This window comes from Bubalus bubalis, chromosome 17 (genome assembly GCF_019923935.1).
Source record: "Bubalus bubalis isolate 160015118507 breed Murrah chromosome 17, NDDB_SH_1, whole genome shotgun sequence".
Taxonomy (NCBI): Eukaryota; Metazoa; Chordata; class Mammalia; order Artiodactyla; family Bovidae; genus Bubalus; species Bubalus bubalis.
In genome coordinates this window covers 17,393,333-17,967,630 of record NC_059173.1, presented here as the reverse complement: position 1 = coordinate 17,967,630, position 574,298 = coordinate 17,393,333, and the positions used below count along the sequence as shown (strand labels likewise).

The 574,298-nt window shown below is 45.7% G+C and overlaps 4 protein-coding genes, 2 long non-coding RNA genes and 1 pseudogene across 32 annotated transcripts; 4 read left to right on the top strand and 3 right to left on the bottom strand.

Annotated features, from left to right (window-relative positions):
• The first annotated feature begins 89,121 nt into the window (after nucleotides 1-89,121).
• Nucleotides 89,122-90,463, top strand: LOC112579845. The gene is made up of 2 exons (XR_003104135.2): nucleotides 89,122-89,756; nucleotides 90,306-90,463. It is a non-coding gene; the product is annotated as an uncharacterized LOC112579845 (long non-coding RNA).
• A 15,212-nt stretch (nucleotides 90,464-105,675) lies between these two features.
• On the top strand, nucleotides 105,676-394,098 carry CUX2 (cut like homeobox 2). 9 transcript variants are annotated; one of them, XM_044930182.2, is made up of 24 exons: nucleotides 146,707-146,915; nucleotides 149,173-149,269; nucleotides 197,166-197,200; nucleotides 279,986-280,096; nucleotides 283,700-283,747; nucleotides 323,608-323,686; nucleotides 343,853-343,987; nucleotides 347,052-347,175; nucleotides 349,617-349,693; nucleotides 350,571-350,637; nucleotides 352,389-352,437; nucleotides 356,177-356,281; nucleotides 361,643-361,834; nucleotides 361,935-361,993; nucleotides 362,697-362,745; nucleotides 362,818-362,938; nucleotides 364,004-364,678; nucleotides 365,623-365,724; nucleotides 370,290-371,074; nucleotides 371,850-372,009; nucleotides 374,157-374,429; nucleotides 375,666-375,854; nucleotides 377,004-377,277; nucleotides 380,844-381,998. In XM_044930182.2, the coding sequence occupies exons 5-24, from the start codon at nucleotides 283,712-283,714 to the stop codon at nucleotides 381,634-381,636; spliced, it is 4,344 nt and encodes a 1,447-aa protein (XP_044786117.1). In that variant the 5' UTR covers nucleotides 146,707-146,915; nucleotides 149,173-149,269; nucleotides 197,166-197,200; nucleotides 279,986-280,096; nucleotides 283,700-283,711; the 3' UTR covers nucleotides 381,637-381,998. The 9 variants fall into 9 exon arrangements, with proteins under 9 accessions (XP_044786120.1, XP_044786119.1, XP_044786113.1 ...); XM_044930179.2 differs by lacking the exon at nucleotides 197,166-197,200 and having other exon boundaries at nucleotides 146,706-146,915; XM_044930180.2 differs by lacking the exon at nucleotides 149,173-149,269.
• LOC123329936 lies at nucleotides 310,259-340,045 on the bottom strand. Its single transcript, XR_006545560.2, has 3 exons — nucleotides 338,776-340,045; nucleotides 321,234-321,365; nucleotides 310,259-313,285 (listed from the first exon to the last, which is right to left on the bottom strand). It is a non-coding gene; the product is annotated as an uncharacterized LOC123329936 (long non-coding RNA).
• On the bottom strand, nucleotides 389,865-399,188 carry PHETA1 (PH domain containing endocytic trafficking adaptor 1). 8 transcript variants are annotated; one of them, XR_006545557.2, is made up of 6 exons: nucleotides 398,841-399,180; nucleotides 397,453-397,535; nucleotides 396,230-396,374; nucleotides 391,477-391,592; nucleotides 390,362-390,533; nucleotides 389,865-390,146 (listed from the first exon to the last, which is right to left on the bottom strand). XR_006545557.2 is itself a non-coding variant. In XM_044930198.2 (4 exons), exons 3-4 carry the CDS (start codon nucleotides 396,216-396,218, stop codon nucleotides 393,577-393,579), a joined length of 756 nt encoding a protein of 251 aa, XP_044786133.1. In that variant the 5' UTR covers nucleotides 396,219-396,374; nucleotides 397,453-397,535; nucleotides 398,841-399,154; the 3' UTR covers nucleotides 391,658-393,576. The 8 variants fall into 8 exon arrangements, 2 of the variants coding, with proteins under 2 accessions (XP_044786133.1, XP_006061038.1); XR_006545555.2 differs by lacking the exon at nucleotides 391,477-391,592 and adding an exon at nucleotides 391,295-391,476 and having other exon boundaries at nucleotides 389,865-390,533; nucleotides 398,841-399,188; XR_006545554.2 differs by having other exon boundaries at nucleotides 389,865-390,533; nucleotides 396,214-396,374; nucleotides 398,841-399,160.
• A 29,703-nt stretch (nucleotides 399,189-428,891) lies between these two features.
• Nucleotides 428,892-466,571, top strand: SH2B3 (SH2B adaptor protein 3). 4 transcript variants are annotated; one of them, XM_025267076.2, is made up of 8 exons: nucleotides 428,893-429,283; nucleotides 439,203-440,015; nucleotides 462,065-462,166; nucleotides 462,225-462,337; nucleotides 462,422-462,516; nucleotides 462,616-462,830; nucleotides 462,922-463,093; nucleotides 463,220-466,571. In XM_025267076.2, exons 2-8 carry the CDS (start codon nucleotides 439,230-439,232, stop codon nucleotides 463,513-463,515), a joined length of 1,779 nt encoding a protein of 592 aa, XP_025122861.1. In that variant the 5' UTR covers nucleotides 428,893-429,283; nucleotides 439,203-439,229; the 3' UTR covers nucleotides 463,516-466,571. The 4 variants fall into 4 exon arrangements, with proteins under 4 accessions (XP_025122860.2, XP_025122859.2, XP_025122861.1 ...); XM_025267077.2 differs by having other exon boundaries at nucleotides 428,894-429,283; nucleotides 462,246-462,337; XM_025267075.2 differs by having other exon boundaries at nucleotides 428,892-429,283; nucleotides 462,246-462,337; nucleotides 462,922-466,571.
• Nucleotides 466,572-467,107: 536 nt separating this feature from the next.
• Nucleotides 467,108-569,022, bottom strand: ATXN2 (ataxin 2). 9 transcript variants are annotated; one of them, XM_044930186.2, is made up of 25 exons: nucleotides 568,960-569,022; nucleotides 538,979-539,015; nucleotides 536,772-536,831; nucleotides 536,230-536,301; nucleotides 535,518-535,668; nucleotides 514,585-514,709; nucleotides 512,313-512,404; nucleotides 511,354-511,551; nucleotides 509,727-509,905; nucleotides 507,659-507,868; nucleotides 505,029-505,211; nucleotides 502,948-503,145; nucleotides 502,214-502,321; nucleotides 501,855-501,925; nucleotides 495,679-495,980; nucleotides 494,676-494,739; nucleotides 493,906-494,058; nucleotides 493,085-493,151; nucleotides 480,703-480,887; nucleotides 480,236-480,368; nucleotides 476,275-476,328; nucleotides 471,676-471,821; nucleotides 470,942-471,169; nucleotides 468,587-468,755; nucleotides 467,108-467,731 (listed from the first exon to the last, which is right to left on the bottom strand). In XM_044930186.2, exons 3-25 carry the CDS (start codon nucleotides 536,802-536,804, stop codon nucleotides 467,703-467,705), a joined length of 3,150 nt encoding a protein of 1,049 aa, XP_044786121.1. In that variant the 5' UTR covers nucleotides 536,805-536,831; nucleotides 538,979-539,015; nucleotides 568,960-569,022; the 3' UTR covers nucleotides 467,108-467,702. The 9 variants fall into 9 exon arrangements, with proteins under 9 accessions (XP_044786121.1, XP_025122850.2, XP_025122851.2 ...); XM_025267065.3 differs by lacking the exon at nucleotides 568,960-569,022 and adding an exon at nucleotides 568,202-568,728; XM_025267066.3 differs by lacking the exon at nucleotides 568,960-569,022 and adding an exon at nucleotides 568,202-568,727 and having other exon boundaries at nucleotides 493,091-493,151.
• On the top strand, nucleotides 528,247-529,104 carry LOC102395009 (annotated as a pseudogene).
• Nucleotides 569,023-574,298: the final 5,276 nt, after the last annotated feature.

Here is a 574,298-nt window from a genome sequence, read left to right as displayed (position 1 = left end):
AGATTCTGCATGCTGTGGAGCAATTAAGCCTGCTCGCAGCGACTACTGAGCCCGTGGGCCACAACTAGAGAGACAGAGCGCTCCCGTAACTCGAGAGTCTGTGTACTGCGATGAAAGATCCTGCATGACGCAGCGAAGATCTTGAGTGCCACAACTAACCTGATGCAGCCAAATAAATATTTTTTAAAAACAGCCATTTAGTCCCTGCCCTGCAGAGCCCTTTCTCTGCTTTGTGTTTTTCCCCAGCATTTACCACATCCTAAAAGCCTGGCATGCTGCAGCCCATGGTGTCGCAAAGAGTCAGACACGACTGAGCTACTGGACAACAACAACATACCGTGCAGTTCACTTATTTTGTTCACGCTCAGTGGGCCGCTCAGGAGGGTGAGTCCTCACCACACTCTCCTTGGCTCCAAGCTCTTGACTGGCCAGCACACAGCAGCTGCTCAGCAAGTCTGTTAATTGACTGAAGAAGTAACAGCTCTCATCAAGTGCCTGCTGTGTGCCAGGAACCGTGTATACGTTTTGTGCTCCTGTTTAAAACCTAATCACCCTGTGTGGGAGAGACCCCCTTGTTTTCTGTGTCCCCGTTTCACAGATGAGGAAACTGAGCCTGAGAGGCAAAATGAGATGCCTGGGATCAGACAGAAGCTGGGAGTGGATCTGAGGCCCATTCGCTTCCAGAGTGCAGGCTCTTAAAGGGCCTTGGGAAAGGTAGTTTGCTCTCAGAACTCAAGGCACTGTGGTGGTTAATCTCTCTCAGGATGTTTTTCCTCCTGTGGCCTTGCAGGCAGCCTTGGGATCCAAGGAGTGAGAAGGGAGGGCTTGGAATAAAGTCGTGGCCTTGTTCAGTGGCTGTGGGTGACGGGCTTCAGAGTCCAAGAAGCAGAACATCTGCCTCTAAGAAGCAGAGCATCTCCTCAGCCACCCCAGTGGTATGGCCACAGAGTCAATGGTTGGGTGGGTGGTCACCGCCTCGTGGAGCCCTGCTACATGCCAGGCGTGGGGCTAGTGTAGGGGAGACAGCCGCCTAGCGACAAACTGCATGCCTCATGACACGGTGCAAGGGGTAGATGGATGAAAAGATGCAAATGCACAAGGCAGAGAATTTCCAGTGGTGACAGATACGACAGAGGGACGAAATAGAGGGTAGTGCCAGGCAGCAGTGCTGAGCAGAGATGGGGAGAGTGCTCCTGGCCCCAGGGATAGCAGAGCCTCAGAGGAGGACAGATTGGGAATCTTGAAGAGCAGAAGGAGCATGTGACCTGAGCTGAGTGAGTGAGGGAGCCAGGGGCACAAGGTGAGGCAACAGCAAGGTGTGCAAGGCAGATCACATGGTTTGGCCTTGGAATTTCATACCAGAAACGAGGGGAGTAATAAGGAGTTCCTGGCAGGAGACACTGTGTCGAACCAGCCCCTAGGGTGCCCATGACAGGGGCAATCTGACTGGGAGCAAGGCCAGCAAACGAGATCCTATCAACCAAATCAGTCTACCAATATGTTCTCAGTTGCTCTGATGTGCTGAAACCTCTGTGGATATTGCTGGAGAAAATTGGAAGATCCTTGACCCCTAGGAAAGAACAAGGTAGTTAAAGAAACAAGTAACACAGACTTTGCTTTCCTTGTCAAGGGCCTGAGTAGAGATTGTTATAAAGTGTTCATTCGACCTTAGGCAGTTTGAGGCGGTGGAGTGGAGTGATTGAGCCCTCAGGCCGGGAGGTCAGACAAAATTGCACTTGAACTGGGGGTGGGGGCACTGTGTGACCATGGGCAAGTGACTTTACCTCTCTGAGCACATAAAGTGAGAACCATAAAAGACCATCCTTATGAGATTTTTCCAGAGTGAGTAACTATGAGGCCCAGGCAGATCCTCAGTAAATGGCAGTGATCACTCAACTTCCTTTCTCAGAAAAAAAATTTCACTTTTGGGGGTGCAAACCCAAGAATCATTTATTGCCATGGCAAAAAAAAAAAAAAGGGTACGTTATTTCCTCTCTGCAGTCACATCTGGGTTAGAATTACCTAGGAGCCGATTCTAAAGAATCTTGAATAACAAAAAATGTATTTTCCTGTCTGTGTGTAGGCACAGGTACACACACCTGAGTGGGCACATGCGCCCACACCCATGCCCACCCACACGGACAAAACCCACCCATGCACTTGTACAGAGGCACATAATAACACACATCTATGCACACTCACACGCGCATGTACCTGGACGCAGACAGATCAAAAAGAGCTTTTCTGCCCAAGATTCTCTGACAACACCAGAACAAATGTTTCCCAAGCTAATAGGCACACCATGGATTTCCATTAAAATGCTTGTGTGAGCAGTCAGTAGCTATAAATGGCTAAACAAAGAGTTTGTTGCAGCCACAGGAGATGTACAGAATGCATGGTAGGGGTAGAGGTCCCTGGTTGAGGCCCCTCCAGAGGGGCATCTGCACAGCTGGACCCTCTAAGAACATATTTTATTCAACTGGGCCTTTGGGAGAAGGTGCTGGGGAGAGAGTTCCGGCTCTATTAACTCAAGGTGGGTGAGGGGGTCTTGGTCAGGGTGATAAGTTTCTCAGGGCCTCAGTTTCCTCACCTGGGAAATGGAGACCATAATAGTACACACACCTTCATAAGGCTGTTGAGAGGATTAAATGAGATTATGTGTGTCAGGGAAATCCTGGGAACATGGCACCTTGAGTAGGTTATGGTGCCATGTGGCCACCAGGATTTGGGCCCACAGGCTATGTTAGACCTTAGGTTCTGTTGTTGGAGAACCGAATATCCCCTCTTCTCAATGAGCTGGACTGGCACTGGGGAGTCCCCTAGAGCCCTGGGAGTGGCAGTCTGAGAAGACTTGGGGTTTGGATCTGTGTAGGTGTTCAGGGGTAGGATTCAGCCCCAACCTCAAGGGTATATCGGGAGGGAGCTTCATGGGTGGGCTGAAGCTTCTCTGTCCTTGATGCTGGTGTGGCTAAGGCACCTTGCCTGAGAATGCAGCTGTACCAGGCCTGAGAGCTTTTCACTGCTGGTGGGATTCATATGGTCAAGAAGTATCCAACAACCAGGCCTAAGTTCCATGGAGCCAAAGAGAAAAATAACTGCCCACCTGAACAGAAGCCAGAGAGAAGAACATCGGGCAGAATAATCAGAAAACAAATCTTGTGGATTAGTTTCTTATTGCAGCTATAAAAATATTACCATAAATTTGGTGGTTTAAGAGAGCACCAATTTATTCATCTCATGGTTCTAGAGGTCAGAAATCAATTGAAAATGCAGGGCTAACATTCCTTCTGGAGGGTCTTGCGGAGAATCCATTCCTTGCCTTCTCTAGCTCCTAAGGCCTGTCCACACTCCTTGGCTCGTGGACGCATCACTCCAGGCTCTTGGCTTCAACCTCTCTGATCCTCTTGCTTCCTTTCCATCTTCTGAGGACCCCCATGATTATGTTGGGCCAGCATGGATAATCCAGTAATCTCGGTGGGGGAATCATCTCCCCACTTCCAGACTTTTCATCACCTCTGCAAAGTCCCCTTTGTCAGGGGACCTTACATGTAAGGTAACATACTCACAAGTTACAGGGACATGGACACTTCCGAGGAGTTTTATACTGTCCTCCACATCTAGTGAGCACAGGAGGAAACAGAGCAACAGCGAAGTAATATTAATTACAACAATAAAACTTAAGTGTATTAAAATTCATGGAACTGTACATGAAAAAAGGTCAATATTATCGAATGGTAATTTTAAAAATTACCCATTGATGATTTTAAAAGAAGGCGTGAGGAGAGGAGAAAATATAAGTAGTGCTTAGAGATGTACATTGTTTTAAAGCAAGAATGGTATCAACCCCAATTTCAAAGGACATGAATTACTTAAATATTTATTGGTGCCCCACTCAGTGTGGGGTCCTGTTCTTAGGGCTTGATGTATGTCAGTAAAACTTTGTTTGGTTAAGGAGAGAGATGTACATACTAAGCTTCAATTTGAGAAAAGTAGGAATTTATGTCCAACTGTCTATGGCATAATAGTCTTCTGTTTTGAAAATGAAGCAGTGTGTTAATTCGATTATTTTTTAAAACCCATGTATTGGCTTACTACATAAAACAAAAACTGAAACAAACAAACACACAGAAATGCCAGTGAAATCCAAAAATGACTTCCTGGAGCTTTAAGACCTGATTTCTGAAATAAAAACTTAACTAGATGACTTGTCAACGAGGAGGGTCATTGCAATCCACACAGTGGTCTGGAGGGTGACCCGCAGAGAGTATCTTGGAGGAAAATAAAGAGAAGCAAATGATACACATTTCAGAAGGAGCGGCTGAAAATAAATAATTCAAGAAAATTTGGAGTAGGAAATGGCAACCTACTCCAGTATTCTTGCTTGGAAAATTGCATGGACAGAGGAGCCTGGAGAGTGGACCCTGGTGGGCTACAGCCCATGGGGTTGCAAAGAGTCGGACGTGACTGAGCACACATGAGAAAATTGTCTTCAGCCGAGGAGAGAATGAAATCTGCCGATTGAAAGGACTCCCAAGCTCCTCCATGCTGGATGGATGAGGAGAAAAAACACACAGCAAGGTATATCTTGGCAAAATTCACAAACTTCCAGGGTTAGGAGAAAATCTGACATATTTCTAGGCAGAAAGAATATAGCTCCTGTGGAAAAAGTATAATTGGCGTCAGACTTTTCTTTGGCAATGCTGGCAGCAAGGAGCCAGAGAACAGGGGACTGCAGATCCCAGACCCTAGGTCCCAGGAATTGGTCATCTGCCAGACTGAGGCAGGAGGAGTATTTGCTTTTGATTCCTCACGAGATGGCCTTGTGTGATTGCTCCGGGTTTTGGAATCCAATAAGCCAAGGTTTGAATTCAGGCCAGCTGTATTATTTCAGGAAGTTTTTTTTTTTTTTTTTTCTCCTCTCTAAATCTCAGTTTCTACATCTGTAAAATGGAGGTAATAATAGCATTGCCTCATAAGGTTGTCATGAGGATCAAATAGGATAGAGCGTTTTGAGCCCTCGATAAACGTTAGCCACTGTGATTGTCTTTGGGGCACTTAGATGTTAGACCTTGGAACCCCCACTTGGGGCCAGGAAGTTTTTTACCTTTTCCCAGGCTTGGGAAAGGTGGTCTAACCTGGTGGAGGGAATCCTTGAAGGAAGGACAGTTCTTTTCCATTGACCGTTTGGAGCATGGGGTATCTCAGAGTCAAAGTTCCCGTTTGAACTTGGATCCAACACCTTTGTTTGGGTTGACTGTTTTCAGGGGCTTGGAATGAGGGGAGATGGATAAAGGAGACATAAACTTGTGATTCCCACTTTGCTGATCACTGCTTCTGATATTTTTCTAAGGTAAACATTAAGACTTTAAATTTCAAAACAGTGTGTGGGTAAACAGGTAAAATGAATCCCTGCTGTTAGGGGTCAGAACAGTGGGAGTTCGTAAGTGTAGGGGCCTCTGGGGTTACCAGGTTTAGCAAAAAATAAATAAAATGTGCGTGCACACGCGTGCGCCCCCCCCCTCCCCCCCGCCACATACACACACACACAGGGCTTCCCTTACGGCTCAGTGGTAATGAATCCGCCTGCAGTTCTGGAGACACAGGTTTGATCCCTGGGTCAGGAAGATCCCTTGGAGAAGGAAGTGGCAACCCACTCCAGTAGTCTTGACTGGGGAAATCCCATGGATAGAAGAGCCTGGTGGGCTTCAGTCCATGGGGTCTTAAAAGAGTTGGACACAACTTAGCAACTAAACAACAACAATACACACACACACACACACACACACACACACACACATATACATATATATAGTGAAGAAGGAAATGGCAACCCACTCCAGTATTCTTGCTTGGAAAATCCAATGGACCAAGGAGCCTGGCAGGCTACTGTCCATAGGGTCACAAAGAGTTAGGCACAACTGAAGTCACTTAGCATGTATGTATAGAATCCCTAATTAAACTGAAATTTGAAGTACACAGTGAATAATTGGGGATCTTTGGGGCACTGGGAATGTGCTGTATCTTGATCTGGGTGCCGGTTACACAACTGTGTTATGTTTGGGAAGATTTGTCAAGCTGCAGTGTTATGATCTGTGCCCTTTTCTGTGTGCATGTCTATAAAAAGTTAAATTAGTACAATGTGAATGAATGCATTCTTGCTATCAAACAGTTTGAAATGCTACAGAAATATTTGACTAAAAATCTTCCTTTCTGTTACTCCAGCCAAATCCTCCCCAGAGGAAACCAGTGTGTGTGGCTTGATGTTAAGTCTTTTAGACTATATTTTTAATCCTTTGCTTTTTAAAAATCAAGATACACCTGTAAAAAGGTGCACACCTCTTCAGTACCCAGTGAGGTGAGTTTTTCATATGTACACACCACATCACCACCACCCAGGTATCAAGACCCAAAACACCCCATCTCCAAGAGCCCTGTCCCAGTCAACATTCCTCAAAAATAACTTTTTTTTTTTTTAACCTCTAGCACCAGAGATTGGGCTTCCCTGTAAAGAATCTGCCTGCCAATGCAGGTGACACGAGTTCGCTCCCCAGGTCGAGAAGATCCCCTGGAGTAGGAAACGGCAATCCACTCCAGTATTTTTGCCTGGAAAATCCCATGAACAGAGGAGCCTGGTGGGCTACAGTCCATGGGGTACAGTCCATCGGAAAAGAGACAGATACGACTTAGCGACTAAAGAACACAACAATCGGAGATTAGTTCTGCTATTCTAGAACTTCAGGAAGTTCCTTCCAGGCTTTTTTAAAAGAAAATTTTAACTTTGGGATTTATAGAAGAGTTGAAGAGGTCCCACTCACTCAGTTTCCCCTAATGGTAACATCTTATGCTGTCATTGGGACTTTGGTCGAAACCGGGAAACTGACGTTGGTGCGTTACTATTGACTCAGCTCCAGACTCCATCTGGGTTTCTCTGGTTTTTCCACCATTGCCCTTGTTTCTGTTCCAGGATCTATTTCAGGATTGCATCTCAATTCCCCCTCTCCCTTTCTCAGTCTCTCTTATTGGCACACACACTTGTACTTTTTTGTATTAATATCATATCATGCACATACTAATATACTTTTTCACATGAATGATATCATCACACCCACACATACACACACACACCAGCCACCTGGACCTTTCTACTCCATGATGTGCCTTGAAACCTTTTGAAACGTCATCCACCCTCTCCTCACCCACGGGGATGAGATGCTTGTCCACTTGTCTGTGACTGAGCGAGAGGCTGGAGGCAGAGCCAGGTCACGCAGCAGACACACTTAATACACACTCAGAGCACCAGCTGAGCAGGAGTGCCAGGAATAAAACAAAGGAAAACCCGACAAACTTTCTTTGGGGAAAAGATTAGATATATTTTTAAAAAGGACTGAAATAGTCACCGCAGGGAAAAATCAGAACATCGTGAGATGTTTTTACACTGGTCTGACCGTTTCGTACTGTTTTTATCTTGCATTTCATATGAGGTAGTGGGAGTTAGTGTCTTTGCTCTTCTTGAGTCTTTTAAAGGTTTTAATCCAGCTCTGGCTAGGGGTATTTTTTAACTCATCCCCTTAGTAAGTACTTTTTCCTCTTTAGCTCCTGGAATTCAAGTCTAAGCCTTTATATTCCTCGTAAGGTGAAAAGGAAGCTCTTCTCTGTGTGGTTGTTTTATAAAACTTCACTGGATCAAACGAATATGTACATTAATATCAGTAAATGAAAGCGTTAAATTTAAAGCGTTAAGCACATGAATATTTAGGACAAAACCTGGCACAGGAAAATGACGTATATTGCTCACCATATTATCATTGAAAGCAAACCGGTCTAGCGGGTCGCCTTGCCTTGGGCGTAATACCTCTTTAAGGAGGGTGGTGAAGTCAGCCATCACCAATAGAACAAAGGCATACCAGGCCCTGCCAGCCCAAAGTCGGGTGGGTGATGGGCTCCGTCACCAAGTGATAGCCTATCTCCCCGTGTCAGGGCCCCCAGGCGTCAGTGAGAGCCACCAGGTGGGGAAGTTGGCTTCTCCAGCAAGTCAGACCTGGGTAGACAGGCTCTGTGCCCAGTGGAGATGGGGCAGCTACGGTGAAGGGGCACCCTCTGTGTAGTGAGCGCAAGTTGATCAAGCAGCCTCAGTTTCCTCATCTGTGACATGGGGATAATAGAGACCCTAATTTCCAAGTGTTGCAAGCATTCTTGTGAGGTTTGAATGAGTTAACTCAGCTTGCAAAGTGCTGGAATGCTCTGGGCTCACAGTAAGTGTTCAGTGATTGTCAGCTCTTTTTCCAGAGCACTGTAGGTCAGCCGTGTCCAGGGAGAGGGGAAAAAGAGGGGTAAAAGAGATAACATGTTCAAACATGAATTATTTTCTTTTCTCTCACTCAACCAAACTCTTTGCTTATTAACGACCAGACCAAAATTTTCAGCCCTCTTGATTCTGTCCCACTGGCAAATAAGTCTGTTCTGCTCCTATCATGTCTTGCAAATCATTTCTCCTAAATCTTGTCCTAGGTCTGGCATATGGTAGTAGATCCTGATTTGTTTGAGGCCCCTCTTCTCTTGCCTTTCCACCTATGCCTTCCGTATACCCCCACTCCAGTACTTCCTGACATACCCAACTCCGATAATGACCAATGGCAAGCCACTCCAGTACTCTTGCCTGGAAAATCCCATGGACGGAGGAGCCTGGTAGGCTGCAGTCCATGGGGTCGCTACGAGTTGGACACGACTGAGCGACTTCACTTTCACTTTTCACTTTCACACATTGGAGAAGGAAATGGCAACCCACTCCAGTGTTCTTGCCTAGAGAATCTCGGGGACGGGGGAGCCTGGTTGGCTGCCGTCTATGGGGTCGCACAGAGTCGGACACGACTGAAGCGACTTAGCAGCAGCAGCAGCATATGTGTTTCAGAACTTTCAATGGCTCCCTACTACCTGAGGAAGAATGCTCCCCTCTTTGGCCCAAAAGTTAAGATCTTTTACCACTTGACCCTGATATACCAGAATGGTACAATTATTGAAAGCTGGATTCCAGGTCAGCTCCTTCACTTCCTTTATTGTAGGGCTCTGGAAAAGTGACAACTACCCTGAACCGCAGATTCCTTACTTATAAATGGAGGAAAACAATAGAGCTGACCTTAGAAGATTGTTTTAAAAGTAAAACTAGATCATTGAGATGCTAAGGATAGCAGCTAACATATATTGTGTGCTTGCTCTGTGCCAGGTACTGTCCCAAGTACCATCCACATAGTAACTCGTAGAATTCCTGTGAATGGCTTTGCCCCGAGTATGTGCACCATGAGTACCTGTGTGTGTGTGTGCGCGCATGTGTGCAAAGGAGTTACTACTGGTTATCTTTCCAGCTCATTTCCTACCCCAGCCCCCACCTCACCCTCAGGCGGAGGTGCTGGGGGAAGGTGAGCTATGACACTTGGTCATGTTTGCGTTGCTGAAATGAAGCCTCCTGGTGGAGGAAGGACACGCATGAGGGGGAAGTGCTGGGTCTGCAGGGGACATTAAAGCCTGTGCTGCATTCCTGGGGGTAGATAATAAGGCCTGGAGAAAGCAGGCCTGCCCACCGTCCACCTCCCAGCCACTGTCCCATGACCTCCCCAAACTGAGGTCCCCAGAGAAATCAAATCATTATTGTCCTGTTTATCTAGAGCTCATGTGACAGACACTGACCCGAGAGCTTTAACCATCATCTTATTTCATTCTCACAGCCCTGGGAGGAGAGTACTAGTATTAGACACATTTTCCAGATGGGGAAACTGAGGCTCAGAGAAGAGCAGTCACTCTCCAGGGCTAGTGCCTGGCACATTTGAAGCCTGCATGCCAGACTCCACCACTGCAGTTTTCCTCACCCTGCTATCCGATCTGGGGGCTTAGGGATCCCAGCTCTCACCACCCCCAGGGAGCCTAGAGGTCAGACCCAGTCCCAGGCAGCCAGACAAGCCTCTGGTGGCTTCTCCTCTCCTGGTATTTTTAGCCCTCAGTCATCTGCCTCGCCTGCGTGGGGGGACCAAGGCACCCAGACAATTCCATTTTTACTGGTGCCCTTCAGATGCCCGTTGCCCACGCCCGCCCGCCCCGCAGGCTCAGCTGTCTCTGTGGCACGTCTGGCATTCTGGGGGCATTGTTCCTTTCGGTGAGGCCCAGATTCCAGTAACAGCTGCTGCCCTGACCTCCCCCACAGCCTTTCCACACTCCTCTGCCCGCCTGTCCAAGTCCCCTTTGTTGAAACCGTGGCATCATGACAGCCGAACCTGTCACTTAGGCCTTGCTCTGGAGCTGTATAAAGGCTGAGCTCCTGGCTCATTAGTCATCCGACCCAGGGTTCTCGGGTGAAGGACCTTTCAGCATGTCTTCAGCTTACAGGGCTCTGCGGGGCTGGGGCCCCTGCACCTTTCCGGCACAGCCATGGGTATTCACAGGGCTTTGATCCTGGAGCAGGATTCTTGAGCCTCAGCTCTTTTGATATTTGGGGCCAGGTAGTTTTTTTTTCTTTCTTTTTTTTTTTTTTATGGGATAGGGGCTGTCCTGTGCATGGTGGGACATTGAGCAGTGTTCCTGGTGTTCACTCAATAGATGCCAGGAGTAACCCCTTCCCAGATTGTGACAACCAGGAATGTCTCCAGATGCAGCCAATTCTCCCCTTGTCAGGGGAAATTATACAAGGGTTAGAACCACTGATCTTAAGAATTATGAAGATAGGAGAGATGGAGCTTTCCCAGGTGGCTCAGTGGTAAGAAAGCTGCCTGTCAATGCAGGAGACACAGGTTTGATCCCTGGGTCGGAAAGATCCCCTGGAGAAGGAAATGGCAACCCACTCCAGTATTCTTGCCTGGGAAATTGCATGGACAGAGGAGTCTTTGGGGCTATAGTCCATGTGGTCACAAAGAGTTGGGCATGACTTAGCAGCTAAACAACATCAACAACAACATTGGGAGAGATGGGTTCTCTGCCAGTGAAGAGCATGCAGATGCCTCGGAGTGCTGAAGTCTGCCGATCCTGTCTTTCCTCCTGCCGTCTCCTGGCCTGGCTGTGGGGAAGGAGGGACACTTGGAATCAAGAGGGAAGAATGCCACTTCTGCTGCTTGCTGCCTGGCTCCTGGAGGGCCAGTGGCTTTTCTTTGTGGAACCTCCCTTTTTGCATCTGTGAAATGGGTGGGTAAGAACACCAATCTCATGGGGCGCTGTTCAGCTTGATTAAGATAACACTGAACAAAACACAGCTTGGATTTTGCCTTCCAGTGTCTTCCTATTTTCTGGGGTAACCTATGCCTGTCCTTGGATGAAAAGTTGAGTTTTCTGTGCATGACTTTTCTGCTCATTTTAGGTAAAAGACAGTCCTATGGTCATTTAATCCTAAAGACAATCTTACTTCAATATTTAGAATGTTTAACCCCAAATGGAAACCAGAATTCAAAATTTCTTCCATGAATTCGTGTCCAGTCTTCTGTCTTCCCTCAGCTCAGGCCTGCAAGGTGTGCACAGCTGTCCTGATCAAATCCCTGTGACCACTCACCTGGATGATTCCAATAGCCTCCCTGCTTCCTGTCCTTGACCCTCCACAGACTTGCCACATGGCAGCAAGGGGAACCTTTTTACAGCCAGTTATGTCCACTCATTCTTTTAAATTGTTCTTACTCTCTTAGGACAAAGAGTCTTCCATCTATCTGGACCCTTCTTCCCTTCTCTCTTTATCTAGATCAGAGTTTCTCAGTGTCACCATGCATGGCCTTGGAACTTTCTGTCTCAGTTCTCCGAGGACACCTGCAAAGCAGGACTAGCAAATACATGCCACATGGCATGCATACACCACTCCCTAATCCAGTGCCCATGGCAGACACTGCCAATCAATCACAGCACTCTCTCTCAGTGAGCCAGGATGGCCATGCTCAGTTGGAGATGGCAAGGGAGATGAACTGACACCCTCGACCTCTCTGCCATGGCTGGAGGTGGGGAATAGTGAGGTCATCAGTACTATTGACATTTGGGGCCAGATAATTCTTCATTGTTGGGGGCTGACCTGTGGGTTGGAAGATGTTGAATAGCATCCCTGGCCTCTTCCCACTAGATACCACCCAGTCATAATAATCAAAGACATTGCCAGATGGGACTTCCATGAGGGTCCAGTGGCTAAGACTCCATGGTCACAATGCAAAGGGCCCCAGGTTCAATCCCTGGTCAGGGAACTAGATCCTACATGCCCCAAGTAAGAATTGGCATGCTGCAACTAAAGATTATGCATACTGCAACAAAGATAAAAAATCTCACATGCTGTGACTAAGACCGAGCACAGCCAAATAAATAAATAGACATACTTAAAAAGACATTGCCAGACATTGCCACGTGTCCCCTAGGGGTGGCTCCAAAATTGTCTCCATTAGAGAGCCACTGGTCTACCTAGCAGTTACTTGTTCTTTAACTAACTTGTTCCTTCTTCGCCAGTGGCCCAGGTGAAGATTGCTAGCACTGGAATCCTCTCTCCCTCACTCATCACAGTCACTTTTCACACTCCTCTGTCTGATTATTTGATGAGCACTGACTCCCTGCTTGGGCTGTAGCTCCACGACGTAGAGACCGTGTCTATCTTGCTGACCATCTTCCCGTGGCACTCAGCACAGTGCCTAGCACATAGTAGGCACTCAGTCAGTATTTGCTGAATGCTCTATTGAAGCATTCACTGCATCGGCTTATCATTCTGTTAGTCTCTCTCTTTCTCCAGAACCTTCCAGATCGGAAACCAGGATTCATTCATCTTTCCAGGGCCCTCAGTCCTGGCACATAGTAGGTGATCACTGTAGACTTGTTCTATGGAAATGAATTCAAAAGGGACTGAGGATGGTCTTAGAGTGAGTCCAGGACACATGTGTAAAAGGCCTGGACAGACTTCCTATGCGGTGTCTCTGGAGGCTGAAGTCTGTGGTCCTCATACCTGTCCTGTCCAAGACTTCAGGCCAGGAACTTACCTGATGGTCCAGTGACTGAGACTCCAAGCTCTGAATGCAGGGGCCGCAGATTCAATCCCTGGTCAGGGAACTAGATTCCCACATTCTACAACTAAAGATCCTGCATGTTGCGGTGAAAAAAATAAATATTTTTAAAAGAAAGACTTCAAAAATAAAAGGAAGACTTCAGGCAAGGTGGGTCCCTTCTGGCTCACCAAGAGTATCACAGTGACAGGCATCAGAGGAATCTTATTTGAGTTGAGTGTGGATGTTGCTCTTTATCCCTTACCACCATCCATGTCAGAGGGGTTAAGGATCTCACCTATCAACTTCAGTTGAGCATGGCTATCCTGGCTTAATAAAAAAAGAGTACTGTGATTGATTAGCAATGTCTGCCTAGGGTGCTGGATTAGGGAGTTGTGTATGCATGCTGCGTGCCATGTATCTGCTATTCATCCTTTGTATGTATCCTCTGAGACAGAAAGAAGGTCCTTGAGTTACATGTTGTGAGGAGAACAGGAGACTTTGAGGGTGGGACCCACAATGGAGCACGTCTGTTTCCCCAGGAAAAGTCAGACAGAGAAAACTAAGTTTGCCCTCTTGTCTTGGGTGACTTTGGACAAGGTAAGAGGAGCCTGCGGGATTAAGGGGGAGTATGTGCTAATATTTCTGTATCCCGGCCAGGGGCCAGGGCTTTTTACAAAGGACAAAAATAGACAGGAGAGATGAGGAAGACAAAGGGGGATAGATCATGGAATCCACTCTGGAATGAAGGTGTGAGGCCAACGAGAGTCTCTGAAGTGAGTCATGGTTTTACAGAGGGAACAGGCCTCAGGGAAGGAATTGGTTCTGCCTGTAACAATGCCCAGAGACTGTCCTAAGCGTGAACATGCAGGTATTAACACAAATGGAGAAAACCAGGTTGATCTTAGTTCTGAACAGAGACCTGGGGCCCCTAGATGCACGAGGTATGCTTTGGGTTGCAGAAGACCATTAGCAGGAGCTTAAACCATTGAAGGACTATTTTGTCTTTGGTCAAATCCTGAACTTAGAGTTTTGTTAGCAAGAAGAAAGATGGCAAATGATTTGGGGTAAGGCAGTGAAGAATGTCTGCTTACCACTCCTTCCAAAAAAGCTGAAATAATTTTTCCCCAAAATATATAGTGGAATATAAAATATAACAAAAATTTTCTATAGCTGAAGAATGAATCTAGTTAAAGAGGTTTCTAGGGACTTCCTTGGTGGTTTGGTGGCTTAGATTCCACATTCTAAATGCAGGTTTGATCCCTGGTGCTGGGAGAAGGGATAGTTAGGGAGTTTGGGATGGACATACATACACAGCTATATTTAAAATAGATAACTAACAAGGATCTACTGTATAGCATAGGGAACTCTGCTCAACGTTATGTGGCAGCCTGAATAGGAGGAGAGTTAGGGGAAGAATGGAAATATGTGTATGTATATGTATGGCGGAGTCCCTTGGCTGTTCACCTCAGGCTATCACAACACTTATTCAGCTATACCCCAATACAAAATAAAGAGTTTTTAAAAAGAGTAAATATAAACAACAACAACAAAAAATGGTCCCATGTGCCACAACGAAGACCTGCTTCAGCCAAATAATACATAAATAAATATTTTTTTAAATTAGTGAAGGTGGTAAATTAAAAAAAAAGAAAAGGTTTCTCAGTTGCAGAACTTCTCAGAGCCTTTAACAATTACAATTGGTGTTTTTTAAAATACTGACTACTTGCCAGGTACTATATCAGTTGCTTTATTTCTATCTTATTAAGTCCTTATAATAACTCTGCTGCTGCTGCTGCTGCTGCTGCAGCTGCAGCTAAGTCGCTTCAGTTGTGTCCGACTCTGTGACCCCATAGATGGCAGCCCACCAGGCTCCCCCGTCCCTGGGATTCTCCAGGCAAGAACACTGGAGTGGGTTGCCATTTCCTGCTCCAATGCATGCAAGTGAAAAGTGAAAGTGAAGTTGTTCAGTCGTGCCCCACTTTTTGCGACCCCATGGACTGCAGCCCACCAGGCTCCTCTATCCATGGGATTTTCCAGGCAAGAGTACTGGAGTGGGGTGCCATTGCCTTCTCCGTATAATAACTCTATGGGACCAAAAAAGTAGAAACTAAAAAAGATGGCAGGGACTTTCCTGGTCATCCAGTGGTTAAGATCTGCACTTCCACTCCAGGGACATAGGTTCATTCCCTGGTCAGGGAACTAATACCCTTGTTCTATGGTGGTGGGTGAGGGGTGGGTAAGAAGAAGAGGGCAGAGCCAGGGTTTGAAGCCAGGATTCTGATCCTAGACCACTGTGCGATACTCTGTGCTATAGAGCAAACAGTTACTAAAATGAGCAAATTATTGTTCTCTGGGGAGGTATTTTGCCAGGGTTGAAAGACTGAGGCCCCCAGATGGCCCCTGACTATTGGCAGCAGAATTCAAATTTAAATATCTTGTTCTTGTGTGGATTTCCCAAAATCAAAGTCTATCCCATTACTCTTCTTTACCATATTCTCTTTCAGAGCACTTAGCACAGTTTTAAATTAGGTATTTGAATTTATTTCTGGGTGAAGCATCTGTCCCCTCCCCAGAATATCAACCCTGTGACGGCTGAGAGTTCTGTTTTTTTCTCTGCTGTATACCCAGCACTAGAACCCTGCCTGGCTAGAGGTAACCGCTCCTTAAAAATGTTAAGCCAGTAAGCAAACGTGACCATTCCATTTCCTCTTTCTGTAACTGAACTTGCGCATTCATTTAAAGGTCTGGGTAAAAACTGGATTCGAAATTCTCCTTTTGTGGGATGGGGTGGAGAAAAAGAACACATGGTAAACACAAAACCTGAGAAAAACCCTGTACTTGAACTAACTCCAGGAAAGCCAGAAATTAAAAAAAAAAAAATCCCTGGAGAGTTGACTTTGAATTATGGTTGATATCCACTAAGGTTATCATTGTTTAGTTGCTCAATTGTGTCTGAATCTTTGCGACCCCCTGGACTGTAGCTTGCCAGGCTCCTCTGTCCATGGGATTTCCCAGGAAAGAATACTGGAGTGGGTTGCCATTTCCTTCTCCAGGGGATCTTCCTGACCCAGGGTTCGAACCTGCATCTCCTGCACTGATTCTTTACCAATAAGCCACCAGGGAAGCCCATCCACTAAGGTCTGCTGCTGCTAAGTTGCGCAAAATTTCTCATCAGGAGCATTCCTTCCACCCTGAGAGAGAAACTGCCTGAGTCAGGACTCCTCAGGACCCCACTGCTGAGAAAGTGAACCCCGTTTCCTTCTCAACCCCTCTTCCAGCCTAAAAAAGGCCTCCACGGGTTTATCTGGTTGCCAGAGGAAAACATGGGGGCTTCACCCCATAACTTTTCTGCCTGGTTTCTTTCAAACTCCCAGGTTTCATCGTTTTTCAAACGTGTCTGGGGTCACAGCAGAGCTCTGCAGTTCTCCAAACTTCCCGGCAGGGGGCGGTGGTAGTTAGGGCTCAGCGCAGCTACCTCTGCTCGCAGGCAAGTGAGGGGAGCAGGAATGTGGAAACCGAGAGGACATCTTTTCTCCCTCCAGTCCTTCACTGGGCTTGCCAGATGCCTCATCCATACCACTTCTGAAAACCAGAAGGGCAAGGACAAAAGTATCCGCGCAGGAAAACCATTTGCTTGCTTGTATTTCATTCATTCCTCAAGTATTTATTGAGCTCCTACTCTGCTCCAAGCCTGGGAATCCGTTCTAGGCTCTGGGAATCAACAGGGGAAAATATAGGCAAAAAATTTTTTACCTCCTGGAGCTGATCTGTTGGCTGAGGGTAGGGGATGACAGATCATAGATGATAAGTGTAATAAATAAGCAAATTACAAATTCGGTTAGAAGTTGATAAGTTCTATGAAATAAAAGGGAAATATAGCAAGTTAAGAGGCAAGAGAGAGTGGTGTTTGGGGGCAAGTTAAAATGGTCTGGAAGGCTCCTCGAGAAAATGACATCTCAGCAGAGACTTGAGGAAATGGAGGATGCCTGGAGAAGAATATTCCAGGCAGAGGGACCTGTCAGGGCAAGGCCCTGAGGTGGGATTGAGCTAGGATGTTATTTAGTTTTGAAAGTAAAAGTAATATTCACTTACTGTGGAAAAATTAGATAATGAAAAATATCATTTGTAATTTCTTTACTCAGAAATAACAGTTTAACATGTTGGTGTATGTTTTTGTGGTCTACTTTTAAGCATACACTGAAAGCATTAGTCGCTCAGTCGTGTCTGACTCTCTGTGACCCCATGGACTGTAGCTCACCAGACTCCTCTTTCCATGGAATTCTCCAGGCAAGAATACTGGAGTGGGTTGCCAGTCCCTTCTCCAGGGGTTCTTCCCAACCCAGGGATCAAACCTGGGTCTCCTGCATTGCAGGCAGATTCTTTACCATCTGAGCCACCAGGAAATGTATAAATACCTATATAGGTATATACCCCTATATAGAAATAAAACAAATGGGGGTCATTCCATACATAAAGTTTCATAACCATTTATTTGCTTTATAATACAACCAGAAGACCATTCCTTGTCAATAAATATTGATTCATTATTGTAACAGCTGTTGAATGTCCCACTGTATGGATGTCCCATATTTTATTCAACCATTTCCCCCTTTAATGGGCATTTAGACTGTTTTCCGTTTTTCTCAGTTATAAATAGCGACGTAGTCACCATTCTTGTAACATTTTTACATTGTCCAGTCATCCAATTATGTCATTAAAATGTGCTTCTACAAGTGAAATGCTGGACTGAAGGTTGTACATACTTTGAAAGCTTTTATATGTGAGATCTGGTTGTTTCTTAAGAGGGCCTTTCCAAGGGCTCCAGGGCAACTTACAGAGGCTGGAAGACATGCTCTTTGATATGAAATTGCCTTTTCTGAGGAGAAATAAAATCCCTACCAGAGGGCTTATCTCTAGGGGCTGACCATCTGGGTAGTTTTTATTTTAATTTTCTTTATGTGATTCTATATTAAAATTTTCTATATTGGGCATGCATTGCTCTTTATAATAATTTTTCTCACAAAAGCAATATTTGATTTTAATAAAAACAACAGAAGAGAAATCTTTACAGTAGAAAGGGAAAGTCCACATCACCGCAGAAGTTGCCACAATCTATTTTATGTGTCCAGCTTTTGTCCAGATTTAAGAAGTGCTCCAGCCTCCATCCGCAACTCTGATTTTCTCAACACATATTTCTTCCCCGTGCTCACTCTGCTCCAGCCACACTGGCCTTCCTGCTGTTCTTCACATATAGCAAACTCATTTGGCCTCAGGGCCTTTGCACCAACTCTTCTCATTGCCTGAGCCCTTATCCCAGATCTTGGCTCTGTTCTCTCTCTGTCTCAACTCAAATGTCCCCTCCTGAGAGAGAGGCCTCCCTGGCCACACTGAGTACAGAAATTCTTCTCCCAGTCTATTCCATCACATCACTTTACTTTATCCTTAGCACTTACCACAATCTGAATAGATCTTGTTTTATTTATTTGCTTCCTTTTTTCTGTATTCCCTACTAGACCAGAAGCTCCTTATAAGCAAGCATCTTTTTAAAAAAATACTATTTATTTATTTATAGCCACAGCGGGTCTTAGTTGCAGCACAAAGATTCTCTCTAGCTGCTGTACCTAGGCTTAGTTGCCCTGCAGCATGTGGGATCTTAGTTCCCTGACTAGGGATTGAACCTGCATCTCATGCATTAGAAGGTGGATTCTTAACCTCTGGACCACCAAGGAAGTCCCTAAGCAAGCATCTTTTTGTCTACCACTTTACAGTGATAGATAAACATTTATGAATGTTTATCTTTAGTAGGTGCTTGATAAACATTTATGAATGCTTTGAATGAAGGGACATACATAGACAGGCATGTCCTTAAAACCCAAATGGAGAATTCTTACAGCTCAACAACAAAATGACAAATAACCCAATTAAAAAATGGTCAAAAGACTTGAATAGACATGTCTCCAAAGAAGGTATACAAATGGCCAAAAAGCACATGGAAAGATATTCAGTGTCATTAGTCACTAGGAAATCTTACTGCCTTATACTCATAGGAATAGCTATAAAGAAAAAGTAGAAAATAAAAGTACTGGCAAGAATATGGAGAAATGGAAACCCTTGCACATTGCTGGTGGGAATGTAGAATGGTATAGTCACTGTGGAAAATAGTTTGGCAGTTGCTCAAAAAATTAAACATAGAATTTCTCTGTGACCCAGCAACTCCACTCCTAGATGTATACCCAAAGAAATTGAAAACAGGGACTCAAAGAAAATCTTATGCACAAACATTCATAGCAGCATTATTCACAGTTGCCAAAAGGTGGGGAAAAAACACATGTCTCTCATCTGATAAATGAGCAAACAGCCCTACCCAGACAGTGGAATATTATTCAGCTGTAAAAAATAAAGTTCTGATACCTGCTATGACATGAACAAACCTTGAAAACATTACATGAAGTGAAAGAAGCCAGACACAACAGGCCACAAATTGTATGACTCCTTTTCTATGAAATATCCAGAATACATTAACCCAAAGAGACAGAAAGCAGGTTAGTGGTTGCCAGGGGTTGGAGGAGGAGGCAAAAGAGAGTGACTATTTAATGGGAACAGGGTTTCCTTTTGGGGTGATGACAATGTTTGGGAAGTAGGTAGAGGTGGTGGTTGCACAATGTTATGGATGTGCTAAATGCTACCAAATTTTTCACTTTAAAATGGTTAATATTATGTTGTGTGAATTCTACCTCACTAAAAAGAATACTGTCATAACAATAATCAATCAAATTCATATGTTACACATTTTTAAAAAATCAAATGGGCTCATGTAAAACCTTCCTTTCTATTCTTGCTTACTCCACTTAACACCATATCTTAGATATTGTTCTCTGAGCGGCTACTTTGTCCTTGGTAATGGCTGCAGAGATTTCCACTGTGCAAAAGTCACATGAGTTGTTTATGTGGTCCCACGTGGATGGGCAGCCCATTGTTATGCTCTTATAAACAATGAAGGATGGAAGGCTTCATTGTCTGCAGGCTCTAGCCTTCAGCCTCCTTGAGGGCAGGAGGGTACACAGGTATCAAGAGACCCTCCCCCCCGCCCTCCTTGCACCTTCTGCATGCCTAGGACAGTGCTTCACTTTAGGGTTGCTCAGTCAGGAAGGAGGAACAAAAGGAAGAAACGTACCAGAGGTGGGGAGAGAAAGGGTAGAGCAGAATGCAGTCCCAGCATGGAATCAGGAGACAGGCAGCTAAAGCTTCAGCCTACGCTGTACTGCCTCCAAGCTGCGAGATAAGGGCCACTCACTTAACCTCTTAGAGCTAGATTCCTTATCTGTCAAGTGGGTACAGTTACAGACCCCATCTTATGACATTGTGAAGATGAGCTGATCAAAATCTATATGTGTATTGCACGGGGCTGGGTACATAGTAGGTTCTTGGAAAGTAGTAGCTAAAATAATCCTTAATGGTATTATTTCTGTTGTTGTTGCTATTTCATCTCTATGCAAAGCTAGAGAGGAGTCCAGTGTACCCATTTTAGAGGCAAAGAAATTGAAGGAAAAGGCCACCAGCCAGGTTGCATAACTCATAACCCACATGTGGCAAATAAGAACCTGATCTGGGATGCACCACATTTTCTGGGTCCCTAAGCCAAGCTTTTGCTGCGGCACGCTTGATGAGATACCCCAGATGTCCAGGATGGGGGCTCCCAGCTTTACCAGGGCCCAGCAGTCCAGTATCCAAGAGAAGATTGGCATCGGGGCACCACGATGTGACCGTCTCTCCTCAGGGCTGTGCCGTCATCAGCTTGAGGCATGAGTGGCAGGGGAAAGCGGTGAAGCAGGTGCTCCAGTGGGAGCCCAACGCCCTGAAAAGCAATGGAAGGGGCTGCGAATGAGATCCTGGAACTTTGCTCACTTGCTCCAGGTGATGGAGGACCTCAGGAATGTCCATGAGCCGGCTCTGTGGAAGGACAGGGATCTGGGACTACCCTCCAGGAGACTCCCAGGCAGGGTGACTTTGACCAAGACATCTTCAGGGTCTGCCAGGACCTCAGTAGATGTTTTGTGATGTGTTTTGAGATCCCCAGATGAGAACAGCAGTGGGATTCATAACAGCATCTTTGGTTTCCAGCCAGGACCACATCTGTGCTTTTCTGTAGTTGTGAAAAAAAGGTCTTTCTAAAATTTTCTGATAGAAGTAATATATGCACATAGCCAAAAAAAAAAAAAATTAGAAAATGCAGACAAGTATAAAGAAGAAGAAAGTATCTGGAGTTCCCCCAGCCAGAAATGAGCAAGGCTAACATTTCTTCTCGGCTTCTAATGTATTCAGACACATGCACCCCCAGCCCCCACACTAAACATATTGCTTCTTATTCTGCATTTTTTTACACTTAAAATATGTCATGAACACCTCTGCATGTCAATAAATATAGCAGAATGTCATCGTTTTTAAAGGTTGCACTGTAGTCCATGGATGTAGCAGCATTCATTTACAACCCCCTCTCTTCCTGGATCTCTATGTTGATTCAAATTTTTGTCTGTATATAAGCCATTCTGTATTGCTATCCTTGTATCTTATCTGACTACTTCTTTAGAATTAATTCCCAGTAGTGCAATTGTAGGGTACTTTTTAAAAAGATATGATGCATAGAACCAAATTGCCTTCCAGAAAGATGCTCATCTACACACTCACCAGCTGTATATGATATTATCCCATCACTAAAACCGCTTACTTGAGAGATTGAATATATTTCCAAAGTGCTGTTTGGCCATTTTGTATTTCTCCCCTTCTTCATCCTTCTTGTTTGGCATTGCATGTTCCTATCATTTTCCCATCATTATCAGCTAAAAAGAACTGATAATGCACTGCAGTTATGTTTGCAAATATATTACAAATATTTTTCCAGTTCTCTAATGGTCTTTGTTATTTTATTTCATTTTTTATTGTGGTAAAATACGCATTACTTAAAATTTACCATTTTAACCATTTTAAGTGTATAGTTCAGTGGCATTAAGTACATTCACATTGTTATGCAACGATCATCCCCATCCATCTCCAGAACCTTTTCATCATTCCAAATTGAAACTCTATGCCCATCAAACACTAACTCCCACTTTCCCTACCTCCCCAGCCTCTGGTAACTTCTGTTCTTTGCCTCTCTATGAATTTGCCTACTCTAGGACCCTCACATAAGTGGAATCATACCTTTTTTGTCCTTTTGTTGACAGGATTATTTCACTTAGCATAATGTCGTCAAGGTTCATTCTTCTTGTAGCATGTGTCAGGGCTTCCTTTTTAAGACTGGATAATATTCGATCATGTGCATATACCACGTTTTGTTTATCCACTCATCCGTCAGTGAATACTTGAGTTGTTTTCACCTTTTGGCTATTGTGAGTAATGCTGCTGGGAACATGGTATACAAATGTGTCTGAGTCCCTACTTACAGTTATTTTGTATATACACCCAGAAGGGAATGTCCTTAACTATTAACTTTGCCTTTTAACTTTATGACTTTTTTTCACTTGCAGAAGTTATGCATTTTAAAGTATTCCTCTCTCAGTCTTTCTCTTTTTTATGTTTAAAATTCTTTATTTTGACATATTTTCAGACTTTTGTTTCAATAACTAAATAAAGAATTGCTACATATCCTTTACCCAGATTCCCCAAACATTAACATTTTATTATCATTTTCTCTTTGAGACTTTCAGCTGTGATGTTCCATTATCCTTAAATACTTCAGCACATATATCCTAAAAATAAGAACATTCTTTTATATAACCATAGGACAATGATTAAAATAAGGAAATTAGCATTGATGCAAAAGTACTGTCTACTATACAGATCATATTCAGATTTTGTCAGTTGTTCCAATAGTGTCTGCTATAAAAAAACAAAATTCTGGGTCATATATTGCATTCGATTTTTATTTAATTTGTAATAATTCCTCACTCTTTGACACTGGCTTTTTTTTTTTAGTAGTACAAGACATAAATTTTGTGGAGCCACCAAGTTATGGGTTAGTTTGTTACACAGTAATGGATAAACAGAGACCTTACCTAGAAGTATTTAAAAATAGTATATAAAGGACCCTAAAGCCAAAGCAATAAAAGAAAGGTTGTGGAGACAGAGAATTCCTACTGAAGAAGCAAGAGATTCTCCACGCACTTGACGTAAGACCATGGCAGAGCGTAGTTGGCTGAAGCAATGTCTGTATTCATGCTTCATATTTTCTTGGCTAACCTCTTTGCTCCAGACAAAGGTTGTTACTATGTAACAAAGTACTCATAACTTGGTAGCTTGAGAAAACAATAATCATTTATTTTGCTCATGAATCAGCAATTTGGACAGGACAAAGTTGGCTTAAAGCTCAACATTCAGAAAATGAAGATCATGGCATCCGGTCCCACCACTTCATGGGAAATAGATGGGGAAACAGTGGAAACAGTGTCAGACTTTATTTTTCTGGGCTCCAAAATCACTACAGATGGTGACTGCAGCCATGAAATTAAAAGACGCTTACTCCTTGGAAGGAAAGTTATGACCAACCTAGATAGCATATTCAAAAGCAGAGACATTACTTTGCCAACAAAGGTTCGTCTAGTCAAGGCTATGGTTTTTCCTGTGGTCATGTATGGATGTGAGAATTGGACTGTGAAGAAGGCTGAGCGCCAAAGAATTGATGCTTTTGAACTGTGGTGTTGGAGAAGACTCTTGAGAGTCCCTTGGACCGCAAGGAGATCCAACCAGTCCATTCTGAAGGAGATCAGCCCTGGGATTTCTTTGGAAGGAATGATGCTGAAGCTGAAACTCCAGTACTTTGGCCACTTCATGCGAAGAGTTGACTCATTGGAAAAGACTCTGATGCTGGGAGGGATTGGGGGCAGGAGAAGAAGGGGACGACAGAGGATGAGATGGCTGGATGGCATCACTGACTCGATGGACGTGAATCTCAATGAACTCTGGGAGTTGGTGATGGACAGGGAGGCCTGGCGTGCTGCAATTCATGGGGTCGCAAAGAGTCGGACACGACTGAGGGACTGATCTGATCTGATCAGCTTGTCTCTGCTCCGTGGGGCTTCAGCTGAGGCAGCTCAGTGGAGATGGGAATATCCACTTCTAAGATGATACACTCATATGGGTGTTTTGGTGCTGTTGGCTCTAGGATCTCCGCCAGGACAAGTGGAGTGAGAATTTTGGTTACTTTTCATGTGAACCCCTTCAAAGGCTGCTTGGGCTTCCTCACAGCATGGTAGCTGGATATCAGGAGTGAGCATCCGAAGAAATCAAGGTAGAAATGTATGGTATTTTTGTGGCTTATCCTCAGAAGTAACACAGTGTCATTTTTGCTGTACTCCCATTGGTTTGGGCAGTCATGAAGCCCAACCTGAGTTCTGGGGGATTCAATATAGATTCCACCTTTTTTAAAAAATGTATTTTGAGACCACTGACAAATGGTGGCCTCTTTCTTTCTTTTTTTAAAAAAAATTGTTTATTTGTCTCTGTTGGGTGTTAGTTGCAGCACTTGGGATCTTCAGTCTTCATTGTGGCATGCAGATTCTTTCATTGTGGCATGTGGGATCTAGTTCCCCGACCAGGGATCAAACCCAAGCTCCCTGCATTGGAGCACAGAGTCTTAGCTACTGGACCACCAAGAAAGTCTCTAGATTCCACCTCTTGATGAACGCATTGGAAAGTTCCAGAAGAGCATATGGACTGGGGAATGTATTGTTGCTGCCATTAAAAAAAAAAATACGATAGTCCAAGTCTGCTCTCTGGCCACAGCAATTTGTTTCCCTCCTGCATGCAAGATTTATCCTTCCAAGACCTCCCAAAGTTTTATGCCATTACAGGATCAGGCTCAACACCATGACCCAGGTCCAGGTACAGATGAAGCTCCTTGGATACAATGATGTGGATAGAGCTCCTTGAAGACCTTTCCTCTTGACTTGAAGACCTGTGAACTAAAGAGCACGTTGTCTGCCTCCCATATCCAACATCCAGTGGGAGTGCGGGCATAGGATAATTGATAGAAATTCTCCCATTCAAAGAGGGAAACAGTTGAGGATATAAAGCAATCATTGGTCCACAGATATTCTGAATCCAGCTGGGCAAATGATGGTAAATTTTGTCAGTTTCATGATTAGGACCCAGTATTGCTCCCTGGATATGATTCTGTGTGTCCTTTCCCCCCATAAAATACAGCTGAGTGATTTTCTTAGCTTGCTTCCTACCTACAGAAGTCTAGGGACTCAAAAGCTCCATTTCATTTTTTTTTATTTTATTTTATTTTTAAACTTTACATAATTGTATTAGTTTTGCCAAATATCAAAATGAATCCACCACAGGTATACATGTGTTCCCCATCCTGAACCCTCCTCCCTCCTCCCTCCCCATACCCTCCCTCTGGGTCGTCCCAGTGCACCAGCCCCAAGCATCCAGTATCGTGCATCGAACCTGGACTGGCAGCTCGTTTCATACATGATATTTTACATGTTTCAATGCCATTCTCCCAAATCTTCCCACCCTCTCCCTCTCCCACAGAATCCATAAGACTGTTCTATACATCAGTGTCTCTTTTGCTGTCTTGTACACAGGGTTATTGTTACCATCTTTCTAAATTCCATATATATGCGTTAGTATACTGTATTGGTGTTTTTCTTTCTGGCTTACTTCACTCTGTATAATAGGCTCCAGTTTCATCCACCTCATTAGAACTGATTCAAATGTATTCTTTTTAATGGCTGAGTAATACTTCAGCTCCATTTCATTTTGCACTGTCTCTGTTCCTTTTAGACTTAGTGCACACTGCTTCCACCAGCACAATTTATTAAAAAAAAAAAAAAACTTTTTAGGTTTTCTGTGACTCTTATTGAGTTTTGTGCCATTAAGGAGAAACCAAACAACAAATCTCTTCTAAATAAACCCTTTTCTACCTTGAACTCCCATTGACGCTACTATAGAAGCCTTAAAATTCTCAGAAACCTAATGGAAAAAATGAGAGCATCTGTGAGGCATGGCCTGTAGCTCCTTAGAGGGGCTTTTGTCTGCATGAAAGCCCCTATAAGGCACTGCCTTATACCTTTCTGGTGTCTTACCAGATCACAGCAAACTGTGGAAAATTCTTTAAGATATGGGAATACCAGGCCACCTTACTTGCCTCCTGCGAAATCTGTATGCAAGTCAAGAAGCAACAGTTAGAAGCAGACATGGAACAATGGATGGATTCCAAATTGGGAAAGGAGTACATCAAGGCTGTGTATTGTCACCCTGTTTATTTAACTTATATGCAGAGTACATCATGCAGAATGCCAGGCTGGATGAAGCACAAGCTGGAATCAAGATTGCTGGGAGAAATATCAATAACCTCAGATATGCAGATGATGCCACCATTATGGCAGAAAGTGAAGAGGAACTAAAGAGCCTCTTGATGAAAGCTGCTTAAAGCTCAACATTCATAAAACTAAGATCATGGCATCCATCCCATCACTTCATGGCAAATAGATGAGGAAACAATGGAAACAGTGAAAGACTTTATTTTCTTGGGCTTCAAAATCACTGCAGATGGTGACTGCAGCCACAAAATTAAAAAACACTTGCTCCTTGGAAGAAAAGCAATGACAATATCCTACTCAAACTCTTCCAGAAAATTGTAGAGGAAGGGAAACTGCCAAACTCATTCTATGAGGCCACCATCACCCTAATGCCAAAACCAGACAAAGATGCCACAAAAAAAGAAAATTACAGGCCAATATCACTGATGAACATAGATGCAAAAATCCTTAACCAAATTCTAGCAAACAGAATCCAAGAACATATTAAAAAGATCATACATCATGACCAAGTGGGCTTTATCCCAGGGATGCAAGGATTCTTTAATAGTCACAAATCAATCAGTGTGATACACCACATTAACAAATTGAAAGATAAAGACCATATGATTATCTCAATAGATGTAGAGAAAGCCTGTGACAAAATTCAACATCCATTTATGATTAAAACCTTCCAGAAAGCAGGCATAGAAGGAACATACCTCAATGTAATAAAAGACATACGTGATAAACCCACAGCAAACATTATCCTCAATGGTGAAAAATTGAAAGCATTTCCCCTAAAGTCAAGAACAAGACAAGGGTGCCCACTCTCACCACTACGATTCAACATAGTTTTGGAAGTTTTAGCCACAGCAATCAGAGAAGAAAGAGAAATAAAAGGAATCCATATTGGAAAAGAAGAAGTAAAACTCTCACTGTTTGCAGATGACATGATTCTCTACATAGAAAACCCTAAAGACACTACCAGAAAATTACTAGAGCTAATCAATGAATATAGTAAAGTTGTAGGATATAAAATTAACACACAGAAATCCCTTGCATTCCTATACACTAACAATGAGAAAACAGAAAGAGAAATTAAGGAAACAATTCCATTCACCATTGCATCGAAAAGAATAAAATACTTAGGAATAAACCTACCTAAAGAAAAAAAAAGATGTATACATAGAAAACTATAAAACACTGATGAAAGAAATCAAAGCTGAGACAAATAGATGGAGAAATATACCATGTTCATGGATCAGAAGAATCAATATAGTGAAAATGAGTATACTACCCAAAACAATCTATAGATTCAATGCAATCCCTATCAAGCTACCAATGGTATTTTTCAGAGACCTAGAACAAATAATTTCACAATTTTTATGGAAATACAAAAATCCTCAAATAGCCAAAGCAATCCTGAGAAAGAAGAATGGAACTGGAGGAATCAACCTGCTTAACTTCAGACTATACTACAAAGACACAGTCATCAAGACAGTATGGTACTGGCACAAAGACAGAAATATAGATCAATGGAACAAAATAGAAAGCCCAGAGATAAATCCATGCGCCTATGGACATCTTATCTTTGACAAAGGAGGCAAGAATATACAATGGAGAAAAGACAATCTCTTTAACAAGTGGTGCTGGGAAATCTGGTCAACCACTTGTAAAAGAATGAAACTAGAACACGTTCTAACACCATACACAAAAATAAATTCGAAATGGATCAAAGATCTAAATGTAAGACCAGAAACTATAAAACTCCTAGAGGAAAACATAGGCAAAACACTCTTTGACATAAATCACAACAGGATCTCTATGACCCACCTCCCAGAGTAATGGAAATAAAAGCAAAAATAAATAAATGGGACCTAATTAAACTTTAACGCTTTTGCACAACGAAGGAAACTATAAGCAAAGTGAAAATACAGCCTTCAGAATGGGAGAAAATAATAACAAACGAAGCAACTGACAAAGAATTAATCTCAAAAATATACAAGCAGCTCATGTAGCTCAATTCCAGAAAAATAAACAACCTGATCAAAAAATGGACCAAAGAACTAAACAGACATTTCTCCAAAGAAGACATACAGATGGCTAACAAACACATGAAAAGATGCTCAACATCACTCATTATCAGAGAAATGCAAATCAAAACCACAATGAGGTACCATCTCACGTCGGTCAGAATGGCTGCTATCAAAAAGTCTACAAACAATAAATGCTGGAGAGGGTGTGGAGAAAAGGGAACCCTCTTACACTGTTGGTGGGAATGCAAACTAGTACAGCCACTTTGGAGAAGAGTATGGAGATGCCTTAAAAAACTGAAAATAGAACTGCCATACGACCCACCAATCCCACTGCTGGGCATACACACCGAGGAAACCAGAATTAAAAGAGGTATGTGTACCCCAATATTCATCGCAGCACTGTTTATAATAGCTAGGACATGGAAGCAACCTAGATGTCCATCGGTAGATGAATGGACACAATGGAATATACACAGTGGAATATTACTCAGCTATTAAAAAGAATGCATTTGAATCAGTTCTAATGAGGTGGATGAAACTGGAGCCTATTATATAGAATGAAGTAAGTCAGAAAGAAAAACACCAATACAGTATATTAATGCATATATATGGAATTTAGAAAGATGGTAACAATGACCCTATATGCGAGACAGCAAAAGAAACACAGATGTAAGGAACAGACTTTTGGACTCTGTGGGAGAAGGCAAGGGTGGGATGATTTGAGAGAATAGCATTGAAACATGTATATTACCATATGTGAAATAGATCACCAGTTCAGGTTCCATGCATGAGACAGGGTGCTCAGGGTTGGTGCACTGGGATGACCCTGAGGGATGGGATGGGGAGGGAAGTGGGAGGGGGGTTCAGGATGGGGAATACATGTATACCCATGGCTGATTCATGTCAATGTATGGCAAAAACCACTACAATATTATAAAGTAATTAGCCTCCAATTAAAATAAATTTTTTTTTTAAAAAAAAGCAATGACAAACCTAGACAGGGTATTAAAAAGTGGAGACATTACTTTGCCAACAAAGGTCTGTATAGTCAAAGCTACGGTTTTTCCAGTAGTCATGTATGGATGTGAGAGTTGCACCATAAAGAAAGCTGAGTGCTGAAAGATTGATGCTTTTGAACTGTGGTGTTGAAGAAGACTCCAGAGAGTCCCTTGGACTGCAAGGAGATCAAACCAGTCAATCCTAAAGGAAATCAGTCCTGAATATTCATTGGAAGGACTGATGCTGAAGCTGAAGCTCCAATACTTTGGTCACCTGATGCGAAGAACTGACTCATTGAAAAGACCTTGATGCTGGGAAAGATTGAAGGCATGAGAAGGTGACAACAGAGGATGAGATGGTTGGATGGCATCACCGACTCAATGGACATGATTTTGAGCAAGCTCCAGGAGTTGGTGATGGACAGTGAGGCCTGGCCTGTTCATGTGCTGCAGTCCTTGGAGTCGCAAAGAATTGGACACGACTGAACTGAACTGAACTGAACCAAAGGAACTTATAGTCCCACTTGGGTTTGATCTGAGGTCTGCTCTCTGTTTTCTTTCTTTTCCTTTCCTTTCCCTCTTCCTCTCTTTCTTTCTTCCCAAATAAGGTCATGTTCTGAGGTTTCAGTGGACATGAATTTTTGAGGAGCACTGTTCAATCCAGTACAGTCAGTCTTTTTCATTTAGTCATTCTAATAGGTATATAGTGGGGCCTCACTGTGATTTTAATTTGCATTTTCATAACAACTAGTGATGCTGAGTATCTGCTCACATGCTTATTTTCCATCTGTTTATCTCTTTTGGTGAAATGTATGTTCATATCTTTTGCCTATTTAAAAATTGATTTGTTAATTTTCTTATTATTTAATTTTGAGAGTTCTTTATATATGCAAATACAAGCTGTTTATCAGATATGTGACTTGCAAATATTTTCTCCCAGTCTGTAGCTTGTGTTTTCATTCTCCTAACAGTATTATTCAATAAGTAGAAGTTTTGAATTTTGATGAAGTGCCATTTACCACTTTTTAAAATGGCTTATGCTTTTGGTATTATCTCTAAGTAATATTTGCTTAATCCAAAGCTTACAAAATTTTCTTATTTTTCAGGAAGTTTTTTTAGTTTTATATTTAGGTCTGTGAACCATTTTGAGTTAATGTTTATGTGGGGCAAGGTATAGAAAGTCTGTTCTCACGCTTTCTGTTCAACATTGTACTGGAGGTTATAGCCACTTTGATAAGACAAGGAAAAGAAATAGAGAACATTATATTGGGAAAGAAGAATTAAAATTTACAGATAACATGATCATCTGTGTAGAAAAATCTGATGGAATCTCAAAAAAAGCTACTAGAACTAGTAAATGAGTTTAGAAAGTTTGAAAAATACAAGGTGATTATACAAAGATCAATTGCATTTCTATATGCAGGAAATGAACAATTAGAAATTGGACTTTTAAAAATTCCATTTATAATAGCATTAAAAATAATAAATATTTAGGGATAAATCTGGCAAAAGATGTATAAGAGTTGTAGACTGGAAACCTCAAAACACTACTGAGAGAAATTAAAGAAAATCTAGATAAATGGAGAGAGAGACCTTATTCATGGGTCAGATGGCTCAATATTGTTGAGATATCAGTTTTTTTCAAATTGAAATTATAGATTTAATGCAATCCAGATCAAAATTCCAGCAGACTTTTTGCAAAAATTGACAAGCTGATTCTAAAATTCATATGGAAATGCGAAGGACCCGGATAAGCCAAAACAACATTGAAAAATAATAACAAAGTGGGAGAACTAACACTACCTGATTTTGAGAGTTATTATAAAATTATAGTTTTCAAGGGCCTTCTCCAGTGACTCAGTGGTAAAGAATCTGCCTACAATGCAGGAGATGCAGCAAGAGCCAAGCGTTTGATTCCTTGGTCGAAAGATCCCCTGGAGAAGGAAATGGCAATTCACTCCAGTGTTCTTGCATGGAAAATCTCATGGACAGAGGAGGCTGGTGGGCTACAGTCCATGGAGTTGAAAAAGAGCCAAACACAACTTAGTGACTGCTGCTGCTGCTGCTAAGTCTCTTCAGTCGTGTCCGACTCTGTGCGACCCCATAGACAGAAGCCCACCAGGCTCCCCCGTCCCTGGGATTCTCCAGGCAAGAACACTGGAGCGGGTTGCCATTTCCTTCTCCAATGCAGGAAAGTGAAAACGGAAAGTGAAGTCGCTCAGTCATGTCCGACTCTTAGCGACCCCATGGACTGCAGCCTACCAGGCTCCTCTGTCCATGGGATTTTCCAGGCAAGAGTACTGGAGTGGGTTGCCACTGCCTTCTCCGAACTTAGTGACTAAACAACAACAAAACAGTTTTCAGAACAGTGTGGTATTGCTACAAAGATAAGCAAAATAGATCAATGAAAACCAAATAGAGTCTAGAAATAGACCCACATATATAATGGACTACTGGTGTTTTACAAAGGGGCAAAGACAATTCAGTGAGGAACAGATAGTCTTGCCCGTTCTAAATCGGTGTTTTTTTTATAATAAAATTCAATTTATTTTTAAGATAGACTTTTGAGTATTTTTTGTAAATATCTACTTCTCCTAGATACCAGTCCTTCTTAAGACTTGTGTTCTGCAAATATTTTCTCCCTGTATGTAGTAGCCTCTTGGCTTTTTATTTTCCTAATGCGCTGCTGCTGTGTGTGCTCAGTCATGTCCGACTCTTTGCGACTCTATGGACTGTAGCCTGCCAGGGGACAGTTAATGGAATTTTCCAGGCAAGAACTGGCGAGGGTTGCCATTTCCTTCTCCAGGGGATCTTCCCGACCCAGGGATCAAACCTGCATTTCTTGTGTTTTCTGTATTGGTAGTTGGATTCTTTACCACTGTGCCACCTGGGAAGCCCCATTTTCCAAATGGTGTCTTTGAAAGAGTTGGGAGTTTTAAGTTTTGACTAAGTCCCACTTACCAGGGTTTTCTTCACAATTTGTGTTTTTGTGTCCTGTATAAGAAATCTTTGCTTCACTCAAGTCACAAAAATTTTCTTGTGTCATCTCCTAGAAGTTTTATTGTTTTAGGTTTTATATTTCAGTCTATGATCCATTTCAAGTTAATTTTTGTACAGGTAGTTAGATATGGGCTGAGGCTATCTCTGTTTCTCTTCTCTCTCTTTTTTTGCATACAGATGTCCACTTGTTCTAGCACTATTTGTTGAAAAAGCTATCCTTTCTCTATTGAATTGCCTTTGCACCTTGGTTGAAAATCAATTGACCATATATGAGTGGGTCTATTTCTGGGCTCGCTATTCTGTTCCATTGATCTATGTGTCTGTCCTTTCACCAGTACCACACTGTCTTGATTCCTGTAGCTTTATAGTAAGTCTTGAAATCAGGTAATAAAAGCTTCAGGTCTTTTCTCCGTTGGATAATTTTTTGCCATCCGGAGAGGCTGGGAATGAGAAACAGTTTTGTTTGTGAGCCCAGCAGTCATCTCTCTCATTTTCCATTTTATCATAGGTGGCAAGAAAAAGCCAGATGATGCTCTCAATATCCTTCTCTATCACTGAGTTCCTTACACGTTTCTTAGTTTCCACATCCCTGCAGATGACAGACTTCCTGCCAGCACGTAAGGTTTCCCTTTCTTCCAGTTTCTAATAACATTTTTCTTAACTCCCTCTGACATCCTCCTCAAAGCTGCATAGACTTTTAGTAGCTCGAAGGCCCTGGGAAGGTCTCAGGTGTGTTGTTTGGGCTCAGAGCCTCTGGTGCAGTTGAGTCAAGTAGAACTAAAGGCAGCTGAATGCTGGCCAAGCATCTCTCATCATGGAGTCCCAGGAATTCTCCTTATGGTTTCTCTGCCCAGGTTGGTTGGATCTTCCTCACAGCATGGCGGCTTGAAGGCTCAAGGGTGAGTTTTTCAGCTCATAAGGAAGAGGCTGCACCATCTTTTGTGACCTAGTCTTGAAAATAACATATTAGTGGAAGCCATTCCCACTATTCTGCATTAATCCAGGCAATCACAAGCTCATCAAAGTTCAAGGGGTCAGGGTAGGAGATGGGACATTGACTCCACCCTTTAAAAAAAATTTATTTTAATTTATTTTTATTTTTTGACTGCACCAACTCGGCAGGTGGGATCTTAGTTCCCTGACCAGGGATGGAGCCTAAGCCCCCTGCAGTAGAAGTGCAGAGTCTTAATCCCTGGACCACCAAGGAAGTCTCTGATTCCACCTCTTTTTTTTTTTTTTAATAAGGTTGGCTTTATTTATTTTTAATTTATTTTATTATTTTTGGCTGTGTTGGGTCTTCGTTGCTGCATGCTGGCTTTCTCTGGTTTGGCGAGCGGGAGCTATTCTCTAGTTGTGGTACACAGGCTTCTCATTGTAGTGGTTCTCTTGTTGAAAAGCACCAGCTCTAGGTACTCAGGCTTCAGCAGTTGCGATGCACAGGCTCTAGAGCGTGGGCTCAGTAGTTGTGAGCATGGGCTTAGTTGCCCCATGGCATGTGGAATCTTCCAGGACCAGGGATTTAACCTGTGTCCCCTGCATTGGCAGGCAGATTCTTAACCACCAGGGAAGTCCCCTGACTCCACCTCTTGATAGAGGAGTGACAAGATTCTAGATGAACATTTGGCACTAGGAGACATTTTTGTGGCCACCTTTGAAAAACACTAACTAACATAGTAGAGGAATACCTCATTTATGAAATTCTTTCCTTTATGCTAAACAAGCAAAAAAACCCACTCATGCCCAATAATTATTTAATGCATTTCCTCGTTTCATCTTTCTTGAGACTTCCTCTGGAAACTTAGGTATCAAAATCAGTGGGATACTGCAGATCGAGCGTACTGGCTCATGAAAGCTGATCATAAAATTTTCAGGAATTCTGCATGCTGGTAGTTAAACACAGCAATTATTTTAAATTACATTATATAATCTCACACTCAAATAGATTAAATTAAAAACAGGTAATAAATATGCAATACTCATCATTTCCTAATTATTTTATACATTTTGCTATTATCTATGCTCATTTGGTCTATTGTACCTGTGTGGTAGAACTGCTGTGTAATGGTGTTTTGCTGTGCCTCTCTTCCCAAGTCCACGTTCAGTGGCTTTGCAGTGGTAGCATGAGTTAGGCCATGCTGGGAATATTTACACCATGGAAACTGGCAGTTGCTACAACTTAGGGCTTTGTGTGGTTGATTATCTCTCTCTAATAAAGAGATGAACAAAGTGTTAATTCAGATTAAACTTTAAAGTGTGTTGGGTTGTACCCATTTCTTTGTGAATAACCCTAAATATTGGGAGAAATATTCTCCCAGCGTTCAAGAACTATTATTCAGTTGAGCAAAGAAGTTGCTCACATTGTTCACGGGCGAGTGAAGTTCTAACTTACATCTTCATTGTTTCACATTCACCTTACTCATGAATGTAAATGAGAAATCAAGCAGCATTGACCTCAGAACTACACTCATGGTTGAGATGTGACTTCATTTGTCAAATTGTGATTGACCAGCAATCTCAGATGGCTGATGGATATAGTTTGGCAAAAATCAATGTAATTTTCCTATTTATTACAGAATTTAGTATTTATTATAAATATTAGTAGATTTTTTTCTGTACTTTTTTATATTAGTAAAAATTCATGATAAAAGAGCTTATGTATAGGATTTCCCTGGTTGTCTAGTGGTTAAGACTCTACACTTCCAGGGCAGGGGGCATGGGTTCGATCCCTGGTTTGGGAAGTTCAGCATGGTGCTCAGTGTGACCAAAAAAACTCGAAACAAGCAAATATAAAAACCTTATATACACAGATATGTTCTATGTAAAGGAGAGCTGGTTCTTACTAGCTCACCACTGATTGAAAGAATGATTTTCATATACTGAAAAGTCACTGAGTGTCAGAAAATAATAATAGTTTACATTCATTGAGTACTAGCTCTGCGCAGGTGCTGTTCTTTTACTTGTCTTATTTAATCCTTACAACAACCTTGTGAAGTGGGTACTATTATCATTACCATTTTCAAGATGGACCAGCTAAGACACAGAGGTAGAGTGACTTGCCCAAGGTCACACAGCTGATAAATGATAGAGACAGGATTTAAAACCACAGAGACTGGATTCAGAGCCTGTGTTCTTAGCTCCTGTTGTTTGCTGTTTCTCCAAGGGCAGTCTGCTAAGTGTCCTGGAGAGTCAGAAAACAGTCATAATGATTCCAGTGACAGTAACCCCAGTACTTTGTACCATGCTCTGTGCTGATTTCCATATCTTGTCACCTAACTCCCAAACATCCAGTTTCTGCGATTATTTCTGTTTTGTAGAAGAGGAAATTGAAGCACAGAGATTCAGATGCCTTGGCCAGGAGTTCGTGGGCTGGGACTGGTCTGTCTGAATGTAGGGCCTCAGCTCTCTCCCACACATTGTAAGCCTGGAATTAGTCTGTTCATGGATGGTATTTCCCCAGATAGAAAGCTGGAGAGAATGTGCCCTTAACTAGAGCTCAGAACCCCATCTTTGAACTTGACCCTGTTCTTCTGTTCTTCTCTCTGGAACCTCTGCCCTTTGGGCAGAGACCAAAGCTGAAACCGGCTTTGGCATAAAGACTTCACAAAACTGAGATTCAGTGAGACAGAGCCTTCATTTCAAGGGCTGAACAAATCTAGCCGACACCTCCTGTCCAGTCTCCGTCTTCAGCTGTCTCCAAGGGAGACAGCAGAGGCCAGAGAACAGTGTGGGGCTGGGCTTCAGGGAGGAAAGACAGCATCTTGGTGGAGATGGGGAGGGTGGGAAGCAGTGAGGTGGAGAGAAGCTTGGGTCTTTATTAATTAATTAAGGGAAAGATGTAAAGTGGGGCAGAATCCACAGAGGACGCCTGTGCTCTGTCTCGAGTTTATGGGTCATTTTTCTGTTGGCTGTTTGGTTGCCCCAAAGCGGATAATACCTCAGTCTATTGCCTCCTGACAAGCAAAAGTGGTCCCTAAGGCAAAGCGGGATGTGCCCTCTCCTGGCTTACTATCAAAAGAACTCCCTCCCTGGATTCCAGGGACTGGCTCTGGCCATGTGGAGTGGTCACGGTGGGCTGTTCTGGAGTCACACTGCTGGTTTGAATCTTGACTCTGCCAAATCTTGACTCTGCTATGTACCATGAGCTGGGTGATCTCAAACCAATGAATTGACCTTTCTGTGCCTCAGTAGCCTCCCCTGTGAAATGGTAATAATTATACCTTCCTCATGGGGTTGGAATAAGGGACGATCAAGTGCTTGAAGTGAGGTCAGACACAGAATAAGCATTCAACAACTGACAGATATAATGTACTAATACAGGATGGGATTTTTGGTGCTTCTAAGGAAAAGAAAGGTGCCTCAGTTTACCATGTTGCCACACTTGATCTGAATGCCAGTTGGTCACATGTAAGAGAAATAATTGTGGGAGGGAAAATTATAGTAGACATTGTGGTTACCCACTGACAGTTTACCCCTCTTTTCTTCCTTGCTCAGGACAACTTCTTGGGGATTCTGAGACAGTTTCTTCCCTAAAAAGACGAAAGCATGTTATAGGGGAATTTCTCCGTCCTAAACTCTCAGTTATTTCCTCCTCTAATGTGATGCTTGGAGTTGTGGCAGCCATACTGTGACCATGAGGGTAAGACTGAGAGAATAACAGAGACACTAACGCAGTGCCCTGAGTATTTTTGTCACCAAACCAACCCTGAAAACCTCCTCTTCCAGATTTCTTGTTACATGAGAAAATCACCCCTTGCTCTTTTAGCCAAGGTTTGGCAAATGTTGTCTGTAAAGGACCACATAGTATTTTAATTTGCAGGCCATATCGTCTCTGTTGATGATCATTCAACTCTACTGAATTATGAAGTCAGCCATAGACAGTATGTTAACAAATGGATGTGACTCTATTCCAGTAAAACTTCATTTTCAAAAACTCACTGGGGCCACAAATTTGCCCTGTGGAGTATAGTTTTTCAACTCTTTAATTTTTGGCTTCCTTTGCTAAATTTAGTTACTTGAACCCAAGACATTCCTAACAGAGTATGTTTGGGCTGCCTTGGAAAGTAGTCTCTCACTCCAAACACAGCTGTGCTTAAAGCCCTCATTGCCCCTTGTACTTATAAGTTTGTAATAAAATTACCAATATTAATTTATTCATTCAACAAACATCTATTGAGCACCTGCTATGTGTCAAGAACTATTGAAATGCTGGGACTACAATAGAGAATGTTGGATCCTGCCCTTAGGGAGCTCTCATTATATAACAATGGGAATCCAGGGGGACTTCCTGGAGGGAAGGATTGAGTTAGTGACAAAGGATGAGTAGGAGTTGGGAGGACTGGGAAAAAGAAAACGTGTGAGGATGGGTATGTAGGAGAGTATTCCAAGGAAAAGTCCTAGGGTCGGAGGGGGCCTTGCACATATGTGGCTGAAATGGGGAGAGTGAGGGAAAGAGTGGAGGAGAGAGGCTGCAGAGGTCACATGGGATCAGATCACATGAGGCCTGGTAGGCTGCTAGCCTTTATGTTGAGTGAGAAGGAGCTCCTGGAGGGTTTTGAATAGAGGGTAGCATCAACTTATTCATGACATCTTAGATGAGGGTGGTAGCAGGGGAGATGAAAGGAGATGGCCTTGAGAGATTTCAAGGAAAATATTAATAAGTAGAGTAGAAGTGAAGTTGCTCAGTTGTGTCCATCTCTTTGCCACCCCATGGACTATATAGTCCATGGAATTCTCTAGGCCAGAATACTGGAGTGGGTAGGCTTTCCCCCCTCCAGGGGATCTTTCCAACCCGGGAATCGAGCCCAGGTCTTCCTCATTGCAAGCGGATTCATTACTAATGGAGCTACAGGGAAGCCCAAAATATTAATAGGTAGGGCTTGAGGATAGGGTAGACAAGGGAGTTCTCAAAGATGATTCTTGACTATGTGATTTCACCTCTATTTAATGAATTAGAGATAGAGCAGAGGAAAATTCAAAAAAGTATTCTTGAGACCTTCATGCAGTAGCTTTATCAGAAAGAAGGGAGTAAGCAATAGAAAGGAGCTCAGGCTTCCACCCTGTTATCAAGCTTTGGCTTGTATTTGTTCTGGAAAGTAACTGAATTAATTGGACCTTAGCACAATTGCCTGGAAAATCCCATGGACGGAGGAGCCTGGTAGGCTGCAGCCCATGAGGTCGCTAAGAGTCGGACACGACTGAGCGACTTCACTTTCACTTTTCACTTTCATGCATTGAAGAAGGAAATGGCAACCCACTCCAGTGTTCTTGCCTGGAGAATCCCAGGGACAGAGGAGCCTGGTAGAAGGCCGTCTATGGGGTTGCACAGAGTCAGACATGACTGAAGCAACTTAGCAGCAGCAGCAGCAGCAGCACAATTATCTTAATTTACAGCATTAGGTAAAAATCTATAAATGTCAAGATGCAAAGTGCAAAAGTGCAATGGGAATTATCAAAGAGACTACTGCATCTTCAATCAGATCCGATCAGATCAGTCGCTCAGTCGTGTCCGACTCTTTGCCATCCCATGAATCGCAGCACACCAGGCCTCCCTGTCCATCACCAACTCCCAGAGTTCACTCAGACTCACGTCCATCGAGTCAGCGATGCCATCCAGCCATCTCATCCTCTGTCATCCCCTTCTCCTCCTGCCCCCAATCCCTCCCAGCATCAGAGTTTTTTCCAATGAGTCAACTCTTCGCATTAGGTGGCCAAAGTACTGGAGCTTCAGCTTTAGCATCATTCCTTCCAAAGAAATCCCAGGGCTGATCTCCTTCAGAATGGACCGGTTGGATCTCCTTGCAGTCCAAGGGACTCTCAAGAGTCTTCTCCAACACCACAATTTAAAAGCATCAATTCTTCGGCGCTCAGTCTTCTTCACAGTCCAATTCTCACATCCATACATGACCACAGGAAAAACCATAGCCTTGACTAGACGAACCTTTGTTGGCAAAGTAATGTCTCTGCTTTTGAATATGCTATCTAGGTTAGTCATAACTTTCCTTCCAGGGAGTAAGCGTCTTTTAATTTCATGGCTGCAGTCACCATCCGTAGTTATTTTGGAGCCCAGAAAAATAAAGTCTGACACTGTTTCCACTGTTTCCCCATCTATTTCCCATGAAGTGGTGGGACCGGATGCCATGATCTTTGTTTTCTGAATGTTGAGCTTTAAGCCAACTTTTTCACTCTCCACTTTCACTTTCATCAAGAGGCTTTTGAGTTCTTCTTCACTTTCTGCCATAAGGGTGGTGTCATCTGCATATCTGAGGTTATTGATATTTCTCCCGGCAATCTTGATTCCAGTTTGTGTTTCTTCCAGTCCAGCGTTTCTCATGATGTACTCTGCATATAAGTTAAATATTCTCCCCTAACTGCCAAAAAGGTGTTTGAAGACTGGGGGGACTTGGCCCAGGAGTTATGGGACTAGAAAGGGAACTGGGCCTTGACCAAAAATGATGGAGACCATTTGTGTGCCAAGAAATCCCTGCACACTGGTTACAAATAGGTAACAAGTTCTAAACATTCTAGTTACCTATTTTTCATTTTAATGTTTATCAAAATATTGCTGATACATTGATGAAAAAATCAAACAGTCCTTTTATCTGTTCAGATTACACATGATAGCAACAGATGACCCAAACACTGGTAACATGAAATGCAATTTTTAAATTATTGTTTATAGACAGAGGTCTAGAGGTAAGAAGTTAGTCAAGAGCACTAGGTCAGATTTTTTACCCCCATTCTCTCATGACTGCAAAGTGGCTGCTGTAGCTCTTCAAGTCATCAATCACACCTGTGTTTCAGGAAAAGGGTAGGTGGCAAAGCCTTTCACAGAAATCCCCAGCAGATTTCTGATTATGTCATCAGCCAGAATTGTATCTTGTGACCACTGTCAACTGCAGAGGCATCTGGGAAGGTGGAAGATTTTCCTTTTTAGTTTTTCAGCCTCTACATAGTAGAAAGGCAACAAAAAGGAGTTTAGGGTATGTGTTGAGTGGACCAATCCTTAGAGTTTACTATGGTCTCTGTCCTACCCTTCCTCACCCTGATCTCATAACTCTTGAAGAACTGACTTTCAGCACTTTTAATAGCCTCTCCTTCCACTTTTCCCCAGCTTCCTTTGTTGGCTAGAGTCAGGAAATCAACAGGGCATTAGATTTTCTTAGGACAGGGCTGTCTTTGGTTCTGTATCTCCCCTTTAGACTGATGAGTAAGCAACAGGAATCATGGCTACCATTTATTTCTCTTTTAGTTGAAGTACAGATGATTAGGCAATGCCAAAGAATGTTCAAACTACCACACAATTGCACTCATTTCACACGCTACCAAAGTAATGCGCAAAATTCTCCAAGCCAGGCTTCAATAGTATGTGAACTGTGAACTTCTAGATGTTCAAGCTGGATTTAGAAAAGGCAGAGTAACCAGAGATCTAATTGCCAACATCTGTTGGATCACTGAAAAAGCAAGAGAGTTCCAGAAAAACATCTACTTCTATTTTATTGACTACGCCAAAGCCTTTGACTGTGTGGATCACAACAAACTGTGGAAAATTCTTCAAGAGATGGGAATACCAGAACACCTTACCTGTCTCCTGAGAAATCTGTATGCAGATCAGGAAGCAACAGTTAGAACTAGACATGGAACAACAGACTGGTTCCAAATTGGGAAAGGAGTACATCAAGGCTGTATGTTGTCCCCTGCTTGTTTAACTTATATACAGAGTACATCACGTGAAATGCCAGGCTAGATGAAGCACAAGCTGGAATCAAGATTGCCAGGAGAAATATCAATAACCTCAGATATGCAGATGACACCACCTTTATGGCAGAAAGTGAAGAAGAACTAAAGAGCCTCTTGATGAAAGTGAAAGAGGAGAGTGAAAAGCTGGCTTGAAACTCAACATTCAGAAAACTAAGATCACGGCATCTGATTCCATTACTTCATGGAAAATATATGGGAGAGCAATGGAAACAGTGACAGACTTTCTTTTCTTGGGCTCCAAAATCACTGCAGATGGTGACTGCAGCCATGAAATTAAAAGACACTTGCTCCTTGGAAGAAAAGCTATGACCAACCTAGACAGCACATTAAAAAGCACAGACATTACTTTGCCCAAAAAGGTCCATCTAGTCAAAGCTATGGTTTTTCCAGTAGTCATGTGTGGATGTGAGTTGGATCATAAAGGTGAGCACTCAAGAATTGACGCTTTTGAACTTGGAGAAGTTGGAGAAGACTCTTGAGAGTCCCTTGGACTTTGAGGAGAGCAAACCAGTCCATCCTAAAGGAAATATTCATTGGAATATTCATTGGAAGGACTGATGCTGAAGCTGAAACTCCAATTCTTTGGCCCCTTGATGTCAAGAACCAATTCATTTGAAAAGACCCTGATGCTGGGAAAGATTGAAGACGGGAGAAGGGGATGACAGAGGATGAGATGGTTGGATGGCATCACCGACTCGATGGACATGAGTTTGAGCAAGCTCCGGGAGTTGGTGATGGACAGGGAAGCCTGGCGTGCTGCAGTCCATGGGGTTGCAGAGTTGGACATGACTGAGCGACTGAACTGAACTGAACTGAACAGATGATTTACAGTGTTATGTTAGTTTATGGTGTACAGCAAAGTAACTTAGCTATATATATGGCAACACAAGTCTGTTCTCTATGTTTCTGGTTCATAGAGAAGTTTGTTTGTGTCATTTTAAATTCCACGTAGAAGTGATAACATATGATATTTGTCTTTCTCTGTCTGACTTGCTTTGCTTAATATAATCATCTCTAGGTCCACCCATGTATTAGGTTGGTGCATAAGTAATTGCGGTTTTGCATTATTGAACTTTGCCATTTGATGTTGGAATACATTCTTAAATAAATGTGGTTATGTTATACACCATTTTAATGCACATTTCTCACTTTATGTTTTTTTTTTTTTTGCTAATGACATTACTTGCTATTTATTTTATATTTATTTTGTACTAGGAAAATGATGTTAGATGAAAAGCAAATTCAAGCTATTTTCTTACTTGAGTTCAAAATGGGTCATAAAGCAGCAGAGACAATTCACAACATCAACAATACATTTGGCCCAGAAACTGCTAACAAATGTACAGTACAGTGGTGGTTCAAGACGTTTTGCAAAGGATATAAGAGCCTTGAAGATGAAGAGTGCTGTGGCCGGCCATTGGAAGTTGACAACAAATAATTGAGAGGATCATTGAAGCTGATCAGCTTACAACTACACAAGAAGTTGCCGAAGAACTCAACTTTGACCATTCTATGACTGTTCAGCATTTAAAGCAAATTGGAAAGGTGAAAAAGCTTGAAAAGTGGGTGCCTCATAGGCTGACTGCGAATCAAAAATATCATCATTTTGAAGTGTCGTCTTCTCTTGTTGTACAAAAACAACAGGGAACCATTTCTCCATCAGATTGTGATGTGCGACAAAAAGCAGATTTTATACAAGAGCTGGCAATGACCAGCTCATTGGTTGGACTGAGAAGAAGCTCCAAAGCACTTCCCAGAGCCAAACTTGCACCAAGAAAAGGTCATGGTCACTGCTTGATGGTCTGCTGCTCCTCTGATCCACTACAGCTTTCTGAATCCTGGAGAAACCATGAAATCTGAGAAATATGCTCAACAAATCGATGAGATGCACCGAAAACTGCAACGCCTGCAACTGACATTGGTCAACAGAACGGGCTGGATTCTTCTCCACGACAACACGCTATTGCACGTCGCACAGGCAGTGCTTCAGAAGGTGAACGACTTGGGTTATGAAGTTTTGCCTCATCTGCCATATTCACCTGACCTCTTGCCAATCAACTACCACTTCTTCAAGCATCTCGACAACTTTTTGCAGGGGAAGCACTTCCACAACCAGCAAGAGGCAGAAAATGCTTTCCAAGAGTTTGTCAAATCCCAGAGCATGGATTTTTATGCTATAGGGACAAACAAACTTATTTCTCATTGGCAAAAGTGTGTTGTGGATTGTAATGGTTCCTATTTTGATTAATAAAGATGTATTTGAGCCAAGTTATAATAATTTAAAATTCACAGTCTGAAACCACAATTACATTTGCACCAACCCAATAGCTACAAATGACATCTCATTCTTTTTTATGGCTGAGTAATATTCCATCGTGTGTTGTTGTTGTTATTGTTTTAGTCTCTATGTTGTGTCTGACTCTGCTTCCCCATGGACTGCCAGGCTCCTCTGTCCATGGGATTTCCCAGGAAAAATAGTGGCTGCTGCTGCTGCTGCTAAGTTGCTTCAGTCGTGTCCTACTCTGTGCGACCCCATGGACTGTAGCCCATCAGGCTCCTCCATCCATGGGATTTTCCAGGCAAGAGTACTGGAGTGGGTTGCTATTTCCTTCTCCAGGGGGTCTTCCTGACCCAGGGATTGAACCCAAGTCTCCTGCATTGACAAGCAGATTCTTTACCACTGAGCCACCAGGGAACCCCAGTGTGTGTGTATACATATATAAAACATCTTTTTATCCATTGATCTGTCCATGGACATTTCTTATCCATTACCCATATCTTGAGTATTGTAAATATCACTGCTATGAACATAGGGGTGCATATATCTTTTTCAATTATATTTTTGTCTGAGTATATGCCCAGGATTGAGATTGCTGGATCATATGGCAACTCTGCTTTCAATTTTTTGAGGAACTCTTTACTGTTTTCCACAGTGGCTGCACAAATTTACATTCCCACCAACAGTGTAGGAGGGTTCTCTTTCTTCCACACCCTCTCCAGCATTTGTTATTTGTATATTTTTTTAATGATGACCATTCTGACCATTGCGAGGTAGCATCTCATGGATAGCTACCATTTCTTGAGCATCGGATCCCAGCACATCAGGGTACCAGGCACAGTGCCAAACATTTACATACAGGATTTCATGTGATCTGAAGCAACTCTGAATTTATCACCTTGGATGGGGAACATGCCCCGTCTGATGAGAAACCACTCCCAGGGATCATTGTTTCACATCTGACAGCTTTATTCATTTACTTTCCCTGTCTGCCCTCCTAAAAACCATCTTAAGTTTGGGACCCCTTCAACTTCCCCCTCTAGGGGAGACTCTGTCCCCAGGTTCCAGCAGGAAGATGAACTGACTTGAGTCAGTCCCTGTGACCTCCTGCAGCAGCTAAAAGCACTCATCTTGCAGGACTCTGCCTGGGGTTTCCTCTTCCTCCTACACACTGGGTGTGATGACAGCTGTCAAGAGGGGTCAGGCATTGAGGTGGGAAACTTTCCAGACCCAGAGAGGGCATTAGAATTCACTGCTGCAAGTGCCAGGGCTTTCCCTAGGGCTGACTCCTCGCAGAATCATTTCCTTTGAGATTCATACTTTCTTTTAAGAACCACTTTGAATTACCTACTGTATAGCTGGCACCTTATCAGGCATCGGAGCATCCACCCCACAGGGTCATATTCTTCTGGTATCTTCTGTCTCTTTGCACCTTCCATCTAGTCAAGGCCTGGCTGCCTGCAGTCAGGGTCAGATGCCATCTCATCTCAAGCTATGCACTTTTAGTGAATACCTACTATATGACAGACATCAGACATTATCTCAGTGTTCCTCAAACTGGTCATTTGAGTTTCCCTACAAGGTCTTCCCTGGTGGCTCAGATGGTAAAGAATCTGCCTGCAATGTGGGAGATCTTGGTTTGATCCCTAGGTTGGGGAGAGCCCCTGGAGGAGATCATGGCAACCCACTCCAGTATTCTTGCCTGGAGAATCCCATGGACAGAGGAGTCTGGAGGGCTGCAGTCCATGGGGTCACAAACAGTCAGACGCGACTGAGCAGCTAAGCACAGCACACACAGCACACGTATTTTGCAAGTGTCATTTGTACTACTTTTTGACCTAATGTTTTCCTGCAAATTAGTCCTCTATTTATTTCAATAAACTTATTTAAAAAGTAACTTTAGATCACTGCCATTAATGGAAAACCAGTATCACTTGCCAAAAGCAAATAGTAATCTCAACAATAAAAAGAAAAACTGTTCATCTCTTTCCAACTTATAATCACCTCCAGTGCCCCCTCAAAGATGTGTGTAGCCAAGGTGATGGTACTGTGTTTCTCTTATACCTCACCATGCCCCCACAAGGTGGGTTCCCTCATCACCCCATTCTACAGATGTGGGGGCTGAGGCTTAGAGGGGTGAAGGGCTTGCCCAGGAAAGAGGGCTGCAAGTGGTGGGACTGAAATTCAAATCTAGGTGTATGTCAACCAAAAGACTCAGGGCCTTTGACTCTGGTCCTGATTCCTGAGATGCCTACAAAAGTCTTTCTCTGTTTTCTCAGCTGTTGCTGTCATAGGAACAGAGATTCCGCAGGGCCATGAGAACCTGTTTTTACACCCTCAGGGCATTTATCCACACAGGTAAGAGGCAAAGGTTACTGAAACAGCTTCCTGATGATGTGGGAGAACCCTCAAGATTCAGTCTCACATCATATTGACTCAGCCTGGTTCTCTGTCCATCGCTCCAACCACTGTCTTCACTAGTCTCTCCAGGGAACCCTCTATCCTCTGGTTATTCCCAAAGCCTCCCCTTTCTTTAGCTTCAGGGAAATAAGGCTGGTTCAGGATGTATAGGATGCTGCATTACTCATGACTCCATTGTTTGCAAGTGACAGAACTGTAATACTCAATGGCTTACATAAATAAAATGATTTATTGACTTTTGTAAATGAGAAGTGCCACTGGAAAGGACTTCAGGCAGAGCTGGATCCAGACTTTACACTGTGTCATCTGAACTTTATCCATCTCTCCCTCTCCTGCTGTCATTCACTCCTGTTTCCACCTGCTTCCCATCTCTTGTCCCTCATTTCTCCTGTACTGACTTTCTCCTCTCCAAAGTGGCAAAAGTGGCCATCTCCAAGCTTACAGCTTACCAGCTCTGTGACTCCTGTAGAAAGACAGTATTTCTTTCCTAATAGTCTCAGCAGAAGTCTCAGGCCAACTCTCATTGGTCCAGACTAGACTAAAGGTTCTTTCCTAAAACTGTTACTGTAATTCTAATGGGCTGAGCCTGGGTCAAGACGAGATCTTCAGTCCAGTGAAGTCGCATGCACTGACTGGAAGAGGGGCAGTCTCCCAAAGGAAAAAATCAGACTGCTGTTACCAGAAGAGGGCAAAAAAAAAAAAAAAAAAAAATGTCAGGGAGGCCAGACAAAGGCATCCCCTGTGCATACAAAGTTGGTATTTGCAAAACCGCACAAGACTCAAATGTTCTTGTTACTAGAACAGCAAAGAGGTGGATCACCTTCTCAATTCCTTGGACTCCCATGGTGTTTCTAAAGAAAGGTTACTCAGGCCCAGTAAAGGTGTCTTCTCTTCAGAACTCCCTTCAGGGTGCCTTCAAAGTGTTAACCACTATACTTTCCATCCTTTGCTTCTCCCAGGTTGGAGGCAAAGAGATCCTATCCAGATACACCACTTTTTTTTGGCTGATTGACCCAGAGTTCCCTCTCTCACCACAAATATTCAACCAAGAAACAGCCCTTGTGCAAGGAAAAGCTAGACACAGGGACAAGAGGGTAGCTCAGGACAGAAAGAAAATAACAACAAGGGACTGGCAAAGAGATCAGCATATTCATTCATTCATTCTCCCTCCTTCCCCATCCCTAGCCCAGATTTTCTCTCTCCTCACGCACATGGCTCAACAAGGCTTATCCACTGCACCAAATTTCCTCTTTTTAAGTTCCCACTACAGCCTGAGTAGTGGCCTTGAATCCCAGTTTCTAAATAAGAGCATCTGATTGGCCCAGCCATTAGGAGCCCGAGCCTGAGCCAATCAGCTCAGCTAGCGTGGGGTCACGTGAATTCATGCTGGCCACGGGGAAGGAGCCCAGGTCTCATAAAGAAGGCCGTGGCGACCATGATTCCATCCCCAACGAATGCGTTAGAATCAGCCAGCGCGAAACTTAAATCTAGTGACTTCTTAGATTTTATTTTAAAATCGGGCCTCTGTTAGGGCATTTTTGAGGTGGAGAGACGGAAGTTTGCCTTCGTAGTGATAAAAAAGAGATTTAGTATATATTTAATATTTTGTTAAAATTTCGAAAAACTGTATAAGCAACCGCCCTTCTGAGAAGACAAGGCGGTGAGAGCCACCACGCTTCTCAGCTCAGCACTCCTGGGCCTGGTAACATTTATTTGGGCGCTTGCATCACACATGTGCCACATGACGGATTGCTGGACGTTGACAGCATGGCTCCAGTACTAAAAACATATGACTCCATATGGAACGCCGTGGTGTGGGGTGGAAATCCTGGACGGCTCGAGGCTGCAGATGGCCATGTATAATTCACGGGATTTGTAAGACTCTGCATCTGCTCCGTTGCTCATTCTTCAGTTGTCAGACAGACATAATCCCGAGCCTCTTATTTTATAACACAGATCTGCCAAAGGGAGAGGGGAGGGGAGGCGGGGGAGGCAGAGCCGCTGCCAGGAGAACTCAGAAATAATTTGGGGGAGAACATTCCGTGTGTCAGCGAGGACAGAAGCACGCACCGCAGGAAGCCCAGGCGAAGTTGGAAACCGGCTGCTGGTTCCCTGGTCCCTCACAGGGAGGCTGGGATCCTGAGGAGGTTGCTGGAAAGGAGTATGTTTTGATCTTGCCTTGAATCGAAGCCTCACCATTGGATTTTGGTCCAACCTGGGTTAGCCTTGTGATGAGCCAGCAAGTCAAATGTCAAGCTATTTAGGCATTTTATAGCATTAAGTCAGCCTGTCTTAACTGTCTCATATTGTCAGATGGCACCATTAAGTGGCAAAAAAAGAGATTAGGTGCCTGTGACAGTCATTGCCAGTGTGCGTACCTCTGCCCACACTGGGGTCATCTGCGCACAGATTTGGTACAAGTGTTTCTTCCAAATGCCTGCCTAAGGGGCTTTTTCCCATGCATGGGACAGGCCAGAGGCTGGGGAGCTGATGCTGCTCTCAACTAACAAGGGAAAAGGGGTGGTAAATAAATACTCCAGCTTCTCATCCCAGTGAGACAACTCTGAGCTGTGATCTGCCTTGGGGGTGGGGGCACCAAATTAAGACAGAGACTCTCTTTCAGGTTGTTTGCTTCAATGTTTGTTCTCCCTGTTACTCTAGGGGCAGAGACTGCATTTATCTAGCTTATTCTCCATTGTATCCACAGTGCCTGTCGCCTCATACTTAATTAACATTTGTGATGTTAACATTGTAAGATTCTCCTGGCTTCCCTTCCCGCCAGCTATGAGATCGTTAGCAAAACACTAACACGTCTCAACTTCATCCATCCAGTCATTTATAGCAGGTGGACAATAATATGTCTTGTCTACTTCATGGAGTTGCGTGTGCGTGCTCAGTTGTGTCTGACTCTTTGAGACCCCATGGACTGTAGCCAGCCAGGCTCCTCTGTCCATGGGATTTTCCTGGCAGGAATACTGGAGTGGGTTGCCATTTCCTCCTCTAGGGGATCTTCCTGACCCAGGGATCGAACCCGTGTCTCCTGTGTCTCCCTCGTTGGCAGGCAGATTCTTTACAACTGGCAAGCCCTCATGGAGTTGCTTGCAGTGGAGATTAGATAAAAGAATCATGGGGAGAGACTTCTTTGGTGGTCCAGTGGTTTAGAATCTGCCTTCCAATGCAGGGGACACAGGTTTTGATCCCTGGTTGAGGAAGTAAAATCCCACATGTCGCAGGGCAACTAACCCCCACCCCGCAATGAAGACCCCAAACAGCCAAAATGTGAAAAAATAAAAGAGTCATGGAGGAAAATCTTAATAAATTCTGAAATGCTAAGTAAAATAATGACCCTACTAGGTCAGAATTTCTAAAAGTATCACCTTCCTCTTTTTTATATGTTAATTTCACATGGTACCCCAAAGCAATTTTATTTGAAAAACTGTGTATTTACTTGAATTAAAGTAGGGGGGAAAAAGCAGCCCATCAAACTCAAATGTATTAATTGGGGTGTATTTGGCTCCAAATAACTGAAAACTCAACCAACAGTCACTTAATAATTTTTTTTAAATCACCAAGATTTTTGGGTAGCTGCAGCCCAAGGCTAGTGCAGCTATCCAAGGCTATTGTGAAAGATCCAGGCTCCTAACTTCCTGCTTTCTTCGTTGGCATGGAGGCTTTTATGCTCATGGCCTCAAAATGGTTGCTGTACTCTAGGCATTGCACCCTGATTCCAGGCAGGAAGAAGGGAAAGATGAGAGAGAAAAGGCTGTACCAGTTGAGTCTGTTTAACACCACCACCATAACACCACCACTACCACCATCCGTTTTTCAATTAGGAAAGCAAAAAGCTTTCTGGGAACTCTACTGAACAGACCTACATTTCATGGGCCTGAGTTAAGTTCCCTGACCACTCTTAGCTGCATGAGAATCAAAGGAAGAATTTTTAGCTGGCGCATTACTTGCCTGACAAAATTAACAAGGGCACTGTGACTTCAGAAATTGCTTAGTAAAATAAAATGAATCAGCCTAAAGAAAAATATCAAACAATAATACTACTGGAACCAAATCTGAGAAACTTCTACTCCCTTTGCTCCATCCCTCTCTTTATTGCTCAGAATTATACTTTTGACTCTTTTCCTTCTGGCTATGATGCCTGGGAACTCCTTGAGAACAGGACTGCTTTATTCAACCTTATGCTTGTATCCCCAGCACCCAGCACATTGCCCAGCACCAAGCAGTGTGAAACACATACTAATATTCATTGTTTCATTTATTTGTTCTTACTTATTTTTCTTAACAGGCTGCTAAAACACTTGGACCAATTCTTACAGCTTTCTTAAAATAAAAATCAATCAAAATATTATATTGAGTGAAAGAAGCCTTACACGAGAGTCCATGTCATATGATTCTGTATATCTGAGGTTCCAGAATAGGCTAAACTAACCTATGTTAAGAAAAATCGGGACAGCAGTATCTTCTTAGGAAAGCAAATGTGGGAATTGACTAGGAGGTGACATGAGAGAGCTTTGTGGGTTTGGTGATGATCTTTACCTTGATAAAGGTTTAGGTTACATGGTTTAGACATTTGCCACAACTCATGAAATACACACAAAAGATCTGTGCATTTCACTATATTTCAATTTCATCTAAAAAAGAGAAAACATATATTGAACTCTAATTCATGGTACATAAGTTTGAAGTGTTTACAGATGGAATGTATGGTGACTGCAACTTTGAAAAAAAAAAAAAAAGGATGGACTCATAGACAGAAAGATGGAGAGATTGACAGCAATATAATTAAACAAACATAACGTAATTGTAGAATGTGGGAGGTGAGTACATGAGTGTTTTTTGTATAGGTGGTATCTTTCATAATAAAATTTTGGAAAAGAAAGACCAAAAAACCACTGACAATAGCAAAATGAGATTGAAGAAGTATTCGTTTGTTAGGGCCGCCATAACAAAGTACCGCCAACTGGATGACTTCTTACACGGTAGTTCAAGGCTCCAAGCATGAGGGTCCCAGTGAATAAGGTGAAAGCCAATGGCCTTTTATGACCCAGCCTCAGAAAATCAGAGAGCATCACTTCCTGCAGACTCCATGGGGCCAAGCAGTCACCAACCCATGCAGATTTAAGTGGAGAAGACAGAAAGCCTCCATCTCAAAGTGAAAACCTTCTAAGAATTTGCAGTCATGTTTTAAAACCACCATACCCATGTAGAGAGACAACATCTTCTCTCATCAAGGAGAAGGAGAAAGAAGTTTCTGATCTCTCTGTTGACAAAAAGAAAAATGAAACTGGGTCCTTATTCAGAGAACACACTGCTCTGTTTTTGTCCCAGGCAGTGAGGTCTTCCTCTGGCACATGCCAGAGCTGGGAGAGCCGGTGGATCCTGGGTGGTCACCACACTGGACACCGGACACCACTGCAGCTGATTCTCCACCTCGGCTCCATCCATGTCCCTGACCTCTTGACTTTGGGTGTCCTACCCACCCATCTGCACGGTCCTTCCCATTGCTGCTCAGCCCAGCCTCCGCCCTCGGTCGCAGGACTGAACAAACTCTCTCACTTGGGGACAATGGAGGCCTTTGTTATCTTTCCCTTCTTCGAGTGGGCCACTGTCTGTATGAGAATCCAGATTACCCTTGTTGGTGGCGCTGGTGATTACCTCTGAGAATCTGTTCGTACCGGCCTCTCCAGGCAGGCTGGGAGTGAATCGGGGGCTGCACAAAGCCAAGAATGTTATCACGGTGAACCAGGACAGGCCCTGCTTGGCTCTGTTGCAGAAAACACACTTCACTCATGCAGAACACGCCAAATTGAAAAGATTGTGGGTTAATCAAATCCTTTTCTCCTCTGTTTTTATCAAACTCAAGAGGGGCTGGCCTATTAATTAGAAACGCTTTTTCATGTAAAACACGGGTGCTTTGGAGATAAGGAAGGAAGACCCTTGATTCTGCAGTCACAATGATGTTTCAGTTATTTCATTACAAGGCACCACATTCACCACCAGCCCCATGGACACAGCGCAGACCTCCCATCGCTCTCATGGAAAAACTCCCTGAGACTCAGAAAGTTTCCTTGCCAGCAGACAAGGGCGGGAGACTTTCTTTTTCTGAAGTCACGAGGCATGGAAGACCTCACATTTCTATACGCTGCTACCAGAAAAATTTATCAGGCTTTGCTTCTGTGTTATCTAACTACAGTAGCCACTAATCTCATGAGGTAATTTAAATTAATTGAAATTAAAAATTCAGTTTTCCAGTCCCACTAGCCACATTTCAAGTGCTCGACACAGAGGCCAATGTCTTCTGTATTGGACGGCGTCACTACAGAAGGTTCAATTGTACTGCACCGCTTCTTTCAACAAGCTCCCAAAGCGTCCTGTTTGTCATTTGGGAAAAATAAGAAAAGAATGGTCATGTCCTCTACTAGAAAAAAAAAACAGACCCTTACTGTATTTCTGTAGTGACACTTGTCAGTGCTTCCTGGCCAGCACTATCCCCCTTCTTTCAGAAGAAGCACCTTGCTTTTCCTTTGGGAGTCACCGCTCTCCTACTACCCCATCTCGTGTGGCTCAGGCCGGGTTGACTTCACTGCCCAGCCTGAGGGGCGGGACTGACACCTGACCAATATTTCTTTTTCTTGTCCTTGGTGATCAATTCAGTCGTGTTGGCCATTAGGAATAAACTCTGAGACTTTGGTCGGAATCTGTCTGAAATTGTTCCTTCTTCCTGTTGGGGATATGTGCCAGGAACTGCAGGCAGCCATCATATCTTATCTGGGGAGAGCTGGCCTGAAAATAACTTCATTGCGGAAGAAGGCAGAGAGGGTAAGGGAGAGTCTTGGTGACAGAGTAGGCCTCTTAGATACAGCTGTGTTTGATGGCAGATCTAGCCCTGAGCTTCCCAGTAACATGAAGCTGTTGCTATTAAAACCTTGGTGCTGATGAGTCCTCCAAAGCCTCTTCCACATCTTCATGTTTAGTCCTGTGAACTGGGATTCTGTTGCTTACAACCAAAAGAATTCTGATTAACATATGCTCCGAGAATGGCAATCCGTTCACAAAGGAAAATGAAACTGTGTTTTCTCTGCTGATACTTTTCTGTTCTTACTGTTATTAAAAGCCACTTCATGGGATAGGAGGGGTCCATTTCCCAATGAGCCTCTTCCTGTTACTACCTGACTCCAGGGAGGCTCTTCCTGGATCATGAAGCTCCCTGACTTAGGAGAGCCAGTTCCACAGGCCAAGACTGCCACAACCAGATTCCCTCTTTGTTGAGAATTTGGATGAAGTTGAAACAAGGACTGATTGAGTTGATGGTGTGGTCCTCTTAGCGGGAGCACTAGACTGAAAGGCCATGCACTTTGCCTGCTGAGAACTCTCCAGTTGTTCTGCTCTCACTCTGCCTGAGGCCCGTGTTTTTTTAATAAACCACCCTTAACCTGAGATAGTTCAAGTTGGTCTCTATTTCTGACAACCAAATATGCCTGATTAAGAGTATCAAAAGCCTGCAAGGGGTTTTATTTGGACCAAGCCACTCTACTTCTAAGAATTTACTTCCAGAAAATTATCTATCTATCTATCTATCGATATAGATATACACACAAAGGTTTAGCTATGAGGATATTAAGAGCAGTGTTCTATTAGAAATTGGGATGAACCTAGATACAGTAATAGAGGGTCAGTCAAATAGATTCAGAAACACAATTTTTAGGCAAATATTTACTGAGGGAATGAATGACATACTAGATGACCATAAATTTACATTGGATAAATATACCTTGGGCTTCCCTGGTGGCTCAGACGCTAAAGAATCTGCCTGCAATGCATAAGATGTGGGTTCAATCCCTGGGTCTGATCCCTGGGTCAGGAACATCCCCTGGAGAAGGAAATGGCAACCCATTGCAGTATTATTGCCTGGAGAATTCTATTAACAAGGAATGTATTGGGACTTCCCTGATGGTCCAGTAGCTAAGACTCCATGCTCCTAATGCAGGGGGCCTGGGTTCAATCCCTGGTCAGGGAACATAGCACATACCACAGCTAAAAGTTTGCATGCTGCAACTAAGACCCAGCACAGCCAAATAAATAAATAAATATTTTTTAAAAAACAAAGAATAGAGTTGTAATATATTAAATGAGAAAACATGTTAAGAAATTACATACCCTGTATGATCTCATTAAAAAGAAAATCATCATATATGCATATACACATAAAGAAGGGTTTGGAAGAGTCAGTAGCTTCAAGGTGTTAATAGTAATAGTTTTTGGGTAGGTGCAACTGTAGTTTGGGGGGGTTGTTTTTAATGTTTTCTTCTTTTTGCTTATTTGCTTCATTTTCATTTTGATTTTTAGTAATGAACATTGCTGTCCTTGCAAGATAGCCCCACACCAGGTCTGGTTAAGATCTTTTCTTTAGATGTAAGCATGCTGTGGAAAGTCATTGAAAGAGCTAACACTGGGAAATGACATGTTACAATATTTTTAAAAAGACTTTCTTTCAGAGTTAACAAAATGAGATATTATTAGCCAGAGTGGCTAGGGAAATTGCTTTAAAAAACCCACAGGCACAATTTTTGACTTGACAGTGCTTTGCAGACATTCTGGAGCCTTTTTTTGAAAAAATTCATTATGCTGACACTAACTATCAAACCCCATTCCCTTTAAGCTCAGCTGTGTTGTAGCTGAAAACTTGCTCAGTATGTTTACTCCACACAGAACCCAATTTTCCAAATCTCTGCAAATTTGCCCTTAACAGTAAAATACTGGGTACAGAGCATCTACCCACTCCACCCAAATTATCCCCCTTGGCATGTGCTAACAGTCTGATGCTGTGATTATTGTTACGATGAAAAAGACTGGCGCCATGTCTTATTTGTAAGCTTTTCTGGAGGAACCCTGAGAGTTTTCTGTTTTCAACTTGTTGATGTCACAGATTGGGGTCACTGGGCAATTCATTCACCCTCTGCAACAGTCAGGATGAGACTGGATTATGTTGCAGTAACAAACATCTCCTAAATCTCCATGGCTTACCACAATGTAAGTTTATTTCTCACTTATATTACATGCAATCATGGGCAGGCTGTGCCTCTGTTCCATATTATCCTCTTGTTGAGATTCAGGTCGGCAGAGTGACCTCTGTCTGGAACGTCACTGGTCGCATGGCAGGAGGAATGGAGAACATGGTGAATCATGTGTTTCCTCTTACCTTCTGCTGAAAAGAAAACTGAACTCATCATCTTCCCATCCCTTTCAGTTCAGTTCAGTTCATGCACTCAGTCATGTCTGACTCTGAGACCCCATGAACCACAGCACGCCAGGCCTCCCTGTCCATTACCAACTCCCGGAGTCCACGCAAACCCATGTCCGTTGAGTCCGTGATGCCATCCAACCATCTCATCCTCTGTCATCGCCTTCTTCCTCATGCCTTCAATCTTTCCCAGCATCAGGATCTTTTCTAGTGAGTCAGTTCTTCGTATCAGGTGGCCAAAGTATTGGAGTTTCAGCTTTAGCATCAATCCTTCCAATGACTATTCAGGGCTGATTTCCTTTAGGACTGATTTCCTTTACTCTCCCTCTCTTGACTGTCTTTTAAGCATTCTTAATTTAATGGCTCCGCAGGTAAAGAATCCGCCTGCAATGCAGGAATCCCAAGAGACACAGGTTCCATCCCTGGGTTAGGAAGATCCCCTGGAGAAGGAAGTTGCAACCCACTCCAGTATTCTTGCTTGGAAAACCCCATGGACAGAGGAGCCTGGCAGGCTACAGTCCAAAGAGTCGCAAAAGCCAGACCCGACTGAGCGACTAAGCACACACACACAGTATGAACGTGAATAATGATAATGAAAATAATTATACTAAATCTTACTGATTGGGACCTCCCTGGCAGTCCAGTGGCTAAGAAGGCTAAGACTTTGCACTCCCAACGCAGGGGGCCTGGGTTCAATCCCTGGTCAGATGTGGATCTAGATCCCCCATGCCGCAGCTAAGAGTTTGCATGCTGCAACTGCAAAGGAAGATCAAAGATCTCGCATGCTGCAACTGAGACCTGACACAGCTAAATAAATAAAAATAAATCTCATTAATTGAGGACCTGCTGAATTACACATGTTATGATGACACCTTATGGGCCTAACCTCATTTAATTCTACACAGTTCAGTTCAGTTGCTCAGTCATGTCCAACTCTTTGCAACCCCATGGACTGCGATGCGCCAGGCTTCCCTGTCCATCACCAACTCCCAGAGCATGTTCAAACTCATGTCCATAGAGTTGGTGATGCCATCCAACCATCTCATCCTCTGTCGTCCCCTTTTCCTCCTGCCTTCAATCGTTCTCAGCATCAGGGTCTTCTCCAATGAGTCAGTTCTTTGCATCAGGTGGCCAAACTATTGGAGTTTCAGCTTTAGCATCAGTCCTTCCAGTAAAGATTCAGGAATGATTTCCTTTAGGATGGACTGGTTGGATGTCCTTGCAGTCCAAGGGACTCTCAAGAGTCAACACCGCAGTTCAAAAGCATCAATTCTTCGGTGCTCAGCTTCCTTTACAGTCCAACTCTCATATCCATATATGACTACTGGAAAAACCATAGCTCTAACTAGATGGACCTTTGTCAGCAAAGTAATGTCCTGCTTTTTAATATTCTGTCTAGGTTGGTCATAGCTTTTCTTCCAAGGAGCAGCAATTTCATGGCTGCAGTCACCATCTACTGTAGTGATTTTGGAGCCCAAAAAATAAGTCTGTCACTGTTTACATTGTTTCCCCATCTATTTGCCATGAAGTGATGGGACCGGATGCCATGATCTTAGTTTCTTGAATGTTGAGTTTTAAACCAGCTTTTCATTCTCCTCTTTCACCCTCATCAAGAGGCTCTTCAGTTCCTCTTCACTTCCTGCCATAAGGGTGGTGTCATCTGCATATGTGACGTTATTGATATTTCTTCCAACAATCTTGAATCCAGCTTGTGCTTCACCCAGCCCAGCATTTTGCATGATGTACTCTGTATATAAGCTAAATAAGCAGGGTGACAATATACAGCCTTGATGTACTCCTTTCTCGATTTGAAACCAGTCTGTTGTTCCATGTCTGGTTCTAACTGTTGCTTCCTGATTTGCATACAGATTTCTCAGGAGGCAGGTAAGGTGGTCTGGTATTCCTATCTCTTGAAGAATTTTCCACAGTGTTGTGATCCACACAGTCAAAGGCTTTGGTGTAATCAATAAAGCAGAAGTAGATGTTTTTCTGGAATTCTCTTGCTTTTTCTATGATCCAATGGATGTTGGCAATTTGATCTCTAAACCAGAGATCAAACCCTACACAACAGGTGTTTTATTATCACCAATTCAAATGCAGGAGTTGGTGGTGGACAGGGGAGCCTGGAGTGCTATGGTCCATGGGGTCGCAGAGTTGGACACAACTGAGTGACTGAACTGAACTGAACTGAATTCAAATACAAGAAGCTGGAAACTTTGTGAGATTAAGAGACTTGCTTAAAATGAACAGCTTGTATGTAGGGGAAGCTGGGATTCAAGTTCAGGTGATCTCACTCCAGACCCCATGTTCCCAATTACCAAGCTTTTGTGCTCTTCTTTTTATCAACTCCTCTCTCTTCCTTGACCTCTGTCCCCAGTGATCATATTATTTATGACACCTATCATCTAGTTCTCTTACTGTCTCAAGCCCCATTATTCTCTGCTAGGACTATTGCAGTATCCTTTTAACTGGTTTCACAGCCTTTAGGCTCTGCTTTGTCTTGGTCACACTACCATATTTCTCTTTGGAAAGCATGAGTTTGATCATGTTCCCCTTCAGCTCAGAAAACCCTAACAGTTCTCCCACTGCCTACTACTACAAACTGTAGCTTGGCATCTAAGCCTTCCATGTCTGACTCCAGCTTAATGGAATCCCAGTTTGTTCTTCCTATGTTCCAACTAGATGGGACTAATTGTGCTGAGAACATTCTTTACATTATGTTCATTCTTAAGGGTTCTCACCCCCTTCCCCACAATTCCCACTGAAACTCTCCTTTACTGTTACTTGAGTATGAGTCTTAGCTTTCCTTCTGGATGATGAGCACTAATGGGGGAGTAATATCACGATGGGGGAGGGCAGTCTATAAAAGTAACCTAATAGTGTTCCTTAAAAACAAGTTGGCAGGAGCAAAGAACAATACTTCTCTTCCAATAAAGCAAAGCCAGTAGTACAAAAGACAGCAGAAAATAGATTTTAGCACTAACTTGCATAGGAAAGAGACTAACTGTTGTGTGTTTTTTAAAATTCAGGTGTAATGCATGTAAAGAGCACATATCTTAAGTGTCCAGTTCAGTGCATGTTGGCCGAGGTATATGCCTGCGTAATGACCCACTGATCTCAAGATTCTGAACATGCCCATCATCCCAGAAGGTTCCCTCATGTTACCCCTTAATACTCACCCCCACCTCATCAGAGAAAATCATTATTTTAACCTTGATTCATTTTGCCTGTTCTTACCCTTCGCATAAGTGAATTCATAGAGTAGCTGGCTTCTTTCTTTCAACATAATGTCTGTCTCGCATGGTTTTGATTACTGCATAAAGCATAAAATAATTTGCACATACTTAAAAGAAAGACAGTTATTAAAATTATGTTTTTCCCCAAGAAAGGACACAGAGGACTCAAACCAACCTAAAGACACTTAATCCTGCCCTCCATGGCATGATGATGCAGGGGTGGAAGGAACCAGAAATTTGGGCTTAATTTAACCCCAGGGCAAATAGCACGTTACAGCTTTGCCAGAGAAGGTTAAGGGTGGGAACTGGGTGGAGGAAAGAGAGGGAACAGAGGAAAGAAGATGTATCAGTCAGGGTTCTTTAGAGAAACAGAACTGGTCAATGTATACAAGATTTATCGTGATGAATCGGTTCACACCATAATGGAGGCTGAGAAGTCCCACAGTCTGCTGTCTGCAAGCTGGAAACCCAGGCATGTCAGGGGTCTAATTCAGTCTGAATCTGAGGGCCTGAGAACCTGGGAAGCCAATGGTTTAAATCTAGTTGGAAGACAGGAAAAGATGGAAAGAGTTGTCCTAACTCAGCAGTCAGGCAGGAAGCAAAAAAGGGAATAAATTCTTCCTTCCTCCACCTTTTGTTCTGTTTAGACCCTCAAAGGATTGCACGATGCCCACCCACATTTGGGGGGCTATCAATTTATTGGGGCTTCCCAGGTGGCTTAGTGGGTAAAGAATCTGCCTGCAGTGTAGGAGACGCAGGCAGACATGGGTTCAATTACTGGGTTGGGAAGATCCTCTAGAGGAGGGCATGGCAACCCTCTCCAGTATTCATCCCTGGAAAATACCATGGACAGAGGAACCCAGTGGGCTACAGTCTATAGGGTCACAAATAACTGGACACGACTGAAGCGACGGAGCACACGCATGCACGCACATCAGTTTATTGAGTCCACTGATTCAGATCCTAATCTCATCCTGAAACACCCTCACAGACGCACTCAGAGATAATGCTTAATCAGACAAGTTGACACATAAAATTAATCATCACAGAGGGGTTTGTAATTTGGTGTGTAAGGTTTAAATGCAAGTGTGGTCCAAAGACTTAGAAGGAAACATTTTCTTTATCTGAGTCACCAACTCATGCAGATTCAATAAAGGAGGGAAATCCCAGCTATAACTAGAACCACTAGGATCCAGGATGAACTCCGGAGGAAAAGAGGAACAGGACTTGCAAAGCAGATGCCCCCGACCCTGCCTTGTCTGAGCCTGCTTAGTTATTGCAAGCCTGGCAAAAGGCCATGTCTCCCATCCTGCTCACTAGCTCTTTCTTAAGTATAAATGATGGTATTTCAGAGTCGAAATTACCGAGGAGGGACAAAGTGCAAAGCCCGGGTTAGTTTTCCAGCTAATTTCGAGTGATTGTGTCTGGAGGGTAATTATCATTAGCTTTGCAGAAACTCATTGTATTTCTTTACTGTAAAGCCAGCTTTCTGCAGATCTGGAAGCTTCAATGGGAAACGCAACCCGGCATTCAGATGGGCGAAGGATGCCATACTCAGGGCCCAGTCTGGTGATGCACACAGAGTAGGTCCTCACTAAGAGCTTCTGGAGTGGGAGAGAGAGAAAGGGACAAAGAGAAATGAGAAATAGATGGTGGAGGGAAGGAAGGTGTTGGAGGGGCGGAGAAGGAAGGGGGAGAAAATGCAGGGACAGACGTGAGGAAGAAATGGGGTAGAGAAGGCAGAGGGTCACGAGCCCAGAGGCAGAGCCAGGAGCGCTGGGCCAGTGGCTGCTCCCACCTCCACCCCTCAGAAGCGCAGACCTCTTCTGCCTTTTGGTAGGGCTGGCAATGCTCTCACTTTCCCCTGAAGAAGTTCCCAGAATGAAGAAGACGTCCTGGTCCAAATCACTTTGAGACCTGGAGCAGGTCATTCCCTTCCCTGAGCCTTTGTTTTCTCATTTGTAAGCTGGACATCAGGGGGCCCAGCTCCTCATTCTCCTCAATTTCCTTTTATCGTTGGACCACCTTTGTTGTCTAGTTGCTCAGTCATGTCTGATTCTTTGCGACCCCATGAATGGCAGCACACCAGGCTTCCCTGTCCTTCACTATCTCCCAGAGTTTGCTCAAGCTCATGTCCATTGAGTCGGTGATGCCAGCCAACCATCTCATCCTCTGTCGTCCCCTTCTCCTGCTGCCCTCAGTCTTTCCCAGCATCAGTCTTTTCCAGTGAGTTGGCTCTTCACATCAGGTGGCCAAAGTATTGGAGCTTCAGCTTCAGCATCAGTCCTTCCAATGAACATTCAGGGTTGATTTCCTTTAGGACTGACTGGTTTGATCTTCTTGCAGTCCAAGGGACTCTCAAGAGTTCTCCAGCACCACAGTTTGAAAGCATCAATTCTTCGGCGTTCAGCCTTCTTTATGGTCCAACTCTCACATCTGTACATGACCAGTGGAAAAACCATAACTTTGATTATACAGATCTTTGTCAGCAAAACGTGCACAGTTCCTGCTGGCCCCCACAGGTACCTGGGGCCTGGACCTGTCATCTAGAGTTTTCATGGTGCTTTTTGTTCTCTACTGGATGTGGACATGGGTGTCAAGGTGTTATTTCTGAGCTCCACAGAGATTGCGCACCTGATTCCTGATGATACACACGGTATCTTGGGACATGTGGAAGTAGTCAAGGCTATAGGTGGTGTGTGTAAATTGTCCTCGGCACCTTTCATCGTCCACTAAGGCACTGGCCGACCCCCACCCCTTCATCATCGACAGACTGGTGCTCTGCATAGCACTGGAGCAAGTGTTGATCAGGCTTTCATCCCATTGAGAAGGGATCCTCTTCTGTCCCGTGGCATGGTTAGACCTCAGGCATAAAGAACTAAGGAAGGAGGGAATTTCCTGGTGATCCAGTGGTTAGGACTCCGTGTTTTCACTGCCAGCCTGAGGGCTCAGTTTCAGTCCCTGGTCTGGGAACTAAGATCCCACAGGCCTCTTGGTGCAGCCAAACAAAAACAAAACAAATATAAAAAACAAACAAAACAATGAAGGGACCACATTAAAAAAACTACAATCCCCAGCATGCACCCTGTGTCTGTTCCTCCCTTACCTGTAGTACTCCTGGAAGCTGTTCCTCTCAGGATACAAAATGCTGTTGACATTCTTCCCTCCCTCCCTTCCATCCCCCACCCCCACCCCCCCAACATATTGCCTTCTGGAAACTTCAGTCTCTAAATGGTAGAAGTACAGGCCAGCAAAAAGGAAAGTACTTTGCCTACAGAAGTGTCCCATTCCGTGGAGAAAACCCCCTCCCCTCTCACCACCCCATTTTCTGACTGGCACAGACTGTGGGTCTCAGAGTCCTGGGTTGTAAGTGGGGAGGGGGGGTTGAGTATTTTCCTATCTCCTTTTACCCTGGAGGAGTGCCCTATTTCAGAAGATAAAACTTGAATAGGTTCCCGATTGTTTATCTCAACCCAGCTCCATCTGCCTTGTATTTATGGAAATTCCTCCCAGATTCTGGCAACAGGCGCCTGTCAGTCTTGGGTGTCAGCACTGTGAGCTTTGGATTTTGCTGCCTTCTTAGGTATTTTAGTGGAAAGCTGGGAAAATATGTCTCAGGGGCTGCTACTCTGGTGCCAGAGTAAATCAACCACACCCAGCCTCTTCCTTTTACAGCTTCACCTACTTTTTCACTCATTCACTCATTTAATCAACAAACATTTATGGAGCACCTTAATTGTGCTGGGTACCATGCCAGGCACTGGGAACAAGAGGGTAAATGAAAGCTTCTCCTTGCTCTTGAAAAGGACTATCTTTGGGAGGAAGCAGATTCATAATCATAGCATACGAGTGGTGGGTGATGCTGAGACCTGTTTAAACAAGAGAGGTTAGGGGACCTACTCAAGGATGCACAGTGAATTGGAGCTAGATCCAGAGAAGAGGCCAGTTCTCCTGGTTCTCCAGTTCCTTTCTGCCTCCTCCTCTCTGTCACCTTGAGTTTCCTTCTTCAGCTCCCTCCCCTGCCAGGATAACCCTAGCTTCTCCCTTCCTTATAGATATTTATACTTTATCCCTAGTTTTCACCCCAGCCCTGACCTTTTCACCCTAGAGCTCCTTCCAGGTTATGAACATGTCTCACAACTAGAGAAGGTGTCCAGTGATCTCTATTCCCCTCCTCCCCATTTGGTGGCCTGAGGCTTGACCCATTTGCTTTTCTCCATTGACCAGGAAGCCCTTAGAGCACACAGAGTGAAGCCTGTGGCTTCAGTATCCACAGAATTTGACTCCAACTCCTACTCTGCCACTCTTTGCTGTGTGCCCTTGATCAAGTTGCTTACTGTCTCTGAACTTCCTGTCTTCACCTGTAAAATGGGAATAATAACACTGATCTGTCTATTGAGATGTTTAAATAAGCTCTTTTAAATACCCATTAAGAACTGTGCCTGGCTTATAGTGAGTGCCCAATAAATGATACCTGCTATTCTTGCTATTGTTATTATTGATAGTATTCCCCCTGTTAGATTGTATTCTCCTTGAGGGCAGGGACTGTGTCTTTTTCGGTCTGCCTCCCTAGCACCAATAAAGTAAATCATTGATGAGTGTTCATTCAGTGATTTGATTGACACATCCAAGTCTAGCTGATGATCGGGTGGCACCATTAATTGTAAGAAAGAAAACTTGAATATGAAGTTGTAATCCAATGATTCCCAAAGTGAGATCCCTAAAGCCCTATTTCTGTATCTTGATATGGAGAAAAAAGGATCACATCAGTTTAGGAAACCCTGAATCCTGTATCCCTTTCTGGGAAAGTCAAATGAAACTTAGGATGTTAAAGGCTCTGACAATTCCTGCATAAAAGAAACCTTTGATTCTCCTGTTGCCCAAACTTAACTGACCCATGAACTCTTTTTTCATGATATGTCTATTGTCAACCCACTGACTTTGTGTACTGGAGGACACTTTCTAAGAGCCCCAGTGCACACCATTCATGAATCTGCCACCCTGCCACCCTCCCACAGCTGCTACCCTGAAGGAATACACCAATCTAGTTGGTTTCCAGAATTTCTGAAGGGGCTAAGTGCACATTCTATATACCCTCCATGGGACACTGCTATGAAATGCTCTGCCAGCTTCCCTAAACAACAGGATAGTCATCAATGTGTATGTTTTTAAAACTCTCCATTTATTGTACAAACAACAATGCATAATTGGCTTTCTATAATGACAGAAGGGAGAGAGTTCATATACGCTCACCAAAGATTACTTGAAACAATGGGACATTAGCAACTGACCCAAACCTTACAGTCATCACAGTCTCTTTAAAAACATGAGACACATTCGAGTTCCTGGAAGAATGGTATTTTCCTTGTTTGTTAAGAAATGTGACATGGAATCTACATATTTATTCTTTGTGATAAATGTTATGGTCAGATGAGATCTGAAGACGCCCAGAATTCCCTTTTAGCATGTAAAGTGGAATCTAGAGAGAGGCTCGTCTCACCTTCCTCTCCTTCAACCTACGGGCATCTCCAGCCCAACCAAGCACTGTGCTGTTTACAGCCTGTTCCATATTCTCTTCTAAATCTCTGCGTTTGCCATCGCTGTTCCCCTTGCCTTGAACTCCTTTTCCCTCACCAATAATAATAACAACATCAACTACCATCTGTTGATCACTTACCACAGGCCAGGTTCTGCTAAGAGCTTTATGACTATTACCTGATTTAATCATTCTGGCAACCCTATGAGGTGGAAGTTTATTACCTCCAATTGACTGAGGAGGAAACTGAGGTGCCATGAGGTTATGTAATCAGCTTCTCTTCACACAGCAAGGCAGGGATGGGCTAGGATTTGATCCCAGGAAGTTGAGGTCCAGATTCCCTACATTTGCCCTTAAGTGCCCGGAGTTGATTTTTTGCTTTTATTGACATGAAATTCAAGTAATGCAAGATACCATTAGAAAGTGTATGATTCAGGGACTCCTGTGGTGGTCCAGTGGCTAAGACTTCAAGCTCCCAATGCAGGAGGCCTGGGTTTGATCCCTGGTTGGGGAACTGGATCCCACACGCTGCAACAAGGAGTTCATATGTTGCAATGAAGAACAAACGCAGCCAAATAAATAAAATTAAAAAGACAACAAACAAGCAAAGTGTATGGCTCTGTGGCATGAACATCATGTGGCATGATGTTGTGCAACTGTTGCCTCTAATTCTAAAATATTTTCATCACCCCAAAAGGAACACCTGTATCCATTAAGCACTCACTCCCCATTTTCCCCCCTCCCCGAGCTCCTGGCAACCTCCAGCCTGAATTCTCCTCGCTATTATGCCTGCCTTTTCCAGCACCCAGGTATGTTTTTGGAACAACACACTGCTCTTTCCTCACACACAAAACAGCCTGGACTCAAGCTCCTGGAGGGGAGCAACTGTGTCTCCCTCACTAATCCACTCCCAGCCATCAGCTCTGAGTCTGGTACATACTTGTGGAAGCTCCGCCTCATTTTCTATTGTTGGTTGTTTTTTTTACCATCTATTGGATTTCTTGAGGCCCTACTACGTACCACTATGCAAATGCTCAGAATAATTCTGTGAGGGGGCAGGAAAGATAATGCCGATCACAGGGAACAGAGGCTGAGAAAGTTTAAACTATCTTCTCTCCTTGCTCTGTGCCTTTGTAATTGCTCTTCCCCTGTCTTGAAAACCCTTCCACCAGAGTCTTCCATGCTCAATGTCCTTGCCATCCCTCTCCTGTCTGTTTGGCTTTGCTCCTGTGTTAGAAAAGCAAAAATCCAACACACGAAGGGAATTCACACATTTGTCTTCCATAAGGCCACCTGGGCTTGCTCAGACACCCACCTTTCTCTGGTCTTGGCTGGGAGTCTTTCAGTTCCAGGAGCCTTCTGCTAATCGAAAGCCCTGGTCTACAGTTTGTGCATCTTTGATGAATAAAAAATGGGGAAATGAATTAATTATTACTTAATAAATTCAGTTTGGTTGACAAAAATCTTTCAAAACATAAGGCCCCCACGTTGGAACCTGCCCAGATGTCCATCAACGGGTAGCTGGTGAAATAGATGATGCCTTCTAACAGGGGCATGCCAGGTGGGGAGACCCACAGGCACTAACACGGAAGAATGGACAAGATGTAGTATTAGAAGGGAAAAGAAAACAGCAGAAGCATTTTGGATGGCACAAACTCATTCTTGAGTATAGAGAAGAAATGCACAGGTGGGTGAATATAAATATAGATGTATTCATGGAGAAAATTCTGAAAGAAAACCAGGATTTTTTTTTGTTATGGTAAAATATACATAAGATAAAATTTACCATCTCAGCCATTTTTAAGTGTACAGTTCTTTAAAAAATTTTTTAATTTATTTATTTTTGGTTGTGCTGGGTCTTTGTTGCTGTGCAGGCTTTCTCTAGTTGCAGAGAGTAGGGGCTCCTCCCTTGTTGCAGAGCCTGGGCTCTAGGGCACACGGGCTTCAGTAGTTGTGGCGCATGGGCTTAGTTGTTTCATGGCATGTAGAATCTTCCCAGATCAGGGACTGAATCCGTGTCTCCTGCACTGGCAGGCAGATTCTTTATTCCTGAGCCACCAGGGAAGCCCAAGTGTACAGTTGGTATCAAATACATTCCCAGTGTTGCTACTATAACCACTATCCATCTCTGGTACTCTTTTCATCTGCAAACTGAAACTCTGGATGCCTTAAACATTAACTTCCTACTACTTGCTTCCTCCCAGCCCCTGGCAACCCACCAATTTATTTTGTGTCTCTATGAGTTTGACTATTTGAAGTACCTCTTTTTTTTTTTTCCAAGTAAGAAGAGCATGTCATTTTATTAAGTGTTGGTAGATTTCCCTCCCACATTTTTTTTAAACACCATGCATAACTCTCACCAAGACAGGGACTTTGCAGACTAAATTATTCTCTTATAAGTGAAATTATACAGTATTTGTCTTTTTGTAACTGGCTCATTTCATTCAGTATTGTGTCCTCAAAGTTCATTCATGTCTGTGTCAGGATTTCCTCCCTTTTAAGGCATCAGGATTTCCTCCTTTTTAAGGCAATAATATTCCATTGTGTGGATAGACCACATATTGCTTGTCCATTCAGCCATTGGTGGACACCTGGGTTGCTTTTAGCTACTGTGAATGATGCTGCAAGGGACAGGATTTAAAAAAAGAAAAAAAAAACAGCATATTTTTAGCGAAACTAATCTCTGGGCAAGAGGGTGGAATTATGGGGAAATTTTACTTCCTTTCCCTCACTACACACAATTTAATTTTAAAACGTATTAAAATGTATAAAATCTAGGGAAAGCCCTGATCCTCATATACATCTTAGAGAAGTGTAACCACAGTTTGGGGTATGTTCTCCCCCAGGTTTTTCTTTGCACAGGTGAACATATAATATGCACATAAATACTCTTAGAAAGTGAAAACTGAATTGCAGAATTACATAGTTTGCTCTGTCTATGGAGTGCTATATCATGGGCATCCTTTCAAGTCAGTTCACATGGGTCTATTTCATTCTTTTTAACTGCTTCCTACTCTTCTGTTGCCTATATGCTCCAAGTGTATTTAACCAATCCTCTATTGTGGACACTGAACACTAAATTTAGGTTGTTTTTAGCTTTTTCCGGTTATATCTATGGTGGTAAATATCCTTGAATGAATAACGTTGCACAGGTGAGCGTAACTGCTTGCAAGATAAATTCCCAAAAGCAGAATTGCTTCTCCAAAGAGTATATACTTCAAAAAAATTTTTGGCAATACTGCACATGCCATGTGAGTTCTTACTTCCCCAACCAGGGATTGAACCGGTGCCCCCTGCAGTGGAAGTATGGAGTCTTAACACTGGAGCTTCAGGGAAGTCCCTCCAAAGGGTGTATACTTTTGAAATGCGGGTGGGTATTGCCAAGTTGTCTTCCAAACTAGTTGAAAGAATCACCCCATCAACAGTGGAGACAGGAATATTTTCCACACATCCTCAACCAAACCCAGATAACCACCCTTGTGTTAATTTTTTAAAGATGAAGCTTATTACAGCCACCTTCAGTTATGAGGGCAGTTGGATTATTTCCAAGTTTACTGGTCAGTTGTTTTTCTTCTCTGAGTATTTATATGTTTTGCCCACTTCTTAAGTGGGAGCCTTTTCTGTTTCCTTAAGGATTTTCGCTTTCACTACACTGTGTCATCTTTTTTTTTTTTTATTACAACCAGCAAGTTCAAGTGTACAATCCTTTATCTGAGACCCTTGGGGAAGATGTGTTTCCGAATTCAGAATCCGTTTGGCTCTGGGAAAGGAATCAGGGTCCATGCTCCTTATCAAGCACTGTCAGCAAGGTCTGGGGCAGCCCCCCTATAATCAAACACATTAATACTTCTGCTGTGAAAGTATAAATGTTCCCACAAAGTGGGATGAGTAAGGAATATAAATAGATTTGAAATCTCTGGTCAAATCTGGTTTTGCTACTAAATGTGTTAGCAATAAAAACTCACAGTTTTCAGAGCTTTGTTTAACGGATTGTGGACCTGTATCACTTTTGTGTACAGGGAGAAAAAAAATAAAGATAACTTTAAAATTAAATAAATAAGGCTCACACAGGGAAGTTAACGTCAAGTGACAAGGTCTGAATTCTTTCTTCCATCTCTAGGCTTTGAGAGGATTTGGGCAGGTGGGACAAGATAGGGATGTTTACACTTAGCCCGAGCTCTTAGAGACAGGGTTACATCCACCTCTGTTGCTGTCAGCTTTAGCTAGCTAGCTTCAGCCCTCTCCCTTGCACACACTTATTCCTTTTCTGGCAGGAAAGGGCCCTAACCCTTCCATGCATCCCCGGATGCTGATATGGACCCAGCCAGGACCGCCTTCCCAGTAGCCCCTTCTCGTCTGACTGCTTCACACAGCTTCCTTTGCTCCACGCCCAAATGCAGGTGAAATTAACTCAGTCCCACGGAGCATCCCAGCATGGAGTCTTCTCATCTCCCACCCCTAAGTCAGTGATTTCCACGAGGAGGGCCTGATGCTAATTCTTCTCCCAATATATAAAAACCAGGTGCTTCCAGGAACTGTAAATATGAATCTACTTTAGGCTTTTAGAGCTACTGTGGAATTGAATAATCATAAAGGATACTTCTTCCGTGGAAATTTATGCCCTCCTTGCACCCCCACTCCCGGTGCCCAACCGATAAAAAAACCATATTTTACCAAAATATATCTCCCATCAGCAGTCCTGGAACACCTCACTAACCGACTATATTTATTGGGAAATGATTCACATTAATTTCAGGCGTCATCCTAATATTATATTTATGACAGACTGTGTGAGCGCCAGCAAGGGCCCTCGCCTCGTTCCTGGCATACATTCTGTTTCTGCAAATACATATTGTAAACACTGCCTGGAGAGATAGAATCATAAAACCAAAATAGGTTATCTTTGGAAAATCTGTTAATCCTAATCAAATAAGACAACTGCTTGCCTGATTTGAGAAGCTGAGAGGCTTAATCCAAGGTTTGTGAGGTTTTTTTTTCTCTTAGAACTTTCTTATTCCAATTCTCCCCCCACCTCTAAGATGTGATGCAACTTTTTAATGCTGGAGAGGGCGGGGAACCCTCATAGTGATGAAGGAGGCTGGGCTTAGAAATCCTGCCAAGTGAATAATTGCTTATTGTGCAAAAGGAGAAACTAAAGGCAGAGAAGAGACCAGGGGCAGGAGAAGGTGAAAGAAAGTTTGTTAAGAATCTATTTTATGTGACCTGACACAGCAAGACATGAGTATGGACTCAGAGAGAGAAAATGCAACGTGCCTGCCTATAGAGATACTCTTACTTTGGACAAGCCAGAGGAAGAGGAGCAAGGCCATTCTTTGAGGCCTCTGGGAGGGAAAGCCTGGAGGGCTTTTAAGAATTGAGAGGTCTAATATTTAACCTTCAGTTGTGTACACAGTGTGATGTGGCCACACATACACCATTGAAGCTGTCATGTCCAGTAAAAGCCACCATATAGGACAATCTTGAGTGGGAGGTGTTCTGGGGGAAAGCAACAAAGGGCTTTGTTCCACTTTGGGATTGCTGTTGTTTGAAGTAGCTGTTTGCACCTGCCCTCATCCATTCCTACATCTGGAAACAGAAACCCCTCCCCTCTTTCACCAAAGCCTAAGCACTTGGGTGAAGTCTACTTCACCCTTGGCTCCAGGGATGGGCACATGACTTAGTGCTGACCAATCAGAGCATTTTTATCTCCCTAGATCAGAGGATTCATTCCTGATAATCATGTGACTCAGGCCCACCAATCAGAGCATTTTATTCTCTCGAACACAATGATTGGTGTCAGACCTGACCAATCAGAGCATGCTGTCCTTCTGACTACAGTGATTGCTTCCCAGATTGACACATGACCTACCATTAGCTAATATGAACAGCCCATCTCCCTGGTTCCAGACACTGTTACAGTAAATGGCAAAGCTCAAAGCTAGGTTGAAGAAAGCCACTCCAGTATTTCTGCTGGAATTCTGGGGAAGGAAAAGACCAGTTCTCTTTAGACCAGGACTTTTGAGGGATGGGATGTAAGCTTGAGTGCCTGGCAGCCATTTTGTCACTGTGAGGGAGAACCCGTCTGAGAACAAAGACCATAGAGGAAAGCTGAGTGGAGTGATAAGGAAAGCTAGATTCCTGATGATAAAGATGATGACAATAAGTTTGATGCTAATGATGAACAACTCATGCTGTGCTTACCACGTCAAGCTCTAGAAACTATACCTAGAGTGGTCATTTATTCCTCTTAACAAGTCTATGTTCTGGATGCTTTTAGTACTTCCATTTAACAGATGAGAAAATGAAGGCAGAGTGGCCACCCAGTCAGAAGTAGAGCCAGAATTTGGACCCAAGTAATTTGACTCCAGAGACATCATTTTACTGACAAAGGTTTGTGTCATCAAAGCTATGGTTTTTCCAGTAGTCATATACAGATGAGAGGGTTGGCCCATCAAGAAGTCTGTGCTGAAGGATTGGTGCTTTCTAATTGTGGTGCTGTAGAAGATTCTTGAGAGTCCCTTGGACTGCGAGGAGATCAAACCAGTCAATCCTAAAGGAAATCATCCCTGAATATTCACTGAAAGGACTGATGCCGAAGCTGAAGCTCCAGTACTTTGGCCCCATGATGATAAGAGCTGCCTCATTGGAAAAGACCCTGATGCTGGAAAAGATTAAAGGCAAAAGGAGAAGAGGACTGCAGAGGATAAGATGGTTGGATAACATCACTGACTCAGTGAACACAAATCTGAGCAAACTCCAGGAGATAGGGGAGGACAGAGGAGCCTGGAGTGCTATAGTCCATGGGGTCACAAAGACACAGTTTAGCGAATGAACAACAGCAATTTGGCTCCAGAGTCCCTGTTCATAACTGCTGTGTATCATTCAGCAAACATTTATTGAGCCCCTACTGTATGCCAGGCTGTGTGAAGACGTGGTGATGCATGATCCCTGATCCCTAATCTCCAGGAGCTCAGAGTCAGGGAGGGATGTCAGGAAAGCAGGCAAGCCCATCCACTGGGTGTAACCAAGCTGTGACTGAGGTAATAGCTGCCCTCAGCCTGGACTGCCACACCACCTGCATCGATTTGCAGAGAAACTCACAACCTTAAGGAGAGCAGCTCCAGCCCTAACAGGCCTTCAAAAATGTCAAGGGTATTTTTAGCCTGGAGAGTTGGTTCATCCGGTGACAGATTGGAGAAACAAGCCTGTGCTCTGGGGAGATGTAATGTGAAGCCACAAGAAACTCCATTTCAGGAGAGAGGTTGGGCTCAGGGAGGCCTGGGGGCTTCAGGGAGACACAGAGAGGAGAGCCAGGTTGCTGGATACCTGGAACTGGGGTGGAGGAGTCATACATGGAGAGCTTGGGCCTGGAACCTCCCCTGGTCCACTCCCAGGAAGCTATGAAGATCTTTCAGAAAGTGCTAGCTTAGCAGGTATACACGGGGGAGTAGCACTCACAGTGAGATGGCCAGGGGGGCACAGAACTCGGGGAGGGCCCTTTAGTCATTCAACAAAGCCACATGCTAATTCGCCAGAGCCTGACATACTGTCAGTGCTCAAAATATTTTGTTGAACAAATGAGCACCCAGTCTATGAGCAAACATCCATGCTGGTTCGGGGCTGTACCAGGAGCCAGGGGTACAAATGAGAAGGCACAACCTCTACCCTGTGTTAGATGGGAGGAGAAAGTTATAGAATTGTGTGGTCAGATCTACAGCAGTTTGGTAACCCCAATGGACTGTGGAAACTCCACAGAAGGCACTTAGCAAGGTCCTGGAAGCCTTCCTAGAGGAGGTCACCCTTGAATTGGAGGCTTGAAACATAATCTGAAGTAAACCAGGTAGAGAAAGCAATGAAGTACAAAGCCATAGAGCTGTATCAAGCCAAAAAAATAAAATAATAAAAGAACAGCTCCCTTTTACTGACCCCTCCATGAGGGCCAGTCACTGTGCTATGCTTGTAAAGGTTGGGTTTTATTTAATCTTCCCAACAACCATAGGAGGAAAGGAAATCTTCCAATTTGCAGAGAGGAAACCTGGCCCCCAAACGTTGAGAGCATGGACTCTGGGGCCAGGTGGCCCAGACTTGAATCCTCACTTTTTCACTAACCAGCTGTGTCACTGGGGCGGTGACTTTCTCTCGCCGGTCCTCAACTCCCTACCTGTAAAATGGAGATAATAACCATACCTACCTTGTTTAAGGTTGTTGTAGAAATCCCATGAATTGCTACAAGTCAAGTACTTGAAAGATTGCTTGGCATAAGGTCATTGTTCAGTAAGTGTTGCATGAATAAATGGGGAAATGAATGAATGGAAATTAGGGCTAGAAGAAGTATAATAACCTTCTACGGCCACATAGAAAGTAACATCAGAATTTGGACCCAGGTCTGACTCTGGATTCTAAGCCTCTGTTCTTTGTTGCCAACTTGGGGTTTAGTAAAATTAGGGAGGAAATTTGCAATCCCTGAGACTCTCATGGATGGACGGAGTGAATATCATGTGCCAAGAACTGGCCTGAGCGCTTTACATGCAGCAGCCCCTCACTTGGCCCTCATGACAACCCCACTGGGCACATCCTAATACTTTTCTGATTTTATAGATGAAGATATTGAGGGTTGGAGTGGCTATGAGACTTGGCTGAGCTGCACAGCTAGCAAGTGGCCACCCTGGGATTTGAACCCAGCTTTTATGGCCAATTCATGATCCAGTTACACACAAGACATAAAGAAATTGATAAATGATTGTACTCGAGGTGACTCACTTGCATTTCTAGTTTAGTTCTCACTCCAGCCTTATGAAGAAAGTGGTGGATTGTCAGTCCCGTGTTAAAGAGGAGGAAGCTAAGGATCAGAGAGGCTGATTAACTTGCCTAAGTCCACACAGCTGGTTGGCAACCATGCCTTCACTGAGGAGCAGAAGGGTTGTTGCAGCTTATCAGACCAGCAGCCTCCCTACCTGAACAATCCACAGGGCCCAGCCCTCCATTGTATTAATACAAACTGCTTCACTGGATCCAGCTACACCCAGAGGCTCCCTGCCCCATTCCTCCTCTCACTGCCGTGGCTGACCCCACCAGCCATGCGTGCTCTGCGTTCTCAGTCCTCAAATGCAGGTGCTTGCAGCCACCACAAGTCATCTGTTTGCTGGTGCCCACCTCCTCAGTCTGTTGTAAAACCAATGTCAGTTAATTTGAGGCTGATTCCCAGGTACATGGCCCACACTGAATACGGTTCCATGCCGGCCAGAGAGCCTCTGTGGCTGTTGACAGAGCTCTGGGGCTTATGTCACTTTCAGGGTCCCACATCTGGTGGCCACAGCTGGCAGGCCCGAGAGAAGAAATCCCCTTCGCCTTGTCTGTCTCCTCTTCCAAAACATTCCCCTGCTGTCCATCTTGCTGACACTGTCACAATCCAGGCCTGCGTGGTCCCTTACCTGGATGGCGGCTGCAGCCAGCTCCCTGGGCTCCTGCTGGGATGCCCCCTACACACACACACACACACACACACACACACACACACACTCAAAGACAACTCACCACCCACACATGAGCCCTGCTTAAAACCCACCAGTGCCATAGAGACCCAGAGAGTTGAAAAACAGATACTCAAACAAATACATGAGTACACATGTTCATAGGAACACTATGCACTGTAGCCAAAGGTGGGAACAACCCACACGTCCATCAATAGATGAATAGATAAACCAATTGCAGCCTATCCATACAGTGAAATATTATTCAGCTGTAAGAAGGAGTGATAGATGCGGCACCGTAGATAAACCTCGCAAACATTATGTGGAGTGATTGACAGAAACCAGACACAAGAGGCCACATATCTGATTCTATGTATGTGAACTGTCCAGAACAGGTAAATTCATAGAGACAGAAAGCTGACTGGTGGTTGCCAGGGGCTGGTGGGGAGAAGGGAATGGGGAGTGATTGTTAATGGGTGTGGAGTTTCCACTTGAAGTAATGAAAATGTTCTGGAACTAGATAGAGGTGGTTATATAACATTGTGAATGTATTAAATAACACTACCATTCACTTTTACGTGGCCAAGTGTGTGTGTATGTAAAACTCTCACCTTTAAAAAAGTTTTTGACTATTGATTAAAATATTTACTGTTCTAAACCATTTTCGTGCTCACACATGCTCAGTCCTGTCCGACTCTTTGTGACCCCATGGACTGTAGCCCACCAGGCTCCTCTGTTCATGGGATTTTTTTCAGGCAAGACTACTAGAGTGGGTTGCCATTTCCTCCTCCAGGGGATCTTCCCAACCGAGGGATCGATCCTGCGTCTCCTGCGCTGGCAGGTGGATTTTAACCACTGAGCCAGCTGGGAAGCCCTGAACCATTTTCATCACCCGCAAAAGAAACATATTTGTTTGAATATCTGCTTTCCAGTTCTTTAGGATGGGTACTTAGGTGTGGAGTTGCCAGGTTGTATGGTAACTTTATGTTTAAAGTTTTAAGAAACTGCCAGACCATTTTCCACAGTGGCTGCACAATTTTGCATTCCCACCAGCAGTGTATAAGGGCAGAGAGAGGTTTTGAGGCTTGAATGCAATAATACATGTACAGGGTTTCACTGAATATGTACAGGTACATATTGAAACACAATAAATGCTCCAAAAATATGAGCAATTATGATTATTCTTATTAACCGTCATTACTATGTACCTTCTCTAGGCCAGGGCCTGGTGTAGGTACCGGTGGTACAGCTGCTGCTGCTGCTAAGTCGCTTCAGTCGTGGTCCGACTCTGTGCGACCCAATAGACAGCAGCCCACCAGGCTCCCCCGTCCCTGGGATTCTCCAGGCAAGAACACTGGAGTGGGTTGCCATTTCCTCTCCAATGCATGAAAGTGAAAAGTGAAAGGGAAATCGTTCAGTCGTGTTTCACTCTTTGCGACCCCATGGACTGCAGCCTACCAGGCTCCTCCGTCCATGGGATTTTCCAGGCAAGAGTACTGGAGTAGGGTGCCATTGCCTTCTCCTATTGGTGGTACAGAGATGAATGCAAAATGATTGCTACTTTCAAGAAGCCCCTGTTCACCTGAATGACTTTTCATCAGGCTGTTCCGAGTAACTAGTTTGATTAACAACAATAATAATAGCTACAAATGTAATGACTGCTTATAACCTGCCTGGCATTATGCCAAGTTCTTTATTCACTTCCTTCCTGTGGTTCTCACAACAACAAGGGAGTAAGCAATATTAAGACAATATTACTATCCCCTTCTACAGATGAGAAGACTCAGAGTGGGGTGGGTGTTCCCAAGCACCACGACCAGCATCCAGCAGCGATTAAATGCAAAGCCTGTGTCCTTACCCACTGCCCTTCCTGGACTCAAATGTGAATCTGTTTCCTTTCCATTCTGCCAAAATCCTGAAATTAACCCAGGTTTTCCTTGCACTGACCTACCTGGATTCTAGCTGTAGATGCCAGCATGGCAGGGGCATCCAGTGGGCAACTTCTGGGCACAAGTTTCAAGTGTTGGTCAGGGCCTGAAAGGACAATCTTTCTTGCAGTTCAAGGAGCCACTTTTGAGGGCTAAGCCAGGCAGCATCTGGGCCTCTGATACCCCAAGAACAAGTACCAAGTTGGATTTGCTTTTTCCTCCCAGGCTGCAGGTCTTTCCCTCAAAATCTGGCCGCTGCTTGGTGGCCCTGCTGCCTCAAGTATTCATGGTCCCTTGTGAGACCCGCACCAGTGGTTTGTGCCCAGAAGAGCAACACCTGGTCTGGCTTCCATGTTGTCCACAGCTCTGATTCTACAAGGGACTGGGAGGGCCTCTTTCTGCAGGATGCTAGTCTGTATGGATTGTTGAGTGGGTTTCCATGAACCAGTGGGTTTTCTGTGAATCCCCAGGGCCTCCCAGAGCAGCTGGTGGCTCCCCTGGCAGTGCCAGGTAGGGGAGACTGAAGTGATCATCCTCAAGTCCACCTGCCCAGGCCTGCAAGGCCAGACAGAAGCTAGAGGCAGGGACTACAGGCCCAGGGGGAGGAGGAGGCACTGGACAGCATAGAAGTCACTCTGAGTCTCTGAAGACCCCAGGAATTCCCTCTCCTCTCTCCTGTATTTCCTTGAAATGACCGTCCCCATACTTGGCAGGTTAAACATTTACTATCCTGTGTCCCTAAAACAGGCTTCCTTGGTGGTTCAGATGGTAAAGAATCTGCCAGCAATGCAGGAGACCTGTGTTTGATCCCTGGGTCGGGAGGATCCCCTGAAGAAGAGAATGGATACCACCCTGGCGTGTTCCAGGGACTAAAGAGACTGGCGGCTACAGTCCATGGGGTCGCAAAGAGCTGGACATGACTGAGTCACTAAAACAGCCATGAGTACCCCACGTCACAGTATTTTGCCATATCCACAAACCACCATTATTGTCACTTATTTTATACTTTTCTTGAAATTGACTCACTTTTTTTTTTTACTTTAAATACGTGTTTTGAAGAAAGAAATTTTATTTTGCAACTGTAAATGAAACATTAAAGTTTTCCTTTGCAGAAACAAAATGGAACATAAAAGTAAATATGTACCTCCTACACAGATTTCTTACTAATTACAAAGGGAAAAAATTAGAGTGGAGAAACCTGACAGATACCACCCCATCCAAGAAGTCAGAGTTTACAACACCAGAAACAGGACAAACAGCCATCAGGGGCCTCCTGATACGATGCACTGAGAAGGGTACAGCATTACTTCAGTGCTGTTCTGGCCAAAAGTATGTAACTTGAATCTTCGTTGTTTATTTATTTTTGGCTGCGCTGGGTCTTCATCGCTGCGTGTGGACTCTTAGTTGCGGCGAGGGGAAGCTGCTCTCTAGTTGCACACGCTTCTCGTTGTGGTGGCTTCTCTTGTTGGGGAGCACGGGCTCCAGGTGCATGGGCTCAGTAGTTGTGGTGCACGGATTTTGTTGCCCTGTGGTATCTTCCCAGATCAGGGATCAAACCCATGTCCCCTGTATCCACAGGCAGATTCTTAACCATTGGAACACCAGGGCAATCCCCATAACTTGAATCTAATCCCAAGGAAACACCAGACAAACCCAAACTGAGAGATGGTCTCCAAAATGGACTCTTCAAAAATATCAGCCTTGAGAAAGACAAAAGAAGGCTGAAGTACAAGTCCAGGTTAAAGGAGGCTAAAAGAAGGGACAGTTAATTTCAATGTGTGATCCTGGATAAGATGGAAAAATGGATAAGATGGATAGAATGGAAAATGGAAAATGGAAAGATGGATAAGAATGGAAAAATCATGATTATAAACTACGGTTCAATTTTATGTCACTATTTCATTTGGTGAAATTTCAACACGGAATCTTAAAACTCGGATTCTAGATCCGTATTACTGCTAAGTTTCCTGCGTGTGACGGTTGTATGATAGTTACGAATGAGAATGACCTTGTTCTTAGGAGACAAACACTGATCTCTTGTGTGTAAAGGACTGTGCTGGTGATTGCATTAACTCTCAAATGGTTCAGGGGGAAACATATATATAGAAAGATATATATACACATACAGACGGAGAGAAAAATAAAGCAAATGTGGCAAAATGTCAACATTTGGCAAATCTGGAGAAGTTCAGAGAGTTCACGGTACTCTTCTTATAACTCTTCTGTTGTAATTTTTTTCCAAATAAAAGTTTTGAAAAATGTCCATCTGCAGAGAGCAACAGCAACTCACATATCACTGAGGGAGAGGTCCCACACTTTGGGAAATGGAACTCAGGGCAGTTTCTCCTTCTCTAAGTCTCTCCGTATTGTAGTTCTTTCCTTCAGCCTCCTCCTGGGTAGGTTCAGTTCAGTTCAGTTCAGTCACTCAGTTGTGTCCAACTCTTCACAACCGACCCTGTGAGAAGGTTTATCTGCCTACTTATCCCCTCTTTAGGGATTCGGGACTCACATTAGCGTGTTAAAGGCTCTGAAAAGTGGTGAGTGCTTTTTGTTGGTGAGGGTCTGTGTCTGTTGTGCTCCTGCCATGTCTATGGGCTGTAGGAGATAGATGCTGTCGTTATACCTATTTAACAGATGAAGGAACTGAGGCCTAAAGAGACAAAGTCACTTATCCAAAGTTTCCTCAGAAGCCAGAGAACAGGGATTAGATACCTCCCTGAATTACCCCAATGTACTCGAAGCCACCCCTGGTGGCTCAGAGGGTAACGAACCTGCCTTCAACACAGAAGACCTGGGTTCAATCCCTGGGTCGAGAAGATCCCCTGGAGAAGGAAATGGCAACCTGCTCCAGTATTCTTGCCTGGAGAATTCCATGGACAGAGAAGTCTGGCAGGCTACAGTCCATGGGGTCACAAAGAGTCGGACCACTGAGTGACCACACACTTCACACTTTACATAGAATTACTGGAGACAGTCTGGTGGCTGAGATCTAGAGGGATTTGGGGTTCAAATCCCAGCTCTACCACTCTGCTAGCTGTGTGATCTGGAACAAGACACTTGATGATTAAATAAATCAGTATATGGAAAGTACGTAGTCTTTGACGTAATACCTGGGATTAACAGAGACTCAGAGAGGCTAAGTGACTTGGCGAAGGACACACAGAAAGTGGTAGGTTCAAGGTTTGAACTCTGGGAGACCCCAGAGCCCCAGCTGTGATCCTGTGTCCTGCTGACCCTGAGCTCTGGGTTTAGCTCACCTGCTTCTGGTCCCTTTTTGCCCCCCATAACGTAGCTCCCTTCCAGCTTCTCCTGCCGCAGTCAAAGCCTACATTTTCCTGGTCTGGGTGCGGCTCCAGTCAGTCCTCATGAGGCCTTCTGGGCCCTTTGCTTGGATCTCCAGCTCATATCCCACACCCAGCCTTGGTAGGGAAGGTGAACACACCTTACCTGCCACCAAAGGAGTCTTAACTGCTGCAGAAGTCAACAATCCACAAACCAGAGGGTTACCAGAATGTTCCTCAGGCTCACCCACCTGCCTTCCTTCACAGGAACTAGGCTACACTAAAGCGAGCATGGGAAATATTTATTCAGCCAAAGAGAATAAAACAACAACAACAACAACAAACAGGGTTGGAATCCATTTCAGCCTAACCGATATTTTACACAATTGGTTACGTTTGACTAAACTAATACATATGTATGGAGACTGGCGCATTTCCATTCAAAGCAATGTAAATTACCTTTGACCAATATATTTTCCTGGAAATCAATGCATTTTAACACGAGATAATATTTATGAAATTGAATTTTTTATTGAAGCTAATGCAATTCTATTCTATTTTATGCATTTTTATTAAACTAATGCATTTTAAATTAATCCATTGTATATTAAGTACAACAGACATTGGTACTTACAGTAAAATAATATATGCCCACTGAAATCAATACAGTTTCAAAACCTGGTGTTTTCCATTTAACTGAAGGATGTCAAGAATACGCAGCAACGAGTTCGGGGCCTATGAATGTAAAAATTGTCTTTTCTTTTTTTCCCCCAAAACCATTATCATGTAAAAAATATTGTGCCTCAGGATATGGCCAGAAGCCCAAAGATTTAGATTTAATTCATGATTATAACAGCCAACTCAATCAAACATCCCACTTGACTGACTTTTTGACCAAGAGGACTGGTGATTCTTAATCATGAAGTGTGACACAAATCACTTGTCACTACTAATAAAATACTGAAGTTTGCAAATAATTTACTTTGGAAAAAAAAAAAAAAGCTTGTGTTTTGAATCAGTCCAGCTCCTGGCAGGAAAAGATAATGCACTCAAACTGATATTTAAAGAAGTGTTGAATAAAGAGACTATTTACTAAGGTGAGGGCAGGTTTAGAAAAACAATGGAGCCACACCCTGAGACTAGTAACCTTAAGGAGCTATTACCCAGTGGGCATTACCAGGCAGTTGGCAGAGAGAAAGAAGCTGTGGCCATCACTAGAGAAACAGCCTCCCTCAGCAGTACCACAGAGAAGGAGCGAGGGGGATAAATACTCAACTTCTCTATCTTCCCTCTTGAGCTCCTGTTGATAATATACTTCCCATTGGCCAAATCAACCAAAAGCCAGAGGAAAAGAAAGATGGTTGTTGCAGTCCTGAGGCATCACAGAATAAGCTGGAGACAGATTAAGAAGGGTGAATATGGTAAGGAGATGGAAGATACCAGCACAGCTCCTGAGTGCTTACTGGACACGAAGTATATTCTCATTTAATTCTTGCAACACCCTCTGAGGAAGGTACTACTATTATCCCCATTTCCAGGATGGGAAAATTGAGGCTCAGAGAGATAAAGCAGGAGAGCTAAGGTTTGGAGAGAGGTCCATCTAACTTTGTGGAGTAAGGGGACAGTTTCTGGAAAAGATCTTTCTCTTTAATTAAAGAATACAAGATTCTCTTTTGCATAATCTTATCCCTTTCCTTACTGCTTGAGACTGTGACATGAGGACCTGATATCTGGAGCTGTGGCAGCTATCTTGTGACCATGACAGGAGACATTACCTACACACTGAGTAGGGCAAGGCAGAAAGAGCAGAGGGGTCTGAGTTCTTATTGATATCAAGTCCTTAAACCAAGTCCTGGGGCTTCCCAGGTGGCGCTAGTGGTAAAGAACCTGCCTGCCAATGAAGCAAACATAAGAGACACGGTTTCATTCACTGAGTCAGGAATATCCCCTGGAGGAGGGTGTGGTAACCCATTCCACTATTTTTGCCTGGAGAATCCCCATGGACAGAGGACCCTGGCAGGCTACAGTCCATAGGGTCCCAAAGAGTCGGACATGACTGAGTGACTGAGAATAGTCCAGAACCTCCTACCTTAGGCTTCCTGGTAATTAACAATAAATACTCATCTTTTAGGCTTCACATGTGGCTCAGTGGGAAAGAATCTGCCTGGCAGTGCAGGAGATGCAGGAGACACAGTTTTGATCCCTGGATTAGAAAGATACCCTGGAGTAGGAAATGGCAACCCATTCCAATATTCTTGTCTGGAAAACTCCATGGACAGACGAGCCTGGTGGGTTACAGTCCATAGGGTCACAAAGAGTCAGACATGACTGAGCATGCATGCATGTTTACTCAGCTTTTAAACCATTGTTTTTTAAGTTTACTGTTACTTGTAGCTAGAAGCATTCCTTATATATCATTACACGTACATTGCTTGAAGTTTTAACAATGAGTATTATCTTTCTGAAAAACACAAAATCAAATAATAAATAACCTTTTAACCACAACCGTCCTCCAACTCCACCAAACCGGTCATGGGATTTTCTTTTTTCCTTCAGGACAAGACCCAGATGCACATGATTTTTTAAGGCTGAATTCACAGACCTATTTTATTACATTTTTTTACTTTTTTTTTTCATTATGCACGTTTAGGTGGCAGAACAGCTCAAGCGTATTCATACCCATATTCCCTGTTGCTGAGGATGCTGTTTGCAGCTCTCACGAGGCACAACACTGCTATTGTTGCATTTCCTGTGAGAGTCCCTTATAAGCCTGCTCTCTCCCCACTTCATCAGCTCTAAGTCTGTTCAAGGAGACTTTCAGAGTTCCCAGATCCAACCACAGAACCCCAGGGACCTGGGCGTGGGCGTAGGGGTGGGTCTCAGGGCATTTCCCTAGACCTTGCAGTTGACAACCAGCGTCTTCCTTCTATGAGAGGAGAATGTTGTTCTAAATTTCCATCTTGCTCCTTTCTCTTTGAATATAGACTCAGGAGATTCTAAGAACCTCAAGGGTTTGGGACATTTATTCATCTTGCAAGGATTTAGAGTGATGAGATGTCTTAATTTCACTCATTCACCCATTGCTTTGGCTCAACTGAGCCTCCACTTTCTCATCTTGAAAATGGGAATGATGCTAGGATTTACCTCAAAGGATTGTGAGGGGAAAAGTTTAAACATGTGGACTGACTGGCACAGAGTAGAGACTATCTTGTGAGTAACAAAAGTAACATTGTTTTCTCTTTGAGAGTCCATAAAAGTTCTTAGTGCATTCATCCACATTACAGCCACCTTCCTTAGTGGTGGCTATCCTTATCATAGAGAAATCTAGGTCATTATAATGTCTCAACTTTGGATGAGTGTCTATTTTATGAATTCCTCCATAGCACTGATTAGCCAAGGAAGCTGATGGGAATTAAGACCGTAGGCCTTAAGATCAGAAAGACCTGATTCAAAGGGTTCAAACCTCACCCTCACTTCACAGCTGTGTGATCTTGGGTAAGTCACTTTGCCTCTCTGGGCCTCTCAGCTTCCTCATTTGGATAATGAAACTAATAATGTCTGTCTTACAGACTGGTCTGAAGATTAAATTAGGTTAGACATGAAAAGCTCTGAACCCAGGGCACAAGAGCATCTGCCGTATCTCTTTATAGCTGTCATTTTTTTTTCTCTTGGCATGCATGGAAATAGCTATGGAGAGATAGATGTAAAGTTCTGTGGTCTACGTGCTAGTCTGTTTCCAGAGACAGATGGATAGAGGAAGAAAGTGCAAAGAGGTTATTGATTGAGTTAGAATTTTCTTTTCTTAAATGAAAGTGATCTCAAATTTACAGAAAAGATAGAAGGGATTCATCATTAATATTTTAATACTGTTTCTAGATTCCAAACTCTCTGTGGGCTGAGACCCAGCTAATGAACTTCAATATTCTGCACAGGGCCTGGCATTCAGTAGGTAACCAGTCAACAATGATTGCTCTAAATTCACGGCTGTATTAGTCAGTTCAGGCTACCATAACAAAATACCATAACCTGGGGGGATTAAACAACTATTTTCTCATAGTTGAACACTGGAAGTCTAAGATCGGAGTGCTATCATGTTTAGGATCTGGTGAGGGCTCTTGACCTGGTTTACAGATGGCCATCTTTTTGCTGTGTCCTAGTATGGCAGAGAGAGGGAAAGGAGAGAGAGAGAGAGAAGGCGGAGGGGCGTGTGCTCTGATGTCTCTTCTTATAAAGGTATCGATACCATCATGGAGGCCCTAGCCTCATCACCTAATCTAAACCTAGTTACCTCCCAAAGGTACCATTCCAAATACCCTCACACTAGGAGTGATGTCTCAAGGGTCCAGATCTGACCTGGAGCAAGGAGAGTTCTCTCCCTGGATTTCTGATGGAACCTTTGGAAAGAGGCTGTCTCTTTGCCCTGGGGATGTTACGCTGGGAGGACAGACACCTGGGCTGCCAGAAGCCATCTTAGCCACCTTGCGGAGAAGCCTGTCTGAGAACAAAGCCGAAAGAGAAGGAGAATGATAATGTCTAAAATTCAACCTCAGAGGCTCTTGTTCCAGCTGTACTCAAAGCTCATCATACCATTAAATAAACTAATAAGCCATTTTTGGCTTAAGCCAAAATGAGAGACGGAGAAGGCAATGGCATCCCACTCCAGTACTCTTGCCTGGAAAATCCCATGGATGGAGGAGCCTGGAAGGCTGCAGTCCATGGGGTCGCTGAGGGTCGGACATGACTGAGCAACTTCACTTTCACTTTCCACTTTCATGCATTGGAGAAGGAAATGGCAACCCACTCCAGTGTTCTTGCCTGGAGAATCCCAGGGATGGGGAAGCCTGGTGGGCTGCTGTCTATGGGGTCACACAGAGTCGGACACGACTGAAGTGACTTAGCAATAGTAATAGCAAAATGAGAGACGTCCTGTGACGTCTGTCATGTGGCGTCTCTGCCGCCATCTTGCTTTGCCCTGTGGGGAAAACCCAGAGGCCAGCAGAGTGGAGCCGTGGAAACTGCCTGCCTCCGGACTTGAACTGCGAATTACAAGAATTACCTGTTTTGAGATCTTCTCCATCTCAGAACTCCCTGGTATGTGAGAAAATAATTGTCTCTCTCAAACAATTTTGAGTCAAGACTTCTGTAACCCTCAAAACCATTTGAATAGTACACTCTGATTTTATAGATGAAAGAAAAAATTTCAGAGAGAGGAAGTTGCTTTCTCTGATATATTGTCAACATTATTGTGGTTGCAGATGACCAAAATTTAACTGGAATAGCTTAAGAAAAGAAAATGGGATTTATAGACTCAAGTAAATTCAGAGTACAGAAGTGGATAAGTGTCCCTCAACTGGTGAATGGAGATAGACTGGTGAATGGATACATACAATGTATTTATTCCTCAGCAATAGAAAGGAACAATTACTGATGTGCCAACAACATGGACAGCATATTAAAAAGCAGAGACATTACTTTGTCAACAAAGTCAAGGCTATGGTTTTTCCAATAGTCATGTATGGATGTGAGAGTTGGATTATAAAGAAAGCTGAGCACTGAAGAATTGATGCTTTTGAACTGTGGTGTTGGAGAAGGCTCCTGAGAGTCCCTTGGACTTCAATAAGAGCCAACCAGTCCATCCTAAAGGAGATCAGTCCTGGGTGTTCATTGGAAGGACTGATGTTGAAGCTGAAACTCCAATACTTTGGCCACCTGATGCGAAGAGCTGACTCATTTGAAAAGACTCTGATGCTGGGAAAGATTGGGGGCAGGAGGAGAAGGGGACGACAGAGGATGAGATGGTTGGATGGCATCACCGACTAAATGGACATGGGTTTGGGTGGACTCCGGGAGTTGGTGATGGACAGGGAGGCCTGGTGTGCTGCAGTCCATGGGGCCGCAAAGAGTCGGACATGACTGAGCGACTGAACTGAACTGAACTTAACATGGATGAACCTTAAATGCATTATGCTAAGCGAGAGAAGCCACACTAACCCTGGTGGGCTACAGTTTGTAAGGTTGCAAAGAATGGGACACGATCGAAGTGACTTAGCATGCGCACACACACACACACTTTAAAAAAGAAAGTGTTAGTCTCTCAGTCTTGTCCCATTCTTTGCGACCCCATGGACTGTAGCTCCCCAGGTTCCTCTGTCCATGGAATTCTCCAGGCAAAAATACTGAAGTGCATAGCCTCTCCCTTCTCCAGGGGATCTTCCTGACCCAGAGATTGAACCCAAGTCTTCTGCACTGTGGGCAGATTCTTTACCATCTGAGCCATCAGGGAAGCCCATATTTTAAATTAGGAATCTTATTATGGGATGGGAAGTTACTGCTTAATGGGTACAGAGTTTTTGTTTGGGGGCTGAAGATTTTGGAAAAAGACAGTGATGATGGTTGCACAGCATTGTGATTATAATTAATGTCACTGAACTGTATATTTAGAAATGGCTAAAATGACATTTTATGTTAAATATATATATTTTGTAATATTTATTTTGGGCTGTGTTGGGTCTTCCTTGGGGCTTGTGGGCTCTTCCCTGTAGCGTGAGTTTCTCAGTCATCGTAGGCTTAGTCCTCACGCCGTGTTTGCAGCTACTAATTGTGGCTTAGTCATTATGGCGCAAAGCTTAGTTGCTCCATAGCACGTGGGATCTTAGTTCCCTGACTAGGGATCGAACCCACATCCCCTGCATTGGAAGGCAGATTCTTAATCCCTGGACCACCAGGGAAGTCCCTTAGAGTTTACCACAACTTTTTTCTAAGTGCAACCAAAGAAGTCTGATCTTAGATTTCAGGCATGTCTGGGTCCAGGATTCTGTTAATCTCTCAGGCTTTTTCCCCCCATCTTGGCTTTACTTCCATCAGGCTTTCCCCAGGTGGTGACAAAAATGGCCTTAGGCAGTCCCAAGTATACCTCCTCTCAGCTCAGCAACAAGAGCAGGTGGGAAGTGATTCTTTCCCAGTAGTTCCTGAATCTCACAGTTGAGTTTCACTGACTTGCCTTAGGACATGAGCTAAGGACATAACCAATCACTGGGGCAAAGAGGTTGGAGTGACCTAATTGGCCAGTCTGGGTCACATGCCCATTCCCAGAGCTGGGGGAGTAGCCCCACCTAAACCCTTTGGAGGGAGAGTTGGAAGGGATGAAAAGAAAGAAAACCAAGGGGCTTTGCCAGCAGCCCCCACACCCAAGTTAAATGTTGAATGGCCCAGCCCCAATTCTCTGCCCGACATTTAGGCAGGCTGTGCCATTCTGTCCTTACTTCTCTCCAGCAAAGCCCACGTAGGTACAACATACACTCATCATTCCATCCCTGGGTTTGCATAAAAACCCACGTCCATGAAGTAGCAACTGCAATGTTTTTCAATCACACAGCAAAGATATTTAAAAATATCACCCATATGTGTTTTAAATACAGGCAAATAGCTGGCAAGGCAGCCGGCTTCACACCCGCGTGCCATTCTGAGTTATAATCTTCGCGCTTCCAACTCTCAAAATCACACGTTGAAGGCCAGACAAGCCCGGAACACTGCTGAGGCTTTTCATCTACCTAGAATCTTCCTGACTGCTCAACCTAGATTTCTTTCCTGGTAGAGGGAACGTCTATGATCCTGGGAAGGAATTTAAGGGACTCTGGACTTGAGTTTAATTATTTGCCCTCCACTTAGAATACAAAAATGGAACCATGAAGTTTTTAGTGAAGTTTAGGAAGTTTCCCAAACTCTTTCATGAACCCATCCTCACAGTCCAGCCCACACCAGCTCTCTCACTGCCCTCCTCCACCTTCCCATAGTGTCATCTATCGGATATTGAAACCGTTTACCTCAGACTGGGACTTGAACCCATGTGCTGGGACTCGAACACAGCCAAAACCCAGTTTGGGACTCAAACCCATGTGGTTGGGATTTGAACCCAGCCAAAACCCTGCTTGGGACTTGAACCCATGTGGCTGGGACTCAAAACCAGCCAAAACCCATTTTGGGACTTGAACCCACATAGCTGGGACTCAAACCCAGCCAAAACCCATGGTACCTGGTTTCAGGACCTAATGAAGCTCAGGTTCTTGATGTCTCTTTGCAGAAGGAAGTCAGTGAGAGACAAAGTGATAGGTAATAAGTGGATTTATTCAGATTTAGAGAGAGGCATACTCTATGGCACCCCACTCCAGTACTCTTGCCTAGAAAATCCCACGAGCCTGGTAGGCTGCAGTCCTTGGGGTCGCTAGGAGTCAGACACGACTGAGCGACTTCACTTTCCCTTTTCACTTTCATGCATTGGAGAAGGAAATGGCAGCCCACTCCAGTGTTCTTGCCTGGAGAATCCCAGGGACAGGGGAGCCTGGTGGGCTGCCGTCTCTAGGGTCGCACAGAGTTGGACACGACTGAAGTGACCTAGCGTACTCTACAGACAGAGTGGGGGTCATTGTAGAGGACAAGTGCAGCCTTGAAATGTGGTGTGGTTAGTTTTTATAGGCTGGATAATTTCATATGCTAATGAGTGGGAGGATTATTCCAACTATTTTTGAGAAGGGGTGGAGATTTCCAGGATTTGGGCCACCGCCCACTCCTTGGTCTTTTAACAGTGCTTCAGAACTGTCATGGCACCTCTGGGTGTGTCATTTCACTTGCTGATTGAGGATCAAGGTCTAGTCTTGACTGCCATTTTGGTCCCATGTGATTCTAATTGGTTTATGTTGTGTCCTCGGGCTATGTCATTCTTTCAAAAGTTGTGCCCTTCTCCTTTCCCTCCTGTTACACTATTAGCCTTTAAAATCCAGCCTTGCTTATAGGCCTTCTTATAACTTGCGACTCCTCACATTTTCTCACCTTCCAGATTTATACTTTCCTTTAATATCCAAACTAATGCCCTTCTGCAATACATATAATTCCAACTCAAAGTGGCTAACATTATAATAAATTTTATCTTTTATAGGAAGTGCAGAGGTAGACAAGTCCAAGTTTGGTGTGATCAGTGGCTATGTGACATCAATTCTCTACCCTGGCTTTTTTTGTGTGGCTTTTACCTGCAGCTTCCCTGGTGGCTCAGAGGGTAAAGCGTCTGCCTGCAATGCAGGAGACCCGGGTTTGATTCCTGGGTCGGGAAGATCCCCTGGAGAAGGCAATGGCAATCCACTCCAGCACTATTGCCTGGAAAATCCCATGGACGGAAGAGCCTGATAGGCTACAGTCCATGGGGTCGCAAAGAGTCGGACACGACTGAGCGACTTCACTTTCACTACCTCCCATTACAACCCTAAAATGGCTGACCCTGCACCAGGTATCACATCTAGGCACAGAGACATCTACAGAAGCATTTCAGCAGATCTCCCCTCACATCTCATTGGCTATAACTTAGTCACATGTCCACTCCTAGTCTGAGCACCAGCAAGGGCAATAGGAGGAAGAGGACCAAGAAGAATAGGAAGAAGAGGGAGGAGGAAGAGGAAGAGGAGGAGGAGGAAGTGGAGGAGAAGGAGGAAGGGAAAGGACAGGTCATGGGAGGAGGAGATTTCTGAGAAATCTTGGGAAGCTTTTATAATCTCTTTATAATTTCTCTTGGGATTGGTGCACATTTCATTCTTGCTCTCTCTAAACCCTCCCTCCCCTGCTCTGGTGGCTCCTTGCTTTGTCATAGCACTGCATAGGCTCGACTAAGGTGCTTTTAGTCTCACTAGTCTTGTTCCAAACCTCTGGAGTATGAAAGTGTTTATTTTCAAGTTTGTAGCAAACTCATTAGGCTGAAAAATCTGCCCAGGATTGGTGCAATGTGTAGACTTAAAGTAACAACAACAACAAAAAAACAAAATTCAGTGCTTGATGTGAATGGTCGTCCATTTTCTGTAGAAGTGTCAGTGTGCCGGGTCACGTGGCGCTGCCCAAGCTCTGCAGGTGATATAAGGTATGTGGTACTCTAAACCTTTGAGAATTTCTGAATTCCTAAATACACCTGGCCCTAAGGGGGTTGGATAAAGTGAGTTATGAAGTTTGATGATTATCATGACCATCTTCATTTTATAGATAAGGAAAATGAAACTCAGTTCCAGTGGCTTGCCCAGATTTACATAGTGAATGTGACCTGGGTTTAAATTCTGAGTGTCTAATATCAAAGCCAAGGCCATCACCCAACATAATGCTTAAGTCCATCCCATCCTTAGACACGATTTTTCCTGTCTCCATGCACCATCTATTATTATTTACTTAATATTTTTCTCTAGCCTGGCTCACTTTTTACTTAAATACATGTTTGGGAGAATGGCATTGAAACATGTAAAATATCATGTATGAAACGAGTTGCCAGTCCAGGTTCGATGCACGATATTGGATGCTTGGGGCTGGTGCACTGGGACGACCCAGAGGGGTGGTATGGGGAGGGAGGAGGGAGGAGGGTTCAGGATGGGGAACACATGTATACCTGTGGCGGATTCATTTTGATATTTGGCAAAACTAATATGATTATGTAAAGTTTAAAAATAAAATTAAATTAAAAAAATGCATGTTTTTGTAAAAGGAATCTTTCTATCACTACTCTAAAGGAAAACTAGCATCTATTGCCATAAATAGAAAATAACTACGTATAAGTAAATACATTTAGGGTAAAGTAATGAATTAAATTCTTGCCTGCCAGAGGAACTGAGCCTGAGAGATTTTTTTCAGGGACAGAAGCATTATAGACATGATAACAACTAAGTGGAGCTTGTCTTTGGAGCAGTCAGAAAGCTTGAGGGACAAGCTTCTTTGTGGGCTTCCTGCCCACGGAATTTGAAGTTTGTAGAATGTTCCACGTATGCTCTAGAGACATCTGGAAGCTCATGTACCACATTGTGGAAGATACAGAGCTGTGCATACCTGGCAGCTGCCCTGCTTACAGCCCCCTGCTGGGTCCCTGCATGTGCTGTCTGCCTGCTCCCTATGGTTGACAGGCCCCACCCTCTGTGACCTAGGCTTGGCCAGTCAGCCTTTTCCCTTGACCTCATAAAGATATGCTTCCAGAACACTGGGGCCATGGTTTCAGACTTGTGGACAGAGTAAAAGGAGCAAAATCAAGCCAACATCCAGATAGAAGCAGATGGAAGGCCGCAAAAGAGAGTCTAGGCTGTGCTGAGGGCCTAGCCTGGGGTGTTTCCAACCAAACTCCTGCCCTTTTGGGATATGGGAGCCAACAAATCCATTCTTTTCATTAAGTTCATCCAATTGAAAAAGCCATGACTGGTTCACATTGACCGTATTGTCTGATCAACAAGCACCCGACTTGAGGATGCCACAGGGATTTACCAAGGAGGTGTGATGGTTGGTTTGATGTGTCAAATTATTGACTAGATGATAGTGCCAATTATTCAGACATTAATCTGGGTGATGTGAAGACAGTTTATAAGTGTGATTGAAGTCTATAATCAATTGACTTTAAGTCATCTATATAATCTGAGTGGGCCTGATTCAGTCAGTTTTAAAGGTCTTAAGGGCAAAACTGAGACTTCCTCAAAGACATGGAAAAATAGAACTAGTTTTTGGTGGATTTGACCATCCCAACCCCTTGTGGAAGAAGGGAGGAGGGGAGATTGTAGAGGAGATCAAGGTGGGGATAACTGGGTGGAGGAAAAGACAATATCTTGGAAAAGTGGGGTTCCTTCCTCTCCATTCTACCCTACCTTGGAGAAAGAAGGTTGTCACATGGAGTTCTAGAAAGGGATCCCTTTAGGCAGGGCCACTCTTGGATATTTAAGTTTTTGTTTTGCAGAAACACCAGCTTGCCAAACAGGTTGATATTCAAGACTATCAGAGCCTGTGGGCCTGGGAATTCTTCATTTTCCTGAACCTCCTTTCCTTGCAGGGCCACCATCAGGGTCTGAGGTCATAGCAAATGCACGTGGTGCTGAGTGGGTTCTCAAGGATTGTTGAAGACGACTGCTGATCATTTGATAAGTGCCAATCTCCATGCATCATGTTTGGTTTTTCCTTTATTTCTTGAAGACAAATTTTATTTGGCAAGAGCATATGTCAGTTTTCTTAAAGCAAGATGCCCCCTGAGGTCCCCTAAAATATGTGTTGAGGGCAAGGGAGAAGAAGCTACTTTGCTAGTGATTGCTCATTTTTGCAGCCAGTACCCATGCATATGGAGGTACTGGTGCTTTTGCAGTCCCTGCCCACCATCACACCATAGACAAAGACTCTGGCGATACAAGGAATGGGCTCTGAATGCAGGAGCCCTTGCCTGGGATCCCCATGGCTTAGACACAGCATGAACTGCTCCATCTCTGGGGTCTAGCAGTGGTTTGAGGAAACAAGGTTCAGATGCACTCTGTCCTCAGTACCCACAGACCCTTCTTCCACCTTCCCCCCATTGCTCTAGAGCATCTTTTCCCACTCCAAGGTCTGATTTCAGGGAGCTCACAGTCTAAGGTCCAGAAAGTCACAGCCAGGTGAGAGCACAAAGCCCCATGGTGTACAGGTTGGGTGACTGTGGGGGAAAATCAAGGTTGGTGAAACAAAGGGCTGGCTCAGGAAGGGGTGCAGGGACTAGCCTTCCAGTGAGGTAGCATGGGATGCACTTGCTGCTGCAGCAAATAGACCCCCGTGTACAGTGGCTCAGCATGAGAGACGTGTTTCACAGCCATGGCACAATCTTTGGCAGGTGTTCCTAGATGGTGGAGGCTGTCCTCCACGTGTGATCCAGGAAGCCAGGCTCCTCCCTACCTTGAGTCTTACATCCTCCTCTTAGGACCAGTTGGCCATGCATGTTTCTTCCCTGGCAAAGGCAACAGGGCAAGGTACATATCTTGAGAAGTGGGCTCAGAACTGGATGCCAACACTTCCAGCTCATCCTTTTGGCCAAAGCAGGTTATGTGGCCAGACCCAAGCTCTAGCATGAGGGGCATATGCCATGTCCACATTGAGGTGGACTCTGCTAAGTCACATGGCACTGTTCATGGATAGAGGGAAAGGTGGAGAGTTGGGATCAGTGACACCATCAGCCATAGGTAGATTATTATCCCTCCTGTTTTCAAGAGGAGGATGATAATGTCTGGAGAGGTTAAGCACCTGAATTTAAGCCACACAGCCAGGCAGCCACGAATTCAGGATTAAAACCCCAAGGCGGTTAACCCCCTGAGTCCTGTCTCCTGCCAACACCATGCCACATTAGAACTTAACTCTGCTACCGGTAGCATCATTGGGCAGCCATTTCCCAGTGACTGACTTTTAAATAAAATATAGAGTACACAATTTCCTGTGTCTAATCTGTCTTTTACATTCGTCTCTTGTCTGGGCCACCATCTGTCCCTCCACTCTGCGGTGACGCGTCAGCAGTAGGGTGAGGCCTTGCCAGCCAGGTTCTCTCCACCTTCATGCCACTTAGCAACCCCAGCAGATGCAAGTTTTCTGACACAGGATCCCATGATTAGCGGATGCTCTTTAATTAGCTTTATTTCCATTGTGTTTATTGCCTCCCTGAGATTATCTTAAACTTATAGCCCTCCAGAATACACAGGATGCATATGTGGCCATTTGCCTCCCTGGGGATCGGGAGGAATGGGACTGTCAGTGACTCTCATGGGGGTGGACTTGGCCTCTAAAGCCAGACTTCATCTTGTACAGAAGTTTCCAGACTAAAGAGAGGCTACAAGGTCAGAGCAGATAGGACAGCTCAGTAGGAGTAGGGAGTAGAGAAATTCAGAGCACGCTGCCCGGATTTTTAATCAACTCTCTGGTTCTTTAATCCTAGGCAAGTTACATCATCTCTGGCCTCAGTGTCCTTATCTGTGTTGTTGTTCATTGTTCGGTTGCCGTCATGTCCAACTCTTTGCAACCGCATGGACTGCAGCACTCCAGGGCTTCCCTGTCTTTAACTATCTCCTGGAGTTTGCTCAAACTCATGTCCATTGAGTCAATGATGCCATCCAACCATCTCTTCCTCTGTCTCACCCTTCTCTTCGTGACCTCAATCTTTCCCAGAATCAGGGTCTTTTCTAATGAGTCAGTTCTTCACATCAGGTGGCCGAAGTATTAGAACTTCTGCTTCAGCATCAGTCCTTCCAATGAACATTCGGGGTTGATTTCCTTTAGGATTGACTGGTTTGATCTCTTTGCAGTCCATGGGGCTCAAGAGTCTTCTCCAGCACCACAGCTTGGAAGCATCAATTCTTTGGTGCTCAGCCTTCTTTACAGTTCAACTCTCGCATCCATATATGACTACTGGAAAAACCATAGTTTTGACTACATGGACCTTTGTCGGCAAAGTGATGTCTCTGCTTTTTAACACATTGTCTAGGTTTGTCATAGCTTTTCTTACAAAAAGCAAGTGCCTTTTAATTTCATGGCTGCAGTCACCATTCGCAATGATTTTGGAGCCCAAGAAAATAAAGTCTGCCACTCTTTCCTTTCTTCCCCCATCTATTTGCCATGAAGTGATGGGACTGGATGCCATGATCTTAGTTTTTTGAATGTTGAGTTTTAAGCAAGCTTTTCACTCTCCTCTTTCACCTTCAGTTCAGTTCAGTACAGTTGCTCACTTGTGTATGACTCTTTGTGACCCCATGGACTGCAGCACACCAGGCCTCCCTGTCCATCACCAACTCCTGGAGTTTACTCAGACTCAGGTCCATTGAGTTGGTGATGCCATCCAACCATCTCATCCTCTGACATCCCCTTCTCCTCCTGCCCCCAATCTCTCCCAGCCTCAGGGTCTTTTCAAATGAGTCAGCTCTTCGCATCAGGTGGCCAAAGTATTGGAGTTTCAGTTTCAACATCAGTCCTTCCAATGAATATTCAGGACTGCTTTCTTTTAGGATGGACTGGTTGGATCTCCTTGCAGTCCAAGGGACTCTCAAGAGTCTTCTCCAACACCACAGTTCAAAAGCATCAATTCTTTGGTGCTCAGTTTTCTTTACAGTCCAACTCTCACATCCATACATGACTCCTGGAAAAACCACAGCCTTGACTAGAGAGACCTTTGTTGGCAAAGTAATGTCTCTGCTTTTTAATATGCTGTTTAGATTGGTCACAACTTTTCTTCCAAGGAGTAAGCATCTTTTAATTTCATGGCTGCAGTCACCATCTGCAGTGATTTTGGAGCCCCAAAAATAAAGTCAACCACTGTGTCCACCGTTTCCCCATCTATTTGCCATGAAGTGATGGGACCAGATGCCATGATCTTAGTTTTCTGAATGTTGAGCTTTAAGCCAACTTTTTTACTCTCCTCTTGCACTTTCATCAAGAGGCTCTTTAGTTCTTCTTCACTTTCTGCCATAAAGGTGGTGTCATCTGCATATCTGAGGTTATTGATATTTCTCCTGGCAATCTCGATTCCAGCTTGTGCTTCTTCCAGTCCAGCGTTTCTCATGATGTACTCTGCATATAAGTTAAATAAGCAGGGTGACAATATGCAGCCTTGATGTACTCCTTTCCCGATTTGGAACCAGTCTGTTGTTCCATGTTCACTTCTAACTTGCTTCCTGACCTGCATACAGATTTCTCAAGACGCAGATCAGGTGGTCTGGTATTCCCATCTCTTGAAGAATTTTCCACAGTTTGTTGTGATATGCACAGTCAAAGGCTTTGGCATAGTCAATAAAGCAGAAGTAGATGCTTTTCTGGAACTCTCTTGCTTTTTCAATGATCCAACGGATGTTGGCCATTTGATCTCTGGCTCCTCTGCCTTTTCTAAAGCCAGCTTGAACATCTGGAAGTTCATGGTTCACGTACTGTTGAAGCCTGGCTTGGAGAATTTTGAGCATTACTTTACCAGCGTGTGAGATGAGTGCAATTGTGCGGTAGTTTGAGCATTCTTTGGCATTGCCTTTCTTTGGGATTGGAATGAAAACTGACCTTTTCCAGTCCTATGGCCACTGCTGGGTTTTCAAAATTTGCGGCATGTTGAATATAGCACTTTCACAGCATCATCTTTTAGGATTTGAAATAGCTCAACTGGAATTCCATCATCTCTACTAGCTTTGTTGGTAGTGATGCTTCCTAAGGCCCCCTTGACTTCGCACTCCAGGATGTCTGGCTCTAGGTGAGTGATCACACCATCGTGATAATCTAGGTCGTGAAGATCTTTTTTGTACAGTTCTCTGTGTGTTCTTGCCACCTCTTATTATCTTCTGCTTCTGTTAGGTCCATACCATTTCAGTCCTTTCATCTTCATCAGTCCTCCTCTGTAAAATGGAAATAATATTAGTGCCTACTTCATGGAGTTGTTATGATGTTAAATGAGTTAATTCTTAGTCCTTAGAACAGTGCCTGGCACACAAGGATTAAGTTCCAATTAATTATAATTGTATAGCTATTATACTGGGCTTCTGAGGAACATCTGTTGCCCACCCCTCCAAGTATCACTTGTTTTTCCCAAACATAAACACGGATGATAGCAGTCTGCATTTATAAAGTGCTTACTAATGACAGATGGTGCTAGTGGTAAAGAACCCACCTGTCAATGCAGGAGACATAAGAGACACGGGTTTGATCCTTGGGTTGGGAAAATCCCTTAAAGGAGGGCATGACAACCTACTCCAGTATTCTTGTCTGGGAAATCTCATGGACAGGAGCCTGGCAGACTACAGTCCAGATGGCGAAGAGTCAGACACGACTGAAGTGACTTAGCGTAGCACACAGCATCCTGATGCCAGGTTTGTTGCATGCACTGTCTCATTTAATTCTCACTGCAACACCAAAAGGCCCCCATTGTAACAGATGGGGAAACTGACGTTCAGAGAGGTGGAGTGCCTTGCCCCACATCTAAAAAGTGGTGGGGCCAGGATTTGAATCAGAATTTGAACTGGAGTCCCTCTGACTCCTGCCCTGCTTCTTGTTGTGCCTAAACTGTACCTGTATTTGGTCTGAGAAAAATGGAGAGAATAACTGACTTTGCTTCCTTGATATCATTGCTGCTTCCAGCCACTCTGCTAGGGCCTTTGCCCCACTTCCGAGTTGGTGAAGCAGGTTTGGGAGGTGGAAGTGACTTGCCCAAGGACACGTGTGTAAGAAGAGGACAGCCAGGAGTTGCTGCTCCATTTGAACTCATGTCTGACTTCAAACTCGATTTAGGTGTCTGACCCTGAGATAGCAGTTGATTCTGTGTCCACAAGTGGCAGAGCAGTGATTCAGACCCCTGACTCTGGACCCAGTGTTCTTTCCTCTGCCTTTGGCCAAAGAAATTGCTGTCCAGAGAGGAAGAGAGGAGGAAAGAAGAGAAATTTGAGGAACCAGAGGTGTCCCCAAAGTCTAGCTTTGGGCTCACTCACTTATTGCCAGTCAGCTTGGGTGTTGCCCAGAGCCATATTCTGGTCCCAGGGGCGCTCAGGCTTGGAACTGGGGTTGATGTATACACAAAGTCTCCACCAGGTGGGGCTTTAGCTAAAGGCCGTACTCCAGGAGGCCCCAGGAGAAACCTTGCTGTCCTACCCTGGGAAGTACCACTGGGCACACGCACCGTGTATCTGTATGGTACACTCGTCCACGTGCACATGCAGGCTGTGCAAACCTGTGTGTGAGTATACAAGTGTGTTCCAGAAAATCTGTTTCTGGCTTGTGTGAATAGATGTGTGCACTGGCATGTAGACATGTGTGTGTGCGTGCCCATGTGCAGTGTGAGTGCAGGTGTGTACACACATGTGCAACTATGTACATGTGTGTGTATGCAAAAGAGGGTATGGCACATACAGTAGTCGGTTAGACCCTGGCCTGAAGTCCTCAGGATCATTTTAAAGTCTCTTTCTCAGACTGGAGGCAGGGGGCTGGAACAGATGACCTCTCAGGGTCCTTGATGCCTGGCACATTTGCCAAAGATCCTGATGGACACCAAGGATTTGCAGCAAGAAAGGTCACGGTAGGAGGGCCAGATTTATTTCCTGGGTCAGGGAGTGTTTGAATCAGAGGGGTTTTGCTCCCCCTAGATGCTGAGTTCTTTAGTCCACAAAGGTTTCTGAGACTGGAGGAATGGGGACCCGGCCTTCAAAAGAGAGCTTCTAGAACCTTCATTCTGGACTCCCAGAGCTCTGGACAGTGTGGCTGGAGACTGTGGGTACAAGGAGAGTTGACTCTTGGATCCAACCCTGACTCAGCTCTTCACCACTGAAGTGAATTCAAAGCCCGTCAGAGGAATTAGAGGCAGCTGAGAAAGGGAAGAGGGTGGCGTTCAGGGTTGAGAACCTAAGCCCCAGCATCAAGCAGAACAGGATTTGACCCCCAGCTGTGTTGCTTACAGGCTGGATGACCTTGGGCTAGTCACTTGCCCTCTCTGAGCCCCCATTTCCTCAGCTATTAGAGGAAGGAAATGGCCATACTTACCTCCAAGTGCTGTTACGAGGAGGAAATTAGATAATGGGCAGAGTGAGCCTGGCTTGTGGAAAACAGGCCATAAACGGAAACATTATCATTATTTTTTCGATCCTATGGGGCCAAGTGGATAATTTTTTTGGTTCATGGGAGCCAAGGGCTAGGAAATCAGAAGCTCCAAGGAGGCTGAGGGAGTGGTATCTGAGGGACTGGCTGCCAAGGTGGCAAACACAGACCCTGTTGGTTCTGATTTGTCTCAATGGCATCTTCTAGAAGCACCTTCATTCACTTCCCTCCTGCCCTAAACTTAAACAGCAGAAAAAACTAGAGCTAGGGTTAAGGCTTTTGCAGCAAAGCTACCAAAAAGTACAGGTTTTCCCACCCAGCCTCCAAACCATGCTCAGCCATTTTCCTGTTGAGTGAACTTGGGTGAGCTAGTCTGTCTCATTGAGGCTCAGTTTGCTCATCTGTAAAATGGACGTAGACACGATAGATTGTGAAATTTGCCTAGAATGTTGGTGAAGCCCCCAGTGTATAATAGGCACTGTTATGACAATGATGATGACAACGTGATGATTGGACAGGGTGAAAAGAGAAGTGTAAGCATTCACATCTCCCCATCTTACCAAAGGAGAAAAAGAACTCTCTTGTCTTTTTGTTTGGCTACTGGACGGTATTTTGCTGATTAGATGAAATGTGAGAACCTCAGATTTGAAAAAGAGGGAGAAACTAGAGCAGGAGAGGGGATGGAAATGGAGGAGAGAGAGAAAGAACTGGGGAAGATAGGACCTGAGAGTGCACGATGAGTGAGAGAAGATGGATGAGCCATTTAAGATGAGAGACATTAAAAATAGAAATTGGAGTGGTTGCTTTAATGAAGGGAACTTTGGGAAAGAAAGAAGCAAAAAGGATTTTAAGGCATTAAGCTCTTCATGCCCCACCCCTTAAGAAAGCCTGCTTTTTATTGAAGCTGTAAGGGTCCAGTCTGTGGAGTTTTATTTGGGTGGATGGATGGTGCTGGAGGTCTTTGATGCTCTTTTTCGGGCACAGGGAAGATCCATGGCTGTCCTTGACAGTTCAGAGACCTGGAAGCCAGTGGAGGAATCGGTGCCCTCATGGGCATGAAGCCAAGTAGGGCCACTTGAACTAGATATGTGGGATCTAGGAGAGATGGAGAACCAAATGGGTGCCCTCAATTCTGTGGTGATTATTTCAGGTGACTTAGATCACATCCACTTTGCACACCTTGCTGCTGAAATAGGGGTGCAGAATTAGAAGGCAGATTTCTGCCCTGGGGCCAGCTTCTCAGGGGCTTAGGAAAGCTGTGTACCTGAAGAAGAACCTGTGCCATTGGGGAGCAGAGTTCTCGAAACTCTAATTAGCTAATGTTTCTAAGTCTCTTGGAAGCTGCCAGGTGCCAAGTGGTTTTTCATTCTGGGGATAACAATGTGCAGTCCTGGTTCTGGCCAGGACTAAAAGGTTCCCTGGGTTATTACGTGACCAGAGCTATTGGGATACTTAAAAAAAAGCAACAACAGACAGACATAGCAAAGTAAAGTCAGCTTAATAAGGATATAATTTTCATTTCAGATGTTCTGTGCTTTTGGAAAAAGGGGAATGGGTTGAGTTTCTTTAAATTCATAAGAGTGCAGATCCCCCCACCTGGAGTTGTCCTTTGTATATAGTGTGAGGTAGGGATCTGATTCTGTTTTTCCATCTGCTTAGCCAGTTGGCCCAGCACCATATTGAAAATGAAGTCTGTCCTTCCCCTACTGGTTTATAATGCCAGTTTTGTCATCTGTTTTGTAAGCTCATTCTATATCGGTGTGAATTTGTGTCAAAACTTTTAATTTTGTCAACTGAGTCTATTTGTCTGTCCTTCTGCTCCCTGTCTTTATTATAACAGCTTTATGATAAGTCTTAATATATGATAAGAAAAGTTCCCTCATCTTGTTGGTGCTAAGTCGCTTCAGTTGTGTCCGACTCTGTGCGACCCCATAGACAGCAGCCCACCAGGCTCCCCCGTCCCTGGGGTTCTCCAGGCAAGAACACTGGAGTGGGTTGCCATTTCCTTCTCCAATGCATGAAAGTGAAAAGTGAAAGTGAAGTCGCTCAGTCATGTCTGACTCTTAGCAACCCCATGGACTGCAGCCCACCAGGCTCCTCGGTCCATGGGATTTTCCAGGCAAGAGTACTGGAGTGGGGTGCCATTGCCTTCTCCCTCATCTTACTATTCTTCAAATTTACCCCAGCTATTCTTGGCCTTTGCATCTTTGTAAGAATTTTAAGATGGGCTTGTCAAGTTCTATGAAAAACCTTATTGGAATTTTGATTTGAATGGTCTTAAATTTATGGATTAATTTGGAGAGAAATGACATCTTTACCATATTACATCTTCCAGCCCATGAACTTGGGCTGTCTTTCTATTTAATCAGATCTTCTTTCATAGATATCTCAAGTGAATGTGGTATTGTGGTATGTGTATCAGAGGCCCAGGAAAAAACAGATCCCCTCCACTCCAACTGAAGTAAGATTCCTGATGAAACAAATAATTTGTACTCATAAAGGAAATGATGATGTGGAAATTATGAGACCTCTAAAATCATTTTTCAGAGCTAATGTCTGTTTACCAATTGATATCTAATTTTCCTTAACTTTTTTCTTTGTCACATTTTTAGCAAATATTTGTTAATACTGTTGGCATAATCTGCTTATGTTCACTTTACCATATATCCTAAACATCTCTTCATTCAACACACATACACACAACTCTTATCTTTCTGTCTCCCCTCTTTTTCTACTTTATTTTTAAATTACTTTAGACTATTTATTATTTATTTCTTTTTGGCTGTGCTAGCTCTTCGTTGCTATGCACAGGCTTTCTCTAGTTGCGGCAAGTGGGGGCTACTCTCTAGTTGCGCTGTGCCGGCTTCTCGTCGCAGTGACTGCTCTCGTCGCGGAGCACAGGCTCTAGGGTGCGAGGGCTCAGTAGTTGTGGTGCATGGGCTTAATGGCCTTGCAGCATGTGGAAGCTTCCTGGACCAGGAATCAAATTTGTGTCCCCTGAATTGGCAGGCAGATTTTTAGCCACTAGACCTCCAGGGAAGTCCCCTCATCTTTCTTAATAATTGAATAATATTCTCTGGTAGATGTACTGGTCAGTGTGTGCGTGTGTGCGTGTGTGCTGTAAGCTGCTTCAGTCATGTCACACTCTTTGCAATCCTATGGCCTGTAGCCTGCAAGGCTCCTCTGTGCATGAAATTTTACAGGCAAGAATACTGGGGTGGGTTGCCGTTTCCTTCAGGGGATCTTCCAGTGATTTGATTTCTGATCTGGGGATCAAGCCAGTGTCTCCTGAATTGGCAGGTGGATTGATCAGGGTCCCAGACAAAAAAAAAAAAAAATCACCTGAAATTTTTCATTTACAGAGGTGTGTGTTAGGGAATGTTAAGGCACCCAGATGCTGGCAAGAGAGAGCCACTTATACCTCAGATCTGAAGAGATGTGAGGAGAGAGAAGTTACCGGGGCCTGTGACAGCAGGGGAGGGACAGCCTGACGGGGTGGTGACTGTGGAAGGCCCAGCCACTGCCGGGACTGCAGTGAGATAGGGAGGGAGTAAACATCCCAGCCTTTCTCTGGGCCTTCTTTTCTCTTACCAGGGCCTCCCACTGTCCAAACCCAACTAGAAGCCAGGGAGCAAGGAAGCCTGGGAGGTGTAGTCCGTAGGGGTCAGAGTCCTGGGACACTGGGCAGGGCAAGAGGAGAGTGAGGGGGAAAGGGAACAGAAGGAGAATAATTAGCACAGCAAGAATGCACTATCGTTTGTCTCTAACATGTGAGGGGAATCGGGCCCAGGGAGCCTGTCCCTCTTGTTCCTCTCCAGTTTAACTAGTAATTGAGAGTTGGCACATAGTTAAGGCTACAGCCCTTGTTTTCTGGGCATCTGCCTTTCCTCTCCATAAGAGGCAGGGCGGGCTCAGAGGCAATGAGCCCCCAGGCTAGTGTGAGTGAGCTCAGGGATCAGTGCTGGTTCCGCCACCTTCACAACCATGTGACCACGAGCCAGCCACTGCCTCTCTCAGGGCCTCATTCTTTCCATCTGCAATGTGGGAATGCAGATCTCTGTCCTGTTCATTGTGAGGCCAATAATAATGAAAGCTGCTAAATGCAGCATGTTTATGTAGTTTTACATAGATTGACTCACTTAATCTTTATCACTTTGTACGATTATTAGCACTATTGTACACATGAGGAAAATGAGGCACAGAGAGGTAAACTAACTGGCTTAAGGTCACAGAGCTTGTAAGTGGCCTGCTGGAATTCACATCTAGACAGTCTGGCTCCAGAGTCACTCTCCTAACCCCAGTGTTATTTTAAATGATTTATTTATAAAGCATCCAACAGCCTGTGCTGTGTGTGCTTAGTCGCTCAGTCGTGTCTGATTCTTTGCAACCCCATGGACTGCAGCCTGTCAGGCTCCTCTGTCCATGGGGATTCTCCAGGCGAAAATACTGGAGTGGGTTGCCATGCCCTCCAGGGCATCATTCCAATCCAGGGATTGAACCCAGTTGCCCCGCATTGCAGGCAGATTCTTTACCCTCTGAGCCACCAGGGAAACCCAAGAATGCTGAAATGGATAGCCTATCCCTTCTCCAGGGGATCTTCCCATCCCAGGGATTGAACTGCGGTCTCTTCTTTGCAGGTGGATTCTTTACTAGCTGGGCTACCACGGAAGTCCATCCAACAGCCGTTAGTAGGTGCTTAATAGTGGTGATGGTTGACAGCACTGTGTCGAGTGTTATGCACCTAAGGGACTGCTGGCTTGGTTCTACAGCCAGTCACTTCAGCCTCTGGATCTGAGACCTACCCATGCGCCAGTTTCCAGGGACACACCCTTGCAGGTGTCAGCGGGACACCCCCATATCCCTTACTCCTCTCCCAGGGCTGTTGAAAACTTCCAGATGAATTTGGAGTCTCTACTTTAGTCTTTCTTCCTACCCGACAACTGTGGTGGGCAACGTGGAGCTACTGAAGGACATTTTCTTTTGTTTCAGCTTTGATGCTGGGGATTTCGCATATCATTATGTTCATGGCTAAGGACCTGCCATTATCTTCTTCCCTGGGATTCTTGCACAGTTTATGAATTTCCTAAAGGATCTGGCTCTCTTCTCTGCTTGTGCTTTCGGGATAGGCTGCTCAAAGCCACCCTCTGCTTCTTCTGGGATGGGGAAAGGATGTCTTCTTTGCCATTGTAATACTCATCCTGATGTGTGGGTCTTTTTTGAATCAGGAATAAACCAGCAACCTGCTTAAGTTGTTGTATATCTGTGTATTTGTGGGTTTGTGGCAGGGAGAGTGTGCTAAGAACACAAAAAAAGAGCTTTTCACAAAAATATTTAATATTTTATTACTTTAGTTCCCAAATCCAAGGCTGATTGTTTGCTGAAAAAGTCTGAGTTTGCTGGTCTTTCATTAAGGACCATCCATAATAATATCATTTCCTTGGCTAACTCCATTCAGGGGTAAACACTTAACTGCTTAATTCATTATTGCTGAGCCTGAGACGGTAACAGATGCCTTTGGAACATAAGCCCCCACATCTAATAAGGCACAGGCTCACGATGCGCTTGGAATATGGTGGGGAGAGACGGCTGAAATTTATTTTGTGAATAAAGCAATAAGCCACTAAGCAAAGCTAATATGTTTCAGCCCAGACAGAAAGACACGATCATTCAGTATTTATGTAGCAACCCTTTCCTCAGTGGGACTGCAAGTTTCTACCATTAAAATTGTCGGAATTCTTCAGAGACCCACTGCATTAAGTCATTTAAAAATATCACAGACTTAAAACAATCTGAATTATTGGATTTTCTCGCTGCTCCTCAGTAAGCATGTTTGCTGTGGCAATTTCCTGCTCGGTCAAAGGTGCAGCCTACGTCAGTCAGGAAAGTAGAAAAGTTCCATGCAGAATTTTTATTTGGAAGTCCAATAGTCCCTAACAGTTGAGACAAAGTCAGACATAAATTTAATTTATTGTTTTTTCTTTTAACTTTGTCTTTTGACATAATTTCAGATTCCCAGAAAGGTTGCAAAGAAAGTGCCAAGAATTTCTCTGTACACTTCCTCTGGAGTCCTCAAATGTTAACATTTTGCAACATTTGCTATATCATTCTTTCTATACAGATAGATTTTGATAAATAGATGCGTATTGTTTTTGTCTGTACTATTTGAGAGCTAGTTGCAGGCATGATGGCTTTCCCTTTACTCCTGAATAATATTCTCTCTGAAGGATATGTTATTATATAGCCATAGTGCAATGATTAAAATCAGGAAATTAACATTGATACAATACCATTATCTAATCTGTTGATTTATTCTAACTTCGCCATTGGCTCCAGTTAATGCACTTTCTAGTAAAAGAAAACCCAGGATCATATATTTTAATCGCTTGTCAAATCTTGTTTGCTTTCTTTAATCTAGAATAGTTCCCCAGTCTGTGTGTGTTTCATGTGACATTGACATTTTTAAAGAGACTAGCTGTTTATTTTCTAGAATTACCCCTCCATTTGGGTTTATCTGATATTTCTTCACAATTAGATTCAGATTATGCACAAATACCACAGAAGTGGTGGTGTATCCTTCTCCGTACATCATATCAGGAGGTATATGATGTCAGTTCCATGACTGCAAAGTCAGATATAAATTTACACTTGATCTTAGCCAAAAGGCCGAAAAGCGATCAGATGTAAATTTAAAAAATCTTTCATCAAAACCTTGATTTGTTAAAAATTGCTTTGAAAGGTTTCACACTCACTCCAGATTTTCAACTACAGGTCTTTAAAAAACAGACTCAAAGACAAGGAAGCTGCAAGCTTTACAGATGCTCAGGAGAAAATGTAGCCATTAAAAAAAATTGCCATGCGATAGTTATGAAATTTCCCTAAATTCATTTTGCAGAATGAGAGCTGTAATTTAAACGTGAAGTTATCGAGAGCTGAGATAAACCACACATCACGTGCAATTTAATCTGGCAAGGAAACAGGCCACTCGGAATTGCTAACTAGGCCTAATTCATTACATCTTGGTGAACGCTGCACTTCTGGTCTTATGAGTCTTTCAACTTGTGCATTAATATATTTACCCAGGCCTTATGGAAAATGTATGGGGATGGTAACAGAAATACTGTATCCTAGTTTAAATCACATTACATTTTTTAAACAGCTCGAGTGATTGCTTAGAAAGATCACACCTTCTTCTGAAGCATTTATGAAACAATTATTTACATTACATTAAAAACTTTAATTGCCTTGAAGCACGTGTTCCAAGACACAAATATTGGAAAATCATCAAAAATATCCATCACGATTCTTTCTTCTTTACAACTCTTCTAAACTTTATCTTTTTTATAACCCTCTGTATTGATCTATTGTCCCAGACCAAGAGTGATGTCAGAAGTCCAAGCTGGGTCATAAAAAGAGAATATAATTTCCATTTGCTGTCTATAAAAGCAAATCTTTTGCCCAGAGAAAAAGCGGGGGAATGTCTCCTTTTTGGGGTGGGGGTGGGGCAGAGGCTAGGGTAGGATTGGTAGGGGGAAATGTCAGAAAGGGTGACTGCTGGGTCAGGAGAAGTGTTAGTTATCAAGGGGGTTGGGAGGTCTGAAGTTCCTCCTGGGTGGTGGGCGTAGGACCTTGGGAGGAGACTGGGGACTTCTCCCTTGCAGAGGCAAGATGATGGAAAAAATGTAAAAGAAATCTAGCCACCCGTGCTGTCCAGCGTCTGAAAAATTGCAGAAGACCAGAATTTCCCTCCAGCTGGGCTAAAGACTCTCTCCCAAAAGACAATCATAATAAAGGAGGCCCATACTGGGAAGGAGCCTGGGGTCCCCAGCTAGGCTAAGGACCCCAGAATGATGATTGTAACAGTGGCAGAGACATCTGTAGCTGTTAATGATCCAGAGCTAGGCTAGGCCCCCTCAACATATAACGATACAAGCGAACCCACTGTGGGAGGAGAAACCATTCCAGAGGTTTGGCTAAGAACCCTCTCCAGTAATGGGAACAGTAAAACGACCTCCCATTCTAAAGTTGTGAGGAGCCCATGTAACTGTACTAAAGGCTCCTGAAAATAGTAACAAGAATCTCTATTGCAGAGGATCCCCGGAAAGAACCCAGTGCTATGACCAAGACAAGACATCGCCTCTTAATAATATAACTCTACAATGGCGTGGACCCTGCGCACGGCAGTGGTGACATTTCCGACAACTCAGTGGCGCCCCCGGGCGGCTGCCACCCGCCCACTGGCCGGCTCCCAACAACCCGCCGGCAGGGTAGTCTACGCAGCTCTAGCTGGCGGCTGATACCCTCGGATGCGAAGCTTAGCTGGCTGGCGAAGGAGCGGCGGCAGCCCGAGGCACGTGTTGTGTGCTCCGATTGCAAAAGAAAAAAAAAATGCATTGCAAACTATTAACTTTTTTTTTTTTAAGTATGCATTGCTGGGGATGGGGGATAGACAGGTGCGAGGCGAGGGTAGGCGCCCCACGTACCCGCCGCCTCCTGCCCCCGCAAACTTCCCTTTGCATTGATCAGCACGTTACGTCAGTATTGATAAGTTTGCAAAAAGCCAAAGTCAAGTGCAATCGCGCGGCACACCGACCCCGGACTTGGGGGGGGATATGCAGCGAGCGCTCCGCGGGCCCGGGAGCCGGCTGCAGGCAGGGCAGCGGCGGCGCCAGCGCCTCTCGGAGACGCTGCCTCCCCCCCACTCCTCTCCTCCCACCCCATCCCCGGCCGCCTCCCCCGGGCGGGCGCCGAGCTCCCCGCCCCGCGCCCTCCTTCCGCGCCCTCCGGGGGTCGGGGGGGGGGCGCACGGCTCCCGGGCCCGGCGGCGGCGGCGCGGCGGCGCCGAGGGGCAGCGGGTGGCAGGAGGCCGGGGGGCGCCCGAGGGGCCCCGGGAGGTGGCGCACAGGGCCCGGACTGCCGGCGGCGGCCCCGGGGCTGGGGGGAGTCCAGCCCGGATATTGAGTGCAGCCATTGAGAAAAGCCAAACTCTTGTGTGTGTGCGTCTCGAATAGCCCCCAAGATGGCCGCCAATGTGGGATCGATGTTTCAATATTGGAAGCGATTTGATCTACGGCGACTCCAGGTTAGTGCGGGCAGCACCGGCCGCGCGGCCGTGGGGAGCCCTCGGGCGCGCCCTGGGCGCACTGGGGAGGTCCCCGGGAGGGCGGTCGGGAGCCCTGGGGAGGCGGGCGGCGGCTGCTGGGGCTCGCAGGGGCTCGACTGCCCGCTGCCTATCGATAGGTATTAGGAATTGATCTCGCCGCTGCTCTTTGTTCGGTTCAATCATCGATTAGCCGCTGCGACCATGGAGAAGCGCTAGTGAGCCCATGGCCCGGGGAGCGAGCCGGCGGGTGAGCGGCGGAGTGAGGCGCGAGGAAGGCAGGGTCTGCGGTCCCAGGCAGGGGGCTGCAGGCGGGACCTCGGGCAACCCCCCTTGCGCCGCACTTTGCGCGCCTCCCAACTTCGCGGCGCCCGGGGAGGCCGTGAAGCGCGCCGCGTGCCTGTCCGCGCCCGGCTGGGGCTCGGGCGAGGGAGGGAGGGAGCTGGCGGGCTGGGAGGAGGAGGAGGCGTGGGGGGGAGGCATCCGGGGTTGGCTAGGAGGCGGCTCCGCGCCCCGCCGCCCGCCAGCACCTCCGCCGCCGCCGCCCGCCTAGCTGCGCAGCCCGGACGCGCCGCCACCCGGGGGCCGCTGCTGCCGCCCCAGCCGCTGCAGCCACCGCCGCCGGACTGGCCGCCTGCACCGGCAGACCTCTCCTCGTGCCGGGTTCTCGGGGTTCGTTTTTGCCTCTTGCTTTATCCCCCTCGCCAACCTCTTTCCAAGTCTAGGTGGGGACGGGCGGTGGAGATGGGCCCGGGGCGCGCGCAAGTTTGCGCTCCTGCCTCAGGGGCCTTGGAGAGCCAGGAGCTGTGCAGAGCAGGTGACTTCGGGCTCTCGGGCCCACTGGAACTTTTAAATAGGAGATTCCCTCGCTGTTTTCTGCCTCCTGCTTTTCCTCTCCGCCACTCCTCTTTCCTCCTCTCTCTAGTCTCTTCTTTCTCTTTTCCCTCTCCCTCCCTGGGGCGACTCCCTTCCAAACTCCAGCACTTTATCCCCGTTCCACCTTTTTCTGGGAGTCTGTGTGTCTCCTCCAGATTTGGGGGTTATTCTTGCTGACCCAATAGGAGACTGGGCCGCGGGATGGAATCTCACAGAGAACTGCGCACAGAAGGCACAACGCTAGCCTCTGTCCTTTCCCAGGTGCCCCAGGATGCTCCTGACAAGCCCCCAAACCCAGGAGTCTCACCGAGGTGCGGTGGGAACAAGGGGCGGGGAAGTGGTGCTGGTTACCGGGCGATTAAAGCATCCTGCCTTGGCCTTGACATTCTTGGAAGAAGGGAGAGCATCAGTCTGGAGATAAAAAGGGACCCGCTTTTTTTTTTTTAAATCCGCCTGCAAATCTCGTTAAGTTTCTTCTGATAAGTGGTTCCAGTGCCCTCCTCCTCCTGGTGGCTTCCCAACCCCCCTCCTTTCTAACCCCTCGCTCCCCGCAGGCCCCCTCCTTCAAAGCCAGTGAGCTGGAGAGAAAATCGGGGCACTCAGGCATGCAGTTAATAACTGCAAGTGCCTTGCAATTCCAGGTCCTCACTCGAGTTGGGGCTACAGTTTGGTGGCCATCTGAGGCGGGCAGGGCTGTGAGCTGTGGTTGCTGTTTTAAATGATGCTAAAGTGGCCTTTCTGGAAGAGTGGGGGATGGGGGAGGGGGAGAGAGAGAGAGAATGGGAGAGAGAGAGTTGGGCAGCCACATTGGGCTTGGCACGAAGGCCAATGGTAATCGTATTCCCTGCTAATGTTTGTAAATGAGACCCGGGCACGGCTGGGGGACAGCGTCTTTATTTATGATTGATGTTCTGTAACATAAGGAATGACAAGAACGTGGCAGACAAGAGGAGAGGAACCAGAAGGGCTGGCGAAAGCCCTTTGCAGGGTCCTATTGTTATTCTGGGCTGGAGAAAATTTCCGCGGCGATATTTACAGCGCTGGTATTTGCTCCCGGTTGGCCGGAATGTCAGTTAACACAATTTTCATTAGATAACTCGTTTTCAATTCGGGGAGCTTGGGCTGCAACCGGGAGGTGGAGTGAGACCTGGGCTGGGTGCTGAGGGGTGGGTGCGGCTCCCAGGGGGCTGATTTCTGAGCTGGAGTGGAGGGGGTGTTGAACCTCAAGTCTCTCCTGTCTCAGGCTCAGGGGTCTTTTGTGGAGCTGTTGAGGTCACCCAGATCTTGATTTCAGTTGGACTCCCATTGATCTGGGAACCCTTTGTTAGGGTTTTAGAAGATGCTGAGGTGAAAAGGCAAATTTGAACTGGAAAGGATGAAGATGGGGGTGGTGGAAAGCCTTGTTCAGGTGATGGGAAAATAGAGCTAGGACCTCTCCCCGCACAGGCTGTATACTTAGGGTGCAGGAGGGAGGGATATGTTCATTAAAACAATGGCTGGTGTGTTTGGCACAAAAGGAGAGGGCTCTGGGGAAAGGGTTAACCTCATTTACATGGATATTAAGTGGGGGGGGGTGTCCCTTTGGGAGTTTGAAAAGCTGTACACTTTAAGAGAACAGACGTACATGTGGCAGCAGTGTACAAACATTGAGGCCCTCACATCTGCCGTGGTCTCTACCCTTGTCCTGAAGTGTTCAGATTTTCCCCTGCCCAACAGGCCTGTGCCCCCCACCCAGCCCCATATTCTCACTGATGGCATTTTTGTTGGAAACGGATTATGAGCCTAAGCACTTTCGCCTCGGATCATCTCTTGTGCATAACGCTAATGACTCCTGTGCCACACTTTTATTTTCATTTTTTCCCCTTCCCAATTTCCGTTTACAGGGGAGATAGCTAGAAAGGAAAACTTCAGCTGGCTCGTTCCAAGATCTGGGTAGGAAAGGTGGGCCCCCACTGCAGGCCCCGTGCAGGCCAAGAGCTTTGGGCTCACTTGTCCCGTGGCCCCGGATGTTTGTTGAGTGTGAGGAGGTGGGTATAGCTTCAATTCAGTGGTTTCATGCAGCCTGGTCGCTGAGTGTTGGAGTGGCCAAGGCAGCAAAGGCAGCCCATGTCCCCAGGCCAGACCATGCTACCAACGCCACTCCGATACTGGCAAGAAAGGTGACCTTGTACTGGCCCATGCACAGCCCTCTGGAAGTATATATTTTTCAAATATAGAAGCAGTCTGGTTATTATTCCTTCCAGTGCCATCTCTGGACACAGTGGGGCTGTTTTCCTAGGATGGAAGTCTGTCAGCAGTCTTAATGATGGTGAAGATGCTGTGACAGTGGGTACCCGGCTCCAGGATCCCTGAAACTGCTTCCCTCTTTCTTTGCTGCTGCTTTTTGTCTCGGCTGCTGGCAGTCCAGGAAACGAGAAGAAATAAAATTCTATCCCAAAGTTAATGCTAGGCATATTTCATTTGGTTATAAGATTGCTTTATGGTGAACATTACTAATGCAGTATTTTTTTATGGCTTTTCTGTGTATAGTCGTCGTAACCGTATTCATACCTTTATGATTTTCTTTTTCTGCTTTACTTTGCCACTTTTTTTAATGATGCTCTGGGTCCAGTCTCTCGTGATATCTTTTTTTTTTTTCCTTCAAAGAGTGTTAATCAAGCTAACAAGAGTTGGTGCTCAGTCTGAATGCACATCTGTTTTTTGGGAGGAAAGAGGTTGGCTGGAAGGATCACACTGTACGAACTTGGGAGGAAAAGGCAAATTCTGCTTGGGGTGTGAGCCTTTAGGGAGGAAAACTGATGGGTCCTCAAATGAGATAAGCTGGACTTTTTGTAAGGAGTTTTGGAGAAACTTCTAGGAAGGCTCAATTTCTTGGCGTACGGGAGATGGGACTTGATGGAATGTTTTTCTCAGCTCAAAGTTTAGAAAAGAGCGTGGATGTGATTAAAATATTATAACCTTATGATATTCTGAAGTGCATAAATTTTACATATCAGCCACAGAGAGTTTAGACATCCATTAGAGCCTCTGACAGCTTGACTTATCTAAATGTGCTATCATTTAACAATGTGTCAAAATTCCTCTTTCTTTAGATGACAGCAGTAAATAAGCTATCAGCCCTGTTGGCGGAATCCTAACTTTGGAAACTTCGCTGTAATAGAATTGCTGCCGGGGTGGGGAGCATATGAGCAGACCAGGCTTGGTGTGGCCCAGGCCCAGGCCCGTGAGATGGACTGGCATTAGGCGAAGGCTGTGGGAGCTTGGAGCGGGAGGAGAGGGAGCAGCGGGAGACAGAGGGATGAGGGGAGATTTCTAGCGGCAGCTCTGTGAATACGACCAAACCATTGGCCAGCCCCCTGGACCCTTCCAGGTCCAACCAGTGGGTGACCCCATTCCATCTGCCTCTCCAATTCATTGTAAGCCACACCCTGTGAGCCTGTTTTGCAGAAGGAGCTAGAAACAGGTGTTGAGAATTTATATAAAGAACCCAGCAGTCTTTTCTGGGCATCCCAAAATTCTGAATTTCTCAACTCGACAGAAATTGCTTCCCAAAGATGGGCCTCTCTTTGAATGCTGGAAGAAAAATGAGCAACGTCTCATCCTTGACCGCTTTTGCTGTTGGAGGTCTCGAAGTTTCTTTTATTAATACCTGAATTCACTGTAGAAAATTGAGAAACCACGGACAAGCCTAAAGAAGCAAATAAGTGTCTCGGTGGGTTATTTCAGATGAGCACGGTGCTATTTTGACCAGAGGGAACAGCTTTTCTGATGATGGTGGTGCTTTTTTTTTTCTTTCCTTTTTCTTTCTTTCTTTCTTCTTTTTTTAAACTCTTCTGTTAAAGGGAGGATTCTGTCTTCGAACTTGACATTCTGTTGTGGTAACCTTTCTTCCGTCAGATAGAATTTCAAATGTGAGCACCTCAGCAGGTGCTAAATTTGATCCTGGATGATGGTCGAGGTGGCTGTCCCAGAACTATGGTTTTCTCTGTTGCTTTCTGAAAGGGCTGAATTTCTGGGGGCTTCCAGTTATCTAACTCAGACTGAGCCTGGCAGAGGTTGAGTGTGGGAAGGGGACTGAGGTAGTTGGCTGCCTTTGTTTCTGGCTTAGGAAATCAGGGTTCAGTCTTCTATTTGATTTTTCTGTCTGGGGGATGCTCTTTCTTAATGACAGTGGCTTATATCAAAGGTGTCAGGGAAGGTGGAAGTAGTAGGCAGAGGGGAAGGGCCCCAAGAGCAGCTAAGAAGTACAGTCTCTAGCACTCCTGGGTGAATCCCCTAACATTCCAAGTCTCCCATTTCTTAATCCTTCTCATAGACTGGTTATGCTCATCTGGTTCGCTGTACTCGGTTGCTGTAAAGGGAAGGATGCTGACATACTTTGTGTGCCAGTTAAATGTATTGCCTTTTCATGGCCTCAGGGCCCATCTTGGCAGTGATGAGGAGCCATTGGTCTCTTGAGCAGAATTTTGAGACAAAATCATGCCTGGAATGGAGTTCTCGGTTTCTAAGCCTAGAGGATCTCTTCAGAAAATGGTTTGTAGTGTTTTGTAGGATATGAACAATCAGTTCCTATCATACTTAATTTAAAAATCCAGAGTCCTTTCCCCTGATTGTAAGACTCCAGGTAGTCGAGCCTCCCCTCCCCCCCCCCCGCCATTATCCTTCTGACTTCGTCTCCAGCGTCTCTCCCCTCCTTGCTCTGTTCTAGTCACAGTGGTCTTTTGGTCCCTCAGACTCGTCAAGCACATTCTTACCTCAGGGACTTTGCACTTGCAGTTCCCTCTGCCTGGGACTCTTTCTCCTGATCTTCCCATGGCTGGCTCCTTTGTGGTCTCACCCCAAACAGCTGAAGAAGCTTCCACTACCCTTTAATGTGCACATGTGCTTCCCCTTCTTTAAGGATGGTGTTTCCCTGAAGGTTTCAACCTCATGACCTTCCCTAGGCTCTTTAGAAACCATCTAGGTCAGCCATCAGGGTTGGCAAACTTTTTCTGTGAAGAGGCAGATAATAATATGCTTTAGGCTTTGTGAACCACGTGGTCTATGTTGCAAGCACTCAGTTCTGCCACCGTGGCATGCAAATAGCCACAGACAAGAAAAATGAATGTGAATGGTTGTGTTCCAGTAAAACTTTACAAAAACAGGTGAAGAGCTGGATTTGGCCTGAAGGCCATAGTTTGCTGAGTCTGGTCTACAGGTCTATAATGATGGCGGTAGCATGGCTGAAGTGTTTCACTTTCCAGTTAAGAGTGTTAAGGTAGATCACATGTAGTTCCAGAAACTTGTTTTCTACCCTTTCCCTCAAGAGGGAAGTAGGAGGAGCCAAGATGGTGAGGTGCCCCTGTCTAGCTTCCAGGCCTGGCTCCATCACCTATTGGCTATGTGATTTTTGGATGGGTCGCTTAACCTCTCTAAGCCTTATTTCCTTGTCTCTAAATGGAACTAATAGGAATCTCCACCTTTTAGATTGTTCTTAAAGATTAAAGCACTTTAAGTGTGAAAGTGCTTAGCACAGTTTGGGACACACAGTTAGTGTCCCATAAGTGTTTTACTTCTTATTGTTGTTGGTATTTTTAGAGAGTAAGAGAGGAGTGAGAAAACCAGAGGAGCAGTGGGTCCTGGAATTTGCTGGCCTTGCAAGCTTGTTTTAGAGATTACTGGGCACTTTTTCTCTTCTCTTTTCCTCCATTGGGGGCTTACTATATTAATATATTACTAATATTATATGTGATGTCTTATATCTTGGGAGCTCAGACTACAGAGGTTGCAGGCTGGGAGCTATGTCTGGACCACGGATGTATCTGTCCAGATTAGTGCAATATTTAAAACCACTTTTTTAAATATAAGCTTCTCAGCATTTAAAACACAGAAGATGTTACCTAAGAAATTCAGATATCCAGTATCCTGTACAAATCCGACACTCTGGCCGCGCTCGGCAGGGAATGGAGACCTAGCAAGGGCATGACAGAGGGAACAGTGGTGCAGAGACCCTGGGCTGAGGGTCTGCAGTGGCTCAGACAGCTCCAGGGGCCATGAGGCGGGTACCTGTCAAGGCCACTGGCTGCCATTCTCCAAGTGCCAAATGTCAGACGAGGCTGCATTTTCAGAAGAACCGAAAGGCCCTGACCAGCTTCATGAAGATACATGATTGGCCTGCCGTCTCTGCTTTTCCTCAGTAGCTCAGTCACCCTCAGAGTGGGCCGGTGGCTGCCCCCTCCTTCCTCGTCCTTTCCCTATGCATCCCCTCTGCCATCCTTCAGCCGAATGAAACAGCAGTTCCAAGATATGCATTTGCCATTAAAAAGAAAGAAAGAGAAAAAAATCAATCCTCCAACCTCTTTGGCCTGAGCTGGTTGTCTGCCCCAGAAGCCTGGAGCCGAGCAGTGCTTAAGACTCTCTGAGCCGCCGTCGCTCAAACTCGACGGGGTAAGTGGCTCCCCGGGAACCATTATGGTCGATTGACTTGTCCAGCCAGCTGTTTGGAGTGTGGGTGCTGCAGACAGAGAGACCACAGGGGTCACCAGCACAGCCAGGTCGAGTGCAGATTTGCTCAAGTGAGGCAGTCACTCAGAGGCACTCAGGGGCTGGGGGCACCTATTTGAGGTGTTGGTCCATTATGGATGTCCATGGGCTCCAGGGATCTGAGGTGTCTAGTGTGGGTGGCAAAATCAAGCCCTGCAGTCTCCCACTCCCAAAGATATTTAGTGAGGACTTGGGGGCCGCCTGGCTGTATCCCAGCTCTGCCTCTTACCAGCTATGTGACCTTGGGCAAATCACTTAACCTTTTTGAGCCTCGGTTTTCTCTCTCGTGTAAAATAGGGATGATAGTAGTATCTGCCTCCTTAAGGATTGTGGATTAAGTGAGTTAGTGCATGTAAACTGTGAAATCTGTGCCTAGCACATAGATGTGCTATATAATGTTAATAATAATAACTGCTGTTGTCCTATACTTTGAAAATGTATTGGTTTAGCCAAAAAAATTCATTCAGGGTTTTCCATAAGATGGTACAGAAAAACATGAACAAACTTTTTGGCCAACCCAATATATTCACCACTCACAGTATAACTAAAAATTGTGTAAATTATAATAAGTAAATATCATAAATACTATCAGTTCAATTCAGTCGCTCAGTTGTGTCCGATTCTTTGTGACTCCATGAATCGCAGCACGCCTGGCCTCCCTGTCCATCACCAACTCCTGGAGTTCACTGAGACTCACATCCATCGAGTCAGTGATGCCATCCAGCCATCTCATCCTCTGTCGTCCCCTTCTCCTCCTGCCCCCAATCCCTCCCAGCATCAGAGTCTTTTCCAATGAGTCAGCTCTTCGCATGAGGTGGCCAAAGGACTGGAGTTTCAGCTTTAGCATCATTCCTTCCAAAGAAATCCCAGGGCTGATCTCCTTCAGAATGGACTGGTTGGATCTCCTTGTAGTCCAAGGGACTCTCAAGAGTCTTCTCCGACACCACATTAAATAATAATAACATGCTGGCAATATCATGGTGAACAGGAAGACAAAGTGCCAGTCCTCACTTAGCCCACAGACAGTGGGGGGGGTGGATGCATATATTACTGGACAACCAGGTGTGTAGTCACACACGGACATTTGATTCTGAGATAGCATGTGGCAAAAAAACTGCCTGAGTCTGAGCATCAAGGGAGCCTTCCTGGAAGAAGTGACCCTTTAGCCAAGGTGTCAAGGACAAGGTCAGGGAAAAGCATGCCTGGGAATAGCGTGTGCTAATACCTTGAGGTGGGTGGAAAAACAGTGCGTGCAAGAAACTGGAGGAAGGCAGTGAAGCTGGTCACAGATTCTGAGCGGCTATTGTGGTGGTGATCTAGTCACTAAGTTGTGTCCGACTCTTGCAACCCCATGGACTGCAGCCTACCAGGCTCCTCTGTCCATGGGATTTCCCAGGCAAGAATACTGGAGTGGGTTGCCATTTCCTTTTCCAGAGGATCTTCCTGACCCAGGGATCGAACCCAGGTCTCCTGCACTGCAGGAAATTTCTTTACCAACTGAGCCAGGAAGCCTTGTTGGACCCACCTTTGTCCTCACTCTTGGCATCTGTCAGTTGGGAGGAAGGATGAAGTATAAAATAAGATTATTTAGCACATGTGTGGCCTGGAGTGAATCTATCTCAATGAGTACTTTGTAAAATACTCAAACACCACATCAGCCTTTGTTGTTCAGTCGCTAAGTCCTATCTGTCTCATTGTGACCCCATGGACTACAGCACGCCAGTCTCCTCTGTCCTCCACTATCTCCCAGAGTTTGCTCAATCCCTGTCTGTTGAGTTGGCGATGCTATCTAACCATCTCATCCTCTGCCAGCCCCTTCTCCCTTTGCCTTTAGCATTTCCTAGCATCATAGTCTTTTCCAATGTATTGGCTCTTTTTATCAAGTGGCCTAAGTATTGGAGCTTCAGCTTCAGCAACAGTCCTTCCAGTGAATATTCGGGGTTGATTTCCTTTCGGATTGACTGGTTTGATCTCCTTGCAGTCCAGGGGACTCTCAAGAGTCTTCTCCAGCACCACAACTTGAAAGCATCAATTCTTCCATGCTCAGCCTTCTTTATGATTCAACTCTCACATTGTACATGACTACTGGAAAAACCATGGCTTTGACTATACAGACCTTTGTTGGCAAAGTGATATCTCTGCTTAATATACTGTCTAGGTTTCTCATAGCTTTCCTTCCAAGCCTTAAGTATTGCTTTAATTTTTTTAACAAGGTATTCAGCCCAATTCTTGCTCTGTTGCAAAATATGCCCAGTTCCCCAACTTCTGTTTATCTTGGAATCATGGCACCGGGCCATCAGGATGCAAATCCCAGTTCTGCTTCTTCCTAGCTGTGTCCCTTGGGTAAGTTAGTTCCTCTTTCTAAGACTTGGTTTTCTCAGCTGTCAGGTGGATATAATAATGGTACCTCCCAGTGGTGGCCCTGAGAAAGCACCTTGCAGATCTTTGTCTATAGGGAGTGTGATGGGCAGGTGGCACCAGATCCTGCCCTTGAAGATCACCCGCAACTGCCACAGCCAGGGACTGAGTGTAACAGGGACTAAGAGCAGACTGGTTCCTGGGACACATGGGATTCATTTGTAGGCTCTGGACTCCTCTGCAGTCTAGGGTGCTTCCACTAACCAGCCAACCTTACCAACTTTCCTTCCTTCTTCTCTCACTCACGCCCTCCCTCCCTCCCTCCCTCCCTCTCTCTATTCTGGCTCCCTCCTGCAGGGTGTGGGTATTGATCCTGATAAACCTCTTTGTCTTGTAATCCTGCCTTTGTATCTTCTTCTCAGAGGACCATGCTTTCCTACAGGAAAGATGAAATGAGATTTGGACCTCTACCCAAGGCACCTAGTGCATAGAGAGTGCCCAGTTGAGGTATCTTTTATGTCTTGTTGGGAGCCTGGGTGGTATCACTCTCAGCGTTGCCTCTTTCTGGTTGCCTGTTCTTACCTGGGCCCACTGTGTGATTAGGTCCTCCATTCCCTTTTGTATCCCTTCATTATGTTTTGCTGTCATTTCCTGACACGCCTCCCCTTTTTATTCAAGCAGTCTGGCCTCCTCACTGTTCCTTGAACACACCAAACATATTCCAGCCTCGGGGCCTTTGTACTTGCTGTTCTCATTGCATTTCCCAGACATCTCCATAGTGTGTCTCAGTCCATTCAGTCCTCTATTTAAATATTACGTCTTCAGAGAGGTCCTCCCTAAGCTTCCAAAATGCCTCCCCGCCCCCTGCCCCGTTTACTGCTATCTGCTTTACCTGATGTGATAATATGTATGTATTTGTTCATTTGTTTACCATCTGTATTCCTTCCTGGGCTTCCCTGATAGCTCAGATGGTAAAGAATCTGCCTGCAATTTAGGAGACCAGGGTTCAGTCCCTGGGTCGGGAAGATCCCTTGGAGAAGAGAATGACAACCGATTCTAGTATTCTTGCCTGGAGAATTCCATGGACAGAGGAGCCTGGTGGGCTACAGTTTATGAGGTCGCAAAGAATTGGACATGACTGAGCGACTAACACACACATATTCCTTCCTGAGGAGGGCAAGGACGTAGTAAGTTCTTAATAAATATTTGGATAATGGAGTGGATGAATAGCACAGGAAGGGTGAGGTGGGAGCAACTGCCTTGACTCTACCTTGGGAGGCAGTCCTGGGAGACCCAGCTCCTCCCAGACCCCCAGCTTCTTCACCCATCACTGACTCTTGAAATTCTCTCACTCTATGATTGGGAATTGGGCACAGGCCTCAGACTCGCAGTGAACAAGGGTTTATCTTTAGCTCTGTGAGTCTTGCTTTAGAAACTGGTGACCCCAATTCCGGCCTGGGAAGTAGCTCCCATCCTAATTAATAAATCCATTAATTAATTACTGGGGCAGGCTGTGGACCGTTAGCAGTGATTTGGTGGCCTCAGTCACAGACAACTCAAAGCAGGTTCCTGCAGTCTGTGAGATGGCTGTTGTGGGGGGCACAAGATAGCCAGTTAACATGTTTTAGGATCCAGGTGACATCCTTCTCCCAAAGCCTGGTTCATGGGTCCATATGATCAGCCCAGCAGGCATCAAAGAGGGATCAAGGTCTCTGGACAGCGTCACTAGAGTTGGGGGGATTTCCTGCTCAGCTTCCCCTGGGACTTCTAGTTTATAATCAGGCGGGAAGTCAGGATTGGAGTCTCCCCTTCCCTTTTATGGCTAAGATAGCCTCAGTTTTTCTGTCTAAAATAGAGCTTCCTGCAGTTGTTGAGACAGATTATTCATTCATTCACTTAATGAACATTGTTCAGCACCTGCTATGTGTCACGTGCAGTGTAAAGTGCTGGGAGTGCAGCAGTAAACAAAATAGACCAAGTTCTTGCCCTCATAAAGCTTCTCTTTTATAATCACTTGGAGATAGAAGTACTTTTCTCCAAGTCTGTGAGAGGTAAAAAATGACAAACCAATACAGACATAGCCTAGGACTGGGCATGCTGTAAGCCTTCCCAAAATGGTGACTGTTGTTAATCATGATCTTTATTAACAGCAGTAATAATAACTATGATGATGATGATTCTGTGAGGTAATTCCCATTGAATTTCAGTTACCCTGGGAGCAGTACCTGAAATGATTTGAGCATGGGTTTTGGACCCCGGCCTTGCTGTTTCCTAACTGGGATGCCTTGGGGTGATTCACTGGATTTCTCAAAGTGTTAGTTTCCTTATCTGTAAAATGTGAATTAAATACAGCCTTTACCTCATAGAGACCTTATGGGGGTGTTGATGCAGTGACTGGTAACTGACTGTGGCTCAGATCATGAACTCCTTTTTGCCAAATTCAGACTTAAATTGAAAGAAGGGAAAACCACTAGACCATTCAGGTATGACCTAAATCAAATCCCTTATGATTATATAGTGGAAGTGAGAAATAGATTCAAGGGATTAGATCTGATAGACAGAGTGCCTGAAGAACTGTGGGCAGAGGCTCGTGACATTGAACAGGAGGCAGAGATCAAGACCATCCCTAAGAAGAAGAAATGCAAAGTCAAAATGGTTGTCTGAGGTGGCCTTACAAATAGCTTTGAAAACAAGAGAAGTGAAAGGCAAAGGAGAAAAGGAAAGATATACCCATTTGAATGCAGAGTTCCAAAGAATAGCAAGGAGGGATAAGAAAGCCTTCTTCCATAATCAGTGCAAAGAACTAGAGGAAAACAATAGAATGGGAAAGACTAGAGATCTCTTCAAGAAAATAGAGATACCTAGGGAACATTTCATGCAAAAATGGGCTCAATAAAGGACAGAAATGGTAGGGACCTAACAGAAGCAGAAGATATTAAGAAGAGGTGGCAAGAATACACAGAAAAACTATACAAAAAAGATCTTCATGACCCAGATAATCACGATGGTGTGATCACTGATCTAGAGCCAGACATCCTGGAGTGCGAAGTCAAGTGAGCCTTAGGAAGCATCAGTATGAACAAAGCTAGTGGAGATGATGGAATTCCAGTTGAGCTATTTCAAATCCTGGAAGATGATGCTGTGAAAGTGCTGCACTCAATATGCCAGCAAATTTGGAAAACTCAGCAGTGGCCACAGGACTGGAAAAGGTCAGTTTTCATTCCAATCCCAAAGAAAGGCAATACCAAAGAATGCTCAAACTATGGCACTCATCTCACATGCTAGCAAAGTAATGCTCAAAATTCTCCAAGCCAGGCTTCAACAGTACGTGAACTGTGAACTTCCAGATGTTCAAGCTGGATTTAGAAAAGGCAGAGGAACCAGAGATCAAATAGCCAACATCCGTTGGATCATTGAAAAAGCAAGCGAGTTCCAGAAAAATATCTATTTCTGCCTTATGGACTATGCCAAAGCCTTTGACTGTGTGGATCACAACAAACTGCGGGAAATTCTTCCAGAGATGGGAATACCAGACCACCTGACCTGCCTCTTGAGAAACCTGTATGCAGGTCAGGAAGCAACAGTTAGAACTGGACATGGAACAACAGACTGGTTCCAAATGAGGAAAGGAGTACGTCAAGGCTGTACATTGTCACCCTGCTTATTTAACTTCTATGCAGAGTACATCATGAGAAACGCTGGACTGGAAGAAGCACAAGCTGGAATCGAGATTGCCAGGAGAAATATCAATAACCTCAGATATGCAGATGACACCACCCTTATGGCAGAAAGTGAAGAAGAACTAAAGAGCCTCTTGATGAAAGTGAAAGTGGAGAGTGAAAAAGTTGGCTTAAAGCTTAACATTCAGAAAACTAAGATCATGGCATCTGGTCCCATCACTTCATGGCAAATAGATGGGGAAACAATGGAAACAGTGAGAGACTTTATATTTTGGGGCTCCAAAATCACTGCAAATGATGATTGCAGCCATAAAATTAAAAAATGCTTGTTCCTTGGAAGAAAAGTTATGACTAACCTAGACAGCATATTCAAAAGCAGAGACATTACTTTGCCAACAAAGGTCCATCTAGTCAAGGCTATAGTTTTTCCAGTGGTCATGTATGGATGTGAGAGTTGGACTGTAAAGAAAGCTGAGTGCTGAAGAATTGATGCTTTTGAACTGTGGTGTTGGAGAAGACTCTTGAGAGTCCCTTGGACTGCAAGGAGATCCAACCAGTCCATCCTAAAGGAAATCAGTCTTGAATATTCATTGGAAGGACTGATGCTGAAGCTGAAACTCCAATACTTTGGCCACCTGATGTGAAGAACTGACTCATTGGAAAAGACCCTGATGCTGGGAAAGATTGAAGGCAGGAGGAGAAGGGGACAACAGAGGATGAGATGGTTGGATGGCATCACTGACTCAATGGACATGAGTTTGAGTGAACTCTGGGAGTTGGTGATGGACAGGGAGGCATGCTGCAGTCCGTGGGGTCACAGAGTGTTGGACACAACTGAGTGACTGAAGTGAACTGATGCAGTGAAGCATGGAAAGCTCTTAGCATGGAGCATGGTCATTCCTAGGAAACGAGAGCATCTATTATTGCTTTTATTATCATTGTCATCGTCATTGTTTTTTTATTCACCTCCTGGTCATCACTAGCCAGCAGTAAGGTCGACCAGATCCTTGCAGAGAGACAGTGGATGGGAGGTCAGGCCTCTCCAAATACCGCTTGGCTGGCTGAAGCAAGACCAGGCCTAGTGTTTGCTTTGGAACATCAGAAGGAAGCTCTCTGCGCAGAAATCCTGACAGTTTTTTAACAAATAGTTCTTTCAACCTTTAATGCATGCTGAACAGTGTTTAGAGCCCTTGACGAATATTATCTCATTTAATTCTCACAACCATAGCACAAGAAAACTACTACTATCCTGCTTTTACAGTTGAGCAGACTGAGGCACAGAAGGTTAAGTTCAAGGCCATATTGTCAGCAAGCAGCAGAGCTTGAATTCTAATCCAGGACTCAGGTCCATTGGGCACTCAATGTTCCTGCTCTTGACTCACTAGGGGCCAGAGGTACCTCTTCGGGAGCCCATCTCCCAACTCCCTGCCCCGCTCTCAGGGTTCCCCACCTATAGTCATTATGCTTGTGCTTTCCTCTTTATTTTTAAACATCTTAAAACACCTCATCATTGTCAACTCATGGAAATGAATCCAGACTCACAAGCATGAGAGACATGGGGTAGGGTGGCAGGTGGAAGGTTATTAATAACACAGGAAAGATTCCTGTCTCCTGTCCTGGAAAATGAGCACCACCCAGCCATCCATCCCTGGCCCACCCGCCGGAGTCCAGAACTGCGTGGTGCGCCCTGTCGTTGGGCCGCAAAATGAAATTCTCCGTCCGGGCTGATAATAAGCAGGTATTGATTGCTGCCTTGGTCATTATCAAGATTTATTTAGTCGATATGGCTTCCTCGGTCAATAAATCGTGTCGTTGATAAAGAAAGAAGGGGATAGACTTGTAGGCTTTATTAAAAAAGTTTTTTAGATTTTTTTTTTTGGAACTGTTAAATCTAGCCCTCTTTCGTTGGCTGTATCACCCATACTCTACATTTCATATTTGGCTCCATAAGCTCTTTCCTTTCATGGTGAAACTTAACTCATCACTCTGGTTTCTGGAAGGCAAGACTTGGGGCCACAGCTGCTTCTGAAATAGCCTCTGACACTCAGATATCTGTCTCCTCACTCTTCTGGCTTCCCCTCAGTGCTGGGCTGGGAGTCTACGCCCCGGTTTGTCAATACCCCATTCTCTCCTTTTATCCTCACAACAACCTTTTGCAGTAGGTACTAGTGTTGCCCCACTTTACAGATGAGGAAATGGAGACTGGATTGTTGGGGAGTATCCAGTGCCACAAAGCACTCGAATCTAGTCTGGCCAGTCTTTTCTCTGAACCTGACATATGTTCAGCAAGTAGCAAATACTTGTCTAGTATGTGCTATGGGCCCAGCACAGTGTTAGGTGCTGGATCAGAGAGGGTAAGCTAGACAGATTAATGTGTACTTACTGAGATAGAAAGAATGGAGGAATGAAATGACCAAATGTTACTAAAATCAAGATGAAGAGGCATCTGTTTATTTAGGGTCGTTACTGAGTAGGTAACATTTAGGCTGAAGCCTGAAAAATGAGGAGCCAGTCAGCAAAGTTCAGGTGGAAGAGACTTTGTAGCTACAGGAACAGTGGCGTGCAAAGGCCCTGAGGTGGGAATCCCCTTGGCACATCTAGGAACTGAAGGAAGGCCAGTATGGCTGGGACAGGATGGTCAGGGAAGGGAAGGTAGGAGACGAGATGAGGTCTGAGTGGGAGGTAGACCCTGTAGACCGTGGTAGGGGATGGATTCAGCTGGATTATATTCTCAGGAAAGGGAGACGACATTGAGGGTTTCAAGCAGTGGAGAAACAGGATCCAGAGTGTGCTTGGTTCCCTCTGGGTTCAGCCTGATAGAGAACAGTGAAGGAAGGGAGGGAACGTTTGGAAAAGAGATAAAAGAGAGCTTCTTTGACAGTCTGATGTGTTATCTCTGTCCAGAGAGGGTCTTAGTGGTGAGAAGCCTTTGGGTGTGTACAAGTGTATTGAAGACTACATCATTCAAGGAGGGGAGGGTGGGAGAAGGTTTCCATGGGGACATTCCTGATGCCCCAGCCAAGTGGTAGTTGTGCTTCCTTAGGAAGGGAGTGGTTATTTCCCTTGTGCAGATGGCCAGCTGGTGTTTTAGAGGCCTCTCGTGGCAGGTACACATGGCCAAGGGGTATTGTATTACCCTCCTCAAAAATGGAACAGGTTCAAGGTGGTGCAGCAGGGCTTGAGTTATATTCTCAGAAGGGCTCTTTGCACACTAGCCTTGTGGGTCTGGTTTCTAGCATGTCTTCAAATGTTGCTTAATAGTAAGGACCATGAAAAGATGAGGTGACTAAAATGGTGTAGATATCAGAGTACAGGCCACATGAGGGTGCTCTGTCCGACCAGGTCCTGGCTGTCATATGTGGGGATTCTGTTGGGTAGGAGAGGGGTTGGATGTCTACCTGGGGTATTATTGGGAATGTGGGCTGGAGTACACAATAAATAGAAATTTTCTTCCCTTTTTGTCTGTGGCCACCCACACATTGGAAGTCTGGCAAGGTTGGTTGTCCAGTTATCTGCCATCATCCGTTCATTCATAGATTTGCTCACTTACCCATTTTTATCCACCCACTGAGTGGTTTATCCAGCTATCTACTTTCTGTTCCTGCTGACTTCATCCATCCATCCATCCAGTCATCCATCCATATATCTAATTATCCATCCTTCCATCTATCCATTCATTTACTTAGCCAGCCAGCAACCCATCATGCCCCATCACTCCTCCCTGGACTTTGGTCTCCCAATTTGCTTACCTGTACTGACTCTGGGAATCATGCTGGTAGTAGCTCAGTGGTAAAGAATCTGCCTGCCGGTGCAGGAGACATAAGAGACATGAGTTCAATCCCTGGGTCGGGAAGATCCCCTGGAGCAGGAAATGGCAACCCACTCCAGTATTCTTCTTAGGAGAATCCCATGGACAGAGAGGAGCCTGGCAGGCCGCAGTCCATGGGATCACAAAGAGTTGGACACGACTGAAGTGACTTAGCATGCATGCACAGACTCTGACCTACCCTACTCCTTTTGACATGTGGAAGTTAGTGGGATTATTAGGAACTGGTTCCCTATTGCCTTTGGAGAAGAAGCCCTAGCATGACCTGGGCTCAGCACAACTGGCCTCCACCCTCCATACCTGGTCTATAGTAGTGCACGTCTTCTTCTTGATCTTCTGTCTAGATGTTCTATCCACGGTTGAAAGTAGGTTACTGAAGTCTCTACTATTGTTGAATTATCTGCTTCTTCCCTCCTTCCTGTCAGTTTTGCTCTCTGTGTTTTGGTGCTCTTTCTATTAGTACATAACTTACTGGAATCACCTTCCGAATTATACTAGCTTCATTCTAGTGCGTCCTCTGCTCTCGACCTTGATCTTGAGCCATGTTCTCAGGGCCCTCCATGTTCCAGACTCACATGTCTGTCTGCATTTTCCTCTGCACCGCCCCTCCCTGCGCATTGCTGCTCCCCTAGCTTGGGACACTGTTCCCTCTCATCCCCTGTCGCCTCCTCCCTGGCCCTGGGAACTTGCTCAGGGTCACTTCCTCAGGGCAGCTTCCCCACTCTCCCTCGAAATGGTGGGGTCCATCTTTACTGCACTTAACATGACAGGTATCACACACAACTCTAATTAACTACTGCCTCCTTCTGTGAACTCTTAGCTCCATGAGGGCACAGAGCAGCTTGTCCTCGGAATCTGGCAGCTGAGGGCTGAGCACATACACAATAGCCTCAAAAAGTACCAGTCAGGTGAATAAACGGGTGGATGTGAATGTCACGTGATTGTATTTCTGTGTGTGCAACTTTGTCTTTTTTGTGTATTTTTGAGTGTATGTTTGCGGGTCTTTGCACATTTGCATGTGTGCCTGTCCTTGTGTCTATTAGCATGTTTCTGTCTGTCTGTGTCTTCATGTCTTTCTGAGTGTCTTTGAACATGTGTCTATGTATCTGCATCTACATATGGGTGACTTGTGTGTACACTCATGTGTGTGTCATTGTCCATGCAGGCACCTTAGTGTGTATCCCAAGCAGCAGCTCCTTTTGGTCTCCTTGCCATGCAGTTATTTTTTGACTAGTTTGGTATAGCATTTAATGATTTCCCCAAAGCTCAGCACAGCCCCAAAGCTCACAAGTATTGATCTTGCTGCATTGGCGGTAACTCAGGGTAATGCAGGGTCAGCCGGCAGGTCCTTCTCAGAGCTGGCGGCTGCACCCGCCTTTCTCCCTAGCCCCAACTTGATCCCTCAGGAGGAAGAACGTCAGGTTGCTAGCTCAGTTCAGGGGCAGAGTGGGGCTTCTGACAGACAGGTTGTCTCCTCTCTTGCCTGTGTGCTGAAGCCATGCCTCATGCCTCAGTTTCCTCCCCTGTGAAATGGGGAAAGCAATAATAGTCACCTCATGGGGGTAGAGGAAATGAGGTAATCTATGTGAAGGGCTCAGTTTGGAGCCTAGCATGTACCAAGCGTTCGGTAAATGTTATTCTATCCCTTGCGTCACGCCTGCTCCCTATTACCTCTCTCCTCAGTAGTGGGAGTGATCATTTCAGGCTATGGAGGCAGAGAACTAAGGACTCTCTTCCTTCAAGGGGGTGCTTTCCATATGTCTTCTCTGGGGCTGTCCGAGGGCTGCACACCTGCTCCAGTGAGAGTGACCTGCTAACCCACAAGTGCCCAGAGAAGTCTAGAGGCTCCGCATAAACATACAGCCTTTCCCCAGTAGAGATGGGATTATGCCCCAGGAGTTTCTACAGCTTCTGAAAATCTACCAGCTGCTTACATAGTCTCCAGCCTCAGCTTTCTGTCTTGCTCTCCAAACTCCTGTATCCTTTCTATCCCCAAACTACCACGCTCCTTATACTTTGCAGCCTTTGCGTTTGCTGTTCTCTGCCTGAGATACTGTTCCCCTTGTTTTTTGCTGGCCCCAGCCCTCCTTCCCTGACTCAGTGCTGAGTTGGGCACCCTCTGTCTCCTGCTTGGACATCCCTGGCCTGGGCTGCTTTTCTAGGCCACCGGTTGATTCCCTGGTGCCTTGCTGGTCTCCCTCATCAGATGGTGAACTCATTACTCTATATTAGCTTCAGTAACTAGTGTGGCAGTTGGTGAATGCTGAATATTTGGTGCCCAGATCAGAGGTCACGATGTAAAAACTGAGGTTCCTGGTTTCTCTTCAGCAGAAGAGCCAGCATGCCTGGGCCTGCATTTCAGACAGGGCAGCAGTCAGCTGAGATGTGTAATGGGGATGGGAATGGAGAGGGTTTCCCATTTTGCACAGCCCCCACTGGGCCCAGTTGTCCCATTGATGCTGTTTGTGCAGCCTCCATAGGCATAGGCTTCACTCTAGGGACCAGCTGTGCTGAAATAGTGACTGTTGTGGAGGTGATTCTGCCCTGTCTGGCCTCAGTGCAACCATTCTGGAAAATGGGCAGAATTTACGTGACTATTAGGGATGAAAGGAGTGCTGAAGGTTTTTGTCGGGGTTTTTTTTGTATTTTTTTGTTTTTGGTTTTAAATTTAACAATTTATCAGAGGTGGCTCTGTGTCAGGCCCAGCTCTTAGGTACTTCCTAATAAATATCATTTAAGGACTTTCCTGGTAATTCAGTGGCTAAGACACCATGCTCTTAACGCAGGGTGCCCAGGTTCAATCCCTGGGTAGAGAAATAGATCCCACATGCTGCAACTAAAGAGTTCACATGCTACAACCAAGATCAAAGATCCCATGTGCCACAAGTAGATCAAGCACAGCAAAATAAATAAATAAAAGTAAATATTAAAAAGAAAACCATCATTTAAATGAGGTAATTTCCATAACAGCTCTGTGAGGTAGACACTATTAATGCTCCCGTTTCGCAGAGGGGAAAGGTGAGGCACAAAAGAGGTCAAGTTACTGGCCCAGGGTCGCTGAGCAGGGTCAGTCTGACTCCAGAGTTCCTCCTACGTTTGTAGGTTCTCCTGCCGCTTGGTATTCCTGTGAATACCCAAAGCAGGGACTGTACAATTGGGAAGGGACTACATGCAGATTTGCCTTGCAAAGGTCTTATGTGCTGATGTTTTGTTCACAATGAACAGTGCCGGCTGGCAGGAGTGGAGGCAAGGGCCAGGATTCCGGGGAGTGGGCACTGATAAGCAGCCGGGATGTCAGGGTGCCAGGAGTCAAGGTCAGAGCTGGTGACCGTGCAGGGACTCCTGAGAGGAGCCAGGCCTGTTTTCTGCCCTTCACATCCTGGGGTAGCTGGACGCGGGGCCCCTTTGGCCAGCAGCCTGTGAGCCTCGCTGAACCAGTGCTGCCCTGGGAGGGTGTTCTCAGCCTCTGCAAGCAAGGGGGTTGGTCCCACAGCCCGTGGCCTACTTTGCAAAATTCATCTCTGGAAAAAAATTACTCTCTGAGCAGAGCAGAGCATCTTGGCATCTCGTGGTGGGTGAGGCCTTCTGAGGCCTTCTGCCTCCCCAGAGCAGGGAGGAGAGAAACCCAGGCCCAGCTCCTGCTTCCCTCTTGGCTTCCAAGGCGGGTACTCCGGGGGAGGCAGCTCCCCCTGCCCCCCTCCCCTGAGTCCCTAGAGCCAGCCCAGCTGCCATCAGTGCATGTTCCCTTGCATCCTGCCCAAGATAGCCTGTTTAGTGGGTTGGGGCTGGCCCAGCTGCCAGCAGGTAAGTGGGCTCGGGCCAGGGCATAATTTGTTTCTCTGGGATATATTGATGAGCTGCCCTAATTAAGCACCTTGCTAATGAGAATCAAACCACTTCACCGGAGTCTGGTGGATCAGAGCCTGAACCAGCCATGGGTCCTAGGCAGAGCACTCAGTTGTGTGGGTCTCAGTTTGTTTTCCACACCATGGTGCTTCCTGTCTTATCTCCCCTCCACGCTAGACCCTGTGGTCTGCCGAGTCCTTCCTGTCCCTGCACACAGCAGGTGCTTAGGGATCCCAGGGGCTGTTGAAAGGGGTGGAAGTATTAAGTCACTCAGCCGTGTTCAATTCTTTGCAATCCCATGGACTGTAGCCCCCAGGCTCCTCTGTCCATGGAATTCTCCAGGCACAAATACTGGAGTGGGTAGCCATTCCCTTCTCTAGGGGATCTTCTCAGACCAGGGATCAAGACCAGGGATATGAACTCATGTCTCCCGCATTGCAGGCAGATAGATTCTTTACCTTCTCAGCCACCAGGGAAGCAAGCACCCAGGGGCTGTTGAGAGTTGACTAAAGAGACATTGCTGCTGCTGCTGCTAAGTTGCTTCAGTCGTGTCCGGCTCTGTGCGATCCCATAGACAGCAGCCCACTAGGCTCTTCTGTCCCTGGGATTCTCCAGGCAGAACACTGGAGTGGGTTGCCTTTTCCTTCTCCAATGCATGAAAGTGAAAAGTGAAAGGGAAGTCACTCAGTCCTGCTCGACTCTTAGCGACCCCATGGACTGCAGCCTACCAGGCTCCTCTGTCCATGGGATTTTCCAGGCAAGAGTACTGGAGTGGGGTGCCATAGGTAGAGGTTAATTATGGCTTTCTTTGCGAGAAGTTCTTGTCACTAGCGGTCAGATCCACTGATCTGTTTCTCGTCCTGGGCCTCTTCACTAGGTCTGTGAGGAAAGAGAGATTTTGGGGATGAGGATAGTACTTAAAATGTGTGATTTATGTTACTGTATCAGTTATTTACTGCTGTGTAACAAACCACCCCAAAACTTACTGGGTAAAATAACTGTTTATATTGTGAGTCAGAATCTTGAGAGTCAGGAATTAGGACAGAGCCCAGCTGAGTCAGGTTGTTTCTGCTCTGTGTTATCTGGAGCTTCAGCTGGGAACATTCACAGTTTGGGGGTAACTCAACAAGTCACACATCTAGCAGTTGATGCTGGCTGTCAGCTGAGACCTCAGCTACCAGCCAGAGCACCAATGTGTAGCCTCTTCATATGGTCTCTCTGTGTGGACTACGTTGGGCTTCCTCACAGCATGGTGGCCAGAGTCCAAGGGTGAATGTCCTGAAGAGAGTTAGGTGAAGAGAAGGTGTTTTCCTAATCTAGCCTTGGAAGTTGCTGGTGTCATTTCCATCTTCTCTGTTGGTCAAGGCAGCTACCAGAGACCACCCAGGTTCCAAACGAGGGGATGTAGACCACGCCGCTTGATGGGAGGAGCGTCAAGATCACAGTGTGGGAAGAACATGAGGGATATTGTGGTAGCCATCTTTAGGAAAACAGTCTGCTCTGGTAAGGGTGGTGGTGGTGGTGAGTCCGCACCGAGTGTGATAGGCCATAAAGAGAGACAGGAGGTTGTGTAAGGGAGGCAGGTGTTACAGAGATGAAAGAGTGAGGGGAGTGGCTGTGACGGGAAGTAGTTGAACAGGGAGATCTGAGTTGGCCAGAGTCTGCCATGGTGGAAGTGGGCCTGATGGTAATGGTGCTCAAGAGACTGGCAGGGCCATCTTTCCTGGCTCTCTGAGCTACCCCCCTTGAAGGCCTCGGGGCGACCAGGCTGATTCTAACATGGGGACCCAGGCCTCGGGCAGCCCAGGCCAACATCCTCCTTAACCGGCCCTGTCTTGTCTCCCCACCCCTGCCCCTGCCATCTTTCTCTCTTCCTGTGGGTCCCCAGGCTCCCCATTCCCTCCAGCAGCCTCCACTTTTTCCAGAAAGAGCGACTCCCACCTCAACAGCCTGGAAGCCCTCCAACTACCGTACTTTTCTTCAAATAAAAGCAGCTAATTAACATTATTCTTTAATTATTGCCTTTATCAACAAGGGGTCTGATTTGTACCAGCAGGATAGTTGCCTTCCCTTAAACTACCCAAGTGAATGCTTCAGTTCCTGGTGCTTTTGAAATGAATTTGATGTCATCTGCCCAGAGTCACTTAATGGGAACGCCTGGGTAATGACTGAACGCGCTAACTCCGTTAGCAGCCCTGGAAGCATGTAATTTGGCCCCTCAGGCAACAGCACTTTTGAAATCTCTGGATAGTTTTGAACTCTCTGTTCTTAATTAAATATGCAATTTTTCACGGTAACCAGGTTAATTCTTTTGTGTTGTGTTGTAATACTGTTAGGAATTTTCATAGTTCTTATTAAACATTATTCAGGCATTGTGAATTCCATAATTAAAAAAAATGAAAAGAACAAAGCTTGATTCACTCCTTTCTTTTCCCTGGCTAATTTATCAAATGAATTTTGCAAATTTTTCTTTCTGTCCCCAGACAGTGTGGCAAGTGTTTTAAAGGGGAAGGATTTAATTGCCCTGTAGGGATTGGCTGGTTATGAAGGATTTGGCTGTTTGATTAGTAAACCCAATTGGGAATGGTCTAATGCTCCGTGATCTTAAAAATTGTCTGATTGTACCCTCTCCAAGGAGGCTTCTCTTTTCGTTATGTAGAGCATCAACTTCACACAAGTGTGGTTATTAGGTAGTAAAGAAGGGGAGAGAAAAAGATCTGATTTTATTTTAAATTGGGGATCTTGGGAGATTTTTTACCCCCCATTTCCCTGGCTGGGGAGGAAGGGAGAACATAGTAGAGGAACAGAGAGAGAGAGAGAGAGAGAGAGGGATGGAGCAATTCTCAGATTGCAGGTCCAAGAGAAGGTAGAGGAGGGCAGCCGAGAGGGTGGGGCCCCACCCGAGGGAGCATTTTGCTGCATCCTTGCAGATAAGGGCACCTGCCATGCTCGCCAGCTGGAGAGGTGCTTATAAGCCAAGGAGGCCCCTCTGCAGGGTTTTTGGGGCTGGAGGGTTACTTTTCCATTTCTGGAACCGGACCTGGTTTCTGACAAATATTTGCAGACCTCCACTGAGCATGGTGGGTTTGTGAGTGGGAGAGGACCGTGCCCTGCAAATGTCCTGATAAGGCCAGGGCCCTTCTGATGAGGGGCTGCTAGGCAGAGATAGCTGGGCCCTCCTAGTGTTGGGAGTAGGACCACTGGCTGATTCCTGGACCCTTTTGATTTCAGTGAGGGTCTCATTTATGTCTCAGCTATCTTCATCTGCAAAATGAGGCAAGTTATTTCCAACCTCTTCTTTCTTTGCTGGATTTCCACTCCGCCCACCTGCCCCCCACTCATGGCTCTCTGCATCCTAGAGGTGGGGAAGTGGCAGATGAATTTAAGAGGTAACAGAGGTCAGATCACACAGGGCCTTCAGGGCCACAGAATGGAGCTGGATTTTTTTTTTTTTTAAGTGCAAAGCTCCTTAGATATTGAAGGAAGAAAGGGATGATTTGGAAGGGATATTACCAAAGAGAAAGTGGGTAGAGGGGGCCTTTGTGCCAGAAAGGGGGCTCTGCCCGGTAGCCCCTCTGTCCCCTGACTGCCTCCTACCCAGATTTAGCATCTTTAGCCCTGAGCTCTGGGAAACTCCCCACCTTGAGGTCACCCTCCAGCTGGTCTGACAGTTGGAGCTGGGGTAGAAGACGCTGGTCACGCCTTCAAGGGTGCTTGAGGGCCTGTGCTGTAGTGGGTTTAAGCAGATGGTTCAGGTTTTCAAGAGAAGCCAGAAACTTGGGTTTTATGAACATTCCTTTAAGATGTAAATGCAGGGAAGAAATTGAAAATAATTAAATGCTGGGCACACAACAGGTTTGCCTATTCATAAATATAAAATTGGACCTGTGGGCCCTGGGTCTTCAAGTCTATCTCACTGCTTAAGGAGGTTCTAAACTAGTGAAAAGAAACATTTTAGTAGCCTATTTATGAAGTGCTTTTCCAGCACCAAGTGCCCTGCTGAGCCCCTGTCAAATCTGAGCTCATTTAACCCTCCCAATTGGAGGAAGCAGGTTGACTCTTCCCTCAGATGGGCAAGACTGAGGGTTGGAGAGGTGTTGCCTGGGGTAAGAATTCCAGGCATCAGTCCCAGTTCACATGGTTTTTTTGGTTAGTAACAGGACTCTGTGTAGAAGGCATGCATCCCCAGGAAACCATGGTGGGGAAGTGGCAGTGACTTAGGTCACATGGTGATGCCCTTGCTTGATTCTGAAGTTAAAACCAAGAGTTGAGGGCCCTGAGCTCTACCTTGAGTGAGCTTTATTGAAAAGTGAAATCAGGTCTCCACACCCTCTCCTCCACTTAAAAGCTTTCAATGACTCCCTGTTGCTTAAGGGATGAAGTCCAAATTTATACCTTGGCTTACAGCACCTGTTGTGGTTACCTCCTCCCACGTGCAACTGCCTCCACCATTTCATCTCTTACCACCTGGTCACCAGCTCCCCAACCAGACTTAAATTCTTATCAGGTCCACAAATGCCTTCCGCTTTCTTACCTCCAGCCTTTGCATATACTGTTCTCCTGCCAGGAATTCTCTTGTCATCACTCTGCCTGACAAATTTCCCTCATCCTTCACATCTCCAAGCTGGGAGGCTTTCCTGAACCTTCTGGCAGGATCAGGGGGCTTCCCCCATAATTATTACATCCCAGTTCATTGGGATTGCTTGCCTTGTCTGTTTTAAGACCCACAAGGGCAGCGTTTGTGTCTGTCTTGTTGACTCTTGTCTCGTGCACAGAGCTTGGCACATCTTAGATGCTCAATAAATATCTGTTGATGGCACAACACTTTTGCTGCTCCCAGGAAGTCTTGGGGAGCAACTCCTAAACTTTCAGGACCTCACTGAGAAGCAGGGGTTAAATTTGATGTGAAGATACTGAAAGGAGCAAATTCTACTTCCCTCAGACCCATCCTGGCCCAGCCCACTCTGGGAGGCTCCGTTGGAGCCTGTGGCCTCTGTGCAGTGTGGACAGGACAAAGCTGCTTCTCCGAGAGCCAGGGCAGGAGTTAGGCTGCTGCGGCTGCTGTCAGGAGCAGAGAGGCTTGATGCCTGCTCCCCCTTTTCTCCCTGTTACCCACTTGATCCTCCAGATGGCCAAGGGTGTCAGTGATAAAGATGAAGGGAAATGACACGGTAACGTTTCCTCCAACCAGAGGAGCTCGAGGCCTTAGAAAGAAAGCAGGTGATGACACCTGCTATTTCTCTGCCTTGGGGCCTCCCCTACTTGGAGGTGGCTCTGGGATTTTCCTCACTGTAGCTGTGTGGAAGCCAGGCTCTGGTTGGTAAGACTGCTTGGAAAGCCACAGGCCCACGGCATCCTCAGCCATAGGCACAGACGCATGCACTTACATGCACGCATATGCACATACACTCACTGGCCCGTACACACACACACACACATATGCACACACTCATTGCCAGTTCTGCATCTCTAAGATCCCGGCACACATGTGTACATATACTCACTGGTGCATACACACACACACACACACACACACACACACACACACACTCCTTGCCAGTTCTGCATCTCTAGGATCCCTGCACACGTGTACATACACTCACTGGTGTGTGTATACACACACACACACACACACACACACACACACACACTCCTCCCCAGTTCTGCATCCCTAGGATCCCTGCATGCAGTGGCACCACGTCTTCTTTTTCCTGCCTTCTCTGCCTTCTTTTTCCTGTTTTCCTTCCTGAGTTGTTAGAGGACCAAGAGGAGCTGAAGAAAGCTTTTTTGGTTTGTGGGGTAGGGAGGAAGGCATTGACCACAGAGGATTATCAGGGAATCCTGTGACTGAAAGGAAAAGAAGGGATTTTAAAAATTAATTTCATCTTATAAAAGCCATATTGCCACGTGGAGGATTTTAGAATGAGAAAAGGAGAGGAAGAAGATGCCAGCAACACAGGGTCCCCTTAGCGCTTCAGTGTGCCTCCGTCTGCTTGTCCTGGTTTGCCATCAGAAGAATGGCTACTTCTGTTTTGTGGTCTTTTCATTTAACACTGGCATTGGCCTTTTCCACATCATCATTGTCTTCAGATCAAGTGTTTTACTGGTCTAATATTCCATGAAGTGAATGGATCACTCTTTCCTCAACCAGACCATGTCCCTGGGCATCTCTAGGTGTTTTTTAAAACACTCCAGTGATGGGAAAAAAATTGCATTTCTGGTTTCATGTCTTTGGCTCTTTTCTCAAGACCAAGAATCTGGCTCCAAAGTCAAGTAGTCCTGGGTTCAAATTCTGTCCTTGTCAGTGAGACTTCAGGCCAGTGCTCTCTCCTCTGTGCCTCAGCTTCTCTGTCTCTCAGAGCCTCAAAGCCTCTCTCAGGAAGTATTGTTGGATTAGATCAGTGAATTGGCCTGGAAGCATTTAACAGAGGACTAACACAGAGCAAGCTCGTGTGCAGCCCATAGCAAGTCTGTTTGGTACCCTCTTCTTCCTCCAGCACTTGTGCCAGCGTGCAGGGGCTTCTCACTTAACCCTTTTCAGATGAATGTGATGGACACGTTCACGTGTATGTATTTTTCTGCCTGTGCTGGTGTGTATGTTTCTGTTGAAGACTCTGCTGTAGAAATATAGATGTACACACACACACACACACACAAACACTCTAAATGCTCAGCCAAACCAAGGAAAGGGTACGGGGCTGTTCTGGTTGAGTATCCACAAACATTTTATTGTGATTAAATATTTATTTGGTGCTTGTAATGTGATCGTGACACTTTGCAGTAGATAAGACAGGGCCTTGTAGAAAAGGCTTGAAAAGCTATGAGGTCTAGCTCAGTGAAGAAACAGCCAAAGGAAGTAGTAGGGGAGGGGCTGGGGTGCAGGAATTTATTCACTCAATCAGTCATCTGTGTTTATCCAGCACCTACTATGTGCCAGGTCCAGGCTATGCCCTTGTGATGCCCTGGTGATCAGCACTGACATGTTGTCTGCCCTGATGTCACTGTTGGTCTCTACGGTGCTTAGAAGTGAAATCCCTCAAGAGACTGACATTAATCAAATAATCACACATATTTGAAATTGCAAACCCTGTAAAAGGCTGTGGAGGAAATGATCTAGGAATGATGATACTGTATAACAGATTTAATCCGGAAGTTAAGGAAGGACTCCTGAGTTAGCCAAGTGAAGAGGGGCCATGGTCATCCAGGCAGAAGAAGGGAGCAAAGGCAAAGGTCCTCGGGTGGGAAGACATACCTCTGGTTCTGAGAAGTGTGGCTGAAGTGGGGTAGACAGGATTGACTCAAATGGGGCTCGTAGACCCTGCTGAGGTCTTTATTCTGAAACAGAGGGTAACTGTGACTGGGTGAAGTGGGTATTGGAGGGGTGAAAGAGGAGAATTGGAGGGGTTTAAGGGCCTCAGGGCCAGGGTGGGGGAGTGCCTAGATAAGGAGACTAAGCTGCACCCACCACTCTCCCCTGGCTGGAAAGTGCATGCCTGGCCTTTTCAGGCATCCAGAAAATATCAGTGTACAGGATGGAACAGGTCAAGGCAGGGACAGGAATAGAGTGATTTTTCTGGGCAGATGGGGAGAGGAGCAGGAGAGGCCTCACCACATTCAAATATATGCTTTCTTTTTGCCACTTATATTTACCTAGGGGCTTGTGAAAAGAGAGATCCAAAAGAAAAAAAAAATCCACCAGATCCAACATTGCTTCAGGCATGCAGCCTGAGGGAACAAGTATTTTTTTCTCCAATATTTGTGCATGTTTGAGTGTGTGAAATGCTGTGCTGAAACTCTACGTCCTTCCAGAATAGGGAGCTCTGGGGCCTTTGAGGCTGTCAGGAGGTGGGCACCGTCACTCCCCACATTTCTGATGAGGGCTGGCATAGCGGGGCCCGCCCTCTGCAAAATGGTAGGCTTCTGTTTTCCATCTGCTTTGTGTTCCAGTAACTCAAGCATGGCCCGCCTCGGGGGCTGGAGGTTCCCAGGCAGGCTGGTCTCCGGAATGGTGCAATTCCCGAATGAGAGATTCGGAGGCAGGGAGTCCAGGGGATTTGGCGGTTGCCCCTGCATAGTGATATTCTGTGCCTCACACATTCTTATTAGCATCGTAATCACTCCAAAATACTGATTCATTATCGCACTCCAAGCTGCAGACTGAGGCAATGGGGTTTAATAGTTCCATATGAGCCATTCTGGGCTGTTGAGTAAATATTGCTCATTCTGAAAAATTGGGTAAATGTGTGTTTACGCTGGAGATGAGCAAAGCAGCAGCCAAGTAGGTAGTTGGTGTCTGGGCTGGCACCAGGCAAGGTGGTGGGGGACAGGATAATGCTCACACTCCGAGAAGTGTCCTATTCATGCCTGGCTGGCCTTAAAATATTTTTCTGGACATGAAGATAGGAATTGGGAGGGAGCTTTGCTCTGAAATGAGAGTAGAAGTACCCTCATGTTTATTGTGCATGTAGAAATGGCTCCAGGGTAGATAGGAAGGACCCCAGGCCCTCCAAACTTGTATAGATAAGTAATTGGTTTCAGAACTGGATGGCTGCTTACTACATGCAGCAGGAGGCAGGAGTTAAAGCGTGCAGGTGAGTGGGTTCCACTCTGAGGTTCCTGTTCTGCCACTTGTTAATTGTGGGACCCCAGGCAAGTTACTTGACCCTTCTGTAACCTCAGTTTTCTCATCTGTAAAATGGGGATGATAAAAAGTACTTCCTCAAAGGATTGTGTGGGATTTAAACAAGCATATTCTTACAAATTTCAAATGGTGCTTAACATCATGCACAAGAAATGTTAGTTATTAACAGGGTTCTGGTGTGGTGCGGCAAGAAGGTTTGCATTTGGATCTGGCTATCTGTGGGGTTCTTCGGCTTTGAGAATCTGATGAAAGCTATATATCCTCTCTTCAGGAACACTGTTGATTGAGACACATAGCATTTTGATGTAGTTTCAGGAGATTGTTGGGTTCTCCATATTTAGCTGGGTACTGCAAGTTATGAGCTCCCAGCCCCTACTGTGGATCACCAAGTGAGTCAGATGCTCTAGAACCTTCTAGAACTGGGTTTTGGCTAAAGCCTAGGTTTCATCCTGGCTCTGTTTCATATTTGCTGTATAAAGTTAGGAAGATGAAGAAACATTTTGAGCCTCAGTCTCATACTTGATGTGGAGTTCTTCATGTGAAAAGGATTTGGACCATGTAAAAACACTTGGCCCAAAGCCTGGCACACAGTGGATCTCACACTTGATTGACCTCAGAGTTGCTAAATGTAAGCTCTGCCCCTATGTTACATTTATAATCTGTATATTACAATTCCTTTATCTGAAGTTCTTATATCTGATTCTGCTAGTTGTGTCTATTTATTCTCACACATAGTAGACTGTTTCCCTGTGTGTTTTGTAATTTCGGATTTTAAGCTCATCTTTAAGAGAATTGAATCTCTGGGAATTTGTGTGGTCTGGGTTACCTCTAAAGTAGAAGTTGGCCAGCTTTTTCTGTAAAAGGCCAGGTAACAAATATTCTTAATATTGTGGGTTCTGATGCAACAACTCAGCTTTGCTGTTGTGCAACAGAAGCAACCAGAAATAAGTAACTGAATGGATGTGGCTGGATTTGGCCTGCAGGCAGGTGGGATTTGGCCCTGCGGGTCATAGTTGGCTCACTCCTGCTCTAGAGATTTTGTATTCACTTTTGCTTAATGTCCAGGGGTATTACTAGAGGGAGATTACTTTTTGTATATTAATTGCTTGATCGACAGCAATGGTTCTCCAAGTGTGGTCCTTGGACTAAAAGCATCTGAGAACTTAGACATGAAAATTCTTGGTCCTATCCCTGATCTTCTGAATTAGGAATTCTGGGGGTAGAGCCTGGAAATCTGTGTGTCCAGCTGATGCTGGTGTACACAAGTCTGAGAACTTGAAGGGTAGTATAAAACTGACCTGTAAACCCGTATGAGGGCAGACCTTTGGTTACAAATTACCAGGGAAAACTGCTTTTTTGGTTTTCTAATCTAGAAACAGGGCCAAGACAGATCAAATCCCATTGTTCTCTTCTTTCTGCGTTAGTGGATAGATATGTTCTGACCCACTCTTACTGAGGGTGAAGATCTATGGGCTAAAATGGGCATCTGTCCCACCCTTTCATTGTCAGGGGCACTAAGTGTTAGTTCACATACTTAGCAGTCTGACTTTCAGTTTCCTCTTTAGCTTTGGCCCTTGAGAATTTCTCTTAACTTTCTCACTGAACTGACCTATATATTTAAAGGGGTGTTGGTATGTTTCATCCATTATTTCTGGATATTTTGTAGTGCGAGCATTTCAGGTTATCTTGTCTCCATGTTACCAGACACGAAGTCCTTCCAGTGTCGTGGAAGATTGAGTTTCTCCTCTGGGATCCTTCTTTAGAACGTCTGGCAGCGCCTCTGCTTCTCAGGTGATCTGACACTTGTCACTTGCCCTGGACTCAAGGCCCACTTTGTCACTCCGTGGTCACAGGGAGAATCACTCTCTGGTCAGAGACCAGAAGCCAAACATCCCCTGGGGAGCTTCTCCATCCTAACTTTTTCCAGGGTTTGGCTCCAGTTCAGCCAATATTTGTTGATCACCCACTGGTGGCAGGCCCTGGGTGAGTGATGGAAGGGGGTTCAGCTCTGTACAGGTGACAAATATCTCGGTGCTAGAGGGTACCATTCTGTGGTCATTGTACCTGGGGGCCTGCCTCTGTCCCCTTGTCGTTCTTTAAGGGAGCTTGACTCTTTTAAGTGTTCTTCTCTGAGGGTCAGAATGGGGTCAGTATTAATAATGCTAACTTTGAATTATTAGAGAAATGCAAATAAAAACTGCAGTGAGGTTGGGACTTCCCTGGTGGTCCAGTGGTTAAGAATCTGCTTTACAATGCAGGGGATGTGGATTTCATCCCTGGTCAGGGAGCCAGGATCCCACCTGGTGCAAGGGCCACTAAGCCTGTGTGCCTCAACTACGGAGCCCAAGTGCTCTAGAGCCCGTGTGCTGCAACTAGAGAAAACCCTACACACTGCAACGAAGAGCCCGCTTACCACAACTAAGATGCAGCCAAATCAGTTCAGTTCAGTTCAGTTGCTCAGTCGGGTCCGAATCCCTGCAACCCCATGAACAGCAGCACGTCAGGCCTCCCTGTCCATCACCAACTCCTGGAGTTTACCCAAAATCATACCATTGAGTCGGTGATGCCATCCAACTATCTCATCCTCTGTCGTCCCCTTCTCCTCCTGCCCTCAATCTTTCCCAGCATCACGGTCTTTTCAAATGAGTCAGCTCTTCACATCAGGCGGCCAAAGTACGGAACAACAGACTGGTTCCAAATAGGAAAAGGAGTACGTCAAGGCTGTGTATTGTCACCCTGCTTATTTAACTTATATGCAGAGTACATCATGAGAAACGTTGGGCTTGATGAAGCACAAGCTGGAATCAAGAATGCCAGGAGAAATATCAATAACCTCAGATATGCAGATGACACCAACCTTATGGCAAAAAGTGAAGAAGAACTAAAGAGCCTCTTGATGAAAGTGAAAGAGGAGAGTGAAAAAGTTGGCTTAAACCTCAACATTCAGAAAACTAAGATCATGGCATCAGGTCCCATCACTTCATGGCAGCCAAATAAATAAACATTTAAAAAAAATTACAGTGAGGTAATTATCAGGAGAAATATCAATAACCTCAGATACGCAGATGATACCACCCTTATGGCAGAAAGTGAAGAAGAACTAAAGAGCCTCTTGATGAAAGTGAAAGAGGAGAGTGAAAAAGTTAGCTTAAAGCTCAACATTCAGAAAACTAAGATCATGGCATCTGGTCCCATCACTTCATGGCAAATAGATGGGGAAACAATGGAAACAGTGATGGACTTTATTTTGGGGGGCTCCAAAATCACTGCAGATGGTGGCTGCAGCCATGAAATTAAAAGACGCTTGCTCCTTGGAAGAAAAGCTATGACCAACCTAGACGGCATATTAAAGAGCAGAGACATTACTTTGCTAACAAAGGTCCGTCTAGTCAGAGCTATGGTTTTTCCAGTAGTCATGTATGGATGTGAGAGTTGGACTGTAAAGAAAGCTGAGTGCTGAAGAACTGATGCTTTTGAACTGTGGTGTTGGAGCAGACTCTTGAGAGTCCCTTGGACTGCAAGGAGATCCAACCAGTCCATTCTAAAGGAAATCAGTCCTAAATATACATTGGAAGGACTGATGCTGAAGCTGAAACTCCAATACTTTGGCCAGCTGCTGCAAAGAACTGACTCATTTGAAAAGACCCTGATGCTGGGAAAGATTGAAGGCAGGAGGAGAAGGGGATGACAGAGGATGAGGTGGTTGGATGGCATCACTGACTTGACAGACATGAATTTGAGCAAGCTCTGGGAGTTGGTGAAGGACAGGAAGCCTGGTATGCTGCAGTCTATGGGGTCACAAAGAGTGAAGCACGACTGAGCAACTGAACTGAATGAGGTCTCTCTCACACCAGTCAGAATGGCCATCATTAAAAAGTCTGCAAATAAATGTTAGATAGGGTGTGGAGAAAAGGGAACCCTCAATGGTGTTGGTGGAAATATAAATTGTTACATTACTGTGGAAACAGTATGGAGGATCCTCAAAAAAAAGAAAAATAGAGTTGCTGTATGATCCTGCAGTCCCACTTCTGGGCATATATCTGCACAAAACTTTGATTCAAAAAGATACATGCACCCCAGTGTTCATTGTAGCACTGTTTAAAATAGCCAAGACATAGAAATAACGTAAATGTCCATCTACTGATGAATGGATAAAGAAGATGTGGTACATATATACAATGACATACTACTGAGTCATAAAGAAGAATGAAATAATGCCATTGGTAGCAACACAGATGGACCTCGAGATTATCTTACCAAGTAAAGTAAGAAAGAGGAAGACAAGTACCATATGATATCACTTATATGTGGAATCTCAAATATGACCCAAATGAAACAGAAAAAGATTCACAGACATAGAGAACAGACTTGTTGCCAAGGGAGAGGAGAAGGGGCAGAAGGATGGATTGGGCGTTTTGGATTAGCAGATGCAAACTATTATACAGAGAATGGAGAAACAAAAAGAATAAAGCACAGGAAACCATATTCAATATCCTGTGATAAGCCATAGTGGGAAAGATTTTTTTAAGGTATATCTATGTATAACAATCACTTTGTTGTACAGTGGAAATTAACAACATTGTAAATCAACTATACTTCAATTTTTAAAAAAGAATACTAGCTTTGAAATCTACCAGAATCAGTTTCAACAACCTGCTCTGCCTCTTACAAGCTGTGTGTGTGATCCTGGGCGAGGCTCTTTGCCTCTCTGAGCATCAGCTTCTCTGACCGTAAAATGGGTTGACAGAGGGTTGCTGTAAGGATCAAATGAGATTATTCATGGAAGGCACTTGGCAGAGCACTTGGTACCTTGTGAGTGCCCAGTGGATTTTGGCCCAGTGTTTGTGATCCAAATGGCTGTCGTGAGTCTGTCTCTCATGATAATGGACTAGAAGTCAGGCTGGGGAGAGGTCAGTCAGGTGCTCATTGACATGACAAAATCAGGCAACAGTCAGGCATCACTGCTCAGCGTGCAGCAGATACACCTTGGGGTATCTGCCCGGCTGCTCCCCATTCCTGTGATGACCTTCTTCTTGCTTCCTGCCTCCTCCCCTCAGTCATGTGACTCAATCTGGAGAGGAGGGGGAGCTGCCAATCAGAATACTCCATCCCCCCTGACTAAGGTGACTGGTCACTACTCAGGGGTATGTCACATGACTCAAGCTGGGCCAATCAAAGAGTGCCCCCCGGATTTTTCAACTGAAGCAGAGAAGGGAGTCTCTGTTTTCTCTCTAGCTGAGCTGCTAGAAGGAAGGAAGCCTAGAGCTGCCTGTAGCCAGGATTGCTGACAGCCTCATGGGGACAGAGTGAAGCCAGCCTGTAAGGAGAGGCTGAGTCAGGATATGGAGAGAGACAGACTCTGGTTGAATCGTCCCAGAGGCCACCTTCTCTATCTCTTAGTAGTTTGATTACAGGAGCCCACTCGTGTTTTTTGTTTGTTTTTTGGATTTTGGGGGAGATGGGAATGTTACACTCTTTGACTTAATTTCTGCTGCCTGCAACCAGAAATACCCTCCAAAACAGTTCTGCCTGTGCAATGTTCTGGGAACTCTTGGCCACTCCATTCTCCATGGCCAGATTTCTACAAGGTGAACCGGACATGTGCCACATCTGCCACCCGGCCTGGTGCTGACCTGCCCGGTGGTGCAGGATGTTCCCTGTTGTTTGAAAAACATCACGCAGAGCAGGAGCGGACAGGGAGGCCACACGGTGTGCCTGGACACAGCTCTGGGCAGAACTGCACTGATTGCAGGGTTTTTCTGCAGGAACTTTTGGAGAGGGGCTGGGCAGCGCCCCAGCCATGGTTGTGTCAGTAAACTACCCACAGAGATAAGCTCCCAGGTGGAGCATCAGTAGATGTAGGCTGTTCCTTCCACCGGGTCGCAGATTCTCTTCAGAGAATCCCTTGGGGACCCCCTAGCAGGCACAAGTCACCTTCCCTCCTCGATAGTCACATGTAAGCCCAGCAAGTCTGGCTCATTGAGAATGGATTTTGCTTACTCTTTACACGTGGCCCACAGACTCCCACAAAGTCCCATACATACATCTTCCTAAGCCCACCACACCTGCTAACATTCAGCACAGTTCTCCCCCCTCATCCTTGATCTCAAAAAAGATCATCTTGAAAAAGATTGTTTTGTGTGCAGTTTACCCAAATGCCACTTTTTCTCATTTTTGCCAGAGTTGCTCTTTTTCCCCCCCTTCCTTTGATTTCTTTCTTGGATTTGCTCTTGGGTTGGCTTCCTTAAACCAAAATAACTCTCACAATGCACGGGGAGAGCGCTTCCTGTGGGTGAATGACATCTGTATGAAAAGACCACAAAGCTGCCGATTTCTGTCCTTTGAAGATGCTTGTCAGCCAGTGCCGCGGTGGAGTGTCAGACGTCACCCGGGGTGACTATGAAGACACCGGCAACAGCTTTTTTTCCAGAAAGCCTTCAGCCCGAACTTTAGGCTCTCTGGGGACCCAGGAGCAGCATCCATTTTCTGAAGAGATGAAAGGCGATGCTGGTTGGAGCAGCTGGTATTTTCCACTGCGTTCCCAGCAGGGCCCTGCAGCAGTGCTGTGTAGCTCACCTGCTCTGCCTTTCCTGGTTCAACTCTGTCCCCTTCTCTCCTGACTTGTGTGCCTCCTCGGGGGTCTGGTAGCTCCGGGCAGACCCCTGAGAGGAGAGGAGAAGGGGTGCTGACATGGCATCGTGGCTCTCCTATGGGAGAGTAGGGGGGAATCTCATGTTTAAGGATGTAGCTCTGGTGGGGACATACAGTTTTTCAAGGCAGGAGCCTGCTGTGCCCCTCTTTGCCTGACAGAGTAGTAAAGCTATCCTTTTCTATTTCACCCCTGCCGCCCCCCCCAAAAAAGAATTAGCTCTAGAGTCAGGCCTGGTCTGAGTTTGTGTCTCAGCTCTGCCATCCTCACTGAGCCAACCTCGTCAATTCTCTGAGCCTCACAGTTTTCCCGTCTGTCCAGTGGGGTCACTGGGTTTAGTGAAGACAATACACGTAAAGCACTCCCTGTGTGCTGCCTGGCACGTAGCAAGTACTTAGTGATGTTTAGTGCTGCGCACCTCTCCAGATTCACCCTGGCTGACCCTCCCTGATGGCTCATCATCGCTCTTTAAGACTTCCTGGTTGATAGCCCCTCTACCCCAAAGTTGGTCAAAATAAAACTTGGTTTATTTATGTAGTGATGGTTTTTCCAGTAGTCATGTAGAGATGTGAGAGTTGGATCTTAAAGAAGTCTGAGTGCTGAAGAATTGGTGCTTTCGAGTTGTGGTGCTGGAGAAGACTCATGAGAGTCCCCTGGACTGCAAGGAGATCAAACCAGTCAATCCTAAAGGAGATCAACCCTGAATATTCATTGGAAGGACTGATGCTGAAGCTCCAATACTTTGGCCACCTGATGCCAAGAGTCAATTCATTGGAAAAGACCCTGATGCTGGGAAATAATTGAAGGCAAAAGGAGAAGGGGGTGGCAGAGGATGAGATGGTTAGATGGCATCACTGACTCAATGGACTTGAGTTTGAGCAAGCTCCGGGAGATGGTAGAGGACAGAGGAGCCTGGCATGCTGTAGTCCATGGGGTCACAAAGAGACACAACGTAGCGACTGAACAACAGCAAATTTTGTTCTTACTGTGTCTATGTTCCTGTCAAAAGCAAGTCCCCTGACACTCTTCTCCCAGCCACTTTACCCCTGTACATTTTTGTTTCCTCATCCATCGTTCTGTCATAGTACAGCGCTGATTGCGGTATCTAATTCGGGGAATGGCAAACTTCCATGAGCATGGGGGCAGGCAGGTAACATCAGTGATGGGTTCAGCCCTGGGTAAGCAGGAGGAGGTTTGGTAGGGGAGCAGGAGTGCCAGACTGCTGGGGATATCTGGCCCTGCTTCAGGGGTTTCAAATTGTTTAAAACGCTGGGCTGGACAGATGAAATACCCGACTGCTGGCTGGCTGTGGCCCAGACCTGGGTTATAGTTCCATCTGCTCCCTGCCCTCACCACGACTGTGAGCTCCTTGAGGGCAAAGAGGCCTCTTCCCACCTCCCCCTACTGCCACCCCAAGGGTCCCATGCTGGGGATGGCACATGGCAGGGGTCAGCAAATTCCTGATGAATAAACAGCATATGCTGTTGACCTACTCATTTATTAAAAAATAAATAAATAAAGTATGTTCAATGTGGAAATTGTAGGAAGAACACATAAGCAAAAAGAAGAAAATGAAAATCACCTGTTTCTGAGATAAATCTGTATCATGATTTCTTTAGATTTTGTTTTTTATAACAAACATACAGAAAAGGACATGGGTCATGCATGTTCAGCTCAATGACTTGTCACAAACATGGAACCATCACTCAGATTAAGAAATGGAACTTCCCTGTCCCCTACCCCAGAAGCCCCATCTAGCCATTCCCAGCCACTGCCAGCCATGTCCCAGGGTGAGCCATCCTGACTCCTAACAGCACGTGTTGGTTTTCTCTGTTTGTGAACTTCGTGTGAAAGGAATCACCCAGCATGCGCTCTTTTCTGTATGGCTTCTTTCACTAACATTATGTTCTTGAGATTCATCCACATTGTTGTGTGTGGCTGCAGCTCATTCATTCTCGTTCTCATCTAGCATTCCATTGTGTGAGGAGACCACAATTTATTCATCCATTCTCCTGTTGATGGGCATTTGGGTGGCTTCCAATTTGGGGCTCCTACTAACAGCTCTTGTAGGAACGTTGGTGCCTGAGTGTCTCTCTTGGTTGAACTGGCGCACGTGTTTTTCTTGAGTGTAAATCAAATTTCTAGATCTTGACACAGTTGACATACGGGTCTGGATGATTCTTTGTGGTGGGGGCTGTCCTGGGCATCGGAGGATGCTTAGTAGCATCCCTGGCCTCTGCCCACTAGGTGCCAGTAGCATTCCCCAAGTTGTGACAATCAAAAGGGTACCCAGTGTCCCCTCAGGGGTAGGCAAAATTGCCTCTGGTGGAGACCCAAAGTTTATATCAAGGAATGGATTGTTGGGTTACAGGGAATTATTTGCATAGCTTCAGTATAGTATATGCCAGCATTTTCCCCAAAGTGGTTGTTTCAGTTTATACTTCTGCCTGCTGCATGTGACCTAACCATTTCTAATACCTGTATTATAATTAATATATAAACTTTATGTAATGAAATCAGGTATAAGTATTATTCCACCTTATAATAGATTGCATGAGTTAGGTCTTTTGTATCTTTTATTATTTATTTTTCCATTAGAGAACAGTAAGATGATTAAATCCGTACTTACCTCTGGAATCTAACTTTTGTTCAGTCCCTGGCTCTGCCTCTCTCTAGCCATGTGGCTTTGACTGAGTGACTTCACCTCTTTGTGCCTCAGTTTCCTCTTTTGTCAAACAGGAACAATAATACTGGCCTCTGTTGTTGGAAGATTACACTAATTCATTAATGTGAGGCAGGTGGAAGAGGGCCTGGCACGTGGCAAGTGCTATGTTGATGACTGCTATCCATTTAGTGGCTATAAATATTTCCTTGTGTGGATGAGCTATGGTTTATGTCAGTTCTTTGGTGTGGAATGGTAAATGGTTTTCTGTTTGGGTTGCCAGATTTTGCAAAAACTAAAAAATGGTAATACTTAGTTACATTTGAATTTCAGATAAACAATTAATTTTTAATCTAAGTATATTCTGTACAGGGCTTCCAGGGTGACATAGTGGTAAAAAATCTGCCTGCCAATGCAGGAGATATGGATTCAATCTCTGGGTCGGGAAGGTCCCGTGGAGGAGGAAATGGCAACCCACTCTAGTATTTCTGCCTGGAAAATTCCATGGACAGAGGAACCTGACGGGCTACAGTCCATGAGGTCGCAAAGAGTAGAACATGATTGAGCACGAACACACGGTACCGGGTATACCCTGTGCAGGGACTTTCCTGGTGGTCCGGTAGTTAAGAATCTGCCTTCCAGAACAGGGGAAGTGGGTTTGAGTCCTGGTTGAGGAGTGTTCTTTGGAAGGAATGATGCTAAAGCTGAAACTCCAGTACTTTGGCCACCTCACGCGAAGAGCTGACTCATTGGAAAAGACTCTGATGCTGGGAGGGATTGGGGCAGGAGGAAGAGGGGACGACAGAGGATGAGATGGCTGGATGGCATCACCGACTCTATGGACATGACTTTGAGTGAACTCCGGGTGTTGGTGATGGACAGGGAGGCCTGGCGTGCTGCGATTCATGGGGTCGCAAAGAGTCGGACATGACTGAGCGACTGAATTGAACTGAGGAACTAAGAGCCCACATGCTATGGGGCAACTAAACCCACGTGCCACAAACTACAGAGCCCACGTGCTCTGGAGCCTGCATGCCACAGAGAAGATCCCGTGTGCCCCAGCAAAGACCTGACACAACATAAATAAATATTTTTTAAAGTATATCCTGTGCAATATTTGATGTTTTTATACTTTAAAAAATTGTTGTTTATCTGAATTCAAATTGATCCGGTGTCCTGTTTTTCATCTAGCTATCCTCTTTAATTTCGGGTCTTTTCTCTTTTGAGCATCCCAGTGATTAGCATTCTGGAAGCTGCATCTTTGCACACAGATAACGTTTCCCAAACTTGGCTTCTCAACTGAATCACCTGGGGGCTTGTTAAAGTGCAGAATCCTGGCCCCACCCTACATCTCTTGAAACCGAGTCCCCAAGGCTGGGTTGCATCTGAATTTTTAACCAAGGCCCCAGGTGACTCAGAACCTAGACTTTGGGGTAAACTCCTGCTCAGTGATATTTCTGATGTGCTATGTGGAAGGAAGGTGGGGCAGCGAAAACTTCCTTGCTGCTCCCCTCCTGGTCAACTTTCTCCTGCAGGGGAAGATAAAGGTTTGGCCTTGACCAACCTTTCCTGGGACACCCCTGCCTGAGGCCTCCAGCCTGGGCAGGGGATTGAGGGGGCGTCTCCACTTCCGGCTGCCCAGCTCAGAGCCCGCCCCAGCTTTACAGGAAGCGGAGCTGAACTTTGGCAGCCGGAGAGAAAGGTGGGGGGATTGGGCACCAGGACCAGCTGCATTGATTTCTGTCTGCACTTCTTGGAAGCCCTGTCATGAGGAAAACAGGCAGCGGGTAAACAGTAGACGGCAGCCCCGGCAGCAGGGCGGGCCTGGCTGGCCTGAAAACCTGTCTCAGCTCCACGTGTCTGCTAGATTCTGACTGTCGCTGTTGGGGGCACCAGTGCCCCTTGGGCTCAGACCTGAGGCCTCCTGAGACTCTACCATCTGTCCAGGTAAGGTCCGACCTGGCCAAGGGGCAGGGCCTGGATTCAGAACTGCACCCCTCACCATGGCCCTGCCAGACCAGAGCCTCAGGGACTCATGGTCCATTCATTCCATCCCCATGGGCCTTCAGAGGATGCCAGGCCAGGTCTGAGGGCAGGAGGAGATGTCCGCCACCAGCTCCTGACCCTGCCCTCAGCCTGGCGTGCAGCAGCTGCTCTCCCCAACTTTGGAGGACCGCTCTGATTTCTTTTTCATCCCAGCTGCTGTTGGGCACTCGAGAGCCGCCAGGCCGCAGCCATCTGGGCAGGCCAACCCTGTCTGCTCAACTCAAAGCCACGAAAATTACAGCTCAGACAAGATCAATATGATCACATCCTGGGGCCTTCAGAGGATGCTTTTGCTTTGAGAAGAGGTCAGAAGGGGTCTCAGATTTATAAATATATTATTATTTAAGAGAGGATTCCTGGTGGTCTGTAAGAGTTTGTTGGCTGGGGAGACAGCTTCTCTCTGGCCTCCTGGATGCTCTCTGGAACAGGGCCAAAGTGTCCAGGCTGCTTAGGAGGGGGTAGGCTGGGGGCTTACGCTAGCAACAAGGGGGTCTTCAGAGTTTGGGTTTGGTTCTGGAGAGGGAGATGTTCACCTTCCTTGTATGTCCATTTGGTGCTGACAGCTTGTGCTGGACACATGTTTTCTGGAAAAGAACTCATCAAGCAAATATGTTTAACTAGTGCTTCATTTTTCTTCCTTTCATTAAGTGCTTGTTGTAGTCTGGGTATTGTTCTAAAGGCTAAGGGAATAGTATTGTTATGAAGTCAGATGGGGGCCTTGTCTTTTGGAATTTATATTGTCATTTGTTTACTCTTACTAGTGAGGAACCCAGGAATCAGAGAGGTGGAGTGACTCACCCAGGACCATTCAGCAAGAGGCCCCTGCCAGGTTCAATTCTCACTAGTAAACAAACAAAATAATCTCTTGATTAAGTGGGAAACTGAGTCTGAATAATGCTGATGATGATAATCAGCATTAATCGGGGCTTACTGTTGCCAGGAACTGCGCTAATAAGTGAATTCCAAAAGATCTGTATTACTGACATCTCATCTTTTTAAAGTTTTGAAAGCTGAAGTTTAGAGAGATGAATTCACTTTCCCAAAGTTAGAAAGCCAGCAAGTTGCAGGGCTTGAAGTTTAACCCAGGACCTGGGCCTTCAAGCTTAAACACATTTTATAGGTACTTTCTGGGCTTCCCACTAAGCTTGATGTGCTGGAGAGGAAGGTTACATTTGCTCATTATATGAAGGTCCAGCATTTGGGTTGGGATAGTGCAGTTGACGGAGAAGGCAATGGCACCCCACTCCAGTACTCCTGCCTGGAAAATCCCATGGACGGAGGAGCCTGGTAGGCTGCAATCCATGGGGTCGCTGAGGGTCAGACACGACTGAGCGACTTCACTTTCACTTTTCACTTTCATGGCAACCCACTCCAGTGTTCTTGCCTGGAGAATCCCAGGGATGGCGGAGCCTGGTGGGCTGCCGTCTGTGGGGTCGCACAGAGTCGGACACGGCTGAAGAGACTTAGTAGTAGCAGCAGCAGTACAGTTGAGGAGGGTGCTGATTCACTACTGACACCCGGCGTAATAATAGTAATAATATTAACAACAAAAACAACAGATTCCATTTGTTGTGCATTTGAGTAATTCCCATGTGCCTTCCTTATAAAGGGCTTCCTTGATAGGTCAGTTGGTAAAGAATTTGCCTGCAATGCAGGAGACCCCGGTTTGATTCCTGGGTCTGGAAGATCCACTGGAGAAGGGAAAGGCTACCTGCTCCAGTATTCTGGCCTGGAGAATTCCATGGTCTCTATAGTCCATGGGGTTGCTAAGAGTCGGACACGACTGAGCGACTTTCACTTCCTTATAAAGGTTACCTTAAAATACATAGCTGGATTTAAAATACATGGCCGTTTTGTTATTCCCATTTGGTGGGTGAGAAGTTGAGTCACTTTCTCAAACTCACATAGGCAGGAAATACAGAGCTGAGATTGGAACCTTGTTTGCCTGTGTGGCCCACAGAGTCTTGCTGGTTCTCCCAGCAGCTGCTTCGAGGAGCCCATGATGGTGTCTACGCTCTGCGGGGGACTACTTGTTCATGGAAGTGACTGGCCTCAGTCTCCTTTGTCAGACGGTCCAGATGTCTTCTCCCAGTTTGCTGTCTTCTTCCAGCCCTGCCTGGGAGTCTTACATTTTCCCTTGTAAATCCTTTCTAATCAGGTCAACTGTGGAACACGGGCCCCCAGATAACACCAAGTACAGCCTTTGCTGCTGCTGGATTTCCTGCTTGCTTAGCAATATGGAAACTTTGGCGTGGGTATGTGTCCTTTTAAAAAATCCTTTATTTGCTCTGCTCTTGTTTTTATAAGATATGGCTCTTAATGAAGCTTTAATTCAAGGTCAAAGAGTCCAGAAGTTGGTGAGAGAGTCCATGGCCCCTGTGGGTCCTGCTAGACACATAAACAGCCAATGGCTGGCTTTTTTCATCTCCTCCTTTAAACAGTCCCATTGCAACAGAGCTCTTCCTTGCACGAGGAGGTAAAATATTTGAACTGACTGTATTGCCTGTTCCTAACTGTTTGCAAAATGTAGCCAGGCTCCCCTTGTCTTTGTTTATTTTTTCCTTTCCTGTAGTTCAAAGAAAATAATTTATTAACTTGGGAATTAGGGATAATATCGTTCCCCAGCCCTGCAGCTCCCTGAGGCCTGAGCTAGCCTGCCTGCCCTGCTTGGGAAGTTGAGACAGGCTTTTCTGTCAAAGGCACAGCCATGGCAAAGCCCAGGTGGACAGGGCTAATGTATTCGCAGTCATGATACGAAAAACCCCAGTGTCTGGAACCTAGCCCCTGGGGACCGGTGGGGCCACGCCATCGACCTGAACCCACTGGACTGCGCCCTCATCTAAATCCATCAGGCTCGCCAGCCCTGGTCTTGGACCACTGAATAATTTACGGTCCTGCAGAGCGGCAAGCAGCAGGTCACTGGAGTTCATGGGTTAATAACAGGTTTGGTTTTCGATGTCAGCAGCTCTCTTGATAACGTATGAAAGAATCCTATTCTGTTGATTAGATTTTGAAATGGATCAATTTTTAATCAGCCAAACACCTGACTCACTCAATAAGAGTTGCATTGTGGAGACAGGATGGAGGCCGGCTTTATTTACAAGAGTGTTTGTTTTTTGGGGGCCATACGCAAATTCCCACCCAGGTCCCTCCTCCTGGAAGAATTGACCGGATTATCTCCCACCTCAAATGGCAGCCTTTGATTCACCTTCTGATTAGTTGGGAAATCCATGGATCTGTTTAAGAGATAAGAACAGCAGCTAAAGGTTTGATTTAGTCATCTGTGGTTATTGATGGGAAAAGCATTTATTTGCCAATGGAGAAATTTTGCTTAATGTAACAGCACAGAAGAAGGGAGGACAAAGGGAGTCCTGGCAGTAACCCGGGGGTGGCAGAGGTGTTTTACCACTGGGAGTGGCTGAGGTTTTCAGCCCTATCCTCTATAAGATTTTCAAAACAATACTATGAAAGTGGGCCAGGAAGCAGCTTGAATGCATGGAAGGTTCATTGTGAAGGGTGTTGCTTCTGGCCATTTTATTCATTCAGCGAACAGTTTAGCCCACACTTTGTGCCAGGTACTGCACTGGGCATCGGGGATGAAACTGTTATTGAGACAGACAGGATTCCTGCCCACAAAGAGTATATATTCTGGTCTAGGGGAGGGGGACGCAGGCAGTGAAGGAAAAACAAGGCATATAATTATGAAACATACAGAATTTTGTGAGAAAACGCTGAGGAAAAATAACAAGAACATTGCATTTCGATGGTGATCAAGCAAAGTCTCTCTGAGTAAAGAGAAATCAGAAATGGGAAGAGAGCACCAGGTGGGAGGGGCAAGAAGGGTTCAGGCCTGTAGACTTGTGTGCTGGATAACCAGATAAGGACACGTGGTGGATGAATGGGTGACAGGAGGGAGGGAGACAGAAGAGAAGACTGGACAGGCAAACAGAGGCTGGATTAGGTGGGAGGAAGACTGGGTTTATCTGAAGTGCCGTGGGGAGCTCTGGAAAAGTCCTGAGCAAAGGAGTGGCTTGTTCAAGTTTTACTTTATAAAGGGTCAGGCTGAGGTTAGAGGACTATAGGAAATGCAGTCTATTGTAGCCATCCAGTGAGTGGTGATGAGGGCATGGACTAGGGACGCAAAGTGGGGAGAAGGGGACAGATTCAGCAATTCTGGTCTGTGACCAGGTGGCTAAGGAAGAGGAGATGGTGCATGGGCCAGCTGGGGCCCCAACCTGTAGCCCCAAGCTGGTGGTGGCCTGGTCCCCGGGGGAGTGGAGGGATTCTCTGTCATGGAACCTTGCTTGTCTGTGAACTGGTCTTCCAGACTTCCCTTCAGACTGGAACAGCTAGAAACAGGGTGGCACAGAAGTTGGGTCCTTGGGCTGAGAAATCAGATAGATGTGAGGGCTTCCAGTCTGAACACTGCCTTCTGCAAGCCAGTTACCTCAGACAAATTGCTCTTTGCACATACAAGCAAGTGAGAATAATTGTTGGTATAGAACTTTCCAGAAGAACTTATAAGACATTGCTAACAGTAGTTGGTTTCCCCTGGCAGGGGCACATGGGCTGAGTGGGAGATTCACGTTCTCCTCTATACCATCTCGTAGCCTCTAAGTTTATGCCACAGGCATGTGGTACTTGGTCAGAATAGTCATGCTATTTGTGATGCGCTGTGACATTCACCGGATGGACCTACAGTGGCATTTGGAGCAATGACTGGTGTTCCCACCCCCTCTTTTACAGAAAGGCTCGGAGAGGGCCTGTCACTCGCCTGCAGTCACATAGCTGTACCTGGTGGCTTTAGCCCCTTCTCAGGCCCCAACGCCTCTCTTCTCTGCTCAGCCCCTCTTACCTGTTGCTGTTGGTTGAGGTAGTAGATTTGGTCAGTCTCTGAGAAGCTGGATTTTCCTGACACGAGTAGCAATTTCTCATTCCCCAGTGCTCTGCTCCAGGAACCATCGATTGGGCAGCTTTATTTATTAGCTTAATCGCCGCACATCCCTCAGCGACACTGTTCTTGCACTTGCATTGTCGGGGAGGCAGAAGGGCCTACACGCACACCTGTGTGTGCGCTCAAGGCTGGGAGCGTCCACGTGGATTTGGGACTGTAGGAGGAAGCCTGACTCACTTCCCATCTCTCCTAGGTGACAGGCAGGCTCTCGCAAGCATCTTAATTTAGGCCCAAGTCATTGCTCACCGAGGGATCTCAGTGGAAAGAACAATCTGACTTAGCGACAGAAGTCCTTGATGGTAGTCCTGGCACATCCACTTGCTTGCTGTGTGACCTTTCGCCAGCCTGTTCTCTGGGCCTCACTTCTTCATGATGGAAATGATGGTGATCTCTGGCCTTCTTGTCGCTTTTCTCTCTTCTCACGTGTCAGCATAGCTTGCTCCTTCACTTTAGTCTTCACTCAAAAGTTACCTTTGTCTCAAAAGGTACCTTCTCTGGCTACCCTAAGTAAAATTTCACCTCACATACACACACACACACCATTCTTCTCTTCCATGCTATATAGTTTTTTCTTCCTTAGCACTTAACATGCTCTTAACTATTTGCCTTGTTCACCGGTTTCTTCCTTTTAAAATGGTTGCCCCGGCAGTGCAGAGGTTTTTCTGCTCGCTGCTGTCTTCCTAGCAGCTAAAATGGGACTTGGCATGTAGTAGGTGCTCAGCAAATATCTGTTGAAGGAATTGAATGAAATGAATCAGCGTGAGGCCCTCAGAACAGTGCCTGGTACCCAGTAAGTACTCAACAAACTGCGGGTAAGTTTTTCCTCACCTTTAAAATGGAGACACTGTTGATAATAACTATCACAGCGTTGCTGTGAAGATTCAGTGATGTGGGTGTTGAGTTCTTGGTACAGCTCCCAACGCAGTAATTCTTCAATAAATGGGATCTATTATAGTTGTAGTTATAAGTACTAAATGAATAATAAAGGTGCCTTGGTAATGGCAGCATTTTTGAGAAGTGGATTTAGTGTCTACGACCCAACCACCAGCCCTAGCCACAACCCTGTGATCAGTCCTGATTAGCTCCTGCAGTTGTGGGGTCACCAGGGGTCACGATCCTCCAGTTTGCCTTTGGCTGTCATCTGCCCAGAGAGTAATACCCTCCTGGACTCTAGCTTTCTCAGGGAGGTGTCCCAAATTGTTCCAAGCAAAGTTCGTGTGATTTCATTTTTTAAAAAAAATTATGGAAAGTGCTCTTTAAGAAGAGAAAGACTGATGATACTTACTATCCCAGGGAAACATGCTCAGCACATGGTTATGTGGCTAAAAACTGAAGCTGAGCAGCACACAGTGTGCAATTTTATTTCGTTTTTATATATAATTTTTGTAAATCAGAACAAGCAGAGCCTCCCCAGCCAGATGAATGAGACTTGTTCATGCTTAGACCTGGGTTTTGAGCTTCATCCCTAGAGTGTGTGAGGAACCCCATCCAGGACTCTTAATTGCAAGCAACAGAAACCCACTCGGCCTCCCACCAAGATTCGTTTAAGGAGGGACTTCTCTACCCACAAGAAGAAGATTCTGATGCTGACTTGCCAAAAAACCACAGCAGATGTCCACAGCAGTTGGGAGGGAATGGGATGGGATGGGGCAGGGATCCCCAAATGGAAATGAGGGGCGATTATTGGATGCAGTGAGAATTCATTCTGAGGTTAGGGCTGTTCTCTGTGTAACCTGAGGCAGAGGCAAAAGCAGATGAACAGAACTGATGTCGATCTCTTGGGACTTTGCCGTGTCCTCTGACAAGCTTTCACCTGCTGGTGATGTGTCTTTGTCCCCTGGGGGCTTCTGTCCACGACCTTAAGACCACTTCCTGAGAGTGGGCAGGCCAGAAGTACTGGGTAACTCTTGGGATCAGCCCTCAGTCTCAGGAGGTGTGTATACATGTTCCAGCTCCCTCACTCCTGAGAGGAAGAGTTCCTAGGTCTCTTCTGCATTTACTTTGGGTAGTAGAGATTATAGGTGATTTTTGTGTTTGGCTTTCTTCAGGAGGTTTTTAGGTTTTCAGCTTGGAGAATGTTTTATCTTGTCATTTGAAATCAACCTGCTGCACAAGAGCAGGACTGCCCCCGGGCAAGTTGGGGGCATCTGTACAGGGACAGCAGGTAGCTTGGTAGCATCTTTGTCTCTGATTACATTGTGGACAGAGCAGTTCAGGCTTCTGCATCGAGCTGAGGTGAAGGGAAAAGAGAAAAGAGGGAAAGTGGAAACCACAGTATATTGTAGGGCAAAAATAAAGGGGTTGGAAGCAGTCCAAATAAAAGGCTGATGGCCCGAACTGGTTGCATTTGGGGCATTTCCGGATTTGAAACTTTAGCCGGCAGGGGTGTTTGAGTACCTCCTGTGGGGGCACATCCTGTGCATTGTAAGATGTTAAGCAGCATCGCTGGCCTCTGCCCACTGAATTGCCAGCTGCCTCCACCCTAAGTGTGGCAGTCAGTAATATCTCCAGATGTTGCCAGGTATGCCCTGGGGGACACGGTCAACCTCAGTTGAGAACAACTGTGTCAGATTGGGTGGGAACACGGGGCAGCCAGCATGCTGGTGATTAGTGATGTAGCCCAGAAGTAGGGCAGGAATGAGGAAGGAGGGTGCAGGTGTGAGAGGCCTTTGAGAACAAGAACCAGAAGGCCAGGGAATTGGAAGGTCAAGGAGACCATGGAGGGGAGAGATGTTGGATCCTGGACTTCCAGGGGATAGTGTCCAAGGCTCAGGAGCTGACCGGTCCATGGGACTGGAGCAGATGGAAGAGGAAGCAGAACCTTTTGGGGTGAAGGACTCTGGGGGGCCCCCAGGGTCAATGCATCTTGTGATATCTCCAGGGCTTAACTCAAAGAGAGACCTTGGTAAGAGGAGGGTGTTGTTGTTGAATGAATGAATGAGTTAATAAATAAGCCAAATGGGCATTTTTTCTAAAAAAGACTGAGATTCGTGAACCTAGGAAACCATTTTCTCTGTTATTTAATGAGCACCTACTATGTGTGCAAAGGTGGCACCTATAAATTATAGCGCAGAGGAGGAGGGGTCGCTGAACAAGCAAATAGATAATATATGATTACAGATGGCACTCTCTGCCAGAAAGGGAATTCATGTGTTGGGAGCCAAATTTGAGGCTGGGGCCCAGCGACCACTCAAGCTGCTGTCAACAGGGCAGCCCACATTTGGTCCAGAGAACATATTCATTCAAGATGACTTTGGTGGGGACAGGGTGACGGGCCACCCTTTGGCACAGAAGAACAGGGAGAGCAGACCAGACAACAGGGCAATGTCATCGAATACTGAAGTGAGGATAATCAGGGAAGGCTTCTTTGAGGAGGTGACGTTTGAGCCAGGAATGGAAAGTTGAGTAGACCTTTACAAGGGGAAGGGTGAGGTAACAGCAGAGGCATCATGACTGCTTGACAGGGGTTGGGGTTTATGGAGCAGATAGAGCCTTGACTCACCTCCTGGAGCTTCCCTCCAGGCCTCGAGTAGTGAGGACCCAATTAATGAGGTGGGGTGGTTGGTAGCGTCTGGGGTAGTGGCCATTCTCACAGCCCTGATATAAAGGTTGTCTGCTCCCTTTTCTCCTATTCCCGCCAGTCCCTGTTTCCAGGGGAGCAGGCTGGGAGGCCCACAGATGCCCTCCGCAGCCCTCATACCTTGGCAGTTGGCAACCTGTGGATATTTTGTGAGTGTGAGTTTAGTTTCTTCAGTGCGCATCACTGGATAGAGCAAACTTAACTTTTTCTTTTTTTTAAGGCCAATTAAAAAAAAAAATTTCTTTTTTTCCAGAGCAGGCCACCAGCTATTACGGAAATAGTAAACAGGAATCGGTGCCAGGGCATAAGTGGTCGGTTTTAATTAGAACATTAAAGTATTTTAACGCTTACACTTTATATTTTTGCGAACTTGATTATATAGCATTTTAAATACCTGTGAACGTTTTAAGGACTCTCAGCAATGAATTATTTGCAGTTTCACAGGAAACTTCTATTTTAAAAGCAAACGGTATGAGAGTGGCTCCAAAGGCTTGGCAGCGGTGAGTGCACTGTATAATGAGGAACCACGTGGCGGGTGGGTTGGCAGATGGCTGCTGGGCCTGCCGTCACCCAGCTTCCCTGACCACCCCTTTCTGGAGAGGCTCCTGCTGGGCGGAAGGGATTTGGGGAGGCCTCAAGGTGTCGTCAGGGTCCCCATGCCTCCCCACCCCCAGTCTTGAGGATTCTTCTGGAAGGCAGTTGAGGGGTGTCTCCCCCTCTTTTTCACTCTTTGCCACTGAAGCATCTTCAGGAGGCTCCTGGTTTTAGCTTTTACCCACTCTGGGCTTCTTCCTACCCAGCATCCAAAGAGGGCATCTTAAAACACAAATCAGTGTCATTGTCCAGTTGCTCAGAAGCTTCCCAGGGGAAAGTCAGCGTCTCCATCAGAGTCACCAGGCCATGGGCAACGAGACCTAGCCCTGTCTTTTCGTCATGTCACCACAGCGCAGACACATGGGCCTTCTCATTATCCTTCTATCTCTTAATGTTTATTGAGCACCTGCTATGTGCCGGGCATTGTTTTGGATGCCAGTGAGTCCCTACTTCATGGAGCTTCCCCACTAGTCAGGGGAGACTGGTGTTGGAGAAACACATGAATACCAGGTGTGAGAGGAGGGGAAGGAAAGTAAACCAGGGCAGAGGATGGGGATGCTGGGGGGTGCTGCTTTTGATGGGGGCAATGAAGACAGTTTTCTCTCAAGAGGTGATATTTAAAGGCCTGAATGAAGTGAGGGAGCAGGCCAGTGGTGTGCTGGAGTTGGCTTGTGCAGTCTCACGAGAGAGCCAGTTATACCCATCTGCTCCCAGCTCCTTGTTCAGTGATATGTGGTTGGTAGCTTGAAGTCAGCCAGGGTCAGAGTATTTACTCCATGGAAATGGGCAAATGCAACCAATTCGAGCTTTCTTTCCAGAGATCTGGTTGTTAAGCATTTACCAGCACACATCTGGAGCAGGTCATGCAGAAGGCTGTGGGAGGGGGTTCTGGGCATTCCCTGAAGGGGGAGTATGTTAGGAAGGTTTGAGGAACATCTTGGAAGAGAGTAAGGATGGGACTGAGGGAGCGAGAAGGGGAGCATGAGAGAAGATAAAGCTAGAGACTTCCCTGAGTGCTTCTAGTTTCTGAAATCCTCTAGGCTTGTTTGTGCCCCAGAATCTGTGCACCTGCCATTCCTTCTACCCAGGATGCTCTTCCCCTGGCTAGTTCCTTTGGCTTCTTTGTCCCCACAGAGAAGCTTTCTCTGACCATTTTTGCTAAAGCATGTTTTCCTCCTTTATTCTTCTATCAGCACCCTTTAGTTCTCTTTCCAGCGTTTGTCTCAATTTATAATTGTGTATCGGTTGTTTATTGTGTTAGGGTCTATCTACCCCCACCGAAGGGTAAGGTCTGAGAGGTGGTGTTGCTCCCTCCCCTCTGTCTCCCCACCTCTGAACAAGGGCCTGCACAAAATACATGCTCAGTTCCTTGCTGTCAAGTGTGGGAATGTTGATAGAAATCCTTTTCTGTGCCAGGCATTGGTTTGGGAGATGTCTTAACCACATGAGATCAGAAATTGAGGAACAGAAGCACAGATGGAGAAGCCAGAGGTTCCTAGCTTGTGCCCAGCCTTATTCCAGCAGCATAATTCCTGGGTTCCTTCTCCTTAACCCGGAAGCAGCACAGCAGCATGTTGGGGCCTCTCTGACAACAGGCACAGTAATCGTCCCCTGGCTTCCAATCCCCTTGTCGGTGAGCAAAAACAACCTTTCTGCAACTGCTGAAGATATTGGTGACACTGGAGGTTAAATATTCCTACTATATCATGGCTGGCATTTTTATTGTCACAAGAGCAATGGATGTCAGGAGTTCAGGAGTTAAGATGGAGTTTATCTCATGACAGAGGAAATGCTGAGTCCACTGGCGTCTGGAATCGGGTGGCCAAAGGTGCATTGAGGACGGAAACACTGTGATCACAGGGAATGAGTTCAGCTGACCTGATTATTTCTTTTTATAATGATGAGAGCTTAGAACATATCGATTGAGGTGATCAGCATTTAGGTCTTTCATAGTTAGTAAGGAACTGTTCAATTTATATTGGAAACCATCACTGCCCAGGGCCTTTAATGAGGTTTGTGGTGCCCGGGAGAGGAGGACAGTTAACATCACAGAAGTGGGTGCAGGACCAAGAGAGGAAGAATGCTCCTTTTTTAGCCATCAAATCACTTTCCTGTGCCCTGCTCAGCGGTTTGTAGGCCCTTTGGCAAGTTCTTTAGCTCTTGTAACCTCAGTTTCTTCTTCTGTAAAATGGGCTAGTAGTGCCATTATCTCCAGGAGTAGTTATGGTTTGTGAGGATTAAAAGTGATAATGTGTGTGCAGTAAATATTCTCAGGAAATGTTGCTCACTGTTAATTCAAGCTGTCAGGTGATGGTGTCGGTGCTTCTGAAGGCCATTTGAAATGGGAACATCGTAGGCTCATTTCAGGATGACAGGGAGCTTTCTGAAGAAAACGCCCTGAATGAAGAGTTGCCACAGGGTGTTCTTGCTCCTTGGCTTGTCACTTCATCTTCAGGCAGTGCAGGTTTAACCAGAAGATAATGCATTTTCCTTGAGAAAATGCACTCGAGTGTTTGACACTTGACCTAACTCATGGGAGCATGTGCTAATTTTATCATTAATCAGAGAATTCTATCCATGTCTGTATGTATTGCTGTAGAGTGGACTTCACTCCAAGTTGTCTGCACAATTATTCAGTTCTGTGTTACCTGAGAGGCTTCCCTGGTGGCTCAGACGGTAAAGAGTCTGTGTGCAATGCAGGAGACCCGAATTCGATCCCTGGGTTGGGAAGATCCCCTGGAGAAGGAAACGGCAGCCCACTCCAGTATTCTTGCCTGGAAAATCTCATGGATGGCGGAGCCTGGTAGGCTACTGTCTGTGGGGTCGTAAAGAGTCGGACACAAGTTACCTGAGAGGGTAGGAGCCTTTGTCAGCCTCTTTTGCTGCTCTGTCCTCAGCACCTAGAACAGCTCCTACACATAGTGCTGCTACTGCTGCTAAGTCGCTTCAGTCGTGTCCGACTCTATGCGACCCCATAGACGGCAGCCCACCAGGCTCTGCCGTCCCTGGGATTCTCTAGGCAAGAACACTGGAGTGGGTTGCCATTTCCTTCTCCAATGCATGAAAGTGAAAAGTGAAAGTGAAGTCGCTCAGTCGTGTCGGACTCTTAGTGACCCCATGGACTGCAGCCCACCAGGCTCCTCCGTCCATGGGATTTTCCAGGCAAGAGTACTGGAGTGGGGTGCCATCGCCTTCTCCGACACATAGGAGGTGCTCAATAAAATATTGGTTGAATCAATGAAATTATATGTCTGTAGGGGTTTAAAAATATTTAATATTTCCTCTGGGAAAGGCCATATCCCAGAGAAATGGAAACTTAAGTTCACACAAAAATCTGTACATAAATGTTCACAGCGGCAGTATTCATAATAGCCCCAAAGTGAAAGTAACCCAGATGTTCTTCAGCTGGTCAGCAGTTGAACAAACTATGGTGGATCCATATCATGGAACACTACTCAGCAATAAAATACACCAGACACGGTACACTAACAACTTGGATAAATCTTGAAGGAATTATGCTGAGTAAAAAAAGCCAGTCTCAAAAAAGATGACATACTAGATGATTCCATTTATATAGCATTCTTGAGAAGACAGAAATGGATAACAGACTAGGGATGGAAACAGGGAGGGAAGTAGGTGTGATGATAAAAGGGCAGTGAGTGTGAGGGCCCTTTCTGGTGATAGAAATGTTGTGTATGTTGACTGTATCAGTGTCAATGTCTTGGTTGTGATTTTGTATTGTTACTTTGTGAGTTATTACCAAGGGGAAAAGTGGATGAAAGGTATGGGAGATCTCTCTGCATTCTTTGTTATAGCTGCATTAATCTACAATTATCTCACAATAAGAAGTTCAGCGTTAAAAAATGAGGGACTGAAAGCCCTTCGTTAATCATGAGAGATACAGTGGGCTGAACCCTTATTCTGTGATACATTAACTCAGGTTTACACAAGCAGCTTCATGAAGTAGACGGATGTGACGTCACCATTTTATGGGGAGGAAAACAAGCTCAGAGAGGTTAGGGGACTTGTCTGAAGACTCACAGCTGGCAAGTGGTGGAGGTGAGACACAAAACCTGGGGGTGTCTGGCCCCAAACCCTGAGTTTTTTCCTCTAGACACGCATCCCTGAGTCTCTGCTGTTTGGATGCTGGCAGAGCCAGGAAGCTCGCTTCCCTCATGCAGAGTCGCCTGATGTCTGACCCCTTAGGTGGGCACCGCAGGTGACCGCTAAAGTGACTGACAACTCGGTAGGGGAGAGGTGGCTGGGAGTAAGCCTAGGCTTCCCACCTGGCTGCTCCTAAGTGATCTGCTGACCTCAGGAGTCACGACCCCCTCCCCTCCCCACTCCTTTGGCTTATGTGAGGACCTTGGAGTGTTGGTTTCATTATACCCATTTTACAGGTGGGGAGACTGAGGCACAGGATGGAAAAGGAACTGGGGTTGTTCCAGGTGGAGGTGTGGTCCTTCCCACCTCTAGCATCCTGTGGTGGTGATTATAGTTCCTTTGACTTGTCTTGCTCAGCTGCTGTTTTCAGGGTGATGTGGCACAGGTTCTGTGGTGAGGTGCACGGTGCTGAGATGGAGTCCTTGCCCTGAAAATCTCCAGGCTGTGGCCTGGGGTGAGTGATTTCTCTTTTCCAAGCCTCACTTTCCTCATCTGAGAAATGGGGATAATGAGGACTAAATAAGAAAACTGATAACACTTTGCAGGAAACAAAAATCGCTGGCAGCATCTGAGGTCTGATTGGAGACTCTTACCTAACTGCCCTGATGTTCAGAGCTCTGAGCAGAGTATGTTGAAAGGAGCAAAGCCCTTTCCTGAGTTATATGCCCTGACATGGCTTCTTGGGGCATGTGATCGCCTGTGCTCAAGTTCTGCTTAGCTCTTGGTTTCCTGAGCAGGATGGTGTGTGCTGTAATAGAGGACATCCAGAGGGGCTGGGAGGCTTTCTGCCACAGACAGCACCTAAGCTGAGAGCTGAAAGATGACTAGGCTTTGCTAGGGGAGTGGAGGCAGAGGACAGAAGGACATTCCAGGGAGAGGGAACAATGGGTGCAAAGGCTCAGAGGTTAGAGCAGGTGCATTTGGGGAACTGTAACCAGGATGGTAATACTTGAACATTAAACAAGCAGAACCCAGTCACTCTGGCCCTGCATCTCTTTTTCTATTAAGACAGAGTAGGCTAGAGGAGATCCAATCAGTCCATCCTAAAGAAGATCAGTCCTGAGGGTTCATTGGAAGGACTGATGTTGAAGCTGAAACTCCAATACTTTAGCCACCTGATGTGAAGAACTGACTCATTTGAAAAGACCCTGATGCTCAGAAAGATTGAAGGCAGGAGGAGAAGGGGACTACAGAGGATGAGATGGTTGTCCATCACCAACTCAATAGACATGAGTTTGGGTAGATTCCGGGAGTTGGTGATGGACAGCGAGGCCTGGTGTGCTGCGGTCCATGGGGTCACAAAGAGTTGGACATGACTGAACGACTGAACTGAACTGAGGCTAAAGGGATCCCAGGGAGATTCGTAAGTGAGTGAGGAATTGGACTTCATCTTGAGGGTGATGGGGAGCCGTGGAGGGTTTTGAGCAGAGGAGTGGTGCAGATAGACTTACAGTTGAGAAAGGTAGTTCTGGGTGGTGTGTGGAGCAGAGCAGGGCAGAGGCGAGCCCCAAGTGGAGGCTACTATAGCATCTTGGTGGGCAATCATGGGGGACTAGAGCAGAGTTGTGGGAGTGGACTTGGATAGAAGTGGCTGAATTTAGAACATTGGTGAATGTCTGGTGTGGAAGGGACAGAACTTGGCAAGGGGCCCAATGAGGGAGCACCATGAGTGAGCTAGATTTCTGATTTGGGTTCTCAGCTGGGCCACGTCGGGGAGGCCCCTTTACCTCTCATGGTCTCCTCTGTAACTTGGGATGATTTCCACGTTCCCCATCTCTTGGCTCCAGTGAGGGTCAAATGGAAAGCTCCTTGAGCCAGCACCTTGCAGTGAACAGCAAAGCGACCGAACTCCCACCCCCACTCAGAGCTCATGAAAATTCCCAGGGGGACAAGGCACCTGGCATTAAAGATATAACTCCTTTATTTTGTCCAGTGGTTTTTCAAAGATGCCACAGTCTAATCTGTGCTAGATACTGTCTACTGGTTTTCTTTCCTTTTAATTGTAAAAGACTGGTTTCGGGTTCTCTCCCTTCTCTCACTTATCTCGGAAGAGGTGCTGAGAAACAGTGCCAAACCGAAGGTTCCAGAACAAGCGCCAGTACTTATGGAGCTCCTGCTGTGTGCCACAGCCTCTCCACGTGTTACCGCCTTCTTTATCTTCTGGGTTAGAGGCACGGGTGACGGAGTCCAACAAGCTGGGGTCTGTAACTGGCTGTGCCGTGTCCTAGCTAATTGGAGCCACTCCCAGCCTCTCTTTGCACACCTGTTGCCAAAGGAGTCACTGAGCCCACTCCAGCCAGAGGCAAGGCGACTGGGTACAGTGCTGATACAGAGGATGGCCTCAGGAAGAGGCAATTGGCAATAAATAATTCCGGGAGGTTGGCCTCGGTGTTGCTGTTCAGGGGAAGGAAGTGATATTTACAGCCTGAAAGCTGCCAAGGCAAATTTCCTGACTCAGCCATGCCCTTTTCATGAAGGTCTGGAGGAGACGTAGCTGGGGTCATTGCTTGCCAAGGTCAAGTGTAACTGGATGGCCTGTACTCCCAGTCCAACCCCTCCAGTACAGGGGGGAACTCCATGGGTCCATCAAGGGGTACAGGCCTGGGCCACCTCATCTCGGTTGTCCAACTGACAGGGCCCATTTTGATTTTTCACCCCAGCTGGCTTGGAACTTTCCAAAAGCCCAGATAATTGTCACTCATGGTTCTGCATAATTTTCATAGAATAGCACTGGATTAGTTTCCTAAGGCTGCCGTGACAAATTACCAGCAACTAGCTTAAAACAACAAAAATTCATTGTTTCACAGTTCGGGAGGCCAGAAATCTGAAATCAAGGTATCGGCAGGGCCGTACTCCCCCCAGGGGCTCTCAGGGAGCTTTGCATGATGCCGGCAGTCCTCGGTGCTCTTGGCTTGCAGCTGTGTCGCGCGTTTCAGCCTCTTTGTCACACAGTTGGCCTCTCTCTCTATGTCCTCTCCTCTTCTTTTAAGGACAGTAGTCCTTGGATTTGGGGCTCACCCTAATCCAATATGATCTCATCTTTCTATTAATAATTACATCTGCAAAAACCCTGTTTCTCAGTAAGGTCATAATCAGAGGTTCTGGCCGTAGTCTGGGCATGACTCAGTGCGTGAGGATGGGGAACGCTGCACTATTCAACTCAGTACCAGCCTTTTTGGAAAATGTTGCAAGCACACGTCCTTTTCACTCTGAGCTTTGTTAGGAGTTCTTTGGGGATGTGGAAAGGGGGTGTGGGGCTGATTCCCCCAACCATGGGCAGGAAAAAGGGCTCCAAGTGTTACTCCTAAATGCTACCGGAAAAAAACCTGAGACTTGAAGTCTTTACTGTAGTTGAGAGGAGAGGCAGAGGTTTCTGAACAGGGCTGAACTAAGGTCTGGGGTGGTTGTTCCCTTGGTCCTTGACAACTTGCTCTTCCCTGAGCCTCAGTTTTTCTCTCTATAAGTTGGGGATAATATCAGTACCTTCACTGCTTGTGAAAATACCACATAAGGATTTTAGTGCTCAAGGCTTGTGAGTCCAGGGTCTCATTGTTTGGACAGAGAAGCGGGCTGAGAAGACATTCCTGGCATGAAGTGACAAGCTGAGAAGAAGGGCTAATGTGTTGCTGCTCCCAGAACAGTGCTCCCTCCTGTCATATCCAGCCTGGGTTCCTGCCAGTGATTGGATTTAGAAGGGTCTGAGCCCATTATAGTAAAACTAATGAGTATGTATTTAGAAGCTAATCTTCACAGTGATCCTGTGAATCAGAGATTGCTGCAGTCCCCATTTTACAGAGAAGGAAACTGAGACTCAGGAGGTTGAAGTTGCTTGCCCCGGGGCACATGGCTGTAGGTGGTAGAGCTAGGATTCAGATGCAGGTATGTCCAAGTCCCACTTCTCTGGTTCCATCTCCCTTCCTTAGGCTCCTCCATGCTGCGGTTGCCCCATCTGTGAAATGGCATCTTCTCTGAGTTCCTGACTCCAGCAGAACAGTGCTGAGTACGAAGCCCAGAGCATTATATAAACCCTGGTTTCGAGGGTGTCTCAGCTTCCATCTCCTGTCCCTCACACCACAGCGACTTGAGATTTTTACATAGACGGGAGCTGTGTGTGGGGTGGTGAGCAAGTGAATGTGTGTGTGTGTGTGTGTGTTTGCAACAAATATTTTATAATAGACAAGCCTTGTCTGCCACTTCTAAAAGTAGTTAAAAAAAAAAACCCACTTTGACAAAAGTAAAAATAACCCAAAGCCTGAGTCACCAAAGTCACTGAACTCAGCCAGAAGGGGCTGCTCTGAGCTGTGGCTACTTCTGCCTGCCCAGGGGCAGCGGGGCAGCGGCCAGAAGTTTGGGGGATGGACCATGGGCTTTCAGGGGAAAAGTCCCAGTGGGTAGTTTGTGGGTGTAATGACTGTCCGTCCACTTTTTTTTTTCTTTCCTACAGGAGGAAATGTCTCCTAAAAAATGCTCCTTATTCTCTCTTAAAAGTGACTTGACAACTGATAATTTTGCCCTAGTGACGGGCACCTTAGAGCTTTTATTTCTTGGAGGCCAAACATTGATGTTGTGTGAAATGGGAGCCTGGTGGAGCCTTTGTGCGGATCTCAGGCTTCCTGAAAAATTTATTTACTGTGACTGTGATCTGCAGGAGCGAATTGATGTTTATCTATAGTCGTTCTCGCCAGCCAGGAGGGGGAAAAAATGCATAGCTGCACTTTCCTCGGAAGCCTTGGAAGGCTGTTTAAATAAGTATCTAATAGCGAACTTTCAATAGCAGACAGGCAGCTTGATGGACATGGTGCAGTGTGTATTAACCATAAGCAGGCTTAATCTTTCCCCCGTGTTTTAGGAGAAACTTTATAACCTTCTGGCCAAGGAATTCATGAGAACCAGGTATTTGAAGCTGAGCAAAATTACCCTGGCCATGCCAGTGGCAGAATCGATAATTCTGAGAGACACACGAAGGAGGGGAAGCAGAGGCTGCGGTGGGTCCCATGCAAGCAGCCCCGGCCACCTCCTATGGCTAGAAGGTCAGGAGAAGTATAAGGGGGTCTGAATTGGCAGGGGAAGGTCAGGATCGTGCCATAAACCTGGCTTTTTCATCAGGTAAGTAACTTCTGCCGCTCCTTCCAGCTTGGAAGGTTGGTGAGGACAGAGAACAGGGATATGTGTCTTACTGCTGGGCTCTGGCAACAGTGCCTGACCCTTGGTGGCACCCATCATTTTAAATGATAAAAAGGATTTACGTGATTGCCCAGTGAGTGTCTGTCTTACCCTTTAGAACCAGAAGTTCTGTGCAGCTTGGAGAGCATCTTGTTTAGCCATGAGGTCTCTCTTGATCTCTAGGAAAAGGGAGACTCTCTGTGTTATCAGTTCAGTTCAGTCGTTCAGCTAATAGATCATTCAACCATCACAGTCGTTCAACTGTCCGACTCTTTGCAACCCCATGAACCGCAGCATGCCAGGCCTCCCTGTCCATCACCAACTCCCGCACCAAACCCATGTCCATTGAGTCGGTGATGCCATCTAACCATCTCATCCTCTGTTGTCCCCTTCTCCTCCTGCCCTCAATCTTTCCCAGCATCAGGGTCTTTTCCAATGAGTCAGCTCTTCACATCAGGTGTCCAAAGTATTGGAGTTTCAGCTTCAACATCAGTCCCTCCAATGAACACCCAGGACTGATCTCCTTTAGGATGGACTGGTTGGATCTCCTTGCAGTCCAAGGGACTCTCAAGAGTCTTCTCCAACACCACAGTTCAAAAGCATCAATTCTTCGGCGCTCAGCTTTCTTTATAGTCCAACTCTCACATCCATACACGACCACTGGAAAAACCATAGTTTTGACTAGACGGACCTTTGTTGGCAAAGTACTGTTTCTGCTTTTTAATATGCTGTCTAGGTTGGTCATAACTTTCCTTCCAAGGAGTAAGCGTCTTTTTAATTTCATGGCTGCAATCACCATCTGCAGTGATTTTGGAGCCCCCAAAAATAAAGTCTGACACTGTTTCCGCTGTTTCCCCATCTATTTGCCATGAAGTGATGGGACCAGATGCCATGATCTTAGTTTTCTGAATGTTGAGCTTTAAGCTAACTTTTTCACTCTCCTCTTTCACTTTCATCAAGAGGCTCTTTAGTTCTTCTTCACTTTCTGCCATAAGGGTGGTGCCATCTGCATATCTGACATTATTGATATTTCTCCTGGCAATCTTAATTCCAGCTTGTGCTTCCTCCAGCCCAACGTTTCTCATGATGTACTCTGCATATAAGTTAAATAAGCAGGGTGACAATATACAGCCTTGACGTAGTCCTTTTCCTATTTGGAACCAGTCTGTTGTTCCATGTCCAGTTCTAACTGTTGCTTCCTGACCTGCATATAGGTTTCTCATGAGGCAGGTCAGGTGGTCTGGTAGTCCCATCTCTTTCAGAATTTTCCACAGTTTACTGTGATCCACACAGTCAAAGGCTTTGGCATAGTCAATAAAGCAGAAATAGATGTTTTTCTGGAACTCGCTTGCTTTTTTGATGATCCAGCGGATGTTGGCAATTTGATCTCTGGTTCCTCTGCCTTTTCTAAAACCAGCTTGAACATCTGGAAGTTTGCAGTTCACATATTGCTGAAGCCTGGCTTGGAGAATTTTAAGCATCACTTTACTAGCGTGTGAGATGAGTGCAATTGTGCGGTAGTTTGAGCATTCTTTGGTATTGCCTTTCTTTGGGATTGGAATGAAAACTGACCTTTTGCAGTTCTGCGGCCACAGCTGAGTTTTCCAAATTTGCTGGCATATTGAGTGCAGCACTTTCACAGCGTTATCTTTCAGGATTTGAAACAGCTCAACTGGAATTCCATCACCTCCACTAGCTTTGTTCGTAGTGATGCTTTCTAAGGCCCATTTGACTTCACATTCCAGGATGTCTGGCTCTAGGTGAGTGATCACACCATCGTGATTATCTGGGTCATGAAGATCTTTTTTGTACAGTTCTTCTGTGTATTCTTGCCACCTCTTCTTAATATCTTCTGCTTCTGTTAGGTCCCTACCATTTCTGTCCTTTATTGAGCCCATATTTGCATGAAATGTTCCCTTGGTATTTCTGATTTTCTTGAAGTGATCTCTAGTCTTTCCCATTCTGTTGTTTTCCTGTATTTCTTTGCATTGATCACTGAGGAAAGCTTTCTTATCCCTGCTTGCTATTCTTTGGAATTCTGCATTCAAATGGGTATATCTTTCTTTTTCTCCTTTGCTTTTCACTTCTTTTTTTTTCACAGCTATTTGTAAGGCCTCCTCAGAGAGCCATTTTGCTTTTTTGCATTTCTTTTTCTTGGGGATGGTCTTGATTCCTGTCCCCTGGACAGTGCCACAAACCTCTGTCTGTAGTTCATCAGGCACTCTGTCTATCAGATCTAGTCCCTTAAATCTATTTCTCACTTCCACTGTATAGTCATAAGGGATTTGATTTAGGTCATACCTGAATGGTCTAGTGGTTTTCTCCACTTTCTTCAATTTCAGTCTGAATTTGGCAGTAAGGTCTCCTTTATAGCTCCCTACCTGACCCTCACCACCGTTGCGAGTGAGGGAGCTTTCAGTGTCTGTTGTCCCCACTTTAGCTGGTCAGCTGCAAAGGCCCTGAGAGTCTCATGTTCACCATAGTCTCCCCAGCCCCAGATGCTCCCTGGAGTTTCTTAAAGGCTCAGCAGCTGTTTGTTGAATGACTGGCATGGATTTTTCTGGGAAGGAAACAGCTGTGGTTAAGACCATGAAGGTCAGGTAACCATGGGATTAAATTCTGGTCTGTTATCTGCTGGTATGTCTTCAGGCACATGGCTTGCCTTCTCTGGATCTTTGTTTCCTGGTCTGTAAAATAGGATAACAGAGGAAGTTCATTCATCATTTTAAATGTTTCCTCGTTCGTAAAATAAGTGTAACAGTGCTCCCTTCCTGAAGGGCCGTGCTGCTGCTGCTAAGTCGCTTCAGTCATGTCTGACTCTGTGCGACCCCATAGACAGCAGCCCACCAGGCTCTGCCATCCCTGGGATTCTCCAGGTAAGAACACTGGAGTGGGTCCATACTGAGGCGTAAATGAGAGAATGCTGGTGGAGAACCCAGCTTACGGTCCCACATAAAGCTAATGTTCAGTAAGTTAGAGCTGCTATTATTGTAGTTAATGTTTTATTGATAGTACCACTTTTATTATTATTTTGCTCTCCAAGGCTCGAGGAAACTCACAGTCTCTTCATCTGTTTTGTCTGCTTTGAACACTGTTGCTCCCTTCCAAGATCTTGAAGCCATGGTAGGGGACACACTATTCCAGACCTGTGCAGTCAGGAAATGCTTGTTTAAAGTGGTCGGCACTGAAAACTGGAGGGAGCCCCCAACAACCACGGCAACTCTGGCAAATCTGTTATGTGCCGGAGCTGTGAGCTGCCCCCAGGGCGCAGGCCCTGAGCCCCCACCCGACCCTTTCCTCCGGCAAGGGCACAGGTGTGAAAGTGTTCGTTGCCCAGTTGTGTCCAGCTGTTTGCGACCCCACGGACTGTAGCCCGCCAGGCTCCTCTGTCCATGGAATTCTCCAGGCAAGAATATTGGAGTGGGGACTTCCCTGGTGGTCCAGTGGCTAAGACTCCGTGCTTCCAATGCAGGGGGCCCTGGTTCGATCCCTGGTTGGGGAACCAGATCCCACATGCCGCAACTGAGAGTTCACATGCCACAGATGAGACCTGGTACAGCCCAATAAATGAATACATAACAATAAATATAAAAAGATTTTGGAATGAGTAGCCATTCCCTTCTCCAGGAGGTCTTCCTGACCCAAGGCTCTAACCCAGGTCTCCTGCATTGCAGGCAGATTCTTTACCTTCTCAGCCACCAAGGAAGCCCAAGGGCACAGGGACCAGGAAGTTTCACATTCCCCATAACCAAATAGAGCTTGCAGTGAATCAGGGGCAGGAGACAGTTCAAGGGGATTGGCCTCACCTGATTAGAGGGTCTCGTGGATGAGTGACAGCCTCTGAGTTACCCGAGCCACTGAGCCGCGCCTCAGCGTGGAGGGCCAGGAGCGGCCTGGCGCTCAGAACATTATCGTCACCAGAGTCGGTTTACACTCCTGTAGCCCAGAGGGTCTAAAGTGGAGCCTGTCTAGTGGGCATTGGAGGGGATTGGGACTATGGTCTCAAGTTCCCTAACTGCCTAGGCCAAGGTTCTTTGTCCACTCTCGGCCTCTGTCCTCCCCTCTGTCCTATCTTCCTGCTCTTCAGAAGCCAGTTGGCTTTGCCCCAGATATCATCATAATGACCCGCATGGGTGGAATAGAGTGGGAGGTCAGACCCCTTGCTAGATTCTTCCTACGTAGAATCTCAGAAGCTTGTATAACTTATACCCATTTTCAAGATGAGAAAACTGAGACTCAGAAAGATAAAGTCACTTGCCTGAGGCCACACAGCATTCCTATCATCTGTCCTTCTTCTCTGATGTGTTAAGTCCCCACTTCCCAGTAGTGTCTCTGGCCTCCTCTCTTCTTCCAGAAAGTGCTGGAAGCCAGCTCAACCACTGGGTGGGTGTGTGATTGGAGCTGGAATTGTCCAGAGGAGTTGGAGGGTAGCAAAGATCTTAGCCTCAGAGAGTAAGTCTCTTTCCTCAAGATAGTGTTAAATCCTCAAAGTGGGATCTTGCCAACCCATCAGGCAGAACCCAGCACTCTTAGGGACCCTGTGCTGGGAGTTTTTTCTGTCCCTTTCTAAGGATCCCACCTCTCTTTAAAAGGACACAGAGCCTGCCTCATGCTAACACTGTCCTGACTACTGACAGGAGCTCAAGGAAGGTCATGCGGGGGCCTCAGACCCTTGAGACCCACAAGGTGGCCTTGGAATGAAGACCCACACTGTTTCAGGCTGAGCGTGTACTCGGATACTCAGAAGCCTGTCTAGAGATGGTGAGCCCTGTCATCTCCCCCAATGCCTGTGTCATTTTTGGGAGGAGGACCTTCCCTCCACTGCTCACATGCTAATCCTCAAGCCTTCCACCTTCCGACTGGAGCACAGGGAGTTGGGGAGGAAGCTGAAGCATCTGGATCTTTCCTTTTGGCTTGATTTATTAGAAGCAAACTAATACAAGAGCTTAGAGCAAGGCACCAGGCCACAGAGGGAGCTTGAAGAATATATTCATCACAGCAGTAATCACTAATACATATTAATGTGTCTACGCCAGGCCACATCTGGGAGCCCCTAGATAAATAAGATGGGACTCCTGCTCTCAAGAGAGTCACCAGGGAGAGAAGACCACCCATGATGGCGCAAGATGGAGGTTTCTATGGCACCAGGTACATGCTGAGCAGGGGCGCAGAGTTGGGAGGTGGGAAGGAGCCACAGAGAAACTCTTTGCCACGAGTCTGGAAGGATGAGCTTCCCAGGCAGGGAATTAGGGTTGCCATGTTATCAACCGGGATACAGCATCAGACACAGGGAACAGCATGGCGTTGGCACAGAGCGTGAGACCTGGAGACACTGGGGACTGGCGACTCATTCAGTTGGTCTGCCTGGAGCTGGTGGTGTATGTCAGATCAGGCAGGACCTCCTGGGCTACCACGCAGAGTTTGGACTTTTCCTGGAGATGCTGGGTGAGGATTTAGGGGTTTAATTCTGAGAGCTGCAGGAGGCCACGGAGAGGTTTGAGCCTGGAGTGGCAGTGACAAAAGCAGTTACCTTTTGCAAGGAGCCCTCAGGCCACTGTGGAGAGGAGGGATTGTGAGAGGGTAAGGGCAGAGCCAGGGAGACGGGAGGGGCAGCTGCAGTGTCCAGACCTATGTCAGGGTGGGACTGGGCCAGGCCGTGGCACTGGGACCACCCAGGAGAGCACTGATGTGGGGCAATTCAGAAGGCCCAGAGGGAAGGCTCTGAGGCTGCTGTGAGCCATCTGCTGACATTTCTCTCTTCATTCCACGTTTTTTGAGGCTGGTGGGCTTTGATTGCTAATATAGTAATGTGGAAACATTTGGGAATGGCTGGAGAGGGCTGTACTACCAGCCCCGGGGCAGAGTAGGTAAGAGCTGGGAGCCAGACAGAGCCCGTGTCATATCCTATCTCTAGCAAGGACTTACTTGGGTCTGCCTTTCCTGGTTTCTCTCTTTGGTTGTAGAAGAGGAAAACCACGAACCATGGCTCAGCCAGCACAAGCCCTTTGTTCCTTTACTCACTCAGGAGTCACCTATTAGGCTAATGCCATGCCCGGTGCAGGGAGACCTGGAGGGACACGGCAGACTGCCCCCTGCCCTGGGGGAGCCCCTAGTTCCCATAGCAGGGGGTGACAGATCCAGGTTCAGGTGGGTGGAACCAGCTTGGGAAGAGCCATCCTTTAAGCAGGGAGCCTAGGAGCTTCCCTTGTGGCTCAGCTGGTAAAGAATCCACCTGCAATGCCAGAGACCTGGGTTCGATTCCTGGGTCGGGAAGATCCCCTGGAGAAGGGAAAGGCTACTCACTCCAGTGTTCTGCCTGGAGAATTCCATGGACTGTATAGTCCATGGGGTCATGAAGAGTCAGACACGACTCTTCATGTCATGTAGGAGCCTGTGGGAGCTGAGGACAGGTACTCAACACAGTCTGGGAGGTCAAAGAACCTTCTGGAAGGAAGCCACCGACTTTATAGCTCAATGAAGGCAGAAACTGGGCGGCCCCATTCAGCATGGGATCCCTAGGCCCCCAGCAGTATGGTGGGGAGTGACTTGGAAGTTGAGACCTGAAGGAGCAGCAGGTACAGCTCTGGCAAAGAGACAGGTAAGTGTTCTAGGAGGAGGAAACAGCTTGATCAAAGGCTCAGAGGTGGCTTTGCAGAAAACACCTGTTCAGAGTGCCTGGGGCCTTAAGGGTGAGCAGGATGGGGTGAGAGCTGAGACTGGATGCTGAATTTGGGGGTCTTGGCCTCTGAGCTCATAAAAATGGCTCACTCTTTCACAAACTAGTCTGTGGTTTCCCTTCTCCCTGAAGTCCTTGCCAAGCCTGGAAATCGGGACTGGGTCACTCTGGGAGGTGTGAGGTGAGACTTGAGTTTGCAGGCAGGGTGAGTTGTGGGGTGGGAGGGTGAAGACATCAAGCCTGGTTCACTTCGAGCCCCCCCCCCCACCAATTTGTCAATGGGCAGACCCACCATTTGAAAGCTGCCTTCCTCGTGTGTGGTGCTCATATTAGATGGCACGACTGGATCCACAGGGATCCTGGCTGGAGTGAGACAGAATTCCAGAGGATGTTTGAGGGTGTAGTGTGTCTCTTTGCTTTATTGGGTGTAGCCTCAGTGAGCTCCTGCAAGGATGATGTGAAATAAAAGCCAGGTGGCCAACAGGCCCCTGGGTCAGCACCCATCATGCAGGGTGACCTGTAGGCTTAGGGCATAAGGCCTGGGAGCCTGCGTCTGTCTTCTTGCTGCCCAGTGGGGCCGGAAAGTGGCCCAGCAGGCGAGGTACCGTCTGGCTGGATCGAGAGCCAAAGAGGTAATGCTAATGTCTTTTAAAATTAGAATGAAAATGTTTATTGCAGAGAGCAGAACCTGCGTCAGCGCGGAGTCCTGTGGGAAGGGGACTGCTTTATCGCAGCCTTTCGGTTTTATTTTTGCACATTCGCTCTTTATTTGCTGGTGGTGCTACTTGACAGGCCCTTGGAGTGGGCTCAGGCTGCCGGGCTGGGCTGGAACGACAGCGCTGCTGCCGGGGTCTGGATACCCCTGCCCAGGGCAAGTGCTCGGACCTGCCATCGGGTAGGAGGACCTGTGGACGTGAGAGCAGGAGGCGGTGACTTTGTTCCTACGCCTGAGCCTGTATATGCATCCAGCCAGGTGTGTGTGGCGGGTGTGGCCCTCCGTGTGTCTTTTTCTGTGTGTATTGTGGCTTTTCGGGGGTTGTCCACATGTGAGACGGGGTTCGACTATGTGTGTGTTCTTGAGTTGTGTGTCTTTGGGAGGTGGTCATGGGTGTGGTGGGGTCTGGGCTTGTTTCTCTGTGGTCCTGCCTGCGTTTTCTGTCTGTGCGTGGATGTATCTGAGCATCTTGGGGAGGACACAGGTGCGTGACTGTGGGTCTGTGTGTGTCCAGACAGCCATGTGTGTGCATGTGTGAGTATGAGCGTGTGTGTAATGGGAGTGTGCGAGCATGCATTTTGAACACGTGCACATGAATAGGAGAGCATGTCTCATGGGGGAGTATGTTGTGTGAGAGCATGTTATGTGAGCGTGTATGTTGCATGTGAAAGCATGTTGATGTGACCACCCCATAGCATGTAGCGTATGAGCCCTGCTGTGTGTGCACACATGTGAAAGAATGTAACGTGTCGAGTGCACACGTGTTGCGTGTGAGTGTGTGCGCTGCTTTCCCATCCTCTCCCATTTGGAGTCCCTGGCAGAGCTGTCTTTGGGTGGCTCAGCCTGTCACGAAGCTCCCTGGGTTGGAGCGCACAGCCGGCCAGCACTGCCCACAGGCCGCCGGACTCCCACGCGGCCCTGACTCCGGTCAGAGACTCGGGAAGCCTGCAGATGTCTCTGAGGAGAGTGCTCTTTTGAACCCACCTGCTCCCTCTGAGGTTTTGTTGAGCTTTACCCCTGCAGCTTGGGCCATATGAGCAACCGGTGCTTTGTTTCTGGGTGCTGCTTTCTAAATATACAGTTATTTTATGAAACAGAATGTGCTTTTTCAAGGCATGCCTGCCCCTGGCAATGAGAAGCCCTGGTTGACAGTCGTTGATCTGGCCTGGGGGGAGGCTGGCGCCCCAGGCTTTGTTCCCCACAGCTGGGTGGTGGGGGGTCTGGCCTGGAGGTGATCAGGGTTCCCATATATGCCCCAGCAGCCCTGAACCCTGCCACCCAGAGCGCTCGACCTCCCATAATCACTTCTCTAAGGCAGAAAAGCCACCCCCTGAGGGAACCTGGTGGCCACTGAGCTTTTCCACGGGGCCAGAGGAACGGCTTTTTAATCCCTGTCTCCATCCAACTCACCACCTTGTCACTGGAATTTGTCTTTTGTGGATCATGTTCTGCAGGGAACAGTGGCTGGTATGAGAGAGCTGCATTTTACAAAGTAGAAACCAGATGCTGTGCAAAATTCAGTATAATCAGGAAGCAGTCCGAAATGTAGTTCAGGAGCCGGGCTTCGAATGCTGTGCGGCCTTGAGTGTGTTGCTCAGCTTCTCTGAGCCTCAGTCTTATCATCTGAGGAATTTTGACAGTGCCAGCCTCAGGACTGTCTCTCAGTTGTTACCTTGGGGCCTTTCTTGAGCACAGCGGTTTTGCCTGGGCTGACAGCTGAGTTTAGTGTGTCCTGCTTTGCATTGTGATCGTGGGCAAGTCATTCTGTCTGTGCCTCAGTTTTCTTACTTGTAATTGGACTAATAATAGTACCTACTGCACGGGATGTTCTGAGGGTTAAATTTCTTACTTTACATAAAAGGTTGGATTAAGTGCTATAGAGAGTGAGCTATTATTGTTATTTCTAGAATGCCTGAACCCAGATTAAAATATCCCATCAGCACACAATATCATCATTTTTTTTGCTTTTTTAAACATAACTTGTAACCCACTCTCTCTGCAGCTTTGCCCACTCTGTGCCAACAGGCAGCTGCTGTGTGCCAGGCATCTGGCTGGGAGTGCCCAGGGCATTATGGCATGGGTTATGGGGTGGGTGTTCTGCATGGGTGGGCTGGGTCAAATGCTGTGCTGTCGCTCCTCCAACAATTTGGCAAGGCGGGCACAGACTCGGTTAAGTCACCCTGGGCAGCAGCCAGGGGCGAGAGCCAACCGGCAAGAGAGCCACCTGGCAGTTCTCCCTGCCAGGGTGGATCCAGCAGGCTTGGGCTTGTGGTGGCTGTGGGCACCCAAAACTGTTTTGTGCACTTGTCAGAAGGTGACTGACATTTGAGCATTGGCGGCAGACAGCAGCAGGGAGAGCCGAATACAGAGGAATATTTTCCCTGGGGCCTGGCACATGGTGCCCTGAGCCCACCCACCTTAAACCATGTAAGGGGCACACTAATGATGAAATACTCCATCTCGCTGGGCAAAGCCTGTCACATGAGTAAGGACGTGTCCTAAAACACTGTGGGCATTATTTCATCTAGTGTACTAGAAACCTTTGAAGGAAGTCCTGCTTATTCCTGCTTTTCAAAGGAAAAAGCTGAGGCCCAGAGATGTTTTGGAATCTTCCAGATCTGGGTAGAAATTCTGGTTCCTTCAGTTGCTGCATGACTTCAGGCCAGTTACTTAACGTCTCTGAGCCTCCAGTTCCCCACTTCTTAGGTTTATAGCAAGGGTTCAAAGGAACAGTACAGTTAAAACATTTAGCCTGGAATCTGGTGTGGTAAATGATTTTCTAAGAAGGTTGTTATTACTATGATTATTATTTCATCTTTTTGCAAGAGAACGTTCCTTACCAGTTTAACAGAGATATTGACAAGGTTCAAATTTGGTGTCTTGGTGTCTGCAAGAAGGGATTATTTTTAGGAAGAGGAAAACATTTTCTGTGTTTTCCCATATATTATATCATACAGTGTTTGTATTTATCTGATTTAGGGCTTCCCTTGTAGCTCAGTTGGTAAAGACTCTGCCTGCAATGCAGGAGACCCAGGTTCGATTCCTGGGTTGGGAAGATTCCTTGGAGAAGGAAATGACAACCCACTCCAGTATTTTGCCTGGAGAATCCATGGACAGGGGAGCCTGGCGGGCTATACAGTCCATGGGGTTACAAGAGTTGGACACAATTTATCGACTAAACCACCACCACAAAACATTTTATTATTATTGGCAGCAGATAAGTTTGCAAGTTTCCTGTCTAGTGGGAGCACCACTCTTTATCGTCAGGGTCTTACCTGCTTGTGTGGGTAGAGCCTCTTTGTTTCATGGAAAAGAAACTCCCCAGGGCAGATGCTTTGAGCAAAAGGTCTGTTGTGTAGCAGTTGCTCAACAAACACTCTTTGGATGGGTGGGTGGATCATGCTCCGGAATTTACTGCAGCTAAGAGGGTGATTCCCTGGTGGCTCAGACGGTAAAGCATCTGCCTACAATGCGAGAGACCCAGGTTCGATCCCTGGGTCGGAAAGGTCCTCTGGAGAAGGCAATGGCACCCCACTCCAGTACTCTTGCCTGGAAAATCCCATGGACGGAGGAGCATGGTAGGCTACAGTCCATGGAGTCACTAAGAGTCGTACACGACTGTGCCACTTCACAAGAGGGTGATTGGATTCAGGCACAATCTGGCCACTTGCCATAGACAGTGGGCCCAGATCTAGGCTCTTCCCCTTCAGGGATGCATACTTTGCAGAGCTGTGGATACCTGGAACATTTCCTGAAGTTAATCACTTAACTGTGATTGTGATGGCCAGAGGGAGGATAATAGAAATATACAAGGCAGTGAATGTGACTTCAGCAGACAGGTAAGCATTGACTGTGGGGGGAACTTCATTCATTCAGTGAATATTTCTGTGCTCAGTGCTGGGATGCAGAGAGATGCCTTGTGGAATCAAACGAAAGAAAAGAACTAATGCGTGAGTTTTGAATAGACTTCTCAGGGACTCATGTCACAGCGAGGTAGAATTTGGGGCCACTGTCTCTTGCAATGGGCAAGATTCTTGTGTTTGTATGAGAGAAACTCACCTGGAGCCAGCTTAAACCAAAAAGGATTTTTATTGGCTCACATGACCTGAAAGTTCCAGGTCTGCTGGCTTCAGGCATGGCTATATCCAGCAGCTCAGATGGTATCTCATCCTGCTCATCTCCTAGCTCAGTTTTCCTCTGTGTGGGTAGGCTTTGTTCTTAGCCAGCATTCTCCGCTGACAGCTCTCTTTCACCAGCATGGAAACACTCAGGGAAAGAAAGCCCCTTTTCTCTCATAGCTCTAGCAAAAGTCACAGGATTTACTTTGCTTGGCCCAACTTGGATCCTTGCACTTACTTGCCCAAGCTGTTCTGACCACCTGGAGTGCTCTCCTGTCTTCTGTCTATCCCAAACCTACCTACCCTTCAAGTCCTGCTTGAGCTCCATAGCTTCTGTCTCTAGTCTTTATTTTCCTTTTTCCTTTATCGTTTTTTTGTCAATTTTTTTTCTCTCTTGGAGAAAATCATCTTTTTTCCTGTTTTGTATGTAATTCAACTGCCTCCTGGCTGCATCCTATTCACATCAAGTAGGCCAGAATCTCTGACAGGCCAGTTTCATTTCTTACCTTTCTCTCTCCTGCTGTGTACATAATATAAAAAACATAAGAGGTACCTAATAACTAAGTGGTTGTTAGTGGGTTTGGGACATTAAGGATTTAATTTAGAAGCCAAATAAATGCTAGGATGGCTCATGGAAAGTCATGGGTCAATGGGGTCCAAAGGGAACCTCAGGATTAATCTTGCCGAACTATTCATTTGTAACTGGGGTCCTAAGACTTGGAGCTGTCAGGCCAGTGAGGAGGTAGGAAAGGGGGAAGGATCTCAGTTCAGAAGCTGGGCTTTCCCAGGTTCAAATCCCAGCTCCGTGCCCTTCAGGCTGTGTGACGCGGGCCAAGTTTCCTCGCCTCTCTGTGCTACTCATTCCTTGTCTCTAACATGAGATCATTCACACAGTGGGTTTAAGGAAACGGCCTGGGACAGCAAGCGCTTATTGATTGTTCACCATTATTGTTACCACCATGCTGTGTTCAGAGTCAGCAGCTAGAGAAGGGGATTATGAACTCCATTCCTATTTACTAGAGAAGGAAATAGCAGCCCAGTGAGCTTCAGAGACACCCTCAGGATCACCCACCCCACTCACCTTGATTCCCACTTCAACCTTTGCTCTCCACGTTAGCTGTTCTTTCTGAGACCATATGCGCTTGCAGACCCCTGGCCCTCAGAGAATGCTGGTCCCTCTTTAGAAGGGAGGGGTGAGGGGCCCCGTGTCTCGCACAGAAGGTGAGCGGGACTCCGTCTTTGCGTCTCTCCTGGCTGGGCTCTTGCTGCCATGTCTTGTGACCTCCTCTCCTCTAGGTAGCCATCGTGCAGTCGCTGCCCACACAAGGATCATGGGGTCCCCACTGGGCTCAGGGCTTTTTGCTCCTGCCTGCTGCCCTGTGCCCTCCCGTGTAAAGGTGCATTGTCTGGCCTTCTCTCTGGCAGTCTTATTTACTTCCACTTCCTCAGAAATATTTGGGGGTGATTAAAAAGAATATGTTCTTATAACTGTAATGAAATGGGGTTCGGGGGTTTGGGAATGATTGACTGTGGCCTTGGGGGCCAGTGCCAGTTGATTTGATAACTGACTTGATAGGCAACAGAATATTGATTTCTCTCCTCCTCCTCCCAGGAAGGTGACTCAGCGAAGGGAAGATGTTTTGAAATTTAGGAGAGGGCTATTCAGGGAAGCCAGAAAGAAGCTCTCTGTGTGTGTGTGTGTGTGTGTGTGTGTCTGTACATGTGTGTGCATGCATGCATGCAGCTCTGCTGCCCCCTCCATTCCGTCAAGGTGGGGCATGCAGGTTCCCACCTCTTCACCTGCCTCTTGTGCTCGTCTAGAGAAGGGTGAGGTCTTTAAGCTGCACAGACCCAAATTCAAGCCTGCGTCTGTCCCCTCCTAGCTAGGTTGCCTTGTGTGAGTGGCTTTACCCCTCCGTGACTCAGTTTCCTTGTCTGTAAAGTAGGGAGAACCTTGTGTGAGTGGCTTTACCTCTCCGTGACTCAGTTTCCTTGTCTGTAAAGTAAGGAGAACATAGCCTGCTGCATGAGGTTGTTCAGAGGATCAGTTGAGAATTTCTCCCGGTGATGATGGCAGCTTTGATTGCAGTGCTGATATTAATTACTAATCTGCACTACTCGCTGATAGAGGAGCAAAATGTCCTGGGAGTGTCAAGGAGAGGATGATGATGGATTTTGATGGAGGCATTCCTGGAAGACTTCCAAGAGAAGGGCCCTGAATGACAAAAACTCTGACCTGTGGCAGAAAGGGGAGGGGGTAGGAGACATTCTTCTATTTCAGAAATTCACAGGCTCAAAGGCAGGGAGATGTGGAAGCCTCTGGCAGGATGGAGGACCAGCTACTGTCCAGCGCGGAGGGGAGGGAACTGGGAGGGGCAAGGTTGTGACAGAAGGGGAGCTATTGGGCTTTGTTTGGCTGGCGTCTGTGTGTGTTCTCAGTCGCTCAGTCATGTCCGACTGTTTGCGACCCTGTGGTCTGTAGCCCACCAGACTCCTGTACCCATGGGATTTTTGGGGTGAGAATCCTGGAATAGGTTGCCATTTCCTCCTCCAGCGGATCTTCCCAACCCAGGAATCGGACCCGTGTCTCTTGCGTTGGCAGGTGGATTCTTTACCGCTGAGCCACCTGGGAAGCCCATTTGGCCAACAACTCAGGTAAAATGGTAGATGGACAAGCTTTGTGCATCAGGGCCCATTTGTTGTTTGAAATTCAGAAGCAAGTATAATACATCTCACCTCCTCCCTGGGCTGAGAACTAATTCTGAGCCAGACGGTGGGCTAAGTGTTGACTTACACCATCTCATTGAATCTGGACCCTATCCCCATTTTATGGGTGAGGAAACAGTCTCTTTGTAACATCTACTGGTGCACCCAAATGTGCAGTCTTCTGTGTCATTCACTCCTTCCTTTGAATCACCCACAGGGCCTGGTGAGACCAGGCAAGCCTCCTCTTCTGTGGCCAAACCTACAGTCCCCTCGCCAGCCCACCCTCTTGATGTGGGTCATGCAAGTCCTCGGGCCACATGGAGTTTCTCCTTTGTAGAAACCTTTTTGACACTTGATTGGAGCACATACATCTTTCCTCAGATTCCTTGCCTAATTCAATCAGGTGAAGATGTCATGTAGACGTCAGTTACAATTCTTTTCTCCATGTTCCCAGCTCAGTTCTTTTGTTGCCTCGGGGAGTTCCGTGGAGCTGCAGGATTTACCTGGGCAGGCCTGATGTTGCAGCTGCCACCTTATTTACAACATCCTCCCTGGCTCAGGGGAGTTTGGAGGGGTGGGGGCATCTGCGTGGCAGGCGAAATGCCCATTCTCCAGGCGGGGGCCAGAGAGTGCAGGGAGCAGAAAGGTCTGGGGTGGGACCCGCAGATCTCAGCGAGAAAACAAATGCCTGGTATTAAAAATAGGAAAGGATGAAAAGCAAATAAGAGGTCTTAAGGCACAAAATCCCTCTGTGCCAGGCAGTGCCCAAGGCAGTGACAACGCAGAGTTGTCCAAGGCAGCTGGGTCCCTGATTTTGGGGGCACTTAACCTGGGCCGACTTCCTGCACAGAGTCCATGCACTTCAAGGCTAAATTTAACTCCAGGAATCTTTGTCAAGCACCCTCAAGGTGCACCCAGTGAAATGAAGAAGCCAGTGATTCTAGAAGTTCCCACAAGGTGAGAAACAAGGGGGAATTTAGATGGGAGTAGCATCCACTATCAAACTTGCTGTCCAAACTGGACCCTTAAAAGTGGCCTAGTGAGTCTCACAGCATTGACCCATTTCACATATGGAGGAACTGAGGCAGAGAGCATTAGGTACCTGCCTACAATCTGAGGAAGTGGTCAAACCAGGATCTGAATCCAGGGCCCTCTGACCTCAAAACGTCGTCTTTCATTTTCACCTGGGAAAACTGAGGCCCAGAGAGAGGTTGGGACTTTTTTGCCTTTCAGCAGTGGAACTTGTCTATATCTGCAACTATGGTTATCTCACGACTTGGTCAGGAGAGGGTTAATTAAGTTGGCTGTAAAGCCACAAAACAAATAGAGGAAACTAGGAGACAAAGCATAATTAAGTGCCTAACACCCTGGCATAGCTGATGGGCAAGTTCTCCCTGGTCCCTGTTTCAGGAGGCACCTGGGGGTCTGAAGCGGGATTAAGCTTTGTACCGGATTCCTCAGCTCATGAGGCCACTTTCATGTTAGTTTCTTTGCTCTCTGAAACATGGGCACAGTGACCCTATTTTGTTTATTTGTTTGTTTTCTGGCTGTGCCGCACGTGCAGCCTATGGGATCTCAGTTCTCTGACCAGGGATCGAACCTGTACCTCCTGCAATGGAAGCATGCATGAGTCTTCACCACTGGACCTCCAGGGAAGTTCATGGTAACCGTGTTTGAGGGAATGTTTATGTGCCTGGCCCCCTGAGTTGGACTGAACCAGGAGAGGGGAGTGAGAGGCCAGGAAGGAGGTTGGTGTGAGATCTAATGAGGCCCACCAGTTGCCTAAAACTTGACTGCTGTCATGGAAATGTCTCCTGCCTTGTGGGACAGTGAAACCTGCAGAGGCTAGATGTCCTGGTACTGGATTTTGTCTTGTGCTCTAAGGCCAGTGACTTCTTTCTTTTGTCCCTTATTTCTTCATCTTTAAAACAAATGCTAACCAAGGCTTCTTCTGTGGACTTAGGCAAATTCATTGCATGCCTCTTTGGCCCAGAAAGAGTTTCGGGATCAGTTAGTAATGTCTGCTGTAGTTGCTGAAGGAGGTGGTGGTGGTGTGTATGCCATTCATCTATTTATCCATTCAATGGGCATTTTTTGATTGCTAACTCTGTGACAGACACTGGGGACAGAGCAGGAAACAAAGCAGGTATGGCTCTATCCCCCGGAGATTTCAGACTGATGATGGAGAGAGAGGAGGCAGAGTAAAGCTGTGTAAGAGTAGAAATTTTGTGTGCTTGGATCACTGCTGGGTTCTCAACATGTAATTTTTATCTGGCGCACCTGTGCCTTCAGGTATTTATTGACTGGATAGATGAATGAATGAGCTAACCACAGATGAATATGTAACTACAAAAAAAACCCAATAAAACCTATATGGGAAAAGAAGGAGATGGTGAAGAAAGTATGGTGATTCCCTGTGATAGGAAAGTGCCACATGCCCAGAGGGCTCACAAGCCAGGGAGAGAGATTGCATTCAGCAAAGAAGCAGTAGTGAATTTATAATTCTAAGAGCTGTGAAGTAAGACATGTTCTGAAATGTTGTCTGAAGGGAGCCTTTGGAGGTGGGGTAGTTGGGGAATATTTAAAAATATTATTCTTTAATTTTTATTTTTAAATAATTTCAAAAAGATTTTTTAAAAGTTACATCAATAATACAGAGAATTCCCCATACTCCCTTCAACCAGATAAACATTTACATAATATAACATAAATATTCAACATAATGTTGAATGAACAGTTACAAGATAAGGATATTAACACTGATACAACACTATCATCTAATATACCGATATCACTCAAATTTTTCCCATTGCTTCTTAGTGTCCTTTTCTGGTTTAGAGTCTAGTCCTGGATCATGCACTGCATTTAGTGGTCATGTTCCTTAACTGCAGATTAAAGTGCATGAACCCAATTCAGTCTAAGCAGAGTGAATCTTGTGACTTTTGCGAGAGCTACGGAAGCAGTTGCTTTCCTTCCCAGGGAGTTGCTGTGCTGGTGAAAGAGAGCTACCAAGTGAGAACTCTGGCTGAAAACAGAGCCCATCCACAGAAGGAAAGCTGAGCCAGGAGATGAGTAGGATGAGATAATATCATTTGATCTGCTGGATACAGCCATGCCTGAAGTTGGTGACCTGGAACTTTCAGGTCACATGAACCAATAAAAGTCCTTTTTGGATTAAGCTGGTTTTTATTCATTGAATTATGCATTCAGTGACTATTTCTGTGCTCAGTGCTGGGATGTGGGGGGACTCCCTATGGGACTAAGTGAAGGAGACCTGTTTGATGCACAAATCTCAAATACACTTTTCAGGGACTGTGTCATGGTGAAGAAGAATCTGGGGTCCCTCTACTATAATGCACTGTGCTCTTGTGGTTGCTTGACCTTGACACTTGTGATTAGAACTGACCTTTCGTTTTGTAGAGTGTCCCTCAGTTTGGGAATGCAGGATGTTTACTCATGATTAGCTTCAGGTTATGCATTTTGGCAGAAATGCTATAGGAGTGATGTTGTGTCTTTCTCCATGCATCGAATCAGGAGGCACGTGGTGACCATCTGTCCCATTACTGTTAATAGTGATGTTAACTTTGGTCGTTTAATTTAAGGTTGTATCTTCTGGGATTCTCCACTGTGAAGTTATGTTTTTCTTTTGTAATTAATAGGCATCTTGTGGGGAGCCACTTTAAGACAATATAAATACTCTGCTGCTCATTATTCTTTTGCCTGCCTGTTCTAGCATCCATCACTGCTTCTTGCCTGAAACGGTTATTCCTGTGGTGTTTGCCCAGTGGTGATGTCCTCTCTCCACCATTACTTCTACGTACTAGTTGAAGAGCCGTTCTTTCTCCTCTACTTACATTTATCTGGTCAGTTGTTAATTCCTATCAATATGGATTGATCAATTCATATTTTATTCTGGGTCCCCTCCTTTTTCTTTGTCCCCCGTTTCTGCGCCCCCCCTCACTGTCTCTCCCTCTCTTTCCTTCTTTCATTCTTGCTGAAGAAGCCTTTCATCTGTGGAATTTCTCTCCAGTGGATCTGGCTGAGCATGTCCCTGTAGGGTCAGTTAGCACTCTCCTCCATTCTCTGGTGAACTGATTGCAGTTCCAGAGCCTTGATCAGGTTTTGGTTCAATATTTCTAGCAAGACCACATCATGGGTGCTGGTATGCCCTTCTGTCAGAAGGTGCAGGAAGTCTGGCTGCCTCCTTTTCTGTCACTGAGATTGATCCATGGGGTTAGGAGTTCCCAGCCCGATCCATCCATTGTCAGATTCTCCATCAGCTCTTCATCCAGCTGAGTTTTGCAGACACTAATAATCATTGCCTGTATCCATTAATTTATTAGGGGTTGAAAAATGCTGATACATTGACTCTGTCCCTCTTTTATTTCTTAGTTAGAAGTTTTCTCTACTGAGAAACCACCCATCTTCAATTATTTGCTCGCCCTGAAGGCAAATGTGTCTAGGAAAGGGAGGATAATGCTCAATTCTTTCTCTTTATTTGCCAGTATTTAAAACCTGGTATCCCCCAAAAGTACCCAATAAGGGTGTTTTTTTTTTTTTTTTTATATCATTGTAAACCCATGGATACAAGTATCACTAGAGTGTCTTCATCCGTTTCAGTTACGTTTTTTCAGCTCAGATTGTCCTGTTTCTGGTGAGTGGGGACCTCTGCAGGTTGACTCCTGAATCCTTTGAACTCCTCCAGTAGTCTTGGACCATCTCCTTGCTTTCTGAGAAGATTTCCAGATTCACCGTGTACATTTCACACCTCAGCTTTGGACTCAGATGTTGCTCCAGGGAGGGATCCCTTTACTAGGAAATGGTATTTAGAGACCACAGTCTGGGTGCCAAATGAATGAAGGTACAGAACATCTCAAAATAATACACCTCAGGACATTTTCAGTGTCCACAGTGGATGGGGTCTTGGGGGAGGAGGCAAAGCAGTGATTTTTAACCTTGGGTGTCCCAGGTTAATGACCTGCTAGGAGCCATTTATCCACTTTTATTCCTTTCCCCCAATTTCTTCATGTAGAAAACCAGGGTGAATCTCCACTATCTTCAGTCCATCCCCTTATTGGGATTGGCGTTTTCTTGGGGAAGGTCTTTGAAGTCAGAGAACCCCTAGAAGAGTGAAGCCACTTGTGGTCCATCAATCCCTGTTTGGGGCCTGCCACACTTTATTCAACCACCAATGTGATACAGCTTAGCAAAAGGTGGGGAGTGTCACTGCTGTTTGCCTTGTAGCATCTTTTGAAAGCGAGTAATAAGAGAGTTCACCAAGGGACCATCAAATCCAGACCAGACAAATGACAGATAATATCCCTTCATCAGAGCAACTTAAAAATTAATACGGGCCTCTGAGTGTTACCCCTGCCTTTATCTGAGCAGCCTGCATGTCTGTGTTTGAGATTAAAACTCACATTTCATTTTTATATGCTGTGCTTAATCCAATAATGATTTCATGTTACAAACAGCAATAATATCTTTCAGCATAGTTAATCAGAATAGACTTAATGCTGTCACTATTTATTAACCTTTGTTGAAAAGCAAGAAGTTTCTCTCTAATCTGTGATTGTTGGTCTTGTCAGGCTCTATCAAGTGAAAAAACAGTTTTGGCATTCATTAAAATGGTGCGAATCCTGAAATGACAATTGGGGCCGGATGGTATTTGGTGCATGAAATCATCCTTGCGTTCACCAGGATAACTGAGAAGGCTGGTGGAGGGGAGCGACGAAGGAGGAACCCACACATTCAAAAGACTGTTTCATCCCTGAGTTCCCCTTAGATAAGTTGAGAGAATGGGGCAGAGGATGGGGTACAGGTGAGGGGAGGAGTTGGGTCTGTTGATGCCTCTTGCCAAAGAAACTCACTGGTGGTTCAAGGTGGTGGCTTTGAACATGGATCCCAGACCCCTCATCACTTTCCCAACCCTGTAACTGGTTAATGACCCACTGGGAGCCATTTACTCACTTTCACTCTTTCCCCCACAACTTTTTTTTCTTTTTCATTTAGAAACCTATGGTGGGTCTCCCCTATCTCCGTGGCCCATGTTGAGTTGGAGACCAATTGAAGGAGTCCCTCAAAACAGCATGGTGGCTGCCAGATGTCAGCATGAGGTTCACATTTCCACTTCAATGGAATCCTTTTGGCAAGAGATCTCAGTTGGTTGTCCTCAAACTTTAGAGTGCATAGGACTCTCCTGGAGAGCTTCTCTGATTCCTGGTGAGTCCGTAGACCCTGAGTGTCCTAAGGATTCTGCATTTCTAATGAGTGCCCAGGTGATGCTGGTGCTGTTGGTCTAGGGGCCACCCTGGATAGTACTGAGAGCTTCATGGTTTCGGGTTTTCTGAACCCTGTCAGGATGTCATGGTTTGAGCAGTGGCCCAGTGACCTCGGCTGGCAGTCTTGTTGGAAGGTTTTTTTCTGAGGGCTGTAATAGTTCTGGGCAGGGCTGGGCATCTTGGCTTAGGGCCGCCCAGCAAAAAGTATTTCTCCTACTTTCACCTTTCAAATATGGCAATGGTTCTTCCTCATAGTCACATCTCTGAAACCGACCTCCTGATCCAGTGCTTCTCAAACTTTAACATGAACATACGTCACTTTGAATTCTTGTTTAAATGCAAAGACTTGGATGGGGCCCAACAGTGCAGCATTTCTAACAGACTCCTGGAGATGGTGATCCACTTAGTGAACCACACTGAGTAGCAAGGCTCTGTTGAATAACAAGAAAATCCAACCGTACGGTTGGTCAATTCCTGTATCTTCCTGGGCTTGAATTATAGAAATTGAGTCTCGCTAAATCCACCAACTCCCCTAAAGGGAAATTTACTTTTAAAAAAAAAAATAAAAGGTTTCAACTTGCGGAAGCCTCCTCCAAAGGAAAAGTGGCTCTCCCGAGAGACATCCTTTGCTCATTTTCACCTCAAGGAATCTCTAGATGTCTTTCTCAGGAAGTCCCTTTTGGGTCTTTACCTTACAAAGGTGATTCAGAGAAAAATCTAATCCTGGGTATTGGATATCTGGTAGATATCTGGTATTGAGAGGCATGGAGGAATATCCCACTAAGTAAATCAGTAGTTATTCAGGGCTGGGTGGGGATGGCAGAGGTTGCCAATTGATCTCTCCACTCATAGGAAGGAGAGACCACTAGGGCGTCGAGCAGCATGATGAGTTTTGCCCACGTAAATGGGGAGGTGAGCAGGTGTTGTTAATTATTTAGGAAGCATTAAGCAGTCTGGGTGGGTGGGTTTTATGCTCTGTTTGGTAATAAAGGTTGCTGCAGAAAGGAATTTTAAAATTCAGTATTCTCATTTGCCTCATCTTGCAAAGAAGCCGAACCTTGGTTTGACTGGTGGGAGCATCTGGAATTAATGAACCAGGCTCTTACAGTGCAGAAATCAATGTTTGCTGCATTAATTGCATGATGCTGAAACCCCGCTTTTTAAATTTCTGACTCGCAGAACCACAGCCTAAGAAATCTTTCTTAAGCGGCGTTCTGGGGCTTTGCTGTTGCCTTTATCTGTCTGGACATGGGGAAAGAACTGCTTCTTCACTGTGACTTGTGACATGGGTACAAGCAGGCCTGGGGGAAACTTAGCCTAAGCTGTGTGCTTTGGAGGCCCCAAAGGGGCAGAACTTGAAGACTGGTTCCCTCTCGAGTAGCTGGACCCTGTCTGGACCTCCATCTCCTGAGAGTTTCCAGTTCATCATTTTCTTTAGGTTAAAATAAGCAATAAGAAAGGTTGGACAGATGTCCCTTGCCTCTCTTGCTTTTCCTACATGATAACCCTTTTCGAATGTAGACGCTTTGATCTGAGATGTAATTTGGCCACCATCTCCTTAAGTGCTAGGGCATTGAACCTCATCAGCCTACCCACCCTGGCTGCATGTGCATTTCTGTGGACCCAGCCTCAGCACTAGACACTTTGAGTGGTGACATTTTCACCACATTTGGGGAAATGAATAGGAGTTTCCCAAGGAAGAAGGATTCCAGGCAGAGGAAACAGTGTGAATTGAAAGCCTTGAGGCCTGGAACCCTGAAGTTTCTAACAGCTAGAGTGGGCCAGGGAGCCAGGGAGCACGGGTGGGTAGAGAGTACTTTCTGGGAGGAGCCTGGGAAGGTGTTTTGAGACCTTGGACATCTAGCTGAGAACTTTTGATTCTCTCCAGTAAGTGGTAGGGAACCTGGCAAAATGCTTAAGCAGGAAATGAGATGACTGGTGAAATTTTATTTTTAATGTACATAGAGGAATTTTGTTTTATTTGTATAGTTCTGTGAGCTTTGACCATAATCAGAATATGGAACAGTTAACCCATCCCCTGAAGTTCTTTTATGCTCCTCCCTTACATTTAAACCTTTCCTCCTCCCCTATACCTGAAAACCCCTGCTCTGCCCTGTGTCTCTAAAGTTTGCCTTTTTCAGAATGTCATATAAATGGAATGATGCAACACATGTTGTTGTTCATTAGTTAAGCCGTGTCTGACTCTTTGCAACCCTGTGGACTGCAGCACACCAGGCTCCCCTGTCCTTCACTGTCTGTCTCCTTGAGTTTGCTCAAACTCATGTTCATTGAGTTCGTGATGTTTTCTAACATCTCATCCTCTGCCACCAACTTCTCCTTTTGCCTTCAATCTTTCCCAGCATCGGGGTCCTTTCCAGTAAGTCGGATCTTCGCATCAGGTGGCCAGAGTATTGGAACTTCAGCATCAGTCCTTCCAATGAATATTCAGAGTTGATTTTCTTTAGAATTAACTGGTTTGATATCCATACAGTTCAAGGGACTGTCAAGAGTCTTCTCCAGCACCATAGTTTGAAAGCATCGGTTCTTTGGCACTCAATCTTCTTAATCCAACTCTCACATCTGTACATGACTGTTTCAAGGAGCAAGCGTCTTTTAATTTCATGGTTCCAGTCACTCCTCAGTGATTTTGGAGCCCAAGAAAATAAAATCTGTCACTATTTCCTGTTCTATTTGCCATGAAGTGATGGGACTGGATGCCATGATTTTAGTTTTTGAATGTTGAATTTCAAGCCAGCTTTTTCACTCTCCTCTCTCAGCCTCATCAAGAAGCTCTTTAGTTCCTCTTCACTTTCTGCCATTAGAATTCTATCACCTGCATATGTGAGGCTGTTGATATTTCTCCCAGCAGTCTTGATTCCAACTTGTGATTCATCTAGCCTGGAATTTCATATGATGTACTCTGCATATAAGTTAAATAAGCAGAATGAAGATTTACAGCCTTGTCATACTCCGTCTCCAATTTTGAACCAATCAATTTTTCCATGTCCAGTTCTAACTGTTGTTTCTTGACCTGGATTCAGGCTTCTTGGGAGGCAGGTAAGGTGGTCTAGTATTCCCATCTCTTTAAGGATTTTCCAGTTTGTTGTGATCCACACATTCAAAGGCTTTAGTGTAGTCATTGAAGCAGAAGTAGATGTTTTTTTGGAATTATCTTGCTTTCTCTGTGATCCAACGAGTGTTGAGAATTTGATCTCTGGTTCCTGTGCCTTTTCTAAACCCAGTGTGTACATCCAGAAGTTCTCTGTTCACATACTGTTAAAAAGTCTAGCTGAAGAATTTTGAGCAAACCTTACTAGCATGTGAAATGAGCGCAGTTGTACAGTAGTTTGAGCATTCTTTGACACTGCCCTTCTCTGGGATTGGAATGAAAACTGACCTTTTCCAGTCCTGTGGCCACTGCTGAGTTTTCCAAATTTGCTGGCATATTGCGTGCAACACTTTAACAGCACTTCTAGGATTTGAAATAGCTCAGCTGGAATTCTGTCACCTCCACTTGCTTTGTTTCTAGTAATGCTCCTAAGGCCCACTTGACTTCACTCTCCAGGATGTCTGGCTGTAGGTAAGTAACCACCATTGTGATTATCCAGGTCATTAGACCTTTTTTGTATAGTTCTTCTGTGTGTTCTTGCCACCCCCTCTTAATCTCTTCTGCTTCTGTTAGGTCCTTACCATTTCTGTCCTTTATTGTGCCCATCCTTGAATGAAATGTTCCTTTATATCTCCAGTTTTCTTGCTGAGATCTCTAGTTTTTCCCATTCTGTTGTTTCCCTCTATTTCTTTGCATTGTTCACTTAAGAAGGCCTTCTGATCTCTCCTTGCTATTCTCTGAAACTCTGCATTCAGTTGGTCATATCTTTCCATATCTTTCCCTTTCTCCCTTGCCTTTTGCTTCTCTTTATTTCTTCAGCTATTTGTGAAAACCTCTTCAGACAACCACGTTGCCTTCGTGCATTTCTTTTTCTTGGGGATGGTTTTAGTCACTGTACAATGTTATAAACCTCCATCCATAGTTCTTCAGACACTCAGACTACCAGGTCTAATCCCTTGAATGTATTGGTCACCTCCACTGTATAATCATAAGGGATTTGATTTAGGTCATACCTGAATGGCTTAGTGGTTTTGCCTACTTTCTTCAGTTTAAGCCTGAGTTTTGCAATAAGGAGTTCATGATCTGAGCCACAGTCAGCTCCAGGTCTTGTTTATGCTAACTGTATAGAACTTCTCCATCTTCAGCTGCAAAGAACATAATCAATCTGATTTTAGTATTGATCATCTGGTGATGTCCATTTGTAGAGTTGTCTCTTGGGTTGTTGGAAAAGAGTGTTTGCTATGACTAGCATGTTTTCTTGATAAAACTCTGTTAGCCTTTGCCCTGCTTCATTTTGTACTCCAAGGCCAAACTTGTCTGTTACTCCAGGTGTTTCTTGACTTCCTACTTTTGCATTCCAATCACCTAGGATTAAAAGGACATTTTTTTTTGGTGTTAGTTCTAGAAGGTCTAGGGGCTTCCCTTGTGGCTCAGCTGGTAAAGAATTCACCTGCAATGTGGGAGACCTGGGTTCAATCCCTGGGTTGGGAATATCCCCTGGAGAAGGGAAAGGCTACCCACTCCAGTATTCTGGCCTGGAAAATTTCATGGACCTGTAGTCCACGGCGTGACAAAGAGTAGGACATGACTGAACAAGTTTCACTTTCACTCTCTAGAAGGTCTTGTAGGTCTTTATAGAACCTGTCAACTTTAACTTCTTTAGCATCAGTGGTCGAGGCATAGACTTGGATTAGTGTGATATTGAATGGTTTGCCTTGGAAATGAACTAAGATCGTTCTGTTGTTTTTGAGGTTGCACCCAAGTACTGCATTTCGGACTCTTTTGTTGACTATGAGGTTACTCCATTTCTTCTAAGGGATTCTTGCCCACAATAGTAGATATAATGGTCATCTGAATTAAATTTGCCCACTCTCATCTATTTTAGTTCTCTGGTTCCTAAGATGTCCATATCCACTCTTGTCATCTCCTGCTTCAGCACGTCCAATTTACCTTGATTCATGGACCTAACATTCCGGGTTTCTATGCAATATTGTTCTTTACAGCATTGGACTTTACTTTCACCACCAGACACATCCACAACTGAGCCTCGATTCTGCTTTGGCCTAGTGCTTCATTCTATCTGGAGCTATGGCTGCTGCTGCTGCTGAGTCACTTCAGTCGTGTCCGACTCTCTGGAGCTATTAATAATAGCTAACAGCCTCCGCTCTTCCCTGATAGCATATTGGACACCTTTCGACCTGGGAGGGGCTCATCTTCTGGTGTTACATCTTTTTGTCTTTTCATACTGTCTGTGAGATTCTTGCAGCAGGAATACTAGAGTGGTTTGCCATGAACCCCATGAAAAGTATGAGTGTGAACATATATGTGTACGTGTGTGTGTGTGTGTGTGTGCACGCACGTGCACACTCAGTCGGTCAGTCGTGTCTGACTCTTTGTGATTCCATAGACTGTAACCCACCAGGCTCCTCTGTCCATGGAATTTTCCAAGCAGGAATACTGGAGTGGGTTGCCATTTCCTTCATATATATATATATGTTTTAAAATCAAGCTTCTTTGATTTAGCATAATGAGTTTGAAATTTTTTTTATGCTGTTGCTTGTGTTAGTACTTTGCTGTTTTTCATTGCTGGATAGTATTCCATCGCATGGTTATATCACGGTGTATTCATTCACCTATTCATAGATGTTTGAGTTGTTTGGAGTTTCTGGCAGCTGTCAGTAAAACTGCTATAAACATTTCATGTAGGTTTTTGTGTGATCATAGTTTTTATCTCTCTAGGGTAAATACCTAGGGGTGGGATTTCTGAAATATTCAATAAGTATATGTTTAACTTTTTAAGAAGCTGCCAGACTTTTTTCTAAAGTGGCTGTGCCAATCTCCATTTCCATCATCAGTGTAGAAGACTTTCAGCTGTTTTCCGTGTTCCCTAACACTTGATACTATCCAGTTCGTTTTCGTCTTTTCAACTTTGGCCATTCTAATTGGTGTGTGGTAGTATTTCATTTCAGAGAGGGCAATGGCACCCCACTCCAGTACTCTTGCCTGGAAAATCCCATGGACGGAGGAGCCTGGAAGGCTGCAGTCCATGGGGTCGCTAGGAGTTGGACACGACTGAGCAACTTCACTTTCACTTTTCACTTTCATGCATTGGAGAAGGAAATGGCAACCCACTCCAGTATTCTTGCCTGGACAGTCCCATGGACGGGGGAGCCTGGTGGGCTGCCGTCTCTGGGGTCGCACAGAGTCGGACATGACTGAAGCAACTTAGAAGCAGTATTTCATTTTCATTTCTCTAATAGTTAACGACTTTGAGCATCTTTTCATGTTCTTGCTTGACAACTTTATATCTGATTTGGTCATGTGTCTATTAAATATCTTGCCCATTTTTAAATTGGGTTGTTTGTCTCATTGTTGAGTTGTGAGAGTTCTCTGCATTTTCTAGAGTTAAATCTTTTGTCAGATATGTGGTTTGGAATTATTTTCTCGCAGTCTGTGGCTTGTCTTTTCATCTCTTGAAGTGCAGGTTTTTTAATAAGGCTCACTGCAGCAGTTGGTGTTTTGAACTCTGCCACTGTCTTCCTCACTCACCACGCTCCAGCTATGCTGGCCTTGCTTCAGTTCTTAAAAAAATTAAGCTTTTTCCTTCTCTGGGACTCACGCTGTCCTCTCTGCCTGGAATACTCTTTCTTACTTTGTTGTCCAGTCGCTCAGTCATGTCCGACTCTTTGAAACCCCCTGGACTACGGCACTCCAGGCTTCCCGTCCTTCACTGTCTCCTGGAGTTTGCTCAAGCCCATGTTTGTATCCTGTCTAATAAATCTTTGCCTACCCCCAAATCTTGAATCTATTCTTATGTTTTCTTTTAGAAGTCTTGTTCTTTTAGCTTTTATGTTTAGGTCTCTGATACACCTCAAAACAATTTTTTTTTGTACAGTGTGAGGTAGGGATTTGGGGCTCATTTTTCTTATATGGATATCCAGTTGTTCTAGCAAAATTTATTTTAAAAATTTCCTTTTTCCCTTTGGTGCCCTTTTTCAAAAATCAAATGAGCATCTGTGTGAGTCTGTTTCTGGACCAGTGATCAGTATGTCTATCCTTACAGCAGTACCACACTTTATTAATTACTGTGTCTTCATAGTAAGCTTTGAAGTTGGATAGATTGTCCTCTAACCTTGTTTTTCTGCTTTAAGATTTCTTTGGATGTTATATGTCCTTTGAATTTCTGTATCAGTTTTAGAATTGGCTTATTATTTTCTACAAAAACAAAACCCCGAAACTCCTGGGATTTTGATTGGCACCCTATTGAATCTATAGATCAGTTTGTATTAGAGAATGAAATTTCTTAACACTATGGAGTCTCCCAATCCATAAACACAGTTTTCTGTCCCTCACTGTTTCTCTGGCTTACTCCTATTCATCTTTCAGGTGTCAGCTTAAGTGCCATCTCCTCAAGAAGTCTTTGTTGCCTCCTGACTAGATGATATAGCCCCTATTATAGCCTCTGGTGACCCTGCTGTCTTCCTTCTTGGTACTTTCCACAGTGGTAATAATTATTTGTGAGATAAGCTGTGTCATAATTATTTTGTGTCCTAAGTTCCATAAGGACAGGGATCAGGTCTGCCTCCTTCGCAAGCTGACACACAGTAAGTTTTCAGTAAAGATTTGTAAGTGGATGAGTGAATGATGTCCTGTTCTTTTGGCAGAGATCTTCAGGTCATTGCCTGTTGTCAGTCACAGTTCAGTGCACACCGTGGTCTCTGCTGCTAACGGAGAAACCCCGGCCTAATCCTCCCACTCATTTCTTGGCCTTCTGCCTAACTCTTAGTTCCTGCTGACTTGCAGTATGTGTTGAGAACTCCTGTTCACTTGACAGGTAGATGTGTGTAATTGTGATTTTTAAAAATAAAATAATTCATCTAGAGTGAGTTTTAGGTAATGATTATAATACAGAGGATTAATTTATTTGGGGGGTGGGGGGAAGGTGTTGCTTTCACAGCATCAGTTGGAACATTTGAAAAACCAGTGGCAGAATCTTGATTGAATTAGGCTGTGCTCATAATTAGGAAATGCCAAAGCCTACAAAATGTTGAAAAGTGGTGAGGACAAAGTGATGAAATTAAGTCTTTTTCCCCCCCCTTAAAGTTTAAGAAGTCGGCAGTTGAGGGGCATTGTGTTGTTAACTAATTGGCTTGTGGATATTACTTGGGTATATAGATTTTCTTTCTGCATTTTGCTCATAAGTCAATATATAGGTCCCACTGTTGATTAAATCCCCAGAGTAAGCATTGCTAAGAAAGGTTTTAGGAAGAACTTTCTGAGGAGTGAGATTGATGGCACAAGTTGCCAAGGCATGTTGCAAAATGTTGGTGATTCAGAGCAAGGTGAGAGAGAAAAAGAAGTTGCTCAAAAATGATAGAGTCCTGGGCAGGGGCCCTAAAAGAGGAGACCGGAGATATTGTTTACTCTGAATTTGATCTGGAGGTGGCTAATACAATCAAAACAAAAACTTGACTGGAATCCTTGGGAGTGTGAAGAAGAGCAATGGAAATAACCTAACTTTATCACAGTCAGAGACTCTAATTTCCTCCAGTGATGATAGTTTGGTTTTTTTTTTTTAATATACAGTGTACACTCTCATTATAGCTGTGCAGCTGCCTGGTCAAGCAGGAGCAAATATGATCATTGTTATTATTTCCATATCACAGATCAGCAAACCAAGGCTCAAAGAACTGATGTGGTCGGCCTGAAATTGCAGAGTTAGCAAGTAGCAGATTCAAGCATAGGTCTTTGGACAATTAATACCATGCTTTGTTCCCTATACCTTGCCAATCCGTCAGTACTGGTTAAAGTGTTCTTCTTTGAGGTATATGATCTAGATTAAGAGTTTGGGGGTGACATTTGCAATTTGGGGGACAATGGAGGTATTCTTAATAGTAGTCACAAATACCATTTATTTAGCAATGTATCAGTCAGTATAGGCTATATTATACTATAGTAACAAAGGATCCCTTAAATTTCAAAGATTTAACACAACAAAGCCTACTTCTTGCTCAATGACAAGTCCCACTGGCTACATGTCCATTGCAGATGGGCAGTGTTCTCTGCTCATCACAGTTATTCAGGCACCCAGGCTAATGGAGCAGCTATCCGCTCTAACATTGATTCACAATGTTGGAAGGATAGACTGCTCAGAGGGTCTTGTGGCAACAACAAAACTCCATCCTGGAAAGTGACACATCACTTCTGCTTCCAGCTCATTGGCCCAAACTGGTCATTTGATCTCATTGAACCACAAGTAGCCAAGTGTGCAAGCGTGCACTGCCTTGTGCACAGAAGGGAGGGAGCCAGAAATATTTGGCAAACAGCATTAATGATTGCCACTAGCACCCAATAAACAAGTAATCGATCTGATTCTATGCAAACCTGTACAATAATAATGAGAACTAACATTAATTGATTATTGACCACATCCCATGTATTGTTTACCTAGAAGAGCACTTTCAACCCCTCCAATCACCCATCAGGTATATATATATATATATATATATATATATACCTGGAGATATAATAATTATCTCCATTTTCCAGATAGGAGAACTGAAGTTGCTAGCTTAAGGCCACACAGCTAGCAAGTTGTAGAGCAGTATTTGCATCCAGGCCACCTTGGGTACAGAGCCCATATTACAGTAACCCCATTTAATAGAATGAAAAATCTGAGGTTCAGGGAACCAACCAGCCAAGGTCATCCTGTCAGGAAGCAGCAAGCCTCCGTTCCTTTACCTTACTGTATTTTCCATGTAAATTCTGTTAGTAACTCCCAGCCAACACTTGGCCTTCTGAGTCCTGAAGTGACTAACGGGCATACCTCTTTTTATTGAACATAACTTTATTGTGCTTCACAGATACTGCATTTCTTTTTTACCGATTGAAGGTTTGCGGCAACTCTGCATTGAATGTGGTTACTGATGCCATTTTTCCAGTAGCATTATTTTAAGATTAAGGTGTGTGCATTTTTTAAGACATAATGCTGTTGCACATTCAGTAGACTACAGTATAGTATAGATATAATTTATATGTATTGGGAAGGCAAAAAATTTGTGTGACTTTATTATGATATTTGCTTTATTGTGGCAGTCTGAAACCAAACCTACAGTATCTCCAAGGTGTGCCTATCCTGTGGTAGAACCAACTGTACCAGCTCATGAGAACCAATTGTTAAATTTCCATGTAAAATAAGAATTAAATGTTAAATAAGAATAAAATGTTAAATAATAATTAAATAATTTCATGCTTAAATTATTAAGAATTAAACTACATAACCTAAGTACAGTTAAAGAAATTATATTTATTTCAAACCCAGTTTCAGTACTCAAAAACTTGTCACTTCCTAATCATTTTACTCTATTTTAGTATTACATACTCTTGAGGTTATTTACCTCTCTCGTATCTGTATGCTGGAAATACTGTGTAATGTATTGTGTTGTTTATGCTCTATTGCTTCAGTCATGTCCAATTCTTTGCGACCCCATGGACTGTAGCTCATGGGCTTCTCTGCCCATGGGGTTCTCCAAGGAAGAATACTGGAGTGGGTAACCATGCCTCCCTCCAGGGGATCTTCCCAACTCAGGGATCGAACCCACATCTCTTACAGTCTCCTGCATTGGCAGGCAGGTTCTGTACCACTGGCACCACCTGTCTTACTACTGTACATATCTTCCTAGCCCCGCTGTCAGTGATGTCTAGTTGGTAGGCTGAAGTTGGCCATGGTGGAAGTATTTATGCCATAGAAACTAGCTGTCACCACCTTTCAGGGTTTTTTCCCCATGGAGAGCTGGTTGTTAAGCATTTACTGGTGCACCACAGCTTGTAACCCACCTGCTTTCCTAATTGGGTGGCCGCATCAGAGTCAGTCCAGGACCAGCTGGCCCGCCGCATGGATCCAGCTAGTTTCAGAGGTGGGCCATCTTCTGTGCAGCTACTGCCTTGGATGAACCATCTGCATTCATCCTTGAAAACTTAGCACCAAGCTGATATCTCTTTTCAAGCAAGGATCCTCAACTATGTTTTCCCATTGGAATCACCTAAGAGAGATTTTTAAAAACACAGATTTTTTTTTTTTTTTTCCTCCAGGACCCACTGCCAGAGGGTCTGATGTCATTGGTCTGGTGAGTAGGCCTGGGCATGAGGGTTTTAAAAAGCTTTCCAGTGATAGCCAAGCAGAGACCTACAGCTGTAAGCAAACTCAGTGTGTGAAAAACTTGGGCCACCGAAGAAGGCAGATTGGGGGTTTAATTCTCAAAAACTTTGTCAGTTTTTTCAACAATGTTCTGTGAAGAACACTTTAAGGCAGATTATGGGAAGCTTTTTCTTTACAGGGCCAGATAGTAAATACTTTTTTACTTTGTGGACATCCCGTCTGTGTCGCAGTACTCATCTGTGCCAGGGTACTGTGAGAGCAGCTGTAAAGAAGATTTTAAAGAATGAACATGCCTGTGTTCCAGGAAAATCTATTCACAGAACAAGGTGAGCTGGGATTGGCCCATGGACCATAGCTTGCCATCTCTCATTTATGGTGTTCCTTTAATCCAGAAAGTGTTCTTCTTAGAATCTCTGCATACAATCACCTGGAATGTTCCCATGGAGCTGGTAGGTTGTGTTGGTCTATTGAGTACCCCTCCCTCCTACCCCATCCCCCCAATTTTTCAGACAGTCCTCACTCATCTGATAGGGAAAATCCACCATTGCTAGACTGAGTTCCTTGAAGGTAAGGCACCCCTCGGTCTTGTTCTCTTGCCATAGTGCCCAACCCTTGGATCTCATTTAACATATATTTGTCTGATGAACAAATTGATCAAATAAATGGCATTTATTATTGTTTTTCTCTTTTAAAAACTGTTTTATGGAGCATTTCAAATGTCCACAAAGAATAGTGTGGAGGACCTCCACGTACCCATCACCCAGCTCCAACACTGAACTGAAGTTCTTTGCTGGCTTGTGCTTCTCTGAATTCCATAAAAACAAGGGGCCGTCTCCCTTTTTCTAAGTACTGCCATATGCCCTGGTGCCATGAACAGGGTCAAACACATAGTAGGTGCTCAGGAGAACATGTGTTGGATAAACAAATAAATGAATGACAAGCTGGTGCATTTAGATGTGCTTTATAAGACTTCCTGCAGGTTCATTAGCTTTTGCATAGACTTGGAAATATCATGGGTTAGATTGTGACTTCTTCAATTTAAAACCACAAATAGCCATGGTTCAGCATCTGCAGGGAACATCAGAGTCCCTGAAGATCTTCTTAACCCTGTTGGTTCCCAGGCCCCCTGCCAGGTGTGTGCTGAGCAGACAGGGGAATGGGGAAGCCTGGTAGAGTCTTGCAGGTGAAGGATAATCTAGTTCTCAGCCACCCCAGCCCCGCCCAGCACCCCTTTAGACACCTATTCTCCAGTGTCCTATTAGGGAAGAGAATGACCCCAAAAAAAGGAAAAAAAAAAACAAAACCTGGTCTTATTTAAACCCCTTTAAAGTTTCCAGGCTGCTGGAGATTAGCTTAGAGAAAATATGTCGGGGTCTGCTTTGATTTGCAATTTGAGGGAAATGTGGGAAACGTGTTTTTGCTTCCTCGGAGAGGATTATGTTGCCTGGCAGGTTGGGTCTTTGTCACTTTTGATTTTAGAATACTTACTCATGCTTCCAGTAATGAACAAAAACCAAACCCCACTGAAACCAGCCCAGGAGGTCCTGCTGTTTCAGAAGCCCAAAGGGTTCTTGTTCCACTGAATTCTTCTGTCTGGATTCCTGCCTGTTGCCTGCCAGACTTTTCAGGGTTCTGCTTCTTGGGCTGCGTCCACACTGGTATTTCACTTTGAACATTAAAAAAAATACATTGGTATTTTATATTTTTGAGATGAATCGTTCATTACCATATTGATTAAACATGTCATAAAGGTTATTTATAAATAACGTTTATAAAGTACCCAGTAGTCCTCAACCAGGGAAGCGGTGAACTCAATCAAATTTCAGATTTAGTAAACAAGAACTCCAATACTTTCGTCACCTGATGTGAAGAGCTGACTCATTGGAAAAGACCCTGATGCTGGGAAAGATTGAGGGCAGGAGGAGAAGGGGATGACAGAGGATGAGATAGTTGGATGGCATCACCGATTCAATAGACATGGCTTTGGGTGGACTCCTGGAGTTGGTGATGGACAGGGAGGCCTGGCGTGCTATGGTTCATGGGGTCACAAAGAGTCGGACTCAACTGAGTGACTGAACTGAACTGAGCTGAAACAAGATCATGGCACAAATAAATGTGTTTCCTTTAAACAATTCCTTCTTGCTTTATTTTATCTACTAATTGATCTATTAAGAGAGGCAGGATTTTAAGATAGTTTCTCACATTGGAAAACATCTGTGTGATTACCCATGAATGCTTTCATCATAGGTGTCATATAGGTGTGAATCAGATACCCCTTAAATGGAGAGGCATTTGGGGTGAGGTCTGGCCTTCCCAAATTCTTAGGTTTGCGTGTGACACAACTCTGGCTGTGAACCCCTTCCACTGATTTATAAAATATATGTGCAGTTTCCAAGTGTTACATGTTCCTCAAAAACAAATCACTCCTAGGTGGTTAAATCTTGTTTCCACAGCTAATATTAAAACACCATCCTCCATCCTGCCTGCAGTCCCCTGCTGGAAGTTTCTGGTTCCACTGCCTGAGTGCTCTGTGGTCTAAATATAGCCATTTAAAAAGAAGATTATGGCCCGTCCACTTGGGACTGCTAAAAAGCCTTTCACGATAACTCTTGAAATCCTGATGCCTTTAATCCTTAACTTTAATTTAAAATAAAGAAATCTTCTCAACTCATATTCCATTTTCCACATTCTCTCCCCCGACCCTTGTCCTCTCCTACAAATCTTTTAATTGCCAACCCCTTCCATGAGTGAGGAATAAGACTCTTTACAAGTAGCTTCTGGAGCAAGAATGGGCTGCGCTGTTTTAATTTCTTGCAAGGATGTTTTTATAGAAGAAAATCAAGTCAACACTCAAGAGTATACACAGCCCTTTACTGAGATGGGAAGAATTAATCAGGCCAGAAAGTTCGGAATATAAAAAGGGAGGTGGGGGGGAGGGAAGGATGTTTTATCAAACCAAACTGCTCTGGGAGATGCAAAGATAAAAGGATTTCCCTCTCCTAGTGCCTTAAATATTGGCAGGCAGTAGGGTCAAGATTTTTTCTTTTGTTGTTATGGAAAGCCATACAGATAATTAATGCTGTTGAAAGAAGATTGTTCAGTTGGCGTCTGCGAGACTGGCCCCCTAGTCTGGGATCTTCTGGAAAGAAACAAGTCAGGGAAAAAGTTATGCACTGGGGGAGATCCTGGCAATTTACACCAGCAATAAATAACGTCGAGAGAGCAAACAGCCACTGGCTAGCTCCTTGTGGCTGCGGATATTTGATATGGGGACACAAGTCAGTGCGTGCAGTGAACTTTAAATGCAATGGAAGACCCATCAGCCCGCCTCCCACCCCACCCTACTGTCCCGGACTACTTCTTTTAAGCAATAATTATTAAAGAAAGGAAGTTGCAGCAAAGCCCAGGAAGGTTATGCATTGGCTTTGATATTTACAGTTTTATTTCTTCCTAGAGAGCTTCTGCTTTAATTTAATGGGCAGGAAATGTTTGGTCCCTTCCTTGAATGTCAGATGTAGCCATGGGGTCTGGAAGCCCTGGCCAGCCTTGCTGGGCCCCCGGGCATCTTCTGTGCCTCTAGCTGACCCAGTCCTGAAGGAGCTGAGGAAACTCCGTGACCTTGGAGTGACAACAGAAACAGTTAACATTTACCGCTTAGGATGCGTCAGATCGTTTATATTTCGTATGTGAAGTGAAAGTCGCTCAGTCGTGTCCGACTCTTTGTGACCTCTTGCCAGTCCAGAATACTGGAGTGCATAGCCTTTCCCTTCTCCAGGGGATCTTCCCAACCCAGGGATGGAACCCAGGTCTCCCTCATTGCAGGCAGATTCTTTACCAGCTGAGCCACAAGGGAAGCCCTGTATTTCATATGCATTAGCACATTTAATCCCCATAAAACCCATGGAGGGTAGTAAGATTTTTGTTCCCATTTTACAGACAAGGAAACTGAGGCTCAATGGGGTGAGGCTTACATAGCTAGCAAATGTCAAACTGGGATTTGAACCTGGGTGATTTGGCTCTAGTCAGCACTTTTTTAAAAATCAAAGTGAAATTCACATAACATAAAATTAACTATTTTTACATGAACAATTCAGTGCCATTTAATACATTCACAATGTTATATAACCACGATCTCTATCTGGCTCCAAAACATTTCCATCACCCTCAAAATAAACGCTGTACCTACTGGTAATTACTCCCCATTCCTCTCCCCACTCCCAACCCCTGGCAACCACAGATCTACTTTCAGTCTCTGGATTTTCTTATTCTGGACATTTCCTGCACATGGAATCCTATAATATGTGCTCTTTTGTGTCTGACTTCTTTCTTTTGGCGTCATGTCTCCACAGTTCATCTGTGTTTTCAGTTCAGTGCAGTTCAGTCGCTCAATTGTGTCCGACTCTTTGCGACCCCATGAATCACAGCACGCCAGGCCTTCCTGTCCATCACCAACTCCCGGAGTTCACTCAGACTCACGTCCATCGAGTCGGTGATGCCATCCAGCCATCTCATCCTCTGTCGTCCCCTTCTCCTCCTGCCCCCAATCCCTCCCAGCATCAGAGTCTTTTCCAATGAGTCAACTCTTCGCATGAGGTGGCCAAAGTACTGGAGTTTCAGCTTTAGCATCATTCCTTCCAAAGAAATCCCAGGGCTGATCTCCTTTAGAATGGACTGGTTGGATCTCCTTGTAGTCCAAGGGACTCTCAAGAGTCTTCTCCAACACCACAGTTCAAAAGCATCAATTCTTTGGTGCTCAGCTTTCTTCACAGTCCAACTTTCACATCCATACATGACCACTGGGAAAACCATAGCCTTGACTAGACAGACCTTTGTTGGCAAAGTAATGTCTCTGCTTTTGAATATGCTGTCTAGGTTGGTCATAACTTTCCTTCCAAGGGGCAACTGTTTTAATTTCATGGCTGCAATCATCATCTGCACTGTTTGCACTGTTTCCCCATCTATTTCCCATGAAGTGATGGGACCAGATGCCATGATCTTCGTTTTCTGAATGTTGAGCTTTAAGCCAACTTTTTCACTCTCCTCTTGCACTTTCATCAAGAGGCTTTTTAGTTCCTCTTCACTCTCTGCCATAAGGGTGGTGTCATCTGCATATCTGAGGTTATTGATATTTCTCCCAGCAATCTTGATTCCAGCTTGTGCTCCTTCCAGCCCATCATTTCTCATGATGTACTCTGCATATAAGTTAAATAAGCAGGGTGACAATATACAGCCTTGACTTACTCCTTTTCCTATTTGGAACCAGTCTGTTGTTCCATATCCAGTTCTAACTGTTGCTTCCTGACCTGCATATAGGTTTCTCAAGAGGCAGGTCAGGTGGTCTGGTATTCCCATCTCTTTCAGAATTTTCCACAGTTTATTGTGATCCACACAAAGGCTTTGGCCTAGTCAATAAAGCAGAAATAGATGTTTTTCTGGAACTCTCTTGGTTTTTCCATGATCCAGTGGATGTTGGCAATTTGATCTCTGGTTCCTCTGCCTTTTCTAAAACCAGCTTGAACATCTGGAATTTCACGGTTCAAGTACTGTTGAAGCCTGGCTTGGAGAATTTTGAGCATTACTTTACTAGCGTGTGAGATGAGTGCAACTGTGCGGTAGTTTGAGCATTCTTTGGCATTGCCTTTCTTTGAGATTGGAATGAAAACTGACCTTTTCCAGTCCTGTGGCCACTGCTGAGTTTTCCAAATTTGCTGGCATATTGAGTGCAGCACTTTCACAGCATCATCTTCCAGGATTTGAAATAGCTCAACTGGAATTCCATCACCTCTACTAGCTTTGTTCATAGTGATGCTAGAAAGACCCACTTGACTTCACATTTCAGGATGTCTGGCTCTAGGTGAGTGATCACACCATCGTAATTATCATGGTCATGAAGGGATATATCAAAGTGCCGCACGCAACTGGACCCCTGGAAGTTTCACTGAGGTCGAAGGCCCCTGAATTTTTGTCAGATTTATTTCCCACTTTCTGACACACAGTCTTACCAAGAAGTCTAGAATTGTGGCTACTTCTTGCTCAGTATGTCCAGTCAGCATAATGTCAGCATAATGTCCAGTCCATAACCAGCATGTTATCTTATGGAAGGGAAAGAGACTCGGGATCCCTGGGAACTAAATTATGATGTAGGGCTGGAGAGTTGATTTACCCCTGAGGTAGAACAGTGAAGGTATATTGCTGGCCTTTCCAGCTGAAAGCAAACTGCTTCTAGTGGACCCATTGATAGATATGGAGAAAAAAATCATTTGCCAGATCAATAGCTGCATTCCTGGGACCAGGGGATACGTTGATGTGCTCAAACAATGAAACTACATCTGGTCGAGCAGCTGCAGTTGAAGTCATCGCCTAGTTAAGCTTACAGTAATCCACTATTATTCTCCAAGATCCATCTGTCTTCAGTCAGTTCAGTTCAGTCGCTCAGTCGTGTCCGACTCTTTGCGACCCCATGGACTGCAGCATGCCAGGCTTCCCTGTCCGTCACCAGCTCTTGGAGCTTGCTCAAACTCATGCCCATTGAGTCCGTTATGCCATCCAACCATCTTATCCTCTGTCGTCCCCGTCTCCTCCCACCCTCAATCTCTCCCAGCATCATGGTCTTTTCAAATGAGTCAGCTCTTCACATCAGGTGGCCAAATTGGAGTTTCAGCTTCAACATCAGTCCTTCCAATGAACACCCAGGACTGATCTCCTTTAGGATGGACTGCTTGGATCTCCTTGCAGTCCAAGGGACTCTCAAGAGTCTTCTCCAACACCACAGTTCAAAAGCATCAATTCTTCGGTGCTCAGCTTTCTTTATAGTCCAACTCTCACATGACTACTGGAAAGACCATAGCTTTGACTAGACGGACCTTTGTTGGCAACAGGCCAAATAAGCAAATCGAATGGGGATGTGGCAGGATCACCACTCCGGCATCTTTGAAGTCCTTGATGGTGGCGCTGATCTCTGCAGTCCCTCTGAAAGCCAGTATTGCTCTTGGTTTACTGTCTTCCTAGGTCGAGGCAGTGCTAGTGGCTTCTACTTGGCCTTTCCAACCATAATTGCCCTCACTTCACAGGTCAGGGAGCCAGTATGGAGATTCTGTAATGAAATAACCACAAGATGGGTTCCAAGACCCACTGGGCCCACTGTGAGGCAAACCTGAACTAAAGCTCCATTAATCACCTGACCTCCATAAGTTGTGCCCAAAAGGTTTGATTATTTCCTTTACTCTAGTGCAAAGTCACCGTGGTAAAAGGCCACTGGTCCCTTTGGAGAAGGCTTGGAGAAGGATTTCATGGTATAAAATTTCATGGCATAAATTTTCCATAGCATACCAGAGTCCTTCCTCAAGGGAACCTGGCCTCCCCTGCATTTGAAGGGCTCTGGGTCTGAGAACTGATTGAGGGGCCATCACTCTTTTTTTTTTTATGATCAGGTTAGATTTTTATTCACATGATCTAGAACTTTCTGCTTATCCAGATCACGTGAGAATTTGGTAGATTTCCTGTTTGTTTCACTTCTGGGAACATCATTATCTCGAGCCAGTGCCATAGGTCTGGGTGAGCCAGACTGTTCTGATTGCGGTTCTTCCTCTGCTGCCCGTTCTGATACGGTGCCCACCTTGCCTTTGGCTGTTGAGTGCCACCGCCTGGCCCCACCACCCTGGGATCCAATTACTCCCATTGTACTGAGGTTTCCCAATTCTGTGACTGCAGTTCTCTCTGTAAGGTCTGGCCCACAGAGAAGAGCAATCGCAGAGACTGCCAGGGCTCCCCCTGCAGACTTGTTTCTCACAGTTTCGGTGAAAGGTCTGTCTTCTAGATGCACACCCCTCCCAATCAGTGTGGGTAAGTAGGTCTTAAATGACAGAAATCCATTCTAACATTCCAATATCCCCACGCCTTTGAATCCTTTCCTCTCCAGTAAAACCCGAGGTAGGTCTAGTACTTCCAACTCACTCACCGTGGGCCACATCTTTGTCCGTATTTCAACCAACCAACCAGCTCCATGAGCTGCAACATTAAATGCAGAAGATCTGCTTAGTGAGTCCATACCAATAAATTCTGCCTGATCCAACTTTATCTCCCTTCCACCATAAACCCACATTCTTAATATCCACTGTCACATATATTCCCAAGATTTCTTTCTGTATAACTTAGAAAGCTCAAGTAGTTCTTTTGGAATGTAGCGCACCTCCTCTCAGGTCACACTTGAGAAGGTAAGGTACCTCACCTTAGTGGCTGCTGGGATGTAAGTCTGGTTGTAGCCCTAGAAGCAAAGAGGCAGGGGTGGTTCCTGAGGAGAATCAGCTTTGTCTTGAATGGCCACTGCCTCAGGGATGACCATTACAGTTTCTTCCGGCAATGCTGCGTTGATCCCCTCAGATAGCACATGGAGAATCCACTCCCGCTGTGGGTTCAGGAGTCCTCTTTCACTGGCAAAGAAGCCTCGTCAGAATGTAGGGGTTCAGTATCCCCAAATCATCAAGGTCTTCCCCTGCATCCCTATTCTGACCTGCAGGATCTCATTCTTTCCTAATCAATGCTCTTGCTTGTTAGAGCAGACACTCTACAGGCTGGCAGTTCAACTTGCGTTGTAATTCAGCCAGTTGCAAGATGAGCTTCCAGGTTTGATTTTCAGCAGTCTCAGCCCTACTGCTACAGGTGATAAGGGTCTCCTTCAAGGCACACAGAAAAGCTTTCAGATCATTTATGTGTCACTTGAGCTGGGAGTTCAAATCCCTGAACTCATCCTTTTCTTTCCCCACTTTGTCCAGTGACATCAGGAGTAACAGGCTGACCTTATTATTTATTTATTTTAATTGGAGGACAATCACTTCACAACACCATGGTGGCCCCTGCCATGCATCAACACGGATCACAAGCTAACCTTGTTGTACTAGTTTGCCAGAATTATTTGAAAGCATCATAGATCCAGTCACTCAGATACTTACTTGCTCTCAGTGGTTGGTTAGGAGGACCCAGTGGTGGTATTTTGCATATTTCTATGAACAGTTCACACCATGGACTGTCAGTACTCTTTACTGGAAATAAAGTCATTAGCGACCTTATACCTAATTGGATTAGTGAGCCAGTTCCAGAAACCCCAGGATCAATTCAGAAAACTCATCCTTAAAATTCTTTTCCTTTAGTCCCACTCTCAGTGGTACACCAAACCTGCATTAGTCAGGGTTTTTCAAAGAAATAGAACCTCTGTGTTTGTGTGTGTGTGTGTGTGTGTGTGTGTGTGTGTGTGTGTGTGTACACAAAGAGCTTTATTATAAAGAATTGGCTCCTATGATTATGGAGACCAAGAAGTCCCACAAGCTGGCATCTCAGGAGAGCTGATGGTGTAGTTGAACCAAATATGTACTTGGAGGAATGTGACTCTGGTATAGCTGTGAAGAAGACACTCAGGGAGATCAACCACATTCTGCCTGAAGAGGTCAGGGAAGACTTCTTGGAGGAGGTGACTCAAGCTGTGTCATGAAGGATGGAAAAGTGTTTTCCAGGAAAACTGGCAAGAGGTATATTTTCCAAAAATAAAGTAATGGGGAAGTTTATGAAGCCCTCATCACATGCACATATCGTCCCTTTCAATTGATGCAGCAGTGCTGTGAGGTTGCCATTTTAAAGGGGGGCTTGGAAGGCTCAGGAAGTTAAGAGAGATTTATTTGAGGTAATGCCAGCCAGGATCCTGACCTCTGGGAGCCTGGCTCCAGGGCCCAGCACTGTTTTTCAGGGTGCTCGTCTCCCAGGAAAAGAACCACTGCCTTTGAAGGCAGTGCGGGAATTTATAGGCTCTTACTCTTAAAATCCCAGGTGGGTGGAGTGGGCTGTCCAAGAATCCTCTACTTAAAGGGCAGTGTGGGCGGAGGGGGGTGCAGCTCAGGGCCAGAGGTGAGAGATGGTCCAAGGTGGTCCCATTGTCTCCTCTGTTCTGCTGATGTTATTGTTATAAAATTGGATTAATGTCAGTCAGTTTGGGGGAGGGAAAGGTCTGAAACGGAAGATGCCAAAGCATTACTAGAGATTGTCCCTATGTCAGGAGAGTTTTTAAAACTTTTTATTATGGAAAATTTCAAACATTATAGAATAGAAAAATACAATGAGCTCCCTTTTTCTGATCTCTCAGCTCCAACAACTGTCAGCATCCTGCTATTCTGGTCTAATTTATCCACTGCGCCCCTCTATTTTTTTTTTTCTACATTATCCTGAAGAAAACCTCAGAGAGGTTGTTGCACTTGTCAATGGTGGTGGGATTTTGAGTAATCGTTATTTTTTACCCATCTGGATTTCCTAGTTTGTATACAGAGATTTGTAATTTTTAACCTGACTTTAAAAATTGCTGCATTTTTTCTCTGGGCACTTCTATTTCCTCATCTATAAAATGGGGCTGCTCACAGGGGTCAGTGAGCTCGTCTCTGTAGCATGCTAGCTGCATGGCTGCCACAGCATAGGTGTTGCTGTTTAGATTATTTTTAGTGAGGTGTAATTTTTAAGGTCAAGAGTCTACTTTTGGGCTCTTGCCCACAATTTGAGCTGCTTTGCTCAGACCTGTTGTCCGCCTGCCCTGTAGGCTGAACCCACACTGACTGTGGCTGTTATGTTATACATCACATGGTGAGAGCCCAGCCTGTGTGCTATGGGCTGGGAGACCCTGAGTTTCTCAGTGTCCATGTCTGTATGTCAGGGTTGTCAGGGCACCCATCCTAGAGCTGGCCGTTTTGCACAAATGGAATGAATTGGTGTGAATAAAGGCATAGTACAGTGCTTGACATACACTAAGTGTCTGGTCAGTGTTGATTGGCATCCTGTCTCCAGAATTTGCTTAGGGGTGAGCATGAAGCCAGGGAGGTGCAGGGCCATCCACCCCCCCACCCTTGATGATGGCTACTGGTCAGTAGAACAAGTTCTGGCCGTAATACCATCAGGTAACCAGGGACCAGCCCTGATGTGGGGGTTTGGGCAAGTGTCCAAAACCTCTCTGGGTGCCCTGTGAAAGGCTCATTTGTGAATTGTAGAAATCTGCAGAAGTTGGGGCTCCAGCTGTTGGGACTCCTACATCCCCCCTCCCCCTTTACCCTGAGCAGCGGCCACGGCCAGGCAGGAGGGGCTTGGCTTGAGTGAGGACCAGCAGATGCCAGTCTCGCTCTGCGCACAGATGTATCTGCCAGTTTCTGATGGGGAGAAGCGATCTGGGAGTCGCTCACTTCATTGATAATTAAATTCAAATTAAGAGAGATTTGCATTTATCAAAAGGCTGTTTGACAAGGTGTCACTGTTTCCATCCAGCACCCGGGCGCTGGGGAGCCAGCAAGGGGAGGGGCAGCTACGTGGGGATGGGGAAAGGGTAGGGATAGGGGAATGGGGAGGGGAGAGGGAAGAACAGCAGAGAGGCTGCCTGTCGGCTCTTCATTGTTACCAAGGGTAGTGGCTCTGTAGTAAATGGGATGAAGTGCTGTGTGGCCTCAGTCAGACTGCTTAACCTTCCTGAACCTCAGTTTCCCCACAGCAGCCCCCAGGGTCTCCCTTCCAGGAAATGGACTGCTACCATTCGGCTTTGGGTTAGGCAAAGAATCCCCAACCCTGCCATCCTTCTCTTCTGAAGTTTAGGAAGGAGGAGGGCCATAGATCTATGAGGGATGTTGGTGTGGTACCTCCAGATCCCTTTACCAGACAGCACTGCCAGCTGCTGTGAGTTGGCTGATAGTAGCTCCCACCTGCCCCCCTTTTCCCCGGGAGTCTCAGCCCCAAGGAGCTGTCTGCCCAGAGAGGTTACATCCCACCCCACTCTCAGGGCACCCCACAGCCTTTGAATGACTGATTCAAGGGACCAGCAGCCTGGTCTCCTTCCCTCAAGGCAGGACCTCCCTGTGGTGCCACTCACCTGCCAGAGCTCTCCCTGGGATCAGGCCGATTCTGGACTCTTGGTGAGTCTATCTCTCCACTCTTCTTCTGCCCTTCAGCCCCTGCCTGCTTCCCTCACTTCCTCCAGCTTCCTCCTGAGCACCTTCCCTCCATGAGTCTCCAGCACAGGAATCCCCATCTCAGGTTCTTCCTGTCGATCACCCGAACCAAACCAAAACCCAGCCTGGACTCAAGTCCCATTTTTTGATGCTGTGTGATCTCCAGCAGGTTGTCAGCCTTCCTGAGTCACAGGATCCTCGGGGAAGCGGGGAGGGAGAACAGCAGGGGGATAAAAGGGTCAAGACTGGGAGATGACCTTCCTTCTTGTCAGCTGGAGGCTCTAGAGACAAAAAGGATCGTGCTGGTCCGACTGGTGCATATACTTGGTACGAGAAGAAAGGAAGGGACTTGGCGAGCAGAAAGAAGAGGGGCATGTGCTGGGGACATTTTCTGCCTTCCTCACCTGAGATGGACTGCAGAGAGTGGATGTGCAGGGTCAGTGAGGGAAGAATAGCAAGTAGCGTTGGTGACCAGCAGAACTCATGGGCAGAGGTGGGGGTGAGATACCCAGAAATGGTCCATGGGGCTGGAGCATCGAGTCAGGACAGGTCTAGGTCTCGATGGGAGAGGAAGGTGGATAGAACCATGAGTTCGTGGTGAGGGGACCAGACTATCTCGAGTGTAGTAGCAGCCACAAATGGGTTTTGAGTAGGGAGTAAAAACAGCAACTGGGGTTTAGATTTTAGAGTGGTATTTGGAGTTTAGGCACCTTCTTGGTACAGGTGTCTCTCCTCCTCTTCAAAAGTGATATGGTTAAGTGAACAGGTTCTGGACACAGACACCTGTGCCTGCCACTTGTTTGTTTGACAGCCTTGGTTAAGTTTTGCCCTTCTCTAAGCCTCAGTTTCCCCATCTGTAAAATGGGCATGATGTCATCTCCTTGGCAAGCCAGATGATGATACAAATGACTAACATTTGTTGAGCTGCTGCAGGGGGAAGAGTTTAGGAGGGCCCAGCATGGAGGTAGAGCTCAAGGAGAAACCAGGCCCATGATCCAGACAAGAGCTTGTGAAAAGCCCAGTGAGCATGACTGTGGGGATAGTGGAGAAGCAGCAGGGGGTGGGGCAGGATTCAAGAAACATCTAGGAAGCAGAATGGTGGGCATTCAGTGTGGGAGATCTGGGTTCGATCCCTGGGTTGGGAAGATCCCCCGGAGAAAGGAAAGTCTACCCACTCCAGTATTCTGGTCGAGAGAATTCCGTGGATTGTATAGTCCATGGGGTCACAGAGTCAGACACCACTGAGCAACTTTCACTTTTTTCGCGTGGAGGAGAAAGGAGTGATTCAGAATGATCCCTGGGTTGAGGGCCTGGGGGGGTGGGGGAGGGGATGGAGTTCCTCCTAAGATGCAAGAATTTCCTTTTCCCCCTTGGGGCCCCACGTGAAGAGGTCAGTGCTCATGCTCAGGAAGATTGCAATCCTCATTTGCTGTGTGACTCTTGATAAGTCATTTTCTATCTCTGTTCCTTAGTTTGCTCATCTAAAAAAAAATCACAGCAGTCCCTCTTGCTACTAAGAGTCAAAGAGTCTGTATCATGGGCTGGATAAGTTGCTTTGTTACCATCGCAGATAGTTCTATAAGGAAATGAGGTCTGGCTGCAGCAAGAAACACCAAAGTCAGACTCCAGAAGGGGCAGTCGGTGTAGTGAGTCTCTGGACAGTCATGAAATTTGCCTCCCTGGGAGACCCAATGATCCAGGAAAGGAGCCCTGGGACAACAGGTTCAAGAAATGAGCTTATGTTCAGAAATACTGGCAGTTGAGGCCTTGGCTTGAGGTAGTTGCTTTTCTAGTTCTGCACTGGGGCAAGGCCTCCTGGATCTTCAGAAAGTGCTCTTCTAAGGTAGTGAGGGTCCTTGGCTTTATCTGATTCAACTCTCCACCTCCTCTCAGAGCCAGCCAGTTGCTTCCCCTTCCTTGGGAGGCTTTTGTATTGTGGCATAGAAAACCTGATGTAAGGAAATCTATTATACAAAGTGTATGAACAAAGAGATGATTATATGCATCGCACAGACTTGTCCGTTCCTTCCACAGGGCTGATCCTCCCAAGGTCATTTCAAACAGGATAAGATTTCAGAAGAGCAATTTTCCCCCAAGAAACTGTCTATTATATCAAAAATGTGGGCCCACCTTCAGTCTGCCCAAGGATTCTTCATTCTTGCAGGTCCTAGATGTTAAAATCAGACAGCCCTGAGTTCAAATTCCAGCTCTGCCCTGAACTAGCTTTGTGACCTTGGGTGAGTCACTTAACCTCTCTGGAAAATGGAGATGGGTATGGAGTGGTTGAGAGAAGCGATGATATCGTCACGGGCCCTGACCCAGAGTAAATGTCAGTATTTGTCACGTCTAATAACTTCAGTGTTCTTCTTCATCCCTATTCTGGTTCAGCTTCCCATCCTTCACCTTGTTCCTTATAGAAATTTTTCCAATGTTGAGGTCTTTTGTGTTGGCTGTGCTTTCAAAAGCAGCACAAGAGTTGGGGTGACCTGGAAACTGATTTAACAGTTTTGCAAAGTGTCCACATAAGGCTACATAGGGGCCCAGTTCTGGGCAAAGGAGAGGGAACAGCAGATCCAGGAGTCCGTTGATGGGGGGACAGCTGACCTGGAGGTGAGTCTCACTTTTTTGCTCACTGGAGGTGAGCATCACTACTGTAGATGGAGCTGACAGCAAAGAAATTTTTGGAGTTTTACTCATTTTCTTTATTTTTTAAAAAAATGAGTTATAATACTACCTGTCAAATCAAGAACTCCTTCTTGATATTTAAAAAAAAAAATGTAGATGGAGGGTAGTTTTATTTTCCTGGTCATGGCAAAGACAGGTCTTCCGAAGCAGTCAGCGTCTAACTTTGTGGCTGGGTGCATCTTCCTCTTTTATATTAATAGGTTTCTTCCAGTTGACGTTCTCCATTTACACACTGGAAAAAATGCTGCAGCTAAATATAGCCCTAGCCCAGGGGCTAGGCTGAGGGGGCGTCTGATGGTAGGGGAACAAGGAGGGCAGGACTGGGGTTTTTTGCATAATTGGAATTGGGAGGATCACTGAGGCACTCTTGTGCAGAAAGAGGTCCTTAATGTGACCTCAAAAGATGTGTGACCACAGACAGGTTGCACCACCTCTCTTGAGCGTCAGTGTTCCGCTCTATAAAGTAGTGTCCTATCTCGCTATGATGCTCCCGGTTTGACTTTTCAGTGTCTCGGTTTTCCCATGTAAGGAAGGTGCCTGAGCAGTGAGTGGGCTCAGGTGACACCCGCAGGACTCATTTCTCTGGCTTCATTTTTGTGCATCTCACGGGTCGAGAGGAGGGGGCACATGAAAGGAGATCTTTGTTGATCACCAAATCTAGATTTCTTAGACCCTTAGAGTTAGGACTATAATTTAAGTCCATATCTTAGGTACAAATTAGGGGCTTATGGGCTTATTAGTTCAACATCCCTCCTCCTCCCGCAACATGCATTTCTTAGTAGAGGTATCCCTTCTTTTCCCTTCAAAGGAGACAGTCTTTTGTGGTTGTTAAGTGAGCAGTCTGTGAACACAGATACCCATGCCCGCCACCTATTTGGTAACCTGGGTAAATGTTTCCCCTCTCCAAACCTCAGTTTCCCCATCTGTAAAAGAGGCATGATGCCATCTCCTTGGGCTAAGTGAGATGATAATAAAAATGACATTTTCTGAGCACTTATTCTCTGTCTGGCCCCATGCTAAGCATCATCTTAGTATCAAAGTATCTTAATAACAAGCTTGTGATATGAGTACTGGTTTTATCCCCATATTACAGGTAGGGAAAGCTGAGGCTCAGAGAGGTAAAAAGTGACTTCCGCCAGATCATACAGCAAGTAGGTATGAGAACCAGGGCTTAACCCCAGCACTGGGCAATTTCAAAGCCTGTGCTCTTGAGCCCCCAAGTTATGTGACCTCCTGAGAAATGTCAGGGTCTCAGTTCCATGCCTGATACCCAGTAAATGTCAGCTGTAGTGACCATGACAACAGCGAGGATACTTGAGCAACCTGTTTGGGGGCAAGGGGAGATGGAATATAGGATGGATTTCCTGGCGAGTTCTATCATGGATTCATACATTTCCATCAGATTTCCATGGGAAGGCTCACGCTGAGATGAGCCACATGCAAAGTACAGCCTTCTCATCCAAAATAAAAGGGGTATATTTATATATATACACACATGCTCACACTTTGGTATCTCAGAAACCAGGCAGAATATTGTAAAGCAATGTACAAAGGCATAAAATATCGTCCCAATTTAATCCATCTATCTAGTGTTCCATCTAATTACTATATTAGAAAAGTCTTCAGACCATGTATTGAACATTATAAATGGGAATAAAATGATTCTGGTAATGGCTTAATAAAACAGGTGAGGTAGCTCCGTCTGTCTGCCTGTATCCTTGGACCATGGCCAGATTGATTTGTCAGGGAAGGAAAAAAAAAAGAAAGAAATGGGCTTGTATTGTTGCACTTTGGAGATTGTCTCCATTAGGGGCCTTTGATTTTATTCTTGTTTTTCCTTATGAGAAGTGGTTATCGGTTCCTTTTGTTAACAGCAAAATATGTAGAACTGATGGAAAAACTGACAGCAGCCGTTTCATATTTTATAAAGCTGCTCCCGGCTTGTAATTTGCTGGTTAGGATGAATTGAGGAACCCTGAAACTCCTGGTGAATTTGCAGCTGATGACTGCAGTCTCATGTGTAACCATTGAGATTTAGCTACTCTCAGAAGCTACGGCTGGGGGAGGCAGAGGAAGATCAGGGCCCAGAAAGTACATATCAGCGGTTTGGGGCTGGGGTAGATCAGTCAGATCTACTCCAGGTGTGCGCCGTATCATCTTCCTCCATGTGCCTAGAGAGGTGTTTGCTCTTTTGGAATCTCTGAGGCCTTCTGTATCCATCAAAAAACAACTGCTCATTCTCCCCCACTCCAGATACTCAGTGTCTTTGATACCTTCTGTCCCGTGTCCCCATCTGCTTTCCTTAAGAGCTGCCATTGCTACTGATAGCTGACGCATCCATTCAGCTGATGCCTGAATTTGTTCCTGCCTTTGGAGCCGATGGGGCTTCCTCAGTGGCTCAGCAGGTGAAGAATCTGCCTGCAATACAAGAGACATAGGAGATGCAGATTTGATCCCTGGATTGGGAAGATCCCCTGGAGGAGGGTATGGCAACCCACTCCAGTATTCTTGCCTGGAGAACCCCATGGACAGAAGAGCCTGATGGGCTACAGTCCATAGGGCCGCAAAGAGTCGGACACAGCTGAGCACTTGCACGGTTGGAGCTGATACCCAGCAACCTGCGACTTGGGGCTTGTCAGGCCACACGACCCACAGGTGGATATCCTCCCCCACTTCTGAGACACTGTGCCGTGATTGAGTAAATACAGCTCTTCCCCCAAGTGCCCTGGCTTTTTCCAGCCCCACACTTTAATTTCTTCCTCCGAGTAGACTAATATGCGGGTGTCGGAGGTTAAATTCCAGCACACCGAGGAGTGCCCATCCTTCATGGAGCTTGAGCATTTGCACCAGGCGTCGTCCACGTTGTCGTGGCTACACGGGCCCAGGACCCCAGAGACGGGAGTGCAGAATTAATGGCAGTCCCGAGTAAAGGATTCCTGTCTTGGCGAGGTTGATGGATTACATTGATGTACCATTTGTCATACTGTAATTGTTCTGGCAAATGTAATACCCACTAGTATAAACATTGTACTGCTTTGCTAATAAAACCCAAAATAGGAAGAGAAAGGATGATTCAGTGTTATGCTCACTTAAAGAGACAATGCCTCCTTTCCAAGTTTGAGCCCACTTCTTCCGGAGGCCTTGGTGCCTGATGCCTTCTCCATCGATGTGCGTGCGAATGCTAAGCACCTATCCAGCACCTGCCTTCCGGCATGTGTGGCCTGGGACGTGTGTGCAGACATTTTCTTCGCTGCTCTCAGGACTCAGTTTCACTCTACATCACGATCAGGAGATTTGTGATTCCCCTTCTTAGGGGTTTGATCCACTCAGGCTGGGGATGTCTAGTCATTGCTCAAAACCTCTTAGCATTTCTCCAGCACCTGTTTGCTGTCCCTGATGGAGTCCGTTTCTGTCCGAGTTGACTCAGCCTTTGTGGCTGTAGAATGGCCACAGCCTCCGAGAACGCTTCTCTGACCAGTTTCACCTTCTCTGAACTCTCATGTCTCACCACTGCCTGGTGCCCATTCTGCCTTGTGATCCTTCACTGTTGAATCGTGAGGTACTTGAAGGCCAGACTGGGGCCTGAATATCTCCCCATCCCCACCCTGTTTATGCCCACAATGGTACTTGGGACACAGAAGGTGCTTAATAAATACTCAGTGAATTACTGACTTACTGGTTCCTCACTGGGCATGAGAGGATTACTTTAAGGAACCCCTAGACGTCCACACTGCTTCATCTTGAGCCATCCTTAAATTTCACTCTGCAGAAAGACAACACTCATAATGGGGACTTTGTGTACCACCCTCTTCTGAGCTTTGCCTGGAACACCTTGAAGTCATACCCCAACCCCGTTCATCTCTGAAGTCCCATCATCCAGCTTGAAATCTCTGAATACTTAAAAGACAATGAATGAATTTTGTGTGTGTGTGTGTATGCCTCTTTGCAGCACTGACTTAGTTGCCCTGCAGCAGGTGGGTTCTTAGTTCCCTGACCAGGGATCAAACCCACATGCTCTGCACTAGAAGACAAATTTTTAACCACTGGACCACCAGGAAAGTCCCTGAATGAATGATTGAATGTCCCCCCTTATCCCCATCCCCATGGGTTGAGCTATGCTTGAATCTTGTTTCACCGGGTAGAGTTGTTGAAGGCAGCAGTTCGGGGCAAAATTCTTGGGCCTGTGCAAAGATCTTTATCCAACAGCCTGTGTGTGCAGGGAAACATGGGCCATGGAAGCGGCTCTTTCTCTTGACTCTGAGTAAACTGGGTACTGAGTTCGTTGGTCACAACTTTTCACCTGTGGGAAGTTTCCATGCCCCTGGGATGCACAGAGCAGAATCTTCTGCTGGGATCTAGGGGAAGGATGATATCAGGAGGAAAGTCTTAGGGGCAGCATGGCACCCATCTTTAATCCTGCTTCCTGATCTCGAGTTTGAGTTCCTGCTTTCCCAAGAGATCTTCTGAGCCACACACTTTTTTCTCTTTGACCACCCCAGCTGCCTTCTGCCAGATTATCAGGACATGAGGGCAGAAGGGCCCACATAGGATCTCTGATCTCATAGAATGTTTGGTCAGGCTTTGCTGGGTCCAGTATGGGTTCCCTGTGCTCTGTCCAGAACCCCGTACCATTGTGGGACCCAGCCAGTGACCCCAGTGCCCTCTGAGGGTCTACTCCTTTAAGGAACTCACCCAGCTACAAATAACTGGAAACAGCCAACAGTGCCTTGAACTCATTAGGTTTACTAATTTATTTTTGAATAGATGTTATTTTTAGAGACATTTTAGATTCAGAGCAAAATCGAACAGAAAGTACAGAGAGTTCCCGTATCCCCTTTGACGCCACATATGCCAATTCTCCCATATCAACATCTCACGCCAGAGTGTTACATTTGTTATAGTAGATAACCTACAGGGACACAGCATCCCCCGAAGTCCATTTTCCATTAGGGTTTACTCTAGATGTTGTCCTTTCTGTGAGTTTGGACAAGTGTGTAATGATGTACGTGTATCCACCAATATGGTATCATAGAGAGTACTTTCACTCCCTGTAAACATTCTGTGCTCTATCTCTTCATCCCTCCCCACCTTCCAACCCCCGGCAGCCACTGACCTTTTTACTGTCTCCAAAAGTTTTGCCTTTTCCAGAATATCATGTAGTATGTAAACTTTTCAGATTGGCTTCTTTCTCTTAGTCATATGCATTTCAAGTTTCCTCCTGGCTTCACGGCTCATTTCATTTTAGCACTGAATAATATTCCATTGTTTGGATATGCCACAGTTTATCTGTCCACTCACCTACTGAAGGACATTTCAGAGTTTGTTTTTCTCACATAATAAAGTTCACAGGTAGGCAACCCTTCTGTCTTTCCATTCCGCCATCTTGGCTTTCATTTTTATAGCCGAAAGCTGTCTGTTCCACCTCCAGGTCTCATGTCTCCAGGCCAAGAAGGAATAAGAAAGGAAAGCCAAAGAGGCAGAGGGCAAAAGGTTTACTTCCAGTGAGGATTTTACTCTTTAATTTAGGAAAGCAAAGCCCTCCTGAGGGATATCTAATCTTCATTGCATTGTCCAGAACTCTCAGTGGCCACTTGTAGCTGCAAGGGAGGCTAGGAAATCAGACCCTACAGCTTTTATTTTTTCCCCAGCCTCTGGTAGAAGATGGTGTTATGGGTTGAATTATGTCCTCTCAATTAGGGGTTGGGGTCCTAACCCCTAATGCTTCAGAATGTAGTTGTATTTGAAGATAGGTAATTATTTTTACCTTTAAAGATAATTAAGTTAAAATAAGGTCACTGGGGTGAGCCCTCATCCAATGTAACTGGTGTCCTTATAAGAAGAGGAGATTAGGCTACAGACCTCTGTGTACAGAGGGAAGACCATATGAAGACAAGGGAAAGATGGCCATTTACAAGTCAAGGAGAATGGCCTCAGAAGAAACAAACTCCTCCAGCACCTGTCTGCAACTTCCAGCCTCCAGAACCATGAGAAAGTAATTTCTGTCATTTAAGCTGTCCCATTTGCTGTACTTTATTATGGCTGCCCTAGCAAACTAATGCGGAGGGTGAGGGAGATGGGGACTGGAATAGTCTGAGGTAGCTGCGGGTAGCTTCTTTCATTACCCCATGTTCCAGAGAGTCAGCAGAGGCAGAGAGGGTCAGCACCAAGTCAAGTGCTGCATGGTAGTCTAGCGTGACAGTCAGAGTTCTGCCTCCAGAGTCAGACCTCCCAAGTACCCGTCAGTGAGTGAATGGGTAAACAAAATTGGTATATCCATATGATGGAACTTCTTGTTCAGCCTTCAAGAGGAAGGAAGTTCTGTCACATGCTGCAACATGACTGAATCTTGAGGACTTCATACTAAGTGAAGTAAGCTAGTCACAAAGGGACAAATACTGTATGATTCCGCTGTATCCTTCTCTATGATTGGCGCTTAGAAGAGTCACATTCATAGGGATAGGAAGTAGAAGGGTGGTTGCCAGGGGTTGGGGAGTTAGTGTTCAATAGGTACTGAGTTCTGTTCTGCAAGATGAAAGAGTTCTGAAGATGGATGGTAGTAATGGTTGCACAACAATATGAATGTACTTAATGCCACTAACTCTACACTAAAACATGGTTCGAATGGTAAATTTTGTGTTATATGTATTTTACCACAATAAAAAAAAAAACACTACTTTTGCTGCTGCCACAATTAATACTGATAATAATAATGGTAATTATATGAGTAATAATAAGTGGTGGTGCATTGCATACTTGACACAGATTATCTCCTGTAATCCTCCTAAGAACCCTAAGTAGACACTGTTAATTAGTCAATAAAGACACTAATAGAACTGAGGTTCAGAGAGGTTAAGTCATTTGTCCAAGGTCACATAGCTTGCTAATCGCTTAACTGAGCCACGAACACAGGTCTGTCCAAAACTCAGTCTCTCAGTCATATGACCCAGACTTTAATTAAAGCAAGGTTGAACTTGACACTGTTGACATTTTGAGCCGAATAGTTCTTTGTTGTGGTGGGGAGAGAAGTCCCCTGCATTGAAGAATGTTTTATAGCCTCCCTGGTCTCCATTAGGTCCCAGAAGCACACACCCTTCCCCTAATGAGATAACCAGAAGTGTCTCCAGACATCAACAAGTGTCCCCCAGGAGGCAAATCACCCCCAGTTAGACCCACTGGTCTAACTGGTGGCCTCCTGGCAGTGCAGAGGATGTTAGGGAGTTGCTGTCAAACCCACCAAGGTGGATTTGCCAGCCTGCAGATAACAGATGTCCATGCTGCTGCTGCTCCTAAGCTTGTGAGTGTTCACATTCTAAAGCCACATCAATCCATGGAAATCAGCTTGTGCTTGAAAGGTTGTTTGAGGGAAGTGGGGGCACAGTGCTTTTATTTCCCCCCACAGGAGTACTTCCACCCCTCACACCACCTCACCCTTAAAATGTCCAGATTGAACATCCAGTTTAGCATAAGGTTGGGCACACCCTTAACTTATAGCTTGAATAGTGTTCATTTAAAAGATGGTTCATAGTATTAGCAAAAATTGTCCATGCAGGTTTAGGCAATTTCATGGTCCATACACGTGGTAGAATTGTATCTTTCAGTTTAAGATGTCCAGGACACTGTTGGGTGAATAGAAAAGCAGGTAGTAGAATGGGATCCCATTTCAAGAAATATTCTATCCATGAATGTACATGTTAGTTGACAAGTAGAGAAAAACCCAAAAGAGTAGATCCTAGGGTTTTCCAGTGGTTTTGTTCATAGCCGTAGCCTCAGTGCCCCAGCACACAGTAGGTGCTTAATTATTATTTGTTTGATAGCTGAATACAAAGTGGAAAGACAGGGCTGTCAAACTTTTCACTTTGTATGCTTCTCTGTTGTTTTAAATTTTTTATAATGAGCATAAATTAACTTTGTGGTTAAAGAAAAAAAAAAAAAACTCTTCTCCCAAAGAAAGGAAATTAACAACAGGAGAGTGGTGCCTTGAACTGCCCAGCTCTTCCTTCTACAGAGCTCACAACCCATGTGCTTGTCTTGCCACAGCCACGCAAAGAAATGAGGCTGGTGTTTTATGGTCCTTGTTCAATCATGCATTGATAACATTGGACTCCTGAAGAAAGCTGCTTCTTTATTTATTTCTCTTGCTTTGGTTTTTCCCCTGGGCTTTTGGAGAAGGGAAAAAACCCAACAGACAGTGAGCATAAACAGGAAGGCAGTTTAGGGAAGGGAGTAGGGGTTAGAAAGATTGTCTTGGTGCTGCCGTAGGAGGGAGGCAGAGGACTGGCCTAAATGCCCTTTTGGGGAGGAGGGAGCTCCCACTCCTGTGACTTCCTCCTTTGTGGCTTCTAGATCCTTCCAGAGCTGCCCAAGCAGTGGGAAGAGCCTGGGGGCATGTGAAGGTCAGAGAGTAAAAATAAGGGACTAGATTATTGGGGAGCACAATCACAAGGAAGAGGGTGTGTGTCATCTTTTCTTTGCAGTGATGAAGCGGGGAGAAGGTGCCCCCACCCCTGATTTCTGAACACCCCGAAGGCCTTTGAGTTTGTACAATTGCAACTCAAATGTTTTTTAAAGTTTACAACTGACCCGATTCATAGAAAAAGATAAACACCCTTCCTATGTTTGGAGTCATATGTAATTTTTATCTCTTGACCTTTAAATGTAAGCAGCAGTAAAATGAAGAACTATTGCAGTCATTTAACACTCTGGCTGTACTAACTGGTTCCTGCCTGAGAACCGTGGTTTTAAATTGGCTAATGCAGAATACTTGCAGAGCTAATAATAATTCAGATTACTCCTGTCAGCTATTCCGGATTCATGGGTAATTTAGTAGTTGAATAAATTTTTAAAAAAATTCATTCGTTACCATGCACTGTTATGAATCAGTAGATGGTTTACCATTGGCAGCAGTAACTGTAAGAAGATTTAAATTGCTACTGAAAAGGATTTGAGTGAAGGTAATGTTTTATAATGTTCTAAGCCATATGCACTACTTTCAGGCCTCATCAGTTTTACATTGATTCCTAGTGAAGTGTTTAATTGCATCATGAATGCAATATAATTCAGTTCTTTCTGCTAATATGGTATATATCTCAAAGTGATATACAGCACTGACAGGGAGAATTCGCAGTTCCATCCAGATTTGGGAGGGCAGTGAGAGTTGGGCGCCTACTGGGTGCACGGAGGGCGGGTGGCGGGGGAGGGGCAGAAGGCTGTAGCTTGGTGCCATCTTGCTGAGGCTGGGGGAGTGTCATGAGCATGTGTGGAGAGTGGTGGACTCTGTCTGTCACCCGCTCTCAGCGCTGCCATTCAGCTAGAGAGGGGTCTGGTGCTGTTGGCCTCCCCCTGGCGGGTGTGAGGTCTCTTGGCTGGCTGAGAAGTTGCAGAAGGCTGGCCAGACCCACTCCCACCATCACATGCTGACGGGCTGTGTGAGGCCATCTCACTGGATGTTTCTGAGTGGTTCTCAAGAACTGGGCTTTCTGTTCCCATTTGTCTGTCAGTTAGGAGATACTTCTTGAGCACTTAAAAATTGGTGGTGGAGGGAACTAGGGCAAAGTTTCTTCTCTTTTTTGCATCTCATGAAGCAACCCCGGGGGCAGGGATACTCCTTCTGGGGTAAGCCACTGCATTCTATTGTAAGAGGTATCCTGGCTACCATCCTTTGTGTGAAGCGTGAATATGAAGCAAAACTCATTCTTGTTGGCTTTCATTCATTTATCACTTACTTATTCCTTCAACAGATATGAGTCAGGGAGTGTTCTGGCTTCTGGAGATACAGCAGAGGACAGACGTGCTGCCCTCGTGGAGCCTCTCTTTTATTGGCAAACAGACCGTAAGCAGATTATATAATTCAGAACACAGATGAGCCTCAGATACTACTATTGACTGTATTCCAGTAGGATCCACTTGATACCTTAATTCCACATTTTTTTCGGTCTATCTCGGTACATTCATTTGCTCAACTGCCATAATAAAGTACCACAGACAGGGCAGCATAAACAATAGAAATTTATTTTCCTCACAGTTATGAAGGCTACAAGTTCAAGATCAAGGTATTGGCAAAGTTGATTTCTTCCAAGGTCTTTCTCCTTGCCTAGGAGAAGGCCAGTTTCAGCTTCATGTTCACAAAGCATTGTCCTTCTCTGCATGTCTGTGTTCAGATTTCTGCGTTTTATAAAGACACCAGTCATATTGGATTAGAAACCACCCTAATGACCTCATTTTAGAGCCTGTCTCCAAATAAGGTCATATGCTGAGGTCCTGAGGATTAGGACTCCCAACATATGAATTTGGGGAACACAATTCAGCCTATAACAACTGGTGTAGAGAGAGTGTGCACGTGTGTATGTGCGCAGGTGTATGTGTGTGATTGTGGCTGGGTGTGTGAGGGTGCTCAGTGAAGGGAACAAAACAGTACTAAAGAAAAACAGTACTAAATGCCTGTAATCAGAAGGCTTTTTCTGTCAGCCCCCATGAATGATGTGAAAGTCAGACCTGCTTGTCACATCAGTCCCTTCTCCAGCAGGACCTTAAAATCAGAGTTCATGCATTTTCAGATATCTGATTGTCGTGCAGCCACAAAACAGACGCCCGGGACTTGGAGCCCCCCCTCAGCCTGGCGCCTTGATGTAATCAGAGCCTCCTTTTTATCCCTCCTCTCGAGGAAGGCCAGCCGGGCCACCTTTTTGATCATCGTAACCTTGATGCAGAAGAATAATTTATCCATGCCCCCGGACGAGGAAATTGCAAAATATTATTTATGAAGGCAAGCCAGTGCATCGTAATTCTAGCCCTGCATTTCTGGATGTGACTGACCAGGATTGGGAGATGCAGTGATGTCTGATAGTAAAATGGAACAGCATACCTGTGAGATGGAGGTGGGGGGGCCACAGGAGTCAGGGGTCCTGCCAAGGGAGATTCCAGGGAATGAGAATTGTTCTGGAAGCTGATTCAGACTGCCCTTCTGTGGACTCCCAGGTCAGAAGTGGGAGGAGAAGAGTCTCTAGAAAGACAGAGGAGGTTGCTGGGAGAGGAGCTATTGAACAGCGACTTGGACAGGGAGACCTCCTTTTGAGGATTGTGGCTTTTGTTTTGAGGACTTGGGAAGTTGTAAAGTACAGTGTTTATGAGCCCTGGCTTTAATTCCTGGCTCCCTCACTTTGTATGTGACATTGAGGAAGTTAGGTCAGTTTTCTCAACTTCAGTGTGTTCAGCTGTACAATGGGAATAATAAAAAACCTACCGAAGAGTGGCCTCAAGATTAACATGAGATAATGCAGGTAACTGTCTGGTCAGTTGACCAAGTAGGTTGAATGCAGCTCTAGAATCAGATAGCCTGGCCTGGCACGCCAGTTGTGCTCCTCACTGGCTGTGTAGCCTTGGATGAATCACTTTACCTCTCTGGGCCTCCATTTTCCTCACCTGTCAAATGGGTATAAAAAAGTTCCTACCTCAGAAGATTGTCTTCAGGGTTAAATGAATGAATGGGAGGGAAGTTTAACAGTACTTGTCATGTAGTAAATACTCAGCTAAATGTTGGCCATTAGTATAGCTTCCTAGGCCATAGTTTTTGGCAGTCTTCCTTCTGAGAAACCATTCTCCACCTTGACTTGGATTTAGAAGCATCGTCTGCCAGTCCTGTTGAACACACTGCATTTAGAAATCCAAATGGATTTGCACTGCTTGTGATTTAAAACATGCTTCTGAGCATTGAGAAGTCCCTCCTGAGGTGACACCATGTGTGTTCCCAGGGAAACCATCTACACCACAGGGTAGATGGCATACCCCAACCTCTCTGACTGCCCCTGGTGCCTGACTCCAGGAAACACCACCACACTGTCTCGGGCACCAGCCAGAAAGTTCAGCACAGTAAATGCTTTGTAGCCTCTCAGCAGTTTGGGGTTCTACCGAATTAGTGTTTGGTATTGAATTAGTATTCATTTTCTCTAATATGATGTAAAAGTATAATCGCATTAGTGACTTTTATAGCACATTAGATTATACATTTGGAACACGTCCCTGCCTGAAGCAACTTAAAAAAAAAACTCACCAACAACAATAACAAGTGAATGGTCTTCCACCCAGGCTCACAAGCACTGGCTCTTCCAGCTGGGCTGCAGCAACAGGGATAGAAAATTCTCCTCTCTGCCTGCTGGTCCCTACAGAGAAAGAATTTTCATTCCACTGCCCTGATTTGTGAAGCATTGAATTTAAGACCTTAATAGTCTTTCCAAATGAATGTTTCTTTAATCCCGGGGCAGAAACGTAGGTTGTGGCTGAGATGTAATTAATAGTACTAATTACTCTTCTCTCCCTTCATCTTCTTTCCCTCCTGCTGTCATCCCTGTTCCCCAAGAAACCTGGCGGGAGCTCGAGAAATGTTCACCTTTTTGCTCCAAGATGTCCCTAGACAAGGAAACCCATCAGTGAGCCCAGAGCTCACCCGCATCTGGGCTCCCAGTTTCTAAATATTTTCCCTCATCTTCCCAGTGGTTCTTCTGGTTCTGGGACTCCTGGGCTTTCTAGAAGTTTAGATTTTCTGGAACTTCTTTCTAGCCATCATTGTGACTCAATCAGTTGTGAAAAGTAACATACCAAGGAAGCAATAGAGCTTGGCCTGACTTTCCTAAGGATCTTTCTCTGCATTGACAGCCTCCCTGATGCACGGGTTAAAACATGGATGGAGTTCCCCACAGACTGCCCAAGGTCCCTGCCACTGAATACCCAGTGCTGAGGGATCCTGTCGGCAGCTGTGTCAGGCCCAAAGCTCTGCCTCACCAAAACATTTTCCACTGCAAAGAGTAAAGAACTAAAAAGTTTATTGCATGTAATGAAAGGAAATCGGCTGGTCTGGAAGCTCAAAAGGATTTATTTGTACACTGTCTCATTCCCAGATAATTGGAGGTGGGTAGACCTGCCCAGACAGGCTTTGAAAGCAGGGTGCATCTTGCATGCCATCTCTGAGAACTCAGTGGTGGCTGCTTGAAGCGCCACATTGAGGATTCTTAGACCACATTCTGGGTCAGTGAGAGTTTCATTCAGTGTACAGACATCGATGTGCCAGGCAGTTCTGTAGGCACTAGGCCCTCTACCTTGAACTGAGCAGCCAAACTCCTTCCTGTAAGGAAATTCACATGCTAATCAGGAGAGGCTGACAGTAGTTACCAACAAAGTCAGCTTATGCAGGGCTTGAGCACAGGATAGCGTTGGCATCCTCTTCTCATTGTGGTGGAAGCCGTGGAGGATTTTCAGTAGCAAAGTGCTAGAGTCTGGTTTATGGAGTTTTACAAATATTTATTTATTTGTTTGACTGTGTTGGGTCTTAGATGCAGCATGCAGGTTCCTTTGTTGTAAGCTCTTTGTTGTTGGTGCTTGGGCTCCTCTAGTCGTGGCACACAGTCTTTGTTGCCCTGCTGCTTAGGGGATCTCAGTTCCCCGAAAAAAGTGAAAGTGTTAGTCGCTCTGTGGTGTCCGACTCTTTGCGATCCTATGAACTGTAGCCCACCAGTCTTCTCTGTCCATGGGATTTCCCAGGCAAGAATACTGGAGTGGATTGCCATTCCCTTCTCCAGGGGATCTTCCTAACCCAAGGATTGAACCCAGGTCTCCCAAATTGCAAGAAGACTCTTTACTGTCTGAGCCACCAGGGAAGCTCACCAGGGATCAAACCCGCATCCCCTACATTGCAAGCTGGATTCTTGACCACTGGACCACCAGGGAAGTCCCTGGTTTGTGTTTAAAAGATTGAAGCTTTAAAAAAAATCACTCTGGGTAAAGAGCCCTGAGAAGAAACAGAATGGTGGAGGGTGAAGGATGGGTAAGAATTGATTTTATTTGAACTCAACTATAGAAGTCTAGGAGGCTTCCATGGTGGCTCAGACAGTAAAGAATCTGCCTGCAATGTGGGAGACCAAGGTTCTCTCTCTGGGTCAAGAAGATCCCCTGGAGAAGGGAATGGTAACCCACTCCAGTATTCTTGCCTAGGGAATCCCATGGACAGAGGAGCATGATGGGCTACAGTCCATGGGATTGCAAAGAGCTGGACATGACTGAAGCAATTTAGCATGCACTTAGAAGTCTAACTGACTAGATTCACTAGTGGTTAAATTGCAGAGTAGGAGTGGGCAGTCCACGAATAGTGTCCGCCACAGGAAAGAGCCAGTTGCCATATACATGCTATATATTTGGCATCTCTGCATTGTAAGTCATTTTTAGGCTCACAGGAAGGAACTGGGGAGGATGAAAGCTCACTCAGAATGGTAATCTGTGGCTTCAACAACAGCTACAGATTTTCTAAGAGATGCATTTCAAAGAGAATATTCAGTGACTGTTCATGGAGATACGGGTGGGATGTGGTGTAGGATGCCACATTATCTCAACCTGAGATTGTCCAGGGATCAGTACAGCAAATGGGATCCTCAGAAGACCAAGTTAGACCAAATCCCTATAGATATGCACAAAGGACCAACATGATTCCATGGAGATGCAATCAAGGAGGTTCAAAGTGAAGAAGCAAGGAAGACGGCCATCAGTGGAACAGGGTAAAGGTCCATAGAATCAAAGCTGTGGTTTTTTCCAGGAGTCATGTATGGATGCGAGAGTTGGACCATTAAGAAGGCTGAATGCTGAAGAATTGATGTTTTTGAGCTATGGTGTTGGAGAAGACTCTTAAGAGTCCCTAGGACTGCAAGGAGATCAAACCAGTCCATCCTAAAGGAAATCAGTCTTGAATATTCATTAGAAGGACTGATGCTGAAGCTGAAGCTCTAATACTTTGATCACCTGATATGAAGATCCAACTCATTAGAAAAGGCCCTGATGCTGGGAATGATTAAAGGCAGGAAGAGAAGAGGATGACAGAGGATGAGATGGTGGGATAGCTTCACTGATGGACATGAGTTTGAGCAAGCTCTGGGAGGTGGTGAAGGGAAGCCTGGTGTGCTGCAGTCCATGGGGTCACAAAGAGTTGGACACAACTGAGCGACTGAACAAAAACAGTAGAGAAACAGTTTTCGGTTATGTCAGGTGAAAATAGGGTCAGAGACAATCCCCTCTTTTTCCCATCCTGTAAATGGGAAGGACTTGTCAGGGTTAAGGGGTGGACAGATAACCAACTGGAAGCAGCTTTGTGTTTTTTCGGTTATGTTTTTTCCTTCTTTAAACCCCTGTCTTCTCTAAGAAGGCCAGATACTTGGAAAAATGACATCATCGTGTGACTGGGTAGGGTGGAAAGTTGACTGGAGTTGGGAAGGGAGCCAGACAGGAGGACGAAAGAGTGGTTTTGAAAGCCTGCAGTACTCGCGTGAGCAAGTGGCAAGACTGCAGTGGAGGCCCTGTGAATCTTACTACAAAATTTTAAAGGTTCTTCAGGATGAGGGAAACTTTTTGAGATTATGATTTCGGACAGGGCTATATGTATAATTTATAATTTTATTTATTTATTTATTTATTTTTATTATATATATATATTTTTTTAATTTTATTTTTAAACTTTACATAATTGTATTAGTTTTGCCAAATATCAAAAAAAAAAGTCTGAGGACATACTATGGGATTATAGACCAGTCTGCTCAGCTTCCATTCCTACAAAGAGTCTATGAAAAAAACTGTCAAATAATGAGCCAAAATCTCTGCCCTTGTCCCCTTGGTTCTGTGGCTTTAGGAACATCCAGCCCTTAATAAAGTTAATTTCCTTCACTGATGGGTGGGCTGGTGGTGAAGATAGAGGGCTCGGGAAATGAGACCCACATGAGGTTTCCACCCAGCCCCTTCCCCCTCAGGCCTGGGGAGGGCTGTGTGGACCCCTGGCTCTTTAATCCACCTAGTGTTCAGATCCCTCACCCCGACACAGGAGGGCGTAGACAGGCACCCACCTGGAAGTGCAGCATCTCTTGCCAGGATGCTGGGCCAGCCTAGAGAACCACTGGCGTAGCCCACTTTAAAATATTAATTTTCAAAGATGCATTATTCCATAAGCAAGATACATATAATTTTTTTAAAGGGAGGCATTAAAGATGAGGCTAAAATGAACAATAAGTCTCTTGGACTTTCAGCTTCCTCCTGGCTGTTCCACATTTGTTTTTCCAAGGCATTTTAACCCATAGACAAGCATGCACGTGCAACCACCTTTTTAAAATAGGGAAAGGATTGTGGGATTATTTCTTCCTTTTTTTTCTTTTCAGTACTTATTGAGTGCCTACTATAATGATGGGAGCTGAGAATACAGTGATGGAGAAAAGAAAATTGTCCCAAACCTCCTGGCATGGACAGTTTGGGAAGGGCTGGAGTGGACAGCCACCAAGCGCGTAAATCAATAAGATAAAAGAACCACATATTGTACTCCTACAAAGAAAACGGTGTGCTGTGGCAGAGGAGTAGGGAAAGGGGGTTATTAAGTGGACCTTGAAGGCTGAGGAGTCAGCCATAGAAAGAGGGGTGTATGTCTGGGTGTGACATGTGGCGGAAAGACTTGCTCTGTGGTCTAAGAGCCCCTGTGACCAGAGCGTGGAGGCGTTGTGAGGTACGTATGGAGAGCAGGAAAGCACTCAGGTTTGCAGGCCTCCTTTCCCAAACAAAGGGGCCTGGAATTTTGACCAGAAAGCGATGAAGTACATAGAAGAACAATGCAGTCCCTTCATACTGTCAGGGCTCCCCGTGAAACAGTGTTATGGGGGTAAGCAGATGGCGCAGAGGAGGCTGGGTGATGGCAGAGGACAGCTTGACCTTCCCTAGAAGTGAAGCTGATGGGACCTGCTGGTGGATGATTTAATGTGGCAGACTGTGATGAAAGGATCTGGGTAGATTTCGTGCCATTTCATCCTTCTGCTCTCAGTAAAAGTCTCTGTTCCCACCCAACCCAAAGTGTCCCAATGACCCGCCAAGGGCAGGAGATGCACTTGATCTTCGGGGCTGCCCCAGGAACTTCCTAGGCAAGGTTTTACAAATTAATGAGAAACACCAGTGGTTCATGTGCTCCTCAGAAGTCTGTGGCCAGACCTGTTAAGAGCCCATTGCGAGATGCAGGTTTATCGCTAGAGCCCCCAGTGGGCAGGGGCCAAAGCTTTTGTTGTACTCAGGTGACTTTAAAGCCAGCTATGGGTTTCCTTGTCCACTGGAGAGCCCAGTGGTTTTCAGGGGCAGCTCTGTCCATCAGAGCGTTGACAGGACAGCCCTGAGTAGCTTGTGAGCAGAGGGAACTCCATGTGAGATTCACTGCTTGCTTCAGCAAATATATGCGCGTGTGTATGTTTCCTGAACCAGTTGTTGGTAAGATTACACTCTTGATTTAGAATCCTACCTACTGAAACTTCCAGAAGACCCTTGTTTGGTTAGCAAAGCTGTTAGGAGTGTGGAATTTGCCGAATTCAGGTTTTGGCTCTCCTGCTTTCTGGCTGTCAGACCTTAAGCTTGACTGCTCTTGATCACTTCACACCTCAGTTTCCCCACCTCACAGGATTGTAGCAAACAAGCTTGAAGCAGACAAGCTTGGGACTGTACCTGGCATAAGTACATACTCGGTATATGTTGGCTAAGTGTTGTTATTGTTGTTTTTGCTGCCTAAAAGAGGTTTTTCTGGAAATGGCCAGATAGTGAAAAGTTCATGCTTATGGGCCACATCATCTCTCTTTCAACTATTAAGCCCTGCTGTTGGACAATATGTATGTGAATGGATGTAGTTATGTTCTAGTAAAACTTCCCCGTGGTTTATGTATGAACACGAGGGGAAGGTGTGATCTTAGAGCTGCCGGCAGCCGTTTCCTGCATTACTGGGGGAGCTGGCTGTGGTAGGAGAGAGAAGGACGACAGCTCAGAAGGAAGCAGATCCAAAAGAGAGCATCATACCCTGCCAATAGCATTTTGAACTGCTGGATCCAGCTGTGCCTGAAGCTACACCAGCAATATTTGGGTGTATGAGCATTCGTTTCCCTTTTATTCTTAAGCCACTTTGAGTCTACTGCTTACAACCAAGTGAAAGTCGCTGAGTCATGTCCGACTCTTTGCAACCCCATGGACTATACATGGACTTCTCCAGGCCAGAATACTGGAGTGGGTAGCTTTTCCCTTCTCCAGGGGATCTTCCCAACCCAACTGAGCTATAAGGGAAGCCCTTACAACCAAGAGTCCTTAATAATATAAGCTTTCTCTCTGTTCATGCCCCTCTGCCCCAGACAGATATAGTTTCTTGCTTCCTTATATCTGCTGATTCCTGCTCACTCCTGCCTGCCCGGGGGCAAGTCCTTAATACCACCCAATGACATCCCTAGGGTCCAGCATATAGCTGTATGCCATACCTTCCTTTCCTGTGGGAGTGTAGTTTCTCTTTCTTTTTCAAGAAAGGTTGTATTACCTTGATCAGGTAGGTAACTTCATTTCCATGAACCTTAGTCCTCTCTTCTATAAAATGAAGTTAATCATGGGACCTGTTGCATCAGATCAGATCAGTCGCTCAGTCGTGTCCGACTTTTTGCGACCCCATGAATCACAGCACGCCAGGCCTCCCTGTCCATCACCAACTCCCAGAGTTCACTCAGACTCACGTCCATCGAGTCAGTGATGCCATCCAGCCATCTCATCCTCTGTCGTCCCCTTCTCCTCCTGCCCCCAATCCCTCCCAGCATCAGAGTTTTTTCCAATGAGTCAACTCTTCGCATGAGGTGGCCAAAGTACTGGAGTTTCAGCTTTAGCATTCCTTCCAAAGAAGTCCCAGGGCTGATCTCCTTCAGAATGGACTGGTTGGATCTCCTTGCAGTCCAAGGGACTCTCAAGAGTCTTCTCCAACACCACAGTTCAAAAGCATCAATTCTTCGGCGCTCAGCCTTCTTCACAGTCCAACTCTCACATCCATACATGACCACAGGAAAAACCATAGTCTTGACTAGACGAACCTTTGTTGGCAAAGTAATGTCTCTGCTTTTGAACATGCTATCTAGGTTGGTCATAACTTTCCTTCCAAGGAGTAAGCGTCTTTTAATTTCATGGCTGCAGTCACCATCTGCAGTGATTTTGGAGCCCAGAAAAATAAAGTCTGACACTGTTTCCGCTGTTTCCCCATCTATTTCCCATGACGTGGTGGGACCGGATGCCATGATCTTCGTTTTCTGAATGTTGATCTTTAAGCCAACTTTTTCACTCTCAACTTTCACTTTCATCAAGAGGCTTTTGAGTTCCTCTTCACTTTCTGCCATAAGGGTGGTGTCATCTGCATATCTGAGGTTATTGATATTTTTCCGGCAATCTTGATTCCAGCTTGTGTTTCTTCCAGTCCAGCGTTTCTCATGATGTACTCTGCATATAAGTTAAATAACCAGGGTGACAATATACAGCCTTGACGAACTCCTTTTCCTATTTGGAACCAGTCTGTTGTTCCATGTCCAGTTCTAACTGTTGCTTCCTGACCTGCATACAAATTTCTCAAGAGGCAGATCAGGTGCATAGGGTGGGTTAAAAGGGTTAATATTAATAAAGTGCTTAGAATAGTCCCTGGCTCACAGTGACTACTCCCTATATATCCACTAACATTTCTACCCGGAAATTGAGCTCACAGACTCTGTAGGCACTTCTCTGTCACAAGAAGGAGTCCATCAGCTCCCTGAGGCAGATACTGGGTCTTTTCATAGTCCCATCATCACCCCAGGCCTGGTATTGAGTGGGTACTTGGTGTTTGTTGGATAAGAGTTAGAATAAGCCAATCATAGAAAGTAAGCATGAAGGAGCCACATGAACTGGGAAAACTCCAAGGTTTTTGTGGTTGAGTCAGGCTGTATAATTACTTTGAAGATTTATAAAACCTTGAGAACACAGGTGAAGACTAAGGGTCCTACAAGCAATCTGGGGATCTGATGTTTGGAATTCAGACCTTCACTATTTTAAAGTGGTTGACCTGTTTAAAGTGGAATCCTGTTAGAAAGGCAGGACATGGCCCCACGCTGGACCTGGAGTCAGAATCTTTGCTTTGATAAGACCCTGGGTGATTCTTGTGCACATTCAAGATGGAGAAGCAGAGGGGATGCGCAGGCGCTGCCAACAGGGCCCCTGTGTCATAGGGGGCTGTTTATGGAGGTGAGGGCACAGGGGATTTGGGCCTATTGGCTATTTCATTAAAAAAAACAAACTTATGGTTCCCGCTGTCTGGAGTGGGGAGAAGATGCAACCTTCCACTGCTTGGGAAAAGAGGAATAAGTGGGAAGGTCACAGAGGACCACAGGTGAAGGGACAGAAGGAGCTTCTGCAGAGCCAAACCAGAGTGACCTGCCCCAGAAAGTGACCTCTGAGCGGCGACTGAACAGAGGTAAACCCACCCAGGTCTGCGTGTGAAGCCTTGTGCCACCGCAGCTTGCTCACTGTATCAGTTCAGTCGCTCAGTCGTGTCCGACTCTTTGCGACCCCATGAATCGCAGCATGCCAGGCCTCCCTGTCCATCACCAACTCCCGGAGTCCACCCAAACCCACGTCCATTGAGTTGGTGATGCCATCCAGCCATCTCATCCTCTGTCGTCCCCTTCTCCTCCTGCCCCCAATCCCTTCCAGCATCAGAGTCTTTTCCAGTGAGTCAACTCTTCACATGAGGTGGCCAAAGTATTGGAGTTTCAGCTTTAGCATCAGTCCTTCCATTGAACACCCAGGACTGATCTCCTTTAAGAAGGACTGGTTGGATCTCCTTGCAGTCCAAGGGATATAGCTTTGGGCATGGAAGTAAGTGTCTCTGAGCCTTGCTATTCTTGTCTAGAAAATGGGGCTAGAGTAGAACTGACCTAACAGGGACATAGAGAGGGTAAAGACAGTGGTGACCAGAGCTGGCTGGTAAGGACCGTTAGCCTCCCTCCAGCTCCAGGGGTAGTGACATCGCAGTGGGAGCTTGCAGCTGATCATGGTAGGAGAATTTATACCGGGAATGTATCAGAACTTTGCCTTTTTTCCTGGAAAGCTAGTTTTTAAGCATACCACTGTTTACCCCCTGGAGAAGGAAATGGCAACACACCCCAGTATTCTTGCCTGGGAAAATCCCATGGACAGGAGCCTGGTGGGCTACAGTCCATGGGGTCGCAAAGAGTCGGACATGACTGAACGACTAAGCACATCACTGGTTAAATGACAAGATGTATTTAATTTGCTAAGTCCAATGCTTGGTAGGGGTGGTTACTAATTACTGTATTGTATTACAGTTATATTAAATATAGGACTACAGTATTCCTGAAGTATATAAAATGTAGTGTATATACTGTAGTATATAAAAATGATTTCCATGATTGGACTTGCCATGTGTTGACTCCAACATTTATTTTAACTGCTTGAGGACCTTTTCTGCTAATCCCCTGGTCCTTGGCCCCATTCTGGACAGCCAGTATTGTCAGTTAGCTGAGATATCCTTGGGTATCTTACAGAATTAGAGCATTTATTGAGCATGGACTAAACACCAGGTGCTGGGCAGGCACTTCTAATACATGATCTCATTTAATCCCCCTAACAACTCTTATGCGGTGCAAACTGTTATGAACCCTATTGTGTGGATGATGCAGGTGGGACTCAGAGAGGTCATGACTTCCCCCAGGTTGCACTGTTGCTCAGCAGAGAGGCTGGGCTTTAAATCCATGCATTTTGACCCCAGAGGTTGCTCTGTCATCAGGTGGATCCACAGAGGGGGCGAGTGTTTGGGTCTTTGTGCTGTGAACCTTATTCCTTGCTGGGAGGCTTTGGGGACGAAGGGTGGGCAGTGGGCAGGGTCAGGAAGCCCTGACGGTATCCCATCATCTGCTTGATGGACGGCAGCAGTCCGATTTTTCTGGGACGTGTGCCGGCCTCATTCTGATTGGCAAGGGGATGTCTCAGTTGGAAAGGAATCTTGGCCACGTGCCTCTTGGCAGCAGCCTTCGGCTGGCACGTGGAGTGCCGTTTGGAGGTGGCAGGAATTATTCGGCAGCCCTGCCTGGGATGGTTCAGAGTGGGCTGGGGGCTCTGCCAGTCTCTCAGACAGCCTGGCAGAGAGAGCATGAAAGGGGGCGTTGTCACTGGAGATCCACAGTCAGCTTCTGTGCTGTTTTCCCTGCCCCCGTCTCTGTTTCTTGCAGTCCCTCAGTCTTTCTTTCTGCAAGGACGTGAGGAGCCAGTAACTTGACAGGTGGTTTCACAGCGAGGAAGTAGTGTCTCCTGTCTCCCGTGGGCCCCCATGCCCCCAGCTCTACTAAAACCTGGGAGCTTTTGCTACCACAGTTCCCAGTTTCCATCAAGACAAAGTTCAGACTCCTCGGTGTCACTTGAAGATCTCTTGTGATATGACCCCTGACCCCTGGTACTGCATCTTGTCTCCCAGGGAGATGATACAGGAGAGATTGTATCATGCTCAACTTTTAATTTTTTCACAGTGTTAGCCCAGAGCTCACTCAAATGTGTGGATGAACCTAACACACTGGGATTTGCAGTCATTGCCACCACTGTGTCTTAAGGAAAATTCATCATGAGCCAAGTAGTGTGCCAGCTTCTAAGTTTTTTTCTACTCCTATCTCATTTACTCCTTGCAGCAGCCTCATAGAAAGGCCCTGTTTTCTCCCCATTTTAAAGAAACTGAGGCACGGAAAAATTAAATTCTGTGTCCCAAGATCACGCAGCTAGGACACGGTGGTGATAGATTTGAATCCAAGTCAGCGTAGAGCCTGGGCTGACTTGAGCGGGCTTTTCCTTAAACCGCTTCCCGACAGCCTGTCACCAGCTCAGTGTCACTCTCAACAAGGACCCCCCCCAACCCCCCGCCATGCTCCCTGTGGCTTTGTCAGCATAACACCCTGGTTTGCTGGCTCCTCACATTGCTCTGGCTCTACTGCATCCACACATCCTTGATGAATTAACCTTGGCAACACCGACCTTGTCTTGTCACACCAGAGAGGTTAGAGCTGCAGAGAACTGGGTTGCAGATGGTATCCTTTCTCTGCAGATCCCAGGGCTGCTTGAATGTTTAGGAGGAAAGCTGGAGTGTTTCTTACGGGGCAGAGGGTGTTTAGAAACAGGATGGACCCCCTACATTGGTTCCTTCCAAATGGGGACCCTCCCCTTCCACTCCCAGGCCTCATCCAGTCTATGGAGGGTGGTGGCCCTCATGACTCTGCTCATCAGGGCCTGATTGTCTCAGCACGTCCCTGAATTGCTCAACAGCAGACCAACATTCCTGCACTGATGTAGAAGAGAGTCCGATTGTGTTAGCAATTCTGCATCAGACTGTGTCATATTTGGATTGGATTGTATTAGTAGTTGTCTCCACTAATGTGATGAGAGAGTTGCTAATCTGAGAAGACTCCTGCATTGTATTAGGGAAAACAAATATTAATGTGATTGGATGGGAAGTGGCTAATAAGAAACAAAGTTACTAATATGACATGATGGATCAGTGGGAGGAATTTGGGTCAGGTGCTTGAACTTTTCTGGAATGTTCAGTGAGGGGGAAGGGGAGCAAAATGGCAAGAGCTTCATGTTTCAGTCTCAGAGTTAAGGCTCCGTACCTGAGCCAGACCCTCTCTCCTGTACTGGGTTGAATAGTGTCCCCTTAAAGTTCACATCTGCCCCCAAACCTCAGAATATGACCTTATTTGAAAATAGGGTCTTTGCAGATATGATTAGTTGAGATCAGACTGGATTAGTGTGGGCCGTCAGTCTAATAACTAGTGTCCTCATCGGCCACGTGAAGAGACACAGACACGCAGGAAGAATGTGCCCTGTGGTGATGGAGGCAGAGACTGAAGCGATGCCCCTGCAGGCAGAGCAACAAGACTGCCGGCAACCAGAAACTGGGAGAGGCGAGGGAGGCTCCTCCCCCTGGAGCCTTCAGAAGGCAGCCTGGCCCTGTCCACACCTCGACTGGGACCTCTGGGCTCCAGAGCTGTGAGAGAACATGTTTCTGTTGTTTGAAGCCCCCAAGCTGGTGGTACTTTGTGCCTGCAGCCCCAGGACGCTAATCCGCCCCCACTTCCCATCACATCACAGACAAGGAGGAACAGGTCCGGCAGTACCCGTTGAACTAAAGACGGCAGATCAGCTCTTGGGCAGTCTTCCAGCCCCAGCAGTCGGTCTGGCTGCTCGACCAGACCTGAGAATGAGGATTTTCTCCCTTCCTCCGTTTTGTTCTTTGTTTAAAAGGAGGAAACCTCCTCAGTCACAGGGTGGTTGGCATATGGGCTCCACAGCCTGCTTCGCGGCACGTTAATACGTGATTAAAGGGGTCTTAAAATGCCCATTAGTCCCCCTCTGGTATCTAATAGCGCTTTTGGATTTAGAACAGAGCATTATTTACTCATTAGCTGATAATAGACCCAAGTACACACTGCACGCACTGGGACAGTTACTGGAATATGGGTTCCACACAGAAATGCAGTTCTGCTCGTGTGAATGTGGCAGGACAACATGGTCTGGAGGCCACAAGTTGGCCCCTGGGCCTTGCTAGAGACCATCGGTAGCAGCTGCTGCAGACAGAGGCAAATCCCAGGTACAGGCCTGCACACGTGAATGAATGTCCCAGCGGAAGGGGTGTTGTGGGTGTAGAATTTGAGGTACCCGCCTCCAAGAGTGGAAGTGCCAGCAATAGCCCCCCACAGTGGTGAGAGATGGCAGCAAAGCCTCGGACCCGAGTCTCCCAGGATGAGATTATTAATAACACGACAGCCGCCACCGGGATCACAGGGGTAGGGTGACTCGCCCAGGACACGCAGCTGGTAAGACACTCGACGACAGGACCAGGCCCTTTTCAGCATTCCTCTGTACCCACTGCAGAAACTTCTCACTGATTCCAGGCTTCTCTTTCTCTGATGAAAAGTGGAACTTTGACATCATTTTCTCTAATGTTTGGTTGGTTGAAAAGATGAAATATAGCAGGTTATCTATCTTCAGTGCGTGGATCCTTAACTTTAGGCAGAGTGTGATGGGAAGGCCTGGGGAGAGGGAACAGAAATGGACAGGAGCATAAATGCCATGAGACTCACTCGGGCATCTCTCAAGAAGCAGGAGGAAGCCCTGGGAGGGATCAAGGAGTGACAAGATCAGGCCTGTGTTTGGGATAAGTGACTCCACTGGAGGTCTGGGTATCAGTGGTGAAGAGGACGAGACAGGGAGAGAACAGGGAGAGGTTCCATGGTCGCCCCAGTGAAGCCACCTGGGTCTGAACCAGCAGATGGCATTGGTATCAGAAGGAGGGAATGGGTGCCAGCAATACCCCCAGCAGATAGCAAAGTTGGGGCAGCTCCCAGTTTGATGGACAGTGTATCTGGGGGCGGCAGAGGGAGGGAGACAGGCAAAAAAGTCTCCATTTTGACCTTGCCCATGCCTTGACTTTGGCAGGCCTGAACTTGGAGTGGTTTTGCAAACGAATGCATGAGCCTTTTACGATGAGGTTACCATGAGTGGCATGATGTAAGCTTGCAGTACAACCACCCCACCCCCCTGGCCAAAAAAAAAGGACCACCAAAAAACCCTCACCTTTAACCTCAAAATCACCTAGGATATTCTGAGATGTGCCTGAGAAGGAAAGAGGGGCTTCTGGTATGAGGGTGAGGGAGTCTCTCTGGCCTATTTGCAAGCAGCTGGAAACATCTTGCCTCTGGGTTTCTGGGGTGTGCAGGGAACCCTCACCCCAACCGCAGCCAGGCAGTTTTGTGGGTCCTGTTTATTATGAAGACATAACAGCGAAAGGGTGAAGTGCCCTCTCTGGTAAATTGTTTCAGCATGTGGACAGTGATATCAAAGAAGTCAGAGGTGTCCCCAACGACGCAGCCACCATGAGAGGTCTCGTGTCACCTTTATCTGTTGCCCGAGCGAAGTATGGGGCTTCCCTGTGGAGGAATAGCAGGGTCCCTCTCCTCTTCCCGGGGAAGGAGCCGAGGAGAAAGCAGTGCTGGGCTGACTGACCTTCTGTCCATCCCCGACTCTAGACACGTGAGTCTCCACCTCCACCAGATAAATAAAAATAAGCAAGTAAATAAACAGCTTCCCAACGGGCATGTGGCACATGTACGCGAGTCTGTGCCTGTGTGTGTGTGTGTGTTTTAATAAAGCTCACCATGAGCCAGATATCAATTTCTGTCAGAGAGACTCAGAGCATCTGAACCAGAACTAAATAAAAATAAACATTAAACAATTATTGGAATTTAGGTTTATTTAAAAAATCAGCAGGGTTGAGGGAACAAGGCACCCATTAGTGAGGCAGAACTATCGGGCCTTTTAACAACCCGCTGGTTCTTGGCTGCCAGGGAGATTTGGGCCGTACAAGCCATGGAAACTCCGGATCCTATTGATTAAAGATGATGCGGTAACAGGCCAATTATATCGTCGTGGCTGCTCGCGGCGCTGGCCGACGCTGGCTACCCATTTGTCTTTATGGAAACAGCTTTGTTTGGGGGGCTCTGCAAGGGCAACTTGGTGTCCCTATCCTGGTCGATAGGTCCAGTCCACCTGAGGTCTCTGCAGTTGCTGGAGGCTCCAAAGCCCAAGCTGTCTCAGAGTCTTTGAGTTTTTCTTCTCTACATCCGTAGTTCATAAGGAACCTGCGTCTTGTCGACTGAATCAATGCAAATAACCAGTGAGCGTTTCTCAACTTTTCAGTAATAATTGATCCTCCCAGAACTGATATTGTTTAGAACTCATAAGTAAGGAGAGCAGCAGTGAGCCAGATGTCTGCGTTAAGAAGAAAATAATTGTTCTGAGTTATAGGAAAGGAAGGAAATGATTTCTCCTCCAGGTTTAGCTCAAGGAAGAGCAGAGCAAACTGCCCTGAAGCACCAAGAACCTTCCAGCAAACCTCAGGGCTTAGTAGAGACTCACTCTTTCAACCCAGAGATTCGGATGACAGCAAGCCTAGGATCTCCAAGCTGTCGGGCAGATTTTCTCCTTGCAGTTTTATCAGTCTCCAGGTTTTTATTTGGAAACTTTCTACACAGCTAGTCGCTGTTGGGGAAGGAGAGAAAGAAGATTTGCTCTTCTTCTTACTGGGTGTTTGGGCTTAGCTACTGAGCTGTTCATCCCCTGGATGGGAATCTTCCCTCTGCTGTTTTTGTTCTTTCTTCCTTCCTTCCTCCCTCCTTTCTTTCCTGTTCATTTCCATGCATCACTGTGACTGGCTCCTGACTTGACCAGGAGAAAGTCAGGTCAAGATGAGGATGCTCTCTGGATTGGCATATGGAGAAGTGGATTCCTAGGGTTACTTTATGAACATCTGTCTCTCTTTCGTTCATTTGTTCCTCTGTGCATGCATTCATCCTTTCAGCAAATACATAGTTACTGGTCACCTGCTTTCTGCCAGACACAGTTAGGTGTTGAGAGCACATTAGTATTTTTCTTCATGGAATGTCTAGCCTAGCTGTGAAGAGACATAGACATGAAACAATTTATTATTACATCATAGTTGCAATCATGCTTCCTAGAAATGAGGAATATGAAGTGGGGGCAAATGACACTAAGAACTAGACCTGACTTGGGTTGGTGGTCCTTGCAGTAGCATTGTCTGGGCTGAAACTTGGCATAGGGGTGGATCTGAGCTAGGCCAGTGGTCCTCAGACATAAGTGTGCATTAGAATCACCTGGAGGACTGGTTAAAAACATCTTGCTGGGTGCCCAAAACTCCCCCAAAGTTTCTGACTCACCAGATCTGAAGTTGGTGGAAGAATTTTCGTTTCTAAAAAGTTCCCAAATGACACTGCTGCTGATGGTCCAAGGACCACACTTGGGGAACCTCCGAACTGAGCAAGGAACCAAAAGGAGGGGGCATGCAGGTCGTGGGAATTGCAAGTGCAAAGGCCCTGTGGCCAGTGTGTTTGACGGTTTCCAGTCACAGAATACGGAGAAGGCAATGGCACCCCACTCCAGTACTCTTGCCTGGAAAATCCCATGGGCAAAGGAGCCTGGTAGGATGCAGTCCATGGGGTCGCGAAGAGTCGGACACGACTAAGCGACCTCACTTTCACTTTTCACTTGCATGCACTGGAGAAGGAAATGGCAACCCACTCCAGTGTTCTTGCCTGGAGAATCCCAGGTACGGGGAGCCTGATAGGCTGCCGTCTATGGGGTCGCACAGAGTCGGACACGACTGAAGTGACTTAGCAGCTGCAGCAGTCACAGAATAAAGGGACAGAAGGGCAGGAGTAAAGTAAAGGGGACTATCCGGGGAAATGCACTGGAGGAGACAGCCAAGTCCTGACCAAATAGGTCTTGCAGGCTGAGCTGGAAAGTTTGGATTCTATCTGAGATTGGTTGGGGAGCCTGGGGAAGTTTGAAGCGGGAAAGTGTCAGCAACCAGTTTGTATCTTGAAACACTCTCTCTAGCTGCCTGGGGTGGAAAGAGATGGTAGAAGGGTGGCAGGCATGGAGCCAGGAGACCCTCTGAGGAGGCTACTGCAGCCAACTGGGTGGGAGTCGGCAGTAGCTGGACCAGACGGGTGGCAGTGGGCATGGAGGGGCATAGACAGATGGACACGTCTGAGAATGAGTCTAGGCACCCACTGTCTGGAAAGCCACTCTCTTGGAAAGTAACTGTTGAACTGATCCATTTGGACCCACCCATCAATCACTGAAACCTGATCTGTTACCTGAAAAGTTATATCCACCTCAAATAGACTATCTGCAGCCCCGTGGCTAGATACACAACAAATATAATAATCAGCTGGTTATGAACATCTTCCAGGTTACCCATCTGTTAGCCCATTGGATTTTCCAAATACCCTGTGCAAAAGGTGGGGTTGTACCCATTTTGCAGATGGGGGAAACTGAGGTTCAGAAATGGCAGTAGGTACTCCCAAGCTCACCTAGCTGAGCTAAAGGAAAGACAGGATTCTCACCTGGCCCCAGAATACCCTCTGGGGAGCAGACAAAATGAGCTGGGATCCCTCCATCCCCAACCTTAGACAGCGACCAGATTTCCCTTTAAGAAGTACCAGTGGCCTCCCCCAAGATGATAGTGCCGGTCCACCAGAAATATTAAGTAAATGTGACACCACCCTTATGGCAGATAGTGAAGAGAAACTAAAAAACTGGACCCATCACTTCATGGGAAATAGATGGGGAAACAGTCTTTATTTTTGGAGGCTCCAAAATCACTGCAGATGGTGACTGCAGCCATGAAATTAAAAGACATTTACTCCTTGGAAGGAAAGTTATGACCAACCTAGATAGCATATTAAAAAGCAGAGACATTACTTTGCCAACAAAGGTCCGTCTGAGAGTTGGACTGTGAAGAAAGCTGAGCGCCGAAGAATTGATGCTTTTGAACTGTGGTGTTGGAGAAGACTCTTGAGAGTCCCTTGGACTGCAAGGAGATCCAACCAGTCCATCCTAAAGGAGATCAGTCCTGGGTGTTCATTAGAAGGACTGATGTCGAAGCTGAAACTCCAATACTTTGGCCACCTCATGCGAAGAGTTGACTCATTGGAAAAGACCCTGATGCTGGGAGGGATTGGGGGCAGGAGGAGAAGGGGATGACAGAGGATGAGTTGGCTGGATGGCATCACTGACTCGATGAACATGGGTTTGGGTGGACTCCGGGAGTTGATGATGGACAGGGAGGCCTGGAGTGCTGCAATTCATGGGGTGGCAAAGAGTTGGACATGACTGAGCGACTGAACTGAACTGAATATTAATAGAAGGAATTGTCGTTTTTATGTTTTGGAAGTCAAAAATGTTCAGATAACAACAGTTTCCTATGGTTCCACCTAAAACAAAGTATGAGGGGAAATGTTTCATTTCTAGAAAATTCTGGTGCAGCATGAGGACTTGGAGTTGTAACATAGTCTAAATTGTCTCTGAAAGCAGCTTCCCACACACAGGGAAGCTGATGAGGGGGCCGTACAGGGATGCAGCATCTTAGAATCAGTCTATAATGCAATCAATTTTGTATATCCCTGGTGAAACAGCAACATTTATTTAACGTCTTTTATAGAGCAGCTGAGTTTTATCACAAATCACATTCCATTTCTATTCAGCTGGGACTCCTTGAAGGCTAAAATGCACTTACTTTTCTCAGAGGAAATTTACCAATTCCTCAATAAAGACCCATTTGCCTCTGTATGTAAAATTGACACATTTATTGAATATTAAACATTTAAGGTTGCCCCCCCTCCGTAGTTCCCCCACTCCCTCACCCACACCTTGTTCCACCCTTCCACAAAGCTTCGTGATCATTAGGGAGACTTCCTCAAAGTGGTGAGAAATGCGTTTTTATGTGCAGAAACAGCCCACATTTAAATTCGGGTCTTTCTTATCGTTGGGAAATGGTGAAGTTACATCATAAATTTATAGAGTGAAATCCAGTGCCTCCCAGCCGCATGCTTCCCCATCTCTTTGTGGCAGGCTTGGCAGTCTTGGTCACAAGGCAAGATGTGTAGGGTTTGCGACAAAAGTTTTTTTGTCTGCACTTGTAACGTTTGCGGAAGGCAGGGGCAGTCTCCCAACAATAAATTGTGCTAATTAGCATGAGGGCCTATTAATAAAGCACGTTTTCTTTAATCCGTGCTCCTGAATGGTCGGGGACATCAATTAAAGTGTGCACTTGGGACAATGTCTTTTCACTGCTGGTTGCAGTGTTTTTGAGTGAAAAAAAATGAACAGGGGACTGGGCGGCTTATGGAACGTGTTTTTGTGTCCTTAACATGAGAGAGGGCTGAACTGTTGAACTTAGATCTCCAGTGTTGGGTCCAGGTTTTCTAACCAATTCTAAATCAAAGCAGTGACAATGTGGGGGCGGGGGAAGGCTGTGCTTTGTCTTAAGAGAATTGTTGACTTCGAGGAGTTATCTTCCTAATGAGCTTTGCAATCAGACCAACTCAGGTTCAAATTCTGACTTCCCTTCTTTCTAGGTTTTGTGACCGCAGACAAGCGATTTTACTTCTTTGAGCTTCGGGCAGGGTTAAATGAGATAATCCATGGAAGGTTCCAGAAGGAACCTCAGACTTCATTGTTACTCTCCTGGGGATTTTATCCCGTGTTAAGTTTGGACAGGAAAGGGTTGGTCATTGTGTCTATCTCCCTGTTCCAGGCTTTATCTTCTTTTCACAAAGCCCTCCAGTTGACCAGTTTACTCTAGGGCACATTCAGGGTCAGAGAGCTCACTCTGATCATCAAGGCTGTCTGCCCTTTGTCAACCTAAGATATATTCCTGTGTAACATGCTTTGCCCACAGATCTGAGATCTTCTCCCATTCTTCAAATATGTAACAACTCTCCCCTCCCCGAATCTTCTGTAATCGAGGGTGAATGTCCCCGGCTCATTGCAGATCTGAATTTTTCAACCTCTTTTGGCATTCTGGACTGGGGGTTTCTGTTGTGGGGGCCGTCCTGTAGGTTGTAAGATGTTTAGCCCTGGCACTTGCCTCTTTCCACTCCATGCCAGTGGCACTTGCCCAGATGTGACAATTCAAAAGTATCTCTGGGCATTGCCAAATGTTCCCCAAGGGACAGAATCACCCCCAGTTGAGAACCACTGTTCAAGCGCTTTGGGTCCTCTTCATCCTGGTTCCTTCAGCCACTTGTGACACCTCAGCTGTGAAGCTTCCACATCCTCTCATTTCTGTCCCCTCTGGCATGCCAGTATCCCTATGGCTTATGTCTCTGGAATTTGGGGGCACCTGTTGGGAGCAGGACCCACATTTACCTGGCACAAGCTAGACCTGCCGAGATTTTGAGAAACTAAAACAAAATTGCCCGTTTTTTCTTCTGTAGCTGTCTCCAGAAAAGGCAGACACCGCCATGACTGGAGGGTAGCTGGGGCTTCCTTGTTGGAATCTCTGTTTTGAGAACAGGAATGATGAGGTCTGAGTTTATCTTTAAACTCAAGAGTAGCTTTCGTCTGAACAGGTAGAGTAACTTTGCAGAACGGGAGGTCAGTGAAGGTGTCTTGAGTGGGGCTGGCTCCAGATCTGGATTAGCACTCTGCCTTTGCTGCTGATTGTCTGAGTGACTGTACCTCCCTGAGCCTCAGTTTTCTCATCTGTTTCTTGGGGATAAAAATTGTACCTGCTCAAAGGGTTGTTACCATGGTTTCAAAGAATCAATGCATGGCGAAATGGCCAACATATTGTGATCAACTAGTAAATTATAGCTACTATTTTGTCCTGTTATTATTGTTTGCAAATAAGAAACACATCCAAAATATGAGAACAATTCAGCCAAGGTCAACCAGCAGCTCAGTGTAAAAACACTGGGTCAAGTATCTTTTTTTCTGGACATCCCAGGGTTTTTGCAAAGGTTTGTGCATACAGAGGAAGAGTTTCAAAAATGATCCATTTTATGTGATTCTCACCCCATTAACGGCCCACGGTTTAGCCAGAATATCCTCTTTTCACTTTCATTTAAAAAACCAGCCAGTGTAATAAATCTTGTCCTGAAATCTCGGCAGCACATCTTGGCTGGAGTGTATGATAAATCTAATATACTGTGGCCTCTCTGTATAAGAGACCTCTGCACAGATCTGTATTTTTGGCAGACAGCCCCGTGGCCTGGCAGGATTATAGTTTGCTCTTGGTTTGACAAGTCCAGCCCTCTGATGGGGTCGTCTTTGTTCCAAAGCTTCCTTGGCTTAAAACATGACCCTGTTCCTTCTTCTTAATCTTTCTTTACCTTCTTCTTCCCCCATTTGGCCCTCATAACATAGACTTAGCTACTACTTCCTTCTTACATTTAAAACAGGGAATATGGCTTAGAACTAGGACTGAATTTGAAGAAGACACAGCTGGAATGGGGGAGGGGAAGACCACTGGAAACCCAGCAGGTACCTGGGTTCTTTTCATGGGCTGTTGGGGCACCCTGTGATTCTGCCGTGTGTGGACTGTATCAACTTTGGAGATCCTGGGAGGGCAAGAATCCCTTTTTAGATCATTCAGCAAATATTTTTTAAGCACCTACTATGTGGCCAGATATAAGGAGATAAACAAGACAGAGTTGAGGTTCAACGGGAGGAGCAGACAATTTATAAGATAGTCACTTAAAATGCCAACAAAGGTCCGTGTAGTCAAAGTTGTGGTTTTTCCAGAAGTCATGTATGGGTGTGAGAATTGGACCATAAAGAAGGCTGAGTGCTGAAGAATTGATGCTTTCAAATCGTGGTGCTGGAGAAGACTCTTGAGAGTCCCTTGGACTGCAAAGAGAGCAAACCAGTTGATCTTAAAGAAATCAGACCTGAATATTTATTGGAAAGACTAATGCTGAAGCTCCAATACTTTGTCCACCTGATGCTAAGAGCTGATTCATTCGTAAAGACCCTGATGCTGGGAAAGATTGAAGGCACAAGGAGAAGGGGGCAGCAGAGAATGAGATGGTTAGCATCACTAACTCAATGGACATGAGCATGGTGGAGAACAGAGCAGTCTGGTGTGCTGCAGAGGTCTCAAAGAGTCAGACATGACTTAGCAACTGAACAACAAAAGCTTGAATTTGGATTATTGACACCTATGCTGAGGGCTCTGATGGGGAAATGCAGAAGCTGTGGGAGCCCCGAGGGATGGTCGTGAAGAAGGAGCATCTTAGAGCTCACTGGAGGCTGAGGGAAGAGCCCAGACTCTGAGACAGGGAAGGACAGCAAGGTGGTCAGTGGTCAGCCCAGGGCCGGGGGAGACTGAGAGCGAGGCTAGGCAAAGACCATGCAGTGGAGTCTTCCTGCTCAGAGCTGTGGGCAGCCAATGAAGGGAGTTTGGAAGGAAGAGTTTATGTCTTAAAGGCTCCTCTGGTTACTGCACAGAGGGTAGACAGGGCAGTGGTGGAAACCAGAGAGCCTCGGCAAGAGCCACAGACTTCCCTCCTCATTTCAGAGCCCCAGGGGGAGCCCATTTGAGGCCCCTGGGAGGCCAGAAAGAGCCCCCAAAGTCTTCAAGAACTTTGGAAGGGGTTCTAGCCCTAGCTCCCCTGTTGACCAGCTTAAATCCCTTCTCCTCGCTGAGCCTCAGTTTTTTCACCTGTAAAATGGAAGTAATAACACCACGAACCTGGGTGGGGTTTTATAACGCTAAATCAAGAGAATACGTGCAGAGCACTCGGAGCAGGAAAGTTTCTGGCACTCAGTAAGCACTCAGGAAACGTTGATGATAGACTCTGCGTACTAGCTGGTGACCCAGGGGAAGACTGACTCTACTTCTTTGAGCCTTAGTTTCCTACTCAGCAAAATGGGAATAATAATTATCCTGTTGGGTTAAATTAGGACAGTGGCTGGCACAGAGTTTGGACTGATAGGTTAGCTGTTACTGCTGTTACGCTCATTGTTGTTATTACCCTCTTGCCTGTGGTTCTTTGTATCATGTGGCTGATCGTCAGGTGCCGGGGGTGGGTTTTATCCTGGTTCTGAAGCCCACCTCCTTAGCTGTGCCTTCTCAACCATTCCCCTCCACCTTGTGTGTTCCACATTCCAGACCCTCTCTTGGGCCCCGCTACTCAGACAAAATTCCAGCCCCCAAAGTCCCCCAGCTTCAGCACGGGCCTGCCACCCACTCGCCCAGTTGTGCCGGGACCTTCTGGTTCGTTGACCTTTCTCTCTTTGGACAGTGAGCTCATCCGAACGAAGGGGGTCGTCAGGAACCCTCGTCTGCACTTAGCGAGCAGGGCCCTTTCTGTGCCTGGCAACATCTTTTCCCCCTCACAGCAGACCCAGGAGGGCAGATATCTTCAACCCCACTTGACCGATGGCAAATTGGAGACACAAAGGGCAACGGGCAGTGCCCACAATCTTTCTGGCTACTCTTCACTGGCAGAAGCATTCACTCCCTTCCCCTACTTTCACGGAGGCCAAAATGCCACCTTCTACTACGTCCCTCCTCCAGCTCACGACGTGAACAGACCCTTTTAGAGGAAGGGAAACAAATCTCGTAGTCCTTTGAGCATCACTTCTCTCAGCACCGGAGTCTGCAGACCTCTACCAAAGAAGCCATGACATATGACATTCAAATCTTGGGCTCTGAAATGAACTTCCAGCTGCCAGCTATCCCTGCAAAAGAGAATCTGGGCCTTCACAACAGGCCAAGTAATAACTTCTTCAGATTTGTGCCTGCGTGGAAATATAAAAGGATAGGTTCGAGGGAGCCCTAGTATGGAAAACGCTGCCTTTGGCTGACATAGTCCCAGCTGGCATATTTCTAGAACTTTCTTCATCTCTGTCTTATGGGACCCAGCACAAAGGGCCCGTGAGGGTCTGATGGGATTGAGGCTTCCCAGGTCTCTTCTCTGCTGGCCCTTTTGATCTGCAGCTAAGGTGGCTTCATGCTGGGGTCACGGGGAACACTTGAATCCTCAGGGGGAACACTTGAGTCCTCACGGGGACCCCGAGGCTGCCCCCTCTCATGGAAGTGAAAAGGCCAGTGGGCAAGTCTCCTCCATGTTATTGAGGGAAGAAATATGGCTTAGAACCCTTTCTGTAAAAATAACCTCCCTGGCTCCTCCTTTATGGGTGAGGGAAAGTGCTTAAAATGCTTAGAGGGAATAAACAGCTTTTAATGAAGTTACATTGCCACATAATGGGTATCATAAAATTGCCTTCATACTACAGGGTCCCAGGATGGCATTTATTATCGACTGTGCCGGAATAGTCTTTGCAGAGCTCCGGCAGCTGCAGAGAGAAGAATGCAAAAGTCTCCTTAAATTACCTGATTGAAATAACCGGTGGAATATTCCACGGGGCCGCCGCGTGCCAGGGAAGCCGCCTTTGGGGTGGTCTGTCAGAGGCAGTTTGCGCATTCTGAAGAACACAGGAGTTTCATTGCAGCAAAACAGATGTTCATCTTGTTTCTCTATCGGCTGTTTGATGAGAAATTTATTGCTCTTCCGCTGGGCAGGAGCCCCTCTCGGCTGTGGAGTCTATTAGGCAAGCCAGCAGCTGGCGGGAAGCCAAGGTGAGGCTGTTTTGATGAAACCCATGAAAAGCCTTGGCTTGGAGGCGCCGGTAATAATGCACTGGCTAGACTCTCCTGATTGGGCGATTGATTGGCCTGATTTGATTTATTGATCAATACCCTCAAATTTGGCGTCTGAGAAGCTGCACTAATCTTTAACTGTTGTGAACATCTCTACCTGCTGGAGAATTAGACCCTGATAAGGAATGTATGAAAGAAATCGGGGCTTATCTTAATCACACACCGGGCCCCAGCCCTGCCCGCACCAGCGAGGGCCCCAGTGCATTGCGCCCCATCGCCAGGCAGGCCGGCGCAGATCTATAAATTGATGGAATTCAAAGCCTCCAGCATCGATTACCGTTATAACAAACAGTGGTGCACAGAATGTCTGATTATTTTTAGACAAAGATTCTGTTCTCTCAGCAGCAATTTTGCTGAGGCTGTCACTGTGTCAGATGTCTACTGTTGATTGCAATTAGATGCAATACAAAAAAAAAATTAAACTATCTGTATCCTTAGTCTTATTTCCAGTTATTAAATCTCTGTCTTTGTTTGCTGTTTCCTCATGATATCTACAGCTGGATGAAATACTTGGTTGGCAGGAGAAATCCTTGCAATTCAGCAGGGTGCAGTGGCCCACTGGTTCACTGGATGATGTCTGATGGGGCATGCATAACCCTGGGAGGAGGGGAACTGAAGGGGGGGCCTTTGTGGACATCTGTGTAAAAGTGTGTAGGGTGAGGGCCTGATGTAAAGATGTTTCAGGGCAGGGTGTGGGCATCAAAACCAATCCCCCTAATGCTCCAGAATGCCTGTGTTTCCAGTCTTCCTGTTTCCTTCCACATCCAGGAGGACCTAATCAGGGATGCACCCCTGTTTTGAGGTGGAGGGGGGTTGGGAGTAGAGAAGGTTATCCAAGCAACTGAGCTCAAATGTTGGTGCCACTTGGAATAATTAATTCCTCCAAACAGAGACCGCACTTGGGACCCCTTCCGCACTCAATCATACCTGAAGAGCAGGCTCCAGGTAATTGTGGCTATGAACAAATTAGGCATTCCCTTTTACATGCAGCCTGGCGGCCAGCATCCTGGCATTGTGCACATACATCCATCATCTTGGCGCTCTCCAGTGATCTCTAGTCTCAAAGCCATTAGCCCCAGCGTCCTTTATGGTGGAACAGCTGTAAACTCGAGACTATCCGTGGGGTAGCCGAGACCAAACATTCATTATGCACTGGGAGGGAGATGGAGACTCAGGTGACAGAGCCAAGGCCTCCCAGTTTCCAGAAGCCAGCTCCACTTGAAATTGGCAACTGCCAGCTAATTTTAGAATGATGAGAGTGGAGGATGGAGAAGGAGGCAGTGGCAGCTTTGACTTTGGGGTCAGCCAAGAGGGTCCTGCGGCAATCAGGCAGTCATGGCAAAAGTGGGCAAGGGGCTTAGCCCCTGATCCCATCCAGGAGCAGACGTTCAAAAGCACCCGCAGGGATGCTGGTGGAGGTGACTCCAGGTTCCTCAATGGGAGGGAAGGGGTCAGTCTTGTTCAGTAATTATCAGAATAACACCTGTCATTTGTTCACTGCCAGCTGCCCAGATCCTGTGTGAAAGAAGCACTTTCACCAGCACCTTCCTTCTTCAAGATGCCCAGTTGCTAATAATTATACCTATTTGATAGATGCAGAAACTGAGGTTCCCAGACATTAAGTGAGTTGATCTTGGTCATACAGCTAAGAAGTGGTGAGGCTGGAAGTCAAGTTTAGGTTGGTTTCTGGAGTCTGGACTCTCAGCACCAATGGACAGCACTCAGTAAATATTGAATGAATGACTGGATGGTATACATGCACCTCCAGGAGGGGCTCACCTGGGCTCCTGGATAGCCCAGGATATCTCAACCAAGATATCTCTTCAGGGGACAAATAGAGAAATTTGAATGACTTCCATGGGCCAGCCTGATGATTGGGCCTCCAGGGCTGCTCATGGCAGCTCCTGTTTCACCCTCATGAGCACAGAGCTGTGCTCAGCCCAGTCCTCTCAGTTAGAGGAGTCAGTTTTGAGGTCACCAAGAAGCATCCAGGCCAGGAAGACTTAGGGTTGCGGGGTCAAGCCAAAGGGTGAAGCAGTAATAGGGTCCCAGGAGGCAGGGTAAGCCCATTGATGGCCTGACTGGCAGCCAGACAGCCTCAGGCCAGGAGAGCTTGGTGGTTAAGAGTTTGAACCCTGAAGTTGGGGGGACCTTGGTTCAAATCCCAGGGTCGTTACATTTTTAGCACTGTGTGACCTTGGGTAAGCAGTTGGACCCAAGGCCTCACTCTCCCAATCTGCAGATAGCTACTGATAATAGTACCTCCCTCTCAAAGTGACCATGAGGATAAAAAGTGAGGTGGTATGCATCAGACCATACCCAGTGCCTGGCATGTTCTGTTTGTCTGCAATGATCATTGGTCTAAGACATTTGGGGACACCTGCACCCCTGGTGAACGTCTGTGACTAACAGGGTCATTCGGCTCAAGGAGAATTCCTGGCCAGGGCGAGAGGTGTCAGGTGACCTCTCTGAAATCACAGGGCAAGTCCCCGGCATTCTTGACATCTTCCTTGTCACCCATTGTCACCCCCTTCAAGACACACTTCAGTTGTGCGTGTCCCTTCTCCCTTCCCCTTTCCCATCCCTGCCATCCTGATCCTCTGATAAAAGTGTGGCTGGTAGTCACGGGATGGCTGTGGGGAGAAGCGAATCCCTCCTGTGGTTGTCGGGAGCGACAATCAATGCAAGCTGGAGAGCAAGCTTGGCAGCGTCTATCACACAGATGTGCCTCCTGTGACTTGGCCCTGCTTCATCGCAGAACTTGGTCTTTAGATACACCCACACGAGGGGCGCCTAGAGGAAGCCTCCGTGTGCTGCTGGAGCGTCAGGAGTAATAACCAAGCCTGGAGATAACCTAAGTGTCCGTGAGCGGGGGATCAGGTACATAAAATATGGTATCTCCACACAGACAGATACTCCGTGGCTGTCAAAAAGAGGACAGGTAGTCTTTATAATAAAAGGAGAAAGCAAGATAAATTCAGCGATGTATGGCAAAACCAATACAATATTGTAAAGTAATTAACCTCCAATTAAAATAAATAAATTTATACATTTTTTTTAATGACATGGTTGCAGAACATGGTATGTAGTATGCTGTATGTGAATAAAGCAAAAGATGAGATAGATCGTTTGCTCACATATTTGCTTGAGTATGAATGGAATGTCTTTGAAAGGACATAATAATGGAGAAAGAAGACTTATTAATGTTAAATCTTTCTATTCTATTGCAGTTTTTAACGTATGTATGCATGTATTTGTGCTTCTCTGATGGCTTAGCAGTAAGGAATCCACCTGCCAATGCAAGAGACGCGGGTTTGATTCCCTGGGTTGGGAAAATCCCCTGGAGAAGGAAACGGCAACCCACTCCAGTATTCTGGCCTGGAGAATCCCATGGACAGAGGAGCCTGGAGGGCTTTGGTCCACAGAGTTGCGAAGAGTCGGATGTAACTCAGCAACTAAACAACACTAAACAACATGTATTAACTTAGTAGTATAAAAATTTCACTACTTAAAAATACTGGTATAATGGAAGAACTTGGATTCTTGGAATCAGATTCGGGAGCAAATATGTGTTCAGTTACTTGCTAAAATAAGCTGACCTGAGCTAAACAGCAGCAATTCTCTGTGCCTCGGTTTTTTGGTGTTTTTTCTTGTCTGTAAAATGGTGACATTAACGTGGCCAGTAACAAGCGTTGGCGAGATTGGGCAGGTAAACAGTAGCCTAGTCTGTGCCATCCATGGTTATCAGTGGTTGTTGCTATCAGTGTGACGCTGCAAGGAGGCACTGTCATGGCAGTGCTGGGCCCAGAGCCCTCCGTGATGGCCCAGCCCTGGCCTCAGCGACAGGACCCCGACAATGTCAGTGGCAGGGGCCTCCACACTCAGTAATGCCCTTGAACTCCTTAGCCTGCAAGGCTCGGTGATGGATCCCTCTCCAGAGGCCTAGCTCGCAGCTGCAGTAATGGGTCCTGATCACCAGCTCGGCCCGTGGAGGAGGGCCGGGGCTGGGGCTGATACCTGCCCGCCATAGTGCCCATCCTGGCTGCTGCTCATGCTGTCGGGGCAGTTAGGGGTTATATGTTCTCTTTTTCCCTCTTCTTCCCTGTCTCCCTCTCTCTGAATTTCTCCCTTGTTTCCTCTGTGTCTCTTGGTTTTTCTTCTCCCCCATTCTTTCTCATTTGCTATGTTTTCTTTTTCTTTTTGTCCTCGTATTTGCTCCTCCCTACATCAGCTAAGAGTTGCTGTTGTGTCACTGTGAAGGCCTAGTCTGGTGACACTTGCGGGGAGCAACTGTGTGCGCTGGGCTAGTGCCAGGGATAAAAGGAGGACAGGTGGCAGACGCAGGCCCTGCCTTACAGGGGTGGACGTTCCAATGGGGACCCAGATGCAGAGGACATGTCAAGAGGAGCTCGACGGGAAAGACAAAGGGGATGCTGTTAGACCGTCGTCTCAGAGAGGCTTCAGTGAACCTGAGCAGTGTTGGGGGCTCCCAGAAGCAGTGACACTGAAGCTGAGACCCAAAGGGTGAGTTAGGTAGTGGGGCTGGGAGGGGAAGGCCATGCCCCAGGCAGAGGGAATGACATGAGCAGAGGTGTTGTGGCTAGACAGGACCAAGTGAACTGAGCAAATCCCAGCCAGGCGCGAATTCACTGTAAGAGAGGTGGGGACTCTGTGGACTGAGCCTCGTGGCTGTGTAGAGTAAGGAGATGGAATTTGGAGTCAAGAGTCCCTGGATTTGCCTCCCAGCCCCAACACCCACAAGCTCTGTGACCTTGGGTAGCCTTGCTCTCTCTGAGCCTGTTTTCTCCTCTGTAAAATGGAAATAGTGGTCTTGTGTACAGACAGGGTCCCTGAAAGGTATACATGCATTAATATACATAAATGGGCTGAGGACATGCCGGCACAGGGCCTGGGCTATCTAGGTGTTCACTTGTATTTCACTCTTGGTAACATTATCTGTTCTCCCTGCTTCCTGCCACAGGCATTTTTGGTGCCCTTAGGTAGGAATCTATATTCACACAGCAGCCAGCAGGATTCTGTGAAACCTGTCTCAGACCCTGTGCTTCCTTGGCTCACTAGGCCTCCTCAGGCATGTTCCAGCTGCCTGAGGGCCTTTGCACTTCCTTTTCCCTCTCAGTTAAAGGCTCTTTCCCCACTCATGCGTTTGTGCGTGCTGAGTCGCTTCAGTGTGTCTGACTCTTTGCCACCCTATGAACTGTAGCCCACCAGGCTCCTCTGTCCATGGGATTTCCCAGGTAAGAACACTGGAGTAGGTTGCCATGCCTTCCTCCAGGGAATCTTCCTGTCCCAGGGATCGAACCTGCAACTCCTGCACTGCAGGCAGATTCTTTATCGCTGAGCCACCGGGGAAGCCCTTCCCTATATATCATTGTTCAGTCGCTCAATTGTGTCCGACTCTTTGCAACCCCATGGACTGTAGCACGCCAGGCTTCCCCATGCTTCACCATCTCCCAGAGTTTGCTCAAACTCATGTCCATTGAGTTGGTGATGTCATCCAACTAGCTCATCCTTTGTCATCCCCTTCTCCTCCTGCCTTCAGTCTTTCCCAGCATCAGGGTCTTTTCCAATGAGTCAGCTCTTTGCATCCCCATTTATACTCTCAGCCAGAGAAGACTCAGGGAGGGTATGTAGAGAATGGATTGATTCTCCGGCTTCTTTAGGGCTTTGCCCAAAAGTCACCTATCCTATGACAGGTCTCCTGGCTGCTCTGTTGAAATTGCAGCCTATCCCCAATACCCCCTTATCTTCTTCTCTGCTTTATTTTCTCTCTCCCTGTCTTCAAACTTAAACACATTTCAGTGGCTCCCATTGCTCTTAGGGTATAAAGATCCAAGTGGGAATTGGGGTGCCTGGAAGCCCACCAGCCCTAGGTACCCCCAGTTCTGAGAGGAGCCCCCCAGGTCAATGGTACCTGGAGTTGGTCTTGTCTGCAAGACAGGCTGAGGTGAGTCATTTGAGTCATCAGTCTTCTACACAATATCTGCACTGGGATTTGGCTATAAGCAGTTTTGATGGCCCACTCTCCAAGGGACTGAGGACTAGCTTGCTTCCTAACCACTGGGCTTAACCTTCAGAGGTCCATCCCAGAGCTGGGATGATAAGAGTGGGCCTGCATCGTGGCTGTGTGATCTTGTACGAGGCACACACCCTCTCTGACTCTTCTTTGGCTGAGAGTATAAAATGAACAGAGTCATCACACCTGGCAGACATTAATTGGTATTGCCTCCTGGCAGTCTTCATAGGCCCTGCTGAGAGCTTTGGCCACCTGCTTCCCTAGTGCCCGAGCTCCCCCACACGGTGCTGCTGAGTTTTGTGTCTGTTCAGAGAAGTGGTCGAGGCTAATGGCTAAATGCTAGGGTGATGGAACCAGGCTGTGCATGCTAAGTCGCTTCAGTCACATCTGATTCTTTGCAACTCCATGGACTGTAGCCCGCCAGGCTCCTCTGTCCATGGAATTCTCCAGGCAAGAACACTGGAATAGGTTGCCATGCCCTCCTCCAGGGGATCTTCCCAACCTAGGGATTGAACCCATGTGTCTTATGTCTCCTGTATTGGCAGACAGGTTCTTTACCACCAGAGCCACCTGGGAAGCCCAGAACGAGGCTCAGTTCAGTTCAGTCGCTCAGTCGTGTCCGACTCTTTGTGACCCTATGGACTGAAACACGCCAGGCTTACCTGTCCATCACCAAAACTCCCGGAGCTTGCCCAAATTCATGTCCATTGAGTCGGTGATACCATCCAACCATCTCATCCTTTGTCGTCCCCTTCTCCTCCTGCCCTCAATCTTTCCCAGCAACAGGGTCTTTTCTAATAGTCAGTTCTTCACATTAGGTGGCCAAAGTATTGGAGTGTCAGCTTCAGCATCAGTCCTTCCAATGAATATTCAGGACTGATTTCCTTTAGGATGGACTGGTTTGATGTCCTCTCAGTACAAGGGACTCTCAAGAGTCTTCTCCAACACCACAGTTCAAAAGCATCAGTTTTTCAGCACTCAGCTTTCTTTATAGTCCAACTCTCACATCTGTACATGACTACTGGGAAAACCACAGCCTTGATTAGACAGAACTTTGTCGGCAAAGTATTGTCTCTGATTTTTAATATGCTGTCTAGGTTGGTCATAGCTTTTCTTCCAAGGAGCAAGCATCTTTTAACTTCATGGCTGCAGTCACCATCTGCAGTGATTTTGGAGCCCAGGAAAATAAAGTCTGTCACTGGTTCCTTTGTTTCCCCATCTATTTGCCATGAAGTGATGAACCAGATGCCTTGTTCTTTGTTTTTTGAATGTTGAGTTTTAAGCCAGCTTTTTCACTCTCTTCTTTTGCTTTCATCAAGAGGCTCTTTAGTCTTCGCTTTCTGCCATAAGGGTGGTGTCATCTCCGTATCCGAGGTTATTAATGTTTCTCCCAGCAATCTTGGTTCCAGCTTGTGTTTCAACCAGCCCAGCATTTTGCATGATGTGCTCTGCATATAAGTTAAATAAGCAGGGTGACGATATACAGACTTGACTTCCTTCTTTCTCAATTTGGAACTAGTCTGTTGTTCCATGTCCAGTTCTAATTGTTACTTCTTGACCTGCATATGGTTTCTCAGGAGGCAGGTAAGGTAGTCTTGTTTCCCATTTCTTGAAGAATTTTCCACAGTTTGTTGTGATCCACATAGTCAAAGGCTTTGACATAGTCGATAAAGCAAAAGTAAATGTTTTTCTGGAACTTTCCTGCTTTTTCAATGATCCAGCAGATGCTGGCCATTTGATCTCTGGTTCCTCTGACTTTCTAAATCCAGCTTGAACATTGGAACTTCTCGATTCACGTACTGTTGAAACCTGACTTGGAGAATTTTGAGTATTACTTTGCTAGCATGTGAGAAGAGTACAATTGTGCGGTAGTTTGAGCATTTTTTGTCCTTGCTTTCTTTGGGATTGGAATGAAAACTGACCTTTTCCAGTCCTGTGGCCACTGCTAAGTTTTCCAAATTTGCTGGCATACTGAGTGCAGCACTTTCATACCATCATCTTTTAGGATTTGAAATAGCTCAACTGGAATTCCATCACCTCCACTAGCTTTGTTCATAGTGATGCTTCCTAAGGCCCACTTGACTTCACATTCCAGGATGTCTGGCTCTAGGTGAGTGATCACACCATCGTGGTTATCTGGGTTGTGAAGATCTTTATTATATAATTCTTCTGTGTATTCTTGCCACCTCTTCTTGATATCTTCTGCTTCTGTTAGGTCCATATCATTTCTGTCCTTTATTGTGCCCATCTTTGCATGAAATGTTCCCTTGGTATCTCTAATTTTCTTGAAGACATCCCTAGTCTTTCTCATTCTATTGTTTTCCTCTGTTTCTTTGCACTGATCACTATCTGGGTTCAAATCCCATCTCTGCCTCTCACTTGCTGTGTATTCTTAGGCAAGCCACTTGACCTCACTTACTTTAGCTTCCTTGTGAAACAGGGAGTGTAATATCACCCTAGAGAGTAGAGGATTAAATGAAAAGAGTGCCTGGCACTGAGTAGGTGTTTGGAATGAGTGAGTGTTGTCAAGGTTTACAGGGTAACTTAGCACTCCTCAGGGGCCCTCAGCTGCAGTGATCTATTTCTATCATTCCTTCCTGTTTACTAGCTGGAATGTCTCTATTGAGAGAAACTTCTCTGCTGTTTGGCCACTCCTGGGTGCAGATTGCAGGAAAGACAAAAATGCAAGTTTGATTCTTTTATTTATCAGATTTCAAAGCAATGAGTTGGTTCCCCAGCATCCTCCAATGTGACCAGTAAAAAGTTTTCTGTTTTTAGTGTTACTATGAACTCCTGTTATTATGAATCCATCCACTTGGATATATTTCAGTCCTTTGCAGTTACTTTCCTTCTTAATGCTCAGATTGTCTTGCTATTGAGAACCTTTCAAATTAGCCCTGGGAGCCTTGATGGGTCCCTCATCTGCCCCAAGGGAATCACAGTCCGTTTTCAGTTTCCATGAAGTAGGTGGGTAGGGCAGGTGTTGGCAACGTTAGCAGTCATCCCACCCTGTAAGACAGCCCACTCTTTCCAGGGCTGAGCCGTTAGAGGAGGCTGAAAGCCATTTCCAGTCCTCCTCAGAAGGCCCAGGTGACCCCCAGACCTCTCACTGGGCTCCCCACAACGGCCACATCACCCCCACTTCCCAGGGCAAAGCTGCCCTTTGCTCAGGTTGGCTGAGGGGCCTAGGTCCAACAGCACTGGGTGAGTACAGTTGCTGGTCACCCCACAACTTAAAAGCCATCGATCCAGTATTTTCCTGAGTATTTTTAAACTTGGCCTTTCTGTCTCCTTTTCCTGTGTCCCTCAAGGACATATTTTCAAAACTTTAAGTGGGCCAATAAGACTGTGGCCCAGCCATTAAAATCAGTGACAGCTGAATGTCAAGAGGTGCCTGGGATGCTTGGTAAACATGCCTTTGGGTGCTTGAGCTCCTCTCTTGCAAGTATTTATTGATCACCTACTGTGTGCAGTTTTCTGAGTGGATATTCCACCTCAGTAAATAGGCTGCTGGGACTTCTCTGGCAGTCCGTTGGTTAAGACTGTGCTCCCAACGCAGGGGACACAGATTTGATCCCTGGTTGGGGAAATAAGATCCCCCATGCCTCGCAGTGGTGCCAGTGGTAAAGAACCCATCTGCCAGTACAGGAAACATAAGAGGCGAGGGTTTGATCCCCCCCTGGGTCCGGAAGATCCCTTGGAGGAGGGCATGGCAACACACTCCAGTATTCTTGCCTCGAGAATCCCATGGACAGAAAACCCTGGCAGGCTACAGCCCATAGGGTCATAAAGAGTCAGGCAAGATTGGAGCGATTTAGCATGCATGCACGCACATGATGTGTGGTGCGGCCAGGAAAAAGAAATAAAAATAAGAATACTTTAAAAACAAATAAATAGGTTACTATCATGAAGTATCCACAACATTAAAAATAAAAAGCAGGTGAGAAATGGTGGAGAAAGAAGAGGATTGTGGAATATGGGGAGGGAAAGCAGTGGAAGAGGAGGCAAGCTGTTTCCCTTCTGCCCAAGGAGACAGGCATCTGTATGCCAGGTGCTGTCATAGGCCAGGCCTCAGGGGCAGCAGAAAGTCTGCTGAGTTTTCAGCCTGGGAGTAGTGGGAACTGCTTCATGTTTGTGAAAGCACCCTTAGGTGCCAAGGCAGAACTGATCATAGGGAAGGAGGGGCAGAAGTAGACCCATGACTGACTACTGCATCAGTGCCAGCAAGCAGTGATGGGGGCTTGGTGGCAGCAGAGGTGGCAAGACATGGGTAGATTCAAGAGTATCTTGCAGAGTCTTTTTTAAATTATGTATTTATTTGGCTGCACCGGGTGTTAGTTGCTGCGTGGGGGATCTTCGCGCTTTCTGCATGTGGGCTTTTTTTAGCTGTGGCATGCAAACTCTTAGTTGCTGCATGTGGCATCTAGTTCCCGGACCAGGGATTGAACCCGGACCCCCTGCACTGGCAGCACAGAGTCTCAGCCACTGGACCACCAGGGAAGCCCCAAGAGTATTTTGGATGGAAGAAAAATAGCTGATCCTCCTTCTCCTGTCTCTCTCTCTCTCCTTTCTTCCCTCCCCCACAGAACATCCACTCAGACAAGTGTACAAATTGTAAGGGTGCCCCTTGATGACTTGCCACAACTGAACACACCCGTGGAACCAGCACTGAGATCAAGAAACAGAATGTTCCCCCACCCAGAAACATCTCCTGTACTCCTTCCACTGCCCCGCTCCCATGCAAGCACTCTCCTGACTTCTCCCTTGCATGGGTTTGTCTTGTCTGTTTCTGTACCTTATATAAATGGGATCTCACACTGTGTACGCTTCTGCATGTGGCTTCTTCTGCTCGACGTTACTTTTATAAGATTTATCCATATTGTTGTTTGTTGTTGAAGTTCATTCATACTCCTGGCTGTGCTATAGTATTCCCGTTGAGTGAATATATTGCAAATTTACTTATCCATTCTACTGTTAATGGGCATTTGGGTTGTTCCCAGTTTGGGGCTATTATGAATAGTACTTCTACAAACATGGCAAACCAGTGCTTCTCAAACTTTAATGTACTCATGAATCACTGGAGATCTTGTTACACTGTGGACCCCCGGTTTAGTAGGTCTGGGTGGGGCTTGGGGGTCCCAAATTCTCAGGTGATGCCAGTGCTGCTGGCCCATGACCATGCTTTGAATAGTGAGGCTCTATTCTGGTGAACATATTTCTCTGGGGCTGGTGCCCAGGAGTGGCATAGCTGGCTACAGGGCAACATATGTTTAACTTCGGCAGACACTGCCAAGTAGCTTTCCCAGATGTTAACGGACACCCCACCAGTAGTCTGTGTGTTCCAGTTGCCCCGTATCCTTACCAGCACTTGGTATTATCTTTCGTTTCAGCCATTCTGGTGAGGATGTAGAACTGTCTCCTGATTTAACTTTGCATTTCCCTCATGACAGTGAGGTTGAACATCTTCTCATGTGCTCTTTGCTATTAGGCTCTCCTCTTTGGGGAGGCACTGGTTTCAAGCCTCTTGCTCACTTTTCTATTGGGTCATTTATCCTTTTCTCATTGAGGTTCTAGGATTTCCAGATTCTAGATATGATCCTTTATTAGGTAAATCGCACAAACCTTCTCCCACTCTGTGACTTTACCTGTTCACTTTTATTTTACCTGTTCTTTTTAATGCAGTTTATCGCTTAGGAATGCAGAGGGTTAAGGGCAGAGATTCCCACTTTGCCTGTCATAACCAACTTAGAGTCTCTCACTGGAAGGATCATCTCTTGAGCTTCTTGTTCATTTACACACTCACACTCTTGTCACTGGCCTTCCTAGGTCAGGGAACTGTTGCCATGTTCACGGTGGACACTCCTCCTCCACCGCCCCTGCCCGTGACCCCAGCTGCTCAAACCAGGGTGTCCACTTAACCCTGATAGTCCTTTGACATCTTTCCCCACTCTGATGTTTTTTGGCTACTACGTTAGTTCATCTTTCTTGGGCCTCTAGAGAGCTGTCTGGCATTACTAGAAGATCCACAGATCCCTTGTATCTTCATGAAGACGCACCTCTGAGGGTGGCTGATCCCAGGCCCGCAGCCGGGAGGAGTGGAGGCGGTAGGAAGGCAGGTGTGCCGCCCATGTCCCTGTGCTCCTCTGTGGCAGCCTGAATTAACTCTTCATCTGCTTCACCCCCTGCACTTATAGCACCCCCAGAGCCCAGAGCCCCAGCTTTTATCTAACATGTGCCTTGTGAGAGAATGCATGGTGGGATTTTCCAGAAGCTACAGGGTCTGTGAAAATGTCATCACCCCAATGCCTAATGGAGTGTGTTTTTGTATATTCTTGTGCTTTAAAATTTTCTCAATTGGGGGAATTCCCTGGTCTGCCTTTCCACTGCAGAGGACATGGATTCGATCCCTGGTTGGGGAACTGAAATCCTGCATGCGGTGCGGCCAAAAAAATAAATAAAAAATAAAATTTTCTCAGTTTTAATTTTGAACATGGTAAATATTGATTGCTATAACCTATAACCTTTGGCTTCCCTGGTCAGGGAGACCTGGGTTCGATCCCTGGGTCGGGAATATCCCCTGGAGAAGGAAATGGCAACCCACTCCGGTACTCTTGCCTGGAAAATCCCATGGACAGAGAAGCCTGGTAGGCTACAGTCCATGGGGTCACAAAGAGTCGGACACAACTGAGCGACTTCACTTTCACTTTCATAACCTATGTAGACAAAGCTCTTTGAGGGCCTCAATCATTTTTAAGTGTACAGAAAGGTCCTGAGATGACAGAATTTGAGAAGTGCTGTGTTAAATGAAACAATGAAGGCGTGGATGAGTGAACGAGTGTGCGCTAAGGAGCTTGGACCTGGGTTGTCTTTAAAGGATGGTGCTTGGAGAACAGTGCCCTGGTAGTTCTGTGGAGAGTGGATGAGAGGAGGGAAGAGAGAGGCAGGAGTGGGAGAGAGGCGGGTATGGAGTTACCCAGGCCTCTGACCAGTGCCTACAAATACCCTCAGACCCAGCAAAAGTGTCCCTGGCGCAGCCAACGACTGACTGTTCCAAGGTATTTTCTACAGTGGAACAATTTGAAATAATTAGAACTTTACAAAATGTCTTTAAACACTCTGATAATGGGCATAAGAAAACACTTGTGAAGTGTAATCAGTTATTAGCAGCTGATCAATTATCCTCATGGATAGCTGTTGGGGGGGAAGAGGAGAAGCAATAAGAAGCCCCTTGATTAACTAATTTGAATATCTTTGGAGAACAAATTCCGAAATTTCTTTCTATTTTCTCTCCCGCTATTGTAACGGCCCGCACATCTGCTGGATAAAGGCGGGATGCAAATGGTAATGAGCACTCTGCTGTGAACAGGCTCCCTTGTTTGGGATCCTGGGAGGAAGGAACTGGAGGTGTGGGGGTGGTGCGCCAGCCAGGCTGGGGGACCTCGTGCTGGCTAGAGGGCAGTCAGCTCTGCCCCCTCTCCTCAGGGCTTTGAGGGCTGGGGGAGCTGGTTCCAGTGGGCAGTGGGCACCTATCTGGGAAGAACACAGGTCCTCCTGAAGATCTGGGCCAGGGGAGTCCCAGGATGGAGTGACCAGTGAGAGAAACCTATATTCTGGAGTCTGCTGTCAGCCTCCTCACCCTCTCTGGGACCTATTTATAAGAGGTGGGAGTGATGAACTGGCATGTTAAGGACCCCTCACCTCCAGGGGTCTCTGGTGCCACAGGACATCGTGGATATGTTGTACCATTGGCCACCTAGCTTACAATTGGCTCTTGGTTAAAGCAAGGCTCTAGAGCCAGACTCCTGGCTGGAATCCAGCCCTGCCACCTTAGCTGTGTGACCTTGGGCAAATGACTTAATCTCTCTGTACCCCAAGGTGCTCCTCTGTAAAAAAGGCAATAATAGCAGTGCCTGCCTCACAGTGTTGTTTAGCATGGGTCAGGCACATGATAAGTGCACTGCAAATGTGAGCCATCCTTGTTACTATTATTCTCTTCATCCCTTGTAATTAACAGGCTAGACTGGAGTTTGCAAACTGGCAGGCCAGGGTCCAAATCCCCCAGTAAATCTGTTTTGTTTGGCACAGACTGCATTGTTAAATTTTTATCTGAATTTGTTGCCAACAATTAAAAATCAGGAGCTTTTCAAATTAAAAATCTGGATTTGGGCTTTTCTGTAGAATCAAACCCTCCAGCCTTGCTGAGCCCACAGTTCTCTGTGGCACCAATGAGCCAGAGCTGAGTATAGCTGCTCCCTTTCTCTGGGACACTTGTCTCCCACCCCTTCTCCCACCCCTGCTATCACCCTGAACCTCACCGTAAGCTCTGTGAGGTCTGCTGGGAACAGGTCCCTGATGTAGGTGCTTGAAGCATATTGAATGAATGTGCGTTCAAAGAAGGGTTTGACTTTATGGGGCAGGTCCATTTTGAGAAGACCATCAGCACCTGGTGGTCCTGCCAGAGAGAGCGCAGCAAACTCCAGCCTTGGTATGTCTGCCCTTTGGGTCTCCCCTTCCCGGGTCCCCCCAGCTCCTAAAGAAAGTCCTGTATCTCTACTGTTCCCCCTCTCCCCTCCCCCCTTTTGTCCTTTCCTCTCCATCCCTCCACATGAAATGTTCTGGAAACACACACACACACACACACACACACACACAGGAGTGTTGAAATGCCAACCCTGAGGACCCAGTCTGAGGCCTGAGGCACCAGGGAAAACCACATACTGTTCCATGGTCTGTACCTGCATCCACTGGTCCATGTCCTTTTCAACCAAACAAGACCTTTATTTTAAAGCTGTTCCAAAAAAAAAAAAAAGTATCTGAAACCACTTTAAAATTCCTCACTCCTCCTGCCCAGCAACTTTTTTTCCCCCTCCCCTGACTGTTCTATTGCTTAAAAATGGCTTAACCAATTTGGATTATTTTTAGAAAAATGCCTGGCATGTTGGCTGACAACCTGTATTCTAAGTTTCAACCTGATGCAGAAAAGACAGAGTTTATAAACCCCTCGGGGGAAAAAAAAGAAACACTAAACATTGCTTTAGAATTGAAATCATCTAAAACTGACCTCATGGATCCTGGCCAACAGATTGTCAGGTGACACAAGGAACTGGCACCGGGCACCAGCCACTAACTTGAGGTTTCAAGGACACAGAATGGAGTTTGTTGTTCTGTGCTCCCACTAGCATCGCTGGGAGAACTGGGTGCAGCATCCTCTGGACCGTGAGAGGCAGGGCAGACAGACCCAGGTTTGAACCCTGGTTTCACCATGCTGCATCCTTGAGCCAGGGAGGCACATTCTCTGAGCCCTCGGGTTTGCCGTCTGTGATTCGGGAATACTTACAACCACTTCAGGTAAAATGCTGATCACAGAGCCTGATACCCAGTGACACCCAGGTGAAGTGAAAGTCGCTCAGTCGTGTCCAACTCTTTGCAACCCCATGGACTATACAGTCCATGGAATTCTCCAGACCAGGATACTGGAGTGGGTAGCCTTTCCCTTCTCCAGGGGATCTTTGTAACCCAGGGATTGAACCCAGGTCCCCCGCATTGCAGGCGGATTCTTTACCAGCTGAGCTATCAGGGAAGCCCAATGACTTGACACCCAGTTCCTTGCCTATAAGTGTTCCTTTTTGTCATGATGGTCCAGTGCAAAGGTGAAGAGGGCTCTGCAAAGAAAGTTAGCGTGAGCTTTATGTGGTAGCTGAACACAGCTTTCCCTACCTCCTGATTTCTTTCTTTTGGCTGCTCTAGGTCTTCATTGCTGCCTGAGGGCATTCTCTAGTTGTGGAGAGTGGGGCTGCTCTTTGCTGTGGTGCTCAGGCTTCTCATTTTGATGGCTTATCTTGTTGCGGAGCACAGGCTTCAAGGCGGTGGGCTGGCATTTGGGATCTTCCCAGACCAGGGATTGAACCTGTGTTCCCTGCATTGGCAGGTGGATTCTTAACCACTGGACCACCAGGGAAGCCCCTTGACTTTTTTTTAAGCACCTTTATTGAGGTATAACTTATATACAATAAAATTTACCTATTATATGAGTACAAGTCAGTGGTTTTTAGTATTTATGGGGCTGTGCAACTATCACCATAATCCAATTTTTAGAACATTTCCATTGCCCCAGAAAGATCTTTTTTATTCCACTCCTAGCCCCAGGACTTCATGGATCTACTTTCTATATCTATAGAAGAATGGTCATAAATCCCCTAACGTGGTATCTGCCTCTTAGTCTGGGCAAAAAAGTATCATCTTCTTTTATTGTTATCTTTATTGTTGTTGTTATTCTGTCCAGTCCCCAAGGCTGTATAAATGCCTTGTAAGCCCTGACTCCATGCCTTCATCCGTGAAAGATAAGGTGCTGGACTCAGCACCACGCAAGCAGTGACCTTGTCTCCTGCAGCTGCTGCTGGATCTCAAGTGCCTGGGACAGTGCCTGGCGCAGAATAGGCACTCAGCTGCTTATTTGACGAATGAATGAATGAAGGAATGAATGCCATCAGCTTTGTTGATGAGCGGGATGTAAGCAGCATGAGGTTTTCTGGAAAGAAAAACAGTCTAATTTAGAAAGTGTGGTTTGACAATAGCATCAGGTTCAATGTCAACAGCGACCTGTTTTGTGTGAGGGAAGAGCTGGCTTTCCGCTCCTTTGAACACATTGCTTCATCTCAGCGGGAACTGGTCTGGGCTGGTCGGCAGTCACCGAAGTGGGTGTGGAATGGATGAGCATTGGCCGAGTCAGCCAGACCAGGACCACCTCCCACCGCCAGCCCCGACCAGGTCCACGTGAAGGGACCCCCACAACTTAGGTTTACACAGTTAAGAATATGGCTTTAAAATGTGAATGAATTTTCATCCAAGTAATGCTCAGCGGTAAAGAATCCACCTGCCAATGCAGGAGACGCAGGGTCAATCCCTGGGTCAGAAAGATACCCTAGAGAAGGAAATGGCAACGCACTCTAGTGTCCTTGCGTGGGAAATCCCATGGACAGAGGAGCCTGGCGGGCTACAATCCATGGGGTCACAAAGAGTCAACCATGGCTTAGCGACTAAACAACAGGCTCTGAGCTATCAGGACATGCTAACTTGTCAGGCAGCAATTGCAGCCTCCCCGGGGTGGTGGGAGGACCCCAAACTGTCCTCTGGTGGGGAACTCACTAGTTCCATCTCATTAATCCTGAATTTTCTCCCACCCTTACTTTTCTGTTTTCATTCCTCTTTATTCTCATTCTTTCTTTCCTCTTTATTCTCACTCATTCCTGCCTCCAAAGTAAGATATTAATATTTCTATTCTTAAGGAATTGTTATTTTTGTTTTATTTGTGTGAAGCATTTGTAGCTATCAAAGTCTCTTCATGTGCTTTATATTCATTTGATGTGCACAGAAATTCAATGAAGTGAATACTCATTCAAAAAGTATCTATTAAGCTTTCCTCTACACCAGGCATGGACCCAGATGCTGAAAACACAGAGAACAAGAGAGACACAAGTCCTGCCCTCCTGGAGCTTTTAGTTTTAGTTCGTCTATGTAAATGCTGATGGATGCTCTGTCAAACAGGAGCAAGGAGGGGGTGGATGTCCTCTAGAGTTTGGGGTAGGGGCAAGCATGACCCCCACTAAGGGAGTGCCAGAGTTGGGAGAATGGGAAGGGATTGCAGATAAAGGAAACTGGGCGGATGCCCCAAGGGGTGGAAGAGAGGCTGGCATGTTGAGGGACAGGAGCCGTCAGAGTGTCTGGAATGCTTAGGTTTGGGGAGAGATGTCGAGCACACCTAAACTGGAACCTTGAGCAGTGGCTGCACCCTGTAGGCTGTCGTGGGGGAGACTGGATTCCACCCTTAAGCCCAAGGCAAATAAATCATGGAAGAGTTTCAAGCTAGGAAGAGGCAGGAGCTGATTCATGTTTTGAACAGCACACTCCAGCTGCTGCCTGGAAATTGGACTGTAGCAGGTAAGGGCGGGAGCTGGGAGGGAAGCAAAGAGGCCCCGCAAATAGTCCAGGCGAGGGATGATGGCAGCTTGGACGAAGGCGGCGGCAGGGGCGGTTATTATTTCTGGACAGTTAGAGGTATTTAAGAGTAAGATGTGCCTGGGATTCATTTTCTTCTTATTATTATTATCCTCCTGCTGCCAGTGGGGAAACGGAGGCTTGGGGAGGGGCAGTGTCTTGGCCAGATCAGAGCTCACAAAAGAAACAGGGAAGCTTGGACCCAGGGCTGCAGAGCCGCTGCCCTCCCTGGAATCTGCACTGTTCCTCAGTCCTCTCTCTAGGTAGCTCAGCCTGAAGTCCAGCCTGCATCTCCAGCTGAGACGTTGCTCACGAGCGTCATCCCCATTTTACAAATCAGGAAACTGAGGCTCAGGCATTAAGATCTTCCAGCTAGAGAGAGTGGAAGAATCAGGATTGGAACCCAGCCCGCATTCCTCAGTCTTTCCATAGGCCCGTAGACTGGTAAAATGAGTATCCTGTGTCCTGGGCCTCTTTAGGCTCTGCAGAAAGAAAGTCTCTGGTCCAGGATAGGCCATTTTGTCATTCTCCAGTTTTCCCTTAGTCAATAAATACAGTAAAATTCAATTCTGTTCAGACTCTGTGTGTCCGTAGGTAGGGGGAAATTCTGTTATGCTTCCAAATGCAGAGATGAACGTCTCCTTGGATCTGGGGAGAGAACATTTGGAGAGAAGGGTCTCGCTTGTGTTGTTTTAGGACGTGGCCTTTCATGGTATGGGGAGAGGAAAGGACATCCCCTTTTGCAGAAAGGGTTAGTGTCTTGTCCTTGAACTTTCCTGGTCAGGGCAGTACCTGGTCAGGTAGGCCTTTCTGTCCATCACTTTATTTACTGTGCCACCAAGGCAGACAGAGGGCCTGGGTACAGCTTCAGGTAATTAAAGTCAGCTCTGTGGGAAATGCACATAATGTGGGTGATGAACATTTTAATAAAATGTATGTAGACAAAAAGGGCTGTTGATTCAAAAATGAAATGTAGTCTTCCTCTTCCTCTCCCTCCTCCCTTCCCTCCATTTCATTGGAAGCAGAAGAATTGTATATCAAGGACCTTACACAATTTGGTGTGAAATAAGACGTGCACCCTGGACAGGAAGCAGCCAATTAGACTTTTTATGGAGATGTTGGTGATAGGCTGGGACAAGGGACTCAGGCGTGGGGTCATCTGTTTAGTATGAGGCTACTAGGGACCCACAGGCGACCCTGCCTGGGCAACCCCTATTCAGTGTGGGACTTCTTCCTGGAGATGGCATCACTCAGCAGATGTCCTCCAACGCTAGAAAGGAGAGCCGCGGTGTAGGAGTTGCATCCAAGTGAGGACTGGTCTTAAGGGGTGTGTCCCCATGGATTAGGAACAGCAGCAGAAAGGGGAGCTTTTTGTGTGAACTCTGGCTCCCTTTTCCTCCTCGTGACCCCTACAAACTATTTGTCCTTAAAAATGTTTATCTTCACGCTTACAAACTAGTTTGCACAGGGCATTTGTTAAACACTAATTCCTCCCATTTGTTCAGGGAGAATTTGCAGCTACAGGTTTCTCAGGTCCTCTCAGTAACTGCTCCGACAGCCTGGCTCTTATTTAACCAATGAAACTGTGGGCAGCAGGAGGACTGGCACTTGCCAACATCAACAGCAAATCAGGGGACAAGTGGTGGAGGACCCGAGGACTCCTGGGGTGGAGCCCTCCTTGGCCTGCCCCGCTGCCCCTCATTTGAGGGTTTTCCTCTTTCTATCTTACCCTCAACCTTCTCTGATTGGGACTTCCCTGGTGGTCCAGTGGGTAAGGCTCCGTGCTCCCAGTGCAGGGGGCCCAGGTTTGATCCCTGGTCGGGGAACTAGATCCTACCTGCCATAACTAAGAAGCCCAAATGCCACACAGAGATCCTGTGAGCCTCAACTAAGACCCAGTGCAGGCAAAAGAAATATTTATTTTTTTTGAGTTTGAAAGTCTTTTTTAGAAAAACAACTTCTCTGGCTGATCCTCCCAGTTGCCAAATGGCATTAGTTTCTTTCCAGTGGGTCCCTAAAATCCACCCGCTGTCTCTCCTGCCTGTTGCCCCCACTTACCTTCACCCACTTGATGCATAGCAGGAGGTGGTATTTCTGTTCCCCGGGCCTCCAGGCTCATTCCCCTGCCCCTGAGGTTTCCCAGAGCTGCCCGAAGCAAGCACCTCTCTTCTGCTCAGTAGTCCTCTGTGGCTACCAATTCCTTCTTGCCTTGATCTCATGGCTTTCCAACCCAAATCCACATGAATTCCTACTGTGCGTCTAGGTGGTCAGCCACTCCCCCGCCTCCACGCCTTTGCCCACAGCTCCTTCCTCCTCCAGTGCTTCTCCCAGGTGCTGGCACCATATTCTCCTGTTAGCTGAAGCCCTCTCCCAGTGCACTTCCCCCAGGACACGTCACGAACCGTATGTGTGATCATCCTCTTCCACCACTGAGCTGCTCGAGGCCTCTAGACCCTCATCTAGCACACAGCAGACGCTTTCTTCTCCACTTGGATTGTATACCTTAGCCCTGTACAGTGGTAAATTTTTCCAGAGCTTTCTAAGGTTCCCACAGAGCTGCTTCCAATGCTCAGTCTGCTCCTCCACTTCAAAAAAAGAGGCTATTCTGAGAAATGATGATAGAATGGCACAAAGTTTGGCATTGGTGCCATGGTTTGGAGAACAGGGGACCAGGATACAAGGCCCAGGTCTGCCTTTGCCTGACTGTTATCTTGGATGAGTATTACCATCTCTCTGAGGCTTGATTTCCCTTCCTGCAAAAGGGGTTAAAAGAGGAGCTAGGCCAATAGGCCAACCATGAAAAGTTACCACTTAGTTCCTGGGATATGATGCGTAAGCACCACTGTGGCACCTAGCAAGGGCGTGGCACATAGTAGGTGTTCAGTAAACACTGAAATGAGTGACTGAGTGATTCCTCGATGTGACCCCTCCCCCTTTTTAACAAAGGAGAGGGAAGAGCACAGAGAGGAGCTGCCCGGCCAGCTCACTCAGCTGGACCGGTTGTGTGAGCCCTGAGAGGAGATAGCGGGCTCCCTGGCCGCAGCGGCCACCAGAGTGGGGGCGGGGCTACCTTATTTTCCCAGCGCTGCAAGGTTTTGCATCTGAGAACTCCAGGATATAAAGCAGCAATCAAGGGCCGGAGGAAGTGATCGGATGTGGCTCCCGGGTTTGTGGCGAGATAATTAGGCGTTTGATTGGCATCCTCTCTCAAGGACAGCCACCTCCAGGTCCCGCCTGCAGCAGGAACTGGCTTATTTTCCTGGCTGATGCTTGCGGGTGGGGGTGGGACCTTGGAAATGGGGGTGCAAGTGCTGAGGGGAGAGGCCTGGGGCCGGGCTTGGCCAGCATGTCTTTCATTTTTCCTTTATTCATACATTCATTCTTTCATTCAACAAACGTTGATCACCTACTGTGTACCAAGCATCAGGGATACAGCAGGGACCCAAACAAACAAAGTCCATGTCCTTCTGGAGTTGATACTCAAGGCAATAAATAAATAGGGCATTTAAGTAATGCATTGATGACAACTGCCATTTAGAGAAATAAGCAGAGAGAAGAGCGGGTGAGGTAGGAGGAGGTGCTTGCTTGCTTTTTTAAATAGGATGGTAGGTGAGAAGATGGTATAAGAGCTGAGACTCGGAGGAGGCAAGAAAAAGACCCATGTGGAATGAAAAAAATACAGTATTTCAGACAGAGGGAACAACCACTACAAAGGCCCTGTGGCAGGAATGTACTACATGTGTTCAGGAGCCAGCAAAGATCCTGTGTGGCTGGCGAATGACTGAGGAGAGTAGAAGGAAGTGAGGACAGAAATAAGTCCTGTGGGCCCTTGACATTGAGATGAGCAGTTTGGCCTTGATGCTGAGTCAGGGGAGAGCTATGGAAGGGTTTTGAGCAGAGGAGGGGCAGGATGTGACTTGGGGTTAACAGTATGCCTGTGTGCTGGTGGGGAGGGCTGTACTGGCGAGGGCCGCAGTGGGGCACCCGCTGCGGAGGCACCTCTGGTCACCCAGACGGTAGCGGCAGAGAGGGTGAGAAGTGGTGAATCAAGCCGCCAGGGTTTGCTGGTGAGAGCAGCATCCACGCGGCAGCCCTGGGCTCAGCCCAGTACCAGGGCAGGGAGGGTTGCTGCCTCCTCAGGGCCCAGGGCTGGCCGTGGCCTCTGAGCACCCAAGCACCTCCTGCACCCTGGATCCCCTGCTGGCCACAGGCCTGTCACCCCGCCTGCACCCCCGAGAGGGAAGACATGCCATGACTCCATGTTACAGCGGTAAATCCTCAGTGCAGAGAGGCCAGGGGTCTGCCCAGACTCACAGAACCAGTAAGTAAGAACGTCTGGACTCAAACCCACTCTGCCTGCCCAGCATGGGCTCTGGGCTGCCTCCAGCTACAACCAAATTGACAATGAAACCAGAACTTTGGGAGCCTCGAGGGAAGTCTGGTGGGCCACAGTTTTAATTATCTGTGTGCTCTACGGGACGGAATACTCCGTGCAGGCAGGACTTGGGTCTGACTTGTTTGGGGCAACATTGTAGACATTTAAATTATCATTGAGTAACTGCACGAGTGGACGGATGGAGGGATGGACAGGTGGACAGACAGACAGATCAGGCCCAGCCGTGCTCCTGGTCTTCAGGCCACATGAGTCCTTGTCTGGAACACACTGGTCAGGAAAAGGTTGCCCCATGAGCATCTGGAGGAAAGAATCCAAAAGAAAGTGTGATCTTGGCAAGTGGCTTTGTTTCTCCACAGGTACCACGTGTAAAATGATACCTGCATCGCAGGACCATTCATTTGCTCCCTCAGCAGATGTTTCTAGAGCACCCACTGCATGCCAAGCACTGCTGGGAAAACTAAATGAACCTTTGTATGCCAGTTAACATGGACCTAGAAAACCCTCTGTGGGACAGTTATTATACCGTTGTTATTATCACTGCACTGGGAGTTTGCTTAGAAGTTGTTGGCAGCCTCACCCACACACCCAGGCCTCATGGTTTGGCCACAGTCCTGTCAATGGGCTCTGTGACCCAAGTGTGAACTGTCTGTCACCCCAGCCCAGCTGATGGAATTCAGTAAAGCCAGCTTGGCTAAGAGCTGTTATTCATAGGCACCGCCCCTTGCCCTGGCTGTCAGATAATTGGCCCAATACATCTTGGCATCTGAAATTTACATACGATACAGGGAGTGATGGATGACTCTGGTAACCCAGTCTGTCTCTCAGCCGAGGCTCAGTTATCCATCTCAGCAGGCTACAGAGCCATCCGTCTTGTCTCCTTGCTCATGGCCAGCCAGCATATGCCCTTTGTCCCAGGTCATCCCTCAGCCCCCTAGGGCTACCTCTAGGGCCTACCTCTAGGGCCACTCTGAAGGCGACATTCCCATCATGCCCAACAGCATCCCCAGAAACCCTCCTCAGTGTTAGCCTGAGACTCTGATGGCAAAGCCCAGAATGGTTCCATGGACCTGAGATGCAGCGTGGGTTGTTTGGCCCCTCATAGAGGACCCCACCTTGCTCCTGCCACAGAGCGCTTCTCATGCTTATATCTACTAACAGCCATTCACTCTCAAGTGTTTTTTGAGTGCCCTCATGCAACTGGTGTTTAGTTAGAACTGGTGGCTACAGTTGTGAACAGGATGGGCACAGTCCTCACCCATAAGGACTGAGATACCATTGAAAAGAGTATGAGCACTGGAGATCCTAGACACTGTGCCAAGCACTTTACCTACTTACAGTCTGATTCTCAAGAGATTTTCTCAGTAACTCTTTGGGCACAAATTTTTATCCCCGTTTTATAGACACTGAAACTAAGGTTGAATATCTTGTCATACTGCTAGTGAGGGAGTCAGAGCCAGAATTTGGACACAGATCTGTGGTCCCTGAATATTATCATTGTTCCCCAGACAGACCAGGCTGTTTCAGGGCTTCCAACACATATCATTCATTCATTCATTTGACCAACAAGCATTTCTAAAGTGCCTACTGTGTAAAAAATAGAAACTATTCTAGGCACTGAGGATAAGAAGCACCACAATCTCTGTCTTGCTATCTTGGAGTTTTCATTCTAGTAAATAAAACACACAGTGTGTTTGATAGTGACACCTGTTAAGAAAAACACTAAAGGCAGGAACGAAGAGTCCAGTTAGGGGGCTCTCACAATAATCTCATTTCCTCTGTGTGGGATGCTTAGCTTCTTAACCAGCTCATCCCCTGAACTCAGGTCACATGTTCCCACCTTGGTGACTCTTTATGCCAATCCCAGCAAGTCACCTTGCTCTCTGTGCCCCCATCACACTTTATTTGTACTTTTCATGTTGTACTTAGACACACGGAGTTGGAATTGACCTGTCACCTCCACGGCACTGTACATCCCTCAAGGACAAGGGCTGTATTGGTTAATTTCTGTTACTAGTCCCTCGCACTGTGCCTGGGACAGAGCCGATTTGGATGGATGATTAGATGGGAATGGATGGATGGATAAATAGATGGATGGGTAGATGGGTGTGTGATTAGATGGATGGATGGATGATGGACTGATGGCTGGTTGGGTGTGAGTGATTGGATAGATGGATGTTGGATGATCAGTTGGATAGATGATCAGTTGGAAGATAGATGATCTGTTAGATAGATGGATGAATGGATGGAAGAGTGAAATGAGTGGATAAATGAATGGTTGGTTGGGTGATAGGATGGATGTTGGATAAAGGGCTTCCAGCCTGGGTAACATACTAGGCCCTAGCAGCCCCGGCCCAAGTTGGGAACCACATAACGACTGGATTTAATTAGTAGAAGTAGGTAAAACACGTACCTCTCCCTTGCCCCATCAGTTTCCATACCCACACAGAGGCAGTTCAGGGCATAAGTCAGGGTTTCACTCTTCTCCACCTCTGCTCTGGAGGTGATGTCTTAATTGGATGTCCTTTGTCCCTTTTACCAGAACTACTTATGCCCTAACTTGTCTTATTTGGTTTCAGAGATCTTGGAGGATATAGACAGTATCTGATTCATTGTTTTCATTTCTCTTATCTAATGCCCAGCACACTGGAGATCATGGGTGGGTGGGTGGATGGATGGATGAATGTACGACATCTCTAGTTTAATCTCCCCCCAGTAAAGAGAAAGCAGAGCTCCAGGTTTGTGTTGGGGGCAGTTGGTGACTGTATTGAAAGTCATAATCACTGGTCATCCTTTTTTTCCAGACTTGGCCTGGAGTCTCAACTGCCACTTCATCCATATCTCCTTACAGGAGATAATATACATAAATTGCCTAGCACATTCCATAAATACTAGCATATATATAGACGGCGTACATTTTAGCCATGAGCTATTTTCTATAAGGAATGTCTGTTTAAAGTTTCATGTGGAGAAAAGGCTCTAGGGCTTTAAAAATAAAATCTGGTGGCAGATATCAGAAAGGAATAACAGGGGCACAAAGGTGATGCCCAGACTTGGAGAGGAGGATCCAGGAAGCCTTCCTGGAAGAGGGGACATTTAAGCCAAGGCACAAAGAATGAGAAAGATCAACTGCAAAGAAAGAGTGAGGTCATCAGAGCTGAAGGAATTAAGTGTGTTGAGCCAAGAAGTTGGGAGACCCTGCTGCCTTTGGGTTTATGCAAGGAATTCCGTCTGGTTGGGAAGGAAACAAAGAGATGGGAAGATGGGGGAAGGACTAGGGACCCAGTGGCACCCAGATGGGCAGTGTGGTGATTGTCCTAGAGCAGTGGAGAGCCAGAGATAGATTTTGAGCAGGGGAGGGACATGTTGAAGAACCGTTTCAATCCCTTCAAAGTAAAGGAGTAAGTGAGGTCCTTGCTTCCTTAACCCCTAATCCCTAACAATCACTGAGTCATTTTTAGAAGATCTCTTCGCAGAGTTGGTATTAGGGGCATATTGTCTGAGTGTAGGGGTGTCTTTAGAGCTGAGAAGAGTGTGAGCACATGCTGGGGGGACTAATATGCATATGCAGGGGTCCCCAACTTCCGGGCTGAGGACCAGTCTCTCCTGTCTGATCAGTGGCAGCATTAGATTAGAAAGAAAGTGCATAATAAGTGTAACGTGCTTGAATCATCCCGAAACTATCTCCATGCCCTGGTCCATGGGAAAATTATCTTCCTTGAAATCGGTCCCTGGTGCCAAAAAAAGTTGGGGACTGCTGTTTTAAAGGATATATATATATTTTAATTTATTTGGCTGCGTCGGGTCTTAGTTGCGTCATGCAAAATCTTTTGTTGTGGCATATGGGCTCTCTCATCGCAGTAACCCAGTTACTCCGCAGCAGGTGGAATCTTAGTTCCCCAACCAGGAACCAAACCCACATCCGCTGCCCTGCAAGTTGGGCCACTAGGGAAGCCCCTGTGTGTCTTACGTGTGTCTCCCCTATAGGAGCATAGCATCTAGCTCAAAGCTTTATGCCCCACTGACACTTCAGGTCAAGATCCTGTGTTAAATTTCTTTCAAAACTAGTTATTCTTGTAAGATTCCAGATTCTTCCTGGTTGGGGAAACACAGTTGAACAGAGACTGTTTCCTTGCTGGCCCCATAGATAACCACCAGTTTTCCTTCACCACCCAAGAGCCATCCTTCCCTCTGAGGAAAACCAGCCTCTTAACCAGCTGTGCAGCCTGGGCAGGTAATGTAAGGTTTTTTGCCTTAGTTTCCTCATCTCTAAAATGGGAGAATCAGATTCAATTCATGTTAGCTGAAGTGTCAGACATACCTCCACTGACGGGACATGGGATGACCGCAGGTAGGCCTGACACGGGGAGAAGGCAATGGCACCCCACTCCAGTACTCTTGCCTGGAAAATCCCATGGGCGGAGGAGCCTGGTAGGCTGCAGTCCATGGGGTTGCTAAGAGTCGGACATGACTGAGCGACTTCACTTTCACTTTTCACTTTTATGCATCGAAGAAGGAAATGGCAACCCACTCCAGTGTTCTTGCCTGGAGAATCCCAGGGACGGGGGAGCCTGGTGGGCTGCCGTCTATGGGGTCGCACAGAGTCGGACACGACTGAAGTGACTTAACAGCAGCAGACCTGACACGAGAAGGGATCGGCTTGTGTCAGGAGCAGCGGTCATCCCTTCTCTGTGGTCATCCATTCCTTCTCATTCGAACAAGAAGAAAGTCTTTCCCTTTAACACTTCCCTAGCACTTGCCAACCTCCGTTTATAACAAAGACAAACAGCAATGCTTTGTTTTCATTGTACTTTTAAAGACTACCATCTGTTCATGGCATCGGGTCCTCTAGTGATAAAAAGAATTTCCTTTTCAAATGTACTTATTTAGGATAAAAAAAAAAAAAGAAGCAGTTGTTATGTAAAGGTCAAAAACAGGCGAAATTTATGATGCTAGGTCAGAATGATGGTTACATTTAGGGAGTACTAACTAGGAGAGGGCACGGAGAGCCTTCCAAGGTGCTCGGAACGTAAATATTCTGTGTATCTATCTGAACAAGGTATATAAGGGTGTAAGAAATTTGAGCTTAAAATTGAATTTAGAGTTATGCAAAAACAAAGAAATGAATCAGTTTGAATGTAAATACCAAGGACTTTGTTTAATTCATGTGGAATATCAATATGGCAGAATGCATGCAGAGTGGTGTGTATGGTTGAAGTTCAGGCAGTGATGAACTGGACAGCCTCAAAACTTCCTTCTGGCTCATATGTTCCAAGACCCTGCGTGCCTGGGAAGCTCCAAGGTTGCCCAGCAAGGCGATGGCAGATCCTCTCAGAGTTAGGAGCACTTCCCAGACAGTGGGCGTTTCGCGTAGACAAGCAGCAGAGACGTAGGTTCCATTAGAAGAGCCCTTCTTCCCTTACCCCAGCCTCTTCCTGCTGCTCCTAGTCCTGGATGCAGCTCAGCCCCGGCTTCCTTTCTTTCTGCACACTGGCCCGAGCCTCAGCTGCATCTATCATCTGCTCCAAGCTCATTAAAATTATTTCTTTTTAGTTGCAAATGGGCTGTTTATGATGATCATTATTTGAATGGTCTGCGCCGGGCTCCGGGCTGTCTGTCTGCTGCTGATGGCCGGTTAATCAGATGAGTCTTCTCCCCGCCTGGGCCTGGCCCAAAGTCTGGGGCTGTGTTAATCATGGCTCCCCTAGGGCTGGGGGCTGGGGGCCGGGTGGCAGAGGATCCCAAGTTCTGCTTGGTCATCAAAGAGGCCCTGCAAGCTGTGTATGTGCCTGGGAGTTCAGACACTTATTTCTAAAACTCAACTTCAGATGGGTGCTGGTTTATGTTTATGAGAGTTTTTTATATTCCTTCAAAATAAATACAGGGCTTTGAGCTTTTTTTAATTTAAATACGTTTATTTTAAAAGACTTATCAATTCTCTCATTGGCCGTCTTGCTTTGTTAATGTTTAAGTAGTCTTGTCTTTTAGGGTGGGAGGGAGTGGGTTTTTTTATTTTCTTTGCCTGTTAGAGTAAAACTTGGCAATACTGTGTCATCCTTTTATTTGGGGGCAGGGGTGTGATGCTGGGAAAGATTGAAGGCACAGGGAGAAGAGGATGACAGAGTATGAGGTGATTGGACGGCATCACCAATTCAGTGGACATGAACTTGGACAAACTCCAGGAGTTGGTGAGGGGCAGGGTGGCCTGGCATGATGCAGTCCATGGGGTCGCAAAGAATCAGACACGACTTGACAAGAACAACAAGGGGTGTGAGGTTTTTACCAACCTGTGAAATCCAGAACTAGTAGAATCACCGATCTAGGGGATTGTTCTCTGAGCTCTCAGTTTATCTAAGTTTAATATCAACCAACACTTGTTGAACAGTTAGTAATGTGCTTGATGCTGTACATGTTTATAACATTTAAAAACAGCTCCCTGAACATCCCCCAGCTAGTGAGGAAGGAACAGAAGCCCAGTGAAGAGCAGGACATTTTAATTTTGCCTTTATAATCCTCCAAGGAGATAATTCACGCCTGAATTATTAGGACTATAATTTGTTTCTTAGTCCCTGCTTGAATCAACTTACAACATGTTAATGTGTCCAGCACATGAGATGATGTATATAAGGAGCTTTAGCATGTTGCCTGGTATGTGTAATGACCTAGTAAGTGATAGTTATGATTATATTTGGGCTTCCCAGGTGACGCTAGTGGCAGGAGACATAAGAGACACGAGTTTGAACCCTGGGTTGGGAAAATCCTCTGGAGGAGGGCATGGCAACCCTCTCCAGTATTCTTGCCTGGGAAAATCCCATGGACAGAGGAGCCTGGTGGCCTACGGTCCATCAGGTTGCCAAGAGTTGGACACAACTGAAGCGACTTAGTACAAAGCGCGATGATTATTTACTATTGTTGTTGTTGTTAGTGTACTTACCATAGAAAAGCGTCAAGAATTAAGGGTTGAAAGATGAACATAGATGTAAGGCAATGTTGAGAAGAACGTGGACATCAGACACATCATCTGCTCCTCTAGGGATGAACAGCAAAGACACCAAGAGCTGGGCTTGCCTGGGGATGGAGTTGGAGGCCTGCTGATGTTCTACATCCAGTCTCACTCTGCTCTGTCTACAGTGTGGATGCAGCAGACAGATTCGTACCCACTGGCAGCCTGGGAGGTTGGGGAGGAGGGGGCTAGTGCACTTGCACGGCGTCATTGTCTGGTACAGCACATCAGACAGTTGGACTTATCCTGCTCTGAGATTTCTTTTTGGAACCTGGGTTTGATGTTTTAAATAAGGAGTCAAAGATCAACCCCCTGTGAGGTTGCTGGGATGCTGGGAGAGTTAGTATCCCAGAGATAAGAACATGGTATCAGATATATCATCATTCTAAATTGTGTGATGTTAACCCAAGTCTCAGTTCTGTTTGTCCTGTAGCAATGTAAAAATCACACCTTTATCTTCAAGACAGATGAGAAATACTAAGAAAAACTGTGAGCATCCTGCCACAACTCCAGTTGACCATGACATTCTGGTTCCTTCCCTCCTGCCAAGTGAGGGTCTGTCCACCTGGCTGCACCACCTAGTTGGGTTTTGTCTACCTTTGATCAGTCTTATTGCTGCAAATACAGATCTTTCCCTAGTCATTTGATATTTTGGTCACAGTCACCTGGTCTCTTCATTGGAAACTGCAGTTATTTTTAAATGATGATAAACCAGAAATCTCCTTATTTTCTCTATCACCTTGGTAGACTGTCAGAAATTGTTGCTGTTTTCTCTCTCTCCTCTCCCATGACACCTTGTTCCTTACCTGGCTCAATAATTCAATGGGACGTTTGGACTAGAAGTCCCTGTACCTTGGAGTTGGTGCACCCAGTGCTCTGGCATAGAGTTGATTTCAGCACCTTGGAGAGCACCACACTTCCAAGTCTCTTGCCCCTCTATTTTAATGACTTTTTTTTTTTTGCCTGGACCTTCTCCCTTCTGGAGAAGGCAATGGCACCCCACTCCAGTACTCTTGCCTGGAAAATCCCATGGATGGAGGAGCCTGGTAGGCTGCAGTCCATGGGGTCACTAAGAGTCGGACACGACTGAGCGATTTCACTTTCACTTTTCACTTTCATGCATTGGAGAAGGAAATGGCAACCCACTCCAGTGTGCCTGGAGAATCCCAGGGACGGGGGAGCCTGGTGGGCTGCCGTCTATGGGGTCGCACAGATTCGGACACGACTGAAGCGACTTAGCAGTCTCCCTTCTAGTCTCATGATTCTCCAAAGAAGTTAGACATTTCTCCAGAAATAGAAAGTCCTTCCCTGATTTCTCCCAAAAGCTCCATAGGCAGAGGCACTTATTCTGGGTTTAGGGTAGACGCTCCAGCCTCCAGTGGGTATGAGGTTTGTGGCGCTATGGTGAACTGCTATTGAGCAGATTTACTGACTTTCAGACATGATATAAGACAATTACCATGCATTTTTTCTCTTAGAGGGAAAAGGATTTGCAGCGGGTTAATAGTACTTTTATTTCATTATCTAATGGTAAAAGTGTTTCATTGTGTGTGCAAGATGAATGCGTATTAGCGATGACAAATGGGGTCTTTCAACACGGTATCAGGCCTCGTCATACATATGTTAGATTAAAGAGTTCACCCTCGAAATACACTCTCGCATCTGCGTGTGTGTTTTTAATAAATCTGATTGCAGAAATTTATTGCATCACCGGATTTAGGAAATTATGGGGCTTGATTGCTGCAAATATAATCGGGTGATATATACAGAAATGCTCCTCGAGTTATGGTCCAGAAAAAAGCCCATCTCGGGATGGTGCAAGAAAGCAGCAGACCACATAAACAGAGCATTTCTTGAATTATGCAAATGAAATCCATGACAACTCATGGTGAATTGCACTCCCCTTGTGAAACTGCCACCGTTAAAGTGAAGAAAGCTGCGAGAGGGGTGATCAAATATACATGTACGACCAGCAGACATTGTCTGTCATGTGTGAGCTGGAGCGTCCCCCACTTCCATCCCTCACTCTTTTTTTCCCCTCCTTGGTGCATCCTGTAAAAACCTGGTCTGAAACCTTCATTGCACATAAGCAGGCAAGGCTGCTTCCAATCCTTTGCTCTGAATCCAGCAGTCTTCAATGAAATATTTCTTATACTTGAAGTGAACCTTAAATGATTTACTGCAGGATACACAAAAGGTCATCTTGCTTCTTATTGGCACCTTCATTTTTCCAAAATCTACTGAAATTAAAAAGCCATCTATATCTTAAAAGGCGTATTTATGAACCCTTAAGTGTGAGTAAGTCATAGTTGGAACAGTTCCCACCTCTGATATATGAAAGCTGTCGACAGCACTTTCTTACACTATAATATGCCCATACAATATGCCGCACTTTACTATTTTGACACGGTTTGGAGATGTTTTCTACAGTTACTGACAAGCTTATGCCATCACTCCCTTGGAAATTTAAGAGGTGGGGCAGAGGCGTAAGGAAGAAATGAAAAAAAACAACTCCACCCAACTTTATAGGAGAGTATTGATCTGGCCTGACTTCTGACAAGCAAAAAAGCTGTCCTGGATTTTTTTCGGTTGCATCCCCAGTTTCGTAAATTATTCATTTGTGCCAGGAGTCAATATCCTGTCTTTTCTCAGCTTTTTTGTAAGTTAAGAAAACTTGTTTGGAATGCTGTTTTGTACAATGATTAAAAAGGAAAAGGAGGAAAAAAAATCTTTTTCTTTTCTCTCTCTCCTTTTTTTTTTTTTTTTATTGTTCCAGAAGGAGCTTAATTCCGTCGCTTCCGAGCTGTCTGCACGGCAGGAGGAGAGTGAACATTCTCATAAACATTTAATTGAACTCCGCCGGGAATTTAAGAAAAATGTACCTGAGGTACAGTATAGTTGCTGTTATAGAATTAACTCAGTAGGAATGCAGATTTTTCTCCGTTCAAACTATATTTTGAAAACTATAGACATAAGTGACTAACAAGAAAAGAAGCTAATTAGCCACAAAGAAAAATTACAACCCTCAACGTCTCCGCGTTTCTTCATATAGTGGCACTCAGCAGTGCTGTCTAGAGTAAGAGCAAGACGCTTCTCCATGGAAGTCATTGTTTTTGAGGGCTCTGTACAACATCCATTTTCTCCCCACATTAACGTCCAAGTCAGATGCTTGGCCTTGACAGCAAAGACAATTTGTCTCGAGTTCCTGATTTTGTTTTGCTTTCCCCTTGGCGTCTGGAAGATGGTGGCTGTAGACTGTCACCCTCTCCAGCCCTTCCCTTAATCTCCCAAGTCTGAAAGTGGCACCCATCCCCCGTAAGTGTGCCTCATTCTTCACCCCTTCCTTTGCAACTCCAGCCACCAGCGTTGTCTTTCTCAGCTGCTATGAGGGAGGTCCAGTTAATGACCAGCCCCCACACTGTAAGAGTCCCGCAGGGGAAAAGACAAGAATGGACACATTTCTTTCTTCACAGGGGTGAATGTGTGAATTTTTTTTTCCTCTTCTATCAGGCCCCCTGTTGCTCCTCAATTTTTTTTTTTTTTTTAATGATGGAAATAAACGCAAATAGGAAGAAGAAAACCTCCTGACTCCATATAATGTTAGCAGGGATGTGACACGTCAGAGCCATGAAAACGGGAAACAGGTACCTGGCCCATTCCTAAAACCAGCCGTGCCTCTCTGTGGTCAGCAGAGGGTGGAGCTCTCTGTCTCAGCCCACTCAGCTCTCTGCCCACTCAGGTGGCCTGGATCTTGGAGGAGAACCAAACAGGGTCTGCCATTCCAAAGGTATTAATGTTAGACTTAGACATGTTGATTCCATTCTGCCTGTTGGAATCACCTAGGAGTCCTGTTGCCATCTTGCTGATGGAGGAGGGGGCCACGGAAAGATGGAGAAGAAGCAGGCTACCCAGAAATCAGGCAACATAAACTCAGAGGGGTCGGTCTCTTAGCTGTGAAATCCTCCTCACATGTCATAAATATCTTTGGTTCTTCAAGGCAAGAGTGGGAAGTAGGTTCCCGTTAGGACTTGTCCCTGGAGCAAGTCTGGGAGGAATCAGGTTTGAGAGCTGAGAGAGAGTGCGCTTGGAAGGGGCGGGAATCTCAGATCTGCGTGTCTCCCATGTTACAGCTTTAGAGAGACCAAGTCGAGTCCTGGGAGCTAAGAAGGCATGGGGAGATTCTGAGCATCCTTCCTTCCCCTCTTAGAACAGAGAACAGCTTGGTCTTTAAACCAGTTTTTCTGCCCAGAGTGAGAGAACCAGAAGCTTTGTCTCTGAGTCCAGTCTCTGGGAAGCAGAGATGAAATGGCCACAAATCTCCACAGCCCACCATTTAGACCTCCTTCCCCCAGGCCACGTGGGAGCCCCCAGGTGATAGGGGAAATCCAGGCCAGGTTTTAAGCCTCTGAGTTCAGCTTACATAATTTTAATACTGCATAATTATGCAATTATGTAATTAGGAGGAATAAGTTTCCATTCCTATTATAGTCGCGCCTCTGAAAATTCTCATTTTTGGAACTAGTCTCTCCTGATGGGGGAGAGTCATGCCAAGACTTTATTTAAGAACATCATCTGGCTGGTACCCAGCTCACCTCCTGCTGGCGCCTGGGCTTGGTTTCCCCCAGGGGTTAAGCAGACAGAAAGGGCGGTGGGCGTCTAGAAAGAGTTGGCACTGGTCCAAAGTCCCACCGACCTCACCACGGTTCTCATATTTGAATCCCCTAAATTCATATGAGTGGGGGTTTGTGAACAGAGCCTGTTTGGAGAATCTGTTGACCTGCATTGTAATTCCAACTGTGCCACTCACTTGCTTTGGGACCTTCAACAGTCAGCCCCTCTCAGAGCCCCTGTGTCCCTTTCTGTAAATTCAGAGGAGAAAAGCCCCTTCCAATACTTACGTTTCCTGAAACCCAGACCAGAGGTTTTCTGTTGATGTGTTTTATTTGGTCTGTAAGAGTCTCTCCAATTTTACAGTAAATTATCAACATTTAGCATCTCTGATTTCACCCCAAAATTCGGATTTCCAATCTCTTTTGAGACCATTTGGTAGAGCTGGCCACACAGAGGCTCCACCCCTACGCAGCAGTCATCAGAAACAGCCGAGCAGCTGCCACCCCCTTACAAAGGCGCTGTGTCCTCCTGAGATTTGCCACAGGCCGCCCAGCCTGCCTCCCTCCTGTCCTCTTCCTCCAGCCTCTGTGGGCATTTGAGTTTACAACCCGCAACCTGGGTCTACAGAAGTTTCCTTCGCCAAGCTCAGCCCGTGCACTTACAGTTCCTTCTGGTCAAATAAATTCCCTAGGTTCACACGCACTCCCCACATCTCTCCTGTAGATCCCCAGCACACATCAGTAGTCAGTGGCTCTGAGAAGCGCTGGGGGGGGGGTCCCAGAACAGTGAGGACACGTTCCCAGGAACCAGAAGAAGGGTTGTTTCCAGAAGCAACACCATCCTATTTCACAGTTGAGGGATTTATTCTTCACCTGACATACGTATCTGGTGCATCCTTCCCTTTCCTGCTTTTCTCTGCTACCCGCTCCCTCTCCATTCTCTCGAGCCCCCCTCAGGTTCTCCTCCCACAGGGGTTTCTTGTGGACCATAGATGACAGTGGTTAGAGGAGTCACCAGTGGGTCTCAGAGAAAACTGGAGCATTTATAGTCAAGTTCTTGGGACCCTCCATTCTAAAAGACCTTCCTCTTGCATGCTGGAGAGAACTCATGGGAGTCCACCAGGGGCATCCTTGGGGCTGGGAACCTCAAAGGCCCTTGAGGAAGGCATGAAATTACGGTCCCAAAATAAGAGGCTCCCTTCTGAAGATAGCCCGGTGGCGTAGAGTTAACAAACATTTACAGAGCCCTTCTTCTGAGCTGGGTCCCATGACAGGTGACCCCACCAAGCCCCCAGAAACCCCATCTTCTGGTGAGGAAGGGGTGACAGTACAGGGCACTGTTGCTAAAATGCCAAATGCAGTTTTTGCTAGAGAGGGCAACTGAGTGGGAAAGCAGAAATGGCAACCTCCAGAGACATCTCCCGAGCAGCGCCTGGAGGGCAGAGGTTTTCTTGAAGGGATGTTGGTAACATGACCCAGGGCATGGAGCCTCTCCAGCCCCAGGTCCAAAGAATGACCCATGATGAGCCACCAATCGCATGAGGTACTTTGCATAAAACAGCATTCCGTGATCAGATCCACTTGGGAAATGCTACTTCCTCTCCCTCTTCCAGAAATTCCCAGTGTGCACCGTGTAAAAGGCTCCCAAGGGTCCTGCAGGGAAGAAACCTGATGTTGGGCTTGATGTGTTCCGATCAGACCTGGCCGAGCCCCTTTGTGTGTGTTTGGGTCTGTCTGTAGGTGTATATATGAGGAACCCTTATGAAATCTCATGGAGCGCAAGTCCCATGGGACACACTTGCTGATTTGGGGGACAACAGTGAGCTACAGGCAGGGGCTACTTGACACCACAGTGAACTCTCCGCTCATCTCTTTTACAGGAAATCAGAGAGATGGTGGCTCCTGTATTAAAAAGCTTCCAAGCTGAGGTAAGACCCAAGGCCTGTGGCATGTCATGAAAATACCCCCCGGCTGTCTCTCCTATCCCACCTGGGGTTCTCAGAGGTTTCCAGCAGCAGAGAAACTTCCCTGCCCCCATTGTAGACTGCCCATGCCCTCCAGATCAGCCATAGTATCATGATAAGAAAGGGTGCTCTTTTTCCGTTTGATGGGATTGCTGCCTGCTCTGACATCCTCTCTACCACCCACCCTCGGAGTATATGAAATCTACTGCTTTCACATCCTTTCCTGCCCATCGGGCCCTCGTTCCTTTGGCAGCAGCTGAGCTGTCCTCAGCCAGTTGTTTCTCTGGCTTTCCTGGAGCCCTGGGAAGGAGCTGGACCTCCCCCGTGTCTCCTCTTTGCTTGACTTGGTGACCAGGATTCCGGGAATGTCCACTCGTCTGGCTGACGTAGGAGGTTGGCAAGGAAAAGAATGGAGTTACACTGAGTCAGAGCAGTGGAAGAGCAGGGCCATTTCTCCAACATTCTGTCTTCAGGGGGCTCTTCTCGGTTTTCCCCTGGATTCAGGCAGGACGCTGAAAGGATTGGCCCTTAAGCACTCGCCAGCGGAGATGCATTTTTAAGTCTGTCGTCCGCCAAGTGCCACATTACTTTAAATCTGTCTCTTCAGAACCGAGTAAGCACATAAGGCAATATTAAAGTAAACAATAACTGGATTTACACAAATGTCGCTGATTTCCATATTTTTCATCCTTTCATTTTATTACTGAGTTGACTGATGTGCTTATTTATTTATAGGGCCATCCGGTATTGATTCATTTGGTTGTGAGGTGCCTGAGCCGGAAGAGGGTGGAAAAAACCCAGAAAGAAGACCAATAATGTTAGGAATGTGTTGTCATGGCTTTGTGTTTTGTTTTTGTTTTTTTTTTTTAAAGAAAGGTCCCCATCTGCCAGCTCACGGTCCTGTGAGAAGCATTCAGCACACAAGCGCTCTTGGGCAGCTGATCCTTTGGTCCAGCCTCAAGACAGGCATTGAGTGTTTCAAGTAGAGCATTACTTTCTCGGCCGTTCCCCTTGCTTGGGTGGGCATGGCAAAGCTTCTCTTAACCACTTAGAGCCTCAGTTTCCCTATCTGTTAAAGGAGAATAAAAGCACTACAGATCTTTTCATGTTGTTCTGAGGATTAGATGAAATACAATGAAAGGAAAGAATTTAATGTAATTCCTGATGCATCGAGAGCTTCTCGGGAGTGAAGAGCACAGACTCTGGAGTCAACCTAGATTTGAATCCTGCTTCTACCAGTTTCTAGCTGTTTGACCTTAAGCAGGTTGCTTGTGCCTCTATGCACAAGTTACTTGTGTCTCTGTGCCTCTGTGTCACACTCTACAAAATTGGATAATAATTATACCTATTCCATAGGGTTGTGAATGAAGAACAAAGTTAATACTCACGGAGTGTTCAGAACATTACTTTGTGTGTTAAAAGCCTTACTATTTTATTTCTGTTATCAGTCACCTTCAACATAGGTTTCTTTGGCCTCCACTATGCCTGGCTTAGAATCTGCCTCTTTCCTAACTAGGTGTTCAAGGCTTTTTATCCAAAAGAAGGGGGTTTTCTGTCCCTAGAGGAAGCCAGCATGACTTACATCATCTTTCGATGGGAGTAAGAGTTAGACATTAGATTTTGGCAGTGGTCAGAGAAGACCCAAGTGTAGTATAGTGGAAAGTACATGTGAATCAGACTCAGATGGGCCTGGCTTGAATCTTACGCTAGTTGTGTGGCCTGGGGGAAGTTCCTTAACCTCTCTGAGCTGCAGTTTTCCTCCTTTGATAAAGGCGACTAATAGGAGGGCTTCTGAGAACTGAGCAGGGTGGAGGCAGTTGACATGGTGTCCGGCACACAGTTGGTGCTCAGTAAGTGCAGGAGGAGAGAGTCTTAGGGCGGCCAGAAGAGACAAAGCTGAATTCTCATTTCCAAATCCATGTGGCATGTGGAATAGACACCATTTTAATAGCTGGCAATCTTCAAAGAACTTCGTTAATTTTTTTAAAAGGGTTTTCCATCGTCCCTTTAATGTACCAAAAAGACTACATTTGTCTGGAGTTTTATTCCCGAAACCCCTGCTTTCTTCATGATCTATTGACTAATCCATCGCGGCCGCCATGTCCCTCCCAGTGCCTCAGGGGAGAAGCGCTGGCAAAGAAAGGTGTTAATAAAAAGCATCTTCTTCGTCCAGAACAAACTGCACACACACAGGCCGTTTATAATCCAAATTTGATTTTCATTTTAATTTTTTTAATGAGGGTTCATCCTTTATGCTGCTTCCCTCTTGCAATCCACCAGGCTCTGGGCTCAGAGCTGCAGATTCCCAAGTGGGCATTAATCACCTCCCAGGAATATTCCCTGAGGCGAACACCTTCCAGAGTCACATAAACTAACCCATAAAACGCCAAGGCTGAATATCGTACCCGTCATTCCTTCTCCCCAAGTGCGGGCCTCTTGTTGAAATATAACACGTTCAAGTTCATTCCTTAATTTCACTCCACCAGCCCTGGTGTATACAGAATACAGGCATCCTTTTATCTTTTCATACTATGTATGCGGGGGTCTTATTTTCTTTTTCTTTCTTTTTTTTTTTTCCCCCACCGTGCTGGTGGTGGGAGGGAGGCGGAGAGGAAGTGAATTTGCCCTGCTGTGAATTGAGGAAGCTTTCCCTCTCCGCCTTGATTGCTTAAAGGACAGTCTTGATTCCCCCTGCTCAGGGAAACAAAGACAGCCAGAGAAGGTGGCTTAATGGAGACAGCTTGAAATGGCCAAAGTTTGAATATCCTTGTGCGCAGAGAAAAGAGCAAGACGAAAGCCCCACTAATTACAAAAGTTGCTTTATGAAAGATAATTCAAAGCAATAATTTAGCAAACATAATCAAGTCGCACAGATGGGGTTGTTGATGGATGGATTGCAACATGCAATTAGCAGTTCTCGCAGTTACATATCATTAACCCTCCGAGCACAAAAATTATTTTCTCATTATTAGTTGAAAAGGTAAAATTAAGCTGACTAGACAGTAAAGGAACAAACTACAATTAATTACCTTCATTTATTACAGTCATTATTTTAAACTTATTTTTACTTGGAGAGAGAGACGAAAACATCTAAATTAAAAGTTTTGTTATGCTAAATCAGAGGTGAAACTTTGCTAAGGCGTGTGTGCAGTGGCCCAGCCAGAAGATGGCAAGGCCACTGCTGTGAGAGGTTTTTTTTATCCCCTGCTTCCTTCCTCTTCCCCCATGAAGGAGATGTGGCCTGCATGGTGGAAAACCCCTTCCATCGAGGTAGAACAGACTTGTTCACCTGGGCCTGATTGAAACACAGCAGTTTGGAAACCAAAGAGGCAGAGACAGCCTCTGACCCCCATGGGAAGCAAGAGAGTAGTGGTCAGACACCCAGGGTCTGAGTCCCACCCGACACTGCTTGTGTGACTTTGGCCAGTGACTTCATATCTCTGAGCCGCTATTTCCTGCTACGTGGGGACAGCTGTTCGGATCGCATAAGGTTCAGTGAGATTCACTGTCAAGTGGCCAGCAAGTCGTTTGCTCTCACTGTGGTGTGTGTGTCTGGTTGCTCGGGCCTGAGGATGTTGTCTCCCTGTCCTCTCAGGATCAGAGGGAGCTTGTGTGGCGTGACCGCCTTTTAGGAGCTTGGTGAGGGAGTCGAGACGCCACCTACCAAGAGATGGAACAGGGAGTTGGGCAAGCGTTTGTGCCAGAACTTGAAGGGCCACCCTTCTCCTTGGCACCTCCAAGGCCCACTCAACAAATATTTATAATGTCCCTAGGAGGTCAGTGCCTGTGACTGAACCAGCGTGTAGGGGTCACGTCCCGCCTAGAGATCCCCTTCGTTTGCTGAACTTCAGGTTCACACTGTCCCTAACAGTGGCTGCACGTCTGTGCTGTATCCTGGCGTTCCCCCATCAGGAGGCGGAGCCTGTGTCTCCATCCTCTGAATATGGGCCTTTAGAATAGTTTCCACTTGAACCAATAGATGTGACAGAGGTGACCCTGTGCCTATAACAACAGAGGCCTCAGCCAGCCTGGGGTTTCTACCTCCTGCCTCCTCCAGCCCAGCCTTCCTGTAAGAAATGTGACCACCCGGAGGCTCCCTGTGGTGAGAAGCCAGCCTGCATGGAGAGCCCCTGAGGGATGAGTCTTCACATGGTAGAGAGATGGGCCAGGGACACCAAGGCACCAGACGCAAGTCAAGGAACCATGCTGGCCATCAGCTGCCATCTTGCCATGACTGCCTGAGAGATGACAAGAAAGAACCACCCCACTGAGCCTGGTCAACCCCCAGGACCATGAAGATTAAGAAGTTGTTATGAGCCCTTTGCATTTGGGGGTGGGTGGTTACACAACAGTAGATAATCAGAACGCCCAGATTCAGAGTGCCAATTCTTCCCTCCCCACTGCTCCTCAACTCTCATCTCCCTCTCTCCTCTTCTTTTCTTCCACTTTCTTCTCCATTTTCTTCTGTACCTCCGCCCCCAGCCCCTCTCCTTCAGCCTTTGCCAGATTTTAGCCTTCTCATTTTCCCCCAGCACCAGGTCCTTAGATCACCAACTCCATGCAGAGCACGGCCTTCTGCCCTCCCGATGCCCGAGGGCATCCCAAGGCAGAAGCCAGGGCACACAGGCAGCATGTAGCCTCCTCAGTTTCGAGCCTAGCATTGCCCTCCAGGGGCCCGGGTGGAAGTGTCAGCAGTTCTGAGCTTTCGTCTCTTCTCCTTTGTATTTCTTCCCATGGAATTGGGGTGCATCTACAAGGCAAACCCCAGTGGCTAAAGGAAGTCTAGAGCAGACGCAGTTGAAGTTCTGTCTGTGGAGGAGCAGAAGGGTTATGTTGAAATAGGAATTTGCAAGAAAGCAAAAGAGGAGGCCTTGCTGCCTTCCCTGTGGGTGGTTAGGTGGCAAAGCATGGCACGATGCCCACCAACCTGGCACTCCTGTCCTGAGTGGATGGGTGTTGGTTGGATGAGTGGATGATTCAGTCAACAAATAAGTATATATACCCTTCATTGAGTGAGTTACCCTTTACTGTGCCTTCTCTAAAATGGGGTGATTGCACTTGGACAGCCTGATGCGTGTGGGTTTCAGGGTGCCACCCTGGTCAGAGATGTAACAAGTCATAGTCTCCTGTGTTCTGAGGCATTCCAGACTCTTTCCCACAGGTCTCATGTAGCCAGAGGTGCCAAACAGTCTACCAAGGGGAGTTCCCTCACTTTCAAGTGGGCAGAGGACTGGAAGTTCCTTCTTTTGCCCATATCCACCTGCCAGGATGCTAGTGATTGATCAGACCCAGGTTGGACCAACAGGGCACCAGAGGAGAGAGAGGCCAGGATATCTGCTGCGTGGCCTCTGATGTGAACATCGCTGAGACTCAGTTGCTTACTCTTGTCGTCAGTCAGGAGCCAGGCTTGTCCCTGAAGCAGGGCCTTGCCTTTGCTGGAGGAGCCTGCTGACGTGGCCTTGAGTGCACACCCACCGTGTGGTGTGCACTCTCTAGTGATTATTTTGTGTGTTCTTCATGATATTTCTGTTAAGGGAAGGTTCTATGATTAGCTCCACTTTACAGATGAGGTTCCGGGGAGACGACTGACACCCATTTAGTACCTGAGACAGGATGAGACCCGAGGTGGGCATGACTTCAGGCTCAGGAGGGTGGTGTGGGCTGGAGAAGGCACTCAGGGCAGAAACCCCTGGCCACCTGGCCCCTCCCAGCCTCTCCCCTCAGCCAGTAGACAGCCTGGCTTATTCCCACCTCAGGCGACGTGTCTGCTATTCTCTTACCTGGAATGTTTTCCCAGTAGTCTCTTGACCCAATTAACTCCTTTCAAGTATCAGATCCTCCCAAGAGTGAGGAAGCTGTCCCTGGTTGACCCCAACCCCTAGTCAGGCTTGGACTCCCATCTTTCCCAGCACGGCTCCCCACACTCACCCAGGATGCCGCGTAGCAGAAGTCATGTTTGTGGGTGTCTCATCATTCAGGGCCCCGGGGCTCCTTGGCTGTGACTCTGCCTGAGTGGGAGCCACAGGCGGCTTTAGAGCAGAGGAGGGCCCGGCTGTGACTCCGGTTGTAACAGGATCCCTCAGCCTCCTGATCACCTCCGCATGGTGGGGGTAGGGCTGGCCTCTCAAAAATGACAGAGAGGAGGAGACTATATGCCTCGCATGCCCCACCTGAGCCCCTGCCCAAGCTCTGCTCTCTGCCCACGTCCTGTGCCCAGAACCAGAAGTCATCATCGGCCTCCCCCACCTTCTGTCCCGGCCCCAGACTCTGAGGACGCCCTGCTGCGCCCTCACAGGCAGATGTGGGTGAGGAAGGGGTTCTGACCAGCATGAGGTCCCTAGTCCCTGTTCCTGAAGCTGAGCTGCCTAAGTGGGGCCTGGAGCGCACGTCCTCACAGTTCAGATCTCCTGAGACGGGCTCGGCCCTGAGCCCCCAACCCAGCCCTGCATGCCGTGTCCTAACTTGGTCCCTGTGCTCCCCTCCTGTTCTGCATTTGCCTGCAGAACTCTTGCCCTTCCCTTTGAGTTGAAATTTAATTACAAGATCTTTTTTTTTTTTTTGCCTTTTGCCTTTTAACATTGTTTGCTATTTCAGCTGTCTTTGATGTCATGATTCTCTTACTCCCGAGGTAACCCTTTCTGTGTCGCTCCCAGCACTGGCATGCCATCTCTGTAAGTGGGGCCCCCTTGGGGCCACACAGACGTTAGACACATGCAGTCCTGACCAGCCAGCAAAGCCAGAGAGAAGCGGCCTCGCTGACCAGCGGGACCCAGCAGGAAAGATAAGCAGTGGGAACAAGTGTGGGTTTGGAGCTAGATTGGCACAGGCTTGCATCCTAACCCATCTGTTTGCCCGCTGTGATCCTGGGCAGGCCACTTAAACTCTCTGGGCCTCAACTTCCTTGGCTTTTAAATGGAGATAATAATAATACCTACCTCATAGGGTCGATGTGAGGGTTAAATGAGTTGACCCTTGAAAAGTTCCAGGAACAAAGCCCAGCACATAGTGAGTGCTTTTTGGACATTAGTCAGCACTCCCAGCTGATGCGCTGAAATTATTCCTCCCACTTCTCCCCAAGCCCCATGAGGAAGCATCTGCTCTCGCCCGTTCTCAGGTAAGGGAAGTGAGGCTCAGCACCCGGCACATGGTGGTGGGTGGTGACTCAGGCTGGGATACCAGCCAGCAGAGCTCACCGTGCATTGAGCCATGCATCGCCACGTCTCATTATAGCAAGGGAGGCACCACTGATGCCATCCCCTCTGACAGGTAAGACGTTGCAGCTCAGAGAGGTTAAGCTGCTTGCCCCAGCTCACACAGCTCTTCACCAGCAGAGCAGAGGGTGGAAGACGCAGACCTCAGCTTGTAGGGCTGAGTGGATCTCCTCAGGGAGCTTCGTGGGTACAGAAGGAGCTGAGAACACTATAGATTTTTGTAGAATTGATCAGTTCTACACTGAGGCTCTGAATTGGACACTTACAGGTAGTTAGGGGTTAGAAAAGAGACCTCTTTTTTCAGCCAGATCTGTGCCTTTTAGATATGTCTTTGCTGAGTTTTTTCCAGGCACAATCCACCAGGGAAGCCCAGCCCATTGCAGAGAGCTGGATTCAGACCCAAGTCTGCGTACCCAGCCCAGGACTTGGCATATAGCAAGTGCTCAATAAACAGGGTGTCACTTGCAAGATTCAGTGAGGATTTCCGTCCACCCTTCCTGTTCCCGGCTCACATGCATGTGTGTGCACACCCACTCCCCACCCCTTCTTCTGGTGACATAACAACTTTGATGATGCACGTTTTCTGGGCTCCCATAACCTGGTCTGGCCCCTCTGGCTTCGCCCTGCCCAGCTTGGGGTAAAACTTATAACGAGCTGAACATCCTTCTGAATTTAATATTAAGAACCCACCAAAGCATCATTGAACCTGTCACACCATATTACAACCAAATTAAGAACCAGCAGCAATCCTCTTTCATTCAGTATCATATGCCTTATAAAGTAAATTATTAATGCTTTTTTCCCCCCAGTTAAGCAGTTATTTGCAGTTGTTCCGGGTATTTCTCATTAGAAATAACATCATCTAAAGAACGATATTGATTGATTTTTTTAATCTTGGAATCATGGACGTGAGCCACATATTTATATGACATTCCCTTTAACTAGAATTCTCATGCTTTATTTTTATATTATTGATCTTTTTGACACGAATTGCTTTTTGGCCTTGTGCGAACGTTGTAAGCTTTCCGCCTGCAGAGGAATGGGCCGGCGTCTGGGCCGAGCTGGGAAGAGTGATCGCTCCAGCGGCATGGCGGTAACATTCCCGCACATTTAACAACAATTAGTCTGTGCTGATGCCATGGTAGGCTTTCGTGTATGAAAATTTACAAGCCTTTTAATGGACTGCATTATGGAAGGCCATGCGGGGCCAGTCGGTGGGGAGATGAGGCCGCTGGGCGCGCATCCATCTCGTGGTACTGTCAGCCGAGCATCTCTTAGCGCTTGTGTCTGCTGGGTGCCAGTGGCGGGCAGAGCGACGCTCCTGCAGCAGCCAGCCTGTCCCCTCGGGGCATGAGTGCCCACTCCTGTGGTCACTCGGACATCCATTCAGTAGATGTTTCTTGAACATCTGCTGTGTGCCAGGCATGGTATTCAAGGGCTAAGGTGGTGAACTTCACTGACTCACATGCTCAGGAAATATTGACAGGTGAGCGCCATTGTGTGCCAAGAACCGTGCTAAGCACTGAAGCTAAGAGGTGAGCACAGATCATTCTTCTGGCTCCTGTAATGTAGAGCAGAAATGACAGAAGCTTCGATCCACACAGACCTGGGTTCCAATCGCAGCTCTCTCCTTGACCAACGGTCTCAGTGAACCTCAGTTTCCTTGGCTGTGAACTGGGAATGGCAACTGCCCCTGCCACACAGGTAGGCTGGGAGGGTTCATGCAGGTAGAGAGCTTGAATGGTTTTGTGTGGCGTAAACCTCCCAGAATCAGGAGCGTTGCATCATGCTTTAGAGTTGGTATGCCTTCCCCTGCAGCCAGAGCCCTAGAGTACACATCATGCCCACCCCTGCTTCCCTTCCAGTTCCACTGAGACCTTCAGTCTTGCAGACATTTATTCTGCACCTGCTGTATACCAGGGTGAGTTCCAGGCTCCAGGGATGAGGCTGTGAGCAGCTGTAGATACCCCTGATGTCCCCAGGGCCCACACAGCTGAATGAGAGAAACAGCCAGACACACGCTCCTCAGGGTCAGCAACGATCACTGTTACGATTGAATTTCATGTGAGTTTCATCCTTTAACCCTTTGTTATTCAGAGCATGGGGCCAGCAGCATCCACATCATCTGGAAGTGTGGTAGAAATGGAGTTTCATTGGCCCCCACCCTACCTCCCAGATCCCCGGAGTCAGAATTCACAGTTTAACAAGGTCCCCTTGTAAGTCAACTATATTTCAAAAAAAAAAAAAAGCCTCAATAATTTGGTGATTTGTGATTCATGTGCTCATTAAAGTTTGAGATGCTCAAACTGCCCATTGAAATCTCCTGAGGACTTTAAAAAATATTGAGACATGGGTCCCTCCCCACAGTGGCTGGCATTCTGTCTGGTGTGAGGCTTGGACATCACGATTTTAAAAGCTTCTGCTGGTGATTCTAATATTTGAGATGCTCTTGCCCTACACCATCCTTATGGCAGAAAGTGAAGAGGAACTAAAAAGCCTCTTGATGAAAGTGAAAGTGGAGAGTGAAAAAGTTGGCTTAAAGCTCAACATTCAGAAAACAAAGATCATGGCATCCGGTCCCATCACTTCATGGGAAATAGATGGGGAAACAGTGGAAACAGTGTCAGACTTTATTTTTCTTGGCTCCAAAATCACTGCAGATGGTGATTTCAGCCATGAAATTAAAAGACGCTTACTCCTTGGAAGGAAAGTTATGACCAACCTAGATAGCATGTTCAAAAGCAGAGACATTACTTTGCCAACAAAGTTTCATCTAGTCAAGGCTATGGTTTTTCCTGTGGTCATGTATGGATGTGAGAGTTGGACTGTGAAGAAGGCTGAGTGCCGAAGAATTGATGCTTTTGAACTGTGGTGTTGGAGAAGACTCTTGAGAGTCCCTTGGACTGCAAGGAGATCCAACCAGTCCATTCTGAAGGAGATCAGCCCTGGGATTTCTTTGGAAGGAATGATGCTAAAGCTGAAACTCCAGTACTTTGGCCACCTCATGCGAAGAGTTGACTCATTGGAAAAGACTCTGATCCTGGGAGGGATTGGGGGCAAGAGGAGAAGGGGACGACAGGATGAGATGGCTGGATGGCATCACTGACTCGATGGATGTGAGTCTGAGTGAACTCCGGGAGTTGGTGATGGACAGGGAGGCCTGGCGTGCTGCGATTCATGGGGTCGCAAAGAGTCGGACACAACTGAGCGACTGATCTGATCTGATCTGATCTGCCCTAGAAGCTCACCATCTAGTGGAGGAGACGGATACATGGAAATAACCAGTCGTGTGCTGGTAAATGTAGAGTCCTGACTTCCGTGGTGTAAATACTCCCTCCGGGAACAATTTCAGGCTGGCAACATGGAGTTGGGAAAAGATATTCAGTAGCATCTCAGGTAGCGTTTCCACCACAGACATAATAGCTGTGCATAACCTCAGAGCCCCAAGAGTAGTAATATATCACCATATAATTAGGAAGTGATGAGTTCTGAATATGTATTCCCTCTTTTTTTCAAATCTTTTGTGTTAAAATACACATAACATTTATTACCACCTTAACCATCTTTAACTTACCAGTTCAGTGATATTAAGTACATTCACACTATTCTACAACCATCACCACTATCTATCTCCAGAACTTTTTTCATCTTCCCAAGCTGAAACTCTGTTCCCATTCAACAGTAGCTCCGCATTCCCCGCCCTTGGCAGCCACAATTTTAAACTTCCCGTCTCTGTGAATCTGACTGCTCCAGGTACTCAATAGAAGTGGAATCATCCAGTATTTGTCTTTTTGTGACTGGCTTACTTCACTCAGAGTGTCCTCAAGATTCATCCAGATTGTAGTACCATCATTTTAAATGTAATTTATGTATTCTAATTGTAGGTTTATACGATTTAAATTTTTACTTAGGGCCATGTTTGTAAAAGTCCAGCTTGTATAAGTCCAGAAAATTTAACAATCGGCTTTGGCAAGCTGCTAGAGGTAAGCCCCAGCACACCACTAGACGTGCAAGTGAAAACAGAGAGACAAACGGCAAGCTTTAGGACAGGGGTCAGCTAACTCTGGCCCTCAGGCCAAAGCCTGTTTTTATAAAGCTTTATTGGAATACAGCCAGGCCCATTCATTCATATATTGTCCATGGCTGCTTTCCCACCACAGCTGCAGAGCTGAGTCATTACAGCAATCTGTATGGCCTGCAAAGCCAAAGCTATTTATTATCTGGCCCTTTACAGAAGTCTGCTGGCTCCTGCTTTTAGGTTTACAGGGAGTGGGGGAAAATTATCATTCATTCATTCGGTTACTCTGTCAGTATATACAGAGCACTTATTCTAGGCACAGGAGCAAATAAGACAGTCCATTCCTTTCCAGAGCTGACCTTCTGGGAGAAGACAGATGTAATTCAGGCCCTCGCACAGCAAGTAAATACACAATTATCGTCTGTAGCAGTGGCCGTGACACAAGCTCCATGGGGTTATGAGAGCATCCTGGGATGTCAGGGAGGGCTTCCAGGAGGAAAGGACTATGAACTAAAGCATGAAGCAGAACATTCTAGCCACAGGGGGGGTGGAATGGCATGCCATGTAAAAGGAGCAGTGTGTGCTAATGCCCTGAGGGAGAAGGGAAGTGAGAATTTCAGGGCCGAAAGCCGGGGAGAGGTGGCCAGAGTCCCTAAGGCCCTCACCTGTGCCCTGGCTTCTACCCAACCCCCATCTACCCTGCCAAGTGCAGCATCACTTTGAGCCAGGCTTACCCTGGTACACTGGCCCCAACTGCCTCCCCACCCTCAAAGACCACCTCACCTCCTAAATCCCCTCCATCTTTCTTCGTCCTGGCCTTAGACCCCACAGTGTGACAGACAAAAGTCTTTTATTTAGTTCCTTCTTGAGGCTTATAAACTCCTGCCCTCTAATACAATTCTTCTCAGCACAACTACAAAATAACAACACTTAATTAAAACGTAAAGCCAAATATTCGTGGATCAGCCAAATCCTATGTCCTGGAACTAAGCAGAGGCCCCGCCCTGAAATTCGGGGACTGAGACACAGGTGGGGTCAGAGGGTGGGCGGGCTTTCCATTTCCTGAGCACCTGCATGGTACCATACTCGAGGCTGGTGATCTGACATCTGGGATGTTTGGGGATATATCTGGAGAATCCTAAGGAAAATTGAAACTCAAGCGGAGACACAGATCAAATAGCTGAGAAGTAGACAAGGCAGGATTCAAACCCATCGCGTCTGCGGTAGCCACGGTAGTTCATTCCTGTGACGACATCACACATAGCAAGAGATTATTTCTCAGTCACATCACAGTCTAGTGCTGTAAATGACCAAAGGGGCTCTGCTGCACGCGGCCATTCAGGGATCCAGGTATCTCCTGTCTTCCGCCTCTGCCTTCACTGCATTCCAGAGTCCCTTCACTTACACAGTACATGGGGAAAGTTCTCAAGGGCCAGACCTGGAACCGGCCACATCGTTTTTACCCACCCTTCCTTGACCAGCACTCATTTATAAGGCCATGTCCAATTTCAAGGGAAGCTGGAAATAGAGTCTAACGTGTGCCCAAGAAGGTATTAAAAGGAAAAGAAAAAACAGGGCTAGGTGAGTACATAACCCTGTGTCCCGCACAGTGGACTCCCTAATGGGTGAAGTAACTACCTCATTAGCTATTGGAGGGTGGGATGGGGTCAGGAAAATAGTAGGGTGAGTACATTTTGGACAAAAGAGTAGGAAATGAATTTCAAGGAATCGGTCAAGTCCAGGAAGCAGCAAAGCAAGGGCAGGGAAGAACTTTTAACGATCTGGTAGGTGTTATAAAGCTCCTATTATATATATATCTCTATGCTGGCCTGGCTAAGAGAAGAAATAAGCTTTGTCCAACAAGGAGGCCAAGCCACCCATTGAGAGCCCACATCCGCAGTCAACTAAGAAAAAAAGCAAATGTGAAGTTAGAGCAAAATGTCCCACATGTGCCAAGAAGAAAGTGATTACTTTATCAGCAAGCAATCAGGGAAGACTTCCAGGAGGTGAAATCCCAGCCCAGGTTAGGAAGACTTGGACAGGATGAAACACAGAGAACAAAGTGTGGGGGTGAGAGCGCAAGTTGTCCTGGTGTCAGGCAGACCTGGGTTTGAGCCCCAGTTTGAACACTGACTGGATGTGATCTTACGTCACTTCCCTTCTTTCCGACTCTGTTTCCTCAATAAAATGGTACCTAGTATACAGGCAATGGCACCCCACTCCGGTACTCTTGCCTGGAAAATCCCATGGACAGAGGAGCCTGGTGGGCTGCAGTCCATGGGGTCGCTAGGAGTCGGACACGACTGAGCGAATTCACTTTCACGCATTGGAGAAGGAAATGGCAACCCACTCCAGTGTTCTTGCCTGGAGAATCCCAGGGACGGGGGAGCCTGGTGGGCTGTCATCTCTGGGGTCGCACAGAGTCGGACATGACTGAAGCAACTTAGCAGCAGCATACAGGCTTATTGTGAGGATTAACTGAGATAGTCATGTTTGGAGTGTTTATTAGCTCAGTGCATTACACTCAGAAGGCTTAAAATGAATAGTTATTCGCCAGTGACTGTTTGGTGAGCTGTGCCATGCTTCTGGAGTTACGATACGTAGGGAGGTAAGGGAGAGGAAGAAGCAAGGAAACACAGCTGGTCTGGCCAGGGGGGCTTCGAATGCAGTGTTAAGTCTGTACTTTGTCTTGTGGGTAGATGAGGTGACATGGATTCTCTTGATGTATGAGGACAGCCTAACCAGGAGGCTTTTCTAGAAGGATCCCTCTGGAGGTGAGTTGGGTCGGAGAGGGTCGACTTGGAAGTCAGGGTCTGGAACACTTGAGACGCGTGGCAATCATCGTGTCCTGACTTGAGGCAGAAGCAGAGGTGTGGCAAAGAGAAGGCTGATTCAAAAGAGTCCTTCAGGTGGCCGAGGGAGATAGAAGGCCAGGGTATCAGGCTCCAGGGGCCAGTGGGGTTGACATTGTTAGCAGAAGAGTCAGAAGCAGAAGTGGTTTCTTGAAGACAAGCCCTGTTGGTTTAGACACCTAACCTCCAGGAGCCAGGGAGGCCTTGGCTCAACCCCAGCATTCTAAGCACTTTACAGATATCAATTTATCATTCTCTGTGACCATCCTATAAGATAAATGTTGTTTTAGCAATATTTTACAAGTGAGAAGAATGAGGCACAGAGAGGTTGGATAACTTGCCCAAGGTCACACAGCCAGTAAGGGGCAAAGACAAGATTTGAACCCAGGCAGTCTGGGTTCAGAGTCCTTACCCTTAATCGTTATTTATTAAGCACCTACTGTGTGGCAGGCCCTGGGGATCCAGTAGTGAACAAGAGCTACTTTGCCCCAGGCTCCAAGAATCCCACTCAATTCCAGAAAGGTGGCTCTGTTTACAGATGCAGATGTTCTGGCCCAAAGATACTCAGATGCCGAGCAAGGCCACGCAGCCAATTGGCGGCAGAACACCTCTCTTTCTTCCAGGCTTTATGTGCTTCCTACAACGCCCCATGTCCACAGGGTAGGGACACTTTGACAATATAACCAGTCAATTATAATAATATTTTTCTCTCGGAATGTTTAAAAGAAAAAAAAAGTTGGCTTGCTAAGGTATAATCATGGCTCAGAGGCCAACCTGACATTAGTTATTAATTAGGCCATTATGCATTCCACAGTGATAATTGCTTTGCTGCAAAGTCACCAAGCATGAAACGGACCCAGCACAGAAACGCAATCTATCAATCTGAGAAGTCGCAGCCCAGTTGCGTTCTCTCACCTTGAGTCGGGTGTACACCGGAGAGGGAAACAAAAAGAAATTAATGATACATCAATAGGCAACAGCTAGCTGGTCCCAGCCCGATCCTGCCCTGGGATGATCACATCCCTGGGCACAGGGATGGCGTTCAAGTGAAGTTTATCAGTGAAAATGCCTATTTCTCTTTGATCTTCTAGCCAGTGCAAATCTGTTCATCCCCTTTCCTTTTTTTTTTTTTTTCTTTTTCCATCTTGGGGGAGGAAAAAAGCCATCTGTTTGCCTCGCCTGTTGCTTTTGCAATGAGTAGGGTGAGGGTATAGCAGCTGCCAGGGCTGCCCAGGTGTTGTGAGCAACACAGCATCTCTGCCTGTGTTCTGTCTCAGTCTGGGTTCTGTCTCTGGCCTTGGTGGGGCAAGAAAGGAGACCTGCCCTGAGCCTCCAAGTGAGAGGCATCAGTATCGAGGACAACTGGAGTTCCATCTTAAGAGAAGACCTTGGGGTACAAGAGATAAAAATCCACCCAAGTTAGCCTACATGAGAAACATTTATTATAATATTAATTATCTGATATTAATGGGGTATCTGTTGTGTGCCAGATGCACAGTTATGTCATTTAATCCTCTGTCTTGTAAGAGAAGTTTTGGTATATGGGGAAACTAAGGCTCATCAAGATAAGGTGTCTTGCCGAAGCTCCCACCACTAGTGGTAGGATTGAGATTCAAACCCAAGCTCATGAACACAGCACTCTGCTGAGACCACGTGAGAAGCTGGAGGAAGCACAGCTGGGCTTCCAGAGGGTGGGACAAGGAACCAGAACAGCTCAGAAGCAAAGAGGGTGCTTCTACAAGGGGTGAGAGTCCTTGTTCTGCCCTCTCTCCGGGCCAGCTTTCTCACACATGGTAGATGGAAGTGCCTGCCCGTGACAGCCATCTCAGTCTCCGCGTGCACCCTGCTGTCACTGGAGCTAATTACCACATAGACAAATAAAAATCAGCCAGTCTCAGATTTAAACTTTTAGGATAACAAAGATGAGTGGCCTAGCCCAGTGTCTGCCCCTGGTGCATCAGCCATGGACAGGAAGATGTCTGCAAACATCAGCTGCTAAGGCCGATCTCAGAAAGAAAGAAGGTGACTGACTCGCCACCTAATTCCCCTTCTTATCATTTGTCCATTCACACAGCCCTGATTCTCCCTCTCATCTAACCTTTTCAATTGGCCGCTTCACATCCTGGAGTTATTGCCAGGTTCCTGCAGACATTTGGAATTTTGCTCCTGGAAGAGTGATTCTTACAGAGAGGGTTGACACCATCTGTATCTACCTCAGGATTTAGAAAGCTGCAAAGGTGTACAGATCTCAACCAGCCCCATCGTCTGTATTTGGCCCAGAGGTCAACATAAAGAAATTCATGCTGCTGAGAATGGATTGTCTCCAGTTTTTGCTCATTGAAGCCAGGCTCTGGCCCCATCTTGTTTCATTCTCCCACAAGACTTGCCGGCGCCAAGACCTTATGTTAGGCTACACGTTCTCTGTGAAAAGAGAATCAAAACCAGTAAGTCAAGTTCCAGTGGCTAAGAGCATTCTCGATCCAAAAAAGATGTCAACCAAGACTGCCTGAAGACTTGCCACATTGGCTCAGCTCCTCCGTGGAGCCTTCAAGTGAAGTTTATCAGTGAAGTTTATCCAACCCGTGTTTCAGTCTTTGGCCAAGCCCTTGAGGGGCAGATAGAGCAGTCTGCTGCTTCTGTGATCGTCAGAGCTTGGGATGGCCAACTTCCCTGGACCATCCCTTGGAATTAAGCTGTCACCCTGAATGTTTGCGATGCTTAAGCATACTTAGCCGAACAAACTTTTAGGGAGTTCTCAGGAACTGACTCATAGTGTGAAGTAGGACTTAGATGCCTCTGTTATAATTGTTCCCCTTTCAAGGTATAAGGTGGGGAGACCCTGACATTTTGAAAAGTAGTAAGAAGACCGTGTTCTTCCATCCATATTTTCGTCTCTTGATGGGGACAAACATAATCATTTCAACAGATGTTTGTTTGGCTTCTACTACATGCCAGATGCTATTCTAAGTAGTGAACAAAATATTCTAGCAGGATATGATAAGTCAGTAACAACCTGCTGTTTGAGGACCTGCTCACTTTGACATGGACCCAGCTCTATTCTATATCTGGCCTAATCCTAGTCTTATATAGTTACTATTGTTATCCCCATTTTACAGAGGAGAAAACTCAGAAAGGTTAGGTGACTGATCCTGAGTCACAACAGCAAGTAAGTCACAGAAGTGAACCCAGTTGATACCCTTCTAGACCAGGGATTAGCAAAGTATAGCCCCTGGGTCAAATCCAGCTCCCTTCCCGTTTTTGTAAATAAAGTTTTATTGGCACACAGCCACACACTGTGGCTGCTTTCACTCTACAAGGACAGAGTTGAATAGTTATGATAGACCATATGGTCCACGTAGCCAAAAATATTTAATCTCTGGCCCTTTACAGAAAAGGCAAGATCAAACCTATAAATTTTGAGTGGTCGAATTTGACTTAGAGAATGGGTATCTTCCAACAGTCATTTCTTTCATTTGTTCTCCCTTCTTCCTTTCCTCCTCTATTCTTTTTATTATGGACAAATTCAAATATGATATGTGAGAGTTAAAGAAAATAAAATAATGAGCCATGTGATCCAGTTTCAATGACTGTTCACGCATAGCCACTTCCTTTTTGCACCCCGGGATTATTCTGAAGCAAACCCAAGTCATTGTATCATTTCACCTATAAATATTTCTGTGTGTGTTGTTGTTTAGTCGCTAAGTCATGTCCAACTCTCTTATAGCCCCACGGGCTGTAGTCCATCAGGCTTCTTTGTGCATGAGATTTTCCAGGCAAGAATATTGGAGTCGGTTGCCATTGCCTTCTCTGAAGGCATTGGAGTGCCATTGACACTCCAGTACTCTTGCCTGGCAAATCCCATGGACGGAGGAGCCTGGTGGGCTGCAGTCCATGAGGTCGCTAGGAGTCAGACACGTCTGAGCGACTTCACTTTCACTTTTCACTTTCATGCATTGGAGAAGGAAATGGCAACCCACTCCAGTGTTCTTGCCTGGAGAATCCCAGGGACGGGGGAGCCTGGTGGGCTGCCGTCTCTGGGGTCACACACAGTCGGACAAGACTGAAGTGACTTAGCAGCAGCAGCAGCAGCCATTTCCTTCTCTAGGGGATCTTCCTGACCCAGTGGTTGAACCCGCATCTTCTGCATTACAGGCAGATTCTTTACCACTGAGCCACCTGGAAGCCATTTTAGTCTATATGTCTAAAAAATAAGGAATCTCTTTATAAACATAACCACAGTATCATCCAAAAAATTTTAACACATTTCTTTTTTTAACTGAGATATATTTGATATATAATATTATCTTGGTTTCAGGTATAGAGCATCAGTTCAGTTCAGTCGCTCAGTCATGTCCGGCTCTCTGCAACCCCATGGACTGCAGCATGCCAGGCCTCCCTGTCCATCACCAACTCCCGGAGTTTACCCAAACTCATGTCCATTGAGTCGGTGATGCCATCCAACCATCTCAACTTCTGTCGTCCCCTTCTCCTCTCGCCCTCAATCTTTCCCAGCATCAGGGTCTTTTCAAATGAGTCAGCTCTTTGCATCAGGTGGCCAAAGTATTGGCATTTCAGCTACAATATCAGTCCTTCCAGTGAACATCCAGGACTGATTTCCTTTAGGATAGACTGGTTGGATCTCCTTGCAGTCCAAGGGACTCTCAAGAGTCTTCTCCAACACCACAGTTCAAAAGCATCAATTCTTTAGTGTTCAGCTTTTTTTATAGTCCAACTCTCACATCCATACATGACTACTGGAAAAACCATAGCCTTGACTAGATGGACCTTTGTTGGCAAAGTAATATCTCTCTTTTTTAATATGCTGTCTAGGTTGGTCATAACTTTTCTTTGAAGCCATAAGCATCTTTTTATTTCATGGCTGCAGTCACCATCTGCAGTGATTTTGGAGCTCAAAAAATAAAGTCTGACACTGTTTCCACTGTTTCTCCATCTATTTGCCATGAAGTGATGGGACCGGATGCCATGATCTTTGTTTTCTGAATGTGGAGCTTTAAGCCAACTTTTTCACTCTCCTCTTTCACTTTCATCAAGAGGCTCTTTAGTTCTTCTTCACTTTCTGCCATAAGGGTGGTGTCATCTGCATATCTGAGGTTATTGATATTTCTCCCAGCAATCTTGATTCCAGCTTGCGCTTCATCCAGCCCAGCATTTCTCATGATGTACTTTGCATATAAGTTAAATAAGCAGGGTGACAATATACAGTCTTGACGTACTCCTTTACCTATTTGGAACCAGTCTGTTGTTCCATGTCCGGTTCTAACTGTTGCTTCCTGACCTGCATACGGGTTTCTCAAGAGGCAGGTCAGGTGGTCTGGTATTCCCATCTCTTTCACAACTTTCCACAGTTTATTGTGATCCACACAGTCAAAAGCTTTGGCATAGTCAATAAAGCAGAAATAGATGTTTTTCTGGAACTCTCGTGCTTTTTCGATGATCCAGTGGATGTTGGCAATTTGATCTCTGGTTCCTCTGCCTTTTATAAAACTAGTAGGAAAAGGTGTAGAGCATAATGATTCAATATTTGTATATATTGCAAAATGATCACCACAATAAGTCTACTTAACATTCCTACCACACATAGTTGCACTTTTTTGTCTTAAGAGTAGTTTCTTAATACCTGGTACTCAGGCAATGCTTCAGTGTCCCTTATTGGCCCCTAAGTTCTTTAATCATTTTTTTTGGTGTATACCAGGATGGTAGTCATGTACGGATGTGAGAGTTGGACTATGAACAAGGCTGGATGCTGAAGAATTGATGCCTTCAAATTGTGGTGTTGGAGAAGACTCTGGAGAGTCCCTTAGACAGCAAGGAGATCAATCTTAAAGGAGATCAACTCTGAATATATATTGGAAGGAATGAAGCTGAAGCTCCAATACCTGATTAAAAGAGCTGGCACATTGGAAAAGACACTGATGCTAGGAAGGATTGAAGGCAGGAGGAGAAGGGGACAACGGAGGATGAGATGGTTGAATGACATCATTGACTCAGTTGACATCAGTTTGAGCCAACTTCAGGAGATAGTGAAGGACAGGGAAGCCTGATGTACTGTAGTCCTTGGAGTTGCAAAGAATCAGACGCAACTGAACAACAAGGATTCACACAGTCCACACATTGAGACGGACTGATGTGGCTCTGAAATATGGTGACCAACTGGTTCGGCCCTGGACTGAGGGTTACCTGAGATGCAAGCTTTGGGTTTTAAAACTGAGAAGATCTTCAGGTACAAAACTTCATGGTAAGACTGGAAAAGTCCAAGACAAATTAGGACAATTTGGCCATACTATCTCTGCTACACATTCTAATCTGTAAACATCCTGGCCATCTTTTTTTCCCCCCTCTGATCTCTGTGTGGAAATAACTGGGCTCTTTTTCCTAAAAACATTCCTCTGATTACAGCGGATTGCACCAGGGCCAACATAGTCTCAAGAGAGATCAACAGTATTCAGTATCTCAAGAGTTTGAGTTTGGGACTAGTCAGTCAAGGAAGCCAAAAGCTGGCCTTTAGAGAGCAGGGCCAGGAGACTTGCCCCTTGCAGAGGAACCACCCTTCTTGCTCTGGACTATTCTGGTTCCTTGTCCCACCCTCTGGAAGCCCAGCTGCCCTTTCTCTGGCCTCTCATGTGGTCGCAGGAGAATACTGTGTTCAGGAACTTGGGTTCAAATCCCAGCCCACCACTCACTGTGGGACCATGGGCAAGTCACCTCACCTGTAGCTGGGATTTGCTGACTGTGTCACTGTGGTGTGGTTTGACCTGGTCCTCTGTCCCCTGTATTTGCCATGCATGGGCAATTGGATCTAGAGGCTTGATCATATTCAGGTTCGATGTTTGGGGCAAGTCTATTCATAGGTGGTGCTGAGTGTTTCCATCACAAGGTGTATAATGTGCCTCCCAGTCAATTTCAAGCTGGGGGTGGGGTCAGTGGAGGCAGGGACCAACCTGATCAGTGACAAGCAAGTATGGCTACCTAGGGACTCCTAAACCTCTGTCCCTCGTATGTCAGGAAACCATAGATGATGTCCTCTGATAGTTAACCTTCATCATTAATAATAGAAGCGGAAACAGAGATTTCATAGCTGTGCAAGGTAATTAAATGACTTACATGAATCCACTCACCCTTGATTATTTCCACATTTCCCACCAAACATATGCCTCTCCTTCGTTTGCTGCCATCCTGAGCTCTCAGCTGGGAGGATGAGGGCTGTGGGGCTTTGCAAGGGGGCTGCCTATCTTTGAGAAACAGCCAAGAAAACGGGGTTCCCCATCACTGCATTCACCCTGTAGGGCTTTCATGAGGATTTGGAGACTTAATGTGTATAAAGCACTTAAAGCAGCGCCTGGCACACTTTAAGCACTCAGTAAATATTTACTATTATTACTATTTTCTTTTTTTTAATGCTGTTGTTACATAGGAACAGAGGCCTCTGTGGCCCCGTTTTCTAATTTTTCTGGCGAGCTGGAAATCTCAATTTTATGTAAAATCTCCTGATCTCTAAATGTTGGCTAAAGATAAACATTTTTTAAAACATGAACAAAGTACATAACGAGATGTGGACCATGGGCCCATGTTCACAGCCTTGGGCTTAGAGAGGGTGCGGTAAGCATTGTCTGATTATACCAGATTGCTGCCTCTTTTATATGTATTCAGTTTATTTCTTCATTTATTCATTTTTGTTGATGCTGGGTCTTGGTTGCTGTGTGAGCTTTCCTCTAGTTGCAGTGTGAGGGCTTCTCATTGTGGTGGTTTCTGTTGCAGAGCACAGGCTGTAGGGTGCACAGGCTTCTGTAGTTGTGGCTCCCAGGCTCTGGAGCACAGGCTCAGTAGTCATGGCACACGGGCTTCATTGGTCCCCGGCATGTGGGATGTTCCCAGGTCAGGGATGGAACCCACGACTCCTGCTTTGGCAGGTGGATTCTTTACCACTGAGCCACCAGGGAAGCCCCATGATTACACCAAATTGTCTCTGACCCCAGCACATGCCACCCTGTGTCCCTCCTCTGCAGCTCAACAATCTGCTCATCCTTTGCAAGCCAGACTTGCCACCCTTTTGAAGCCCTCCTCTAGCCAGTGCCCCTGCGGAATGAACCGCTCCCTCCTTGACTCCCCCTCCTCAAAATGCTGCTTGCCTTCTGTCCTTTCCTGTGGTCTATGTCTCTCTTCCTCGGGGACTGATGAGCTGGGGCTGTGGTTTATTCTTCTTCACGTAGTGCTTAGCACATTGAGGATCATAATAATTAATAATAGTAAAACTAGCATCAATTAAGTGTTTGTTGGCCAGGCAGTGTGCTAAGCAGTGTTTATGTATATCACCTTTAATCCTTATTGTCATCCTCAATATGGAAACAAAGGCTCAGAGAAGGCCAGTGGCTGCCCAGGGTCACAAAGAAGTGGGGGAACTGGGAATGGAGTTCGACTGGAATTGAATCAGCCCACTGGAGGAAGCTGAGCCTCTGGCCCCTGGCTGTACACACTGGTCAGCAGACAGGAGCACCCTGAGTGTCCGGGTGCAGGTCTCACAGAGCTGTCTTGAGCCACACTCCACAGAGACACCCAGACATGATGATGCTATATTTAAAAGCCTGGGCAGGTGGTGCTTCTGTGGCATTTGGGTGGCCGCCTCTCCATAAAGGGCATGCATGCTCTTTTAACTCAGCTCTTCTGGGCTGGCATTTCAGAGAACTTCCCAGGATGATCTCAAGAGGAGAGACTGCAGCTACCTGGGACCCCTGCAGGGCTCCCTGCTGGGGCAAGGATGCTGCGGCCTGTGTCCAACAGAGCTGGGGCAGTGAGAACTCAGAGGCCAGGTCAGGGTCTTGAGCCAGCTCATGGGAGGGCCTGGCGCACAGACTCCTGGACTGACCTGTGTTTCAGAGACCGGTTGTTGCCAGGCTGGCTGGGGTGGTTCTTGGCGTTGCTAACCCTCAACCCACACTCTGGTGATTTGGCTCCAATCATCATGTTCCAGCAAGGGCTTTCCTTATGGCTCAGAGGGTAAAGAATCTGCCCACAATGCAGGAGACCCAGGTTCGATCCCTGGGTTGGGAAGATCCCCTGGAGAAGGGAATGGCAATCCACTCCAGTGTTCTTGCCTAGAGAATCCCATGGACAGAGGAACCTGGCGGGCTACAGTCCATGGGGTCACAAAGAGTTGGACAAGATTCAGTGACTAACACTCATGTTCCAGCAGTTTGCACCTTTCACATTCCCTTCAGTAATTCCAATTTCTAACACCCTCAGATCCCTTTGCCCAGAAATCCAAGAACTGTCTGTGGATGGCTTGGCCAACCTCACTCCATGTTTAACACTGAACAAAGCATATCTTAATTGCTGGAGTCTCTACACATAAGCTGGATTTGGTGTCCCTAATGTCTAGGTGGGGAAACTGAGGCACAGAGAGGCCACGGAAGGATATTCACTCATCATTAAGTGCTGGTGGGTGCTTCACCTCCGTGATTTGATCCTCCTGGCAGCTTGTCACATCATTGTACCCATTTTATAGTTGAGAAAGCTGAGGCACTGAAGGCTCAGTGACTTGTCCAAAGTCACACAGCCAGAGATGCAAGTTTTAGACATAGGTTACTCAGAAGCCGATTCCAAAGCTTGTGTGCTTTCCAGCCCTTCCTCGAATCTGCGAGCCTTTATTAAGCTCCAGCTGTGTGCATCCCCTTGCTGTCCTCCCGCCCTCACTCTCCCCTTTCCTCTGTGACCCAGTTGGTGCTGCCATTCCCATCAGAACACGACAGCCAAGCCCTGCAGGTCTTTCTCCACTGTGCCTGTGAGTTTCTCATCACTCTGCAAGGCACAGAATCCTCCAGATGCTCTGAATGGCCCCTTTCTGTGGTCCGAGGTAGACTTGAGTTGGGAGGGCCTGACCATTTTTATTCGGGGTGGAGGGCTCACAAAGGATCTTGTTGCTATTTGGAAAGGCACTTTGGCAGCCACGTGGGGCTGCCTGGAAGCAAGAGTAGGACCAGTGCAGGACACCCTGCTTATCACTCCTGTTTCTCATAAGCCTGTGAAATCCCTATTTGAAGGATGAAGTTGAGGGAGGGGCTGGTGGAACTCAAGAAGAATGTGGAGAAACCAAAGCAAAGTGAAAAGCGGTTCCGGTCTAGGCCAGAGTGAGGCCGCCAGTGCCCAAGGGTCCTACACCCGTACTGCAGCTGCACGGGAGGCCGGGGCGAACTGCCAACCCCAGGCCTATCTTAATGGGAGACTGCTGCTTGGCCCCAGGCGGCAGTTGTCGGTGAAAATGTGGGCCCAGGCCGGCCAGATCCTCTGATTTTCCAAGAAAATCCAGCAATTTGGATCTCTTCTGGTTTTGAAATGCTGGCTCCATATATATGCACACATTTTCATGCTCACAGTACTTTATGGAGGTGTAATTTGCATACGGTAAAATGTGCAAATCTTAAGTGTATAACTTGATGAATTTTTATGGCTCAAATATTTTTAAAACACTGGAGGGTCCAAGAAAACATGCCCATGGTATGTATCTGGACCTGGACCCCTGTTGCGCCGTCCGACACCTGTGATCAAGGCAGGATGCTCACGTAGTGTCCCAGGGATGAGGGGCAGGCTTTTGGAGAGAACCCAGCGATGATCCCATTGCCACTGTGGCTGAGGGCGCATGCTCTGGGGTCCAGGGCATGAATCCTAGCTCTGCCCCTTGCTGTGTGACTTTGGGCAAGGTAGATTTCTCTGATGTCTTGTTTTCCCCACCAGTAAAATCAGGCAGATAATGATACTGACTTCACAGGGCTGGTGTGTAGATTGAATGTGTTAATGTAATCAACACTGAGAGCTTGCCTGGTACCTAGTACCTGCCCTATGCTGCTGCTGCTGCTAAGTCACTTCAGTCGTGTCCGACTCTGTGCGACCCCATAGACAGCAGCCCACCAGGCTCCCTGGGATTCTCCAGGCAAGAACACTGGAGTGGGTTGCCATTTCCTTCTCCAGTGCATGAAAGTGAAAAGTGAAAGTGAAGTCGCTCAGTCACGTCCAACTCCTAGCGACCCCATGGACTGCAGCCCATCAGGCCCCTCCGTCCATGGGATTTTCCAGGCAAGAGTACTGGAGTGGGTTGCCATTACCTGCCCTATACAATAGACTATTTTTTTTGAGCAGTTTTAGATTTAGAGAGAATTTGAGCAAGAGGTAGAGAGCTCTCTACCCCAATTTCCCCTATTAACATCTTGCATTAGTTCACTGCATTTGTTACAGTTGATGAACCAATGTTGATATACTATTATTAACTAAAGTCCATGGTTGACATCAGGAGGTCACTTTTTCTATTGTACAGTCTTCCTTGAGAAACTCATAATGTGTACCCACCATCCCAGTATGATGCAGAATAATTTCACTGTTGTTTGAAATCAGGAATTGTTAGTTGTCACTGCTATTGCAAAGAAAAGACTGGCTGTGGTTTATGAATACCTTCTGGTGGGCATGCAGGAGCCCCATTCCTTGGTCTGCCTCCTAGGAAAACACAGCATATTCAGGCCTGAGAGGGGGACGTTTTAGGGATGAACCTGAGTCTGTTCTAATTTACCAAAAACAGAAGCTACGCTCCCATTTCAAGTGGAAAGTTGCATGAATCCAGGCCCAAATTCTCTGCTGCACAGCTGGCTCTGAATCCAAAGACGCGGTTCACACCCTGCCTCGACCCCTTCCTGTGTGACTTGGAACCACCGTATCAGCGTCTCTGGGCCCCTCAAACAAGAACAGTCCTCCCTGCCAGAGCCCCCTCTGGGAGTGTGTGGAAGCTCAGATTCACTAATTCCTGTGGAAGGTCTTTGTAAATTATAAAAAGCTCTAGATTAAAATTGGAAGGTATTATGATTATAATCAGTTATATAGAAAAACTGTGCTGTTGTCGAAACAGGCCTGGCTGTCAAAGGCTGAGGCACAGAATTCAGTTGCATACAGGGGCTTCGTGGCAGTCGTCCGGGCTTGGCCCTCTAGGATGAGGTAGCCAGAACGTCAGGCACACAGCTAGAGCCTGCCTGGACCAGCAAGGTCCAAGCTGGGGCACCCACCCCTGGGTTGCTTCTGTTCTCGGAGCCTGCCAGCTGAATGCCAATCAGCACGGAGCCATGTTTGTGATGCCGGGAGCTCCCAAAAACAGTAAATTAGACACAGATGCTCCCAGTGCCCATGAGAATGAATCTCAATCATCTGACTTCATATGCCGGCCACACCCTGGGCAGGATGGGAAACCTAACTTCTGCCCTGCCCTCATGTGTAAACGACTTTAATAGCTTTTCAACTCATTATATGAGCACATAGTTGATTTTTTTTTTTTAATACCCCAAAGCAAAATGTATTTGTAAGGCACTAAAGAAAGCCTCCTGTCCCTTTCATGCTGGGAGCCCTCAGAAGAGAAGTGAAATTGTGTATTCGCTGCTAAAAAAAGCTCTGGCTTATACAATTTTAACAATAGAAAAATGATCTTTGTGCTTCAGTGCATGGATGCTTAAAGGAAAACAGGCAGTCTGTTCAGGTGGCTGGTGAATTACAAATGAGTGGTTCGCCTTTGTTTTGAGTGACAAGCAATTTAAATGCAGTCTTATGTGGAGGCCTGGAAATTCTTTTCCCCAGAAGAGAGAGAAAGAGCATGAGAGGAACAGGGAAAGAAAAAAAAAAAAAGCTTCCTTTTTTTGAACTGAGAGATTATATTAGTTGCCGCTGAGCAGAGGTGAGAAGTTAGAACTTCATTTGATAATTATAAAATCAGTAGTTTGTGATTGGACGTAATTGATGATTATACTGTTGCTAATAGCAGGCCTGCCAGCATGCACTTGTGGGACATTTCATTTTTGCACCGCTTCCAAGCCGTGAAAGCCAGCCCGGCGAGGGGCACTGCTCGTGAGATCTCGGAGCCTGACATAAATGCATTCAGGGGCCCGTATTATGTTGGATAAAAAGTGTTCATTAATGCCGACATTTGAAAACACTTTGCTCTGTGCCTTATTTTTAGCCTGGGAATAATTACAAATATTAAAATAAAATTGCACGGTGTTTCTCTTTCCTGCCTCATGCTCTCCCAGCAGACCCACCCCTCGGTCCAAGCCTGGGTGGGTTTCCGAGGCCTTCCACTGCTTTTGATTAAAATCCCAGTGAGGTGGAGACCAATGTATGGAAAGGAGAGTGTCTGCCTGTCTTTCTGCTTAGGTGAGTTTGAGTAAGGGACTGTAAACCCAGCACCTTCATTTTACAGATGGGGAAGCTGAGGCTCAGAAAGGGGGCATGACTTGCCCAAAGGTGAACAAGGACCCAAGGCCCCAGCTGAAACCAGAACCCAGGCCTGCCCACTGCCAAGTCCAGCATTGCCTGTTTCCCACACTGCTGTCTGCTTCCCTGAGATGCTGGGACCTCTCAGGCAGATCCTAGGCCTGTGTGCCCTCACTCTATGAGTGACTCCATCAGAGAGCTGGCACGAGATCTCCACAGAGCCCTCCAGGTTGCAGCATAATCTGGGCTACTTGCAGGGCGTCATTCTTCATCATCTTTCTAGGCACGGGTTTTTATTTAAGTTTGTAGCTCAGAAGGATTCACTCCGAGAGCCTCTTTAACTCCTTCCTTATCTCATTCATTCATTTTTTCACTCAGTCTGTGGATTTAGTGCCCACTCCTGATTTGCCTCTGAGGGAGGAGAAAATCACAGCATCAGTTGTTGAAGATCATCCAGTTGTTCACACTCCAGACCATGAAATGTCCTCATTTCCTCTCTTCCTCTCACCGTCCCCCCGTATCTACACTGTATTTTGAGAAACAGATCCTGTGGCTGGACCTTCAGGATGGATCCTGAACCCCAGGACTTCCCCCCACCTCCACTGACTCCACCCTCTCGGAAATGCCATCCTTCTCGCCTGGACTGTTAAAGTAGCCACCTCCCTGGTCACCCTGCTCCCACCCCAGCCCCCTCAGTCCATTGTGCATACAGTAGCCTGGGGGATCCTACTGAAACATTTGTAGACCATGTCCCTCACCTGCTGTAAACCCTCCTGTGGCTCTTCATTCCTTTCCAGGGAAAAAGTCCTAGTTCTCACAGTGACCTCCAAAGCTCTGCCCTCTACCCTTTGATCCCTGACTTCTTCTCCTCTTCCCCTACCTTCTCCCACTGCACTGGCCTCTTTGCTGCTACTCAAACAAGCCAAACATACTCCTGCCCCAGGGCCTTTGCACCCGCTATTCTGTCTCCTAGAATACTCTTCCCTTGAGATGGCTGAATGACACTCTCCCTCCTCTTCTACAAGTCTGCTCAACTGTCCTCTTCTCCCAAGGCCTTCCCTGGCCCTACTAGGCAGGACACACATCCCTACCCCAGACTCCTATCCCCTCCCAGCTTTGTTTTCTTCCCTTGCACTTGATCAGATTCTCACTTACTCACTTTCTGTATCATGATTTCTTCTATTGCTTGCCTCAGCCTTCAGAGTATCAGCTCTGCAAGGGTATAGGTTTGGGTCAGTCTGAGGTGGTGAATGCCCAGTGCCTAGAACAGCCCCCATCCCTCAAAGATGCTCAATAAATAGATGAGAAAATGAATTTATTGGACATCAGTTATGTGTCAGACACTGTGTTAACACTTTACATGCATTATTTTATTTCACTTTTTTAAATGCCAAAAAAGTTGGGCCCAATTTGGTGATATATGTGCTGTTACTTTTCTCTATTGTTTTTATTTCTCTACTTTTAACAGCTGCATATGAAATTAAGTCAAGTAATCCTTGACTAAATATTGAAATTGTTAAAAAGAAAAATGACAACCCCCCCCCAGTCCTAGCTGTCTAGATGCTCATGATCTGGTTAGGAAAATAGAACAACATCCAGATGAGAAGTTAGCCTGAGCACGGGAGTGTCATCCAATGCTGACGATGGGTGAATGCGTGGCATCCAGAGGAGGTCAGGACGAAGCATCAACTCTCCCTTAACTAGAACAGGAGCCCCGATCAGGATGCCTGGTACTTCTCCAGACATCTCTAAAGAGCATCCCCCACTGCTATCAGTTCCTCTCCAGCCTGAGGATCACCCTGAAGGATGACACATAGACAGTGACAGTCGTTCTTCAGCAGACATTTATTGAACACCTCCTGTGTGCAAGGCTGTGTGAACAGACAGATCCACTCTCCCCTGATGGGACTATGACCTAAAGAACTGACAAACCCAGCCATGAGATGGCAGCTTTTGGAGCTAGATGGGCAGCTCTGGCTACCATAGCAGAGTGCCACAGACCAGGTAGTTTAAACAATAGAATTTTATTTTCTCACAGTTCTAGAAGCAGGGAAGTCCAAGATCAAGGTGCTGGCAGGGTTGGCTTCTGGTGAAAGTTCTCTCCTTGGTTTGCAGATGGCTGCCTTCTTACCGCGATCCTCTGCTTCTGCATCCCTGGTGTCTCTTCCTATAAGGACACCAATCCTGTTGCATTCGGGCCCCACCAGTATGACTTCATTTAACCTCAGTTACCCCTTTAAAGGCCTTATCTCCAAATACAGTCACATTCGGGGTACACAATTCAGTCCTCCCACCTCTTGGCAGTTTTGTGTGGATTGAGTGAGTTAATTGCATAAAGCACTCTATGTGTTTGAGGGTCTTAGGGAGAGGGGGTAAGATACGCCTCTGGGGCATGCGCATAGTGGGCGCTCAGTAAGTACCACCTGCTGTTGTAGTTACTGAACTCCTGCCTGTGTCCATTACTGTCGCAGGCTGAGGCTTTGGGGAAGGATCTAGAAGCTGGACCTACAGCCCTGGAAGAGGGGATTTCAGAGCTCAAGCTTGAATTTGAATTAGTGTACTACATCTGACGATTCAAAATGCATTTGTGATTTATACCTGAGTATTTGAAACAGTGACAGGTGGCCAAATGTGTTAATTTTATTCCATCCCATCAGGCTCTAGAAGTGGCTTCTGCCAGCTCCTGAGCCTCAGCTAAGATGGGGTCTCTCTGGGACCCTCCCTGACCCTGCCCTGGGAATGCCCCTGAGATCTCAGAAGGCCAGAGAGGATCCCTGCCTTCTGTCCTGTCCAGGCAGGAGCTGAGTAAGCCCAGCTCAACAACAACTACCAAAAACAAGAACCAAACTCTTATTTCTTATTTAAACCCCAACATTAAATTGTAATTTTCATTTGCTCAGCCACATCAATGATGTATGGGAGAGTGAGAGTTAGTGCCCGCCTGGGAACAAGGCCCCCAGCAAACTCACTCTGTGAGGCAAAGGAGTCAGGTCCTGCTGAAAGCCCCCAGGCACTAACCTCTCTGTCCACTGCCCATCTGCAAACCCAGCTGGCTCCTCCAGCTCTCTGATATTCCAGGCCCTCATCTGGGAGATTCAGTCCCCAGTGAGGGTTGGAAGCATGGGCTTTGGCGGCTTCCTGAGCTGGGTCTGCATCCCAACTCCCACATGGTGTGGTCTTCGCCCTTCTGTACCTTGATATCTTCATCTGTTAAATGGGCCATAACACCCCCATCGACCTGGCTTGTGAGGATTAAATGAGTTACTATGTGTCAGATACTCAGTAGTCATTGTTACTGTTGATGATAATAATTCTCATATCAGCCAAACAAGGTAATTGATAATCACCTTTTACAAGTTGTAGGACATCAGAATTTTATTGTGAGTAAAAGGGATTTATCGCATAGGGTAAGATGTGCACCTTCTTCTCATCCTGGGCTGGAATCTTTACAGTCCAAAATACATGTATTTCTCTCAACACCCAAGAAGCTCTTCACCTGGTTGTAGACTGCTCTCGTGGTGTGCCTCCCTGAGCCTGCTCCTTGCTCTTGGCTAAATACATCCCCACGCGCCTCCCTACCTTCAGCCCCGACTGTGTCCTGGATCAGGATTTTATCTCCTAATCGTCTCTCCGGTCAGTTCTTTTCTCCCCGTCTCCACCCCACCCTGGGCCTGGACCATCACCTGCCCCAGGCCCTGAGCACTCACCACAAGCCCCTTCCCCTCTTGCACATCTGAGCCAGTCTCGCCGCAGCCTCGTGGTGGCCAGGGTTTCCTCCTGCTCCTCTGCATGGCCTGCAATCCCTCCTCCATCTTTCCCTGTGTTCCCTGCACTGTGCTCCACACCCCTCCTCCTTTCACTCTGAGCCCTCCTTCCATCTGCTTCCATGTCTGTGCCTCCCTTGCCCTCCGTGAACCCTCCTCCTGTCTGCTCCCCTCAGTGTCTGTGAGCCCCCAGCTCTCTGCTCCCCTTGCTCTCTGTGCCCCTCACTCTTTGCATATCCTCACTCTCTATGGCCACTTCCTCCTTGTCTCCCCTCAGTCTTCCTTTTTTATCTATTTTTATGTATTTATTTATGTGGCTGCATTGAGTCTTGGTTGCAACATGCCAGCTCTTTGATCTTCGTTGCGGCACGCAGCGTCTTTTATTGTTGTCGTTCACAGACTCTCTCGTTGCGGTTTGGGGCTCAGTAGTTGCAGTGCACGGGCTTAGTTGCTCCACGGCATGTGGGATCTTACTTCCTGACCAAGGATCAAACCCATATCCGCGGCGTTGCAAGGCAGATACTTTACCGTTGGACCACCAGTGAAGTCCCTTCCCCTCATTCTTGCTCTTCTTTGCTCGCCATGTGCCCCCAGATCTTCACTCCCCAGAAGGAGAACCAGGCCTCCAAGGGTGTTAAAGGACATGCTCCCGCCCACCTCTCCCCCACCCTGGGCTGACGCCTTTCCTCCTCAAATCTCCTTCCTCTGCCTCCTCCTCAAAGGCACTGACTCTGAGACCCTCTGAATACTCACCTCTTGACTGCCCGTCACTCGTCAGTTTCTTCCAGAATTCCTGCAGCATCAGATTCCCCCTGTCTCTCAGAACCACCACGGCCCACCGTCCCCAGAGCCCAGGACCCAGGGGTAGAGGGCAGCTGTTATCACACTGTGTTTAACGGAACCCTAGTTTTATTCTCTGATGCAAATGTTCCGAGACCAAATGTATTTGGGAAAGTACTGGGCTACGCCAAGCTGAAGAACGCTTTCTCCTGTAGCTCTTGTCAGAGCATCCAGTGTACTAGTGGATTTGCACAGTTCACAGAGAAGGCAGGTGGGTCCAGGCTTGATCACACATCCCTGTTTTCACACCCAGGGCACTATGCAACACCCTTTGAGAAACAATGGTTTCTAGTTGCAGTTCTGGGCCCTGGAATGAGAGGATGCAGGACGTGGATTCCAGCCCCATCAATAACTAGTTCTTCCCACCTTGGCCGAGTGACTTGGCTTCCCCGAACCTCAGTTTCTTCCTCTGTAGAGTGGGAGCGGTAACCGTGCTCACATCTCACGGCTGTCTGCAAAGATTCCAAAGAGAAGGCACTGGACACGGAATAAGGATTTAGTATCTGGGAACTCTGACTGTTCATTGTGACCAGCTTGGCACGGAGCCATTCTCAGTAGCCAGTAGATGTCACTGCCATCTCAGACAGCTCATGAAAGCACAGCCTCGGGGGTCCCCAAACTTGCCGTTTTTTAGCCACCTGACAGACAAGTGCTCGGCAGCTAGAACAGGCTTTTGCTTCTCTGGCTTAATCAGTTCTACACCTGTTACTTCCAGACTCAGGACCAAACACGTTTTCACCCCTTCTATTTCATCGGGTGGTGTGAATGCCGCCTGCTTCATCAAAAGACGCTGAGCTATTTCTGATGGTGACCTTCTTGGTGTCTGTAGCTAGCCGCCACCTCATCCTCCTCCTCTTCCTCCCCCAGATGGCCTTCAGAGATCTGCCTGTCACAAGCCAGATCTGTCTTTCTGGACCCTTTCCTCCTGCCCTTCTGCACGAGGGGACCCAGCCATGAGGCAGAAACACGTGGCCTTTTATTTATGCTGAGCTCACCTGTTCTCAGCATGTGGGTGAAATGCATTAGAGTTGCAGCTCTTGGAAAAGATATCTTGTATGGTTGGAAAAATAATTATTTGCTTTATTAGAAAGCTCTCTTTCCATTTTCCATGGTACTCTTTGCCATGTATTAGTTAGCGCATTCCTCCCCCAACAGCCTCTTAGGCAAATGGAGATTATTCTTCCCACTTGGTAGATGAACAAACTGAGGCCAAGAGATTCTTCATGACATTGGGCTCAGCACCTGATCAGACTCTGATACCATCAGACCTGGCCTTCTAGAAACAGTTAGGGTCATAACTCTAAAACCAGACTGAATGAGGCAGAACTTCCAAATGATCACTGTCTTCAAGAGTCATATTTACTATGGGAGGCCCTAAATTTAAACTAACTCAAAGTTAGTGCCATTCCAGGATGTTTTTTGATCTCTGCTTTTGAGTGTATTGTCCAGTCATTAGGTGAACCTCTAAAACAGGTATCAGCAAATATTTTCTATTAAGGGCCAGAGGGCAAATATTTTCTATTAAGGGCCAGAGGGCAAATATTTTCTATTAAGGGCCAGAGAGCAAATATTTTCAGTGTTGCAGCCAGAGTCTCTATCACAACTATGCAACTCCACCACTGTGGCTGTAAAGCAGCTAAGTGGTGACCGTCTCAGTGTCTGTAGCTACAGTCATTCATAATGATTGTAGCTGTGTTCCAATAAAACTTTATTTAAACAGATGAAGGGTCACATTTGGCCCAAGGGTCATAGGTTTTCTAACCTTTAATCTAAAACAACGCTGTCCAGTAAAAAGTAGAATGCAAGCCACACAAGTAATTTAAATTTTTCTTGTAGCTACATTTTAAAAAGTAAAAAGAAATAGGTGAGTTCAACTTTAATAGTATATTCTATTTGACCCAACATGTCCACAGTATTTCTTGCTCCTTGGAAGGAAAACTATGACAAACCAGGACAGCATATTAAAAAGCAGAGACATTACTTTGCCAACAAAGGTCCATCTAATCAAAGCTATGGTTTTTCCAGTAGTCATGTATGGATGTGAAGGTTGGATCATAAAGAAAGCTGAGCACTAAAGAATTGATGCTTTTAAACTGTGGTGTTGAAGAAGACTCTTGAGAGTTCCTTGAACTGCAAGGAGATCAAACCAGTCAATCCTAAAGGAAATCAGTCCTGAATATTCATTGGAAGGACTGATGCTGAAGCTCCAATACTTTGTCCACCTGATCCAGAGAGCCCACTCTTTGGAAAAGATCCTGATGCTGGGAAAGATTGAAGGCAGAAAGAGAAGGGGACAGCAGAAGATGAGATGGGTAGATAGCATCATCAACTCAATGGATGTGAATTTAAGCAAACACTGGGAGACAATGAAAGGCAACGGAGCCTGCCATGCTGCAGTCCATGGGGTCACAAAGAGTCGGACACAACTTAGCGACTGAACAAAAACAAAAAGTCCACAATATTGGGCTTCTTTGGTGACCCAGTGGTGAAGAATCTGCTTGATAATGCAGGAGCCTAGGGTTCAATCCCTGGATCGGGAGGATCCCCTGGAGTAGGAAATGACAACGCACTCCAGTATTCTTCACTGGGATAATCCCATGGACAGAAGAGCCTGACAGGCTACAGTCCATAGGGTTGCAAAGAACTGGACACGACTAAGCAACTGAGTGCACACGCACATCCACAATACTATCATTTCAACATGAAATCAATATAAAAATTACTGAGGTATTTTACATTCTTTTTTTTTTTTTTTCATTCTAAAACCTAGAAATCCCGTATTTTACACATACAGCCTATCTGAATTTGAATAGTCACATTTCAAGTGCTCACTGGCCACGTGGGCTAGTGCTTACTGTGTTGAACAGCATAGCTTTTGTGGGGCAGGCTGACATCCTAAGGAGACAGCTGCGCAGATCATCAGTACACAACTGATAAGCACCATGAATGGACAGTAGAGGGTGCTGTGGGTTTGCATGCTGCGTTGCTTAGGCGTGTCCGATTCTTTGCAACCCTGTGGGCCATAGCCACCAGGCTCCTATCCATGGGATTCTCCAGGCAAGAATACTGAAGTGGGCTGCCATGCCCCTTCCAGGGGATCTTGGTGCTATGGGGCATGGACCGGGAAATAATAACAGAACCTTCTGGCACGCGCCTCTACTTCTGCCCTGAATTCCTTTTTAGAAGTCAACTTTGTTGTTCAGTTGCTCAGTCACGTCCATCTCTTTGCTACCCCATGGACTGCAGCACACCAGGCTTCCCTGTCCTTCACTATCTCCCAGAGTTTGCTCAAACTTATGCCCATTGAGTTAATGATGCCCTCCAACCATCTTGTCCTCTGTCGTCCCCTTCTCCTCCTGCCCTCAGTCTTTCCCAGCATCAGGGTCTTTTCTAATGAGTCAGCTCTTTGCATCAGGTAGCCAAAGTATTGGCGCTTCTAATGTATCAAAGTATCAGTATTCTAATGTATTGTAATCAGTATTCTATTGTATCAAAGTATCAGTCCTTCTCATGAATATTCAGGATTGATTTCCTTTAGGATTGACTGTTTGACCTCCTTGCAGTCCAAGGAAAGTCAATAGAGCTTATTTTTTTAATATTTATTTAGTTAGTTGCACCAGGTTTTAGTTGCAGCACGCGAGAACTTTAGTTGCGGCACGTGGGATCTAGTTCCCTGTCCAGGGATCAAACCCAGGCCTCCTACCCTGGGAGTGTGACGTCTTAGGGCTTGCTTCGGCAGCACATTACTAAAATGTGAGTGTGGAGTCTTAGCCACTGGACCACCAGCAAAGTCCCTCAATAGAGCATTCTTATGCCTTTCCCCAAGCTCCAGCTACTACACATGTTTAGCACAGACAACCATAAAATGAAGCATTCAGATTTTCTCCTGACTGATCTTTGATGATTCTCCATCTAGGGTTCTGGAGATGAGTTGCTTTTGTTTCTCAGGGCTTTTCTTGGACACCAGGTCAGCAGCACAGCAGTCCCTGACCTGGTACGGCCGTAGGTAGCATCTCAAGGCATCAGCATCCAAATGGGGCCCGAGTGACTGTCCCCACTGGCTGGGGTGGTTTTTCTGTCCAAGAGAAAGGGGCCCACCTCTGGATTCAGAATAGTAATTTCAGCCGCCAGACCTGGTGTGAATCTCACTCTGCCATTTACTTACTGAGTGACCTTGGGAAAGATACTTAACCTCACTGGGCCTTGGTTTCCTCATCTGTGATATGGGGATAATGACAGAAGCTACCTCCAGTGATTGGTGTGTCCATGGAGAGAGATGATTATGAATAGTAAGAGCATGTGGTACATGGTGGGCTTGCCAGGCGGTTCAGTGGTAAAGAATCCTCCTGCCAGTGCAGGGGATGCGGGTTAGATCCCTGGGTGGGAAGATTCTGTGGAGAAGGAAGTGGCAACCCACTCCAGTATTCTTGCCTGGAGAATCCCCATGGACAGAGGAGGCTGGCGGGCTACAGTCCCTGCGGTTGCAGAGAGTCGGACACGACTGAGTGAGCATGCGCACACGGTACATGGTAAACTCTGAATATCATATTATTATGATGATTGTTATTTGGGCGTCAGGGATGTCCCTCCAAACTCTGAATTAGTTGCCCCCTCCTCGCATTACTCTGGAGACGCCAGCATTTGCATCACCTCCTCCTGTGTTCCTTTTTGTCGTAGCTGTGTCTCCCACTCAGCTGTGAGTCCCCAGAGCAGAAACTGTGCCTTGTACATCTTAGCAAGAATGAAAACCTTCCCTTTGCCTAGATTCTAGAACATTCGTTCTGTCCATCACCAGCTTCCCCTAATGGAGAGAGAATTCCTGATGTTCCTTCCACCCATCAAACTGGGTCAGTCTCACCACACTTACACACTCTCAAGACCCCTGTGCTTTTCCTTTGAAGCGTTTAGCACATGTAATTAATGAATTATCTGGGGAATCTGCTTTAATGTTGGTCTTCCTGCTGAACCGTGAGTCCCATGGGGTGGGGCTGGAGGCTGCACTGTTCGTCACTGAGCTCTCAGTTCACAGTGCATGGCACATAGTGGGTGCTCAGGAAATGCTTGTTGAATGAATGAGACTGTCATTCACTCTGGAAGGTAAGCGATCAGAGACTTCTCAGAATAACAAGAGAGCTTAAAGAGCTTTTGTAACTGACCTTTTTAAAATCACTTGCTCAACATCCACCATACATTTCTCACCACCTCTCTTAAATAACAAATTCTCAGTGGACCTTGTAAAACCTTCAAGCTGTGCTGTCCAATAGAAATATAATATGATCCACGGATGTACTTTTACATTTTCTAATACTTACATTTTAAAAAGTAAAAGGAAACAGGTGAAATGAATTTTAATAATATATTTTGTTTAACCCAGCATGCCCCCAAATTTATCACTTCAGCATGCAGTCAACATAAGGATAGCCGATAGCGATCGTACAGTCTCTTTTTTTGAACTATGTCCGAAATCCAGTGCATATTTTGTACTCACAATACATCTGGATTTGAACTCACCACATTTCCAGTGTGTGGTACCCACATGAGGCTCTTGCCTGCCACACTGGAAGCTGTAGAGAAACCACTGTGGTTTTCAAATTCTTCGCAGAGTATATACCACTGTGTGAGGAGGCGAGACTTTTCTCACACCTAAGAAAAGATGAACACAGGTGAAGGTGATCATGCAGCACTGGGAAGAACCTATCCCCATAAGAGACAAGAAGGAAGGGTTGATCATACCAAGAGGTGACATGCCTGTGGGGCTTGATGCCTGTGGGGCTTAATGCCTGCCAGAAATTTTGCAGCCACCTTTACATTGTGCTAATTCACTTGATCTTCTAGCAGAACTTTGAGGGAGGCTGTCCTCTTATTATCCCTATTTTACAGATAGGGAAGTAGAAGCACAGGAATTAAAGTGACCCACTTGATCAAGGATAGATAATAAGTGGTGGAGCTGGGATGTGAACCCAGGCAGCCTGGCTCCAGGACCTGTGCCTTGGTTGGTCACCTCTGTGAGCAGACTGTCTAAGAATTGGCCCCTGACATTTCTCCATGTCACAGACAGGACCTAGAGCCTCCTACTCACTTGGATTTGTTCAGTTCAGTTCAGTTCAGTCGCTCAGTCGTGTCCGACTCTTTGCGACCCCATGAATTGCAGCACTCCAGCCTCCCTGTCCATCACCAGCTCCCGGAGTTCACTCAGACTCACGTCCATCGAGTCAGTGATGCCATCCAGCCATCTCATCCTCTGTCGTCCCCTTCTCCTCCTGCCCCCAATCCCTCCCAGCATCAGAGTCTTTTCCAATGAGTCAACTCTTCACATGAGGTGGCCAACATACTAGATTTCAGCTTTAGCATCATTTATTCCAAAGAAATCCCAGGGCTGATCTCCTTCAGAATGGACTGGTTGGATCTCCTTGCAGTCCAGGGGACTCTCATGAGTCTTCTCCAACACCACAGATCAAAAGCATCAATTCTTTGGCACTCAGCCTTCTTCACAGTCCAACTCTCACATCCATACATGACCACAAGGAAAACTATAGCCTTGACTAGATGGACCTTTGGATTTGTTGCCTCAACTAATTATGTGGAGCCCTTCTGTGCACCAGACCACACGCTCACAGAGCTCACTTGTGAGTGAAAGTTGCTCAGTCCTGTCCGACTCTTGGTAACCCCATGGACTGTATAGTCCGTGGAATTCTCCAGGCCAGAATACTGGAGTGGGTAGCCTATCCCTTCTCCAGGGGATCTTCCCAACCCAGGAATCGAACTGGGGTCTCCTGCATTGCAGATGGATTCTTTACCAGCTGAGCTATGAGAGAAGCTCTCTTGGAGGGGTGGAATTCAGTAACAGACACTCCCTCAGATGGCATCACTGGGATTTGTAGGAAAAGCCCAGCTCTGAAAGAGGGCATTGACAAATAGACGCTCTGACAGATTCATCATTTAGGAAGTTGGCACCAGAGGGAGAGGGATATCAGTGTCAGGGAGAATAAAGCTCTGTTCCAGTCCAAAGGAGGATGCCCAGCCTGGTGTGTCCTTGAGGAGATAGGGATGCTGTCCTGTGGGTGCCAGGAGCTCAGCCCAGCAGTATGCCAGGGAGCCCCGGGACTATGCCGAGGGGACTGTCCACCAAGAGCCAGCATCAGGTTAGCTGCGAGGCCAGAGCTCAGAATTCACAGCCAGGAACGGAGGGAGGAGATGATGCTAAGCCCCAGAAATACACCTTATGGAGTCTCACTGGCAGGACCAAAAAAATGCCCATAAGCAAGAGAACAAGTACATGAAGGTAGCTCCTCACCACTGGTCATCCAGTCACTGGTGTGTTCATCAGTCAGGAAGCATTTATTGAGCACCTTTGGTATGCTAGGAACTGTTTGACATAACTGTCATTCAACATCTGTTGAAACTGATATCTTACTAGAGAGTCAACAATTTCTCTTTAATTAGCAGTGTCAAGAAATATGCCCCAGATGTGTCCCTCTTTCCCATAAAACATGTGTCATATTTGAATCTCCAACATTGCCTGTTAATATCAGTAATAATAGTAAGAGCTGTTAATAACCTACTGTGTGCCAGGCCCTGTGCTAAGTACTTATATACAGCTTCATTTAACCCTCATACCTGGCCTGGCAAGTAGTTTCTGTTATTTACCCCATTTTACAGATGGGGAAACTGAGGATCAGAGCAGAGCAGTGACTTGCCCAGCGTCACACAGCCAGATGCAGTGGAGCTGGGACTTGAACCCAGACTTTCTACTCCATACTTGGAACCTTCATTCCCCTTCTTCCTCCCCTCAATCCCATGTTTTCGCATGTGGAGAATGATCACATTTGCTTATAGACTCCGATGCCATGGTCACACGTGATTCTTTCTCTTGTTGTTTCCAAAGGTGGTGGCTCTTAGTAAGAGAAGTCAGGAGGCCGAAGCCGCTTTCCTGAGTGTTTACAAGCAATTAATTGAAGCACCAGGTAAGACTTGCTTGGGCTCCATAATTGAATAAAAAACAAAAAGAAACAGCCATGAGGACTGTTACACAGGCACCTTCTCTCTGGGTTCTGGGGACAGGCCAAGACTCCTGGGCAAGGCCAGGCCCTGCCATGGGTAGGAGTTGTGGAGACTGAGGGGTCTACACCCAGTCTGGTGTGATGTGTCCCCACCCGACTTGTCTATCTTACCACACTGCCTTCCAACAACAGCCGGGGAGCTTTGGGGAGCTCCTAGTGAGATCTCCCACCCGGGTCTTCTTGAGGAGCCGAGGGTCTTGACCACCAGAGCCCCCATCCACTTCCCACCAAGAGCAGAAGGCACCCAGTGCTCCCTGGCAGCAGAGGGCGCTGGAGGAAAGACTGCAGATGTTTCCACCAACATGGCATGGCCAACCTCAAAAACTTGATGTTCAGCCAAAACCAAACCCACACAGCACATACTGTATGAGTCTATTTACATAAAAGATGAAGACACGCAAAAATTATTGGCAGCACTATTCACAGTGGCCGAAGGGGGAGACAACCCAGATGTCCATCAGTGAATGAATGAACAAAATGCGGTTTACTCATCCAGTGGAATATTATTTAGCCATCAAAAGGGATGAGTCGCAGACACATGCCACAGTGTGGATGAACCTTAAAAATATAATGCTGAGTGAATGGAGCCAGATACAAAAGGTCACACAATTTATGATTCCATTTATATGAAGGATCCAAAATAGGCACATCTGGAAAGACAGAAATCAGATTAGTGGCCAGCAGTCTGAAGGGAGGAGAGAATGGGACTGAATGCTTAAAGGGTGTAAGGTTTACCTTTTAGGGGGATAAAAATGTTCTCAGACTAGATAGAGGAGGTAGTTGACCAACATCATGGATGTACTAACTGGCACTGCATGGCTCACTTAAACATGGTAAATTTTGCATCACAGAATTTCACCTAAAAAAAGGCACTCATGCTGTGAGAAGTCAAGAGAGTGGTTTTTCTTGGGTGGGGCGATAGTTCCTGGAAGGGGCCTTTGGGCACTAGATATGTTTTTTGATCTGGGTGTGGATTACAGAGATTTGATCAACTGGAGAACCTTCAACTGTGTCCCTGTGCATATGAGATATACTTCTGCAGACAGTTTCCCGTTTTTAAAATGGCCCATCCTCTGCAACTTCTTTATTTATTGACCTAGAAATGGGAACCCAGAATGTAGTGATTTGCTTAATAATGGTGGAGCTGGGAGAAGGCCCCACTCTGCTAACCCTCTCCACCCAGACAGCCACTCTATCCATTCCCAGTACTCTGCACAGCTGCAGGAATTAGTGAGGTCAGGGGTGACTGGGGCTGGGGGTTTATGAAGAAGAATGTGAGGTCCCACTCTAGGCTGAGCCACGGAGAAGGCAAAGTCGTTTCTAGTTGATGCCAAGGTCGTTTGTAAGATCTCTATGATGGGGATGGGAAAGTCTCTCATTCCATCTGTCTTGGGCAACTGGGGTGGTGTAAATAGTGTCCTCCCCAAATGTTTGTCCATGCTGAACCTCGCAGTGTGACCTTATGTGGAAGCAGGGTCTCTGCAGATGTCATTAGTTAAGGATCTTGAGATGAGACATCCTGGACTTAGGGAGGACCCTAAATCTGATGATGGGTCTCCTTATAAGAAGAAGAAAAGGAGTTTTAAGAACACAGAGAAGAGGGCCATGTGAAGACAGCGCAGAGGCTGGAGTGATGCAGTTGCCAGCCAAGGTGTGCCTGAGACCACCAGGAGCTGGAAGAGGCCAGGAAGGAGCCTCCACTGGAGCCTTCAGAAGGAGCACAGCCCTGACAGCACCTTGATTTTGGACTTCTGGCCTCCAGAGCTGAGAGAGTAAACTTCTGTGGCCTTAAGCCACCTTAGTCAGTGGTGCTTTGTTATGGCAGCCCCAGGAAACGAATACAGCATCAGTGATGTGACGCTTCCCTCTGAAAGCACGTGGACTGGGTGAGGAGGGAAGTCTTCTAGCCTGTTCTACTCAAAGTGCGACCCAGGGGCCAGCAGCATTGGGTTCACCTGGAGCTGATTACAAATACAGAACCTCGGGCCACTGAAGCCTCTGCATTTTGACAAACTCCCCAGGAGATCTGAGAACACATCACAGAGAGGCACTGGCCAGGTATAGATGTTGTACCAGCTCCACCCTCTGCACGTTACGGGCCCCGAGGGAACAGGCCCGGCCAGTCTCAGTCACCCTGGCACCGATGCTGCACAGTCAGGGAGAGATGGGACGACTCAGCTCTGGGCACATTCAAAAACTATTTCCAGAACATCTGTTCCATGTCACAACTTGGATACTCGTGAGAGGCTATGCTAGTTTCACATGGTTCCTGGAACAAACTGCCACAAACCAGGAGGCTTAAAACAACAGATTCTTATTCTCTCTCAGTTCTGGAGGTCAGAAATCTGAAAACAAGGTGTGTGGGCATGGCTGTGCTCCCTCTGAAGGCTCTAGGGGAGGATCCTTCCTGGCCTTTCCCAGCTTCCGGTGGCTCCAGGTGTCCCTTGGCTTGTGGACGCATCACTCGTCTCAGCCTTTATGTTCACACGGCCTTCTTCCCTGTGTGTCTCTATCCCAAATCCCCCTCTCCGTTCTCTTACAAGACTGGTCATTGGATTTAGGGGAAAAGGCAAGCCACTCCAGTACTCTTGCCTGGAAAATTCCATGGACAGAGGAGCATGGTGAGCTACAGTCCATAGGGTTGCAAAGAGCTGGACATGACTAAGTGACTGAACACACACAGAGAGAATCCAGGATGGTCGCACCTTGAAATCCTTAATTACATTTGCAAAAGACCTTTCTTCCGAAAACAGGTCACATTTGCAGGTTCCAGGCATTAAGATACAGATGTTTGTTTTGGAGTCACCATTCGGCCCACGGCAGTGGCACCTGGAGACTCGACTCACTCTTCTCCAGTGCCGCGCGCCGCCCTGCTTCTGCACCCGCAGGAAGGCAGCCTGGCCACATTGGTTTTCTCAGTCAAAATGCTTGGGTGGCAAGAGTGGCCGAAACCAGACAGCACAGCCCTCCAGGCTCTGTGCCTCCCCGCGTAGGGACCTGACCCCCCGTGGCTTGAGGCCAGGGCAGCTGTGTCTGCAGCCCCGGTCATTGTCACCCTTACTCAGAACCACAGCAGGCACATGGCGGAGAGTCCAAGAGGCTGTCCCATTCCTTGCAGCCTTTTTGCTTATGATGTCTCTACCCTTATCAGAACTGTCTAGGAAAAAATTTTGGAAAATGACACCCTCTTATTTCCCACTCTTTCCTTTGGGTTGCACAGTCTCAGTGGTGAATGATGTTGGAGGATGACCGGTATGGACTCCAAAGATACCTCCCACAAATCCACACTCAGATCCACACGCCCAACTACTCCACTGTGCCTCGTAGTACCTCTCATGTAGCACCAGGGGGCAGCACTGAGACGGCTTGTGTTTCCAGGTTCAGATCCCAGTTCAAGTCCTGCCTGTACCACTTACTCACTGGTTTACTGTAGACGAATTAACTCACCTCGGAGCTTCACACTTCTCTTCTATAAATTGGGAGAAATTTATGAGAGCCTGCCTCATACAGTCGCTGGGAGGCTTCCACGTGCATGGCACCTGGTGGCACGGGCTAAGTGTTGACTGCTGTCATCATTGTGTGTCCCTCAGACAAGGGCAACTCTCCAAGCCTGGGGCTGATTTACCCTGAATGTGTGTACTCGGGATCCAGTACACGGTAACCGCCTAGTAACTGTTTGTTGATTGAACTAGAAAAAAGATTCAGATGCAGAAAAAGGGAAAAGAGCTATTTAAATGAAAAGGTACTTTTTTCAACTAGTGCTTTCTGTTTGTCACGTGTCACCTACTCAGATGGCATTTATTGAGTGCCTGCTGTGTGAACAGGGACCACGACACTGGAAACGTGGCCATGCGTCTACCGAGGCAGACACGGGCCCCACCCTCAGGGAACTTGCATTCTGGTGGCAGAGGTGAACAGACCATCAGGCCAATAACCTGTTGTCTCAAATCCAGGGGAGCGTTTGGGTAAGGAGGGGCTTACATCCCCCCCCCTTGGAAAAAGAGCATCATTTCTGGGGTTCACGATGGGGCCCTCATCTTTCTGGAAGTATGTCTATTAACACACGAGTCCAGAACCGCAGTGCCAGTCAGGGACCGTGGGAGCTCCCCAGATTGGCCTGGAACTTCCTGGAAGGTTCTTGTGCCCTCTTGCCCCTCTCCCCAAAGGGTCGTTCCAAGCCTGGTGCTGACTCCACGTGTCTGACTTTGCAACTCGACTCCCCAGAAATGGAGGGGCCAGGGGGGGACGTACATCCCCAGCTGTCACCGAGTTAGAGAGAAGGAGCCTTAACTGATGGAGACATACCGTAGGAACAGCCCCTTCAGGGCTCTAATTCATTTTCAAGACATTTAAGAATAACAAAATGTTTTAATGATTTCTTAGGGGAATTAGGAAGACATATTTTTGTTCTCATTAAATTTTATCCTCAGACACAAGAACCAAATGTCAGATGTGTTGTTGGTGCTCAGAGCTTCCCTGCTCACTGTCCCCGCCATACACACCCCGCCCCAACCCCCTCCATAAAAATAACACTCCTGGAAAATTTGCCAGGATGCACACTCTCCTGTTTTTATATTTCTTGACAGGCAAATTATTTGTCGAAATACTTCCTCCTCCCCCTCCCCGCACCCCCGCCGCCACCAAGCCACACAAGTCCTGATTCGACATTTTTGTTTTGAGTGACTGCTGCCAACACAAATCTTTGGCAGAGAATGCGATATAGTGTGATTGCTCAGCAAGTATTTTGATAAGTGTGCAGCCTGTATGTCTGTAATTACGAAAGAAAACCGTAAATCTTTTGGATATTGTTCACACAGATGTGGCGTGAAGTGAGAAAAAAAAGCAGTAAAACGTGTTAAAAGCATAATTAATGTCATTGTTGTGGAGGATGATTTGATTTAAACCTTTCTGACTTCTGTACCCGTGATGGCTGCTTTCTTTATCGCGCTCATAGTCACTAGGTACCGACCCGAGCTTCAGAGACAGCTAACTTACTGAGTGATTAGTTAACAGTGAAAAAAAGGGGAAAATTTTAAATGAAAACAAGGAAAGAGGGAGTAAGAGGGCAGGCAGAGGAACACTGCTGAGGAGATAAGAGAGGTGAGTGCTCCTCCCAATTTTTTTTTTTCCTCTGGCTTTACTTTGGTGTTTTTTAGACTGATGCAGGAAATGGCAACCGACTCCAGTGTTCTTGCCTGGAGAGTCCCAGGGACGGGGGAGCCTGGTGGGCGGCCATCTATGGGGTCGCACAGAGTTGGACACGACTAAAGTGACTTAGCAGCAGCAGCAGCAGGAAATGGCAACTCCTGGCACGAGTTTGTCTCTCTGCTCCTTCTTTCAAGAGGCAAGGCTGGACAGCTTAGTTGATGGAGCTGGTAGCATCGGACTCGGTGGGGTGGGACTCTCAGCTTGGTGTTTTTGAGCTGTGTGACCTTGGGCAGGGACCTGAACTTCTCTGTGCTCTGGTTTCTGTGTGTTTAGCCAAGGGATAATAGAACCTGCTAATCCATCGCCGTGAGGATCCTATACCTGTGCATGAAAGCATTTGGCAGGGTTTGATAATCAGCAGCCCATTGCAAAGCTGACATCAGGGTATAAGTTACACATGTCACACGCGTTGGCTGTGGATTTCATTCAGCTCTGTCAGTTGTCAAGGATGTGGGGTGAGAGATTTAGGGAACAGAGTTGATGAATGTGCAGTAGGAAAATACTTTCCAATGTTTAAGATCTTCAAATTTTTCTCTGCAGTTATAAAAGTTGCATATGCCTACTGTCAAATTTCAAAAGTACACAAAATAGAAGGGAGGCAGGGGAAACCATACTAGAAAAGCAGTGGTAATGTTTTGTTGTTTTTCTATCTGATCTTTTCCCCATGTACTTTTTCAAAACAGTCATTCATTCTGCACGTACCATTTGCAGTTCTGATTCCTTTCACTCACTACAAGCATCTGTATTTCCCTGTGTGATTACAAATTCTGAGTAACTTTGGTTCATCTTGTGTAATAGTCTCTTGCGTGGCTGTATTATAATTTACTGAACCTCATTCCCAACACTGGGCATTTGGGGTTCTTGGGGATGCATGGCATATTGGTACTATGCTGTAGTTCTGAGAGTAAGGAAGAAAACTTGGGAAGGAACATGTATCCACATATTGACCGCAAACCCAGGAATAGTCAGAAAGACTAAGAATTCCTTTTTCTTCTTGTTGATTTATTTTGTACTCCTTCATTTCTTAGTTACACTAAATATCTTTTCATATGTGGGTGAACCATGATTTTATGAATCACTGGTTTGCATATACTTAGCCCATTTTTCTAACAGAGAAATCACTTTCTTATTGATTTGTGGACACTCTGTGTATTAGGGATATTAACCTTTGTCCTGGTAAACGTGTTTCATAGCTTCTCCCCTAGTTTACCTTTTGTTTCTTAACTTTGTACACTATGTCTCTTGTATATGGTACATGGTAGGCATTCAAAAAATATTTGCAGAAAGCAGGAAATCTTACCAGACCTTTGCTTTATGGCTTCTTGATTTATTGTCATATTAAAAAAAAAAAAAACCCTTCTTGCCTGAAGGTTATATAGTTTTTTAAAGTACTTTTGTGATCTGAATTTTTAGAAATTTGAATCTTTGAAGCATCTGAAATATATGTTGATGAAAGCAGTGAGGGAGGTTAAGAATTTAGCGTTGTGTCTATCCCAAATGGCTAGCTCTACTGCCATCTAGTGGATAAGCCACCTTCGCAGATAAAGGCAAAATAGATTTTAATGTAACAAGAGATCCGTCATTGTCTCTGGCACCCCTCACCTCCTTCTCTTCCTCCCAGTACATACATCTGCCCAGTTGGTCCTCTAGGGGTCAAGGGAGCACAGACAGGTAACATAAAAGAGTATTTAACCCATAAAAAATGCAGAGTTTAATGATGACAGATTTTCCCAAAGATGATACTTAACTTCAGAAGGCATTGTCCCCCACCTTTGTTTTCTGCCATTTCTTCTGCCAGGAGTGCCCCCTGCCCTGGCCTCCCGTCTTACTCTCACTACCCCTGACAGCTAAGGGTTGAAAGATGATTAGAGGAGAGCATCCAGCGTGATGCTGGTACCCAGTGGGCGCTCAGTGAATGGCTGTGCCCTTTCAGAAGAGATGACAGGAGTTTCAGCTGTGGCTTTTCATCAGCTCATTCTCTGAGCATCTACTGTGTGCTGAGCCCTGTGGAAACTCAAACCTGAGTCCTACCCTACCCTCAGAGTCAAGCAGGGACCATGTGACCCCAAGACCGAGAGCCAAATCCAGCAGGAAAAGGGCTCAAAGGTGGGAAGGCCAGGAGGGGTGCTGCAGGGAGAGCAGCCTTTGGATTTGGTTTTAAATGATGAGCTACCCTCCTTGCAGGTTGGTTTCTTGGGTGCTTCTTCTGTGTCAGGCAGTGCACTCAGCCCCTTACAGAAAGGAGTTCACTTATCCCGACTGCCCCCATGGAGGTACGTATTGCCATCCTGCCCTACTGTGCAACTGAAGCAGTGCAGACTCAAGAAGGTCAAGCCACTTGCCCAGGGTCACACAGCTGACAGGTAGTGAACACTGAATCTTCATCCCTGACTCCAAACGCGGATGCAGGATTAATTTTAAAATTGAAAGGGCTGTAAGGGATTTCCTGGAGGTCCAGTAGTTAAGACTCCATGCTCCCAATACAGGGAGGCAGGAATTCGATCCCTGGTTGGGGAACTGAGATCCCACATGCCGCACTGTGTGGCCCCCCCCCAAAATTGAAGGAATTGGGACAAAACCATTAGAGATTTGACATCCAAAGAGAGTGAAAAACAGCTAATGGTCTCTGCTGCCTGTAGGTTGAGAAGTTCTAGGCTGAGAGGGTGGGCCCCTTGCAGAAGTGCAGGTGCATCAGCTGGAGGAAGATCGTTAACCCTCACAGACAAGTATGCCTGGTCTTCCCAGCCCAGGGCTCCAAAGGCTGGTATTATACTTTCATTGAGGGGAAACTGAGTCACAGAGCTCTTAATTTCAGGGGGCAGAACCATGCCAGGAGGGGCAGTCACAGGACTCCAGGCTGCAGCACCCTCTCACTGAGTTGGGGCCACTCCCCATTCTGCCATCTTGCATCCTATATCACACCCGACTCCTCCGATCCTCAGTTTCCCCACTTGTGAAATACAGATGCTCTCACCTCATTGTAGGCCCACTGGGTGGATTCAGTGGGGATAGAGGACACTTAACACGGTGCCTGGCGCAGAGGAGTGGCCCTGTGCAATTCATTCTGCAAACACTGAGCTCCCGCTGTTTGCCAGGTACTCTACCCAGCACCAGAGCCAAAATGCTAAATAAAACACTATGCCGGCCTGCCTGGAACTTCCTGTGCAGCCCACTCTATGGAAACTTTATTTTTCTTACAATGGACATGAGTCTGAGTCCCAGCTCTGCTGCTCCCTGGCTGGGTAGCCTTTGAGTGAGTAGCTCTACCTCTCTGCGCCTCTGTTTTCTCCTCTGGAAATGCACACTTACCTCCTGGTGCCTCTGGGAGGATTAAGTGAGGTAAAGCGTGTGAATTCCTAAGCTGGCTGTCTAGCACACAGTAAATGCTCAGGAGACCAGTGGCTGCTGTTGCTGTTGCCCATGGTGTTACTATCACACCACCTACCAGCGCCAAGAAGGAAGACCCACTCCAGCCCCCTCTGTCCGTGCTCAAGCTAGGAGACCTTGAAGCAGCTGGCCCTGGCGGTAGAGGGAAAAGAGGGTGGCGGGACCCCTGGCCTCCATTTGCATACAAGGGCTGGGCAACCCATCTGCTGTCAAAAAGTTAGGATTAAAGGATCAAAGGGAGGCTCACTGCCTCCGTTGGTAGCCTGAGCCTCCCGCCCACGCAGGCGCCCGGAGCCAGGGCCCAGATGGGAGAAGGCTTCTGTCTCAGAGAGACTTTGGAGGGGCACACGCATACTTCTGCATATATGTGTTTCTAAACAGCCTCTCGGACAGCTTTTGCGGCTCCCGTTTCCTAAAAAAGCTCTCAATGCCACTTTCCTTCAGATGGACACAGTGGGAGGAATGAGACCGCTCTTCCTAGATTCACCATTCTACCCCCACAACCTCGTAGACACTTAAAAAAAAAAAAACCAACAGCATCAGCTAGTGGTAGAAGATGGAATAGAGGGTATTCTGTTCGTCTCCTCCTACAGTGGCTTTGGAAAGCCTGGTGTGGGATTAAAATATTATAAATCTACTGGCAGTATTCTCTAGGGGTTTAGATCCAACGTAACCAAAATGAATTAGTCATTTTATTAAGCAGTTTATGCATAAAGAGCAAGCTGATGGCTGTAAGACAAAGGCACGCCGCTTCTCGACGACGCTCCCCCTCCCCGCCTGCCCGTCAGGACCTGCCACCTCGGATGGTTCATATTTGATCTTCTGTGTCTGCCAGCGTGCTCAATTAATCCAAAGGATTTGTAGTCAGACCCTTCTGATTTGGGGTTCCCTGTTTGGGGCTTTTTAAATTCAGGTTGAATCTAAAGCCGTTTGATTCTTGCTGCCACTGCCCTTGTCTATGTATCGACATGGTATGTTGCAGGAGTGAAGTGGGGGAAATAAAGTCCCGCTCACGGCTCCGGGCAGCCTCGTGTCTCTGCTGAAAGGTTTTCAGCGGAAGTGCTGAGCCCGGAAGCAACCTGGGCTCCTAGGCTCCAGACGAGGTGCTGTGGGGATGTTCTGTCACATCTGACACTAAGATACGAGACTTGCCAGACCCCGGACAAGGAGTGGCACAGGTCGCTTTGGAGACTAGGGGCCAGCGGGACCCAGTGCTTCCCCAGGCAGAGCCACCCGACAGAGGGCGCAGTCACGGTGTACGCGGCACAACGTAAACTGAACACACTGCGCACCAGGTATCACCTTTCTCCTTCCTTCTAGATAAAGTCACAGTCAGGTGCAAAACATCTTAAATGCCTACAGAACCTGTGAATCTTTCCTTTTAACCATGAAAGAGCTAGCATCAAGCTGGCAATGGGGGTGTAACTAGAATTAACAGCACCCTTGGTTTTTCCTTTGTATTTATTTTTATGGGTGAAAGCGCCTTGTTTATAACACAGAATTCAATGATCTATTTACAATAGTGAGATACATATTCCTTTAAAATACATTTAAGTTAAAAACATTGAATCACATAAGGACAAGTGTCATATTGGTAATCTTCAGGGGAGCAGGTGGATGCAGCTGAAATCGTGACGTGAGGACCCCAGCATCTGGCTCTTGGGCCACATGGGGCTCAAATCCAGCTCCACCTTTTTCAACAAGAGGCTTCCCTCTGCTGGGCTGCGGTTTTCTTATCTTGGAAGTGGGGATGATAGCGATGTCTCCTGTGGTTGTTTTGATGGTTAAATGAGATATAAATACAGGCAAAGTACCTGGCATTTGTCGGGGTGCAGTGTGGGGGCGGGGATGAAGAAATGTCAGTTCCCTGGAGCTTTTGGCTCAAGATGCTGGGTGGTCATCTCATCTACTCTTTACCCCGGCTTCCTGGATTTGGGTGCCCCGTCTGCTCCAGAATGAATGGTTGCTAAAGTTAGGGGGCCGAAGACCAGAAACTAGCCAGCTCTGAACCCAGTCACCACCCACCAGCACCCAACGGCCTACAGGGTGGAGAAGCGAAGCTGGCACCAAGAATTGCCCAGGCATCGCCAGCCTCTCCGAGCCCCACATCTTCATCTGTAAAATGGGCCCGTTGCTGTGAGGATGAGGCTAAGTTGTGTTTATGGGACAGTAACTCGGTGGGGGATGGGTCAGGACCATCTGCCACCCTTTCTTTGTCTGATGGGGGCTGTTTCTCCTGGTATTTCTCTCTCAGCCTGCTGCTGGCTTCCTCATTTCCCTCAGGGCTCTGCTCAGATGTCTCCACCTTCACAAAGCCTTCCCTGACCTGCTGCCTCAATTAACATCCTCCCCTCAGGGCACATCTCTGGCCAAGCTCTCTCCTGACCCTGCTTTGTGTTCCTTCTCAGCCCCCTTAGAGCCTTTGATTTACCTGTCCTTTGTCTATCTCTCCTCTCTAGAATGTCAGCCCCAGGAAGGCAGGAATTTCCTTACTGCAGTTCAGTCGTTCAGTCGTGTCCGACTATCTGTGACCCCATGAACCGCAGGACGCCAGGCCTCCCTGTCCATCACCAACTCCCAGAGTTTACCCAAACTCATGTCCATTGAGTTGGTGATGTCATCTAACCATCTCATCCTCTGTCGTCCCCTTCTCCTCTCACCTTCAATCTTTCCCAACATCAGGATCTTTTCAAATAAGTCAGCTCTTCGCATCAGTGACCAAAATATTGGAGTTTCAGCTTCAACATCAGTCCTTCCAGTGAGCATCCAGGACTGATTTCCTTTGGACTGGTTGGATCTCCTTGCAGTCCAAGGGACTCTCAAGAGTCTTCTCCAACACCACAGTTCAAAAGCATCAATTCTTCTGTGCTCATCTTTCTTTATAGTCCAACTCTCACATCCATACATGACCACTAGAAAAACCATAGCCTTGATTAGACAGACCTTTATTGGCAAAGTAATGTCTCTGCTTTTTAATATGCTGTCTAGGTTGGTCATAACTTTCCTTCCAAGGAATAAGAGTCTTTTAATTTCATGGCTGCAATCACCACCTGCAGTGACTTTTGAGCCCAGAAAAATAAAGTCAGCCACTGTTCCCCCATCTATTTGCCATGAAGTGATGGGACCAGATGCCATAATCTTAGTTTTCTGAATGTTGAGCATTAAGCCAACTTTTTCACTCTCCTCTTTCACTTTCATCAAGAGGCTCTTTAGTTCTTCTTTGCTTTCTGCCATAAGGGTGGTGTCATCTGCATATCTGAGGTTATTGATATTTCTCCCAGCAATTCCAGCTTGTGCTTTATCCAGCCCAGTGTTTCTCATGATGTACTCTACATATAAGTTAAATAAGCAGGGTGACAATATACAGCCTTGACATACTCCTTTTCCTATTTGGAACCAGTCTGTTGTTCCATGTCCAGTTCTAACTGTTGCTTCCTGACCTGCATACAAGTTTCCCAAGAGGCAGGTCAGGTGGTCTGTATTCCCATCTCTTTCAGAATTTTCCAGTTTATTGTGATCCACACAGTTACTGCTGTATCTCCAGGGTTCAGAAACTTCCCTGGCACTAAGTAGGGGCTCAGGAAATATCTGGCAACTGAAGAAATGGTATCTGATACGTAGTAGGTGCTCAGTATAAGCAAACTGATGAATAAATGGCTGAATTAGGGACTGTATTAGTTTCCTCCTGCTGTTGTAACAAATGACCTCTGATTTAGATGCTCAAAACAAGTCACATTTATTGAGCACCTACTGTGTGAAAGGCCCAAGCAGAAAGGAGGTGGTGAGAAGTGAAAACTGAATGCCTCCTGGCCCCTGTGACTATCAGGCTCTCTGAGAAACCTCTTCCCAACATTTTTAAGATTTGCTGTCATTTCTCTCTTTTTCACTTTGTAAGAGCAGCCAGTGACGTACAGCTGATGCATCAGCTCATACCTCTCGGACAAAGTAAGCAGGAAGCCCTTGGATGTGCTGGCTCCCCCGGCTGAGGATTTCACCTGTGCCTAACTTGGCAGAATCTTCCAGTCATCTGAATGCTAGGAATTTTTTTTTTCTTCCCTAACTCAATCCCCAGCAACGTAGCTCAGGTGTCCGTGGATATCTTCCCAGATAGGGGCGTTGGGAAGAAATGAGTTTACTCACACACCGTAAAGTCTAGGAATTCTGTAGAGAAGAAATCAAGAGTGGAGTATGCCTGGGGAGAGAAGTGATCACCGTTGCTGTGTGGTTTCCAGAGCTGGGACCACACTCAACCCACAGCCCAGTTTCTCAGCAATGGGAGAGGACGCACATGCAGGAGAATCAGAGGTCCATGCTCTTACATACTCTTATGAAGCAGCTTGTCTTCCTGGAAGGCTGGTGAAATGGGTGCACCAGGAGGGGAGTAGGTTAGGCTTGAGTAAGGACTTCCTTCCAAGGAAACTTGGAGTCTAGCAATTCCTTAGTCCTGCTCTCTCGCAGTTGGTATCCAGCAGCCAGTTACCATGTGTTATGGATTGAATTGTGTGCCCCCAAAAGGTACATTGAAGTCCTAACCCCTGATGCCTGTGAATGTGACCTTATTTGGGACTAGAGACTTTGCAGATGTGATCATGATAAGGGAAGGTCCTTAGGGTGAGACCCTAATCCAGTGGGCATGCGTGTGTGCTCAGTCACTTCAGTTGTGTCTGACTCTTTGCAACCCTATGCACTGTAGCCTGCCAGGCTCCCCTCTCTCTTCTTATAAGGACAATGTGACTGCTGTCCTTATAGAAAGAGGAGAGAGACACAGAGAAGAGGGCCAGGTGATGACAGGCAGACATTGAAGTGACGCTACTACAAACCGAGAAATGCCTCAGATTGCCAGCAACACCAGAAGCTAGGAGAAAGTGTGGAGCAGATCAGAAAAGCGTGGCTCTGCCGACCCCTTGATTTTGGACTTCAGGCCTCCAGGGCACACACAATGCCTTCATTTTCTAGGACTACCCATAGACTGGATGGTTTAAAGCAGTGGAAATTTATTCTCTCAGTTTTGGAGCCCAGTAGCCAAAAATCAAGATGCTGGCAGGGTTGGTTCCTTTTGAAGACACACAGGGAGAATAGGTTCCAGTCCTCGCTCCTAGCTTCTGTGGTGGCCAACCAGCCTGGGCACTCCTTGACTCGCAGACACGTCATGTCAGTCTCCGCCTCTGTCTTCAGGGCCTTCCCTGCATGTCACCTCTCTGTGTCCTCTCTTTTTGTAAAGACACCGGTCACTGGATTAGTCGGCCCTAATCCAGTTGACCTCATCTTAACTTGATTTCATCTGCAAAGACCCTGTTTCTTTAATTTGGCTGCACCAGATCTCAGTTGCAGCATGGGGGATCTTCAGTCTTCCTTGCGGCATGCGAACTTTTAGTTGCAGCATGTGGGATCTAGTTCCCTGATCAGGGATCAGACCTGCGTACCCACCACACATTCACTCCAGGAACACAAAATCTCAGCCGCTGGACCCACCAGAGAAGTCCCAGACCCGGTTTCTAAATAAAGTCACATTCGCAAGTGCTGAATGGACATGAATTTGGGGGAACACTATTCAGCCTAGAACACCACACCCCATCAGTTCTTCCTGTCTGCCTCTTGAGTCTGAGCACTCCACCCTGCCTCTCCTGCTGCTATCCTGGTCCCAGCATCTCGCGACCTGGACTATTCAGCAGTCTCCTGTCTGGCTCCCGCTACAGCCCATTTTCACACAGCAACTTGGATGAGCCTTTCAAAAAGGCAAATTAGAACTTGTCGCTTCCTAATGCTCTGAAGATCTATTCCATCCCCATCCATATTATCTGACTGGAACTTAAGCTACACAGAGACAAGGCCACTACTGTGCCCTCCTCATAGAGATGCTCACCTTGCTGAGTGAAGCAGGTGCATAGACTCATAGGTCCCCCTGAAGTGAGCTGTGCCCACTTCAGACTCACCACTGTGGCATAAAGCAATACCTCAGCATGGGCTCCACACCCACAGACTCTGGACTCTATCTGCAACCTCACAGGGGAGGCACTGTGACTATCCCCATTTTACAGACCAGGAAACTGAGGGCTCTGAGAGGTGAAAGAGTAATCACATGTTGGTTTGGTCCTCTGGAAGCATACAGATGCCAAGATGGCATTAGATGTGCAAGAGGTTTTTGGGGGAAGATGCCGATGGAGAGGGAGAGGAAAAGGCCAGGAGAGCCTTCACATGGCGATGCTGGTTTGACTCCTGGGAAGGGAGGGGAGGGGAAGGAGTGTTGGTGGGAGGAATCTCACACCGCAGAGCAGATCTCGAAACAGTCCATAGCCAAGCTAATGGGAGCCCCAAAGCAGGATACACTAGTCTGCTCAGGCTGCTGTAAGAAAACACCACAAACCAGGTGACTTAAACAACAAGGTTTTATTACTCACAGTTCTGGAGGCTGGAAGTCTTAAGATCGAGGTGCCAGCCTGGCTGGTTTCTGGTGAGAGCTCTTTTCCTGTCTTGCAGATGCCTTCTGCATCAAAGCAGGCTGAGGCTTTGCTCTGATCCCACACTGCCACAAGGCATAGAATTAGGGCAACACTCACTTAGAGTCTGTTAGGGGTCAGGCACTGTCCCAGAAGCTCGGTGCGCTCATGCATCCCTGAACAGCCCTCTGCGGTAGGTCCTGTTGTTATTCCCGTTTTACTGCCGGCGAAACTGAGGCTCAGCAGACCTATGTGGCTTTCCCTGAGGCTGTCACAGCCAGGATTTGACCGTCAGCCTCCCAGCCTGTCCCCCTCCCTCTTTTATCTGTGAGAGGCTGTGGGAATTTGGAGGAGTCACAACATCCAAACCTCGAGTGTCAAGTTCATCTGGAAAGCTGTTTATTAATCACCCTGAGCATCCCAGCTCCAAGGAATAGGCCCAGGGCCAAAAGCACTCACTTGGCAGGACCTTGCCCCCTATCTGCTGACATCCGGTGCTGATTGAGCGTGTGCCTGGGGTCGACTCATCAGAGAGACTTGAAGGCGGAGCTCAGAGAAGTCAGATGCTTTGTCCCAGGTCCCCCAGCCAGCCGCTGGCAAGGCCGAGAACAGAGCTCTCAGTGTTGCGCACCTCGGGGCAGCTTGGTCCACTGCCGAGAGTCACCAGGCTCTCTGGTTCAGACTCCACCCCTGCCACTTCTGAGCTAACGTTCTTAGGCACATAGAATCTCCTCTCTGGGCCTTCATTTCCTTGTCTAAAAAAGTGGAAATAGCAGCAGCTACCTTTATCAGGCCTCACCTTGGGAAGTGATTTCCACGCGCCTCCCCCCGGCCCCCCGCCATGCCTGTTTCCCCATCTGTAGACTAGGAGCACAACAGCCCTGCCTAACACTGTTGTGGTGAAGATGGAATGAACTCTAATCCATGTAAAGTGGTCTGGCTGTTAGGACTCAGCCACTGCCTGACTTTGGCCGTCATCTGAACCTCCCCTCGCTTTCTCTCTCCAACCGGGGATCCAGGGAAGCACAGTGTGGGGAGAAGAGGCCCAAAGGCCCATCTTGGCCCTACCACCCCCTCACTTTCAGACTTCAGGGAAGTCACGGGACTCTGCTTTTCCCCACTGTGCTCTGGGGTTGTGGGGTGGGGGAGGTTGGACAATGGACAGATTGTCCCTCTTTGGATGACTCTTTCTAAGCTGGAGCCTTTCAGTCCCTGCTGCTGCTGCTGCTGCTAAGTCGCTTCAGTCGTGTCCGACTCTGTGCGACCCCATAGACGGCAGCCCACCAGGCTCCCCCGTCCCTGGATTCTCCAGGCAAGAACACTGGAGTGGGTTGCCATTTCCTTCTCCAATGCACGAAAGTGAAAAGTGAAAGTGAAGTCACTCAGTTGTGTCCGACCCTCAGCGACCCCATGGACTGCAGCCTTCCAGGCTCCTCCGTCCATGGGATTTTCCAGGCAAGAGTACTGGAGTGGGGTGCCATTGCCTTCTCCGTTCAGTCCCTGAGTGGAGTTCAAAGCAGGACTGTTGGACTCTGAGTGTCCCAGACACTGATGAGAGTATATGAAGCTTCGCCATGTCCTGAGTCTCCTGGAGTTTGGCCACAGACCGCTGCTGCTGGAACACCGCGGGGCCGGATGCGCTGTCCCTCTCAGGATAATAACAGCAGCCCGCTCTGTGCCCAGCCCTAGTCTCCACCCGGCACTGTGCAGATCTCATTCTCTCATCCAGTCCTCGCAGCCCCATCGTACAGATCAGAAAATAGAGGCTTAGAGAGGTTACCTAACTGTCCAAAGGTCACATGGCCAGTTTGGAGCTGGAGCTGACACCAGCAGTCCTTAAATCACGCTGCCTCTCCCAATAATCGTTTTCAGTCTTCCCAGTAGTAACTTCTGAGAGGCAGAAACTGTTTCATTTCCCCACTTTTTAGTGGGAAAACTGAGGCTCAAGACCAGTGCTGGACTTTGGGTTCTGAGAGTGTCGTCACCCAGTATTCTTGCCCGGAGAATCCCATGGACAGAGGAACCTGGCTGGCTACAGTCCATGGGGTCGCAAAAAGTCAGACACAACTGAGCGATTAACTTTCTCTTACGCTTTTTTTCTACCCTGTACGGGCAAATGAAGGCAAAGAGACAGAGCCCGGGAACCCGCTGGCCCCGTAGAGTGTCACTGACCCCCTCACACTCCTCGAGCCTCTCCGGGGTCACTTGAGGTCAGCTTCCCCTGGACAGCGAGTATCGGGCAACAAAGAATGACCACAGGGCCTCCGAGCAGAACAAACCTCCATTTCTGATCCCTGGAAACGAGGTAAATGACATCCCTTCTCACCCGAGCGGCGTTTTTTGCTTGGACAGGCTCCTGGCCAGCCAGCCCCTGAGCCATGAGCTGGATCTGTTCCACCTCCTGGAACCAGAGCGAGCCCTCCATGCCCGCTCCTGAGCTGCAGCCTCTGTGTTTATCTAACCTCCCTGACCCTGGCAAGCGCTTGTCGCCTGTTTCTTCTTTTCTCAAAAACCAGGACACAATAGGAAGCGTTTCCTTGAACTTATTAAAAAATCCAGACTTGTAAATTAATTTGTCCGTGTTGTACAAAGGCAGTGCAGATGGACTCATTAGCATGCACACAACAAATAATTATAGATGAATTTTTAGCTGGCCTGCCTAATGCGCTTGCTGGGTTAATTATGTCAATGTATAATTACATCAGCCCGGGGAGACATAATGGCATACCCCGCTGAGCAGGCCCTGCCTAATGACGGGGCGTGGGGGGAGTGCTGACAGAGGAAAGACGGCAGCGGCGTTCCCGTGCACCTGCTTACCTCTACACAAACGCCCATTGTCCGAGCCTCCTGCCACCTCGACAGACAGGCGGGAGGAGAGGGAGAAAATGCAGAGGTGGCCTTGTTCCAGCCGGACCTGAAGGCCCCCGAGTACAGGCTCTACCCTGTTTCTCCCACCAGCAGATATTTATTGGGTTGGACTGTGGATCAGGCATCATTCACCCACAAGGGGTCCAGTGGAGCAAAAGGAGATGCGGGCCCAGCCCTGCCTCGTGTGGAGTTTGCAGTCCAGCGGGTATTCACTAGGTGCACTTGTAAATCATTGAAATTGGAAGTGCAGCGACTGCTGTGAAAGAGAGGTGCAGACAGCTGGGAGAGCACATATTGGAAAACCAGCTAACTGGTCAGGGAAGGCTTCCTGGAAGAAGTGGCATTTGAATTGGTAAGACGAGTAAGCATCAACTAGCTGAAAGGGACAGAGGAGAGCAGAAGGCTCCTGGCTGTACAAAGCCTCTGGGATGGGAAGGTGCATACGAGGGACTGAGAGAAGAAGGTCAGTATTGTTGGCACTCAGAAAGGCGGGGGAATAGCAAGGGCTTCCATGTGTTCTGAGCTGACCAAGGTCAAGGTACCATGTTGAGGACTTTGCATGAATCTTCATCACAGGCTCATGAGGTCGGTACTTTTGTGGTGAGGCACAGAGAGGCAGCACCACTTGCCAAGGTCACACAGCAATCCTGAGAGGCAAGTATGGATTAGATTTGGACCAGGGATGTCTGACTCCAGGGTCCACACCAGCAGAGAGTAGTGGCCAAGCAGATGCTAGTGGGAGATCCCAGAGGAGGAACCAGAAAGAGAGAGGGCTCTTGGGCATTAGAAAACATTGTGGAACAGACCAGGCCCCTTGGCCTGAAGCGAAGAGGCCCTGGCTTTCTTGGGGCCCCATGAATACCTACCTACACATGGCTGTTGTTGTTTAGTCAGTAAGTTGTGTCCAACCCTTTTGTGACCTCATGGTCTCTAGCGTGCCAGGCTCCACTGTCCATGGGATTTTCCAGGCAAGAATACTGGAGTGGGTTGCCACTTCCTTCTCCAGGGGATTTTCTCAGCCCAGGGATTGAACCCACGTCTCCTGGCTTAGCAGTCATGTTCTTTACCCCTGAGCCACCAGGGAAGCCCCTTCCTACACGTGGCTACTGGGGTTGAAATATCCAGAGCACCGGGACAGGAAGTTTTTGTGGCATTAGAGAAAGAGATCCAGACTGGAGTCTCTCCTCCACGCTTCAGCAAATCGCCACTTCTCTGAGCCTTAGTTTCCTCATCTGTGAAAACAAGTTAGATCTAAGCCAGCCTCCAGGGGATGCTGGTGCATCGTGGGATTGGTTCCCAGGGACTGGCTTTGTAACCTGGAAGGTGCTCCACCAACCACCTGCCCCAGGTGGAGAGCTGCTGGAAGAAGAGGTGGTTGGACTCTACATCTGAAGGAAGAGGAAGTGCTTGCTAGCTGACAGCAATAGGGACAGAATTCCTGGTGGAAAGACCTGCAGTCCTCAATTGTTTTTTGCTGTTGGGACATTTGGAGACATCTTATATCCAGGTTTATATTTGGTCCCCAGAAAAAAAAAATCATTTAATCAACCATAAGTGTTCACGAAAGATGGTGTGTTGTCCCAGATCCGTTGAAAAGCACTGCAAGGATTATATGTGCAAGGATGCTATTAGGGAACCTTGGGTTAAGGAGAATAGGGAGAGAGTGAGAAGTGGGGAACTGGGTGAAAGCCTAAGGAAGGAAGTCCTGAGTGAGGTTGTGGGCCGGTCCTCAGAGCAGTTTCATATCCCCCAAGCAGGTCTGCCCCCATCCCCGCTGCCTTGTCTGGGAAGTTCCCTGAGAAGGAAGCACTTGGACTTGTGAATTTCAGAGCGTGCCTGCTGGGATCCTTGCTAAGTGACGCTCCCTCTGATTGGAGCAAGATGCCATCTCATGGCTACCACCGATGGCATCTAGAATCAGCAGAATGCAGTTATTGTAACAATTATTGTTATTATTCCCAGCTGGGCAGGACATCCACATCCATAGGAACAGCACAGGCTCTTCAGAGCAGATGCCTGGAGAAGCTCTACTCCCTCATAAAGCAGAAAGTGCACAATGCTCCCATAAGCCAGCAGAGAGATTCCAGACGGCTCCGATGGATGGTTCCTCCCACATAAGCTCCCTGGCCCGCAGAGCTCCCCCTACCACTGTCCTCCTTTCTCTGTGCAGACCCCGTGCCTGTGTTTGAGGTGGCACGCAGCCCAGACGACAGACTGCAGCCCCCCAGCTTCGACCCCAGTGGGCCCCTGCGGCGAGAGTTCCACGCTTCGTGGAAGAGACACCCTGAGCTCATCGGCACCAAAGGTACTGATAAGGCTCTCACAGAATGTCCATAATAAGCAAATGGGCTGTGAATCTTTGGCAGCCAAAATCTGCCACCCCTGTGGGGGGAAGAGGGGCAGGGAACTCAACTGTATCATTTTAGAAGTGGGATGGGTTAAGGTACACTTCTGCTGAAACAGGCTAACCCCAAATTTCAGAGGCTTAATGTATTTGAAGAGAGGAGAACTTTCAGGGGATGGTCCACACGGTCATTCAGGGACCCAGGTTGTGGTCGTCAACACTCAACATCCACAGTCACAAGTGCATGTTTGACATCTGATCAAGAGGCAGAGGAATAATGTGGAGGATCACACTGAGATTTGTGGGGTCCAGACCTCGGAGCGGCAAGCATCACCTTGGCCACATCCCATTGGCCAAAGCTCAGTCACGTGGCTGTACGCTGCTGCAAAGGAGGCTGGGAAATGTAGTCTGTGCCCAGGAGGAGGGGGGGCGGGGGGAAAGGGTGTAGGAGCACAACACTGTCTCAGCTCCAAATGAGACAAGTAATAGAGTCTTTAGGTGTACATATGTTGTGATAAAATGTTTAAAAGCAAGAGAATGATGAACAAAATTCAGCATGGTGATTACCTCTGGAAGGTAAGATGTAAGGTAAGAAGTCTCCATAGGGAGAGCAAATAGTAGCAGGTGAAAGCCATTAGTAACCATCCCAGTCTTGGGTGTTCATTGACCTGCATGCCAGGCGCTGTGGTAGGCACTAGGGACCCAGCCAGGAATAAAACAGAAAAAAATCTCTGCCCTCATCATGTTGACCTTCTAGAGGGAGGAACTGATTGCCAACAAATAAATTAGTAAAATATAGTATGTCAGTTGGTGAAGAGTCTTTGGGAAAAAAATAAGCAGAGAATTGAGAAAGAGTCGGGTTAAAGGCTTCTTGTCTAAGGAATGAATGAGTAGGGTTTACCTCAGGTCTGTAAGCTTTTTCTGAAAAGGGCTAGAAAGTAATTACCTTGGATGTTGCAGGTCATGTAGTTTCTGTCACAACTACATAACGCTGGGTGAAAGCAGCCATAGATAACATGTGAATTATTACATATTAATTTGGGGGCATGGCTCTATGCTAGTAAAACTTTATTGAAAAAACAGGTAACGAGCCAGATTTGGCATGTAGTGAAGACAAAATGGGCTGAGGCCTGTCAAACGAAAGCATGACACAAAGTCACTTTTCAGGAAACAACCACTTTCACACTCCCCCATTTCTCAACATCCTCCCTTCACCCCTCTCCCCCACATTGCATAGTGAGCACCTGCTGCGAGCCTGGCCCTAGGCAGGGTCTTCTGGGGAAGACTTACAGTGACTTAAAATAACAGCATTTTGCCAGCTCTAGTCCTGCGCCTGGAATACCCTTCCAGCTACCCTGACAAGCCAGGACTTGGCAGTTCTTCAGCCCCTGCTCATAGGTATGCCTCTATGAAGCCTCTGAGGTTCCCCAGCAAAGCTGTCACCACTTCCTCTGAGGTCTGAACTTCCTTCTCTAAGAATAATATTAATAGTAGTTGTGGAAACTGCCTCTTGAGAGCATTTGCTCTGTGCGGTGTGCTTTTCACACAGCAGCTCACTGGCCCCATTTTACAGATGGGGAAACTTGAGTCACAGAAGCAACAGGTAGCCAAGTAGGGAATCAGAACAAAAAATTTTGACCTTGGCCCTGGGCTGTGTTTCTTCTTGAGGACCCTTATTATTCTGCATCATGATGGTCAAACCTTGCTTTTCTGTTCACTGCTGTGGCCTCCACATCTAGAACATTCCCAGACCATGTGTGCACCCGTGTTATGTGTGTCTTATGAGCTGACTGCTCTGCCAGCCTCTCAGGGGACTCACTCTACAAACCGCCCAGCTCTACACTCACCCTCCTGTGCCAGGCTCACAGTAGAAACTTTATAACCAGGACAGAATTTAACTGAGTCACGTGGACCCATGGTTGGGAGACCAATTTTGGAGCTCTTGAGCCACTCATCCTCGATAGCTGGCCCCTGGGCATCCCTCTCTCCGTGAATTTAGTGCCAAAGGCACACACTGATCTCCAAATGAGCCCCCATGGTGTTCACAAAGATGGACCTGATGTGGGCCCTGCCCCAGGGCACCTGCAGATGAGGGGTAATGACTGAACATCTGAGTGTGTGCCATCAGTCATGGGGAAGGGAAAACAGCGTGGCAGGTCCTCAGTAGGTTAAATCTGGAGTTCCCCTGTGACCCCACCATTCCACTCCAAGGGATATACCCTAAAAAACTGAAAACAAGTGCTCAGACAAAACTTGCACACAAATGTTTATAGCAGCACTGTTCACAGTAGCCAAATGCTAGAAATAATCTAAATGCCCATCAGTGGATGAATGGGAAAAAAGCAAAATATGATATATCCATAAAATGGAATATTATCTGGCCATAAAAAAGGAATGAAGCACTGACCCATGGTCCAACTTGAATGAAGCGCGAAGACATGTCGAGTGAAAGAATCAAGTCACAAAAGGACATACGTTATGATTCCAGTGATGGGAGATATCCAAAATACACAAATCCATAGCAACAGAAAGCAGAACAATTGTCAGCCAGGGAAGGGAGTGGGGAGTTCTGCTTAATGGGGACAAGTTTCATTTTGGGGTGATGACAGCGTCCTGGAATTACTGATAATGATTGCACAGTATTTTTGACTATACTATGTGTCACTAAATTGTGTATTTTTAAATGGTTAAAATGGTCAATTTTATGTGTATTTTACCATGATTTTTTAAAATCATACAGAAGGCCAAGGAGGCAGGGACAGGTCTGAGAGGGCAAAGGAACCTCTGGGTGTGCCACCCAGGGCCCACACGATGGGAGTCTGACTCTCTTATGCAGGTGTTCGCCAAGGCTGCAAGCCAGCCAACCATGGCGACAGCGGGTCTGACAGTTGTGCTGTCTCCAGTGCTGAGTTTGGGAAATTGATTCTCCTCCCAGAACCATTGATCGATCTGGTTTGCAGAAAGCGACTCTGGTCGTCACGCCGCTCTCAGCAATGGGCAGTTTTCCCTCTTCTTCTTCCTTCAGAGCAGAGAGAGGGGACGTCACCAGCCGGGCCCACGCTGACCGAGGCGAGCCGCCTCCCAGGCATTCCCAGCAAAGCCCTCCTGACAGAAACTTTGCTGCAGAGAAATGAGGCAGAGAAACAAAAGTGAGTTGGGAAGGATGGGCGGGCCCCTGCTGCTCCACCTGGCTGGGAGAGGGGGCCTGGAAAGTCACCCCTGCCAGGGCCCATGGGGAATCCAGATTCAGTCTGAAGATGGAGATGCCGGCCTGGGTTCACATCACGTCTCAGCAGCTCAGTGACCCGCCCTGGGCCGGTCACATCGCCTCACTGAGCCGCAGTTTCCCCATCTGAAAACTGGGGCTAATGGTGGTATGTTAGTCATGGTTCCCCAGAGAAACAGAACCAGTAGGATTTTTTTTTTTAATTAAGAGTTGTATTTCCAGGACCTAACTCACTTGATTGAAGCTAGCAAGTCTGAATTGGGAGAGCTGGCCAGCAGGCTGGAAACTGTCAAGTAGAAGTCAGTGCTGACTGCCATCTTGAGACAAAATTCCTTCTTCAGTTTTGTTCTTAAAACTGTCAACAACAACAAAAATTAAAAAAAATTTTAAAGGGGGATTTCCCGGGCAGTCCAGTGGTTAAAATTCTGAGCTTCCACTGCATGGGGCACAGGTTTGATCCTTGGTTGGGGAACTAAAACTAACATCCCACATGCTGTACAGAATGCCAAAATTTTTTTTAATTAAAAAAAAAAAAAAAAAAAAAACTTTTAAGACCTTCAACTGATTAGATGAGGCCCACCCCTGTTATTGCATATAGTTTCCTTTACTTAACATCAACTGATTGTAGATGTTAACCCCATCTACAGAATCCCTTCACAGCAATACTTGTATTAGTGTGTGATTGCATAACTGGGTACTATAGCCCAGCCAAATGGACATATAACACTGAGTGTATCAACTCCTAGTCTGCCCTGAGAGTGAATGAAATGAAATGGCGCCTCTGAATGCTTAGCTCAGTGCTCACACAGCTGCTGCTGCTGCTGCTGCCACTTCAGTCGTGTCTGACTCTGTGTGACCCCACAGACGGCAGCCCACCAGGCTGCCCCATTCCTGGGATTCTCCAGGCAAGAACACTGGAGTGGGTTGCCTTTACAGTTAGTGCACTTTTGGTAAAATATGCATTCTTAGGGTCTTTCTAGGACAGTTTCATGATCATTCCATATATCTTTTCTGTTATTCACTTATTTTTTTCATCCCACATATTTATGGAACCACCAGCTGTGTGCCAGGCACTGTTCTAGGGAACAGCTGTGAACAAAATGTTCAACACTCTCTGCCCTCCTGGAGTTTACTTTCGCATGAGGAAGACACAAAAAAGATGAATAAGTAGTGTACTAGGTGATAAAGGTTGTGGCAACAGATAAAACAGAAGAGGGAGCAGAAGAGACAGGCTGAAGTTTTCAATAGAGTGTTAGAGGAAGTCTCACCGAGAAGGTGTTCTTGTTCAGTTGCTCAGTTGTGTCCAACTTTTTGCGACCCCATGGACCGCAGCACACCAGGCTTCTCTGTCTTTCACTATCTTGCAGAATTTGCTCAAATTCACATACATTGATTTGGCAGTGCCATCCAACCATCTCACCCTCTGCTGCCCCCTTCTCCTCCTGCCCACCGTCTTTCCCAGCATCAGGGTCTTTTCCAATGAACTGGCTCTCGCATCAGGTGGCAAAAGTATTGGAGCTTCAGCTTCAACATCAGTCCTTCTGATGAATATTCAGGGTTGATTTCCTATAGAATAGAGTGAGCAAAGCCCTAAGGAGTTGAGGGAGTCTTGCAGGCATATGGGGCAAGGAACAGTCAGTGCAAACGTCCTGAGGCAGGAACGTGCCTGATGTGTTTGAATGGCAAGGAGGGGAGAGGGCAGGATAAGATCAGCGTAAACAAGGCTCCTTCCCTGGACTCACTGAGCCAGAATAAGGTAAAGCTCAGGCTTCACATAATCCTTCCCCCAACGTAGTGAGAAGTCCTCTTTCTCTGCTGAGATGCTTGCCTCACACCTGAGTTAGGCCACAGTGGGCTGGCAGGGCTTCCCAAACTCCTGCCACAGACAGGGAAAAAATTGCCTCTCCAGGGGACAATAATAGTAAACAGTGGTATTGGGGGAACTCTGGGGGCTGGGCACCACGCTGAACGTGCCTCATAGTACCCACGGAGGCAGACTCCATCACAAACCCCATTTTTATTATTTATTTACTTTTGGCCATGTTGGATGTTTGTTGCTTTGCACTGTCTTTCTCTGCTTGCAGCGAGTGTGGGCTACTCTTCACGGTGGTACTTGGGCTTCTCACTGCAACAAACCCCATTTTATAGATGAGGAAATTGAGGGCCAGAGAGGCAGGGTCACTGGAAGCTTAACTGGGCATCAGCTCTAATGGAGGCCACACTGTCAGCAAAAGAGCAGGGCAGCCAGGTGCCTGCGTGTCATGTCTAAGGACTCATTAAAAAGACCCAGGTGCAGATTACAGGGAGTGGGTGAGGGTACAGGAAGCCAGGAGGGGCTGGTCCACACGCCAGGTGTTTTCACAGGGGCCTTCAAGAAGTACAGATCACTTTGGCAGCCAGACTGGGGGAAGCCGAGGAGAAGATCAAGGTCCTACATTCAGGTATGTATCTGGCACGTGTCCCCTGCCCTCACATCACCCCGGCCAGTCAGTCCAGGAGGTCCAGTGGGAAGAGGAGGGGGCAATGAGACTAAGAAGACTCAGAGGGCAAGAAAGGCGTTTGGGAAGGGAGAGGAAAGACCTGCATGACCCCATGGGGACTGGAGCTCCAATTCCAGGGGTCATACTACTATGGAGAGAGGGTTTAAGACAGAATTAAATCAGGGGCGGCAAATGCAGTGCCCACTGGGGCTGGACAAGCACCCAAGCCAGCTGGATCAGAGAGTACAGTAGGGAGGAGGGGAGGGGTCTGGGTCAAACTGGAGAACCCAGGCCTCATCTAAAGAGGTGGCCCCTGCTGAGTCTCAGCCAGGCACTGCCCAGTACAGCCAGTCCCTTCCGCTCTCCTCAAGAAATCAGAAATCTGGAATTCTGTGAGAAATCCTTATTTATCATGCATGTACCTATTGACTTTGTTGTTCATCCTTGTCCCCCTCACTTCCAGGCAGGACCTCAGGGTGGGTGAGCTCATGGAAGGATGGCCCCACCTAGGTCCTGGAGTGACCTCAACGTGTTAGGGGCTCATACCCCGGGTTCTGGGACCAGCCACCCCCTCCACTTACCTGGGTCCCCTGAGCTTCATGGACTCCCAGAGAATGATGTCATCTGCCCTCCCTTCCCTGGCCACTCCACAGCCCTCCCACCAGCTTGAAGCCCTTCTAGGAGCAGGAAACTCACTAACTGCTGTCGCCAGTTCCCAGAGGAAAATCTTTGCTCACTACCCCAAGCCTCATTCTGCCTTCTGGGCTCTACAGAAGGGGAGAGAGTTCCACCTCCCTGGGGACGGAGGACCTCACCCTGGCGCTCTAATTTTTCTCAGCGTTAAAGGCCACGCAGACAGAGCTGCTGGAGCTGCGGCGGAAATACGACGAGGAGGCAGCATCCAAGTAAGTGAGCGCCTCGCTGAGGTGCGCCTCCTCCCTCTGACCCTCCCAGACCTGCCTCCTCTTTCTGACTCTCCTCCCTCTGATTCTGCCTGAGGCGCTCATTTCACACCCTGTGTTCCACACTCGCACACAGCTGTTCCCCAGCCGTTCGTGGTGCCATCCACGCACCACACACTATAAAGGACACTGTGGGTTGCCAGCTCAGCCCGCTCGACTGCTCAGAGGCTTCTTGTCCCATCCTCCCGGCGCTGTCCCCACTCCCCAACTTCACAATCCAACCCCCAGGGCCAAGCGTCATCTTCAGTTATTCTGTACTAGATATCACTTAATCCTCAAACACAAATATTTAGCACCTACTGTTTACCCACTGCCATGCTGGGTCCCTGGAGGAAACATCAGAACATGGCCCTGTCCTCAGTCAAGGAGAAGAGACAGATACTAGCTGATGTACAGGAATAAATTCTTTCACGTGCAGACACTGCTGAGCACTTACTGTTTGCCTGACACTGTTGGGGGCACATAGTAAATGCGATGAAGGGAAAAACTGGGAGAGCAGCAAGAGAGAATGACAGGGAGAGGTGGGTCCTGCTATCCAGGGTAGTCAGGGAGGACTTCTCTAAGGAGATGACCTTCAGAGCGAGACCTCAAAAACAAGAAGGTGATGGCCACATGAAGAAAGCTGGGCAAGGTACTCTGGGCAGTGGGAAAGCTTGTGCAAAAAAAGGCCTTGAAGCAGAACATGCATGAATCACGAGTGTGACTTTTAGTCACCACATGTTCCCCGCAGACCACCCCCTACCCCACACTAGACAGAGGGGCAGCCGAGGTGGATAAGGCCTGTCCTGATCCTCTGCTGCTGCTGCTAAGTCGCTTCAGTCGTGTCCGACTCTGTGCGACCCCATAGACGGCAGCCCATCAGGCTCCCCTGTCTCTGGGATTCTCCAGGCAAGAAGACTGGAGTGGGTTGCCATTTCCTTCTCCAATGCATGAAAGTGAAAAGTGAAAGTGAAGTTGCTCAGTCATGTTCGACTCCTAGCGACCCCATGGACTGCAGCCCACCAGGCCCCTCCATCCATGGGATTTTCCAGGCAAGAGTACTGGAGTGGGGTGCCATTGCCTTCTCCCCTGATCCTCTAGGCCCTGCCAACCCAGAGGTGTGGGGAGGCAGCAAAATAAATGAGGGGAGTTGAGGGAGGCCTCCTAGGAGAACAGTGCAGCTGGGTTTACAGCTCAGGACCTGGGGACTTCCCTGGTGGTCCATCGGTTAAGACTTCACCTCTCAGTGCAGGGTTGTGGGTTCAATCCCTGGTCAGGGAGCTTATATTCCACATGGCCCACCGTCAAAAAACAATATAAAACAGAAGCAGCGTTGTAACAAATTCAACAAAGACTTTAAAAACGGTCCACATCAAAAAAAAAGTCTTAAATAAACAGAAATAAAGCTCAAGCCCTGTCCTCTTGAGGAAGGCCTCAACAGAACCAAAGGCTGGAGGTGTAATTCGGTGACGGCATCAGAGGGTGGACCCCCGGTGGGGGATGAGGGGTCAGGCTGCCTGGAAGGGGCCCAGTGCTAAGGCCCCATTTTCATTTCCCCGCAGCCTGACCTCTTCAGTAGGAAGGATGGAAGGCAGCCTCTTCACAGCCTCCATCGCAAGACCCTTGGGTTGGCAGGGGTTGGGGAGTTTCAGGAAGGGCAGGGGCCCTGGCACCTGCCAGAATCGCTTCCTCAGGGCCTCATCTTTCTGTCTCAGGGCAGATGAAGTCGGCCTGATCATGACCAACCTGGAGAAAGCTAATCAGGTGAGGAGACGTTTGCCGTTTGCCGGGGCTCACCGACCCAGGGTGGGGGGAATCCCAGGCTGGGCGGAGCGGAGGGAGCTGAGCTCAGTCAGTATTCACTGAACCACATCCCGTGCTGAGCGCTGGGGCTAGGAGATGTCAGGGGCACCCGGCCCCTGAGTTCCCAGACAGACAGAACGCTCAGAAATAGGGTGATGCAGGCAGCAGTGGTTGAGGAAGGGGCACCTGACCCAGACAGGTGAAGACATCCCAGAGAAAGGGTCATTGAACTGAGACCTGATGAGTAACTGGAGCCTGCAGAGGGATGGATTCCAGGCACAGGATGGCCCTGGCAAAGGCCAAGAAGCAGCCTGCAGAGCACAACGAGCGCCTTTCCCCGTGGAAGAAAGGGAGAGCAGGGACCAGGAGTCCAAGCCCGTCCCCAGGCTAAGCTGGGACACGGGTCTCTCCCAGCCGGACTAAGTGAGGAGCCGTGTTCCGCAGAGCCAGGGGCAGTGACAAGGGACAAGCCTGGGGCTGCTTCTCTCCCTCTGTCCCGACCTGGGGGTCTCCGCCAGCCTCCTCACTCGATCACCAGCTGAGTGCTGGGTGGGCCCCAACCTTCCCTGGGGCTCCCACATCCTCATCCCAGCCCGGATCCCTGGAAGTCCTTCAGCCTCTCTGAGTCTCAGTTTTCGCATTTATAAATGGGGTTCCCACATCCGACCTCCCTCTGGCTTCAGATGCGTTGCCATCTGGGGGGCTGGGTTGGGCGGGACTTTGAAAGGAGGTAGGATCTGGCCATGAGGGTTCAGTCTGGAGTCCCACAGGCCCACCACACCTCTTCCTCAGTGCCCTGCGACTCAAGCAGCCAGGGCCGTGGCCAGGAGGGGTCAGCAGTGTGACAGGGCAGGCGGTCATCTCCCTGGGGGTGGTGGAGGGAGGCCTCCTAGAAGGGGCACTTTGAGCTGGGTTCTAAAGCCCAGGCGCTGCCCTCCCGAGGAATGGAAGAGGGCACAGCAGAGGCAAAGGTCCAGATGCAGGGCTGTGGGGGCCCAAGGACGAGGTGCTCCCTCCTAGAGGAAAGTTGGGCAAGAATAACATTTTTTAGATTGATTTTTTAAGTAGGTAATCCATTTACTTAGTTCAAAACTGAAAAAGCTCCATGAGGGCATAGTCCGGAAACTCCATCTCCCCTCCCTGAACTCGCCCCCAGACCCCCTCTCTTCAGCAGCCTCCGTTACCATGTCTGGGGTCTCCTCCCAGAGAGGCATTCACAAGCCCATGAATATCTGCTTTTACCCCTTTTTAAACAGAAACAACAGTTACTAAGTGCACCCTTCTGAACCTTGCTTTTTCTGTGTACGTATCTTAGAGCTTGTTTCGGATCCGAGTATAAGGCAGTTCCTCCAGTTGGACAGCTGTGTCATGTTATACTACACGGACGCGTCATCAACTAACCCAGGGGAAGGCAAACTTTCTGTAAAAGACCTGAGAGTATATTTCAGCCTTGCAAGTCACTGTCAAAACTATTCAAAACTTTGCTGTGGTAGAGTGACAGCATAGACAATGTGGAAGGGAATGGGCGTGGCTGTGTTCCAATAAAACTTTATTTACATAAACAGGCAGCAGGCTGCATTTTGCCAACTTCTGATCTAACTCATACCCTTTTGGTGGTATTTCCAGTATTTTAACCATCATCCTTAATACTGCAGGGAATAACCTTGTACAGATATCATTTCATACATACCCAAGCCGCTACACAGGGCAGGTTCCTAGAAGTGGAACTGTTGGGTGAAAGAGCCGGGTGCTTATAATTTGGCAGATGTGGCCAGACTGCCTTCCATGGGTTAACCAGTTTACACCCCCTTCAGCAAGATGAGAGAGCCTGTGTTCTCATAGCCTCACCAGCACCATGTGGCATCCAACTTTTGGATTTCTGCCAAACAGGCTTAAGAAGAGAGATCTTAGAGTAGTCTGAATAGGAAGCATTTTTGATAATGTTTCTTTTTTCTGAGTATAAAACAAAACCTGCGCATTATAGAGTATTGAGAAAAAAGGACATGTTACCGTGTTAGTCTTTAATATCTGTATTTATTAATACTATCTTAAATGTGAGCAAGAGGATTCTGGAGCAGGTCATTATTACTTGCATGGTAAAAACCATGCCAGTTTTCCCCAGCTGTTCCCCTGGGGTGATGAGTCGAGACCCAGATATCCTGCATGTACTGGGGTTTGTGCTGTAGGCAAGGAACCCCCCCCTAAATATGAATCTGGGTGGTTGTATAGGAGAGGGACCTTCTGAGAAAGGGAGAGAAATCTGCTCTCAAGTATCCTGATGAACAGAAGGGCGAGTATCCTGGGTTTCTAGCCTTGGGAATGTAAATACTTCTCTCCAGGGGAAGATAAGACTAGTCATCTTTACAACCCAGAGGATGTCTTCATGGTCTGCGTCTCGTGCCCCCTTGAAATGTCAACAGGCATCTCCAAGGAGGTGAATCTTTGGAGTTCTCACTAGCTGATCAGTCATGTATTGATATTTACAAGGCTTGTCTTTTAGCCCAGATCTCGGGTCTCAGTCCCATTTACTCAGAAAGCCCTAACTGTGTGGAAACATAAAAATGTTTTCTCTACGATCCCACACACATCCAAATCCTTTCCCCAAACAAAGCTGACTCCTAACTAGAACTATTTTTGAAACAAGGCAGGATACCATAAATAAACAAATCATTTTAAAGATAAATCAACAAAACATGTGCATAAATGTGTGTGAGTCTCTGTGCACATATAGTGGGCACAGCATACTGATTGCTGCCATCAGTGTATAAGTTAAACTTAATCACTTGACCTGCGTCACCAGCTGGGGGTCCAAACACAGCTGTAGCTCTTTTCATTTTAATAGCACTTCAAGATCCCATCCACCCTGTTGTTGTTAGTAAAGGAATCCAGTTACTGACATATTTGTATGTGTCAGGCATCAGGGTGGGATACCTAATGAATCATATTTTACCACATCACTTACTTGCAGAACAGACTTATGAGGAAGTTGCTCTTATCATCCCCATTTTGCAGACAGGGAAACTGAGGCCAAGGATATGCAATTTCTCACCCAAGGTCACACAACCAGAAAGAGACAAAGTACAGATGTCTTTCCAGGCCACAAGTCCACATTGTTAACATTTGAAAGCTTCCTTCCAGGCTTTTTTCTTATAAATTTTTGAAAAGTTAAGATTCAGTTTAGTCAGCTGTGGCATACTGAGTTTTAGATGAATTTCAGTGCTCCTCCGCAGTAGTTGTATTTCATGGCCTCCATTTCACAGAAGGAAAACTGAGACCCAGAGAGGGGAAGTAACTTGCCCAGGGACCTGCAACAGCTTGTGGGCTTTGGAGCCAACCTCTGCAGACAACATATGGCACAGGAGCTGGGGACAAGCTGTGGCCTTTTGACTAGCCAAGCCTGAAGTTTACTTGGTAGACAGAAGTGGCCTGGGAACATGCAAAAACTTGCCAGACTCATCAAGACAGCACCTCCCTTCCTGCCCTAGTGGAGTGGGAACGTTCTAGCTCCACCTGGAGTCCCAAACACACCAGGGGAACCCAGAGCCAACTCAGGGGCCCAGGACTCAGAAAGAGGACCCCAGGTCCTCAGACCTGCCTTCCCAGCTGTCTGAGACGGTGCAGGGGAACAGTGGAGGGCCAGGGTGGGATCCAGTGTGGCCCCCTCACCTCTTAACCACACCTGCCCCAATTTCCTCCCCAGCGAGCCGAGGCTGCCCAGCGGGAGGTGGAAAGTCTTCGGGAACAACTCGCCTCTGTCAACAGCTCCATCCGCCTGGCCTGCTGCTCTCCTCAGGGACCCAGTGGGGTAAGGATGGTGGCAGAGCCAGAGGGAGAAGTTGGGAAAGGCCGTGTTTGTGGGTTGGAATATGTGGGTGACATTTTGTGGGTGGACTGTGTGCATCTTCATGAAATTGTGCACATGAATGTGTCTGGGCCTCTGTGCATACAGTGGGCATAACATCTTTATTACCAAAGTCAGTGTGTAGTTAAGTATAATTATCAATGCTATGATTTGCTTCGCCTGCTGAGGGTCAAACACAGCCACAGCCCTTTTTTTCAAGCTCAAGCTTCGTATAGCTTGAGTCCATATACTTTGGAGTTTAGTCAGGTCAGAGAGGATCATTCGTATGCCAGAGGCCCAGCTGGAGCAGGGTAGGTTGATCAGTAGAGCAGCCGTGCAGTTTTGATGGCTGCCACCAGGTGTCGGTGTTGACCCCCTGGTCTCGACCGGCTTGGTGGATGTGTAGGGCCACATACCAAGATCTGAGGTGGACACTCATATCAGGGTGATTCTGACAAGTTACAACCAGCCACATGTTACAAAGAATCAGTCTATTGTCATCAACCCTGAGATTCCTGTGTTAAGCCAGTTAGGGCATCTTTCTCATTCCTCTTAAGTTGGTGCCCCTTTAAGGTCCTGGGGACATTTCCTGCCAAGGGATTTTAATCAACACCACCCCCACCTACCCTTCTGTCATATAAGAGTCTTCATTGTTCCTCTCCCAGAAAGCCTGACTTCCTTATGTAAATTGGTCCTCCTTCTTTCCAGATTCCTGCTTATCAAGGAATAAGATTCATGTTGTTGATGTTGTTGAATCACCAAATTGTGTCTGATTCTTTGTGACCCATGGTCTGCAGCACACCTGACTTCCCTGTGCCTCACCATCTCCCAGAGTTTGCCCAGGTTCATGTCCACAGAATCGGTGATGCCATCCAACCATCTCATCCTCTGTGGCCCCCTTCTCCTCCTCCCTCAATCCTTCCCAGCATCAGGGACTTTTCCAATGAGTTGGCTCTTCACATCAAGTGGCCAAACTATTGGAGCTTCAGCATCAATCCTTCCAATGAGTATTCAGGGTTGATTTCCTTTAGGATTGACTGGTTTGATCTCCTTGCAGTCCAAGGAACTTTCGAGAGTCTTCTCCAGCACCACATTTCAAAAGCATCAATTCTTCAGCGTTCAGCCTTCTTTATGGTCCAGCTCATGCAATTCACGATTGCTACCATAATAACAGGTCTGCTTCGGGGTGATTTGCCGTCTCCATCCATGAACCTGAAGAGGCCACAGAATTTTCATTTCACCTGACACCCTGATACACAGACCTGTGTGTCTGTATATTTCTATTTAAGTATTTGAATGCGTCTCTTTGAACGTGTGTTACTGTGTATGTGTGTGTGTGACCTCTGGGCAAATAACTGTATCCTTAATCTAACGGGGCCTAGTTTCCTCATCTGTACAAATAAGATCTGCTTTATGGGGTTATTGAGAGGATTACCTGGTGTTTGGTTTATAATCTATGCTCAGTAAACATTCAATGTGATGTTATTATTAGTAGTGTGTTTGGGGCATGTCCAGGGTGTTTTTGCCCGTGAGAGCATGTGGCGTCTGAGCACATACATGTCTCTATGTGTGATGATGATGTGTCTCCTGTGTATCTCTGTGTGTGTGTGCTTGTCCACACAAGTACCCCCGCCGGTACATGTGTCAGTGTGTGCTGTGTCCATAGGGGTGTCCATCTGTCCCCGTGTCCCAGGAGACTGTGTGTATGTTATCAGCATGCTTGATGTCTGCACGACCCAGAGAGTGAAGTCCAGAGAGACTGAGAGTGCGAGAGAGCTCATGAGGATGCCTCAGAGAGAATTTGCCAGTGGTTCTTAATTAACCCCCGTGGAACCCAGCAAATGCCTGTGCTAATCAACCACAGGAAACTTTGCTGGTTTGGGGGGGTGAGCTTTTCTGAGCACAACAGTGGCGCTCGATGCTAATTAATTTAATGTGTTAATGGCATCCGCTTCCTGTTTTAATTGGCATTTATCTCCATGGAAGAATAGCTGGGGTTGGTAGTGGTCGGTTGTTGTTTTTTTTCCCCCTTTGTAATGCTGCTTAGATTCGTTTGTAACTGAGCTCAAGGACAGCCTGACTTCAGGTCCTCTCAAACAGAAACCTCTTTATCTTCATCCAGGGCCATTTCCTAAAACCTAAAGAGGCCATGGGGCCTGGTGGCAAATTAGGGTGAGGAAGGAACCACCCTAATGTGACTCGTGGGTGCAAGGTCTCAGGTCTAATCCTGTGGTTCCCCTGGGATGGGAACGTCCCCCGCTGGGGTGGGACCTGGGCCTGATTTAGAAACCCAAACCTTTTTCTGTGCTGTTCTGCGGCCAGGAACACCCTATCACTACCAATTCCTCATCCAAGTGACTACTTCTGTTTTTTATTCCTTTTTAACAAATGTTTTATTGAAGTATAACATCCACAAGGGAAAATGTGCATAAGTGTACAGCATTTGGAATTTTTCAAAGTGAACACACCCCTTAACCAGCATCCAGATCAACAAGTAAAACATTTCGGCACCTGGAAGCCTCCCTTGTGCCCCCATCCAGGTGCCACTCCCCCGGGGGAGCCCCTCTCCAGACTTCTAACAGCGCACATGAGTTTTGCCTGTTTTGAAACCTGATATTTTTTTTCTTAGGAAATCTTCTTTCTTGTTTAATTTTTAAATTATGAAAGTATGATAACATTAACAGGAGACTTGGAAAATACAGAACAAAGTTACAGATAGCTCCACATATATATTACAGTTTTTTTTAAGTAGATAAATTAAGATTTTTAGTTAGAGTTTCAATATCAAACTCTCAAATATTGATAGAATGAAAGCAGAAAGTGGAAGCATACAGTAGACCTGAAAAGCACTGTGAACCAATACAACATACTCAAGATTTATACAGTTTTCACACAACAGCAGGATACAAATTCTATTCAAGTTCCTATAGACTATAAACCAAGAGACACAGGAAAATATCCAGGGACATAAAGTGCAAAAATTCCATCATCTAAAGGTATTGAAATCATACAGAGTCTGTTCTCTTATCACTGTGGCATTATGTTAGAAATCAATATCAAAAGGTATTTGAAAATAACCCTCATATTTTCAAGTGCAATGTGACATTTACCAAGAGAGATCTTTGACTTAGCCATTGAAAGCCTCAGTAAAGTTAAAAGACTGAAAAAACACAGAGGGTGATGGCAGAGAAGAAAGCATTTAAATGAGAAATGGGTATCAAAATGAGAAATTAATATCAAAGATTTTTTTAAAAGCTCTGTGTATTTAGAAATTAAAATGTCCACTTTTAAATGATAGGTGTTGATAACTGATCTTAATAGAATCACACACACACTTCGGTGTCTGGCTTCTTTGGGTCTATGTTATAGCTGGGAGAGTTATCCATGCTGTGTTACAATAGATTATTCATTTCTGTTGCTGTCGAGTGTTCCATTGTCTGAGTGTTCCACAGCCTGTCCATCCATGTTCTGGGGGTTTCTGGTTTGGTGCTGTGTCAGAGAAGGCTGCTGTGAACATGCGTGTCCTCTGTCTTCGTGCACAAGTCCCTGCGTTTCTCCTGCATATATTCCAGTGACTGAGAGCACCGAGATTTAGGGCACCATATGTTCACCTTTAGTAGATTTGTTGTTCAGGTGCCCAGTCGTGTCTGACTCTTTGCAACCCCTTGTGCTGCACCATGCCAGGCCTCCCTGTCCCTCACCGTCTCCCAAAGTTTGCCCAAGTTCATGTCCATTGCTTCAGTGATGCTATCCAGCTATCTCATCCTCTGATGTCCTCTTCTCCTTCTGTCCTCAATCTTTCCCAGCATCAGGGATTTTTTCAATGAGTCAGCTGTTTGCTTCAGATGACCAAACTACTGGAGTTTCAGCTTCAGCATCAGTCCTTCCAACGAGTATTCAGGGTCGCTTTCCCTTAAGATTGACTGGCTTGATCTCCTTGCAGTCCAGGGAGCTCTCTGGAGTCTTCTCCAGCACCACAGTTCGAAGGCATCAATTCTTCAGCGCTCAGCCTTCTTTACGATCCAGCTGTCACAACTGTACGTGCCCACTGGGAGGACCGCAGCCTTCACTATATGGACCTTTGTCGGCGGAGTGATGTCTCTGCTTTTCAACGCACTATCTAGGCTTGTCATAGCTTTCCTGCCAAGAAGCAAACGTCTTCTGATTGCATGGCTGCAGTCACCATGCGCAGTGATTTTAGAGCCCAACAAAAGGAAATCGGTCACTATTTGCACCCTTTCCCCTTCTATTTGCCATGAAGTAATGGGGCCAGATGCCATGATCTTAGTTTTTTTAATATTCAGTTTTAAGCCAGCTATTTCTCTCTCCTCCTTCACCCTCAACAAGGGGCTTAGTTCCTCTTTGCTTTCTGTCATTAGAGTGGTATCATCTGCATATATGAGGTTGTTGATGTTTCTCCCATCTCTCTGGATTCCAGCTTCTAACTCATCCAGCCCAACATTTCTCATGATCTGCTCAGCATATAGATTAAACAAACAGGGTGACAGCAGACAGCCCTGTCGTACTCCTTTCTTGATCTTGAACCAATCAGTTTTTCCATACAGGGTTCTAACTGTTGCTTCTTGACCCGCATACAGGTTTCTCAGGAGACAGATAAGGTAATCTGGTATTCCCATCTCTTTAAGAGCGTTCCACATTTTATTATGAGCCACACAGTCAACGGCTTTGGCATAGTTGATGAAACAGAGTTGGATGTTTCTCTGGAACTCCCTAGCTTTCTCTGTGATCCAGCGCATGTTGGCAATTTGATCTCTGGTTCCTCTTCCTTTTCGAAACCCAGCTTGGACATCTGGAAGTTCTTGGTTCGCATAATGCTGAATCCTAGCATGCAAGATTTTAAGCATGACCTTACTAGCATGGGAGATGAGTGCAGTTGTCCAGTGGTTAGCACATTCTTTAGTGCTACCCTTCTTGGGAATTGGGATGAGGACTGACCTTCTCCAGTCCTGTGGCCATGGCTGGGTCTTCCAGATTTGCTGACATACTGAATGCAGCACCTTAATAGGTGTTTAGTAGATGCTGCCAAGCAGTCTTCCAGATCACTAACTTGTTCTTGAACTTCATTGCTGCTTAGACATACCTTCCTCCAAAGCACTTCCTCTGAGCAGTCCTTCTTCCTCCTAATTTCATTTCAAGAAGAGAGGGACAGACATACAGGCACGTGGGACCAGCTGAGCAAAGGCTCAGAAGTGGGAAGGGCCTGATTTGGGGTGGGGGGGACTGAATCACTCTAGGGGAGCACAGCAGTCCTGCAGCCCCATGCCCCACCCCTCCTGGCCCCTCCAAGCCCCTCTTTGTGCCCAGGATAAGGTGAACTTCGCGCTGTGCTCGGGCCCTCGGCTGGAGGCTGCCCTGGCCTCCAAGGACCGGGAGATCCTGCGGCTGCTGAAGGATGTGCAGCATCTCCAGAGCTCCCTGCAGGAGCTGGAGGAGACCTCCGCCCACCAGATTGCGGACCTGGAACGGCAGCTCACCGCCAAGTCCGAGGCCATCGAGGTAGGTCTCGCAGGAGGAGGCGGGCAGATGGGAGATGGGGTGGGCATCCCCCAGAAGAAGGACGTGGACCAGCCTCCCCCATCTGTGTTTGTTCTTCTAGAAGCTAGAAGAGAAGCTCCAGGCACAGTCTGACTATGAAGAAATTAAAACAGAGCTGAGGTATTGTGTCAGGTGGAGCCCCTCACACCGCCAGGCCCTCTTCCCTGGCAGGAGGCTGCCTGGGAAGATTGCCAGGGGCCCTCAGCAAAGCTCATCACCTTCCTCCCTCCCACCAGATCCCGCTTTGTGGTACCCTGTCTCCTGTCCACTGGCACCCTGGCTATCATGCCCAGTGCTTTGTCATCAAGAGCTGCCCGTGGGGAAACAGCCTTGTTGGTGCTGTTGCATGGCAGGGTGGGGGTGGAGCAGGGGGAGGAGTGAAAGTGGAAATTAGTCGCATAGTTGTGTCCAACTCTTCGAAACCCCATGGACTATATAGCCCACCAGGCTCCTCTGTCCATGGGATTCTCCAAGCAAGAATACTGGAGTGGGTTGCCATCTCCTTCTCCAGGGGATCTTCCCGACCCAGGGATAGAACCCTGTTCTCCTGCATTGCAGGCGGATTCTTTACCAGCTGAGCCACTGTGGGGCAGGGGGTGATTCCTTAATCAGACCAGCTCAAGCTGCACCTCTCCAAGGGGAGCAGACCATTTCACAAGCCGCTGCTTCGGGCCTGTTGTCCACTGAGTCCCATGTTGTGTGAGACCCAGGGGTGGGGTGGGTGCTCTTCGGGAAGAGGAGCAGGTGGTATACCTCTCACAAGGCCTCCCCCTGGCCTGAGGACCCGGCTGGCCTCACACACTGTCTGCACTTTCTCTGGCAGCATCCTGAAAGCCATGAAGCTGGCTTCCAACACCTGCAGCCTCCCCCAGGTGAGGGTCCCCACCAGCGTCCCTACCGGGCAGGCTGCCCTCAAGAGCTCTGCAGCAGCCATGCCCTCTCAGCCCTGCTTCTTGTCTCCTCAGGGCATGGCCAAGCCCGAAGACTCACTGCTCCTGGCAAAGGAGGCCTTCTTCCCTGCGCAGAAATTCCTTCTGGAAAAGCCTGGTCTTTTGGCCAGCCCTGGTAGGGGAGGCGGGATGCTCTCAGGGCTGAGGGGCTGGGGTGGGAGCTGTCTGTGGGTCTCCAGCCTCCTCCACACCCTCAGACCACTGCCTTTAACACAAAGGGCAGGAAGATGATGGGTAAAAGGCGGGCATGTTGATTGAGCGCCTGCTGCCTACCTGGGGCTGAGCTGGTGGCCGTCCACGGCTAAGCCAGCGGGCGACTGTCCCCTAAGGTGGGACACATGGAGACACCCAGCTCACTCAGGCCCTCCCAAGGTCCCCGGAGGGATCCCTCATGCCCCAGCCTTCGTGAGCAGCAGGGAAAGGTCACAGGGCGTTCACACCAACCCTTACTGCAGACTGCTGGGAAAGGCTTGTCTCCCCCAGATCACCCCTTCTCCCCACACAGTGGCCTCATGACCTTTCAGCCACGTGGCCTCAGCCACATGTGTGTGCTGTCTCCATTTCCCCATCTGTGAAATGGGCAGTTACCAGCCCTAGTAGGTGCTGTGCGGGCAGATGCGAACACATAGACAAGGCGCACGGGGCGAGCACTTAGGAAGTGGGCTGTCCTCTCCGGGATGGGGATTAACCCTCCCCGGGCAAAGTGCTGGGCCCGTAACAGATGCGCGGTTAATGCGCTTGGCGCTGGGAGGGTCACCCCGGAACTGGAATCTGGCCCAGGCCTTGCAGAACGGGGACTAGAGAAGCGGGAGGGGAGCGCGTGGCAGAAACACCAGTGTCGGTGCCTCACGCCGTCGGACGCCTATAGCGCTTCCCCCCTCCCCTCCTGCCCTCTCTCCGCTTCCTCTCCTTCCAAATCTCTCCCTTTTTGTATGTCTCTCTGCCTCTCACTGTCTCTCTGCCTCCCTCTCTATCTCTCTGAACCTCTGTCGCTTCGTCTTTCACTCTGTCTCTGCCTATCTCTTCTTCTCCCATGCTATTTCTCTCCATCTGTCTGTCTCCCTATCTCTGTTTCTCTCTGTGTCTCTCTGCCTCTCTCTTCCCATCACTGTCTACTTCTCTGTCTTTCTGTCTGTCTCTCCTCTCTTCCTCTGTCTGTCTGTCTGTCTCGGTGTTCTAGAGGAGGACCCTTCGGAGGATGATTCCATCAAGGACTCTCTGGGCACGGAGCAGTCCTACCCATCCCCTCCACAGCTCCCACCGCCACCAGGGCCCGAAGACCCCCTGTCCCCCAGCCCAGGGCAGCCCTTGCTGGGCCCCAGCCTGGGCCCCGATGGCCCTCGGACTTTCTCGCTGTCCCCCTTCCCCAGCCTGGCTTCAACGGAGAGACTGACAGGGGACACGCTGCTGTCCAAGCACATGATGCCCCCAACTGCCTTCAAGGGGGAAGCGGGAGGCCTGCTAGTGTTCCCCCCAGCCTTCTATAGTGCCAAGCCCCCCACGGCCCCTGCTACCCCAGCCCCTGGCCCTGAGCCGCCTGGGGGTCCTGAGCCAGCAGAGGGGGGCGGGGGCGGCGTGGCCACGGCAGGGGCTGGAGCAGAGGAGGAGCAGCTGGACACGGCGGAGATCGCCTTCCAGGTGAAGGAGCAGCTGCTCAAACACAACATCGGGCAGCGGGTGTTCGGCCACTATGTGCTGGGGCTGTCCCAGGGCTCAGTCAGTGAGATCCTGGCCCGGCCCAAGCCCTGGCGCAAGCTCACGGTGAAGGGCAAGGAGCCCTTCATCAAGATGAAGCAGTTCCTGTCGGACGAGCAGAATGTGCTGGCCTTGAGGACCATCCAGGTGCGGCAGCGAGGTGGGTGCTGGCTGAGGGCCCGTCCACAGAGCCGTCTCCCCAGGCCAGCCCCAGGCGTGGGGCTGTTGAGGGCTGAGAACACGGCTCACAGTTCAGAGCCTGAGTCTGCCACCTCCCAGCTGTGTGACCTGGGGCAAATGACTTTGCCTCTCTGTGCCTCAGTAAAATAAGGGAAACCATCTGTAAAATAAGGGAAACCATCCTCAATTCCTCCTGGGGCTCCCTGTCCCATAGACCTGGGTGCTGCCGTGGTGTAGTTCAGGCGGATAATGGTGGGGAAAGGCCGGGCCCCTGGGGCTGCCTTGGCAGGTACCCTGTAAGCACTTCCAAGCCTCAATTTACCCATCCATAAGATGACCGGGGTGAACCCCCCAACCTTGACAGACTCAGTTTTTAGAGTAATCCATGTGAAGGCCCCAAGTTTTGACCCCACAGACACCTGAGTTTGTGTCCCAGCTTTGCCATTCATCCACTTAGTGACCTCAAGCAGCTCTCTTTAGCTGCTCTATGCCTCAGTTTCCCCATCTGTCAGGCTCCTGAAGAGAGTTAAATGAGCATAAAGCATGTAATAACTCCCTGAGAATTGTTAGCTATTTTCTTTTCTTTCCTTTTTTTTGGCCACACCTTGGGGCATGTGGGATGTTAGTTCCCCGACCAGTGATCGAACTTGCATCCTCTGCAGTGGAAGCACAGAGTCTTAACCACTGGACCACCAAGGAAGTCCCAAGATGATCGTTCACTTTGATGGTGGCTGCCCTCACTGAGTTTTGTTGTTATTTCAAACTGAGTCTCTTGTGGGTCCACAGTTTGTCACACGGACTCACAGTCTGGCTCTCACTCTCCCGGCCCTGGGAGGAAGACACCAGCGTGTCACCCTGCCCAGCACCAGGGACTGACCCCCAACATGCAGGTCCCCACAACAGACACCTCCTTTCCTCCCCCAGGCAGTATCACCCCAAGAATCCGCACGCCAGAGACCGGCTCGGATGACGCCATCAAGAGCATCCTAGAGCAGGCCAAGAAGGAGATCGAGTCACAGAAGGGGGGTGAGTGTGGCCACAGCAGGTGAGGCCTGAGGCCTCCAGGGCCTGTCCTGAGCAGGAGGCGAGGCTGTGTCCACCCCAGAGGGGATTCCAAGCAGGTCTGAACCGCTTTTCCTTTTTCACAATCTGCAGCCAATGAGATCTAGGCCTGGAAAGTACCAGATCCATTATCCAGTATGGGAGCTATAAGCCATTTAACTACAGTTAAGTGAAATTACGGAGAAGGCGATGGCACCCCACTCCAGTACTCTTGCCTGGAAAATCCCATGGCCGGAGGAGCCTGGTGGGCTGCAGTCCATGGGGTCGTGAAGAGTCAGACACGACTGAGCGACTTCACTTTCATGCATTGGAGAAGGAAATGGCAACCCACGCCAGTGTTCTTGCCTGGAGAATCCCAGGGATGGGGGAGCCTGGTGGGCTGCCGTCTATGGGGTCGCACAGAGTCAGACATGACTGAAGTGACTTAGCAGCAGCAGCAAGTGAAATTAAAACCTCAGTTCTTCAGCCACAGCAGCCACATCGCACAGGTGACACCAAGGCCGAGTTCTGTTGGGGATGCTGCTCTGTGTTGTTTCCGGAGGCCCCGTGATCAGTATTCACCAGGCGCTTGTCAGGCACCTCGACCTGAGCCTTACCATCTGACCATCCACCTCACCCTCCCTGCACTTGTACTTTCTGGTTCCCAATGAGATGCTGCTCCCCCAGCTTCCTCCCACCTCTCCGACCGTACCTCCTCCACTTTCCCAGTGGGTGCCCACTCAGAACTCAGTGATTGAAAACAACACAGATTGATCTTACAGTTCTGGAAATCGGAAGTCCAAAATCAGCCTCACTGGGCTACAGTCACGGTGTCGGCAGGGCTGCGTTCTTTCTGGAGGCTCCTAGGGAAAATCCGTTCCCTTATCTTTTTCAGCTTCTAGAGGCTGTCCAGATTTTCTGCCTCCTGGCACCTTCCTTCATCTTAGCGTTGTAGCATCTTTAGTCTCTCTCTGTCTCTGTCTCTCATCTTTCTGCCTCCCTCTCATAAATGCCATTGTGATTTTGTGGGGCCCACCCAGATAACCCAGGATAATACCCTCATCTCAAAATTCTTAACTCTGATCATATCTAAAAATTCCCTTTTGCCATGTGAGGTAACATATTCACAGGTCCCGGAGTTTGGGATATGGATATCTTTGGGGGACCGTTATTTAGCCTATCACAGTGTGCTTTCTCCATCAGCCCCTTATGGGGCTCCCCCAGAACTCCACCCCAGGCCTCCTGACTTTCTTATTCTTCTTCGATGAGTTAATCTGCTCCTGGAAGTTTCAACAACCCTAACCCTAACCCCGTCCAGGGGTTACTTAAGTTTTTTCAAGCTTGTCCATCCCGCATCCCACCTGCCACCAGCCTAGTGAGCCAGCGTCATCACTTGCTGGGACTATTACAGTAGCCTCTTTACTGGTCTTGCCAATGACCAGTCTTGCTGGTCCTGCTTTACTGGCCTAGACCCCACTCCAGCTCATTCTCCCCCCAGAGGCCACAGGGATCCTTCAAGAGAACCACATATTCATGTCACTATTTGAAATCCTTCCATGGCTCCCTATTACCCTCAGGATAAAATCCTAATTCCCCAACAAGGGCTACAGACCCTAGAATAGTCTTCAGACTCCTCCTGACCCCTCCATGCCTCTCACATGAACTGTTTTTGCTCATGACCATCCTCACTCCTGTTTCTGTGCCCCTAAGGCCATCTTCACCCCAGCCACCTTTCTGTCCGGCTCCTGCTCCTACTTTACAACTCAACTCAGAAGTCATCTCCTCCAGGAACCCCCATCCCCATCCTGGTGGATTGGAATCCACCCCTCCTCGGATCCCCTGTAATGACCTGTGTTATTCGGTGCAATGGAGCCTGAGTGCCTTGGCTGCCAATTTTGCCTCTGCTATTTATTAAACAGTGTGACCTCTGGCAAATTACTTAGCCTCTCTGTGCCTTCATTTGCTCATCTTTAAAATAGGTGCAGTATTTGTATTCCCTTCTCAAGGTTGTGTGAGGATCAAATGACATCAGGCATGGCACGCACTCAGCTGGGGTCTAGTATGTAGAAGGTGTCCCTGGAAAGTTAGCCGTCCTCATTACATTATCACTATGTCTCCATTGTTGCATTTATTCATGTTACAAATGACTCTGCTGATGTGGCTGTCCCTCCAAGTGGGGGATTCTTGCAACCAGGGACCTATCACGTCCCTGCACCCAGCATAATGTAGTACAGCCAGCGCAGACCACAGCTGACTCAACTGGACACCGGCTTCAGCACTCCCACTCCATTTTACAGTATCTGCTCCCCCCTGGTGGTGACTTGGGGCAAGTGTCCCTATTCCCAAGTCTGCTGCTGGAAGCTACAAATTTCCCACGGACCCCTCTTTTCCTGGTCCCTGGAAAGGACAGAGAGAGGTTAACCCTGCTGGGATGCTGCACTGCCCCACCCAGATAATCTGCTGAGCCCCGACTGTGTGCACACTTAGTTATGTCTTCTTGGTCAATTCTGGTAGCAAAAGAGAGGCAGTCATTCAGTAAACATTAAATGCCTACTGTGTGCTGGACAGAGGTTACACACATAGATGAGACACAGTATTGGGGTGAAAAGAACCATGAGAAACAGTCTCATCTAACTCTCCCACTAAAAAGGACAGCTGAGGCCAAAGAGAGGGGGACATACTCACAGTTATTCCGAGACCAGAGGAGAACACGGGCCTCCTGACTCCCTGCACAGTGCTCTCCCACTGGGAGGTCTGCATCAAGGTAGCAAAGAAATTAAAAAGACATCACAGAGGGAAACCTTTGCTCGAGTGGCCCAGGCAGGAGGTTTCCATTTAGGGTCTGTGAAAAGTTCAGCAAGAGGAAGAGTGCCAGGTTACCCCCCGATGTCCCTCACAGAAGTGAAGACTAAACAGAGAGCAGTTAGCATCCCTCTGGGAAGGAAGTGAACGTGGCTGACAATGACCTGCGAACTCTGCTTTTGGGGATCAAAGGAAATATTCAGAATGGGAACAAAAATGTATATAGAAGCTATCTCTTTATTGTTGTTCCCAACAGTGACAAAGTAGAAACCTAAGTGTCCAGCAGTGGGGGGCTGGGTAACTAAAGCCAAGAGTATTTCTTCAATGGCATATGCAGCCATTAAAGATAGAAGAACTTCAAATCGTAGGAAGAAACACTCATGTTGAGACTAAGTGGGAGCAAGCCAGGCCACACTGCCATGTATCAAGTGTGGCCATCCCATGCATGTAGTTAGAAAACAGATTGGAAGGGAAGACTTGGGAAAATTTCATGTGATTACCACTGGGGGAAAGATCAGAGGGGATTCTCATTTTCATCTTAAGTTTTTGTGCATTGTTAGCTTTTTTTTTTTAACAGAGGGGGATTTTTTTGGCCATGCTCGCTCTCTGTTGCTTTGCGTGGGCTTTCTCTAGTTGTGGTGAGCAGGGGCTGCTCTTTGTTGTGGTGGCTTCCCTGTTTCGGAGCACAGGTTTGAGGGTGCTCGGGCTCAGTAGTTGTGGCACCCAGGCTTTGATGCCCCACGGCATGTGGAGTCTTCCCAGACCAGGGTTCAAACCCGTGCCCCCCGCGTTGGCAGGCAGATTCTTACCCACTTCCACCAGGGATGTCTGCTTTTTTTGAGGTAAAATTCACATAACATGAATTTAACCATTTTAGAGTGAAGAATTCAGTGGCCTTTAGTTCCTTCACAATGTTTTGCAGCAACTGTCTCTGTCTAGTTCCCAAACATCTTCATCACCCCCAAAAGGAAACACTGTACCCGTTAGTAGTCGCTCCCCACGCCTCACCTCCCCTGAGCCCCACGGAGGCCCCAGTCTGTTTTCTGTGTCTGTGGCTCTCCTTGTTCTGGATAGTTCATATGAGCGGAAACTGTCAAATAGGTGGCCTCTTGTGCCTGGCTTCTTTCACTTCACGTAATGTTTTCAAGTTTCCTCCATATGGTATCAGTGCTTCATTCCTTTTATGACTGAATAGTATTCCATTGCTCTATTGCTTTTTAATTGGCAAAGCAATAGAAATTATTTTTAATGGCGCTATGAGGATCCACCGGGGTGCAGACTACTCAGTGAGATAGTAAAGGAAGGGCTGTGTTGACCTAGGTTGGTTCAGGGGTGGGGAGAGACCCCAGTGTAGGAAAGGCCACTAAGAGAGCAGAGGGAAGCCTGGTCCTGCTGTTCCTTTGTGTTGACCACTTGTAGAATTTTCACCAAGTAATGTATTGCTTATTTGGGTTGCTCTGCCGCTCAATAGAAAGCAGGTTATACTGTGTGTCCTTTCTGGGACTTGCTTTTATTTGCATAGGTGGATCACAGCATGTGTAAAAACAGCTGTCTTCTTCTAACCTTACAGTATCCCCATGAGCGCTTTTTCCACATAAGCTAAAATCTGTGTCCACCTGGTTTTTATCCCCAGACACAGAGGTTGCCCCCAACATGTCGCTGGTATAAATTCTGTGCTGTGAACGTCTTTGTCCTTCAAACCATGCCCTGTCCACGGGCCTCCAGCCTCCCTGTCCCCTTTCCCACAGGCGAGCCCAAGAACTCAGCAGCCCCACTGAGCATCACCAACGGCACAGCCCCCGCCAGCACCACCTCGGAAGACGCCATCAAGAACATTCTGGAGCAAGCACGCCGCGAGATGCAAGCGCAGCAGCAGGCCCTGCTGGAGATGGAGGCCGGCGCCCGGGGCCGCTCGGTACCTCCCTCGCCCCCAGAGCGGCCCTCACTGGCCGCCATGAGCCAGAACGGGGCCCCGACGCTCGTCAAGCAGGAGGACAGCGGTGTCGGCAGCGGGGGGACGAGCAGCAGCGGCACGCAGACCTCCCTCACGGTCCTGTCCCCGGCCGCCTTCGTGCAGAGCATCATCCGGAAGGTTAAGTCGGAGATCGGCGACGCCGGCTATTTCGACCACCACTGGGCCTCGGACCGCGGCCTGCTCAGCCGCCCCTACGCCTCTGTCTCGCCCTCACTCTCCTCCTCCTCCAGCTACTCCGGCCAGCCCAATGGGCGGGCCTGGCCCCGTGGGGACGAGGCCCCCGCAGTCCCCGAGGACGAAGCGGCCGGGAGCGAGGACGAGCCCCCCAGGGTGGGCGAGCTCAAGGCCGAGGGGGGCTGTCCTGAAGGGGGCGGCGGCGGGCGGCTGGCCTACTACCCAGCCTATGTGCCCCGCACGCTGAAGCCCACCGTGCCGCCCCTGACCCCCGAGCAATACGAGCTCTACATGTACCGCGAGGTGGACACCCTGGAGCTGACGCGCCAGGTCAAGGAGAAGCTGGCCAAGAATGGAATCTGCCAGAGGATCTTCGGGGAGAAGGTGAAAGTGGTGGGGTTCGCCCCAGAGGTTCAGGGAGCCTGGGGAGCAAGGACACCTTTGCCGTGTCCATGGCCTGGAAAGAAGGGTGTGTGTGAGTGTGTGTAAGTGACCAAGAACTGAGCAGAAGCAGGATTCAGACCCAGATCTGAGTGACCCCCAAAGCCCTTTTTCCTGTCCCTGGGCAGTGGGGAAAGGGGAGCCACGGACAAGGCTGGTGTTCAGTTCTGCGGTTTTTAAAGCTGTGAAAAGCTTCCATCTGGTTAGTTAATAGCCGCCTACCCCCCTTCTCCAGTAACCTCCATCCCTCCCATGGTCCATTCCACTTAAGTGTTAAGGCTCAGCCCAGCTCGGAGGAATGGGAAATACAACATAGGAAGGCTTCCTGGAGGAGGAGGCACTTAAGGGGTCTTAAGAGTCCAAGGACGATTTTTAGATGGGCTTCCCTTGTGGCTCAGCTGGTAAAAAATCTGCCTGCAATGCGGGAGACCTGGGTTCAATCCCTGGGTTGGGAAGACCCCCTGGAGAAGGGAAAGGCTACGCACTCCAGTATTATGGCCTGGAGAATTCCGTGGACTGTAAGGAAATCTGGAAGGGCACTGCAGTTGGAGGGCACAGCACAGGCACACAGCAGGCATATGGAGAGTGAAGATCACTTGAAGGCAGCCCTCTCCTCTTGGAACAGGAGTGAGCAGTGGGCCCTAATGGTCTGGGGAAGAGAGGTGGAGGGGATGGCCAGGACCTGCTGACCCAGCCTTCCCGCCCTGCCCATCCCCAGGTGCTGGGCCTGTCACAGGGCAGCGTGAGTGACATGCTGTCCCGGCCGAAGCCGTGGAGCAAGCTGACGCAGAAGGGACGGGAGCCCTTTATCCGCATGCAGCTGTGGCTCTCGGACCAGCTTGGCCAGGCCGTGGGCCAGCAGCCCGGCGCCTCCCAGGGTGAGTACAGATGGGGCCCCGAACCACCGAGAGCCCTCACTCTTCCAGTCTGTGCAGTGGCTTCACTGCCCACGTCTCCCTTCTCCTGCCCCTCCCCGCTGCTGCCCTGAAAGGGCCCCTGCTCCCCTTTCATCCTTCCCTCAGCCAGACTGACCTCTAGGTGGCGCCAGAGTGGCTAGATTGAGCGGGAGTAGGGGTGGGGGCGGTGCCCACCTTACCATCCCATGTCAGAAGTCTGCTGATTGATCTCTTTCCCAGCAATCCAGCTTGCAGCCTCAGAATCCTTCTTCGCACAGAGCCTTTGGGTTTATATTAACAAATTTCCATCAGGCACCAGTTAAATACATTGAGGAAGAAGTACCTTTTTCCACTTGACTGGAAGGTGCCCTGTGGACCAGCACAGGAATTTCTAAACACGCCCCTCCCCATTAGGGACACCTCCCCAGGCATGTCCCCTGCCCTCCCCGGACTGTCCAGCAGCTCAGCTCACGCTGGAAAGTCCAGTGAGTGGGTGACTCTTGATTCCTCAGGAGGTGACCCCATTATCTCATGGAGTCCTCTTTATGGCCCTGAGCAGGTAGTTGCAAGTATAGCACCGCTTGTATTATGGCCCCATTTCACAGATTCGGGAACTGAGGTTCCATAAAGCCACCCTATCCAAGATATCTTCTAAAAAGTGGTTTTCTAACATGCTGCTGCTGCTGCTAAGGTGCTTGTTATGTCTGACTCTGTGTGATCCCATAGATGGCAGCCCACCAGGCTCCCCCATCCCTGGAATTCTCCAGGCAAGAACGCTGGAGTGGGTTGCCATTTCCTTCTCCAATGCATGGAAGTGAAGTTGCTCAGTTGTGTCCGACTCTTAGCAACCCCATGGACTGCAGCCTACCAGGCTCCTCCATCCATGGGATTTTCCAGGCAAGAGTACTGGAGTGGGGTACCATTGCCTTCTCCGTTTTCTAACATATATGTACACAAAATGTCTTATGAAAAATGTGGTTTTATTTTTTAAGGTAATTACCATTTTGTTATAGTGAGACTATTAAAGCTGTACTCGCACAGCAACTGTCAAGTATATATATAAAATAGGATTGTTAACTTCAGTCACCATGCTGTGTATCAAATCCCAGAACTTACTCATCTTATATGCATCTTTTTATTACATTATTATTGATTGCTGTGGGGACTCACTGTATTTTACTTAGCTAACTCTGGCAGTTGGACTTGTCAGTCATTGCCAAGTCCTTTTTTTTCCTCTTAACTTTTAATTTTGATGTAATTTCTAACTTACCAAAGTGTTGAAGCAATAGAACCAACTTCCTATATCCTACATACTGATTCACCAGTTGTTAATTTTGCCATATTTGTGCTCTTTCTCTCAACTATTTAAGAGATTAATTGAAGATATCATGTCCCTTTACCCCTAAATATTTCAAAGTATTTAGCAAGAATGAGAAATTTTACAATAATACAATACTACTATGTAACCCACCATCTATATTCCAAGTTTCTTCAGTTGTCCCAATAATCACCTTTATATAATTTTATCTTTCCCTGTCCAGGTCAAATTCAGGATCACTTGTACTTAGTCATCATGTCTCTTTAGTCTCTTTCAATTTGGACAGTTCTTCTGCCTCTCTCAAGTTTTTTAGTTTTGACGTTTGTGAAAACTGGAAGCCAGTTATGTTATAGACTGATGCTCAGTTCAGCTTCGTCTGATGTTTCCTTGTGGCTAGACTCAAGCTGTGCACTTCGGGCAGGAATGTCCCAGAAATGTTGCTCTGTCCTTCTCAGTCCATCATATGAGGAGTCACCAGCTGTTGATTTGTCCTGTGATTGGAGGTGCTAACTTCAATCACTAGATTGAGTTGGTGTTGGCAGATAGCTGTACTTGCAAAGTTACTGTTTTTCCCTTTGTACTTAATAAGTATCCTGTGGGGAGATACTTTGGGACTAGGTGGATATCTTTTTCCTCCTCCAACTTTCATCTACTGGTTTTCACAGCCAGGATGGTCCCTGCCTGAGATTTTACTGTGGTAGTTGCAAAATGGGTTGTCGCCAACTCTTGGCTGTAACAAACAAGCCTGCCCAAACCATGCATGTCTATGCCAGATTGCAGTAACTGCCTTCTCTGTCTCTGCCGCCCACAGTCAGTCCCACTGAACCAAGGTCCTCGCCATCCCCACCCCCTAGTCCCACGGAGCCACCGGAGAAGAGCTCCCAGGAGCCCCTGAGTCTGACACTGGAGAGCAGCAAGGAGAACCAGCAGCCAGAGGGACGCTCCAGCTCATCACTGAGTGGGAAGATTTACTCGGGCAGCCAGACCACAGGGGGCATCCAGGAGATTGTGGCCATGTCCCCCGAGCTGGACACGTACTCCATCACCAAGAGGGTCAAAGAGGTCCTCACAGACAACAACCTAGGTACAGGGTACTGGGAGTCAGGGGTGCTGCCTCTTGCCCTGCTTGGCTCCCCCTTGCCTTAAGGAAAGAGCCATGGTGAGATCCCAGGCACTGGGGTCCCTTCTGCAGGTGCTGCTCAGCCCTGGGCCACCCAGGGCCCCCTGGGAGGCATCTGACTCTGAACTGGGTCTCTAGAGTGGACAGCAGGGAGGTCAGTATGCTGTCCTCCTAAAGTGCTTAACCCACAACTTTCAAAACTTCCTTCCAGGAGGACTTAGAGAATCCCAGGAAGATTCGCAGTTATTCTGATAACTCAGTCCTCATCCAATGCTGGGGGCCCAAGAGAGAAATCTGGATTCTTTAATTTTTTGAATTACAAACGCCTCCACGTCTCAGATGGGAGTCAAGTCATGCACACAAACCTCAACTTTTCACTACAATTTTTATAATAAAAATAAGGTATCACTATTTGAAAATGCCAAACAATACAGGAAAAAAAAAAGTTAAAGTGTAAACAAATAAAATCTCCCCTAACCTCCCAGTCATACGCCACAGTTTTTCTGTATCTTTGATATTTTCTGAACACATACAGAATTGTATGTTCACCTAGTTTCTTCTCTTCTTTTTTCTAGATAGATGAAATTACACACAGGCTGTCCTTCCACTTGCTTTTTAAAAACTAACACTGTTCTGCAGACCCTCTTCAGCCTTAGAATGAATAGCCCACCTGCAGTCTTTGTCACTGTTGAAAAATTTTCAGGCCATGGATGCCCCACATTTTTTATGCAGCTAATGAGCATTTTGCTTGTTCCCAATTTCCTGCTGCCTCTGAAACCACATCCACATGCGTCTTTGTGCCCTTGGGCAAGTACATCTGGAGGAGAAATCCCAGGCAGTGGAATTGCTGGATCAGAGGGTTTGCACATTAAAATTTTGATAGAATCTGTCAAATTACTCTCCGACAAGGTGATACTTATTTGTGTACATGAAGTTTGCAGACAATGTCAGGGATCCCCTAGGAGTGAATAACATCTAAATCATGACAGCATTTTTGTTTGGCAGCTATCTGCCTGCCCCCACCTCCTGTTTTGCAGAAAGTTCCCCAGATGCACACAGGTGTGGGTCCCCCGATGTGTCTGGTCCTCCCTGCTGAGTTAGTGGAGACATTCCCTGGTTTCTGCCTGCCCCTTGTCTCTCCCGGGAGCACCTGTGCCCAGCCTGGGGTAACAGGTCGTCCCCCTCCTCCCCTGTCCCCAGGGCAGCGGCTCTTCGGGGAGAGCATCCTAGGGCTGACCCAGGGCTCCGTGTCTGACCTTCTCTCCCGACCCAAGCCCTGGCACAAGCTGAGCCTGAAGGGCCGGGAGCCCTTTGTGCGCATGCAGCTGTGGCTCAACGACCCCCACAACGTGGAGAAGCTGAGAGACATGAAGAAGCTGGAGAAGAAAGGTAAGCCCTGGAAACTCTGGGTCTGGCCTCAGGTTTTCCCATTGGAACCGTATCTGGCTCTAACCTAAATAAACCCAGGGTCCCAGTGGTCCAGTCTTAGCCTAGTGTAGGCTGCAAGAAATAGCCATTCCACAGAACGTGAGCCATTAAAATGTTTAATACTTTTCCCCTGAAAATTCCAATACACCGTCTCTCTCAGCGTCCTTCCACAAACCCATAGCCACTCCAGAGTCTCCTGCATATTCCCCAAGCCCCCTCTCTCTCTGATCTCTCCATCCTCTGCATCAGAATCCTATTATATTACCCCCTTTGCCCATCACCTGGATTCTACGCAACAAAGCACAGAATTGACCCAGCAAATGATAACTCCCCCTTTAACAAGACCGGACAAGAAATCACAGGTTCGTTGGGAACTTGTCTTGCCGCTTGCTGGCTGTGTGATCTTGGGCAAGTTACTTCCCTTCTCTGTGCCTCATTCCACTTCATCTGAAAGTAAGAGTCATAGCGTCTACTTCAGGGCATTGGTGTGAGGATTAAATGGGACCCAATACCTTACTTCCTCCATTCTGAGGTGGGCTTCCCCCCCAACGCACACACATTTTGATGATTTGAGGCTGAGATGCATCATGCAATTACTACGTTCATTTAAAATTAACGTCCTGGAGCCTGGCAGGGGCCAAGGACGAAAGACTCTGCACCACTTTCTGCATCTGTACCACCTCCCCACTGAACCCACAAACTCCACAGATGGCTCCAGAGAAAGCTGTGAAAACAGGAAAGAAAAATCTTAAAACTAAGATTACTTCCCCCTGCCCTCCAAAACACTGGTGAAATTCAGGGACACTTCTGACAATCGAGAATGCTGCAGAACCCCCTTTTTGGAGTACTTCCTGTCTGCGAGGGCAGCCCTCCACACATGTTAACAGTTAGCGTGTTAATGATCAGGTGTGGGCAGGCGAGCGTCTCCCATCTCACGAGGAGGGCGTGGAAGGAGAAAAGGCTGAGGCCGGGCCGGGGTCCCCACGTTTGGGGCACAGGGGCTCTAAGGACAGCTGGCTGGTGCTCAGTTCAGCTTGAGACCCCTCCTCGGTTCAGGGGAGCCTCTAGTTGGCCCCTCTCAGCCCTCCCTCCCTCCCTCCCCCACCCCAGCCTACCTGAAACGCAGGTACGGCCTCATCAGCACTGGCTCAGACAGTGAGTCTCCAGCCACCCGCTCCGAGTGCCCCAGCCCCTGCCTGCAGCCCCAAGACCTGAGCCTCCTGCAGATCAAGAAGCCCCGAGTGGTGCTGGCCCCCGAAGAGAAGGAGGCGCTGAGGAAGGCCTACCAGCTGGAGCCCTACCCCTCCCAGCAGACCATTGAGCTCCTCTCCTTCCAGCTCAACCTCAAGACCAACACCGTCATCAACTGGTTCCACAACTACAGGTAGGGATGGGGGGCAGGGTGCCTGGTGGCCCCTGGGAGGGTGGGCAGGGGTCTCAGCCGGCACCCTCTGCTTCCTCATCCCAGGGCCTGGAGGGAGCCCATCATGGCCTCTGGGAAACGAGGTGGCCATATTTCTAGGTGTTTAGCTTTATAACGTAGGCAAACCCGGATGTAAATTCCAGCTCGACAGTTTTCATCTTGTGCGGCCTGGGCAAGTGACTTCACCTCCCAGAGCCTCAGTCTTGTAACCTGTAAAATGAGAATTATAATGGGGTCTACTTCATAGAGTTGCCTTGAGGATTTGATGCGGCTAACATACTTACGGAAAATAACCGGGCACATAGGAGGCGGTAGGTGCTGACGACAGTATTGTCGCTACCTTTGTTGTGACTTCACCAGCGTGCTCCGCGTCTGCCTCTACAAAGGGACAAGGGATTGTGTTTGGGGCACAGGCCTGAGGCACCCTAACTACCCACTGAGTCTTGTGTCAGTGCCCTGGTCTGGGGCTCCTGGCCTTTCCCACTCCTGAGGGGGAAGGAAACCCTTGTGGCAGCCCCTCAGGCTCTACCCACCTCAGGGAGTGGGCGATCCCCAAGGAAAGTGGTGCATCCTTCCACTCACCAGTCCCTCATCCTCGGAGCAGCTGACCTGCAGGGGGCTGGCTGCCTCGGGGCACTGACTGGGTGCACGGTTCCCAAGGAGACCGCAGAAGGGCTTCCTGAGAACCCTGAAGAGAAGGCTTGATGCGATTTCAAGGGCCATCCCTCTGAGGCACTCCCCACCAAGCCTCCTGAGCAAGAAATGTCTCTGATGCCCCTGTGGTGCCAGAGAAGAGAGTCTCTTGATCCCTGAGAGAAGAGGAGGGAGGAACCTAGAAGGATGGAACACCTGAAATCTCTCTCCAGAGCCCAGGCATGGGCATCACACAGACCCGAGTTCAAATCCCACCTTGGCTGTGTGTTGTTGGGCAAATCACTGTACCTTTCTGAGTCTCATCCCTATTTTACAGATAAGGAACTTAAAATTTACTCCACAACGCTGAATTGAGGATCAAATGAAAAACTACAGGCATGAACACATTGTAAAATACTGCTTTATAGCTTGCTCAGACCCAGAACCTGCCAAATGGCAGATGATACAGGTCCTTAAAGCCTCACACCCTCCTTCGCTTCCAGACATTCTCTCCCCTCTTGTTTCCCACAGGAATGTATCCCTCCATTATAATCCAGCATATTCATTTCAGTTAATAGTTGCCATGTATGCACAGGGAGCCAGGGTCGGGAGATACGGGGGTTCAGAGCCATCATCCCTGCTCTTAGAGAATTTAAGATCACAAACCAGATAATTTCATGACAACCTAATAAATGCTGTGAAAACAAGAAGGAATAAGGAACTAAGGGAAAAGGGAATTCTACCTAGGGGAAATTTAGATAGAGAGATGGCATTTCAGCTGGACTTTGAAGGAGTAGGGAGAATTCCACTCCCCAAAAAAAAACATTCTCAAAGAGCTATAATTATAGAAGAATACATTGCTTCATTTAGTAAATGTTTATTGAGCATCTTCTTTGTCCCAGGTACCAAAGAGAATGAGGTAAAGTCCTTAGCATCTCTCACAGACCAGCAGGGATGGTCACTATTAAATGAGTTCTTATAGTAATGTATCATTACACACTGCAATGAGCTCTGGGAAAAGTGAACAATAGGATGTTTTGAGAAAAACTTACTTGGAAGGACCTGCTATAGATTAGGGAGTCAAGAATTGATGAAAAAGACTAATTTTTACTATGGTATAAATGACTATTAGCCAGATATTTATATTTGATCCACAGTTTGGAAGTTCTAATGATAAAGCTTCAGGCAAGTGAGCCATCCCCAAAACACCCAGCACTCCCCTGGTCCCACCAACTCTTCCCTCCAGAGGGAACTAAAGGAGAAGACAGGGCCTCCTGAGAGGTGGGCAAGGCCACCTTTGTGGAAGGATTAGGAACTGAGAGACAAAAGTGAACCCGATCACCGCTGATAGTCTCTCTGGGCTCAGGATCCTGGGATGGAGCCCCATCCCTGACCTGGGCAGGGAGGCAGGAGAGTGTAGGCAGACAGCTGGGTTCCGAGCCCAACTGCACTGCTTGCCAGCTCTGTGACCACGGCAGTCCCTGTGCCTCTCTGAGCCTTGTCATCTTTGTTGGTGGGCATGAGACTAGTCTCCCCCTCATAAGGTCATTATGAAAAATAGGCTGCACAAAGTGCTTGGTCCAACATCTGGTACGTGATAAGCACTAATCATTATGATCTTTATCAATGAAATTTATAAATTTATTTTATATCAGTAACATGTACTTTATTATTATAAATACTAATATAATATATGATGTTATCAATTAAAGAAGGATACAGCATTGAAGATACTTAAAAAGTCCTATCACTCTATGATCTTGGACAACTGACTTGACCTCTCTGGACCTTGTGCTATTAGGGAAATAATTAATGAAGTTAAACCCATCCTAGCCTTTCCTGCCCTAAAACATAATAAATGAGACCACGTTTCCCTCTGACAAAAGGGAGGCCACTGAAGTGAAGAGAGGATGGGTTCTGGACTGGAATTCAGTGTACCCAGGTTCTGGGCCCAGCTCTGCCTCTGTGTGCCTTGGTGACTTAGACAAGTTATTCTCTGCTTTTGACTTTGAGAAATGCTCTAGAGCACCACTGTCCAATAGAAATACAACGAAAGCCACATATATAATATAAAATTTTCTAGTAGCCACGTTGAAGAAAAATTTAAAAATAAAACTAAACAAAAAGAGACAGATGAAATTAATGTAATAGTACCCACTCCAGTATTCTTGCCTAGAGAATCCCACGGACAGAGGAGCCTAGTGGGCTATAGTCCCTAGGGTTGCAAAGAGTCAGACATGACCAAGCACACACGCATATTTTATTTAGCCCAGGATATACAAATGCAGGGCTTCCCTTGTAGCTCAGTCGGTAAAGAATCTGCCTGCAGTACAGGAGACCCAGGTTCAATCCCTGGGTTGGGAAGATCCCCTGGAGAAGGAAATGGCAACCCACTCCAGCATCCTTGCCTGGAAAATCTCATGGACACAGGAGGCTGGTGGGCTGCAGTCCATGGGGTCGCAAAGAGTCGGGCACGACTGAGCAACTAACACTTTTACAAATGCAACCATTTCCACATGCAGTCAGTATAACAACTGTTAACAGTGAGAGAGCCACGTGTGACCAGTGGCTGCTGCACTAGACCGCACAGGGCTGGACTGCGAGCTCTGGAATCCAACAGTCCTGAGTTCAAGTCCTGGTTCTGCCACTTACCAGCTGTGAAACTGGGGCATATCACCCAGCATCTCTGAGCCTGTTTCCTCCTCTGGAGTGGGGATGATGATAGCCCACCATCTGGAGTTGTTGAGAGGGCTTACTAGGATGCTGCATGTGAAGAAGCTTATGCATAGTGAGCCCCCCGGGGAAGTGGGTGGGGTCACAGGGCCACTCACTGGGTTTGACTCCAGGGTTAGCTGTCCACTCCAGCACCTTGCTCACCACCATCTCTGCCCCAGGTCCCGGATGCGCCGGGAGATGTTGGTGGAGGGGACCCAAGAGGAACCAGACCTCGACCCCAGTGGGGGTCCTGGCATCCTACTGCCAGCCCATTCCCACCCAGACCCCACCCCACAGAGCCCCGACTCAGAGGCCGAGGACCAGAAGCCTACGGTGAAGGAACTAAAGCTTCAGGAGGCTCCCGAGGAGAGCGTCACCCACCTGACCTCCCAGGACAAGACTCCAGTGAGGATTAAGCAGGAACAGACTGAGGAGGCTGAGGAACAAGCCTGCAGCCAGGACTCAAAGGAGCCGGACAAAGGCCAAGGCTCCCCCCAAGAGGTGCATCCTGACCCTCTGGGTGATGATGGACTCCCCAAATCAGCCCCAGGGCTCCTCCTCCCAGGCGGGACCACCCCGGCCTGCCCCTCGCTGCACCCTCTCCCGGAGAGTGAGGGCGGGGAGCGGCTACACCCGGACCCCCTAAGCTTTAAGTCAGCCTCAGAGTCCTCCCGCTGCAGCCTGGAGGTGTCGCTGAACTCGCCCTCAGCCGCCTCCTCGCCGGGCCTCATGATGTCCGTGTCGCCTGTCCCTTCCTCCTCAGCCCCCATCTCCCCATCCCCACCCAGCACCCTCCCTGCCAAGGTGCTGAGTGCCAGCCCTACCGCCGACACAACCGGGGCCTTGCACCCCAGCACCAAGGTGAACCCCAACTTGCAGCGGCGGCACGAGAAGATGGCCAACCTGAACAGCATCATCTACCGGCTGGAGCGGGCTGCCAATCGGGAGGAGGCCCTGGAGTGGGAGTTCTGAAGGTGGAGGCGAGGGGCGCACCCGGTGGCCACCGACTCTCCCAGACAGGACAGGGCCCCGGAAGGGAGGCGCTCGCGCAGCCCTCACCGCGTGGACAGCAGCGTTAGGGTCCCGCCGTTTTCCGCTTTTGTTGTAATCCAAGCTCTATGAAGTCATGAGTGAGCAGGTAGGGCCGGGGCTCCTGCTGCCTCTTTACAGCTCCCCCTGCCCCAGGGAGCACCATCTTCTCCCTGCTGGCCTCTCTACCAGACGCAGAAGCAAAGTGGAGCCACATTTTCACTTGGAAGCTCCAAACTCTTTTAGAAAAATAAATATTTATAGACCACTTTTAGATATTTTAATAAAGGATCCTTTGGAATTTATTCCCAGCTAATGCTGTTTTGATATTAACAGAGAGTTATAAAATCAGGATGCTGTCACAACTGTTGCGAAGTATACACTGAAGTTGTGTCGTTTTTTTGCCACTAGATGAGATTAAAAGGAGACAATTGTTCAAAGCCATCACAAAACACTATAAGACTGACCAAAATTTAGATAACCTTTGAACTGCGGGTTTTTTTTTCCACGTCTGTCTGTGAGACACATTGCATTGCTACTGCCCTTCCAGAAACCATGTTGAAAAGAGAAAGTCCAAAAGACTCTAAAGGAAAACTTCGATGCCGTGAGGGTGTGTTTCATTCTGGTGGTCTGTTTTGCAACCTGGATAACACAATGTCCTGCGCTGTTGTAAGTGTTGTAGAGACGTGGGCTGTAGCCAACCATCCTCTCTGAGCTGTAACATGGTACAAAACAAACTGCTTACACTCCCTCTCGTCAGGAACCTGTGGACCACAGCGGGTGGATCTCCATCTCATCCACCTGTAAGGCAAGACGTGCTTCCAGATCCTTTGGAAAGCCTGGTACCAGGGCGAGAGTTTAGAGGGTGGCGCTTGAACCAGAGTGACGCCATTCCTCAACCTGAATTGTGGCCACAGCACAGGAAGTTTCCCTACTGGCTTTCCAGAGCAAGACTGTGGCTGCCATCTTCCTCTCCTTGTGTTTTAAGAAAATAACAGTGTTGGTCATCCCACAAGCACCCAGCTCAGCACCCCACACCAAAAAATGGGTTCATCAAACTAGAGACCCCCAACTCCCCTCTCATCATCTTCCTTCTCAAGTTGACCTTGGTGCTTTCTGGAAAGCGTCTGCACCTCCAGGTTTGTGCAGAATGAAGCTCAAAGGTTTGAGTTCACTGCAGCATGACCACCACATCCGTCTCCAAGTCCAGCCTCCTGTCTTCTAACACATGACCTTTTTGAGAACAAAGACTCAGCACCCCAACTCAGAGAAGCCCTCCCTCTGGTGTCTTTATCACCTTGGTTTTTAGAGGGAGAGCTCCCAATCTGGATGGACCAGTCACCATATTGTGTCACCAATGCAGCAGCACCCCTGTCCTAGCTGTATAACTAGGGCCTCAGTCTCTCCGTCTGTAAAATGGGGCTATCACAGCAGCCATATCAGCTCCATCCAGAATGACAATGAAAAGGTGGTCGTCATGGTGCCAACCCAGTACCAGAGGGAGAGATGGTTGACAGGGATTTCAAGGATGGACCAATATCTTGAAACCCAGGCCGGCAAATTCCAGTGAGCAGAAGGGATCAGTTAAGGGCCGTTCAGAAATCTCAGCTCTCATGCACCCAGCCCAGGCTGCAGTCTCCACACCAGTCATAAAGAACAACGCAGACCCTGCTGGAAAACCTCCTTTTCCATACACCCAGGCTATGCATTGAAGAGTTTTCCACTGTATACATTTTTATCCAGATGAAGGTATTTTTATATTTTGACAATAGGAAACAGTGACCAATTTTCAGAGTAATCAAATCTGTAACAAATGAAAACATCTCCTTTTAGCCACCACCGCCCTGTCCCAACTAAGGCAATCGTGGGAGACACACCACTTTTCACTGTTGAAAGCTACACAACACTGAAATCCAGGCTTACATGCAGACTGCAGTTCTTAAAGGACTAAATCTGGCTTTTATGTGACGGGATTTGATTAAGCACTTAGCATATAGTCTTTTGAACATGGAAAATCCTGTTGTACTTAAAGCTAGCAGACCTGTGAACAACTTTGTCGGGTTCACGTCCTGTAACGGTAAACAGAACAAAACCCCACAAAACCGTTGCTATGAGAGAGTGATGAACTTTGTTTAAATTAAAAAAAAAAAAACAAAAGGAACACGTTCTGTAATAAACGCGTCACTCAATACAGAATTGTATAATAGTGTCTGGCTGTTCTGTTTGCTTTGTTCTGGAGTTGGGGCTGCAGATTGGGGGTCAGATCTGCCCTTGCGTATTTTACAAAATGGTATTTTTAAAAACTGGTTTTTAAAATTCATTCGCCACCATTAAAATATGAGGGCTTGTCAGGTAAAAACCATGATTTTTTTTTTTTTGCATGTATATGTTCTTTTTAAATTTCCATGTAATACTGGGGTATAGCTGATTAACAGTGTTGTGTTATTTTTAGGTGCACGGCAAAGTCAGTTATACGTGTGTCTATTCTTTTTCAAATTGTTTTCCCACTTAGGTTATTATGGAGTATTGAGCAGAGTTCCCCATGCTATTCAGTAGGTTCTTGTTGGTTATCTCTTTTAAATATAGCAGTGTGTACATTCAGTCCCAAACTCCCAGTCTGTCTCTCCCCACTCCCTTCCCCTCTGGTAATCATAAGTTCATTCTCTAAGTCTATATGTCTCTGTTTTGTAAATAAGTTCAATTATATCATTTTTTTAGATTCTGCATATAAGTGATACATGTCTTTCTCTGTCTGGCTTGCTTCACTTAGCATAATAATCTCCAGGTCTACGCATGTTGCTGCGAATGGCATCATTTCATTCCTTTTTATGGATGAGTAATATTTCATTGTATATATGCGCCACAGTTTATCTAGTCATCTGTTGGGCATTTAGGTTGTTCCCATGTCTTGGCTATTGTCAACAGCATTGCAACAAACATTGGAGTGCTTGTATCCATTTGAACCATGTTTTTCTCTGGATATATGCCCAGGAGTGGGATTGCTGGATAATGTGGTAGCTCTGTTTTTTAGTTTCTTAAGGAATCTCCATACTGTTCTCCATAGTGGCTGCACCGATTTACATTCCCACCAACAGTGTAGGAAGGCGCCCTTTTCTCCACACTCTCTCCAGCGTTTATTGTTTGTAGACTTTTTGGTGATGGCCATTCTGACTAGTGTGAGGTGATATCTCCTTGTAGTTTTGATTTGCATTTTCCCAATAATTAATGACATTGAGCATCTTTTCATGTGCCTGTTGGCCATCTGTATGTCTTCTTTGGAGAAATATCTACTTAGGTCTTCTGCCCGTTTTTTGATTGGGTTGGTTGTTTTTCTGATACTGAACTGTATGAGCTGTTTGTAAATTTTGGAAATTAATCCCTTGTTGGTAGTCCTTCACAGATATTTCCTCCTGTGGGTTATCTTTTCGTTTTGTTTATGGTTTCCTTTGCTATGCAAAAGCTTTTAATTAGGTCCCATTTGTTTATTTTTGTTTTTATTTCCATTACTCTAGGAGAGGATTCAAAAGAGATATTGCTGTAATTTATGTCAGAGTGTTCTGCCTATGTCTTCTCCTAAGAGTTTTATAGTGTCTGGTCTTACACTTAGGTCTTTGATCCATTTTGAGTTTATTTTTGTGTATAGTGTTAAAGAATGTTCTAATTCCATTAAAACTCATGGTTACTGGGCCCAGGTCCCAACATGACAACAGCTAGTTGAGGAGTGGCCGCCCCTGTTAGGACACATGAGCACGGTTCGCCTCTGTCTGTACCTGTGCCAGCTGCCTGGGTCTGGTGGACATCTCGGCTGTGACTGTGCTGTGGGCTCCAGCAGAGGAAGATGGAAGGACTGGAATCCACTTTCCACTCATTGCAACAGGTGGAAGCTGCTTAGATGCTGGGTCTAGATCTGAGGAGCCAAGACTGTGCCCTGCCCCAGTTGGAGGCCACAGGCCATGGCCCTGAGACCAGTCAGTATATCAGCTGTGCCCACCTCAGTGGGGTGTGTGAGTGGCAGGTGCCTCCGGCTTCCTGATGAAAAAATGCCATGAAGGGCTCCCTGGTCACCAGCACAGCAGTGCCTGAGTCCTAGCTGTATAACTAGGGCCTCAGTCTCCTCATCTGTAAAATGGGGGTATCACAGCAGCCAACTCAAAAGGTCATTATCAGAAATAACGATGCGTGTAAAGCACATAAGACAGTGTGTGGCATGTCAGGGCTCAGTACTGCTTACTGTTTTCATGAGCAGGGGCTGGGTTCCTTCATCCCGTGATGGTGAGTCTCTATGCGTCACGCTGCAGGAGGTTTGTTTTTTCCTCAACCAGTAATGTCAGGCGAGTTTCCGAAGTAGCACTGAATATTACTCACCCGGGAGGCAAGGGCATGTGGCATCCCAAGACAGACCTTTCCTCTTTGTCTGGAAACCTTCTGATCACCCCAGTTTTTCCACACATCCTTGCAGGGAGAATTAAATGATTAGTGACCTCCCCCTTGGTTAGGATAATTAATTGCTCCAAAGTAAAGTGAAGGACAGGCCCTGTGGACACTCGTTTGCAGCTCTGGGGGTCAGAAGTCAGAAATCCCCACAGTGTGGCAGCAGGCGTGGAGGAGGGGCAGGCTGGAGGAGGAAGCCTCATCTGATGGCACACACACACGTGACCTGAGAGCCTGTGGGAGTAGGTGCCCTTGGGGTCTGGGAACCAGAGCTCCCTCCAGACAATCAGCTTTGGTGTGGACACTGTGTCTGCAGTTGCTACCCATCTCGGGTGGAAAATTCAGCAAAAACACAGAAATGTGGAATTCTGAACTAAGGACCATGGGAAAGCAGGAGTGGAGAGACCAGGGAGAAATGAGAGGGCAGGGAAGGCCTTGCAGGCAGAGGCAGGTTTAGATCAGGGGACAGAGGAGAGGAGAGAGCGGAGCTGGGGGGCGGTTTGGTGACAGTTCATTCAGGTAATAAGTTTGGATTGAGTACCTGCTGTGTGCTTAGTGCTTAAACGGTGGAAACCCCATGAGAGCATGAGTAGTGGGGTCTAGGAAGGCTCCCTGGAGGAGGAGGCATTTCAGCTGACCCCTGAAAGACAATTAGAGTTGGAAGAGAAGCATAAGAGGCGGGCAGAAGGAATAGCTGGCAAGACATGGGACAGGGACATAGGGAAACAAAAGCAAAGGAAGCTGGAATTTGAGGTGAGGATGGAGAGAGGAAGAGGGACAAGGTAAGATCTTGAAGCCCCCCGCGGCATGCTGGGAAATTGGCCTTTCTCCTGAGGGCACTGAGGAGCCATGGGCAGTATGAGGCAGGGGGATGTTATGGTCAGACTTGCACTTCCAGGTTAGGAGGTTCCATCTGCCAGAGGAGATGGCAGGGCCCACTCCTAGTGCCGGCCTGACCTCAGGTTTCTGCAGCCCTTGCTTCCCACTTCTTCCTCTTCCCACCTTCTCTTCCTCCTAGTTGAGCTGCTGTGTTGGGCCAGCAGCCCCACTTCCCATCACCTCCTGGTGAGTGAGAAAGCCAGACTGTACCTGGTTGTTTGGCCCATGACAGTTGGCATGACCTTTCTAGAAATCACTCTCAAGGCCAAGAGCTCCACAGCTCAGGTATTGAGTGTGTGCCTCTTCACAGGTACCCAGAGGGTAGAGCCACCCCTCTAAACCCTAGAACTGTAGGGATCACCCTTGGCCAACAGTGGGAGGGGTAAAACAGTTAATCTCTTTAATGGTCTGTGACATTCTCCAGCCCCCTAGGGTATAGTTATTGATAAAAAAGCAATGGCTTTGAAATCATCCTCGCCTGGATTAAACTCTATTATTAGGTGACCTGAGGACCCTTTAATGACTCAGTTTCCTTATCTGCAAAATGGACAGGATCATAATAGTATCTACCTGTATTTGTTGTCTCTTACTAACAACCAAAACTTAGTGGCTTAAAATAATAAACATTTATCTCACAGTCTCTGTGGGTCAGGAATGTGGGAGTGGCTTCACTGGGTGGTTGTGGCTCCTTGGTCTCTTCTGAGGTTGCAGTTAAAGCTGTCGGCCATGGCTGCAGTCATCCGAAGGCTGTTCTGGGGCTAGAGAATCCACTGGCAAGAAGGTGGGCTCAGACGGTGAGTGAACAGGTGCTAGCCCTCGCTTGGGCATTGCAGTTCCTCTGCAAGTGGCCCTCTCCAGGGGCTGCTTGAGTGCCCTCATGACATGCCAGCTGAGAGCGAGCCAGGCAGAAGTTGGAGTGTCTCCTATTACAACCTAGACTTGGAAGCCCCGCTGTCGCTTCCATAGTATCCTCTCAGCTACACAGCTTTGCCATTATTCGTCGTGGAAAGGGACTTCACAAGGGTGTGGACCCCATGAGGCAAGGATCAGCAGGGGCCATCAGAGAGGCTGCCTACCATCCTGCCTTATAAGTTTCTTTGAAGATCAAATGAACATTTCTTAAGCTGTGGTTCTAAAATCCCTTGTTTCCTACTCAAAGTGCAGATTCCTAGGTCCTGCTGCAAACTCCTGACCCCAAATTCCAGGGCCCAGGAATCTGCATTTTAAGGAACCACACCCACATCCTCCCCTCCCCCCCCCCCCAGTTGACTTAGACATCATAGATCTTCCCCCCACACACACACACACATCATAGATCTTAGTAAATGGGAGGCAGTTCTAATTCATTTTGCTTTGTTTGTGTGTCAGATGCTGGGTGTCTGGGCGTAGTCAGTTAACTGTTGAGTTGAAAGAAATCATGATCCACTTAAAGGTGTGCAGTTTATTGGGAAGATCCAGAGTAAACCTTGGGAAACCCAGAGGCAAGAAATTCAGCCAGGTTTCAGGACACTAGAAGGAAATGGCACTCCACTCCAACACTCTTGCCTAGAAAATTCCATGGATGGAGGAGTCTGGTAGGCTACAGTCCATGGGGTTGCAAAGAGTCGGACACGACTGAGCAACTTCACTTTCACTTTCTTTCACTTTATCTTGAGCCATTCTGTTCTCTGCCTAAGGCCACCTCATATCCAATTTGGTCTGAACCCACCTATTCAAAATTCCTAGGACCCTGATTGGTTCAGCTGGTATCTCAGGACCAACTCCTGCCCAAGCAGCTGTAGTCAGGATCACATGAGCTGAATGGGCATGGGAGGCAATTTTTTTAACTGTGCTGGGTCTTCGTTGCCACACGCGTGCTTTCTCTAGTTGCGGCGCCCGGACTTGCTTGCAGTTGCCCTGAAGCATGTGGGATCTTAGTTCCCTGACCCGGGATCGAACCTGCATCCTCTGCATTGCAGGACTGATCCTTAACCACTGGACCACCAGCGAAGTCCCGGGAGGCAATTCTGGACGTATCTGTGCCGGGCACTGTGCCAGGCCTCAGGGGTACATGGGAGGCAGACCTGTCCCTGCTCTATAAGGAGCTGCAGTTTTGGGGGGTCTGAGTGCCCCGCTATTCCTTGGCCCCATAACTAGAGAAACAATGACAACAGAGCCCCTGGACAATGAGTGGCAGCAGTCCAGGTGCTCTCAGAGCTGCACCTGGCAAGAACAGATGCAGCCGTGGCCCCAAGCACAGGTAGACCAAGCCAAGCCAAGGCAGCTCTGAGCCCTCTGTCAGGAGTGGGCATCCATTTTGAAACCCTAAGTAAAAAATAGTTCGTGGGCTCCCCTTTAAAGTCTTGATCAGAAAATGCAAAACCTGCAGCTGGACTTCAGCAGTCTCTCGTTGTACCGCCGTGGAAGAGTTATTTTGGATGCTGCAGTCTTAGAAATTGGGATGAGTAGCAGGGCCTTTTCTTTAACAAACTTTGCGTAAGGTGATCTAGGGAGGGGTGTTGGTGAAGGGGGGTGGCGCTGGACAGTTGGCTCCAGATCTAGCCAGAGTAGAGACAAAACAGCCCTGTTAAGGAAGATAAAAGATACTGGGCCAGAAGTGGGGGGAGGGAAGGGCTATTCACTCCATATTTGTTCACTTGGAAGAGGAGAGATAAAAGGCATCCAGGGAAAGGATGAGGGGGAAAAGTGGCCCTTTTCCTCTCCCAGAGAATCCCACTCGAGCCCTAACCTTCACCCCAGTAAGCTGACAACATCCTTTCTGGGGCTGGCTACCCAGAGCCATGCACCTTAAAAGGAGAAGCTGCTATCACTCAAGCTGTCCATTAGGAAGTCTCTGACTACAAATAATGAAAAAGCCTCTCTCCCAAAGTTTTAAACATTTATTACCTCAAACAACAAGACTTCTAGAAAAAGGGCAGGTTCTTGGGTCCATGATTCAGTGCTTCAGGGATATTTTCAATGTGCGCTAAACTCAGCAGGGCATCTTTTCCTTGACCTCCTTCATGATCACAAGATGGCTGCCACGGCTCCAGGCTTCAGACATAGCTTACTCCCAGAGCTCTTTGTGTCTTTTTAGAAGCAAGAACACCCTTCCACTCACATCTCATTGGCCAAAATGGAGTCACACAGCCATTCTTTAACATCTATACACATGAAAAGGGATCACCACCCCAAATCTTGTCATCCAGCACCATACATTTGGCCCTATTCACTCATTTCACCTACCACCCCAACACACAGCCATTCTTTAGCAGGTCAAGTTTAGCCAGTGCCTGCAAATGAAATGGGAGTAGCACAACTGAATTTGACTAATCATTTGGGGTGGATGGATGTTGGGCAGGGAGCCATAACTTCTGACCTGATTGCTCTCCTTAAGGTTCCCATCCCTGCCCCCAGGCGGCTTCTCAGAATATTCCTTTTGAACACACAGAATATCCCCCAAAGACTGTTGCAGTGAAGACAGCTTCCTTGACTTTGCCATGGTCCTGGGATGTTGTGGTCTTCTTAGGCACGTGCCCTGTACACCTCCCCTGAGTCAAAAGGAAACACGGTTAGCAGGTGGACACTGAGTGACGTGTCACCCCTTCCACTTTCATTGGCTTCATGGAAATGTTCCTAAGAAGCCTGCAGGTGAGGGCTTCCCTCCCTGGGACCCTCTCTCTTGGAGCCGCCTCTCCTGCTGTTTCCTCCATTCTGTGCCCCAGGCCCTGCAGTGGCTGTGGTCACAAATGCCACAGGCAGCATCCCGACTCAGCCCCCATCTGTCAGCTGTGGTACCAGGAAGGAATTACTCAGCATATCCTGGATGCTCACGAGAAGCATGATTCCCTGACCTTAGTATTTTTCTTGTTCTTTGAACTTGCTCTGCAGACTGAGAACTGCAGGTTACTCATCCTAAGCCACATTTTCCTGGATGCACGTGATTTTTCCAGACTGTCAAGAGGCATGTGACCCAGCTCTGAATCCACGTTAAAAGGACCTAAGGGCTAGTCTATCATGCTGGATGACCTTGGGCCAGCCCCTTCCAGTCTGTGAATCCCCCATCAGCCCAGCAACCATACAGATAACAGATACAGAAACACAGCATAAACAGGGCCGCCATCTGCCCTTTGTTCACAGCAGACATCACTAGTCAGTCACAGGCTATTTCCCTCTGAATTAGTGCTCGTGCCAGAATCCTCCTCCCTCTGGGTCCTGATCAGTGAGGAGAGACAGGGGTGGCTCTCCCCTTTGGGGTCCCTCCCAGGTGTCAGGCCTTCAGCCCACAGTTGACCTTCTTTCTAAACCTCACCTTCCTCCCTGCCTTCTTCTGCCTTCCCCTCTGAAAAGGAACTTGGGGACTCCATTGCCTCATGTTCCTCTCAGACTCTTGTCTTCTTCCACAGGCTTCCGGAGGTTTACATCCCTTCTCTGATACTTTTGAGCTGTGTGAACCTGGCTGATTTCTTAACCTCTCTGAGCCAGTTTCCTCACCTGTAAAAAGGGGCCAGTATCTGCCATAAGATGTGGTTAGAATGTTCCTGACAGAGCATCAGCCAGGGAGCACTCAGCACACACTCGTCACTTCTCTTTAGGGCTTGCTCCTGGCTCTGCCAGGCCAGTCAATCCAGGGTTTAGATGGGGCAAAAAAAAAAGAAAATGATATCACCAGCCATTACTTGATAAACTTTTTATTTATTTCATTTTAGCCTCTCTTTCCCTCTCCCAGGATGCTTGATATCTCTCCCCTGCCCAACTCTGGAGGTAGCCTGACCCTGTGTTGGGCTTTGGCGGGGAGAGGGGAGACTGTACCTTTAGAGTTTGTAAACCTACACCAGGACTGGGGCCAACGCCTCACCACACCAGCTGGGTCTGGCCAGGACATGGGCACCTAACAGTTCCTAACACACCCTGAGACCCCAGAGCCTATAGACTAGAGCTGCCAACCCTGCCCACCACTCAAGACTTGGGGAAGGGGGGATGGGAAGCATACCAAGACCCCCAGAGGCACCTGCAGGTGAGCAGGGCTCACCAGGGAGAAGGCAGAGAGCCAGGTGAGATTCTTGAGGTTCCTCTGTCCTCAGCCAAGGCTCCTTGCCCACCCCCCACCCCCCACCCTGGGGCAGTGCCAACTACCCCCCACCGCCACTGGCCAAGCCCAGAACCAGGGCACCCTATCCCTTCACCAGCCAACAAGAAACAAAAACAGTGAAAATACCAAACTTTGTTGCTAGGAGAAAAAAAGACACCCTGAAGTATTAAAAAGTAAATTAAAACTGAAACTCCAGTCAGCTGAGCCAGCAGTGAGCTGGTGATTGCAGACACACATACAGCACCCATTCTTTCCCAACCCCAAGGTCTCCAAAGGCAGCAGAAAGGGGCAAAGGGCCGAGTCAATGTCACCAAGAGGGAGCCTCTGGGGAAATAAAGATTAGGGGAGAGCTGTCCTGAGGGGGGGGGGGTCCCGATTTTGAGGCACTGAGGACTGTAAATATGACCCAGCTTGAGGGCCAGGGGTGTCCCAGCCCCTGGAGATTCTCCCTGGATGAAGAATGGCCACTGTGGTGAGTGAATAACAGTAAAACCAGAAGTTGGGCGCGGGGCAAAGCAAGACCTGGTCTCCCTCAGAATGCTGCTGGGCGAGAGTGGGGCTGAGTTGGTGAGCACGGAGACAGGCTGTGATGGTGAGAGAGGGTTCTGGAAGCCAGACATGGTTTGGCAGCTGCGGCTTTGCCCCTATCAGATTGGCATCTGGACCCTTTCTGGGCTGTGAGTCAGCTCATGGCCCCTCCTCGCCAGAGGCACCTGCTGGGAAGTCAGCTGAGGCCACGGCTGCCTGGTCCAGGACTGGACAAGGTCAGGCGGGCTCCTGCGAGGCACCGCCCCAGGCCAGGGGTGGGAGAGCTGGCTCCGGGAGAAGACAGAGGATGTGGTTAAGGAGTGTTGGGAGAGGGTGAGAGCTGCCACAGGCACACAGACATGGCCCAAGGCCAGAGGGTCTACTGCCCCGGGGCATCACCCCAAGGCCTGGCTGAGGCCCCAGGAATAGTCCTGCCTGGGCCTCACTCCAGGCCAGAAGCCTGGTGCGGGTCATACATGAAAACCCACACTGGTGCTGCCTTTCTGCACCTGCTGCTTATGGAGGCAGGAAGGTGGCTGGCAGCCAGGCAGCTCCTCCAGCGGGCCTTGGAGGAAAAGGAGGTCAGGCCCAGGTGTGGTGTAGCACAGCCTGGCCTCCTGACCACGTGGGGCCCAGTCTGGACCAGTGCTGACTGCTCATGTGCCTTCCAGCCCATAGAGCCTCACAGGTCCCAGTCGCCCCTGTCAAGGCCTGTTGCCAGCAACAAACCTCTGCTCGGTGATTCAGGACAGGCCACCAAGGCACCTGCTGGGCTGGGTTTGGGGCTACAGCTCCCACAAAACCAGCTCTCTGGCTGCTTGAGGATCATCTAGGGCCTGGATCCTCCTGAGAATCGGGCACGGTGGCCTCCTCAAGGCTAGGCTCTCTCTGAATTACAGAGGTCCCAAAACATCCCTCAGAACCCAGCATCTTCTTAGCGCCTTGAGTTTCCGAACGCAGACCCGGCAGGGACCTCAGGGCTGGCACTGATGGCGATTTCCCTCACGACCCGGTCCCCCAGCTTCTGAGGGCTGGGCCTGGCTGCTGAGCCACTGGCTCCTCAGCGCCCTGACCTCCTGGCCGTACCACTCGTGCAGCTGGGCGAAGGAGGCGGAATCTAGAGGCCCGTTGGGCGCCGAGGCCCGCCGGCGGGGCGGCAGCGGCGGGGGCTCGGGGCCGGGCCGGGAGCCAGGGTTGGCCCTGACAGAGGCGGAGGTGGCGGGGGTCTCGGCGTTCCAGACGGCACAGCCATTCTCCTTGGACGGGAGCGATGGGAGCGCGCGGGGCGGGTGGGCCGGGGGTGGGCCGCCGCTCGCGCGCACGGCCGCCAGCTGCTGCTCCAGCTCACGCACCACCACCCGCAGGTAGTCGAAGCTGGCCCGCGACAGTGCCTTCACCCAGCCCTCCATGGCGGCCTGGCTCTCGGCCACCAGCACGTAGGTGCGGGCCCGCGACCCGGCGAAGCGCACGGCGAAGGCGAACTCCTCGGCGGCCTCCACCAGCTCCACGGCGCAGCCCTCCAGGATGATGACGCCCACGGGCTCGCGGCTGGCCGCGTCCTCGAAGTAGAAGAGCATGTTGCCGCGCAGCACGAACCAGCGGCGGTGGTAGGCCGCGTGCCGGCCGCCCTTCTTGTACAGGAAGCCCGCGTTGTCGGCCGGGGTGTTGCAGGTGGCGTAGAAGGCCAGGCTGCGCTCGTTCAGCTTCATGGCGCGCGCACGGGACCTGTTGTCCCCCCACCAGGGCAGCGGTTATTCATGCGGCCGCCGCCTCGGATGACCTCACACAACGCTGGCTGCCACAGCACTCATCACCACCCCCAACCCCCGCCACCCCCATTTCACAGATGAGGAAACTGAGGCTCAAAGAGCAGACGCAGCCTGCCCGGGCTCACACAGCTCTTCAGGAGCAGAAAGTGGACTCGAACCCGGGTCTGGCTGGCCCCAGAAGTCAGGCTGGTTAACTCTCTCTCCATCCTACTTCCCCCAAATGATGGTGAGGATTCTTAGGACATTGCCAAGCATTTTATATATATGAACTCATTTAATCTCGAAACAAACTTTAAGTGGCCGGACTAGCCTTACCCGTTTGCCAGGTGGGGAAACAAAGTACAGAGAGGTTAGTCCACTGGTCCAAGGCCACAAAGCAAGTTGGGCTGAGAGCTGAAATCCACACCCAGGCCTCAGCTTCAGGCACTGCTAATTCTATCACCCTTGGGTACCAGGCCAGCTGACCTTTTGTGGTCAGATTCCATCTCTGCTGATGTCAGCTTTGATTTGCTCTTCCATGAAATAGGGATGTGAACAGAATCTATTTCAGAGGACAGTAGGGACTTCATTCATCAAACATTTATTAAGCACCTAGTGTGTGCCAGGCACTGTTCTAGGCATTAGGTATAGAGCAGTAAACAAGACAGAGAGGGTCGCTGCCCTCCTGGTGCTGATATGCTGGTGCCATGTGAAGGGAGTAGACAATTAACAAACAGGTAAGGTACGTCTGTCAGATGGGCTTAAGTGGTGTGGAAAATATAAGACAGGGAGGGGAGATCAGAAGTACTAAGGACAAGAGGAGTGTTTGATTTTAAAAGAAAAGCTGTACTGAGAAGGTGACATTTGAGCAGAGACCTGAAGGAGGTGAGGGACTGAGCCCCTGGGACATGCCAGGCAGAAAGAATAGCAAGTGCAAAGGCCCTGAGGTAGGAAGCTGCTAGTGCACTTGAGGTTGTTGGTGAGGCTGGAGCAGAGTGAGGAAGGGGAGCGGCAGGGGATGCAGTCAGAGTGGCATAAAAGATTGTTACAAAATCCAGACAAAGGGCCCAGGACTTGGTTCACTCTTGTAAGTGAGAGAGGCCAGAGGGAGAGCACTGTGCACCCATGTGCAGCAGAGGAATCTAACTCTCTGCACTTGGCCACAGTGATTTTACTACCCCCCCCAAGGAGTATATGATGGCCAGGTAGGACTTAGGTGGCATATGAGTCTCCAGTGTGGCTACACCCTCCCTTGGGGTTTTCCATGGCCACGCTACAAATGCATCTTGAGCTCCTGCTTTAAAACCTCACTCTACATAGGACAGTGGCCACATTGTTCAAGAAGCAAAGTATATAAAGTCGCTGGAGTGCAGTAGGTGCTCAGTTAATGTTCGTTCCCCAGTGGGCAGTGCCTTACTCAGGACCTGGAGGAATGAGGCTTTCCCGGAAAGGAGGCTCTCTCTCCTCCGGTTCAGCCGGAGCAGCCGGTTACAGTGGGGCCCCAACAGGCGACCTGACCCAGGGCAGAAGAGGCAGTTGCTCCATCCCCAACCCACCTCATCTCACCAGCCTACACAGTCAAGAAGGGCTTCCTGGAAGAGGCAACATGAGCCATGATCTCGTGCTGATTATCAGCCTGTCCTGACCTAGTAAGTTGATCTGACCAAGGCCACAGCCCCTGAATACTCAAGGTATTTAATCTCTGCTCTGCCTCCCTGAGCTATGTGACTTCAGACTTAGGCCTCCCCTCTCTTGAGCTTCAGTTTCTTTCTCTGCAAAGTGGGAGGGATTCCTACCAACTCCGCAGCAAGGCCCATGTGGACCCCAGCCCCATTTCACACAGGAACCACCCATCGTACTCACCCCATTTCCCTCCTACCTCTCAGGCCACAGCTCACTTCCCTGCTCTCTGCCCAGTTCTGGTTTTGACTTGCTCTTCTTTGGGTTCAAATGTCAGCTCTGGAGTGTCTGAGCTATGTGACCCTGGGCAAGCTTTAAGCCTCTCTGGGCCTCTGTTTCTGCATCTGTAAAATGGAATAATAGCACCTAAGTCAGGGTTGTTGAGACGATGACATAATGACTATGTAGAAGCGCTGAGCACAGTGCCAGGCACAGTCCATGCTAAGCTCTGGTAGCTGATGATGTTCTTCTCAGCCTCCCCAAATGCTCCCCTCGGGGCTGTCTTGGTGAAAGACTATTGGATTCCCCCCACCTCCACATCTGGTCACTCTCATCAGGTCACCTTGATCCCCCCTCCAACCTCTTCCAAATCAGGGGCCTAATCTCTGCTCACTGCCATCTCCCATTCTAGCCCCCCCGCACCCCCACCATCGTGGCTTGCCTGGACAGCTACAGTAGCCTCTTCACTGGTCTCCCTGCCTCCACCAATGCCTGTTCCTTATTGGTGTTCTTTAGGGTAAGATCTGGAGAAGGCAATGGCACCCCATTCCAGTACTCTTGCCTGGAAAATCCCATGGACGGAGGAGCCTGGTGGGCTGCAGTCCATGGGGTCGCGAAGAGTCAGACACGACTGAGCGACTTCACTTTCACTTTTCACTTTCCTGCATTGGAGAAGGAAATGGCAACCCACTCCAGTGTTCTTGCCTGGAGAATCCCAGGGACGGAGGAGCCTGGTGGGCTGCCATCTATGGGGTCGCACAGAGTCGGACACGACTGAAGTGACTTAGCAGTAGCAGCAGCAGGGTAAGATCTTAACTTCTTCCTAGGCCCCGCCCCTGGCCCTATGGAGGGATCCTATAAACTAAGCCCAATCACACCCCTTCCCTACTCTAAACCCACCCATGGCTCCCTGTCTCATAAAATCCATTCTTCTCCAGGTCTTCCAGGTTCCCTTTCCCTCTCTCTTTCCCCCTCGCTCCAGCCACCTTGGCCTCCTTGCTGTTCCACAAACACACCAGGCATATTCCCATCTCACGGCTTTTGCCCTGGCTGTTCCCTCTACCTGGAACGCCTTTCCCTTATCTTCAGATGGCCAAGTTTCAGCTAGAGCATCACCTCCTCAAGGAGGAGAAGGTATCTGTACACAAGAGAACCACCAGCCCCCTCCCCACATCACTCTCCCACACCCCAGCCTGAAATTACCTGGGTCATTTTTGCCTGCTCGAGGAGGGCAAAGATTCTTTGTTGGAATTCCAGTGCCTGGCACGTAGTGGGTGCTCAAAGACCTATAGAATGAGTCAAGCGATTATCTACTTAAACCTCTCAACGGTCCCAGGAGGAGTCTTTTCCTCATCCCACATTCATAGATGTGGAAGCTGAGGCACAGAGAGCTTAAATAACTTGCCCAAAGGTACAATTCTGTGCCTAGAATGGCATGCTCTGGGCAGTCAGCCCAAGGAGGTAGAGTCTCACCACCCATTAAGGCCAAATGAAGAGCAGTTTCCCTCAAACTCAGCAGCTGCCCCCTTCCCCTCCAACCCTGAGCCCAAAGTCATCAGCCAACACAGGACCTCTCTCTGCCCATGGCCCTGCCTCCTCCAGCCTAGCCAGGAAGGAAGTGAAGGAAAACAGCAGGGGCACAGGCTCCAGCCTCTGGGAGGGCCTGGTCCCCAATTTATCTCCTCACACTCCAAGAAGTTCAGAGTCCGCTGCGGGCACTGCTGCTGATTCAACAGTCCCGGGCAATGCAAGAAGCTAGAGAGGACCATCCCAGACCCTCTCTGGTCCCCATGCCTCCTCCAGTCCAGGCTTCGTGGGCTTTGAGAACACAGCCTTGTGTATAAAATGAGTATATTAATAGCCATCCCTCTCAGAATTGAAAATATTAATTTTGAAGAGACAGCTTGCAAAATGCTGAGCAGGTAGTGAGCACACAGTCAGAAGCTATCCCAAGGGCAAATTATTAGCTCCTGGTCTCCAGGGACACAGATGGCCCAGAACCCAGGAGTCTGGGGAAACTGAGGCATGGCATTTTTATTTTTTATTTTTTGCCACTCATTTCAAGGAAAGAAGCCAGGTCCTGGGGTTGGATCCAACTGCCCCAAGTGTCACCTAGCAGTGGACATGCTGGAGAGGGTGTGGCAGGCACGGGCAGAAAAACATGTGTTGAACAACTGTCCAGCGCTGCCCTGGGCAGGGGCCTCAAGGATGCCAGGACCACCATCCCAGGCCATTGCTCCTACTTGCTCTCTCTCCTTTTATGTGTGGTGTGTTCCTTAAAAGACAGCCTGAGCCCTGGATGAGGTGGTCGGTGGCAGAATGTGGGAGCCAAGTGGAGCTCTCTAGTCCGCAGAGTTGCCTCAGCGGCGGAGATCTTTTATGGGGCTGGAGGGTCACCGGCCAAGTTCGCCCAAGCAGCTGGAGTCCCTGACGGGAAAATTACCGCTGGCTTGGAATCACAAAAGGACAGATCCCCAGGAGAGGTCTCTCCAAACTGCCTGGGGGACCCCGAGGCCCACGGCGGTCCGAGCCCTGTCCCGCGTTCCTTGCAGATCCGCCCCAAGTTTCCCCCCGCGCCAGGCCGGCCTTACCTCTCGGCACGGCCTAGGGCGATGGCAGCAGCGGCGGGACCGGAGGCGCGGAGCCAGGGGGTGGCCGGGCCATGGCCCGGGACCCGCTCGGTTGTGGCGGCGGCCGCGGCAGTGCTTTGTCCCCCGGGCTGCCGAGCCGGCGCAGCCGCGGGAGAGCGCGGACCCGACAGAAGGAGGCGAAGGCAACCGGACCGTCCGAGACCCAAAGACGCTCTTCTTAACCCTTCCCAACCTTCCCGTGCCGGACCCGCCCCAGCTTTCGTCCCTCGCTCCAGGATTGGACACCCCGGATCCGGCACACACCCCCGGATTCGCCACGCCCTGTGGGCCCGCCCCCGGAACCACTCTTAAAGGAACAGCAACTGGTTTAGGAATTCCCAGTGTCCTATTCGGGGTAGAAGGTTAGAACCCGGAGACTCAACGCGCTTCCAGGGCTTAGGTACAGGGGGCGGCGGATTGCTCTGGAAAAAGCCTCTGTTGGCTAAATAAAGCTCTAGGCTTGAGTGTTCAAACTCCTCCTTGGCTAGCAAATTTAACGCTCAGCTACATTTGGAAAATAACCCTGCAGAAAACGTGTGATTTAATTTATTGAAAAAAAAGTTGAATAGGACATTTCAGGCGTCAGGACAGTCAATATAGGACTATTCAGCAATACATGAACCGTGAACTTCCTGATGTTCAAGCTGGTTTTAGAAAAGGCAGAGGAACCAGAGATCAAATTGCCAACATCCACTGGATCATGGAAAAAGCAAGAGAGTTCCAGAAAAACATCTATTTCTGCTTTATTGACTACGCCAAAGCCTTTGACTGTGTGGATCACAATAAACTGTGGAAAATTCTGAAAGAGATGGGAATCCCAGACCACCTGACCTGCCTCTTGAGAAATCTGTATGCAGGTCAGGAAGCAACAGTTAGAACTGGACATGGAACAACAGAGTGGTTCCAAATAGGAAAAGGAGTACGTCAAGGCTGCATATTATCACCCTGCTTATTTAACTTCTATGCAGAGTACATCATGAGAAACGCTGGACTGGAAAAACACAAGCTGGAATCAAGATTGCTGGGAGAAATATCAATAACCTCAGATATGCAGATGACACCACCCTTATGGCAGAAAGCGAAGAAGAACTAAAGAGCCTCTTGATGAAAGTGAAAGAGGAGAGTGAAAAAGTTGGCTTAAAGCTCAACATTCAGAAAACGAAGATCATGGCATCCAGTCCCATCACTTTATGGGAAATAGATGGGGAAACCGTGGAAACAGTGTCAGACTTTATTTTTCTTGGCTCCAAAATCACTGCAGATGGTGACTGCAGCCATGAAATTAAAAGACGCTTACTCCTTGGAAGGAAAGTTATGACCAACCTAGATACCATATTGAAAAGCAGAGAAAAAAAGAAAAAAGAAAAGCAGAGACATTACTTTGCCAACAAAGGTCTGTCTAGTCAAGGCTATGGTTTTTCCTGTGGTCACGTATGGATGTGAAAGTTGGACTGTGAAGAAGGCTGAGCACCGAAGAATTGATGCTTTTGAACTGTGGTGTTGGAGAAGACTCTTGAGAGTCCCTTGGACTGCAAGGAGATCCAACCAGTCCATTCTGAAGGAGATCAGCCCTGGGATTTCTTTGGAGGGAATGATGCTGAAGCTGAAACTCCAGTACTTTGGCCACCTCATGTGAAGAGTTGACTCATTGGAAAAGACTCTGATGCTGGGAGAGGTTGGGGGCAGGAGGAGAAGGGGATGACAGAGGATGAGATGGCTGGATGGCATCACTGACTCAATGGACGTGAGTCTGAGTGAACTCTGGGAGTTGGTGATGGACAGGGAGGCCTGGCATGCTGCGATTCAGGGGGTCACAAAGAGTTGGACACGACTGAGCGACTGAACTGAACTATATAGACAGGATGAGTGACACCCCTACCCCTGGCCCCAGGTGAAGAAGAAAAGTTCTGGAGTTAGGCAGCCTTGGGTTCAAGTCCTCATAAGTCATGTTTAATCACTGTGAGGCCTTAGAGAAATCCATACATTTCTCTAGCCTTCTGCTTCCTCATCCGTCCAGTGAAGACAGTCATAGTATATAAAGTGCATAGCACAGAGCAGATGCTCTCAACGAATAGGAATTGCTGTTCTTTTTGTTCCATCCAAAGTAACACAATTCCACTTCCCTAGAGCTCTCTGTACTTCCTGCCCTTGCTACCTCCTCCCCACTATATGGGCTTCAATCACTGTCCAGTCCTAGCCTGACAGCGGAAGAGAAACAGGATAGACCAGGATGAGCTATTCACTCTGCAACCTCTCACTAAGCACCTGTGTGTGCCCAGGCACTGTGCCAGGTGCTGTTCCAAGTCAATCAACAAACAAGATCTAGAAGTAATTCTCTCTAGGAAGACTATAAGCCATGGCAGTGGTCTGGAAAGACTGTGAGTGCAACTTAAACAAGGTTGTCAGGGAAAGCTTCTCTGAAGGTGTCCCAGGCAGAGGGAAGAGCAGGTGCAAAGGCCCTGGGGGTAGGACCATCGGAGAATATTTGTAGAACATCACTCCCGCTCTCACTTCCTTCAGGTCTCTTTGGATCATGAAAATGATTTTGCTTTTACTCTAAGAGGAATGGAGGAGAGCCATGGGAGGGTTTTGAGCAGAGGAAGGACATGATCTCTCTCTTAGGTTCAACGCAATTCCTAGCAGCTTTGGGGAGAATGGGTTTCCCAGGTGGTGCAGTGGTAAAGAATCCACCTGCCTATGCAAGAGACTCAAGAGACATGGGTTCGATTCCTGGGTCGGGAAGATCCCCTGGAGTAGGAAATGGCAACCCACCCCAGTGTTCTTGCCTGGGAAATCCCATGGACAGAGGAACCCAGGGGGCTACAGTCCATGGGGTTGCAAAGAGTTGGACATGACTGAGCATGCATGCACACATCATGGGGAGAATGAACGGTTGGGAGCAAGGATAGAGGCCAGCTGACGAGGCAGGAGACTGTTGCAGCAGGCCAGGTGAGTGATGATAGTAGCGAAGAGTAGAGAAGGGGCAGTGGAGGTGGAGATAAGTGGCTGAATTCTAGAGCCTGCCTAATAGTGAAGCCACGGCAGAGAAAAGTAGGGCCCGAGACCCACAGTACAAGGGAAAACAGATACATTTTGATGTCTGATATTATCTGAACCCCTGGATCCAGCTGTACCTGATGGTGCCATAATTTTTTAGTCAGGAAGGGCAAACTGGAATTTCCCCAAATCTGGATATTCACCAGATAAGGAAAATGTCAGGCACATGGGCATTTGGGCCTTAGTGTGGGGAAAATTTCCCAGAAGTCTGTGATTCTTGGCTCTCAGATCCCCTCATGCTGATGTCAAGGGTTGACATGGGAAAAAAGGCAGAAATCTGAGAGCAAAAGCCTGGCTTTTTTTTTTTTTAAGAATCTTTATCATTTTATTTTTTTAATTGAGGTGAAATTCTCATTTAAAAAATTAGGCACTTTAAAGTGAACATAATGTATAACATGGTGTATAACATGGTTGATGACACTGTATTATATGACTGAAATTTACTGAGTAGAATTTAAATGCTCTCACACACAGTACACATATACAAATATGGGAGGTGATGGACATGTTAGTTAATGAGATGGGAGGAATCCTTCCATGATGTCTATGTATTTTATATCATCACAATGTGTACTTTAATTATCTTACAATTTTATTTGCCAATTATACTTCAACAAAGCTGAAGATGAAAAAAAGATACAGCTCGCAAATTTAAAGTCACCAGGAAAAAAGTAAAGTGAACAATTCAGTGCCATTAGATATGTTCACAATTTTGTGCAACGACCACATGTGCCTAGTTCCAAAACACTTCTGTCCCTCCAGAGTACAACTCCACACCCGTTAGCAGTCACTGCCCGTTCCCTGCTGCTCCCAGCCCCTGGCGTCCACCAACCTACTTTCTGTCGTTATGGGTTTACCTGTTCTGGATATTTCATATAATTGGAGTCATACAGTGTGTGCCTTCTGTGCCTGGCTTCTTTCAGTTAGCATCATGTTTTCATCTTTTGCTCACTACGTTGCTGTGTTTATCAGTACTTCATTCCTTTAGGATTGAACAGTATTCCATCGTATGGATGTCCCACTTTTGGGTTTCCCTTTCATCCATAGCACACATTAGGTTGTCTTCACCTTTTGCTTACTATGAATAGGGACAGTGATTCAGAAGAACTGGAAAGGGGAATTTAAGGACCAGAACTGGGCTGTGGCTACCGTAACCAATCCTGGTGATTTTACCTGAAAACCACGTCTCAAGTCCATCACTTCTCCTTCTCGGCCACCACTTCCCCTTCCCAAGCCACTATCATCTCTCTCACCAGGATGTGGGCAGTGGCCCTGTCTCGGGTCTTCCGTCTGTCACTCCAACCTCCATGCCCCCTGAATCCATTTCACATTGAGGGATTGTAGTATTGAATAAAACTCAAGTCAAATCAAGTCGTGGCACTTCATTGCTCAGAGCCTTTCCATGGCTCCCCCCGGCCTCAGGAGGGAGTCCAGACTCCTGCCCGTGAATGACAAGGCCCTGGAGTCCTGGTCTCTACCTCCCCCTCCAGCCTTCTCATGCAGTTTCCTGTTCCCACTCCCTCAACATCTGTCATCTGCTTCCCCTGTTCCCAGAATGCATCTCGCTCTAGGCCTTTGCATGTGCTGGTCCCCTTCCAGGGCTAATGCTTCAATTCTTCACCCAGCCCTTGCCCCTTCCAGGAGAGCATATGACCACCCCAACACCACCCTGCTTAGTCCAATGCCTTTGCTTCCTCCAGTCACTCTTTCAACCAATATTTATTGAGCACTACTTTTTCTGAGGCATCAGGGATACAACCTAAAAAGACACAAGTACATGTTCATAGCAGCACTGTTCACAGTAGCCAAAAGTGGGAAACAACTCAAATGTCCACCAACAGATGAGTAAATAAATGAGACATGGTACACCCATACAATGGAATGTTACACAGCCATAAAAAAGGAATGGAGTACTGATGCATTTGCTTCAATGTGGACAAATCTTAAAAACATGATGCTGAGTGAATATACTGTGTGATTTCACTTGTATGAATTATCCAGAATAGATACGTCCATAAAAAAAGAATGCAGAGGGGTGGTTGCCAGGGGCTGGGGGCAGGGGAGAATGGGAATTGACTGCTTAGTGGGTGCAGAGTTTTATTGGGGGCCAATGAAAATGTCTTGGAGTCAGATCGAGATGATGGTTGCACAACAAGATGAATGTATGAAATGCCACTGAATTGTTCGCTTTAAAAGGGTTCATTTCATGTCATGTGAATTTCATCTCAATAAATTGTCTTTTGAAAATGCCAGACAAGGGCTCCTGCCCTCCGTTACCAGAGAGGGGAAGAGATAAAGCAACATTTGTATAGTACATTAGGTAAGGTTAGGACCCAAGGGGAAAATGAAGTGAGGGAAGAGCATATGAATTGTGAATGAGGATGGTGGAACTGCCATTTCAACCAGGCAGGGGAGACCTCCTGGAAAAGGTGTTTTGAGTAAAGACCTGAGGGAAGTAAGGGCACAAGCCATGCAGATATCCAGAGGGAACACCATTCCTGGCAGAGGGAACAGCAAATGCAAAGGCTCAGAAGCAAAACAAAAAACATATCAAGGAGGCCAGTACGGCTAAAGCAAAGAGAGAGCGAGAGGAGAAGTGAGACCAGGGAAGCCTGTGGGCTTTTCTCAGGAGGCTGAGGAAAGGAGGTGAGGTGCAAAAGCACAGGAGGTGGAAGAATAGAAGAACCGGGAGAGCCAACTGCAGGTAGGGCACCTGGGTTTGATGGCTCTGTGTAAACTGTAATCTCTTTTCCCACCCACCCCCCACATGAGAAGATTCTGTCTCAGAATGTTGTCTGCTTTGTTCACGGCTGCACCTCGACCTCCCAACACAGCGTTTGGCACAGAGAAGGTGCTGGGTGACTGGAACGTGGCTCAGCCTGAACCAGTCCTCCCAGGCAGGTGCCCATAGCACCCACCATCTTGCATCCATATCTGGTGTCCCAACCCTTTCCGCTGATCCCCCACTTCGCCACCCGTAGGGGAAGACAGTGGTCCAAGTTGGGGTCTGAGGCAGAGTTTCCTTCCACACTGACTGCCCCACCCCAGAAACGGGCAGGACCAGCCAGCCCCAAGAAGGAACTGAAATTGTTCTCCACCACAAACATGCCAGCCCAGGCCACATGCTGGGATGATCACAGGGGAGGGGGAATGATGGAAAGGGCTGTGATCCTCTGACTTCAGGAACCGCCCCATTCCTCTGTTGGGACAAAACCTGTGTCCCGCCAGCCCAGAGCCTGGGTCCTGAGTACCGTCCAGTTTTGCCAAAGGCATGGAAACCTGGGAGTTCTTTTTCTTTTTATTTTTTTTAACGTTTATATATTTATTTATCTGGCTGCCTCAGGTCTTAGTTGTCTCCTGTGGGCTCTTTCCTCGTGGCGCGAGGGGTCAGTAGGTGCGGTGCGCAGACTCAGTTGCTCCATGGCATGTGGGATCTTAGCTTTCCGATCAGGAATTGAACCTGTGTTCCCGGCATCGCAAGGTAGATCCTTAACTACTGGACCACCAGGGAAGTCCCGACCCAGGAGTTCTTGCCAGTTCATTCCCTGGAGTCAAAGGGAGGATTTGAGAGCCCTGCCTTAAAAGGTGGCATCGCCAACTCTTCTTCCCCTCTATCATTGATGGGGCCTCTCACCCCCCCCTCCCCAAACAGATCCCCCAGTTCCTGAATGCTTTCTTCCAAGGAGCATTTTAAACCTTCTCTGAGTTTCCCCTGTTCCTTATTAATAACTAAGATGTATTGCATTCTGTAAAGAGCAATATTGCATAGGAACCTGGAATGTCAGGTCCATGAATCAAGGCAAATTGCTGCTACTGCTGCTGCTAAGTCACTTCAGTCGTGTCCGACTCTGTGTGACCCCATAGACGGCAGCCCACCAGGCTCCCCGGTCCCTGGGATTCTCCAGGCAAGAACACTGGAGTGGGTTGCCATTTCCTTCTCCAATGCATCAAAGTGAAAAGTGAAAGTGAAGTCGCTCAGTCATATCCAAGGCAAATTGGAAGTGGTAAACAAGAGATGGCAAGAGTGAATGTCGACATTCTAGGAATCAGCGAACTAAAATGGACTGGAATGGGTGATTTAACTCAGATGACCATTATATCTACTACTGCGGGCAGGAATCCCTCAGAAGAAATGGAGTAGCCACAATGGTCAACAAGAGTCCAAAATGCAGTACTTGGATGCAATCTCAAAAACGACAGAATGATCTCTGTTCATTTCCAAGGCAAACCATTCAATATCACGGTAATCCAAGTCTATGCCCCAACCAGTAACGCTGAAGAAGCTGAAGTTGAACGGTTCTATGAAGACCTACAAGACCTGTTAGAACTAACACCCAAAAAAGATGTCCTTTTCATTATCGGGGACTGCAATGCAAAAGTAGGAAGTCAAGAAACACCTGGAGTAACAGGCAAATTTGGCCTTGGAATACGGAATGAAGCAGGGCAAAGACTAATAGAGTTTTGCCAAGAAAATGCACTGGTCATAGCAAACACCCTCTTCCAACAACACAAGAGAAGACTCTATACATGGACATCACCAGATGGTCAACACTGAAATCAGACTGATTATATTCTTTGCAGCCAAAGATGGAGAAGCTCTATACAGTCAGCAAAAACAAGACCAGGAGCTGACTGTGGCTCACATCATGAACTCCTTATTGCCAAATTCAGACTTAAATTGAAGAAAGTAGGGAAAACCACTAGACCATTCAGGTATGACCTAAATCAAATCCCTTATGATTATACAGTGGAAGTGAGAAATAGATTTAAGGGCCTAGATCTGATAGATAGAGTGCCTGATGAACTATGGACTGAGGTTCGTGACATTGTACAGGAGACAGGGATCAAGACCATCGCCATGGAAAAGAAATGCAAAAAAGCAAAATGGCTGTCTGGGGAGGCCTTACAAATAGCTGTGAAAAGAAGAGAAGCAAAAAGCAAAGGAGAAAAGGAAAGATGTAAGCATCTGAATGCAGAGTTCCAAAGAATAGCAAGAAGAGATAAGAAAGTGTTCCTCAGCGATCATTGCAAAGAAATAAAGGAAAACAACAGAATGGGAAAGACTAGAGATCTCTTCAAGAAAATTAGATACACCAAGGGAACATTTCATGCAAAGACAGGCTTGATAAAGGACAGAAATGGTATGGACCTAACAGAAGCAGAAGATATCAAGAAGAGGTGGCAAGAATACACAGAAGAACTGTACAAAAAAGATCTTCACGACCCAGATAATCACGATGGTGTGATCACTGACCTAGAGCCAGACATCCTGGAATGTGAAGTCAAGTGGGCCTTAGGATGCATCACTACGAACAAAGCTAGTGGAGGTGATGGAATTCCAATTGAGCTATTCCAAATCCTGAAAGATGATGCTGTGAAAGTGCTGCACTCAATATGCCAGCAAATTTGGAAAACTCAGCAGTGGCCACAGGACTGGAAAAGGTCAGTTTTCATTCAGATCCCAAAGAAAGGCAATGCCAAAGAATGCTCAAACTACCGCACAATTGCACTCATCTCACACGCTAGTAAAGTAATGCTCAAAATTCTCCAAGCCAGGCTTCAGCAATATGTGAACCGTGAACTTCCTGATGTTCAAGCTGGTTTTAGAAAAGGCAGAGGAACCAGAGATCAAATTGCCAACATCCGCTGGATCATGGAAAATGCAAGAGAGTTCCAGAAAAACATCTATTTCTGCTTTATTGACTACGCCAAAGCCTTTGACTGTGTGGATCACAATAAACTGTGGAAAATTCTGAAAGGGCTGGGAATCCCAGACCACCTGACCTGCCTCTTGAGAAACCTGTATGCAGGTCAGGAAGCAACAGTTAGAACTGGACATGGAACAACAGACTGGTTCCAAATAAGAAAAGGAGTACGTCAAGGCTGCATATTATCACCCTGCTTATTTAACTTCTATGCAGAGTACATCATGAGAAACGCTGGACTGGAAGAAACACCATCTGGAATCAAGATTGCCGGGAGAAATATCAATAACCTCAGATATGTAGATGACACCACCCTTATGGCAGAAAGTGAAGAGGAACTAAAAAGCCTCTTGATGAAAGTGAAAGTGGAGAGTGAAAAAGTTGGCTTGAAGCTCAACATTCAGAAAACGAAGATCATGGCATCCAGTCCCATCACTTCATGGGAAATAGATGGAGACAGTGGAAACAGTGTCAGACTTTATTTTTTGGGGCTCCAAGATCACTGCAGATGGTGATTTCAGCCATGAAATTAAGACGCTTACTCCTTGGAAGGAAAGTTATGTCCAACCTAGATAGCATATTCAAAAGCAGAGACATTACTTTGCCAACAAAGGTCTGTCTAGTCAAGGCTAAGGTTTTTCCTGTGGTCATGTATGGATGTGAGAGTTGGACTGTGAAGAAGGCTGAGCACCGAAGAATTGATGCTTTTGAACTGTGGTGTTGGAGAAGACTCTTGAGAGTCCCTTGGACTGCAGGGAGATCCAAGCAGTCCATTCTGAAGGAGATCAGCCCTGGGATTTCTTTGGAAGGAATGATGCTAAAGCTGAAACTCCAGTACTTTGGCCACCTCATGCGAAGAGTTGACTCATTGGAAAAGACTCTGATGCTGGGAGGGGTTGGGGGCAGGAGGAGAAGGGGATGACAGAGGATGAGATGGCTGGATGGCATCACTGACTCGATGGACGTGAGTCTGAGTGAACTCCGGGAGTTGGTGATGGACAGGGAGGCCTGGCGTGCTGCGATTCATGGGGTTGCAAAGAGTCGGACACGACTGAGCGACTGAACTGAACTAAACTGATTGCATTCTGGCCCAGGGCCACGTTCCTTTTGCACAATCTTCAAACCAAGGCTCAGAGAGGGGAGTGATGTGCTTACGGTCAACAGGAAGGGGCAGAACTGAGACTACAACCCAAGCCTATTGGATTCCAAAACCCATATTCCTAACCACCTCATCACCTCTGGTTCAAGTTCAAAGAAACCTGTCCCAGTACTGCCTTAGCAAAACGCAGACTGATAGCCCCTTCTAAGATATAAATCACACCCCCTCCTAGAATGCCCAAATGACTGCCTTTGACGTGTGCGTGTGAATCGCTCAGTCGTTTCTTACTCTGTGACCCCATGGACTGTAGCCCTGCCAGGCTCCTCATTGGATTTTCCAGGCAAGAATACTGGAGTGGGCTGCCATTTCCTTTTCCAGTTAGATGTGTATATGTATATATATTTTCTGGTCAGGTGTGGCTGAAAGGAGGAGGGCTGACGGCTATGTCCCCGAGCCACATCCAGGACTACAGAAGTGTAGCGGGAGACTTTGCACTGGCCTGACTCATAAAGCAATTTGCGACCACGCTTTGAGCCAGAAGTTAATGGAGTTAATGTTCACAAGTGGATTCCAATCTCCACTCTGCCATTTCCAAGCTGTGTGACCTTTAGCAAATCACTTCACCTCTCTGTGCCTTGGTTTCCTCATCTGTAAACCAGAAGAAATAACAGTGACCCATCTTATAAGGTGTTATGAGAGATTTCAAGAATACTAGCTAATGTTTACTAAGCACTTGCTGTGTGTTTTGCGTCTGATGAAAATGCTAAGAAGTAGGAACAGTTTTACCATCCCCATTTTACAAATTTTAAAAGAAGGATGAAATAGCTTACCTGAATTCACACAGTGAACAAGTGGGTTTTAATTCAGGCAGTCTGGAATTGGAGTCTATGCCTCGCTGCCCCTCTGGGTAATAATATAAAGCTCTTAGAACAGTACCATTCTATAGTAAGTGCTTAATAACTATTAGGTATTATCTTCTTCTGCTCACAAGTTTTGGTTGGCAGTTCAGACATCTTTGAGTAATCGAAAATCTTAAAACAGCTAAGTCTTTATCTAGGAAATGTGTCATTTGGGGTAAGGAAATCAAAATATAGGGCCTTTGGGGAAATAGGTGTATAGGAAATGTTCTGGTGCTCCAAACAACCCAGGACCATTTCCTAGTAACTATTTCAGGCATGGGTGGCCCATGAGGGACCTACGGATTATATACTTCTCTGGAGGACAAACAGGTGTTTGGCAGGACTCTCTTAGTTGCCAAGTGGCTAAAAACTGCACACAAACAGGTTTCAGCCAAAGAGAAAATTAACTGACACATGGCTGAGGAGCCTGAGTAATTGCTTTCAGGTATGGCTGGCTCTAGGTGCAGAGCCATTATCATCAGGACTCAGTTTCTCCCAGTCTCTGGGTTTTGCTCTATTCTGAGTAGATTAATTCTCGGGCAATGTAGTGCCTGAAAGCTCTGAACTTCTGTCCTCACAGCTCCAGACGAATAGAACAAGTCCTTCTCTTATCAGATCATTCTACACAAACCTGAAACTGATTTTCACTGGGCTTGTGGGTTGACCTGTCTGTCTTTGCACCAGTCCTTAGAGACAGGAGAGAAAGCTCAGCCCCAGGGAACATCCTGAGCCAAGATTGCAAGGACCTGATTTTACTGTGACAAGGGGAGGTCGGGCAGCCATGCTGAGGGCAATCATAGGAAACCATCTCAGCAATGAAGGGAGACCAGCTTGGGGAAAATGGAAATATGAGGCTCTGCTGCTCTCTACACCCCTCTGCCCTCAGCTTCCTACTTCTATGTCTCAAAGTGTTGCCAAGTACTTCGCTCTCTCCTCTTCTGATCTCAGTGCCTCCTCTCCTCGGCCCTTTGGCTCCTGCTGCCTCAGAGGGGTGAAGTAACTTGCCTGAGGTCATACGGCCCCAGAGTCCAGCTCTTGGCCAGGGGAATAGCCTGAGACACTCCCCTCAGGCACCTTCAGCCCAGTGCCAGATGCTGAAGGGAAGTGATGCAGCCGCCTGAGGCTCCAGAGACAACCCCTTTCAATCTGGACGGTAAATAGTCCTGAGAGCCCTCATAGCAGAGGACACTGCAGCCTCCTTAGCCAGCAGTCTAGGCCTTCAAGGTTACTCCTACGTCTTGACGCCATTTTCTTCCTGCCCGCTAGCCATTTTCTGCTCCTGTCTGTGTATCTCAAGGTCTTAGGCCCCAGAGAGGACCTGCTTGCCCTGCGGCCACTTTTGAGCCTAGCATCCCTGCTGGACAACCTTCCTGGGGCTCCTTTAGGCTCACCCTGAGGCCAGGCTCACTCACCAGATGTGGCTACATGTCACATGGCCACCGCACATTGACCGTGATCATGGAGCCAGCCTGGCTGATCTGCTGGTGTACAGTGGCCCACACTCTCGTAGACCCTCTGTGGGACCGTCCCCAGCTTCTGCCAGGTCAGGGATAGGAATGCAACTTGGGTGGGAAGCCTCGAGCAGCCCATTTTGGGGTCAAAACCAGCCTGGGGGCAGGACAGGAGAAGTAAAGAGCCCATTTCCAAACTCCCTCCAAATCCTCAATTCTTTAGCTAACCGTTTTTGTTTTTTTTTGTTTTTTTTTTTTTTCTTTAACTTTTTTTTTTTCAGGTTCAGGTCAGTCGCTCAGTCGTGTCCAACTCTTTGCCACCCCATGAATCGCAGCACGCCAGGCCTCCCTGTCCATCACCAACTCCCGGAGTTCACTCAGACTCACGTCCATCGAGTCAGTGATGCCATCCAGCCATCTCATCCTCTGTCATCCCCTTCTCCTCCTGCCCCCAACCCCTCCCAGCATCAGAGTCTTTTCCAATGAGTCAACTCTTCGCATGAGGTGGCCAAAGTACTGGAGTTTCAGCTTCAGAATCATTCCCTCCAAAGAAATCCTGGGGCTGATCTCCTTCAGAATGGACTGGTTGGATCTCTTTGCAGTCCAAGGGACTCTCAAGAGTCTTCTCCAACACCACAGTTCAAAAGCATTAATTCTTCGGCGCTCAACCTTCTTCACAGTCCAACTCTCACATCCATACATGACAACAGGAAAAACCACAGCCTTGACTAGACGGAACTTTGTTGGCAAAATAATGTCTCTGCTTTTGAATATGCTATCTAGGTGGTCAGGAGTTGGTGATGGAGAGGGAGGCTTGGCATGCTGCGATTCATGGGGTCACAAAGAGTCGGACACGACTGAGCGACTGATCTAATCGGATCTGATCTAGGTTGGTCATAACTTTCCTTCCAAGGAGTAAGCATTTTTTAATTTCATGGCTGCAGTCACCATCTGCAGTGATTTTGGAGCCAAGAAAAATAAAGTCTGACACTGTTTCCACTGTTTCCCCATCTATTTCCCATGAAGTGATGGGACTGGATGCCATGATCTTCATTTTCTGAATGTTGAGCCTTAAGCCAACGTTTTCACTCTCCTATTTCACTTTCATCAAGAGGCTTTTTAGTTCCTCTTCACTTTCTGCCATAAGGGTGGTGTCATCTGCATATCTCAGGTTATTGATATTTCTCCCGGCAATATTGATTCCAGCTTGTGCTTCCTCCAGCCCAGCGTTTCTCATGATGTACTCTGCATAGAAGTTAAATAAACAGGGTGACAATATACAGCCTTGATGAACTCCTTTTCCTATTTGGAACCACTCTGTTGTTCCATGTCCAGTTCTAACTGTTGCTTCCTGACCTGCATACAGATTTCTCAAGAGGCAGGTCAGGTGGTCTGGGATTCCCATCTCTTTCAGAATTTTCCACAGTTTATTGTGATCCACACAGTCAAAGGCTTTGGCATAGTCAGTAAAGCAGAAATAGATGTTTTTCTGGAACTCTCTTGCTTTTTCCATGATCCAGTGGATGTTGGCAATTTGATCTCTGGTTCCTCTGCCTTTTCTAAAACCAGCTTGAACATCTGGAAGTTCATGGTTCATGTACTGCTGAAGCCTGGCTTGGAGAATTTTGAGCATTACTTTACTAGCATGTGAGATGAGTGCAATTGTGCGGTAGTTTGAGCATTCTTTGGCATTGCCTTTGTTTGGGACTGGAATGAAAACTGACCTTTTCCAGTCCTGTGGCCACTGCTGAGTTTTCCAAATTTGCTGGCATATTGAGTGCAGCACTTTCACAGCATCGTCTTTTTAAAATTGAGATGAAATTCACATAACATAAAATTAACCACCTTAAAGTACAACTCAGCGGCACTTGGGCTTCCCTGGTGGCTCAGTGAAGAATCCACCTGCAGTGCAGGAGACCTAAGTTTGATCCCTGGATTGGGAAGATGCCCTGGAGGAGGGCATGGCAACCCACTGCAGTATTCTTGCCTGGAGAATCCCCATGGACAGAGGAGCCTGGTGGGCTACAGTCCATGGGGTCGCAGAGAGTCAGACAGGACTGAGCAACTCTAAGCACAGCACATGGCACGGCGGCACTTGTCCATTTGGTGTGGTGCAACCACCACCTCTATATCTAGTTCCAGAACATTCTCATCACCCCAGAAGGAGACCCAGACCTATTAGTACCCATAGCAGTTGCTCTCCAAGTTCTCTCTTCTCCTAGGCCCTGGCAACCACGGAGTCTGTGTTCCGTCTCTATGAATTTACCTACTCTGGATAGTTCATGTAAATGGAATCATAGCCAAATGGAATCACAGTGTGATCCTTTGTGTCTGGCTTCTTTCACTCAGCATATTACTTCAAGGGTCGTCCACACTGTAGCATGCATCAGTCAGATCAGATCAGTCGCTCAGTTGTGTCCGACTCTTTGCAACCCCATGAATCGCAGCACGCCAGGCCTCCCTGTCCATCACCAACTCCCGGAGTTCACTCAGACTCACGTCCATCGAGTCAGTGATTCCATCCAGCCATCTCATCCTCTGTCTTCCCCTTCTCCTCCTGCCCCCAATCCCTCCCAGCATCAGAGTCTTTTCCAATGAATCAACTCTTCACATGAGGTGGCCAAAGTACTGGAGTTTCAGCTTTAGCATCATTCCTTCCAAAGAAATCCCAGGGCTGATCTCCTTCAGTATGGACTGGTTGGATCTCCTTGCAGTCCAAGGGACTCTCAAGAGTCTTCTCCAACACCACAGTTCAAAAGCATCAATTCTTCGGCACTCAGCCTTCTTCACAGTCCAACTCTCACATCCATACATGACCACAGGAAAAACCATAGCCTTGACTAGACGAACCTTTGTTGGCAAAGTAATGTCTCTGCTTTTGAATATGCTATCTAGGTTGGTCATAACTTTCCTTCCAAGGAGTAAGCGTCTTTTAATATCATGGCTGCAGTCACCATCTGCAGTGATTTTGGAGCCAAGAAAAATAAAGTCTGACACTGTTTCCACTGTTTCCCCATCTATTTCCCATGAAGTGATGGGACTGGATGCCATGATCTTCGTTTTCTGAATGTTGAGCTTCAAGCCAACTTTTTCACTCTCCTATTTCACTTTCATCAAGAGGCTTTTTAGTTCCTCTTCACTTTCTGCCATAAGGATAGTGTCATCTGCATATCTGAGGTTATTGATATTTCTCCCGGCAATCTTGATTCCAGCTTGTGTTTCTTCCAGTCCAGAGTTTCTCATGATGTACTCTGCATAGAAGTTAAATAAGCAGGGTGATAATATGCAGCCTTGACGTACTCCTTTTCCTATTTGGAACCACTCTGTTGTTCCATGTCCAGTTCTAACTGTTGCTTCCTGACCTGCATACAGGTTTCTCAAGAGGCAGGTCAGGTGGTCTGGGATTCCCAGCCCTTTCAGAATTTTCCACAGTTTATTGTGATCCATACAGTCAAAGGCTTTGGCGTAGTCAATAAAGCAGAAATAGATGTTTTTCTGGAACTCTCTTGCATTTTCCATGATCCAGCGGATGTTGGCAATTTGATCTCTGGTTCCTCTGCCTTTTCTAAAACCAGCTTGAACATCAGGAAGTTCACGGTTCACATATTGCTGAAGCCTGGCTTGGAGAATTTTGAGCATTACTTTACTAGCGTGTGAGATGAGTGCAATTGTGCGGTAGTTTGAGCATTCTTTGGCATTGCCTTTCTTTGGGATCTGAATGAAAACTGACCTTTTCCAGTCCTGTGGCCACTGCTGAGTTTTCCAAATTTGCTGGTATATTGAGTGCAGCACTTTCACAGCATCATCTTTCAGGATTTGGAATAGCTCAACTGGAATTCCATCACCTCCACTAGCTTTGTTCGTAGTGATGCATCCTAAGGCCCACTTGACTTCACATTCCAGGATGTCTGGCTCTAGGTCAGTGATCACACCATCGTGATTATCTGGGTCGTGAAGATCTTTTTTGTACAGTTCTTCTGTGTATTCTTGCCACCTCTTCTTGATATCTTCTGCTTCTGTTAGGTCCATACCATTTCTGTCCTTTATCAAGCCTGTCTTTGCATGAAATGTTCCCTTGGTGTATCTAATTTTCTTGAAGAGATCTCTAGTCTTTCCCATTCTGTTGTTTTCCTTTATTTCTTTGCAATGATCGCTGAGGAACACTTTCTTATCTCTTCTTGCTATTCTTTGGAACTCTGCATTCAGATGCTTACATCTTTCCTTTTCTCCTTTGCTTTTTGCTTCTCTTCTTTTCACAGCTATTTGTAAGGCCTCCCCAGACAGCCATTTTGCTTTTTTGCATTTCTTTTCCATGGCGATGGTCTTGATCCCTGTCTCCTGTACAATGTCACGAACCTCAGTCCATAGTTCATCAGGCACTCTATCTATCAGATCTAGGCCCTTAAATCTATTTCTCACTTCCACTGTATAATCATAAGGGATTTGATTTAGGTCATACCTGAATGGTCTAGTGGTTTTCCCTACTTTCTTCAATTTAAGTCTGAATTTGGCAATAAGGAGTTCATGATGTGAGCCACAGTCAGCTCCTGGTCTTGTTTTTGCTGACTGTATAGGGCTTCTCCATCTTTGGCTGCAAAGAATATAATCAGTCTGATTTCAGTGTTGACCATCTGGTGATGTCCATGTATAGAGTCTTCTCTTGTGTTGTTGGAAGAGGGTGTTTGCTATGACCAGTGCATTTTCTTGGCAAAACTCTATTAGTCTTTGCCCTGCTTCATTCCGTATTCCAAGGCCAAATTTGCCTGTTACTCCAGGTGTTTCTTGACTTCCTACTTTTGCATTGCAGTCCCCGATAATGAAAAGGACATCTTTTTGGGTGTTAGTTCTAAAAGGTCTTGTAGGTCTTCATAGAACCGTTCAACTTCAGCTTCTTCAGTGTTACTGGTTGGGGCATAGACTTGGATTACTGTGATATTGAATGGTTTGCCTTGGAAATGAACAGAGATCATTCTGTCGTTTTTGAGATTGCATCCAAGTACTGCATTTTGGACTCTTTTGTTGACCATGATGGCTACTCCATTTCTTCTGAGAGATTCTTGCCTGCAGTAGTAGATATAATGGTCATCTGAGTTAAATTCACCCATTCCAGTCCATTTCAGTTCGCTCATTCCTAGAATGTCGACATTCACTCTTGCCATCTTTTGTTTGACCACTTCCAATTTGCCTTGATTCATGGACCTGACATTCCAGGTTCCTATGCAATATTGCTCTTTACAGCATCGCTCCTTGCTTCTATCACCAGTTACATCCACAGCTGGGTATTCTTTTTGCTTTGGCTCCATCCCTTCATTCTTTCTGGAGTTATTTCTCTACTGATCTCCAGTAGCATATTGGGCACCTACTGACCTGGGGAGTTTCTCTTTCAGTATCCTATCATTTTGCCTTTTCATACTGTTCATGGGGTTCTCAAGGCAAGAATACTGAAATGGTTTGCCATTCCCTTCTCCAGTGGACCACATTCTGTCAGATCTCCCCACCATGACCTTCCCATCTTGGGTTGCCCCACAGGCATGGCTTAGTTTCATTGAGTTAGACAAGGCTGTGGTCCTAGTGTGATTAGATTGACCAGTTTTCTGTGAGTATGGTTTCAGTGTGTCTGCCCTCTGATGCCCTCTTGCAATACCTACTGTCTTACTTGGGCTTCTCTTACCTTGGGCGTGGGGTATCTCTTCATGGCTGCTCCAGCAAAGCGCAGCCATTGCTCCTTACCTTGGACGAGGGGTATCTCCTCACCGCCACGCTTCCTGCCCTTCGACGTGGGGTAGCTCCTCAGTACTTCATTCCTTTTCTAAATTTAGTTTTAATTGATTTATTTTATATTGAAGTATAATTGCTTCCCCGGTAGCTCAGCTGGTAAAGAATTTGCCTGCAATGCAGGAGACCCCAGTTCGATTCCTAGGTTGGGAAGATCCTCTGGAGAAGGGATAGGGCTACCCATTCCAGTATTCTTGGGCTTCCCTGGTGGCTCAGCTGATAAAGAATCCACCTACAATGCAGGAGACCTGGGTTGGGAAGATCCCCTGAAGGTGGGAAAGGCTATCCACTCCAGTATTCTGGCCTGGAGAATGCCATGGACTGTCCATGGGGTCGCAAAGAGTCGGACACAACTGAATGGCTTTCACTTTCACTTCATACTTTAGTTAATATGTTGATGCTACTTTTAATGTATTAAGCTGTTCTCAGTCATCTACTCCTCAGGGTAAAGGAAGGACTGAGACAGGTTTAGCTAATAATAATCAGCATCATTGAGTGTCCTGTGTTAAGCTCTTTACACACAGAATTTCACTGAATCTTCACAAGTACATTTTGCAGATGAGGAAACTGAGGCTTAGAGAGATCAAGCCGGCATGAAGGTAACAGAACCAAGGCTCCCATTGAAAGTGTGTGCTTTGGAATCAACCACCATCCACTGATGATCATGACGTACCTATTGTTTATCTCAGACCATGCTTCGAGTGCCTAATGCCTGCTAGGTCAGAGCTGTGAGCCAGAGATTCAGAGATAAGCATAACACCAGCCTCATGCCCCAGGAGCTCAAAGCCTGGAAGGTACACAGACGAATGAGAATGCGCCCTAACAGACGAGACTTCGGTCTCAGAGGCTTGATACAGAGGAAGCCAAAGGGAGGCCAGAAGTCGCAGTGCCCAGGGAACCAGAGTTAACCAGACACAGGTCACATTTCAGGTGGTTTCCTTTGGTTTGTTTTCATTTTGGCCACATCATGCAGCATGCAGGGTCTTAATTCCCCAACTAGGAATGGAACCCATGCCCCCTGCAATGGAAGGCACCAGGGAATTCTCTTTTGGGGGATTGTTTATTTGTTTTTTTCAGGTGATTTTGAAGGACATATATATATGAGTTTGCCAAGCAGAGGAAAGGGAAAGGGAGTGGTAGGCAGTGAGAATAGTCTGGGCAAAGGTCTGAAAACATGAAGCAGGAGACAGAAAAAAGTCTGGTATGGCCAGAGAGTCTGGAGTTTTATAGATATTGTGGCTAGAGGAGGTCGTCAGGAATGAGAAAGGGCTTGGCATGTCAGGCTGAGGTGCTTGAATTTTACTCAGAAGCTAATAGGAGCCATGGAGGGTTTAGAGCAGGACACAAACATGACACATAATCAGGTTTGCGCCTTGGAAATGAATAATGATAATAATTGCATATTTTGAGCACCTATTGTGTGGCAGGAACGTCTACATTAATTATTTTACTTAGTTTTCAGTACAATCCTGTGAGGTAGGTTCACGCTTTATCTGTATTTTACAGATTTGAGGAAACAAAGGCTCAGTGAGCACAAGTCACTTGCCCAGAGTGACCCAGCACTAAAGGAAGAAGCCACAAATTAAACTATGCCCCACACCCGTGCTCTAGACCTTCGTGGCCATTTGACAGTGGATTGGAGGCATCAAATCTGAGGCCTGGGAGGCTTCCGGGAAGGCTTGGGGGGAACCCAAGGGCCACTCTTGGGAGGAGGGGTGCAGGAGGTGGACTGCGGCGCGCCCGCCACCATCCAGGCCACCAGGGGGCGCCAGAGCCTCGCGCAAATGCGCGGCTGCCCGCCGGGCCGCAGCCTGGGATTCCCGCCAAGCTCGCGCCTGGGAAGTTCCGGCGCCCCACGCTGATCCCCGGGCAGGGGTGGGGATCGCTGGAGTAACTAGGTTGTAAGTCCTCTGCGGAGCCATTAGGTCCTTTAATTACCGGGATTGGAAGTGAATAATTATCTGCGGGGCCTCAGGCCACTGAGTCACTTCCCCTCAGAAACCAGATTCCCCGGGCGGAAGAGGGGGCGGCTTACAACTCCCTGGGCTGGGCTGGGCTGGGCTGGGGACCCTTGGGGTGGACGTGGGTCGCGCAGCCGGCGCTGAACATTTGGGTCACGGTCTGAATTCTGCAGCCTGAGTGTCAATCAGTGCAGGGCCACTTACGGGCTAGGGTCCTGCGCCTCTCTGTCCCTCAGTTTCCTCCTCTGTCAGAGGGACGGATCGTTCAATTCATAGAAAGCCTTCAAAATGGTGCCTGGCACATAATGCTGTCATAATAGTTCATTCTGTTTTTACTGTCACTGTTATTATTACGTGGGTAGCATAGGCAGTTAAGAGCTGAGGTTCTGCAATCAGATAGCCCTGAGTCTAGTCCAGATGCTTCAATTACTTGCCAGTTGTGTGGCTTTTTTTTCACTGCCTTATGCCTCAGATTCATCATCTGAAAAATAGGGAAATTCATAGCACACCATTCACAGTGCGGAGGGGGTGGAGGGATAAAATATTGCCTGTGATGGTCTCAGCTGGACACGCACTTCCGGAAATGGAGTCCAGATTATAAAAACTGCTCATCCTTTTTTTAGGCAAGGGCTTGGAGCAGTCTTAGTCTGGAAGGCACTGGGAGGACTGAAAAGGGAACTAAATCTTTGGGAAGGAAGCAGAGGGTGTAGATGGCATCAGGCACCTGGGCTCAACCGATTAGACCCTAGCCCAGGAATCTAGCCCTGAGTTCTGACAGCCCAGGAGGAAAGAGGAAGAAGCCAGTTGCATAATTCTTTTCTGGCCAGGGATACCCTTTCCTGAACCTCCCAGTGTCAGCTGGACACTGATGGGTGGGGATCATGGTGGTTGGACAACGCTAGAGCTGTCTTGAGCTCTGTATTAGTTTACTATTGCTATATATTAAACTACTCCCCAACTTAGTGGCTTGAAACGGTAAACATTTATTATTTCATATGATTACAAGAATTTCGGAGCTGTTTAGCTGAGTGTGTCTGGCTCAAGATCTTTCATGAGATTATAGTCAAAACAGGGGCTTGAGCTCCCTTCATGTGAAGGCTTGACTTGGGGTTAGAGGATCTATTTCCAAAATGGTGTACTCACATGGCTGTTGCCTGGGGGTCTCTGTGTTTTCCTGGCTCTTGGCAGGAGGCCTCAGTTCCTCACCATGTGGGCCAGCCAGTAAAGCTGTTTGAGTGGCCTCATGAGGTGCTGGAAGGGAAAGAAGCAGGGCAGAGACAGAGCATGACAGCAGTGGGGAGGAGCCTGTCCTAGGTTTGGTGGGCAGGGGCCTCCAGGGAGTGAATGAATTGAGGGATGGAAACATCTGGTAGAAGGACATTCTGGGCAGAGGAAATAGCCAGTGCAGAGGCTCTGAAGTGGCAACATGATGGAATATTTGAGGAACAATGAGGAGCTCAGTGTGGTCCAGTTATCCTTGGATAACAATCAGATACAGAGCATTCACTGGGTGCCCACTAGGGACTCCCTACATAATTTAACTTTCCTTTCAGTCAGTTCAGTTCAGTTCAGTCGCTCAGTCGTGTCCGACTCTTTGCGACCCCATGAATCGCAGCACGCCAGGCCTCCCTGTCCATCACCAACTCCCGGAGTTCACTCAAACTCATGCCCATCGAGTCGGTGATGCCATCCAGCCATCTCATCCTCTGTCGTCCCCTTCTCCTCCTGCCCCCAATCCCTCCCAGCATCAGAGTCTTTTCCAATGAGTCAACTCTTCGCATGAGGTAGCCAAAGTATTGGAGTTTCAGCTTCAGCATCAGTCCTTCCAATGAACACCCAGGACTGATCTCCTTTAGGATGGACTGGTTGGATCTCCCTGCAGTCCAAGGGACTCTCAAGAGTCTTCTCCAACACCACAGTTCAAAAGCATCAATTCTTCGGCGCTCAGCTTTCTTCACAGTCCAACTCTCACATCCATACATGACCACTGGAAAAACCACAGCCTTGACTAGACATACCTTTGTTGGCAAGATAATATCTCTGCTGTTCAATATAGTATCTAGGTTGGTCATAACTTTCCTTCCAAAGAGTAAGCGTCTTTTAATTTCATGGCTGCAATCACCATCTGCAGTGATTTTGGAGCCCCCAAAAATAAAGTCTGACACTGTTTCCCCATCTATTTCCCATGAAGTGATGGGACCAGATGCCATGATCTTCGTTTTCTGAATGTTGAGCTTTAAGCCAACTTTTTCACTCTCCACTTTCACTTTCATCAAGAGGCTTTTTAGTTCCTCTTCACTTTCTGCCATAAGGGTGGTGTCATCTGCATATCTGAGGTTATTGATATTTCTCCTGCCAATCTTGATTCCAGCTTGTGTTTCTTCCAGCTCAGCGTTTCTCATGATGTACTCTGCATAGAAGTTAAATAAGCAGGGTGAGAATATGCAGCCTTGACGTACTCCTTTTCCTATTTGGAACCACTCTGTTGTTCCATGTCCAGTTCTAACTGTTGCTTCCTGACCTGCATACAGATTTCTCAAGAGGCAGGTCAGGTGGTCTGGTATTCCCATCTCTTTCAGAATTTTCCACAGTTTATTGTGATCCACACAGTCAAAGGTTTTGGCATAGTCAATAAAGATGAAAGTCAGAAACAGATGTTTTTCTGGAACTCTCTTGCTTTTTCCATGATCCAGCGGATGTTGGCAATTTGATCTCTGGTTCCTCTGCCTTTTCTAAAACCAGCTTAAACATCTGGAAGTTCATGTTTCACGTACTGCTGAAGCCTGGCTTGGAGAATTTTAAGCATTACTTTACTAGCGTGTGAGATGAGTGCAATTGTGCGGTAGTTTGAGCATTCTTTGGCATTGCCTTTGTTTGGGACTGGAATGAAAACTGACCTTTTCCAGTCCTGTGGCCACTGCTGAGTTTTCCAAATTTGCTGGCATATTGAGTGCAGCACTTTCACAGATCATCTTTCAGGATTTGAAATAGCTCAACTGGAATTCCATCATCTCCACTAGCTTTGTTTGTAGTGATGCTTTCTAAGGCCCACTTGACTTCACATTCCAGGATGTCTGGCTCTAGGTGTGTGATCACACCATCATGATTATCTGGGTCATGAAGCTCTTTTTTGTACAGTTCTTCCTTTACCCATTACTATTATATGCATTTTACAGAATGGGGACACTGAGGCTCAGAAAATGGGAGTCTGTTGCTCGAGGTAACACAGTAGTGCTGAGATGAAAACCCAGACCTGGAGAACTCCAGCACCAGCTTTCTTAGTCAGTTTTGGAGGGACATGAACATTCAGTCCATTGCATTCTACTCCTGGTTTCCCAAAATGCATGTCCTTCACACATGCAAAATGTGTTCAAGAGCTCCCAAAGTCTTAACTCCTTCCAACATCAACCCAAAAGTCTATAGCCCAAAGCCTCACCTAAACATTATGAGTGAAACTTGAAGTACAATTCATTTCGAGGCAAGTTCCTTTCCAGCTGTGAAATCAAACCTGTTACGTGTTTTCAAGACACAGTGCTGAGGACTTCCCTGGCGGTCCAGTGGTTAAGACTTTGTTCTCCCAATGCAGGGTGCATAGGTTCAATCCCTGGTCAGGGAACTATTAATAGATCCCACATGTGACAAATAAGACTTGGTATAGCCAAATAAATTAACAAATAAATATTTAAAAAGATGCAGTGGTGAGACAGGCACAGGACAGACACTCATATTACAAAAGGGTGAATAGGAAAGAAAGGTCCCCAGCAAATCCAAAACCTTAAGGCTCCAAAATAATCCTCTTTGGCTAGATACTCTACCTTCCAGGCATCCTGGGTCTGTGTGTGGGGGGAGCGATGCCTTCTGGACACACAGGGTGGCTTTCTTGCCCCTGAAAGCCTTGCTGGGCAGGAGCTGGGCCCCAAGACTCTGTGTTGCTCCCATCGCTTTGCCAGAGGCTCCTGGACTGGAACTTCAAGCAGGTGGCTCTACCTGCCTGGTGGCCCTCTGGCTGGATGGTGCTCCTGCAGCTCCTCCAATGTCCTGGTAGAGGCAGTCATGCCCCCCACCGCCTCCAACTCCCACCCACCACACACACAGCTTGGCGGGTTGCAGTGTGGCTGCTAGAGCCCTGTGGAGCAGCACGGATCCACCCACCTTGTGTGGAGAGCAGAGTCCTGCAGGGGAGGCCCCGCCTCTGAAGTCCTCTTCCCACCCAATCCCTCGCCCTCTGGACCTGTGATGAGAGGACAGCCCTGATGAGCTCCAAAATGCCTGCGGGGTCATTCTTCCAGTGACTTGGATGGGTCTCTGCAGCAAACTTCTTTTCTTTCTGGGTCCTCATCAGAATCGCCCTGAATGGTGGTTTCACAGGCAGTGTAGGCTTTTCCTAGCATGCACCTGCAAGCTCTTTCAGTGTCTACCGATCACCCAGTTCCAAAGCTGCTTGCACATTTTTAGGTATTGGTTACAGCAGAACCCCCACTTCTTGGTACCAGTGTTCTCTGTTCAGGCTGCTATAACAAAATACCATAAATTGAGTGCCTTATAAACTACAGTCATTTATTTCTAGTGACTGGTGAGAGACAGGTTTCTGCTTCAAAAGTGGGGTTTTCTAGCTGTAAGCTCACAAGGCAGAAGCAGAGATGGCTCTCTGCTGGGTCTCTTTACAGGGGCACTGATCCCATTCATATGGTCTCTGCTCTCCAGATGTAATCACCTCTAAAGGCCCCACCTCCTAACACAATTTCCTTGGGGGAGGTTAGGATTTCAGCTTGAAAGTGGGGGCATACATACATTCAGGCAATTGCACCAGTCACTACCCAACTAGGGAGCAGCCAGCCACTCAGGTCTCTTCCCCATCTGCAGCTCAGACTTCGTGCTCAGTAGGAAGGGGACAGTTCTGCAGAAGCATGTTTTACAGATGTTTAAGGCGGGGCAACAGTCTTGACTCTCAAACTTCAGTGATCTCATGTGTAAATTGGGTGTGAGGGTCTGTCACCTGCAGGGCTTGTCTCTGTGGCCACCACTCTTCACAATCTGTGAGGGACATTTGACTTACATCCCATTGTAGATTATAATCAACACTATTGGGCTTCCCTGGTAGCTCAGCTGGTAAAGAATCCGCCTGCAATGCAGGAGACCCTGGTTCGATTCCTGCGTTGGGAAGATACCCTGGAGAAGGTATAGGCTACCCACTCCAGTATTCCTGGGCTTCCCTGGTGGCTCAGCTGGTAAAGAACCTGCCTGCAATGCGGGAGACCTGGGTTTGGTCCCTGGGTCGGGAAGATCCCCTGGAGGAGGACATGGCAACCCATCCAAGTATTCTTGCCTAGAGAATCCCCATGGACAGAGGAGCCTGGCAGGCTACAGTCCATGGAGTCGCCAAAAGTCAGATACGACTGAGCGACTAAACACAGCACAGCACACTGAGCACATGCCATGTGGAAGTGCCAGCCAATCTCTCAAGCTCTTAACACGTCAAATTCCCCCCCACAACCTAATGAGATCAGCCCTGTAATTGTTCCCATTTTACAGATGAAGAAACTGAGGCTTAGAGGCTAAGTGATCCCACAGCTAAACAGATGCTGAACTCTAAATTCTAAACCTCTCTGAGTGACCCCCTAGAGCCTTTATTCTTAATTATGGGCTTCCCCCAAACAATGGCTTCCTGCCCTAGAAGTGGGGAGAAACTCTGATGAGGGTCAATGATTTAACTTTTCAGTGCTTCAGTTCCTTCATCATAAAATAGAGATAATAATAATAATAGTACTTACCTGAGGGCTGATGTGAGAGTTAAGATATGTGAAACATTCAGAGCTGGTACAGTAGCCACTCACCACGTGTGGCTATTTAAATTTCAGTTCATTCAATTCAGTTCGGTCACTCAGTCATGTCCACCTGTGCAACCCCATGGACTGCAGCACGCCAGACTTCCCTGTCCATCACCAACTCCCAAAGCTTGCTCAAACTTATTTCCATAGAGTCGGTGATGCCACTCAACCATTTCATCCTCTGTCATCCGCTTCTCCTCCTGCCTTCAATCTTTCCCAGCATCAGGGTCTTTTCTAATGAGTCAGTACTTCGCATCAGGAGGCTAAAGTATTGGAGCTTCAGCTTCAGCATCAGTCCTTCCAATGAATATTCAGGACTGATTTCCTTTAGGATGGACTGGTCGGATGTCCATGCAGTTAATTCATTAACATGAAATAAAGTTACAGATTCATTTCTTCAGTGACCCTAGTCACATTTCAGGTACTCAGTAGTAGCCTTATGTGGCGACCATACTGGACAGCACAGATAAAACATTTCCATCACCACAGAAAGTTCCATTTGTTGGCACTGGTAGAGAACAATACGTGTCATGAAATAAGCCTCAAAAGCTGTTAATCATGGGAGAAGGAAATGGCAACCCACTCCAGTATTCTTGCCTGGAAAAGTCCATGGACCGAGGAGCCTGACAGGCTGCAGTCCATGGAATTACATGACAGAGCACACGTGCATGAGGAGGGTGGAGGGAGATGGGTTGGTAGCAATAAACTGTTATAACTAAAAAACAAACAAAAAACCTTGTTAATCATGTCATAATTAATCCTAGATCATTAGTTATTATAATTATAGTATGTTATATATATATTTATACCTATTCTAGCCTATTATTTTTATACTTATTATTAACATGTAATCTACTTATTAAGTGGTTATTGTTAGTCTAGAACTGTTAACATGACAATATTATATTATATTTATTATTAATCTTATTACTATCCTATTGTTTGATGTTTATTATTATTAATCCTACCACCATTATTTTCTTTATAATTTCGTTTATATGTTTTTGGCTGTGCTGGGTGGGTCTTTGTTGATGCGCGAGTTTTCTTCTGGTCCTGGCAAGCGAGGCTCCTGTCTAGTTGCAGTGCAGGGGCTTTTCATTGCGGTAGTTTCTCACGTTGCGGAGCACAGACCGGCTCTAGAGCCTGGCCAGCTCAGTAGCTGCAGTTCGGCCTCTAGAGCACAGGCTCAGGAGTTGTGGCTCAGGGGATTAGTTGCTCCATGGACTGTGGGGTCTTCCCGGATCAGGGATCTAATGGGTGTCTCCTGCATTGGCAAGCAGATTCTTTAACACTGAGCCACCAGGGAAGCTCCCCCATTATTATTATTACTATAAGCTACCATTAATACTATTAATCCTAGACCTGTTATTACTATATTTATTATTACTACTAATATCTTATTGCTATTTTATATGTGCAATTAATCTTGTAATAATTAACCATGTATTATTATTAGCTAGACTTCATAACTGTTATTACATTGTTATATTTATTGTTATCGATCCTTTTATTATTAACCCCGTACTGGTTAAATTTTGTTATTAGTATCAGTTGTTAATATCACTATCAGTGGTCCGATTAAGTATTTACTAATAGTTGTCGATTACTCTTTTGTTACTCTTATTAATCCTGAGAGTATCCGAGCCCCGAAGCTCGGCAGGCAGTCGGTGCGCTCCGGCTCAGCATTTTTCACTGTCAGAAGGAAGGGCTGTCGGCTCCCCCAAGACCGCTTTGCTTGTTTCCGGGGAATTCGAATAAACCTCTTACTCCCTTTGGGCCCCAGTGACCTGTGAAGTGGGAGGAGCCGAGGCCGGCCAGCCTGCCTGCGGAGAAGATGAAATCGCTGCTCTAAGCCGTGATGCTCTGAAATCTAGGGCAAGGCGGTGGAGGGGTATTCGCTGAAAACCCTTTGCCTTTCTAAGGAAAAACAAAAACGAAGTGAGAAGTCTCAACCGCGGAGAGCACTGAAACAAGAAACTGGACTCTGCAGGGGACGCGTGGCGAGAAGAAATTAAACGAGAAAGGAAACCACTTGGGGCCTCAGAGAAATCTGGCGCGAGGGAAGGCTTGCACTGTGATTAAAAAGGGGAAGAACCACAAGTCTCCATTTAAGTCAGCAAAGCTGCCGTGAGAGGGAAAGTGCTTGTGGCTGGCAGATTTCAGCAACCATTTGACAACTGCTGTGTACCTGGCTGCTCTGTTGGCACCATCTGGCAGCTGTGTGACTGCAGGCAAGTAATTGCTCTCCGTGGACCTCAGTCTCCCCATACGTAAGAAACAGATGATAACATGGGGTGATCGGGTTAGGCTTCCCTGATGACTTACTCCCTTTGTCCCACATCATCAGCTGCTGTGTGAACATCACTGGGGCACCTCCTTATGGGTTGCCAGCTGCAAACTTTGCAGCTCAAATGCAACAGGTCCTTCTGTGCAAAACCCTCCATGGCTCTATTGCTCCCAGGATAATTCCCAGACCTGCCACCAGGACCTTTAAGTCTCCATGTGAGGGGCTGCCTTCATCTCGTCCTGTCAGTCCAGGCAGCACCACTGCTTTTTTGACTTCCCTTGAATACATCAAGTTTATTTCCACATCAGGATCTTTCCACTTACTGTTCTTTATCATGCCTGGATCCTTCTTGTTGTGAGGTGGAGGAGAAGGCTGGTCTCATTCCAAATATTAGTTCCTTAGAAGGTCCTCCAAGCGTCCAGTCTCAGAGAGCCTGGGAAGCACTCTTCATCCTGTTACTGTTCTGTCATCTTCATAATACATTATCCCACTTTCTATTTATTCGTGTTCTACATCCCCTCACCAGAATGTCAGCTGAGGACAAGGGATGCCCATGAAGGCAGGGATATTTGTCTGTCTCATTCAGTGCTGTGTCCCCAGCACTCTGAACAATGCCTGACATACATATTTATGGAAAGCACATGTCTGTGGCCAGTTCCTTCAAGGTTATTGAACTCTAAGGATCCTACAGCAGACAGGCCCCCTTCCGCCATCTGGTGAAATCTGGAAATCCCCATCTTCTGGGGGAACCCCTTCCTGTAGCACCAACGGCAAGACTCAGGCCTGATTGTTGAACAAACACCAGCAGTGTTTCCCCTTGGGCAAAGCCCCTTGCTAAGTGCTTTAATGCATTAACTCATTTAATCTTCACAACAACCCTGGGTTATGGGTACTCTTATTATTTCCATTTCATAGGTGAGGAAATTGAGGTGTGGAGAAGTGAAGTCATTTGCCCAAGGTTAGTAAGAGGGGGAGGCAGGGGAATGGAAGAGTGTGTTGTCTGGAAAGAGTCCATGTGGCCCCTGCAAGCTGGGGGTGTGAGCGACTTGTTTCCTGTTGTGGGAGGGAGAGAAGAGCAGACATTCCTCTCTCCCCTCCTTCCCATGTGTTAGAGGAAGGGCTGGCTGAGTGTATGCTCCCCCTCAGACTAGTGCGGACCCCACTGTGAACCTCACCCCACCTATGGCTCAGATAAAATGAAAGTAGCTCCAGGGAGAGCAGAGAAGGAGGCCCAGAGGCCATGGGAGCCAACGATTCAGGAGGGCTTCCTGGAGAAGGATGCCCTCCTGGAGTTGGGAAATGGATGGGCCCATAGAGGCCCGTCTACAGGGCCACGGGTTACGACAGGGGTAGAGCTGAGGGTGGCGCTATGGGGGGTCGGCTCAGTAGAGTTGCGGATAGTCGGGGCTGGGCGGGGTTGGGATCCTTCCCCGGGTGATGATGAAAGCTGCGGTCGCTATTGCACTGACCGGCCCGGCGCGCGTAGATAAGGCCCGGCAGGAGGGAGTCTGCAGGGTCGCGCCCCCTCGAGGCCAGGAGCCTTGGCCTGGCCCCGCCTTCAGACCCCGCCTTTCCTTCATCCGACCCCGCCCCCATAGCGTGGAGGCTCCCGTGGTGGTCGCTGGCGCTCCCTGGGCGGGGCCAGGGTTGCCCCGCCCCTCCTGCCATTCGTTCCCTGCTTTAGGCTGTGCGATACGCCATAGGGTGGGCGAGCTGCGGGCGTGGTTTCACAAGGGCCCGCCTCTCCGGGCTTGCGTTTGAGACCCCAGGACTCTGTCAGTTGCGGAGAAATCGGGCTGGTGGGCGGGGCATGGACCAGCCCCGCCCCTCGAGCCCTGTTTTTCCCGCCCCCCCACAGCCTCCGGCCAAGTCCGGCTCGCGGGTGGGCGGGCGGGGGCGGGGCTTCGCGTGGCCCGGCCCCGCCCAGGCCCCGCCCCTCTTGTAGTCGCCCTCCCCCGCCGGGCTCCGCTAGCACAGCCGGTTCCTCTTTACATAACGGCGCGGGGCGGCATGGGCTCGGGCCACCGCCTCCGCCCGGCCGCCCGCCCGGACTGTCGCGGCCCGCGGTGGCGACGTCGGAGACAGCAAAGTTTCCCCGGTGGCGGCCCGGAGGCGCATCCTCCCGCAACTGTCAAGCGCTGGCGGCGGAAATGATGAGGCGCTGGCCATTTTCCGAGCCCGGGTTTCCTGCCTGAGCCCCGCTCGAGCGAGCCGCGAGCCAGGAGCCGGCGCGCGGGAGAGAACGCGCCCGGGGCGGGGGCCCGCCCGCCCCCTCGGGATTTCGGGGGGCCGGGGGCGCGCGACGCCATGGGCCGGCCGGGCCCGGACCCCCTCTCTCTCAGGTAAGCACGCCTTTCCCAGGGCTCTCCTCCTCCGGGGCTGGGAGGGCTTCAATGGGGAACGGGGAGGCCCCGTGTCCCGTTCTGCCCAGTGTCTGCGCACTCCCGCAACTGCCTAAAATATTGTCCTGCTGCTCACTCAGATGGGGGTGTTCAGGGGTGACCGTTCCCCAGCTCCTGCGACACCCTCTCAGCCGACACCCACACACGTGTTGGGGATGTAGTGGGGGTAGCTGAGGCAGTGGGGGAGGCGCTGGGAGAGGGTTTGGCTAATACTCCCAGCTGCCTCTTATTGTAGCCTAGCCAGTCAAATTGTGCCTAGAGAGGAGGGGTTGGGGGGTCACTGCTTTGGTACCTTGAAAGTGAAAGTAGTCAAACTGAGCCCGTGAGAATGGAAGCGTCCTCTTGGAGTGGGGCACAGGCCTCTCCCTGCTCTCCCAGGCCAGGCCATGTGGCTAAGAGGGTAGCACTCACCGCCCCCCACCCCCAGCATTCCAGAAACCCCTCTCCCCATTCTCTGCCTCAGGGAGGTGGGGTGGCCCAGGTGCCCCCATGCTGCAGAATCTGGGGGTTCAAAAGGGTTAGGGCTTTCAGAGCTCAGTTCTCTTTGGACTGGTACCTTCCCACCTGGACATGGGGCTCCAGGGGAATCCTTCCACCCAAAATAAACAGGGAAACAAGTCATTGGCCTAATAGGTCAGCAGGGCTGGAAGGTATTTCAGAGGCCCTTAATGCCTGGTGCAGAAATCCCCTCCCTTCCCTCATTCTGTTTCTGGGGGTTTTTGGGACATTGGGGACTGCATTTGAGGAACTGGGGAGGGGGGCCTGCCTGCCATTCCACTTTTTTTCCTTGAGTTTCCTCATTCTCCTGTTTCTCTTCCCCATTCCCGGGCCACAATGATGTAGGTAAGGAGTTCACTGCATGCAGCTGGAGGCGTCCAGGGAGGGGAATGGCCAGGCTGGACTGAGTGGGAGGAAGTGAAATTGGGCTCCAGGAGGGGGGTTTCTGAACAGAGGGCCGGGCAAAACGAAGTCTGGAGGGCCAAGGACCAGCTTTGGGAGCAGGAGGGGCGGAGATCTGCCCTGGGAGATGAGCTTCCTCCGACACCCAGCAGCTGCCCTGCTCAGCTGGGGCAGCCAGTCCGTTCCCATTTACAGTCCAATCCCTAGGGCCCCTGCCAGGGCGGCGGGCATAGGCATCTCCAGAGTTGTGGGTGCGAGTTGTGTCTGAATTTCCCATCACTGACCTGGCTGCCAGAGCGGAAACAGCCCTGGAGGCCCCCTGGGGCCAAGGGACCCAGGCGTAGTGGGGGGAGAGCGGACTGAGACCCCTTGTCAGGCTGGGGTCAGCAGATGAGAGGCCAGGGCCCTTTGGGGAAGTTGGATGGGTTTTTAATACACTTTTTCTGAGCTTTTTCCCACAACCCCCCTCTGGGAGGGAAAATCCTTTGGAGCCAAAGGGTGAACATTCCTAGAACTCGTGTGAGTCTCTGTGGGCTGTGGAGGAGCCAGCTGGGAAGGGGCTGGACTAAAGCATCAGCTTCTGGCGTCTGAGTTCCTTCAGGGCTCAGCAGTGACAGAGGAGGGTCGTGGAAGCTTAGGTTCCATACCCCCACTGCTTTTTCCCAGCCGAGAGCATGAGCAAGTGACACTTGTGAGCCTTGGTTTCCCCTGTGTGAAATGAGGTAATAATAGGTTTGTGGTAGGCATATAATGAGCCTGGCATGGAAAGGTTCAATTACAGGTGGCGGTGATTTTCCTCATTACCATCATTAGTGTTATTGTTACTGGCTGTGGAATGTTTGTTCATCAGTATCCCTTGAGCACCACCTGCGTGAGCAGCTCTGGGGTTTCCTGAGTTCTGGGAGAAGAATTCTGGAGTTCCTGGACAGGGTGAGATGTTGGTGAATCCCGGCTCTTATGGCCTTGCTTAACAACCCCCTGCCTCAGTTTCTTCATCTGTCAAGTGGGTGTGATATTAGTACCTACTTCTTTAGGGTCATTGGAACCATAAATGAGTGAATTCGGGAGGAAGAATAGTAATAAGGAAGAGATGATTGTTATCTTGTTGTGTGTGCCTTGCTTGTTTTCCTTCTCCTTCCCCTCCCCCATTCTTCTGAATCCTGGGCTTGATCCTTCTCCATTAAACAGAACTTTGTAACACAAATTCGTTCCTGTAGAACTACTGCAATACAGCAGTAGCCTGGGCCCGGCAGGTGCTGGGGAGCCCTGCAGCAGTTCAGCTTGTAGGCGCCGTTGGGTGTCTGGGTCCGGCTGTGCCACCTCCTGGATGGAGCTTCCTTGAGGGCAGAGGGGGCAGTGTTGGAGGCACTTGGAGGGATGTTCCAGCTGCCCGTCCCCCGCACTGCCCACCCTGAGTGGGAGAGACAGAGCACATAAAGCACTCAGTGCTGGCCTTGGCACTCAATTAATAATAGACACTGTTGTTGTTATTGTTGTTATTATTCAAATGAGAGGACTTCTCTGTTCAGTTCTTGCTTCTCCCAGTAGCAGCATGGATTTTGGAACCAAATCTGAGCTTTGCCAGCTTCTAGCTGTGAAGCCTTGGACAAGTTACCTGACCTCTCGGGACCTCAACTGCCCAGTGGGGGTTCCAGCTTCTCTCGGGTATATGATCCTGTATGTGAGTTCATATGTGAAGGGTATGAGCCTGGCACAGAGCAGGGACTCACACTGTGTTGAGTATAATTGCTATGGCTGTGTGACCTTAGGCTTGTCCCTTAACCTCTCTGAGCTGTGGATTTCCTTGTCTATGAATGAGAGCACTAATAGGTTTGTTTTGAGAAGAGGCAGGCACAGTGCCTGGCATGCAGTCAGTGCTTAATAAGAGCTATTGCTGTTAATGCCTGAGAGGGAGACTGGCACTTAATTGCCAGGTTTCCTGGGAAAATGGTCCCTGGGGGCCGTGGGGTGGTCAGCATCTTTGGCGGGGCAGAACAGGAAGCTGCTTCCATCTGGCAGACAAAAGAAGCCTGCCTCAGAGAGTCCAGAGGTGTAATACAAGTTGCTTGTTCCCAGCCAGACCCTGTTCCCAGCTGCCCTCCCTCCCTGAGGAAACTGAGGCCAGCAGGCTGCCCAGGGGAAGTGACTCAGCTAGGGTCACTGGCTGAGTCAGGCCTAATTGGACCCAGGAGTCCTGTGCCCCAGCTCCCTGGCTTCCGGGGCCTGAGGTCCCTTGGGGACTGGGCAGGTCCAAACCGCAGCTGGACACCACTGACTTGGGCCCCCAGAAACCTGGATGACCAGCATTCTTCAGTGGGGACTCTGGGGTCCCAAAGATCATCCCTGGGCCGCTCAGTCCTTCCTGACCGCAGGGGCAAGGGGCACTTCCCCAGGAGAGCAAGTCCTCCTGGTGTCTCCCGGCTCCGCCCCGTCCGGAAACCCAGCAGCTGAGCAGATGGCTGGAAGATTTTTCCTCCCACGCCACCCTGTCAGGGGTCGGCTAGGGGGGCCGGGCTGCAGGCTTCCTCGTGAACCAGGCAACGGAGCCCCTGGGGGCCTGCCCGGATGTGGGCCCCCACCCCACTGGCTGGGGTGTAGCGGGGGAGAGCCTGCCACTGCCCTGCATGTCCCCAGGGAGGCCTGGGGGGAGGAAGCCTGTGCCCGGCTCATTGGGAGCAGACTCACAGGGCGCCTGAGGGGGAGGCCTTGGCCCTGAGGGGCTGGGGGCCTGGAAATGCGATTAGGGGAGATGGACACAAAAGAGGATCATTGGCACAAAATCGGTCCTTTGAGAGCTGGCACTCCTGTCATGTCACTGGAAGAGAGTCCCAGAGAAGATGATGAGTGTGGAGAGAGGCACACAGGAGTGGGAGGGCTTGAGGGCTCCCATCCTGATATCCTGAAGAGGCAACACCATCTGGGGGCCTTGGGACATGTGGAGCTGACAGGCTGCCCTGCCATCTCTCCTCCACCCAGGGGCACTTAAAGGGAGAAGTCCTATCCTGGGATGGGGGTGGCTTAGAAGTTCTGCTTATTCTTGGGGGGTGGGGATGGGCCTGGCTCTCCCCACCTCCCGAAGCCTAGCCAGGCTGTTGGCCGGGGTGTCAGGCGGGGGTGGGGGCAGAGGAAGCCAGAGGACATTTCCTGTTCTGGCAGACTGCGCTGGTGTGATAAATGTCCTCGGGCACTCGGTGACCCCAGAGAGAGTGCCTCAGGGCTCCCTGGCTGCCCAGTGGTCTAGGAGAGACCCCACTTCTCAGCCTCCCTAGGGCCCCTGCTCTGAACCTCCAATAGGTTCCTCTACAGTCTGACCCAGCCTGAGTGGTGTAAAAGGGCAGTGGGCCTCCTGCCAGGCTGTGTGTTGGAATCCCCTCAACTCTCTGGGCCTTCTTGGACAGGGGGGATCTGGGCTCCCAGAGAAAGTCGGTGCTGCAGGCAGGAAAGGCAGAAATGCTTCCAGCAGCCTGGAATGAACCTGGAGGGCTCCTTGGAGGAGACGTCTTCCTCAGCCGGTGTAAGACTTCCTGCCTGAACATCTGTGAGCTGTAGACCTGGGTGCGGATGGAGGCTCTGAACTGGCTCATTTTAAGTTCACTTGACACAATTTAAAATATTCTCCCTGAGCCTTGGCAGGTGAAATTCCCACAGGTGGGTAAGGGCCTTCTCTGCACCTGGGCCTGATAATGAAGCAGGAAATATTAGCTTCCCCGGATTCTATTATTACCCGGGGTGATGGGACATAGGAGAGGCTTTGAGCCTCAGTCTCTGGGGTCCTGAGCCTTCGGTAGGATGCATTGCTATCTGCCTGAACAAGGGGTCCCCGCCAAGCACTGGCTGAGCCTTCAGAGCCCGCCCCAGGTTGCCCTTAGCAGGGATGCTGTGGACACTCTTGTTTTAAACTTGGGGGCCTGAAAGGCAGACCCACCTCCCCTCCCCGGCGATGTGAGCCCCAGGATGGGCACAGAAGTAGCTGCCCCCACCTCTGTGGGTGTGCGGTGGGGAATTGGGTGGGGCGCCAGAATGCAGTCCGATCTCACTGTTCTTGTTGCCTCATCCTCGTCCCTTACCCTGCTGGGGGGTTTGGGGAGATCTTGGATCCCTACTTCCTATCCAGCAGAACTCCCTGTCCTCAAAGCCCTGGATGAGGAGGTGGGAGGGACCCCAGGACTTGCAGGCCCTCTGTGACAGCTATTCATCCCTTTGGTTGCCCAGACTCCTAGATGCTCCCATGGGTGGGGAGGGGATTGGAGGGGAAAAAAATGCCCCAAAGACCCCTCTCCTCGAACCTGCTAGCTGAAGCCTGGGGGGCTCCTGGGAACCCACAGGTCATTAGTAGTTGCTTTTCCTGCCAAGAGCTTCTAGGCCCTGTTCCCAGGGTTGGCGTGATCTGATCAGTTGCTCTTCCTCTGTGTCTGGCACATAGTAAACACTCAGTAAATGCTACCTCCTGGGCCAGGGCCCAAAGAGGGGACCACCTTCCTGTGGCCTGGCTGCCTGCCCTGGCCAGGAAAGCTCCCAGGCATGGCCCCCTCCCCAACACAGGCCACAGCTGAGTGCTCTGGCTGGTGGCTTCCTGCCCAGAGCTCCTGCCGGAGCTGCCTAAGCAATGCTTCTCCCCTGAGAAGGCCTTGTGTTCAGGCTTCTGTGACCCACCCCCCCTGCCCTGCCCCCTTCCTGGCCCAGCCAGTGAAGCCTGTGAGACGCTGCCTGTGGCTTCTTACAGCAGGCGGGTTTGACATTCTCTGGAGCTGGTACCCCTCTTTTTGAACAATAATAACAGCAACAGCCACTTGTTTCTTTGAGCCCTGTGCTGAGGACCCCACAGATATCAGTTCTTAGAATGCTCCTAGTGAATGTCCAGAGAAAAACATGAACCCATTTTACAGATGGGGAGGGGAGCCCTCTCTTCTGCAGCACACAGCAAGGAAGTGGCAGAATGAGGATGTGAACCCAGATTTGGTTGGTATCTCCACTGTGGTGAGCTCATTTGTGGTGGTGGGTTTCTCGAAGCCCCTCAGCCATTTTTTGGTCAGTCCATGAAGGTCAGGGGCATGATTGCAAGAGTATGACTGTCAAACAGCAGCCTGCCTCAACCCTGAGAATTCACCACTTCATGCAACTTTAGCATTTCTGGAGTTGCTGTTCTGACATGCCCTATGGAGTGGGCCAGAGTGCCGTGGCCCTTGGCTGCTGGGGCAGATGCTGAGGGAGGTGAACGGTGAGCAGTATTGCTCACTATAGCTGGTGCTCCCTGCAACTGAACAGGCTTTTAATCCCAGCTGTGCCCCTCATGGGCCTTGTGACCTTGGACAGACCATTCCTCCCCCACCTTGGCTTTCTCATCCATCAAATGGGCATAATTCTGGGACTGCCCCTGCTGATGGGGAATAAACAAGTGAAAAAATGCAAAGTATTTAGTACAAAGCAGGGCACATAGCGTGAAATAGCGTCATTTATTGTTGTTTTTAAAATTTTCACCCTGTGGCTATTTTCCAACCACTTGTTTAGAGTCGCTGGGGCCTCCTGACTCCAGCAGGACCTGAGGGAGTGAAGTCACTCAGTCGTGTCCGACTCTGTGACCCCATGGACTGTAGCCTACCAGGCTCCTCCATCCATGGGATTTTCCAGGCAAGAGTACTGGAGTGGGTTGCCATTTCCTTTTCCAGGGGATCTTCCCGACCCAGGAATCGAACCTAGGTCTCCCGCATTGTAGGCAGATGCTGTACTGTCTGAACCACCAGGAGGACCTGAGTGAGGCCTTTCTGTCTTCTCCTCTGGACACTCGTTCACTGGGCACTAAGTCTTCCTTGTAGTGTGCGTTTGGGCACTGATCAGGTGTTTTGTGGGGGGTTTCTGTGTGGGGTTTGCATTGATCGCTAGCCACGGGAGATCTGTGCTTCAGTTTAACCACCTGTAAAATGGGAGCAATTATTGACCCTACCTGCTAGTGCTGTTGTTAAGCCTGGGAAAGTTAATGTTTTGCAAAAGCAGTTAGAAAAATGCCTGATGTTTAGCAAGTATTGAGTACACACCACTCTTCCTGTGGGGAACTGGAGTAGGGGGCCCAGTGAGGAGGGCTGCTGGCCCCTGCCTGAGTGGTGAGGGAGCTTGGGGTGGGCACAGCTGTTCCAAGAAGGCTCTTCCCAGGGTTGGTCCTGCAGCTGGGCTTCAGGTCTCTGATGTATAGGGTCGGACAGGGTCAGGTGTTCCAGACAAAGGGACAGGCCTGGGTGCCCAGGCAGTGGGTTGGCCCAGCAAGAAGTGCTCATCAGTGAATGCTGGCCACCACACACCTGCTGGAGGAGCCAGAGGTTGCAAATCCAGCCAGCTTCTTGTATTCCTACCTTCATTCATTCAGCAGGTGTTTATTGGGCTTCTGCTGCATGCTAGGACTTGGGGTTGGAGCTGGAAGTGACTCCTGGCATTGTGGAGTTCACAGTCTGGTGGGGGAGAGAGTCACTCATTAAATAATCACAGTGATTGAATGAGAGCACGTGTGCTGAAAGACAAGTTCAGGACTCAGTCACCAGTGAGCTCAAGGAAGGCTTCTGAGTGAGACTGGGAGCAGGCAGGGCACAGGGACACCTGATGCAGTGGCCCAGCAGCAGCCAGTGTGAGGGCCGATCACACAAGGTCTTGTGGATGGGACAGGCACTCGGGTCTGGAATCTGGTTCCCCAACCTGTGAGCACAGTGCTGTATCAAGGTGGGGTGGCCAAGGGGTTAGCCAAGGACAGGTTACCCATACTTTCAGGTAAAACGCTCTCCTTCAGTGACAGGGTGGTTTTCTTGGAGTGTGGTGGCCAAGGACACATGTGGCCCCTCTTCCTTCCCTTCTGCCCACTGTGTACAAAGTGCCTCCTGTGTGTAGCTGCCGAGGGCCCTGTAATGTGCAAAGTCGTCAAGTGTTTGCACAGCACCCTCCCAGCTAAAGCAGTGGCACCCACTCCATGCCTTCTGGGCTATGCTGCTGTGATCGGCTGCAGGGTCACCACCAGGACATGGAGATGTAGAATGGGGTGGGGCAGAAAGAACCTCAGTTTCTAGGTTCAGAGTCTCACCTTGAGTCCCCTTACAAGGACTCCTTTCAAGGTCTTAGAAGGTGGATACTGTGCTGCTCCCCATTTGACAGATGAAGAAACTAGGGTTCAGAGAGGTCCGATGAGAGGCACACAGCCTGTACTTTTGTGTGTTTGTGTATAATGTAGCTCCAGGAGAGCAGGAATTTCTGTCTGGTTCGCTCCTGTATCCTCAGGGCCTAGCACAGTGCCTGGCACACAGTAGGTCCTCAGTAATATCAGGGTGGGGTGAGTAGGCATCCATGAGTGTGTGGTCCTCAGCAGGGGCCCAGGCCCAACCTGGCTCGGTTGGAAGGAAGGACAGTACTGATGGTAAGGAGAGAGGGCCAGGGTTCAGCACCGTGGACAGCAGAGGGTAGGGGGCTTCTGCACTTTGATTGTGTAGGAGCCCCAGTTGCGATGAACAGGCAAGGGTCACCTGTCCCAACATTCCCCCATCAGAGCAGGAAGTACCTTTGTACCCCTTATGAGTCTTGTTAATTTATTCCTTTTTATCTTTTATGTTTATTTTTATTACACCAATAATACACTCTTATTGTAACATTGATTACAAGACTTATTAGGCTTTCCTTAGGTTCCAAAGCCTTTCCATTTAATTCAGTGAATCCTCATAACACTTCTATGAGGTAGGTGCAACATGTTCCCCATTTTACAGATGGGGCAAGCAAGGCAGAAAGACATCAACGAACCCAGGGTAACAACTAGTAAGCAGTGGGATTTGAATCTAGGCTCCAGGCGCCATGTTCTTAACCAGATTTTCTAGAGACAAGCAATAAATCTTCCTTGGTTACTTCCCCTCTTGCACCCCAACTTCTGACTCTTCCCCACAGGTCACTACTATTGCTGCATGGGTTTGCTCCAGCCACATCTTTCTTGCCCATCACTTAAATACATTTATGTACACATAAGAATTGGTAGTTTTGCTTTGTATGTTCATGTAAATGGGATCATGAATGGTTTGTATTGCTCAGTGGTTTGCTTTTTCCCTTGATGCTGTGCCCTGGAGACGTCCCAAGATGGTAGCATCGATCTTCTTCCTTTTGGAATATGCTGTAGCACATTCTGGCCTGCAGACGTATCCCAGTTTGTTTCACAAGTCTCTGACTGATAGGCGTTTAGGTTGTATTCGTTGTTATTAGTCGCTCAGTCGTGTGAGACTCTTTGCTACCCCATAGACTGTAGTGCACCAGGCTCCTCTGTCCATGGGATTTCCCGGACAAGAATATTGGAGAGGGTTGCCATTTCTTTTCCAGGGGATCTTCCCGACTGCTGCATTCGAAAGAGGATTCTTTACTGCTGAGTCACCTAGGAAGCCCTTAGGTTGAATTTACCTTTTCCCTGGCTCAAACGGTAAAGAATCAGCCTGTGATGTGGGAGACCTGGGTTCGATCCCTGGGTTAGGAAGATCCCCTGGAGAAGAGAATGGCAACCCATTCCAGTATTCTTGCTGGGAAATCCCATGGACAGAGGCGACAGGCAGGCTGCAATCCATGGGGTCACAAAGTCTCACATGACTGAGCAACTAAGCACAGCACTTTTTCCCTATTATAAATGTTGGGGCAGGAAACACCTGGAAGGGGATTGTCCTGTACATGTCTCTCTGCTCAGGTGGGAAACTTTCTCTTGAATACTTACAAGGGGAATTACTAGGTCTGAAAAGGATCCTCCCAAGCTGCCGGCCCAAAAGGCTGTACTCCCCCAGTACCCGCAACATTGTAGGGGAGTGCTCATTTTGCTGCATTTCACCAGCACTGGGTATTAAGGTAATTTTTGCTTTTTGAGGTAGTGCCTGGTGACCAGCATCTCTGGCAGTGGTATTGTGGTGGTCTGCCCAGCCGTCCACTCCCTCCTCTGTTGCGCACTCCCCACCGTGTCTTTCAGCCTGGCCACTCCACCTCGGTCTCCGCCATGAATGGGCCCACCCTGCAGTCCTCCTCGGCCTCGTCTGCGTCCTCGGCCTCCACCTCGGCGGCGGCCGCCCCGTCCCCGCGGGGCTGGAGCGAGTTCTGCGAGCTGCACGCGGTGGCTGCGGCCCGGGAGCTGGCCCGGCAGTACTGGCTCTTCGCCCGCGAGCACCCGCACCACGCGCCGCTGCGTGCCGAGCTCGTGTCGCTGCAGTTCACCGACCTCTTCCAGCGCTACTTCTGCCGCGAAGTGCGCGAGGGCCGGGCGCCCGGGCCGCCGGCACCCCGGGCCGCCCCCGCCGCCCCCGCGCGCGACTACCGTGAGACGGGCCGCGGGTCCCCGGCCAAGGCCGAGGCGGCCCCTGCCGAGCCGGGCGCCGGCCCTGCCGCCCCGGCCCCCGCGCCCGCCCCCGGCCTGCCCAAGGCCCGCAGCTCCGAGGAGCTGGCCCCGCCGCGACCGGCCGCCACCTGCTCGCTCCGGCATCTGCGCCACAGCCTCCGCCACATCTTCCGCCACCGCTCGGCCGGCGAGCTGCCCGCGGGCCCCGTCGCCACCAACGGGGACGCCGGCGAGGCCCCGGCCAGGCCCGGCCTGGCCAGGAAGCTCCTGCCCTGGAGCCTGGCCCGGGAGCCGCCGCCCGAGGCACTCAAGGAGGCGACGCTGCGGTACAGCCTTGCCGACGAGGCCTCCATGGACAGCGGGGCACGCTGGCAGCGGGGGCGGCTGGCTCTGCGGCGCTCGGGCCCCGACGGCGCAGACCGCCTGCTAGAGCTCTTCGACCCGCCCAAGGTAAGACCCCGCGCACGTGGCTCAGGGTGGTGACACTTTCCCAGCAGGTAGCTGCAGAGTGCCCAGGGGACTTTTAAAAAGTAAACTGTTCCCTCAGAGAATCATTTCCCATTTTTAGGTAGTACAGAGCTCCCTTAGACGCCACACTCAGCTTTGCTTCGTGTTTCTCTGTTACAATGCCATGCACATTCGTCGTATAATTAAGGAATAAACGTTGGAACATGACTGTTAACTGGACTCTGAGGGTCCTTTGGATTCCCCTGGTTTTCCCCTAAGGTCCCTTTTTTGCCTCAGGACACCAAGTTCAATGTAGTCGTCATGTGTTCTTAGGCACCTCTTGGCTGTTCTTCAGCCTTGTTTCCAGCGGCCTTGGCAGTTTTCAGCAGCACTGGTCAGGGATTTTGTAGAATATCCAGTGACACTGTACATGGGCATCATGTGGGCCAGTGGCAGCCTGGTTCAGGGTCCTTGAAAAGCCTGACCCAGGTTGACCCTGACAAATAGGAGGATTTCTCCTAAGGAGTTAAAAACTGTGGTGGAATTCCTTAGAGGCCTTCCATGCTTTGTGAATGTCTTACTTTCTTTGAAGTTTAGATTTTTTTTTTTTTGGTCTTTTGGGACACAGTTCCAGTGGTGCGGTTGAGGCTGAAGGCTCGTTGTCTTCTGGACACCAGCAGGACTCCATCTTTGACCAGATGTGTCAAGCTGATGGGATCCCGTGGCCTGTAATTCCCTTCTCTTTGTGGTTCTGTTATGTCCTAGGCCCTTAGTCTAGAGAGTGAGCAAAGCAGATCCCAGCCCTGGGGCGCGGGGGGCGGGGTGGGGGGGGTTCACCGTCTGGGTGGAGGAGACCACCAATTACTCATTCATTCAAAAAATACTTGTTGAGCAACTGCTCAGCACTAGTTGCTGGGGAAGCTGGTGTCCTGGTGGGGCTATTGAAGGAGTAACATGACCAATGAACTTGGAATTATAAATTGTATCTTGTGTTCTGAAAGAAAGAAATGGAACCTCTGGGAGGAGGTCCTAATTTGGGGGTGGGATGGGATGTTGTTAAGGAAGCCCCTTGTGTGAAGTACCTTTCCTTTTTAAACTTCTCTGTGGAGTCATACTCACATGCTGAGCCGTGTGAAGTGCGTCTGAAACTTCACAAGGATCTCTGTGTTTGTACACCCAGTGGCCCAGTGCCCTGGGGGGCTCCCTCACACCTCTTCCACATCAGCACCCACCCTCCTCCACATTGACTCATGCCCCTATGGATTGCATTTCTCTGTTTTGAACTTCATATAAATGGAATTGCACAGTCTGTGTGTGCGTGCTAAGTTGCTTCATTTGTGTCTGACTCTGTGGGACCCCGTCGACTGCAGCCTGCCAGGCTCTGTCCATGGGATTCTCTAGGCAGGAATACTGGAGTGGGTTGCCATGCCCTCCTCCAGGGGATCTTTCTGACCCAGGGATGGAACCCCCATCTGTTACATCTAACCTGCCTTGGCAGGCGGGTTCTTTCCCACTGGGGCAACCTAGGAAGACCGGAATCGCACAGTAAATTGGTTTTTATGTCTGGCCTCTTTCACCCAGTATGTTCTAGACATTTGCTCGTGCTCTTGGATGTACTAGAGTTTGTTTCTTTTTATGGCTGAGTAAATCCAGTCTGTTGTATGGATGTCCTTCAATTTGTTTCTCTGTTTACCGATTGGTGGATATTTGGATTGTTTCTGCTTTGGGACTTTTACAAATCATGCTGTAATGAAATTTGTTCTGAGGTCTTTGTATGGACATATGCTTCCATTTCCCTCAGCCCCCTCACACCAGATCCAAGTTCATTGGTAGATTCCTAGAAGTGCTAGGTCATATGGTAAGTGCACGTTTAACTTTGTAAGAAACTTCTAAATTTTTTTACAAATTGACAGCACAGTTTTGCATCCTCATCAGCAGTGTATGAGTCTTTTTTCTTTTCTTCAATGGATGTATACTGGTATCTCAAATTGCGGCTTTAATTTGTATTTCCCTGACTTATGAAGTTGAGTACCTTATCATGTGTTTATTGGCCATTGGGACTGGCTCTTTTTTCAAGTGTTTGTCATTTTTATTGAATTGTCTGTCTGTTTCATATTGATTTATAGTTTTTATATACCCTGAACGCAGTTTCTTTGTCCGTATCATCTTCTGCACTGTGCTTATCTTTTTACTCTTTTAATGGAATCCTTTTGTGAACCTAAGTTCTTGATTTTAATGTAGTCTAAAGTTTATCGATTGCTTTCGTTTATGGTTAGTGCTTTTTCTGTCCCATTAAAGGAATCTTTGCCTACCAAGGGTCATGAAGATCTTTCTTGTCTTGTCTTCTAAAAGCTTTATTGTTTGGGCCGAATCATATTGACAGGCCTTCACAAGATCCACCCTGAACTGCGGTGTGAGGTGGGGGTCACAGCTCTTCCAGGCCTGGTGCTGCATGCTGATGTGACCTTCTTTTTCCCGTTGGGTCTCATGGGATGCTACTGTCAGCCTGAATCTAGTGTCCATCTGTGTGCTTCTGGACCTGCTGTTCCATTGGCCTGTGTGTCTATCCTATGCCAACACCACACTGTCTTAATCACCAAAGTTTAACTGTGAATCTTGAGGTAACTTTTTTTTTCCCCAACTGTGCTGTGAGGCTTGTGGGCATCTTAGTTCCACAACCAGAGATTGAACCCCGTTAGTGAAAGCATGGAGTCCTAAGCACTGGGCTGCCATTGAGGAGGTGACTTGTGAACTGAGATCTTTTGTTTTTTGGCTGCACTGGGTCTTTGTTACAGTGAGTGGGCTTCTAGTTGAGGTTCTCAGACTTCAGAGTGCACGGTCTCAGTAGTTGTGGCGTCAGGGTTAGTTGCTCTGTGGCATGTGGGATCTTGGTTCACAGACCAGGAATTGAACCTACATCTCCTGCATTAGCAGGCAGATTCTTAACCATTGGACCGCCAGGGAAGTCCCTGAACTAAGATCTTACTGAGATAAGAATCGCTGGGTTTCGGGAACAGCATAGGGAAAAGGCACGGAGATGGGAAAGCATTTTGCATGTTTTTAAGAAAGCAGCACAGAAACGTGGTGGGGTCACAGAAGGGGAAGATGGCTCACAGGGGAGAAGGTCCTGTGAAGAGTTAGTATTTTATTCCAGATGTAACATGAAGCTTTTGGAAAGTGCAGATAAAAACTTTACTCATTGTTTTAAAAAGTCTCAAGGCTCTGACACCATGAAAAGCAAATAACATCCCAGATACATGGTCTTACCTGCATGATAATGTGCGATTCCCTGTAAAACTTTTAAGAACTGCTGCTGCTTAAAACAAACCGTCTTAGAAAACCCAGTGCCAGGAGTCAGGCGGACCCAAGTTCAAACAATGAATTAGCTTCTTTGTCAGCTGCAGATACTTAGGCAGGTGGTGTCACCTCTCAGGGCCTCAGCTTCCTCCTCTATTGAGCTGAGCTTCTCAGAGTTCGCACTTTGCATGGCTGTTGTGTTACCTGGGAGGGCGCCTCTGCTGAGTGCCCAGTACAGGGAAGGCTTGGCGTTTCTGGTGTTTCTTGTTGTTGTGGTTGTCGTAGTGAAATGATTTGGGGACTTATTATTTGGTAATAAGTCAGTGCAGATTTATTTACTGCTTTGGGCCCTTGGTACCTGGCTGGGATGCACGATCAAGGCTCCTATTCTTCAGGAGCCCAGGGTCAGAGCACCCGTCAGAGTCCTTAGGGCTCAGAAGTGGTGTCTGGCCCCGGAGAAGTGGGACCTGGGGGTGGCAGCTGGGTCCCTGGGCTCGCCCCTCCCCCCAGGCCACCTGGGCCTCTTTCATAGGCTTGATAGTTGCTGTGTGACCTGGGTGTCCCCCACAAAGTAAGCAGCCCTGGTGGGGCATCTCCCACGCCCTCCACAGGGTGTGTGAGCAGGTCCTAGCTCTGTCCGCTGCTGACAGCTTCCCTTCGGGATTAGAACAGCCTGAGGCTCTTCTGAATGTTTCCTGGAGTGACTTGGAGCATCTAGTCTAGGCTGAAGATACCTAGACTAGAAGTCTTGAGTGTGCCTGCCTAGTGGGCAGCCTTGACCTCTGACCTCTGACCCTGGAGTTGTCTATGGGAGCAACTTCTTAATTTATTTTTTAATTGGAAGAAAGTTGTTTTACAATGTTGTCTTGCTCTCTGCCATACAACACAAATCAGCCATAATTATACATATATCAGCTCCCTCTTGAGCCTCTCTCTCCTATCCCCCACCCTACCCCTATGGGAGAAACTTTAAACAAAGGCAGTGACTTCCCTGATGGTCCAGTGGTTAGGACTCTGTGGTTCCAGTGCAGAGGGTGCAGCTTCCATCTCTGGCAGGTGAACTAAAATCTCACATGCCAGGGCAGCTCAGAGAGTCAAGAAAGGCAAAGGAGGGTGTGACAGCAAAGGCTTGAGCTCTGGATTCACACCTGAGCTCTGTCACTTGGATGGTGCTCAGGCAGAAGAGGCTTGGAGGACGAGAACTGAGAGAGGGCACTACCCAGGGACCTCACTCGGGGCGTGCGCCCCCGCTTCCCCCCGGAAGTCTGAGGCCAGGTGGTCGGCAGCTCATGGGTCTGCCTCCCCTGGAGTTGGGTCAGAGCTCTGCCTCTGACCAGTGCCCCTGACCCTGGGCCGGTCAATTCTCCACTCACAGCCTCAGTCTAGTTGTCTGTAAAGTAGGCGTGATGGCAGCAGCCAGGGCTCAAGGGTCACCATGAGGGCTGCGGTGGGAGGGAGCCGGCCATTACAGGCAGTGTGTAAGCGGAGGCCACAGGCTGCTGCAGTGGGCCTTCAGAGGGGGTGTGAGGAGACAAGCGTAGTTCGTTCCCAAAGTCCAAAGTCTAGTTTCAGTGGCATCGCTGCAGGTGGACAGGGGGCGGGACAGCCCTTCCTTCTGTGCGCTGACCCTCAGGGGAGGCTGGGGATTGTCCCTGGGGGGTGGTCATTAGAGCCCCTTGGCAGGAAGTGACATCTAGGATGAGCGAAGGTGCTGCTCCTGGAAGATTGGGTAAAGGAGTCCCATGCTGAGGAAACGCCAAGTGGGAAGGCCCTTGGGTGGGCATGAGCCAGGAGACTTGGAGGAACAGCCAGGCAGCCAGGGGCTGGAGTAGAGGGCAGAAGGAGGGGTGAGGCTGGAAAGGCGACCGGGCTGGGTTGGGCGGCGCCTGAGGGAGCACAGTGAGGATGTTAGGTTTCACACTGAGAGCAGTGGGAGCACGTGAAGGATTTAGGGCCAAGGACGGGTGCGACACTTGCTCAGCAGTGGGAATGGGCTGGAGAAACCCTCTGGGGCTGCCTGTGGTCTTCCGGTGTCTGGGAGGATGTGGCATGATTCTTCTCCTAGAAGACCCTCTTGTCCTGTGGCACCTCCCTCCCCTTAGGCATTTCTGAGCTCAGGCTGGGGGTTGCTGAGGAAGCAGTATGTTTCCTTAAGTAAACATTATTACTCACCAGGCATTGTCCTAAACACTTGACCCTCAAGTCCTTCCCATGAGGTCAAGCTTATCGGCCCATTTGACAGATGGGAAAACCAAGGCCGGGAGAGGCAAAGAAACTTAGGAGCATGCTGCTAAGGAGATCTGAGCCCTGATCCCAACGGGTCCCTACTCCTGAGCCCCCAGCCACACTGCTGAACGGCCCTCCTCCAGCCACGGGGTGCAGAGCACCAGCTCCTGGCCAGACCAGGCCTAAGATGTGCCATCCTCGGCAGTTACAAACAAGAAAGATGGATTGATTGCCAATATTTACAAACCGTAAAATGGAGAGGTTTCCTATAAGAGCCCAACTTCTGGTTTCTCATACGAATTGGTGGATTTGGCAGTGCTGGGCCAGGCTCACTCGGAGTGCACCCCAGCCTGGCCCCTGCAGAAGGAGAGCCTGACTGGGGTGAGGGGTGGGTCCCAAGGTCAGGGAGCAATTACAGGGGTTGGGGTTGGCTACCCTGGAGGGCAGGGCTCTCGTAGGAGCTGGGATCCATTTTCAGTGGAGCGCATCTGGGCAGGCCATGGCCTCAGGGCCAGCCCTTTGCTGTTTCCAGTCTCAGTTTCCCCACATGTCCAGGCCTGGTTTGGCTGAGGGGGTCTCAGAGTCTGACCAGCTTTGCCCGGTCTGAGGGCTGAGCCTTAGTTTCTCTCATCTGTACTGTGGGAGTATTGATGGACTTCTGTTAATAGTAGGTGCTGTTGAAAAACGCCCTTTTAGGCAGCATCTGTTTGGCACTTGTTATATACTAAGCATTTAACTGTCTGGGCTTCATTTACCCCTCACAGCAGCCCTGTGAGGGGGCTGCAGCAATTACCCCTATATCACAGATGGGGAAATTGAGTTTAGGAGAGGGGAGGTGACTTGTCCACAGTCACACAGCTCAGAGCATGGGAGACGTGATGGGGAATTGGGCATTCGGGCTGCACCTGGTGCCCAGTGTGTCTCCAGAGTATCTACTGTTATCATGGGTGGCGGAGCTGGTGGTGTTTAGCCAGGGGCCCTACCCAGGTGGGTGGGGGTTGGCGGGGGGGGGGGGGGGCGGGGTGTCTGTTTTGAGTTCTCAGACCTGAAAAGGCTCCCCATGGCCATCTTGTCCAGTGCCACCAATTTACAGCTGGGCAGATTGAGGCCCGGACTCCCCTGGGTCCCTCTTGCACAGCGTGCCCTGCCGTTGGCCTCTGCTGCTCAGCCCAGAGAAGCCGTTGAGCAAGGAGGTGGGGGATCCTAGGGGACTCGGCCCACAGCCCTGAGCTCCCTCCTGCACCGCCAGCCCTCCTAGCTCCAAGAGGAAGTGGGTCAGTTGGCAGTGGCTGGACCGACTGGTCCTTAGGGTGGCAGGGGGCCGTCGGGCAGTGTGGTTCAGAGTCGTTCCCTCCTCTGCTTCTTCTGAGCTGTCCTTGGGCAAGTGACAGGGCCTCAGTTTCCTCGTCTGTAAAATGGGGGTGGTCCTGGCACCCATACGTGTCGTGAGCTGTGGATCCTGCAGGTGCTGACTGGGTGGGCGGAGGACCTGGCTGGGAGCAGTCAGTGCTCCTGGCGAGGAGTCTGGATGATGAAGGGGCTGAGTGTCTTGAGCGCAGCCTGGGGGTGAGGGCATTGCCCAACTAGCCCTTCAACCTCCCCTGACTCCGCTGTGCCTGCCTCCCGGATGGGGAAACTGAGGCCCCAAGATGCAGAAGGAGCCACCGCTGGACCCTGGGGGCCAAGCCCAGAGCCCGTGCCCAAGTGTGGGAAAGAGGAAGCAGAGAGAGAGGGACGTCCGCCGGGGGCCGGCGGTTTCCTCTCGGAGGCAGGAGTGCGAGGAGGAAGAGGAGGGCTGGGCAGGAAGCGGCCACGCGGGCGGGAGGGGCAGCCTCCTGGGGGCTCGGACAGACCTGGGCCCGAGTCCCGTCCCTGCCCTTCTGCACTGTGCGGCCTTGGGAAGGGCACTTGGCCCTCCCTGTGCTTCATTTTCCTCAAGTACAAAGAGCTGAGTGGTGGCACACACAGCAGGGCGATGGTGAACCAACCGCTGTCCCCGTGGCGGCGAGAGCTGGCCCCGTGCAGGGGCTCTCAGCCAGGCTTAGCTGCTGCAGCTGCTACTTGTTACTAGTCATTTTCAGCACGGTGGGCACTGCATTCGACACATCCCATGCAGTCACCACAAACACTGGAAGGCGGAGACAGAGAGGACACTGTCTCTTAAGAGGAAACAGGCATGGAGAGATATAGAGACTTGCCCAAGGCCACACAGCTGGCAGGTGGAAGAGCAGGAATGCAGTCTGCTGTGGGCCTGCCAAGGTCAGGGGCTTGTGTCAACCCCCAAACAGGCACAGAGACCACCCACTGTAGCCCAGCAGACCCTTGTGGGCCCAGACAGAGCCCCAATGATTCCCGGGGAGACAGGCATGTAGAAGGCCAGTGCATCCCCAATCCCACCTTCCCAGGAGGACCAGGCGTCAAAGGCTTCTGGGGTGAGATGGGGTTTCTGTCCTCACTCTGCTGGGGCTGCTGTGACCCAGGTGATTCCCCGTGCCTCTCTGAGCTGTGAAACGGGCAACCAAGGGGCTTGATCCGGGCCTTCCAGGGCTGGTGGGGGAAGGAAGGAAGGGGTGGTGGTAGGCAGGGCTCCCGTGGGGCCCCCAACCGCACACACAGCCGCCCTGTCTGCCCCTTATTGGGGTTTTGTGTAACATCATTTTTTGAAAAGTACTTTGCCGCTTAGAAGAAACCCCCAACCACGCTGAAACCACGGGCAGATGGTATCGGTGTGCTTCCTTTCAGCTCAAATTCTGTGAATCCCGAGACTGGAAAGTGCCCCTGAATCCATCAGGGGGAGGGCGGCAAATGACAGTCATTTATCATCCCTCCATCCCCTTGCTCCTCGGGCCTGTGGCTGTTGTCAGCTTCCTGGAAGTTGCTCTTGGTTTTCCTTTGTTGGGGGACCGCGTGTGGAGACACAGAACTATGGAGTCTGTGCTGTGGACTTGGTGGCCAGGGGGCAGGGCACATGGACAGGTTTGGGTTCAGATCGTGGCTCTTGCGTCCTTGTTATGTGGCTTTGGGCTGAAAACCTGGCCTGTTTTGGCTTTGGTTTCCCATTCTGGAGAATGGGATGTCAGTCCTGCCCTCGCTGGGTGACTGAGTCAAAACCTGGCTCCTGGAGGGCCTGGCATGAGGTGTGAGGTGTTTCCTTCCCGAGGGGCAGCGGAAGGGGCTTCCTGTGTGGGAAGTCACAGACCCCCGAGCTGGGTCCCCAGAGGCCCTCCCTGGGATAGGCCACCACCTGGCTGCCACTCCCAGTGGCCCGAACTGGGCAAAGCGGACAGCGCGGACAGCCAGTTGGGCCTGCTGGAAATCCCCCACCCACTTCTTTGTGAATGGAAAAGGAAACCAAAATGCACACCAGAGATCTCTGCATTCTGAGCGCTGGCCCTCACTGGGGGTGGGGGCAGGGTGGCTTCCTTCCCCAAGGCAGGAGGGGCCGCCTCAGCTTCCTTTCTGGGGCACACACCCCTTTTTCTCTCTCCCCTCCGAGCTGGGGTGGAGGCCACCGTTGCCCTTGGGCCATGGACCCCACTGACTGCTCAGTCTCTGGAACCGATGGATGACGGCAGATAGGGGCGGGGGCCAGCACAGCAAGACCTGGCCTCTGGGTCCTCCCTCCCTGTGTCTGAACCCCCTCCTTCCCAGGCTGGATGCAAATCCTGACTGCGGCCCAGTCTGAAGTCCACAGCACGGCAGAGAGAACCTCTCTCCAGGGAACCGTCTGGAACGGGAGGACAGACCGTGGTGTCTCTTTTCAGATCTGCATGTAATCTAGGAAACTGTCTACCTTACCGAGGGCCCCCACGTTTGAGTTCCTGGTGTTTCTGGTTTTGTTTTAAAGCTCAGGGCAGAAACGATAGAAAAGTCACCGAAAGACCACCCATAATCCAACTACCCAGAGAAAACAAGCATTTCAATCCCAGTCGATGTCTCTGTCCTCTCTTGTATTTCTTTCTCCAGCTTTTCCCCCAAATTGCAGCTCCATCAGCATTCACTAATTCTTCATTCAGTAGTTATAGAGGGAGCCCCTTCTGTGTGCCCAGCATGCTGGAAACGGGCAGAAACTTTTGGACAAAACCCCAAGCCCTTGTGGGACTGACACATTCATTCTACTTTTTTTTTTTCACTTAAGATATGTTGAACATTTTTATGTTCAGAAATTTTTAAGAATGTCTTAATGGCTGCACAATATTTCATTTACATAGGCCATGATATATTTATCTGTGATTATCCAGACTGGTGTTTCAACCATTTCTAATTTTTTTGCTCAAGTAGATACCCTTGTGACAAACGTCTTGTACATCTCTAATTACTTCCTTAGGCTACATTCCTAGAGGCGAAGTGCTGGCTGGAAGGCTTCATGAGCGCTTCTCATGTGTTTTCTCTTAAAGCTTTATTGAAATATAGTTTACAGATTATAAAATTAACCTGTTTAAAAGGGTACAGTGGTTTTTAGTATATATACAGGGTTGTACAACTGTCTCCATGGTTTACAGGCCACTTTCTCATCTCACCACTCCTCATCTCAAAAAGAGACTTTGTAGCCATCAGCAATCACTCCTCATCCCTCCCCTCCCCCGGCCCCAGGTAGCCACTCGTCTCTTCTGTCTCCCTAGGTTGGCTTAGTCTGTTCTGTTCATGTACACAGAACCAGTGTGTGGTCTTTCATGACTGTCTTGACTTTCGCTCAGCATCATGTGTTCAAGGCTTGTCCATGTTGGAGCTCGTGCCAGTATTTTGTTCCTTTTTATTGCCCACTGATTTCCCATTGTATGGCTAGATGGCATTTTGTATGTCCATTTCTCAGTGGATGGACATTAGGTTGTCTTCACTTTGGGGTGATTATGAAAAGCGCTGCTGCAGACATTTGTGAGCTAAGTTTTCGTGTGGACGTATTTCTTTTTTTTCCCTGGGTATGTACCTAAGAGTAGAACTGTTGGATCAAATGTAACTCCCTTTAAACATTTTGAGGAGCTGCTAAACTGTTTTCCAGACTACTGCACCATTTTATATTCCCACCAGTAATGTATGAAGATTCTAACTTCACATCCTCACCAACACTTTTTACTATAGCTGTTTTTGATTGTAGCCATCCTACAATGGTTTTGAATAGTTGAATGGTTTTGATTTACATTTCCCTGATGGCTAATGAGGTTGAGCATCTTTTCAGGTGCTCAGGAGCTATTTCTAATGTTTCTGATACATCCTTTCCAAAGAGCCTTCTAGAAAAGCTATACTCATTTAAATATCTTCAAATAGTGGTGCTTACATTGGGTATTTAAAAATGTTTGCCAACTACCAGGTGAAGTGGTTATCTTGTCCTGATTATGAACAGAATGGGCCATTTCTCTTTTTAAAGAACTTTGAGATATACTTCACATGACATAAAATTCACCATGTTAAAGTGCAATTAGTTGTTTTTAGCATATTCACTGTGTATGCAGCCATCATCACTGTCTAATCCCAGAACATTGCACCACCTTGTTTCATCACCTCACTCGGAAACCCAGTACCTGTTAGCATTGGTCCCCAGCCCTTAGCAGCCATTAATCCTGCTTTCTGTCCCTGCGGATTTTGACTGTCTCTTATGTTTCTTGGCTGTAGACATTTTCTGTGACTTACAGGCCATTAACTCTCTGTGTGCCTCTCTTGCACTGCCTGCCTCTTCCCTGCTAACCTGCAGGAGCTCTGTACATGGATCCTGGTGCTCTGTCACACACTGCAAATATTTCCTTTGCTATTTGACTTTTCAACTGGTTCTGAGTTTCTCAGCCTATGAAGGTTTTTAAGTCTGGGCAGTGACATATGGTTGATTTTTTTCCTTCATGATTTTGTTCTTTGCTTTTTCTGCTTAGGGCTGGGATCAGATAATTACTCAGGTTCTTTCATTCCACTTTTGTCTCGGTGTTATGTTTCACATTTAATTATTTAATCCAACTGGCTTTTATTCTTTGTGGCTGGTGCAATTTCCTGTTGTTCTTTGGTGTCAGTGAGGTGCTGTGTGTAAAGGCATATCACTGAACAGGGGCTAAGGATAATGACGAGAACTCTTGGCAGACTGAGCTGGGAAGGGTGGAGACTGCGGCCTCAATGGGCCCCGCCGACTCTGGGGCTCCTGGCTGGCGCCCTGGTTCCCTGTCAGCCTGGCCTGAAGCTCTGCTCAGCTGACTCGGAGCCTCCACAGCAGCCCTACAGCCCCCTTGAGCTCCAGAGGTCCTCGCTTTCACCTCTTTTTCTGAATCATCATTCTTCGAAGGCAGGCGGTAGCCACCGTCCGGGGCTTTTGGGGATCTTGGTGGTGACGAGCCCCCCCTCCCTCCACTGCACGCCCCTATCGGAGGCCAGTGACAGAGGTTATTTGTTGTTGCTTAACCACATCTTTTTCCACCCTCGCTGGGTGTAGAGCTGACAGGGGCCCCAGGGTGCAGCTGAGGGCTGTGCTGCTGGGGTAAGGGGCTTCCCCCACCTGGCTGGCTCCACCATGGGGCTGGGAGGCAGGCACAGCGCAAAAGGCCCTGGGGGGTGGCCAGGCAGCTCTGGGTCCCCTCTGCTTTCCCCCCAAGAACACAGAGCACACCCTCCCATGCAGTGGGAAGACCTGGGGTAGTGGCTGGTTGCATGCCAGGCGGGACCCTCCTGCTCGAGGCCTGGGTGGGTGGTGGGGCCTCTGGGAGCCATGGCTTCCCCTTTTGTCGGGGGGCTGACACAGCCTAGTGTTCCAGGCCCGGGTGTCCTGGCCTTGTGGTGGCCAGAGGGGCACCACGTGAGGAAGGCAATGTTGGCGTGAAGGTGGGTGGGGACAGGGTGCGGGGCTCTTGCGGCTCTGCAGCCACGTAGGGCAGGGAGGAATCCTGACGGGATGCTCAGAGCAGGAAGTGGTCGCTCAGCGCGTGGGCTGGTGGCAGCTGGTTTGCAGCCGGCAAGGGGCGGGGTGCAGGGGGCTTCTGACGGGGCCCCCAGTGGGCCCAGGCCTAGGTGCCCGCTCGGTACTCCCAGAGACCCTGCTCTGTCCTCCAGCAGGAAACTGACAGAGGGGAGCTGACGCAGGCTAGCCACTGAGCAGCTCCACATTCTGGAAAGTGGTTGGTTCTACTCTGCTGGAAGTTTTGGCCAGGAGTGGTGCCCTGTGCAGAGGAAAGGTACAGCCCGCAGCCTGGCTTGTGACGGTGTGGAGCTGGCCCCTCTGTTCCCACCTCTGCAAGGCCCCACCCCAGGACTGGCCTCCCCAGGCCAGGTCATGGGTGGACCGCTGTCACCCTGAGGGGGAGGCAAGGCGAGGTCAGCTGGTGAGATGCCCATAGGTCCATAAGCACCTTGGTTCTCTCTTCAGCCACAGGCCACTCCCTCACCCCCAATCCTGGGTGGTTCCCCAAGGCTAGCCTAAGAGTAGAAGTGCATGCTCATCTCCACACTTGGCCACTCAGTATGAAGCTGGACAGCCGCATCTCAGGGTTTGGATGGCTGTCAGGGGGATCCGAGACTGGTTCTGTGAATATTGGGGGGTGGGGAGCTCTCTCCCCCCACGGGGACCTCCGTCTCTGGGAGGCAGGTTGCTCCAGCATCTGAGAGGAGCTTTGTGTCCCTGTCACTGTGATTGTGTGTGTGGGGTGGTCTCCATCTCTCTGAAAGGGGGCTTTATGTCCGTGTCACTGTGAGTCTGCATTTCTAACATGTGGAGGGGACCTTGCAGGCTTGCAGGGGAGCTCATTGCAGGTGGGGCTTTAGACAAGCCCCCAGCCCATGCTTCCTGCTTAGACGGTAAAGCATCTGCCTACAATGCGGGAGACCTGGGTTCAATCCCTGGGTCGGGAAGATCTCCTGGAGAAGGATATGGTAACCCACTCCAGTATTCTTGCCTGGAAAATCCCATGGACCAAGAAGCCTGGTAGGCTACCTGCCATGGGGTCACAAAAGAGTCGGACACGACTGAGCGACTTCACTTTCACTTTCCAGCCCATGTCTTTCTCAACACCTCTAGCTAGTTACCCCTCCTACAGGGCCTTCTTGGGGCCTCTCCGGGTCTAGAAGTAGAGGGGGCACAGGCCCCCACACTCATGCTTGGTCACTAAGGGTGTGATCTGGGGGTGCCACCTGCCCAGGGGAGGGAGGCGAAATGATGGGGACTCTGGGCAGGGGGGACATATTATATTATATATTGGGGGGACATCTCCCTATGTCAGTGCCGGCTCAGGAAAAGCTCCGTCTCTGGCACTGGTGGGCTCTCACTTGGCAGAAAGGGGAAGTCGACTTGATCTTTGTGGCTTTTATAGAAGCATCTCCCGTCCCTTTCCTGCTCTCTTATGGGGAGACGGAAGCTTGAGACAACAGGGCCAGACCAAGGAGACCTGGGAGACTCCTGTGTACTCCAGGCAACTGACAGGTTGCACATACAGAAGCCCTGGGCATGTGCCTCATCACCATCTCCATTTTACAGACGAGGAAACAAAAGCACAGAGAAGTGAAGTGATTTGCTCAGGGTCCCATGAAGAAAAAGTAGCTGGAAGCAAGCATTCAAAGGGGGTGTGTGTGTGTGTGTGTCCCCCAGGTTGGGGGCAGAGGAAGGAAATGAATGACCTGCGCCCTGTAGTTCAGCTAAACATTTGTTGAGCTCATTGCTTTCAGTTTGCCCCCAAGGGAGCAGGGGAACAAGGGGGTGAGATAACTCGCCACACCTCCACATCTGCCTCTGCTTCCCAGACATCTGAGGGCTGGGGCCCCAGGCATCTACCCTCACCCATTGATCTGACAGACTCACTCTCGACCTCCTCCAGGCTGGACCTGGTGCTGGGCCCCAGCTGGAAACAAGGCTTGGTGCCCTGTCCCCACCCCCAGAGCAACTCCCAGTCAGATGGTGGGGGCAGCGGCACCATCAGGAAATTATGGCCTGGTCTGATAAGCCCCGTGCCGCGGGAGAGGCACAGGAGTTGCACTGACCACAACGTAGCGATCAGAGAAGGCTCCCTGAAGGAGAGAAGGTTTTCTCTCCTGAGACCAGCAGTTTAGATCAGGTCTGGTGGTGTGTGAGCTGGATGGCAGCGGTGCTGTGGGCTCGGGGACTACAAAGACAAGGGTCTGAGCCCCAGCTCCACTTGGCTGCTCTCCATGGCTGGGGGTAACAGAATTTTGCTGGTCAGGGCTCCCATTCCTCCATCTGTATCGTCGGCTTGACCTGTGTTCTGTGAGGCATCCAGGGCCTTCCTCTCAGTCAGGGCTCTCCCTGAGCTGGCTCAAGGCCCTGGAGGCCCAACCTGTGTCCTCCATCCTTGCCTCCCTGAGTCCCTGCCATTCCCCTAGAGTCCTCGAGAGGGTGGGGGTCTGCGTTGGGGGCCGTATCCTGTGCCTACAGATCCCAACACACATGATACTTGGCAGACAAGGGGCCTGTGATGAATATCTGTTGAGGACTAAAGTCGAACATCTACAACCTCCCAGCCCTGTGCTCAATCCTGGGGGTGTGACAAGACCAGGTTCCCCAGAGCACATTTCACAGGTGGATAAGGCAGTGGAGGAAGTGAAGTGAAGGGGGTTCTGGGATGGTGACTGTGTGTGTCTGGATACAGTGGTCAGACAAGGCCTTCCCGAGGCAGCAATCCTTGAGCTGAGACCTGAGTCCAAGAAGTGCCAGATCTGTAAAGATGCAGGGAACCTGCCTTTCAGCTGGAGAGAACAGCAGGTGCAAAGGCCCCGAGGTGGGAGCGTGCTTGGTACATTGAAGGCAGAGTGGAGGCCAGTGTGGCGGAACAGGGTGAAAAAGAGGGTAGGTGAGGTTAAGGAGGTAACAGGAATGAGGTTCGGCAGTATCTCATGGGCCACGGTGAGGACCAGCAAGGTGGGGCCTACAGGTATTTTTTAAAAAATATATTTAACTGTATGAGCTCTTAGTTGCAGTGTATGGGATCTAGTTCCCTAACCAGGAATCAAACCCGGGCCCTCTGATTGGAAGCATGGAATCCTAGTCCTGGAGCAACAGGGAAGTCCCTTTTAAAAAATTTTCTCCATTTATGCAGGCCGTCAGTGCCCAGTCATAGTAACAGCACATGGAGTATTCGATGGTCTTCAGTGCCAGCATGTGAGATACTTGGTTGCAGCCACGTGGGATCTAGTTGCTAGACCAGGGATCGAACCTGGGCCCTCTGCATTGGGAGTGCAGAATGTTAGCCACTGACCACCAGGGAAGCCCCCACAAGAGTTTTGAGCAGAGGAGGGGGATGAGAAGTCGTTGGATTCGGGATGTGTCTGGGAGGAGTGCTAACAGGACTGCTGGACAACAAACTCAGTTTTCATGCTGCCCGTCCCATGGTTCAAGATGTCACCTTTTTGTGATGCCTCACCTTATTGGGGCTCCCTGTGAGCACCCCTGCTTTGCTCGCAGAAGCTGCTTATGACTAGAATCCAGAGCCCTCTCCCCCACCCCGCTACGAACTGCTGAGAACTGGAATCCAGGCCAGCTCGTTCTCAAGCCCTTGCCCCCAGGGTCCAGCACTGTGTGTTCTGTGGGGCAGGCTGTGTCCCCTGCCCTCCCCATCTCTTGTGCCTGGGGAGGGGGTGTGGCTCCTTGCCCAGCCTTCCCCCCAAATGTGCTGTTTCAGATGCACCCAGGATAAACATGGATCCCAGGCTGACCTCCAAAGGATCCAGGCCCCTGGCTGTAATGCAGGAGGCTCTCTTAGCCTTGGCTGCTCATTTGTGAAGTGGGGAATAAAACATCAGCCATGCGTGGGCTCCTGGGGGGGCGTCAGGGGAGGCGCCCACCATGTTCCTCCAACAAGACAGGTGGCTCAGAGCAGGATGCTCTCAGAGGATCACGGGAGATGATGTCAGGGTTGCCTCCACCCTGGAGCGGTGACCTTCCAATTTCCTTGGTCCTGGTACCTCCATTCCTCAAGATGATGCTCTTTTCTGCAGTATATGCAATTTCTGGAAATGATGCAGACCTGTGAATTCAACAGTTCAAATGTCCTGGATGGACAGACCAGGCCCCAGTGCCTGGCACACAGGAGGTGCTCATTAAAGGGTGGAATGAGGGGGCCTGTTGGTACTGTTTCTTGCCACAGACAACTCCCCTGCCGTCTTGTGGATGTGGCTGCACTTACTGGTCCCTGGCTGTTGGCTCCTGCCATACTCTTGGCTTCCAGTGTCTTTTTCTTCCCCCTTCTCCACTCTGCAGAGCACTCAGCAAACATTTAAAGCCGGTGACTGTGCCCTGTGGAAGGCACGAGATGGGAAGGGAGCAGGGAGGCTGCCTCGGGCTCACGGACTCAGTGTGTGTGGACAGCCATGAAAAGCTGAAAGTTTCCTCAGGAGAGCGGTTTGCTTCTGAGCAGACCAGGTATTCCTAAGACTGACTTCCCAAGACCCTGTGCTCATCCCCGCCCTGTGACATCCCCTGGGACCTTTCCATATCCTCCCCCTCTCGCCCCGGCAGTGCCCATACACATGGTACTGCCACATTTTCTTGGAGGGTACAGGGGCACCATTAGCCCACTTTACAGAAGTGGAGACTGAGGCCAGGAGAGGCAAGTCAGTTGTCCATGAAGGGTGAGGCAGAGTTGGGACTGAAGGCCAGGAACGTCTAATTCCAAAAACTCAGGATGGGGAGGCTGCTTGCAGTGGTTGTGCAGACCCAACAGGGGTTTCTGAGCTGGACACTTGGTGGCCACTGGGTGGGGAACACATGGGTTCAGGTTTCTCTGCTCCAACTCTTCTCGGACACGACTGAAGTGACTCAGCAGCAGCAGCTCTTCTCAGAGCCTTTAATGGCTGCTGCGCACGGGATCCATGCATAAGTGGCTGCCTTTTCTTGGAGAATGCCTCTTTGCACTGGCTGCTGGGAAGCTCAGATACAAATCTGTGGCAAGTGAAACTCAGGTCTGTGTTCTAGTGGTTGTCTGCAAACAGGTGCAGACAACTGGTCCCTGGCTGTTGGCTCCTGCCATACTCTTGGCTTCCAGTGTCTTTTTCTTCCCCCTTCTCCACTCTGCAGAGCGCTCAGCAAACATTTAAAGCCGGTGACTGTGCCCTGTGGAAGGCACGAGATGGGAAGGTGCAGGGAGCTGAGTTCAGCATTCCCATTCTGGGTATCCCTGGAATCTGAAAGAGACAGGACATTTTCTCTTTTTTTAAGGCTGTTTGGATACAATTCAGTTCAGTTGCCAGGCCTTGATTCCAGCTTGTGCTTCTTCCAGCCCAGTGTTTCTCATGATGTACTCTGCATACAAGTTAAATAAGCAGGATACAATATTATAGGATACAATAAGAGGTGATTAAGCCTTTCTCAGAATGGTGTTTCATCCATTTGTTCATCCATTGGTCCAAGCAGCATCCGTTCTGGGCTCTTGCCTGAGGAGGGGGAACTCAGTTATCCAGGACTTAGGTTCAGTCACTCAGTTGTGTCTGACTCTTTGCAACCCCATGAATCACAGCATGTCAGGCCTCCCTGTCCATCACCAACTCCCAGAGTTTACTCAAACTCATGTCCATTGAGTTGGTGATGCCACCCAACCATCTCATCCTCTGTCGTCCCCTTCTCCTGCCTTCAATCTTTCCCAGCATCAGGGTCTTTTCCAATGAGTCAGTTCTTCACATGAGGTGTCCAAAGTATTGGAGTTTCAGCTTCAGCATCAGTCCTACCAATGAATATTCAGGACTGATTTCCTTTAGGATGGACTGGTTGGATGTCCTTGCAGTCCAAGGGACTCTCAAGAGTCTTCTCCAACACCACAGTTCAAAAGCATCAATTCTTCAGCGCTCAGCTTTCTTTATAGTCCAACTTTCACATCCATACATGACTATTGGAAAAACCATAGCCTTAACTAGATGGACCTTTGTTGGCAAAGTAATGTCTCTGCTTTTTAATACGCTTTCTAGGTTGGTTGTAACTTTCCTTCCAAGGAGCAAGCATCTTTTAATTTCATGGCTGCAGTCACCATCTGCAGTGATTTTGGAGCCCAAGAAAATAAAGTCTGTCACTGTTTCTCCATCTATTTCCCATGAAGTGATGGGACCAGATGCCATGATTAAGCTTAGTTTTCTGAATGGATCTAGAATTTCCTTCGAGCCTTTGTTTTCAGGCCCCCAGCAAAGACCCACTGTCCTCTGCCTGGAGGTCAGCAGGATCTTGCTAACTGTCCGCGTATCACCAAAGAGGACACTGAGGTTGCAGTCACTGCCATGCCCAAGATTCCACATGTAGGTGGTGGAGTTGGGGCTTGTCCCATCTTGGCTCCAGGCCATGGGGCTGCTAACTCGAGGGCGTTGAGTGCTGTGGCAGAGGAATGGGGCTTGAACCTTGACCTTCAGCTGTATATTGCGTCCTACCTCCTGTCCCACGGTTTCTCTTTACAGGAGAGGAGTGAGGGTCCTAAAGCCCTGGGAGAGAGAAGACTGCTCAGAGGCTGGTGTGGGTCTCTCCTGAAGGTTTTCCCTGGAAGAATAAAGATCCCTAGAGTGGGTGGAATAAGGCCACTGTGAGGATACGGCATGCCCACACCCTGGGGTGCCCTGTGCCAGGGTCTTTACTGTTTGGATGTTGTCTCCACCCATGCCCCCCCCCCCCAAATTCCCATGGAAGAGACGGGTTAAGAGCTGGGTCTGGCCCAACTGGCTGGCTGGCTTCTGCCCAAGTATTTAATGTGAGTGCCAGACCCACATAGGCAGCTGCCCACCTCCACAGCCCCACCTCAGAATAAACTGATTACTTCAGCCCCATGGGGACCCCCGCACGGCATGCGTGCCTGTGCTTCCCTACCTCAGGGCCTTGGCCTAGGACCTCTCGGCACCTGGGAGACTCACTGCCTGCACACCCATATGTCCTGGCCCCTACCGTGTCCTGCCCATTGGGTATCTGTCCCTTTCTAGGGCAGAAGCTGGGTGATACTGTGTGTACTTTGTCCCTGCTGGGATCCTGTGAGTGTGAACGAGAATGGGGCATAGCAGAGTGCAAGCAGGCGCCTTGGAGCACTCTGGATGGCTGTGCATGCCCAAGCGCAGGGAGTGGCAGCAGACTGAGGGGAAAGCAAGGCCTCCAGAGAGGCCAGATGTTTCCAGTCACAGCCAGATTCGAGGCCCGAACGCCCCCCCCCACCCCCAACTCCTGCCATGGGAGAAATTGCTCCTCCAATCTGGGTGGAGCCTCTGCCCCCCCCTCCAAAAGTAGGTGGACACTGGGGGAGCTGGGTTCAGCCCCTGGCTCAGCCTCTAGAGTTTATGACTCTGGGCCGCAGAGAAGGGACCAAAGAATGCATGTTGGGCTCAGCCAGCAGGCGGAGGGCAATTGGGCCAAGTTTTACCATCGCCTCTGCAGCCAGGGTTGGCCGCCGTGGCTGAAGAGGGGGAATCCTTTCTTCACCACTGCCTGTGAGGTCAGCAGTTGCTCAGCTGCTGGGGGTGGAGCTGGCACTGAGAGCCCCACATTCAGAGTGAAACCCATGGCGCCGCCAGTTATCTTGGCACTCACTCTGGGGGCAGGGCCCAGGGAGGAACTGAAAAGGTGACAAGGCCCATTCCCTTCTTGGCCTGGTCTACTTCCTCCCGGTGATCCTGCGGATCCAGAGCCAGGCAGGGCCAACCACACATGCAGGCACAGGAACGAGCCCTCTGTGCTATTCTGTAGCCAGGAAATAGACATGGAGAGGCTGGCTGGCTGAGTGTGCCGCTGGGGGTATGGGGGCCCTGCTTCCCTGTGCTCTGGCATGTCCAGTGTCCATGCGGGAGCTGGGTGGGGCTCCCTGGCTGAGGAACTGGGTAGTAGGGGACATACAAGAAGAACTGGAAGGGTGACAATGCCCTGGCTGGTGGCCACTTAGGGTGGGATTTACTAGTTGTGTAGCTTCTCAGAGTGCATTCCCACCGTTCTCCATCCCAGACGGGTGTGGGCCTGGACCAGGAAGAGCCTCTCTCCTAATAGGCTGCCCAGTCTTGCACTCACCATCCTTCTGCCAGAATCCTGGCACCTGTTTATCTGAAGCTCAGTTGAGTGTATGGCTTTGGGATGGACTCTGGCATACCCGTCTGGGCACAGGCTGGATGCTGTGCCTAGAACTCACCTTTGTTTCTGCCTCTTGTTTCCTCCTCACCCGGTGCTGGCTTGACGGTGTGTGCATGCGCGCATAACTAGTTGTGTCCCACTCTTGCAACCTCATGGCCTGTATGTAGCCCACTAGGCTCCTCTGTCCATGGAATTTCCCAGGCAAGAATATTGGAGTGGGTTGCCATTTCCTTCTCCAGGGGATCTTCCTGACCCAGAGTTGAAACCCAAGGTCTCTTGCATCTCCTGCATTGGCAAGTGGGTTCTCTACCACCTGAGCCACCAGGGAAGCCCTGGTTTGGTGGGGGCTGTGGTTATTTTCAGGCGCACCTCACTGTCTCTTAAAACAGCTGCTGAACGGAGGAGGGCACAGTTGGGTCTCGGCTGCCCCTTCCCCACATCTTATCTTCCTCAGGCCTCTGCTGAAAGCCACCATTGATCATGTCATGACTCGAGGGAAACAATCTTAGCCATTTTATCACAGGAGGAAGTGGAGGGGTGCTCTCCCTTCTGAGAAAGTGATGAGAGCTCCTGGGCCCTGGGAACAGACATGTGTAGGGTCAGCCAGGTTCAATCAGGACCCTTTTGATGACTAAAGAGTAGGGGGTCATCTCCCACCCATTCTGAACCCCATGTGTGTTGAATGTCATGGAAGACTTCTGGGGCCTGCAGTTCTCTGGTTGGCTGTAACTAGGGCCAGCCATGCCAGGATGTGTTCCTTTGGGCACACTGGCAAAAGAGCCCCAAGAGCCCATAGCTAAGCTACTTTGCCAACTCCCACCATGCCACCTCACCTGCGCCTCCTCCTGAGACTTGGAGGCAGAACAGAGTAGTCAGGTGAATGCTTTGAATGGGGGTTCACAACCTGATCTCTGCTTCCTCAGGCAAATTACTATCTCCAAAATTTGAGTTTCGTCTTTTTAAGATGTGGTGGTAATATCTGCTTCCCGGGCTGCTGTTGGGCTGGGAGAGGTCCGTCCTGGTGGGGAGCCAGTGGAGGGGAGGAGAGGAGCTAAAGCCAATGTGAAAGGCCTGGGCCCTCAGCATGGTCAGCCAGCACCATAGAGGAAACTTGGGTTGGGATACCCTCACCTTCCCTTTCTGGGTTTGCTGTGATGAGGTGATCAGCAGCGATTGTGACTGGCCAGAAGAATGGGTTGGGGGGTTTGCTCCACCAGTGGGAAGAGAAACAGGTGTCAGCCAGCAAATGGGTCAGAGCTAGAATGTCCACAGGTCAAGGTGAAGCAGAGACTGGCCCTCAGGCCCCGTTGGGTGCTGGGGAACTCAGTGTCTATGTCTGGGTGGGGGAGATAGTGCTGTGGTTACAGGCAGAGAATCCCCTGCAGGTTTCTGCTGGGAAGAATGCTAGAACCTACTCCAGGATCAGGGTGCCCACTGAGCAAGCTAGGCCCCTGGGGAGACTGCAGAAAAGAGCAGAGGCCTGGGTGGGTGAAGAGCCATCAGGGACAGGCCCTGAATGTCTGCATTGGTCTCCTAGAGCTCAAAGTCCAAGCTACAAGCAGCCTGCTCCAGTATCCTGGAGATCCGGCGATGCACACGTCTTGAGATGCCTGACAACCTATACACCTTTGTGCTAAAGGTGAGTGGCAGCTTTCCACACGTGGGGAACAGACACAGACCTCAGGAATTGCACACAGCTGTCCCTTCCTTCCTGCCAGGTGAAGGACCGGACAGATATCATCTTTGAGGTGGGAGATGAACAGCAGCTGAATTCATGGATGGCTGAGCTCCGGGCATGCACAGGCCAAGGGTGAGACCCAAGGGCTCCATCTTGAAACAGCTTTTCCTGCCACTCCTGAGCTACCCAGTCCTTAACCCCCATCTTCTCTTGCAGACTTGAGACCACAGACCCAGAGCCACACTTTCCCTCAGCCACAGAACCTGGCACGGCTGACTCTCCAAGGGGAAGCACAGATTCCTTGAACCAAGGTGAGGGGTCAGGGCCTCTGTCCTCCAGTACATCGGGACCCAGCCCAGGGCATAAAGCGCCCACAGAGGGTCACCATCACCCATCTCCTTTTCTACCAGGTGGTTCTCCTGGGGTGCTGCTGGATCCAGCCTGCCAGAAAACAGATCACTTCCTGTCCTGCTACCCCTGGTTCCACGGTCCCATCTCCCGGGTGAAGGCGGCTCAGCTGGTCCAGCTGCAAGGTCCTGATGCTCACGGAGTGTTCCTGGTGCGGCAGAGTGAGACGCGGCGCGGGGAGTATGTGCTCACGTTCAACTTCCAGGGCATCGCCAAGGTACGGGGCAAGGCGGCTGGGGCTGCACCCCGGCCAAATTAAAGGCCCCGAGGGGCCAGGGCCTGAGCCTACCTTTCTTCTTTCCCTCTAGCACCTGCGCCTGTCGCTGACGGAGCGGGGCCAGTGCCGAGTGCAGCACCTCCACTTCCCCTCAGTCGTGGATATGCTCCACCACTTCCAGCGCTCGCCCATCCCCCTCGAGTGCGGGGCTGCCTGTGACGTCCGGCTGTCCAGCTACGTGGTCGTCGTCTCCCAGCCACCAGGTGTGACCCTGATGCCCCTTGATAAAGGGGGTGGGGACCAAGACCTCCTGTTGTGTTCTTCCAGCACCTGCCTCCACCCTGATAAGACTGACAGTGTGGTCTCTCTCTCGGTCACTTGTCCCCCAGGTTCCTCCAACACTGTTCTGTTCCCTTTCTCCCTCTCTCGCTGGGATTCAGAGCTGGGCCTTCCCCACCTTAGCACTTCTGGCTGTCCACGGGGGCTTGGCTCAGAGGGTCTTCCAGGCCGATCCTCTCCCCCAGAGCAGATCTTCCACCTGGTGCCTTCGCCCGAGGAACTGGCCAACAGCCTGCGGCACCTGGAGCCCGAGCCCGCCAGTCGAGCCCGGGACTCGGACTATGAAATGGACTCCTCCTCCCGGAGCCGCCTACGGGCCATAGACAATCAGTACACGCCTCTCTGATGGGCCTCACGCTGCCCGGAGGAGCACAAGCAAGCAGAGATGTGAACTTGTGAATGTAACTTTCTTTCCTTCCTTCCAGAGAGAGATGCAAGGGCCACTTTAACTGCTCATTCCAGTTTGGATGTGACCCTTCTATTAGGCCTGTTAAAGGGCCTCCTATAAGTTCCATTCTTACCTGGCTTTCTCCTTATTGTTTACAGTTGTAGTTCTTGTTCTCGGATGTTCCTAGGACCAGGCCCCATCACTCTTTGAGAGGTGGCGGGTGGAGGGGGAGGGCCGGAGTTGGCAGTGGAAACTTGTTCTCTTTTTCACTGACACTGTCTGTCCCAACTGACAGACTTTCTACCTGGGGAGGGGGCCCATCAGGAAGCCCAAAACACTAACAAGCCCTGGATTGTCCTGTGGTTTTTTTCCCACTGTAGCTTCAGTCCATGCGGTAGGTCTGCTGTACCCAAGCCACAGGTGACCATACCTATCCTGCTTCAACTCTCAGCTTTAGGACAAAAGTTCTGGCAGATGGACAAGCTAAAGGTCAAAAATGATTTTAAACATTTTTACCTCAGATTAATTTTTCAAAGAATTCAGGTTTCAAAATTAAACCATTGCTTATTTCATTGCACTGTTTAAACTAATACCCATGCAATTTTTATAGTCAGAGACAGCTATGCAAACCTACTGACCAGGTTCCTGGTTCAAGCCAGTATGCCTGGCTTCCTTGTCTGTTACATTGTCAGGACAGTCACCTGTTGCTGAGGAGACACTGTCCTTCCTAAATGTAGAGAATTGAAGTGTGTCACTCTTTCAAGGACATTCCAAGCAATTATTGAAAGAGGAGGGTGGCCAGGAACAGTTCCACCCTGGTGCCTTATGAAAAAAAACTGAATTCTGGTTTACAGTAGCTTTATGGTGAGAGTTAAACTGAAGTGAGGGAGGGGCAAGGAAGAAAAGGGCTGCTGGGCCCTTTCTAGTAAATCTTTCACCAACAAGGCTGGCTTAGAGCCTCCAAGCATCTAAAGGCTTATTAAATTATTCCACAAGGTTTTAGGCTCATTCTTGAGCCAAAATGGAAGCTAGGAAGCTGGTGCCACAGCTAATGAGAAACTCCTTTAACAGCCCACAATCAGTGTTCTGTTCCAGCAGTGACCACTGCTTCATCTAAGACTATGTGTGCATGGATACACAGGCACCCATAACCTCTACCATCCCCAGAGGTCCTGCAGTCGAATCTCCATCTGTACTTGCCTTTCACAAGTGACACAATTCATAGGGGGCTAGCTCCTCCCACAACTTTCATGCAGAGGCTCAGAAACAAGAGAGGCAGTGACCCAGCGAGTCAGCTGCTTCTGGTGCCAGGAGAGCCATTCAGTATAGCTGCCAGGCTCACCCAAGTGGCTTCTAGGAAACTGGGAGTTTTATTAGCACAGCTTAACATTTACAGATATATCAATCAAAGGCTAAAATTAAACCTTGGCCTAGACTAACTACTGCCTGCCTTATCTGGGGTGAGGGGTGTGTCTGTTCCAGCCATTCTCTGTACTTCAGGAGGTCAGACTTTAGGAGGGGCAGGGAGGTAAGCAGCCACCTCGCTTCACTACTTTTAAAACCAACACTCCTGGCAGTCCAGCAGTTAGGACTCTGGACTTCCACTGCTGGGTGCACGGGGTCAATCTCTTGTTAGGGAGCTAAGATCCCTCAAAAAATGTATATAAAACTAACACTCCTGGGTGGTTTCACAGATGGTAATGCATATCCAACCCTAATCTATGGTTGTGGTCCATTTCTAAGGGCCACATTTTCTACACATCAAGCATTACTGAGTAATGAATGCTAAGCACAGCGCAGACCAGGAGGGTAAACGTAGAGATATGACATCTATAAGCCTGGGGCACTCATTTCCTAACAGCCTCTCAACATACAAGTCTCAGGTAGTGCCAAGAGGCTAGCCAGGCCCAGCAAGCTCGCAGCTCTGACTGACTGGCTGCAAAGTACAAGCTCAGATTCCGTGACATAGTCACCCACTTCCAGGCAGCTTCAGTGTAAAGTGTTCAAGAAAAACATTTCTTGACTAAATGTGTCTGAGTTACCCGGACAGTTCAAATATATTCCAACAAAAAGGCCCCTTGTGGCCTAGGAAGAAGTGACACTAAGCCAATGCCTTTCCTTTCTGCTAGAGCAGGTTGAGCTGGAGAAAGGGGGAGCTGGAGAAAGGGGGAGCAGTGGGGCCCAGGGTGTGCTGCCCTCACAGGCAGTGAGGCAGCAACCCTGATAGCTGCAGCCAGCCCACGTTCCACCACCCTCTTTCCAGCCCCAATGTGACCACTGCTGCAGGCAAGAGGCCATGCCGGCAGCCTCTGCTGAGAGCCAGGCTCCGAGTGCCAAACGGACACTGAGTATCACCAGCCTTTTGGTTATCTCTAATGACAGATGACAAGGATGGCCTGACTGCTCCCAGCACCATCACTTCCTTTACCTGACGTTAATGAACTTTTACAAACTAACAGTCACCAGCACCAAAGAATTAAGTCAACTAACCTGCCTTGAATTTTAGACCAGCAATCCATATGGCTTTATCTGGCATAAATCTTCTGCCTTTGATCATTTCTGGACCGTGTAGGAAAAAGGAATAGCAAATCATTAAAATCTTAAGCCAGAGAACACTATTTTTACATAACAGTTTCTTAACCTAAAATCAAGGCCTTGAACGCTTCCCTAAGGGTTGCCTGAGATTCCTTCATGCTGTTATTCAGGGTTAAGTTTGCATCACAAATATCATGTGAGTGCTAACATCTCCTACAAGCTAGAGGAACTTGATAGTTGATTATCCACTGCCTCTTAACAAGGACACATCTGACACCCAGTGTTTAGCTGGAATAAACAGCACATTGTAATGACAACACAGAATGGATTCATCTTATATCATTATAGGCAGAAGGTCTATTTGGCAAATTTTTATGTATTGTTTATGTACTGTATAAGTAACTTATTCTTGAATACAAATTTTGCTATAATGTACAAATTGCTACATGTGAATTAAAACAAAGGTTTTGGAATCTTGATTAGTTAACTGCAGTATTTAAAGGTTCTATTATGACTGCAATCTCTGAAAAGTAGGTATTTTTCCAGTTTATCCTCCTCCCACAAAACCAAGACACCTAACAAATGCTTAGGGTTTATCTTGTGCATTGCTGCATCCTTTCAGCCCTCTGGATTCCTTTATTATAACTGAGTGTGTGTCTCCTGCCCCCTACTGGTAAAACACAGATGCCTGAATCAGGACAACCTCTGACTTATCTGGGTTCCGGAGATATTAAAAAGGAAGCTTACAGAATCAACGTCAGGCTGAGGACGGGGACCTTCGGTGCTGCCCAACTCTGGCCAGCCTTCCTCCTTCTGAAGCAGACCTCTAGCCACCACAGAGAACATCTCTCAGTCTTGTCTTTCTAGAGATACCTTGAACCAGAACTAAAGGTGAAGAAGAAAAATCATTTGACAGCTAACCTTCAAGGGTATTAAGAAAGCAGTCAGCCCTCCTGCCCTGATACTCAGTATCCTATAATGGAAATAGCTCATACAAACACACATTAACTTGGTATCAGTTTTTAAAACTTTTTTTATTTTTTAATTTTTTTTAAGTTTTTATTTTATATTATCTACAAAGTAAAAGTTTTTCCCTTAACTTAAAAGTTGAACCACTGCAGACAGTGATTACTTCATCAAACTTGATTTATAAATAATAATCCGTCAGTTTGACGGTAAGAATTTACTGAACCTTTGTCAAGTTTAGTAAAAGGGCGTTCCAAGTCTTGATTTTTTTTTTTTTTTTTAGCGGTAATAGCAGCAAGAATCACTCTTGTTACTTCTTTTGCTAGCTGATGTGTTGTTCATGACTTTCAAGGGTCATTAAAAAATAAATAACTTCCAGTTTCAGCAAGCAGAGCTGGGGTACTTGCGGGACTCGGAAACAGCATATGGAATTATGGAACAGCCCACAAGTTCCTAAATGCCTCTACTCGGTCCAAATATCTTCCACTGCAAGTGAACTGTTAGCATTCCTATTGGATGTTACAAGAAATCAACATATATTTTTTCAAAACAAAATAATGAAATTCTAGTTTTCTGTGCTTCCAGTTGGTAGAAGCAGTAGAAGGGAGGAGGGAATTTGGCCTTTCGGTTCCTCCAGGGCAGCCTTACAACTGCTGTTGGTGGTGGGCTTGTACTGTAAAAAAGAAAAGTGAATATTTAAACAGAAAACTGGCAACACTTGCACATTAGCCTAGTGTTTCTGCAGCACATGACTGTAAGCTATCCTTGTGCTAGCTGAACAAGACTCAAAATTTAATTCACTCTGTACCCTTCCAACCCCCCAGCATCTGTACCAAAATGGGGAGAGGTAGGTGGGTGGGTAGAAACAGACCAGTCAGACATAAAACCATTTCAGATAAAACTCCCAGAAGAGTTGTTGTTCATGGGGTACAAAAAAGGCCTTAACATATCCCCTCCCCAAATAATAGCCAAGCACCAGTGCTGCTTTCAGAGTAACAGGTTAGACTGTGAAATCTCGCCATGGCCGCTGCCATCAAGTACTAGCGCACAATCACAGGCATTCTCTCCCTGGCAGGGCATAGACTGGAGCTAATTCTATACTCAAAACCAATCCATACACAGCACTTTCTCATCAGTAGTAGTCTCCAGAGCTACAGTCAAACTCTGCCATGGTGGTAACCCCCCACATGTCAGACTGTTGGGACTCAGGAAGGAAAACACTGCCCTGTCCAGCCTAGCGTAACAAGGAAGGCCAACTGAGTCCTAAGCATGCATCAGCTACACAGAATGCTGCTGCTGCTTCTCATCAAGCCAGATCCTATATACCATCAGAACACACACAGCCTAGGCTCCCGGAAGCCTCAGGCCCTGACACTGAACTGATCATCACAGTCCCTACTGTGCACACACTGACGGGTCTTGCTAGTTCTCAGATGCGGGGCTTGAAGCGCTGGCCCTGCCTGCCATTCGACCTGTGCGAGCAGAATGCTTTGGGGTGCCCGGCGGCCCCTGCACACACACGCCTCACCTGAAGGGTGCGTCATATAAGGGAAATGCGCTGTTGTCGAGACTGGAATGGGCTGTAGTGCACTTTGAGCGAGGGCGGCCTGGGGACCGCCGGGTGGCTGTGTCGTCATTAGCATCATTGGCGCATGGGCAGTTGGATGAGAAGGAACCATTCCTGACTGTACATGAGCCTGAAACAGAGAGCTCTTTTACGCATACAGGCAACATCTCCAGCTTAAACAACATGTCAACTGTGTTCCTTTCACTGGGTTGGGGCTCTCAGGAAAAGGCTACAGTGGGCCCTCAGGGCCCTTTCTTTTCTCTGGGGACATTCCCTACTGGATCCATTAGTTGACCTATAGACATGCTTCACCTTTTGGCAGATTCTGGAAGGCTGAGGGGGCAGGCACCCAACGAGCCTTGGTAAAAGTCAGGGCTGCCGTGTCCTAGGCTTCAGCATTTCTGATGACTGGATTCTATGTATGGGGCAAGGTCTTCACAAAGGTATGAAGATCCCTGATCCAAGCGCAGCTTTTTCAAACTAATAGGAGGCTACATGCAATGATGCTTCTAGACTCTGGCTTCCATGTGGGGCCTGAATTATCCCTTTCAGGTAAGAAAGCAGATTATTACATTGTAAGTGGGAACTGTTAACTCCTGTTCTATATTCTCTTTGCTCCTCCCCTGCTTCTCGCCTGCTCACCAGCACACCTCAGTGAAGAATGAGTCAAGGCAGTGAGAAAGACTCTCAGGCCCCTTTGCTCTGCTGAAAGATCCGCCAATAAAGCAGCAGCAGGAGGAGTTGCAGTGAATGGCTCCAGTGAGGTGGGGAGGGGTAATCTGAAATCATCTGGGCCAACCCAGTGTCCCTGTACCAAGTGATAGTGAGTTCAACCACATCTCCCTGTCAAGTTGGAAAGGTTTTAGCCCAAACAGCTGGATCCCAGCTCTGCAAAGATTTGCAGAGCGAGGAGGACGAGTCCTCAATTCCTCCTCCAATACTGTGCACCATGATAAGCCTTGAAGGAAACCCTGTTTTGACTCTAACACGTTCAAGTAGACCCAGGGCACATCTGGACTTCCCTGCAGATGTTAACCTTTTTGTTCTTGCAGCACAAAAACACAAAAGTGAGGTTTTAGGAACCCCAACTTAGATATAAATTCACATAACTACTTAGCCACCAGCCTCTGCTAGACATGTACCGGCCCCCCGGTCTCACAAAGCTCCTGATTCAGCCAAACCATGCTGCCCCACACTTGACCAAACCAGCTCCCCTCCCCACCATCAAAAGCAACTCATCCACTGCAGTGCACCACACTACAGAACCTGCCCGTTTGCTGGGGAGGATGCCCAGACTTCCCAGAGCTGTGGAACTCTAGTTACAAGGTCACCTTCTGAGAGTTAGCTCCAACTGAGCAGCATCTCCAGCCCCACCATGCCAGAGCCTCAGGGGTGCACTGCTTGACATGAAATGGAGTTCAGTGAGGCAGTTTAAGCTGAGACCTAAGAGTTCTGTTATGAAAGCAGCAAAAAGAGACATCAAATACAGCCGATCCACCCTTAACAGCTCCAGGGAGGGCCTCAAAGGACAGTGTTAAAAGTCCAACTTCAGTGCAGCTCCTTCTCCTCATTAAGACAATTCAAATTGGCCCTGGATCGCACTGGACTTTAGTCAGCAGCAACACACCTTTCAACCTTTAGAAACTTATGCTAGAGGTGAGCCCCAAGTGCTTCCAGATCTGCTCTTTAAGAAAAATGGGAACACCTGGGCGCTTCCAGCTTCAAATCACACACCACCAATATACAAGGCCAAGTCCTTTCAAGAAGTACAACGTATGGTCAAAGCAGATTTAGGAATAGCCAGGGAAACAAATGCAGAGATTTCTTAGGAACTCAGGTGACTAACATTCAAGTGGACAGTCCCAGGGCAGTCATCTCAGAGTTGAGAATTTGTAAAATCCCATCTTGTTTGCCAGACCTGTGTGTGTGTGTGTGAGAGAGAGAGAGGTGTGGGGGGAGTATGTGTACATATACGTGTATATATAGCAACGAGAAAGCTATATAAACAGAAACAGAGCAATGCAGACACAGTAAGGAAATAACTAGGTTGCATTCCAGAGTCAAAGGTATTTTTAAGGCCTCAGTTGGGAAATGTCAAAAGACTGACCAATCAGCAACTTCACTGATCCCATTACAAAACCACACAAACATTCATTTAAGGCCAGATCACATGTATTTGAGTGGAAAAGAAGAGACAAGCAGATGGCATCACACACAGGGGTTCCTAGCTTGAAGAACATCTGGCTCTTTGCTGCTTATCTGATAACTTTCGTATCCTACTTGGTCTTCACAAAAAGTTGGCTAAAGTAGGTTTACCTGAGGTACATGGGCCATGTGGGGTGGATTGGTGTAAGCCGGCTGAACATGAGAAGGATGAATGGTAAAGACGGTCTGCTGTGCTGCTGGGAAACTATTCTGTGGAGACTGTGTATTGGAGGCAGGTGTCATGGAAGGTGGGGTTGGCGCAAGCCCCGCATGGTAAATGGCAGACTGCTGCTGTGGACTGGCCAGATGGAGAGCCTGAGCGGCCTGGTGCTGATGGTGCTGCAAAGTGACAGCAAAGAGTACAGATTAACAGACATTCTTTTCTGGGATACAAGCCTGATTGTCAGACTGCAAGCACTCAACCAAGCAGTGGGAACCAAGAGTACTGCTCCAGGGAACTGAAGCAAAGAGCTCCAGATGCCAAAGAGCTCCTTAAGTGCCTTCTTAAAAAGCACAACTAAAGAAACTAATAGGAAAACAAACAAAATCATATCACATAAACATTAGAAATGAGGGTTTTAAAAAAGTTCCAAGCAAATTCCTTGTTAGAATTTTCTATATTGGTAAAAATTTCAGAACTTACCCAACCACCTTATTCTCAATATGTACCTTAAGGTGATTAAAACTGGGGGCACAGCCTGCAAAGCTGTATGCTGGCTCCCAGGTGAGGCAGGGCTGCTAAGTGTTTTGATCACGTGGTACCTAGCATCTTGCCTGGCACTGGAAAAAACACTCAGTAAACAGAACGATGCAGCAATTCTGGTGAAGGCCTCCGAGTGTCTTACCTGAACAGGACTGGGTGCAGGATGGCTCCCACCATGTTGGCTTTGCTGCTGTCCGGTGGGCGTAGCTGAAGGCTGAGGATGTGGAGGATGTGGGTGCAGGGTAGCATTAGGGTGCGCATACTGCTGAGCAAGGGAGCCAGTGGAAACTAAAGTGAAATAAAAAGGAGTGTGTATAATTGATGTGTGTGGTAGTCTTCATTGCACTTCTATGCCTCATCAACTTTCAGCTCAACAGCTTTCTTGATGCTCAATGCCTAACCCATCTCTATATTTGACTCCATTTAATCCATCCACTTCTTGAAAAAAAAAAAAAAAAAAAAGTCAAGTTACTGCTTACCAATCAGACTAGCATTTTATTCAAATAACATACATACTATATCTAAATCTAATCAGTTTAAATTTACTTTTATAACAGTCACTAGGTTTTCCTGAAAAAGCAACTTAAAAGCACAAACAGAAATAATTCAATCTCTAACACACACACACACACACACACACACACACACACACACACACACACACACACTCTGTAGCTCAAGGCCATCATCTGGCTAACCTCACCATGCTACTGCCCTGGAGCTGGCGCAGAGTCCTATGGGCACAGATGGTATCAGAGCTGCAGTAAGGGGCTGGATAAGGTGTGTGCCAAGGTCAGGGCTCTATCTTCAGGGCCAAATGACCACAATCTCTCTCAGCTGATTACAGAAGCCACTTTGCTGCTCAGTTTGTTCCCTGGGCCTCCCCACTCAAGATCTCTCACCTTTGTTTTATAATTTAGGATTACCTAAACTATGTATTTAGGAAAACTGAACTCTCTTCAAAGCATCACAGCCTTTAGAAAAAATTTTACTAGTTAGGGTAACTTCAAAGGAAATATGATGATTTAGTTTAAGTAAAAATGTGTTCATTGAAGGTAAGAATGCAAAGCCAATTCTTTGTAACTGTCAGCACTGACCATACGTTGGCACAGAACAGGGAGATCAGATATTTGTTCATGTCATCCCAATACAGCAATCTGAGAATCAAAAGCACAAGACAGGTTCACTGCTTCTGGTGACTACTAATGTAGCACACTGATACAAATCTAACCATGATGTGGCTATGAGTTGAGGACAGTCTTCTCAAGACATACCTCTTAGAAGTCAATGTGTGACTTCCAGCCTTCTCTCAAATCAATCCTGAAATCCCTGAGAAGCTATGCCCATACACAGAAACAATTTCAAAATACTTCCTCATGTTCTTCATATGATGTTACGCACAGGAACTGATAGGGAGAAGCAAGCACCTTTGGGATCAGGCACCCTGACTCCAGTAGTCTAGTAGGCCGGCTGCTGAGAGTCACCAGCAGAGATGGCTCTGGGTGAATCCCATGTAAATGTTATGCAGAAGGTTAGGCATATGAAACAGTTCTGTAATACTTGACATTGTAGGGCCAGGGACTACCAACATTCCAGCCCAACTGGTCATCTCAACTGCATAGGTACCCTTTAAAGAGAGAAGGAGAGGCAAAGAGCCAGCGCTAGGATCACCTGTGCATCCACGGCTAACACCTAGTGGGAGTATATACTAAGTTAACATCTAGATTAGATTCAACAAAGCACTTCTGTTTATACACTGGGAAAATCCCCTAACTATAACAGTTAACATACATTGGAACATATTAACAAGAAAAACTGGCAACATATTCTCTGGGTGTTTTTTTTTTTTTAACAAGCCAGTGACTGATACCTGGGAGGTGGAAAAAAATAATGTACTAACAGCTTTCTTGAGTTTCACAATCCCATGAATTTATGAAAATAGTGTCTTTTTCCCTACTTCATTGGCTTATTAAAAGGCCATTCATCGTCATTTAAATTAACTTGCAGATCTCCACAAATTGTCTAGGCACTTAGTCTAAAAGACTTGACATAAATTTTGAACCTCTGCTCTTGTAAATCTTAAACTGGAAAGCAATTCCTGAATCCAAATTCTTATTTATAAAGTTTCATAGAGGTAGACTATAGAATCTCATAGTGTTTCTACTTATTTAAGCATATTTATTCAAGAAATTTTTGTACTGAAAATTTAACTTTCCTTTCTAATTACTCTGTAAGCAAAGTAATAAAATAAAAAGTAACATCAACCAACTCTAGCTGGGTGCTACTTGATTTTCACACATTAAAAAAAAAAAAAAAAAGAATGGCCATTACAAAGAATAATTATGCCCATGAAGTCTCATAATTAACTAATTATCCACCAATTAGAAAAATGTTAAAACCTTGAAATTACTTTGAGAAAAATAAAGACAAGTATTTTTTATCATGCATTTTTAAAAGGCACCCCTGGATTTATTTGCCAATACTAAAAGGCTATCTATATCTCATTTACATTCATAGCACAAATACTTCAAGTAGTCCGAGCTGAATGTGTAAAAAAACCCATCTTCTCCCTATCTGAACATCAATAAACTACAATGCATTATAAGAAAAATTAAGCAGATTTAAACAGACATCATAGGCTGGAAATAAAATGTAAGCATGTCTGATTAGAAATATCTTCCTCTGTTTATCATCTTTCTGAAAAGATGCTTGCTAAGCAAGTACCTTATCCAGGAATTCTTTTCCCCTTCAAATACGAAAATTGAGTAGCTAATTGGGGAAAATATAGAAACTAGACTTTAATAATAATAACAAAAATATACTTTGGTTCCTTGAAAGCTCACTTCAGAAAGTAACAAACACAGCTAGGGTAGAAAGGAAATTTTTAAAAGAGGAGGAGGGGTTGGGGTGGGGGGTAGAGAGAGAGAAAGGAACCAAGTTAGAGTAAATGAGGAAAATAAGAGAATTAGGGAAAGGGAAAAGCGGAGAGTGAAAGGCAGAAAATTCTGGGCTTTCTTAAACTAAATCTATCATTTAACTGCTATTATTATACATACTCATTAGCTAAAGATTCCAGAGAGGTTAAAAATAAAGTGATTTTTCTTAAAAATTCTGATTTAGCTCTCCACCAGATAACCACAGTCCAAAAAGTTTTCTAGGCCATAACTGATCCTACTGAAGCCAACTGAGTCCCCAGAGCTGTGCATTTAATTTCTAACTAGGTTTTCTCATTTTTGGCCTTGGATGCACAAGTCATGAGAGATCACCAGCACGGCAAAACTTCAAAAATGAAACAAAATCTCCCAACTTTTAGTTTTGATGGTAAAATCAAAAGCAAAGAAGTGAAGGAAAGTGGAAAACTTTAAAAGGGGAATAAAAGGCAACTAGACCAAAAAAAAAAAGGGCAAAAAGCTTATTTAGAAGGAGGTGGGGTATAAAGCAGCAAATTAAATCACAAACTGCAGCCCCGCTATTAGTTTCTTTTAAAAAATACTGATATTCTCTTTTAGGGAAACTTGTGCTAAGGCAGTTAATGCTTAGGTGTGATGATTAAGCTTTTAGCTACTTACCAGGAAACTGACTCCAAATCTACTAACAGAGACAGTAAGATGGTGAGGATAACTACATTTGAGACCTCAAACTGAGTACATTAGAATTACTGACACTGTCTTTTATATACTATACCACATACAGAATTCCCCTTCAATAGTTATATACACAGCAAGACTCCTTTTTAAAGAGCATCTATTAAAGGATTAAATTTGTTAACATTTCCTAGCACCAAATAAATAATATGTATGCACTTATTTTTGGATACCAAGGCACAATTAATGTCAAAATGTTTTCTCAATGCTTTTTAAAATTTGCCACCTAGTATATTCAGACATTCAGTTATTCCAAAATAATTTAAAATTTAGTCTCTATGATAACATTTTAATCCTTAATAGTCTTGAGAAAACAGTATTTCACATAAAGTGACCACATACTACACTATCATCCGTTTCTGCAAGTTAGTGACTTCCCCGTCCAAATACCAAAAGTCCATGAATAAGCCTTAAGATTTCCCTACAAATAGAGAAAACAAACCTTCCAAGTTCATTTCTAAAAGAAATCCCTGCTCAGACTTTCTCTATTTAAGAGCAATCATCTACCTTTCCACTGCTGAGAGGGGCTGGTGTTACCCAAGGTAATCTCTGGTGGCTGCTAGATCATGTTTTCCTGCTTAAGCTCAAGACATCCATGAGGTGTCTGCTACCTGAATATTTTAAACCTGTAGTCATGCAAAGATTGAAAATACAGGAACGCTTCTCCCCTAGTATTTCAACCCTACTCAAATACAAATCCTTGTAAGTATAAATTTTTTCTTACCAGGATATATATTTAAAAAAAAAATTGTATATTTTACACTTGTGGCTTGTTTTGCTTTGCTATGAAAAAAAGCTGTTCAGGAAGATTTTCTCTGAACAAGGAATGTATTAGGCATTCCGAAACAGTCACATATTTGCTTGGTATGCAAAAATTTATTTCTGAAACAAGTCAATTTTTAAATTAACTCCAGCTTTCTTAAGCTGGGTTATACTTCCTTTTTAAAAACTCTGAATTATTTTCAGATATATGTATTTTTTAATGATTTTGTCTGGCACAAGGAAAAGATTGCTCAACAAGTCTACTCCCTTAACATGTATTCTTTAAAAAGTGTTTTACTGTTCAAATTAAAATTAGTATAAAAAACCCAACTCACTGGCAAAGTAGAAAGAAGGGCTTGTCTCCTTGTTGTATGGTAATTTGGGACATGCTGAATTTAGGAAATAGAAAGGTTAATTAGCCTTTTAAGGTGTGCATTTTCCTGATTTTCTGGAAAGGTTGACATATTTAGTAATTTCTTTTTGTATTCATGCATAATTCATTTTTCTTATTTTATAAGAGATGACAAGCACTTTAAACATTACTACAAAATTAAGTAAGATGGAGCTGAAGTGAAAGACACTTTTCTTCTGTATTGGGCTGTCGAGTTCCACTTGCTCATTTGCTTAAACGAAAGGAATAAAGTCATTATCTAATAAAAAGACCAACATTGCATTCCATTGAACAACTCTAATATAAAAAATATACCAATATAAAACAATATTTACCAAATTTCATTCAAAAGACTAGTCCAATTTTGCCAATCGTTACTAATAGAAATGTCACCTTACAGCTTGTTCTGTAAGGTGTTTACTACGCATCTGGTAATGGATCCAAAAATTGAGAAACATAGTAATATTAATATTAAACAAGAGTGTGATATCATTTCTTATTAAACTGTCTACATAAAGGGGTGTGCGTGGGTGCATAAGTACACTTGGAAGGATATGCACCAAAACATTAACAGGAGGTTGTAAGGGAGAAGATTAATAGGTGCACTTTACATCTTTCTGCCTACTGTACTTTCGAATTTATCTGCATTAAACTACCAAAAATAAACCCAAAGAAAAAGATTCTGGATTTAACTCTTCCTGATGGCTTTAGTTAGCAGAGAAAGTTTCATTATTACTATTTCTAAAAGGGAAAACAAAACAAGATGAATGAAACAAAATCAGATGAATTTTAAGACTAGATGTTAAGGAAACAAAAAGTAACTTATTTGGAGAAAGAGGGCAGACGCAGTGATGAAAGTGAAATTAAGGTCAAAGAGATGAAGTTTGTGATCAAAGTCTCTTCTAAGATAGCTAGAAAGAATACAAGGTCAACAAACTTAGAATATATTTCTCCTAGTACCTTAAATAAATGTTCAAGGATTTGTTAGCATACTTACAGTTAATATGCCAAAAAATTTTAAAACAATAACCAGCCTTTCATTTTGTAGTCATTTCTATTCTCAAAGGCTCTTGCTATGACCATAATGATTAATAAATGACAAAAAGGTAACATAACAACTGTCATCAACATCTGGGTGCATATTTTTTGTTTGCATTAAAAAAAAAATCTAGATAGGATATAGCTTAAAAAAAATAATACATACTAAAAATATCTAGTTCCTTTTGGAATATAAAATATAAACTGTTTAAGAGAAATGAGTATAAAATTAGCATTTCCATGCAAATTTTATCTTACAGTTTAAAATAATGTACTTAAAAATTTGTATTCTTTACAGACAAAACAAAATGTACAAAAATTTGTAAAAGTTTAAAGTCTGTCTTAAAAATCTGTAAGATCTAAAATAAATCACTGATGAATTAATAAACTTGCTACAGCAGATTAAATTATGGTTTATTGCAGTAAATAACAAAATAATTCATTTCCTGGTGTCCTCTTCAGCGTATGAAGTGTCCAAAAGAGAACCAAAAATAATCATACCGAATCTAGGTACAGCGTTGCCCCTAGCCTACCCTCATCAACAGACATCAATAAAACTCAATCTGTGTAAATCGTAGGAGAGTAATTCAGATATGGTTGAGCCAACTTTCTCCTGGCATCAAATAAGTAGCTTTGATGACTAGTTCATTCTAAGTTTCACTGGACATTAGGTCTAGTATTTTGTTTCTTTGCAGTATTTTTCTGTTTACCCACATCTGAATGGACTTCAGAGTCTGAGACCAGCTGCTTTTCAAATGGAAGTATTTTGGAAAGTAGTTATAAAACCATTAGTGCCTCAAATATAGTATTTACTGTACTGTACTGGATGTTTCAAACCAATGAATATCCATTCAAAAGACAAAGCCAGGCTGGCAGTGAGTGAATACATTGAGGAGAAAGATTCTGCTCAACAGTATTACTACAGTATCTCAAAAGGCATGGGCATACAAATAGCTAGTCTCTAAAAGCAACGGAAATTTTAGCTCAAAAGTTTCAGATCTTATTCCAAAGGGAGTATGCCAGAAAATGGGAAGAAAGAAATGTTTTTTCCACTTGTTATATCATGATGTATTCAGGAATGTATGTATAAACAATCATTATGAACTTTTCACCTAAGACTTTAGCAAACTGGAAAACTGTTGAGATATATACAAATTGTGTAAAACTTAGTGTGATAAATCAGTGATGCCTTTTCACACATAATTAGTTCGGGTTAAGACAACCCAATCGGAGAAGGCAATGGCACCCCACTCCAGCAGTCTTGCCTGAAAAACCCCATGGATGGAGGAGCCTGGTGGGCTGCAGTCCATGGGGTCACAAAAAGTTGGACACGACTGAGCGACTTCCCTTTTGCTTTTCATTTTCCTGCATTGGAGAAGGAAATGACAACCCACTCCAGTGTTCTTGCCTGGAAAATCCCAGGGACGGGGGAGCCTGGTGGGCTGCCGTCTATGGGGTTGCACAGAGTCGGACACAACTGAAGCGACTTAGCAGCAGCAAGACAATCCAATGACAGGAGATCATAACTAAAATCATAAACCAAATTAGTCTGTCAACCTTTCAATTAAATTATGGATGGGTTTCTTGAAAGGTTTTCAAAATGTTACAAGCACATCATTTAAATTTAAAGAGTATAATCAACAATAAAAGATTTTAAGTGCGGAAAAATAAGATCTGAAAAGTATTTTATATTAAAAAAAAGTCACATAAAATTTCTATGATTAGTGAACCAGTGGGAAAGGAGCATGGCTCCAAAAAGTAAACATTAGAAGTGAGTTTTGGGTGACAAGAAGAATGGTTGTTGCTGCCTACATCCTATTCCTGTTAACCTACAAAACGTTATAAACTGTAATCTAAAGTTAAAAAAACTGCAAGTCTTTACATTCTTAGTCATTCAAAAAGTTTAAAGAGGTTTTAAAAAGAAAAGGTCCATGCAGCTGCATGTAATATTAATTTCATTCTCACAGGGGTGGTTCTCTTTTCAACTGTACAAATAAATTTAAATTTCTCTTTTCCCACTCCAAAACAAACTGAAATGCCAATGGGAAAACTTAAATGACAGTAAAGGAGTTCTCAGAAATGTTCAAAACAAAATTCAGATCTCAATAAAACTGGTACTATTAATAATTAAAGGTGTATTTTGAAAAATATGAGATAACTAATTAATTCTATTCTACAAAATATAAGGTGGGAATTTTAAATTCTCAACATTGAAAATGGTATTATTTTAGTACTTTATAGACAGCTGCAAAGTTGACTTGTACAAAGTTCTCTGGCCACAAAACTAAGATGGCAATTTTAGCTTAGTAGTCTTATATATATTGTTTAATTTTATATAGAATACTTTTATCATTGCATACTGATTACACTTACAGTATGACTCTGTCTAAAGCAGATCTAGTATGACACAATTTCGACCACTTAAAATACAGCATAATGAAGAAACACAGTAGTATTATAACAAATAGCAATCAAAAATATGCAATGTCAGTGGCCCCCAGAGTAAAGAGTGAGGGAGAATGTTTTCTTGCTAGAGAGTGCTTTCATTATGGAAAAACCTTCCTGCATGCCTTAGGAAGAGTATACCAAATGATGTTACTGATGAGGAAGAGAAGGAAGATACCTTTCTCTACAAAAGATGCCTTCTGTTACACACATTATTACATTTTTAGTTAAAGAGAGAAATTTCAAGAACAGAAGCAGAAATGATTTGCCAAGACTTACAGACTAGGTCAGAAAGAACCAGATTCTTTTTTTTTTTTTTAAGATTCTTGACCCTCAATGTCGTAAAAGGCAGAGTTATTCTTAAACAGAAGTTTAAAACACATTAAGACACACACTGAGAAAAAACAAAAAGTGTTTCCTACCATACATCGCATGTGTCTGCTCATGAGCCCCGTACTGAGTCGCTGAAGAGGACACTAAACCAGGCTGGGCATGTGTTGGTGGTGCCATCATTCTAGCATTACCCTGTATTACAGGACTATAGACATGAGGATGCTGTGTTTAAATAAAAAATTAAGAAAAAACATTAAAGTTATCAGATATAATCAAGTAGATTTTAGTTATGTCTTAACTTCATGGTTTGCAGGTTTCCAAAACTTATAAATTCTAAATACAGAATTTAGAAAATTCTAAATCAGTATGTTTTTGGCTATTTTCTTTGAAACACCTATACTGATCAGCACCTTTCTGTTAAAAGGGGCCCCCAAATCCTTAGCTGTCTACCCCTACCATAGCACGTAACACAAGATATAAGGAAAACCCCTTTATCACACTGAAACTTACTTAAATGGAACAACAGTTAAGAGTTATTAGGTCATATCAGGCTTACCTGAGACTGATAATGTGGCACATGCTGAACAAGAGGCTGATTTGGAAACTGCTGAGGACTGTAGGCGACATACTGTGTGGAATAAGCTGGTGGGGTGGCCACAATTGGTGGGCCTGCTGCTGAGGCTGGGTGCATCATGGTACTCTGATGGTGTTGGTCTTGCCGTTGTTGCGGCATATTTGGTACTGCAGGAAAAAATGATGTAATATTAGAAAATAGCATCTCCTTAGCATAAAATACATGAACTGGTCCATAAGGCTCTGCATGATTTGACATTTCTGCCTGTCTCTCAAATGCCATGCTATTCCGCACCCATCCCTCTTCCGTCACTACGGGCTGTTTTCCTATCATCTATGCTATTCCTCAGCCTCAATCCCCAATTCCCGACTGTCAGGTTGGAAAATTTTTACTTGTCCTTGAGGGGGTCAGCTTGAAAGCCACATTCTCAGAGACACTCTGCAATGACCCACAGAGTTGATCAAGTCCCTGTAATTATAAGACTCTTACAGCACTATGAAACATTTCCCATATTATTTCTCAGATCATCCCTGTTTGATACACTAAATTATGCCATGGCTAGAGAAGGGCAGTGGCTTTTACTCAAAGAAAAACAAAAATACAACAAAAAAAGTGAAAAGAGACCCAACACTAATCTTAACTCCATTTTTAAAAATTTTCCACCACTGAATTCTTGCTCATTCTCAAACATAGTTATCATATGCTATCATGTTGCAGGTTTCTAAATAAGAGTTCTTGCCTATAATCTGCCCCATTAAAGCTCTCATTAACAGTTTAGGTCAACTGCCATCTCTGTAATGTCTTTCCCAGTCCCCCACAAAACAGCAAGCTGCACGCTGTGTACCTTTTTCTCACATGTTTATTACAGCACTGACTGTTGCCTGTGATGGGTTTATGGTGCTATGTTAACTAAATCACTCAAGGGAAAAAGCTGTAAACCACCAATTCCACAGGACACAAAGAATGTGTAACTTCATTATGTTCACAAAATCATCAGAACGAATTGCCAGGGTAGAGATAAATTTTCTTAAAAACATCTGAATTTTTTGCTAAACACTTGACTGTTGCTGATATGTAGGAAAGCTGGTTATATATACTTATTATCTGGTTAGAAAAGCAAGCCTGAAAACAGAGGAAACTAGTAAGAATATTTATCTGAATTCAGTCTTGAGATTCCCTCACATTGAAAAAGCATATCCTTCAAGAAAGAAAAACCATCCCAAACTCAAATATCATATGAAAGTTTGTCTATTTCTTTTTATATTTATAATCACTTTTTTTTCTTCCCAAAAGCGAGTCAACTTTATGGATTTCTAAAAGAAAAATTCTAACTATAAAAACAATGAATACAATCCTAAATCTGTACAGAGGCAGGCCTGGTTTTATGGTCGTGTCCCAATCCCTACAGTTTGAATCTACCTTAATCTTAAACCACAGTTTAGATTGGCCATACTTTAGCCATTTCCTTTTGTCAATGGTTTTCAACTGGGAACAATTTTGCCTTTCAAAGGGCATTGGCAATGTCTGGAGACATTTTCGGTTGTCACAGTTAAGGAAGGAGAGGACGCTACTAGTATCTAAATGGGTAGAGGCCAGGGACGCTAATCAACGTCCTATAATACTCAGATCCCACCCTATTTAACCACCCTCCCCCCTCAAGAATATCTGTCCCCAAATGTTCCTGACTTCAGCATATTTTCAAACAAAACCCTTTCTCACAGGATGCAAAAATGAGAACTGCATCATGCACCAAGAAGACAAAGAGGTAGTTTGGTGCAAAAAGGTACTACTATCATGAAGGAAAGATATGCCCTATATGATCTATGGCTGTATTTCAGAAGCAAGTCCTTAATTTTCTGTTATTTGACGGAGTAAAGTAGCAGGATATAAAGTTAACATAAAGACAGCCAATAGCCTTCATATACCACACTTCATAAATTTACTTCATGAGTAACTACTTAGAAGATACAATGGAAAGATGAACCCAGTTTACATTAACAATAAAAAAAGAAACTACCTGAGGCAAAAACTGAAAAAACACTACTGAAGACAGAGAAACAGATTTAAACAAGCAGAAAGGCATAATTTGTTTGTGGATAAGAAGACAAGATAAAGATAACAATGCTCCCCTAAGTTAATGTCTAAAGAATATATTTATAAATTTAATGTGGTTCAAATGTTAACATCCAGGAGTTCATACTAACAGAACAACAGACTCTCATCAGTCACGGAGATAATAGGAAACCAACTCATTATTTTGAAAATTGCTTTGAAATGATGGGCAGTTCAGTAACCTTTCTTTAACAAGCTGTACCTCACTGTAACCAAATAGCTTAACAAGGTAAGTTTTTCTTTATAGAAATAATCCAGTTAACAACTGAAGAAGAGATGATAGAATGAGAATGTCATCATTTTGCAATCCTTAGTGAAATAATGAATCTAGCGCTAGACAGTCACTGCCAGTGCTGCTAAAACAAACAGAGAAGAGCTGGTATGAAATGTTATCCTGGATATATAAGGCAGCCAAGTTACTCCTACTATCAAAGAAAGAAAAAAAAGGAGATCAGACACTGACTTCTAATAAAACTACACACACCATCTATGAAACATTCCATGTAAAAATTAAAAAAAAAAATACAACCTAAACTTAACAAGTCTTTCTTATTTATATACTATCAGAGACCTACAGCGGACAGAGGATCACTTTAACCAATACCACAGGGATCCAATCCATGAAGTTCAGATGGTGGGAAAGAATACAGGCCAAACAAACTGGATTTAAATAAGATGTCAAGGGGAAAACCTGAGGGGGAAACTATAAATAAAAAGAGTTAATATTAAGACAGAGATAGCAATCAAATGAGAAGTGTGGATTTTGGATTGTGGCTCAACAAGCCAACTATTAAGAAAAAATTTTAAGGCAGTAAGAAAAACGTGCTTAGATATTTGATAGCAAGAAATAATTTATAATTTATTTTAGGTAATGGTACCTTAACTATGGTTTTAAAAAAGAAACAGTCCACAACTCTTAAAGATACATACAAAAGTATTGATTAGTGAAATGACAATGGTACCTAGGGTAACAGTGTAAGGGTATAAATGAACAAAACTTGTCTAAATTTTTGTAATAAAAATTTACAACATAAAATAACTTTAAAAATGGCTTAAACATGAAAAACAAATGCAACTTGTAAACCTCACTTGAATCCTAACTGGAACAAATTAACTGTAAAAAATACGTATTTTAACAAAAGCCACAGAAATTTGAGGATATCAGGGAACTCCTGGTTAACTCTTTCTGGTGTAATAATGGCATTGTAGGTTTTTTTTTTTTGCATTAGAAAAGGACTTTAATATGGAAGTGAGACAACAGCAGGCAGATGAGCAGAGGATGACAAGTTTCTGGGCTCTAAAAACTGGGAAACTTTTGGAGAACTGTAGTGTTTTATGTTTGTTTTTACAAGACTCTTTAAGAATTATAAAATACTTACAAATAAAATAGTGTATCTAGGATATGCTTCAAAACAATCTGAGGAGGGGAGAGGTGTTGTAGATGAAACAAAAGTGACCATGAGTTTCTAACTGCTAAACCTGAGTGATGAGTACTTTTACACTGATGTACTATTCAAACTGCTTATATGTATATGTTTGAAATTCTCAATAAAAAGGTTTTTAAAAAGTCAACTGATTTTTTAGTAGTCAACCTGAATATCAAGTTCATATGGAAAAATAACTGAAAGAAAAGTCAAAAACACTTGAGGGAAAAAAAAAATCAATATTGGGAGCGGATGGGTGGGAAAGTAGTCTATCTAAAGACAGACAATTTAACAGAATGGAAGAGAAAATCCAGATAAAGATTTAACTACACATGGATACTTAATATAGGATGAAAATGGCATTTCGTAGCAGTCTGTTTTCTGACCTTAATGGAATGAAAAAATAAACAAATATCAATACATCCTAAATAACCAAATATTTGGAGATTACAAACACATTACTAAGATTTAAAGCCCTTTGGTTAAAGAAATCATAAGACAGAAAATATTCTGAATGAAAATACAACACATCAAGTTTTAGGGATGCAGCTAAAGCAATGATTACAAATGTATAGCTAATGCAATACAGGGGACGCAGGTTTGATCTCCAGTCAGGGAACAAAGATCCCATATGTAGTGAAGCAACTAAGCCCGTACACAACAACCACTGAGCTGGTACACTCCGACTAGAGAGTCTAAAATGAAAGATCCTGCATGAGTAAATGAAGATCCCATGTGCTGCAACTAAGACCCAAGGCAGTCAAATAAATTAATAAAATTTCTTAAAAAAAAAAAAAAAAATCAGTAATTATCAAAGAAATGCACATTAAAATCACAATGAGGTAACAGATCAGACAGGCTAAAACTAAAAAAACAGACAATACCAAAGATGGCAAGGATGTAGAGTAACCATAACGCTCATTCATGGCTGATCAGCTGAAATGTAAAATGACACAACCACTTTGGAAAACAATTTATCAGTTTCTTATTAATTTAAAATTGCACTTACCATACAACTCAACAACTAATTCTAGATATTTAACCCAGAGAAATGAACACAAATGTTGACACAAACATTAGTTCACAAATGCTCCTCAAAGCTTTATGAAAACAACCAAAGACTGAAAATAATCCAAATATCCATGAACTGGTAATGGGTAAACCAACCATGGTATAAGCATAAAAATGGAATGCTGTTCAGCAATAAAAAGGAAAATGATGCAGATGATAATATGAAATATTCTCAAATCAGCTAGACACACAAAAATACAACACACAATTCTACTTACTAAAAAATATCTAGAAAAGTCAAAAAGTAAGAGAAAGTAGATCAGTGGCTGCCTGCAATGGGTGGTACTGGAGTAGTTCTCATCAAAAAGTACACTTAAAAGTACACTTATTTTATTGTATGTAAACTATAGAATAACAAAACTGGTTAAAAATTTTGGAGAGCTATTTGGAACAAGATAAACTGGATCCATACCTTATACTGTATATATGGCAACTTCCAAATGAATCAGAATATCCCTGTTTGGGAATTAAGATCTCATATGCCCCAGGCAAAAAAAAAATGTGTTAAGGAGGGACTTCCCTGGTGGTCCAGTAGTTAAGAATCTGCATTGCAATGCAGGAGACATGGGTTCAACCCCGGGCCTGCAAACTAAGATCCCACAAGCTGCAGGGCAACAAAGAGGCTGCCCGCTGCAACTAAGACCCAATACAGCCAAATAAATATACAAATATTTTTTTTAAAAAAGTCTAAGGAAAATCCTGATACAGTAATATAGGTAGTTTCTAGGAAATACGATGTCTTCAAACAAAAAACCCCATGGGTGCAGTGCAGTACATACAGTATGCTTCACTTTGCATACGAGGGAAGAAAAGTAAATGTCAACAAGGATGCCAAGACAATTTAATGAGGAAAAAACACTTTTCAAACAATGGTGCCAGGATAACTGGATATACACAGGCAAGAATCAATGTGGACTCTATCCTTGTGCATGCGTGCTTGCTCAGTCGCTTCAGTTGTGCCCAACTCTGTGTAACCCTATGGACTGTAGCCCTCCAGTCTCCTCTGTCCAAGGGATTTTCCAGGCAAGAAAACTGGAGCAGACTGCCATTTCCTTGTCCAGGGGATCTTTGTGACCCAGGGATTGAACTCACATCTCTTATGTCTACCTGCAATGGTAGGTGGATTCTTTACCACTAGTGCCATCTGGAAAATTACCTCAGAATGTATCACTAACCTAAATGTTAGAGCTGAACTCTTAGAAGGAATCTTGGTAAATCTCTATGATCTTGAGTCAGGAAATGGTTTCTTAGTATGACACCAAAAGCAAAAGTGACAATCCAAAATACAAATAAACTGAGGTTCCATCACAATGAAAAACCTCTGTGCTGCAAAGCCCACCATCAAGTAAAAAAAAAAAACAAAAACCCATAAAATGGAGAAAATATCTGTAAATCTTATATCTGATAGAAGATCTGTATATAGAATATATAGAGAACTCTTACAAGTCAGTGATTAAAAGGCAAATAATTTAATTAAAACTAGGTCAAATATCTGAATAAACAATTCTCCAGAGATAGTATGCAAATGGTCAATGAAAAGATGCTCAACATCATCAGTCACTAGGGAAATACTCATCAAAATCATAATGAAGTACTATTTTATAACCACAAGGATTATAACAGACAATAACAAGTGCTGGGGGAGATGTAGAGAAATTGGGATTCTCGTATACTACTGGTAGGAATAAAAAGTGGTATAGTCACTTTGGAAAACAGAGCGGCACACTGTGAACACAGTAATTCCGCTCCAAGAGAAATGAAAACCTAAGTCCACATACAAACTGTACAATGTTCAGCATCACTCATAATAATCAAAAAGTGGAACAATCCAAAGAATCATCAACTGATGAATGGATAAGTGAAATGTTACTGGTATCTATACACCCATAAAAAGAAATGAAGTGTATATTGATAGATGTTCCAACATGGATGAACCTTGAAAACATGCTAAATGAAAGAAGCCAGTCACAAAAGACTCCATACAAGATGATTTCATTCACATGAAATATCCAGAACAGGCAATCTACAGAGAAAATGTATTAGCATGTCTAGGATATAAGTGTGTACATGCATGGCGTGGGAGGAAAATAGTTACTAAAGGATATGGGGTTTCTTTCTGGAGTGATAAAAATGTTTTAAAATTGACTGGTGATGATTGGACAGCTCTGAGAATATCTTAAAAACCACTAAACTTATATACTTCAAGGGGATGAATTTTATGGCTTTCGAATTACAGTTGACCCTTGAAAAATACAAGTTTGAACTGTGTGGGTCCACTTACACAGTTTTTTCCCCATAGTAAATACTACAGCACTAAACCATCCACTGTTGGATGATTTGTAACTATGAACATGCAGGACTGACTATAAATTATACTCAGTTTCTGACTGCACAGTGGGTCAGTACCCTTAACTCCTGAGTTGTTCAAAGGTCAACTATATAAATGAGAGGTCAACAATCCAAATAGAGCCATTTTAAAAACAGAACATCTGCAAAGAAACAACTGTAAAAATAGACACTGTAAGGATAAACAGAAATTAATTTTAAAGCATCAGCTGCTAATGGTGGAAGGGACAATCCACTTAATGGGATGGAAAGTACAAATTAAGAGACTGGGATGAAAACAAGACTTTTCTAAACAACCTTTTTATGTAATTTTCACTTTGAGAATAAATATTTGACACATAAAAAATAAAATAATAAAAAAATTTATCATTACAAATGTTAACAAGTTCAATCAGGTTAACCTACCTAGGTGTCTAATTGTTGACGTAACTCATTGACTACACAAAATGTTATTTTTGAAGTATCATGGGTAGCAATTCCTGACTCTGAAAACTGACACTTAAAAGAATTCTTAATGAGATACTAAAGAAATCTTAAATTTTATCTTGTAGAGCAATAGACAACAAATATTCTGAAAACATCTTATATACATTATAGGAAAATGTAAGTAAGCCAGGCTCTAAGATGGCCCCCAATGATTCTGCCTCCTGGTTTTCACACCCTTATATTAATATAGTCCCTTCCACATGTACCAGATTTGCTCCACATAATCAACAGCAAATGACAGAAATGAAGCTAGGTTACTTCAAAGGTTAGATTGTAAAACAAACTGTGGCTTCCATTTAGGTTGTTTCTCATTATGGGAAAAGCCAGATGACATTTTATGACCAGAACTATCCTGCCAACAGCTCTGAATCTGGAAGCAGACCCACCAGCTCCAGGTTAGATAACTCCTGCTCTGCTGCTGCTGCTGCTGCTAAGTCGCCTCAGTCGAGTCCAACTCTGTGCGATCCCATAGACAGCAGCCCACCAGGCTCCCCTGTCCCTGGGATTCTCCAGGCAAGAACACTGGAGTGGGGTGCCATTTCCTTCTCCAATGCATGAAAGTGAAAAGTGAAAGGGAAGTCCCTCAGTTGTGTCCAACTCTTCGTAACCCCATGGACTGTAGCTTACCAGGCTCCTCCATCCATGGGATTTTCCAGGCAAGAGTACTGGAGTGGGGTGCCATTGCCTTCTCCAAACTCCTGCTCTAGCCAACATCTTTTTGCAACTGCTAAAGAGATTCTGGTAGGCTGCAGTCCATGGGGTCGCTAAGAGTCAGACACGACTGAGTGACTTCACTTTCATGTATTGGCAAAGGAAATGGCAACCCACTCCAGTGCTCTTGCCTGGAGAATCCCAGGGATGGGGGAGCCTGTTGGGCTGCCATCCATGGGGTCGCACAGAGTCGGACACGACTGAAGTGACTTAGCAGCAGCAAGAGACTCTAAGGAAGAACCACCTAGTTAAAAGGCTCCTGGATTGCTGACATTCAGAAAACATGTGAAATAAAATATGTTTGCTGTTTTAGGCAGCTAGGCTTTGTGATAATTTGTTAAAAGACAGATATTATTAATTCAATAGCAATGAGCATACCCAACGACCAGAAAATGGTTTCTAAACACTATTTCCCAGCAAAGAAAATGAGGGTTGCTTGCAGGATTACTGATCCAGGTCTTTTGTTAGAAGATTAGCCTGAGACACCTTATTCATAGCAGAAATGAAGTTATCAGAGACAAATAAGTAGTACCAAAAGGAGACATGAGCCAATGTAAAGCGACTATCATTGATCAAAGATGGGACAATGAGAGAAGCGAAAAAAAAAAAAAAAATTAATTGAAATACAATGGATATGTAAAAAATTATACAAGAATATATATAATACATATATATTAACAATATATAAAATTTTACATGTATTCATAACTTTTCTGTACAAACTATTTCAAGATACCCAAACAGCCCTGGTTAAAAGGAAGTCCCTTACTGAAAGACTCTAGCTAGTAAGTGGAGAAGCAATGCTAGAAATTCAGAAATCACTGTTTTCAAACTCCTAATTAAAGTGATTTCCAAAGTATGGTTCTGTACCAACAGGATCACTTGGGAATTGTGTTTTTGTTTTTTTAATAAATTGCACTAGAAAAGTAAATTCTCAGGCTATACCCCAAATCTACTGAACTGGAAATTCTGGGGATAGGCCCAAGCAATTGGTGTTTATTTTTTTTTTTAAACAAACTCTCCAAGTGATTCTAATGTACACTAGAATTTGAGAACCACAGCCCTAAAGAAGAGGCTTCTCAGATGGCGCTAGTGATAAAAAGCCCATCTGCCAATAAAGGAGACCTAAGAACTGCAGGTTTGATCCCTGGGTCAGGAAGATTCCCTGGAGGAGGGCATGGCAACCCCCTCCAGTATCCTTGTCTGGAAAATACCATGGACAGAGGAGCCTCGAGGGCTATAGTCCATAGGGTCACAAAGAGTTGGACAAGACAGCACAGAGCCCTAATGAAAAGATGCTGTTAAGTATCAATCATCAATAAATAAGATGACAGACTTGACAGAAAACTTTACAATTGGAGAGGGGAGGATCAGGCTATCATCACTTGAGCCTTTAATAAATCTTACCATAATTCAAAGTAGGACCAGATACTGTACCTCTTAAATGATCCAACATAGAGCACTCACAAATATCTATCAAGTATTCTTTTTTTAAATATAAATTTATTTAAATTGGAGGCTAATTACTTTACAATATTGTATTGGTTTTGTGATACATCAACATGAATCCACCACAGGTGTACACGTGTTCCCCATCCTGAACCCCCCTCCCACCTCCCTCTCCGTACCAACTCTCTGGGTCATCCCAGTGCACCAGCCCCAAGCATTCTGTATCCTGCATCAAACCTGGACTGGCGATTCGTTTCATATATGATAATATACATGTTTCAATGCCGTTCTCCCAAATCATCCCACCCTCTCCCACTAAGTCCAAAAGACTGTTCTATACATCTGTGTCTCTTTTGCTGTCTCGCATACAGGATTATCGTTACCATCTTTATAAATTCCATATATATGCGTTAGTATACTATATTGGTGTCTTTCTTCCTGGCTTACTTCACTCTGTATAATAGGCTCCAGTTTCATCCACCTCACTAGAACTGATTCAAATGTATTCTTTTTAATGGCTGAGTAATACTCCATTGTGTATATGTAACACAGCTTTCTTATCCATTCATCTGCCGATGGACAACATCTATGTTGCTTCCATGTCCTGGCTATTATAAACAGTGCTGCGATGAACATTGGGATACACGTGTCTCTTTCAATTCTGGTTTCCTCAGTGTGTATGCCCAGTCTATCAAGTATTCTTTTCTCTTCCCATAAAAGTTACACCTGAATGTAATCAATGACATCACAAGAAGAGAGAAATCTAGAATATATGATATATTACATAACAATCGGTTTCTGTCACAAAGCAACAGCAGAGGTAAAAATAGGGGAAAACAAAGACGTGTAACCAATGTAATAATGTGAAGATCTTATTTTGATCCACACTCAAAACAAACCAACTATAAAAATATATTCCTGTCTCAATCAGGGTAATCTTATTATGATGGTTATTAGATGATAAAAAGGAAGTAGTTTATTTTTATAAAGTGTGATAATGGCACTCTGGCTACCTAATAAAAATATCCATCTTTTTAATATGATACACCCAAAGTGTGTAGAAATGAAACAGCAGGCCCTCAGAATAAGATTAACCCACAAGATAACTTTAAATGATCTAAGGTAGAATTCTTCCAATAGGTTCCAGTGTTCTAAAGGAAAGACAAAGGCTATCATATATTCTGTTTTTTTGGCTGCTTTGTGAGGCTTGCCAGATTTCAGTTCCCAAGCCAGGGATTGAACCCAGGCCCTGCCACTGAAAGTGCCAAGTCCTAACTAAGCAATGGACCACCAGGCAATTTTCCCTCATACATGTTTTTTTAAAAACAGAATTTTAATTACTAACAGGCACAAAACTGCAATTGCTTCCAACACTGAGGAAAGCTTATTAATTTAAGAAGTGAAAATTTTTAAAGTTACCAGATGATCCAACAGTCCCAATCTTGGGCATATATCTGAAGAAAACTCTAATTCAAAAAGATACATGTACCCCAATGTTCACTGCAGCATTTTATTAAGGAGGGGAAACAAGAGCTACTACCTATCTATCTAGTTGCGCCATGTGCATGGCATGTGGAATCTTAGTTCCCCAACCAGGGACTGAACCCAGAGTCATGGTAGTGAAAGCACAAGTTTTAAACCAATGTACAGCCAGGGAAGTCCCAGAAGTAACTTAAATGTCCATGAACAGGTGGATAAAGAGTGTTTTGATAAAGAGTGAATGGATAAAGAAAATATTATGCATATGCAATAGAATACTACTCAGCTATAAAAAAGAATGAAATAATGCTATCTGTGGTAACATGGATGAATCTAGAGATTATCATACTAACAGTGAAGTCAGAGAAGGACATTTGTGATATCATGTACGAGAGTCTAATGTAATGATACAAATGAACTTATCTACAAAACAGACCCAGACAGAAAACAAACTTAATGACTACTGAAGAGGAAAGTGGTGGGAGAGTGGTGGAGATGGCAGAATAAATTAGGGGCTTGGGACTGGCAGATACAAACTACTATATATTAAACAAACAAACAACAATGCCCTACTATATAGCATAGGGAACCAAAGCCAGTCTCTTGCAATAAACTATAATAGGGAAAAAAAGTGAAATTTTTGTGATGGAGGTAATTATTGGGCACTGAGAAGTGACTTTATTATACAAACCATTCTACTTTCTATTCTCAATAAAATGACAGAAACGACTGCTCTTAATTACCTAAATGGCAAAAGGGGGAACCCTTTAATGTTTTTCAACATTAAAGTATTTCTTTTTAAGATAAGTATGTTTTTTTTTTTTTCAATGAAGTCTCTTCTGCACAAACACAGAGTACTAGATCATGCAACACTCTCATTTTAAAGATGAGGAAACATTTCTCTAATAGCATTTTGACAATTTCTGAAGTGAGCCATCTCTGCTCACAAAGAAATTTTAAATTTTTTGGAGAAATTACGTATTACATAAGAATGTGAGCAAACAGTTAATTCAGCAAACCATCTTTACATATTTAACATTGAATATTTCAAAATTCAATTATTTTTTGTGAAGAGGATCTTGAAATTCACAACTTGTGAGTATTTCTCCTCCCGTTTTTGTTCATAAAATCCATTTAAATACCTGATGTAACGTTGAACATCCAAAAGTCAATGAAGTTTTATGAAAAGTCAAAACTGAACCACAGATATTCACTCATTATAAAATGAGTTATTTCATTCATGCAGCATGCAGACTACAAGCAAACACAGGCAGGATTATTCTCACCTTTACCTGCTCTATATGTCTTGGCTTGATTGACTGGCATGGGCGTCATAGGTATAGGATACAGAGGCTTAAGGAAATAAAAAGAAAATGAAGATTAAGCTCTCAAGATATTAGGAATGTATCTTACCACTTTCTCTTAGTTGTATATTGCTAGAGAGCCAGCTCTAAAGTTTCCTGATTCTTAATAGTCATTAAAAAGATAAAGTCACACCCACAGCTAAAAGGACAAATCCCAAACTACAGTAAATCTAAATCATCTTTCTGACCAGAAAACATTTTCATAGTTAGGTCCTTATACCAACAATATACCACACTGCATGCCTCCACTTTTTAGAGAAAAATTGGGGGGGTGGGGGGGAGAGGGTGACTCACTATATAGCATGTGGGATTTTAGTTCCCTGTGTGTGTGCTTATTTGCTCAGTCATGTCTGACTCTGTGACCCCACGGACTGCAGTCTACTAGGCTCCTCTGTACATGGGGATTCTCTAGGCAAGAATACTGGAGTGGGCTGCCATACGCTCCTCCAGAGGATCTTCCCAACCCAGGGATTGAACCCTAATCTCCCTCACTGCAGGAGGATTTTTTACTGTCTGAGCCACCAGGGAAGCACCTTAGTTCCCTGACCAGGGATCAAACCCAGGTCCCTTGCAGTGGAAGCACAGAGGTCTAACCAATGGACCCCCAGGGAAGTCTCATGGCTCCACTTTTAAATATCTCTGTTACACCATCACTGTAAGTCACTGCGCACCTACAGAATACTTGGTGTCAAACATAAATAACTTACAGAGGATAAACGAACAAGTCAAATTCTATGACTTACTTGCACGCCCGGGCTCACAGGGACCGGATACATCATATTTGGTGCAAAACAAACAGGCTGAGTATAAACTGGAGTTGGCTGCTGATGACCCACCATAGATGGGCTAGGTTGTGCTTGAGGACGAGGCGAAGTTGGGGTGGTAGAAGGCTTTGGCTACAAAAACAAAAATCAACTATCTTAAGGTGAAAAGGTAACTATTACTACAATCTGAGGACTGGTTTCCCCCATCTTTCTCAGTTTTACTCACTGTTAATTAGTATCTCTTAATGAAAGTTATCTCACAGAAAATAAACCTGCAAGTGTTTAAAATAAAAAAAAGAAATACTTGGTAGAAAGTTAATGTAAATGTTATATCAATTAATCAACAATGCTATTAAAAATAGCAGTGATGATCTTTAAGAACTGGAAAAAAGTGTTTTTAAAAATTAAAAAATAATCTTTTAAAAAACGTATCTTTCAAAGTCAGTAAAATAATAACAGTATATCTATGAACCTGAGAGCCTAGCAGGCCAACCATCTTCAAATTCTGAGTCAGAAAGATTAAAAAATTTGCCTCGGACTACATTATTAATTGATAAAACTAGATTTTTTTCTTATGGTTCAAAAATATATATTAATTACCACATAATAAAAAGGAACTTTAACTAGAAGTTGTTTCAGCATACTGTAACTGAATTTAGATGAAAGGTATGGGAAAAGAAGTATTACTACTACTAATTTTTTTTTTTTTTAAGAGACTAGATTTACTACAAAGAGAGAGAGAAACTTACCTGAGAAAAAGAACGAGGGTTGAACTCCTTTGCATTGGGATTCAACGTTGATTTCCTCACTTGCCTACACCAGAAAAAAATAAAGGCTAGTGAAATCTGCATGGAACTTATGCCACTATAGTCTTTTATACCTGACAGTTTTTTAAAAACTGCTAAATTTAAGTAATTCTCACTAGAAGATCATTCTCTTCCTTAAAACACACACATACATACTTCCCACTGCTTAATCTGATAATTGCTAGTCAAAAAAAGACAATTTTTTAAAAAGTGAAATATGCAAAGCTTTTGAGCAACCAACAAAAACAACCTGAAGACAGTAGCCCCTTCTAAAATATATTTAAAAGCAATCCTTAATAAATCAAGTCTCTAACATATAGTAATTTTTTTCTGTGACAGTGTTTCCTATACAAAGTATCTTGGGAAAAATCATGACCATAATAAAAACTTTTGCCTCAAATCAAGAATAAGTGCTCCCTGACGTATCAACAAGCTGCATTCCAAAAGTTCAGCTGTTTAACAGCGTTGTAGAGAATGCAGAACAAATCAGCCAATGGTGGTGTGATTAGATTCTAAGACTGACCCACAAAAGCCCCACTTAATTGATAAGGGGCACCAGAATTTTCTCTCTTCTTGGCAGTGGCAGTTCTTAGCTCTAGCAGCACAGCAAGGAGGTGGGTACTGACTAGCATACAGGGGGTATCAGTCCCAAACCCAGTAATTTTCCAACTCCCTGTATATTTATAAATTAGCTGTGCTTAATTTATGCACAGTTGTTTTTTTTTTTTTTTGCCAAGGGATGGAAAAACATGGGAGGAGGGAAGAAGAGTATAGGGTGCAATGACTTAACTGACTTAAAATGTTATTTGTTAAGACCAGTTGTATTTAAGTTGAGGGTTACATATAAAGCAGTCTAAAAGTCTAGATAAATTCTGGAGTTGGAAGGTCCTGGACACCTTAAGGAAAAGTGAAGCAAAAGGGTGTGCTAAATTCCAGGTTTACTCACTCAGCTGCGTCTTTCTTCTCCTCTTTATCTTCTTTCTCTTGTTTACATCCTGGACTGGAAGTCTGAACCCCTTGGGATGTGACCTCAGGTCCCCTCTTGTGCTCCGTGTTACTGAGGACTGAAGGGGAAATGCTGGGGCTGCTCGGCTTGCTGCTGCCACTGGTGCAGTTGCTGCTATTTTCAATGAAAGAATCCTTAGCATTTGGTTCAATTTTGTCTTTGATCAAATCTCTTGATTTTTCTCCCTCTCTATTTTTGTTTAGCAGCTGATCCATAGATTCAGAAGTAGAACTTGGCTGTAACTAAATAAAGGAAATAATTATACTTAAATATTTTAAATAACTCTAGTAATCATTTTTTTTCCCCGTGAGCACAAACTAGTATTTGTAAGCATGAAATATTCTGAGTAACACTCTGTTCATAATTTACAAGTAATGTTTTCATTATAAGGCAACAATAATGAAATGTCTATACAACCTAACTATAGTCATGTAAGCACTCAAATGTCCTAGCCTGAAAACTCTGTACTGAGTGCATACCATGTGTCAGAAATTGTGCGTGCTGGAATAGTTCCTATCCTCCCAAAGCTTTCCCTCTGGATGAGATCAGACACTAACCAACTAGCGTAAATGGGGATTCCAGAGGAAAAAGCAACTCATGGAAAGAGAAGGCTTCTCAATGAAAATGTCATCTGAAGTGGCAAAGATATTGGGGGTCTGGGGAGAGTTTCAAAAAGGGAGTAATACACTAAGTAAAAGAAAAGAAACTGCACATTTAAAGACCCAAAGGAAAGGAAGAAGATGGCCTTATGTGAAATAGAAAAGTACTGGTAACTGGAGCAAGAATGGACACAAAGTGAGTCAAGAAATGATAAGCTCACCCAAGAGGAACAAGATGATAAAAGGACTTGAAAGCTATGCTCAGGATTCTAGCTTTTAATTCTCAGGATAATGAGAAATCACTGAAGAATTTTAAGCAAGATTTACAGTTCACAAAGATGAGTGTAGCAGCCCTGTGGAAAATGAACTGGAGGAAGCTGAGTAAGGGTGTAGAGAGACTTGTTATGCATGTTGGACTAAGACTTGGGCTTGACCTTGAGAAGTGGTGGGTTGGAAATTCTGAAGTAAGTCGATTCAGAGGGAGACCTGACTAGACATGCAGGTCAGTTAAGACTTCATAACCTATAAGGTATAGGAAACCACGAAACAGAAGCACCACCAACAAGAGCCGAAGACAAACACGTTGGTAACATAAGTGATGGGGTTTTTAAGTTTGCAGACTAGAAGCAAGCATTGCTACTATTGTCTGATAATGACTTAAGATGCCCTACTCCACAGAAGAAAGAAAACAGGGATAGCTCAAGGCAAAGAGAAGGAAAAGGGAATCATTAGGTCCCAACGGTGGAAATGAGAATAAATCCAAGCAACAGCCCAAGGCAGTAAGAATAAGCTAAAGAGCAACTGCACAGAAAAAGAGGCTGCAAGACTAGAGAGGGACAAACTATCTCCTGAGCCTCAAGAAAGGCAGACCAACGTCAAAATCTCACTACTGGGAGCCTTGGTGTCCTGGCAAGCAGTACCACACATCTCAGGGACTTCTCAAGTTTCACTGCATCACTAATATAGTTACAGAGCCTCAAGCAGTTGAAGGCAGAAAGTGATAACAACATTTGGACACAGTCAGAATTTAAGTCACAATACAGGTACTTAATGTTTTGCCAAGGCTATACATTTGCAATAGTTTGAAATCAGAGAGCGTGATACTTCTAGCTTGTTTTTTCTAGAGATTTCTTTGGTTATTCAGGGTCTTTTGTGATTCCATACAATTTCTACTTTTGTGTTTTTTCTGTGAAAAAAATCCATTGGAATTTTGATAGGATTGCACTGAATCTGTAGATTGCTTTGGACAATGGGTATTTTATGGGAAAAGTAAAATTCTTATGTGACTCAGTAAAAAACCCATGGTTGCCAGTGTAATTTTGCTTTATCTATATTTTGGTAATAATTAATATTTACTGAGTATATACTATGAGTCAAGAATGGTATTAAAACCGTTTATAGGCAGTATCTCATTAATTCTCACAAGAACACAATGAAGTAGGTTCTACAATTATCCCATTTGGGCTCAGGGGAATCTAGATAACATGCCTCAATGTTGTACTGAGGACAAGATATAAACATAGATCATATACTTATCTCCAAAATCCACACCATTAAGCTGTAACAGATTGAATTACTAGCAATTCTTTTACACAAATAAAGCTATCAGCACCCTGCACAGAGCTAAAGTAGAGCTTCTTGATGGCTCTCTGAGCAGAGGAGCCCCAGAACTGTAGGATACTCCTATTTCTGTCTGAGTGAAGGACCACAGATTTTGTGAACCATCATAGTTTACGGCCATGTGCACACCATGAGAGTGGCTATGATGATTCATTCATTGAACACTGCAGCACACAGAATGCATTAGCTACTGTCCAAACCACTGCTGGAGGATGAAACACACAGATGGTTAGCCCTATCTTACTAGCCATGTGACATGGGGTAAGTTAATTTATCTTTGCCTCAGTTTCCTGATATACACATTTCAGAAACACACAGAACCTGCTTCAAAATGATGACAATAAAGGATTTATTACATAAGCTCTTAGAACAGTCTCTGATACATAGGAAATAATAGTTAAACTAATAACATTCCTTTATCTAAAGATAATTATAAAGCCCATCCTCAGACATTCTTTTACAATCATTTCTTTGCTTTCTAGTATTCACTTACAGACCAGACAGTTATTTATAAGAGACTTAATAATGCTTTTGAATTTTCAGGTCCCCCCAAATATTGAGAAGTCCCAAAGAAATAAGTTCTAAAGCTGCAACTACACAGAACTTTAAAGAGTCAGGTATTAAAGGTTTATAGAAAGTTGTGAACTGATAATATGAAGAGCCAAAATGTTTTCTATTAAATGACGAAACAATAAACTTAAAAAAATACACTAACACTAGTATAGACGGTATGGTACTGGCAAAAAGGACAGACATATAAAGATCTATGCAGGAAAAGTGAGTATAATTATACACTCCCAACTTTGTGGTTAAATGATTTTCAGCAAAGGTGCAAAGTCACTTCAATTCAATCCAACTGAATGTCTTTTCAAAAGATGGTGCTGGGACAACTGATATCCATTGGTAAAAGACTGAATTTGAAACCCTATCAAAACTATGCTTTAAAAATCACTCAAAATATAAATTGGTGCAGCCACTATGGAGAACAGTATGGAGGTTCCTTAAAAAAACCAAAACTGAGTTATGATATGAATCAGCAATCCTACTCCTGGGTATGTATCCAGAAAAGATAAAAACTCTAATTCAAAAAGATATGTACACCCCAATGTTCATCAGCAGCACTATTTACAATAACCACGACACATAAGCAACCTAGATATACATATCAACACATAAATGGATAAAGATGTGTGCTGTGTATACACACACAATCAGCCATAAAAAAAGAATATGTCATTTGGATAAACATGTGTGCTGTGTATACACACACAATCAGCCATAAAAGAAGAATATGTCATTTGTATTATTTGCAACATGGCTGGACCTAGAGATTATCATACTAAGTGAAGTAAGTCAGGCAGAAAAAGGTAAATATATGACATGGAATCTAAAAAAACGACAAACAAACAAACATACTTATATTACAGAAATAAACGCACAGAAAATAACTCATTGTTATAAAAGGGGAAGGGTGGGGATATATAAGGAGTTTGAGATTAATAGATATAACGCTACAAAAATGAAATACAAAAAATACATGGAACTACTGTATGGCATAGGGAACTACATTCAGTATCAAGAAATAACCTACAATGGAAAAGAATCTGAGAAAGAATACACACACACGTAACTGAACCACTTTGCTATACACCTGAAACTAACACAACACTGTAAATCAGCTACACTTCAACTTAAAAAATTAACTCAAAATGGAATCCAGCTCTAAGTGACACTTTTAGAAGAAAACAACAGTAAATCTTTATGACTATGGATTAGGCAATGGTTTATTAGATATGACAACAAAAGCACAAGGAACAGAAGAAAAAAAAACAATATGAATTGGACTGCATCAAAATTATAAATTTTGTGCTTCAAGGGTCAATAGCAAGAAAGTGAACAGACAACCCACAGAAAGGAAGAAATTGCAAACCCCACATTTGATGCAAGACTTGTACACAGAATAAACAGAACTTTCACAATTCAATAAAAAGATAACTCAATTTTTAAAATGGGCAAAGATCTGAATAAACATTTCTCCAAAGAAGACATACAAATGAGCAATCAACACATATATAAAAAGATGCTCAATAGCATCAGCTGTCAGAAAAATGCAAGTCAAAACCACAATCAAAACAACAAATAGTAACAAGTGCTGGTAAAGATGTGGAGACAGGAACCCTCATATACTGCCAGTGGGAATGTAACATAGTGCAGCTGCTTTGGCGAAGAATCAAGTTTTCCTCAAAAGGTGAAGGACAGAGGTACCAGACAAAACAGAAATTCCACTCTTAGGTATATACTCAGAAGTGAAAACATATGGTCACACAAAAACTGTATACTAATATTCACAGCAGCATTATTCACTATAGTCAAAAAGAACCCAAAGACACATCAACTGATGATAAATGAATAAATAAAATATGATCTATCCACACAATGGGGTATTATTCATAAAAGTATAGAAGTACTAACATAGGCTACATGGACAAATCTTGAAAACATGATGGTAAGTGAAAAAGCCACTCACAAAAGGCCATTTATTGCATGGTTCCATGCACATGAAGTGTCCACAAGAGGCAATCCATGAAGAAAAAGATCAGTGGTTACTGGGGGGTACGGGCGTGGGAGGGGGTGGAAGTGTTTGAAAGCAAATGAGCACTGACTGCTAAGGGCTTATGTGATGGTTGTATAAACTGTGTGAATATACCAAAACCCACTAAACTTATACTTTAAATGGATAAATTGTGTGATATATAAATTATACTTTAATAAAACTGTTTAAAAAAAAAGTACTATCTCATATACTTCAAAGTAAAAATTTTCCTTCCTTCATAACATAATAAATTCATGCAAGTGTACTATAAGAACAGAATGAAGGCTTGACTGTAAAAAAAAAAAATACTGACAAAATACAAGTAAATGGGCAAGGACATAACATTTATATCAAACTGAAGATTAAACAAAATAATACCATCTGTGGTTTAGGGATGTATTCACATGCAGTGTAAAGAACCGCAAGGAAAGAAACCCTTCACTAGGCAGGAGATGCAGCTGAGGAGGGCAACTACACAGGAGACTGTTTGTTGGAATGCTTGACATATCAAGCTGGTAGTGGGCATCTGGGCAGTCAGTCATTTTTCTTTGTATTGTGTCTATGCATTAACTATAGCTTAAAAAATTAAATTTACAACTGTTAAGAGCATTAAAGTAGAATAAATGTGTTAAAAGTATGAAGTAATATTTAAATTTAATATTTTGAATGGTGCCAATAAGTTAGGAATGATGCTACTGGCAAAAACTTAAATTTTTAGGAAGCCAGAACACAGGCTAGGAAAAGGCTGGTTTTGCCTTTGATCCATTCAACTTTTATCAGCCTCTGAAAAAAAAAGGGGGCTGAATTAATCAGATTTTTCCCCATTAACATGATGTTTCAGGATGATTTCTTGATTTGGTCTCAAAATATACCTTGATATGTACAGTATGTTATAGTAAATGCTAGGCAAAAGAATGAACAGTCATCCAGGAGAGATCAGATCCAGCAAGTCTTTAGAGAAATGATACTGCAGAAAGATTTCTATCACAATCCATTTGTGCACGAGTATAAATCTGCAACCAGGGTCCAATTGTCATCAAATAATATAATCAAATGAGTATCAAATAACAACTTATGTTGACTTCCAATATCAGAAGTACATTCTCTTTCATTTAGTATCTGTTGTTCTTATCAAATCTCATGATTTTAATTACCTCACAAAAAGCATAGGCAAAGACAACTATGAGAATGTTTAGCTTTCTATAAACATGGTTTGATTATTCTGGGTGTATATATAATGCATTTTTTAGTACATTAAAAAAAATTTTTTTTAATTCTAATTCATTAGTCAATACTATACTTACCCTAAAATCATTCTTAAATTTCTTTAAATCATCAATCTGTTTTCTATGTTCAGAAACAATTGGTGATATACCTGCAAAATTAAGGAAGTGTTAGATCTAAAATAATTTTAAGCTAAAGATTAGAAATAAATTTGGATCTAACTTAAAATTCTTTTAGGATAGGATGCTAGAAATGAAAATAAATTCTATTATTAAAATAATTAAAAACTCAACATATTAATTACAGATTTTGACATGTTAAATTACACATTTAAATATGTACAATCCTAAGAAAAAGTATTGACCAAAAAATACTCAATACTGGGCATGAGATTAAGACATATTCTCTCTTATTTCTAAAGACTTTTTAAAGCTCTAACCTTTATTTTCAGCTTTTGAGAAGCTGGATGATGTCTCACTGGGCTTCATATTTTCTTTATTCCCTGCAGGAGAGTTTTGCCTCTGATCTTGAAGCCTGGAATCTTTAGCTAGAAAATGATATTTTACAAAAACTCAAAGTTAGATAAAAGCTATAAAAGTAAAATGAGAAAATATTCAACAATTTTGATCCTTTTTGTTTTTACAAAAGAACATTTCATTTAAATAGAGGCTTTCCAACTTTGCAGACATATGAAACATGAACTTAATTATATTGATATTTACTACCCAGGAATGTAAACTATCTTAACAACACACATTGAAGAATAACAGATGAGATTAGTAGTATTACTTAAACAACTAACTGCATTTATATAAAATTTTAAATGTGCCCTCAAATACACTGTTGTTCTAGTTTAGTCGCTAAGTCATGTCTGACTCTTTTGAGACCCCATGGATCCCCCCGCCTGCCAGGCTCCTCCATCCAAGGGATTCTTCAGGCAAGAATACTGAAGTGGGTTGCCATTTCCTTCTCCAGGGGATCTTCCTGATCCAGGGATCGAATCCGTTATCTCCTGCACTGACAGGCGGGTTCTTTCCTACTGAGTTACTAGGAAGTCACCCTCAAATACATACCTAAGAATAAAACAACACAGACACTTTTCGTAAACTGTTAAACCTCTAACACACAACTTCATAAAAGACACTGTGGATCTGGAAGCCCTTTCTTACATACCCTCAAGAGATGGGGTAACAGCTCTGTTGGATGCAGGACTGGCAGGTGTAGGAGATGCAGCTGGTACAGGCATAGCAACAGCTTCAGCTGGGATAATACCAGCTTGGGGAGAAGCAAGAACTGGCCCACTAGGAGTATTTCCAATACTATTCTGTCTGGGAGACCTGGGTCTGTGTGTTTTAGGGGATAATCTTGGAACTACAAGAAAGAGAAAAGTTACCCATTATATTCTCAAGCTAAATGTCACTTCTTCAAAACAGTGTCTCTGAAGATCTAGGTAAAAGAGTTCTATCTGACCTCCTCCCCCAATTACTCTTTATCCCATCGTTCTGTTTTCTTTTCCAAAGTCTCAGGAATAGAGGTGATGATGGAGACAACAAATATCTCAAAAATGAAAGCAATTATTACTAATACCTATGTCCAACAGTAGTTTTCTAACTAAATATATTAATTTTAAAACAAAGTATTTGAAATGAATTTAGAAACTGGATTTCTAAGGTAGGAAAAATGCTACTTTTTAGGATAAAAATAACAACACTCTCTACTAAAAAGTAAGACTGTCTCTTTAAAGTAGGACAGTGTTGGGGGGATCCCTAAGAAGTAGACTTCTTTGTTCCTCCTTCAAATAATGAACATCTTTTAGCAGTTTGCAGCCAATCCTATATACTCCTTAACACATCAAAATTTATGTTGCAGTAATTAAGGAAATCAGGAACTCACTTTAGCTGAGACAGATAATCCAAGGTGGGGTTCGTATTTCAATGACTTCGAAATAAGTATCTAACAGGTTTCATATTTCATTACAAACCTATTCAGATTCCAAAGATCTAGAGAAAATGGTTCAATTTATTTCACTTTAGTGGTTCTTTACTTTTTTATGTCAAAAGGATCATGGAAGAAAGTATTACTTAACAACTATCTTTTTTCTAATTAATATAGAGTAAACCTCTAACACCATTTTGTGCATATCTCTTAACAACTGTGATTTTACTCTTTTACTTCTATAATGCTGTTACTTTCAAAATTCATTTCCGGGTCATCTGAGTAATGTCAAATAATGATACAATGAAGAAATAAATATTTTAGAAATTCTATTTTTTTGTTAATTATTTCCTTGTAATTGAAGACCAAAGAAGAAAATAGAAAATTAAAAGGAATTTACAGTAAACTTAAACCTAAAATTATATATGAAGGTGAGCAATGTGTATTAACTAAAGATATTTAATGGAGTTGGATATATTTTTGTTTGTTTAAAGATTTTTTTCTTTTAAAAGTCCCATGCATTGATTAACAGAGTTTATGACCAAAAAACACACAATCATTACATGCTCAAACTCTAGTTATCATGGAAGCAATACATTAAGTAGCAAAAGCAGTTTTAACCTAATTCTAAGATCCTGTCAAAGTATATTTTTTACACTTTCATAGCTTCCATTAGCACATTCTTCGGGCTAATCACAGAAAATTTGGGCTCCTGTGTTTGTTATTCCTTACAAGTGAAATATGGTCAGGAATTAGTGCCATATATAGATACTAAAGAAACCCACAGGACCTAGGCCCAGAATATTGCCTGGCATAAACTAGGATATCAACAAAAATGTATGGGAAGAATGGGGGGTGGGGGAAAGAAATACATAGCACTGTAAGCCCAAAATATTAATAAATGTTTGTGAAAGAATCAATGAACAAGGCTGCTAAGAAGACATGAAATATGATCCCTCCAAATGTTGTTTATGTACTATATTTGCCTTCCATTTGAGTGGAACTTTAGAAAACTATAAAGTATATTCATATTTATGAACCCCATATGAATCTCACCTAAAACCAGAGAATAGACTAGGGAAAAATTACTTTACTCACTGAGAAAACTGAAATTCAGGATGATCACATGATTTGCCCTTAACATATGGTGAATAACTTGGTAGAGCCCAAAATAAAAATAGTTTTCTCAATTCCTGGTTACTCCACTATTTTTTATACACATAGACTTCCTCACATAGAGCTCAAGCTCAGCCCTTTTCACATCCAGTAGAATAACAAAATGAACACTGTTATTATGCTCCAAGCCAAGTGTCACCTACCTCCGCTGACCACGGATGACCATGTGCCCCCTGCAGGACTGGTCCTTGCTGTTGGAGGAGCAGCTGCTTCACTTGGTGGGGTATGGGATACAAATTCTAGGCCACTGGAAATGGAACCCCTTCCAGCAGAAACTCTGTGATTTCGAGGGTGTCGCTGGGCCTTTGGGGACATCCTTGGAGGCCCTAAGAAAGGAACAGTGAACATCACATAAATGCCACAATGTCCATCAGTACTACTTTTCTGCTAAATACACATAGCCCATTCTTTCTCTTTCCCTTCCTCCCTTTCACACACACACACACACACACACACACACACACACACACACATTCTCCCACTTTCTCTTTCATTCCTTCTTGGTTTAAAAAAAAGAAAATAAGCACCATACATATTTTTGGCCATACTTTTTCAGAATTATTTTGTGGAATGCCATAAAATTTTATAAATAAATTTTATTTTGTTCCCTTTTATTTTTTAAAAAAAGGGTAGGATGCAGTTGGTGGTAAGAAATCAAACAATAAGATGTCACAGCTCTTCAAAGATCTTAGCAATTTGTTTAATCTATATCCATTATTTGTAGGTATATAAAAATAAGTATGACAAAATGTTTATAAAGTTATAGCTATATGATGAAATAAATTTTTAACATACACTTTTGGCTTTCTCCCTCAAATTTGCTATATTACTTCTAAGACTAGGAAAAAAAATTACTGAAAAAACTACTGATACACCTTTGTAGTAGCTAAAAAAAAAACAAAAACAAAAACCAGTCCTCACCTGTAGAGTGTCTCAGACTAAACAGGCTGTGAACTGAAAATTCTATGGCTAAGGCACTGGTTTGTATACTAGAGTAATTTACATCTGGGGAAGAAATTTGCACTATATGAATCATCAAAATCCCACATCAATCCTGTCACATTAGTGATTTCTGTTTATAAAGAAGTCTACTATGCATTGAAGCAAAAGTGTCAGGTGAAAACAGTAAATACAATGACTCTTACAACAGAAACCTGACAGTGGTAACACTTGGCAAACTCATTCTTAATGCCAAAGCCAATGCTCCTCACCCCCTTTTTTTTTTTTTTTTTGCCCATGCTACGTTGGAGTGTGAGATCTTAGTTTCCTGACCAGGGATTGAACTTGTACCCCCTGCAGTGGAAACCAGAGTCTTAACCACTGGGCCATCAGGTAAGTCCCTTGCCAAGCTCTTTAGGATGTCAAATTAATTTGTGTCCTCAGTAAGAATACAATCATGAGCACAGTCTTACAAAGAGTGTTACTATAATTTTTAACTGGAGATATAATTTATATTGAAGATGAGTTAAGAACTGGGTATTTAAATATTCATACATATTTTTTACATCCTTTTACAGGAAAAGACCAAGAAAGATGGCTGACACAGCTCAGTGAAATCAAACTTTAAAAAGTTCAGTTTTTGGCAACATGTGAAATACTTATAGAAAGAAAATTTATTCTAAACACAGAAAACCACTGTATTTCATAGTTTTATTTTGAGGTTCACATTTAAAAAATGCTTCAGTGTCACCTAACTATATGACTAGAAAACACTAATTCTAATTAGTTAAAAAGAAAAACTGAATAATGTAGCCTCCCTGAACATGCAAAAGGTAAACTTTTATGTGAATCTGTACATCTAACAGTGGTGAACAAGCTCACATTCAGTAATGTGAATTTTATCTAACACATTCTCATGATATGAATATCACTTACACAAACAACAGACCACAACAAAATATGTCAACAGAATTTAACTTCTCATTTACAGGCCACCATCATAGGCACTTGAGTAAGGAAGTCACCTTGAAAATCAGCCTAACATGTTGTTCAAGATTAGCTGCTTCAGTCAAGATCACATGACCTCGCTGCCTGGACGGCAACAATTTATTAAAAAGCAGCCAATACAGTTTTCTTCAGGGAAGCATTTTCTGCCAGAAAGTTGTATTCATCTCAATATAAGTGATATCAACTGTAATTACAATGAATGAGAATTACAGGATTTTATTCTTTTTTTTCTTTTGATAGGGTAAACAAAAACAAAACAAAAAACCCCTAAAGATTCATACATTGTTTTCTACAATAACAATTTTATCTTAGATTAAGAATTTCCTCTAAAGACTTTCACTACAAAATATTACAAAACTAATTAAAAAAAAATCCCAAACACAAAATCAAACTCTATATTGTAATTTAAGGGTAAACACACCAAGGCAGCCATATGCAATGTCCCTCTCAAAAAGGACCATTAAACCACCACTCCTACCTAAGGTTAACAAGCAGATTCACTAGTATGAAGAAGGTTCACTGTTTACCATTAACCACTGTGTACACTGTAAAGTGGGAGGGAGAAGGCCCTGGGCTGTAAAAGAGCTTCATTACCAGGCAGAGACAAACCCCCATTCTCACAATTCAGGATAGTTCATAGCTTCATACAGCATTTATCAAATTTCTAATAAACAAAAGGTTAATAGAAATAGTTTTAATAAACTAAAGTTAAAACACAGAAATTATAGGTTATTAAATAATGAAGAGGAAACTATTTTGTAATTTTAAACTCACATAGGAGTTAAACAAAGACAAACAAAAACATGAACAAATTGTGGTATTGTACCTTCTGAAGACATGCGTTTAGGCATAGTAGAGACAGGAGCTGGAGAACCATGAGCAGAGGGGTGAGACGGGGGTCTGGATGGCCGCGAGGGGGGCCTGGAGGGCGGCCGTGTAGGGGTGGCTGCCCGAGGTGGAAGAGAGTTGGGACCTGACTGGTAGCGAGAAGGTGGGCGAGAGGAAGGAGATGGGCAAGGCGATGGCCAGGGAACACCTGACAGAACAAATGATATGAAGGAAAGTATAAAAACTAAAGAAAAAAATGAGGGAAAAAAGTAAACAGAAAAAAAGTAAAATGACAAAAATGATTTCTTGTACATTTTAACCCTTTGAGGACAGTCATTTGATTTGTGATAAGTTTTAGCATAACTTAACTGACATAAATTCACATTTTACTTTAACCTCCTTAAAATTAAGTCTGTTTAAATGAATACACGTTCCCAAAGGGTTAATTAGGATCTACACATACTATTGAAGAAGACAGTTAAGACTTTGCCTATTCACCTGCTTCTATAACTGTTTTTTGGAAAATCAATTGTTAAAAGGAGAATAACATACACTAGGTAATTTCACACAATAAATCACAAAACTCAGGGATAAGATTATTTCTTATTTAGTTTTATCTTTTGAAACAGCTATTATAATCCCATTAAAAATACTAGTTTCTTATAACTGGTTTTCTTCTAGTCTATACCTAAATATAAGGTTGAGTTTGAAATAACATTAAGCAGGTACATTTAAGTAGAACATTACTTTTACTATTTTCCAGAGTCACAGGAGTGAGAGATTAATATTCACTGCCTTTTCAAAAAACATATTTTAACCTTATCAAGTTAAAAAAAGAAGGTGTATCTTCTAAATAACTTATGCAGTGAAACATTTAAGAGACTGCGTAATAAACAATCCAACTACAAAGCAGTCATCACCAAATAAACTGACACTGAGGGATATGCACAGGTCAAAATACAGCTAACATGTAACATGACATCACTTACCTTAATCTTAGGAAACAGTCCAGGTCTCCTCTCCATAGGGTTCCACACACTTGAGTATCATACATTTCCCAGCCCCTTTCAGGTTTTTTACTTTTAAAATTCTGTTCATAAACAACTAAAATTCTTTACTCAGTGAGCAAAGAAATCTCACCCCAATACAAAGTATAGAAAATACTCAAGAGTGTTCATTTGGAGAGGAATTCTGGAGAAAGACTCAATGAAAACAAATGAAATTGGAAACTTAGTGTTCTCTATTTGTCTAACTTTCCAAACTTAAATACCTAAAATTGAATGCCCACTGTTCCCCCCCGGTTAGTATCTAAAACACCACCAATATTTTAATTACCATAGTTCCATACAGTCTATGGTACTGCTGTTTCCAGTATCCCTGACTTGTATGAGAGAGCCATGACCCATGAGCCATATTTAACCTAGATCTGGAGGGAGAATAGGGGAAAAAAAAAAATCTTCCTACTAAAGATGCAAGTTTGCATATTTTAGTTAAACTAAACTATAATATCTGCCTTTATATTGAATTTTTATTTTTTTAAGCACTTTTTCCCCACCATCTTCACATGACTGTTGGCCATGTCTTGTACTGCAAGGTACCTCAAATCCTCTTGAAGTAAGCAGAATATAAATATATAAACAAACAGTTCATAAAAATGAATTTATATTAACCACTGAGCATTTCACACAGATTTGGATTTTCCATGTAAACTATGTCTAAATAATTTTATCGTCCAGTGTTTTTAAAATTGAGAACCTACCCAGTTTCCAATTTCTTTATATGTGGAGTGTTTTTTTGCCAAGTGAATGTCTTTGGTTAAATTTAGCATTTTACCTTAATACATGAGTATTTCATCATGTTAAATTCTGTATATGCCAACAACATACTAATTTTTACAATTTTACTAATTTGATATCCACAAAGGCAAATTTTAAATATTTACTGAAAACTACTCCACAGAAATCATTAAAAGGTATGCATCCTCTTATCAACTAAGTAAAACTGTGAATATTCAGAAAATTATATCTTTGATCAATGAGATTGACAAATTTGGTCAAAATACTTGCCTCCATTAACTACTCTTTGGTCTGAACCAGAATTCGGGTTGAAATCTGAAGTGTGAGAGGTGGATCTTGATGGCATGGAGCCCGATCCAGGCTGGCCCATACGTGGTGAATTCTGACGCCCACTTCCCCAGGATATGACTTCTCTATTTCTTTGTCCAGGAGGAATATATTTATTTTCCCTGGAAATGAGAGATCCTCTAAATCATTTTATCCTAATAGATACCAGACCAATGAAACTTATCTAAAAGCAATTTAGGCAGAAGGGAACGCTTGTTATTAAAAGGTTAAAAACAAACCAAATGGCCTCACTTCCAGACACCCTTATTCTTCCATTTTACTCTAAGCTCTAGGTCTGGCCTTTCTTTTCCCTCAGATTTTCCCCCTAAGGACAAAATAAAACAAACATGTATTCATTCATTCTTGTCCTACTTGATCTCCTTATGGCTGTTTCTATCAATCATCATCTGTCTTCTTGAAACTCTTCTTCCTTGGTTTTCTCTGCAATCTCTTCTCTTTGTAGCTGTTCATTAGTTTTTCATGGTTTTCACATCAATCCCCCAAATCCACACTGTCAGCCTCACAGTCTCAGTATCTCTCACTGAACACTTAAATTCAAATCACGATTCCTAAACTGCAAGTGCCTTTAGGACAGAATGTGTATCTTATTCTACCGGGTATGTAGCAGGTGGTTCTCACAACACATATTTATGAATAAATTCATGAAAGATCTGTGAGCCCTTCGAATGCAATAAATTGCACAAATGGACTCACTGTACCTCCCCTCAAGCTTGCTTGGTGTTTTCTGTCTCTAATACCGGTACAACCACCAATCTGTTTAGTTATCAAATAAACTCAGGATCACCCCTGGTTTTTCTAACCTTTCTATCACTGGTCCTGGTCTCATTCTCACACTTGAACTATTTCAATACAATAACTGGCCTCTATGTCTCAGCCAGTTCTCAATGTCACCAGAGTTGGTTCATCCCATACCCTGCCTACAAGGTGCTCTTTAACATGACACACACAGAGTCTCACTCCTTTGGTTCCTATCACCAGCTACTACCACTGCAATGTCAACATACACCCTGTATTCCAGACATACAAAACAAGGTTTTTCCTCAATTGGACAAGTTCTTTCACCTGTCTTCACCATGCAAGGAATTCCTGTTTTATGCTTCTGTGAGTGACAGACAGATCTACTATCCTATCATAAAACATCACCTCATCTGTTAGGTATACTCTGATCCCACAAGGTTACGCTTGTTCCTTTTCCCTTGCATATTCCTAGTACTCTGATCACACCTCTAAACTAGGAAATCATACTGAACTGTAATTATGTTATATGCACCCCTCCCCCAACCTGTTCATTTGTCTTTAACAAGCTCTTCCAGACCTTGGCTTGCTCGTCACTGTATATCCACCACTTGGCTCCACAGAAGTGATGTTCAGAAACTATTTTCCAAGAGTACTATAATCTTTTCACTAACAGAACCTGAAACCAACTCCATTTGCATTCTCTACCTAAGCTAAGTTAAAGGAAGATGAAATATAATAATAATAATACACCTTCTCACACAGACCTTGAGTTGTGTATCCAAAATACTGCATCATGATTTCCTTTAAATACCTAGTGTTTATGTTGTGGCCCTCACGTTCACTGGAATTTCTCTGAACTGCTGTGTATTTTTCTTCTTCACTCCTATCATCATTTTCCAGGGCCACCCGGGCTTTATACTGGGCACTTGATTCAATTTCTTCTGCTAACTGGTTTGCCCTTGCTTCTCGTTTTAAAAATTCTTCTGAGTTATCCCTTTCTAAGGGCACCCTGAAACAAATGAAAAGAAAAAGCAAAGTGTGTATTTTAAAGTAACAGTTTACATATCTGTCACAATCAACTATTAAGGCATTTGTTTAAAATGCTGGTAAAAACTGTAAAAGAGCTATAGTCATCTACTTATAAATCAAAATTTGAATTTTCTTATTCCTTTTTCCTTAGAGTAATATAACATTTCCAAAACTGGTTAAATTACCCATTTCCCCATAACCTCTGCATTTGTCAATTTAGTTTTTACAGTGCAAAAAAAACACAAAATTTATTTAGAACAAAAAAATCAGAGTATAAATAAGCTACATTTAATCCCTATTTTAATGGGAGTTTATCAGTGTAAGAAGTAACAATAATATATAGTCACATAATTGTTTAACTTAAAATCCAACAGAGGACTTCACTGGTGGTCCAGTGGCTAAGACTCCATGCTCCCAAAGCAGGCGGCCTGGGTTCGATCCCTGGTCAGGGAACTAGATCCCAAGTGCTGCAACTAAGACTTTGAGCAGCCAAATAAATAAATATTAAAAAATAAAACAAGTTAAAAAAAAAAGTCTAACAGAAACATTTATTCAACATAATTTAAGCTGCTGCTGCTGTTGCTGCTGCTAAGTTGCTTCAGTCGTGTCCGACTCTGTGCGACCCCATAGATGGCAGACCACCAGGCTCCCTTGTCCCTGGGATTTTTCAGGCAAGAATTCTGGAGTGGTTGCAAATCAAAGGCAAATGCACTAAAACAAAAGCAAGCTTTAAAAACTTACGTATATGAAGACAGACTGCTATCGTATGTAGACACTACACCATAATTTTCTTCATTATATCGAAACATATCGTTGGGATCCCATCCATTAGACTAGAAGAGAACAAAACTCATTTTTCAAAATAACAAAATATTGTCTTCTTTAATGCAGTTATAATCAAGATCTACATTAACAATTATCTATCATACTATTCAAGCAAAACCTAGCAAAAGTAAAAAATATGCAAAAATTTGCTTTAAAAACGTCTTAAGGAAAAACTTCTCTTCTACATATCAGCCTCTACAAGTTGGTAAATAACTACAGCTGAACTTTGAACAATTCGGGGGGTGGGGTGTCAGGTGTACCAACTCCCTGCACAAGTGTAAAACCTGTAGATTCAACCAACCTTGAATCGTGCAGTACTGTAGTATTTACTATTGCAAAACCTAAGTGTATAAATGTACCAGCATGGTTCAAACCTGTGTTGTTCAAGGTTCAATTGTGTTTGAATCAGTTATTTGAGATGTTTTAAGTTCAGAACATTTTAGTTACTTCATAAACTATGAATCTCAGATCAGGGTTCTCTCCTTTTCCCACTCCTTACAGTGATCTTTCTACAAGGTATTTTACCTGAAACCTCTTTGAGTGAACTGATCATCAGGTCCAATTGATAAAAAGCAGTAAAATACAGCACATAATCATTATCCATGTCAGCAGAGAGCACAGCATCATCTGAGCAATGTTGATGGCAATTTCAGGACAAAACCTTGCCTCTAAGATCACCCATCCACTGTGGCTCCTTCTGTGCTGCTTCAGATAGAACTGTAATACAAATCTACCAATCAACTACTTCAGCCTAATATATGGGAGCAGGAAATCAGTTACCTATAGAAACTTTAAAATATGCTCTTTTAGTATATGCTCCATGTGAAAAATTTAAAGTGTGCAGAAACATATCCAGTGAAAAGTAATACTGCCAATCCCAGTGTGTATAGATAACCACCATTAACAACTTCTTGGGCATAATTCCAGACATTCTTTGTGCATATGTAAGAATGTGATTATCATCATCAGCTCTCTTTTACAGACATTCAAATAGGATCTTCTTGTTCTGCAGCTTGCTTTTTCTTTTAATAAGTTCTAGGTATCTTCCCAGAACACCTTTCTTTCAAGAGGACATATACTACTTCAACTGAATGGAGGTATAATAAATTACACATGTCCTACTGACGGACAGTAAGGATATTTCCTATTTTTCACTACTAGAAAAAAATGCTGTGAAAAACATCCTAATATAATTATTTGAATGTCTTATGAATACATTCACAGAGATAGCATTGCTGAACCAAACTATATGTTTTAAATTTTGAAAACATTGCCAGAATGTGCTCTAGAAGGTGTCTATCAATTCAACTGCTTCACTATCAATTTTAAAAAAAGAGACAGAGAATGCTTGCTTCTCTTTATCCTCCAGAGGTGATGTGCTACAAAAACCTGAGAAACTTCACATTAAGTAATATGTGGTTCTTTAAAAAGTTTGGAAACTATTGTATGGTGTCTATGAATTTCCAGTTTTACAACTGGACAATGATTTTAACATCAAACACAGGTTTGTTAAATAAGATTTCTCTGTAAGATTCAATGAAAGATTCATCTCATTCAAATTTTATTGCCTAAACACTCATTTTTGGCAAGAAACTTTGCTTGTATCTCCCGAGTTTAGAAACAGAATTTAAAGAATCCTAATGACAGAGTCATTATTAAGCATTGATTTACAGATGATGTGTTATGGGAAAAGTAAAAATAATATGTCAAGAGGCTTTTGGAAATAGCCTTTTCCTCCTAATTTTAAGATAAAGAAACTTACTTTTTGCTGTAATTCTAATGTAACCTAATGATATAGCTTAATAATGAGTACCTCTTTGACAGACAAGAATCCTAAAAGTCACACTTTTACATCACTTCTTGCTAAAGACAACAAACAAGTCACCATTTTCCTCAGACTGCCCTATTCTGCAGGACATTCAAAACTAAATACGCAGGCGTTTCTAGTTTCCCACGGTTTCTAATCTAAATTTTTAAGTTGTTTATTAGGATTCACTTTAAAGACATACAAATACTTCATATGCATCCCCAAGAAACATTTTTCTGTATATACTGCCTAGGGTGAAGTCTCTACACAATAAAACAGCTTATTTAAATACAGTCACAACAGCATACTTAAAACCAAATGATAGGATGTCATACCGTATCACGGGACCATACTGTTACTAATTGAAAAGATTTTGCTTACAACATCATTTTCCAAAGCCTCCAGTTCGTCATTGGTAGTGAGTTCACCTGCATCCCAAGGCTCCAGGTCCTTTTCTTTGTGTTCACCATTCACTTTAGCACTGATAGCAGAGTCAGTAAAAGCATCTGCAAAGGATGGTTTTGGATGAAAGATCATACAACCAGACACTGGGCTACAAGAATACACACATGAATTATCAACAAAAATGCTAAAAAAAGTATTATGAAAAGTGACTTTCTAATATAGAAAAAACAGCATTCATTAACAGTATGCTTTCAGCTGTGTAATGCTTCTAATGCTTTTATCTTCAAAACACTTAACTTGTTCACTAAGTGGCATCGTAGATGACTACTGAAGGAAGGTATGTTTTACACATATAATTTTAAGCCACATGAAATGTTATAATGTATTCACACGAGTCATAAAAATATATTTAAGTATATTAAAAAATAATTAGTTTGTGTTTCAGAATTGATCCAGAAATTTTCTATGAATTCATCTAAAGATCTCTCATGTTTAATTGACACATTAGATATGCACTCAGAGCTGCTGCAGCCAAACAGACGCAGATCTTTTAACTTTCCAAATCCATGTCCACATGCAGGGGTCAATATTCTAACATACCCTTGCCATTAATAACAAAAGTCATTCTAAGTGACCCATCTCCACACAGAACCCTATTTCCCCATAGCCACTCTGTTACAAAATTCAGGCCCCACTGTGTTATCTGTCCTCAGAAAGGCCTACCTAGACTTTCTGTCAACACTTTCTCACCTGTCTATCCTCTCTCCTCTTCTGCTAATGTTACTGAGGAGCACTGGCTTGTGAAAGCAGCATGGCATGGCATCGGTATGCTCACTGGCAGGATCTATCTATCCCATGGCTGCTGTCCAGCAAAGAAACTGTTTCTCCAGTTCAAAGTCAGGACTCAGCTAAATAAAAGTCTACTTGGGCAATGACAATGTTAGAAAATGCTTTGGGATACAAGCTTACATTTAGATGTCTGGGCCTAAAGGGTATCCCCCACCACACAAGGCTGTGGAGTAATACTTCTGCTGACCTGGCTGTGCCAGAGTACTGGCTCCCAGTCAAAAAAATCAACACTTGTGTCTTCTTCAAAAGAGACAATTCCAGGGGGATTTTTGATTTGGTACTGTTTCTATCAATGTCACTGGCTACCCAATGGGCATGGCGATAGTGAAATAAGAAACTTGAGCCGGCATGGCACTCTAAGTCTAGCTAGCTCTTACCTCCTCTCATCTCAAACTAGGGGTGGTTAAGTGCATGTGGGTGTGTGTTCACGCACACTACATAATAAAAGCATAATTGCACATATGGGCTTAGCTACCAGCCCTATCAGGCAGCATGGCTCCTGCTGCCAGCAATTATACAAGCCAAGAGCATGCCAAGGGGGATTCCTAGAGCAGCAGGTCTCAGCTGAGAGTGGGATCAGCACTCATTGGAAGATGACTGCATTTTGGGAAGTTCTCTTAGGGGTTCTAACAGACTGATATTATCTTCACAATGCCATCCTCAGCTGTAAGTCACTGAAAGACCCTACAAATTTGAAGTTCTATTCTATGTCACCTTAAAGTTATGCAAATTCTAGGTAAAATTAATTTTGCCTTAAGAGTATTTTCAAGAATGTGAAATGCTCCAAGAAAAACATCAAACAATAACTCACAATAGGTGGCTGAAATTCCCTATTTTAATTCTCACACAATTAGAACAGAAAACTAAGACTACGTAGAAATCACAAATCAGTCATACAAGCAGCAAGGGGATTAATTCTCATTTAAGAGCCTGTTAATGTTTTAATCACACTAGTTGTTGAAAAGCATATATTTAAATAAATAAGGCATTTACGCAGATGGAAACCCAGAAATAAAGACAATACTTTTTTATTCTAGAAATTAAAATCCAGAACAACAGAAGGTTTAAAAAAAAAAAGAAACAGAAACAGATCCACATAAATGGACTTATTGTTATTGCAGGGTGTTTGTGTGTGTCAAAGTATTTAGAAAAGACTAAGGACTGAGTCAGCAGTCCTCAAATTGAAAAAATGAAATATACAATAGAAACAGCTTAAATATACTTCTACTGGTATTATTTTAAACAAAAATCACAAAGGATCCTTGAAGAGGGAACCAAGGTGAAAAAGCAAGAGTCTAAAACTTCACTGAACCAAGTTTTACTCTGCTAATTACAATTTAGGTCGTATTAAGAGGCCATTATTAAACTACCTATCTTTAAAAAAAAATACTACATTTTTATCTTAAATCAACCTTATAAATGAATTAACTGTTCACACAGTGGTTCTTAGCATCCCATTTTTCTTTCAGGACAGAAAAGGTGTGGGAGGGAAAACACAAAAGTATGTTTGTATTGGTGAGGAATGATATTCCTTGATTCAAAAATTTCTCCCAAAGAAAAAGTCTCTGTATAAACATGAGTAAATATTTTAGGGAAAGATGTGCGTAAGATGTACAAAGTGGAGAATCAGCAAAATGAGGCTATCGTGTCAAGACGGCAGGATAAAGCCTGGTCATATTAATAATACCATATTTCGGGTCAACATTCTATCATTAGTTAGAAGGAAGCCAGACCTGGGTATTCATTCTATATTCTTACCAATATCTATTACTATTAAGTCCTGAATAGTTATTTTATTAATAGCTGCATTTGGATTTTTGAAAAGAACCACTGTTGGTATGAAACAGTACAATGTTAGTGCTAGGATTTCTGCAAATATAATTTAATTAAAATTGTGCAAATTTTGCAATGCCATAAAGTCATAGTGTATTAATTTCCCATTATCCTCTATGGTAAGAAGCAAAAGCATTAAAAAAGCTGGATGCAAGAAAATATGACTGTGAGAAAAATGTTAACCTGTTTCTGAAAGAACTACAGGCATAAAAAGAAAAGAATAAAAGTGATCAGATGAGATAATAAAAGATGACAAAGATGTGCTTCATTCCCTGCCTGATGGAATCCAATTTAGGGAAAGGGGAGAAAGGGCATAATACTGTCCCTGCCTCCAAACGTTCCCTTCCTTTTCTGAGCCAGTGGTGCCACCTGGTGGTGATCAGAAAGAAATGTCTCAACCAATGTGCAGCCTCTGTTCCTCAGCCCCATGCCCAGGAAATGAGCTCTTTTTCCCTCCATCTCAGTCAATTATGACTCTGAAAAAAAATCAAAGTTGCCTGAGAATTTTTAAATGGCCAGAAAAGTGGTGAAAAAGTAACACTTATTTTAAGCTAAAAAAAATAAATTTAAATTGACTAAAACTACAAAATGACATAAAACTAGATGAGATTAAAAAACCATTATCAGACTTGACATCAGAAGCCCTCAAATGTGCTTTCAGAGAAGCCTTCACCAAAATCCTCAGCTACTCATGTCATCTCTCAATTAAAAGTGCTTTTCTTCAAACACTAAAATTTCAGATAAAAAACTTATTTCAATGATATTGTTCTGATAGATCAATTATTAATATTGTGACCTTTTTCAACGACTTTAAAAACATATTTTCTCATCATATACCATGAGTTTTATATGGACCAATCTATACACAACAGAGTATCAGTTACAGTGGGTGCTATCCTAGCAACTAAGAGACCAGAGAGTTGGACACAACTGAGCAACCGACACTTTCACTTCAAAAGGCATTCTAATACAGATTAGCATGCATGTGTCCTAAGTCGTGTCCAACTCTTTGCGACCCCATAGACTGTAGCCCACCAGGCTTCTCTGTCTACAAATCTTCCAGACAAGAATACTGGAGTGGGTTGCCATTTCCTTCTCCAGGGGATCTTCTTGACCCAGGGATCGAACCTGCGTCTCCTACATCTGCTGCATTGGCAGGAGGATTCTTTACCACTGAGCCACCTTGGAGGCCCAATACAGACTAGAGTAACATAAAAAATAATATTTTTCTGAACTGTACACAAATCCAAGGGTTTCCCCAGGAGAAATGGAATTTGAGGCCAGAAGAAGATTACATTTTTGTTTTATATTCTTCTGTTCTGTATGAGTATTTATACTATGAATACATACTAAATCATGTATTTTATTATACAGCTATTAAAAAACACAGTATTAAAGAAAAGGATAAACAAAAAAGATGGGCATAGTGAACACACTAAGGGCTCAGGGTGTGTGGAACAGAACAACAAAAGCAAGGTGACAAGTGGAGGCACTGTCCTAGGCAAGAGAGAGAAAAAAGAAAAGACTGCAGAGAAATGGGACACAGGGAGTCTCTAGATTAGTGAATTCTTAACCTTTATTCTTTGATCTATGGATCCCTTCAGCATATGGGGAGCTTACAAATTTAAATGCAAAAAATACATAGAAAACCACAGGAGACCAATTATAATGATGTTTCCCTGATGGCTCAGATGGTAAAGAATCCACCTACAATGTGGGAGACCTGGGTTTGATCCCTGAGTTGGGAAGATCCTCTGGAGGAGGGCATGGCAACCCAATCCAATACTCTTGTTTGGAGAATCCCCATGGACAGAGGAGGCTGGCAGGCTACAGTCCATGGGGTCGTAATGCAATATAATGAAATGCAGTTATCAAAATCTGAAAAACCCAATCTGTGCCACAGTTAATATATATGGTTCTTTACTGATGCATTAAACAGTAAGATCTAACAGCAAATCTAATACCTACTATAATTTTAGAGGTAATAAGCATAAAAATATTCAAATCTATACAAATGGTATGAAATTAACTGAATTCTATAGGTGCTGAAGTCACAGATAATGCAGTGGTTTGTTGTCTACATTAATAATGGAAGGAAACACTAAATTTCAATAAAAATTTAATGAAAATAAAGATGTACTATTTTTTTCTATCCAAGTTCATGAATGCTCTGAATCTTCATGAACCAAGGGGAATCCATGGAACCAGGTTAAGAACACTGGCTATGTGTTCTTAAAAGCAGGAAAAAACAGAAAAAGTATTCTGCTGTGGATAAAGGAAATGAGGTACACAGAGTAACGACTGCAGGGGATAATCATCAGGTTGCAGAAACAGGTTAGAAAAGGGTCTGGCAGAGCCTAAGCTCTGGCAAGAGCTAGAAACTCTACATTCCTAACTAACTGGCACCACAAAGGTATTTTCCCAGTCACATTCCTTTTCCTAATTAAAGCAGTAGAGAGTTTAAAAATAGAAGGCCAGGGAAGGGTCAGAGAACCCTGTGAGGGGCAAGAAAAGAAGAAGTAGGTGTAAATGTGAAGGTGGCCATAGTCAAGAGTAGTAGATTTTGGAAAAGAAGCAGTTACGAGTGATGACAAAGTCATGAAAGCAGGTTGCTAAAATAAGATGGAAATTAACAGTATTGAAGTAACAGAGCTAAATTTTCACAGGAATAGTGTTCGTTCCAAATGATGAAACTGAAAATAAATTTTTCAAAATCTACCATTTGCAAACTAATATCTGAAGATATAAGGGTCTAAGTCATAAAACTATGTGAAACGTAAACGCATTCCAAGTGTATATAACCCCTCTGTTCTAAATATCAAGTTATATTGCATAATAAATCACACAACAGCACTTGCCTATAAATCAGACAAAAATGCAGAAGTGGATAATGTCATTCTAAATATACACAACTATTTTCTAATCATAATTTTGGGCCTATTAAGCAGAACTATTTAACAATTAAAATGTTGGAAGTGGTTTATTTGATACACCATGTGACAGGAGTTAAAGAACCACAAAATTCAAGTCTTTGAAGTTAAATCCACTGAGGTCAGTTAAATCTCAACTTTAAAAAGAAACGTAAGGAGAGAATGAATCAGGAAGAACTAATACTGTAAAACATTCGAAACAAAACACAAGGCCATCCTGACTTCACACGGGATAGGGTCAGGACAGGAAACTAGGATCTGTCTCTGCAGCACACTTCCCACCCCCTCAACCTCAAACAGACAACACAGCCTTCCATGCTTATAATCGGTTCCTGTCCCAGAAGCTAAAATCCTCAATCAAACACCTGTCTTTAAAAGCTTTAATCTTCGGAGGGACTTCCCTGAGAGGTCAGTGATTAGGACACTGTGTTTCCACTGCAGGGGCTGCATGTCCCATCTCTGGTTGGGACATGCACCCCCTAAGATTCCACATGCTGCAGGACACAAGTCTTTTGGGCAAATAAAATAAAAGCCAACAGTGACAAAACCATGACTTTCTATAAGATGGAGACGTAACAATAAAGGTGAACACATTGGCAAGCAAACACCTAACAACACCCTGCAGAACAGGACGGACAAACACAACAAAATTAACTAAGAACAACAGGCCAAACACCTGCACCATGCATTTTATTCAAAATTCTGAATAATTCTTAAAATAATTTCTTACCTTGGTAGAAAAGAATGTCATTTTTCCAAACTGAACTACCTAATCATATCTTTGCCTCTAGGGCACTTGAACAAGCAAAATGAGTTTTGTGACCCAAAAGTAGAAAGGGCTTCATTTTTACCCTGGTCAACACAAAAATCTGTGAATCTCTAAGGTGTGATATCTTTTAATCATGTGATTTCAAATTGAACCAAAGTTGATTTCATACTATTCTTCACAGATACAAATTTAAATCCAAAAATTTGTGGCAGGAATACACAGAAGAACTGTACAAAAAAGATCTTCACGACCCAGATAATCACGATGGTGTTATCACTCACCTAGAGCCAGACACGTGGAATGTGAAGTCAAGTGGGCCTTAGGATGCATCACTACGAACAAAGCTAGTGGAGGTGATGGAATTCCAGTTGAGCTATTCCAAATCCTGAAAGATGATGCTGTGAAAGTGCTGCACTCAATATGCCAGCAAATTTGGAAAACTCAGCAGGGGCCACAGGACTGGAAAAGGCCAGTTTTCATTCCAATCCCAAAGAAAGGCAATGTCAAAGAATGCTCAAACTACCGCACAATTGCACTCATCTCACGCACTCGTAAAGTAATGCTCAAAATTCTCCAAGCCAGGCTTCAGCAATATGTGAACCATGAACTTCCTGATGTTCAAGCTGGTTTTAGAAAAGGCAGAGGAACCAGAGATCAAATTGCCAACATCCGCTGGATCGTGGAAAAAGCAAGAGAGTTCCAGAAAAACATCTATTTCTGCTTTATTCACTATGCCAAAGCCTTTGACTGTGTGGATCACAATAAACGGTGGAAAATTCTTCAAGCGATGGGAATCCCAGACCACCTGACCTGCCTCTTGAGAAACCTGTATGCAGGTCAGGAAGCAACAGTTAGAACTGGACATGGAACAACAGACTGGTTGCAAATAGGAAAAGGAGTACATCAAGGCTGTATATTGTCACCCTGCTTATTTAACTTATATGCAGAGTACATCAAGAGAAACGTTGGGCCGGAAGAAGCACAAGCTGGAATCAAGATTGCCGGGAGAAATATCAATAACCTCAGATATGCAGATGATACTACCCTTATGGCAGAAAGTGAAGAGGAACTAAAAAGCCTCGTGATGAAAGTGAAAGTTGAGAGTGAAAAAGTTGGCTTAAAGCTCAACATTCAGGAAACAAAGATCATGGCATCCGGTCCCATCACTTCATGGGAAATAGATGGGGAAGCAGTGCAAACAATGTCAGACTTTATTTTTTGGGCTCCAAAATCACTGCAGATGGTGACTACACCCATGAAATTAAAAGACACTTACTCCTTGAAAGGAAAGTTATGACCAACCTAGATAGCATATTCAAAAGCAGAGACATTACTTTGCCAACAAAGGTCCGTCTAGTCAAGGCTATGGTTTTCCAGTGGTCATGTATGGATGTGAGAGTTGGACTGTGAAGAAGGCTGAACGCCGAAGAATTGATGCTTTTGAACTGTGGTGCTGGATAAGACTCTTGAGAGTCCCTTGGACTGCAAGGAGATCCAACCAGTCCATTCTGAAGGAGATCAGCCCTGGGATTTCTTTGGAAGGAATGATGCTAAAGCTGAAACTCCAGTACTTTGGCCACCTCATGCTAAGAGTTGACTCATTGGAAAAGACTCTGATGCTGGGAGGGATTGGGGGCAGGAGGAGAAGGGGACGACAGAGGATGAGATGGCTGGATGGCATCACTGACTCGATGGACCTGAGTCTGAGTGAACTCCGGGAGTTGGTGATGGACAGGGAGGCCTGGCGTGCTGCGATTCATGGGGTCGCAAAGAGTCAGACATGACTGAGCAACTGAACTGAACTGATGTATACATTTCTAACATATAGAGCAACTAATCCAACTTAATTTTTTTAAAAGACTTTCAAAATAGCCCATACGCATATTTTAATACTTTACTCCTTCACCTGTGCTTCCAACTTTTCTCACTTGTACCAGAATCATCTGGGCCTTGTTTAAAAGTAAAACTTGGGATTTTGTTTTCTGTATTTCAAAAGGGTATTAAAATGCCTACTAGAAGTAACGTTTTGTCAGAAAAATATACTCTGAATATGTTATGTTATAGGAAAGTTGCTTTTAGTTTGGCTAGGAATAACTGCTTTCTTGAGTTTCCTGGATATGAATGATAGTTACCAGTTAATGTCTGTGTAAGAAAAACAAAACCTACTTGTTTTTCTTTGGTTTGGGTGTAGTGTGTATAAAAATATATAAAACTTCAAAAATATCAGTTCAAAGAATAAGCATATGTTGAGTACCTACTATGGATCCGTAAGGCATTATGCTAAGATACAACAGGGCATACACATCCCTAGGTTCTATAAACATAATTTCTTTCTTTTTTTTTTTATAAACATAATTTCTAAACTCCAGAAAGTTATAAAGCTTTGAGAGAGACAAAATACACTACTTTGTAAAGCTGAATATTCAATACATGATGTAAGACAACTGATTCTCCTACTGTGCTCCATGAAATCCAATTTCTTATAGGTATCTCAGCAGACAGCAAAAGCTGAATAAATATGATTCTAGCATAAATTCCCAATCCCCTCCCCGACCACTACTTTGTAAGTGGGACTCAGCATGAGACATCCTTGGGAACAGGGGGGTGCAAACTACTCTGTGCTGAAAATAAAATAGAAAGTATAGAAGTCATTGACATAGACAATAAAAAAGACAACCACAGTGAGCAGGAAAGGTCACGGAAGACTCCAAAGAGGAAAGGAGATTTGAGCTTGGTCTTGAAGAAGTATCTAAAATTCTAGTTAGGAAGAAAAGTCTTTATTCAGAGCGGAGAATAAATCCAGCAGTGAGATAACTGAGCTCAAAGATGAAGATATGAATGGCTAGCATGCAGAAAATGCCACTTAGGTCAAGAAGCAAATTAATATTGGGGAATAATGAGAGGTGAGGTTGAAAAAGAAAAGTTTCATTGAGGAGGGCCCTGAATGCCAAGGTATAGCATCTCAACTTTCTTCTATAAGCAACAGTGGTCACTGTAGATTTTTTAACACAGGATGAAATGTCTGACAACAAAACTATATAGCCTAGAGCAATAGTTATTTTGACTGTGATCTTCATAAAAAGTTTCTGAGTCCTATAACTCAAAGAAAATTTACCACTCAAGGAAGAAGGAACGGTAAAGCTTTAGCAAGAGAACCAAGGTGGAGACTATCAGAACAGCTTAAGTAGGCAAGAGAGCTCAAAGGTATCAGCCTCAAAAGTACAAATACAGGAGAGGAAAAGCAGCAGTAATGAGCTCTAAGAAACACAGTAACCCCCTGAAAAAGTTCTTTCCTGAGCAACAAGCAACTCCAAGGAAAAGTAGATATACTATATCTATTTTCAGTCTAAACATCACTCCTTGTGCAAAAATTAATTAAAAATCTTAAGAGATTCTATGGTTTTCTAGTTAGAATCAAACCAAACCACCCAAAGCATTTTCTTTTGTTCTTTTCTGAGATCTGACCCAGATACCCCTTTGACCAAAGTCTGGAAAGAATAAACTGATGCAGAAAAGCAAATACCAAAGTTCTGTTCTTGTTAAAAATATAATTTGCAAATTAATTTATGTTTCTGTTCCTCTGAAGGAGACCAACAGAAAAGCCTAGAATATGACTAAAAAATAGGACAGACATCTCAATCAGTACACCATTCAGAACATGCACAGGACAACAGGGCTTCCACAATAAACAACCATACAAATCCTTTCGATATTACAATATACTAGATCACAAGTCTGAATAAAGCACTTGAACCCAGTAGCTCATTTAGGCAGCACCAGCTTGTACCAGACTGCATCAATAATGAAGAAACCTCATATTCTTCCTATACAAAATGAAATATTAAATTTTATCATACTATGATGATATGAGATATGAGATAAATATCCCTGAGAGAAAATACATCCTACTAAATATTAAGTTCTGGTGACTTCCCTGGTGGTCCAGTGGTTAAGACTCTGGCTTCCACTGTAAGGGGCATGGGATTAATCCCTGGTTGGGGCATTAAAATCCCACATGCTGTTCAGTGTAGCCATAAATGAATAAGTAGTAGTTCTTATTTTCCCTACTAATAAACTGCTTGTGACATGAAAAAATTGGGATTCCCTAGTTAAAACTCTGGCAAAATATTTTTAAGAAAATATTTCACCTTAGTTTTACTAGGCCCATTATATAACATAAAAGGCACTATAATTAGGAATTTAACATTTGAAAAGTAATCTTCTTAAAACATTAAATTAGCTAAATTAAGTTGAACTGAAATGGATATCTGACTTCAAAATATCAACCAAGTTATTAGGGAAAAAAAATTTAAACCTACAAACCAGATTCCTTTGAAAGATCTGAATGAAGATCAGTAGTCAAGACTCCATTGGACCAAATGCACACCAAATTCTACAGCAAACCCAGGTTAATGTAACTTACAGAAGAACAAGGGAAAAATGGAAGGCAACTTTGTAAGGCTTGTTGTATTTAAAAAAACAAGGTGTTAGATGCCACAGAATGTTACATTTCTAATTGATAGAAATCAATTAGAGATAACACTATCTCCAAAACAGAGAAGATAAATTCTAACAAAAACCTCAACAGAAAGATACACTTGGTGCAGTGATATCCAGAGGTGAACACTTTGTTTTCAGCTTCCCCATTAGGCTCCTGGTTCAGAACTCCCTTTTGAGGGGTGAACAGAACCTTTAGTTTGTGCTGTCCAAAAGAATGAAATCATCTAATTTTGTTTGAGCAGTTTTTAAAAATAAAAGGTACTGTTTTCATCTCAAAAGTTAAAGAGAAAGGAAAAGGGAAAGAAAGGGCTTTTGCAGAAAATGTAGCAGAAAAAAATCTCACGTAAATTCAAAAATATTTAAGAATTAAAAAACAAAATGTGGGAACTGTATTTCCAATACTATTAGGCAATACAGTAGTCTTTTTACAACAACTAACTCTTAAGCCTATAACAAAAGTGTTTGGAAATAGGTTAAGAAAAAGCTAATTCCAATTCTTAAACATCTATACAAACACCATTCTGTGTCCTTGGCAGATAAACATTTTACAGATTCAGACTGTTCTTTTCTAATAAATTAGAAGAACTGTTCAAGTGCACATGCTCACTTAAAACTCTTTGTGAGGCCTGATCCAGGTAAAAAAAAAGCAACAATTTCTATTTATAGTCAGATGGAACAGAAATTAAAGGTGGAGACAATTCATCCACATTCTTTCATTGCCTGGCTTTATTACTAGTTTTAATATATTTGCTATTCATAAGATTCCATTGAGACTGTGCAGGCCAAGAGAAAAAACAAAACTAAAACCAGACAGTAACTGAGTATTCTAGCCTTACACACAATACTATCAAGTAAATGGTCTTCCTGAAAACGTCCTGGACTTGTCTGAATTACCTACTAGGAGATTGCTGGCACAAATAAGAGACCTATAAATTCATGGAACATGATAGAGAACTCAGAAATAAATCCACACATCTATAGTTAATTAATCTTCAACAAAGGAGGCAAGACTATACAACAAAGAAAAGCCGGTCTCCTCAGCAAGTGGTATTGGGAAAGCTGGACAGCTGCATGTAAATCAATGAAGTTAGAACACTCCCTCACACCATACACAAAATTAAACTCAAAATGGCTCAAAAACTAAATGTAAGACATAACATCATAAAACTCCTAGAAAAGAACACAGGCAAAACATTCTAACATAAATCATAGCAACGTTTTTCTTAGGTCAGTCTCCCAAGGCAATATAAATAAAAGCAAAAATAAACAAATGGAACCTAATCAAACCTTTAAGTTTTTGCACAGCAAAGGAAACCACAAGCAGAACGAAAAGACAACCCCTAGGAAGGGAGAAATTTGCAATGAGATTGACAAGGTCTGCATTTCCAAAATATACAAGTAGCTCAACACAACTTAGTATCAAAAAAACAAATAACCAAACAAAAAATGGGCAGAAGACCTTAATAGGCATTTTCCCAAAGAAGACATACAGATGGCCAATAGGCACGCAAAGATGCTGAACATCACTAATTACTAGAGAAATGCAAATCAAAACTATAATGAGCAACCACCTCACACTGGTCAGAACGGCCATCATCAAAAAGTCTACCAATAAAAAACGCTGGAGAGGATGTGCAGAAAAGGGAGCCCTCCTACACAGTTGCTGGGAATGTAACTGGTGCAGCCACTACGGAGAACAGATGTAGGTTCCTTTCAAGGAATATAGAAGAGTTATAAATATAGAAGAGTTATAAACATGAAGAATACAGCAGATACTTTGTGTATGCTCCAAAAACATACAAAGAAATAACATGCAATACTTCCCTATTATGTACCTCAAACTACCCTATGTATTAAGTTTTCCATCACCTGTTCCACTATACCTGTTTAACTTTTTTAATCTCAATCTCTGTACCACCTCCATACTGGCCTCAGTAAATGCTGATTCATCTCCATTTACTACTTGGACCCAGCATAAATACATCCTTCTCTAACTTGCCTACAGCAAGGCTGAGGCAGTAAACCTTATAATGGTACAGTTTTAAGAGAAGACTATTAGAACACGGATTGACTTAGAAAACCTACTTCCTTAAAAACAAAAAACAAACCTACTCCCAATGGCCATAGGCCCAAGACAATCAGCTTCCTAGACAGCCATAAGAACACTTGCCTCTATCACCCCACCTGCCTACCTACCACAGGGTCTATCCTCCCTCCTGCCAAAAAGGCAGGCTGTCAATCCCCATCACTTGCCCAGTGTTAGAGCTGCCTGCCTGCCTGTCCAATGTTAGCACTTGCTGCTCAGCTACAGAACCTCCTGCACTCCTTACTCCAAGATGCCTACTCAGCTGCAAGGCTGTGTGGCCAGCCCACCACACTGGAGTGCCAGACATGAATGAATCTGAAACACATTGGATTCCTCAGAATCTAAGGCTTTGCAGGCCATATGCTGCTCTGGGACCTGCCTCTTCCTGGACTGACGTGGCATTCCTAATGTCATGCACTTCAGAAAAGATTCCACTGTTATTCAGAGGACCTCACCCTATCAGACACATAGGATGATCACATGAAAACAGAACAGTTCAACACCAGAATAAAATAATCCAGACAATTTTATTTCTCACTGTTCTCTCATTACCCATTCACAACCCGAATTACTCCAACTACTACGACAGACACAAGTCTTTATGTCTCTGAACTTTATTTGGGATTTAATGCCACCAATTTCAACTTTCTGACATGGGAAGGGAATTAAGGATGGAGCTGGGGTCTGGGTGTGGGAAGTCTGGGCACAACCAGATGCAGCTACATTGGGCAGCCACGTAATAATTTCAAGATGCAGGGGTAATTCCACTTCAAGTTCAGGTTCAACTGGTTTTATATCCTTCAGGAGTGGAGAATCTGCACTCTCCTCCTTGAAAAACTTTCAATCCTGCATCAGCTTTGGAAAGGATAGCTTCTAGCGTTCCTTTGGATCTCATGGAAACTTATACTTAAGTGAGTAGTGAGTACAGTATGGATAAAGCAATGGTTGAATTTGCAATGATGGATCGGGAACTAAACCATTATTTAAAGGCTGTACAATAAACCATGTAAAAGAAGAATGTCCAGAAAAAATATCCAATCTAAAATTATTAATGAAATTGTTTTTGGCTTTACAGAATAAGAATTCTGATGTAGACTTTCAAAATAATGAAAAATCTGTACAATTCAAACAACAGCTGAAAGAACTAAAGAAGCAATATGGTCTTCAAGCAGACAGGATGATGGCACAAAAGGAGCTGATGAAGATGATTGTGACTCAAAGTCAGACCGACTTCATCTGCCCCATTTACACACTTGGAAATGAAGAAACCAGTGAAAAATAAAGCACGTGGCCACACCTACGAAGAAGAAGCCATTGCTGGCATGATAGAGTCTAAGCACAAAAGGAAGAAAAAGGCCTGTTGCCTGAAAATTGGCTGTAGCCACACAGATGTGAGAATGTCTGATCTCAGCCAGGAAGAGGTGCTGAGAAGGGCAACTGAGAGCCACAACAAGAAAAACATTGCCAATCTAACTAGGAAACCCCTGCAGGCAACTCCACAGCCTACCTCCTACCCCAGTCATCTGTAGAGAGTGATGCTTGTCCAAGTACTTTGGCTGGCTTTGTAGCACACTTTAGGGTAAAAAATCAAAGGTTTTAGTATATTTGAAAGCATTTTTCTATGTCCCAATACACATTCAAACCTACTATATTGTTTAAGTGTTCTATAATTTTAAATAAAACTTTGATTATCAACTTTCCATTTTTCCTGAATTCTTTCACATGCTTTGGTATCTCCAACTCTAAAAATGCCTAGAGCAGAGCTAGGATTCACATGGAGTACGTGAATTTCCTAGGAAATACCACAGAATTAAATGTAAAAGTCTCTGTGTAAAGGTATACAGCATCCCTAAGTTCTCAAAAGGGACCAAGAATATGAATTTCTTTGTACTGTCTATAGCAATTAGCACAGCAATGAATACATTCCAGAGCACAAAAAGTATTCGTTGCCTGGCTGTAGACATTAAGACTATTTATACGTTTCCTGTTCTTTGCATGAAACAGTGCTCCTTTAAAAATATGTGAAGGCTCTAATTTCATTCATTCAAAAGACATTTATATTGAGACCATACTATGTGACAGAACACTATACTAGACGTCAAGGATGAAAAACATACAGCACACAAGGAACTCAAAGCATAATGGAGGAGACAGAAACATCTAAATATAATACAACACACTATAAGGGAAATGATGTAGAGACACTCGAGAGGAGGCATGTATGTGGTTGGCACCTGATATTATGAGAGTATATAAGTGACTACATGTGTTAAGAACAGTTAGCAAAGAACACAGGAATTCCCTAGTGGTCCAGTGGTCAGGATTCGGCATTTTCACTGCCGTGGCCCAGGTTTAATTCCCGGTCAGGGAACTAAGATTTTACATGCTTCAGGCAACTAAGCCCAAAACACTGCAACTACTGAGCCCACACGCCCCAACTAGAGAGAAGCCCATGTACCACAATGAAAGGAGCCATGTCCTGCAACTAAAATCTGACACAACCAAATAAATGGTTAAAAAAAAAAAAAAAGACAACAATGGGATGCAGAGCCAGCAGAAAATGAGAGTCAACAAGTTTGGGTAAGAAAGGAATACAGAATAGTAATTAGAAGAATTCAAGATAACCAATTTTCTCATTTATTATTTTTTACTTATTGTAACAAAGGAGCTGACAAGCAAAAGTCATTCTTAAGACTAAATCTAACCTGACATAAGGAATCATGTGAAATTACACAGTACTAGATGAGAGTCAAAGGATGAGTGTTACAACAAAATACATTGTCTTATTTCACTGAAGCCAGTACAATATGTATTTTTGAATAACCGTAACAGCTGATATGCAGTAGGGAAAATGATCTAGGTTTTAGACTTGGCAAACTTTTCCTATAAAGGGGCAGACGGTAAATTTTTTTTTTAGTTTTCAAAGTCATATAGTCTCTAATACAATTATTCAACTTTATCACTACAACATTAAAGCAGCCAGAGACAATGCATGAACGAAATAGGCCTAACTGTGTTTCAATAAAACATTATTTACTGATGAGTTGATTTGGTCCATGAGCCTTAAGTCTGCTGATCCTTGTTCTACGGGCTGAGAACAGTACAAAAGGAAGTAGAAGAGAAGCCATAGAACTAAAATACAGTTGAGTTAGGGTATTAAATTTAAAAGAAAATGAATAAAGGAACTGTAAGAAGAGAAGAGGAAAAAAAGAGATGAGAAAGGGATGTTGGAAAAAGACAGGAAAACCATGTAAAAATCAAGTAGCAATAATATGCCAATTCCAAGGTAAACAGATACAAAGGCAGCTGAATGCTCTAAAAACAGATGCAAAATGAGAAGAGGAAAATGAGAGCATCCCAGGATCCGTCTGCACTGGAATTCACATAAAACACACACTAATTCTCCAGTGATAATTTGACAGTCTCTTCTAGTTGTGCTTGTACAAAAGGAACAGCCTGTAAGATCAAACTTGTTCTTCCTTTTGCCTGAAAGTCAAACTGGAATATATACAACATTCAAGAGATCAGATGAAACTTATTCACTATACCCTAAGATATCAATTACTGCTAGGCCTATTATTCACTTGAATATGTGTATGAAAGACAACTTTTAAACCTTATTAAAATCAATGTAGTTAGCATTAAAAACTTAAAAGCCACACGCATCTTACTAATTTTAAAGTTTCCCCCAAAATAAAGCCAGAGATTTAAAAAGGAAAAGAATTTTCAAACAATATAATAATCTTCATATTTCTACTGCCTGAGGCTTTTTTTTTTTCCATTTTTGGTATTGTTTGTGGAGAAATTCTTTAAGGTAAATTCAGATTAATTCTGATTCAGCTCAGCTAAACAATAAATTAGACACACAATTTATGTCACTATAGGACAATGTTTAAGAATATGACTTGCGGTTAGATAGCACTTGGGTCTGTGTCCTCATTTCATCAAGTTAATTAATCCATGTCTCGGTTCCCTCACCTACAACATGTGGATAATAATCATACCCACTTTAGAAAGAAGCTATGATGATTAAATGAAAAAATGCACATGAAATACTTAGCATAGAGTCCAATACATAGAATTGGCACTTGAATTTTAGTTACATATTGCCAATTTAAGATTTTGACAGTACTATTTATTACAAGATAAAAACCCACAAAGGAAATAAATTTCCCTCTTCTTTTAGGAAGCTACAATGTAATACTAGTTTTGTTCTTATCACTCATTCATTTCTATTATTTCTAAAAGAAAAAAAAACCCTCAACCATCTACCCATTTAAAATGCAGAAAAGTAGTATAAAACTGATACCAACTGGGACTTTTCAAGATACTGTACAATTCTGAGACACTGTGAGGGAAGGAAAGAGTACAAATTCTCAAGATCTCCAGAACACAGCCATTCCTAGGATCTTATCACATGAAATTCATGGCTCACATGCCCGACTACATCTCAGAATCAAACATTCAGAGCCTCACCCAGGCTAAATATCATGAAATCAGAATCTCTAAAAGTGAAAACTAGGTATTTTTTTAAACCCATGGGTGACTAGAATGTGAAACCAGCACTAAGAATCACTGCTTACATCCTACCTTCCTTTACTCAAGGAGATTAGAAATCTGAGTATGTGTTTAACACAAATAATGTTAATCTAAAAGCAGTACTAAATGACTTAATTTTCGTAATTAATAAATCATCATTTAACTTATATGCAGAGTGTATCATGTGAAATGCCAGGCTAGATGAATCATAAGCTGGAAAAAGATTGCCAGGAGAAGTATCAACAACCTCAGATACACAGATGATACCACTTAATGGAAGAAAAGTGATGACGAACTAAAGAACCTCTTGGTGACAGTGAAAGAGGAGAGCAAAAAAGCTGGCCTAAAACCCAGCATTCAAAAAAGTAAGATCATGGCATCCAGTCCTATCACTTCACGGCAAACAGATGGGGAAAATGTGGAAACAGTGTCAGATTTCATTTTCTTGGCCTCCAAGATCAATGTGGATGGTGACTGCAGCCACAAAATTAAAAGACACTTGCTCCTTGGAAGAATAGCTATGACAAAACTAGACAGTTTATTAAAAAGCAGAGACATCACTTTGCCAACAAAGGTCTATATAGTGAATGCTACGGTTTTTCCAGTAGTCATGTACGGATGTGAGAGTTGGACCACAAAGAAGGCTGAGTGCCGAAGAATTGATGCTTTTGAACTGTGGTGTTGGAGAAGGCTCTTGAGAGTCCCTTGGACTGCAAGGAGATCCAACCAGTCCATCCTGAAGGATATAAACCCTGAATATTCATTGGAAGGACTGATGCTGAAGCTCCAATACTTTGGCCATCTGATCAAAGAACTGACTCACTGGAAAAGACCCTGATATTGTCAAATACTGAGGGCAAGAGGAGAAGGGGGCGACAGAGGATGACATGGATAGCATCAATGACTCAATGGACATGAGTTTGAGCAAATTCAGGGAGATAGTGAAAGATAGGGAAGCCTGGGGTGCTGCAGTCCATGGGGTCGCAAAGAGTTGGACACGACTTAGCAACCGAACAACAACAATAAATCATGCCAATTATTCTTAAAGTTTTCTCTATAGTAATAGAATCTCTAAAACAATACTTTTATAGATGCAACTTCTGCCAGGATAGTGCTAAGAATCAGGACTAAGAGAACTGAAATCCTAAACACATGACTTGATACTATTTTCAGAACTCTATACACTGGACACAATTGTATAATTCACTAAACTCCTACAGTCCTTAAATAAAATACCTGAAATTACTCCACTACTCAATGTTCTCATCAAGTAAACTATTATGTATATAGTAAAATACATGCATCCCCTAATGAATATACCAAACACTATCAAAGCTATTGCTCTGATTTGGATTTTCTTGGCTTTCTACAATGAACACAATTTACCTAAGAAATAAAGGCATAATAAAATAATAAAAAAATAATAAAAATTTAAAGACTAACTTTTTAGTCTTGATTGATCTTTTACAAGGATCTTTTACATTGATCCTTTACAAAGATTCTTTATAAGGATCAATCTTTTACATTGATCTTTTACAACGATCAATGAATGGGACATTAATATCTTCAAGTAGTATTTATCCTTTCAAACTTAGGAAATGTCAATTGTCTTTAAGAATAATAAAAAAGCATGTTATGAATGGTTTCGAGCTAAATGGCCTGGTACCCAACAGATCAGGGAACATCTGTTGCAGCCAATACTTTTTTCCCAGAGCGCTAAGTGCTAAACTCAACTAAAATTTTATTTTTCCTTTTGATTTATGATCCAAGTCAATTTTAAAATTTAAAACAGTGAAATATTTCAACAGCTTACGTATAAATAATTTTGTGCTCCTAGGCATAAGTAATGGAGAAGGCAATGGCACCCCACTCCAGTACTCTTGCCTGGAAAATCCCATGGATGGAGGAGCGTGGTAGGCTGTAGTCCATGGGGTTGCTAAGAGCTGGACACGACTGAGCGACTTCCCTTTCACTTTTCACTTTCATGCATTGGAGAAGGAAATGGCAACCTACTCCAGTATTCTTGCCTGGAGAATCCCAAGGACGGGGGAGCCTGGTGGACTTCCGTCTATGGGGTCGCACAGAGTCGGACACGACTGAAGCAACTTAGCAGGCATAAGTAAGATGAACTCCAAAGGCAATTACTAAAAAAGACTTGTTGGTACTTCCCTGGTGGTTCAGCGGTTAGGACTCTGCGCTTCCAGTGTCAGGGAACTAAGATCCCATGTGGCCTTAGCGGCCAAAAGACTTGTTTGCTTGTATGGGCCACTGAAGGACTCTTAGACAGAGTTGTGAATCAAAGACACAATATAAGAAGATACAAGATCAGAGCACAGTGCTTTCATCAACAATGCAAAAGCAGTTTCATAGTACCTAGAGCAGCTTGTTTCTGAAAAAGCAATCTATAAATAACTAAAGCTGAGAACCTTATTAAGAGGTCCAAGAGAAAGGCTTTAACTTTCTGGTGGCTTGTAATTTGAAATAACAGTGTAGAAGAAGTATCAGTGTAACAATGGAAACAGTTGGTATAGACTGAATGATGAAAACAAAAAATTGTTATAAGCTGCAACAGAAATGACTACAAAATTTCAATGCCACCGCTGCCCTCCCCAACAAAAAATCGTTTAAGAGTTTTAGAACCAGTTTCAAAATCACCCAAGAGAGGCTTTCAATGTGTTACTGAACACTCAGCATTGCAAAAATAGCCCAAGAGAGTTTTTCAATGTGTTATTGAACACTCAGCATTGCAGAGTATGCTCTCCAAATGAGTGACAGCAATTCCCACATTTTCTTCCTCAACAGACACCTGAAATAGACTAAATTTTAACATAACTACATCATTACTTTCATATTCTTAAAATAGTCCCATACTCTGAATATTTCTTCCAATATACATGTGCTAGTCACATTTTTCAACTTCATTTAGATAATCATTTTCCATCCATAGCTCTCTGCCTTTCTCCTTTATTTCCGTGCTTTTGACTTCTTTCCAGATTAAAAACCTATTTATAGAACAAGCATAGTAAAACATACATAGTAATATGTAAGTATTATTTATAATCATTATAAAACTAAAAATATGTAAGCTAAACATTTAAGTTGAACAGGACAAGAAATTTTTAGTTGAGTACTATTAGTAGCATTGACAGTAAAACTTCAGAAAATTCTTCACAAACTTCTTTTTAATAGAATACAGGTCTTCATTATTTATCCTACCCAAAGTACCAAGGAATATTCCTCTGAAGTTTTAAATATTTTCCAGCAAAAATGCATTTACATTCCTATTTGCCTTATTTCTTTTTAGAAATAAAAAGAGAAAAAGGAAAATTCTGCCATCAGTGTAGAATCTTTTCTTGAATAAATCTAATAAACCATGAAGCATATTTAGGAAATCAAAACTCACCTCTTCTTGCATAACTGGAGTCCATATCTTTAAACTGCACCACAACAAAGTCTGAACACTTGAACAAAATACTCTCCATTATTTCTTCACGTTTTGGCCCCGAACTGGATTCTGTACTTTTCTCATGTGCAGCATCAAGTACCAGATCACACTAAGGACGAAAAAAAAAAAATTAAAACATTTATAAAATAAAATCCAACAGGAATCCCTTTACACATCAAGGTACTATTTCTTATATGCCTTTGGTAAAAAATTATCTCAAGAGATCCTTATAATCATACTGTTTTCTCAGTAATATGATCTAGTATTCCAATATTCTAAAATTCTCTCATCTAAAAGTTGGTCTTTGCTTCCATGGTTTGCCTTAAGCACAACAGCAGTAAAGAGGAAAACAATAAACCACTAGGACCCCTCTTCTAGTCCATAATGCTTGCAAAGGCCAAAATATTTTAATAAGCACAAAGAGCAAGAAGCTGTTCTGATTATACAAGTATGTCTATAAAGTAATCAGTACTTGAAACCAAAGAGTAAAGTCATTCAAAGTGGTTTTAAGAAGTGCATTAAAGGTAATGTACTAAGCATGAAAATGTGATAAACGTAACTGTCTCATAACTATAAATTGCTAAATCAGAAACTAATGGACACATGGAAACATGCACACTAGTTGGTGATTCTCGGGGTTTTACATTATTTTTGAAAAAGTAAAAATTACCTTAGGACTGTATGTTTTAAAAACTCCTTCATATATACCTCCGTTTTTCACTTGTACTTCACATTTGGATCCCTAAAAACACATAATTAATTTATCAAAGAAACAGTGTGCTATGCAGTCATGGAAATAACTCCTTTCATTCTACTTTTTTCATTCAATGTATTAGGTAATCACTGACAGAATAAAAAATTTTAAAATATTAACAATACACTTAATTCTCAAAATTCTTCACGAGGTCCTGCTCAGTCTGCAGTATAAGTTTAAACTGAGAAATTTAGTATTTTTGACTCTAGCTTGAAAATGACAAAATAATGCACTAAAGACAATCAACTAGTAATATTATTTTGTACACAGCAGACTTAACAAGATTGCTTTTACAGTGAGTTACAATGACTTGAATAGAGTTCTAATTTGTTTTCTACATCATCCTGATTAAACATGATCTAAGAAATGTTACTTTTATCATTCATTCACATTTAACTTTAAGAAATTATTTTATTCCACTCACAAGGCGGTTTCTCCCCAATACTCTGAAAACTTACAACAACTGATGTAAGAATATGAACCATCCTCATATTTGCATAGATTCCATCAAAAGAAATCTGTAATATTAAGAAAAAACATTATTGGCACTCATTATTTATCTCTGTATATATTACAGTTAACACTTCTTCTGTTACAAAATGTTTAGTTAGCTTTATACCTCATACTCATTAAAGGAAGATTTGGTTTACTACAATCTTTTCCTCCTTACAATGTATAAGTTTGCAAAGGTGAAATCAATCATACCAATTAACAATGTTCTAACTATCTATGAAATTAAAAAAAAAAAAAAGCAAAATTGGACTTCCGTATATGAAGAAAGACAAAGTCATAGAACAGAAGACAGATCAGTGACTTAAGAGTAGGGATCACTACAAAGTGGCATGTGGGATTTCTGGAAGTAACAGAACTGTTCTATTATCGCGACCGTGGTGGTGGTTACACAATGTATACAACAAAACTCAAAGAATTGTACACTAAATAGGGTTAAATATACCTTATTAAATAAATAGGGGTGGAGGGGGAACCTCTGTAGAAGACCCTTGCCTATCTTTTCTCTTAGTAAATCTCAATCAATGATATTGCTCTAAGGTCTAATAAACCACATCACTTCTTACTACACACTACATAAGCATAAGTGCCCTGATTCTAAAGAAAATCTATATACAAAAAAGGCAAAGTCTCAAAAATTAGTGACAGCTTTGCATTTATTTCTTGCATTTTGTGGAATCTATATCTTCTGGCCTTTGTGCATAGTTCAATTTCACCGATAACGTTTCGACATTTAAAACCATTTTCCAAAGGAGAAAAATGAAAGAAATAAAAGATAGCACAGTATTTCTGAAAGAGATGGGAATACCAGACCACCTGACCTGCCTCTTGAGAAACCTATATGTAGGTCAGGAAGCAACAGTTAGAACTGGACATGGAACAACAGACTGGTTCCAAATCGGGAAAGGAGTACGTCAAGGCCGTATATTGTCACCCTGCTTATTTAACTTATATGCAGAGTACATCATGAGAAACGCTGGGCTGGAAGAAGCACAAGCTGGAATCAAGATTGCGGGGAGAAATATCAATAACCTCAGATATGCAGATGACACCACCCTTATGGCAGAAAGTGAAGAGGAACTAAAAAGCCTCTTGATGAAAGTGAAAGAGGAGAGTGAAAAGGTTGGCTTAAAGCTCAACATTCAGAAAACGAAGATCATGGCATCTGGTCCCATCACTTCATGGGAAATAGATGGGGAAACAGTGGAAACAGTGTCAGACTTTATTTTTTGGGGCTACAAAATCACTGCAGATGGTGACTGCAGCCATGAAATTAAAAGACGCTTACTCCTTGGAAGGAAAGTTATGACTAACCTAGATAGCATATTGAAAAGCAGAGACATTACTTTGCCAACAAAGGTCTGTCTAGTCAAGGCTATGGTTTTTCCTGTGGTCATATATGGATGTGAGAGTTGGACTGTGAAGAAAGCTGAGCGCTGAAGAATTGATGCTTTTGAACTGTGGTGTTGGAGAAAACTCTGAAGAGTCCCTTGGACTGCAAGGAAATCCAACCAGTCCATCCTAAAGGAAATCAGTCCTGAATATTCACTGGAAGGACTGATGCTAAAGCTAAAACTCCAGTACTTTGATCACCTCATGTGAAGAGTTGACTCAATGGAAAAGACTCTGATGCTGGGAGGGATTGGGGACAGGAGGAGAAGGGGACAACAGAGGATGAGATGGCTGGATGGCATCACTGACTCAAAGGACGTGAGTTTGAGTCAACTCTGGGAGTTGGTGTTGGACAGGGAGGCCTGGCGTGCTGCGATTCATGGGGTCGCAGAGTCGGACACGACTGAGCGACTGAACTGAACTAAACTTATTTCAAAATCAAAACCCCAAAGTTTTGCCAACTATGGTCCTAGCGTTCCATTCATCTCATTAATCATTTTTATTTGCCTTTAGTCATTTGTAAAACAAATGAGTTATTATTAAGTATGAAAAATCAAAATACTATTTACAATAGTTCTGCATTTCACACATCATAAAACAGTTATAGCTAATAATCTTATGCTAAGCAGTACTAATCTATAAAGGTTATCTGAGATATAAGGCAATTTGGGGCGGGGGGGGGCCTTGGCTTTTGGTCTGTGGGATTTAGAAATCACATTTCCGTTACCAATTTTTCCAAACAAGTAACATTGAAATTACTCACCGTGGATTGAGGCAGTCCTTTGCTACTGTTTCGGCCTCTGAAAAGATTAAATATTTATGAAATTCAACAAGCTAAGCAAGCTAAAATATTTTTCAAATTTAAAATACCTTATAATCCCATCCAAAAAAAATACACTATCTGTGAGGAGGGATCATCCAATGTGAAGTATAAGGGCTACCTAAGCATGACGCTTGCTGTGCTTTCCAGGCTCAGAGGCCTGCAACAGGTATGGGTCAGAGAAGGGAGGAAGGAGGAAAGAATGTGACCATAATCAAAATCAAGTGAATAAAGTAAAAATTAAAACAACCTACTTACAGAAATAACCAATACCAAAAACAATAATCCCCTCTCCAAAAGTTAACCAATCACTCTGTCATAAAAAACTACTCAGGAGCAAAATACAGATTATATTCCCAATTTAACTGACACACTTGACTAATAACATCAAGATACCTCCATTTTCCCCTCACCTCTTAAAATAGGTACTGTGTTTACAACTGCAGAAAAACATTTGAAAATAAGTTAAATCATTCAAAGCATTTTCATTTTAAATACTAAGTGCTCCTGTTAGGATCTAAGTAGTAGTAATGAAGTCGCTCAGTTGTGTCCGACTCTGCGACCCCATGGATTATAGCCCACCAGGCTCCTCCATCCATGGGATTCTCCAGGCAAGAGTACTGGAGTGGGTTGCCATTTCCTTCTCCAGGGGATCTTCCTGACCCAGGGATCAAACCCAGATCACCCACATTGTAGGCAGACACTTTACCATCTGAGCCACCAGGGAAGTCCATCAGCAAACCAAACCACTCTCCCTGCCAAACCATCCCTCTGAAACAATGCAGTACACACCTATGTCAGTTGTCAAGTAATTTCCAGTAATGTGGAGTCTATTATCAAGTAAATTTAGAGAACAAAATATACTGTAAGGCTTGCTCCAATGGAAAAAATTAGCCCATTATGACTTTAAAAAAAAAAAAAAAAAAAACAATAAAGTAAAATGTTATCCGCTCATAAGTATTACTCTTGAGGAACAGTATTGCAATCTCATTCTAATAAAATAATTACAACACTCAAAACCACAAATTTAAAAACATTCAAAGAGAAGCACAATTCAGGTGAAAAAGCCTAGCAGTATGAATGGTGCCAATTCCCGGAAAAGTAGGACTGATATTAGTACTCTGAGGTCAACTGGTTTTGTTTCTAACTCTCATCTACCTTTTCCCATCTAGAAAATAACGTCTTTGACCAAATAACCCAAGATTACTTCCATTTTTATCATTTCTGCCTCTCACACAACACAGATAAAGTCCTAAAGTTTAAGCAATTTGACCAATAATTCATCATTTATAAAACTTACTACAAACCAGACAATATATAGTAAGCACCACGTCAAATCTCTCAGCCCTACTTTACAGGTGAGGAAATGGAAACAGTAGCTATATGTCTTGACCGAAGTCATCTAGTTTATGAGCAATAGAACAGATATTTAAACCAGGTGATCCAAAGTATAGACTCTGCATTTCTAGGTTATGCTCCTTCTCTGAAGTTGTATCACAAAAAATTAACTTGACAATAAAGCCTAGCCCAATCTCTGCCTCTTTCAAAAGCCATCTAAATGTATTATGTTTTTCTGTTTATTTGTAGTCGGTAGCCAAAGGCTATAAAATGTCTTAGTATTACCATTTTATCTTATCCTAGTGGTCGCTGAGATGCTACAGTTAAAAGATTTAAACAAATGACACTAATTAAGTGCCCTTAAATTTATGCAGTGTACCCACAAGGCTACTTAAAACAGTTTAAAACATAAAATTCTACCCACAAGGCTACTTAAAAGAGTTTAAAACATAAAATTTCGTGATAGAAATCACATTTTTTAAAAAATTGAGTACACACAGTTATATTTTTGACTAATAAAGAGCAACTGTTTTAACAATCCAGTTTACTCAGTAGAACAAACTGGTCAACAGGAAAATAATCAAAGACTCACAGTGGTATAAAGTGGTATAAAAGTATAGAAACTACTGATTTCCACTGCTCTACCGGGTGGCTGGACACCCAAAGGGGATGTTAGCATACAACAGTAGCATTCTCTGAAACCGATAAAAAGCCCACATTCATTCTTGTTTTTTTCTTTTTGAATCCACTCAGATTATGGTTGACTTTTAGTTTTTTTTCCTTTGGTATTTCAGGACAAGCATTCTAATATTTCATATAGTAAAAAAAAAAGAATCTCAAAAAAAAAACCCAACCAAGATATTTTAGTTCTAAATATAAGTATAATGCAACAGATCAGATTTAGCAAATCAATAATATCCAGGATTCTAAATGTTCAACCGTCATTGAACATGAGGTTAAAATGTGAATCAAAATACCAAATAAATATAAACAAATATACAAAATAATAATAAAGAGCTTATATTACTTCAAAATAATATAGTAGGGAGGAAACAGGGTTAAAAATGAAACAAGACTGGCATGAGTTGATAACTGCTAAAGCCAGGTGCAGTGGTATGCAGGGGTTCATTATATCATTCTTTTTACTTTTTAAAATTTCCTTAAGTTAAAAACGTCTTCTGACATGACACAAAGGGAGTCTGGATTCAATCAAGTGTATAGATCTTCCAATTTACAGAGACCACTGGGTAGTAGAGTAAATTAACTTATACCACGAGGTTACAAGTCAGTTAAATCCAGAATGTGGTAAATTTGACTCAACAGATGACACTTTGGCATGTCAAGAAAAAACAATGTAGAGGAAAAATTATTACACATTTAAAGATACACAAAAGCAAATGTGTCTTCCCAATTTCAAAACTTATCACAGAGATTTTCCCGGTGGTCCAGTGGTTAAGAATTCGCCTGCATGTAAAACAGATAGCTAGTGAGAAGCTAACACAGGGAGCTCAGCTCAGTGCTCTGTGACAACCTAGAGGGGTGGGGTTAGGGGTGTGGGAGGGAGGTTCAAGAGGGACGGGATATATGTACACTTACAGTTGATAGATGGGGAAACAGTGGAAATAGTGTCAGACTTTATTTTTGGGGGCTCCAAAATCACTGCAGATGGTGACTGCAGCCATGAAATTAAAAGACGCTTACTCCTTGGAAGGAAAGTTATGACCAACCTAGACAGCATATTGAAAAGCAGAGACATTACTTTGCCAGCAAAGGTCCGTCTAGTCAAGGCTATGGTTTTCCAGTGGTCATGTATGGATGTGAGAGTTGGACTGTGAAGAAGGCTGAGCGCCGAAGAATTGATGCTTTTGAACTGTGGTGTTGGAGAAGACTCTTGAGAGTCCCTTGGACTGCAAGGAGATCCAACCAGTCCATTCTGAAGGAGATCAGCCCTGGGATTTCTTTGGAAGGAATGATGCTAAAGCTGAAACTCTAGTACTTTGGCCACCTCACGTCAAGAGTTGACTTACTGGAAAAGACTCTGATGTTGGCAGGGATTGGGGGCAGGAGGAGAAGGGGACGACAGAGGATGAGATGGCTGGATGGCATCACTGACTCGATGGACCTGAGTCTGAGTGAACTCTGGGAGTTGGTGATGGACAGGGAGGCCTGGAGTGCTGCAATTCATGGGGTCGCAAAGAGTCAGGACACGACTGAGCAACTGAACTGAACTGAACAGTTGATTCACAATGTTGTACAGCAGAAACAAACAATATTGTAAAGCAATTATTTTTGAAAACAAATAAATATAAGCTTAAAAAAAGAGAGACTCTGCCTTGCAACACAGGGGGTTGCGGGTTTGGTCCTTGGTCCAGAAAGTAAGATTCGGCACACTGTGGGACAAAGCTAGCCTGCACACCAGAACTAGAGTCTGTGGGGCACAAGGGAAGATCCTACATGACACAATGAAGATCCTGAGTGCCACAACTTAGCCCTGACCCAGCCATATAAATAATTTTCAAAACTTATCACATAACTAAAGAAATCAAAATAGTATGGTACTGGCATTAAGGACAGCCATAAAAATCAATGGCATTGAATAGAGAGCCAAGAAATAAACCCTCATGTTAATGGGCAACTGATCTTTAACAAGGGGAACAAGATCATTCATGGAAAATCTCTTTAACAAGTGATGCTGGAAAAACTAGATACTCACATGCAAAAAAAGATGAACCTTTACCTTACACCATATATAAAAATGAACTAAAAAATGGGCCAAAGACCTAAATTTAAAAGCTAAAACCATGAAACTCTCAGAAAAAAACAAAGGGAAAATCTTTATGGCCTTGAATTTGGCAATAATTTATTAATTGTGACTTCAAAGGCATACAATATTAAAATATATATATATAGGATTTCATCAAAATTAAAAACTTTTGGGCAAAAAACAGTATCAGCATAAAAAGACAATCCACAGAATAATAGAAAATACTTGCATATATCTCATAAGGGGTTGGTTAATATCTAAACTACAGAGAGAACTCCTATAATTCAACATCAAAAAACAAATCTCCAAAGAAATTTATAAGTTGGCCAATAAGCATATGAAAAGATGCTAAACCTCACCATTAATTAGGAAAATTCAAATCAAAACCACAATGAGCTACCTCTTCACTCCCACTACAATGACTATTATAAATAACCAACCAAAAAAAAAAAAAAAAAAAACAAAAAAACCCCACAAAACCAAGAAAATAACAAGTATTGACAAAAATGAGGAGAAATTGAAACCCTTGTACACTGCTTGTGGGAATGCAAAATTGTGCAGCTACTGTGGAAAATTGGAGAAGGCAATGGCACCCCACTCCAGTACTCTTGCCTGGAAAATCCCATGGACGGAGGAGCCTGGTGGGCTGCAGTCCAGGGGGTCGCTAAGAGTCAGACACGACTGAGCGACTTCACTTTCTCTTTTCACTTTCATGCATTGGAGAAGGAAATGGCAACCCCACTCCAGTGTTCTTGCCTGGAGAATCTCAGGGATTGGGGAGCCTGGTGGGCTGCCGTCTATGGGGTCGCACAGAGTTGGACACGACTGAAGTGACTTAGCAGCAGCAGCAACTGTGGAAAATAGTATGGCAGTTCAAGGTGGGAAAAAAATCACATGTCCACTGATAAAGGGATAAACACAGTATGCTATCACCCATACAATGGAATATTATTCAAATGAAGTTCTGATACATTCTATAACATGAATGACTCTTGACAACGCGAAAAATAAGATATACACAAAATGCTTCTAATTATGTGAGGTACACAGAATACTCAAATTCACAGACACAGAATACTCAAATTCATAGATACAGAAGGGGCTGTGGGAAAGTTGGAATTGGAAGCAAATGCTTAATATGCATAGGTATAAATACATTGAAAATAAAAAGAAAAGACATAGCATGCAAACAAGAAAGCAAGAGTGGCTATTCTAATATTAAAAAAAGATACTAAAAAGGGACATTTTATAATCATAAAAAAGTCAATCCAACAGGAAGAAGAGTCATTCCTCCAGGACTCTGTGTACCCTTTTCACATGAAGTATTGGGCCACTGGAGATGAACTCTTAACAGAAATTATCTGTACAAACCTGATCTCTTTCAGAGCCTTGCTCCTTCACCTAGAGAGTGTGTCTCACATTCCATTCTCCTTGTCATACTATCAACCTGACAACCGAATTCCAACTAATAAATGTGGAAGGAATGATGGAATTAGAGGGATACTATTTAGTAACCACCATAGTAGTAACTGTTTCAGGCTGAAATCACCAATGAATGCCAGTTTAATAAAGTATCAATAGAAACAGGATACTTACAAAGTCACAAAGTAACTCATCACAAGATATTGATTAATGATAAAGTGAAAAATAACTTTATAGAAAAGGAACCCAGCATCATCAAGTGATTAAAATTAACAGCATGAGCAATGAGACAAACATACATCATGCACCTCCTCTCAGGCAATGAGAATACATGTTATCACTTCTGCAATATCTTTGCCAAAAATGTATATAATCTGAATCTAATCATGAGGAAACCTAAGACAAACCCTAATGGAGGGACATTCCACAAAATAACCTGTAATACTCAAAATTGTCAAATCATGAAAGACTAAGGAACTATACCAGATTAAAGGAGACCAACAAGGCATGACAATTGAACATAACATATATCCTGGATTAGTTCTTAGATCAGCTTTCTTTTGGAGTGCAGGGGGTGGGGGGAGCTGTAAAGAATAATACAAAACCAACTAGTAAAATCTGAATAAGACTGACAGATAATAATTTGGCAGAATATTAATTTCCTTATTTTGACAACTGTACTGTAGTTTTGTAAGAATATCCCTTTTAAGGGGCACCATGTCTCTCATGTTTAATAAAATTATTTAAATTTTACATTAAATACATATTTATACATTAATTTTAACAATAGAAAATGAAAAAATGGAGTGAGATGCTACTTGAGGAATAAAGATGAAGGATACAGAAGAATTCTTTGTATAACTGTAACTTTTATTTATAAACAAATTTTTTTTAATTATTAACTATGAGCTATTTATTAACTTCTACTTTAGTGTCCAAAGTGTCTGTACAATTCTGTAATAAACTTGCCCAGCCTTAAATGTTACCTTTTCAAGAAATCTTTCTTAGATTTATGTCATCCAATCAAACAAACAGTGCTCTCTTTGCTAGACTGAAATTTATCATAATCTGCCCTGTAGTTAACAGGGAACCTATCATGCCCACTAACTCAGGGCCATCACCTGACAATATGGTGGTGGTGGTTGTTCAGTCACTTTGCGACCCCATGGACTGCAGCACTCCAGGCTTCCCTGTCCTTCACTATTTCTCAAAGTTTGCTCAAACTCATGTCCACTGAGTTGGTGATGCCACCCAACAATCTCGTTCTCTGTCACCCTCTTCTCCTTCTGCCCTCAATCTTTCCCAGGACCACCGTCTTTTCCAATTGAGTCAGCTGTTCCTATCAGGTGGCCAGAGTGCTGGAGCTTCAGCATCAGTCCTTTCATTGAATATTCAGGGATGACGTTCTTAAGGACTGACTGGTTTGATCTCCCTGCTGTCCAAGGGACTCTCAAGAATCTTCTCCTGCACCACACTTCGAAAGCATCAATTCTTCGGCACGCAGCCTTCTTTATGGTCCAACTCTCACATTCGTACATTTGGAAAAACCATAGCTCTGACTATAAGGACCTTTGTTGGCAAAGTGATGTCGTTTCTTTTATGCTATCTAGGTTTGTCATAGCTTTTCTTCTAAGGAGCAAGCATCTGTTAATTTCATGGCTGCAGTCACTGTCCACAGTGATTTTGAAGCCAAGAAAATAAAATCTGTTACCATTTCTACATTTCCCCCATCTAACTGCCATCTATTTGACAACATAGTGTTTTTGTGCAGACCAGAAAATGATGCCTCCTCCAGGAAGTCACAGTTCCACACTAGAAAAAACCGTGCAGTCAGTAGTCAATGCCTTTGTAAAAATTAAGAGGTATCAGAAACAAATGTAGTCCCAAAAGGCATATCATATAGCAAAGAAACTCCTAGATTTCAACACCCACTCATGCCCTTGGCCAGGAGCTCTTCGATAAAATTAAATCGGAATAACCAATACTGGCAGACAGGATCTTGTCCATCCTTGTACCATTTACCAAAATCAGCACAGAGGAACTGTGCCTCATATATGATATATACAATACATATTTTGTGAATAAGCCCAGTCAAAAAAGAAAGAAAAAAAATGAACATGAACACTTTCAAAGTAAAGATCTTCCCCCAATTTATGATGAGATTATGTCCTGAATAAACCCGCTGTATAAGGTGAAAGTAAAAAATACATGTATATACCTAGCCCACCTTAAAGGTACTCAAAGCATTTACATTAGTCTACAGCGGGGCTCAATCATCTATCACAAAGCCTATTATATAATAAAGTGTTGAACATCTCATGTACCTTACTGAACACTGCCCTGAAAGTGAAAACCAGAGTGATTCTATGGGTACAGAATGATTGTAAGTTCTTACCACTTGTAAATTGTGTGGCTGACTAGGAGCTCAGCTTGATGCCACTGACCAACACCATGAGAGAGTATTTTACCACATAAAGCTAACCTGGGAAAAGATCAAAATTCAAAGTAGGGTTTCTATTGAATGCTTACTGCTTTCACACCATCCTCAGTCAGGGATCATCTGTAATAATTCTTTAAATCAAGTATCAGTGAACTACAGCCCACAATTTGTTCTTGTTTGGGCTTTTTGAGTAAATATGGTTTTAAGTTTTTAAAGGGTTTAAGGGAAAAAACAAAAAAAAGCCAAGAAAAATATGCAATAGAGAAATTATATGCCTCATAAAAGGGGTCAGTACAAGCAAAATCTGCTGACCTCTGAACTGAAAAATATGGCTGCTGTATCAATAACTGCAATTTAAAAATGAAGTCTACTGCTGTTTCACACAAATTAGTTCTTCTACAAGAAACTTCTTAATAGTACTACTTTTCACCAAAGTTTAATGTACACAATTGAGAAATGTCATGAAAGTATTGTTGCTCTCATTTAATTATTTTTAGGCTTTACAATGTAATTCAGTTGAGGGCGATTTATCTATTAAAAAAAAAAAATCAAGGTATTTTACTAATGTACATTTGACAATACTGTGAGCAAGTTTCAGAAAGATAAGGACTTTGTAGTGAAACTGTAGACTAAGACAGACTTGAGTCATAGTAACTTGTGAACTCTCATTTGAACAAACTGTAAAAGAAAAATAAGGTGATGAGACATTCGAATTGGAGGTTCTAGCTTATGCAATAATGCAAGAAAAAGAAATAAAAGGCACAATGTTTAAAAAAAAAAAAAAAGGGCACAGTGTTTGGATAGAAAGGAAAACTGTCTTTAATAAATGACAACATGGCTATTTATGCACAGAATCTACCCAAAAAGACCCTACTAGAAGTAAGAGAGCTTGGCAAGGCTAACTCAAAATGGATTAATGACCTAATCACAAAAGGTTTAAATAAAATTAAAAAATATATATATTTCTCCCATCACTTGCCTATGACTATCATCAATCTGCTCTCTGTATCTATGAGATTATTCTTTTTTTCCTCTCTCTTTTTTTTTTTTTAGCAAACTGAGGAGGTGGCAACTCTAAATTCAAATAGAACAACTGCCAGATTAACTCAGCCATGGGATCATCTAGATCAATGCTTCAAGAACTATCCCCACAAGAACTTATTTCAGCTTGCTGTAAACTGCTTGGGTTCAAATTCTGGCCCTATCACTTTCCAGCTCTGTGACCTTAACCTTTTGACTTCAGCTCTTTGTATCTTAACTTCAGAATCTACAAAATGGTGCTAAAAATAGTATGGTCTTAAAAAATAAAATAGTATCATCTCACAAGGTTGTGAAAATGATATTCCATATAAACAGTTTGGCTTAAGAACAATGCCTGGCACATTACTACATTCTTAATAATTATTACTTAGTACAATTATAGAATGGGAAAGACTAGAGATCTCTTCAAGAAAATCAGAGATACCAAGGGAACATTTCATGCAAAGATGGGCTCAATAAAGGACAGAAATGGTATGGACCTAACAGAAGCAGAAGATATTAAGAAGAGGTGTCAACAATACACAGAAGAATTGTACAAAAAAGATCTTCACAACCAGATAATCACGATGGTGTGATCACTCACACCCACCTAGAGCCAGACATCCTGGAATGTGAAGTCAGGTGGGCCTTAGGAAGCAACACTACGAACAAAGCTAGTGATGGAATTCCAGTTGAGCTATTTCAAATCCTGAAAGATGATGCTGTGAAAGTGCTGCACTCAATATGCCAGCAAATTTGGAAAACTCAGCAGTGGCCACAGGACTGGAAAAGGTCAATTTTCATTCCAATCCCAAAGAAAGGCAATGCCAAAGAATGCTCAAACTACCGCACAATTGCACTCATCTCACACACTAGTAAAGTAATGCTCAAAATTCTCCAAGCCAGGCTTCAGCAATACATGAACCATGAACTTCCAGATGTTCAAGCTGGTTTTAGAAAAGGCAAAGGAACCAGAGATCAAATTGCCAACATCTGCTGGATCGTGGAAAAAGCAAGAGAGTTCCAGAAAAACATCTATTTCTGCTTTATTGACTATGCCAAAGCCTTTGACTGTGTGGATCACAATAAACTGTGGAAAATTCTTCAAGAGATGGGAGTACCAGACCACCTGATCTGCCTCTTGAGAAACCTATATGCAGGTCAGGATGCAACAGTTAGAACTGGACATGGAACAAAGACTGGTTCCAAATAGGAAAAGGAGTATGTCAAGGCTGTATATTGTCACCCTGCTTATTTAATTTATATGCAGAGTACATCATGAGAAACGCTGAGCTGGAGGACGCACAAGCTGGAATCAAGATTGCCGGGAGAAATATCAATAACCTCAGATAAGCAGATGACACCACCCTTATGGCAGAAAGCAAAGAACTAAAGAGCCTCTTTATGAAAGTGAAAGAAGCGAGTGAAAAAGTTGGCTTAAAGCTCAACATTCAGAAAACAAAGATCATGGCATCTGCTCCCATCACTTCATGCAAATAGATGGGCAACAGTGGAAACAGTGGCTGACTTTATTTTTCTGGGCTCCAAAATCACTGCAGATGGCGATTGCAGCCATGAAATTAAAAGACACTTGCTCCTTGGAAGGAAAGTTATGATCAACCTAGACAGCATATTAAAAAGCAGAGATGGGGGGACTGGGATAAAATAAATAAATAAAAAGCAGAGACATTACTTTGCCAAAAAAGGTCCATCTAGTCAAGGCTATGGTTTTTCCAGTAGTCATGTATGGGTGTGAGAGTTGGACTATAAAGAAAGCTGAGCGCCAAAGAATTGATGCTTTTGAACTGTGGTGCTGGAAAAGACTCTTGAGAGCCCCTTGGACTGCAAGGAGATCCAACCAGTCCATCCTAAAGGAGATCAGTCCTGAATATTCATTGGAAGGACTGATGATGAAGCTGAAACTCCAATACTTCGGCCACCTAATGCTGAGAGCTGACTCATTGGAAAAGACCCTGATGCTGGCAAAGATTGAGGGCAGGAGAAGGGGACGACAGGGGATGAGATGGTTGGATGGCATCACCAACACAATGGATATGGGTTTGGGTGGACTCCGGGAGTTGGTGATGGACAGGGAGACCTGGCGTGCTGCGGTTCATGGGGTCACAAAGAGTCGGACACGACTGAGCAACTGAAGTGAATACAATTATCTCCCTCATATTAGTTTTACTCAGAGGAAGGCTTGGCCACAAAGCCATGCACAATTAGATACACCTATGGCCTAGATACACCAAAAGTTACACGTACCTTGGATAAAATGGAATCCTGGGGGTTCAAGTTTAGTGCCGTCCAACAGAACTTTCTATAATGAATTTTTAAAAAACTTCTATATCTATGCTGCCCAATACAATAGCCACTAGGCACATGTGGCAGCTGAGCACTTGAAATATGGCTAGCATGACTGAGAAGCTGATTTTTCTTACATTTTAATTAACTTAATTCTAAATATAAATAGCAGGACATAACACTGGCAGTCCAGTGGTTGAGACTCTGCACAGCACTTCCACTGCAGGGAGCATGAGTTTGATCCCTTGTTGGGGAACTAAGATCCTGCATGCTGTCTGGTATGGCCGAAAATTAATTAAATTTAAAATGCAGGCCACACTAAAGAACTTTAATGTTAATAGCCATATGTAGATAGTGGCTGCCATACTGGACAATGCAGTCCTTTCTTTGAGCTTCTCCAGGAGTAGGTGTTATCTACTTTCCAAAGCATCCATTCCCTCTGACGTATACCAGGAGTGCTTCCTTATACTGAACTCAAGTCTCTCTCCCAATGGTTTTACCCATTGGTCATTTATATTTCCTGGGGCCTCAGAACAACTTTAATCCCCTTCAAAAGACACGTGCTAACGGGGAGGGGAGTAATGGGAAACAAGATGAGCCATTCACTGATAACTGTAGGGTCTTAAATTGTTCCTTTTATATATGTTGAAATTTTATTTTAAAAAATTCTCATTAAAAAAATTCTAATTAGCACTTATTTCAAGCTCACTTCATTTCTTCTCTGACTACAAAGACTTTCAAGTCTGTCTCCGTGCTTTAATACTTAATCTCCTCCAATTCTTCCACACTGTGAACCAAATTTTTCAGCCAACAATCATGTTTATAAGCATCTGTGTACTTTGGCACAAACTTTTCCCTGCCTAGAACTTCCTCTTCTCTTCCACGGCCTCACTGGAAACTGCTTATCATTCCTCAAGATCCATCTCAACCCTCACTGCTTTTTAGAGTTTTCTTCTTCTCTACTCACCCAGTAGTCATATATGGATGTAAGAGTTGGACTATAAAGAAAGATGAGCGCCGAAGAAATGATGCTTTTGAACTGTGGTGTTGGAGAAGACTCTTGAGAGTCCCTTGCACTGCAAGGAGATACAACCAGTCCATCCTAAAGGAAATCAGTCCTGAATGTTCATTGGAAGGACTGATGCTGAAGCTGAAACTCCCAATACTTTGGCCACCTGATGCGAAGAACTGACTCACTGGAAAAGACTCTGATGCTGGAAGGGATTGAAGGCGGAAAGAGAAGGGGACGACAGGATGAGATGGTTGGATGGCATCACTGCCTCGATGGACATGAGTTTGAGTAAGCTCCAGGAGCTGGTGATGGACAGGGAGGACTGGCATCCTGCAGTCCATGGAGTCACAAAGAGTCGGACACGACTGAGTGACTGAACTGAACTGAACACCCAAAGCAGTCATTCACTTGCTTCTCAGTGCTACCAGTTTACACTCCCTACATGCCTGCCATTCCCAACTACACTCACTGGGTAACCTGGAAGCAGAGCTGCTCATTCATTATTTAACTATTCCAGTCTGATAGCTTCAAACTTTTAGTGACGTAATCAACAGTATGCATACCAGCTCAATGAAATGTTAAACTGTGTCTACTATTATATTAATAGTATTACCCTAAACCCATTAACAAGCAGTTTTCGGCCTTAACTTGCTCAAGTCGTTTTTACTTATTTCCAAACACACTAATAGTAACAGCTGAAAGTTACTAAGCACTTACCACATGCCAGGCACTGACTTAAGTATTTTTCACATGTAATTCATGTAATCCTCATCACTTCCATTTCATAGAGGAAGAAACTCAAGCACAAGTGAAATAACCTGCAGGGTGCTAAATAAATAGTGTGCAACTCTGGACAAGCCATTTAAAGTTCTTGCTCCTGTGTAAAATAAAGAGGATGAGTCATGATCTCAAATGCAAACTTCCAATTCTAAAATTCAGATTTGGAGGAGGAGTAGGTACACTGACTTGTGAAAAGAAACAGTGTTACTTTAGGCATTTACCAGAAAACAGTCTGAGGAGAAATGTGAATCTTTTCATTCTTAATAGTTTATAGGTAGCTACTATGGTAAAACATGGAACATGTTTTCAAATAAGAAAGCTAATATATTTAGGACAAGCTAAGTTCTGCAGGAGTTGATAAAATAAAGGAGAATTAGTTTCATGGAACATGTGAACCAGATCTTAGAGGCTAAGTATAAGAATGTGGAAAAGGAGGATAGTGATAGAAGAGCAGGCAGGAGTAGAGGCTGAGCTTGATACCTGCAGAGGCGATGAGAAAAGGAGACCATGCTGATTTAAATGGAGGTCATGTTCTGAAGAGTTAATGAAAAACATGACAGAAAGATAAAATGGGATTGGCAAACGTCCATGGTTCTGTGGCCTGTTTTTACAAGGCCCAGAGCTAAGAATGATTTTTACATTTAAAAAGGTAAAAAAAAAAAAAAAAGAAGAAGAAGCAAAAACGATAGTATGAGGCCTGTATCCTTCTTTATCTTTGTGCCCAGTCATTCTATGCTGCTGCTGCTGCTAAGTCACTTCAGTCGTGTCCGACTCTGTGTGACCCCACAGACGGCAGCCCACCAGGTTCCCCCGTCCCTGGGATTCTCCAGGCAAGAACACTGGAGTGGGTTGCCATTTCCTTCCCCGATGCATGAAAGTGAAAAGTGAAAGTGAAGTCGCTCAGTAGTGTCCGACTCTTAGCGACCCCCTGGACTGCAGCCCACCAGGCTCCTCCGTCCATGGGATTTTCCAGGCAAGAGTACTGGAGTGGGGTGCCACTGCCTTCTCCATGAGGCCTGTAGACCCAAAATATTTATTATTTGCCTTTTTACAGAAGATCTGCCAACCCCTGGGTTAGATTATGGCAAATATTGAGAGTGAAGAGGACCTCAGGCTTGGGAATAAGATGATTTTTGAACAGATGGTTGGCCCAAAAAAATAGAGTTTAAATCTAATAGCAAAAGGAAGGCTAGGTTAAACAGGTGTGAAAAATTAATGTGCTACAATACGAATAAAATATATGATAGCTAAAATGATTATCTGGCCCTCAGAAATAACTGCACCATAGCCAGAAACTTCTCTAAAAGCCACGGAACAGAGGAATCATTTCTTCAACTATTCAATCCCTTCTTTTTGAAGGACTTACATGTGCTGCTGAAGCTTCACTCAGTGTGTCCTTCTAGCCCCAGGGCTATACAGTCTCCAGTTTGACTAAGACAGAGTGGATAAGTTGGTTCTAGCACTAATTCTCCTACAGAAACATAAGTGGTGTTGGAATTCTTAGATCAAGTCAAAAATGCCTTCTTAACCCAGAACATAGTACGGTACTACTGAGTTCAAATTAATTATGGATAACAACTATCAATCACAAAATAGGCAGATGCAGAAAGCACCATTTATAACACTGCTTTCAAATTGTAAAATAAAAATCTTGAGTTTATCAGATTCATTTATCAAGAGAACTGCCAGGACTAAGGCATGGTTAATTGAAGCCATTTTATGGCTAATAATGACTAAATTGCCTTCTTCATTGATTTTTATCTGCTTTTGTTTTGCCATAGAGCTGAACTAGAAGCAGTGGGGCACAGTTATTAAAAGCAAAACTCTGAAGTCTTACAGGGTTAGAATCTCAGCTTTATCACTTCCTAGCCCTTGACCCTGGACAAGTTCCTTAATTTGTCTGAACCACCATTTCCTCATCTGTAAAGTGGATATGGCACTACCAACAAGACAGGCTGGGCTGTTTTAAGGATTAAAAGATATATAAGTAATGCACTTGGCATGGTTCCTGAAACCTAATAGGCATGAAATAAATGGTAACTATCATAATATGAATAGAAAGCGTTCCACAAACTGTTTTCACATCATATATACATATCTATAGACTTTTTCCTTCAGAAAAATGGCTTCCATTTGGCTCACAAATGCTAGTTTTTTCTAACATGTTTTACAGAGGGAAAAAAGTGTTATAATAAATAGGAATTCTCATTTATTCTCTAACCTTTTAGATTGAGTTAAAAATATATAGACTTCCTATGTAACATTTACAGATTATGAATAACTAAATTCCTTATCTGTCACAAATGTAAATTCGTCATTTTCTTTTCCACTTTTCATCCCAAGGAGGTGGTTTACGTACATTCCTTCACTCAGTGAAGCTAGTGACTCAATTCCTGGTCAGTTAAAATAAGAAACTAATTGTAACATTCCTTAAATTCATCACCAGTTTTCTCCTATTCTCACTTGCATATACTTTTTCAGAGATCCTAAAAAAAAAAATAGTAAGTCATTGCATCTCTGCCACTTTCTAGCTAAGTTAAAACAGGTCACTTAGCTTCTCTGGGCCTTAGCTTCCTCACAGGTGAAATGGGAAGGCCCAACAGATTATCTAACAGGATTGTGTGATAATCAAATGAGGAAAAAAAGTGCATATATTATATATATATATATATATATGTAAAAGGTATGTATATGCCCCAGCAAAACAGGAAGCTCATTTTCCTCTCCCTTTCAATTATGACCCTAGTCGGCTTTCACAAGCTTAGACCAGGAGACTTCTCAAACATGGTGATTTCTGTTACTCATCAGTGGCTATCCCAAAAGCATTAAAAGGAATAAGACCCTTAGCAACATACCAGAATGCTAGTAAGAGGGCCGATCTTCTGAAAAAGCAATAAGCCTTTTTTCCCTTCATCTAAAAGACTTCCTTCCAATATTTTATAAGACAGAAGCATATTAATAGTAAGCATTAGCAACTCAAACATATTGTGGGGAATCAAAGGTTTGAACTTTCTGCCCTGTTTCCCTTAATAATAGTATATAGGCTCCAGGAAGGGAGAGACCGCCTCTGGCTTATTCACCACTGTATTCCCCAAAACCAAGCAAACACGAGGTACTCAAAGAGTTTAACTATGGTTTGCCTATAAAATAAATGCTATGTTCCATTGGAGGCGACAACTTTTCCTTGGTAGGGTAAATTCATCTGCTTAATAATGAAACCAATGTTCATAGAGTCAATAAATAATCTACCACTTACTAGGTATACAAAGTAGTACAAAGCACTTGTCCCTCTCCTCAAGATGCTCTAAATCTACAAGGCAGACAATGCAAATACAGAAGTTCCTTTACTTTCAAAGAAGTTAGATCCCAAATAGTTTCTTGTCACCAAAGATAAACAAATGGCATATGAAAAGATGTTCAATATCATTAGGCATAAGGAAATGGAGTCAAACCACAATGAAATATCACTACATAGCCACCAGAATAAGTGAAATTAAAAACTACCGTAACAAGTGTTAGGCTTCCCTGGTGACTTAGTAGTAAAGAATCTGCCTGCCAATGCAGGAGACTTGGGTTCGATCCCTTGATCGGGAAGATCCTCTGGAGAAAGAAATGGCAACCCCCTTCAGTATTCTTGCCTGGGAAATTCCATGGACTCAGAAGCCTGGCGCACTACAGTCCATGGAGTCACAAAACAGCCAGACACGACTTAGCAACTGAACAACAACAATACCAAGCATTGCCAAGAAATTAGAGAAGTTAGAAATCAGTTACTGGAACTATCCTGTTGGTCCAGTGGTTAAGAATTCACCTGCCAATAAAAGGGACACTGGTTCAATCCCTGGTCCAGAAAAATGCCACATGCCATGGGCAACTAAGCCCGTGCACCACAACTACTGAGCCCATGCTCTAGAGCACGTGCTCTGCAACAAGAAGTCACTGCAGTGAGAAGCCCATGCACTGTAACTAGAGAATAGCCCCACTTGCTCCAACTAAAGAAAACATATATGCAGCAACAAAGACCCAGCACAGCCAAAAATGAACTTTACAAATGAAAAAAAAAAAATCAGTTACTTTCGAAGTTTTGCAATTACTTTTAAAAATAAATAAACATTTGCCATACAACTTACCAATTCCTTTTCTATGTATTTAATCAAGAGAAATAAAATTGTTATGACCACACAAAACCTGTACATAAATATTCACAGCAGCTTTATTCATAATAGCCAAAAACTGCTAACAATTTAAAAGTCTATCATTTGATAAACAACCATTGTACTTGCACACAACAGAACACTACTCAACAAGAAAAAGGAAGAAACTGTTACATGCAGTTAACATGAATCTCAAAGTATTTTGTTAAGTGAGAGAAGGCAATCACAAAAGGCTGTATAAAGACAAAACTTTGTGGCTCAGCTGGTAAAGAATCCACCTGCAATGCGGGAGACCTGGGCTCAATCCCTTGGGTTGGAAAGATCCCCTGGAGAAGAGAAAGACACTCCAGTCTTCTGGCCTGGAGAATTCCATGGACTGTATAGTCCATGGGGTCGTAAAGAGCTGGACACAACTGAATGACTTTCACTTTCAAAATGTTAGGAAATAGATCAGTGATTGCCAGGTTTGGAGGAAGGGGACTGACTGAAATGAAGGAAAACTTTATGGGATGATACTATGATTGTGGTGGTAGTTTTATGACTATGTTTTTCAAAACTCTAGAACTGTACACTAAAAAGTGTTAGTCAGTCAGTCGTGTCCGACTCTTTGTGGCCCCATGAAAAGTAGCCCACCAGGCTCCTCCATCCATGGGATTCTCCAGGCAAGAATACTGGAGTGGGTTGCCATTTTCCTCTCCACACTAAAAAGGGTGAACTTTATTTTTTGTAAATTGTATTTCAGTATGTCTAATTAAAATACAATTTACTACAATAACTGTCAAGCAATTTAAGCTAATCCACAGCACACTGAGCAAAGAAATTTTAAAAATTTCTTCTGTTTATCCCTGTGATCCTAAGTCCAAAATGGACAGGAGAAAGTTTAAACACTTAAAGACCCAATATATGAACATTCTATTTGGCATCTTTTCCCAAAAGACAATCACTTAATAATCTTTTCTGTTATCACTGGAGATGCCTTAGACTCTTTATTCAATGAACTGTGAACCTGTAGCACTGTTTGTAGGTCTACAAAAATTTCAGCAATAGCATTTTAACTACTTTAGCCTTCTCCCAAATTAACACTACTACCTGCAAACTTCCAAGTTTTTCCATTTCATCCACTAATTCTCTTTAACTTCAGCTGATTATTACTGACTCAATAAGCATGGTACTTTCTGCTTTCTGTCCTTCAGAATAATTTGTCTCATCCCAAACTATCATTTCCTACTACTTATTTTTTTAAAATCTCTCATTTCTACCATAATTAAGTGCTTTCTTCTGACTGGAGCTATCAATCCTCACTGCTGCTGCTCTCTCTGAAAATGACAACTTTAACAACAACAAACTAAGCTCAAACACAATAAACACAGAGAAGTTTAAAATGACAAGGGTCACTGACTACAAAATGACCATAAACCCACTCCCCTCCCCAAAATGGAAAAAACAAAAAAGGCCCTCTATTGGTGGGATGAACCCACTTTTGTTCTGTGGTGTAGCTCTGCTTCTATTTTAGAGATCGTCCTAAGGAGAAAGCCTGCCAAGTGGAGGAGCTGCTGCACTTCAATACAAGGCACTGTATATGCTATGTCCCTGGTGGTCCAGTGGTTAAGAATCTGCCTTGAAATTCAAGGGTCATGGGTTCCATGCCTGGTAGGGGAACATAATGCCATGGAACATTACGAAGCCTTCGAGCCACAAATACTGAGCCCACACACTCTGGAGCACAAGTGCCACAACTAAGACTTGATGCAGCCAAATAAATAAATAAATAAATAAATATTAAAAAAAAAAAAACAAAACACACCCACCATACACTGAATACCACAGGAACAAAACTTGTCAAAAGCTACAGGGGCACAGGAAGAATCCCATTTTCCTAGGGCAAATATGGTGAAACACCATGCAAGAGAGAATCTGGGCTAAGCCTTCAAAAACCTATGCTTAGGAGGACAAGATAACTAGACTGACACAACTTGATTTACTCTAGAGAATACAGTATCCACAATCTGTGGAGGGACTTGACTAACAGACTATTCATTAATAGTCTGGATTTGATTCAGCTAGAAATGAGAGCCACTAAAAGTTTCTTAACAGAAACAGTACACAATTGAAGATGTTTAGGAGAGGTTTTTTTTTTTTTTTTTTTTGAGGTGGTGACAAAGATTCTCATGGCTACGGAGTATCTGGCCATGAAGTAACCAATCAGGAAGTTTACTAAGCTACAGTCAGCAAATACCCTCTGGTGACCATGATAAAAAGACTCAATCCACCCCCTTTCTCTAGCTACATCTCTTCTCTAAAGCCAAATGAAATCTCAGAATCCTCCAAACAATACACCTATCAATCACAATTAACAGACAAAGTGAAACCTATTTGCCAGCCAGATTAAGGATCAAGAAAGGAAAAGCATGCCCGGTAGAAACAGAGGAACTTCACTTTGGATTCCAGTTCCTAAGTTAAAAGGACTAAAGAGACACTTTGCCACTTATATGTGTCAGAAAACAAAAAATAGCAAAGTCTAATTGGAACACATAGAGAAACTTTTTCTAGATAGGTAGATTTCTCCTTAGAATACTAAATTAGTATCAAATTTTGAAAACAATTCTGAAGAAACATATTATTAATACAAAGAAGAGGGAACAAGATTCTAAAGTCAGTTATGCAGCCAGCGATGAGAGAATATTCGCAAATAATGTCTGTGGCCTTAATTTCTTCAACAGTAAAGAAAATGAAAACTAAAAACTCACCAGAGTCACTTCCAACTCCAAATCTGTGTAATTCTAAAATACTGAGGGAATTACCTGGCTTATTAATGGTTAGGGCTTTATGCTTTCACTGCCAAGGACCCAGGTTTGACTCCTGGTCGCAGAAATAAGATCCCACAAATGCATGGGACTGACCCAAAAAGCATAAAATACTGACAGCTTAATATATGTCAATATATTAATATAATAAAAATGCAGAATCTCACTTTCTAAGGAAGGTATTCTTTCCCGCTTTAATAAGTACAGAAACTGAGCCTGAGAGTAACTTGCCCATTTGTTCACTCAACCATCTGACCACTTAAGTGTCAAGCATGGTTCAGAAGACTACTACGCAATCGTGAACAAAGTGAAGTTGTGGTCCTCAGAACTTAAATTTTAGTCACGAGGGGATGAACTCCAATTCTAGTCCAGATTAGGATTATCAGATAAAAGATACGCAGTTAAATTTGGATTTCAGATAATAAATAATTTTGTTCCATGCAATTTGGGACCTATTTATACCAAAAAATTAGTGGTTGTTTATCAGAAATTCCAGTTGGGGGGGGTATAAATTAGAAGTTTGGGACTGACACACACACACAACTATATATAAACTGGATAACCAGCAAGGGCCTACTGTACAGCACAGAGGACTATTCTCAATATTCTGTAATAACCTATGAGGGAAACAAATCTGAAAAAGAATACACATGCCTGAATCACTTTGCTGTACACCTCAAACTAACACAACATTGTAAATCAACTGTTTTTTTAAAAATAAATATGCAAGTTTAACTGGGTATTTTTATTTGCTAAATCTGGCAACTTTGGTGTAGATATTAACTGCAAAACACGTTCTCAATCCTTTTACTGTATCTCGGTGCCTCTAAATCAGTGACTGACTACACTAATGAAAAATTAGTTTAAATTGTAACACAGTATATATACAGTAATTGAAACAAGTTCCTTAAAACAATCCTCATCCTTAGAATAAGATACTACAGGGCATTGCACTTTTTCAAAATGTTTCTAAAAGGCCTGTCATAATCCACTAAAGTGATCTTACAACTTACTAAGTGTTCATCACCCACAGTTTGAAATACTCCTTTGAAAGATGAAAAAACAATTTAACCTTGTCTTATGAGTCACCATTAGGAGCACATCAATTAACTACATTATGCCATAAAATAGTAATGCCTCTGAGGTGTACAAAAGCATGGAGTTACCAATTTATAGTCAAAACACCCATGATGATAAACTTTTGAGGTCTTGTGTCTGTTTTTTATTATTTTCCCATCTCTTAACTTCCTATCATACTATTATTACTTCTCACTGCTACCAATGTTTGCCCCTAAAACATTCTACTTGCTGGCAATCTGTAAATCAAAAAAGCAAGCTAAAGGACTTGGCTAATGGGCCAGTGGTTAAGAATCCACCTGCCAATGCAGGGGAAACAGGTTCAACTCCTAGTCTGGAAGATTCCACATGCTGCAGGACATATAAACCCACGTGCCACAACTCCTGAGCCTGAGAGCTCTACAGCCAGTGCTCTGCAGAAGCCACTGCAATGATAAGCCCTTGCACAGTAACTAGCGAGCAGCCCCCGCTGGCCACAACTAGAGAAAGCCCGTGTGTAGCAATGAAGACCCAGCACAGCCAAAAATAAACAAAATTATACACACACACATGTAAATATACATATAAAAAGAACAAGCAAAGCAGAAGCATGTATGAAGTGAAAAGATGCCCTGAAGCACTCCCCTTTCTGTAATCGGCACAAGGTTCAACCTTTATGTTGAACCTTAAGTCTTTTCTCTTAAAAACCTTAAGTCTTTTCTCTACCTTATTTTCAAGTGTGTTTCGGAATGAAAATAGTTAACTACCCAAGGTCCACAAAAAATGTTTATGAGCTCCAAAAGAAGAATGTACAATTTGATTCAAAACAAGACTTTTCTTTTTAAAAACTAAGACTATAATCAGGATTACTCTAGATTATTTACAAAGATTACCTCTAAGAATATTTTTTAACATACGACTTATAAAAGGCACTATGAACAAAGTGGCAATCAAAAATATTTGACATTGACAACACTGGTAGATAGTCTCTCAAGGTAACACTTTCAAGAGGACAACATTCTGAAGTTCTGAAACTCAGTAAAAATAAGCCATGCACCACAAAACTGATGAGAATTACAAAGAGTCCATTATAGCATGCCATTTTATCCAGTTCCCTAAATGCTGCTAGCTACTAATCACGGCATGAAACTGATATTTTATAGCCACTTGACTCAACCTCAAGGCTTAAAGTATAAGCAAGCTACGTAAGAATTATTTTAAATTAAAAGAAATTTCAAATTTTCACATGAATACAATTACAAATAATTTTAAGCAAATAAAGCCTAAGATTAATAGTTGTGGTAAATTTTCATCAACGACCCAGATTTGTAACAATACTATACTACTAAAAATAACAAAACAAAGGATTTAACATTTAAGCAGATTTTACACCACATATATACAGAATCACGTATTTTCTTAAAAAGATGAACAAACAGACCTTCTATTTCATCGAACCAAGATCAAGGTTACAAAAGATATCCTGAGAGGCAAAAACTGACTGTGGCTATGTTTTCTTTTAACTATACAGCATGATCTTGTTTATGTCTCTGTCTGCACTTATTGAAAGTGAGGGAGATATAACAAAATTTTACAAATATGTTGCGCTGGGCAAGTGCCCTAACCTCTCAAAAGTTAAAATTTCTTCCCTTCTAAGACAAGAGTTTCTATTATTTTGTTATGCTCTAAAATCTTGTTTTAGGGAAAAAAATATTTTAAAAGACAATATATACTCTTGAATCCAAAACAGTTTTCACAAAGTCTGAAAAGACATACACCAAATTTCTAACAGTGGTTATCTCAAAGAAAAGATTGTGAGAGATTTTAATTTAAAGAATTCAGGGGAATTCTCTGGGGTCCAGTGGCTAAGACTCCATGCTTGCAATGCAGGGGGCCTGGGTTCAATCTCTGGTCAAAGAACTAGATCCCATATATTGCAACTAAGACCTGGCACAGCCAACTAAATAAATAAATAGTGTTTAAAATTTTTTTAAATGCTAAATAAATGAGTTTGGACTTTAAAAAAAAAAATTCTCTGCACGCTTCTACAATTAAGTGTTTAAATGCACTTTTTTTAAAACACAGTTTTTCAAGTTATAAACAATAGAACTTTCAAATACAAACGAGGAAATACACAAGGACTTTCTCAATTTCAAGAAAGAATCTGATCTGGACAATGGTTTAAGTACATCTCTCATCTCTATTGTAAGCAGCGCAGACCACATTCTATACGTCTGTATGCCCCAAAGCAATGTGTGTGTGTGTGTGTGTGTGTGTGTGTGTGCATGCGCGCAATATATATATAAGAAAATTTTATAGTAGAAAATTATACTTTGAAGATACATAAAAAAAAAAATAAGACACAGCTCAACCAATTTCTAATCATAAATAATGTCAGCAAAGGTTATGGCATCAAAAATGTCTACATTACAAATTCTAGACTTAGGTGCTACAACCTTTCAAAAGCTTCATGTTCACTGATGAGTAAATTTTCTGATGAATCTATCCTTATTTTTGAAGTCTAACATCTTAGGAGGCAAAAAGACTTCAAGAAGAAAGTGCAATCTACTCTTAATGACAGTCTTCCTTAAAAAGATCACTGTATGGACCTCTTAAAATGGTATGGTTAACAGTCATAGATGACCCAGATATATTAAAAAAAAAAAAAAAGGCAAGTACTTTCAATTAAAAAGATACAGTAGCAGGTAAACCTGTTAATAAACTGTATCTCCATCAAAGTCACAATCATTTAAAATAGCTACAAAGATAGGGTTTTCTTTAGGCTTAAACCTTTAATATGATATCAAAATACTATTACTATCTCATCAAAATAGAAAATTACAATTCTAGGGGAAAAAATTTTATAAAAGCTTAAAAATCCTTTTCAAGGTATAAAAGCACACTCTGCAATGATGAAAATAAGTGCTAACACAGCTGTAACGACTTAGGAAAAAAAACTGCCTTAAGTTGAAACATATGTCTATTAAATAGCTATGATATGAGTTAACATCCCCTGTGTAAAAGTATAACTGTCTCTCTAATTAGAGAAACAGAGAAAATACAAATTTACATTTAACCAAAAGAGAAGCACGGTGACCAATAGCATGCACTGTGTTGCCTTTTCAGAATGCAAAATATATAAGCAACTATAGTCTTACTTTTACCTTTGTCAAAGATAACCCATTTGTTGTAGGTTTTTGCCAAATCTTAAAAAGTGTATTTGTACACCTGAAACTAACACAATACTGTAAATCAACTTGCTATTGTTCAGTCGCTCCATCATGTCCCACTCTTAGCGACCCCATGGACTGCAGCCTGCCAGGCTCCTCTGTCCTCTACTATCTCCTGGAGTTTGCTCAAATTCATATAGAGTCAGTGATACTATCTAACCAATAAAAAAAAATTTTAAGTGTATTTTTCTCTAGATATTTAAAATGAAAATTAAACTGATAAGGTAAAATTAAAAAGCCAACTAAAAAACAAAAATGTACCTCATTTAACAGCCATCTATATTATCTCTAGATTAATTTCAAATTTGACTACCATCAATATCCACATAAAAGAATGAATTAGCAAAGGATGATGCAGTTTAAACCTTATAAACTACAATTGGGGCCATACGATTAGTTAATCTTGATTAAAAGCAAATGGCTAACTACCACACCTTCAAAACTTTGTTCAAACGTTCTCTCTTCACCAAGGCCTCCCCTGATCCATTTAAAATTGCAACCCATTCTCTTCCCCCACACTCCATATCACACTCCCTTAACATGCCACATCAGAATGTAGAAGGGTTTCCTAAGTGGCTCAGTGGTAAAGAAGCTGCCTACCAATGCAGGAGATCAAGAGACAAGGGTACGATCCCTAGGTGGGGAACACTCTCTGGAGAAGGAAATGGCAGCGCATTCCAGTTTTCCAGCCTTGGAAATCCCATGGACAGGAGTCTGGCTACAGGCTATGGGGTCGCAAGAGTTGGACAGGACTTAGTGACTCAACAAGTAAGCAATGGGAGAGAGCTATCTTTTCTTTTATAAATATCTCAAGCACCTACATCTCTATTGTACACAGATTTTCAATGAATGTATTGAACGAATGCAGTTTTCTTTAGGCTCTTCTATAAGAAATTTAAAGACATGAAAATCTTACCAATATTTAAAAGGAAACATGATAAATAATTACTATGAATTGCAGCATAATTTCTAAATCACAATGCCTTAAGAGAAGGAAGCAGTAAGCAAGTCCTAAACTGAAAATTACTAATAATTTTCATTCACACTTAATCCTTTATCCAAAGAAATTCTAATAATGTGCAAGTGCTCTGCCATGTTCGACTCTTTGTGACCCCATGGATTGTAGCCCGCCAGACTCCACTGTCCATGGGATTTCCCAGGCAAGAATACTGAAAAGGGTTGCCATTTCCTCCTTCAGGGGATCTTTCCAACTCAGGGATCAAACCCACTGTCTCCTGCGTCTCCTAACATTGCAGGCAGATTCTTTACCTTCTGAGCCAACGAGGAAGCCCGTTATTTAGAGTCTGGAATACAGTAATAGGACTGTAAACTCCTATCTATGTCTATGTACATACACACACACACATATTTCTTTTTTAAAACTGCGGAAGAGAATGTGGAACAGAGAGAGATAAGGTTTAACTAGTGATAATTCCCAAAAGTATTATAAACTTAAAAAAAAAAAGTTACCCAAAAATACTTAGATCATAAACTAGCAGCTGATTAAAAAATACTTTGAGATGAACAAGGAAGGTTAACCAAAACACAAAAAAGTTTTAGAATAAGGTCCTCAAACTGTCATTCCTCTAATGAGAATCATCAGCACAATAGTGTCCTCATGAGTATTAACAATTTTCAAGACATTTTCACATACATTATTAAATCCTCAGAGACACTGAATTCCAAGATAAACAGATAACAAAAGCACTAAATTGTGTATGCACTTGACAGTAAATCCAACTTTTCCCTTGAAAATCCCCCAAAGTTTAACAACCTACAAAGAAACCATTCTATACAAGAGCCACCTCTTTAACACACAAGTCTTCTGAAGAGAATTATGGCACTAGCAAGCATAAAAACTTGAAGCCTTTTGACCCAGTAAAACCACTCCTGGGAACCTTCTCTAAGAAAATAATTAGACCAAGGCAAAAAGCTGTTAATAAAAAGATGCTTACTGCACCACTATCTACAATAGCAAAAAATGTGGAAGAGCAAATCCCCACAACAGAATGGTTAAGCAAAAATTTAAGAAAATTCATAATGTGGTGTTAAAGAAGAAAAGAGCTGAATACAAAATAACATACACAATTACTAAAACTATATAAAAATTAAAGTGGCAAAAATAAGAATTGGATTAAGGTAAAATTATAATCAAACTTTCTAAGAGAAAACAGCCACCTTTAAAACATATGACAAAGAGAATTTTTGAAAGCCATGAAAATCCACTATTTACAACAGAAAAAAAGGTCAAATATGGTGAAATGTAGTACTATTTAAAGCAGACGTGAATTTCTAGACATTCAAGAATATTTTATTGTCTCTAAACATATAAACCCAAGGCTGCATTTTTTTTAAATTCACCTTTGGTCCCAGAAACACATATTAACTACTGATACACACAAGTGTAACTTGTAACTTAGTTTACAAAGACATTAGTAACAGTGATTCAAATTTGAAAGGAATTCTACAAGTACATCAAACATGTAAAAGAACAAAATTTCACACTATATGAATTCAACTCATTAAATGAAATGTCACACATTTATCAACAAAAATAAGGGCTATAATTCATGCCTCAAATAAAAGAACTTAAAACAAGAAACTAAATCTTAAATGTTTATAAAGTCTCAAGGAACAAAAAAAGATCTGTGGTAGGAAAACATTCCAAATAGTTTTGATCACTCAAGCCACTCTTGAACAAATTGTTATAATTTTTAAGCCTAAGAAAGCATATGCAACCTAAGTTTTAATTTTTAATTATTTGAACAAATTGAATACATCTGCCAGATTCCTTTTTCTTTTTTTTTTTTTAAGATTCTTGATGTGGATCATTTTTAAAGTCTTTATTGAATTGGTTACAACATTGCTTCTGTTTTATGTTTTGGTTTTTTTGGCCCCAAGTCATGTGGGATCTTAGCTCCCCAACCAGGGATGGAGCCTGCACCCCCTGCATTGGAAGGTTAAGTCTTAACCACTGGACCACCAGAGAAATCCCCAGACTCCTATCTGATCCCAAGAAGGAAAAAACAGTGCACCCTTTTTTATAAAAATTATGTTTAAATTTTTTCCTTTTTTTTTTTTTTTCCTATGGATGCCACGGAAAATGGGGAACTGAAGTTACAGAACCCTACATGGACAGAACTGGGAAAATAAGCATTTCCCCCCACTTTTTTGAACTAGTTTTGATAAGAAGCATCTGTAGATGCTTCAAAGGAGAACCTGGGAGGAAGGGTGGTGGGTAGGGTAGAAAGCAAGTGAATCAATGTTCCCGATTGCCCCGCATGGAGGCAGAATTCCTTAAAAAATCAGCTCCAAATCATTTTGATGGATAACTTCTGCCACAAATGGAAATTGTTTGGAAATCGACTGCTAAAAACCTTTTTTCAAAAAGAAAACTCTGCATGAAAAAATCCCCTTATCCCACCTTCTAAAGGCAGGAGATCTAAGGAGGACCCTTATCCGAGCCTGCCAACCCCGCCTAGGCCTAAGGGAAGTATGGCAGTGCCGGCAACATGGATGGGGCACAGGGGAAATGGACTTGCGTGCCCTTGGTGAGCTCTGGCGGCACTCCCCAAGTTAAGGACACTGGCCACAATGGAATGGAGTCTATTGACATTTGCTACTCCGTTTGAACACTAAGCATTTTCTTAGTTCGTGAAATACGGACAACCCCCCCACATACACACACACACCCACTCCAGAGCCAGACCCACGTCACTGAGACAACGCTGAGCCCCCAGTCTGTACCACAAACCTGGGTCATGGTGGGGAGTGGGTAAGACCAAGCAAGTAAACACCCGCATTTCTGCCTTCCGGAACCCCACCGTATCTCCTGCTGCGATTCCTCTCCTCTTGAAATTTATAAATTGGGGCAAGGGTTGAGGAAAAATACACAGCGTGCCCGCGCCCAGCCGCCGCCGCCACCACCACCCCCTCGGTCCCCAGTCCAGCCCTCGCCCACCACTATTCAAAGGGGCCTTCTCCGCGGCCTCGAACAGCAATGCGGCTCAGCCACCACCCGCGCCGGGGAGGCCTTGCGGGGGAAGGAGGGAGGCATGGAGGGGGCCGGACACTCCCCACCCCTTCCTTAGGTGGGGGAGGGCGGGACGCTGCGGGAGACTGCACTGAGCCCCACAATTTCAGAGCAGCTCTGGAGCCCCCGGCCGCCGCCTTAGACTTAAATGGGCAGGGGTGAGGGGGGTCCCCGTCCACTCACCTCAACCCGGTCCTTCGATCTCTCCCTGGGCAGGGAAGCGGGTGAGTGAGAAGACAGGACAGACCCTAATGATTCCCGATAAGCCCGCGGCTGCCCCTTTAACAGGCGGGGGGCCGGGGTGGGGGGACGATGCTGCCCTAACTTTCCCCCCTCCCTCGTTATTCCCAAACGGGGGAGTTGGCAAGTTTAGGCAGATAACCTAAAGACCCTTCCATGTTAACATTTAAAGGGGATGGGAGCTGTGCCCAAGCATCCTCGCGTTTGGGGGCGGAGGAACCTTAAAGAAGGTGATCAAGGGCTGACAATCGCCGAGACCTGTGAACCCCTCCCAAACACTTAAATGGAGAAGGGGAGGCTGCCCAGTCCTTCCATCTTGACCGTTTGGCGGAAGGGGGTGGGGATGTTGTAAAAGCCTAGACATCGCCATTCCCAGAGGGATCCCGCGGCGCCCCCTCACCCGACCCCACCCCCACCCCCTAGGCTCTAGACGGGAGCCCCACCCCCACTGCAGGCCCCCAGTCCCGCCGGTCACGGGGCGGGGACCGCGGTGCGGGCCGCGGGGGAGGGGACTTCAGGCTCGAGCTGGTCCAGGCCCCGAGCCGAGGCGGCTGAGGCGCGACACCCACCTGCCCAGGCCCGGCCGCCCGCCGCCTGTGCTAGCCGCCGCCACTGAGGAGGAGGAGGAGGAAGCCGCGGCCGAGGACGACGAGACTGAGGACGGCGCGGCGGCTGGCGACGTGAGAAGGCCGCCGCCGCCGCCGCCGCCAGGCTTGCGGGCATTGGCGGCCGCGGGCTGCGGCTGCGGCTGCTGCTGCTGCTGCTGTTGCTGCTGAGGCTTCAGCGACATGGTGAGGGGCCCATACACCGGCCCGCACGCCGGGCGGGGACAGCCGGGAGCCGGGCGCGCCGAGGAGACGCCGGAGCGCGGCGGGGACGCGCGGGCGCCGAGCGGGGAGGCGCGGGTTGGCGCGGCCGGGGGGGCGCCCGGGCCGGCGAGGGGGAGAAGGAGGACGACGAACGGGCGGGGAGGCCCGCCGAAACCGAGAAGTCGCCGGGAGCCGGGCCGGGCCGCGCCGCCGTTGCTACCAAAACAGTCTGAGGAGGAGGGAGGAGAGCGCTGCCCGGAGGGAGGGGGACCGGGGCCGGGCGGGGGAGGGGCGGCGGATGGATACGGTCCCGGAGCCCCGCCGCCGCCGCCGCCCCGCCGCGCCGGCCGCGGGAGCGAGCGCCGCCCGGGCCACCTGGCCGCAGCGAAGCGACGAGGCTCGATAGCCGCCGCGGGGCCCCGAGGAGCTGCGGCCGTCGGGCGCATCGGGGGTCGGGCACAGAGGTGCCGCGTGGCGAGGCCGGGTGGGCGCGGAGGTATGGAGTGGGGACTCTTTACCGGAAGTCGGAAGGGTCGGACGGAAGCAGAACGTGAGGCGGCCCCGGGGCCGGGAGGGACACGTGAGGAGCGGGCGCCGCGCTGGGTCGCGTTCGCGGGGGTCGGGTGAGGCCCCGACCGCCGGCCCTACCCGGATCCGCCCTCCTCGAGGCGGGTCTGCCCTTCGGAGAGGGCGTGTCTGTCTTCGCCTGAAGGGCGGGCCTAGGGTAGAGGACTGAAGCGAAGCGTTTCTGCCCCGCCCCCCTCAAGTGTTCAACGTTCTTAGACTGCTAGGAAAATCCGTGTTCGGCCCCACCTGATGCAACTTCGAAAATGGACTGCGAGTGTCTTCAGGACGAGACTGTCTTGCTACCTATAAATCAGCTTGAACACAAGCATGCCATGGTTTTCTTTGTATCCCCGGCACCTCACACACCGTAGGCTCTCACTGTGTCAGCCAGGTGTCAAAGACAGGCCGTCCTGTCTTTCCTTGCCAAGACCTACCGGTTGGAATCGAACAACCTCCCGGGGCCACTCACATCTGGTTACCTTTCCCCCACTTTTTCAACCCCAGCAACACTAACCAGAAAACTCTTGGGTATCTGACCTTCATTTGAACCCAGCTTCCCTCACTTGAACTTCTTTTTCCTCATTCATGAGACTCAAAAGGAAATTGTACATGATTGGTAGAGCTATGGATAATGGGGTCTCCTTCGGTGTAGACAGAATAGACCTCACAAGAAATGTGCGAACTTTAGATCTTGGCCCCTTTAGAAGTTTTACTTTAACTTACCCTGGTAGCCAGCACAGTAGTCCCTGTTTCTTTTCTTTCTTTCTTTTTGTTTTTTAATGTGTTTCAATTAAACTGGAAGCAGATAACTTTTAGGGGAGAGTGACTAAAAGCTTTTTAGTTTTTTAAGAACTGAAATTACTTCAGGAAATGGTAGGGAAGAAACACGAAAAGTTTACCTCAGTCTTCCAGAATTGTCAGATAAAGGTAAAGATATTTTAAAAAATTTAGAAAATGATTAAGCTGTGAACTTACAGTAGCCAAATTGAAATTAATCTCTTAAGTGGGGTAAAAGTGGTTATCATATTCTACAAACATGTGAAAAGTGGGATATCAATTTTATCTTCCATCTGAGGTAAAAAGGAGGTTGAGACAGGAAAGAGCATTCTTTTAAACCAACAGTTGCAAAATCCTTTAAAAATTAAACCAAAGGAAACAGACTAAAAAAGCCGGATTTGGGGGAAGGGGAAATTGAAATACAGTCAACTTTCTCTGGTTTAATGATTTGACAGTTAGCCATATCTGAGACCAAGGTCCCAAAATTCAATGTTAGGACCAAATTCCAGACATGTGGGAGCAAAAAAGAAAGCGGAATAAGAAGACCTGAAGCTGAGGTAGCTGAACTTGATTTCATTTATGCTGAGAAAGCTCAGGTTTTCTTCTATTATTATTGAAACTATATTTTAATGGTTTTATTGAAGTGTGATTTACATACTATGGAATTCACCAATTCAGTGATTCTCAGTAATTTACACAGTTATACCACCGTCACAGTTAATTATGGAGCATTTCTATCTCCCAAGGGTCCTTTGTAAAAGGTACTCCTGGTTCCTATTCTCAGCACAAGCAGCCACTAATCTACTTTCTGTCTTTATCTACTGTGTACATTTCATATAAAGGGAATTTTACAGAAAGTGTTTTTTGCTTTCTTTCACTTGACAATGTTTTTGAGGCTTATCCAGTTCATAGCATGTCAGGGTTTTTATTCTTTATTATCACTGAGTCGTATTCCATTATATGGATATACAATTGGCCCTCCATATCCACGGGATTCATGCATTCTTGGATTCAACCAACCATGGATTGAAAGAAATTTTTTTTTTACAGGTTTTGTTTTGTTTCTTTGGCTGTGCCATGTGGCTTGTGGGATCTTAGTTCCCTGACCAGGCCCTGGCAGTGAAAGGGCCAAGCCCTTACCATTGGATTGCTAGGGAATCCCCCCTCCAAACAGAAAAAAAAAAAAAAAAATTTAACTCCTGAAAGTTCCAAAAAGCAAAACTCGAATTGGCCAACTCTGGCAACTATTGCCTTAACATTCACATTGTATTAGGTATTATAAGTAATCAAGAGGTGATTTAAAATACTTTAAATCAGAAGTCTGTATTATAGGTTATATGCAAATACCACACCATTTTATATAGGGGACTTGAGCATGCTTGGGTTTTGATACCTATATGGTTCCTGGAACCAATCCCTTGAGGATACTGAAGGATGACTGTACCACATTTTGTGTATCTACTCACCAGTTGGTGGACATTTTGATTGTTTCAAGTTTGGGGCTATTATAAAGAATGCTGCTATGAACATTTGTAAACATATGTCTTCATGTGGACATATGTTTTTACTTCTCTTGAGCAGATGCCTAGTAATGGAATGTTGGATGATTTATTATATTTTTAAGGTAACTGTCAAACTCTTCCCCAAAGTGACTATGCCATTTTACATCCACATCTGCAGTGTTTGAGAGTTCATCATTAAAATTTGATTTCTTGGGAGTTCTCTGGCAGCTTAATGGTTAGAATTCCCGGCTTTCTCTGCCATGGCCTGGGTTCAATTCCTGGTCGGGGAACTGAGATCCTAAGGAACTGAGATCCTAAAAGCCATGAGACTAGACCAAAAAAAATTTTTTTTTAATTTCTGCTTTTATATTAAAATAGAAACCAAAGGAACCTCTATTGTTGATTCTGTTCTACATAATTTCCTTTTTTTTCTTTGTGGAAGGAGGCTCACCATCCAAAATGAAGGACTAGCGCTTATTGCAAACCCTTTGTCTGAATTCTGGATCTCTGAAGACATGGTTATTTAACAACAACTGTGATGTCAGAAGGCTTTAGCTTTAGAAGAAAATGCCAGGATAATGCACCTGAAGACAAATGGTATGTGGGACTTCTCTGGTGGTCCAGTGGTAAGGACTCCATGTTTCCACTGCAGGGGACTTGGGTTTGATCCCTGGTCCGAGAACTAATCTTGGGGGACAAAAAAAAAGATAAAATAGTGTGGTAGGCAGCTGTTAAGGTGACCCCCTATGATCATGTATTCCTGGTGTTCAGACCCTGCAAAATCCCCTTCACTTGAATATGAAGGAGATTTAGTGGCTTCCTTCTAACAAAAAGTTGGAGAAAAATTATGGCTTTTCAGTTCCAAGATTAGATTACAAAAACTGTGGCTTTTGTATTGGATTGCCTGCTTTCACTTACTTTGAAGAAGGCTAGCTGCCATGTTGTGAGCTGCCCTATGGAGAGGCCTACATGGCAGGGAACTGATGGCCCCAGCCAGAGGGAGAACCTCATGGCCACCAACAAGCTTTGTGAGTGAGCTTGAAAGAGGATCATCCTCCAGTCAAGCCTTGATATGACTGTAGCCCTGGTCAGTCTACCTTATTAGACATTGTTAGAAACCCTGTGCTTGAGACACTCAGTTAAACTGTACCAGACTCCTTTAACTCTTTTGTTGTTTAAGTCACTAAGTTTTTCGATAATTTGTTATGCAGCAATAGCTAACTAATACACATGACCCCCCCCCACGGGAAAAAAATTTCTCATTTCCTGTGATTTCCATGTGAATTCAGAATTCTTTAAAGACAAATGCTGAAGTCAAGAACTAGTAGTATATCCAGTAGAAGTTGAATGTTTAAATGTTTCCCCCTCCCCAGATGATTTTCAGGCAGCCATTTAAACAAAACCAACAAGTGTCATTGAGGAGCTGTCATCAAAGACAATGAAGAGTGTCGTCCTGAAAAAGTTCAGGTATAGAGAAATATTGCTCAAATATTTCAAAAATAGCTGTGGCCATTTCAACCACTATTTCAGAAATGAAAGAAGGGGACTTCCCTGGTGGTCCAATGGTTAAGAATCCACCTTGAAGTGTAGGAAACACAGATTCAATCCCTGGTCGGGGAACTAAAATCCCACATGCCTCAGGGCTACTGAGCCCACGTGCCACAGCTAGAGAGCCCACATGACGCAACTAAGACCTGATGCAGCCAAATAAATAATTTTAAAAGAAATGAAAGAAGTATCAAGTGAAAACCATATAAAGACTTTCAAACCTGGGAATCTAGTCCTGTGGATTCTATACTTGCTTTCTGATTTTCAGTGACCCTTCAGTGAGCCCCATGGCCCTTTAATTTTCAACATAGCAATGATTAATCAAGTCTGAGGATTTGGAGATGAAAAAGTGATGTAGCCATGTAAAGCAGAAATGAGAAGAGTGATTTGTGATCACTCGGTATAGCAGCACACATCAGATGATCCAGTATTTCCAGCAATTCATTTCCCTGCAATCATTTCTTTTCAGCTCTCTTCATTTGAACATGTTTAATGTATGATGATACATTATTCACTCAATACTCTTGATTTCACTTTCAAAAGCAGGAAGATTAATTCAAATCAAAACTAATGTGCACCCCCAAAATCCATCCTCTTCAAGTTTTTGCATAGACCAACCCTCATTTTAAAAAAAAAGAAAAAAAAGAGCAGATGTAATTTCAAAAATAGGACCATGGCTAATTAAACAAGTGTTTTTTCCTAACCATGGTTACTCAGAATTCTTAGAGGCTAATCTATTTGTAGACACTCCAGGAATCCCAAAAGGCTAAAGGCAATTAAAAAAGGAAAAAGTGTGTGGTGTGATGCTTCCAGGAGGGCATTATTTACACACCTTGTGTGCAAAGTAACGACTTTCCCATAGGTTTGAAAAAACTGAGAGGGGTGTGACAAAATAGTAGGGAACACAGCAACATTATTTGAAAAGCTTTTAAATGAGCCATTTCCTCCATACAAGCACACTTTTGCTTGTTAAGTTGCTCGTTTTGTTTTACCTTGTGGGACAGAATAATGATGCAGTGACATTATTCACAAGGCAAGAGCTGGATGGCAGCTGAAATAGACACAGAAGAAAGAATTCTTTATTTTTCACTGGAAATGCTTGTACTATGCAGAGCCAGAAATTTAAAGAAACTCAACCTTTGGTTTTTTCTGGTTCTCCCTTTTTCTTTTCATTTACCCTCCTTTGGGGAGGTGAATTTCGTGGACAGCCTGTTATTTCAGGGGCCACAGATTTATGGAAGGCGAAAGATGTGAGGTATGCACCATTTGGAGAATGCAGGAGGGGATTTAAAACGGATGCAGGCAGCACCGGTGACAGCTGAGCTGGCCCTTAGCATGCAGTCTAAGTTTGCTACCGGATACAGTGAGCCCTACAATGGAACCCTAGAGGGATCAAACTATAATTAATACTGACATTGCTGACCTATGATCTTAGAAGAGGGACTTGGATTCTCATTTGGAAG

Excerpts from the sequence above, each read along its gene's own strand:
- CUX2 (XM_044930177.2), top strand. The coding sequence starts at position 105,828 with ATGGCCGCCAATGTGGGATCGATGTTTCAATATTGGAAGCGATTTGAT. Across the intron at positions 352,438-356,176 it reads ACCTGGAGAAAGCTAATCAG|CGAGCCGAGGCTGCCCAGCG; the intron begins GTGAGGAGACGT and ends TTTCCTCCCCAG. Across the intron at positions 364,679-365,622 it reads CATCCAGGTGCGGCAGCGAG|GCAGTATCACCCCAAGAATC; the intron begins GTGGGTGCTGGC and ends TTCCTCCCCCAG.
- SH2B3 (XM_025267074.2), top strand. The coding sequence starts at position 439,230 with ATGAATGGGCCCACCCTGCAGTCCTCCTCGGCCTCGTCTGCGTCCTCG. Across the intron at positions 462,338-462,421 it reads CGGGCATGCACAGGCCAAGG|ACTTGAGACCACAGACCCAG; the intron begins GTGAGACCCAAG and ends CTTCTCTTGCAG. Across the intron at positions 462,831-462,921 it reads ACTTCCAGGGCATCGCCAAG|CACCTGCGCCTGTCGCTGAC; the intron begins GTACGGGGCAAG and ends CTTTCCCTCTAG.
- ATXN2 (XM_025267065.3), bottom strand. The coding sequence starts at position 568,422 with ATGTCGCTGAAGCCTCAGCAGCAACAGCAGCAGCAGCAGCAGCCGCAG. Across the intron at positions 509,906-511,353 it reads GGCCACAACATAAACACTAG|GGAAAATAAATATATTCCTC; the intron begins GTATTTAAAGGA and ends TCTCATTTCCAG. Across the intron at positions 507,869-509,726 it reads CCAAAGAGTAGTTAATGGAG|GTGTTCCCTGGCCATCGCCT; the intron begins GCAAGTATTTTG and ends TTGTTCTGTCAG.